We start from the raw sequence: 576716 nt of genomic DNA, 5'->3' as shown, positions 1-576716 counted from the left end.
AAAATGACAACTTTCATATCCTTGAAATACACACAAGTTTCCTACTAGCTTATTGAAATCAATGAATTAAACATTGCTCTTTTTCCTCCCTTTCTCTGTAGAGATATGCTTGTTGTAATATAACTTGAGGCTTATGCCCTTTCAAACTGGGAATTCATTTTATTGCTCTCAGCAAATTAAAAATACTTTTATGGATGTCATTTAAAAGAGAAAGTTGTTAATGATTCAGACTTGGGGCTTTTTCAGTGAATTGGTGATATCATTTTGGAGAACTGTTCCATTGGTTGGGGTACTAGCATTCTTTTAAAAATTATGCAAAGCTTTATGATCACAATTTCCAAAAATGGATTGCCAGAGTTAGGTTCTTCAGTCCACATTTAGGCCCTTACACCAGTAGCCTTGTTTTTATTTCCATTGAAACAAACAGGAGCTGCTGGATGCTCTATATCTTTGAAAATCAGGGCAATTTTTAGATACCTAAATAAGAGTTTAGGAGTAGAAAGAGGCAGTCCCATCTAAGGCCATATCTACACTACAGACCTTATGGGCACAGCTATACCGCTCCAGTTGTGCCACTGTAAGGTCTCCCGTGTAGCCGCTCTATGCTGGAGGGAGAGAGCTCTCCTGCCAACATAGTTAAACCCCAATGACCGGCGGTAGCTATGCCGGCAGGAGAACATCTCCCACTGACACAGGACTGTACACACTGGTGCTTTTGTCAGTGAAACTAATGTCGCTCAGGTAGGTTGTAGGATTCATACAAGGTTCATGCACTTGGCAACATTCAGGGCACACCTGGAGTGTTGTGTAGGACCAGTGCACACACGGCTCCTCTCAAGGGCATGAACCTTGGAATCTCGCCCAGATGACAAGAACCGTGGGAAGCCTCCCAGGACTGGGCTCAAGGCCCGAGAGCAAGGAATGCGGTAGATAGAAATTGGTAAATAAGAATGTTAAACAAAGCCAGTGTATTCCTTTTATCTGTTGGAGAATGTAATGCGCGGGGGGAGAGAAAGAATAAAGGAGAGGGTGGAAAGCTGACAGGACCAGTCCATTGGCAGACCAGCCTGTTTGCTTGCTTAAAGCCTTGTGCTGTCTTGTATTTGAACCGCAACAACTGGCGCCCAAACATGGGGCCCTCAGCACTCACCTCGCCCAGCAAGGGTTTCAGACGCGTCACTCATCCTCTTCGCGGATCCCGGTGAGTATTTTTCATTGTGGTAAGTATGGGAAGCTCCCTCTCTGCTTTGCAAGTGCAACACCACAATGAGCTACAGTATTTGCTGCGTAAGGCTCAGCATGATTGCCCCACTCGAGAACTCACTCTCCTGCTACAGGAGGTGAGTGCTCAATGCCCGTGGTACCCTGAAGCCGGAACCCTTAAGCTAGCGGACTGGGAGCAGTTGGGCCAGACATTGCACAAAGAGCCTCGGGCGCCCATGCAGGCTTTACATGCCTGGCACCTCTGCCACAACGCAATACAGCGTGTCGCCTCGGACAGGCCCTCCCTCGCGGGGCTGGTGTTCTCGCCACTCCTGTCCGCTCCTGCAGCCATCCCCCCTCCTGGCGATGCGACACAGCATGTCGCCTCGGAAAGGCCCTCTCCCACGCCAACAGAGGGGCTGCCGATCCCGCCACCCCCGTCCGCTCCTGCAACCATCCCTCCCCCTGCTTCGCCCCTAGTGCCTCTATTACCACCGCCTCCCTTGCCTTCCCCACCGGAGCCGGTGTGTGATTACCATCCCCCCGTGGGGCCCCATGCTCCGGGGCCCCCCAGGGGGTCATCCGCGTCTGCTCAGGGGCTTTCGCTGGTGCAACAAATGGTTCACGCAGCGAAGACTCGCTCAGATATTACAGCAGAGGAGCTGGCAGATCTGGTCTCAGTTTGTCCGGTGACCTGGCAGGATGATGGCCAGGGCAACCAGGTTGCAAACTGGGTCAGTTTGCCTTACTCGGTGATCAGAGAGGTAAAGAAAGTGATTCGCGAGTTCAGCCTCACTAGCACGTATGTACGTGGTCTCATTGAAGGGCTACGTACTGGGTACACCCTGATCCCTGAAGATTGGAAGGCGCTGTTGCGCATGATGCTGACGCCCAGTCAGTATGTTATTTGGCTTAGTGAGTATCGGCAAATGGCGGAACGCCAAGCCCATATATAGAGAGCAAGGTATCATTTATGAGCACTTGGCAGGGGAGGGCCAGTTTGCTACCGTTCAGATGCAGTCTCAACTCCCTCAGGCCGTCTTCCCCATTATTTCCACCTGCGCCCAGCATGTTTTCCAGAAGGTCCTGGATTCAGGCAAGCCTACAGAAGCTTTGCCAGTATCCGTCAGGGTGCCTCAGAGTCCTTTATGGATTTTACCAACAGATTGCAGGAGGCTATCCTCCGACAGGTGGATAACCCTGCGGCAGCTCAGGAGATCCTGTTAAAAATGGCGGTTGAAAATGTGAACGAGGATTGCCGCTGTGCTCTCCAGGTGGCACAAGCCGCTGGCGTTCTAGAGCTGTCGGACATGCTGCGGGCGTGCCAAAACATCGGCACACAAGCACATAAAGCTGGGGTTCTGGCCACCGCTCTGCGGAAAAGCGGGAAGGAGGGGAAGCATTGTTACCGCTGTGGTAAGGAGGGTCACTTTCAGCGGGAGTGCCACTCATTGACGGCGCCCGCCCGCCCCTCAAAGAAGTGCCCCAAGTGTCGGAAGGGCTATCACTGGGCTAATCAGTGTCGTAGTGGGTCAGGAAACCGCACGACAGGTCCCCCCCGAACCCAGGACCAAACGGGGGCGTTCCCCACTCAGACAACTGTTTCTCTGCCTTAAAATCCATAGATTCCATGAGGGCGGCAACTGCCGGAAGTGCAGGGCTTGATTTGATTATGCAGGAGGACGCTGATTTTCAGTTGCCGGGGGAGGTTTGTGCCATACCTACACAGGTGACGGGACCTCTCCCTGCCGGTTTTGTGGGTCTGGTTCTCCCTCGCTCACACGCTGGGAAACAGGGTTTTTTTGTCATCCCAGGGGTCATTGACGCCGATTACACCGGCGTTATTAAGGTTCAGGTGTGGACCCATCTTCCGCAGTCGTTCCCGCGTGGACGGTCAATTGTGCAATTGATTTTAGTCCCCTATCAGGTGCCAGCTGCAGAGGATCGAGCCTGAGGCGGGAATGGCTTTGGATCGACGCTGTCTCAGTTGCCGTCTCACAACACGTCCTCTCCACTTGTTGCTCTAACAATGTCGGTCCGCCCCTCGAAACCTCAGTTAACACTTCTCTTAAATAATGTTCCTTTTACAGGGCTGGTGGACACTGGAGCTGACGTTACAGTGATTCGTGATTCGGAGTGGCCGGTCAGTTGCCCAACAGTTCCTTCTAAAGAGTTGTGGGGGATCGGGGGTAGCAAACCCGGGCGCCAAAGTTTGTCTTGGGTCACGGTCTCTAAACCAGGAGGCCGTGCCCTTGCTACAATCCGCTCTTCTTGTACTCCCTGTCCACCTCAATATTTGGGGCCGTGACTTACTTGTAAAGCTGGACACCACCCTCGATATTAATATATAATGGCCCAAAACCCTCCCTCACCCACCTTGCCCTCCGCATTACCATTGGTATGGCAATCCTTAGAGCCCATATGGATTGACCAGTGGCCCCTCCCCCTAGAAAAGCTGAAAGCGCTTCATTCACTTGTACAACAACATTTGCATGCATAGCGCTTGGAGAGCTTTACTAGTCTTTGGAACTAGCTGCTGTTATTTTGGCCTTTCAACTTTTTGCTGATTGTCCCTTTAATTTGATCATGGACACGCATTATGTTTATCAGGTAATTGATCATTTACCCCTTGCCCTCATCACCCCTCAGGTCGATGCGGACCTTCTTCGCCTGTTTTTGTCCTTACAGTATCTCCTCACCACTCGTAATTTCCCTTATTTTGTTGCTCATATTCGCAGTCATACCCCTCTGCCTGGGCTACTCACTGAGGGCAATGCGCGCGCTCATCACACGTTACGTGATCAGGTAAATTCCCTTTTTTCTGACCCCATCGAAAGCCATTCCTTTTTTCATCAGTCTGCCTCTGTTTTGGCCCGACAGTTTCACATTCCTGCTGATCATGCACGTTCTATTGTTCGTTCCTACCCCCACTGTGCCACTGCTGCCCCTACCTTTTCTTATGCCGTTAACCCCAGAGGTACCGCAGCGAATCAGCTGTGGCAAATGGATGTCACTCACATGCCACAGTTCCGCCCCTATTCGTTTTTACATGTTTCCATTGATACCTATTCGGGATTCCTCTGGGCGACCCCACAGCATGGGGAAGCCACTCCCAAAGTTACTCACCATTTGCTAGCCTGTTTTGCTGTTATGGGTCGCCCAAGCCAGATAAAAACGGATAATGCCCCAGCCTATTGCTCCACAGCCCTCTCCACCTTTTGTGCCCAATGGGACGTCCGTCTCAAACACGGGATCCCTTATAATTCCACAGGCCAAGCTATTGTTGAACGTGCAAATCGCACGCTAAAAACCTTGCTCAACAAACAATTAAAACAAGGGGAGCTGAGTCTCTGAACCTTAGGAGACATTCAGCAACAAATGCATATCCTTTTGTTTACTTTAAATAATTTAACGCTGAACACAGATCAGCAGACCCCCACGGATTGGCATTTTCATAAGTCCGAGGTACTGGAAAGACCGCGTGTCTATTACCGTCAGCTGCCCAATCCGCAATGGCTGGGCCCAGTGCCTTTAATCACTTGGGGTCGGGGATATGCTGCTGTGTTTCTCCCTGCAGGACCGTTGTGGGTTCCGCCCCGGTGTGTGCGACCAGCACTGAAACAGCATGGCGTGGCACCAGGGGCTATCGAACCCCATACCGGAGTTTCAGCTGACCTTGGAGCAGAACGCGGTGTCTCCCGGGTCGACAACGGCGGGACGGAAACGGAGGAAGCATAGCGTCCCAAGCCAGCCCATGACATGGGGAGCAGTAAAAGCATTGGTCGCCGCGGCTCAACAAAGACTGGCAGCAAACCAACAGCCAGAGACTCCTGAGACTTTGTTTGTGGCAATTCTCGCCCAAATTACTGCTAATTCTGTATTGATTGTATGCCTTTTGTGCCTGCTATTTCCTGTAGAGGTTGACTTGGGAGCGCTTCCTCCGTTATGGGCCCGAATGACATATAACCTATGGGAAAGATTGGCTTCAATAGCAAATGTTACCCACTTTTGTTTATTTGATTTTGTAGCAGCTGAAGAATTGTTAGGTACGTGCCTTATTCCAGTATGTCATCACCCTGAGGAAATTGGGAATGAGATGATGCTCGCTGCTTACACGAACCTCTCTTCCCAGTACTCTAGAATGGCTAACTGGGGCCCAGCCAATTACACTTTATGTACACTTTACACTTTACCTTCTTAAGCTTATTTTTTGCTGTTGCTGTGTGCAATATATTTCCTTTTTGTTAAGGCTTTGTCGAGACCCGCCCTGGCAGGCTCCACGAGTTATGTCCTTGTCTGTCTGGGAGTTAATTGGCTTGCAAAAGCAAATTGATGGCTACCATGAGATGGCCGAGCACAAATAAACAAAAAAGGAGGGGGTGTAGGATTCATACAAGGTTCATGCACTTGGCAACATTCAGGGCACACCTGGAGTGTTGTGTAGAAGCAGTGCACACACAGCTCCTCTTAAGGGCATGAACCTTGGAATCTCACCCAGATGACATGAACCGTGGGAAGCCTCCCAGGACTGGGCTCAAGGCCCGAGAGCAAGGAATGCAGTAGATAGAAATTGGTAAATAAGAATGTTAAACAAAGCCAGTGTATTCCTTTTATCTGTTGGAGAATGTAATGCGCGGGGGGAGAGAAAGACTAAAGGAGAGGGTGGAAAGCTGACAGGACCAGTCCGTTGGCAGACCAGCCTGTTTGCTTGCTTAAAGCTTTGTGCTGTCTTGTATTTGAACCACAACAGTAGGTGTTTTTTCACACCCGACCAAAAAAAGTTTTACCAACAAAAGTGGTAGTGTAGACACAGCCTTAGTGATAACTTCTAATATTTCTAGATGTGTAGTGGAGGCCTGGTGTTTTAAACTTTTGTGTTCTATTTCTGGCATTCAGTGAGTCATCTTGGGCATGTTACTTAACTCCGTGGCTCCACTGGTCATGCCTCATGTCCACATATGTGGGAGGGAAACCATTTTGGGGCTACAGAGTATGTATGGCCTGGAGAGAGTTTTCCATTCCCTGTTGATCTCTCCGCTGCACGAGTATATGTAGGGCTCTGTGGTGGCTTCATGATTTAGGGCCTGACTCATAGCCCATTTAAGTCAATGGAAGGCACATACCCTACAAAGAAGATCCTTTACCAGTGACAAATGTGCATTCCACACAGTTTAGAACGATTGTAGAAACGCTTCTATAGCCAACAGCATCTATTTTAGATTTACTACTGATGATTAGAGTTTAAAGGGTGGAGTTACAAATGTTTGATTGTAAGCATCTTGCCTTTAAAGGAATGCATTGATTACAGAAAAATCTTACAGCCAAACAGCCTTCTATAGGAATTGTCATTTTTTAATTCAGGCCAAATATATTTTCTTTCAGCAATGTCTGAAAACACACAGGCAGTTTATGTCAGTCACAAATGCGATTGGGTTTCCTTACAGCATGTAACATTTAAGACCCTGTATCTTATTTAATGAGTGGGAGTTTAGAATTAAATGCATCTGTCCATTAGTAGTGCTAGCACACTCCTGTTTAAGCAATTAGTGGAATCCTGAAGCAGTCTAGCTCACGTGTTGTTAGTATTATATTGTGATCTATTGCAGCGTTGCTAATTGTGTTTTGAAACATTGATTTTAGGAAAGAGATGGAGTACACTATGTTAGAAAGCAGTTGGACCTTGGCAGAAACGTACTGCATATATTGGGAGGGAAGTCAAGATTGGCATGTACTTGTATTCCATGGGGAAAGTGTAAACGCTTGTTAATTATAGAGGATGCTATAATTATAGAGGATACAGAAGTAGCTTGAGAGACAAATCCAAATTTCTAGACAAAAACAAAAAAAAACCCAAACATGCTCTAGGACAAACTCACCAGATATTTTGAGAGTGGGTCCTGCAGACATCTTTCCCCTTTCAGTGAACTTTGGTACCACCTCCCCGAGAAGGCAAGAGGCTGGACACTAGCCAGCACTCCCTCCACAGAACATTATTGCTTCTCTGAGTTGCAATTGGGGGCATGGCTTGAATGCAAAGTAAGACATGTCTTACCATCGCTTCCTGGCCAAAGTCTGCACAAACCTTAGCATGTTTGCATGGGAATGCAAACCAATGTTACCATACCGAAGCACTCCGGTTTCACCAGCATACACACAATGTTGCTGAAAATGGATTGTTAATATCCTATAAATGGATGAGAAGTGGTGAATAGATGGTTAATGAAAACAGACATGAGATGGGCAAAAGAAAGCTTTTAAAGATATATTTTTATACTCAGACTGTGATAACAGCCCTCATTGATATATACATAGTATGTGTAGCCATGAGAATAGCTACAGCCATGAAGCTTGCTGCTTCTCTCAAACTGCCTGCACTCCCAACCCTACTCCCTAGCCAGTGAAAGACAATAGATGTTGATGTTTGAATCAGGCCCTATTTCAGAAGGCCAGTTTCCCCATTCTCTGAAGGTACAGGGGACACCTCTCCCTCCTTTCCTCACTCACTACTCTAGAGCTGCTGCAACTTGCTGAAGTCACCAAAAAAAGGGACACACATCCTGCTGCAGAATTTGTTTGAAATAATATAAATAAATAAATAAATAAAAAGTCTGCTCCAATTGGAATTTGTACCCAAGAAACCCTTTCTGTTGCTGTTGTCTGGGGCCAGAGTGCTGACTAGTACATTTGTCCTTGCATGGGATCTTATGGCATGGAGCACGCATGGGAGTATAGGATGGGTGATCTGGTGGCAGTAGCAGGGCTGCTGTCACAGTTGGCATATTAGGCAATAATGCGAAGGTAGCAATGAGAACAGATGCCATTGTACCACTTTGATTTTAATCACTTCTCTTTGGATTTCCAGAAGTGTAAGTGCTGTATGTATTTAGCTTTCCAAATCCTAGAGCTATCCTGATCTCTTCAGTGATGTCCACTGTGCACCATGTATGTGACCCAAGCTAACAGGGATCTAAATTCAGACTATGCTTAAGAGAAATTTCATAATACTATATAAATATATTTAAACATCTATTTGGCGCTCTTGTGTACGTCTCAGCTACTCTTTCCTTAAAGTGTGGCTCTTCTCTTGGGAGTAGATGTGAGATCTGCTCTTTGAGAGTCAGATCTGCTGACATCAGTGACAAAACTAAGTTTCCATTGCTTTGAACCAACGTTAGACCTATAGGTATGAGAGAGAGATGCACTGGGATTCTATTCCTTCTTGTCAGGCAGTCACACAATATTTTACTAAGATCTATTCAGTTACAATGCAAAGCCATTATAGCCACCAAGATCTTCAGGAAAAATACAGCCCAAATCCCACAGACCACTGCCACCTTCCTGCTCCTTCAGTGCCCCATCACCAGCTCTACAGCTCTTTCTTGTGCCATATTGTTGTTGGCTAACCCATTGCTTCAATGCACAGAGCCACGGAGTGGGTCTAAGTGCTGAATTCATGCATTAACTTATGCAGCAACTTGTCAAGTTCTGGTAGGCATCCTGGGGAGAATGACATGTACAGAGGAGGGACTGCTCTCTGCCTCTGCTCCTCTCCCCTACACAAAGGCCGCAACTGTCCTGAATTCTAAACGTGCTTTGGCCACGGCATATGCCATCTCACAACTTCTCTCTCTCTGCAGCTCTCACAAGCCCTTTTAAGCATGATTCAGAAGCTTCTGTTCCCTTCCAAACCGCAATTAGCTCAATGCAAAGAGCACCAAGGGGCTAACATGGTCCTATTAGCATTAAAAATGTTAAATAGTTGAAACAAAAATAAAAAATGTTTCATTGTCAGTGTGAGGCTTCTATTGACATTACACTGTGTTTTCTATACAATAGTTCCCATATGTCCCATAGGATTTCCAAATGGACTTGACAATTTCATAGTATAACAACAATATACATACAAGAACTGGGAAATGTTTTAGGAAAGAAGCACCTGAGCATCAACTTTAGCCACTTTTTTATGCTTCAATCTTTCAGGCATTTTAAAAGGTAATAAAAGGTGTATGATCCAAAAGATAGACTTAAGTCTTTGAACTTTTCAAATCAGGACTTTTTAGCCAGAACTGGTCAAAATGTTGGTTTACATGAAATAGTTTAGCAGCTTCATGCAATTTGAGAAGTGGGGGCCAGGAAGAGAAATGCCAGCTGACCTTGAACACACATAAATTTGGCACTATAAAATCCAACTTAATTTTGTCTATGACCTTTGGGTTCTCATTCTTTGGGATAATAGATGGGGAAATTAATTTAGGGTTATTGCACTAAACACATCTGGAAATAAGTGTTCTTGATTCTAAAGGTGTACAAAAAGATTAAGGTTCAGAAACTGCAGCTTGGGGTGATGTGCTCACCTCTATATAAAATTAATATGCAATACAAGTTATCCCTATGAAGGATGGAAGAGCTGCCCAGAATAAAGAATCTACTCATAACCAAGCACCAGAGATTCAGGGAATTTGATCTGAGTACAGAATTTGCTGCTTTAACTGGAGCATTTAACTGTAACATTATTTGTATGTGACTACATCTTTATTGTATAACTAATGATAAAGTTGTGTGTATGATAAAGTCAGAACAAGACATGAAAACTGAAGAAACTAAATCTAAATGACTTCAGATTTCCCTAGGAAGAACTTCAGGATTTTGTGAGATCCTGAACAAAATCAAAGCAATTTCTATTCAAGTATTTTGTTTATTTACAAAGAAGTGTCTCATAGACACTGCAGAATCTCACAGAAGAACCTTTTCAGTGGTCAGTGCTCTGTAGTAATATTTACATACCTAGGCTAATATATACACAAGTGCACTTCAGTATAACTTTCTGTCCACATGCACATACAGACCCCAGTCCTGCACCGAGCTCCATACAGGCAGTCCCCAGCACCTGCACAGGCCCCATTGACTTCGGTGGAGGTTTGACTGCACATAGTTCCTTTCAAGAGAGGGGTCAGTTTGTAAACCCTTAAGGGATTTTAACTTTTACTTGCTTTCTAAGGTGCTATGCAGGCTGATGGAGATAAATAATTATAGTAATGAACTGTCATGGAACCTTGTCATTCCACCTGTCCTGAAGAAAGAGTGGACTTTTGTTTAATAGAATTCAGCCATTTTCCTTTTAGGACAGCAAATCCCCTACAGACTGTAAAAAGAGTACAACTAACATATTTTCGCTACCTCTAGGACGTATGAGAAGGAAGAGATTTAAAGCACAATTTCAATATTATTAACAACAACAACCTAGAAGATTTTTCTAAATCCACCATTTGGTGTGCAAATTGACACTAACGTCTAAGTTACATGGGTTGCTTATAATAATGATATAAAATTTTTAAGGGGAAAATAGGAATTGGAAAAAATCTTCAACAACGACAATTATTTGTATAATTTCTTTCTGGTCTTCTCTTGGATCCTTATAAAATAGAAAGCTGTTGGTAACATTTACTAATCCTTAAAACCAGACTGATCAGCTGTACAGCTACTTTCATTCCCAGTAGGGACCTGCTCAAAAGCCCACAAGTCAATAGGATTCTTTCTATCAACTTCAGTGGGCACTGGATTAGACCCTAGATGAGCTGCTCTGTTCTATGAAACATCCATAGGGGATTTCTCCCTTCCCCCTAGATACAAGTGCTGACTTTCTAAGAAGTACAAGCAATTTTTAAATTTCTCTTCGAGCTAGATTGTGTCACACTGAGTAGTACCTTACTCCACAAGCAGTCCTATTGACTTCATTGGGACTACTCACAATGTATGGTAGTGATGAATGTGAGCAAAGGTATCACAATGTGGTTCCTGAGGATCCTTTCTTCTAACAGCTATCTGAGAAACCTTTGCTAATAGGGGCCTTTTCCCTCTGGTGTTTCAATTAAAGCTGTCACTGCTTTTTCAAATGCAGTGTTGTAGCTGTGTCCATCCCAGGATATTAGAAAGACATGGTGGGTGAGGTAGTATCTTTGACTTTTTGACTCATTATTAGATTGAAGGAGTAATGAGGCAGATCTGGGATTTTTTTAAATGAAGTTCACATCTCCAGAGCCACTCAAACCACTAGAAGAAACCCCCACACATTAATCCTGTGTTGAATTGGCCTCACTGCGTTCTTCTAAATGTGGTCTACTATTCCACACAAAAAATCAGTTAATTAACAATGAAAAAACAAAATGAGAAACTAGGCAAGAATTATAATGAGATCAGTATGTAAACAGTAAGTTAGGCAAAGGATTAGGAACCAATAAGAGTCTGAATTAGGAAAGGTTTGGGGGGATTTCTTTTCATTGTTCCCTATCTTCTATCCTTCTTTGTAAGTTGTGCTATTACACTGAATTTCTTTGGGAAACCTGTCTCTTCTCTGACTGTAAAAATGTCCTACCACATTTCTGGAAGCATTACAAATATTTGATGATGATGATGTAGTGATGACTGTTACAACTTCAGGGTAAGGAGAGTTCAGTATGCTTCTCAGAAAATGCCGGCCACCAACTTGGTTTTCTCTTGTGATCCTGAATTTTCTTTCTAAATAGGGGGTAAAGAATTAGTGTATTTCCCTCCATCACCTAATCTTTGACTTTTTCCAGACTGTAGGATACTAGCTAGAGTGTGGGGTGTTACAAATAAAGGACAAAGTCTTGTCTTCGACTGGGCCTCTTCATGAGTGGAGCAAGAATGCATCCAAGGCTAGATTATACTGCTACTTATTCAACCTGGTGAAGATCCACTGGAACATAAGAATGGCCATACTAGGTCAGACCAAAGGTCCATGTAGCCCAATATCCTGTCTTCCAACAGTGGCCAACACCAGGTGCCCCAGAGGGAATGAACAGAACAGGTCATCATCAAGTGATCCATCCCCTGTCACCGATTCCCGGCTTCTGGCAAATAGAGGCTAGGGACACCCTCTCTGCCCATCCTGGCTAATTGCCCAGTTGATAGATCCATCAATGTCTATCAAGTTAGAGTTTGAGTTTCAATGTGTAAGAGAGGATGAACCTTTTTGTTCTCAAGCAGAAATACGATTAAGTTTTTCTTTTTCACCTTGTCCTACAAAGAGAAGATATCCAGGAATGCCTTTTCACATTCCAATGAAGCAGACTTTTGAAGAATGTCCTTCATTTCCTCATTCCCACACCCTCCCTTTCTTTCTAATGGTTCCTTCATCTACTGGGACCAGCTCATTTGGTTTACTTGATTCCTTACCTTTTCAATACGTCTCACTTGTGTTTAGTGAAAGGTCTTGTCAATAGGGATTGAGTGCATCTTAAAGTTTCAGGAATGCTTCCATTCCTTCTTTTTTAATGAAGTCATTTTCTCATACTCAGTCTTTTTATAACCTCATGCCTCTTTTTCAGTGCAAAGACTTGTTGAGCTGACAGGACTATGTTTCCTCTCAAGGTTTCAGAGCTTTTCCCAAGGTAGCTACAACTAAATGAAAAGCAGCAGCACACAAAATAGCCTTGCAGAATGCTTTTGCCATTTTAAAGGGTTATGGTTCTGGGCCAGTTCCTAGGTATGTAATTAAAAAGATGACTCAGAATCTGTAGTTAGAATGTGCCAAATGTATTTCGGTGATACTTCATGGAGGTCAACAGACTTTCACTAATGATTAATTTGCTCCAGTATGCTTCATACAAAGTATTGAAATTGAAACATAAATCCAAAAATAAAACCATTTTTATTCACCTCTTCAAAAGGCTCCAGAAGGAAAGCACCTGCTTTAATAAGCAGGAGCCATTTGTTAGTTATAGTGTAGTCATCTAGAATTCCTAGGAGATGAAGAAAGATTAAATGAAACTGTGCTATGTATGTTTGGTATTGTCATGGCAGGAGTCATCAGGATGGTACTGTGGCACAGTTTTCTCACTTTTTTCCCACAGTGTATGAGCAAGATTTTGGTCTTGGAAGACATGGTATGTGTTAGTTTTGGGTTACTCATGGGCTTTGGAGAAGAAGCAGTATGAGAAGAGGAAAATTGGTGTTCTGCGTTGGTCTCTGATTAGAGTCAATTCTTGAGGCAGAGTTTCTCCCTGGGAACTGCACATCAATGTTAAGCTAAGATTTCCGATTTCTCCTCTGCTGGGAAAAACACCTGCAAGCCCCAAATATTTGCTACCCTCGGCAGAACCTTGAGAGTTGTATCAGAGATGCTGGGGACATAAAGGGGAACATTATAACCTAATATTTTCCTCTTTTCCATCTTAAGAATAATTGATTCTGTTGCTTGAGTAGTCTTTTCTTCAAGCCATTTAAGGCCAGATTTTCAAAGGCTCAAAACTTGTCTGTAGTTTTGCTCACCTAAGGCCAGATCCTGTGGTCCCACTGAGCTGTGTTCATTCCAAGACTGGAGATGAGAGCTCCACGCTGCTCCCTGATCCTGGGGCCAGCTGTGGGAGCAGCCTCAGAGTTGGCCTAAGTGTCTATGGCCCCCAAGGAGCTCTTTTGTCAGCCAAAGATCATCAGAGCACACCACAACTTTTATGACCAGGCCATCTTTCACCCAGTCATACCCCCTATACTTGGGTTTGGCATAGACTTGTTACACAAGCTCAGTGCCAACTGGAAAGTCCATAGAGATTTTATAGCCTCTGCAAGTCCCCAGAGGAGCATAAAGTCAAAAAACGACCAAGGATCTGTCCCCCGCAAAAAAATCTTTTTCGTGCACATGATCTTGGGTGTATCTGTAAATACTGCATCTTCCCAGACAACTAGACAGTTAATCCTCTGACTATGTGGTTTATATGTGCTAATAAAATTTAGTTCACAAACCTGCAATTTGGGGTACAGAAAAACTGGGTTGTGAAAAATTGCAGATGCAAAGTTAGAGTTTTTGAAAGCTTGGTCTTAAGTCTCAGAGAGTAATTAAATAATCAGATACACTAAATGAAAACCCACATTTTTGTTTTTTCCTTTTTCTGACAGCCTTCACCTGATGTCTATTGCAGTGCAAACGTATAACTTATAGCTGATCTAACAGATGGTACAGCTTGAGCTCAGTGTAGGCAGTAGTTAAACTGGCTGTGAATATCTGAATACTCAGACACTATGCAAATGGTCTTTTGCATTCTCCCAATACACGCAAGCTGTTTCATCATTGATAAACTCACATACTAATATGTACACGGCCATCCAACATCTTGACACATGAAAAGAGATGAATTAGCTGATTAGATTTTCTCTCTAATCAAATTTGGGAATAATTTGAAATTTGTTTTCTACTCAAGTTCTGCTTGGTATTTTAGGTTATTTTGTTTGCATAAATAAATCCCCTTTTTCATTCATTCTTTGCAATAACTCTCCAAAACAGAACGGATTATTTCTGAGAGATGTTCGTTAATCTAATAGCTCACAGAATACTAAGCAAAATAGACAATTTTGTAAATGTGGCCTAATCTATCAGTTTGGAAAACAGGAACAATCTGTTATACTATGTGTATCCTATGTCCTCATGAAGGGTCAAATTCCATCCAGACATGAGCACGTGCAATTGTCATTGAAGCCAAAGGGAGTCGCACGCATGTATCAGAGGGTAGAATGTTGTTTTACTTTAGAGATGGGAAAAATGGGGCCAGGGTAGCTATTTTCAGGTGTGCAAAACTGTGTTGGGAAGGTTCCCAGTCCAGACCACAAGAGTTCACTTCCCTAAGGTCTGACAGTTTTGACTCAGTTGTTCCAGATTTGCTCAGTTTCTAATATCCATTTACAAGTGGGCACCATTTCGATTTGCCTGTAGATCCCTCTAGATGGATGTACCTGGTACAGACATCTTTGGGTGCTCTCTGTCCACAAGGAAGTCAGGTATCTTTATTACCTAACCTACACCCAGAGAGAGGCATGGCATCATGTTCTGATGCTGTTGGAATTCATGTGCTTTTATATACAAAAGGAGAAGGAGAAAAGAGGAAACAAATGAGCACACAGATAGCACAGAATCAAGGTGTTCATAACAAAATTAATCAAGACAGCAAGGGATGTGAAGAGAAGAAATTATTTAATTTCTTATACTCCACTGCTAGAAGCCTGGGTAATAAACTAGAGGAATTGGAATTGCTCATTTATGAGCATAATTTCAAGCTAGTTAGCATTACAGAAACCTAGTGGGAAGATCTGCATGATTGGAATGATAAAATCAACAGTTATAACTTACTTAGGAAGGATCCAGTGGGCAAAAGAGGAGGGAGAGGGGCCCTTTGTCTTAAAAATGGCTGACAACCCTGAAGCAAGTGATCTTGAATGCTTGTGGATCAATCCCCTAACACAGAGGTGGGCAAACTACACCCTGGGGGCTCATCTGGCCCTTCAGACATTTTAATCTGGCCCTTGAGCGCCCGATGGGGAGCGGGTTCCGGGGCTTGACCTGCTCCGCATGTGCCATGGCTCCGCGCGGCTCCCAGAAGCAGCAGCATGTCCTCCCTCCAGCTCCTATGCATAGGGACAGCTAGGGGGCTCCACGCGCTGCCCTTGCCCCAAGTGCCACCTCTGCAGTCCCCATTGGCCAGGAACCATGAACATTCATGGCTCGCCATACAATTTCCATACCCAGATGTGGCCCATGGGCCAAAAAGTTTGCCCCCCCACCCTAACACATAAAGGGCAAGAGGGCAATTTCCTAACTCAGAGTGTTGTATCCAACACAGGAGAATTCTGTACTGGACCTCATGTTGACAGATAAAGAGAAACTGATCACAGAACTAACAATTCGACCTGACTTAGGTTAAGTGATCATGATTTGATTACATTTGTTATGTGCAAACAGAATAAAGCCCAAACCAGAGGTTGACAAATAATATTCTCCTTCAAAAACATTCATGCATTTTTGCCCACTTTCAATATGGCCACCAGTTCTTATTGTTTCCAGTGGGAGTGAAGCCAACCAGCCCTTAAGAACAATAGGAGATGGCAGATATTTTGACAGAGGGAAATTCTTTGTGGAATTCTATGAAGAATATTAGCCTTTAACATCTATTGAAGGGGGAAAAACAGTTATTAAGAGTAAAAAATGACCATTAGTCATAAAATGTATTTTAAAAGAAACAATACCAGTTGCCCCAGATCTACCTAGCAATGGGAGCAGGGGGGAACATGATGAAGAAGAGGGTGGTAGAAATTGAGCGGGGAGAGTTTGTGTGGAGGTCACGAGCTAGGGGAAACTGGCCAATACACTCTGGCTGCTTTGCTTTAAGCCATTCTGAAGCACAGCAACCAAAGCACACTGATGAATCTGCCTCTAAGAGTTCATTCTATGATTCTATTAATTAAAAAAAAAGATGTAAGGATATATTACAGTAGAAACACACAAACAATCTCAACTCCACCTCTTCATGACACCATGAGGAAAAGAAAAAATGAAAAAATAATCAAATCTATCTTTAAAACAGTTTACTCTAATATGGGACTAGAAACACTAAATTCATCATAATTGGTGTATAATGTATAGCATCACAAAAGGGAACAGTTAATGTTGTTTATCTGAGCATCTCCATATGTTAACATGTTTGAATTTCTTTTAAGTTTAACCTGAGCACTCAATTTCCTGGTTTACAATGCTTGCATTGGATATAATTACAATATCACTGTACACATGAGCTACTGATAGGAACTGTCAGTCTCAACTCCAGTTGAAGAGTTCCCATTTGACTTTGCTCCAAAACAGAAGAGGCTGGAGAAAAAAATGGTTGCTTTCAAGGCTCAGTCTCCACCTTTAACTTTTTACCTACAGGCCAGATTCTCAGCAACCATACAAACTAAGCAGAGGGAGTCTGTGATCCAGATTTCAGATCTGTGGAAATGAATAAGGCTAAAAGGATTCACAGCTTCTGCTCACTGGTAAGGCAGAACTGTTTGGTTCTGAACTGAGGGGCACTACGATTCCATTTCCTCTTCTGAAGATTCATTTGCTATACATTATCCATTAGGCCACACTGCAAACACGGAAATGGTCTCTGGAGAAGATGAGAGGGAAAACAAATGACTGTAACTATCCATCTGAAACTCTACAACGGTGTTGCAGATATTACAAATCATGAATATGCATCATGTAGGCAGCAAGTCTTTCTAGTAGAGATTATACCAATAGTCTCCCTATCTCATAGAATACTTTTTAAATCACTTCATAAACAAAGCCAAGTACAGTCTGAAATGCATTATTTGTAAATATGTGTATACTAAATAGTTTGGTGGTATTTCTCTTTCACAAGAACTGCATTAGTCAGTTAAAACTTAAATTTGAGGCTTTAACGGGTTTGATATTGTCTAATGCCTTCTGAAAAGAGAACTTTAGTATGTGTTAAAGCAAAGAGTTAAGCACAAGGGTGGGGAAGTGTAATAGTAACTGTCCAGAATTTGCTCGGATCCCAATTACAGTATGTCCAGAGATTATCCATTAAAGTAGAATTAAGACTACTGAGCTGGGTATAAGGACCAGCTAGTGTGGAAATGTCACCTCATTAAAGCACTGCCTTTTATGGCTTATGTTCTGAGAATAATGTCATGAAAATGGCATTTTAGCTATTAATGCACTTATACATAAACCAGGAATTTTGGAGACAACTGGCTCATCTTGATGTCATTAGAATTGCAATAGGGGGGATCTATTTTATTATACTGAAGACAACACCAACTAGGCTTTAAGCTGCCTCATCCTTTAGTAACACATGATCTGCTAACTGTCAGCATACAGCTTTTGGTGCATTGTGCCAAATGAAATTCCAAATTTCTTCTAAAGAAATATCCACAACGTCATATCTTAAAGGAAAGAAAAATAACCAGACATATTAGCATGTAACAAAGGGATACGTGAAAAAGTACAAATGATTCTGTGGACCAGTTTAAGCAAGTGCTTTTTCCCAGCCTGCTCTAAAACAAAGTTCACACACTGTGAAGAGTCAAAAACTTATCCCCTTCTTGCCATTTGGCTTTATTAATAAGGATATTAACCTGATAAAGTTTTCCCCAAGGTTGGCTGCTTCTATGGTTCCTCCCTCAGAGCATGCTCAGATCCCTTATATCTGTGGGGGTAATGAGGCATCTTGATGAACAGAAGGCAAAGCACTCTTTCCCAGCAGAACACTCACTTGTGAATGCGTGGGATGTTTCAGGAGAACTGTATAAGTCTATTACAAACAGCTAGTGATAACCACTATGTGTAGAGAGGAATAAATACTTATCCAATCCAAATGACAACAATAAAAAAATACACCCACTAGAAAGGATACATTTAATGTTGATATCCCTGGTATTGAACACAATGATGGCTATAGTGTTAGTTGACAGGTGTCTGTGTTTGCTCGTCTACCTGCAGGATTTTAATTGACTTTGGTGCTTACATCTGGGTGGAAGTAATGCCATAGTTTTCCTTGTTTAAAGTGGTTGCTAAGATTGTGCTCTGACTCGTTAGATATCTCATAAAAATATTTGAATAGACATTTTGCTGTTACACCGAAAGTTTGATTGTTAACTATTACCATGACTGTTAATAACCTCCCATGGGCCTTATATACACCAAGGGAGGGATAGAGGGTTAGGGTGCTTTTATAATATCCATATCTAGATAAACTGATAATTTACTTCAGAAGAAGGAGGCAATTACTTTGAACTATGAACCTCACAGTGAAGAGAAAGTAGCAGTCCACTGTGACAGTTTTGATATCTTTGAGCCAAATCCTCAGCCTCTAAACTGGGTAGCTCTGCTGATTTTAATGGAGCTACACTGACTTGTACTACCTAAGGATTTGGCCTTCCATCTTGGGGCTGGTGATAAATGGTTTCTTGAAACAATTCCAGAGGGAATCTGAGCCAGAAGCAGATGTCATACTCCTCCAATTTAAAAGACATAGGCCCAGATTCACAGAGGTACTTAGATACCTACCCCTCACACTTAAGCACCTAAGTCCCATTTTTAGGTGCCACTGCAATCTGCAAAACTCCTGCTTTGCTGCTGAACCCTAGAGGTGCCTAAACTCACTCAGCAAGCACATTTTTACAGTAAAAGCTCCCTAGATGCCTATCTTTCTGCCTCTGGCCATGCGCCCTGCTGCCTCACTCCACGTCTACCACACCTCTCTCTCACTTAAGCCACCTGACCCCATACAAAAACATCAGAGGAGTAAGGCTGGAGCACCTCCCTTATAAACTTTAGCTCAGTAGTTGGACAACTCACCCAGGATGTGGGAGACCACTGGTTCAAGTCCCCCCTTGATCATTTACTTTCTACTAAGGTCCATTGGCCAAAAATTTCCTTGCTCATCAGCTTCTTTTAGTAACTGACTAATGCAGCTGCTGAGTTTACTCATTTCCCTTCAGTCCTGTACTGAATGATTTTTGCATCATTATGGTTATTAAATGTTAGTTATTTAAAGGCTTTTTCTTTTCTTTTCTAAGATCTCATCAGATGCTTGAGTCATTATCTAAAAACAAATGCAGGTTTTTAAGCTAGTGACTTAGGGAAATTATAACACATTTTTCTTAAGTGGAGGTGCAGTAGTTTCCTCCTCTTAACAATATGTGCCTCTAATTCAGGACAGAAAAAAGTGTTTCACTTCAAGCATGTGGTTAAATCTGTATGGGACCTCAATGGGAGTTAAACACATGACTGATCACCCTTTCTGGGCAGAGATACTTCCCTGAATCACTTCCCTTTTTATGTAGTCACAGCATACAGCTAACCAGGCTATGGATGGTCAGATCTAGTGTCTGAAACAAGAATTCAGCCTATGATTTAGAGTGAGGTCCAGAGCAGGCAGAGTCCAGGAATGAGCCATGGGTCTGTACTAGAGTCAGAGGATCAACCAGAGTCATAAACCAGAAGAGATCTATGTACATGTTGAACAGCCACTAAATCTGCTGCTTATAAACAGGCCTGTTAAACCAACAGCCAATCAGGGGATGTGGCTGTTCATCAGTTCCAAGGCAAGGCAGCTGGGGTCACTGGTTGCCTAATTGTGAAATTAGCCTGGGGCAAGCCAACAGCTGGCCTGGTTCCTGGTACAGTGTTACCTGCACCACTAGTGTGAACGGTGTGGAGTGCAACTCGCAATCAGTGCTGTTTTCCCTTGCAAAGATAAATGCAGCTCTTTACTCGTTTCACAGGAAATGAGTAAGCTTTCCTTGGGATAGGGGGACATGCTAGGTTAGTACTAGAACACTAATAATTACAGATTGGGTTTTTCTTAGTAGTGTTAACTTATTACACCATTCATGTGTTTTATTGAGCCTCTTCATAGGTTAGGTTTGCTAGCAGTTTTTTGCTGTTATTTTCATCTCATTTTGATGGGGTTGCATTTCCTCCCTCCCCCATGCTCATAACAAAAATGTCAGACCCCAGCTTTCCTAGAAAGTATCTAGTGTACACATGGAAGGAGATAGAGGGCTTCATCTGCAGTATTTTGTTTATGAAAAACATTCTTCTGTTACCACATGTCTGCACTGAGGGGTTGGTTTCATTTCAGACACTGAAGTGCGGGTCAAGCAAATGTTGCCAACACACTATTCACTGCTCTGAAATATCAGACTTATTTTGGAGACTATAGTCTATTTGTTTTGAAATTTAATTTGTTCAGACAAAAGCTGAATATACCTGACAAACAATACCATCTGGCTTTAAGATGCACCATAAGCACTAAGTTCCCAGGGGGCTGCTGGAAAAGTAACCTAACCTAATCAGATTTCAACAAATGCAGATAAGGACATCTGCCCAGTCTTTCTTGTGCCTGCCATTGCAATCATGCACAGATTTCTGCTCTATTAAAAGTTGGTCAAGCATATAATAAGGGGGGGTTGAATAGATTAAAGTGGTAAGGAACTATGCAGCCACTTGTAAAGCTTGAAAGTTCCCTGATATTTATCCATTGGGTTAGGCACCATTTTGCTTTGCTCCTTCAGGCTTGAGTTTATCAAACCAATTCAGCCAGGTCTGATAAGGAAACACTGATTACTTGACTGAGGTCTCTGATCTAGGTCTGAGCTCAAGCAGATAGTTAAAAGAGGTGCAAAGGATTGGCAGTCAAGTTAGACGCACTTAGTTAGAAGCACTTAGAGAAGCTGGATAATTTTAAAAAATCCTTTATGTAAAAAAAGGTCTAGGAAAGAAACATATTAATCTATTGGGGGAATAAAAGGTAAAAAGTTGTAAAGAATATTATTTTTTAATGCTGGATCAGATGGGGATTTTGCAGCTGGATGCAGATGGGAAAAAACATTCTTATTTTTATTTAAACAAATAAGTACATGAGTGAGTGGCATGATGGAAGATAAAACAACTTGTATAAAGGTGAAGTTGTGCATATTGCCAAAATATTTTAAACTTCTTATACACCGATTGCTCAGAACATGCTTGATCATCTAAGGAAGAAGGCTTGAGTCTTTGTGAATAGCTCATTTCAAGTAACTGCCCAGATGTCGGAATGTCATCCTAGGATGTATCAGGGGAGGCATTTCCAGTAGAGATAGAGAACTATAAATACCATTGTACAAGGCACCGGTAAGAAGAACTCATTTGGAATACGGTGTACAATTCTGGTCAGCCATGTTCAAGAAAGATGAATTCAACTGGAACAGGTACAGAGAAGAGACACTAGGATGATCAGGGGAAAAGAGGGGTGTCATAAATATAAAGGGAAGGGTAAACATCTTTAAATCCCTCCTGGCCAGAGGAAAAACCCCTTCACCTGTAAAGGGTTAAGAAGCTAAGATAACCTCGCTGGCATCTGACCAATGAGGAGACAAGATACTTTCAAAGCTGGAGGAGGGGGAGAAACAAAGGCTCTCTCTATCTGTGTGTTGCTTTTGTGGGGACCAGAGCAGGAATGCAGGTTAGAACTCCTGTAAAGGGCTAATAAGCAATCTAGTTAGATATGCATTAGATTCTGTTTTATTTAAATGGCTGACAAAATAAGTCGTGCTGAATGGAATGTATATTCCTGTTTTTGTGTCTTTTTGTAACTTAAGGTTTTGCCTAGAGGCATTCTCTATGTTTTGAATCTGATTACCCTGTAAGGTATTTATCATCTTGATTTTACAGAGGTGATTCTTTTACTTCAATTAAAATTCTTCTTTTAAGAACCTGATTGCTTTTTTCTTGTTCTTAAGATCTAAGGGTTTAGGTCTGTGTTCACCTATGCAAATTGGTGAAGATTTTTATCAAGCCTTCCCCAGGAAAGGGGGTGTAGGGTTTGGGAGAATTTTGCGGGGGGTGGGAGGGAAGACGTTTCCAAGTGGGCTCTTTCCCTGTTAGACCTTGGTGGTGGCAGCAATAAAGTCCAAGGGAAAAAGGTAAAATAGTTTGTACCTTGGGGAAGTTTTAACCTAAGCTGGTAAAAATAAGCTTGGGGGTTTTTCGTGCAGGTCCCCACATCTGTACCCTTTAGAGTTCAGAGTGGGGAAGGAACCTTGACAGGGGCCTATCTTATGAGAGGAGACCACAGACTTGGCTTATATAGTCTTGCAAAAAGAAGCCTGAAGGGGGATCCGACAGCTCTCTATAAATACATTAGGGAGTAAATACCAGGGAAGAGATGTTAAAGCTAAAGGACAATGTTGGCATAAGAACAAATGGATATAAAATAGCCATGAGTAAATTCAGGCTGGTAATTAGAAGAAGGTGTCTAACCATCAGAGGGGTGAGGTCTACTCAGAGTTTTTAGTGTAAACTTCATTAGTTTTAAGAGAGAGTTGGACAAATGTACAAATGCAATTGTATGATGGGGTTGCAGGAAGAGAGGGTTTTACACACAGATCTCCAACCATTACCTCTAATAGTTTGGGTGATAGGACTTCAACAGATTTAGAAAGAGCATGCTCCGTTGAAGTGCAGCAAACGTTTATTAATGCTCAAAACCATCTACCAGAAAAAGCTACAATTTTAAATGGAGAAGATTTGTTAGCTAGGCAACTGATAGGAATGTTGACCCAATCTCAGTCCCTATACAACTTGTTGGGGAATACTTGTTGGACTTAAAAACAAGCAGTTTATCTCTCTCCTCTATTAAAATCCACTTAGCAGTAACAACAGCATTCCATGCCTGCATTAATGGAAAATCCATTTCCTTGTACAAGTTGGTGAAAATTTTTAAAAGGTTTATTGAATTTGTATCCCCCAGTGAGGGATTCAGCCCCTCCATGGAAATTGAACTTAGTTTTAACACAATTTATGTCTCCCTCTTTAGACCCTCTAAGAGAACTGTTCATCTTCCCATAAAGACAGCTTATAATAGCAATCATTTTCACTACAAGAGTTAGTGAATTACATGCATTGCTGACAGATCCCCCTTATACTATTTTTCATAAAGATAAAGTGGTTTTTAGACTATACCCTAAATTTCTTGCCAAAGCTTCGTGTTAATCAATTTACTTGTGTATCTTCCTAAACCTCCTTCAAGTAAAGGGAAATCTAGACTACACTTCTTAGATTCAAAGAGAACACACTCATGTTACTTGGACAGAACTAGGGACTTTAGGTTGTCTCCTAACTTATTTATCTTATATGCTGGTACTTCTAAAGTCAGGCCATTTCAGCATGGTCACTGTCCAGAGGGGTCAGACTATGTATTTACAAGTATTAGAGTGAAACTTCATTCTCTCCTCCTGTTCCTCTTAGAGCCCATTCTAACTAGAGCAGTCACTACACCTGGAGTGTTCAATAAACATATTCCCTTAACCAAGATGTGCGGGGCTGCTACCTGGAGTTCAAGTCTCACTTTTACAACACATTATGCTCTGGATGTGGCAACCAGCTCTGACACACAGTTTGGCAGAGTGGTGCTGCCAAACTATCTCAAGAGTGGGAATATGAACAGGTCACTTAAAGAAGAGATGAACCAGAGTTCTTCAAGATGGACTCTGCATAGTCACACTCCCTTCCTGTCTTCCCGGCTTCTGCCAAATACTACTTTTAGGGTTAATTGGTATTCCGCTTTAGCTTTCAGAAGGAACTAAAGCAGCAACGGGCACCATGCCCTTTTTTATAGCCACATCCTCAGAACCCACTCAAACGCTGCAGGGAAGAGTGAAGCACCATGACCATCACTGCTACTAGAAGATTCCACCATCCTGGCTGCACCTGATTGGCATATAGCAAGTTTGTGACAATGCAGAGTCCATCTCAAAGAACTCTGATTACAAGTAAGTAACCTTCATTTTCTATTCATTCTAACTTTGTACAGTACTCACAAATGTCATTTTATAAAGTAATATGTTGTTGCTATAGTCTTGTTCCACAGTTTGCCACCTCCCAAGACCCAGCTGCTTAGATAAGAACTTTTTGTTTATAATCATTCAAGTTCATCCTCTTAAAAACAGCCTTAACATGAATGCAGAATGTCTAATTATTTAAACCATCACTGTTTCCCTAATGACCCAATCAGTTTCAAGTGTAAACACTGGAGAGGAAAGCAGGTCACGATTGCCATCATTGATTTTCAATGACAAGACCCATCTTCTAATCTGTTTTGCCTTATCTTTCCAGATCAACATGTAAATGGTATTAATTTCAGCAAACAGGGGATTGTGTTCATTTAAAAAAACCTGCTCCAACCTTGATCTTGCCACTTAATGTATTGGATCATTAGAGAAACAGCAATATTTTTAATGATTAGATATTTTCTATTCAAACTAATGTTTCTGAAGAGAACTAGCTTGAATTCAGTGCTTCACAGAGAAATTTCTCCTACATATTTCAAGGAGGGAAAATATTGCAGAATTTGAAACCCAATCCTTCATTGCCACCTCCACAGCAGAAGAACCTCATACGGACTCCGAGCCAAATTCTCCAATGGCATAAATAAATGGCATTGTGCCTGCTTATGCTACCAGTAATAATGCCTAGCTTTTATATAGCCCTTTTCATCCATAGATCTCAAAGCACTTTAAAAAGGAGGTCAATATCATTACCACCTTTTACAGATGAGGCTCAGAGAGGTAAAGTGACTTGGCCAAAATCATCCAGCAGCCCAGTATCAGAATTGGGAATAGACCCCAGCCCGCTCCAATCCCAATCCAGTGTTCTATCAACTCGGCTGCTAGGGCTTGATCCTGCTGTCTCTGAAGTGGTAAAATGTCCATTGACTTCAATAGCACTGGATTAAGCTGCATGCCCTCTGTAATGATTTCTCCGTGGAATAATTGGTCCTCCATCTGTAGAACTCCCACCCATGTGAATGCCTGGCAGACTCCAGTTGCAGCTCATTTACAGTTTAGTTTACAGCCTTTCCTATTTTTCCAGTCTGTAAATGACCAATTTTGCCTCTCCCCACCTCCCAAGCTCATTATTTTGGGATACTGATTTTTGACCAGATTGCTCAGAAAATATCTATTTTTTTGGACACCAGGCTCAGATTTTGATTACTACTGTGTCAGATTGTACAGACATCCCTGATGCTCCTCTTTGGATTCAATCCTTTATACATACAAATAAAATAAGCCATTTTTAAATAGCTGTGATTGATCCTATATTCCCAGAATGGTCTGAGGTAAAACTACAAAGATACTATGCTTTTTATCAAAGACTTCTCAATTTTACTGTGTAACATTCTTCTGTAAAAAGGAATATTAGACAAAGCACTGGTCATACGATCACCAACCCAGAGCTTGCATATGTTAAATGCAAACAACTTTTAAAATACAACATTAAGTTCCTTTTTGAGTGTCTTCCCCACATTCTCACTCAGATGGCATCTGCAGCCTTGGTGCAGCAGGAGTCATGGAAACTTCAGGAAACCAGTGGCCATTAGCACATCCAAGCACACACTCTCCTGTCCTGGTGGCTGAAAGTACAAAGTATCAGTAAATGCATAGGTAAAGATTCCAATGACTATGCTCCCCAGGCTCTCTATTTTCTAGTATACATTTTACAGTATAAAAATGAATAACTATGAGTGAAATCCTGTCCTCACTGCAGTCAATGGGAGTGTTGCCACTGACAATCTGCTGGAGTGAAATCCTGGTTCCCTTTAAGTCATGGCAAAACTCCCATTGACTTCAGTAAAGGCACGATTTCACCCCATAAGATTACAATATCTCATGAACCCTCCCTGTTATGGCACCAGGCCTTCCACACCCCTGTACCTTGTTTGTTTCTATCCTTTGCAGTTTAATCTATTAAAAAAAAAAACATCAAACTTCTCCATGAAGGGATCTGCCTTTGTGTTGTGGGAATGCTATTTTTCAGGCACTGCACTATACATGCACTCCAATTAGCAGTAAAAGGTCAGACGTTCCCCTTGTGTGTTAAAACCTATGGAAGGCTGCTAAAGAGAGGAAATCTTTGAGGTCCCCTTCCTCCCCATGGAGTTTCTATCTAGTTATTCCATCAGGGGAGTGGGTTTGCCCCACTGCAGGCCAAACCATGCACATCTCCAGGGTGCTATTAGGGAATCTGTTTTGCAGTTATAACTACAGCAGAAACTACCAGGCCCCGACTCTAATAAGTGAGCTAAACTCAGCCACAATTCATGTTGCCTTCTGCTAGCGTAAGTGCATGTTCAGGGAGAAGTTGCAGTCATGCAAAGCTGCCACAAGCTCCACCCCAGCAGGGACTGTAGGACCAGCACAGCCCAAATGAAAGCTGGGAAGGGAATATGGCTCTCTAACATGATGAAAACCCCAGATGGAGGGTAGCACCACTAGAACCTCTGCCCTCTCTCAGGGTGACTTCCCCGCAGGGGCACATGGGATCAACCTGATGCAGGGAGATGTAATCTCAGCTTCAGTGAGTCTTGCCCAGCATTTTTACACTAACAAGAGTTGCGTAGAAATTCATCTACTGAAATTAAGTCTCCTAAGTGGATCCATGTGTAATGGGTTTCTCTCTATGTTTTTATAAGACATTATAAATTGAGCAGAAAGCTGGACTTTTAAGGACTTTGAACATAGAGGAAGAATTGCATAGTGAGACACGAAAAATTGCTGTCAAAAATATGTACTGAATTTCCAAAGATGATAATGTAATGCAGGTGCAGCTCTTTGTATTGAATAGAACTTTTATTTCATCCAAATTAAATGATGTTAAAGAAGGGGGAAGATAAGTCATACAAAAAAGTAAGTAATAAAGCAGCAGTCTGTCACGTGCCATGAGCTGTGCAATAGCACAAGATTTCTGGACAGAAGATAAAGCACAGTTAATTCCATGCTGAACCTCAACATTACCTGTAGTTTGAAAGCATGTCAATAGGGCATTACAAAGGGATCATACGGGACAGCATGTTGATAGTGTCTTTAAGCATGCGAGCAAACCAATGTACTAATAAATCTGGTACGAACTTTGGAACCCAACTGGAAAGTTTATATCAGTCTCCTAAAAGATCACATAAGCATGAAAGCTATTACCATTTATATGCAGAACTGAAGCTAAATTGTTCTCCATTATAGTCTCTCAAATCACAAGACTACACTGAATTAAACCCTGATGTAAGTTCATCCCATTGGTTTCAGTTGATTTATTATTATTTATGGTAACACCCACAAGACAAGAAGAGATGGCCCCTGCAACAAGGAGCTTACAATCAGGGTTCACACTAGAGATTAAAGGGACAAGTGACTCTTTTGCTCACATCAGTGGATAACTACAGTAACCTCTTTTGTTTGTACTGCTGTCCTAAATGAATAAAAAAATTAAATTGAAATATCAGTTTATTAATTAAATGTAAACCATCATAGTCAGATTACATTTAGAAAATGAATGCAGACATTTATTTTTGAAAGTTGATTATAATTATTATTTATGGATTATGTTATGATAATATGAGACTATTTGATTTTATAGAACAAAGGCAGTGAGTGAAATGAAATTGTAGCCTCACCACAAGCGTGGCCCCTGAGAGCTGGGCATGGCATAGCAATTCTTTCCTCTCTAGCCTACGCTCACTCCAGTCACACAGGGGTCCACCTCTTCTCACAACCCAGCCCTCCCACCATGTTACATTTTAGTTCCATCCCTTCTGGTGCAAAAGAACTCTCTGGTAACAAGATATCCAACAAATAGCCTCAGTCCTTGTATCTGGTCTTCAGGTCTCATCACTGGTCCCCATGATTTTCTCAGTCTTCTCTCAGGGTTTTAAACTATTTTTATCCTGTTATGTTAGTGGGCTTCTTGCCATCTTCCTACTGGCAGGTAGCGGAACCTGGGCCCACCCTCTACACTGAGATCCAGCCCAGGGATTGTAGGGTAAAGTCTGCTCCAGCAGAAACCTTGCTACTACTTCCCTGGACTCTTTCTTACCATTCACCTTTCCTCAGGCCTTTTCCTCTTCCTGATTGCTTTCTAATGAACAGCACCTCCCAGGTTTTCTCCCCAGAGGTCCAATTCCTACCCTTGGTTCAGAGTCAACCACAAGAACTTACTCCAGTCCTGTGTTTTCCAAGTAACCTGCCCTCATGGGCTTCTTCCTCACCCCTCAAAAGCCCCCGTACTCCCCCTAGATCTCTCCACTCTTTACTACCAAAAGAGTGACTGCAGAGTTCTTCCCTCTCTTCCTACGGTCCCTCAAACTTTAGTTCAAATGCCCCATACACTTTATCATCACTCTTCCTATCCTCCTCCTGGCTCAGGACAACCTGCCTCTGGTCCCAGGCTTCACTGACCATGGCCTCCCAGGCATTCTTCTGGGTCAGGACCCTCTAGTTCTAGTCTCTCACACTTCCCTCTGCCTTTAGCCCAAGAAAAGAAACAACCAGCTATCTCTCTTCTGTGTCTCCTCCCTATCATTTTTCCTACTGCCCTTTGCTCCTTCCTTTATAAAGGCCCAGCTCCTTTCCAACTGGGTTTGATCACCAGTTATGCCTACCACCCCTCCAGTTGCCACCCAGAAGTCTAATTGGGCTTAGTCTCCTATTAACCCATAGTTAATTGGTATGGGATTTATGCACCTCATCACAAAAACATACATTATTAGGTAGAGAGAAATAATAGTGCCTCAGAACAAAAATCAAAGATGAAGAAGTAATTCCGGAAAGTAAAATAAAGATGGTTAAATGACTGACTTTAGCAGTAATACAATAAATCACCATAACTCAGTTGTCATCACACCACAAATAGCTAACACTGAAGATATAGTAGTGGCAGGCCGTGAATGCACAATGCTGAAACAAGTTCATAAAGTGTTAAGCGAACAAATTCTTAAATAGCTGTCTGCAGAAAAAGTAAGAAAAGAGGCTATATTTGTTTAGTAAATTATTCACTATGAAGAGCTTGACTAAATATAATTGTGAGGTCTACACATTTATTGTGTCTCAGTGACTTAACTTTAAACTGAGAAGTTTTGTTCTTTTTCTTTGCTGCGAGCTCAACATGGGATCTGAAAGTCAATCTGAATTCCTTCCATCTTGTGGACCAACACCCGTCAGAGAGATTCTGCTGGAAAAATATTGCCCACTCTTAAATCTAGACAATCATGTTGTCCACAGATCCCAGTATATATTGAAATCACACCTATTGTAGCTGAACATACACTTTGGAGACGATTGGGTTGCACAGAAAATCCTGAAACTGACACTTCGCATCAGTCCCCTGTTGAATAAGGTGATATTCTTATATAATGACTTTACACAAATTGAATTACACTTTAAATCAAAGCCAAACTATCGTATAGTTCACTTTTAACAGTGAGCCCAAGCTTTGTGTGTTAGTCCCCTCATTATTGGTTGGCTTCCTGAAAATATCCTCATCATTCCCTTTTTATTCAGCCATGATTCTATTAATATTTTATCCTTGTGCTTTTCCTACTCCCCCAAATAAATCTTTGTTGTTCAAATTGGGAAAATAAGTGCTGCCATATCTCCTAGCCCCAGGCCACAATTAGTATGGAGACTTTTGCTGATCTCTGTGATTCCCAAAGAGCATAATCAGCCTGAAAATTCTCTCCCTCCTCTACAGCCCAGTCTTCCCAATTGACACAATTTTATTGCAAATCTTGTAACATGTGGTATTTTTCTTAAAGCCCCAACTGCTGGAATGAAGCCTTTGCATAAGCATCCCAGTGATTTTTTTTAATGGAAATTTCTAGCCCCCATAGTTGCAGAGAAAAACTTTAAAATGTGATACACGTGTGTGTACTCCTAAGGCTCAGAAAGCAAATGAAAAGAACCTCAGGTATTTTTTCAAATGTCATGAGTAAGCCAATCTCAAGATTTTAGGCATCTGAATCACGATTTTTGAATATGCATGGGATTGGCAATACTGAAATCCCCTTTCATATTGCACATGGGCCTGTGGTTTTTATCCTTTATGCTTTAATAAGGGTGAGAGTAAGAGAAATTAAATAACAGAGAGGCAGTCAGTATGGGTGTGCACCTATATGCCATGTTGTAAAAATCTACCCATGTGGCCTAATGGCACGTGTCAGTTCAATTGGAGCAATGGTGGTTGGCCTTCTCTGAAGCAGCCAGAGCCGTTCCATCAGAAACCAAATCCTTCATCCAGACTCAGGGTTCTCTGACTCTCATTGAAACAACCTAATCACTTTGCTGGTACAGGTGTCAGCAGAGGGGAGGTGGCTTGTACCTCCCCGTCCTTAGCCTGCCATGTGCCAGTTCAGCCCCTTGTGCAAGCTAGGGAAGCCCTCACAGATGCTCCAAATTAAACCCCCGGCTTCAGTGGCCCCTTCAGGGATACATAATCGCCATGGCACAGGTCTGCCCCTGTTGCATCCCCCGGCCCACCTCAGAAGGGAGCGCACAGTTGGTGGAGCCAGCTCTCCACTTGCCATACAGGGATCTTATGTTTGGGTTTTATATTGCCTCCCATCACCATAGTATCTGAGCACCTAAATTTTTGCCAGCCTACCTGGTGGAAAAAAGGCTCTAGAGCAGTGGTTTCCAAACTAGGGCCACCGCTTGTGCAGGGAAAGCCCCTGGCGAGCCGGGCCAGTTTGTTTACCTGCCGCATCCACAGGTTCAGCTGATTGCAGCTCCCAGTGGCTGCGGTTTGCTGCTCCAGGCCAATGGGAGCTGCTGGAAGTGGCGGGGGCCAAGGGACATACTGGCTGCCGCTTCCAGCAGCTCCCATTGGCCTGGAGCAGCGAACCGTGGTCTCTGGGAGCCGCAGTTGGCCGAACCTGCAGATGCAGCAGGTAAACAAACTGACCCGGCCTGCCAGGGGCTTTCCCCACACAAGCAGCGGAACAAGTTTGAGAACTACTGCTCTAGGGAAACGATGAACTAGGCCCGCTGGTATCTCATTGCTTTAGCAGCATGCTCTTTTCTAAGCCCTAAAGGTAATCTTTTGAGACTAACCAGCCCTTTTGTCTCAAGCATGAAGGATTCTGCCTCTCCTCACTTTCATTTCAACTGTTTGGAAACTGGGCATTTCAGCTGGTTGGAAAGTTGTGTGCTGAGGGATTGGAGACTCCTTGTTCCCCACCGGCATTTCCTGTGTTCCACATGGAGCAGCAATAGGGAGGAGGCAGTTTTACACACATAGACACATGCTGGGTCAGTGGCTGCTTATGTGGTGTAGGAGACCTGACTGGCTGTCTGCCTCCACTTCTGCCAAGGGTATTCTCCTCCTGGGCAGGCCCAGTTACCATTCTAGATATCATTTTTGCCCCATCCCTACCTTTCCTGTTTTGATTTAAGGCTACATGGCTTGTTGGTGTGAGATCTCCGGGACGGCTGTATGCATTGCTTATTGCCATTTTGTTGTCAGAGAAGCCTTTTCCCACAAACCCCATGACATGAACCATATGGGTCTTTTAGCTCTGCAACAGAGTAGTTTGCCTGTGGGCTGGCGATGTCTGAGCTAAGCCAGCCCTGATTATATAATGAGCCTCACCTGAGGGGAATCAGGTGATCTAATATAAAAGGCAACAGGCAGCTACTGGGAAGGAGGTGCATGGACTGATCTATTTGTCTATAGCCATAAAGGGTTGGGGACTGGTGGCTTCAGGTAAAGTAGACTGACCTAGTAAGAGGTCTGGGTGTGAAGAACCTGAGCTAAATTTGAACTGGTGAGTTATGATTTTTGGGGGGGCATTTGAGGATTATTTTGTGATGAGGATTCTGGGGACTTTTACTTGATATTAAATAAAGATGGTGGGCCCCGGCAGAGATTGTCTGGAGAGTTTTAAGGCCTTTGTAAGAGGGGGCTACTTGGGGCAGGGTGCCTATAAAGTGATCTATGGTTATAAGGGGATGTAAATGTCTCCACCACTACAGACTCCCTCAGTGTTCAATGTGGCTTGTGGTGTTGCAAGGTTTAGTAAACAAGCTTTTGGTGTAAATGGAGTTGGATGATTTGAAGCCTGGTCTAAAGCTGGATAGCTTGGAGACATTAAGGCATTTCTTAAGGCAACAACATCTAAATAACTTTTTTTGCATCTGGCTATTTAAAACTATTAAAGTTGCAACCTCTGCTATAAATGACACCTTTACGTCCTGTGTCTTATTTGCCTTACTTAGCAGGGTGAATAACTGATATGACTAAATAGTTTTTAAAGATAAAATTCTGCCATGAAGCAAGGGGAAGAAAATGCAGTGTTGAGGCATCACCTCCATTTACTATACTAGCTTCTTAAAACTGCGAATACATCACCAACCAAATCAGCCATGAAAACTTTCTCTGAAGAAATACCATTGATGCTATTATAAATTTTAGAAAGCTAACCCAGGGCACATGGATGCAAGTATATTGTATTACTCCAAGTGAGAAGAAAGAGAAATGAATCCAAGTAATGTAGGTAGAGCATGATGCAAAGTCCTGGCATTGTATACATATTTAATAATCTTAAATAATGTTTCTTCATTTTTGCTCACATCTGAATCAAAGGTTTTATTCTGGGAAATTAAACCTACCCACTCTGTGAAGGTGGCTTGCTTCCCAGCAACCAGTGACTGAACTTGGCAGGCTGTGGTCACTGGGGTACCCCAAGGCTGATGCTGCACTCTGATGTGAAAATCCTCTTGCTGAGACCCAAAGGAAGCAATTTGAAAATGCCAAAAGACACACTAAGCAATAATTTTAACTCCTTCCTCTGTAATTTTCATTGAAGTTAATGAAAACTTTTGTGTATTAGATCTATCAGAGGGCAAAGTTTAGTTTGACTTCTAGCAAGCTTTGGCTGCTGGATATTTAAAAAAAAAAAAAAAAAAGCTTCTATAACAAACCAAGGAAATCTGTTTCTTAGAGCAGCATTTCTCAAATGCAGCCACCAGGGGCTTTTTGTGCAGGCACGACAGCCTTGTGGGTGGTAATGTCAGGAGGGCAAAGCATCGGCCCCTCCCTCAGTGTTGCTGCTGGATGAACCATCCTGCACCACCTCCAGAGACAGATGACGCAGAATGCTGCAGGAGCAAGATGAGCTCTTGATCCACCTTGAGGAGGAGGGTGGTGGGGCTTGGGCTTCCGCCCTGGGGTGGTTGAGTGGCAGGCCCCAATGGTGGGACTTCAGGAGCTTGGCAGTGGGGTTTCAGGCTCTGGCCACCCAGCAGCAGGTGCTGCCCCCCAGCTCCGGCCACGTGGCTCTGGCTTCTGGCATCAGGTGCTGGCCCACGGCTCCGGTCCTAGGCTTCCACAACATGGCAGCAGGAGCTGGACCCAGATGCTGATCCCTGACCCAGGCCATGCAGCAGAAGTTACTGACTTCTAGCCACGCAGCAGCAGGCACCAATCCCTGGCCTCAAGTCTTGGCTGTGCAGCAGAGAGTGCTGGTGGGCACTGACCCATGGCTCTGGCCATGCACTCTGGTCCCCAGCAGTGGATGCTGTTCCCTGATTCCAGCTGCACGGCGGCAGGGCTTACCACCCTCCCCGCATTGGGCTGCTGCTTCTCCCAACCATTGCCCTGAGCCCTGCATCCATCCCGCCATCCAGGCCTTAATTTATCCTGGGGTTTGCTTAGAAAAGTAATATTAACAAACACAAACATATATCTTTTTCACAGCATTATTTTTGAGTGCACAAGAAAAAACTACATAAAGTACAATGATTTGGATGTGCATATATGTGTTTTCCTAAAGTTAATCATTTTAGGAAAAAGAGTCAGTGTGGCCACCAGCAAGATTTGGTGGCAGGACTCTAAGGCCACCAGAAAAATTTGTTGTGAGAACGCCTGTCTTAGACCATTTTAAAACTGAAGGAGGTGCTATTTACATAACCAGAATACTAGTCCTCAAAATGTCATGGCCATGCTTTTATTTGGATTCACAGCAATGAACTCAACATGCAAAATTGTGCTCCTAAATTAGGAGCCCATGTACCATATTTTGGTTCTTCTCTGGGAATTTAGGTGCTTAAATTCTTCCCTTTTTTTTTAAAGGCATATAAATGGGTACCTAATTTCATAGATACCAAGGTCAGAAGGGACCACTATGATCATCTAGTCCAACCTCCTGCACAACGCACACCACAGAATCTCACCCACCCACTCCTGCGATAAACCTCTCGCCTATGTCTGAGCTATTGAAGTCCTCAAATCATGGTTTAAAGACTTCAAGGTGCAGAGACTCCTCCAGCAAGTGACCTGTGCCCCATGCTACAGAGGAAGGCAAAAAAACCCCAGGGCCTCTTCCAATCTGCCCTGAAGGAAAATTCCTTCCCGACCCCAAATATGGCGATCAGCTGAACCCTGAGCATATGGGCAAGATTCACTAGCCAGATACCCAGGAAAGAATTCTCTGTAGTAACTCAGATCCCACCCCATCTAACATCCCATCACAGGCCATTGGGCCTATTTACCATGAATATTTAAGGATCAATTAATTGCCAAAATCATGTTATACCATCTCCTCCATAAACTTATCAAGTTTAATCTTAAAACCAAATAGGTCTTTTGCCCCCACTGCTTCCCTTGGAAGGCTATTCCAGAACTTCACTCCTCTGATGGTTAGAAACCTTCATCTAATTTCAAGTCTAAACTTCCTGATGTCCAGTTTATATCCATTTGTTCTTGTGTCCACATTGGTACTGAGCTTAAATAATTCCTCTCCCTCTCTGGTATTTATCCCTCTGATATATTTATAGAGAGCAATCATATCTCCCCTCAACCTTCTTTTGGTTAGGCTAAACAAGCCAAGCTCCTTGAGTCTCCTTTCATAAGGCAGGTTTTCCATTCTTCGGATCATCCTAGTAGCCCTTCTCTGTACCTGTTCCAGTTTGAATTCATCCTTCTTAAACATGGGAGACCAGAACTGCACACAGTATTCCAGGTGAGGTCTCACCAGTGCCTAGTATAACGGTACTAACACCTCCTTATTTCTACTGGAAATACCTCGCCTGATGCATCCCAAGACCACATTAGCTTTTTTCACGGCCATATCACGTTGGCGGCTCATAGTCATCCTGTGGTCAACCAATACTCCAAGGTCCTTCTCCTCCTCCGTTACTTCTAATTGATGTGTCCCCAGCTTATAACTAAAATTCTTATTAATCCCTAAATGCATGACCTTACACTTCTCACTGTTAAATTTCATCCTATTACTATTACTCCAGTTTACAAGGTCATCCAGATCCTCCGGTATGATATCCAAGTCCTTCTCTAAATTGGCAATACCTCCCAGCTTCGTATCATCCGCAAACTTTATTAGCACACTCCCATTTTTTATGCCGACGTCAGTAATAAAAAGATTAAATAAGATTGGTCCCAAAACCAGTCCCTGAGGAACTCCACTGGTAACCTCCCTCCAGCCTGACAGTTCACCTTTCAGTATGACCCGCCATAGTCTCCCTTTTAACCAATTCCTTATCCACCTTCCAATTTTCATATTGATCCCCATCTTTTCCGATTGAACTAATAATTCCCCATGTGGCACCATATCAAACACCTTACTGAAATCTAGGTAAATTAGATCCACTGCGTTTCCTTTGTCTAAAAAATCTGTTACTTTCTCAAAGAAGCAGATCAGGTTGGTTTGGCACAATCTACCTTTTGTAAAACCATGTTGTATTTTGTCCCATTTACCATTGACCTCAATGTCCTTAATAACTTTCTCCTTCAAAATTTTTTCCAAGACCTTGCATACTACAGATGTCAAACTAACAGGCCTGTAGTTACCCGGATCACGTTTTGGTTTTTTTTCCCCTTTCTTAAAAGTAGGAACTATGTTAGCAATTCTCCAATCATACAGTACAACCCCTGAGTTTACAGATTCATTAAAAATTCTTGCTAATGGGTTGCAATTTCATGTGCCAATTCCTTTAATGTTCTTGGATGAAGATTATCTGGGCCCTGCAATTTAGTCCCATTAAGCTGTTCAAGTTTCACTTCTACCTCAGATATGGTAATATCTACCTCCATATCCTCATTCCCATTTGTCATGCTACCATTATCCCTAAGATTTTCACTTTGCTTCAGTCTTTAATAAGGCTAATATTTGTTTAGATATTGGGACATGCCTAGATTATCCTTAACCTCCACTCCATCCTCAGTGTTTAGTGGTCCCACTTCTTCTTTCTTTGTTTTCTTCTTATTTATATGGCTATAGAACCTTTTTACTATTGGTTTAATTCCCTTTGCAAGGTCCAACTCTATTTGACTTTTAGCCTGTCTCACTTTATCCCTACATGTTCTGACCTCAATAAGGTAGCTTTCTTTGCTGATCCCTCCCATCTTCCACTCCCTGTATGCTTTCTGCTTTTTCTTAATTACCTCTCTGAGATGCTTGGTCTACAACTCCTGCCTATGAACTTTTTCCTCTTTCTTGGGATGCAGGCTTCCGATAACTTCTGCAGCTTTGACTTAAAGTAATCCCAGGCCTCCTCTGCCTTTAGATCCATAAGTTCTTCAGTCCAATCCACTTCCCTAACTAATTTCCTTAATTTTTGAAATTCAGCCCTTTTGAAATCAAAAACCCTACTCGCAGATTTATTTTTGTTTATCCTTCTGTTCAGTTTGAACTGAATTAGCTCGTGATCACTTGAACCAAGGTTGTCCCCTACAACCATTTCTTCTATGAGGTCCTCACTACTCACCAAAACCAAATCTAAAATGGCATCCCCTCTAGTCGGTTCAGCAACTACTTGATGAAGGAACCCATCAGCTGTTGCATCTAGGAAAATCTGAGCCCTATTATTATTACTAGCACTCATCCTCCAGTCTATATCTGAGAAGTTAGTCTCCCATGATCACACAGTTTCCATTAGTATTTACTTCATTAAAGAGGGCTCTATCCATATCCAAATTAGATCCCGGTGGCCTATAGCACACCCCAAGCACTATCACAGGGGAGGCTCTAGTAGTTTTCTTCCCTAATGTGATTTATGAACTCAAGTTTGGTTTTGGTGATTCAATAACTTGTTGGTTTTTAAATAGTACAGGGATCATAAAGCAGTTGTGATACAAACTCCCAATGTTTAAATCAAAGTAAGAATTAAGATTAACTATTTCTATAAACATCTTTGAAATAGTATAATCTCTAGAAAAACAAATGGTAACATAACCACTGATTTATTTTTTAAAGTCTTATTCTTTTGTCACACAAACTTTCAGACACTATGGATTTCTTTTGTATATGGTAAAATATATTATATATATATATATAAATATATATATAATAATGTGTTCTGTTTCACTATTTAAGTGATACTGCAAATGGAACTTCTCAGACCATGTTAGCTGGGAATTACAGCAATATTTATTGTATTTTTTTAAAAAAAAACTGAAGTTTCTCAAGCTTGTTTCTTGTTCTAGTTTTTATATACTGATCTGCATTTGAAAGCTCTAGAGTTGTGTGATTATCACAACTCCCATGTGCCACAACTCTTACTTGCTCCCCTTATTCAGGAATATTCATTTAATGATCTGTTATGACACTGCTCTCCACTTTTGTCTCTCTGCTTGCAGTTGCTTTCAGATCTTGCTGATGGGTAACATCATTAAAGGAATTGTCTGCAAATGCCACCCTCATTAATCAGTGATGGCTATGAAGTGTCTATAGCAGCAAAATATACACAGTGTATGCAGAGACCACTTTTCAAGCAATTAAGATAAAAGAACTACCTTGTCCTTTGATATGCCATCTATCCTTAATCCAGCTAGGGAAATGGTGAAGCCAAGAACCTCTGTTAGTCATTCCTCTTTAGATGAACAGCTAATTTGGTTTTAATGTACAGATAACAGGGAAAATATCTATTCAATGGTAGAAGAAAGAGATTAACTTTGTTCAGCCTGTTTCAGTGTTGGATTTACAGGTGACAGGCTGGAGGATATTAATACAGATTCCTGAACATAATGGTTTTTCCCTCACTCTGAATTGTTGGTGATGCAGGGCTGGAGAAGATCTGTTCATTTTCAATTGAATTAGGTACAGCTGCTGTTTGGGTTTTTTCATCTTTGCCTGTAGATGGTGGGGTTTTTTTTGTTTTAGTGCCTATGAAAATAAGGGGCTGGTAGAACTGGATAAACCCATCCATGGTGAGGACATATGATGTTCAAGCTTTGCCAATGCACTGAAAATTCAACCCTTCACTGTTGATGCTGCCAGGGGTCCTAATCCCACAAAGACTGATATATATTAAAGGTTAAACATGCATGTAAATTAGAATGACTGACTGGCAGTCCCTCCTTAGAAAAGATACAGGGCTTGGGCCTGATTCTAGGGAGGGACTGCCAGTCATTCCAAGTGGGGTAACAATTTGGTGCTGGGGGCAAGCACCTTCTAGTAAATAGATTTAGACCACCAGACTCCTAAATGTTGGCCCATCATAGGATTTGAACCCAGATGTAATAACAACATGGAAAGCTAGTGCACTAAATCATGCAGCAATTTAAGGCAACATTGCCTTAAATTAAATGAGACAGCTCAAGTTTTGCTGCTGTTAAGGATCACCCACACTTCTGGAAGTGGAGACTAGTACTGTACATAACATCAATAATGCAAACTGCTTAGCTGGGAGCAGAGTCTGGTAAGGCAAACAATGCTTTTAAAAAGCTCCCTTTTTATATACTAAACATTTTTGGGCTAAATTATATCTTAAAGCAGAGCAGGACTAGAGGCTATTTGGAAGTGCACCACCCCACAGGATAACAGTGGGAATAAGGGGACGTGCAGCCACCGTCACCTTTTAAAAACAGAACTAGTATAGTATCTGCCTCTTGATCTAAATGGGGCTAAGAATTTCACAGCTGTGAGCTGCCATAGCTAGAGGCTTGAGACCAGAAGGTATTGTGCTTAGATCTAGGAAACTACCAAAAGCTCTACCTCCTAGTCGCCCAACACACTTCAGTGGCTCCACAAGGAGTCAGTAAGATTCTCTTACTCTCATGCAAAGTGAGTTATACTGGAGAAATATACTGAAAAATGTGCAGGTTTAAGAATTTAACAGCAGTTGAGGTCTACAAAGTGTCTTACAAACTAAGGCAAATCGCTCACTGAGGAGGGCTTTTTTGTTTAGCTCTCTTGCATGAATTGAAACTCAGCAGCCTGTTTAAGCCTGCCAGGGCAAGTGTCACACTTCTGCCTATGTTGACAGGCTGCAGTTTCAGCAAGGAAAGAGGAGCAGGGGCTTACTCTGCAGGCAGCACTTGCTGATATCCAGCACAGACCAAAAAAGTGGTGACAAAAGCCCCACTATGTCAATCCTCTTATTGATGGTCAGTAAATCTTATGAAATGGAGATATGATTTAGGTTTTACCTAGAGGCTAAAAAATGACCAGCCTTCTCTTTCAAGGGCGTAAAAATGGCATTTCACAGAACCATTTGTTTTGCTTTCTAATTAGGAGTTGAAAGGTTAGCCTTTAACCTGTCCAGAGGACATGTCTGACTTGAACACCAAGTTTTCCCTGTGAACCAGGTGGGAAATGTACAGGTTGCCTGCAGTCCAGAAAAAAAAGTTCTTGTCTCTACCAGCACATCTGAGCGCATTGGGAAAGACAGACCAGTGATGCTGATAAGACACTAGCCAAGAAGTTCAGAGACTGGGTTCCCTTCCCAGCTCCGCTACTGATCTGTTCTGTGACCTTGAACAAATCATTTTACCTCTCTGTGCCTGTTCCCCACTCGTCCAGTTAGATTGCTAGCCCTTCAGCGAAGGGACTGTTGCTTACTATATGTTGTATGGTACCTCTCATAATTGTACTTTGATCTCACCTAGAGCCTCTAGACACTACTATAATTTATATAATTCCAGTGAATTAGGCCATAATGACAGGTTTCAGAGTAGCAGCCGTGTTAGTCTGTATTCGCAAAAAAGAAAAGGAGGACTTGTGGCACCTTAGAGGCTAACCAATTTATTTGAGCATAAGCTTTTGTGAGCTACAGCTCACTTCATCGGATGCATTCAGTGGAAAATACAGTGAGGAGATTTATTTTCATAGAGAACATGAAACAATGGGTGTTACCATACACACGGTAACCAGAGTGATCACTTAAGGTGAGCTATTACCAGGAGGGGGCGGGGCGGAGGGAGAACCTTTTGTAGTGATAATCAAGGTGGGCCATTTCCAGCAGTTGACAAGAACGACTGAGGAACAGTGGGGGGGTGGAGGACGAATAAACATGGGGAAATAGTTTTACTTTGTGTAATGACCCATCCACTCCCAGTCTCTATTCAAGCCTGAGTTAATTGTATCCAGTTTGCAAATTAATTCCAATTCAGCAGTCTCTTGTTGGAGTCTGTTTTTGAAGTCTTTTTGTTTGTAATATTGCAACTTTTAGGTCAGAGATCAAGTGACCAGAGATTGAAGTGTTCTCCGACTGGTTTATGAATGTTATAATTCTTGACATCTGATTTGTGTCCATTTATTCTTTTACGTAGAGACTGTCCAGTTTGACCAATGTACATGGCAGGGGGCATTGCTGGCACATGATGGCATACATCACATTGGTAGATGTGCAGGTGAACGAGCCTCTGATAGTGTGGCTGATGTGATTAGGCCCTATGGTGGTGTCCCCTGAATAGATATGTGGACACAGTTGGCAACGGGCTTTGTTGCAATGATAGGTTCCTGGGTTAGTAGTTCTGTGGTGTGGTTGCTGGTGAGTATTTGCTTCAGGTTGGGGGGCCGTCTGCAGGCAAGGACTGGCCTGTCTCCCAAGATTTGTGAGAGTGATGGGTCGTCCTTCAGGATAGGTTGTAGATCCTTGATGATGCGCTGGAGAGGTTTTAGTTGGGGGATGAAGGTGATGGCTAGTGGCGTTCTGTTATTTTCTTTGTTGGGCCTGTCCTGTAGTAGGTGACTTCTGGGTACTCTTCTGGCTCTGTGAATCTGTTTCTTCACTTCAGCAGGTGGGTACTGTAGTTGTAAGAATGCTTGATAGAAATCTTGTAGGTGTTTGTCTCTGTCTGAGGGGTTGGAGCAAATGCGGTTGTACAGTAGAGCTTGGCTGTAGACAATGGATCGTGTGGTGTGGTTTGGGTGAAAGCTGGAGGCATGTAGGTACTTCAATCTCTCTGGTCACTCGATCTCTGACCTAAAAGTCGCAATATTACAACAAAAAGACTTCAGCAGTCTCTCGTTGGAATCTGTTTTTGAATTGGAATTAATTTGCAAACTGGATACAATTAACTCAGGCTTGAATAGAGACTGGGAGTGGATGGGTCATAACACAAAGTAAAACTATTTCCCCATGTTTATTCCTCCTCCACCCCCCCACTGTTCCTCAGACGTTCTTGTTAACTGCTGGAAATGGCCCACCTTGATTATCACTACAAAAGGTTTCCTTCTCCCCACCCCACCCCCCACTCTCCTGCTGGTAATAGCTCATCTTAAGTGATCACTCTCCTTACAGTGTGTATAACACCCATTTTTTCATGTTCTGTGTGTATACAAATCTCCTCACTGTATTTTCCACTGAATGCATCCGATGGAGTGAGCTACACCTCACATAAATTGGTTAGTCTCTAAGGTGCCACAAGTAGGCCATAATGAATGGAAGAAGGTAGAAGTCTGACTTAAATAATACAACAAAGGCATTTTAAAATACCAGCCTGAAAGGCTTTCTATTGGCTATATGGAGGGGAGTCCTATGCTCAACTTGACAGCATTTGTTTGTCTGTAATGTGATAACTTTTGAACACCGCAGCCAATCAATTCCAAAATCTTGGGTAATATTCTAGGTATCAAAGGGGAGAATGCTGTTGACTGTGGTGGAGTAGTAAAAGGGAGAAATGGAAGCCCCACTAAAATCCTTGCAGCCAGTTAGAGCAATCTGCATTAACTATGTTACAGGGGCTGACTCTTTCTGGGGAGTCAGTGACCACCCTATTTGTAATGGCTCCACTAAGGAGAATGAGCCAACCCAAATCCATCTGTGAGTAACTACCCAAGGGTCTGGGAGGCAGTTAATTAACTGGGTAAGGAGCACCTGGGCCTAACAAAAGCTTATGGGAGCTTGGTCAGCAAGCCACTGAAAGCCTGAAGAGGGCCTATTCTGGGGAGCTGGTTAAGGAGCTCACCAGGAAAAAGGACCTAGCCAATGTGCTCCTGGAGGGACCAGGTTCTGAGAGGGCTATGAGTGGCAAAGGCCTGGTCCCAGTGAAAGAACCTTAACAGACAACAGCAAGAAGCCCAGGTCACTGGGGAACTACATACAACTCTAGTGGAGAGCTGCAAGGGCCCTGAGTCCAGAGAAGGAACCCTTCCCCAGGTGATGGTAGGAGGCTCTTAGCAGTAGTTTCCCTTTTCAGCAAAATGTTCACGTATCTGCTTTTAGCCAGTCCTTATTCATCAATGCCTTCACATAATCAAAGTTCCATTGATGTCCATGGGACTTAAGCACATACGTAAATACTTTCCTGAATAGGGATGAATTTATGAAGTTGGATCTAGATAAACACATTCTTGAAGCTAGGGGAATCAGAACACTTCAGCTTGGTGTAATTCTAATGGAGTTACACTAGGAATAAATTTGGGCCTTCGTTCTTAATTACATGAGCCATGTGCTTGGATAGCCTTTGACTGAGAGATGCTGACTAATTTGCTCCCAAACAATGCAGTCATTCAGCTTCATCAATGTCACTGTCACAAACTTGGCAATTTTGGTCACTGCACCACGGTATTGCATCTGGGATTGTCACTCTATTACATTTCTCTGCTACATCTCCCACTGGTCTGGCTGTTTACATTCTTGATATTTAATGATGGGATAGTTCTATGCACAACATGAGATGTTTTTCTCACATTCATATACAAATAGATGTCTCCCATGTCACTATGGCTCCAATCTTGCAAACACACATGTTTAACTTTGCCTCCATGTTGTACTTCTACTGCAACTACCGAAAGTGTTGAACACACATGCTGAAAATGAAATATCATTAAGTGCTCTCAAGTTGAGCACCCATAATCTGAGGCACTCAGTCACTTTAAAAAAAAAAATCTTGGCCATTTTTTAAATGAACCTTCATAGTGTGCTACTGAAATAAGATTTTATATTTAGAGAGTGAGTGAGTCCAGGGCAAATAAAGGGCAATTTCACAAATGACTCATGCATAAAAATGTGGATCAAGGGTCTGATCAAGATTTAGAGCCCTGGAGGTTATATGAAACCCATACTACATCCTTTACTTGAACATTTTTCATTGATTTTTGACTTGAGTGGTTTTCAGTCACAGGAGGCTAAGGAAGAAAAATGTGTTCACTGAAGCATGATACAAATAAATATTTAATAGTTCTATCTTTACTATGAAGCTTTCACAATTCCCTGTTTTACTTTAAAAAAATAGATCCCATACTTTACCAACCACAGAGAATCATAGAATATCAGGGTTGGAAGGGACCCCAGAAGGTCATCTAGTCCAACCCCCTGCTCAAAGCAGGACCAATTCCCAGTTAAATCATCCCAGCCAGGGCTTTGTCAAGCCTGACCTTAAAAACCTCTAAGGAAGGAGATTCTACCACCTCCCTAGGTAACGCATTCCAGTGTTTCACCACCCTCTTAGTGAAAAAGTTTTTCCTAATATCCAATCTAAACCTCCCCCACTGCAACTTGAGACCATTACTCCTCGTTCTGTCATCTGCTACCATTGAGAACAGTCTAGAGCCATCCTCTTTGAAACCCCCTTTCAGGTAGTTGAAAGCAGCTATCAAATCCCCCCTCATTCTTCTCTTCTGCAGGCTAAACAATCCCAGCTCCCTCAGCCTCTCCTCATAACTCATGTGTTCCAGTCCCCTAATCATTTTTGTTGCCCTTCGCTGGACTCTCTCTCCAATTTATCCACATCCTTCTTGAAGTGTGGGGCCCAAAACTGGACACAGTACTCCAGATGAGGCCTCACCAATGTCGAATAGAGGGGGACGATCACGTCCCTCGATCTGCTCGCTATGCCCCTACTTATACATCCCAAAATGCCATTGGCCTTCTTGGCAACAAGGGCACACTGCTGACTCATATCCAGCTTCTCGTCCACTGTCACCCCTAGGTCCTTTTCCGCAGAACTGCTGCCTAGCCATTCGGTCCCTAGTCTGTAGCTGTGCATTGGGTTCTTCCGTCCTAAGTGCAGGACCCTGCACTTATCCTTATTGAACCTCATCAGATTTCTTTTGGCCCAATCTTCCAATTTGTCTAGGTCCTTCTGTATCCTATCCCTGCCCTCCAGCGTATCTACCACTCCTCCCAGTTTAGTATCATCTGCAAATTTGCTGAGAGTGCAATCCACACCATCCTCCAGATCATTTATGAAGATATTGAACAAAACCGGCCCCAGGACCGACCCTTGAGGTACTCCACTTGACACCAGCTGCCAACTAGACATGGAGCCATTGATCACTACCCGTTGAGCCCGACAATCTAGCCAGCTTTCTACCCACCTTATAGTGCATTCATCCAGCCCATACTTCCTTAACTTGCTGACAAGAATACTGTGGGAGACCGTGTCAAAAGCTTTGCTAAAGTCAAGAAACAATACATCCACTGCTTTCCCTTCATCCACAGAACCAGTAATCTCATCATAAAAGGCGATTAGATTAGTCAGGCATGACCTTCCCTTGGTGAATCCATGCTGGCTGTTCCTGATCACTTTCCTCTCATGCAAGTGCTTCAGGATTGATTCTTTGAGGACCTGCTCCATGATTTTTCCAGGGACTGAAGTGAGGCTGACTGGCCTGTAGTTCCCAGGATCCTCCTTCTTCCCTTTTTTAAAGATTGGCACTACATTAGCCTTTTTCCAGTCATCCAGGACTTCCCCGGTTCGCCACGAGTTTTCAAAGATAATGGCCAATGGCTCTGCAATCACAGCCGCCAATTCCTTCAGCACTCTTTGATGCAACTCGTCCGGCCCCATGGACTTGTGCACGTCCAGCTTTTCTAAATAGTCCCTAACCACCTCTTTCTCCACAGAGGGCTGGCCATCTCTTCCCCATTTTGTGATGCCCAGCGCAGCAGTCTGGGAGCTGACCTTGTTTGTGAAAACAGAGGCAAAAAAAGCATTGAGTACATTAGCTTTTTCCACATCCTCTGTCACTAGGTTGCTTCCCTCATTCAGTAAGGGGCCCACACATTCCTTGGCTTTCTTCTTGTTGCCAACATACCTGAAGAAACCCTTCTTGTTACTCTTGACATCTCTGGCTAGCTGCAGCTCCAGGTGCGATTTGGCCCTCCTGATAACATTCCTACATGCCCGAGCAATGTTTTTATACTCTTCCCTGGTAGAACAACCAACTGGCCCTACACCCTCAATATGAATCCTATCATATTTGTACCCCTGCAGAGAGGTCCCAGTGAGTCAAACAGCAGCCCTCGAAGCAGGTTGGGGGATAAATATCAGAAGAGGTTCCAGAGAGAGTTTTCTGACTTATACCTGGCAGTGCCTTCCTGAACTGAGGGAAACAGGGGCAAGTCCTAGGCCTCCTACCTGTAGATGACCTTAGCAGTTGAGCCTAGTTATGCCTTGAATCTGGAAAGGTGCTGGGTCCCTCTCCCTGTCCTGACTTGTAAAGGAGCATTCCCTTCCCTTGTTTTCTCAATGAGATTAACAGACCAGAGAGAGAAATGTTTCACTGTATAAGGACTGTTCTGCTACATGAAGGAAATGTAACCAGACACTGGTAGTTTTGCCTTTAAGAAAATCAGTAACATAAGAGAATCTGCTGAACCTGGGCCTTTTGCAGAGATTTTGTTCAGCTGTGTAGACCTTTATCCTATTTTTGCTTTAAATTTTAATTAAGGGGTAATCTTTTCACAGCAGGATTCAATCATATTTGACTCTGTTACATTGTGGACTTAATAGGTGTGAATAGGAATTGTATTTGGCTGAAATCCTTTTTTTTTTTTTTTTTTCCCCCATGTACCTTTATGCATTGAGGAAGGACAAGACAGAGCAATTTGATTGGATGATTAATGATCCATAAAATTATGGGACAACACAACAGTACCATAGCTGAGAACTTAATACCAGCCTCTGAAACATTAATACTTCCAAGAAATGGAGAAAAATAAGTGGTGAGATTTCTTTTCTTTAGAAATAGAAACTCCAATCACTCTCTTCTGTAGCAATTAACCTCTTCTGAAAAGATGTGGTGGTGGGGGCAGGGAACTTAAAGGAGACATTTTTCTGTAAGTCAATAATAAAACTTCGGTGACCATAATAGCTGTGCTGCTATCCACCCCCTGCCAGAGGAGGAAATATCCTCAATAGCTTTAAAAAATTTAAATTCCAAATTTTGCTAACCCTAGAGACAAACCCAGCTAATAATATATTACTAGGGAGGAGATTTTGTCTGGAAAGAGAGGCTAGGTGAAAACTGGAGGGGAAAAAAATCATGAACATTTACTCTAAGTTAATTAGTTTTAAGTGTTTCCTACCCTTTAATTCATTTTCTATAATTTGTACTTTTTTTGTTGTTGTTCACAAGTGTTTGCAGAAAGCAAAAGTAATGTGAATAGGGCATGAATATGTGCTTCCACTGGAAGTGTTTAGGAGGCTGTCTTGAAATTGGATTTCTCTCCTTCTGTTTGTTAGTGTTTATCGCAGCACCTTGAAGTCCCAGTCACAGACTAGGACCCCATTGTTCTAGGCCCTATACAAACAGAACAAAAAGACAATTCCTGCCTCAAAACAGCTTAGACTGTAAATATAGAAGCTTTAGTCATCTCTCAGTAAGGGTACAAAACCAATACCCTGTGACTTACATGCCCATTCACCCACCATAAATAATCAATAGCAAATAAATATCTGCAAAATGTGCTGCGCCTAACAAGTTATAATTATAGCAGTATTTTTCTAGAAAGCATTAAATACAATGTAGGGGGGATTCTAATGCATTTTGTTTTTCAGATGGTCTAAAGTAAGAATGGATACACAATAATACTTTGCATTTCTATAGTACCTTCTGTCCAAGCATCAAGACATTTTATTAATAATGAATTAAGCCTTACAATAGACTGGAACAATGTAAAGATATCTCTATTTTCAGGGTACAGAGGGTAAAGTTTTCAAAAGTGCCTAAGGACCAATTTCCAAAGGTTTATAGCATCTAAAGATGTGAATAGGCACCGAGAGGACTTTTGTGCCTTAGCAGATTAGGCACCTACCTTCCATTGAAATCAATCTGAGTTTAAATCAATGGGAGTTAGACCCCCTAGCCTTCTATTGCTCTTTTGAAAATCCTACTATGTATACATCTTCATCTCTAAGCACCTGAAAACCTTTGAAAATTTGTTCCTAAGACCCATTTTCAAAAGTAACTTCAGAGGAACCTACACCCCCACTGACTTCACAGGAAACCTGGCCCCACTGAAGTCAATGGGAGTTTTGCCATTGATTGCAATGAGGCCAAGATGTCAGCCTTGGTCTCCTAAATCACTTTTTAAAATGGGACTGAGGCATCTAAGTCACTTAGGTACTCTTGAAACTGATGCAACTGCTGGAGTGGGATACTGGTTCATAACTAGAGATAAAGAGGCAACATACATTCATGTAATCTAAAACAATCAAATTCAAACGATAAAGGAGATAAAAGTATAAAAGAGCTTGTCTACTCTTGAAATGCTGTGTTGCTTCAGTGTGGACACTATCTACACCAATAGGAAGAGTTCTCACATCAGCATAGGTAGTCCATCTCACCAAGAGGCAGTAGCTAGGTCAGTGGAAGAATTCTTTCATCAACCTAGTACTGTCTACACAGGAACTTAGGGCTGCTTAACTACTTTGCTCCGAAGTGTGGGTTTTTCATATCTCTGAGTGACATAGCTGGGTCTATCTTATTTTCCAGTATAGACCAGCCCTAAAAGAGACTAACAGATTGACAACTCAAAACCTCTAATACATAATATCAGAATATTTGTTTTTATTCTGAGCTGTACCCCATGAACAAAACTTAAGATATTAACGTTTCAAAGTCAAGCACTCAGACTAGGAAATGTAGTGCTTTTGTTAGATATTGCTTTGTAGTCAAGATGCTTTAATTTTCCTCATCACTTAAAATACAAAGGAGGATATTTTCAAAGCACGAAGAGCATTTAAACACCCAACTCCCATTCATGCGTTTGAAAATATCCTCCTAAGTAAAGAAAGGTATATATTCATTTGACCTGATTGTTTTCTACATCCTATTGCAAGAGAGAGCTTTCATATAAAAAAAATCAAGAAATAATAAGCTTACCTAGCCATGACTAGTTTCAGAGTAACAGCCGTGTTAGTCTGTATTCGCAAAAAGAAAAGGAGTACTTGTGGCACCTTAGAGACTAACCAATTTCTTTGAGCATGAGCTTTCGTGAGCTACAGCTCACTTCATCGGATGCATACCGTGGAAACTGCAGCAGACATTATATACACAGAGACCATGAAACAATACCTCCTCCCACCCCACTCTCCTGCTGGTAATAGCTTATCTAAAGTGATCATCAAGTTGGGCCATTTCCAGCACAAATCCAGGTTTTCTCACCCTCCGCCCCCAACTAAAACCCCTCCAACGCATTATTAAGGATCTACAACCTATCCTGAAGGATGACCCAACACTCTCACAAATCTTGGGAGACAGGCCAGTCCTTGCCTACAGACAGCCCCGCAACCTGAAGCAAATACTCACCAACAACCACATACCACACCAGAGAACCACTAACCCAGGAACCTATCCTTGCAACAAAGCCCGTTGCCAACTGTGCCCACATATCTATTCAGGGGACACCATCACAGGGCTTAATAACATCAGCCACACTATCAGAGGCTCGTTCACCTGCACATCCACCAATGTGATATATGCCATCATGTGCCAGCAATGCCCGTCTGCCATGTACATTGGTCAAACTGGACAATCTCTACGTAAAAGAATAAATGGATACAAATCAGATGTCAAGAATTATAACATTCATAAACCAATCGGAGAACACTTCAATGTCTCTGGTCATGCAATCACAGACGTGAAAGTCACTATCTTGCAACAAAAAAACTTCAAATCCAGACTCCACCGAGAAACTGCTGAATTGGAATTCATTTGCAAATTGGATACTATTAATTTAGGCTTAAATAGAGACTGGGAGTGGCTATTTCCCCTTGTTTTTTTCAACACCCCCCCCCCCCCCTCGACGTTCTGGTTAAACTTGGATTTGTGCTGGAAATGGCCCACCTTGATTATCATGCACATTGTAGGGAGAGTGGTCACTTTGGATGAGCTATTACCAGCAGGAGAGTGAGTTTGTGGGGGGGGGGAGGGGCGGAGGGTGAGAAAACCTGGATTTGTGCTGGAAATGGCCCAACTTGATGATCACTTTAGATAAGCTATTACCAGCAGGAGAGTGGGATGGGAGGAGGTATTGTTTCATGGTCTCTGTGTATATAATGTCTTCTGCCGTTTCCACAGTATGCTTCCGATGAAGTGAGCTGTAGCCACAAGTACTCCTTTTCTTCTAGCCATGACTAGTCCCTCTTCAAACTGATTACCATGCCATGTGCCAATTTCCCACAGAACTTGACTAAATTGTACATGTAAAGTGATCACATGACTTTAGAAGAAAGAAGCAAGATGAACCTAGTGAGTGAGCATCAGCAAATTTGTAAATTAAAACCAATAGGCTTGGAGGATTGTTAGCCACAGTTCAAAGGCAAAATTCATCTCTGATATAGTCAATGGAGTTGCATCTATTCATATCAGGAGTGAATTTGGTTCCATATCTCTACCATGCCAAAACTTCTAATTCTCCAGCCTTCTGTAGATGAAATACAAGTACAATATAGTTGCTTTGCTAGCTAAAAGTTTCTGATACTTTGAGTGCTGCTTTAGTAGCTGACAAGTTCCCTTAGTGAATTGTTCTGATGGTAAGGCAACAGTACAGAATGTGATGACACTTTTACACCTATTTTGCAAACTCTGGAGAAATCAGCTTGAAATTTGGACTGCTAACAGTCTCAATACCTACAAAACTGCCAAATTCTATGACGTCTTCACTGACACTATCCCAGGCTAAAAATGCTCCAAGTGAACTGATCTAACACTAATGTACATGGATATTTTCTGACAACATGTGATGGCACCTTTATATCTCAATCAGTAAAGGGATCAACTTAAAAATGTGTGAGCACAGAATCTCAGCACTGTGTTTAAAAAAAAAAAGGTGGGGCGGGGGTGACAGGTTGGATCACAGAAACCTCCTTGGGGCTGCCAACTGATGTGGCAAGACTACTTCTGCCAGTGCTTTCCCTGCCAGCTTGGGACTCCAGCACCCTGTCTTGCTGAGCCAGACATGCCCATCTGCTCCAACACAGACCCAGGGTCCAAACCATGTGCCCCAAAGCTGCAGACTTAACTGAAAGCAACTTAAGTGTTCCTGTGTTTAACTCGGATGCCCAACTCCAATGGGGTCCAAACCCCAAATAAATCCGTTTTACCCTGTATAAAGCTTATACAGAGTAAACTCATAAATTGTTCACCCTCCATAACACTGATAGAGAGATATGCACAGCTGTTTGCCCCCACCTCCCCCAGGTATTAATACATACTCTGGGTTAATTAATAAGTAAAAAGTGATTTTATTAAATACAGAAAGTAGGATTTAAGTGGTTCCAGGTAGTAATAGACAGAACAAAGTGAATTACCAAGCAGAACACGCAAGTCTATGTCTAAGAAAACTGAATACAGATAAAAACCTCACCCAGTAAGCTTCCTTTTACAGACTAGTCTCCTTCTAGTCTGGGTTCAGCAATCACTCACACCCCCTGTAGTTACTGTCCTTTGTTCCAGTTTCTTTCAGGTATCCTTGGGGGTGGAAAGGCTCTCTCTTTAGCCAGCTGAAGACAAAATGAAGGGATCTCCCACATGCTTAAACAGACTCTCTTGTGGGTGGAGACCCCCTCCTCTCTCCTAAGCAAAGTCCAGCTACAAGATGGAGTTTTGGAGTCACATGGGCAAGTCACATGTCCACACATGACTCAGAACTTACAGGTAGCAGCCATGGCTCACATGCTAGCTTGAACATTTTCGTGTAGGCTTCTTATGTGGATTGGAGCCTCCCAAGATCCATTGTGCCTTAAGTGCTTCTTGATTGGGCACTTAGTTTGCACATTCCTTTCTCAAGAAGCTGTCCAAATTTTGCTAACCCTAGAGACAAACCCAGCTAATAATATATTACTAGGGAGGAGATTTTGTCTGGAAAGAGAGGCTAGGTGAAAACTGGAGGGGAAAAAAATCATGAACATTTACTCTAAGTTAATTAGTTTTAAGTGTTTCCTACCCTTTAATTCATTTTCTATAATTTGTACTTGTACTTGCCAAGTCTACTTAAAAATCAAGCCCATACACAGCCAATATTCATAACTTGAATACAAAACTGATACATGCATACAAATAGGATTAATAGATTCAGTAGATCATAACCTTTACATAGATATGTTACATGACATATGTAGCATAAAACATATTCCAGTTATGTCATATATATATTCATAAGCATATTTCCATAAAGCCTTATGGGGGGCATCGTCACAGGGGGGAAATGCTATCAAAGCTTGTGCAATTGTTTACATATCCTGGACATTATTGAATATTGTCATGCATTTGTATTGAACTACTCCAATAGCAAATTGCTCTGAAAGTTTTGAAGCTTTTACTACAGCCTGCTCTGATGTTAACCTGCTCAAATTCTTCTTGACAGCATAGGTTCACTAACATCTTAAGAACTGTATTTCATCAGATGTCCAAATTATTCACATGGAATTGGACATACTAGCACAAATTTAAAGAACCCATGATGCTTTAATGTTTTAAAATGTCTTATTTTATGGAGACCAACTAGCTAATGCCAGGGATTAGAAATTACACTGGCCCTATGTTCAGAACCAGCTACAATTAATTTTGGATATGTAGTAAAAAAGCACCATTAGACTATGACAGATGAAGTCCGGAGTTCTGTGAACTACCAACCGCTAGAGGTAGAGATGGTACAAAGAGTTGATTCTAGAATCCAGATTTCAATTAAGTCTAGACAGACATTTGGAACTAAGACTGAATAGGGTTCAGGTTTGGATTAGACAGTACTGAAATCTTGCAATTGTTCTTCAACCCAGAAATGATGAAAATCTCTTGAGCAGCTGATTTTTGAGATTTCTGCCACCTTGAATGCTAGAAATCTTGCCAGATCAGTTGTTCATGTGAGATTTCTGTTTTGGGGTTGGAATATTGAAAAAACAGCTCATGTGACTTCAAATGTATCCAAATAAAAAGATAACACATACTAACGACACCCTATTTAAGCTTTTTCAGAACTGACAAGATCATATCATCCTAAAATGTTATGGTTGCATGATTTTTTCTTTTGCATATAATTGTTCACTTATATTTCTTATTTAATGAATGCTTTTATGGGAGTTATACTCTGGCGTAAGGTATGTTTTGATAACTGAAGGGTGTTCGTTTTGTTTCAGTTCTTGCCTATGTGAATACAACAAGTAATAGCAGACTGGTACAATTCTTTCAACTCTTGCTTAGGTATCTGTTATCCCTTTTTGCATCTTTATAAAGACCTCATCCTGAAATCCTTAGTCCCATAAGTAGTAGTACAAAACACTGCAGCATGTCTCTTCCTCGACATTAGCGACCCTGAGTTGCACAAAACACCAGTCCTATGCTCTCTACATAGAATATCATGTCAAGTTCAATGTTTCCTCTCTTATCTTCAGAGTGCTCAGTGGCCTAGGTCCAGTGTATATAAAATATCACCTAAAGCTCCGGGATGAAGACCATGGTCAACAACTCCATTTCTCAGGCACCATAAGGGTAAAGCTCTCCTGTGTAGAAAAGAGAATTTTCTGAGGGACTAGTCTGAGACTGTGGAACAAACTCCCACAGGAACTAAGGACCATCAAACCTTATAACCCTCTGGTTCATGTGCAAGGTGCACTTCTTGGTATATGCAGCTATGCTTATATTAGAGAAGGCCAAGTGCAAAAAAAAAAAAAAACCCCTGCCAAAATAAAACACTATACTCTACACATGATTCTCCCGTTGGGAAAAGAATGAGACAGACAGAATGAACCATATGTAACAGATGGTAGTCATGTCACTTAATGCACTACTGGAAGGTATTCAGATACTATAAGAATCAAGTTGGCATTAGAAAGTATGCGAATTAAAGGTTTTCAAGTCTGGGCCTATACAATGTAGTCATTTCAGTATTTGGTTATACTTCTAAATATTTGTTTATAAAGTTCAGATGAGGAGATGTCATGGATGAAATATCACTGCTAATTTTATTTACATTTTCGTAAGTGTAAGACAGATGTATAAAATTTTATATCCTTTCTGCATCTGTTTATATAAATTTTGCCACAAATAGTTCCATGTAAATATTTTATATTTAATTTCTTAATATTTTCAAACATATAAAAGCTTTAGAGTAATGTCAGTGATTGTCCTTAGGACACTCCCATCCTCCCTCTGTTCCCCTAATTATGCAAATAAATGTTCTGGGCCAGATCCTCAGTTGATGTAAATCAACATTGCTCCATTAATTTCTCTGGAATTATGTTGACTTGCACCAACTGAGTATCTGGCCTTCTATTTTCTACGTGGAAATATGTATAGATAAAAGTGTAGTATTCTTATTTGATGAAGAATTAGATGGGGAAATGTATGAAATAACTGGTAGTTTGGGGGGGGGTTAAACTTTCTATATGTATTTTGAGTATTTAATGAACAGCATGTACAAAACTGAACAACACATGTCCTACAAATCTATTGTCCAAGAAGCACCATTATCCTAATAAAAATATATAATCTGTTGCCATCTAGTACTAGTGCCTTCTCTCACAAGCCATAAGAGTAAATCTCTTTAAAAAGACAACTGCCTTTCTTTTAGGCAGGTTTCAGAGTAGCAGCCGTGTTAGTCTATATTCGCAAAAAGAAAACTGCCTTTCTTCTAGGCAACAATCTTCAATTTACTGGAAGTACAGTAAAATATTTTTGGTCTGATGCTTTATTTTGATTTAGAAACTATCAAGAAAATGCCGAATACTAAAACACTTTCCTTACAAATAAGTTACAGATAAATATTAAAACAAGCTTCAACTATTACCACCTACAGCAAGAGGCCCCAGCAAAGATTCCCACAAAACTTCCCACATTCACACAATCTCAAACCCCATTTTGAAATGTTTTACTTATTATTTAGTGGACCATAGCTTTGTTCCTTACGTATCTGACTGATACATTTCAAATACTAAGTTTAAGAAATCATCAAAACATTTCCTCTTTGCATGTTGTATTTAACTGAAGTGCAGATTCTTGAGTCAAAGAGAAATAGTATGCGGTAATACAAATACAATTGAACAGATGTATCGCTTTCAGGTGACTAAAATAAATTGACCAAACAGCATAAACAAGTGATTAAATTAGCATTACCTGAAAGATCAGAATGATGCAAAAGACAGATTTGTTGGTTTTACATCTTGGGATTAATCTACAGCATGATTTAAGAAGGAAGCTGAATGGCAAAAGAGTGGTCATTTTACCATGTTTCATATCACAGTAGAACCTCAGAATTATGAATACCTCAGGAATTGTTCAGAGTTCGTAACTCTGAAATGTTTGTAATGCTGAACAAACTGTTATGGTTCTTTCAAAAGTTTACAACTGAACATTGACTTCATAGAGCTTTGAAATTTTATTATGCAGTAGAAAAATGCTGCTTTCCCTTCATTTATTTTAGTAGTTTACAGTTAACACAGTATGATCGTGTATTTGCCTCTCTCTCTGCTGCTGCCTGATTGTGTACTTCTGGTTTCAAGTGTGGGGTCTGGTTGACTGGTCAGTTCGTAACTCTGAGGTTCTATTGTAGTCAGGGGTTTTTTTTCCATAGCATGAATATGCCAAAGGGGAATAAAGGAATCTTGTTGCTGGGCTACATGTTTGTCCAACCTGTTCTTAAACATCTCCAATGATGGCGATTTTGCAACCTCCCTTGGAAGCCTATTCCAGAACATAACCACCCTTATAGTTAGAAAGTTTTTCCTAATATCTAACCTAAATCTCCCTTGCTGCAAGATTTAAGTCCATTACTCCTTGTCCAACCTACTGTGGACATGGAGAACAATTAATCACTTCCTCTTTATAGCAGACCTTAACATGTTTCAAAACTTATCATGTCTCCATCTGTTGTCTTTTCTCAAGATCAAACATAGGCTAAAAAAATTGGATTTCTTCATAGGTCAGGTTTTCTAAACTTTTTATCATTATTGTTGTCCTCTGGACTTTCTCCAATTTCTCCACATCTTTCCTAAAGTGTGGTGCCCTGTACTGGACACAGGACTCCAGAAGAAACATCACGAGTGCTGACTAAAGCAGGACAATACCCTTCCATGTCTTACATAAAATACTCCTGTTAATACACCCCAGAACTGTATTGGCTTTTTTGTAGCTGCGTCACATTGTTGATTTATATTCAACTTGTGATCCACTATAAGCCCCAGATCCTTTTCAGCAGTACTGCCACTGAGCTACTTATTCCCTATTTTGTACTGCATTTTGATTTTTTCCCCCTTCCTACGTGAAGTACTTTGCACTTGTATTTGTTGGATTTCATCTTGTTAAATTCAGACAAATTAGTCAACATCCTTTTGAATTTTAATCCTGTCCTCCAAAGTGCTTGAAGCCTCTTCCAGCTTGGTGTCATCTGTACATCTTAGAAGCATACTCTCCACTACATTATTCAAGTCATTGGTGAAACCAAACCCAGGATTGTCCCTTCTGAGGCCTGACTACATACACCTTCCCAGTTTGACAGCAAATCTTTGATAACTACTCTGATTAGTCTTTCAACCAATTGTGCACCTATCTTATGGTAATTTTAACTAGAACATTTCCCTGATTTGTTTATAAGAATGTTATGTGGGACTATGTCAAAAGCCTTACTAAAATCAAGATATAATATCACCTATGGCTTCCCACACCATCCACTAGGCCAGTAGCCCTATCAAAGAGAGAGATTAGGTTGGCTTGCCATGATTTGTTCTTGATGGCAAATCCATGCTGGCTATTCCTTATAACCCTATTATCCTCTAGTTGTTTTCAAATTGATTGCGTAACAACTTGTTCCAGTATCTTTGCAGGTGTCAAAGTTAGGCTGACTGGTCTATAATTCCCTGGATACTCTTTATTCTCCCTTTTAAAGATAGGTACTATGTTTGCCCTTCTTCAGTCCTCTAGGAACTCATATGTCCTCCATAAGTTCTCAAAAATAACTGCTAATTGTTCTGAAATTGCTTCAGCTAGTTCCCTAAGTACCCTGGGATGAATTTAATCATGGCTTGCTGACTTGAATACATCTAATGTGCCTAAATACTCTTTAACCTGTTCTTTCCCTATTTTTGGTTTGCCTTCCTTTCCCCATTGTATTGAGTATCTGGTCACCATTAACCTTTTCAGTGAAAACTGAAGCAAACTAGGTATTAAACACCTATGACTTTTTATGTCATCAGCTCTCCTTCCCCATTAAGTAAAGGACCTAAATTTTCCTTTTTGTCTCTTACTTCCAATGTATCTAAAGAACCTCTTCTTATTGCCTTTCTTGTTCCTTGCGCTGTCCTTCAGTACATCCCACTTAACTTGCCACTAAATATTAACAATGGAAATCAGCTATATCTTTGTTTTCCATGAGATGGTGGTGTCTCTCTTTATTGATTGTGTTGCAGTAATACTAGGACTTTAGAAGATCATATCATTGAATATGAGTCAATTTGCTTATTAAATGCCATTTACAAGAGTTTGCACAAGAATTCTTATTTAAACAGGACAAGTCAACTGGTTTCCATAAGGAAATCACGACCCATGTTAGGAATGCTTACAAATCCTACTTCAAAGTGAAATTCTGGTCTGCAGTGTAGTGTTTCATATGTGTGACTGTATTGATTTATGACCTTGGTAATACAAACCAGTATAATGCATACGCAGTGCCCTACTCTTTGTGACAGGAATATAAAAATATCAAGATGTGATTCTGCAGACAGCTCATTTCTTTCAAGAGGTTTTGTAGTTAGAGGCTGGTAAACAACATCTGATATCAGAAGCAACAAACTAGACTACAGGAGCACAAAGAAAGGCTTTTTAATAAGTGATGTTTGGTCACTAAAGTTTAGATTCTAAACTAAAGTTTAGAATCCTGATTTATATCAGGCCTAAACATGAGAGAAGCACATGAAAAGGACTAAAGCATCAATAACCAAATGTCTTGGTAAGATTTTCACATACCCTTAGCTATACCCAGGAAATCCCCACAGCTTCTTCAGTGATAAATTCTCCTATTATTCATATCAGAGTCTGCATCCTAATGCATATACATGAGTCTCTGTAAAAAATCAGTTGCATTGCTTTGGGTCATACACTTTATCCTCAATGTTATATACAATCCTGAAGTTCCTGGTGATAAATAAAAAAGATGTTCTATTTATGAGTGACAAGATATTGAAGGGGAAAACATTCCTCACTCCATCTGATGGAACTAGTGTGTTTTTCATTCTTATGAAAGCATCTGCAATATTGACACTTGATTTATTTAGCATATCCAGGAAGGGAAGATGTGTGCCAAAGAGAAGCAAATATTGTAAACTTAACAGAATAGTTTTTAGCATTCTACAGCCCTCATTCAGGAAGGTATTTAAGCACACACTTAAGTCCATCCCTATTCAGCACCATACTTAAGCACAACTAGTTTTTAGCACATTAAGTCCTATGGGAATTGCACACATGTTTAAAATGCTGTACTGAATAGAGATGCTTTCCTGAAGAGGGGCTTAAATGAGGAGGCATTCAGTAGGTAGGGTGAAAAAAGGCACAAAATTTTAACAGTGAAGGCAGTTAACCCTTGGAACAACTTACAAGAGCTATGCTTGATTCTTCATCACTCAAAGTCTGTCTTTAAATCAAGACTGGACATCATTCTAAAAGGTATGCTGAAGATCAAACAATAGTTATAGGCTTGATGCAGAAATTACTGGGTGAGAATCTCTGCCCTGTGTTATGCGGAAGGTCAGACTAGATTATCATAATGATCCCTTCTGGCCTCAAAAATCTGTAGTCCCTAAAAAATTGTACTGTCAAAGAGTAGGAAGAGGGAGGCTGAAGGAGATAATGATGGAAGCAACAAAGGGAAGGAGAGGCTTGTGAAGGGGACTAGCAGGGAGGAATAAGGTGGGGCCTAGGGGTTAAGCAGTGTGAGGGAAGTGAAAGTTACAACCCATGAAAATCCCAAGTGGACTCAGGAGTCTGAAGGTCCAAAGACTAGCTCCTTGGGTTGGCTGGAGTTGTTCGCTCTTCAGCTTTCACTCTGTCACCTTCCACAATACCTGTCATCTTCCCAAAAAGCTAAACAACTACTTTCTGGAAACATGTTAGCAGAGTATTGCAGCAACCATGGAAAAGGAAACCAACAAAAACCTCTTCACATTATTAGAAGCGGAGATCCAGCAGCTTCAATGGAACAGCAGCTGACATATTGGCAACATGAGAATGTTTCTTGAGGAGGACACAGTTTTTGTTCTTTAGCCTTGCCTTTGATATCTGGTGCTTCACACCAGGGTTTACACATAAGTGAGTGAAAAGCAACATCACCTAACCTGTGATAATCTGTCTTTCCTAAATTATAGTTGCTCTTCTAAGAGACAGAAAAGTCCCAATATTTTTATGATTCTCTCTAGACAGGACCAAAGTGATGCAGGAACTTGTAGAAGTCCTAGGCAAAGTTGACAGGACAGGGAGGTACCAGAGACTTGGACATGGGGAGTCACACACAGTGGGTAGAGCAGGAATCAGTAACCAGGAGTCAGAGGCCAGATGCCAGAGTTGGACTCAGAAGTCAGTGTCGCTACCAGAAGTGAGGCTGGGAAAATCCAGACACAGATGCCGCTGTGGCCATACACAAATACTTTGAGTGGCCACTGAACTGCTGCTGGACTTAAGAGCTGGTCTGTTGACTCTTCCCACCAGTCAGATGGCATACCCAATCCTGCAGCCTATTACATGCCAGCTGTACTCGTTAGGTCAGCCAGAGCCTGTGGTCCTGCTGCAGGCCCTGATTCCTGAGAGGTATGCTACACATATCCTGAGTATGGCAATGTGCAGAGCTTTGTACAGAAGAACAAGAAGATTAATTCTGAAGTTAACACTATAGGGAGCCTATTAAATTACTCAAATTTGGGAGAGTTATGAGGTACAAATCAGAAAACTGATTTTCAGCAACTGTTTTTGAATGGAGTGGAGAGAGGTGAAGGTAATGTTGACTTCTAACAGCTCACATCAGCAACATGGTTGTGAAGGGGACAGCCCTGCCTCCTGATCTCCGGTTGCCACCACACCTCTCCGCACCCCCAAAATCACTGTTTGTTAGAGAGCAGGCAGGAAATCCTGTCCCCACTGCCTGTTCTTCCTCTACTGGAGGGTGGGACTGACACTCCAGAGGGGGGTCAGTGCTGCTGCTGGGACTAGTAATTGGTTTCAGGCTACTTGTCCAGCTCTGGGCCAGATACCCTAGAAAAGAGGACTGCATGGCCAATAGGAGACCACACAGCAGAGGCTATAGGTGGTGGGAGGTGCAAGTTGCTATCTACAAGGTCCAAGCAGGCCCAGATTCAGCCTTTGCTTTCCCAGTTATGAAAAATTGATTGGAGGCCATAAATCATTCAGCTACACCTTAAGCAGATACAGCATGCCTGGTGAAAGCAAAGGGAAGCGGGCTAATGGCCTGCTTAAAGCATGCATGGCAGCCTACCAGTAATTAGCACTTATAAAGCATTTTTAATCCTAATGCACAGTTCTCAAAGCATCTAGTAAATAAGTATCATTATCCCCACTTCACAGAGAGGCAAGACACTTAACCTTCCCCAAGGTTAAGTCACTGAGCCAGTGTCTGAGCTGGGAATAGCAGCCTCCAGTACCCCATATCCAGTCCACTAGAATTATTCTCTTTAAATACTCCGAACGTTTTTCACCCTTAAAAATGACAAGCTATATACAGGTTCTCTGGTAGCAGCTTAATTACATGAACTCCAAGTAACAGAATATGGAAGTGCAAAAATGCCCTGCTTCAACTTTTAAGGCAAAAAATGTAACAGGTTTCTTTCTCCTACCAGTACCAGTTTAGTCCTGCTGTCTCTTCGGTAAAAAAAGAAAGGATTCAATTTTGATTGTACCTGATCGCTCCAGGGGGCTTATTATCCACTGCAGAATACAACTAACTCCCATTGGAGGCGTATTAGAATGTCAGTGGTAGCCCCTCCTATCCTGCAGGGGTACAATTCAGTTCAGCTTTTTCTCCATTGGTTATGCTGCTCTTTTCTGGAAGCATCCAGAAACAGGATGAGCTGGCACACTGCTGAGAATCTGCCCTCCTAAGTCTAATGCAACACAGACATTTGGTCTCGCTCTTGTAGAAAAAGCTGTTTCATTCTGATTTTACACCTCCCACCACAATTTTTAAAGTGAGACTGATCAGGTCAAATTTGGCTCAGAAATGTAATCAATATTAAAGGTAAAATGAGAATAAAATTATTATATTTTTTGTTATGTCATTAAAGTTGCCCGTGCCTTTACTGAAGTGCGGGATATATTTATCATTACTTTCATACATTTAGTACCTGGAGAAAAGTATCTGACATACATATATTTTTGTTTATTTAATTCTACAAATTATTCAAGTTAACCAAAGGAATTTCAAGAGGCTTCTCTTTTCTGTCACCGTGGAGACAAACAAAACCAAAACAGTATCTTGTCTTGACCAGGACATCTCCTTTGTATAAAATATCAGTTTGGTACAAATGCATTAGGAAAAGACCCGACTGTGACAAGGAATGATAGGGTTGTGTTATGAGATCGATAAATCTAGGCATAAAGTGGGCTTTTTCACCTTCTCAAGAAAAATGTCTGTGTAAACATATGCAAAGAATTCTAGAAATATTCTTTTTTAGAAGACTTTTATAGTCACTCTAAAAATGCCATTCAGAAAAGCCTCTGGAACAAACATGTAATTGAAAATATTTTAAACCTTTGTATACTTCTTAAATGTTGAAATGACAAATTGTTTTGAATGTCAAGTTTGCAAGTATTTGTAACTAAGTACAGAAACATCTAATATCATTGCTATTTAAATAGTAAAATGCTTTGTATACCAACATGGAATCTAATAATCTTGCTAAACAAATTATTGATTTAAGAAGCCATTAAAATATACAAAATTTATATTAATTGGGTATGAATTAATTATTAGCAGTGCTCAAACACCCAACTCAGAAAGACAAAGAGAATCATCACTCCAAAAATTGTTATAAAGAATCAACAACTTCTTTAATAACTATTTAAGCTGAAGACTCTCTTTAAGGGTTATTGGATTTTAAAAAAATTGTTTTGGGAACTAAAAATAACTCTCTATAAAGAATAGGTGTGTTTGGACTTTTTGAAAACAGAATTTCATTTTCTCTTGAGTGCTAATAAAACTATAGAAATACCTCAAATTGACTGAATAAAAAGCATAAAACTCTAACTTTAAAGATGCCACAAAAACAATAGAAATAACTATCAAGGAAGCAGTACAACCTTAATACATATATGCATTAATAAACTACATGTTTATAAGATGCAGAAGCTCCTAAAGACAACCCATGAAGTACTGAACCAATGAAAGAGTGATGCAGCCTATTTGAATTTAAACAAGCCTGAAAGAGGAGCATTTTCTTATAATTTCACAGAAATTGAAAGAAGAGCATACAATACTGTGAAGTGAGCACCCCACGCATACACCCTTGCTACTTAAACAGCAAGCACTCCACAACTCATTCTGTCTCTACAAGCAAGCCATTATAGACAGCTAAGAAAAACCAAGAAGACTTGAGGAGAAACCAACCCTTGGAAAACCTTCCTATGCCTTCAACATGGATTGGTGCATTTTGTCAATGGATCTGACATTGGTCATTGCATTCATGCCAACTCTTTTAGCTTTTTTAATACATGTCTTATAAGCTGATGCTTTCCTTAAAATTCCATCTGCTTGAGTCAGACAACTGCATGAGAATTTCAACACTCCGTAAAGTTTCTGTCCCGCATGGTTGTGCAGAAAAGCTTGAAAATGTGAAGCAAGTGTACCTAAGAGGCTCAGAAATCAGAAGGCAAATAAAAAGAACCTTAGACCAATTTTTAAAACATGGTTGTTTTTAAGGAAATCTCAACTTTGAGGGTATTATTCATGTTATCTGTGCTCTTTAGATTGGTGATACTACAATGTTGGTGGCAGGATCCCAGTCTAGGTAAATCCTTGGCCTGGTTGGGTACTTTATCAATATGGGGCAACTTCAGTGGTAGGATTCTTTTTTCCCTAAGAGGAGCTACCAAAGAGTAGTTCTGGCTATGTCAAGGTTCCTCCCCCACTCTGAACTCTAGGGTACAGATGTGGGGACCTGCATGAAAACCTCCTAAGCTTACTTTTACCAGCTTAGGTTAAAACTTCCCCAAGGTACAAATTAATTTTATCCTTTGTCCTTGGAATATCCACTGCCACCACCAAACACTAACTGGGTTTACTGGGAAACGTAGTTTGGACACGTCTTTCCCCACAAAATCCTCCCAACCCTGGCACCCCACTTCCTGGGAAAGGTTTGGTAAAAATCCTCACCAATTTGCATAGGTGACCACAGACCCAAACCCTTGGATCTGAGAACAATGAAAAAGCATTCAGTTTTCTTACAAGAAGACTTTTAATAAAAATAGAAGTAAATAGAGGTAAAGGAATCACCTCTGTAAAATCAGGATGGTAGATACTTTACAGGGTAATTAGATTCAAAACACAGAGAATCCCTCTAGGCAAAACCTTAAGTTACAAAAAAGACACACAGACAGAAATAGTCATTCTATTCAGCACAGTTCTTTTCTCAGCCATTTAAAGAAATCATAATCTAACGCATACCTAGCTAGATTACTTACTAAAAGTTCTAAGACTCCATTCCTGGTCTATCCCCGGCAAAAGCAGCATACCGACAGACACAGACCCTTTGTTTCTCTCCCTCCTCCCAGCTTTTGAAAGTATCTTGTCTCCTCATTGGTCATTTTGGTCAGGTGCCAGTGAGGTTACCTTTAGCTTCTTAACCCTTTACAGGTGAGAGGATTTTTCCTCTGGCCAGGAGGGATTTTAAAGGAGTTTACCCTTCCCTTTATATATATGACAGGCTATAAGCTAGGTGTGCTTAAGCCTTCTGGACTGTAGTGAGCAGTGCTACCTGTGACTCATGTCTTTAGAATAAACTACCTTTTTTTCCATAAAGCCAGTTACAGTATATATCACTAAAACCTCTACCTTTGCAAGGGATATCGAAAGAGGCAGCTTTTTCATCCTGCCAAGAAAAATGTCTAAGTAAACCTATACAAAGATATACTTAAGCCACTGAACAAGTGTGACAGATATGTCTCCATTGGTCTTGTCTAAATCTCTCTCTAGTCCTATTACTGTAAGTGGGATGACATGGCTCTGAGTCACTTCAGTGAGTTCTTTGAGGAGCAGTCCCAGGAGTAGAGGAAGCAAGCAGAGGCATTCCTGAAATACCAGAACAAGTGAGGGGGGCGCATCATTCTGCAGGACATCAAGGTGATCCTCAAATCCAGTGTCTCCCAAGGAAAGGGGGAGACCTCTGGGAACAGGGTTTGAAGTCAGGGATATTATTCTTCAGGACACTAGAACATGACAACAGATGTGCTCTGGGAAATGCTCAGTGAGAAGACTAGCTCACCTCTTGCTTGTGTCTCAGGAGCAGAAGATCCTGGTGTGCTGATACCATCCCTTAAGTGCCCTGGCAGAGGGGCCTGTGCAGGTGGGATGTGTGGCAGAGCTCCTGTCAGTGCCACCCCCATCCCTCCCCTCTGTGAGCACTAAACTCACTGAATCCTCATTACAAAGTTCAAAATAACCTCTAGCCATTAATCCTTGAGATACTGAGGTGAGTAACAGCAGAGAACAGCGTTCTAAGGACTAGGCTGCATGCTGTGGATGGGTTTTTGCAGCTAAGAGAGACTTCCTGTTCAGAGTAGAAACCCAAAATGCATTCACACTATTACAAAACCTTCTTCACCGTGCTTTACAGATGGTGGGTCTTGGCACTTAGGAGGCTCGCTGGTACTGGAGAGATCCTGGTAGCAGAAAGATGGGTTCATTCTGGGAACTAATTGGGTGGGTTGGCAAGAGGTTGCATTTGGGAAGGTATTGGCTCACGCAGGGAGAGAGGCAATTGGCCTTTCAAGAAGGGTTAGGAGCTTAGGCGCTTGTGATCCTCTCTGTAGCTTGGTGAGAGCTTATATCTGTAATAAGGATGGTCCTCCTCCTGGTTCAGAAGGGGAGTGGAATGAGTATGTAGAGCTGGATGGGGTCTGATCTCTGGCTTCAAGGTCTCAGTATGTCTGTGAATAGGTTTGTACAGAAGCCAGAGCATAATGTGTGAGGTAATGGTCTAGAGGCCCTACAATCAGCTCTGCAGCTGGAGAAGAGATTGAAACAGCCCCTGCTGGATCTGCACAAACTGGCAATAGAAAAGAAAGATCCTCGTGTGAGTGTAATGGGGCCATAGAAAGGGTTGAGAGTATACCTAGCATTCATATCTGGCCTTGCTGCTCAGAGGAGAGACAGACACTTGCCCTCAGTTCCAGACAGCTCTACACTGAGTAAAGGAAGCCCTCAGGATTCAGCAGGTGTGAAGCTCTCTCATCCCATAAGGAGAGTTGGGTTGTAAGGATGGCTCTTCAGACAGTGAAGGGGGCACCTGTCCCTTTCATAGACTACTTCCAGGCATGAGATGAATTTCCAGTACTTCCTTTTCTGGAACTCCTGGCATGAAAGGGTAACTTGATTCTCCCTGTGGAGTAAGGATTCCTGACATGTTGATATCTTGAACACTGGCAGCTCGTCACCTTCATGCTCCTTGTGTCAGATACCCTTCACAGTTGTGTGGCCACTGAGGATCCTGGGTAGCTTAAAGTGGTATTTGTTTACCTTTGAAATTGGAGGAGGGGAATTCTCTAGACTTTTTCCTTGAGGAGATGGCAGTTGACCCTTGGTCCTCCCCTCCCATTTATTTAGTCTCTTCATCCAAGCCCTGTTTCATCCGGGGCATGTCAGAACACGAGCCAGGCATTCACCCTAACATTATCTTGCAGCTCTCTGGCTTTCTGGAGTCCCATTACCTGGATAAGCATGTGACAGCTTTCAAACAGCTGGGAGACCAGATCACCAACCTGAAGTGTCTAGGAGCAGCTCAGAAAGGCATGAGAGAGTATCTGTTTGACAAGCATGCACTGGGAAAAAGCAGCTAAACTTCCCACTACAGACAGAGATTACTGTGAGGACCCATGAGGCTCCTGTAGCTTGCAGAGTATAGCACAAATATGTAACCAAACTGCAAATACTATAAATAAACTCTGCTGTTAACTCCAGCTGGAAGTCAGGTTTCTGTTTATGTTGGGGGCTGTCATAAAGAGTAACTGGGGGGAGTAGGGAGGAGAGAGACTTCTCTGGAGATCTCTGCAGAGAATAAACATCTGAATCTGCCAAAGACTGCACTAAGGGTAGGATTTGGAAGATGGAACTACAGATTTCATTTATTTTGGGGGTAGGAGAAGGAAAGGGAATGCTGAGCTTGGAGGAATGGGATAAAATGTGGCAGGATTAAATGCTAAGGGAGAGCTGAGGAGTACTTCAGAATGGAATTGACTGCATGAGGGGAGGAAAGAGTAGATCGGAATTGATAAGAGGTGATGAGTAGCTTAATGAAGTGGGGTGGAACCACAGATGAGACTGTGAAGCCCAAAAAACCCATGGGGAGAGAATAGCCTGTGTAAAAGAGAATCCGGATAAGGGGCTGTAGGTGGCATAGAGACTAAGGAAGGGATGTGGTAGAAGAAAATAAAGAATGAATGTATTACTGTCTCTCCATCCCAAACCTCTCCCTCGCCGTAGGTACAGTAAGATCTCAGTGCATATATTAATCTAAAAATCTGCAAGGACAGACTATCATAATGGCCCCTTCTGGTCTCAGAGTCTATGGATGTGCCTACATGCAGTTGGGAGGCCTGATTCCCAGCACAGGTAGGATGCACTACCTCACCTAGAGCTAGTGTACTAAAAACAGCAGTGTGGATGTTGTGCCCTGGGCAGCAGCTCAGGCTAGCTGCCTGAGCTCTAGCCCATGAGGTCAGGAGGCTTAGCTGTGGGGTGCTAGCCTGAGCTTCTGCCAGTGCAGTAATATCCACACCACTGTTTTTAACACACTAGCTTAAAGCTGAGCCTAGCCCAAATCTGTCTGCCTGAGCTGGGAATCACACCTCTCAGCTACAGTACAGATACACCCTCAGAATCTTCCTGCTTCCCCATGCCTGGAACAGCTTTCTGAATGCAGTACTCCATCCAGCCTCACTCTCCTCTTTGCAAACTCACTCCTCTCAGTAAGCCTTTCACCACTCAGTTCATCTCACCTCTCCTGCCTGGCCTTCCAATCATTTTACACTGGCTCACATTCAGTTTATTAAAATATTGTTACCTAAAACTCTTAATGCAGAACTGCTGAGTCATGTTGCCTCATTCAGGCTCAACTATGCCAGCAGCAGCCTCTAAACAAGTGGTGGCTGTTGTACTACAAGTGTGACAACACAACAGCAGGGTGGATCCTGGTTGGCACAACTGCTTTCCCCTGCTGATTCCTATAGGCAAGAGCATTGTTAGCTTGTGGGCAGGGCATTATGAGCAGAGACCGTACACTGAATGGTACATTTGCTAAGCATTCTAGCCATTGCTTTCTAGGTTTGGTGACTTGTGGGATGCTGCTGCCTTCACCCTTGCACAGAGTTGCCAGGAGTGAATGCCCAGCACCCTAAGTAACATCAGGAGAAATCAGAGTAACCTGTGGCTGAACATGCCCTTTGGCTATACCTGCCTGCTGAAGACATATATGTTCACTGAGGGGAAGGAATAGGTCTTTGTGTACTTCTGAGAAGTACTGTGCACATCTAAACACTCCAGAATTACTATTGTATTGGACACTTTTGTAAAATAACCCCCAAACTCTCCATTTGACTTCTGAGCATAAATACCAGATTACAAGCATGCAAGCTGCTCTACAATCTACTATATATGGCATGGTTTGCCATTGAAATAAATTTTTTTACCATGGAAGAAACTCATGACATTTTTTTCAGCTATATCACCCTAGGCTGTAATCTCATCCATGGTCATCATTTGAATCATTCAGTTTGAAAGTACATGGCTGGTCTCTGTGTATGAAAAGACAGAACACCTTTCTTAGGGGAAAAATACTATAAGTGTACCAGCTTACACCAAATACACTTCCACAAGCATATCTAATTTGCCTAATCAGATTAGGCAATGTGTTGCCAACTTTTACTGTGAGTTTTGTGATATATGGTGTTTTTCTTAACCTGGAGTCAAGATATTATGTGAGAATATCAGTTTTCATTTAAAAAGACATTTCTAGCCCTTTTGGTTTCATAGGGAAACTTGAAAAGATGACCCCGGTGTCACTTTTGGAATAAAAAAACGGAAGGCAAAGAAAAAAGCTCAATCTCACAGCTTTTTGGGCACTGACTTGTGATTTTTGAACACATAGAAGTGGCAGTACTGTAATCAGGTTGATAGATATTCTGATTTGTTATTTCATGAGCAGCCAGATGATATTTAATCTGTTCAGATGCCTGCAGGGCAGCATTGTGCAATAGAGACGCCATCATGAAGCAAATGTTGCTACCAAGCACAAGTAAGCAAATAACTTTCCCTTTTCCTTCCACTTTCACTTCAATTTCTTGATAACTACATTAAATGCTTTTTATATACTGTAAATAATCCTATGTTACTGGACCATGCTGCCAAAATCACTTTGATTATAATCCAGAATATCGTACAAAATCCCTGCTATTCTAGTAGGGTTTTGTGTTTTTTATTTTCTTTTTTCCAGTAAAGGTCACAATAACTAAGTTATAGTGAGTGGGTGTGTGTGTGTTTGCTCTCTTCCTACTGCCCCTGCACAGCAGCTGTTGTGCATTAATGCTCCACTGAAATCCAAGGGAATGTGAGCAACTACCTATGACCATTAATCAGCACAGCAGCTGTGTTCAGCCTAGATGTACCTGAAACATTCAGCAGCCGTCAAGTGGTTCATGCCAGTGTAGGTAATGTAATTGTGACGAGGTAACGGATATCAGAGCCACTTAAAACAGGGAGCCATCAAATAAAATCATTTGAGTGGCTGCAATGGATAGTACATTTGATTAGTAATGGTGTTTGTGTGTAATTCTACCCTGAAGAAAACAGCATGGCCAAACTATTAGCCAGCACTTGTGAAATATGAACAGAAGTTTTTGTTATCACCCTGAATATGTGAATAGATTTCTCCTTGGTGAAATCTATTGTAGCTCAATGTATACTAGATGGATTACCAAGTGTTTTATGTTATTGATTAGCCCTTCTAGTGGGACCATTTCCTTATGGTTAGATTTCATTCAACAAAGATTGAAACACTGAAGTACTGGTAAAGTTCTAAATGCATATTACATGTATTGTATTGGCATCAAGCTCCAGTTAAGATCAGGGCCCCACTGTGCTAGATACTGTACGAACACTTTGGGTCATCTACACACTAAGCAGGAGGTGTGATTGCAGTACACAGAGGCATACTGGAGCAAGTTTTGATCTAGTTAGTTTGCTAAAAATAGCGGTGAAGCTACAGCAGCATGGTCAGCAGCATAGGCTATGTTCCCAAATGCTTGGGTGGGCTTATATTCAGGTAGCTAGCCCATGCTGCTGCTGCTTCACTTCTATTTTTAGTGAGCTAGCTAGATCAAAGCTAATTCGTGTATGCCTCCACATGCTGCAAGTCACACTTTCGACTGAAGTGTAGACGTACCTATAATCAGAGACTGTCCTTGCCCAAAAGAGCTTACTGTCTAAATATATGACAAAGGAAGTAGTATACACTTAATTTGTCTGTACCTCAGCATACTATCTGATAAATGTGACAGGTTTCAGAGTAACAGCCATGTTAGTCTGTATTCGCAAAAAGAAAAGGAGTACTTGTGGCACCTTAGAGACTAACCAGTTTATTTGAACATGAGCTTTCGTGAGCTACAGCTCACTTCATCGGATGCATACCGTGGAAACTGCAGCAGACTTTATATATACACAGAGAATATGAAACAATACCTCCTCCCACCCCACTGTCCTGCTGGTAAACTGCCTTCATTCACACAGCAACTCTGTGGAAGTGCTGAGAACTGAATCCTGATTTCCTAGGTCTCAAGCCAGTGTCTTAGCTGCAAGTCCATCCAGGCTCTCCTTGGTGGGGATAATAAAAATCAGAACTATAGGAAAGAGATATATTTGCAAACATTAAATTGACTAAATATTATGAACTTGTTTGGGCAGTCTTTGAGTTCTTTTTCATGCATTTTTTCTGAGTTTACATACATGTAGATTTTTTGCTAGCACCAAAGAAAACACAGGTCTTGTGGCCAATCATGAAACTGCACAAACATATGAAAGTTCAAGATGGAATTTTCCACTTGACCATCTTGAAATCACCTTGATTCCCCATCTGAGTTGTAAAAGTCATCCTATCAAAAAGTAGAAATGATACAGAAATGACAGCTCAAATTCCTTAGAAATACCCATGCAGCTTACTCTGCAGGGTGAAACTGAAAAAAAGTCCACAATGATGCTTTTTCAGAGTATACCTATGGGGTTTCCCTCCCATCCCCATGGAAAAGCCAGTGGTTCTATTCCCAAAAACCATATCCTCGATCCCAGGATATGTATGCTTTGTATAGACAAGAAAGATCCTGGCACACTCTTCATAATTATAAGGATTTGCCCTCGTGTCCTTCGTCCAAATCCTCTCCTTACCACTGCTGTGTTATCATCTGGTTGGTTACTTCCCTCTAGAGTATGTCAGCATTGTATGCGTACAGGGGCATATTGTGGCTGGCCCTGTAAGCTGAAGGGAGAAGTAGTCCTGGGACCTTCCCTCTTTTTCATGTGTGAATGCAGGCCTGTGCAAGACTAGGGCTGCCTGTAGCGCTTACCTTCCCTACAGGTTACAGTGAGAATGGGACTGTGACGTTCCAAGTACATCCCACTCCATTGGCCAGGAGAGCTGATAAAGAGGGGAGAGCATGCTGCACCTTTCACTGAGTGCCAGAGTGTAGCATGCAATTCCCAGGAACCAGAATATATCCTTGGGATTCCTTCTTACAGCAGAGCCCTCCTTCATCCTATCTATAGCAACATGGGTCATGACTTTAATCCACAGAGCTCTGTTCTTGGTCCCCTTCTCTCTGTATATACCTTATCTCTAGACAATCCCATCCACAAACAAAAATTCAACCATCAGCTCTGTGCTGATGATTCACAGATTTCTCTACTCCAGACCTGTCTCCTTCTGTCCAAGCGAAAATCTCAGCCTGTCTCTGTAACAGCTCCTTGTGGATGTCTAGACACCAACTCAAGATCAACATGGCTAAAACAGAGCTCTTAATATTCCCCTGCCCTCATACCCTCCCTGACACCTCCTTTCTTGATCACTGTGGACAACACCACCATCTTCCTTGGCACACAGGCTCATAACCTGGGTGTCATCTTCAATTCGGACCACTCTGTAGGTCCTCCCATCAAGGCTATGTCTAAATCTTGCCCATTGTTTCTGCACATGGCCTTTCCAATCCATCCATTCTGCTAAGGTCTCATTCAGGCTGTCCTCAACATCTTCTCTCTGGCCTTGACAAACACAATCTCACCTTGCTCATATCCATCCATTTATTGCTGCTGCTAAGATCATTTTCCTAGCCCATTGCTTTGATCATGTCACCCCTCTCTTTGAATCCCTTCACTGGCTCCTTCTCTATTGCATCAAACATATTAGGTGCTTGTCTTCACTTTCAAGGCCCTTCACAATATAACCCCAACCTATCATTTCTCATTCGTTATTGAGATGCTGGCTCCCACCTCCACTCAGCCCATGATCTCATTGTTCATTGCCCACCGGTTAAATTTTCAAACAAGCACCTCCATGCTTTCTCCCCTGCTTCCCCTCAGGGTTTACAGAGAGGAGCTCCTTTTAAATATCCATTAAGATACCTCATCCTCATTCAAATCTCTCCTTAAAACTCTCCTTTGCTGTGATTTGAAAACTTGACGAGGGTTAGGCTATTGGTGTGTTAAGACTGCTGCCTATCATGCTGACTAATACTGTCTCATTGTTTCCCTGTACTTTCCTGTCAGTCTATCTGCTGTCTCTGGTCCTATACTTGGATTGTAAAACACTTTGGAGCAGGGAGCATCTTTTTGTTCCGTATTTCTACACCATCCAGCATAACAGGATCCTGGTCCATGCTTTGGGGCTTGTGACCAGGTGTATAAATCCTGCACGGATACCAGAGAAACTCCATTTTGTTCCCCTGGCTTCCATTTTAAATAAGCAAGAGTCACTCCACCATTAGATGGAAGCTACAGGTCACGTAGCATTGCAGGTCACATAGCATTCAGAAGAACTGAATTGGTGGGGAAAAGGATGGTAACAGTAGCTCATAACACTGAGGAAAATAAGGGTGGCAGTTAGAAACAAGGCTAAAAATAGAACTGACCATTTGGAATGTGTTGGCATGCATCCAAGGAATGTTACCAGTTGGCCTGAATCCAAAAAAAAAGATCGGAACGAAAGATATTAGTAGAAGTGTCTCTGGACAGTTCTGCCAAGATGTTCTAAAGGTTAGTGTGTCAGTGGGAAGTTGAGAGAGTAAGAGCTGAAGAAGCAGAGACCGGAGAGCTGACAGACAAGTAGGTAAGCAGCAGCAGTGGAATCCTGCCACTGGAGCAGAGGGAGGAGAGACAGCGTAGTGAAGTCAGCAGACAGGGTAAACTTGTCAGTTATAGTTATAGAATAGTACCGTGTTATTGTATAGTATAGTGGGTGGGGAGGGTTAATAAAGATGTGGGAATGTGTGTTTATTGTAGGAGGAATTTATATACCTAAGACTTAAGGTACATTAAAAACTGCTGTCAGCAACCTGTGAAAAACTGGCCATCTGTAACAGGGCACAGCCACCTAGGGTCATCTCAACTGTATGTTATTGCAGTGTGAGGTGCTCTTTAATTTGCAATAATGGATTTGTTATATTGTTATAACAAATATAGACAAATATAAACAAAGAATTGTTATATATATATATATATATATATATATATATATATATATATATGACAAAGAATACCGCTAGTGTCAATCATTTATTTATCAGAAGGCTGTATCCACGTCCTCCAGGTATTTCCTTAGCCACCCTGGAGACCCATACCTAATAAGAACTGATTAGTTCTATGTTTTCAGGGTAGCAGCACCAGTGATAAAGGGGTTAAATTCTGATCTTCCTTACATGTTGGACTAGATGACCTTCTGGGGTCCCTTCCAACCCTGATATTCTATGATTCTATGTTTAGGCATGGCTGTTGCTAGCAAGGAAATTGTACTGGAACCCTGACCCTCATGGGAAAAGATTTATTTACAATGGTAACCATATGTTCACAGGATTTAATTTGGAGTAACAAAGTACCTCACTTGATAGCATCAGTAATTCTAAAATCTAATTATCTGTTTTTCTGCTTTTAGCCTGTCTTAAACTAAATTAATAAACTTCAAAATTAATTTCCTTTAGCCATTTCATGATGTTTTTCTTATAAGACACTGGGATATAATCAGTTTTGATTATGTCATGAATTTCTCTTTTCTATTAGAGCAAGTAAGGCTGTAATCTAGTTTTATAAGGTAAGGCAATATACTGTAATATTGGGGATTTTAAGGTCAAGAGGTGTCACTTTCACAATGATTAAATATTGAAATGGATTTTTATTTTTACCTAATTTAATATGAGACAAAATTAAGTGAGTCAGCTGAAGATGGATCAGCAAGGTTCTAGGTAATGACAGATCAGGCCTGTGTTTTGATTGAAATCTTTAAATCAGTTTCATTTTTGGGAATAACAGAATATATGACACAGCTTTCTCAAGGCAGAACTGGGAAAAAAAGATGAGTTGGCAGAGTCCCCCACACACGCCTCTGGGGTTTACCTTTATTGTTAATTTTACTAAAAAACAAATAAACATCTGTTTAAGTTTTCTCCTGACCATGACTTGTTCCTAGTGTTTCACCTTACAAGATCCTTCTATCTCTATCTTCGTTCCCTCTTCCCCCTCAGAAAGACAGTGGCACAACCTCTTTTATATTCTGAATTGGAACTAAAGAGCTTGTAGCAGGTTAGCATTTTTTTTCCTGAGACACCTCACCCTACTAGCATGTGTTGGTCCTGCTGTCTTAGATGTATTCTAAACCTGGACACTGTTTCATCCTTTCTCCTTCCCACCTCAAGGATACCATCTAAGATGTACATGCCTTTGTTTTCCTCTGTGCAATCCACCTAGGACCCAGCTCCCAAAATCCCATGTTGCTGCCAGAAGGGTTTCCTCCCTGCCTGTGGCATTTCCCCTTACCATGCCCATGAACAAAAGCAGTAAGAGGTTTGACCTGAACAGAGCCTCATGAGTCTATGGATGGGGAGCATCACCAGAGTCCATCTCCGCATAGGAGCTTGCAGGATCAGAACTTTATTCATTAATACTATTATACATAAAATAATAGAAATCTTAATTAAAAGAATGTCTACAAAAATAATTAAAGTTGCAAAGCTAAAATCAGATGTTGTCAAGAGCGCATTTGGCTGCTATGAAAACACTTATACTGACAAACGTTTTTATAAAAGCTGAGAGCCCCTGCCATCACCCCATTCCTGAAGGTGACCTAAAGGAACAAGGGGTGGGGAAGTAAAAAAAACCTTTCCCTTCTCAGCCGGAACAAAATGTTCGGGGGATGGGGAGGCTCTTGCTTTCTGTGAACCCAAGTTCAAATAACACTTTTTTTTCTTTATAGTACTATGATGAGTTGGAATTAAGGTTCTATTTATTACTTATTTGACATGTTCTATATTTTTTCTCTTTGGAGTGAATTTATATTGTGATGAAGCTCAAGAAGTGTTTAGCTGAAGCTATTCCTAGTAGTCATTTTATTGGGATACAGTATATAGGCAGCTCACCCTGGGATTTCTCTCTGGGTATTCTATATGCTGTCTACCATTGTTCTTTTTCTATACTCCTGTTCTTGAAGGTGTTCAACACAAAGCAGAAAAAATAAGGGTGAGGCCTATGTAGAAAAGTTTATAGCAGTAGATGCCTTTGTGACTCCAAGTGGGATCAACGCTATAAGGAGGCAGTTCTGGTAGCTCACAATGATGATCAAATTCCCCTTTATCTACCATGATACATGAAGCTGTTAAAGTGGTCCAAGCAATACCAGATGTTTATGTCTTTGGTTTCTACAGCTGCTTCTAAGGTTGTACTTGAAACTACTTTTTGGGGGGAATGCAAGGTTCGGAAGATCGATTTGATTTCATTGAGAATAAATTACATTATATTTACAAACATGTCTGAGTGGAGAGAAAAGTGGAACTGCTGGGGAAAAATGCAGCTTGTGGGTGTGAAGACTAAAACAGAGCACTAAGATGGTAAATGGGGTGGTGAATACAGAAGGTGTAGAAACAGAGAGAAATCAAAGCCATAGATAACGTTACTAATGTGTAACATGCATGGTACTGGGTTTTCAAAGATCCTGAAAGAGGAATTTCTCCAATTCTGGGTGAAAGTTCTTAAATGCTGTTTGCTATTTCAGTAGCATCTTTTTTTTAATCCTAAAAGGGGTAGTTTGTGTGTAGGGCAAAAGCCAGTGCACATGTGCGCACAATTCTTTTCAATACCTGCTGACCATGAAAGGCTTGTATCAAGGCTGGAAAAAACAATGGTCATATTTTATCACAATAAGTGAACCAGACCTTTCATAGCAAAGCTGCTTTTTCTGCAATTGTTGCTGTTTCTCTGAGCTGGATTTTTCTTTAGAACTAGATCCTCTTCCCCATCCACTCTGCTTTGGATTGCTCTGGTGGCATGGAGGAGATTTGGAGTTGAGGTGTCCAGCTGCTGATTCCCATAGCATAAGGGGAATCCTCAAGTGGTGCACAGCAAGCATAGCTGGCCCTTACACCACCCACACCTTGGCAGTCTTTGGAGTAAGAAGAGCATGTGGGGGGGGACGACAGCTGGAGCATTTTGTTCCCTTGCTATCCCAGGTGACCATTGCCAGGTGGTTTTCAACATCCTCTCTGGGTGGCTGTGTAAGAAAAGGAGCAATCCTTTGTTAGGGGCTCACTCCTCTCCTGCTGTCTCTGGAGCTCCCACAGCCTGGCAAGAGAGCAGACAATGGAGTTGACACAGATACTCTCTTCCCACCAACAGTAGGCATCCCACCCACAGTAGGCATCCAGCAGGAGAACTGCTGAGCAGGAACAGAGCTGCTCCTGAGGTTGCATGGGAAGCAACTGACCACCTACCGTAGTGACAGGGCTGATTCAGTATACAAGTCACAGAGTGCAGCTCTGAAAGCCCATTTTCAATTCATAATCCAAAGCCAATGCTTTGATGCTGTCACCCTCAAGATTCACAATTTAGAACCTCAAGAGCCACAGGCGGGACACCTCTGCATTCTCATTATGTCAGTAAAGAGCAATAACGCTTGAATTTGAAGTTTCTTCTCCAAATACGTACAATCCTCACTGACTATGTAGCACTTGATACGACACATTGATAAATTTAAAACCTGTTTGTATTTGAACAATTGTAATTTAAATTAGATGGAAAGATTATAAGCAAGATTATCAAACACAAGTGCCTAAAGTTTGTTCCGAAACAATAATTTAAGAGGAGCTCTAGTAAGGCTCCTAAATCATAGGCATTGTGACAAAGTCAGGCTGCGAAGCTGGAGGAGAGTGGTAGAAGGCAGCCATAGAATAATAAAGGCCTTTTTCCCAGTAAAAGCTGAAAAGGGGTGACCTCAGGTCAGTGAAGGACACCTGAGTCAGTTAAGGGCTGCCTTAGACCTTAAAAACCCTTCCTATGGTGAGAGACAAGCTGCTGCAGAGCTAGTGGCAGCAGGGAGAAAGGTTTGTGCAGGGGGGAGACTGCTCTCCTCCCTACATGGGAAGCTACTTAACTGACTGCCTGTTTAGGTGATAGCCTGGCACCCCAGGGCCAACAACAAGGCCACCCACCCCCAGAGAGGGGGTAAGAAAAGGCATTCCTCTTTGTTTTGTGTTGTGAATTTGTTTCGTGTTTGCGGGAGGAGTACTGCCTGCCCCAAGGTAGGAGCAGTAGGATGCCACCATGAAACAAACTGTGTGGTGGCATGGGGCCCCCAATGACAGGGGGTCCCCAAAATGCAGGACAAATCTCATCTGATAACCTGCTCCCAAGTCCCGGCCGACGGTGCAGCAGGGCTCAGGCAGGCAGGCTGCTTGCGTGCAGTGGCCAGTGGGCCCACGCTGCTCCTGGAAGCGGCTGACTGCTGGCACATCTCCGTGTGCCCCTGGCGAGGGGTAGGAGGCTTCATGTGCTGTCCCTGCCCCAGGCGGCACACAGAGACCCACTGCCCCCATCCTCCCAAGGGGCGCGCAAAGGCATGCCAGCAGCTGGGCTAAGGCAGCTCCCTGCCTGTTCTGCTTCCCTCCCTCCACGCCGCGCCACTCCTGAAAGCAGCTGGCATGTCCCTGCAGCCCCTGGGGGTGGGGTGTCTCTGTGCTCTGCCCCCACCTCGAGCGCCGACTCTGCAGCTCCCATTGGCCGGGAACTGCAGCGGTGAGCGGAGACCCCCTGCGACCCCCTGCCTAGGAGCCGCTGCCAGAGTGGGGAGTGTGCCAGTCACTTTGGGAGCTGCGCCACCTGAGGTAAGCACTGCCCCCCTCCCACACCCCAATCCCCTGCCCCAGCCCAGAGCCTGCACCCAACCCCCAAATTCCCTCCCAGAGCTCGACCCCTGCACCCCCTCCTACACCCCAACTCCCTGCCCCAATCAAGGTACCTCACTTTATTTTCATTTACTTCCCATTACTTATAATATGTAATTTTATATATTATAAAGGAGGAAGAAGAAAAAAAGAATGAAAAACTGGGGGGGAGATAAGAGAGAATGTTCTTTTTCTTGGCTGGGTCCTGAGGGGGGCCCCCAAAAAATGAAGCTGCGCACAGGGCCCCGCTAACTCTAAATCTGCCAGTGCCCCGAGGCCTACCTGGAAAAAATTGACAAATAAACCCCAAGTGGGAAAATAAATGTTGTCCAGAGTGGGGCTGATTTATTCCACGCCCCCCACCACCAGAGTGGGAAGTGCTGAGCCCGTTGACATGGAGGAGGTACCTTGCCACAGCACCCATTTTTGAAAATCCTGACTCCCTCTTCTCTTTTCTGTTTTGTAGAAAAGTTTTGCCTAGTGAACTATTCAGACATTTGGAAAGAGACAACAGGATATCTTGAGGTCTTTTCTTAATATTTTACAGACCACCCCCCCAACTCCTTTTTCGTATAACAGTGTGTGTAATATACACACACACACACATACTTTTCCCCGAGAAGTCTTGTTGTAACAATCTAGATCAATGTTCCCTCTAATTTTGACAGGCCGTGTGCACAAAAAATTTCTTCTGTGGAAATTGTTGTGCTTCTGTGCAAATTTTTGTGCGCACAGTGTTTCGCCATGTGTGCGGGATTTAGGATCTGTGTGCGCACGCACACACACACAGCTTAGTGGGAACAGTGATCTAGATAATATAATGCAAAGAAAAGATAAAGAAAAATACATTTAAATGGCATTAAAAAGTAAAATAAAGCCACACATGGCAGCCAGAAATAGACTAGTTCCTAAGGTGTGATTCAAAATATGATTATTGTATCTGTGCCTGTGAACATGCCTGGAAGTAAAATGGAGGACTCTTAGGAATCTGAGCAGTCATTCCTTGTTTGCCTCACATTCAGCACTTTGCTCAGAGATCTCCTCCATTGGCTGGATATGTTATGGACTTTAACTCTTTTTTTAGTCTTCCATTTAAGAGTGTCATTCCAAGTTCTTCTACATGTACCAAATAGATAGGTACCAGCCATTATATCTTGGTCATCAGGGGTGCGCCTGGGACCTTCAGAGCTAAACATAAGCCTCTACAGTTTGAGCCAGGGTACTGTTTCCCCTACCTGCAGGTGACTTATATTTGCTGGAGACCAGCCACTAGGAGATGTGTAACACACATTGAATAGCGGATTATATATACCCCTACATCAGCATCTTGCATAAAAGATGTATTTGTTTCTCCTTTGGCTCTTTATAGTTTTTTTGTCTTCTGTTTTCAGCATATATTCTGGCACCATCCTGTAAGATGAGCTGTATATTTTTTCCCAAAGTGATAGTTTCCATCTTATACCTCTGTCTAACTTCCATGGAAAATAGTAGGGTGGAGGTAGTGTCTTTCCACTGAATTAATTATAGTTGGATCAGAAACTTAGAAATAAGAATGGCTGAAACACTGATCTAAAGTTGTATTCATTACATTGATAAAAAAATATGTTAAATATATGGGTGCAGAGCAAAAACAGGTTCACAAGTCCTGAGCTCTTCAAACAGAGGCAGTATACTCAGTCCCTGGTAAGAAGGGAACATGTTGCTTTGTTTTCTTGTGACATCAGTTGCCTGATTGATAGGATAGCACTAAAGGGCGTTTAACAGTCTTACACAAGCCAACACCAGACCCTGCCATTGCCTCAGTTTCTCTTTCTTGAGCTTCTCACCATCTGCATCCAGATGTTCAAGAGTCAAAGACCTCTTTTTGTGCTCAAGTGTCAACTTAAAACAAGCTTGTCCCCAACTTCACAGTTTCTTCAGCCCCTTACTGGGCTCAAGTTTTGTTTCCTCCTCAAAACCCAGGTCCTGCTGCCTGTTACTTCCTAAAGCCTCTTCCTGTTTAAAGCTTCTCCTCTTGCCCTTCAATACAGTTAGCTCCAGCTACGCCTTTTCATCTGGCTTGGCACCCCAGTTAGGTGCTTCATTTCCTTTATTATATTTGTATTGTGGCCTCGTTGTACAAGACATTTTACACACATGACGAAAAATAGTCCCTGCCCACAAGACTTACAACATAAGTATGTATGCAGTATAGTTGCAGCCATGTTCGTCCCAGGATTTTAGAGAAACAAGGTGGGTGAGGTAATATCTTTTATTGTACCAATGACTACTTCACATTGACAGAAGTGGGTCCAATAAAAGATATTACCTCATCATAACTATGTTGTAAGACATGAATGCAACAAACAGATAGGGGAGCACAGAGTAACAGCAAGGCATTTATTAGTAGTATAAGCAGTAGCTACAGCACACCAGCTGCCTAGCCACCTTATTCTATTGTCTTCTGTTGCATTTGATCAAAGTAAATTTGGCTATAAAGGGAAGAAACTCCCTTGAGCCTGCAATTTCAGGTATGAAGTCAGTTTTTCGTCACAAAAAATGGCTAACAAAATATCTGTGCTTGAGAAATAGAAAAATAGAACACAATTAAATAAGATGATAAAAATGAAAACAGGCCCATTCCTAGCAGCAATCTTAGGAAGTCATCCCTTCATACTAGGCCAATACTAGAAAAAAGGAAAAGCCAAAAATCTCTGCTAATCCCCATCCTTTTTATAGAAGGCAATTTCCCAGGATGCACACTTGAACTTCTAGAATCAGTCTCATGATTTAGCTTTCAGTTTAGGATCACATTTCTCAGGATGCTCTTCACTGAAACATAGACTTATAGACTTTAAGGTCAGAGGAGAACATCATGATCATCTAGTCTGACCTCCTGCACATTGCCACAGAACCTCACCCACCCACTCCTGTAATAGACCCCTAACCTCTGGCTGAGTTACTGAAATCCTCAAATCATGGTTTAAAGACTTCAAGTTACAGAGATTCACCATTTACACTAGTTTAAACCTGCAAATGACCCTTGCCCCAGGCTGTAGAGGAAGACAAAAAACCCCCAGGGTCTTTCCAATCTGACCCAGGGGGAAATTCCTTCCCAACCCCAAATATGGCAATCAGCTACACCCTGAGCATGTGGGCAAAACCCACCAGGCAGATACCTGGGAAAGAATTCTCTGTAGTAACTTAGAGCCCTCCCCATCTAGTGTCCCTTCTCTGGCCTTTGGGGATTTTTGCTACTGGCAGTCACCAATGGTTCACATGGCATTGTAGGCAGTCCCATCATACAATCTCCTCCATAAACTTATCAAGCTCAGTCTTGAAGTTAGGTTTTTCCCCCTACTGCTCCCCTTGGAGGGCTGTTCCAGAACTTCACTCCTCTGATGGGTAGAAACTTTTGCCTAATTCAAGCCTAAATTTATTGATTTGCAGTTTATATCATAGAATCATAGAATATCAGGGTTGGAAGGGACCCCAGAAGGTCATCTAGTCCAACCCCCTGCTCAAAGCAGGACCAATTCCCAGTTAAATCATCCCAGCCAGGGCTTTGTCAAGCCTGACCTTAAAAACCTCTAAGGAAGGAGATTCTACCACCTCCCTAGGTAACGCATTCCAGTGTTTCACCACCCTCTTAGTGAAAAAGTTTTTCCTAATATCCAATCTAAACCTCCCCCACTGCAACTTGAGACCATTACTCCTCGTTCTGTCATCTGCTACCATTGAGAACAGTCTAGAGCCATCCTCTTTGGAACCCCCTTTCAGGTAGTTGAAAGCAGCTATCAAATCCCCCCTCATTCTTCTCTTCTGCAGGCTAAACAATCCCAGCTCCCTCAGCCTCTCCTCATAACTCATGTGTTCCAGTCCCCTAATCATTTTTGTTGCCCTTCGCTGGACTCTCTCCAATTTATCCACATCCTTCTTGTAGTGTGGAGCCCAAAACTGGACACAGTACTCCAGATGAGGCCTCACCAATGTCGAATAGAGGGAGACTATCACGTCCCTCGATCTGCTTGCTATGCCCCTACTTATACATCCCAAAATGCCATTGGCCTTCTTGGCAACAAGGGCACACTGCTGACTCATATCCAGCTTCTCGTCCACTGTCACCCCTAGGTCCTTTTCCACAGAACTGCTGCCTAGCCATTCGGTCCCTAGTCTGTAGCTGTGCATTGGGTTCTTCCGTCCTAAGTGCAGGACCCTGCACTTATCCTTATTGAACCTCATCAGATTTCTTTTGGCCCAATCCTCCAATTTGTCTAGGTCCTTCTGTATCCTATCCCTCCCCAAATATCCATTTGTTCTTGTGTCTACATCGGTGCTTAACTTAAATAACTCTTCTCCCTCCCTGGTATTTATCCCTCTGATGTATTTATAGAGCACAATCATATCTCTCCTCAGCCTTCTTTTGGTTAGGCTAAACAAGCCAAGCTCTTTGAGTAGCCTCTCAGACAGTAGATTTTCCAATCCCCGGATCATCCTAGTAGCCCTTCTCTGCGCCTGTTCCAGTTTGAATTAATCTTTCTTAAACACGGGAGACCAGAATTGCACACAGCATTCCAGATGAGATCTCACCAGTGCCTTGTATAATGATGCTAACACTTCCCTGTCTCTACTGGAAATACCTCACCTGATGCATCCTAGGACTGCATTAGCCTTTTTTACAGCCGTATCACATTGACAGTCCAATCACATTGGTCTTAAATAGGTCTTTAAGCCAACCTCTTTGGAGCAGAGGCTGCAACGGAAGAAATTGCACAAACAAGCTTCCCAATCACATTAATTCTCAAGTGACAGTTAAACATTCAATAGTAGAGCTGATGGAAAAAATGGAGAAAATCTTTGTGACAATTTTTGTGACATGTTCACCCTGTTTTGTGTCACAATTTCAAACTTAGATGAACTCTTTCACCAGCACAAGGTGGGTTGGGCATATGCTGTCAAAATAGAGAATTAAGAGTTTGAGATTTTCTTCTTGGCTGACCCTACTTCCCAAGCTGCTTTTGAAAATAGAATTGTCAAAGGAAATTCTGTTTTTAAACTCGAAAACATAAACTATCCATTACCTTAAATAAATTAGGGAAATGGTGGGGCTCAAGAATTCGACAATCCGTTCTTTACAGCTGCATGGATGGGAACGGCCACTTTTCCTCCTCTATTGACAGAGGAAAAACCCAACAGCCATGGCAACTGTGGTCATGGTGCCATTGAATGTCTCGAGACCTTGTAGGCAATGCTAAGAGTTTAAGAAATGCCCAAAAAGCCTGGGCCAGGTATGGCTTAGCAGGGAAGTATTCTCTTTCAGTTCCTGAGTGACATGGTCTCATTGCCTCCTGAGAGGAATGGAGAAATTCAAGTCGCCTATCTCTCCCAAAGAGCATACATTTCCTTACACTTGCTCACATGGAAAGTCAGTGCCTGATTTACTGAACTACTTAGGCCCATTCTTTGAGACACAGGCTCACTGACAGGTTTGCAAACACAAAACAATACCCTAAGATAAATGACTAAGGCGAAGGACAAGAATAGAATAATAAAGGAATATTCACAGGAGCAGGAATTCTTAAAGGTGAAAGGTCCAGTTTGCAAGAGAGCTTTAAAATAGACTTACCACTTTTTCATGTACGCAATCCAGTGCCATTAAATAGCTTTTCTAGTAAAAGAGCCATGACATCTACATGCCTTTTGCTCCTGGAGAGGTAATTGCTTTTCAGCACAAGTCATTTCAAGCTCTGTTCCATAAACTGAGTGACACACTGGACAAGTAATATTGTGTTTCCACCACACAAATTAGGAAGGCAGCAGACCAAGAGAGTGACCACATGCCCACCATTTCCCCTGGATTTCAAATCACAGCATGTGAAGCACTAAAAAACCCTGTCCAGCAATTTGTTACAGAATGGACAGTATTCCAGGCCATATTCTTTTAGAATAATTCTGGTGTAAACTGGTTTTCAGATGTACTGTGAATACCTGGTACTTCAAACAGGAAAGGTTTTTATTGTTCATTTTAAAATGTCTTTAGATTGTTTTGCATTTGAAATTTGTTTGTTTCTTGGCTATTGTGACTGTGTTTTATAGTGATTTCAGCTTCAAATTCCCAGTTCATAGCTGAGCTAAATGAATATGTAACCCCCTGCTTGCTCATAACAGTGCTCTGTCCTGCTCTAGTGGTGGCTAGGCCACCTAGGGAATGATGAGCCTGCAATAGCCTTGACAAAGAGAGCTGTGTCTTTTAGCTCATGCAGTAGAAGCTCATGCGTTTAGCTCCAGAGATTCCCCAGGTTTGATCCCTGCTACTGATGCCCATGTGTGGGCTGGTGTTACAAATATATAAAGTGTAGAATATAATATCAAAAAATTACTTTAAAAGAATGTTAAGGTTGCAGAATCAAGCACTCAAAAATTAGGAAATTATGCAATCTTGAATTACATGACCACATACTATCTCTTCCATAGAACCCCTGCTTCATTCAGTGTACAGAATGGACAGTACTCACTTAATGAGCTGCTATTCAACGTTTCATTTTATCCTTATTTTTCAATGTATGGCCCCATGTCTTATTTACTGAACACTGTTCTCAAAATGTAATTATTATTATCCTCATAGGTTTTTCTGCATTGCTTAATGCTATAGTATCTAAGTGCTTCACAAACATTAATTTATCTTCACAATACCCCTGGGAGGCAAGGGGTGTGTGATGGGATGTGTAAACTGCACACTGGCTTCAAAGGAGTTAAAGGACAATATTGGGCACAGGTAACCCCACCCCTAAAGATCATGATCCAGCTGAAGAGAAAGCTTAAAAGGGAGCAACTCACTCAGAGAGGGGAGGAAGACAGACGGCTCTTGAACAAAGAGGCCAAAGAAGCCTCCCTCTGGGGAGAAGGATGCACACTGAGCCTAGCTGGGGATGAATGTTTAGTTGTATTTTCTTTTGATATCTTATATTGGACTTGCAGCCATGAGAAAGATGGAGTGTAGAAAGTGACATAGGGAGGCAATAAAATGAGCCGGACCCTGATTGGCTCTCAAAGCCCTGGGTCAGAGCCCATTGGAGTGGGAGGGCCCTGGTTCTCCTACCAACTGCCCCTGCTACAGAAGGGACAGAAGTCTCATTCCCACCCCACTCACCCTCTGGTAAGAAGAGGGCAAGGACAGTGAAAACACAAGGTGAAGCTAAAAGCCCATACATTGATAAGGATTTGGAATGAAAAACCATCCCACTGGAGGCTGAGGCTGGGTCAGAGATGAATGGTACCTGCTGATAGTGGGGAGGCACAATTTAAAGGGTCACCCCCCAACAGCTTGAATCATGCCCCTCCCAGGCATGGCCCCCCTTACCTTCAGCATCCCCTCCCTGCAGCTTCCAGCTGTTTGCTGCTGCCTCTCCCCACGGAGCTAAAGCAGTGGACCCTCTCCGTAGCTCTGCCTCTCCCTGTGGCCAAAGCTTACAGCTCATCAGCTCCAGGAGCTGCTGCACAGGAAGGGGCCCCAGCCAGCAAACTCTGGGGCAGAGTTTCTTCTCATGACACCCCCACCCCTATGCTACCTCTGGGCTGGATACTGGATGTGCTACCCATTAGACCACATAGTCCTCCAAGGACTCTGTTACAGGGATTATCATCCCTATTTTACAGATGGACACCAACATGGGCAGTGGGTGAACCCCAGGCTCGGGGAGGCTAGCCTCTGGCCCAGCCTGCCCCTTCTACATGAGGTCCCACCCCCTCCCACTGAAGCCCAGAGTCATCATCCCCTGCACAGCCACCAGCTTCCCCCCAGCCCTGGGCCACCCGAGCACACTCTCCCCACCCCAGTGCGCTGGGCAGGCGGTGCGGTCCCCGTCCCCGAGCCCCAGAGCACCGTGGGGGGGGGTGGGGGGGTGCGCATGGCCCACGGCCCCAGAGCACCAGGTGGCACAGCCCACAGTCCCCCTCCACCAGCCCCGGAGTGCCAAGTGGGTGGCATGGTCCCCCTCCCTCCAGCCCCAGAGCGCAGGCCGGCCCCCATTAGCCCCAGCCTGGGGCCACAGGGGGGGAAGAGCCCCCAGCATCACAGCACTGGGATTGGGAAGCAGGAAGGGGTCTGGGGGCGGAGTATGGGTAGGGCCATGCAAGACTGTTTGGGGAAGCTCAGCCTTCCCCTGCCTTCATTACCTGCTGCCCATGGACACCAAGCAATGGGGATTAAGGTCAAAAGTGTCCACTAGTCTGAGACACACAGGACCTGATTTTTCAGAGTATTTAGCATTACATAGCACATTATATGTTCAAAGACACCTTCAGTTGATTTCTGTTGCAGTTGTGAGTGCTCAGCACTTCTGCAAGTCAGGCGCCAATGTCTCAAGGCAGGCAACCAGAAAATGAGGACCCCATAATTAGTGACTACCTGTGAAAAGTTATTTTTAAGTGACTTAGCCAGCGTCACATGGGAACTCTATGGCAGAACCAGGGACAGAATCCAATTCTCCAGGGCAGCATTCAATTGTTTGGTCCCAAATTCAAATCACATGCTATTTTTCAATTCTGAAACATCACTGTGATTTTCTAAACATAAATACTGTCACCAATAAAAAGGTATTACTGGCCTCAGTGATCAAACAAATAGGAATGGGGAGGAGGGAATCTCAAAACATAGTGTGGAAACAGAATTAAAATCAGTTAAGATAAATGGGTAGGGAAAGGATAGTGAAGGAGACTTAACACAAAGCTATTTTGTTCATAAAAGGTGAAATTCAGAGATGCTCACACACATCCTGAGAAATGGACTACGTGGGATGCTACTCTTGCCTTAAGAGGAACCAGAATCCACCACTCTAATCTGGGGGCAGGTTGCAGGCGTGTTGCTCCTTCACAGGGGCTGAAGCAATATACAATTCCCCTCCATGCTCCTGTGTAGCTATTCCCAACACCATATTTAAATAAGAACCAATCTGTAGCCCCACCTCCAATATGCTCCTCCACTCTGGTATATTCTGAGCTGATTAGAAATCCATCTCCCCAGTGTGCTAAGGATGTTTCTCCCACACCCCATCCCATGAAGGGATGCTGTAAGTCTTCTGCAACACAGCCTTCTTCCAGGGAAGACTTTAACCCAAATGGTATCAGAGGAGTTACTAGAGGATATAATTACATAAGTGTTCAGAGAGAAGTTTAATAGGTCTCTCTGCAGGGCTAGAACTTGGGACCCTGGAGGGCATGGGCCACTGATGCCACTACATCACCACTGCCTGGGCTCCTGTATGAAGATCCTGGGAGGCTAGGCCAGCACGAAGTACCACCCAGCAGGTGGCAGCTCCTAGCATCACACTGATTGACTGGCACCAGTACTTAAGCCAGGAAGACATCACAGGGAATTTTCTGAGCAACAATACATACTGCTCCCTTGTCTTGTTTCAGACCCTGCATGTGAGATCCCAGACTCCAGCTTCTGACCCTGCCTGCCTCCTGGCACCGGTCTTGGTTTACCTTCCAGCCTACCTCAGACTCTCACCTCCTGGTAACTGAACCCTGTTTGTCTACTGATGCCTGACTCTTGGTTTGCCCTCTGGTACCTGACTCAGCGTGACTCCTGATTCCCGCACTGACCAATAGGTCTGACCACCCATGACCCAGTCATGACAGTTTATATGTTAAATACTTTAACAGAAAAATTAACTAAATTCATGAAACTCTGTATTGAGCAGCAGGCTTCATCCAGTTCCTTTGAACACTATCTTCTCAGGTCATTAACATGCAGGGGATGTAAAGGCTGTGAGTAAAGGCTTCCAAATTCAACTTTAGCAGAAAAACCCAGACAATTTATGGCTAGAGTCCAATACCTTTATTCACAGCAAGTGGCATTTTCCTTTGTGAGTGGTCCTATTGACTTCAGTGCCCCACCCGTACAGTAAACACTGCCCAACATGACTGAGGGTATCAGAAACAGCCTTTTCTTATGTGCTTAAATAGGATGTACGTTGTGCTTAAGTTTTGTGCTGGCCTTCTGCATAGGGTGATTTTCACTCAGATACCAGGGCACTGCTTTCCTTTATGAACCAGCAAGTTCAGAACCATTGGTTCTTCTTCGAGTAGTGTCCCGAAGGGTGCTCCACTATATGTACAGTACTGCCTCTGCACCTGGGATCAGAGCTCTTCGGTAGCAGTGCCTGTTGGACTGCACACGTGCGCCTCCTCATCTCATGCCGTGAGCAGCGTCTACATAATGCTGTGCGGTCCAACAGCCCTCAGTTCCTTTTCAACTGCCTTTGGTCTGGGACAGAATACTGAGCAGAGCCCCTTATACATCCTTAGCCTTTAGCAATAATAGTGTTTCTGTTATGAGGTTGTAGATATTAGCCATTTCCTTTATTTCACTTTCCCCTCGAAAAAAACCTTCTCTTGCTCTTCCCTGCACGTTATTCTTTAGCTTAGCATAGGTTTCCTTTCCTACACCCTTCACAGAGTTCTCCCTTCTCAGGGTTATGCCCTGATCGCCCAGGTTCAAGAGGTGCCTCTTCTGTCAGGAGGCCTTCCCCATGAGCGACAGTCACTTAGAGTGCATATGCTGTCTCAGTGAGGGACATGTCTCACAGAAGTGTACCCACTGCCTCAAATTGAAGGCTCAATCCAGAAAGGAGCATGAACTGAGGCTAAAACTTTTATGAATGGAGAGCTTTCTGCAACCAGCCTAAGATCCTGGCCATGATACCTCTCCTACAAGGCGATCGCCATTAGCATAGTCATCGGCCGACCCTCATTCACCACGCACCACCAAAAGAAAATCTACTGTCTCCTATCCAGACAAAAAAAAAACAAAACAGGCCACTAGTTCACCCTCTAAGGAGCCACCTCAAAGAAAGGCATCCCCTGTGAGATCAGTAGCCTCAATGTCTTCAGGGGTGAGACTTAGCTCCGGCAACCATCCAGGCACCTCCAGTACCAGTGGTAAGGAGAGGTCGGAGGACCCTAAATGGGCAGGACTGCAGACAGAGACACTGTCACCCAGGACCAAGAAGGACAGTGCAATAATTTCAAAATCAGTACTGACCACCTCAACAAAAACAACCTAGTGCTTCAGCATCTAGCAATCCCTCGGCACCAAACAAGCCCTTGGCACCATCTACTGGCTGCTCAAAAGAATACACTGCACCCTTGGCACCAGCAAAATGCTCTGAATCTCTACACAGCCACCTATGCTGATGATGTTCCTCACGGTACCACAGGAGTTTCAATACCCAAGACACCTGATCATCTCTGATACTCCAGAGTCACTGCTTCTCCGTAGTGAGCTCCCTACAGCTCATGCCTCTTCCTCAGAGACACAACACCACTCCCCTTCATCACCAAGGATTGCACCACCCTTCTCTAGCAAGGAAGAAGAGGAGGAAGAGGAGAAGTACTCCATTGCACCATGCACTCCACCATCGTATCAAGGGAAGCCACAAAGAGAATCATCTCATCCTTCTCATCCTTGATATCCAAAGACCAGAAGCAAATCAGGCCACTGGTACAGACCCCATGGATGCAACCCCATATGCCAGTGGTTTTCAAACTGTGGGTCGTGACCCAGTACTGGATCGCAGAATGTAAGGCACTGGGTCGTGACAGCTCTGGTCAGCACCACCAATCAGGCCATTAAAAGTCCTGTCAGCAGTGCTGCCTGGCTAAGGCAGGCTAGTTCCTACCTGTTGGGATACCGCACTATGCCCCAGAAGCGGCCAGCAGCAGGTCCGGCTCCTAGGCGGGGAGGCCACAGGGCTCTGCGCACTGCTCCCACCCAGAGCACTGGCTCCTCACTCCCATTGGCCACTGAGAACTGGGGGTGGTGGTGCCTGCAGGCAAGAGCTGCACAGAGCCGTTTGTGCACCTCTGCCTAGGAGCCGGACCTGCTGCTGGCCGCTTCCAGGATGCAGCATGCTCTGCAATGCCACGACAGGCAGGAAGCCTGCCTCTGCACCAACACTGCGCTGCTGACCGGGAGCCAACGGAGGTAAGCCCATGCCCCAGTCCCACACTCCAATCACCTGCCCCAGCCCTGAGCCCCCGCCCAAACCCAGAGCCCCTTCCTGCACCCCAAACTCCTCATCCCCAGCCCCACCCCAGAGCTTGCACCCACATCCCAGAGCCCTGACCTCTTCCTGCACCCCAACCCCCTGCCCCAGCCCAGAGCCCCCTCCCACACCCTGAACCCCTCATTCCCAGCCCCACCCCACAGCCCTCACCCCAACCCTCTGCCCGAGCCCTGAGCCCCCTCCCACACTTCAAACCCCTCATCCCCAGCTCCATTGGGTTGCAGGCATCAACAATTTTCTTCAACTGGGTCACCAGAAAAAAAGTTTGAAAACCATTGCCGTATGCCAGTTACCGTACATTGGCCCTATTGGGACCCAAGGGCTGCATATAGGGTGCACTTTCTCAAAACACCTGCAGAGCAGAGACAGAGATAAATATACGCTCTGTCTTCATCAGCTCTATACCACCTGAAACTGAACCAAAAGCACTAGAGAAGCACGAGGAAGAAACTGAGGTAGAAGTTACACCGCCAACCCACGATTCCTCATCTTCCCCCAATGCGGCCATCATGCTATCACCTCCAATATCGGCAGACACTTTTTAACTGTTCCAAAAACTGTTCCGCAGGATTGCAAACTCCCTCCAGAATCTTCCTCTAGGGAAAGTCAGAGAGCAACAGCACAAGTTGCTTGGCATCTTGCAGGCCTCTACATCAGCAAATATAGCACTCCTGATCAACGAGGCCTTGCTGAACCCTGCCAAGGTGATCTGGCAGACCCCAGCATCAATACCACCCATCTGCAAGTGAGCAGACAAAACTATGTCCCCACTGAGGACATGGAATTTCTCTTTTCCCACCCCACTCCAAACTCCCTTCTTGTCAATGTGGTACAAGAAAAAAGGGAAACAACACTCTACAACAACTCCCTATGACAGATTAGACCTCTTCAGTTGTAAAACATATTCTTCAGCTACACTCCAGTTCCATATCGCTAACTATGAGGCACTTATAGCCAAATATAATCAAAAACTATTCCAAATTCTAGGAATTCTGTCAACACCTCCCAGATGACAAAAAGGAGCAGTTCCAGGCACTGGTGACAGAAGGACAACTTCTGGCCTGTACTGTACTGCAAGCCTCTCTGGACTCAGCAGACATAGCTGCCCACGCTATTGCATCATCGGTGGTGATGAAACGGGCATCATGGCTTCACTTCTCTGGGTTCCCTAAAGAGGTACAGACCACTGTCGAGGAACTACCCTATGAAGGATCTAAACTCTTCGCCGAGCACATGGACGAGTCCCTACGTTCTTTAAAGGACTCTATAGCGACACTCCGTTCACTAGGCATTTATACATCACTGTGAAGAGAAGATGGGGTATGCTGGTATCTACCCTAAGTTCTCGACCTGCACATTTCACCCCTCAGCAGCAGTATGATGCGCAATGCAGGTGACAGAGGCCTCCTCCTAAGCAGAGGCAGACACCAGCACAAGGGGCTATGCCTCACACATCCACCTCCAAACAACAATTTTGAAGCTCTGGTTGAGGACCTGAGATGCCTCCCTCGGGTCCAGTTACTGCAACCATTTCCAATAGCCCATCAGTTTGGAGACTGCTTGGCCCCTTTTTACCCATCATGGCAAGAATGGACAAGTGGGTCTTGGAAATCATCAACATAGGGTACTCCATTACATTCCTCTATCTCCCATGCACTCACCCAACCCCTCCTATAAATGAAAAAGATTCCAGACTTGGTGCAACACGAAACATGTCCTGGCAATGAATGCTCCTTTCCACTCATCGTAGGCTACATTCTAGAACTCAAAAGATCAGGACTATCCACAAGCTCCGTTTGCGTACACCTGGCCACTATCACTGCATTCTACCCGAAGATAGAAGGTCATTCCTTATTTACCCACCCACTAAAACAAAAAAGATTCCTTAAGAGCCTTCAAAACCTTGACCCTCAAATATGAGACCCCACACCACCGTGAGATCCCAGCTGAGATTTGCACTGTCTCACTGACCCCACCCCCCGTTTGAGCCCATGGCTACGTGCTCAAATATACACCTATCCATGAAAACAGCATTTCTCGTCGCCCTCACGTGCACCCAATGAGTAGGAGAGCTAGGTGCGCTCATGGTGTACCCTCCATACACAATCTTTCACAAAGACACTGTCACATTATGACCACCCCTGAAATTCTTACCCAAAGTGCCATCCGCTTTCCATCTAAACCAACCTATCCACTTTCCCTCCTTCTTCCCAAAGCCACATGGTATCTCAGCATGAAGCCATGCTACACCCCTTGGATGTCAGATGAGCATTAGTCTCTTATCTTTACAGAACTAAATCTTTCAGGCAATTGCCACACTTATTCCTTTCTACGGCTGAAAGATCAAGGGCATCAGCCATATCCAAACAATGTCTCTCCAGATGGATCTCTCAGTGCATCCACCTTTGCTACCAATGACACAAACTATGACCCACACCTGGAACTTGAAAGCATTCCACTTGATCACTGTCCGCCTTGATTGCCACTCTAAACACCGTGCCAATTACTGACATTTGCAAAGTGGCCACCTGGGCATCCACACACACTTTTAGTCAACACTATGCAATTACCCACAATGCAGCATCAGATGCCATACTAAGACACACTGTCCTATCATCCTCAGTAGATGCCACTCCAAAGCCCCAGCCTTCCATTTGAGTACCCATAGGGCCACCATTCAAAGAAGAAGAGAAGGTTACTCACCTTGTGCCATAACTGAGGTTCTTTGAGACGTGTGTCCCTGTGGGTGCTCCACTGCCTGCCCTCTTCCCCTCTGCTTTGGAGTTCAAACGTGGACTCTGTGGTAGAGAAGGAACTGAGGGCAGTTGGACCATACAGCGCTATATAGCGCCGCTCATGTCGTGAGACAGAGAGGAGCACATGTGCAGCCCAACCAGCGCTGCTACCGAAGGTATTTGATCCCAGATGCAGGGGCCTTACTGCACCTGCAGTGGAGCACCCATAGGGACATACATCTCGAAGAACCTCAGTTACTGCACAGGGTGAGTAACCTTCCTCTTTTCCAGTCCAGACATGAAGGCCTCTATTGGGCCACCACTCACACTACAGAAATGCAGAAAAATATGCATGTGACTCTCCCAAAATGCCCTCTCCTGCCTCCAGGCCTGCCCTTGGGGACAGAGAAGCAGCACATGACCACTTGTAGAAGCCTTCTGCAGTGCCTGTGCCAAGAAGAAAAAGTTGGGCCCAAGTGGCAGAGGAGAGAGGTGTGTAGTCTTTTCCCCTACCTGATAGAGGCAGGGAGGAAATCTGTCAATTGTTAGCTACAGCCCCAGAGGAAGAGTTACTTTATTTTATGCTATTTATATCTTATTTTCAACCACTAAATCATGCCCTGAAGCAAGGACCTCAAAAGGACTTGGGTGTGATGTTTGCTTTCCTTTCCAGAGCAAAATAACCCACTATTATACACACCTGCATGTCAGGTCACAGCACAGGAGACAATTAAAAAAAAACCCACAGAGCTCAAAGTGGCATAAACAGCTGCTCCTGAAGTATCTGATTGCAAACCAGGAGCAGATACATTCATCTTTTCTATAAATTGTAAGCCTTACTCACTGAAAACAAGCTTTTTTGTAGCTGTTCTGTTTAAAGGTAACTCATTGCTAGAAAGTCTTCGTCCCAGTAATAGCATGAACAGGTTTCATAATCTTATTCAAAAGAGTACACTGATATACTAAAAGATGGTTGTATTTCATTTAGGGCCAGAAAGATGGAGGAGAGTCATCTAAACTGAACCTCCATTCCCATTTTTAAAATGTGAATAAATATGGCCTTAAAAAACTAGATCTATCCCTTATCTGTTACAAGGCATCCAGTCCTGACTGTCCATTTTCTGGCTATAAATTCTCACTACTTTTGAACTGACTTTTCTTACTACTGAATCTGATGTGTACAATTTACAATTAAATGCCACTCATAAACATTCAGACCTAATGTAACTCACACCAGTGATAATTTGGTCTGCTGAACATACTGTAAGAATACTGGGCTAAATTCTGGTCTTGGTGTACATTTATTGTAGCTTGAAAGTAACTCCCCTTAGAGTTACTTTGAATTTACATTGCATACATGAAAGCAGAATGTGGCTTACTATCTAATACCATTCAAAAAGTTTTAACAATATTTACCCACTTTTTATGTGATCACAGCAATTTTTCAGGTTGTGATCAGTGGGACAGAGTGTAGAAGTGTATGGAACTACCAGCCTTCACTTCATTAGTATGAGCAGGCATAATCTGAATTTCTACTAGTATTCAGTCCTTTGATCCAAGACCCAATTTTTCCATTGATACCATTTTCAGAACTCAACTTTTCTTTTCTTTTTTTGCAGTGAAATGGCAGTTTTTTCCTCCACTGAAGCTGCTTTTCAATGTTAACAACAACAACAACATCTGAGGAAAAACTACTAAGTTTTTCTTGCCAGAGGTAATTATTTACCACAGCGCCCTCAAGCAGATCAGCATTACCGGAGAGTATAATAGGCCTAAATATATTGATGATATGAAACATCCTAATTGTCAAGTTAGGAAGCCCCACAGATCTGGCCACAGTCATCCATGCATTTATGACCTTGAGGCATGATTACTGCAAGTCGTGTCTAGGAATGAAGCTACACAACTTGCGGGAAAAATGGTACAAAATACAACAACTGATTTGCTTAGCAACACAGGTTACCATGAGTGTATTAGTCCATGGCTCTTTACGCTAGGTCCCCATTGACTAGATACACAGCCTATTTCAAGGGCTGTACTGTTGTTCAAAGCCTTCCAGAGGCTTAGACTTTTGCTACCTGAAAGATCTCCTTTTCTTCCCCCATGACCATGATTTCCTATAACAGTTAGACTCCACTGGAACAATGCAACTCTTGACTAGTATGGGGGAGCTTGTCAACGCAAGAGACAGAACTTTTGCAAGAGCTGAAAATGATGATAGATCTTTATCATTCTCATTTTATTTGTTCATCATAGCTTTCCATTAATAAATTTACTCTCACGCTCACTCGCTCTCCCTCTCACACACACACAAACTAATCAAGCTATTTTTCCTTTATGCTGAAAAGAGAGGGATTGTTATTGCTATTTCCACTTGTAAGTGTTTTGGAGGCATCCAGATAATATGGTGATAGGACCGATAACAAAACCTAGTTAGATAGAAGTAAAGCATTTAATATAGATCATGGAATTGAACAGTAATATTGATTATGGATGATCTATGATCAACAGTTGCATCTATTTGTAATAATTCACTTAAATATATTTTTGGATTATCATTGAGGCTGATACCTGTGTAAAAATGTGACAGGTATAAACACTATGGCCAACATTTTCAAATCTGAATGCTTACAGCACCCATACCTTCCACTGAAGTTAATGGAAACTCAGCATCTCTGAAATTCAGGCTGCTTTGCATTAAGGAACCAAATCCCTATTTAGGCTGCAACTTGGAGCACTCTGATTTGACAATGTTGGTGTTACACCCCAATTCTGAAGTCAATAGGAGTTAAACTACTGTAAGAGCAGGGAGAATTGAGAGTGAAATCTATTATCCTGTAGAATAGTTTCCCAAGGCAAGTGATGAATGTCATACTAAAATACTAGAAAATAAACTGTAGGGAGGAAACTGCATTAATAAAACCTTTGATTGACAATTTATATGCACAAGAGTCAGGAAATTCACAACTATGGATCCCAGCACAATTGTGGGATTTACCCATGTATATTAAGCAACAAATGTAAGATTACGATTTACTACCTTATCACTTATACAGTAACATTGGTGTGCATGGCACTGTGCAATACATTAGCTGTGACAAGGCAAAAGAACTGGTCCCTGCTCAGACAGAGTTTACAGTATAAAGATGGTGACAGATTTATGTTACCAATCTGTGTGAGATGTCAGGTGATCAGACTGAGGCCACAGGATCGTTAAGGGAGGAGATGACGTAACACACCAAGTGTCTAAATTTTAAAGCTTTATTGATAAAATAACAGCAGAGAGTGCTGGGGGGGGGTTCCCCCACATCACTCAGAGGAAGGAAGAAAGCCTTAGTGCCCCAAGCCTTAACCCACTTTCATACTCACACCCGCACTACCTGAGGCTGGCCAAGCCTGGGTGTAACATAAGAAGAAGAGGGGAAGGGGTGGACAGGAGTTCTTGTCCCATGCACAGGTCGTCCAGGAGCCACTGTGATCTCCGAATTACTCCAGTTCTCAGGAGGGTTTTAAGTCCTGGGTTTCTTTGGGGATGTTCCATTCCACAACCTCTGTTCCTGGTGCTCTTTGTGCCAGTCCAAACTGGCTTTCTGTGGTCTTCTTCGCTTTCCCAAAACACAACGGCTCCAGGGACGCAAAGCTCTGCTCCCACTCCCCCCCCCCATCATCTTCACCTGTGTTTTTCATCTCTGCAGCCCTGTTTTTTTCATGGCTGGGTGAAAGATAAACTTCTTGTCTAGCGCCATGACCTTGGACTGCGGCCAGCATCTTATCGTTGGACTGAGCTTGCTAGCTGCAGTGTTGAGTTAACCCATTCTCTGCTCTCTTTCTCCTTCCCCCTTTGGCCTCTTTCAGCCTGCAAAAGAACTTTTCACTCTTCACTCACAAATGCTCCCCAAAATGCTTTGCGATCCGTGCCACAGTGTTAGCAACATGCAGTGCTGATCTGCCTTCCCCAGGGAAACCCCTGAGGTTGTGATATTGATACAGCCCATATAGTGTAATATAAAATACTGACAGCCATAGTATAGCTGTAGGCATTAAACATGCTTATTTGCTCCCCCCCTAAATAGACAGACATACGTGATACAGAGGCAGCATTAATGTAAGCCTGTATTCTGGCTGCTTTCAGCTGCATGCAGAAGCTTCCCTATATATATATATATCATTCCTAGGACTAATTTGTGGTAGGGGGGGTCAGGGTAGGGTGCAGGTGAATTTTACCCTTTAAGGTCTAAACTACCACCTCTAGGTATGGGTGACCTGTGTTTAGGATCTCTGCAGGCAGTCACTATTGGGACACACAATTCCTGTCTTGTGGTTTCCTTTCCAGGCCCCAGCTTTTCAGTTTTATGGTACATATGTACAGCACAAGCCAAAATTAAGCCAAAAATCACTTAACTGGGCTAAGTTTGATTGTTGCTGGATTTTCTCTCATTTTTGTATCTTTAAATTCTCAACCATACTGCTTCATTAATTTAGGTTTGGGGGGAAGGGTATTTCCCATTGAATAAATTTGTGCTTAACTAGGACATCGTTAGATGATGGCTTTACACTTCTGTATTGCCCTGTTTCTTGTTTCATGGCCTTCTGCAAAATTAAATCCAGTTCTACCTGATACATACTAATGAGTCCAGGGTACATTCATCCACATGTTGTGAGGCTTTTATGGCATATGTTACAGGTTGGAATGTATTTCGTATGTTTGCCCCAAAAAAGAAAGAAAACAGAAGCTGAAAATGAAATCCTTAAGCAATGAAACAGCACCAAGAAAATTCCCCAATTACTACAAGACTTCGCTCACTCAGACCTGCTGTGCTCCCAACAGACTACTAAAACCAAGTTTGCACTATTTACACTTGAACAAAAATGCTGTAAGTCTACAGAGCTAGCAGGAAAGTCAGTGGCATAAAGACAACCCCAAATGACAGGAACATTTAATGAAATCACTACATGAAACATAGCCACTGATGGAATTTTCAGTTTTATTGAGGTCAATATTGAGTTCATACCTCTCTGTAAAAATTGTATCTGAAGATGATAGTCTCCCCCGATCTGTGTCACTATTATTATAAAGTTCTAAAATAGTGTCCATCCTGTGCCTAAGTGCCTAAACCGTCAATTAAAAAGCAAACAAACAACTTCCCATCAATATAGTCACTTCAATCCACCCCTGCCTCAACAGCCTTAGAGGAGAGAGAAAAAAAAGATGGGCTTTGCAACATTCCCAGAAGACTAACAGATCTGGGCTCTGCTGCACCAAGAGTGGATGGAGATCTTCAGCTCCTCCAGTTATATATTAGCCAAAGAGAGCTGGGGTACTGGGAATTCTGGCAATCTGGGGAGGGAGGGAGGAAGAGTTATTTTCTTTCTCCCAGCACAGAGAGTAAGTGGGTGAGGAAGAACAAAAGGGAGGTCTAGTGGATTGCTGGCCTGGGGGACAGGAGAGGAATCACTGGGTTGGGGAAGAGCTCAGTGAGTTGGGAGACAAGGCAAGAGTGGGGTTTCACTGGTCCTTGCCCGAGTTGAAGGTCAGAGAAGGACCTTGTCTGTAACAGCAGCCCCCTCCTCTCCAATAAAACAAGTTGTGGTCTATAACACTCTGCTCCCTGATGAAGGGATCCTCTGATCCATGTCACCCCTACTGACTCGACAATCTTGATTTTATTTTTTTACAGTGCCTAACCTGCTTTGCTCTGCAAGCACCATCAGAGCTCCTTCAAAGGACAAAAATCAGATAGGCAAAACTCTGAATTGCCCATGTCAATAGGTTATTTTTATAGTAGTTTTTATTTTGTTCATTTGACTCGGATTTCAGACTAGCTCCTGAGGATTGGAAGTACTTCAGATGCCGTATGCTGCCCTCAAGGCAAAATGTTATTAGGACAAATTTAAACTCCTCTTAGGAGATTAAATCAAATCTGACACAGAGAAACAAAATTATTTACCTTTTCCCTTATGGGAGAAGTGGAACACTATTAAAATAAATGCATTTCCAGTAAATAAAACTGCTCAGTTTTCTCTCAATTTCATTTTTAAAGCAACATTTTAAGATTAATAATACTCTTAAAAATATGGAGGAATGGGAGAGGGAGAATAAACCCTCAACTTTCAATTAGTTGTACCTCCTGGCCTTCAAAGGATCCTTTTCGTTTTTGAGATTGTTTATACATTATTCACAGTCTATTTCCAGGAACACCCAAGATCTTTGGTTAAGTATTTATTGAATTGGTGTGATTTATCTTGTCACACTAAGGGCAAGTCTACATTACAAAATTAAGTCAACCTAAGTTAAATCGATGTACAACCACCCCAGTAATTTAGTCGCTTTTGCATGTCCACGCTATGCTTCTTGTGTTGGCAGTGCGCATCCTCACGAGGAGTGCTTGCACCAATTTAACTGTCAGCATGGGGCATTGTGGGACAGCGTCTGAAAGGAACAACAGTTCATGTAAGCAACACTGATACTGTGTCAACTTAACTATATCAATTTAAGTCCTACGCCACTCGTATAGGTGGAGTTATTAAGTCAGTGTAGTGCAGCGGTTCCCAAACTTGGTTCGCAGCTTGTTCGGGATAAGTCCCTGGCGGGCCGCGAAATGCTTTGTTTACCTGAGCGTCCTCAAGTATGGCCGCTTGCAGCTCCCAGTGGCCGTGGTTTGCCGTTCTGAGCCAATGGGAGCTGTGGGAAGCAGCGCGGGCTTGTTAGTGTAAGTGTTATGCTAATTCACACTCCATGCTAAACAGACCTCAGCTCAACTACTCCTGGGGTTTGCACAGCGGTGTTAAAAAGTGAGAGACAGAAATGCTTTAGGAAAAGTTTCCCCAAGTCTCTTTTATACGACACCCTCCCTCACCACAAATCACAGAAAAACTGACATAGTACAAAGTTGAGTAATCTACAATATCAAGGGAAGAAAAAGGAGGCCTGATTCTAATATCCCGAGTTAGACTACTATAAATGAAAAGAAAGTCAGACCCTCAATATTTTATGCCCTTTGCACAGGTGTGAGCAATCACATCAGGGATAACATAGTAGAGACTCAGGACCTAAGTATTTATTGAAATGGACCTTACTTGTTCAGACAACTTTCCTGGCTTCACTTGAATTTTCTGCCCCCAGGTAATGGCTTATCTATTGCAGTTTCTTCAGTAGCTCGGTCCTCAGCAGCAGACCCCCTCAAGCACTCTACATTGTGTGTGACATGCCGGTTGTACCTGCTGTTCTGACTCAGTTGGAGAGACAGCCTTATGCTGGGTCTCTTGCTTCTCTCCTTCCCCTCCAAGGAGCAGAAAAAGGCATGCACGGGAGGGACCCAAGTTGTCCAGGACCCAGTGGCTGTTTTTGAGATATGGGAGGCAAGAGGGGAGGAAGTAGCTGGATGGATGGAAGAGAGGAGCATTCAGCTGCTGCACTCTTCACAGCTCGCTACAGTACAGTGATTGCCATTAAAATGACAACATTTGCCAGCTGATACCAAACATCTATCACAGCTATTGCCTGTTAGAATTATAGGGGGAAACTGGCCATCTGAGAAACGCCCATGAGGATAGTGGTAGCAAATGCTGCATATCACAACTATAAATAGACCCAGGCACAATCTAGCAAAATTCCTCCTCCTAATTAAAGGTCTGAACTGTCATATTTGGACTGGATCCAAGCTTCTCCCAAGTCCAAGGTTGTTTGGTTCTGGTCTATCTCTGCTTTTAATCCCCATTTCTAGAGGTATTGTAGCTGATATAGGTAACTCTGAGCCGTCTTCTTGCTAGAACTGATAAAGAGACAGGAAACAAGTTTTCACAGTCATGGATTTCAGTCTCTAGGGTTGGCTAATTATGTTTCTCCATGGATAAAAATTACATGGTTTCTTTCAGTTTGAATCACTTACTTTAGAAACATGAAGAACAAAAAAACCTCCATAAGAGAGCCAGACCAGTTTCTGCCTGCTCTGTGACATGCCACATCAAGTCAGCTGCATCAAATAGCAGCTGCTCTGCAGACAAACCCTTTAGAAACTGAAAGGTACAATACATAGAAAACCAGTTGTATGTTATATAAATGCATATACCATATCATCTGGTCTGGAAATTGTACCCAAATCTTCTGTGAAGATTTAATTTCACACCTAAATTGATGTGGAATCACCGCTCCTCTCTCTGTCTTCAGAGATACTGAATTTGTCATAAATAGCACCTATGAATTAGTATTGAGCATCCTCTTTGAAAATGCACACTACACCAACTTTAAAGTGCACCTTTTTTAAGCATCTGAACGGCAGGTTAGATGTAATGATCCTATGAAAAGGAGGATTTTCTACAGCTGCTGTTGTTTGATTTCACCATTCATTTTAATTATAGCTCATTTGATTTGTTACATTATGAAATATACTGAAACTATGGTGCCCTTGGTCAAAGAAACATTCAGTGAAGATAATTGTTGCCATATTTTATTACTAAAGTTATTGCAAGGTTATATAATAACTTGTATGAATTACCGGTAGTACTGAATATTTTGCCTTGCCAGCATTAATATAAGCCAGCTATTTTGCCCTTGACCTACAACAGTTTACATAAAACATGACAGATTTACAGGAAGAACAGGACATTTTCCCCATAGTTTGAAGAATGTTGAGCATCCATAGAAAGAAAAGCAGTTTAAAGGTAAACCAGTACTTTGTTAGGCTCAGTTGTGTTCAAAATGAATAATGAGAGAAGAGTATTAGAAGATTGGTAGGAAATTATTTATTAGGATATAACTACATTAATTAAAGCATTTACTTGTGGTTCACATATATATCTCTTTCCTATCTCAAGTGTATAACTATAATATACTGTGACACCCTGCATATGGCTTTTATATTTATACACATTGTGCTTTTTAATGTATTGATTTTTTCTTGTATATTCATCTTTCATGTCTTTCCTATGTAAATATTAGAAATGTATAAAAAAAACTTTAAACAAATAGCCAGATAAATATACAGCTGGCCACATAAATGGGTTGGACTGTTTTCCAGTTCTGACAACAAAGAATCTTATATCACAGTGTATTTAAAATAAAAAGTCTCTTCTTACTCTTTTCAAAAATGAGCTCAGTACAACAGGGTAAGCACAATACTTTTGTATATCCAGACACTGTACATTTCCCTTTATTACAAATACTTACTGGTACTGATTTTACCCACTGTGATTTTCTTTCCAGGGATGCTTTGCATGTTTATTTTTCAAATTACGAGGGCAAAAGGTCCTATTCTTCCATAACTCTGTCATGTTTTGTGTAAACCGTAATAGGTCAAGGCCCTAATAGCTGACATTTCACTGCTGGCAAAGCAAATCTGCAGAATCAGGGACTTTATGTGCAAATAACATGTCTTTAAGGTGATAATTTGACATATACCTGCTTGACAAATTGTACACTTACTTTATAACTAGCTAACAATATATTAAAACTTCAGTAGATAATCTGGTCCTATATATATATATGCATGAAGTGCTGAGATGGTCTAAAAGTTATTTTTTCATTAATTGTATTAATTTTAAAATATATATCAGCACTTTCTAAATAAATAAATGAATAAATATTAAACATCTTGAAATTAATTCATTTCACTTAGTTTTCTGCATTTGAAAGAATACCAAGGCTTTTATTATTTTAGGCATGTCTTTAATATCCTCTGTAGAAAGTGAGAAGGCTGAGATAAAATGAATCAAACTTATACTTGTGGATTATTGGAATGTAGGCTGTAGAGTCACTTAGTTTATATGATTCTGTGTCAAATTAAGAAAAGGAGTACTTGTGGCACCTTAGAGACTAACCAATTTATCTGAGCATAATGTGCCAAATTAGTGGCAATCACCAGCTGATACTATCTAATAAAGTCTTGTAAGTTGTGTTTAATTGAATGTCTGGGCAGATAAGCTTGGTGAAATGCTTGTTGATCATTAACTAGTTATTGATTATTAAACATTTAAATTGTGTTGCAATGCAGTTCTTTTGGAAGCTGTAGATGTTGTTAAAAAACATTTGATCCCTCCTTCAGCTTCTCTGCCTAAAATAATTTCTTAGGTTCAGTTTGGATGCCTACTATTTATACCCACACATGAAGGATGCCTACACTTTATACCCAAATAAGAGAATATAAACATTATCATGTAAAAAAAAAAAAAAAACCCGCTGTGGTGTCAAAAACCCTAAAAGTGCAGAAACAGTCTAAGGAAAACACCTAGCTAATAAGGAGTTTGATGAACTCCAATAGCATAGTGCGGCACTATTAAGATCCCAATTAAGACTGCAATCCTGTAATGAGATACATGCAAGTGGACCCCTATTACTTTCAATGCATTGCAGGGGTCGGTATACATACATTCCATTGCAGGCTCATTCCTAAATAATTAGAATACAGTTTTCAGACACGTGGCATGAAACCCTTTTGTAAAAAAGGGTAGCACAGAGTGCCCAGGGCAAGGTGAAAATGTAGGCAGTGTAAGTGGTAGAGGAGCCATCCACATTACCATATTTTTATCTATTGCAATTAAAAAGAGCAACAGCATCATATGGCAGAACAGTCTTCTTTAAGCAACATATAGCACCATCCAGTGAATTCCCCAATAAACTCACATAGAGACAAGAAGCATAATTTTAAAGGGGATATTTTTATAAGGGAAAGTGTGATGAAGTATTAGAAATTAATAGATACAGCCTACTATGATGGAAAGCTAGATGTGGGGTTCTTTGATTTTCACTTTCCATATTTTTGTCAGTCTCCTCCCTGACCTGAGACCAGTATGCTTTTGTCTTGTATTTTGTCTTTTGTTTTTTCTATTGCTTTGCATGTTTACTTTCATTAATTTCAGAATAATACTGTTTGAAGAATCTCTTGGGACATTTTTGTACGCCAGACAATTTTTCAGCTGGAAATGTATACTGTGTGTTGAAATTTGAGAACATGTCTATGGACTAGGAAGTGCAGTATCTGAGACGGATTGTGCTTTTAAGTCTCAGTGTAGGGTTATTGGGTGCAGAGGGGCTGCATTGTAGAGGGAGCTGCAGAAGGAATTCTTCCTGATGAGGCTAGTAGGCTTGGAGGGAGTACACACAGTGGTGAAACCATCACCTACCCTTTGCCCTTTCACAGCCTGCCAGCTCTGGAAAGGATGGGCATTGACCCTGACTTCTGAGGACACTACTGTTGCCTATCCCACTAGTTTCAGAGTGGTAGCCGTGTTAGTCTGTATCAGCAAAAAGAACGAGGAGTACCTGTGCCCAAATAAAGCTTATGCCCAAATAAATTTGTTAGTCTCTAAATTGCCACAAGTACTCCTCGTGTTTTTAATCCCACTAGTGTGTAAGTACATCAAAATAGCAATCTTTTTCTACTGAACAAAATTATATATACCACTAGTTAGACAAATGTTAGATACGTCAATATATTAAACATAAATACAAATTGAACAAAGCAATGAATAAATATAACACCTACAAACATAAAGCAATATGTTGAATAAACATAACTGATGACATCATAAAAATATGCCCACTATGTTAAAATCAAGAACTATTCTTGTACTAAATCACCGCATTTGATAATATGGAACAAATCATTCTCACTCGTATGCCCAATATTTACCCAAAACCCCAGTCTCTCCCTCTGCTTATACCAGCCCTTATACCAGCCAGCTTCTACCTCTGCCCCACAATGTTCTACCTCTGCCTCCTTCTCCCCGCCCTGATCTCAGACTGACAAACACACACCTGTTCTCTCCGTGCCTCCTGCCTAGTCCTCATATTTAATTCAGTCTTACACTCATTGAAGTTATTGGCAAAGCTCCCATTGACTTTAATGGCACAGATTGAGGGGTACGTACAAAATGGGTAGCCGTCTTAGCTGAAGGCATCCTGACTTTATTCCTATCTTACTAGGGGCAGCATCACAAAGACTTGAGAGAAATTATGACCATCTTAGCCAAGGAAGCCTGGTTTCATTATTATTGAAAGTAATGTGAGATTTTGAAAAAGGCCAAAAAACTAAACAAGATTGTTGCAATAGTTCATGGAAAGCTTTTTAAAAAACCTGATACCATGAGACTCATAGAATCATAAATATGTACGACTGGAAGGGATCTCGATAGGTTATCACTTAGTCCAGTCCCCTGCATCAAAGCAGGACTAAGTGTTTGTCCCTGACAAGTGTTTGTCTAACCTGTTCTTAAAAACCTCCAGTGATAAAGATTCATGGTAATATAGCAGGAGTTGACAACTCTATAGAGGGTAGACCCACTAAAAAGAATTTTGATAATGTTCATTTTTCAATGTCTGTAACTCAAGTTAACAGATTTAACTGTAAAACCTCAAAAAAATATTACTATACATAACAAAGATTTATTTTTGTCAACCATATTACAAGATGTTGTGCAAGAATGGAAAATATGTTCACAGAAAAGTTGTGTAACTATCCACTTAAAGTGCACTGCATCCATCACCATCATATCTGAATACCTTCCAAGTACTTAAAATAGGAATAACATTCTCTCTCTCTTCCTTCCCAATTTTAGAGAGGTTCATTATTCTTTCATGTTCATTTCTAGGTTTGTTGGTATACATCATGTGTGTACAATGCCTAGCACAAGTGGATCTGACCTCTGCTGGAAGGTGCCTCTGGGCACTAGCACAATAAACTCCTCACTTAACATTGTAGTTATGTTCCTGAAATATGTGACTTTAAGTGAAACGATGTTAAGCGAATCCAATTTCCCCATAAGAATTAATGTAAATGGGGTGGGGGTTAGGTTCCAGGGAACTTTTTTTTTTGCCAGACAAAAGGCATTATAAACATTTTAAACAATTTTCAACAAGCAAAAGTTTTAAACAATTTTAGAACAAGCAATTTAATACTACAATCATTGCTGAGTATAGAGCTTGGTTGAGGTGGTAGAGTCAGAGAATGGAAGAGGGTGGTTTGCCCGGCTGCTCTTCTTGCTGAACTTTCTGAACTCGAAAAAACACATCTAGAGATTGTTGTTTTGCTTTCCCTTTTTCCTTCCCTCTTGGTAAATTTCTTTATAGCAAGTCATTAGATGACCAACTCCCCTAATCACTTTGGAGCTGCGTTCCCTGTCAGGATCGTCATCACTCAGGATTTGCAAGCCAGCTTCAATCATTTGGAAAGCTTCAGAAAGACGTTTGGCAGTCAAATTTCAATGGATTGGTGGTTCTTCTACTTCTTGGCCCTCTTCTTCCATGCTCTCGTCACCTCTAGTTGCATCAGATCTTCATTGGTTAGCTCTTCTCCGTGTGGTTGTAGAAGTTGTGTAACGTTGGCTTCTTCCACCTCATCAAAACCTGCTTTCTTGGCCAAGCTGAGGATATTTTCTTCATAGCGGGGACAACATCTTTAAATCCTATTAAGTCACTGGAGACAATGAGGCCGGCAAGGAGGCTGAAGGTGCTGTAGGCTAGGAGAAGCACGTTGTGCAGCAGCAGCTTACCCTACTCTGCAAGCACCAGGGGCAGAGGCCTCAACCCTCAGCCTGCCCACTCCACCCCTTCCCCCAAACCCCCACCCTTGACCCGCCTCTTCTTCCCCCTGCCCCCCCGACTTCATCCCCCTTTACTTTGCAAGCTGCTTCATCACTCCTCCCTCCCCGTCCTTCTGAACACTGCAAGCCAGCTGATAGCCATGGGCAGGATGCAGGGGAGCCTGTGCTCCAAGTCCTCGCTCCTATTCCCTCCCTCCTGCCTACTAAATGTGGCAAGCCAGCTGATTGCCGTGGGCAGGAGGCAGTGTGGGGGAAGAAGGGAAAGGTGCTGATCCGCAGTGTCTGCCGGCGGGGGACACGGTGGGGGGGGGGAGTGTAGGGAGGCTGCCTGCTGTGGAGAAAGCAGGCAGCCAAGCAACGTAAGAGTTTAGTCAAACTTTAAACGAGCATGTTCCCTAATTGATCAGCAACGTAATAACGAAATGTTAACCGGGACAACTTTAAGCAAGGAGTTCCTGTACAAATAACAACGAAGGATGTACATATCTTTGTTTGCTTGTTTATGCTGGCGTGTGCGCGGGTGAAGACGTTGAGGGAAAGCTATACTGGATCAATGTGAGTTGCAAATAGTTCTGAAAGCAGCTACTTTTTTGAGCATACTAAAAACGCTTATCCTGTTTGACAGAAAGTTATCTTTACTCATGAGGACTTTTTGCCTCACTACTCTGCTCTGGCCCCCAAACTAGGCCCGCACACCATCTGGTGCAATAAGCCATCAGGAAATGTGCTGACAGTGAGATTATGGTTTTCGCATTATACTATTCCACTCATTAATAAAAAGTTTCATTGATATCTTCTTTGGGAGTTTTTCTGCAAATGCTGAAAACAAACATTAGGGTTTTATTTTTTAATTTAAACAGGCAAAGGATTTATCTGTGGATTACAGCATACCAAATAGGAAAGATCAGTTAAATTAGCAAAAGATGGACCCTGCAACGTCTAATTAATGCTTTGGGAACTAATGTCACTACCATTTAACATCAAGTACGTGTGAAGGAATAAAAAGCTCTCTTACACTCCCTCATACTCCTGTGTCTTTTGCTTTCCTTATAGCATACTTAATGCTGGCCAGATTCCTCACTTGTGTAAATGTACTGAAGTCAATGATCAATCTTCCACTGACAACTTCTATAGAATTGCACCATGGATGAACTTGGCCCAGACAATCTGCTTTGACTAACTTCCATTCTTCTCCAGGGATAAAAGAAGCAGTACTTTAAAAGCTTGTTTATTAATTCAGTTTGACTGGCTGTAAATGGTTATTTGAAGGTGTGACCGAGGGACGTAACCAGACCATGCTTGATACATTTTTAATAAGCTCTCCTTATTTATCCTCTTAAGTTTGTAAGCTTTACTTTTATCTGAGTTTAGCTGTATCAGTGTGAAATTAGAAGCTGCTCTTGCATCTTGATTAAAAGGAGATCAGGAACTGCTTTGATCATGGTGCTAAGCCAGTATTTGTTAAACCAAACCCTGTTTGGTAAAATGGCCAGCTGAGGAGAAATAGCACTATTTTTGGTAGGATGTTGTCTAATCTACAAGCAGTGAGCAGTGTTCTACACCATGAGTAAAAGCCTGGTCGATGAGAGTTTTGCTATTGACTTCAGTGAGGCCCGGATTTCACCACGTGTCTTTACAGTACATTCTCTTACTAAATTCAGTAATATTTACATTTAATATCAAACAATTATTGTTTTACTGTCTCGTCAGCCTTCCGTCACAGCGCTGGGGAGATATGAATGTTCCAATATCAATTTTAAGTGAAATTAATTATTTCCTGTGAATAATTTCTGTTTAACTAGTCTCATGCAGACGTGGGGGCTGCAGTCACACAACTTCCATGAGAGCTGTGCACCTAAAGCCCCAAACAGATTGGTATTCATCAGTCCTATTCCCTACTTTTGGGCCAAATCCTGAAATCCTTACTCAGGCCAAACTCCCATTAACTTCAGTGAGAGTAAGGACTACAGCCCAGATTTTCAAAGGCATTTAGGCATTGCTGTGCTCAGTGTTACAATACCTAACTGATTTAGGAGCCTTAATCTTACTTTCAAACGGGATTTAGATGCCAAAATCCCATCAACTGAATGGGATTTGAGCTCCTAAATCAGTTAGGCCTTGCAACACTGAGTGCAGCAATGACTAAATACCTTTAAAAATCTGAGCCTGAGGGCCTCATGCAAAGCCTATTGTAACTTTGTAAGAAAACCACTGCTGCAGTTTCCACGGTATGCATCCGATGAAGTGAGCTGTAGCTCACGAAAGCTTATGCTCAAATAAATTGGTTAGTCTCTAAGGTGCCACAAGTACTCCTTTTCTTTTTGTGAATACAGACTAACACGGCTGTTACTCTGAAAACTGCTTTAATAATGGGCTTTGAATGAGATCTATCTAATGATTGCAGGACTTGGCCTTAAGTGCAGAAAACCAATTGCTTGTTTTCATTTAAATCATGAAAACAAGACCTTCATGAAAATATTATTACACATGTCCTAGAGTTCAGTCTGATGGTGAAGTTTTGGGGTGATTAAACCAGTTCAGTTTACATAAAACCAGGAATCAAACTGTACCTGAAATTCACACTCGAACACAACTTGTTTAGAGGCTTGATTAAATATTTTTAAATTTCTGGATTTTTAGAGGTTTGTGCTGGGATTTTAAGCAGAAACAGCTAGCTAAAATAAGAGAAGCAATAATCCCAATCTGGTCAGAAGCAGTAATTAATGAAACCTCGTAAGAGAATATGTACTCATGCCCTTTCTATGACAAGGAGATTTAGAGAGACAAGGTGGATATATTGGACCCCATATCAAAGAGCTTCTTCATAGAGAAGAGCCCTGTGTAGCTCAAAAGCTAGTCTCTTTCACCAAAAGAAGTTGGTCCAATAAAAGATATTACCTCACTGTCCTCCTCTTTCTATTATCCTGGGACCAACATGGCTATAACAACACTGCAAACAACAAAGGAGATTTAGATTAATTCAAATTCACTTCCACATTTTGTTTCCAGACCCTTTGAGGTTTGCTCAACACTAATATAGATCCATTCTACTTACATTAATACTGGCTATTGTTACTTTATCTAAATTTAGCAAGGGCTAAATGTTGAGGCACTTGCTATCTTTAAATTAAGCCTTGTGCCAGATCCTGAAGTCCATGCTCAGTTTTTATCCAGTCCTTACTCAGGAGTGAAAAATGAAGTGAAGGCCTCAGGTTTGCACTGCAATATGTAGCATCATGTCTCCCAGATCCATGAATGGAGAGGGTAGTTTGCATGTGGACTTTACCCCTCCTGCCTGGAAGCAGGAGTCAGCCACCTCCAGAGCACCAACTTCCTGGGCCCTGCAAAGGGCATTCTATGGCTCTGAAGTTGGCATAGGAGTAAAGAGCAGACCAAGGGCAAGCTGGTGTGACACATTGTCCCTCCTCCAGCCCCCAAAGGAGCTTTCCTGAGAAGAAATACTACTCTGTATTTTTCTTCTGTGATCCCACCTCTTCAGTGACCCCAGTTGTGACTTGCTACTGTGCTGCTGTGCACAAACCAGCCACAAAGTGGCCAATAGCAAGTCTTCTGATGAAAACTGTGGACATAACACAATAGATGCCTTGTATAGTTACAAATGGGTTCAATCAGTAATCCAGCAAACAAAATATAACAGTCCTTTGACACTCAACCAATAGGCAAAGCAATTAAAATGTACAGACATAAATAACGTGTTTATTTCAGGGGGAGTGATGAATATATTTGTGTTTATGCATTTAAGTTACTTTGCCTATTTTTTCTGGCATATCTACAGACTGCTTTATATTTGGCCTCCGTGTATACGGCCATGGTTTATTATGACATCTCTGGCAAATCCAACAGGATGACTTGCCACATGGTGCCTGTGGACACACACAATGCTTGGAGCGAAGAATAAAATGTTGATACTGGCCTATAAACTGGAGTCTTGCGTTCAGGGTCATATAGTTTTATCAGGAGGATAATTAGAGCATTTACTCTATCTAGTTTAAAGTGAAAATGAAAAAATCATCTGTAGCTGGATTGAACTTTGATTTAGCTGGCTATTTTATCCTGCTTCAAAATTTGTGGTGGAAGCCTGACAAGTTTTTATTTTTTCCTTTCTCACAGATGCTACTGTGTATCTGGATTAAGAAACATGGCACAATAGCACAAGAAACATCTTCTGAGATTCAGGCATATAATGATTTCAACCTTTCCTCTTGTAAGCTTTATATAGGGGGAAATGCCATAATCTTCCTTTTCTAAAGGGACCACTGAATGTGTTTAAAAGGGGATAGAATTGCATATATAACCAAATCCTACATTCTTTGCTTTCCCGGTGTCTAGGAAAGATAATACCCTGGATGAAATTTAGACTAAATTCAATCCAAACAAGACAGAGATCTTGCTAATGGGTAAGTGAAAGAATCTTTGTGGATAGACAGAGCCTCTGACTGATCCCTTTATGGAGCAGGCATGCCTTCTTGTCTGTCCCTGTGATTTGCCATCTCGGTCTTTTTTAATCCATTGATGCCGCTGGATTCTCAGTGCCTTTTACCATATTGGCTAGCCTGCAGGTTATGTCTCTTGAAGTCTGATGTTGACTTTACTACAGTTATCTGTGCCTTTGAGCTCAAAATTTGACCAATGGAGTGTGCCTTACATAAGGCTCTTCTTGAAGACCACAGAAGTGTCAGCTAGTATAAAGTACATCTGCCTTTTTAATTGGGACAGAGCAACATTAACACGTGATACACGTACTCTGTACTCACTCTCAGTTTTCTTCTGGTTGCAAGGAGTCAGTGATTATCTTAAAAGAAACATCTTATATAGTCTGGGACACGATTATCTCTGAGAATGCTTTTCTCTATAAAACCAGTTGTAGCAGTTGGATTAGTCGGCATGGTCTTGTCTGTCTCAGGATATGTAAAATTATCATTCTGCATCTACAGCACTAGATAAGCATGTTTGGGAATTTTAATAATTAAATAAAGACAAAAGCTACACAACCGTGTAAATGCAAGAAATCATGGAGACATCACTGAGGCAACCAATGAAGGAAGGCTTCCCAGTGCAAGGTCTACTGCTCAGGTATGTACATCCAGTGTTATTATTTATTTCATGATATCAGCTTATGAGAATCGTGGGATCCTGCTGTGTTAAGTGCTGTACAAGCACATAGTAGGGGACAGTCCCTGTCCTGAAGAGCTTATAATCTAATTAAAGGTAAGACACAACTAGTGGCTGTGAGAAACAATAGGAAAGGAAAGGGGGAGAGAGAAGATGGGGGAAACTAATAAAAATCACAAAGTTACAGAGGCTAACAATGTGCACAACTTGATGCTTCCCATTCAAACAGTATCTTTATACTTGCAGTTGGCGTGCTAAAAATAGAGATTTAGCCACAGCAACATGGACTAGCCATCCTGAATACAGCCCCACCCCAGACTTTGAACGGTATACGTTGTTGTGGCTTTTAAATCTTTGCCTATTTCCAGGTTTGCTTTTTAAAGATATACAGCAAACCACACCTGCACGACTAAGGGCCTGATTAAGCCTTAAGAGTGGGGCTTGCAAAACTGCCTACTGGGTTTGGATGCCCAATTCCTGTTAATTTCGGAGTACACTCATGTCCAAAACCCTTACGCAGCTCTGCTTAGCCCACATGTAAAAGTTAAATGGCTAAAGACAGAAAATTCTCTTAGGGAAGTCAGTCTCATCCCTAATATGCCCTGCTATGCCAAAGTACTAACACTTATGCTATATTTACTGTATACACTCTATTATTGCAGGTCAGACTGTTTGAAAAGCCCTATAACTCTAGGATGCAATTTAGATGCTATATTTTAGCATTAACTCAGATTTATTTTTGTGGATTTTAGGTCATTAATGTAGATATTTAACATCTGTGTACACGATTTACATACTTTTGAATTTCTGTATTTAGTATTATTTCAAGAACTGAAGGGAAAGTTAAAAGAAATCTCCCATTGAGCTGGCCCCAAAAAATCATGGGGCCTGAAAAAATGGGCCAAATTCAGTGGAGTAACTCACATGGAATTTGGTCCAACATGCTCAGATAGGGCCAGATCTTGAAATGCTTTACTCATTTTAAATAGTACCCTACTTCACTTATAATCCCGCTGAAGTCATTAGCACTACTCATGGAGTAAGATGTAAAGTAAAGTAAAGATATCAGAATCTGGTCCATATCTTTTGCCTTTACAGTCTACAGTCCTCCTGCAATTGCCTCACCTATCCACTATTTAGAACACTTGTGACATTTATTTAAATGAGATTTCTAAATAAAAAAATAACTGTTGAAGCTTCTTTTGTCATTGAAATAACTTGGTTGTTTTGTATTCAAGGAAAAGAAAATAAAATAAAAGTGACTGGATCACATTATCAGCCATAATTCCTAATTATAAAAACTAGACACAGTTCCTAAGAATGCCAAAAATGACAACATTCAAAGAGCTACATTAAGACAAACTAAAAAGCTGACAAACCCAAGGGGGTAAAGAAATTCAAAGACAAGAATGAAACTGCATCATTACCATATTTGATTATGCATACATACTGCATAAAGTACAGAAAACTCTGATCTATTTCATCATAGACTGTTGTGACAAATATCCCAGTGCTAAACCTTCAGGAATGGGAATTTGAGAATTGAGTTTCTAGCTCTGAAAATTCAGACAACACAGGGGCTCTGTTTTCCAAGAAATCATACAGAACACAACATTTTATTGAGTATTAGCTGCACATGTCATTTTTAGTTGGCAGATGATTTACCTATTCAAAACAATTTCAGATTCACAACTATTACTGTTCCAAAGAATCGATGCATTTGCACTTACAATACTGCCACCTACTGACGCAGATGCAGTATTGTGTATTATAACCAAAAAACATTGAGACTTTTTTTTGGTAACACTTTGCACTTTTTAATCACCTTTAAGCTCTGTGTACTTAATTCCCATGCCCCAATCAGTAAATGAGGAAGACACCTTCAGCACAGGAATGCTGTGAAGTTTACTGAATTAATGGTTTGTAAATCACATCCATGTACTTGAGTGGGAGACACTGTAGAAATGTAAGGTAGTATGTTATTACTGCTAAAGTTTGCCAAAATGGGGCAGCAGTCTTTTCATTAGGTTACATTATAACTAGAACTAAATAGGATTCACAATGCCACTTTGACTTTTCAATGCGGGCTAGATGCCTAATTCACTTAAGCACTTGAAGATTTGACCCTTGGAGCCCAAGTCCTGTTTTCAGAAGTGACTTAGGACCTTAGGATTCTCAAGAGGTATTTAGACATCTAACTTTCTTTGATTTAGATCTGGGCCCTAAGCATCATTGAAAGTCATTGGTAACCAAGTTTGTTAAAAGGAGCAGGGTAGTTTTAGTGGGTGATCTCGCTACTTGTAATGATCAGGCTGAGTTTATATCTCACCTCTTTTAAAGCATAATGCAAAACACATTTTCCTTCAGCAATGATAAGTAAAAGTGACACTGCCCATTTCATCCTTCTATATATTTTCTTCCAAGAATGCTCTGAAGAAAAATATAAGTAAGGAGGAGCTGTGATGGTGGTCATACTCAGCAATGATATTCTTTTAGTTCTTCTGTGCCACAGTGATAGGCACACTAAGAATAGATAGAATTGTTTTGCTATTTTTTCAGCAGAATACCTTGCTGCTGTCTGAGAGGAAGCATATCAAAATGAAATCCAAATGCTATGTTCCAGTGTTGCGGTTTGATATAGAACTTGGACAAAAATCCTGGAAAGGCTGATGAAGGATGCAAACAGTAAAGAATTAAAGGATGGCAGCTTAATTAATGTCAATCAATATGGTTTTATGGAAAATAGGTCTTGTCAAATAAACTTGATAGGAAATTAAAAATTTGGTTAATGATGATATACTTAGACTTCTATAAGGCTTAGTACCACATGACATTTTGATTAAAAAATTAGCACTGTACAAAATCATTACAGCACATACTAAATGGCTAACTTATGGAATCCAAAGTAATTCTAAATGGAGAATCATTATCTCCATGTTTCCAGTTGGGTCTCACAGGGATCTGTTTTTGGCCCAGCGCTACTCAATATCTTTATCAATGACCAGAAAGAAAACATAAAATCAATCTGGTAAAGTTTGCAGATAACACAAAAATTGGTGGAGTGGTAAATAATGATAAGGACATGTCAATTCCACATATCGATCAGGGTTGCATGGTAAGCCTGGGACTCTTGAACACAAGCTAAGCTACAACACGCTGACTCACCCTCTGCCAGGGCTGCAGCCAGACAGAGGTCTACTACCCATGGGCCACTTCCACACTCCCCTGCCAATGGTACCTGCTGGTCCGGTGAGGTAAGGTGATCGGCGGGGGCTTCAGTTGCCAGCAGAAGCTCTGCCAGGGTTGGGCCAGCCGGCAGTCCGGGCCAGCCATCTGTCTCCTGTAGGGTCGGGTCATCCAAGGGTTCGGGCCAGTCATCTGCTTCCTGTGCGGCTGGGTCGTCCAAGGGTCCAGGCAGTCCGGGCCAGTCATCTGCACTCTGCGGGTCTACTGCCACCTCCCAACGTGAGTGCTCAGGGGACGCGTCTGTCCCCTCCAGTGGCTGCGTCCTACTGAACTTCCAGGTCCCACCTTTATACTTCCAGCCCCACCCCTTGGCTTCTGGGGCAGAGCTAGGGGGTAGGGCTCCGCCCACAAAGGGGTGGAGCCACCCTCTGTGTCTGGGGAGGGCCAGTCCACCTCACTACACCTGGGTTATGCAGGAGGCCAGATTAGTTAGTCATCATGGTCCTTTTTGGTTTTAAAAATCTGTGAACACTGATATTTGAAAAACTCATTTTTAGGAGTGGTATAAAGAGACACACCCCTATTCACTGCCCATTGCCCTGTGTGCCCCTTATATAGACTAACAAACATTTCACAGTTCCATTTCTGGAAAAAAATGGTATTGGAGTGTTCCAAGACACCGTCTCCTAACATCAATCTAATATACCAAGCTAGAGACGGTGATTTTCACAGAACTGCATTGGCAGGGTCAACTAAAGCCTGTTGAAGAGAAGAGCCAGATTGTTTGTACTTGCACTGCCTCCTAGTTCTTGGGCTCAGAGAGACGAAGGAAGAAAAGGGGGAAGAACGAAAATCCAGAATGTCATTTTCTGTAAAAAAAACATTAAAAACTCTACGTCAGATTTGGTGATCGCTTTTACTTTGTCTGTGATTGATGGTGATGTCTTTAACAAAACCACCACATGTGCCATACTTTTGTGCAGTTTGTCCTAAGATTTGCTTTTTCACCAGTACAAAGACACAGTAGTGGCATTTCAGCTGTAGTCTATAACTCCGAGTGCCTTTGTTTTAATATAGAAGTCTGTCTGCACCTCTCAGCCACAGGCTTCCCCCATGGGGGTGCTAGCACTGACCAAAGCAGGGGAGCATGTTGTCCAGATGTAACCCATAGGATCCAGGATAGATATGGGATTCAGGCAATTCCCAGTGAAGAGGGAGCCAAACAGAGACTTGCAGGGAGCAGGAAGTGCTGGGAGGCTATCTAAATGTGGGATCTGGTCTTGGGAAGATCCAGTGCAGGAAGGAGGTAAGGAACCTGCAACCTATCTCCTCTGGGAGGAAATTATCTGTCTATGTACTTCTTAGCCAAAGCCGGGGGGAGAGGGGAGAAAGAACAGGGGCATTAGCATTAACATGTGACCCAAGGAGTTGAAAAGGCCTAAACCCAAAATGGTAGAAGGGATTATTTATGAAGCATTGCTAGATTATGTGAGACCCAAGCAACCTGCTTATGTAATGGAACCAGGATGACTTAATAGAGCACTCCTGGGGAAGAAGATGTTAATTGGCATGCCAGGAGAGGAAACTGACTCATGAAGCACCAGCATGCAGTAACCTTCTTCCCACCACACCTTCCCTCAGTAACCCCACCAAAATCACATCACAACCATACTCCTGACAGATTGGGGGTAAAAGAGATACAAGGCTCTATTTATGTTCACTTTTAATGACAACAGGCCCTCCGTTAGAGGCTAGCTGGATGGAAAGCTATTACATCTACTGCACATTTAGATTTTGAAGAAAGATGTAATTTTAGAGGGGGGTGATTTACAACTTTCCAATGCATAATAAATTTATCTCAATACTTTTACTGCAGCACCATCATTGCCAATGCCCTCCCATAATAATCTTAACATTTATGTCAAAGCAGTGAGGTTGTGCTGTAAAAACTTGCTGCAGTGTGATTCATCCCTTCATTATAGAATTGAGGAAATATTTATGTTGACTGTAGTCTGGTGTGGCAGCTTTTGGAGTTTAAGCAAAGGAAATAGAGTCACTATTTTATAATAAAACTGTAAATTAAAAAAAAAGAAAGACAAAATGTAGATGGACATTTCACAATAGAATATCATTTCAGCAGATTAAAGTTGTTGGGGCTCACATCTTACCTAAAAGCTTCAAACCTCCTGTGATGCACTTTAGCATACAGTATATATTTATACATCTAACTTAAATTCATATTTAACAAGTCAAATCCTTAGGATGTTCAGGGCAAAATTTTCAAACTTAGATATTTAAAGTTAAGCGCCTAAATCCTTACCTAAGTAAGGCTGACCTAATTGCTCCTGAGTACTTACTGCTCTAAATGACTGTTAGAATGTCCTCAGACTCCAGTGAGTATTGTTACACTCAATACATATTTTTAATATTTGGTTGGCTTTTACTACACAATAAGCATCTCTCTGTATTTAAACAGATACAGCTAGTTGCGACAATTCTTGAATTATATTTATTGAGGTGTAATACATAATCCATTGTACATAATGATATGCATTATAGTTGCTAGACTTAATATTTTAACAAAACAAAAGGTGTTTATTTAACATACAATTCCTCTATTAGGAAGCGACCATAGCCAAGGTAATTCCATGCTGCCAGCAGGGAGAGCTGTTAGCACTGGCTGCCATGAGAGCAGCACTACAGCTTTTCACTTGGATGGGCTCCACTGTACCATAGAGCTGCCTGAATAGAAAAGCTTTCCAAAAAGTTCTCTGGTACATACTGCTGGAGTGCAGAGAGTACTAGGAACATCGGTTCCGTGCTTGCTTCAGATAGTAATTTCCTTTAAAGCTTCCTCCCCTTTTGTTACAGCTTTATGTTTTCACATTTTATTATTAAAAAGGAGAGAGAGAGAGGGGAGTCATTAATCAGGAAGGGAAAAGAAGAATCTGCACTGAGCAGCAACAGAGAGTGCCCCATCCCCCTGAATGACAGCTGGGGGGAGGGGGGACGGGGAGGAAAGAGGCTTAAGAACTGATATCACAGACCTAGCATCATAAGAGTCATTCTGCTGAGTCTAAACCAAGAGATTTATTTTTGTTTTTTAATTCCACCAGAGTGTGTGTTTATAGAAAAAGAAACATATGAGTGTTGTGAGGCTCACCATCTCAGTGCCCCCCCTCGCAGCAAGACCTGGAATTGCAGCATTTTACCTCAGTTTCCCTACAACAATCTTTGATCCACTCCCACCCTAGAGGTGACCTGGCCCTCTAACCAAGCCAAGATTCCCTGGAGAAAGAGAGGCAGGCTGGCTTACCTGCAGAGGATTCTAGCAGTCTTGCCCAGGAAACTCCTCTTCCTCCTTTTAAGTCCCACACCCTGCACCAGTGGAATGGAGTAGATTAACTGAACAGGGCTGACCGGCCTAAAGCCTTTCAGCCCTTAAAGGAGCAGGCCACTCTGTTACAGAGAGCCTTTATACTTAAATGAGAGAGGCCCAAACAAAGTGAGGGCTGGCAGAGAGCACGAAGGAGTTTGGACAGAGTGGACATTCAGCACTGAGTAGAAAAGGCTGCTCCATTATTTGTTAATGGCGTAAATTAGAGTCTCTGAAATAAACAAAACATACACACAACTTTAGCTTCTAACTAAGAAAAAAAACACAGGTCAACCTAGTATCCAGTCACAGAGTAAAAACCCAGTATAACTATGTAGGCAGAAGAGTACCAGCAGATCAGTCAAGATGGACTGCTTACCTTGTGGCCAAATGGCAATGCTATAGGTGTGCAAAAATGTGTGTAAACAGAACACTTTTAAGTTTTAATATTCTCCAACAAACAGCTTCTCTCTTTGAGAAGATGACCTCCGTTACTGCATTTGTCTACTGACAGATGCTTGAATTCAGTGGAACTACTCAAATGTGTAAACCATTTGCGTGTTTGCAGAATCAGGGCCCAGAACTCCAGAATTTTATCCAAACTTTTCTGTAATGGCAGACCCAAGAAGTCCCAACTTTGGGAGATCAAAAACCAGAGCAGAGCTAGACCAATGCTGAGCACTCTGAAAATCCCACCTAGAATTTTTTTTTAAAAAGTTGTTTCTTGTTTACATTTGCAAATTCAAGAATAGTATTTTTTATTTTATTTGCAAAATAATAATAATAGCACCTAGGATCCCTTGTCATGGAACAAGACTAGGTTGTGTTAGCCGCTGTACAAGTACTGGACAAATTTTTTTTCCCTTCATCATTGCATTTCTAGTGTATGGACTTGCATTTTTAGTAAGTGGCTGCTATTCCTGTAATATTTGCAGTTAAAATACAAATATCACTACAGAAATCAAAATTCTCTTGTTTAAAGTATCCATTGCTTCACTTTGTGGATAACGAAATCAGCTCCTTTGGTCAACATTTCAGATCCAAAGCTTCCTGGTGGTAATGAAACAACAATTTATGGAAGCATATGTCCCTCCCACACCCCTGTTCCACTATTACCTGAACAGATATTCATTTTATTTTGGAGATCAACCAAACTTCTTACCACTTTCTGTGATCACAATTGATATTGAAAAGAAACCCTTCTTATTCTCCCCACCATCTACTCTACATTTCATGTAAAAATCTTCTTACCCAAGGAAATTGCTGATGCTGTTAAAAGCAGGAGAAATCAAACATATACCATTCCCTATGATGTTCAGTAAGCATTAATATGATCGCTTGGACAATAATTCAGCAAGGTGCTTAGTGCAGGCTTAACTTTAAGCACATCTCTATTTTGGAAAGTATTTAAGCAGGTGCTTAAATTTAATCAAATTAAGAGCTTTACTCTGGTGACAACAGATTAGGAAATGTTTGTAAAGCTTCTTCTATAGCTGGGAGTGAAACTGCCAAATCTGGATGCTATAACCTATCTGCAGGTAACTTCAAAAGTCATTTACGCTGCTAAGCAGACTATAAATTATATACTACCTATGGTTTGTGCTAGGTGTAAGTAGCTGACAATTACAACTCCTATACTAAAACTGAAACAATTTCCCTCGGTCAAGGTTCCTTCCCCACTCTGAACTCTAGGGTACAGATGTGGGGACCTTCATGAAAGACCCCCTAAGCTTATTCCTACCAGCTTAAGTTAAAAACTTTCCCAAGGTACAAACTTTGCCCTGTCCTTGAACAGTATGCTGCCACCACCAAGTGTTTTAAACAAAGAACAGGGAAAGAGACCACTTGGAGATATCTTCCCCCCAAGCCCTACACCACCTTTCCTAGGGAAGGCTTGATAATAATCCTCACCAATTGGTACAGGTGAGCACAGACCCAAACCCTTGGATCTTAAGAACAATGAAAAATCAATCAGGTTCTTAAAAGAAGAATTTTAATTAAAGAAAAAGTAAAAGAATCACCTCTGTAAAATCAGGATGGAAAATACATTACAGGGTAATCAGATTCAAAACATAGAGAATCCCTCTAGGCAAAACCTTAAGTTACAAAAAGACACAAAACCAGGAATATACATTCCCTCCAACACAGCTTATTTTACAAGCCTTTAAACACAAGAAAATCGAATCCATTTTCTAGCTAAATTACTTACTAATTTAACAAGAGTTGGAAGGCTTGCATTCCTGATCTGTTCCTGGCAAAAGCATCAACCAGACAGCCCAAACCCTTTGTCCCCCTCCTCCAGATTTGAAAGAATATTGTCCCCTCATTGGCCATTTTGGGTCAGGTGCCAGCAGGGTTACCTTAGCTTCTTAACTCTTTACAGGTGAAAGGATTTTGCCTCTGGCCAGGAGGGATTTTATAGCACTGTTTACAGAAAGGTGGTTATCCTTTCCTTTATATTTATGACTCCCTCAGTCAGGGATATTACCAGGGTTCTGATATAAAACAGTACTAAATATAATACTGCTACTAATAAATCTATTAAAACATTAACAGTGCAGTAAAGCAACTATCTCCGTTATTTTTGTTTTTTAAATAACTGTAAATATGTCTTGACATCAGCACATTCCTAAATACACAATGTTAAATTAAATGAGATTATTCAATGTTCCTTTCATGAGCTAACCACAAACATACATATAAATGCAAGCAGGGAACAGAGATAAGTCCTACAGAGGATGCATTAGCTAGCAACAAGGTACACTGAGTTAGGCCTGGATCCAAAAACGGTATTTAGACTTCTAACTTCCTTTGAAATCAGTGGAAGTTAGGAGCCTTACTTTTGAGGATCTGGGCCTTAATGTCTAATTCAGGCTAAGGGAATGTTTTCTGATCAAAGCATGAAATATTTGTACATAAGCAAAAGATATCCATGAAAATATTCTGCTTCTTTTAAAGAATAATAATCAAATAGCTTGTTAATAAACTATATAAAGGATTAGTCAATAAGCAAATATTTCCCATGCACATTGGTTGTAGAATGGAGGCATTATCAGCAGCTCTGTAGTTAACCCTGTGTGTAGATTTTCACTTCAAGCAGTTTCAGATGTTATGGGAAGAAAACAAATGTTTGTTACAAACATACTGACACCACAACTCTGAATACAGATGTAGGTCGTGGCTTTCAAAGGAGCCTATGGGAGTTTCGTGCCCAAATCCCTCTGAATGCCAATGAGATTTGGTTGTCTAATACTTTTAGGCTCCTTCAAAAATCCCAACCTTCATCTTTTGCAAAGTTGCTAGAAGAGCATTCAGCAGCACCAGCCAGGGGAAACCAAGAGGCCCCAGTCTGAATATATTTCAAGCACCCAGCACAAACTGGGCATGGGTGAGTTACAACCTTTGGTGCGGGCCTGGGGCCTTCCAGCTCCTTTCCCTGCCTGTGAGAGCAGGGGTCCCAGCGTTGTGAGGCGCCCAGGCCCAGCGCCTCTCTGGGGCTTGTTCCGTCCCACACCAGACAGGGGCAGCTGGAAGGCACCAGCACCGCCCACTCGAAATCTGCCCCGTGCAAAGGTGTGGGGGGGGGTGGCCTGGCTGGCGGGCTCCGCTCCCGCTGAGTGAGGGGGGGGGGGGGGGAGTGACCCCAATCTCCTGGCTGCTACACACAGGGGCTGGTGCCGCCGCTTGGGGAGGCGGCCCGGTGTCCCCTGACGCTTCTTCCTGGGCGAGCCCCCAAGGCGCCCGGGCAGGCGCGGGGAAGCGGGGACGGAGGACGCTGGTTGCGGCGCCCGCTCCGCTCTGCCCCGCCAGGGAGCGCCCCAGCCCAGGGGATCGGGAGCCGGCAAACCCCGCCCCCGGGCCCCGCTTCCCGCCGCGGCAGGAAGGAAGGAGGAAGGACGAGCGGGTCTCGGCGCCGGGGCTGCCCGCCCGGACCCACAGTACGTGCCGCGGGCCCCGCTCCACGTGGGGGTGCGGGCTGGGGGGGAGCCCCTGGTCGGGGCTGGCCCCAGGGCCAGGATCCAGACACCTGAGGCGGGTGGGGGAGCCCCCGGTTCCCAGCCGTGGCAGCCCATGTACCTGAGCCGCCTGGAAGAGGGGATCCCCGGAGCCGCCCCGGGGTGGTGGGGCAGTGGGAAGAAAACGGAGAAATCTCTCTCTGCCCCCCCCCTTCCACCCCGCCTGGGAACTCAGCTGGTGAATGGGGAGGGGGGCGGATACCTTGGGGTGTGAGGGAGACACCCCCCCCCGCGCCCCAAAACCATCCCGTGAACTGGGGTGAAGCGATGGCGTGGGGAGACCACCCACCCCTGTGTGAAGTGAGGGGGGGAAAGGGACCCCCCCGCCCCGCAAGCCCCTCTCCCTAAGGCAGGGGTGCTTGGGTGAGGAAGAAAGAGAGCCCACCACTTCCCACCCCCAAGTGATAACCGCGGCCCCCGTGCTGGGCTCCCCGTCGCAAGGTGGCTGCCCCAGCAATGCTCTGCAATACACCACCAGGGCCTTGCTGTGTTGGGTGCTGTGCAAACGTAGAGCACGAAAGATGGTTTGATGCAGTGTGGATGCACCAAATAGCCCTACTTAGTAAGCTTAAAACTGCTAGTAGTTAGTGGCCCGTGACCAGGATTCATCATCAGATTTGGTCCGCTGGTTGGATCACTGGCTTCCCCGGCCGGAGCCGGGTACTGAGGGGCAGCACGACAAGAACCGCTGATCTGTGCCCTCCAGTGCTAGGCACTGTACGCAAACGCACAATAGGAGATAGTGCCTGCTCCAAAGAGCTTAAACTACCTGTTTCCTCCTCATGTGCACACTACTTCCTACCATTGACCTGCCAATGCCCCAAGATAGGACAAAGACCCAAAATAAGGCATATTAGTGATAATTTATTGTTCACTATTACATTTTTTTTTAATATAGTTCAAATTGACCTTTCATTTTTTCCAAATCCAAAACCTGCATTTTCCCTATAAGCCACTCAAATGCACCAGGTATCCTGGATTTCAAAGCAACACCCTGTATTCTCAGATCCATATAAGACAGGGGTCCCCAAACTGTGGGGCACTCCTCCAGGGGGCACAGAGACACATTTGTGGGGGAAGGGGGCCTGGACCAACCCCAATGGGGGGATGGGGAGAGAGTGCTACCCAGCCCCTCTCTGCCCCCTACTCCAGTCCAGCCCCGCTCCCAGTCATGGCCCCACCTGCAATTCCGGCCCCAACTGCGGCTCCACTCCCAGCCATGGCCCCTAGCTCCCAACATGGCTCCACTCTCAGCTAAGGCCCCAGCTGTAAAGGTAGCGATATTAAAATGAACATAGGTGGTGATGCACAATGGTAATGCCCCTGGCTCCCACAATGCACAATGCCCCTGGCTCCCAGCACGGCTCCACTCTCAGCTAAGGCCCCAGCTGCAGCACAAGCCCTGCTTCTGCCCCCCCTCCCCCAACCATGCTTCCTGGGGAAGAGAGAGTTTGGGGACCACTGATATAGGAGTAGAGCCTTAGGCTCTTGGGACCTGGTGAACTGTGACTTTATACATGCTACTGCATGGTCTGCGTGGAGTTTTTGTACTGATTTAACTATTTCAGTGTGCGTTTGTGAGGCAAGGGGTTGATTTTCTACCAAAACAGTTAAATGAGTACAGTCTCTAGCCTGGCCACAATTATACCGTTATAATTTATTCCCCTTTCCTTACAGCAGTAAGCTGTACCTGCATAAGCACCTTATACCAGAATAACTGCATGCATATAAGATCGCTGTAACTATGCTGGCTGGATAACAGCCAGGTCCTAACCAGAGAACATTTTTTATATTTACCGACATCAAAAGTCAACCAGAGAACATCTTTAATATTTAGCGATATTCACAAACAGGAATGTAGTCTACAGGAGTTTTTGTTAAAGGGGTATACAGGTGTAATTAATTGGTTCTGTGTTGCACATCTGCATTTCTACAAGAATTATAACTGGGCCATGTTGATATTAAAATTAACATAGGTAGCGATGCACACTGGTAGTTAATCAGTAGCTGAGTGACAGAAAAGGCTGAATGGACTTTCTTTAAACATCCTCCTGCCCCCAGATTTTCTAGCACTAGAAATGTAAAATGATCATTTGAAAAATATAAGCTGTTGGTGCTACAACATGGCATTTTGTTCTTACCGAGTTCTTGGAATATGTACAAAACACTTACAGCAATTTCAGTATTGGTTCAAGTAAGTCATTGGTCGATCTGTTCCTTTATCCGACTGTCAGCATTACCAAATACTTAAAGATTTGGTGAAAAAAGTGGGGAAAAAATCATTCCTGACCCACACAAATGATTGATGTATTCCCTGAAATAAAAGTTGTAATGACTTACTTACTAGTTGTCTTATTTTGCAGAGCTACAAAAGTTAGTGTTGGTAAGATTCTCCAGTCCTCTCTAGTTTTATTTACTTCAGTGACTTTCTGTGACAGTAAATTCCACAGATTGACTGTGGGATCTGTGAAGAAGTATTTTAATTTGTTCTAATTCCTCCCCCTCTTAATTATATCATTTTCTATTTCTATGCAACAGTGTGAAAAGAAGTGACTGACTAGCTCTTGCTATGCTCTTCATAATTTTAAATAACTGAAAGTCCCCTCAATCTTTTTTTTTTCTTTCCTAAATAGTCCTGTTTCTTCAGGTCTTGCCATACTGAGCAGTAAGACTTTTGTTGACTGTAGGCCTTTTCAAGCTGTGCAATATATTTCAAGTGTGGTTACCAAAACTGTGTACAATACTCCACCAGGGGGCTGTGCTCTCATGGTGTACAATGTATCATCACATTTTCAAAATAGCAGGTTTCAGAGTAGCAGCCCTGTTAGTCTGTATTCGCAAAAGGAAAAGGAGTACTTGTGGCACCTTAGAGACTAACAAATTTATTTGAGCTCACGAAAGCTTATGCTCAGATAAATTTGTTAGTCTCTAAGGTGCCACAAGTCCTCCTTTTCTATTTTCAAAATAGAGCATTCCAGGATCCAATCCTACGGGATGGTAATCCGTCTCAATTTAACTTCAGTGGGACTGAGTGATGTACAACACTTTGTGGGATCAGACCCATAGTCAGTTATGGCTTTCTTCTTTCATCAGTATTTAATATAAATGGGGAATTATTATATGATTTGAAAGGTTAGGAAAGGAGATAAAACAATGTATCAGAAATGGACCGTTTGTCCTGTGTACAGTGCCTAGCACAATGGGGTCCTTATCCATGACTGGGACTCCTAGACGCTGTGGTAATACAAACCGATAATTATGTGGTTGTGGTTAAAAAGGGGGGGGGAGGGGATTTTCTGTGCCAAAGCCCTCGAAGCAAGAGAACATTTTAATACACAAAAAGGGACCAAGTATTCTTTGTCCAAGCATTTTATTGTTGCTGCCTGCAGCCTTAAAATCTTTTACTTTAGTCCGCAATCCTGCCAGATGGTCTCTGCCAGCAACTCCCCTATCCCTGCATTGAGACACATTCAGTGACACTCCATATGGGCACCAGGGTTTTCCTGCAGAGATCATTTGGCAAGACTGGGGCCTTAATTTTACTACCATGAGTAGTCCCATTGATTGGACTATTCACCGTAGTGAAGTTAAGCACATGTACAAGTGTTTGCAAGATTGGGACCTTAGCTTTAATGCCAGCATGCAAAATTCTGCCCATCCAATTGCCTGGGGATAGTCATTTTTGTATGAGCAAGTAAATTTTTTCATCATCATTATGGTAAGTGCGGGCAAGTAGATTTTTTTGCCTGGGCTAATACATTTTCTTGGTAATTTTACAATGATGATTCATACCTTTTTAGTAATTTCTTCATTCAAAAGTTAAGTGGTGTTTCCAGCGACATTAGACTATTTTCGGTTTGTGCAGCAACCTCCGTATTTTAACTTTTAGGAATTGAAAAAAGTAGAGCCAGAATTATTTTATTTATTTTCTGCTTCTTGAGTGATTTTGATAACCTATTGAATTTACTTTTGAAGAGCCATTTTGCTTTTTTGATTTCTTATTAACGATTTCTTTGTTGTTTGTATTATGGTGGTGCCCAGGATCAGGACTTTCCTGAGTTAGGAGTTATATTTCTATAAGGGTTCATAAATAATTTATGACAATTATTTTTTTTCTGTTTGCTAAAGTGTATATTTATTTCCTGTTCCGTAAGCTGATACATTTTAATGGATTTGTGAGGGCTTTTTCACCCCTCAAAAAGCTCTCTCTATGTGCTTCAGAATATGGTTTGTATTTTTTTGTCACTTATGGTATTAAAAACAAAGTCTCTTTATGTTAGGCTGTGAACCTGATTTTCGTTGATCCTTAAGGCAGTTCAGAGAATGGTTTGGTATGCAAAAGTCATAGGCAGACACAGAATTCTCGTGTGTGTAACTTCCCTAAACTACAGGCGGAAAATGAGAGAGGCAGCTACAATACAGTTTACATTTTAAATATGAGAAAGAGACCTTTCTGTTTACTCTAGTGACTTTGACAGTACCCAGATGTGCACATGAAAGAAATGAAAACTATATACACACATGCACGCACACACACGCACCCTATGAGAGAGAAACACAACTTTTAAAAAGATGATAGCATAGGAAAATGTTTTTTGAGATGAACAGAAAGGGGAAGCCCCGCCCATGTCTTTTATATATCTGTAGGCTCGTTATGCTGCAAGTCACTGCAATGTTTCATTAGTGACCTCCGCTCTTTCTTTCCCTCCTGCCTCTCTTGGCACGTTGGAAGGAAGACAATCAGTTCAGTCTCTTTGACAGTTTTGAACCTGATTCTGCTAACCTTTACTCATATGAGTAGGCCCATTGACTGAACTGGGACTACTCATGTATGTAAGGACTGTTTGCAGAAGGGTTGGTGAGTGAGGGGTTTGCATATTTGGGCTCTGTCTCCACTATACAAAGGGAGAGCGTTCAGCCTTTGTGCTGATTTGTGGTAGCTTCATGATTTGCATTTCTTTGGTGGTGTCAGGGTGGACTGCATTCAGATCTCTTTTCACTCAGCATTGCTGTCTTAAAGAGACAAATAGTTGCTGCTTCGTCAATAAAGTCATAAATAGGAGGCCAAATGCTGCTCCAACTGTCACCCTGGGCAGCCCCAGTGGGAAGAATTCTACTCCGTTATGCTGGTGTAATCTGGGTTAGCCCCAAAGAAGACAGTGGAATTACTGCTGTTTTACTTTCAGTCACACTGGTGTATCATTTGACCCACTAGTTGGATGGAGTAGCTTGGGAGTGTCAGTTAGTGGATTCTTTGGCCCACACTAATTTTTTTAAAGTGTGGGGAGGGGATGTTAATCTTTGTATCATTCCCCTCTGCTGCCCCTCCTGTCCCTTCAAATGAGAGTTTCTGGGTGATGACACTATGCGGAATGGGTGGTTTGGGTTTGCTCTTTTAAAATCTTGATATAATGAAATAGCTGTCCAATAGTCAGGGCATTTTCAAAATTCCCTTAAGTGGTTTGTGTTGGTAAATAACTTTGAAGATTAAAAGTGCAATGTATGTGGTAGGTGATAGTAATTTTAAACGGCAGCTTGTAATTGCAGATCTTCTTATGATCTGGTCCTTTCCAGTTTCCACTTTTGTACTTAACCTCCCCTCCTCTCTCCATTCAAGTACTTGATCACCACCTGAATTTGTCTGTGCTTCGTTTAGGTGAAGCAGTGTTGCAATCAGGGAAGCATAAAATGGGAGAAGACTAAGAGGAGATGGTTATACAAATAATTACAACATAGGATTAAAAATAAACAAAAATCTTACTACCTGAGTGAAATCAAAATGGTTTTAAAAATGCTTAACATAAAAGTTTTATAGGATTCCTTCTGCAAACACTACTGAGGGATAAAGTAAAGTCTTTCTCATTTAAGGTCATTCCTTAATGTCATTAATTTTGAAGATACCTAGAAGTAGAGGAAGCCACTATCATGTGGAGGATAAAAAAAAATGGGTAATGAGACCAAGTTTATTTATCTCTTCCTGCTTTCTAGGCTGCAGGGAGATGGGGGCACAGAAAGTGCTCTGCCCTTTGATCTTTTTGAGCCTTATATATTAATAATCTCAATATTTAAAAGTTCCATACTAAAACCAATTAGAATCAATGAATAAGAGGTTTCAAGTATTCTCTGATTACTCAAAATCCCTCATCTGTTGACTTGACTCTTATCTGTAGCTACTAGGGTTCACTAAAGATGCTTTGTGTATTTAACTATCTTTTTAAAAATTAAAAAATATTATTTTCTTTTCTAGTTTACGTTGATCATTGGAGCAAACTCCACAGGTGATGGTAAGCATTCTTTACTTCTACTGTGTATCTGAGAGTATGGGCAATGCACACTTTGTATGTTAACTGCATATACAAGCAAATTGTATTGAACTGTCAGCACATAGTTAAAAGAATTGTATTTTAAATTGCATTCAAAGTAAAATTTATTTATTAAAATAATTGTTTGATTGGTCTCCTCAGAGAAGAATCTAGAGACATATAACAGGAAAATCTGCTGATCACTCTTCTTAGATTTATAGCTTTTATACGGTTGAGAAAAACTCCTCTGTATTTCCATTTATACAACAGCTGAAAAAACACAGACATACAGCTATATTCCATAGTTAGCCTTTAAAGTGTTCCTTTTCCTTCTTCATCCCAATCTAAAACATCCCCTTAATTTTTTTTCAACAGATGGATTTTAAAAATTCAAAGAAAGAGTGAGGTTTTCTACAGTCACTTTTTTTCCCCTTCCAAACACAGAAGTATTTGGATAAGCACCAAAATCACAATTCTATCTACATGAAGTGGCCCTTTGTATTCCTCTCCCCCTAAATTAACATCTGGGGCTAGTCAGATAGACAAATCAGCCAGCTGTATTCCAAAGTTTTCAGTGAGGTCATCACCAAGGCCCATTTTAGAAACATTTTAGTTAAAAGAACTGAAGATATTTTTTGTATTTTAAAAAGAAATGTTGTCATCTTGGAGAATACATAGAATATATGAAACTTTCCTTTTTTGTCAAGCTGTATTAACTGCTCTACTGATGTTTCCAAACTTGATGTTTAATTAATTCAGTGGGAAAAATTAAACAAAGTGCTCCAGAACTAACTATGTGAAATGGGAGTTGCAACTTCTCAGATTTGACCACAGAATTTTCTGGTCTTGACTATACTTTGAAGAACTAGAGTCAGTGTGACATTCTCATTTAATGAAAGCAAAGTAAAAACCTTAAATATCCTGGTTTTTACAAGTTCATTTTCCTTCTTATAAATAAATAAATACATCCTTGCAACAGGGCCAGATTCTCCTCTTACACCAGCATAAATTGGCAATAAATCCCCTGAAGTCAGTGGAGTTTCACCAGCCCAATTGAAGTGCATGAGGAGCATCTGGCTCATAAAGTCTTAGCCAAAAAGACAGATATTTTGTTATGCATTTCCATAAAAATTAATTTGGTGGCTGTTTCTTAAAATCACTTGTATGACACCATAGATTTGTATAAACAGACGAGACACAATCCCTGACTCACTGTTTAAGTGAAATAAGGGGAAAAAAAAAGTTTATTAGCTTGAGACTTTGTTCTTGTAACTACTTAAACATAACCTTAAAATTATGTTGTCAGTGTTTTTAAGCCCCTTTTGGAGGGGCGGGGTGCAGGAAGGGAGGTTGGTTTTGGGGAAGGGGTGGTAAGACTTTAGCTATGAAGTGTCGCTAAACCAAATTCATAAAATTTGATTTTTTTAAAAAAATCATTCTTGGTGATTTAGGATGTTAATAATACAGGTAAAAAAGTATGATTTTTTTATCTTGACAGTATCCCTGAAAAAGAAAAGATGACCTTCCACATTTAAGTCTAAAATAGTCCAAATGTTTGGCATAAAAAATAGATCAAGTAAAACTCTCCCTCCCCAGAGACGCACAAAATATCTACACCAAGGACATGCATTATGGGAGGAACATCAGACTTTATACTAAATTTATTGGCTTTTTTCAGTTTAAGACAGACACGTGTTGTTGCATCATCGATATCCAAATTAATTAAGTGAGACCAACTTGTTTTTAAATCCAACATCACTTTCCATGCGTTCAGAGCCCTTACTCAGAAGCTCTACCCCAAGGACAGACAGTGGGCAAACACCACCCCAAGAGTGATTTAGCTTTCCATTATCCCTGACCTTTCTCCAACACTACCCATGTGTAGCCAAATTAGTAGGGATGGGGAACCTATTGCAATCTTTTTCTATACAGAATTTACTTTACTATATAGGGCTGCTGCACTCTTATAGAGTTATGTGGCTGGAATAGAGCCATGGGTAAACTGTTGTCAGGCAAACAAACATTTTTAAAAACAGTTGTTGCTGTTTTACAACTTGTTCAGATTTATAACTGGAAAGAGATATTTTAGTTTACTTAAGTCAACGAACTTTATTACCCTTTTTCAGATTATAGCTGCTGATGAATAGAGAAGTGAGATTTATTAGCAGCACAGCACTTTGCTACGCACGCTGTGGGGGTTAATTGGGACCTTGACTAAGGTGTGATTGAGACGTGACTAAGTTGCCATCTGATCTCTACCACTGAAATTATTATGGCAAGGAGATAGGGTAAATGCATTACTATATGAAATAGGTGCCTTTATTTAGTACAGAGGAATTTCAGAAGCATTACCCTCTGCCTGTTAACATGAAGCTTGTGTATTCATAGTATGAGGCTTATCCCACACGCACTTTGAAGTAATCAAACCTCATTCAGCTCAGCTTTCACCTGTGTAGTATATGAATTCACGTGAATTTATTTGCATTAGTAAGTGTTGAGTATTTATATCCACACAGGCTCGGTTTGCATTAGTACATTTCAACATGTTGCCCCAAAGGAGTGGCTTCCACTGTAATAATAGCGCTTTGGGGTAAAGCTTTGATGCAGTCATTCTCGTTACTTTCTTCCTTGGTGACTAGTAGAGTGAGCAACATGATCTATTTTTGTATGTATAGTATGTTCACGCTTCAAGCACTTGTCATTTTTCCTCCAAAATACATGGATTTTGCTATCATAGGAAGTAAAGCATTTGGAATGAAAAAGCTTTTCAATTCTAGGAGTTGCCTCAACACTGTCTCTCCCCTCTGCTCCCACTTTTTTAAGGAGGACTCACTGCACGAAGACTCTCACCCATGGTATAATCAACAAGTATATGCAAGATACTGGAAGCATTACAACCAAGCCATGCACTGGATGTACAAGCACAAAAATGCCTACAGGAAAGCCATGGAGTCCTTTCATCATCTGTCATGGTATCCATCCAAAACCTTTCCTACAGGCCGTTACTCGGATTGGGATGGAGGCAACCCATCGGATGCTGACGACTATTCTACCTACACTCCAAACAGCAGAGCACGTTACCCTTCCTGGCCCCAGCAATACCCAGATGCCCACTGCAGTACCAGAGTGACCAAGAATATGGGCAGGGATTCTGAAATGGAGAAGGATTCTGAGTCTGAAGAGGAGATAGAATGCGATCTGAGCAACATGGAGATCACAGAAGAGCTCCGCCAGTATTTTGCACAGACAGAGGCGCACAGGCAGGAGTTACGTAAGTTCAGGCCTTGTTTGTATTATATACTTTCCATCTGAGGCTGTAATGAATATGTCCTTAATGCAACATTAGGGTGTTGCAATATAATACACAAGAGTAATGGGCACTAGAAGTAAATGAACCAGTGAAAATACTTGTGGTTTTTCTACCTAGAGAGAATGAGTATGAATGCTTTGGAGAATAGAAGTAGCATGTATTTGTTCAGGAGAAAATGCTTTGTTTAGAGCAATTCTGGGGGAAATTGAGGAATCTGTAGCATTAAGATAGGTAGTGAAAAATCTCTATCTTTTTCCTCAGTAAAACAGGTAGTACCAATATTTTAATTATAAACTTTTTTCTATAAAAATGATCCTTTGAGTCATTTCCAACTTTCCATTACTCTGTCCCTACTATTGTTCTGGTTTATCCTACAAATACCCAAGTGCTGAAAAATTTTTGCATTGACATCCAATACTTCCTTTAAAAACCAAAAGATTTTTTTAACATTTCAAAATTCTTAATCAATTGATGCTCACATTTTAAATTAAAGCTTAAGTCAGCTGAGTTAAAAAAAAATGAATATGTCAATATTCTCAAAAATCTGGGCTTCTTAAGGTTAAATTTAGTAAAATCCTAGATTCCTGAGAGGTCCAGCCCAAAGGAAATTCCTAGCTATGTTGTTTAATGCTGGAGGAAGCTGCAATGTACTCTTTTAAGATGGAGTAGCCATTTGCTTTATTTTTCTTTGGCTCACCAAACAGTAAAAATTCCAAGACCTGTCTTCCCCCTCGGTACCCTTCAGTGTTGTACAGGAAATATTTTTTTCTTTCACATTCAAAGCCTCAAGCCCAGCTCTGGGAAAATAGTAGGGGGATATTAGCCAAAAAAATCAGTAGGGGAGTTTTTGCAAGTCTCAGTCCTTGGAGATCTCCAAGTCATCTTTATCTCTGTGAAATCCTTTTAAAAAAACAAAGTGTCTTGTTGTCCTGATTTATAGTTTATTGCATAGACAAATAAAGTTTATACACAAGTTTATAATCTGTTTTGAGGAAACAATGTGAAAAACATCATTTTCCCCATGTTCTTTGCATGGGAAATATCCAGCATAAATGCTTAATAGAATGAGCTTTCATTGTAATTATGCTATCCTTTCTCTGGGCATTAAGGAGGGAGAGAGGAGGGAAATAATTTGAAAAAAGTGTAATCAACAAGTAGGAATTTTTTATAAATTACATTCTGCTATTTAAATCCTTAGAGTCAAGAATATCTGGAATGCTGAAACACACAGGCTTAAGTGTACACATACAATCAATAGCAAAATCAGAAAGGCTAAGGCACACAATGAGTTATACCTAGCAAGAAATACAAATGGCAATAAGAAGAGGTTCTTTAAAGACATTAGGAGCAAGAGAAAGACAAAGGAAAGTGTAGGTCCTCTACTTAGCCAGAGAAGGAGAGCTAATAGGTAATGACATCAAGAAGACTGAGGTGTTTAATGCCTATTTTACTTCAGTCTTCATTAAAAAGGTTATTAGTGATAAAATACTCAACACAATTCACATTTAATAACAACGGAGAAAGAACCCAAGCTACATTAGACAAAGAGGAGATTAAAGAATATGTATGTAAATTAGATGTTTTCAAGTTGGCAGGGCCTGATAAAATTCATCCAAGGGTACTTAAGGAACTAGCTGAAGCACTCTAGGACCTTACCCATCCTCAGTGGTTCTGAGAGGACTGAAGAAGGGGAAACATAGTACCTATTTTTAAAAAGTGAAACAAAGAGGACCTGGGGAGTTATATACCAGTCAGTCTAACGTCAATACTTGGAAAGATTCAGGAACAAATTATTAAACAATCAATAGCCAGGATGCAATTGTGAAGAACAAAGCATGCCAAGCCACCCTAATTTCCTTCTTTGACAGGGTTACTGGTCTAGTGGATGCGGGGGAAAAGCAGTAGATGTGTAAGTAAGTAAAGGGCTTAATCTTGATCTTAGTAAGGCTTTTGACACAATCATGACATTCTCATAAGCAAATTAGGGAAATGTAAATCTAAATGAAATAACTGAGGTGGGTGCACAACTGGTTGAAAGACTGTACTCAAAAAGGAGATATCAGTAGTACACTGTCAAACTGGGAGGGTGTATCTAGTGGGGTCCTGTAAGGGTCAGACCTGGGTTCAATACTACTACATATTTTCATTAATGACTTGGATAATGGAGTGAGTATTATAAAATTTGTGGATGATGCCAAACTGGGAGGGGCTGCAAGCACTTTGAAGGACAGAATTAGAATTCGAAAGGACTTTGACAAATTAGAGAAATGGTCTGAAATCAACAAAATGAAATTCAGTAAAGACAAATGCAAGGTATACTATGTTTAGGAAAGCAAAATCAAATGGACAACTACAAAATGAGGAATAACTGACTAATAGTACTGCTGAAAAGAATTTGGGGATTATATTGGATCACAAATTGCATGTGAGTCAACAGGGTGATGCAGTTGCAAAAAAGGGTAATATTATTCTGGGGTGTATTAACAGGAGTGTCGTGTATTTAAGACACAGGAGGTAATTGTGCCGCTCTGCTTGGCACTGGTGAGGCCTCAGCAGAGTACTGTGTCCAATTCTGGGCACCATAATTTAGGAAACCTGGACAAATCAGATAGAGTCCAAAAGAGAGCCCAAAAAATGAGAAATATGACCTATGAGAAAAAGTTTTAAGTAACTGGGTATGATTAGTTTTGAGAAAAGAGGACTGAGGGGGGGGAACCTGATAACCGTCTTCAAATATATTAAGGGCTGTTATAAAGAGGACAGTGATCAATTGTTCTCCAGGGTAACAAACCTTGTGGATAAGGGGGGGAAGCAGTATATGTGGTATATCTTGACTTTAGGAAGGCTTTTGATACTGTCTCACATGACCTTTTCATAAACAAACTAGGGAAATACAAAGATGGAGCTACTATAAGGTGGGTGCATAACTAGTTGGAAAACCGTTCCCAGAGAGTAGTTATCAGTGGTTCACAGTCAAGCTGGAAGGGCATATCAAGTGGGGTCCCACTGGGATCAGTTCTGGGTCCAGTTCTGTTGAATATCTTAGTCAATGATTTAGATAATGGCATAGAGAGTACACTTGCAACCCCTCCATCTTGGTATCATCAAACTGGGATGATACGAAGCTGGGAGGGCTTGCAAGTGCTTTGGATGATAGGATTAAAATTAAAATGATCTGGACAAACTGGAGAAATGGTCTGAAGTAAATAGGATGAAATTCAATAAGGACAAATGCAAACTACTCCACTTAGGGAAGAACAATCAGTTGCACACATACAAAATTGGAAGGAGTACTGCAGAAAGGGATCTGGGGGTCATAGTGAGGATTACGAGTTAAATATGAGTCAACGGTGTTACACTGTTGCAAAAAAAAGCAAATATCATTCCCAGATGTATTAGTAGGAGTGTTGTAAGCAAGACCAGAGAAATAATTCTTCTGCTCTACTCTGTGCTAATTAGTCCTCAACTGGAGTGTTGTGTCCAGTTCTGGGCGCAACAGTTCAGAAAAGATGTGGACAAATCGGAGAAAATCCAGAGAAGAGCAACAAAAATGATTAAAGGTCTAAAAAACATGACCTATGAGGGAGGGTTGAAAAAAATTGTGTTTGTTTAGTCTGAAGAAGAGAAGACTATGGGAGGATATGATAACAGTTTTCAAGTACATAAAAGGTTGTTACAAGGTGAAGGGAGAAGAATTGTTCTCCTTAATGTCTGGGGATAGAACAAGAAGCAATGGGCTTAAATAGCAGCAAGGGCAGTTTAGGTTGGACATTAGGAAAAACTTCTTAACTGGTTCTGTGGTCTTAACTTGACCTTCCCTGGTCACTTCCAGTCCTATGTTTCTGTGATTCAGGGTAATACACTGCTCAAGGAAAATAACATTAGCAACATAATGAAGCTCAGAATAGCGCTTGATGTGCAACCTGTACTCGTGTGAGTTCTGCTGTGGCAGAAGCAGGCCTCTGTCGAAGATCTTAATCTGAAGAGAGAAAACACTTCGAGAACTACAACTAAGACCATTTAGAAATGCAGAACATTTTCCTTTTGTTAATTTTTTTCATGCATGGTGGGTATTTGAGGATTGTTATGATTAAAGCAAAGGCCTGGTACTCAGGAGATCTGGGTTCAGTTATTGGCTCTGCCACAGACTTTGCTATGTGACCTTGGGCAAGTTATTTAATATCTCTGTGCCTCAGTTATAAGCAGGAGGAAGGCCTCTTGGTGAAGGCCTATAGCTCTGAGTTGGGACACCAGGGCTTCTATTCCTGGCTGTAGCACGGACTTATTGGGACACCTTGGTGAGACACTGAGGTCCTGATTGTGCTCTCACACTAGTTTTGGCAGGTGTAATTCTATTCAGTTCAGTGAAGTTATTCTTGATTTAGTATGGTGCAAGTGAAAGCAAAATTAGGCTCTTCTGTGTGACCTCAGATTCCTCATCTGTAAAGTGCAGATAATGATGATTACCTGCTTCATAGAAATATTGAAGCTAAATTAATAAAGTACTACATATTTATAAATTGTTCCCACAGCCTCAGATGAAAGATGCTATTTAAGTGCAAACTTTTATTATTAATTCAGAAAATACATTATCTGTACATTCAGGAATAACTGCTTCTGATCAATAAATAAATAAAATAGGTTTTTATAAATTCTGTTGGAGTTGCTCAAAAAAAGAAAGTAGCTACGCAGAGGGAGGGGAAAATATTATGTTCTCTACTGTGTGCTGTAAATGAGTAGTGGTGAGCTCTGTTGAGACCATGTGGGTGGTGAAAGATACAGTGCTGCTATGTTTAATTATATAGAGCTATTGATTTTCCTGAGTACTGTTTTTAAGCCAGATGAAATTTATAGAGGGTTCATGAAGCTGAACTCTGTCATGACACTATCTTGTTCTGTCTTTCATCCTTGAAGCTGTATTGATCCTCAAGGAAAGGTAGACGAGGCACATAAAAGTGATCACATTATCTGCCTTGTATATATCCTCTCTCCGGTATTTTTCTCTTTGTAATCCATCACAGCCCAACATGGTTCTGGCCTGGTAGCCTCGTGACCATGGAGGGAGCTCAAGATCAATATCTTATCTGCCATAAGAGTACATAGTGCTACACACCATAGTTTGTGCTGAACAATTAACAAATCCACACCCCAAGAAATTAACAATCCCGTTGGCCTGCTAAACCCAGGGTTGTGAGTTCAATCCTTGAGGGGGCCATTTAGGGATCTGGGGCAAAAATTGGGGATTGGTCCTGCTTTGAGCAGGGGGTTGGACTAGATGACCTCCTGAGGTCCCTTCCAACCCTGATATTCTATGATTCTATGATTCTATGAAATCAGAATAAACAGACATGGTGTTTTATGGGTGTTGAGGCAAGCATGCTTTACAGAGAAGGGAGGGTTTAGACTTGTTTTCTTTTGAATGATTATAGTGCAAGAACTTGACGTATGTTAATTGGGATTTTATTCCAGACATATACTATTGGGTGGGACGCAGAAAGTCATGGAATCAGGAGTGGGCATAGAAGACAAATGGGGCAATGAGGAGAGGACATGGTTGGAGATTAAGGAACATGAGATAATGCTGGCAAGAAGGGTGAATAGACAAATTTATCTCCCATCTTACCCTGCTGCTGCTATTTCATTGATTGTTACTATATTTACATACAAAAACACATTAAAAGAATGTTGTTTATTTCATTTTCAAGCACTCAAAAGTTACTAAATACTTTACAACTGTAACTCCACTCCCTTGTGTGTATGCATATGGCGGTCTTTATTCTGTGATCACATACTGTTTTTCCCCAGGATCCTGCCTCATTCAGTGCAAAGGATGGTCTAAACTTAAACCCCTTTTATTTTAAAAGCATCCTCCTTTAATGGCAGACCATTACATTACTACAGATCATTGAGGTTAACAGGAAGGTTCACAATGACTTCACTTAAGAGAATCTTGCAGACTGTAGTGTGTGGGAGGAGAAGGATGGAGATGTGCAATGCCTTGAAGGTGAGGACAGGGAGCTTGAACATTATATGAAAAGAGGGATAAAAATTCAGGGTGGGGAGAGATGAAATGTCAGAATGATGGGAGAGGATGGTGACTGTAAGTGCAGTATTTTGGAAAGACAGGGAAAGTGAATAATAAGGAGGTGGGGGAAGAAAAAGCTGCAGTTAAAGTAGGCAGGTTATGTTTGGTCAGTGAAGGCTCCTAAAGCTACGTGTATCCCAGTACACTCATATGTGTCAACACTAGTTTGCCACAGTACTATTCTTTATAGCCATATATCCGTGAAAGTGAAAAAAAAGAAAATAACAGAGCTTGTTTTTAAGATGTTATGCTTTTTTTTTCTCCTCCCAGGAACCACTACCGACTTCAAGAACCTATAGGCTACTAAAGTCTTTTTGTGTTCTGGCAGTGTGCATTGCAGTAACTCTTTACTTTTACACTAAAGCCTTTGAAACTGGCAAACTCTGAATCTCGCTGTCTGATGGAACACTTCAGTAGGGACAGAGTTTTTTCTTTACAAAGACCTCTCTTTTAAAACACCTCCTTTTCTTTCCTAGAGTTCTGCTCGAGTGCTCTCCAGCTCTTCGTATTCTCTTTGTGATCACGTAATCAATACGTATATTACAGCTGAGGTGTATGTTCCTAAACTACCCCTAACTAATTCTGAGAGCAAAATTTAACTGACATAATCTCACGAATCAGTTACATTATCACACGAATCACATACTGTAGTTATAGTATGAACACAACTGTGCTGTTAACCTACTTCACACTGTCCTTCCCTACACCCATCACTTGCCCACTCCTCTCTATCTAGCAATGAATTATAAGAAAACTTCCTTTCATTACGTTCAGAATTTGTGTAGTTATTTAACTATTATTCCCTTTTTTAATTATTATGATGATGATGATTTTATTATTATTTTATTTTATTGGGCTATGCCGGCTATTCTGTTTGGTTCCCTGCGGAACTGGTGATTCCATTAAGCCAGTGGTCACCAGCCGATTGTTGAACTGCTCCTTACTACTGTCGAGGCTTCATGAGCCATGGGAGCAAGGGGTAGGCTGGGGTAGGTGCGACCGCGAGCTGCTGCCGGCTGGGAGAGCAGCCTGAGGCAGAAGCCTCCAGCTCGCATGATATTCCAGGCAGGACTGAATCTCCATGAGATGAAACTTAAAGAATAGAATAACCTGGAGTCTCTGGATTCCATTTGGTGCTCTAAAAGGAGAACAGCCATGTCTGTTCAGGTGTCCCTGATCGACCTCACCGAGGTCTGCCAGGAGCACCCAGGAGATGTATGACGGCTATCCGTCCTACTGCACCATCTGCCACAAAGGCAAGGAGCTGCTGCTGTGTAGCAATGCAGTACCGTGTCTGCCAGCAGCACGCAGGAGACGTATGGTGACGGTGAGCTGAGCGGGCTCCATGCTTGCCGTGGTATGGCGTTTACACGGATAACCCAGGAAAAAAGGCACGAAATGATTGTCTGCTGTTGCTTTCCCGGAGGGAGGGAGGAAGGAGGGCCTGACGACATGTACCCAAAACACCCGCGACAATGTTTTTGCCCCATCAGGCATTGGGAGCTTAACCCAGAATTCCAATGGGCAGCAGAGACTACAGGAACTATGGGATAGCTACCCACAGTGCACCACTCTTTTTAAGTCAATGCTAGCCACAGTAGTGAGGACGCACTCCACTGACTTAATGCGCTAAGTGTGGACACACACAATTGACTGTATAAAATCGGTTTCTAAAAATCCACTTCTACAAAATCGACCTAATTTCATAGTGTAGACAAGGCCCAAGAGCCTGTGGATGTGAAAGACACTTCCCGGGAATGGGGAGAGTGACAAACCGTGAGTACTTCCAGCTGGAGGAGGGAGGGATTGTCTGTGTGGGACTGTGGAGTACTAGGGGATTGTATCTGAATAGCCCAGTGGGGAGCCTAGAATTCTGTTTTCCTCTAGAGCTAGTTCTGGCACTGGACTCTGCTACACTAGCAATTTTCTGAAGTTAGTCCTGCTTATTTGCTTATTCTGCTGGCATCTGCAGCTGCTCTTACTGGCTCCCATGCTCTCCTTTACATTCTTTTCCCCTCCAGGGGAGCCTGGGAGAGCAGCTGCAGCTGCTGGGGAAAGAACTGGTAAGACCCTGCTGACAAGAGCAGCTCTAGAGGAAAGCCATGTCTCCTGCTCCTCTGGTGGCTCTTCAGAAGTAGTCACCTTATTGCCTTGAATACTTATTCAGCTCTCTATGTGCTCCTCTCCCCAGACTGTGTGTTTGTTGCCTGCCCTGTAACCTGCTGTGGTTGGATACCCTTACTTTGCAGGAGAACTGTCTGGCATTTCTGGTCTCCAAAATCAGTGCACCTCGGCTGGAATTCTGATGGTCAGTTCTTTGCCCTTTCCCTGATGAGTCCTGCAGGAGTGTACCTCAGCAGAGCCCCACGCACTGTCTCTTACCGGGAAGTGGAAGCAGGGACCTGGAAACAACGAATAGCTAATAATCTATTAAAATAAGAATTATTTACTATAACCCCTTTTGCATGGGAGATGGGGGAGGAACTATTACAGTAGCTATTTCTATGAGAACTTTTAAAAGTGTTGTGGTATAAAACAGTAGGATAAATAAAGCAGGGTGAAGGACCAACATTTTAATGAGATATAAATAAGGTCCATAGTTTCTGCAATTCCCTGGTCACAGAATTGGCCACATAATCTACCACCTGTCCCAGAATATGGCTGCACAATATCTAAAGTTTCATTTTTAAAAGATTAATTTTCTAGTTCTTATGGTAGGGATTGGCAACCTTTGGCCCGCAGCCTGTCAGGTAAGCCCCCTGGCAGGCCAGGCCAGTTTGTTTACCTTCCGCGTCCACAGGTTCAGCCGATCGCAGCTCCTACTGGCCGTGGTTCACCATCCCAGGCCAATGGGGCCTGCGGGAAGCGGCGTGGGCCAAAGGATGTGCTGGCCGCCACTTCCCGCAGCCCCCGTTGGCCTGGAGCAGTGAACCGCGGCCAGTGGGAGCTGCGATTGGCTGAACCTGCAGACGCGTAAGGTAAACAAAGCGGCCTGGCCCGCCAGGGGGCTTACCCTGGCGGGCTGCGAGCCAAAGGTTGCTGATCCCTGCCTTCTGGTTACAAAGAAAACCTTCCAAATGCGTAGCTCTGAGAGGTGTCAACTGCTCCCATTCACTTTAATGGGTGTTAATGTGCAAACTTAGTAATGACCATTTAAATGTCAGCATCTTTCACTATTTCTCTGAACATGTTAGCAAGCATCCCAATCCGGATAACAACGCTCTATGCATTGTTGTTAGAGGCAATCAGGGGAAATGGAGCTGAGAGGTCGAGTGCTGCTGCCCCCACCCCCTTCCAAAATTGTCACCTACTAAGCTGCTCAAAAGAGAGAGTGAAAGAGAAGGGGAGAGAGTAAGGATGGTTAGGGTGCTGCTCACCTCAAACTTGAAAGACTGGGTTCAATTCTGTGCTCTGCTATGCACATCCAGGGTGACTTTGGGAAAGTCACTTAGGCTATGGCTACACTACGGCCACCCCCCTGAGTAGCATAACTTATGCCAACATAAGCGCCGGTGTGGACAGTGCTCTCCCGCCAACATAGTTACCACCACTCACGGGGGGCTGGAGTAAGTAAACTGCTGGGAGAGCTCTCTCCTGTTGGCTTAGAGCAGCTACACTAGAGAGCTTACGGTGGCATGTCTGCATCAGTGCAGCTGCGAAGCCGCAAGCTCTCTCATGTAGCCATAGCCTTAGTCTTTCTGTGCCTGCAAAATGGAGATAATAGCTCTCCCCTATTTCATAGGGTTGTTCTGAAGATATGTATGTTAGTGATTGTGAGGTATTCAAATACTGCAGAGATGGGGGCTATATAAAGTACTGAAAATAGATTGGAGCATCCCCTCCCCAGTTCCACAATTCTCATTTGCCTCCTGAGTGCCAAAATCCCCTGTGCTGCTGCCAAAGTCTTCCCTGATTTTTGAAAGTGTTGTCAATATAAAATTCTGCAACATGTTGAAAATATGGCAGAAGTGTAAAATGAAAAATAAATTTTGAACTGAGATTTGTATTGAAATTAATATTAGAGTAAATAACACAGGGTGCTAGAGAATCACTCTCCTGATTCTGTGATTGCTCATATTTAATTCAGTAAAAACCTCCTAGTTTTGATTTCACTTGGAGCTACTGCAGAAATGTCACAGCACCAGAAAATTCAGCACTACTTTGCCACTGAAATCAACTACAGAATTTAGGTCCTCAAAGTGTGTTTTAACACTGTTGTCCCCAAGTATCAGTACGCCAACCTTCTGATATTCTCTCCCACTGCATAGTCCTTGCAGATTGCCTTCCTTTTCAGCAGCTGGAGACAGAGCTGTGGAGGAGACTAGAGCACCAGTAATAGTAGATTATTTGCTCAAAGCCTCATCAGTTGTGATTGTTTTCACCTTACTATGCCAGAGTTTTGGTACAGTATAGCTAAGTAATCATTTTCTTCTCTTATGACAGCATTGGTGAAGTCTACACCTGTGGAACTGTTCAGTGGGGGGTTTTAATTGTAAAGGACTTTTTTTTTTTTTAACTGCAAAGAAGGAAAATGCATAATAATCAGAGCAAGCTGTCTGGCACATTGAGGGAGATACTGTCAGGGCAGTAGGTGTTAAATGCCTTCTCATCCTTTGTGGACTTTTCTTGCTAAGATGGATTTTAAGAGAGCCGAGTCTGCCCACTTCTTATGGGGTGGACTGTTGCGCTTCTTGGTTGGTAAAAGCCCCAGTTCACCAAGGCTCTTCAGAACATGCCTAAATGTGGTCATGTGAGTAGCCCCATTGAAGTCAGTTTTTCAGTTGACGTACACATAGTTTGAGTGAGCAGATAATTTTGCTTTCAGTGTAGAATTACAAGGGAGGGAAGTGACCTTTTTTCAGTAGACATCGTAAATCTTAATTTACTAAGATGCCCTGGTAGATGAAAGACAGTATCAAGACTAGGAGACTCTGGTCTGGACTTTTGCTTCCTGGCATACAGGAGGTTTCTCCTTCTTTGAGTTAATTTTTATAGCAGCGTGGAGTGCCAAAGTTGTTGACCAATAACCAGTGAAGTTGGTGGGTGGTCAGCTACCATAATATAATATCAGAGGAAAATATGAAGAACATTCAGAAGAAAGTCTGAGGAAAAATCCCAAATCCCTTGCTACCGAAGTTCTGATCAACTGAGCCACTCTGGAAAGTGTGATGACCCCTCTCTCAAGAGGCCCCTTATGAAATGATGGACAAGCCAGGTTAGGCAGCTTGCCCTGATTGCCTAGAGGCATGGACTTTTGGGGGTTTTTTGTTTGTTTTTTTTTTTAACTTGCTGAGGCCAGCTTAATCCTGATCAGTGTAATTTATTTTATTCTGTGTGTCTGCAGTAACAGTTACTTGGATCACTGCTAGTTAACTAAAAGGTCAGTGCATAGTTTCTGTATGTTTCCTTTAAAAAAAGAAAAGAAAAGGTTAACATGACAGCTACAAAATGTTACCCAAAAACACCTGAAGAGAGTTTTTGCTGAAGCAAAGAGTAACCATTTCCCCATTGTTTATTATTTTATTTGCATTCATATAACAAACAGTAAAACTAGCTTCACTTCAGGGTCCCTGTCTGTAGCTGGAGTTGGGAAATATAGCTCAACAATTTAATATGCTATTGTGAGAATTACATTTTTAGAAAGTAATGCAGGAAAAATACTGTTTGGGATTAGATTCACAATTCACCTTTCAGTACTATTCAGTTTTCTGTGGTGTTCTGTGCAGGTATGAAACATTTATTTCGTAGCACATGTACTTAATCTTTGTTCACAACTATACTCGGAACATAGATGGTACTCTTTGACAATGGCAAAACAGATTTAAAAATAAAACACCTTTGGATTTGGGCATTCTGAATTTCTTTAAGAGGCTGATACAAGTTGTTTTTGTAATGGAGCAGATAATAAAGTACATTCGCACTCCCCTGGTTTAAGTAATCTCTCTGTTTACCAGTAGCACTGGTGTCTTTGTCTGTTATCAGCATTGTTGCCATCAGCGACAGATTGGAATTGTTTTAGGGGGAGGGGAAGGAGTGCACAATCAGCTGGTCTGAATCTAATCTTATTGATGTAGACTTGATCCTTACTAAAAGCAGCTGCCAGGGCCTGATCCTGCGCTAATTTCAAAGTAATGGCCAGCAGCCCATTGACGTTGTAATTCTGTCACGTGACTTAAGCGTACAGACTCTGGATATCCTTTCCAATAGTGTGTGTGTCTTACTGGGTGAATAGTACAGCATAATATGACCTGGTTCTGGTCACTTTAACATTGTAAAACGATGCTATGCCTCAGTGACTCTAGATGCTTTAGTCCATTATGTATGCAGTGTGAATCGGTCCATGTGTAGCAGAGAGATATGCTCATGGATTCTGATAGAGCTGTCTTTAATTTCTAGAACAGACTTTCACTCAAAGTAGTTACTGCCAATCAAGCTGGTTTCTATATGTAGTAATGCTTGTTTGAGTTCATGTTATAGTTGGGAGTATGAGATTATTTAAGAACTTGTGGCACCTTAGAGACTAACCAATTTATTTGAGCATGAGCTTTCGTGAGCTACATCCGATGAAGTGAGCTGTAGTACTAAGGTGCCACAAGTACTCCTTTTCTTTTTGCGAATACAGACTAACACGGCTGTTACTCTGAAACCTATTTAAGAACTGTTAACTGTGGAAGGTAATGGGGGAAACATAAACCAGCTGACTGGCAGTTTAGTTGCGGATCCTGGACAGTAGAAATGTAAAGTGTTGCTAGTGTGAACGTTTGATTGATAACAAACTAAACAATAAATCTTGAGTCATTTCTGATCTTGGATCCTTGGGCAGGTATGTGAGATCAGAACCGAGTCCTTATTTGTTAATGATATTTGTAAAAGAGAAATTCATTTCTTTAATCTCCTATTACTCTGCACTTCTACAAGTCCTTTACTCCAAGGATTTCAAAATAATTTGTAACCATTAATCCTTCCAAAATTACCTGTGAGGTAGGAGAACATTCTACTAATTTTATAGATCAATAGACTGAGGCACAGAGAGGATAAGTAACTTGCCTACATTATAACTCCTGTAAAGCAAATCTGGAAATGGAACCCAAGAGTTCTGATTTCAGTTCCTTGTTTCTAACTACTATATATTTAAATTTTTAAATTTACATTTACTCAATATCTTGGTAGTGATTTCATCTTATTTCTACAGTTGTCAGTTTCCTTCTCCTAAAGCTCTAGAAAAGCTAAGAAAGTGTCTGTTATAACAAAAGGAAATAAGCTGAATTGAATACATTTGATTTGGGAAATCTGTTTTGTGTCTGCTGTAACAGATTGCCTATTACAACCACATCCGTTCTGAGGAGTATACTCTTTGGACTCTTTCCTACTCGTTTCCCCAGTGAGATTTCAGACTACAGCAAGACTGACAATGAAACACGTCTGCTCCTATTTCTTATGTTGAAATCCACAGTGAAACTGTTTTTTCTTAAGAGTTGTGGTGTTCATAGATTTAAGGCAAGCTCATGGTAAAATGTTTGATATTTATTCCAGATATTAGTAGGGGTGGAGATGAGTTAGAACTATTCTGCATGAAGGTACCTGGGTTTATAATCCTTTGGACACTTTTTGTTAGTTCCATTTTGTGGTTGGCTGCCATGGCAGTGACTGAGCGCTTGTCTACATGGGGAATTATTCCAGAAAAAAGTTACTTTTATTCCAGAATAGTGTCCACACATGGGACTTATACCAGCAGATCTGTAGCAGAATAGTTACTCTGCTATAGCTATGCCAGTCAATTTCCCTGTGTAGACAAGTCCTAATCCTCCCCTTTGAGCAGTGATGTGATCTCCCTTGGAGATCATGTTTCAGTGGGAGGGGAGGGGGTTTCATTAAATTTTCAGTTGTAGTGCTAATATTGTCATTCTGCAAGCAAAAGTCCGTTTGAATTTAATGGCAATTTTAAGCATGGATGCAGCCTACCTAAGGTAATTCACAGCTGGAACTGGCTTGCTCACGCTGCATCGTATTTTCTCATTTAGTACGTATGTGCAGGACTTCTCGTTATTTAGTGCTCACCTGTGTCAAAGAAACCATATCCCATAAATAAGACTATGTTTCTGTTTAATCCCAATTTGTTTGAATTTGGGTTTACCCGAAAATTGGTTGCATCTCCCGGGCTCCCACTGACTGACATGCCATTCTGCAAAGCTCTGCATTGCTGCAGGAGCAGAGCTTGAGGCTTCAGCCTTGTGTGGAACTCCTAAGCTCCTTGGGATTTCTAAAGAGCTAAAGCTAAATACCTTGGAGATCCCAAGTACAGAACCCTCAGTTTTTAAAGTTTGTTTTGTGTTTTTATACAAAGGTATTTATTAATTGTACCTAAAGGTTTAGCTGGTGTTAGTGATTGATATTTTTTATGATAAAATAACCTGTTTCTGCCAGCTCAGAAAAGATCACATGGAAGTTTGCTGTAGTTTTATGGCTCCCTAGCAAAACCTGTGGAAGAATCAGCCTCTCAAACTGTGGAGTAGCATATGGGTAGAAGATTAGCACACCAGAGGACTGCTTCTCTTTAGAACTAGGAGCTAAAAACCTCAGTGTAAAAGGGGAATGTGACATGCTGCTCATGTCCAGTTTATATTTAGGAGTGGATCGGGAAGCTCAGAAATCAGACTATTATTTATCTTTGTAATAAACAGACAAATACACTGAACAGGAATCCTCCTCAGACATCACAAAAGAAAAACACCGAGGAAAGTGAAATGTTTTTATAAAGAATAATCTGCTATCTATAATGGAAACTGGAAGACAGTCAAGGAAGAGCCATTTGCCACTTCTTCTGAAGAGCAGGGCTGTGGACTGTTGCCAGAATATCGTTTGAATGGGCCATAACCCAGAAACATGGCAGAGTGCAAAATGTTTCCACCCAAAGAGTTATGGAGAAGTCTTTATGAGAATAGTTGTCATTTTGCATAGGCTCAGCAGACACAAGTCTTTCCATACAGATCTTTCTCCAAATAAAAATATATAAATCAGGGATTTGGAGCTGCGCTCTGACTCCGCTCCACACGCCAACTCAAATTAATTAACTAACTAAAAAAGTGCATACTGTAATTTTGAAAAAACATTATTTTTATTCAGACTTTTAAAACAATTTAAATGTCATCGGCAATGATACAAACTAGAATCATTCATAATTCATTCTGTAAAAAAATATTGCAGCAATCAAGTAGTCTTTCATAGCCTGCCGCAAATCATTTAAAATTAACTTTAAAGCTAAAAACAGTCGCTCTACAGTAGCTTGAGTTGTTGGCATGCTCGAAGCAATTCTACAGGCAGCCTGAATGCATTGTGGGTGGTGAATGGCCTCAAAAACAGACTTAACTTTTACCCTACCAACAGACTCCATCGCCTCACAATCTTTCCGAATGTTTCTCTCGAATAATGCTTCATTACAGTTATGAATCGCAGAAACTCGCCAGCATCTTTCTTGTTTATCCAGTTCCTTTTCGAAGGCGTCATCTTCTGAAGAATTGGTGCTTGAATTATCTCCATTTCCTTGTGGTGGTTGAAGACGTCTCGGGGATGGATGCTCAAACAAATTCAGAGTGGAGACAGAAGTTTGAGAACAGCCTGTTATTTCTGAAGGATGTAACTTTCTGAAACTGCAAATTCGATTGTTGATGACTCCTTTTGTTGTGTTTCATTTTCTTCAACCTCTTTTGCTGAGTTCAAATGTAGCAATAGATTTTGTTTTTCGAGTCGTCGAGCAATATCAAGGAGCCCTTCCTTTGCCTTTGGTATGTCTCTTGAGGTAAGAAGAATCAATACCGGGGGTCAACATAAACTCCAGCAAGGAAATTAATATTGTCAAAAAGCTTCTCTTTGCATTTCTGCATGGAGGATAGAATTCTTTCTACAATTTGTCCACTGTTTTCTTGCAAGAATTTTGACAGTTTTCACCATTCCTTCATTAAAACTTCTGGGGTTACATCAACAGCTTGAAGATTCACAGTTGTTTGGTTTGGCTTTGCCAAGAGGTCTCACAGGTTCTTTTCATCCCATTCAGCTTTTGTTATCTTGAGTTCTCTTGTTCCAGCAGCAGCCACTTGTTCACAGTAAGATTGAAAAACAAGAAGCTGATCAGTCATTGCAAATGTTGAACCCCAGCGAGTCACAGTATCCAATGATTGAGTTACCCCATGTAGATCAAGCAGAACACTTTGAATACTTGGGGTTCGTAGTTTGACAACGACTTGTTGAATTTTTGCCAGAAATTTCTTTGCATGTTCTTTGTTCAGTCCATCCCAGATTACCAACTGAAGAGTGTGAATACCACACCTCATCAGTTGGACTTTTGAGTCATTTTCATGAAGCCATGTTGGAAGTATGAGGCTAGGGTCATTAATCCATTGCGCAGCAGCATCCATGTTGAGTTTGATTTCATCCATTCCTTTAGTTCCTTCATCAGGCAAAATAGCTTCAGTTCTGTCCACATCCCTGTTCTTAGAGGTAGAAATGGTTTCATTATCCTCGCTAAAATTTTTGACGGCACACATCATGTTTGCTGCATTGTCAACGCAGATGCTCAGCACTTGCATTTCACTAATCCCAAATTTTTCTAAAATAGCTTTTACTTGACTTTTCACGTACGAAGAATTGTGACGGTGTCGATTATGTCCAAGGTTTTTACCACAGCTTTGTCTTTTCCTTCTTCGTAGTACTGAGCATTGATTGCAAGGAAATTTCTGTTTCCATGGGTTACCGCATCCATTTTCAGGTAGCACATTTTTGCTCCAAAGCTTTCTTGAACTCTTCGCTACTACACTCAGCTGTGCTGACAACTAAATGACAAACCGCATCGTGCCCTGTCGAAACACCAAGCTGCCAACCCATTTCACCTGCAATTTTTTGGAATACTTTGTTCTTCAGCCTGAAGGTAGTGAGCAGCATTGAACTCAAGCAAACCATTTCCATCAGCCCTTCACAGAAAGTACTGGCATCTATGGTGACTGTAACCTTTGAGGACTTCAAATACGAGTCAAGTTTTGTTTGCTCAATTTTGGGTTTCTTTTCTCCAGGAGTTTTCAAAGAGCCAGATGAACGTCGTTTAGCCGTGTCAGCTTTCTGTTTTGCCTCAGCTTTCTGGTCCTTTTTTGTAACCAGAGCCGCATAGTTTTCAGGATGGTTACGTTTTACATGCCGCCAAAGGTTGAAACTCTTCACAGCATTTACTTCACTTGTCTTGAAGCTGTATGGTTTGAGCTCACCATTCACTTCCTTTTCCACCTTGCACGTTGCCGATTTCTTCTTTGTTTTCCCCAAAAGCCCAAATTTGGGCTTTTCAAAAGAAATTCTTTTCCATAAATTGGCTATCGATCATGCGGGGCAGATTTGATTTTTTTGTTGAAGCCATGGCCAAATCTTCTTGTGCTGCTACCCATCCAAATGTGTCTTGTTATGATCTTCAAAAAGCAATGAACAAAAGCATTACATTTTTTTATAATGTACCTGCTTATGATATCTTAACCACTTAAGGTACTTCAAATTTATTTTGGATTTTCTGGACAAAAATGATCGTATTTTCTTTTTACACAAAATTATTATTAAAGTATATTTTAATATTTTAACATGTTTCTTTCAGTTTTAATGAAGTAAGAAGTATTTTTAATATCCATAATACACATTTTTATTTATAAATTGCAAGTTAGTTTTTCTTATAAAATTTTGCGGTAAAAATATTTGAAATATTTTCCAAGTTTTTAATTAATATCTCAAAAATGCTTTAATATAGATATATCAATGAAATTTGCTATGTGCCGTAGCGTTAGTATGTGCTATCGCTGTTCTACAACATTAATTGTTGGGAAGTAACGAGGCTACGCGTTACAAGGTTGAAAATAAACTTTAATGGGAAAGCGGATTCAAATTGCAAGCTCTTTTAGTAAAGAGCAAATTTTCGGAAATATGTTTTTGCTTCATCAGCCTGAATAGATTATACAAGCTAGAACCTGTTATTTGCTCTATCTTGTATAATGTTTCCAGCCTGATGAAGGAAAAACATATTTCCAAAAATTTGTTCTTTTTACGAAAAGGATTGTGCTTGCAATTTGAATCCACTTTCCCGTTAAAGTTTATTTCCAACGTTCTATCATACAACATCATTCAAATAAAATTATTTAAACTACAGGCATCATGAACTGCGGGGGACTGGGCTAATTTTATTTAATATTTTTTAAATCTTCGACTCTTTAACAGATACGACCCTGGAATATGATTTAATGCTAAAACATGCATTAAAATGGTACTCTTAATTTATTTTGTATAATCGTTTCTGAGAAAATTTGTTTAAAAATGTTAATATGCTTAGATTCTTAGAATGATACAAACAATTTTACTTATTACTTATTTTTCAACTTTGGAACCATAAATTTTAAACTTAATAATAAATAATAACCAAAAATTATTAACTTATTATGGAACATAATATTACCACTCGTAGCCAGGGGCAGTCGAAGACAAGCCTTTCTTGAAATAAAAACCACCAACCGCCAGTTCGGGACACCTGTGGTTTAAATAATTTTGGATAATGTAATACGCTAAGACACAGACATAATTTCTTTACTTTATATTAAAGCGTTTTTGAGATATTGATCAGAAATTAACTTTTCATCACCTCCTTGAAGGGACTATAGCTCCCTTAGAAAGAATTTTAGGACACGTGTTCACAGAAACGTTTTTTCTTAAAATGACCAAACAGTCACCCCCAAAGTTGTGTTGGACATTTTCCAATCACTCTGGATATATCACATAAATCATTCCTAATTTATGCAAAAATGTTTACTATATATTTATATGCCTGCTGCATGCGTAAATTTTTTCGGTAAATTTAAAATTACAAACAACACTACTAAAAGACCGTTGGACAGATGACAGATAAAATAAGTCCACCAGAGTGATACGGGAGCATGTACAATGAACAAATGTACCGGTAACGGGAGCCCGTGTGAGAAATAAGCTTAAATGGTTAATATCTCTTGTGATATCTTAATATATCAATAAAAAACACATTTTTTTTTGCAATATACTTGTTTGTGAGAACTTTAAATGTTGCGTCTTGCATCACGCTTTTCCGTAATTGCAGCACTCATCACGTCTCATTGGTCAACCCTTACAAAAGAAGTATCAACACATACTTATCTAACTAATCTACACGAGTAAGTACTCGCCTAACCTTGGCACAAGGGTGGAAGCAGTCTGCAATGTTGCCGGATGTCTGATAATTATCTGATTCTTTAATAAAACATATCTCCAAAAAACTTTGGCCAAAATCAAGATTTAATGTACAGATACAAAATTACAAAGTGAGAATAACTGTGACTTATTACGTAAAGTGGTAAAATAGATGTTAATATCAGTTGTTATACAGTCTGAAACTTTTTGGCACCTTTAGGACTTTCTTGCTAAATATAATTCATTTTGGATTGAAAATGGAAAAAAAAAACTGGAGCACTCAAGTTTTTCTGTGCTCCAGCTCTGTTCCAGCTCCAGCAAAAACCTACAGCTCTACTGCTCTGCGCTCCAGCTCCAGGCTCCACCCCAAAGCCCTGGTTAAATAAATAAAATATAAATTAAAAGTGTAAACTTCTGTGGTTACTCTTTAAGCTTCTTAGAAGATATTAGAAATAATGAAGGGCAAAATGGATCAAAATTACAGAAGTAGATGTTCTTTTAAATTGAGGATAGTCATCTGGGCTACTAAGGGCCTTTGGGAAAAATTTCTTAAATCTTGAGGAGGACTCAGGCCCCCATCCTTCAAATGCGCGCACATGGAGGGTTGTTGTGTCCACATGGAGCCCCAGTTGCAGGCCTGGCGGGAGGGGCAGGGGGGCTTAATCCTTATTGAACTAACAGCAGCTTATTCTGATCCTGCCAGTGACAGTCAGTAGAATTGCAGTTATCTTTATTTGTGCAGATTTTGTCTCATCTAATACATTACCAAATTAAAGATGATTATTTATAGCAGGCAGTGTAGGCAAAAAGGGATTGCTTTGGTGCCTGATTACCAGGGTGACTTATCATTATAGGAGTTTTTCATTATTATTTTTGCACTCTGTGCTCCTAATCAAAATCAAGCTTTAGTGGGATATTAATAAAGGCTTGAAAACCTTGGTAGTGTCCCAGTACACATGAAAGTTAGTTAAATAAGTGTATTTGGGACCCTGGAAGTTGGAAAGGAATCTCCTCTTTACTGTATCTGAAAAATGGTCTGACAGGTTTTTGTTTTGTTTTTTTTCCAAATGGGGATCATCTCACATCAGAAATGTATTCAGTAGTGATATATTGATTCTAGAGATGGGTTTTAAGACAAAAGTAACTTTAGGGGTGGGGGAGGGAGAATTCCAGGAAACGGCAATTATAAAAATGTCAGCCGTGTTTATTCTTCATAGTATAACCAGATGACACCACAGGTGGTTTCCTGGCTTATAACATTTGCAAAATATTGTTCCACAATTGTAATAGAAAGTAAAATCTTGTCAGTAATTGAATGCTTTAAAGGGAAGCTTTGATATATTTATTTTAGTCTATGGGGAGTGGAAAGAGGGTCCACTCAGAATTGTGTAAATTGTTTTTTCAGAGGTATTCCTTGCTCCAGTTCCTTTGGCCATGAGGCTCAGATCTGAGAGTGCGAGAGGACTGTAGTACTCTTGGTTGAGAATAACTTTCCTAGTGAGCCCTACTAGCTTATGTATAGATTAACTTTGGTGTTTGCTTCAGAGGAGTGCTGGATTCCTTGCTTTGACCTATATACATTATAACAGTATGCAGTTTATAACATTTTCTTAAATTCAGTACATTGGTAGTTATTTATTTTCAAATCTTTTGATCCAAGGATAATTGCACATTTCTTGCAGGTTCTTTGTATTTTTGTGCCTGTGAAAAGAGCCAGATTGAGACCAAAGTCTGCCATTTTTCCACAGAGCAAGTGCAGTATGAGCAATGCAGTCAAACTTCCCCACTGTGCTGGAGAGACTACTGCTATAGATGCTTCAGTTTATATATCCATTCCTTCCTTGGCCTTTTTCCCAAGATTTCCAACAACTGTAGTAATTAGTGCTCATTATGATAGTAGCTTTTGTGACCACAAATAACTGGTTTCAGACCGCAAACGTACTTCACATAGGCCCCAAAACACCTCTGCTAGAAATGCCTTTTAGCACTAGTGTCTTGGGCTGAAGTTGAACAAGTGTCGTAGAAGTGAAAAGCTGTGTGTCCCTTTGCATGTCCTCTGAGTCCGACCTCTTTCTGCAGAGTATTAAACAGGATTGGCTCTGGGCTTTAAATATCTGAGACTATATGATGTAGTGATTTGGGGAGTCTCTTCACCAGAGCTATGGGATAATAAATGGGTTGGTAAACCTGGATTCAAAAATCAAGGGATATACATTTATAAATACAAAATAAAACATATACTGTAGCAGTGCATTGATTTATTTTGGGATTAGGATCAAAGGATATTCCTTAGAGCAGGGGTCGGCAACCTTTGGCACACGGCCCATCAGGGTAATCTGCTTGTGGGCTGCAAGACATTTTGTTTATGTTGACCATCCACAGGCACGGTCCCCTGCAGCTCCCAGTGGCCATGGTTCGCCGTTCCCGGCCAATGGCAGCTGTGGGAAGTGGTGGGCTGCAGGGACGTGCTGTCTGCTGCTTTCCGCAGCTCCCATTGGCCGGGAGCAGCAAACCACTGCCACTGGGACGGTCAATGTAAACAAATTGTCTTGCGGCCCGCCAGCAGATTACCCTGATGGGCCGCATGCCAAAGGTTGCTGACCCCTGTCTTATAAGTTTCTAACTGTATGTGGACCCTAATCTATGTGTTTCCTCAGGAGTATTGACAGAAGAATGTTCTTCCTTTGGAGACATGCCTTTTAAAACAAAATAATAGAAGAACGGGTGTGCTCATAGTCCCCCAAACTCTCCCTCTACTTCTGCCACAGAAATATGGACAAATACAGTAACCTTTAAAATGGCAAGACAAAGCTTTCTGTCTCTCCAGCAAAGAAACAGACGCCAGAGTTGAAGTTTCATATTATACTGTTTAAAATATCTATTTTCTGTGAACGAGGTCTGAGGAATGATTTGTTTAGTGAGGCTGACAGGCTGTCAGTTGGCTGTTCTACACACTACTTTCCAGCGTAAAAATAAACTGCAGATGTTCCAAGACAGATGTATCAAGATACTTAACTTTGGTTTTGGGTTTCCAGGTGTTCTGGGATTCACTAGGGATTAATCTCAGTGTTAGTGCTGAAAAAAAATGCATTCTCCATAACTCCACAGACTGAGTTTTGTGTGTGTTTAATACATTTTGACCTGTAACAACATTTTATTGTTTAAATACGAGAACGAAAACACATTGCTTGTCTTTTCTTCCCATAATAAGTAAACCAAAATAAGTTATTCATAATAGGTCCCCTGTTGTGGAAGATGTTGAGTACTCTTCTCTCGTCATAGGTGTTGGAACTAGTGGTGCTGGGGGTGCTGTCACACCCCCTGGCTTTTGAAGCAGTTTCCATCAAATACAGGGTTTACAGTTTGGTTCAATGGCTCTCAGGACTCCCACTATAATAATTGTTCCAGCACCCCCGTCTCCTGTTGTTTGCAATGGTTGTTGGAAATATTCGGCACCTAGCAGAGTGTATCGTCTAGGAGTTGTCCCACAATGTTGGACCTGTTGTTTTAACAACATAATTAATCTTCTTGCTGGAGTGATGGTTTTTCAATTAGCTTATAGTTGACTGCATGGAGCTGAGGTGGGGATGAGGAATCATCCAGATATTACTTCCAGATGAGTTTTAATTTATTTCCAAGGGCAAATAGAACTGTTTTACCTGTCTGAATTACTGTAACTTCAATTTAATAAAAAGAAAAGGAGGACTTGTGGCACCTTAGAGACTAACAAATTTGTTTGAGCATAAGCTTTCGTGAGCTACAGCTCACTTCATCACGAAAGTTTATGCTCAAACAAATTGGTTAGTCTCTAAGGTGCCAGAAGTACTCCTTTTCTTTTTGTGAATACAGACTAACACGGCTGCTACTCTGAAACCTGTTCAATTTAATATGCTGCTGGGTTTTTAAAACAGAAAATAATGAGAATATTGTCTGTGTGTGCTTTGAAAAACTCAAGTAAGGGATGAACTTGGTGCAAGAGTGTAAACATGGCACTGACAGCTGTATTTCCCGCAATATGCTTGATGGCTGGCACTTGCATGACATATTGGCTTGTTCCTTCTTTGCGTGTAGAATATGTAACTGGATACAATTGGCTATGGTTCAACTAAAGTTACACTGTTTTGTGTGTCATCTCATCACAGCTGCAAAGTAATTACTTCCAGCATTGGGTCTTCCACCTTGACAGGATGCTAAATGTGTAAGGAAGAGATGAGGCGAAGCTGATTCAATTTTGGCTTTTATAAATGCAAGATTCTCAACAACTTCAAGATTCAAGTCAGACCACTTTGTTCTCTTTTTAATTTTTAGTTATGTGATTCAGTGGTGTTCTTACATCATGCAGCATGATATGTAATGTGAAATTTGCTTTGTGAATGTAACAATAAGCCTGAGTGACTGTGTTCTTCAGGTCTAACCATGGGCCCAGCATGCATTTGAATCTGTATTCACTTACAAAATAACAAACTGGTGAGATTTCAGCAGAGCTAAAGCATGACTGGGTGGTATCCTAATAAAATACTAAGTCTTCTGAGGTCTTTTTTCCCTAGGAAAGCAGCAGGAGCTTGAAGCCGAGCACCAGGACATGTATGTCGAAGCTGATCATGACCTGCACCTAACAACACGACGTTCGGTACAACCCCCTGCAGAAAGACCCGGGGAGAGACGTATGGCTGAAATGAAGAAACTCTACGGTGTGGGTGCTGCCAAAATCCAAGCCATGGAGACTGCCATGCAACTTGCCTTTGATAGGAACTGTGATAAAAAGCAGCCCAAGTACTGGCCTGTTATCCCTCTGAAACTGTGAGGGATATCTTCTGTACTAGCAGTCCTGCGCTGCAGCTGTGGGTGCCCAGTCGGGCTACACAGCTCAATGAATGAATCCGGGGTCATCACTTATTCTCCTTCCCACCCTGCCAAGCACACTCCCCCCTCTTCTTTTTAATCTGTCTACCAGAGTTTTCAGAACCTATAGCATCTCCACAGAGAAGTGCTAAATTCTTGATTTGTAGTGTAGGGGTAGTGAAATTTTACTACTTTTTAAAATATATATTTTCACTAATTTAATGTTGATCTGCCTTGACCGTGCTTGCAGGAAATGAAATAGCGTTTGTTTGCACTTAGTGAGCTGGGAAGACTGTTCAGCAACACTAAAATCTCTACAAATGGTCCACTTATTTATTATTTTAGTAGCCTTGAGATCAACTTTAACACAGTACAGCTTGAAGTGTTGTGAACTCTGAACTCTCATCCTTGATTTGGGGATCCTGCAGTCAATTAGCCAGGGTACAAAATACTAAATTACTGTAGCACAGCCATTTGAATGCTTTTTGAAAGCTTTATAATAAGGCAGGAATTTTTTTATTCCAGTCTCAAACTTGGCAGGCAGAATTATATGAAAACATGAAAAAAGAAATTTTGGCCATTTTTATTATACAACTGTTTGGTTTAATTTTTCTTTTCTTTATGTATCAATCAATTAGACATTTTTGCTACCATGCCAGTGGAGAGGCTTAGGTTCCCGTTCTGTCACCCTTCACTCATATTGGGTAGCACCTTCCTCAACTAATAATTCCACTGATTTGTGAACGTACTGAGTAAGCAATACTCACTATGAATAAAGGAGGCAGAATTGAGCCCTTAATGTTGAAAAGTGAGTACTCTGGATATGTAATAGTGAAAATCCTTCTGAAAGGCAGCTATGTGTCACTATTGTATACTTAATTTGCACCAAAATAAGTCTGCGCCCAGTCAAAGTAATATGGACTTCAAACATTTTTCTGTAGAAAGAGTTGTATAAAGAATATGATGATTAAATGGCCTCTCTGTGTAATATGCAATATATTCATGCTACATCGTAAGTGGTTGCAAAGAAACATATTAGTATCTTAACTGTCATAAACACGGGTGACCCGTTTTTGGGTTGGAGAAGGCTGAGGCTGAAGTTCCAACAGTTTAATTTGCTCTAGCTACGTCCTGTACTTGCCTATATGGTCTAGCTGTTGTAGCATGTGTGGCATATAATAAACCACATTAATCTCTCTGCCCTTTGCTGTATCGAGGTAGACTAAAACAAATTTCAGATTTAACTTTGAATGTCCTTGTTTTTATCACTTGGTGTTACAGCTTCTTCAAAAGTACTTCTTTTTTTTTTTTCTTTTTTTTTCATTCTGAACCCACTTCATTTTAGCATAACGTGAAGCGGTAAGATTGAACTCCTTGCAATTAAAAGCTTCCAGACTCCCAAGACTCATTACTGATCTAATTGAACTAACAAGCTCGTACACAGGGGAAAAAAATAAGTCAGGGTTGTGAAATGTAATCCTGCATTCGGTGTACTGAAATTTTGTCATGGCATGTTAGCGATCGACTATGAAATGTCAGGAATTAGTGTTTTTGTTAGGATCGCTCTTGGTTGACAGAATAAACTTTTATCTTCTCATAAAAACTCTGTGATAAAAATTATTTGTTTTTACACCCTGCCCCAGCTGTCTAACACTTTATTCAATGCCCAGGTATGGTAAACCTTCTCTTGCTCTCTCTGTTTGCCAGGGAAGGCTGCACTTTGCCAGGTGCAGCTTTAACTTAGTTAAGTTGTGAAAAGCACATATGGTGCAGATGAGGGCTTCACAGGAACCCTTGGCCCGCTCACTGCCTATCTGGTAAGGTGCAAAGTGGGTGAAGAGGGCTGCTGTGCTTTTTGAGGGAAGGGCATCTTCCCTTCCAGATCCATGTACAGATCTCTCTCTTCCCATGTGAATGGGGGACTCAGCTAGCTGCCCCTGCAACATCAGCGGCTATTTTGCTAGCTCAGGGATCCAAGTGGGGTTGGGGTGGAAGGTATACCCCCTCATACTTCTCTGCTCCTGAAGAGCTTGCCAGGGAATACACTCTTGGGATGTATATGTTTTTGTGGAGCCCCCTCCATGAAGGGGATCTTCTGTAAAGGAGGAGTAGGCCCAGGTGAAATAGATCTGAAATGCCTGGGAGTGAGAGGACAGGCTGCCAGGGGACAGTTAAAATGGAATTACAGTGGATCTGTGGAATTTAAATGCAGGTTTCATGACCTGTTCCAAGGGGGGCCAACCCTACATTCTTCTCTGTTTCCCCTTCCTCTCCAGATGAAATAATGTGGGGAAATCTCTGGGAGGAGACTTCCTCCCCCTTAATTTCTCTCTCAGGTTTTTATGGGAGAGGTTGATCTGACTCCTCATGAGTTTTGCAGGAGGGAGCCCCACACCTGATGCAACGCAGGAGTGATGCATCTCGGATTTGGAGGAGAGTTGTTCTCATCTGCAGGTGTGCACGAAAGAAGCTCCCTCCTACAGATCTCCCAGCTTTCATGGGACAGGCTGTTGCATCATGTTTAGCCAACTAACTCCACACACAGGCAATTCAGTGGAGTTTTGAAGCCTTTTATTACAGTAATTCTTGTTGTTCCATCTTTTTTGTTTTGTAAAAGAATCTGGGACGTTCCAAAAGCCAGATTTTGGAAGCTTCACAGTTAAGGACTCAAATGTGAGACAATCCGTTGAGATTGCAGGGACAACCCCTGACTCCTTGCACTTATGTATTATGCTGCAGTCCTTAATTACATGCCTTCGTAATATTGCTCAAATAATATCATGTTCTATCACTTCAGCCTCTCGAGTTGAGGAGCACAAATGGAACCTTGTATACCTGATTCTCCCTGGCCTTACACCTTGTGCAATCATTTGCACCTGTGCAAAGTGGGAGTAAAATGCCACCAAGTCAGAATTCTTCTTTCACTGGTGATAGCATTTGACACCCTATTTGCATTCACTTTTCACAGGTGTAAATTTGACTCTACAAGGAAGAATCACGCCTAGGGTTACCATCTTTCTAATGGCTGGTAACCAGACCCCTGAGGCCCCACTCCTTGCCCCGCCTGTTCCCCCAAAGCCCCACACCTTTTCTGCCTGTCCCACCCCCATCACTTGCAGGGTCTGCACCACCACTGCCGAGGCTGCTTTGCCCGCCACTTACAGGCTGCGCAGAGCCACGAGCCGCACAAGCAGTCTGGACCCGGAGGCGGCAGCTGCTGTTGCTGGACTGCCTCCTTCCTTCCACTTAGGATTGCAACCTTTTCCATAGATCAAAAAAAATGGACATCAGGGCTTGTCAAATGGCACCTGAACACATAAGCTGAAACCCAGATTGTCAGGGTGAAAACTGAGCAGGTGGCAATCTCATGCCCTGGGTTGTAAGGAAAATGGACCTCATGGAAAATTTTGGTCTTCATCTCAGTGATTCAGCTTTCCCGTCATTAAAATGGGAACAATGCAAAAAAAAAATTAAAGATGTTCTAAAGATTGATAGTGTTTGAAAAATGCTTTGAAGATTGGAGGGAAATGGTAAAACACTTCTGGTTTATAAATGCATTAAAAATTGTCATGACTGGACACAATTTTTAACATGCAAAGTGATGACCTCCACCTCTGATACCCCCCAAAAAAAAACTATTTGTGCTTACACAATGGAAACATTGTCAAAGATCTGTTTGTCCTCGTGAAAGTATTTCTCCATAGAGCAGCTGATTGTTTCATTTTCTCATGGTTGCAGCTGCCTGGATACGTGTGGGCTTATTAGTGGCTATTCTAACTGGCATGATCAATTTTTACCTTTATAGTTTGCTCATTTGTACTGATGCGCTCCCTCTTTTGTGTTTTTTCTCTCCATGTGGTGAAGGTCCAGAATCCTCTTGCATGGTGATTGGCTACAGATTCTATATCCCGTATTCAGATGACTCACGCAGAAGGCATTTTTAGTATACACCATTCCTGAGCAAGTTACAACAAAATTGTATCATCACCCCTGTGAAAAACATGCACAGATCCGGCCTATAAAGCATCAGTTTCTGGTGTTTGTATCTTGTTTTGTTCCTTTTGCTAAAAGATTCAGTTCAGTCTTAAAAGCTAAAGCTACATTGGTCAAATGTGGGTGCCTATGTGTAGACACCTAAATTAGTGACCTGATTTTCAGAAGTGCTGAGCACTCCCACGTTCCATCAAAGTCATAACTCACTGCTCAGCATCTCTGAAAATTGAACCGGTTTTATTTAGATTCCTAAACATGGACTTAGAGGCATAACTTTAGGCACCTAGATTGAAAATTTTGGCCTGAATAAATTGGCAAGTGGTCACTGCCCATTGTGTGAAATATGATCTCTGAGATCAGAAACTTATTTTTCTTTCTGTTCCTCTGAAAGTCCAAGGCTGTTTGGGAAAATATTACCCAACATAGTGATGTAACAGCCACAATTCTCTAGAGTCCATCTTAGTTAACTACACATTCTATCAATATGAAAGGATCATGTTGCATTGCAGCTGAGTATTCTTACAACAGTCCTGAATCCATTTGTTTAAAGAAAGTAGCTGAACACTAGGTGAAATGTTAAGCACCCCACATGTTTGGTGGACAATATCATTCAGCCCAATCATGGCTAATCTTCCCCTCTACTTCATTTCCTATCTAGTGTCAGATCTGATTTCCTGAACTACATTGAGACTGTTTGCCTAAAAATCTTCTTCAAATCCAAAATAATATTTAAAAAATGCTACCCCAATCCTTCTGGTTTGTTTCTTCCCCAAAGAAATAAGCTCCTCTTGGGAGAAATAGTTTAGCAACCATATCTCCTCTTTTCCAAGCAGAAGTCAGAATGTTGGTTCTGGGTTTTTAATTTTTATTTTAATCTTGTATCTCTTATTTCTGTTACACTAAAGATCAAGAATGAAATCTTGGCACCAGTAAGGTCAGTGGTAGTTTGCCATTGACTTCAGTGAGGACAAGATTTCACCTGAGGTTTCCATTAGACTGCACTTTGGGGAGCAACATGGTCCCTGATTCATAGTCTTATCTTGAGGGCACATTCTTCTTATAAAATTCCTTCTTACTTGATACTCATTGTTTACCTAATTTTTGCTGCTTCATGTGAGAAAAGTAAACCACTCACATTCCTTTCCACCGACATTTTACACAATCCTCAATTTTTTAACACCACTCTCAGGAGCTCTTTTTTTCTTTTCTTTTTTTTGCAGCTGAGAAGCATATCACTCTGACCATCATGGGTCAGATTTGTTCTTGGTATAACCAGGTGCACTTCTGTTGAAGTCAGAAGATTTCTAGTAACAATTTTAATTACTTTTTAAAAATTTTGTTGAGCTCTGAGGAGTAATGTTGATGGGCACATAAACACGGGTGATAAGAATATTATCAATGTTTGTACTATCGTAATCCTTAGAGGCCCCAACTCCAGCCAGAGCACCATTGTACAAACATACCGTGAAAAGTAGTCCATGCCCAGTATTTTATTAAGCTCTACGTTCTCAAAATTCCCTTTACAGAAATGTCTTTTATAGTCAATGTTTATACTGTATAATTGAATAAATTCTGCATGATTTTTACATATTAATACATTGGGTTAGTTGTTTTGCATATACTTGTCAGCAGTATTGTGAATGCAGTAGGACCTCAGAGTTACAAACACCTCAGGAATGTTGTTCATAACTGAACAAAACGTTATGGGTTTTCTTTCAAAAGTTTACAACTGACCATTGACTTAATACAGCTTTGAAACTTTACGATGCAGAAGAAAAATGCTGCTTTTAAATATCTTAATTGAAATTAAACAAGCACTGAAACAGTTTCCTTAATTTGTCAAAAAAAATTTAAACTTTCCCTTTATTTTTTTAGTAGTTTACATTTGACACAGTTCTGTACTGTATTTTTATTATTATTTATTTATCTATTTATTTATTTTTATTTATTGGTGGTGGTTTCTGCTGCTGCCTAATTCCGTACTTCTGGTTCCAAATCAGGTGTGTGGTACACCGGTTAGTTTGTAACTCTGGTGATTGTAACTCTGAGGTTCTACTGTACTCAACCTCCTTTTACCTAAAAAGGTTCATAGAATTACTAAGTTCCTAGTGCAATTTTTATTCTATAGCAGACATACCTTGGTATTTCTTGTCTTGGTTATGATGTATTGATTATGATGTACTGTTCCTTCCATGTGTGGCAGAGGATGGAAATACTCTTGTGGTGGAAATATAAATAATAATCATCTTCCCCTTTTCCCAGCTAGCTGGGTTCAGGTTGCCAGATCGGTCTTTTCCAGGCTTGCCACTCCATTTTCATTGCATCCTCCCATACACAGTCTATCCATTGTTTTCTTGGTCACGAACTCTAGTCTCAAATGTCTCCCTAATGGGATTTCCTTCATCCATCCTTCGTATATGCCCATACTCATCTCAGCCTCCTCTCCTGCAGCCTCTCTCTGATGCCACAGACCTTGGTCTCACTCCTGATTACATCATTCTGCCTGAAGTCCAGTAAAGTCACCCCTCCCACTGCCGTCAAACATCTCATTTCAATGGCTTCAAGTCTTCTCAAGCACCTTTCTTTGGTTACCCACATCTCTGATCCATATAGAAGAGCTGATCTTACCCTGGTTTTGTATAGTTGTCCCTGAAGTAGTTCAGCGTCCACTTATCACAAATCACTCATCGTGCACCAGGCTTTCCTCACACTCAGCAGCCTTGCTTGCAGTTCTGTCAATTTTTCCATTCGCCGCTAAGCAGCCTCCAAGGTTCTTAAATGCAGAAACCTGATGTAGGTACTGGTTCTTGATGCTGGTATTCATGTGTCTTGGTTCCACACATGTCACCCATGTGACTTCAGTATTTTCTTTATTCATTTTAAGGCCATATTTTCTTAGTTCGTTGTCCCAGTTATCAATTGCCTGGACCAAATCTGCTTGTTTCCTAAACTGAGTTCCACTGTTCGGCGAATGCAACTATGATAGTGAAAATATAAATGGTAATGTATTTTTTTAAAGGTGAACAAAAGTCTGATTTGCATCAGGTACTTACTGCAAGTGAAAAGCTTTTGAAATAAAGTAAAATTTGTGTCAGTGCCTGAGAATAGTAGAAGATCATTGCAGTAACCAAGAAAATGGTAGCACTATACCCAGTAGGAAATATATGTATGTTTGTTCAATAACTAACTCCCTGAGGACTCTTCTTGTACAGTATGGATCACTGATAAAGTTGCATTCCTGTTGAATGTATATTAATTGCAATGTGGTTAACTAGGACTGAGGAGTTATTGAATGCAGCCTCCCATCCTGGTGTTCTCATGTTGTGATGATATTTTCATATCAAAGTGAGGATGCTGAGCCAAGGTGTTATCGTGTTATATTGCAACATGCTGAAATGACATCACAACGCTGGGTCAGAAACATCCTGACAGTGTGACAATGGAGCTGGTCCCACTGGACCTACTCAACAAATGAGGCAACGCTACACAACTGCAGAATCAGGGGCCTAAGTGATCGAAGAGAATAGTAGGGAATTTAAATGATTATCACATTAGGGAAAACATTACAATTATTCCTTTAAAAATCTGTTTATTTTCTGTGTATGTGTTAATGAATTTAGTTTTTGTTAACAGCAGCTCTGGAGATAGAAGGTCATGGAACTGTATACAACAGAGACTAGAAAGTCCTATTAATTCATCTTATTCAGTCTCTGGGACCAATACAATATTGTTCCCTATCATGTGTTTCCCAATTCCATTGTCGATCCCATAGAATAGGAACACTATGGGGAATAGCATTGCCAGCTTTTCTACAATGTCCCATTATCATTTGTCTACGGTCACCAATTATATATATATCTGTCTCCTGGGAACTTCCCTGTGTTTTTCACATTAGCTCTTATCCCTTTTGCTTGCTGTCAGACTTTAGAATTTTGAAGCATGCTCTCTCGCACAACTCCTCTTCAGACTTGATCTTGCACTGAAAAGAATGTTGCTGAATTTGTGACATTAAGTTCCATGGCAACAGAATGTGATATCATAAACAGTGGATTATGAATTCATTGCAGGAACAAGACGGAGGAACAGCTGCATTGTAAAGGAGAACTCTTAGTCCAATACTGATCTTCCACAACAGCAAAGCAAATGCAGATAATTACTGACAAAATAAATGGCATAAATACTCTCTTCATTTGTGCTCTGTTGTGAAAGTCCCTTTTAAGGTCATCATGCACTTCTCTTACTGCAGCATAAACAGACTTCTTGACTACAGAAGTGCCATTGCAGAGCACTTGGAAGGATTAATGGTTTGCCTTTTACTAATATGTTTCACTACAAAGGACCTGCTCTAAAAATGTTCTCTAGTTCCTTTGTCAAAACCAGTTAAATTCTGTTTAGAAAGAGAGTGCTAGAACTGCATTACTATACTCTGTGCCCTCCTATTGCTTTTTTAGGCTGCCAATGTAGTTTGTATTATTCAAATCTAGCAAAATGAGATCTGTTTCCCTAGAATAACCATTGTTAAAACTTTTTCACAATCCCTCATTGATAGCAGTTCGTAAAGCTAGAATATTGCATTGTATTGTGCAAATTGGCATTCTGGGTCTAATCTGGCTTGCCTTACTTACACAGGTACTTCCCTTCAGTTTAATGAAACCACTCATGAAAGTAGAAGAACAAGCTGGATTTGATCCTACACAGCATCCCATCCCACAGGAGTACGTGGGAATTTAGTGTTGTTGAAATGCAGAGCTTTAAAATAATAAAAAAGCACTAATTGAGCACACAGTTTTTTCCTGGAAAATGAACAGTTTTCCTACCAAGCTTTTAAAGCTTAAGACACAAAAGAGATGCCATGGTATTATTATACAACATGACACAGTGCATTCTCCTGGGGAATCTGTTCAAGAGTCATAGATACAATAAAATTCTTATCAAAACTTTTCTAAGATGTTGGAATGAGATGCTAAAACAAACACTTTTCAAAATCAAAATGGCAAAAACCTCAGTTTTGCCCTGATTTGTCAACATTTCAGATCCAATATTACTTTCACTTTTAGTTTACATAGTTCAACTGAAAAACTGTCCAGGCTACTAACTAAAGATATCATTTTTGGAAAATGTCTGTTGTCTTTGTCAACATGTATAAAATATTAGATGGCTTAGTGATAGCTCTTTGCAGAGCTTGAAAAATTACTGAACATTTATTAGCCTGAAGGAAAAGAACCATGCAGACCCTTCTGCATTTCTGCCACCACAAAGCTATGTGCCCTGCAATGTAAAGGAATTAAACAGTTATGCAATATACTTTAATCAGCTGTCTAATTTTTTTTAAATGATCTCCAATGCTTTTGTTATATACCTTCTTTCCCTTCCTGACTTCACCCTACTTTAAAAAAAAATATTCTCAGAGTGTATCTTTTTTCTAAAAAGAATGAGGAGTACTTTTGCCACCTTAGAGACTAACAAATTTATTTGGGCAGAAGCTTTCATGGGCTAAAACCCACTTCAGCGGATGCATGCAGTGGAAAATACAGTAGGAAGATATATACAGAGAACGTGAAAAAATGGGGGTTGCCATACCAACTCTAACAAGACTAATCAATTAAGGTGGGTTATTATCAGCAGGAGAAAAAAAACTTTTGTAGTGATAATCAAGATGGCCCATTTCAAACAGTTGACAAGAAGGTGTGAGTAACAGTAGGAGGAAAATTAGCATGGGGAAATTGTTTCTAGTTTGTGTAATCTGTTTCTTCCTTTCTCTTCCCCTCCATCCTCATGCATTGTCTTCTATACCTCCTCCTCTCCAGGCCTGGATAAAATAATGGTGGGGCTTTGTGCCCTATGGAAATTGGAGCCCCCTACCTTCTGTAAACTAGATAGCAAAGTGCTCCTACCCCATACAGGCTCCCGAATGGCCCTCTGTCCTCACCCCCACACAGATCCTCAAATGGCCCTTCCACCTCATGTATGCCCCAACAACCCTCCACCAGGCCCCCACTTATCCTCAGAACCCCCACACACACCCCAGGAGCCTTGATGTACATTCCATTCACTATAGCCCCCAACACCTCAGCTGCACCCAACCCATCCCCAGCATCCTGGTGTGACATACCAGTGTACAGTCCAGACACTGTGTCACCCCTGCCCTGCACCTTGGGTGCCTTACAATGCCTTGCTAAAGTAGCTCCACCTGGGCCACTCACAGTCTGCCAGCACGCAAGTTACACCCTGAGTGTCTGTGTATAACTGCAGCTCTCACCAGCCTTGGTTATACTGCAAGGAGACCCCAACACAACCCCAGTCCCAGATATTCCCCCAGAAATGTATGTCCTGTACGGCCCAGCCCTGTATTGGACAATAGAAGTTATATTAGGTCTGTTATTTCTTTAATAGAAATATTATGCACACAACTAGGCACCCCCAATGAAGTTTTCCAGACACTTCAATTTAAACACACTGGATTAGATAAAAGAATAAAGTTGATTAACTACAGAGAGAGATTTTAAGTGAGTACAAGTAATGAGGCATAAAAGTCAGAAGAGGTTACAAGAAAAATAAAGATAAACCACTGCTGGTGCCTAATTTAACAAACTATGTTAAATTTGAAGCAAGGTTTTCTCACCACATTCTTTCAGTAGTCTTACTGACCAACATTCTTAGATCAGGACCTCTTCTCCCAGAGTCCAGTGAAGGCTTCTATTGTTGCTTCAGGTGCACTGAATGTGAGGGGAAGGGAAAAGAGAGAAGTCTCTTGGGGTATATGTCCCTTCTTTTTATAGTCCTGTCAACCTTAGTGAAACATTTCCAGCTGAGAGCAAGGCGACAAGTAGTCTGTGTGGATGGGAACTCCATACTGTTTCTTCAGTGAGTGGCATTGCAGTGTTGCAGCACCACTCAGTGGGTATTTTTCCAGTGGGGGGGGGGGTTGGGAACTGAGATGGGGGCCCTATGCAAGTGCACATTGGTTAATCCAGTCCTGCTCCTCCCAAAGTCACTCTCTCACAACTCTTCTTCTTGTATCAGCTTATCCCATCTCTCTCTTTCTTCTTTACTCTCTCCAGCAACCTACCTACACACACACACACCCCCCTACCTATTTGGTCACAGACATCCACCCCTCATGCATAGGGTATGAAAAGTTTTCCAGACACCTAATGGCCAGAGAAGTAAATTAAAATGACTAACATAGATGAGTGGCCCCACTGACCACAGGTATTGCTCGGGAAAGAAGCCAAGTCCTTCTCCACTGCCAGCCATAGATGAGAAAGGAGAGTGTGCTGCTGTCCCTGAGCCCCGCTCAATTATTCCAATTTTTTGTGATCTCCAGCTTTTAGGTCTCTGGTAAATTTGAAGACTCCCATCCCCCATTGGCTGCTGGAAGAGAACATTCTCTGTGTGTCTCCTTAATCATCCCCAGAACCTCCTGGCTACTGCAAGCCTGGGGGAGTTGGGTCTCTGCTAATTTACCCTTCCCCAACCTCCATTTTGGGTTATACTACACAGTGCATAGCTCCAGTACTTCAGCTGCTGGTCAAAACTTCCCAAGCAACAGCAGAGTGAAACTGATCTGCTTTGTGTCAGTTTTGCTACTGCATGCAGTGTTCTGAACAGCTGCAGTAAAATCTGACAAGATTATGGTCAGTTTTTACTCTAATGCATCTTGTCAAAGCTCTGAACTAAGTTGTGGCACTGGAGCTGTCTGACTGCAGACCCAGGCAGGCATCCTTGCGTTGGTTTACATTTTTTCTTAGTCAGCCTGGGCAAGTGGATGTTTGATGCTGTAGTGCTCTGCTCTGCATTATAAGCCCTTGTTTCAACTCCATTGTAGGCAATGGGAGTTGGAATGGGTCATAAGAAAGCAGGGTTCAACTCCTAATCTCTGTGTCTCATTCCTTGGGCTTTACTGAAGCACTGTGGAGGCACTATGCACACTCTTTCAATGCATGATACTTTCTCCCCCATAATAATCAGCTAAATGCTTATGCAGTTACACAGACTGGCTTCAGAGGAAGATCCACCCAGCCTCTTAGCTGGAAAGCTAGAAGCAAAATGGGGAAAAGAGGGTGGAATATCAAGGTTCCTATAAAAATGTATAAACTTCCGAGGAATAAAATGTGCAACATAACTGGAAGTGGGAATCTCCACCAGGTTTTATGGGAGCAGAGGGCAGGGGATGTACTCCTGCACACTGCGCTCCTGGACCAGAGTTCTGAATGTGGTGGGACCACAAGTGATGGAAGTTTGTAAACAAAACAAATCTTTTAACCATTTTATTACCAAACTCCGTCCAGTCAGTCTGTTCAGTTTCCTGCTGTAACTGACAGGGAACCAACATAAATGAGTACAGGGCAGAATGTTGTGCATTGGAAATGACACTAGACTAGTACTGAAAAAATAACTGTTTAAAAAAAAATCCAATATGCAAAAATAATTATGCATGACATCTGTATGATACTATAAGGGTTGACATCACAAAACAATTCTCTCATAGACACAGGCTACTCTAATATTGCCCACCAAATTCCACTGCACTTATAACAGATTCATATCTATCCTGTTTCTATTGGAGAGAATGGCAAACTCCCACTGATTTAAGTGAGATTAGGATTTAGCATTAAGCCATGGTTGAAATACTGAGACAAAAAAAGAAAGAATCTCTCTTGCATAGACACTCTGAAATAAATAAAAGTCTACTAAGTGATTACACAGAGGAGTAGAAAATAATTCTATTTGTATATAAAAGGAGCACCAAAATATTAATAATGAGGGGTAAATTATACTGTATATATATATAGTAACCATAGGTGGTCAGGACTGCCTAGTCATTTCTCTCTTATCACATATGCAGTTCAGTTTGCAGCTGCATTTTTGTCTTACAAAGTTAATTCAGTCAGCAGTACCGAAACTTCATCATTAACAAACTCACAGACGTATCTGAAAGAAAAGTTTGCATTGTCGCTGTTGATAAATTCTGTACATAGCTATGTGTTTGTTCTCTCTGGAGATCTTGCATTATTCTGATGGCTACAAGTCGCTAACTTTACAATTGGAATTTTTAAGCTTGAAAATCTTATAAGACTCAGAGGGAACTACTGGGAAAAAGGAGTGGGGGTGGGGAAAGCTTCACAATCCAAGACCCAGTACTACCCACCCACTGTAGACATGCTGCTACAGCTACAGATAAAGCAGCAGGTGGCTCCTTGAAAATCGTTGAAAAATAGTTATTCACTCTTTCTTGTTTTGTTCATCATTTCCTCGTCTTTCCTGTTCTGCTCCTCACTCTCCCTCCTCTTCCCAAGCACATGCCTCCTGGTCCTCATCTCCCCTTCTACATGCTTCCCTGCCTCTTGGCTCCTTTTTCCCTCTGCTCCCCTGCCTGGCTGTCTCATTCCCTTTTGCTGTGGACGTTCCTCTCCTGCAGGTGGCTAACTGCTCCATTGCCAGCCAGTGCCTTGCTGTCCTGAGGGTAATTTCTGTTTTGTCTCCTCCTCCTGTATAGTAGTGGTTCCTACTGGAAGCGGCTAGGATGGTGGTTCTTCCTTGTTTCTAGCTGCTTTTTATAGGCATCTAGATACTTCTTTGAAAGGAAGAGCCTGGACAATTGTAGAGTGAGCTGGAAATTAAGAGACTCCAGTACCATGTGACCATCCAGCTCCCAAGAACTTTCAGGGAAGTGCATTGCAGATCACCAGTGGTCCAAGGATCACCATTAGGGAATTGCTGATCAATTCATGCTGGTCATGCTAAGAGGCTTAACAGAGAGTCACACCCGTCTTGATATTACATTGTCTCATTTGCCTAGTTACTCCCATACTAGTAATTTTTATACCTATGCGTTCAGATGCAGGCCACACATCTGCCAACCCTTTTCAAAGTCGGTGAAAACTAACAAAGGCTGAGGCCTAATCTACACTTAAAAATTAGATCACCCTAACTACATCGCTCAGGGCTGGGAAAAATGTTGTATCCGGTGTGATGTAGTTAGGTTGACCTAACCCTCAGCGTAGATATTTCCATTGACCTAGCTACTGCCTCTCAGAGAAATTGATTACCGACTTCAACAAAAAAAAACACCTTCCTTTGATGTAGGAAGTATCTACACTATAGCGGCACAGCTGCCGTGCCATAGCTGTGCCGCTGCAGCTCCTGTAGTGTAGACATGGCCTGAAATCCAGTGATGCATCTCTTGCTCACACCAATTGGATTCAGTGGAAGAAATGCATATGTGATAGTCTAGGATGCCATCTTGTCCTTAGCACTGAGGTCCTTTTAAAGTGCAGTCTCTTTTGCTGAATGGTTTTCCAAAGTTGTAGTTTCAATAGCCCTCTTAGCAGTTCCAGCTAATTGTATTTGCCAGATTTCTGTGTTGGATTTTTTTGTCTGTGGGTTTATCATCTTCCACAAATAGTCACTTCTTCTTTCCTTTGTATATGGGAGGAATCATTGGATTGTAACAAGCACTTTAGGCCATTTAGCAGCTGGGATATGTTCTGTTTTGGCTGAACTTACTTTCTACAGATACTTTTTTTAAACCAACACAATTCATTTTTAAAAGACATGACAGAAATAGTCCATGTCCACTAAAGACCAATTATAATAGGTTACAATTAATATATTTTACATAAAAAGTCTCATTACAGTTTCACTCTTGGATAGTATTATTTTTGTCATTATATTCAGTAAATAGTTCAGTTATTTCTTATGATCTTAAAGGAACAGAGACAGATTAAAGGTCCAATTTTTTTTTAAAAAGTATATCCTTACCAATGTTGCAGACAAGACACCAAATTATTACAAATGTAAGATTTTTTAAAAAAATCTAATTTACTTTTAACTGCACTATTTGTTTACTTTCTTCATATATCTTACCATGGAGAATGAAAATACACTAGTGACTTGTCTGTTCTACTTCTGTTCATTGTCAGTTTCAATCGTGCACTGGCAAAATCATGCCACGTTTGGGTTGGAAACAGTATAAAAATTATATGTTTTAAAACAATATTTGTATTGTAATTTTTTTAAAATAATGGAAATGTTTTTATTGGTTTTAGGTTTTTTAAAAATTGGTTTTTACCAAACGAAAACTTTGAGCCAAATTTTATCTGACAGATTCTGAAGAAAAGCTCTGTGTAAACTCAAAAACGTGTCTCTTTCACCAACAGAAGATGGTCCAATAAAAGATATTACCTCACCCACCTTGTCTTTCTAAGATGCTAAGTTCTTCTAATTCAGTTTTATCCTGATTTTGCTCTCTGGCTTTCCATCTGCTCTCCCTCACGTGGCCAGAGAAGCTCATGCATTCCTTTGAATTCCACATTTTGGATCTGATTCTTGGATCCCTGTGAAGTCAGTGGAGGGAGAAGCTGGGCCATTTACATTTGGAACTACTAAAAAATGTCTTAAACTATACCTTCTTTCCTTTTTATCATCCAGCCACCTTTCCAGGCCCATGCTTCCTAAACTACCTCCAGTGCTGGGGACAAATGTTGTTTCTGCTCCAAGTATCTGTCCAAGTAAAGGGCCTGTTAGAGTGTAATAGCCGTTGTTTTACCTCTCCATTCAGGTTAGAGCTCAGGAGACATATCATCTCTGACTCTGCAGTTTGTCTGCACTACATCACCATACCCTTGTGCATACTGAGTGGTTTATATTGCTGCTGAGCCACCTGGTCATTCCTATCTATTTTTCAACACATTACAGTTCTCCTTAACAGTACAACTCTGAGGTGCACGTGGCCACTTGCTAGAGCTGTAGTAGTACATGCATGCAGTGTCTAGAGTGCTAGAGAAGCAATGACAGATAACAGGGAGAAACATAATGAAAAGATAAACATTTAAAAAAGTATATTAGTAAAGAACCAAAGCAAGACAGCATACTTTGAGAGAGTTTAATTCAACTTTGTAAATTATGCTTCAGTTTAAATCTTGGGCACCATTCACATTTAAAGAGTAAAATTAAAAACTTCTGTAGGTCTAAGTGCTTTTGTCGTCTGACAGAGGTGAAAAAATGAAATCAGCTGGCTGTGACTCAGCTTCCAGTTTCCAGCTGGAATGGGGAAAACTGTTAAAACAACTAGGCTTGCACTTTCCTCCCCAGCCGTTTCAGTTTGGTTAAAGGTGCTGTGAAAAGCACATGCTGGAATATATTCAAATGCTGTCTGCAGTTGCCATCAAAGGAATTTTCTGTATTACAAAAAAGGGGGCACCAGAGCCTTGTCTCAAGTCTTAGTTCTTGCCAAAGTGTCTCCTGAGTTGGCTGTCCTGAAGCCATTCTTTGGGTGGGTACCATGTTGGAGTTGCTGGATGGCAGCCACGTGTTCAACACTCCCAAAATAAAGATTATTCTCTTACTTTGCAACTCAACCTGAAACCTAGCTCAACTCTATTTGCATTATGAAGGGGTGGGGTTAAACTATATATGTTTTAGTTATTTTCAGCAGACATATGCATGCACAATGGTCACTCTGAAATTGAATACTAATATCCCTCAGGTATATCATCCTTCTCGAGTTTCTGTGCTGTTTTGTTGGCAGTCAGCTCTGGGTTGAAGTCTGCCCAAGCTTTCTGATGAAAAATGGACAATCTATGAGTCTGAGCCTACCCCCATTAAAGTCAATGGGAGTTTTAGTTGATTTCATTAGGAGCAGATTGGACTCAACAGCCCAGATCATCCCCTCCCACTTCCTGGTCCCAATTCAATAAAGCACTTAAGTAACTGCTTCAGTCTACCCCTGTTGGACTGATCCCCGTTGGCTTCAATGAGACTTAAGTGCTTTGCTGATTTAGGGCTGGAATGTCACAGAGGAGGATCTGTGGAAAGAAATCTCCACAGGGATCACTCATCATCCTGCCAGGAGGCAAGATTTGCCTCTGCCACATCCATAGGAAAGGTTGTGGAGTCCTCCTCCACAGCTGACAGATCCATCCAGACAAGCGTGGAGACACGTCAGTGGGACAAGCTTGTACAGCTGTATTGGTCTGCAGCTTCAATCTCCAGAGATGGCTGTCTAGTCTTTGCCAGCATTGATTCCAACTGAAAAACAGAGGTAAAGGAGAAGTAGTACCAAACTTTTCACCATTCATACAGTCCTTTACTGTGGCTCAGATAGCACTCCTCTGTCAGACATATTATTGCCTCATGGATGTGGTGCATTACAGGCAGATGATCACAGAAATGGAAGCAAATTTGAGGATCCACCCAATGGGGAAGAAAGTTGCTATTACTACTGTTCTAAGGGTGAAGTTCTCTCAGGTCTTCATGGGGAATCTCAGCTCCACACTCCCCACGGGCCCAGACTGCGCTCAGTGACATCAGGGGAAGAGCCAGACACACAGTGACAGCAAAATACCTACAGCAGGAACCAGCATGCAAAGCTGAGGGGAAAGTTACTCTTTAATTATCAAGGTCATAATCCGACCATTAGTTCTTCATTTGTTTTTTACAGTATTTTAAAGCGTTTTTAAATCACGAAAACACTGTTTTGGTTACATGACAGATGATTTGGAGTACACGCTGGCGTGATAAGAGCATGCCATTGAATGGTGAATATGTATTTAGCACTCTGTAATTAACTCAGAAATGGTAATCACTAATTTTCAGATAAAATTAACTATGGTTCATTGGGAAAAATTATGCATTCTCTTGAATATGCAATTATAATTATTCTAAAGCAATCATTGCTCATATTTACATATTGAGAAAAAGTTGCTGGAAATATGACCTACTTGGTAATAGAAAATAGTATTAATTTTTTCATAGGGGGTATTTGTTTCATTTTATATTGTAACTGAATTCTACGTATCAGAGGGACTATATCTAGCATGTAGATAATGTTAACAAATTACTTTTTACTGCCCTACAAAATATATTTCTTTCTCCAAGTCCCGTAGGCCTTCATTTACTGGTGTTGTGAACAATTAGTCCAGCAACTTGTAAGATGAAGCAACTATGTCAACCGCACTGAGATGACTTCTTATGGCACCAACAGCTGGAGTCCAAAGCACCCAGCCTCACATGAAAGGTACAAATGACAGAGGAGAGCATAAATCAGTCTCCTTAATCTAAACAGAAATACTGAGTTCAAAAAATTAGAAAGGTAATTTCTTCATCTTCATTCAGGAATGAAATTCACAGTACAATAGTGTCTGATTATCATTTTATTTCCTTTTAACATCCAAGGCTTCCATTAAGGCCACTTGAAACACGAGACCACATGGAACACTGAAATGAAAAGAACAGTATGCACTGGACTTGCCCATAGAGTCCTAGAAGTTTGAGATGGAAAAGACAAGATCTTTGGGGGGGTTCCTTCATGAGGATGTTATTACAGCTAAAGCCCAATTTTATGACCTCTGATTTTATAAAATTCTCTTTAATCTGATTAACACTTGTATCTCACATCTCAAAGTGGGCTGTTTTATGAACCCCTGATTTTATGTAGGTTTTGGTGTCCCCAAGATTTTTGTAAGATCAAGGTTCATATGTGCTTATTTTAGTCTTCTTAAAATTTAGAAAAGCTGCTGCCCATTAGCACTGCCCACAGACTCCAACTAGAGCTTTGGGACGTGGACTCCAGGGTGGCCTGGGGAGGCTAGCGGGGAGCCTGATGCTGGCAGCAGTGAGCGACCCAGCCCCAGCCCACCCGGCTGGCTCCTGGTGTCACTTGGGGGAGGGGGCAGAAGCCGGAAAGAAGTGGGGTGGAGGGAAAAGGGGTGCAATCAGGACGGGGAGGGAGCAGAGCTGGGGCGGGAAGAGGCGGGGCGGTGGTTTGGGGAAGGCGTGGAATGAGGGCAGGGCCTGGGCCAGAGCAGGGGATTGTCCCGGGCTCTGCACCTCCAGGAATAGCCCTACCTCTAGGAAGGAGAAATACTAGATAGGCCATATGGTAGCTTAGAGCACACAAGCTGTCCTGCAACGACAAGGCACAAACACAACCACAGAGCAATGGGTAGACTTGTTTGTGACACAGTGAATGAAAATGGAGATAGGCTTGTTGATTTCTGCAATATGAATGATCTAGTCATCAGCAGAAGCCTATTTCAACATCGTGAAATTCACAAGCTGACATGGTGTTCTCGAAATGGCAGAGATAAGAACCACATTGACAATATGATGATTAATGGCACTCACTGACAGATGTGAAAGCAAGAAGGGGAGCAGATGTTGGCAGCAACCACCACCTTGTGACAGCCTCCATCAAGCTCAAACATATGAATGTGGGTGCACCAAACAAGGGACATAGACATTATAACGTTGACAAGCTAAAGTCCCCTGAAATACAGAAAGCCTTTGTTCTGTAGTTAAAGAACATGTTTCAGGCACTTGCAAACCTTGATGAAGAGGAGGGGAATGCAGATGAGATAAATGGGTCAAAGTAACAACAATCTATAAGCAGAGCAGTGAAGCCTGTCTAGGCTACAGGCAGAAGAGAAGAAAGGAGTGGATTACAGGCAGCACATGTAAAGCCACAGAAACCAGACAAGCCCTGAAGAAACAACTTTTAGACACAAAATCCCAGAAGCTAAAGGACAAATACCATGAGTAATATAGTAAGACACACTGGGAGGTCAAACGTCTTGCAAGAGCGGATAAATTACATTATATTGATAATCTGGCAACACAAACAGAAGATGCAACTGCTCGTGGTGAACAAGGAACCATCTACAAAACGTTGCGGCATATCTATGGTAAACAGCAGACACCAACAAACACTCTCATCAGGGACAAACAAGGCCACCTACTGACAACAGAAAAAGAACAAGAAATGCACTGGACAGAACATTTAAAAGAATTGCTGAACAGGGCGTCACCTAAAGAGGAAGCAAACATCCAGGAGCCAGAAGAAGATCTTGACATCAACACAGACACCCCAACTAAGGAAGAGATCATCCAAGCCATCAAACCCATAAAAAATGGGAAAGCTCCGGGCAAGAATAATTTGAATGCGGAATTGTTCAAGGTAAATCCTGAGTTAGCAGCATCTATCCTGGCCCCTCTATTTACATCAGTCTGGAAAAGGGAAAAAGTGCCAGATGAGTGGATTAATGGAGTTATAGTGAAGATGCCAAAGAAAGAAACTCTCAGTGATTGTAATAACTGGCGTGGTATCACACTTTTATCTGTGCCAAACAAGGTATTGTGTAAGATCATAGTCCAGTGTATATCAGAGGCAGCCGATAGCATTCTCAGAAAAGAGCAAGCCAGTTTTCGGAAAGGGCATGGACACACAGACCAGGTCTTCACTCTATGAAACATCATAGAACAATGCTTAGAATGGCAATGGCATCTCTACATAAACTTCATAGACTTTGAGAATGCTTTTGATAGCATTCACAGGACCAGCCTATGGCACATCTTGTGGGCATATGGAATCCCTCTCTGTATAATTAACATCATCAAAAGCTTCTATTCCAACTTTACATGCAGTGTTGATCACAGTGAGCTCAGTTTTGAAGTCAGAATAGGAGTACTTCAGGGGTGTGTCTTGTCTGCAATTCTCTTCAACATTGCCATTGACTGGGTTATGCAGTGTACAACAGAAGACATGCCAAAAGGCATTAAATGGACACCCTTCTCATCCTTTGAAGACCTGGACTTCGCAGATGATCTCACTCTCCTATCTACATACCCAACACCATATGCAAGAAAAAACAACTCGGCTCAACACATTCAGCCAGCAAATTGGACTGAAAATCAACAGGAGTGAGACAGATATCATGACCTGTAATATTGCCTCACCATCATCAGTAGAGGATCACTATCACCAGGATAGAGGATCATGTTCTCACCAATGTAGAAACATGCACATACTTGGGCAGTACTATCAGCAAGGATGGTGGAACAAGCTAAGACATCTGGAACAGAATCAATAAAGCTGGGAACACCTTCAGGAGATTAAATACAGTCTGGAAATCATCAAAATACAACACCAAAACCAAACTCAAGATTTATCAGAACTGTGTACTTTCAACATTACTTTATAGTGCAGAATGCCAGGGAATGAGAAAGTATGACATGTCCAAACTATCTTCATTCCATACAACTTGCCTCAGAAAAATAATCTGTATCTTTTGGCCCAGAACAATCTCAAACCAATATCTAGTCACACAGTGCAGCCAAGAAGATATGAGCACCACCATTACCAGGAGGTGCTGGAGATGGATTGGCCATGTGCTTCGGATGGAAACTGAGTCTATCATCAGAATAGCATTAAGATGGACACCTGAAGGCAAGTGAAAACGAGGCTGCCTGAAAACAACATAACGAGGAGCTGTGGAAGCTGAGCTGAAAAACCTGGGGCAGAGCTGGGGAACCATTGAAAGACTTGCCAGAAACAGACGAGTGGAGGAGCTCCATCACTGCCCTAAATGCCAGAGGTATAATGGGAACATGATGACGATGATATGGTAGCTGCTCAGGGGGATAAACCATTCAAGAGAAATACTGTACCACTACACAAGGCCACATGGGAAGAAACCACACATAGCAGTGAGCTATGAGAGAAAAGTTCACATAAGCTCAGCAGTAGGACACTGTAGGTATGTCTACTCTACATTTCAGAGGTGTGATTGCAACACATGTAGCTAGATCAAAGCTAGATCAAGTAACAGTACTAGTGAATCCATGGCCACTTGAGTATGTACCTAGTGTCTTGGGTGGACAAGGTTAGCCCATACAGCTACTTGTGCTGCAGCCGCTTCACTGCTATTGTTCCTCGAGCTAGCTTTGATCTAGCTAGGTCAAGCTATGTCTACATGTTACACCTCCCAATTGCTGTGCAGACATCCCCTGTGGGGAATAATAATTCGTGTAAGTGAGCTCCCTAGAACTGGTCAGAGAATTTTTGACCGAATATGCTATTTTGTCAAAGCCAAAATGTTTCAGGGAAATATACTCTTTCTGACAAAGTTTTCAACTGGAAGGTTTCTTTGGTCTAGGGTGTACCAATGCAGACCAAAAACAAATGTTGAAACCTCAGAAGTGGTCACTTGTCACTCTCAGGCCTGCTCCGCACACCACAGCTTGATATCCTCCTAGTTCCATCTGTCTCCCCCAGATGGGGTCACACAGCATGTGGGAATTAATTTTAGGGCGAGATCATTCCCCACCAGAGGAATGAGGAAGGTGATGTGTCCTGGTTACCTCTTTTTAAAATAACATTATATAAACACCAACCTTCATGTGCTGTGGGGTCCAGTTCTATCACTGACCATTGGAGAGGGTCATTTGTGGGGATTCACATTGGACTCTTGCCCTGAATCACTGTTCGTGAGGTGCTCCCTTTCCTTCCTCAGCAGTCATTTCCAGCCCATCTCTTCTCCCTGAGCCAGCTCAGTAATGTAGCTCAGGCTGGGTGGCCCCTTTAAAATTCCTACAGGCAAAAACTTATCTCTCCATGTTAGGATGTTGGGAGACACACTGAGCAGATTCCATTTAAAAACTTTGTATTTTTACTTTAGGTAACTTAACATTATTACCTCAGTATTTGCAGTTTTCATTATTAGAGAATACTGCAAATATTGAGGTAACATAACATTGAGGTAGTTATTCAGGCAACTGAAAGGATTTTAAGTACCACCGTTCTAAATGCTTATACCAATTCACACTACAGTATTCTGAATCTTCAGCTTTCCTGTTATGGCCCGGATGTTTAGCTGCATAAAGCCACCTTTGCGTTCCCCTGATCCCCTGGTTCTTCTGGGGACCAGTGGGGACCCAATGTCATATAGAGCAGCCTGTAGCACTGTTCTAAATTACACCCAACTGCAGTAGCCCCAAGCAGGATGGTTGGAATACAGCATGCTCTAGTCTTGCATCCCTCCTCCCAACATGCTATCAGCACACATAAATGGGTCAGCATGTATGGCCCAGGATCTGGCCTGTGTTTTTACCTGCCAATGCAACAAGGAGAGAATGTGTTTCTGTGAGCACCTTAACTTTGAAATGAAATCCTGAAGCTTCTATTCAGTATGAAGATCGCCACTCAAAACTCTCCCCCTCTTTGACCTCATGCTTGAGCACTGTAATGTAGTCTTGGCTGAGGAACCAAAAGATCTGACAGCGGCCCTGCTAGCTTCTCTCTTTACTTTTCAGAGACTCAATATACCCACCAATGGAAATGCCAATTTTATGTTGAGTTATAACCAATATTTGGACAGCTGTTCTTTACTTTCTTCTTGAAGAGAAAAAAGAAATCCAGCATTTCTTAGGATGACAAAGTTAATAAAGGGCTGTGATTCACTCATCCCACTGCTGAAGATTTAGATGTGTAACTCTGAATGCATCACCATGAGAGTATACAGCCCAAATGTGTTCTTGTTTGGTGTGCAAATGTGTAGGCCCTGATCTTGCAAGCACTTAACACTAGTAAGTAACTTTGCTTGTGTGAGTAGTCCCACTGATTTCAATGGAATTATTCTTGTGTATAGAGTTATTCATGTGTAGAAGTGTCAGCAGGATCAGGCCTTATTTCACAGCTGTTCTTATCATTTATCAACCAGCATATCCCATGAGCTTCCCAGGGTGTAAAATTAACCAAAGAGCTTCCTTCCAGAAAGAAAATGTAAAATTAATCCATTATCTCTCCAACACATAGAGGAAACACAGCAGGATATTCTTCCCTTTTGCCTTCCAGCTCCTTCCTTAGTAGAGTGCTATTCAGTGCCACTCTAGTTAAGGGTCATGTGCTATTTCCATAATGAATCCCATTTTTCAGACTTGTATGGCTCATCTACAGTACTTTAATTCCAGTGGGGACTGGAAATAATTTCCTGGTGATCAGCCTCATTGTGAATGTTTCCCCATCTTTATAAAATGGCTTATCAATCAATCAATCCATTTATTACATTTTAGCACAGAAATAGCAATGCGTGCTAGAACTATTTAGTCACGGATCCTGCAAATACTTGCACAGTATTGAATCCAAGGTTGTTACTGGAAACTACACTCCCATTTTGAGAAAGCAAAAAAATCAACTTATTTTGGTCCAAGGAATCGGCAATATTTTTTTAATTGAAAACAAAATATGGCCCCAGTGCTGCAACTCAATGGGATTACTCAGGTGCATAAATATAAGCACATACATAAATGTCTGCAGGATTGGGAGGTCTAAAATTGTAAAAGGTGAATTAGTTTTTCTAGAAGAATCTTTCAGACTTCCATTTTAATCATGTGCTTCGAGGCCAGCTACTGCATTGGGACTGGCACATAGAATCATAGAATATCAGGGTTGGAAGGGACCTCAGGAGGTCATCTAGTCCAACCCCCTGCTCAAAGCAGGACCCATCCCAACTAAATCATCCCAGCCAGGGCTTTGTCAAGCCTGACCTTAAAAATCTCTAAGGAAGGAGATTCCATCACCTCCCTAGGTAACCCATTCCAGGGCTTCACCACCCGCCTAGTGAAAAAGTTTTTCCTAATATCCGACCTAAACCTCCCCCACTGCAACCTGAGACCATTACTCTTTGTTCTGTCATCTGGTACCACTGAGAACAGTTTAGAGCCATCCTCTTTGGAACCCCCTTTCAGGTAGTTGAAAGCAGCTATCAAAACATGACTGAATGCCTATCTTTCCGAGTTCATGAATTGCTCAGGGGCTGAGGCAGTAGTGCACATACTCAGGCAGAGACAAGCACCTGGCGCCTAGAGTGAGGCTGCAGAGTGCACGCCCAGAGCAAAAACTCAGATACCAAGTGAATTTAGGTGCCTACAGGGATAGGTGGCAGCTGAGTAGGAGTTTTGTGGATCACACTGGTGCCTATAAACAGGACTTAGGTGTTTAAGTACCTTTGTGGATCCTACCCAATTATCTTAGGATGCAATCCATAAAAGCAAGTAAACTGAAAGTTATAGCTCCCAGTTTGTCCTTATCTTACCCAGTGGTGTGTAGGTGCTGCGTCACTATGGCATGTTGTGTATTGCCTCTGCTGTTTGAAGCTCTGACAATATCGAGGTACAAAAGGGCTTTATTTGTGCAGTTTCCAGAGAGGGGAAAGCCATCTGAAGCTCTCAGACCTACCAAATCTCACTTCTGTGGGCCCCTTCTTCACTATCATCTCCCAAACATTAGGAAACTGTACTTACACTTGGATTTTTAAAAAATGAGTTACTGCAAGCAAAAGCATGCAGGTGAGTGTTGATGAAACATAATTTTGTTAGAACAGAGGTGAGCATATATTATTTGTTTAAAATGTTTTAAACAAAGCTAGCCTCTGTCCACATCAGGCAGAATAAATATGTTTGCATTTCTCATTTGTTAAACCTGAGTTTCAAAGCCATTTAATAAATATGTATGTAGGTACTTCAATGGCCCCCCAACACTGTAATATCTGAGCACAACATTAATACATTTAGCATCTCAAAATTACTGTGAGGCAGATAAGGATTATTTTCCCCATTTTACAGATGGGGAACTAAAACAGAAATAGGATGATATTTCAGAAATGCTGAGTGCCCATCAGCTCCCATTTATTTGGAATCAGGCCACTGATTTAGGTGCCTAACTTTTTTTTAAATCTTGGCCTGAGAGTAAGGCCAATATTTTTTTAAATGTCCACTAATTTTAGGGGCCTTAATTTTTCGGTAGCCAATTTGAAACATGTTGGGCCTGATTCTCAGAGCACCCACACTCCAGATGAAGACAATGGAAGCAATGAGTTCTCAGCATCTCCGAAAATTAGGCCCATGGTGTCTCAAATTTGGGGACTTACAAACTGAGACACCCCAAATCAATTTTAAAAAATTATGGCCCCAGGTCTCACAGGCAGACTGTGGTAGAGCCAGGAATTGAAACCAATCATGTTGGTTCCAGTTCAGGGGCTGAACGAGAAAATGGAGGAAACTTTTATATAAATATGGTCTTTTAAGGCAATTGCTTTAAACTGGACTATTTTAAAGCAAGGTTAATTTTTTTCTTTAAAAACGGCTCTCACTCTTACTATGTTGGGTTTTGCTGTGTGTTCTTTAGTAAAACTTTTAATTCTCTCTCACTCATCCTTTTTGGAAATCTCATTCATAAAAGGCCTGAGTCTTACTGTTGTTAAAATCAATGGGGAATCTGCAATGGGAACAGGATGGGGACCTTAAACTAGGCCAGTTTGGCAGCCTCTGAGCTCTGCACAGTGCAGATGGAGGGAAATTGCTTGTCTGTGTAATATACAGTATGTAGCAAGGCACACCGAAGGACACATAGAGGAGAGGAAACACAGTGTGGGGCTGGTGAGATTATTAGACATTTCGCAGCCAGGAGCTCAAAGTGCTGAGAAAGGTATGAGAAGCTAGGTAGATTACATGTAAGGCACAGAAAAGGGGCGGGGGGGGGCAGGGAAATCAGATGTCTTTCACACCTACCATTTTTTGAAATCTATGCTGGGGAGAAAGGGAGAGTGGGGGGAGGGCACTGTTATAATTGCAAGGAGCTAGAGCGGGACAAGTGGGGCTTGCCCCAGAGGGTAGGGTGACCAGACAGCAAGTGTGAAAAAACAGGACAGGAGGTGGTGGGGGGGTAATAGGAGCCTATATAAGACAAAGCCCCCAATATCAGGACTGTCCCTATAAAATCGGGACATCTGGTCACCTCCCAGAGGGGCAGATCGGAAGAGGATCCTTACCTGCATTACACATGACTGCCCCCCCCCCAAAAAAAAATCCCTGCCACACGGCAGCCAGCCCGCGGGCTCCCCCCGCTCCGGGGACGCCGCAGCCCCTCTCGCCCCGCAGTGGCTGTGTGAGCGGGGGTGCGGGCTGCCTCCCGCCCGCTCCCGCCTCCCCCTGGCTCCCCAGCCCAGGCAGGCGGCGGCTGCTGTCCCCGCCCCCTCCTCCTCCTCCTCCCCGGCACAGCTGCAGGCGAGCGGAGCCGGCCAGTGTGTGTGAGCCGCTGCCCCGCGCGCGCCCTGCCCCAGCTCGCCGCCTCCAGCCCCGCCGCGCCGCCCGGGGACGCCGGGCAGAGGGCACGAGAAGGCCGCCGCTGAGGAGCCTGCGACCCGCACTGGAGGCAGCGCCGGCCCCGAGGGAGGAGAGCGAGCCATGGGTAAGCGAGCTGCGGTTCTCCGCTCCCGCCCCCGCCCCGCCCGCTCTGCCGCCCGCCCCCCCGCACACAGCCAGGGGAGGGAGAGCCCGGAACTTTGCAGCCAACTTTGCATGGGATGCTCAGGGAGGCGATGCCGGGGGCCGCAGGTGCAAGGGTTGGGCGGCGGGGGAGGGGACGCGTGGAAGGGGTGTGTGTAAAGCAGGATGGTAAGGGGGCAGTCAGGAGGGAGAGCCCCGTCTGTGCCTCGGGGAGTTTGTAAGGGACCCCAGCCCCCTTCCCTACGCAGGGTGCTCGTCCTACGCTTCGCTTAGGCAGGGGCCAGGGTGCTGCCTGTCCGAGGCGCCTTTCCTGCAGTGGAGTCTTCAGCGTGAGCCCTGCTTGGGTTCATGTGGATGCCCATAATGTTCTAGGGGGAGACACACAGCAAGGGAAGGGGGTCCGCAGTTTGGATGGACTCAGGGTGGGAGCGTCTGGGCACCCAGAGAGGGCACTGCAAACCCAGATGCACCCTTTAAGTCTCATTCCCTGGCTTTGAGTCTATAACCTCTCCACTGTCACTGGGATACTTCAGCAGTAGCCCCACCTCCCTTACGTGTGTCTGGATTCTCTTTTGCAGTCGAATATCTCTCTACATCTCTCAATTTGGCAACTTATTGCAAGTATTTGGGGAGGGGAGAGGGAGACCCAGAGAGGGAATTGGTAAATCACTTCAGCCTGTTGAATTCCCTGATGAACCAAGACAATGCTAGCTAAGGACAGCGATCTTTTTCTTTTCAGAATGATTTCCCTACCAAGCAGAATTAAGTATTCATGCTTGGCTATAAGTTATCTGTCCTGTCTTGCTATTCATTTTGATTGGTTTGACTTAAAGCTCGCTTCATTAAACAGTCAGTTGGTCTGCTACTTTGAAAGTAATGGATCTGCTAGGAGTCCATGAAGAAAAATGGAGTTTGGTACATGGTGGAACAAATATTGAATGCACACAATCTCTCTTTTTTTTTTTTTCTTTCCTTCACACTTGGAAAGCATTTTAGTGTGCGGATAGAAATACAAGCATTTTAGGTATTTATGTTACTGTGTTCTGAGTGTAGCTGATAGAGTTAACAGAAAATTGAGAAATCTTTGCTAATCAACTCCAGCTGGAGGTTTTTTTTGTTTGGTTTTTTTTTTAAATTTTTTTTAACCTAAAGCTTCTTGGATGAGAGTGTATGAATTAGGTCTGGTGTAAGTTCTTTCTGTCATGCCTAACCATTTGAAACACTGCAGTCAGCAAAATCTCTTAACATGTGGTTATCAGGCAGACTGTCTAAAGTATATGGGCATCAACTAAAAGTATCTAGATTTATGGTATTTGTATGACTATTAATGTAAATAATGTGCTTCTAGAGAGAGTATGTTTTCCTTTGCAACAGACTGGTAATGTAATCACCATCTGCACAGAAACTGTAGGTTAAACATAACTTTACAATGAGGAGTGATAGCAAAGGAAGCAGTTTTTATATCTGGCCTTAACTTTGAAACTATCGTGCTCATAATTTCTGTAGTTCTTTCCATAAGTAATGAACTACTAATTGTGTGCAAGGCTCTATTGGAATCCCAGTGGGATTTAGTATATGATATTTTTTGTGTGTTTCAATGACAAAGTTTTAGTTATGAATTTCCTCTTTCTGTTACAAGTATCTAAAACATGAATCCAGCCACAAATGTAAAGATTGTGTAGGCAGAAAGAGGAAGGTATCTGAGGGTAGCTAAGAAGTTGGATCTTTGTGCTTATAAAGTACCATGTGTACTTGTGCTATAAACAATAATTATATTTAACCACTAGAAAAAACCTTTTAGGTTTGAAACAATTTAAAATCTTATAAGCTGGGTTCTGCTTTGTTGTCTAACCATCTGATCATAAATTAAGTCTTGGTTAGGAAAGGGAGTAGAGGTTAAAGACTGGCTTTCAGTTTCTGACATATATATTTTTTCTCCGCTAATGTGAGCAAGAGTGGGGCCCATAAAAGCATCATCATACAGATGGGTCACTCAGTAGTCAACACACACATTTTGCATTCACATTCCTTACAATAGGTTTTTTAGCGTGCATGGTTTAAATCTCCATTTCAACCAACAATGAAACAAAGTGAATTAAACAACAATGAATGTTATGAAGTTTGAAGTAACTGATAGAAACCAAAGCCATATTTGTCCAAATAGATGACTGGTGCAGATGACTGGTCCAGTTGAACTCTAGCATTATATTATTGCATGGAGGTTGTCACTGCTGGAACAGAACTTTCATTTCATGTCCGTGCGTTAATGTGCACATACTGATGCTGGCAGCATCTTTGATTTTAATTAAAAAATGGAACAGAATTACTCAGCCAAAGCCAAAAAGGAAAATAACTGAAATTCCTGTGGTTTTATATTGTTAAATTAAATGACCCAACTAACTTTTCAATTTCTAGGTGTTTTAATTTGTTTATACTTGGCTAATGACGATCAGCCTCCTGAAACGTTATGATGTTTTTACTGATGTTTTTAATTAGTTTTAGTTATCCTTGAAGATCCTCGAACACTGATTCTCTTCACATTCCCAACTTTTAAAGTTGCAATAGACAACCCCCCTTTATGGCTTTTATTGTGTAATACTCTAATATCCACTTAAATGTCTTTCCTGCATATCTGTCCATTTCCATTTGGCAAACTTTTTTTGTTATGTTTTAAATGGAAGCTGTTGTTTAATAGATTTAATTTGTAAAGGCCCTCATACTGAAACATTTTGTGCTTCAGCATCATGGATTGATGTCAGCATATCTTTGAATAGTGTCTGGTAGTTTGCTGCTGCAGAGCTAGCTGAGGGAGCAAAAATCTGAAAGGAAGGGGGAAAAACATTTCTCTTTTAATTTAGAAAATAGAGAAGTTTACCTATCAGATTACATTTGTGGTGGGTACAGTTTATTAGACAGAAATACATACATATGAATAAAATAGTTTCTTCTGTCATCTGTAAGCCTGAAATTGTTGTAAGCTAAACTGAAACTAACATGAGAAACCTATTTTCAATACTAAAAGTATAGGTTATCAGTATACTTGGCATATATTTGAGATTTGGTCATTTGTATTGTAGAGTTATGGGTTTCTTCATTAACTAGGGCTACAGAGATTGGAAATTGGGGAATTATTTTAGATCTTGATGTATAATTCATTTTGCAAAGATGTCATTTAATCAATGTTTGGTATTAATCATCTAAAACTTTCAGACTTAATTTTGTCATTAAAATTTTAAAATAAATATCTAGACTGCAATAATATGACATATGCTAATTAAAATGTAGAGAGAAGGACCTATAAAGCGGACAATTAGGAAAAGGCAGTGCACTGGCAAAAATGAAAAATTTTCTGACAATTCAAAAATTTTTCAAATAATTACAACTAAAATGCTCCATTTTCAATATTTTTTATTTTTTAAGGTGTATACTCAGATTATGTAATTATACATAACATTTAACTAATTTGGTAGATTTACGACAGGAAAGGGGACTTAAACATGGTTTTACAAGAAATACTTCAAGGAGGAGTTGTGCAGACCATACCTTGTCAGTTGGTGCCACACTACTTTGTGAATAAAACATTTTGTTCATGCTGTTGCATAACAGTTGCCTCAGCATTATGTGGGCTAGGGCTAATTTGACTACCTCTCAGATCATGTCTGGGATTAACCAGGATCGGTTTGAGCTTCATCAGTGTAATTTTAAAACTAATACAGCATCCTGCATTATCAAAGTGCAAAAATAGTTTTGAAAGTCCAAAAAGTCCTGAGATCGATTGTTTCTAATTAGGCCCATTAAAATAGTCCTTACTCAGGCAAAACTCTCATGGAAGACTAGAATTTGTGGCCTCCTAAGTCTGATTTTTCAGAGTTGCCAAGAATCCACAACTCCCACTGACTTCGCTGGGTTTCTAGAGTACTCAGTACTTCGGAAAAATCAGACCCATTGTGTTTATCAAAATTTACATTTTCACTATAGGCTTTTGGCTGTCTGAAATGCACAGCTAGTATTTTGTGCATCTTATGGGAGAGGAAGAACACATATTTATGTACATCTGGTACAAACTTTTTCAGATCTAGTTTTGTCATTTGATAAATGAAAATTGAAAACAAAAAGAAAAAATACAGAACTTTAACAAAAACAGCCCAAAAGTTCTGCGAAAATGATAGACTAAACTGGGAATGGACAGTATCGTGCTTTCTGAGGACAGTGTGTTTATATTGCTCTTTTCACCTCCTCTCCTCACCCAGTACTAAAAGTTGTGTATATATGTAGGCTTGGAAGGATTAGATGTTTATCAATAAATGTCTGTGAACTTTGATTTCACTTTATATACACACTGATGAAAAATATATCTGTTGATAATAACTGAAATTTATGGTTAGTCAAAGTAAGAAAAATGGTGCCTGAGAACTTATAAGAGTTTGATTTTAAGGACATTTATTTTGTACATTTTGACATGTGATGTTGACAGATTGTGTTTTAATGGTTATAAAGCTTTAACTTTTTGAATATCAAAGTCTGTTGTCATTAAATAATTCTGACCCCCCATAATTTTCCATAATTGTGAACATTTAAATCAATACAAATAAAAAATGCTTAAAAATAAATCAATATTATCCAAAATTATTAAAAAGAAAACTTCAAATTCTGCCAAGTCTCTCTCTCTCTGAGAAACAGCCTTGGATTTCAAATGAGAAAAGGAGGTGAGGCAGGGCAAGCTTGTTAAAGAGAAGAAGATTGTAGAGTACAGAAATGAAGAGTGTCGTCATGGTCTTGTTTCCCAAGAAGAGAAATACACTATTCAAAGGGGAGAACAACAACATTCACCAGTAGACAGTAATTTCAACATTCAATCTCAAGTGGGAGATGTGTTAGAGAATTCTGTATACAGCTGTTAAAGAATTCTTAAATTGAATATAGGTGTAATGAGTCTTTAGAGTTGATCTGAAGTGGAAAAGGGCAGACACATGTGTTTGATTTTGTTATTTCTGTGGTTGGCTCGAATACTGTTTAAACTATACTTTCTTCTTCTAAACAGCTGGAGGCAAATCCTGAAAGAAAATCAGCCCTCTTTCTTCCTTTCAACTGTACATTTTGTCCAGGCAGGATTTAAAACCTTTTGTGTGGCACAGTAATTGTAAAATCTGATAAGTATTGGTCATTAAAGCTGTTGGAGTTCTATTGCAGGGTCCCGTGGTCCATTCCATTCTAAATCTTTCTCAATATTTTAATATAGATGCTAAAATTAAGAAATTGATGTTTAATTTGTATCTCATCTCAGGGAAGGTCCATTAATCCTAAAACCTTGTACCACCTTCGCTGCTCTAAATCCACTGGACCTCATTTGATCATAAAAGGTACTTATTTCTTATTATAATCTTTCCTCTGTGTGCATGAGAAGGGGGTGGACAAGAGGATGTCCTATTCACATTTCTCATCGTGCTACATTGCTATGGTGGTTTTATCAAGTGTACAGACTGTGTCTCTGTCGTTAAGGGTGAGATTGAATAATTTAGGAAATCTGCTATTCCATATGTGAATGATGATACCTCTGAGTTTTGCAGTCTGGTATTTACCAGTCTTTATTAAAAAGATAGAACCATGTTGGACTATGTTGTCTGAAGAGACAAGCTATGGTAGCTTTGGTCATCAATTTCCTAAGATGGTTCTAATTAGGCATGAATGTTTGAGTAAATTATTAAACTGGATGTCCTTTTTAATGCATTTAAGAGAAAGTGTTTCAGCAGTTAAACTTTTCTCTAGTCAGATGTTTTTAATGTTTCTACAAAGCATATTTGTTACATTCGTGCTAGTAACGGGATAACTTCAAACATTATTGTTTTTCTCTTGTTTATAAGTTATCAAAAGTCATAAGTCTTCCAAAGGAATCTGAGATGAAATTTTGTATAAAGTTAAAAAGGGGCAGACAAATCATCCTTTTTAAAAAAAATTTCTCTTTGCTTCAGTATTAATAGTTATCTTAAAACAGTCATCATGACTTTAAAAAAAAAAAGAAAAGTTATTTTGAAACAGGACCCAGGTATGATGACCTGTTGGATCTGTTCTGTTTAGTTCACACACATCAGTATGGTGACACCACTATGTTCACACACTTTCATATGTTCACTTAGTGCACTTTTACACTGCGTTTTAAAACCTATGGCAGCAAGGCTCAGAGACCAGGTCCTGAGAATTCACCCTTTAGATGGGGCATCAGTGGTGGATAGAGCCCTATGTGGTCTGTATGCATTGGTGCACATTTTTTGCCTTTGTCAGTGGTATTTAATGTAAACCTATTAGGCCACATTACCATATGTGTAAGCTGATTGTCTTCAGTGAAGTTGCATCTGCTTATGCTAGCAGATAACTTGTTACTTTTTTTTAATATAATTTATTATTAATCTTGCTGTTTCATATTGTTTAAATTAATATCAGCACTACATTTGTTAATATATTTACTTTCTTTCCACGTCCATTCTTTCCATCCAAATAGCAGGGTTTCCCAACCCATTGTTTGCTCTTCCCTGCTCCCTCCCTCAGTAATTGTGTATGCCCTTAATGCCCCCTCCTTGTGATCCTCTCCCACGCGTCAACAACTTCTCCCCATTCAGGCTACCCCTCAGCCCAGAATAATTCCTTCATTCCTCTGGGTGACGGTCTGTGGCATTCCCTCTCCCCGTAGTGTCACACAGTTGCTTCACCTTCTGGAGTAGTAATATTCTTGCTTAACTTCGGGAGACTTAGGTTTTTGGTGAATCACCTGGGCCTGTCTCCAGAATCTTTAAATTTCTTGTGGTGTTAGAGCTGTAAGCACTGCAAGTAATATATATGCTGCTTAAATTAATTCTATCATAGTTTCATTTGGAGATGAAAAGGAGGGAAAAGAATAATTATGCCACATATTCCCCTGCTTTTCTCCTCCATCTTTTCTCAGTTCTGCCATTCCCGGATGAGAGAAGTCAAAGAGAAAAACAAATGCAAACCAACAAAAGCAATAGTAAAATCCCATTTATAAGGTACAGAAGAGTAGCTCAGAATAGTAATATCATAAACTGTTGGAAAAAAGCCAAGGAATCCAAACAAAATGCACTGCTGATGTGTAGAGTAGTTTGCTTCAAGTTACCCACATAGGGCTTGATTCTGCCAGAGCATGCAGTATCTTGCAGAATCGCATGTGCTTTCTTGGTCATTGCCAGGATGCTCAGAACCTTTCAGGATTGAGCCCTCAGAATAAGAATCAAAATACCCTCCCTTCTGCTTCTAGCTCTCTAGTGACACTTCATTATAAAGCAATTAGGGTGGGCAGGGGAAATTGGAGTTTAAAGGAACAGGTCTGGGTCTGAAGCTCACTAAACAAATCAAATGGTGACAATTACTTAAGCTTTATAAAGAGCTACTGACACAGCAAGGGACATCTTCAAACAACATAGCTATTATTGTTGTTTCAATTGAACTAGCACCCAACAGTTTCAACTGAACGCTAGGCACTGTACAAACACCCAGGAAGACATAGTCTATGCCCTGGGAAGTTTACAGATTAAATACACAAAACAGACAAAAAGAGGGAGGGAAAACAGACATATGGAAAGGTGAAGTGTCTTGTCTAAATCACACAGCAGGACAATGACAGAACCAGAAACTGAACCCAGGTCTCCTGCATCTCAATCTTGTGCCCTACGCACAAGACCAGAGGTGGCCAACCTGAGCCGAAGAAGGAGCCAGAATTTACCAATGTACGTTGCCAAAGAGCCACAGTAATACATCAGTAGCCCCCAATCAGCTCTCTCCCTCCACCGCCCTCCCCACTCCCAGCACCTCCTGCCGGCTGGCAGCCCCACCGATCAGTGCCTCCCACTCTATCCCCGCACCTCCTGATCAGCTGTTCACGGCGTGCAGGAGGCTCTGGGGGGGGAGTGGGAGGAGCGAGGGAACGGCAGGCTTAAGGGAGGGGGTGGAGTGGGGGCAGGGCCTGTGGCAGAGCCAGGGGTTGAGCGGTGAGTAACCCCCGGCACGTTGGAAAGTTGGCGCCTGTAGCTCCAGCCCCAGAGTTGGTGCCTATACAAGGAGCCGCATATTAACTTCTATTAACTCTGGAGCCACAGGTTGGCCACCCCGCACAAGACCATGTTGCCTCTTCCTATGTGATTAGATATGGCCCTGTAATTTCTGGTGCGTCAGGTTGATGACACTCCTTAACGTGTATATATGGGATGGTTAACAGGGACTTTCTAAAGCACTGTGGTGTATAAGTAGGACTTGTAAAAATAGGTTTTAACCAGTAAATGGCTGCTTGGGTCAGAAGGAGTGGTTATAAGTCAGTATTGTTTTATGATGACTACTTTCTCCTTTGACCCCTTCTTCTTCACTTTCTCTCTCTCACTCCTGTGCTCACCCATTTTTGCTCCTCTAGCTATCTCCTTCTCATTACTTCATGTCAGTTTCACATGGGACTTTGGGCACAGAAGCGTACAGGTAAAATGGCAACCTCAGAAATGTTTACAAATGATGCAAAGAGCTACATGAATATGAGGACGTTTGGGCTTTTATACTTGAACGGCATGACTAACAGGTGTTCTACAAAATAGTTCCAAACATAATGGTGGTTCAGAGGCTGTCAAATGGTGTGTTGCTATTCTTTATATCACATGATATGCTTCACCAGTCATCACTTTTTCATCTGTCTCATTTTTTATGATGATCATGGCATTATGATTTTTTTAATATATCTTTGTTTTATATTGACTTTAGTTGTAATATTTTAGCACAAGATTTTTCAGAAGTGGCTGTGATTTATTTATTTTGGGGGCGATGTGTGTGCTGTCCTTGAGACATCCTCTTTTAGCTGGTGGGAGCTCAGCACTTTTTGAAAATCCAACTTCTTTAAGATCTTAAGTTGGACACAATAATCACAAATAATTTTTTAAACTCCCGCCCTTGTTTGTTTTTAAATATTGATTAAAAATGCAAAGAGGTCCAGTGGAACTGGAATTCTGCCCTCACATATGCTCCTGCATCTCCAGGGTGTAGATAAGGGTTGTAACCGTGAGATACCACTGATAATAACAGTACAGAATTTCACTTGCAGACTCTTAATTACTGGTGATGATTCATGAGTAGCAAAGAGTCCAACTTGACACCTAGATCCTGTATTGAGGACTGACTGCTAGAAAAACATCTTGTAAAGTGCATAAATTTGACCTGTTTCAGAGTAACAACCGTGTTAGTCTGTATTCGCAAAAAGAGAGATAATAAATACGGAGCTGCATGTCACTCATACAGTCACATTTTAGGGAAGGACTTCACTTTTAAATAGAGGTGGGAACTATATTCCTTCAACCAGTTAGGTGTTTGAGATGCTCTTGGCACTTGCTGGAAGTCAGACCTTGTGAATTGATAGGTAACTAGAGAAGAAATGGATTTTTAAAGCAATGTGGTCCCTTACACAGATTTTTGTATATATTTGTCTTAAAAATCTTTTGTTTGACATTTTATATTTGTACTTATTTTCATGAGGACTACATAAATGTTTTACAAATTCTTAGTGCCTGAGATGCACAATTTCTGCTTACTCAAAAATATGAATTTCAGTTGCTTGGCAGCTTTCAGGATGAATGTATTATATTAGTTAGAGAAGATGCTCTTGAAATTCAGTACTTTGAAGATAAAATTGATTGTTTTAACTTCACTGTTGAACTACAAATATAAAAGAAAATGTTTTTTTAATTACTCAAAGGAACATTAGCAGCGTTAAAGAAGGTGAAATGTTGATGTAATCTAGGTACTGATCTTTTAACAGGATCGGCTAAAGTGGAGCCCTGCACTGACATGGCATCCCATTGAAGTCACTGTGACTCTGAACCAGTGCAGATTAATGTTCACTCTATACTGAATACTTTTTGTGTTTTAACTCACCTGTGTAGGTGAGAGAAATTAAAAAAAAACAGTTTTGTTTTTGCGGGATAACATTGTTGGACCTTTATATGTAACGTTGTACATGTAGAATAAGCCTTTTGCGTTTGCCACTGTACTTGAAAAATGCTCTGTTATCAGGGTTGTGTTGATGTAATTATGATGCTTGTGCCTGAATGAAAAAGTAAACTAAGATGCCACATTTATCAGAAATACAATAACAAAATCAGTTTGCCAAATGGAGGATGGGTATAACTTGTGGAGAATTAAATACGGTTCTTGATCTACCTACTCTTTAGTTTTGTAATATGCACTAAAGAATGAAGACTAGTTATAGTGCATGGAGTCATTTAGATTTGGTGCAAACAGAGGAGTCTGCACTAGCGCATCTTCTTGCGGGCTGTGGGCCTGTGGCAATGACCTAAGTAATACTTAGCACTCTACACATTCATACTGTGGCAATAGTGTTATTTCCAAGACCAATGCATGGGAACTCATTTGATTTACACTGTCAGCCTCCTGGAAACTAATCCGGATAAGAACAGCTAAATCTATATAGCCTGCTCTCCAAACAGCTACCAGGTACTAAAACTGATACATGCTCAATTTAAACAAGATGTTTATGTAAGCAAACACTGAATATAGTGGAGAGAAGGCTTCTTTTTAATCTTTATTGTAATCTAACATCCAGCATAAATGAAAGTAACCAATATTAGCAATGGTTTCAGAGTAGCAGCCGTGTTAGTCTGTATTCACAAAAAGAAAAGGAGTACTAGTGGCACCTTAGAGAATTGGTTAGTCTCTAAGGTGCCACTAGTACTCCTTTTCTTTTTGCCAATATTAGCAATGATTTTCCTACTTCAGTATTGGCCATCTCTTCGCTTCAGACTTAGATTTTAATGGCACCTGCTTGTGCTGCAATAAACCCAGGAAACATTGCTCTTTTCTCTCATTCCTCTCCCCTTCCAGGCTGTTTAGTGTATTTACCCCTTTAAATTCCCAAACCCATCAAGGCTTAATTTCTCATCCCTCCCTTGGACCACTCCTTGTCAGGCCTGGACATGCTCTTCAGAATTTCTTCTCATGGTGGTATGGGCCAAGAGCCACTGCTGTTCCTGTACACCACATTGCTGCTTATGACACTCACTTGTAGTAGCTGGGAGCAGGCAAAACTTCAGGTCTGATGCCATTTGGCTGACATGTGCATGCTGAAAGTTGCAAATATATGCATATGCATGTTTATAAGTGTAACTGCTTTAAAGGCTATTGAGATGTATTATCAGCTCTTATATATTTTGGGAGAGGATTCTTTCCTTTTTTAGATAAAGGAAATGTAATATGAGAAATATGGGAGAAACAGGTTTAAAAAAGAAGTGGTGAAGAGAGTTGTCTGAAAATGGGAAGAATTCTTGGAAATAAGTTAGACTTCGGGTTTATCGGTTTCTGTGTCAGTTGGGAAGCAGAGAACATAAGGAGTATTAAATGTTACTACCAAGGGCAACATGAAGGTCACAGCTGATGTTATAAACTGACTTCTGAAAATGTATGTATTGTATGGTAACTTTTTTTGGTTTTATAATTATGTGTCAGGGAAATGCAGGCAAGACAGTGGTAATGTAGACTAAAGTATGTCTACTTTTTCTTACTGTATTCTGAAATGTTTCCACTGTGGATGGAAACTACCTTGTTTCATGCATAGTTTAGCTCTTTGGTAAGTATTGTGGCAATTCCTTGATTTGTTGATGCCTGTAGGTACATAGGCCGATTTTATGACAGATCTAAGATGACGAACTGCATTTTGAAGTTCATCTATCCTGTTAGAAAGAAATCTAGAATTGTATTAGTAATACATCTATTCAGTTTATATCACTAGAGCTCTCAGTGGTTCCGTCACAGAACTCCTATTGATTATAGAGTATGCTGTCTTTTTGAAAAACATATTTTTGTAGGAAGACAAGGAGGGGGGAAGAAAATTTTTTTTTTTATTCGTTTATTTGTTCACAACAAGAGTCTATTTTTTCCCGGCCTGGAGTGTTCTTCCCTGTCTGTCCAACATCATGTAGAGCTTAGGGGTTCAAAAATGGCATCATGCCAGCTTAATTTCTCTTCAGCTATCATACTTTTTAAAGATCCCTATCGATGCTTAATCCTTCATTGTTCTACATATAAGTGTACACGGGAAGTTGAGAACGGGGGGAGGGGGGATGTGAAATTTATTTACGTCTGTATGCTTGTGGGAGTGACAAGCTGTACACACGATCTGAATCACAGACTAGTCTGACTAGAACATATGCTGTTGGTAAGTGTTGTAGTGCAGGTTAATTGAATTTGGCCTAGAATCACTGACGTATATAAAAAAGCCTCTTGCTAGGGTAGCATAGGCGCACTTTTTGACGCTAGGTGGTTTGATTTATATGTATTATGACAGGGACCCTTATTACTTGCAAGGCAGATATTGCACAAGTTCTTGTTTGTTCACTCTGTGGCCTCTCTTTCCCCCATAATTTTAAATCTAGAATGACTTGATGTGACAAGCAAAGTGAGCTTGTATAAAATAGACTTCTTATCCAAATGTTAAATCTCCTTACTTGTATTTGGGGAGTTAAAGGGTCTGACAGATTCACAACGGGCAGCTGCTTCTCCTCCCAACATGGTGGAGTACCAGGGTTTAATCCTTGCATTGCTCTTATTTTAAATTAATGTACAAGTGATAGCCCAGGTCATTTCACAATATCTCCTGTATCAGCAATATGTTGGTGGCACAAAACTCTGCGTGTCCCTTTCATACAGTGTTGACACTGTCATCTCCCAATCACCTCAGTGCAGGGAGGAGATTGAAGAAGAGCTGGTTGAAGCTGAGCCCAGGAAAAAACAAAGTAATGCTTGGTCTTTGATGGTAGATAGAAACTGTGAGGGATTGGCTTCAACTGAAGGCATTTACCCATTAGTAGTTAAGATAGTGTTCAGCCTTGAGGCCTCGCTAGACTCAGCTACTGACCTTGGGTGCTCAATGACAGTCAGAAGTCCGCTTTCTATCCTGGCTGCCTGTCAGACAAGAAACTGGCTACAGTGTGGTCCATATTTTCCTTTCCTCCAGGCTGGATTATTGCAATACTCTGTACTTGGTTCACCTATAAATTCACAAGGGAGCTGCAGCTAGTGCTTAATGCAGCACACAGCCTTTTAAGTGGGGTGATCTGTAGAGCTGGGCCTCTACAACATGCAATGGCTCTCTGTTCTCTAATGCAATCACTACCTGGTTCTATTACAGATACCTTAATAAGACAGGTCCATACTTTCTGTAGGACTGACTCTCTTTGAAGAACACCAAGGCCTTTATACTCGTCCAGTACACTGTGACTAACAGAGAAAAGCACAAGTCCCCAAGCTCTAGAGTTCTCTCCAAAATAACGTAGGGACCCTTGCAACAAGACTAAGTGCTTCACTGAAGCATTCCCCAGTGAACATGAAAGAAGGTAAAGGGTATTCCGTTAGAAGCAGATGACTAAACCAAAGAAGCGTGGAGAATCAACTGTCTTTTTGGGATCTAGGAAAGAGGGAAAAATCAGCTCTTCACCTAATTGTATGTTTGTATCTCCATATCTGGAAGTACAAGTATCCCAGAAATTATCATATTGTGTGATGTTTTGTCTGAAAATATTGATGAAATGTGACTAATGTGGTCCTTCGCATCACTGTGTCCATGTCAGGGGTAACAAAAAAGGTGCTAAGCGTTGGAAGTCAGCTGCAAGCCTTGAAGAAGCATTTGTCTCAAACTGTAAGGGTACAGTTACTGTTTCACTCAATTTTTTAAACTATTGTGCTCATTAACAAGAAAAATCAACTCTTGTTCTCAGGTGGAAGGTTGTAGCTCTATCTTACTGGGGTGCCTCATCCCAAACTACAGTTGCAAATAGCCTATCCAATTTATACCTGTTTCATGAATGAAGAATACAAATGTTTAGAATGTTGACCTAGTGGACAAGTACTACTTTGTGACACAGTATTCTCCCCTTCCTGTCCGATACTGTTATGAAAAGTTGCAAGTGGTTAACCCCAGAGATGGCTCTGTATCGTTGCTGGATGATTGAAGCAATCCCCTACCCCAGCCTATTAGTAAAGTTTCAGATGTTCTCTGGGATCTTTTGAGGAAATGTAAATATAAGATCATTTCCATAAAGGTGGGCTGAATTCCTTATAGCTGCTAATTGAGAATAGTGTGGGCTGTGGTACAAGTTAAGGCTATTCCATTTTTTTAGAAAGGATTAATTGCAAGTATTCAGGTATAGCAGTCATGACTAAAGTTTATCAGATGCACATATGATGTTCACCTGTTTTCAACCAACTGGGAAGAAGTTTTTAAAGGGTCAGAAGTGTTCTGAATATGTTTACAAACTTCTCTTGTTACTGTATATTTGTGCAAAAAGTCCTATGGTAATGGCACTTATCAGAAGTTAACTTTTTAAGAAGATGATCTTTTGCAAACGATAAGTCTTCCTTCTGTGTCTTCACTTATGTCTGTGAAACCTCAATCATTTCTAGTTACTGAGCACTAGGAATTTTCACTTATTTTCGTCACTTATGTTCAGTCACTTACTAGAATAAATAAAATAAGCCGTTCATATTTAATGGGTCTGTGATTGATATCTTGACCAGAAAATATCTTTTCACTACGTACTCTTTGTTGCTTTTAACATTTGTGTTTTGCATTCATTTTGTGTTGTGCAATTCTATTTATTTTCTGTTATAGGGAGATTTTAATAGTCATTGGATGACACACTGAGATATTAGTGTAATACAGAATTCTATATTTTTTGCCAAAGTTCTTGATTAGATTTCTGCCAGCTCTCTATTGGTCCAGGAAATTGAAGTAAAACATGTAGTCAGAAAAAAAAAGTGAAAAGAACTACTTTATTTGATTTAATGATCATTCTTACGTTTGTTTTAAAACTAAAAGACCTTGATCCAGCAACATGATATGCACAGATGGACATACTGTTGACTTCAGTAGGATGCTATGCAGGTACTGAATCTTCACACTTTACCAAGTTTCTGTATCAGGGCCATGGGCTGAAACTTTCCAATTTGGATGCCTACTTTAGGCACCTGCATAAAAGTGGCTTGATTTCTTTTCCCTATTGTGAGTTGCTGTTACTCAACAACTCTGATTTTAGTATGATTCAAATATTGATAATAACTATATAATGTGCCCAGATACTTTTTATGATGCGTGCATAATAAATTACAAAATAACCCTCCAACCAATTTCAGATGTTGCAAAACATTTTGAAACTTTAAAAAAAAATGTAAAGGAGAAAAATGTTTTGTTTCTCTTTTCTGTCCTTGAACTCACTTTTAAATTCTTGAAACTTTAGAACTCAGGGTATTCTGAGGTACAATTTCCAGGTTCTTCCATCTCTAGAGCTACTAAAGTGTAAATTTTTTGTTATTACTTATACTATAGTAGTGTTAGGGTTGCCACCTTTCTAATTGCTGGTAACCACACCACAAAGCTGTGCTCCTTACTCCACCTCTTCCCATCCCCCCAGGGCCTGGTCCCTGTCTCTTGTTCCTCTTCCTTCCTCTCCCATCTCAAGGAATCTGTCTGAAGACAGGAGGTGGCCTTGGCTGAGCAGGGGTTGGTGTGGATTAATCACCTGCACCTCCCCATGCCTCATGGTAGCCTGATTTGGGGTTCGGATGTCATAATGGCATCGCCAACAAGCTTTACTGATACCATACCCATTATAGCACCCTGCTGGATACTTGCTGGTCTTCTGGGGTCAGCTAAAACTGTACTTTCTCCACAGAAATGTTTAACTTCATATACTTTCTAAAAGAGGTACTATTCCATAGGGTGTTACACAAACCAAACTTTTCAAAGCAACTGGGTTTTGGAAAAAAGATAGTTACCTAACCAAAACCCTGACAAAGTGAATAGTAATGCCCTAACTCAAAGCAGGCTCTTCTGAAGGAATACAGGTTAATTTTAATTACTCTGGAGTTCTCTCTTGGCTTGAGCTAAGAGATTGGTTGTGAAGAGAGGATTTAGATCAGAGGTACAGCAGTCATTCGGGAGGCAGGAGGCCAGTTCTTATCCTAACAGTAATGTGACCTCAAATTAATTGGTATATAGTACTGATAGTTACACATTTCCTTAAACTATCTCCAGTTAATACATTCCTGGTTTCACATTTATGGTCACCATAGCTAATAGGGAAAAACAAAGCTTGTTGGCACTGCTGCAATTTTTCCATGAGGGAACAACTGCCATTATAAACATTTGAGAAATGCCAAAGTTTCCTAGTGCAAACTCACACCATATGTGCAAAAGGTAAGCCTGAGGCACGATTTCATGAAAAGTTGATGGTAAGCCACTGAGTTAGTTTTGATTTGTGCACTACAGAGGGAATAGCTGGAATTTAAAACATCAGCTATGATATTTTAGGGATTAAATTACCAGTTGGTTTATGGGAGTTTGAGGAGAAGTGACTATGTGAGGTAAAACTATAAAGCATAATGGGACTGGGAAAGAGGGACTGTTTTTGGTCTGAACCAGCATAAAATTTCCAGATGTTTCCACTCTCAATGATCTGTGTTGGTCCATTGGTTTAAAAAGTGCTTTGATTACCTATAAAGATGGATGCCACCATGGCATGCAAATTTTGTTTTTAGAAGAAAACCCTAGTCAATAACTCATACCAGCAGAAAAATTGTGTTTCTGTGCAGTGGTGTATCTGTGTTTGACAAAGTGTTTCCATTAAAATATTATATGCTTGGTTGTTTTATAGCACATCTATCACTAAGGACATCCAAAATTATAAAAACAATGAGTTTGAGGACTAATCTTCATGCCTTGCTTCAAAGATTAATAGATTCCAAGGCCAGAAGGGACTATTCTGATCACCTAGTCTGACTCGAAGTATCACAGGTAATAGTCTTCCTCAATATAATTCCTAGATCATATCCTTTTAGAAAAAAAATACAATCTAGATTTAACAATGGTCACTGATGGAGAATCCACTACTTTGTGCCATTCTAAGTGAGAATGTCTTATACACACACTTCTGGGGAGAAAATACAGCTTTAGCTGATCCCTGAAGGCCAGAAAGTGACACACCTACCATCCCCAAGAAGAAAAGGAGTACTTGTGGCACCTTAGAGACTAACCAATTTATTTGAGCATAAGCTTTCATGAGCTACAGCTCACTTCATCAGATGCATAAAGTGGAAAATGCAGTGAGGATTTTTTATACACACAGACCATGAAAAAATGGGTGTTTATCACTTCAAAAGGTTTTCTCTCCCCCCACCCCACTCTCCTGCTGGTAATAGCTTATCCAAAGTGATCACTCTCCTTACAATGTGTATGGTAATCAAGGTGGGCCATTTCCAGCACAAATCCAGGGTTTAACAAGAATGTCTGAGGAACAGTTGGGGGGGGAGGGGTAGGAAAAAACAAGGGGAAATAGGTTACCTTGCATAATGACTTTATTATTTATAATATATTATATAGTTATAATATATTTTAAAAATAAGTTATTATTGGGAAGCTAATATGAACAGATAGGTCTTTTGTTCTGAAAGTGCAAAATGCCTTGGTCACTTTAATCTCTTATGGGGTGGATAGTAGCAGAGGGTCAGCTACCCGGAAGGACTGAACTCTTCCAAGCTTCATCGAAGGTATCATTAACAACAGTTTCTGCATGGAGCACCGCTTTCTTGGTAGGTCATGGTCAAGGAGAGAAAGGTGGTTTCTGAGATAAGCCAGGCTAAAGCTCCTTAAAGGCCTTGATGATCAAGATAAGAACTTTTGAATTAAATTCACTATCAGGCAGAGTGCACCAGGGTCATCTGTTGTCCACACCCTGGGTTATTTAGAATAAAGGTTGTCTCACATTTTATCATCTGGAGATTCTTCATGGTATCACTTGTCAATACTAAGCAAAACACATTGCATTTGTAGTCTTCAGGCTTGACTTTTGCAGAGACCGCGTCTGTCAGACAGGAAGAAGTGCAACCTCCTGGTCAGCTAAAACATGATAAAATGCATTTCTGGCTACTGATGCTATTTAAATGCCACCACATTTCACTATGAATTCAGTTTTAGTGATGATTGTGATACCAGCATCTCAGCCTGGCAATGAAGAGTAGTTACTAAAATACAGGTGTGGGAATTCTCCCTTCTCCGTCTACTGCCTGTCCAAAACTGAAGATCAATATCCTGTGATGGTAAGACACTGTCAATGGCAAATATGGCTGTGACTACAGGAAACTGTACAGGCTAAGATTTTAGAAGACTGTGAGCCAGTACAATTGAGTGGCTAAGATAGTAAAAAAGTGTGACCTCAGTGAATTACTGCATAGCCAGACAATAGCTTCCATGCAAAGGAAACTGTATGTTTGCATTTATATGAACATGTGCCTATCTGCAGGAGAGCAACATAATATTACATACAAAGTAGCTGCAAATCATCATGTTCTTTGTATTCTTAACCCTTTCATGTTTCCCTCCTACCCTCAATATCAGAAGAGGGGAAAGGAGGGGTGGAAGTTATGTAGTTCATGACCTTAATCCAAAGTCTAGGAGAAAAAGAGTAGTGAGAGTGCTATCTTGGAAACAAAACATTTAATGTTCACACTTACTAAATGTCTTATTTTGACATCTATAAGACTTTTATCTATTTCTATGGCCCCACATCACTGCAGTATCTGAGCACCTCACAATCTTTAAAGTATTTTATCCCCCAGCCCCAACACTCCTGTGAGGCAGGGCAGTACTATTATCCCCATTTTACAGATCGGGAATGAAGGCACAGAGAGATTGATTTGCCCAGGGTTACACGTGACATTTGTGTTGTGTGGCAGGAACTGAACCCAGGTCTTCCACAGCCCAGGCTCCCTTTTTAATCTACTGGACCATTCTTCCCCCTGTTTGAAGAAGTTGATGTAATTATGCCTCAATTTAAAAAAAAATGAGAAAAAGTAGCACAAAAACAAGAAGTCTGATTAATGCAGCAGAAAAGCATTATTTTGGCAAATTCAGCTGCTTGGTAGTTATTCAGTCATGACTACACAATTAAATTTGTTTCAGTCCATTCAGGGGAAAACACAAACTGCAGAAACTTTCCATAAAGTGACATGTAATTTTTTTATATAAAAAACTGAAAGGGCAAACACATGAAATCAAATTAAAAATTTTCTCTTTTCTTTCTTTTCACTAGTCTCTAAATAACCTAAATATGCATTTCTCCAAACAGTTGCCTTGAAATATTCAAGGTAATATGTCAGAGACTGGTAGGCTTAAATATAATAGTAATAAACTAAACTCTTCAGGGCAGGGACTCTTTGTGTTTACATAGCACAACGGAGTGCCTCTAGACACTACTTTAGGGTTCCCAGGTCCCTGAAAACTGGGTACCTGGCAACCCTAAATGGCATCCAGACATAGAAGCCAAAAACCGGACTGTCCGGGTAAAAATCAGGTGGGTAACAACTCTAGTTGGCCTACAGCATGGTGTTAAAGCTGGTGATCTGCGGAAAGCCTGGAGTATGGGAGCCAGAAAGTGAGAGATGAAAAGGTAAGTTGCACCATAAATGTACTGAGTGGTCCTCTTACACTGATTATTTGAGGCATTAGCTTGACCTATTAGTATATTAACTACCTATTTGCAAGTGCTATGGAAAGTACACTCTTCAAAGAACACTTCCCTTTTACACTGCTGCATAGAAGCTTCATAAAAAACAGCAATGGAAGATTCAATAAAAAAGCTACTGTGCAATAGTGTAGCACAAAGATGTTACGTATTGGAGTTCTAATGTCCAACTACTGAATGTCCAATCCTGACTAATGATATCATGAGAATTCCTGGATGGCTATATCCTTACACTGCATGGTTTCATATGTATAATACAAAGGAAGTGTGTATATAGTTTAGATTGAAACTGTTAAATTAAAACATCAGTTGTAATTTTGTAAATTTTTAATTACCAGAGCAGTAACCACTGAATATTCATATCTTGCCTTCTCCCTGTTCATTCTGTGCAAATAGTTCCATTTGGAAATTGCATGGCAGTGTTTAGCTTTACTAATACATGTCCTTAGATTACAATGTCAAAAGTATGACCTAAACTTTACATTGTTCAAGTTGTAAAAATACATTTGTTTTATGTCTTAAAGATGTCTAGAGCTCCTTGGCTGTGTTTAAAAGGTACTCAGATTGTGTTTAAAATGCTTCATCTAAACACTTAGGCTGTAGCGTAAACATATTTTATGTCAGCAAAATGTGTCGCTCAGGGGTGTGAATATTCCACCCCCTGAGCAAGGTAAATTACACTGACATAAGCACTCATGAGCACAGTGCTACGTCAGTGGGAGAGGTGGTTTTATTATGCCTTGGTATCTGTATTATGTATCAGTACTGCTGCGCCTCTGTAGTGCTGTACGTATAGATATAGCCTTAAAGGCATGGCTTTCTAAGCTCTCTTCCCAACACTATATTGCGATATCTGTAGTTGACTTGCCCTGATTACTGTGCCGCAGCATATTAAGGCCTTAATCTGTGTTCTCTGGTGGAACAAATGCTTTGTTTTTATCGGTATTGTTTATTTTTACAGCAGTTAAGAAGTTGATGTTGGCAGAAGAACAAACAGTAGAGGACATTTTTTTCAGACAAGCAGATGAACAAAATTTTTAGGCTGTTCTTTTCTATTTTATATATTTCAAAATCCTCTATAATAAGAAAATGGGAACCAGATTTTGGAGGAGAGGGGGAGTGGAGATGTACATTTTTGCCATGTTCGTTATCTCCTATTGAATTAAATATTCCAGCAGTAAAATGAAACCAGTTCTATATTTTAAGATAGTATCAATAGCTGTCTTACAAATTTGCAGATGTGTTCTTTCTCAGATGTTGGAGAAATCAGCCAGAATACATCCCACTCACTTAACGGTTTTCCAAAGGAGGGGACAGAGCATGGGTTGTACAATAACATCACATTTTTAAAGATAAGGCTCCTCTGCAGTTCGATTCCCTTCTGCCTGTCAAAGATAAAATACATTTTTTTAAAAGGGCACTGGATTCTGACTACACACAACTAATATTTCCTGTTTCATTCATTCTATGTCTGCAATCAAGACCTCCAATTTTTTATTGGATGTTTCAAGGTTGATAGACCAGAGGTGAGCAAACTGCGGCCCATGGGCTGAATCCAGCCCCTCAGGGCTTTGGATCCGTCCCGCAGCATTGCCCACCCCTGTGGTGCTGCAGGCCCTGCACCGGCACCATGTCCCTGGGCACCACCATTGCCCTTGCCACCAGGCACCGCCCCCCGCAGCACCCATTGGCCGGAAATGGGGAACTGTGGCCAATGGGAGCTTCGGGGGAGGTACCTGGAGGTGCGGCAAGTGCAGCGAACGGAGCCCTGTGTCCCTCCCTTCCCCCAGGGGCCACGCAGGGACGTGGTTCCGGCCACTTCCTGGAGCAGCGATTTGTGGGGCTGGGGCAGGCAGGGAGCCTGCTCTGGCCCCAGTGCACGCTGCTGCCACCCCAGAGCCGCTTTAGGTAAGTGGCGTCGGGCCGGAGCCCGAACCCCTCCTGCACCCCACCCCGCAACTCCCTGCCCTAAGCCCCCTGCCTGCGCCTTGCACCCCTTCTGCACCCCAACTCCCTGCCCTGAGCCCCCTGTTGCACCTTGCACCCCTACCCCCTGCCCTGAGCCCTCTCCTGCACTCCGCACCCCTCCTCTGCCCCAGTCCCTTGCCCTGAGCCCTCCTGCACTCCACACTCCCTCCCGCACCCCAACACCTTGCCCCAGCCCTGCATACAGTTTTCCCACCCAGGTGTGGCCCTCGGCCCAAAAAGTTTGCTCACCCCTGTGATAGACTAAAATGTGGTGGTATTTTCAGTCTTCATACTTTATTTATTTGTATTACTGTAGCACCTAGAAGCCCTAGTTATGGACCCATTGCAGTAGGAGCTGTACAAACAGAAGAAAACAGGGTACTTATTCACAAAAGTTGATACAGGATGGTGTCACTAACATGTATTGCAAGTGAGTCCCCTTGGCCTCCTGCGTGGATATACCCTAAGGTAGAGCAAGTATTGATATACCCTTCATTTTTTCTCATAAATCTGTCTCCTTAGCAGAAAATAAGTCCTGCTGGAGCCTGATAGAACCTCTGTCAGGAAGCACTGAATGGGCACGTTCCGGGCCTGCCCTGACTACGTTGCCTTCCCAGCCGTAGAAATGTCAAACTCCAAACTCATGAGTTAGGCTCCAAAAATCATGAGATTGGGTTAAACTTTTTGAAATACATTTTGGGCTCTTTTTACATCCCTTCTGGGTTGTGACTCTCAGAGGGTGCTCTCCTTTTACATTTTTTTTAAGCATTTCTTCTCTGCTGGAATGGATGGAAAGGTACTTTTTTTTTTTTTTTTTTTTTAAATGGAAACTGAGGTTCTCACATATTTACTTGGCTCCAGAGGCTGGGGCTTTCAGAAACACCAACTGAGACTAGTGCTAAAATTGCAAGAGTTGGCAATGCTGCAGCCCATGCTTGTCATTTCCTGGATGGTGCTAGTCCCTTACTGCTGCTTTGGCAGGGACTAGGTTGGGGCAGCTTCACACCACACTACTTGTCTCCCTGGTGAACTTTATGCCATTGGCAATCTCCACCAGGGCTTACATCAGCATGTGCATTAGACAGCACAAACTCTGGTGAATCTAGCCAAGTGTGCGGGTGAAATTCTAGTGAAGTTTGATATTTTCTTCCAAAACATTTATTTTAAGGCAGCGCATCTTTATCTTTCTCTCAAGGCAGTGAAACTAAACAGACAGCCTAATTAAAATCCTTCAGTAGCATTCAGAAGGTGTATTGGTGAAGGCGGATTCGGGAAGAAAACAGATTTTAGCTTGTTTTCCAGTGAGTAAAAATACTTAGTGTGTCATTTAGACAGCCAGCAGGAAACTTTTTTTCCCCTCTTTCATTTTTGACACAGTGTAGCAATGTGTAGTTGCAATTCCCCAGATAGTCAGTGCCTTTTCCCACACTCATTCCCTCTGCAAAAAACAAGATACTTTACTATAAGTTTATTGCACACCCAAATGTGTACAATATCTTTAGTTAATAAAGGCATGCATTCGCTACTGAGGAATCATTAAAACTAAAAGTTATATTGGTTAAATGCTGTGTTCTATGTATTTGACTTATTAGTATGTGTCTAAATTTTACAGAAAACTTTTCTAGTAATGCAGGCAAGAAAATTAGTTCTCCCAAAGCGATGTAGATATCACATTCACTGTTGTCTTAACTCTGTTTTTTTCAGGTTATAAACTTTGTACTAACAGAAAAAGAGGATTGGTTTAGTTAGCGGGTCAGACAGGCCCGGGGGCTAAATTTCAGCCATACGTTAGTGCATTTAATTGACACTGACTATTGTGTACGAGCCTCTCTTCCTTTTCCTCCTTCCCCAAAGCTGTAAACAAAATAAAAATGGGTATTCTGTTGGGTTATGCCATAACATCTGTCCTTTGCTAAGATGTTAAAGGGATTACTACAGTGCAAAAATTACTTTGTTATGGATCTATGGTACAAATCCTGACATTATGGCTTGCGGGGGGCTCCATGCAGGCCCTGGGGTCTGACCACACAGAACTGCTGGCAGGATCAGGGCCACATATTAGGCACTAATGTAATAGAAAAAAATTAGAAGTAGTATTTATGTGCTGAATTTGGAAACTAAATTGCAAACTTCCTTTGACATTCTGCACACAAAATTGAAAAGTGGAATTAATCATACAATACTATGAAATAAGCACACTGATGTTTTTTTTCTTTGTGTTTGTGTATGTGTTTTGGAAACTACAAAAACTGAGTTGCTCTAGGGAATTTTATCAGAAAATTCCCACCAGAGTTATCACCTGTTCTATAGTTAGTTATATGTAATTTTGGTGACAAAATTGCTGGAGACTCTTGGTGCCTTATCAGTGGGAATGGTTTGTATTTCCTAATGTAGACAAAGCTTTATTGGGACATCTTGATGGCTTCAGAGACATGCTAAGTTTTCCACTGACGACAAGAGAATTTGATTGTTCACAGCACATTCTCCTAACCTAGTGTTTAGTGTGTAAATATTCTGGTCGCTCTGTTAGGGATTCTTTAATATTCTGTTGTAGCCAAAAATACAATATTTTCAGTAGTACTAGACAACAATTGGTATTCTGACAACTGTATTAATGAAAGACTGAAAGCATAGTGGTTCTAGCAAAACTGCAAAATTTATTAAAATGATTGTTTTCCAAAAATGATTAAAAGTAAGTCAGTTGTGCTCTAGTAGTTGTACCTCTTCTCCCTTTTTTTTTTTTTTCTTTTTTTTGCGGGGCATACGTAAGCAATCCCAAAAACCTGTATTAAGCAAATGCTCCAGATTTGAAAGAATCTTGTCCCCTCATTGGCCATTTTGGGTCAGGTGCCAGCAGGGTTACCTTAGCTTCTTAACCCTTTACAGGTGAAAGGATTTTGCCTCTGGCGAGGAGGGATTTTATAGCACTGTTTACAGAAAGGTGGTTACCCTTCCTTTTATATTTATGACGGTGTCATAAATATAAAGGGAAGGGTAAACCCCTTTGAAATCCCTCCTGGCCAGGGGAAAGCTCCTCTCACCTGTAAAGGGTTAAGAAGCTAAAGGTAACCTCGCTGGCACCTGACCAAAATGACCAATGAGGAGACAAGATACTTTCAAAAGCTGGGAGGAGGGAGAGAAACAAAGGGTCTGTGTCTGTCTATATGCTGGTCTTTACCGGGGATAGACCAGGAATGGAGTCTTAGAACTTTTAGTAAGTAATCTAGCTAGGTATGTGTTAGATTATGATTTCTTTAAATGGCTGAGAAAAGAATTGTGCTGAATAGAATAACTATTTCTGTCTGTGTATCTTTTTTGTAACTTAAGGTTTTGCCTAGAGGGGTTCTCTATGTTTTTGAATCTAATTACCCTGTAAGATATCTACCATCCTGATTTTACAGGGGGGATTTCTTTATTTCTATTTACTTCTATTTTTTATTAAAAGTCTTCTTGTAAAAAAACTGAATGCTTTTTCATTGTTCTCAGATCCAAGGGTTTGGGTCTGTGGTCACCTGTGCAAATTGGTGAGGCTTTTTATCCAACATTTCCCAGGAAAGGGGGGGTGCAAGTGTTGGGAGGATTGTTCATTGTTCTTAAGATCCAAGGGTCTGGGTCTGTAGTCACCTAGGCAAATTGGTGAGGCTTTTTACCAAACCTTGTCCAGGAAGTGGGGTGCAAGGTTTTGGGAAGTATTTTGGGGGGAAAGACGCGTCCAAACAGCTCTTCCCCAGTAACCAGTATTAGTTTGGTGGTGGTAGCGGCCAGTCCAAGGACAACGGGTGGAATATTTTGTACCTTGGGGAAGTTTTGACCTAAGCTGGTAAAGATAAGCTTAGGAGGTTTTTCATGCAGGTCCCCACATCTGTACCCTAGAGTTCAGAGTGGGGGAGGAACCTTGACAGACGGCTACCATTTCCCTTTCTATATACCAACACAGAATATGTTGGTTTGAAGATTTTGGTGGGTAAATTGCAGAGATTTTGAAATTTAAAAAAATCTTCCAAATGTCCATTTAGTCAAGATGGAATTTTCAGGAACACACAGTAATTAGACTCTTCCTGTATCTCAAATTTCAACCTTTAAGAGAACACACACAATTGTCTACATTTGATACTTAATATTCAAAGTTCTAGCTATGACAAAGAATATATCTTTTAATAAGATAATTAACAGGTAAAATTGACCTTTGTTATGCGTAACAAGCATGTAAAATACAATTTGATCATAACTGTTCGTAGAGTGATTTCTACAAATACTGAAAAGTTGTTTGTCATTACTTAGTATTCTAGTCAGGAAGGGCGGATGAAATGGGTCCCCCAGATGCGTTCTGATGCACTTCCACATTTTTCACAAAACTATTTTCACTGGAGTGGGCTTATTGAATTCAGTGGAATGCAGAGGTGTCAATTCAGGAACATGGTCTAGTGGACAAAACACTGCTATTTATGTAATTTGGAGTCACATCTGGGTTCTGTTCCTGACTCTTCACTCTGTGATGTGTCATTTTCACTATATTGTAAAACTGAGAAACATACCTACCTATTTATACACTTCACAGGAATGCTGTGAATCTTAATTCATCAGTATCTGTAAAATGCTCTCAGATCCCAGATGGAAGGTGATGCAAAAATGCAAAGCATATTACAGAAGAGGTTGCTTTGGGATAAGTGCATGATAATTTGTTTTTATTTTTGTAAATAATACAACATGTTCTCATTGAGCGTTGAAACTACTCTATTTTCTAAGCTTTCAAAAAAGTAGCTCCTGTATATCCATAGAGGGCATAAATCTGTGGTGCTAGGAGGGACCTGAAGAACAAAGTGGGATATGGAGCAAATAAGGGTGGAGAGAAGAAACGTTGTCTTGCTCTTCAGCAACTTAGCTATCAATTCTAAGTAAAACTTCTGTGCCTGTGCCTGGAAAACTGAGGTTCCCAGGAGGCACTGCTTGGAAGCTGTTTGGACTTCTGAGATGTAAGGGCTTCTGCTACCAGGAGCCCTGGCTACAGCTTATTCTTGGTACTCTCCATCACCTTCATTCTTCCCTGTGAAAGACTGGCTTTCTCATCTGTTCCCCGAGTACACCTTTTGGCCTCCCTCTATCCACTGAAAGCTGCTTCCCAATAATTTCTATCCCCTGTGATTGTGTTCTTCCTCTCTTCCCTCCCTCCTTTAACCCCCAATAGTTATCTACGTTTGGAAGTTACAGAGCCTTAGGACCTGTTTTTTTCAGAAGTGCTGAGTGCATTCAGCTCCACTCATTTTAATTGGAGTTGTGTGGGGAGTTCAGTCCCTGTGAAAATCTGACTCTGAGACTTTCATCTCATCTATCTACCCTCATTCCTTCCTTCCCCCCACCCCCTTCTATCATGATTTGGGGCATGGAGGATTCACTTGTGAGTCCATATGTTTGTGAAATTCGAGAACTATTGCCTTTGTGACTTGCCCAGGCAAATCACAATCTCATGGTGTCCTGGACTTTGGCAGATGTAACTGAAATTTCTAAAACTTGGTGTTTTGAGACATACTGATAGAGAAATTCTTCAACACCTATCTTGTCAAAAGCACCCGCGCTTGGTCCACATGTGGTTTGTCTGCACTACAACATAAGCCTGGGCTCAGACTCCAGTTTGAGCCCAATTCCACCCCCCACACACACATCTTTCTCTTGGGCCAGTAAATGCTCCCTAGGACCTGGCCAAGGGGAGGGATCTAAGCTGAAGTCTCACTGGGACTTGGGTCCAAACACTGTCATTTTGTAGCGTGGATGCAGTTCTCAGTCAGGTCACCAGACTCATGCCCGCGAGTCTGCCAATATTATCCCACAATCCTGTGGGCCACAGTTTGTTGGCCTTTCTATCCCAGACTACCCAGTTGATGTCGAGGAAACAGAAGGAACCCTCCTGGTTCAAGTACAGCTGCTCAGTGTTTAACCCTTCCATTTTATTCTGACCACTGAACTGGAAGCAGATTGAACCGTTGTCTGCATTAGTTATGACCAGTGACAAGAAGTCCTTTGTGCTAGCGGGTCACGGGATCACAGTCAGATTGCGGTAAATTTCTGGTGTGAGACAAGCAAGACGTTCAGCTTCAGTAAGAATTCCAGAAATGACCATGTCTACCAAGAAATAGTGGAGAAGCTGGCAGTGTTGTGGATTCAATGAACTAGTGACCTGATTGCGAACTATGATCTGACAATGAACTAGTGCAGAGCATGGATCCAATGGCTCAAGACCGACTATCATAAATTTAGGGAGGAGAACCATACCTCTGGGAGCTCCCCAGCATCCTGTCTCTTTTACGAGGACTTTGACTGGGTGCTTGGAACAGTGACTGGCACTGACCCCCCCCCCCCACGCCCCTCAGCAGTTCATGACAGCCTGATCAGTTGGGATGGTGGCCTTCTGACCCTTTAATCTAATAATTTAGATTCTGGAGGGGAGCCAGCAGCCACTGGCTCAGGCTAGCAAAGTGACACTGGTGCTCATGCCCCTGTGAATCTCACTTCGAAGGAAATTGGATCCAGCAGCTGAGGTGGAGAAGAACAACATCTGCTACATGTAGTTGGTGCTAATCCCTGTGTATCAGGAGGGGAGTCAGAGTAGCTGAGTGAGTGAATGAATTCATCAGGGAAGTAAGGAGAGGAATGAGGAAACCTCATAGGGTAGGGCGTTTGCAGAAGAAATGGGAAAGGATGTGTCAGAGGAAAGTATGTGGGAAAAGTGGCATGGCACGGGAAGGGGATAACTAAATTTTGTCACTGGAAAGAAGGACGGAGTCTCTTTAAATTTGTGCTTTGGGATGGGTCTATGGAGCACTCTGGACCTGGTTTGTATAGCATTTTGAGATCTACTGATGAAGAATGCTCCGTATGTGCTGGGTATTATTTATTAATTATAAATTATACATTAAATAAATGTAAGCCTAAATATCTGTTTCTGTGGAAATGAGTATTCCCATTTGCTTTTGCTTTTCAAACGTAACAGTAATAGGGAAGATATTATTTTGGAAGAAAAATGTTGTAAACCTTGTTGGGAGGTAGATTCCCAGCTAATGCTTGTTTCACATGTCGGTAACTTGTCCAAAGTGCTAAATATATACTATATACTCTGACATCTGCTACACCAAATAAAACTGCATAGCAAATTATAAAAGTGAAAGCATGTGTGACAATTAAACACCAAAATCTGAAGCATGAATAATTATTTTCTCCCCCTCACTCTTTTCCAAGATAATCTGAAAATCTAAGGGCCATTTGAGCCATTTACTCACATTTGTGAGCAGTTCCTCACCTGGGTTTCCCCATTGACTCCAATGTCTGGTGAATAACTGTTTACCAATGTAAGGGATTCACAGTCTGGTCCTAAACTTGGGACATTTCATTTTCACAACAAGTCTTAGTAATAGTTTAATGTTCCAGCGTCAAAATTTTTGATGATTTATCTCCCAGGGTAAAGCACCACTGTATATATTGGGCCAGAGAGTGCCATTATTCTACTAAAAGAAAAGGAGTACTTGTGGCACCTTAGAGACTAACCAATTTATTAGAGCATAAACTTTCATGGGTAAAAAACCCACTTCTTCAGATGCATGGAGTGAAAATTACAGATACAGACATAAATATACTGACACATGAAGAGAAGGAAATTACCTCACAAGTGCTGACAGGGCCAATTCGATCAGGGTGGATGTAGTCCACTCCCAACAATAGATGAGGAGGTGTCAATTCCAGGAGAGGAAAACTACAAAAGCAGTTTTCCTCTCCTGGAATTGACACCTCCTCATCTATTGTTGGGAGTGGACTACATCCACCCTGATCGAATTGGCCCTGTCAGCACTTGTGAGGTAATTTCCTTCTCTTCATGTGTCAGTATATTTATGTCTGTATCTGTAATTTTCACTCCATGCATCTGAAGAAGTGGGTTTTTTACCCATGAAAGCTTATGCTCTAATAAATTGGTTAGTCTCTAAGGTGCCACAAGTACTCCTTTTCTTTTTGTGAATACAGACTAACACGGCTGTTACTCTGAAACCTGTCATTATTCTACTACTGAGTAATACTGTACTTGGTGAGTAGCATCATTACTTTAAGAACTAAATGCAAAGGCCATTCAAGTCAAATGGTAGTAGGGTACTATTCAGTGAGAGTGGCAGAAGTTGGCTCATATTGTGGCTGTTAAGAATTCTATTCTAGAGAGTAACTTAAATTTCAGTAATATTCTTTCCAAAGTACAGTGCCACTTTATCTGCAATATCTGTGAAACAATTAACTTGTATTAGTTTTCACTTTGTTTTTTACTAAGCCTGAAGACTTGCAGATATAGTGCTTTCCGGAATGAAATTCATTTTTTACCCTTGAGTCATAGGAGACACTCTGTCCTAGAAACAGATAGACTAATACTGTATTCCATTTTAGCATAGAGCCACTCACTAACAGGGCTGTTTGGAATTAAATTTGGCGACTTGCCTGGATATATTCTGTTTTTAACAAGTACTGCTTTGTGCTTTAGCACCCTGTGCTCCCACCCCCAACTTTGTAACTGGAGGGAGGAACAGAGGGAGAGAAACAAAAAACAAAACAAAACAAAAAAGCAGCTGTTAGAAAGAAAATGGGGAGAGAGAGAATAAAAAGAGAGGGGAAGAAAAAAGAATTCTTCCACAGCAGCTGTTAAAGTTATTAAAAGAGGAAGGCATCATTTTAAATCAGGTCACTCTTATTTAATATTGAGAAGGCTCTTGAATGTTTTTGATTATATTGTTAAATTAAATATAATAATTTTTAGGGTGTACAGCTACATTTCCAATAAAATCTTAGAACATTTGTTTACCAGGGAGCAGAGCCTGTGCTAAAACAACAGTTAAAACAAATTCAGATTTAGAATCCTGTATTTTAAAACTCATAAGTATGAATTCCAAAGTAACCTTTTTACTCTGTTTTGTGAGCAGAGGTATCTTGCAATGAGGAATGAAAGCTGCTTATTGATTTGGATTAAAAAAATCATAGCTTGACAAAGGACTTGGACAGAAACAAGAGTCATAGCATGTACCTTGAATGTATTTTTAATTTGATTTTCATATTCACAGCATTTAATTACTGTCAGTTGTCCGAGGAAAAGTGCCAGGGATTATTTTTGTGAAAATATATGTTCATAGAATATCAAAGTAGCTGAAAGCAATAACATGTGAAGGAGAGCAATGCTGTGCCATTGGTAAGCTGTGTATAGTCAGCATGTTCTTGGTAAACCAATAGAAGAACATAAATTGTACTTTTAAAAAAAAATAGTTCACAGATGAAATGATGGATAACAAACTGATACTGAGGCTGAATAGCATCACTGAAAAATGCTTGGCAGTTTGCCCAAAAGATGCTGATTTAAATCCATCCCTTGAACAGAATATGTGTAAGTCATCCTGATTAAGCGATCATAAAATACTAAAATTAATTGTCTTGAAATAGTTGCCCATTAGGCTGTAGATTTATATTGCCCATTAGTGATAGAATGGCACAGTGAAGGTTTTTATAAAATATATAATTCTGTCTGCCATATAACTGATATGTAGGAAAATTGCAGGGCTGTGATCTCTTCTGTATATACTACTGAGAATATCCTACCAAGTGCGATCTTTTCAAGGTATAATTATGTGCAAGTAAAACACATTCTTTTGGTTGATACTGTGCAGCTGGATCTAGTTCACAAAAGGGAGGATAAATGGGAATAATCACCTTTGGCTTTGTAAATATAATCTCACAGGTGTGCACAGATTTGGGGGAAACTTCACTCTATAACAGGAAAAAAATGAGCTGGCTCCATTTTAGTTTTTATACTAAAATAACTTCCTGAGAATGGGGTAGAGCAGCCAGGAATTCCATTCTTAATATTTATGTAGATAACCTTCAATACACACAGCAAAATTAAAATGTAACCACCATTAGTCAATATGGGCCTGGTCCCTGTGAGGTGCTGAGCACCTCGAACTACACAAGGTTGGGTGCTGTCTTAGATAAATGAGGTTTTGTTTAGTCAAAAGGGAAGATGACAAGGTAGAAATAAATTAAAATACATAAATACAATCGTTAAAATTGTTAAAAAGAAACAAAAGGGGGGAAAAAGAGGCTTTCCTCCACCTCCTTTGCAGTTTGAGTAAAGCAGCGGAGAGAATTTGCTTCAGTAGCCCAAATTGAAAATCTAGAGCTGTGGACTCATTATATATAGAACTATTGTACAATTATTTTAAATGTTGTTACCTTAAAAAAAGGGGAAGGGGGTCTGTTTCCAGTTTATATATCTAAGCTAATTCAGTTCAGAATGAAAATTTGTCTGAACTAGTCTGTAAGCTTCAAAATAGTTAGGTACAATCTTTAAAAGTGATCTTCCAACTTGTTTATAAAAAACAATTCTTTTAAAAAAATCTGCGGTATTGAGAAGTAGGTGTATGGCCCAACTACTTATTTCACAGCAAAATCTATGCTAAGGGAACAATAAGGTTGCAAAGTGAAGCACCTTGAAATTAGAGGCAATAGGATATTTTCTGTCAGAGAACTATCCACAATGACTCCAAACTCTCTCTTTCTTGAGGGGTAACAGCTAGTATCTTGAGTGGTAACAGCGACATTAACTCCCAGCAAAGTACTTAATCATGTGAGTAAATCCCGCCAAACTAGGACTGACTTCAGTAGAACTACTTTTATCCTTAAAGTTACATATGCGCTTTGCTGGATCTGGTGTAACTGTCTCAAAAGCATTTGGTTTGAGGCTGTTATGTGAAAATGGACAATTTATTTGTAAGCAACACTAAATGACAGAAGAAATGAATGTTTTCAATGTTTCTGCAGCCGTGTCAGTCCCAGGATATTAGAGAGGCAAGGTGGATGAGGTAATATCTTTTATTGGATCAACTGCTGTTGGTGAAAAGGACACGCTTTCAAGCTTACACAGAGCTCTTCTACAGGTCCGGAAGGTGAAGAAGAGCTCTGTGAAACTTGAAAGCTTGTCCTGTTTACAAACAGAAGTTGGTCCAATAAAAGATATTACCTCACCCAAATTGTGTCTCAGAAGAAATGAATGGCATTTTAGCCTGCTACTGTCCAAATTCCTTCTTTGACTGTGCTCATCCAGATGTGCCCACACTGTACTTTTGAGAGGAGAGCATATTGCTCTTCCAATCAGTATGCTGTCCCTGAAATGCAGAGTAGTATGTAACTAGTGTTCGGGGTGACTCGAAGGCTGATAAACCAAGAGTCTAATGTTCATTTTCTTCAAAGAGATGTGCTGGTCACTTGATGTACCCCAGATTTGTAATTGCAGATGAGATCAATAGTTTGTCCTTGGGGGAAGGGACATACAGCAGACATGCCACACAACTGTATTTTTAAAACTTATTTGGCTATTAAAAAATCAGAACCATCGCATGTTCTTGTCAGGCAGCCATTTTGGTTGTCCTTGGACAAGTCAAATTTTTATTAAGTAATAGCCTGATTGCCACAATAGTAGAAAAACTTTTACTGATATTTTTGTACATCTGAGTCTCTTCTAGAAATCTTCCTTGTGCTAAATCTAATTTTTTCAAAATCTATCACGGCACAGTTAATAATTTGAAAAGTAATAAATACAGTTCCTTTCACTGAGCTAGATTCTTGAAGAAAATCCTCAGTCCAACGCAAGGAAAACTGGCAGTAGGCTTGGATTTTCCCCCTTCTGCTCCATATTGGTATCACTCCAGTGGCTTCAGTGGAATTTTGCATTTCACATCAATGCATGCAAAGAGGTTCAAGTTTTGTTTATTTAATATTTGCAATTATAAATGTAAAGGACCAGATATCACTACTATCTTTTACATTTACCTTTCTGACCTAATGACGTTACACATATCAAGATCATCTTTTTGAAAAAACAAATCCTAGATGGGATTAGCACTCATCTGCAAGAAACACAAATGAAGAATCAACATGATAAAAATAGCTTTCTGTGCTGCAAAAATGGAAAGGACACTGACATATTTTACATTAATGAAAAGTGCAGTGTTGGACTTTCCTTCCTCTTTCTCCTGTTATCTTTAATTGGTCTCTTCAGTTGATTTTTCTAAAACTTACATGTGCTTCCTTCTGCTCTTGACCACCTGGCATGAACTATTTACCTACACTGTGCGGTTTGATTCTCCAGAAAACATTTTTTACTCGACTAGCAAAACCAAAAAAAGTGATATTTCCAGCAGCCATGCAAAACTGATGCCAAAGTATTGTATGCAAAGGCGCTGAGAGGTATGGTGGAGGACAAGGGAGTAATTTCATGTTGTATAACATTGTTTGCCTGGGAAAGCAGAATTTGCTGCCTCCTGCATGCAATCTTTTTAGCTATAAATGCTTCCCATTTTTCCATCTTCTCTCTAGGACATGAATCCACATGGAAAAACCTGCAAATTCAGTCCTCCTAAAGCAGAGGCAACAGCACCTGATGATAGCACTTGGAAGATGTACAATTACAACGCTGCGTACCAGGATTTCTTTATAACATTTCTTAGTCTGAGTCAGTTGTTCTATTTAAATAATCTTCTTTTTCCCAGTGAAGCATTAACACACATTCTGCAACATTTTCTACTGTGTGTGTTGTAATTGGGTGTAATGCATTACTTTATACTATACATTTTAGAAAAATTTCAGCTATTAAAATGAAAAATTAATGAACACTTTCTTCTCACATAAAAGAAAATGGCTACTACACTGTGCTAAATTGTGACACCCACAGAACTATGATGGGGGCAGTGCAGAGTCACACCACCTTGTGGTGAGTTTGAGCAGAGGATGTTATCTCAAGTACCACTGTGTGTTCCAGAGAGTATAGGGGAGCCATCTCTTCAGGTGGTGCAGCACACTCCATTCTCTGCAGGAATGTGTGTGTTGAGGGTGGGCAGGTAGAGACAGGGTAATAATCAGTGTGAATAGAATTCAAGAATTCCTGGTTCTGTTCTTTAATCCGACATATCACATGGTTGCTGTTCGCCCCCAGTTTTTTCAATTTCATAAATGTGATTTTATTTATTTATTTATTGCAAAAAGTGACTTTGTGATTCTTTTAAAAAAAAGCAAACAAACTTCCAGATATTGAGTAACACTTTGCCAGACGTAATTTCAAATTATGTTCAAATTTTAAAAGAAATTGGTCCAAATTTATGGAAGGTACTCACACTCTAAACCAAATATATTTTGCATGGATGGGGAGGATGGAAATTGCACTGTGAATATTTTGTCCAGCTCCAATTATGATTTAAGATGTTAAATTTTGTTTTTTGTCTGCAGATGCCTACATTCATGTATAACTGTGCCCTTGATTAGAATACAGATTGTTTCCTTCGCACAAACTGAATTAGAAGTAGTTTATACAAACTAATTTTTACTACACCATCAAAGCGTGCATATTGTACTGTATTCTCTCCCTCAGATCCTAAAAAGAAAGTGTCATACCTGTGTTTAATTTGTTTTTAGTTCCCACTAAGTGTGCCAGGTGTGTTGTTCAAGCCTTTAGTTAGCAGAAGAATGAAATTGCTATCCCTGTTAACTAACTTTTATCCAGATGGTGTCTGTGTGTATCTTAATTGTAATATAGGTTAGTACATTACAAAGTTTGCTGTTGGGTAAGATGTTGTTTTTCACAATGGGAAATGGCTTTCATGGCAACTAAGTTTAAGGCTCGTAACCTATGTCTCTGCCTGTTGGTTGAGAATTGCCACACTAATTGCAGAGGGGTTAGTATGGCAGATATTTGTGGAGTATGTTAATATGCAAAAAGAAAAGGAGTACTTGTGGCACTTTAGAGACTAACCAATTTATAACCAATTTATTTGAGCATGAGCTTTCGTGAGCTACAGCTCATGCATCCGATGAAGTGAGCTGTAGCTCACGAAAGCTCATGCTCAAATAAATTGGTTAGTCTCTGAAGTGCCACAAGGACTCCTTTTCTTTTTGCGAATACAGACTAACACGGCTGTTACTCTGAAACCTATGTTAATATGGTGATTGTTTGTACAGCACTCAGCACAATTGGATTCTAGTCATGACTGTGTGTTTTGGGTGCCACCACAGTGCAAATAAAATTAATATTGAAACATTTAAGGGGCATAATCTTAATTATATTGCTTCCTCTGTGTGTGTGTGTGTGTATATATATATAGTATGCATGTAAGCAGAAAAGCATCTACCTTAGCAATCACTTTCTCCTAAACCTAAAACACTGAATTTCCACACACGTGTTGAAGCAAACTTCTCTTTGTGCAATGCATTGTACTCGTGGCTGGAGTGTTTTCTTCTTTTCAAGTCAGACATACAGTATATAACTTGGAAGGAAAAATAAAATCCCTTTTTAAGGAATAAATAATAGCTGTTGTACTAGCACTGCCAATCTAACCTAGCAGTTTAACTCCTGAGTTACTTGAGAAAGTTTTGTTCGACATTTTCAACGTCTGAAAGTTGACTTCAGTCTTTTCACTTGATGGCATTAACTACTGAACATTGTTAAAGGGAAACTTTACATGTTATGATCTGTCCAAGAAGTACAAATAAAGTTTTAAATTGGCATCTGGTGTCATCTGGAACATATTTACACGCATAATAGATGCTGAGTTACAACTGCATGAGATTACAGGAGTATGGAAGTGATGAGTTGTCCATTTGTCATTTTTTCCTTCAGGATTTACGTGTAGGTTCGTCATGGTCTCTTATAAGATGGATGACTCAGTAATGATTTATTAAAGAACTTTTCCTTTGGTTCTTCCATGTATTCGTACAGGGTTTTGTACTGGTAGCTTCGGAGCATCCACCATCCTTAACTCCGGCTGAATACTGCATTGATACAGATTTTGCATTTAATAAGTGTGTATAATATTTAAGCAGTAACTAATGAGGCACAGAGTATTTTTGGGGGATTCATAATTGGGTCTGAAGGGTTCATGCCAGAGATACAGCTGTGTGTCAGTAACCTCAGAAACCTCATTGGACATTAATCCTGAGAAAATGCCTTGTATTAAGGTTGATATTGTTGTCATAAAATGAAAATGAAAAATCAGAGGCATAGGGATTTTATTTTAAACAGTTGATGCATTTTTAATTGTATACAGCAATCAGTTAACTGTACATTAGCCAATCAGATTACTTGGTTCATCTCTCAATCTCTTGGAATGAATCTTTTTCCTGCTCATGGCTGAGATCTTCACATGTAGAAGAATTTGACTATGTACAGGTGTGAAACTAACTAACCCCTCCTTATTGCCCAAGCTAAGAGAAATTCACCAAGTAAAGTAACAAAATATAAATGAAGAAAAATACATTGGATTTTAAATAATTTCTCTGAATAATCCATGATATTTATTTTCATTATACATGCCATTAAAATTCTTTAATGTCTGGGACCAGGGAAGGTGCATGGGAGCTATGAATGCAACTCCACTCCTCACCACGTTATTCTTTGTTATATTCTTATTGTACAGAAGAAGCTGTGGTGGTCCAGGGCTGTACATTTTAACGCCATGGTCATCACCATATGTACAACATAGGAAATAGACTTCCACACCTTTACTTCCAGACACCGCCATCCTCTTTTCCTGAGGAGTTACGGGGCCAGGTCAGCTAGCCAGTAAGAGGGTAAATGGTATTGATAGGCAAATAGACAGATGCATAATATCCAGAATGTAGGGGGTAGTGATAGGCACGGAGGTTATTCATAAGGTCACCAGACTCTGCATTCTGCTCTCTGGTGTGTAAGTATACAACATACAATTCAACATCCTTATGTTTGATAGATATTTTACATATGCCACACAACTGTATTAAAATCTGTGGTCACGAGTTTATTTTTTAAAAAATGGGTGCCTAAAAATAGGAGCCTACACTGATATTTAAGCACTACCTTGACACTGAGTGTTCAGCACTCTTGAAAATCAGTTTAGGCACCCAAATATGGATTTAGGAGTGAAACTTTTAGGAACCCATTTTTAAAAATCTTTGTATGTCTCCACCCTTTTTGATTTTTTGTGTAATAGAGTGCTCATAAACACACATTTTCCAAGCAAACTCTGTTTGAAATTCTGAGTTTAAGGAGTTGTGGGATTAAGGGATTGATAGGAGATCTGAGCCGTTAGGATCACTGCTGCATGTCCATGTATGGACTTTCACTGGATGGAAAAACTAGAGGATGGTGGAAAGATCTGGTCAGCTAATTAACTGTAAATGCCTTTAGGAGAGGTCTAGTGTATTTTAAACTATCTATTGCTGTGTGTGACAGCTTTGGGGATTTGTGGATGCCAGAAATCTGTGGATTGAAGCTGCTGTGTACTACCCTAAAGGACCAGGGTATCATTTATTTAAATGCAAAGTTATTTTTGTGAGAGCCATTTTTAAGTGATTTAACACAGAGAAGTTGTTTTTTCCACACTACTATGAGGAACTTTGTATTTGAGTGCATTTTGGAGACCTGTGCAGAATTAAACCAGCATGATCAAGAAACTTCTCATTGCAGTCAAATAGCATGATCTTATACAACCACCCTAAAGATGGCAAAGGTTATTTTAAATAATTTCATATGATTTCAAAGTATTGATCATTACGATTGTAAGGGTAATATTCTGAGTCATAACTCATCTTCCCTACCTTGAATGTACACATACAGAATGTAATTGGAGACTGAGATAAAAACTAATCAGCAAGGTAAGCGTCACTTCTTGTTCCCCTTCAGTCTTTGGAGTTAGCAGTGAATTTCAGTGGCCCCAGTGGTCAAAGACTATCATATCAACCTTTGAAATCTTTATTTCTATATCAAGCACTGAAAATAAAATAGCCAAGCAAGTAATGCTGACTTGTTAGAAGAATAATTGCTCTTTGTCACTGAGACCACTCTTTAGTTTTACCATCTCATGTCAGGCTTATAGAACATTCCTTAAAACAACGAGCTATTGTCAACTAGCACATAGCAAATGGTTACATATCTGCTAGTGAAAGCACTCTGAAAGACCAAATGAAAATAAATTTAAGTCTTTGTAATATCAGATGAAACCTGCTGGATATACATTACACTTCGAAGACTGTCGTCCTTTAAATACCTTTAGACACACTGAGCAACAAATTCATACAACAAACGCAGTTTTAAAAGTACAAAACTCATTTTTCTCTCCTGTACTAGACTTAACTTACATTTCCTTAACCAACCATGTCCAGTTGCATGATGGATAAATGAATGAAAATAAACTATTGGGTAATCCACTACAGTGGGCTACTTGTTATGTTAATTTAATGGGTCTATGAAATGCTGATATTAATTGAGCCTACTAATTTAATTATAAGTTTAGTTTACACGAATTGGAGCCTGGGCTTGCTGTGGATGTGTACATCTTCAAAGTTACCACAACGAAGACTTGGATCGTGGTGATCCTTAAACAACAATTATCATGCAAATCAGAATGGACCAGCTCTGTGGCCAGGACAGTAGGAGAGACACCAGTCTGGACTAATTTGAAAAATACTCTTTGCATATCTTACTGAACCTAAGAAGAAAATTGTCATTTGTCGATCAAAGATTTGTAAAAAGAGAGCAACATAAGTAAATGGAGAGGCAGTACTTGCTTCCTCAGGATCTCCAGCTTCTAAAAAGCAATTTCCAGCTAAGACTCCCAAGCAGTAATACTTACCCAATGTTCAAAGAGAGTTAAACATGCTAGTTATGAATACTTTGTGACTTTCCTAAACAAACAAAGTTTAGCAAGAATCAGTAAAGGCCTTCAGAACGAAAAGTAATAAGACTTTTTAATGGGCACTCCTCTCATAGCTTGCTCCCCAAGTTTGAGCTAATATACTTTAAACCTTTGATGGAGAATGTCTTCCATACAAACTGTCTACAACAAACTTACCACCTCACTGTCCAAAACAGGGTGTCTGATGTTTAAACAATGCTTTACGCTTGTGCACTTACTTTGGTTGCGTTTTTTTTGTAGCACCCTTTAATACGTAAAATTTTTGGGAGAGAGTCCGTTAATGTTGTTCTCTGAATACAGGACAAGGACCTGTTGCTTGTGGGAGTTCCATGTTTCCTGGTCCAGTGTAACAACACATCAAGATTGTCAGAATTCCCCCTCCCCCCCCAGCTTTGTCATTGATTTACTGCTTCTGACTTTGGGCAAGTTGCTTGTCTCTGTTTCTATTTCCACAGCTGTAAAATGTAGATAAACAATACTTCCTTTAAAATGTATTTGAGATTTGTAGATGAAGAATCCTATGTGTGCGCATTATAAGATAACTAAAACACTATCATCTCTAGAGGTAAGGCACTGCATTGGGATTCAGGATATCTGGGTTCTGTTCCTAGCTCTGCCACAGATTTCATGTGGGGCTTCGCCCAAGTCATTTAATCTTTGTTACCTCCAATCCCCATGTGTAAAATGTGGATGGATAGCAATACTTTCTCGCTCTTCATCTGTGTTGTCTCTTTAGACCAGTGGTGGGCAACCTGCGGGCTGCACGTGACCCATTAGGGTAATCCACTGGCGGGCCGCGAGACAGTTTGTTTACATTGACTGTCCCCAGGCACGGCTGTCCACATCTCCCAGTGGCCACAGTTCACCGTTCCCAGCCAATGGGAGCTGTGGGCAGCCGTGCCTGCGACGGTCAATTTAAACAAACTGCCTCGTGGCCCGCCAACGGATTACCCTGATGGGCTGCAGGTTGCCCATCACTGGTTTAGACTGTAAGCTCTTTTAGGGCAGGAACTGTATCTTGCTATGAGTGTGCAGTGCCTAGTGCAATAGGCCCTGGTCTAATTTGGGGCCTCTAGTTACTACTGCATTAAAAATAATAAATAAGGAAGAAGGTTTTTGTGGAGAAAGTATGTATTCTGGAAAGACAAAGTTACAAGAGACAAATATTCAATGTCCTGTTGACCATAAGTAGTAGTTGTAAAAGAAATAATCGGAGTGTAACTTAGTGTAGAATGCTTCACATGTAAGATGTTCCTCTGTTAATGTTTAGTGCTGGCATAACATAACAAAGTGCATCTCTGTGCAGTTGTTTGAGGACCCTGGTAGCTTAAAGAGGGGAGAAGGATGTAAGGAATTGTTTATAAAATAGAATAGCTTCTGTTGGTTTGTCCTGGCAGAGATGGACCTTTAGATCAGTTGCTAGAGCATTTGTAAGGGAATACTGAGGAATAATGAGGCTCTCATCTAACCCCTGTCTTCCCTTGGCTCATTCATGGTCCATTTTGGTCAATTTCAGTGTCCTAGGGTTTTAAAAATCATAAATTTCATGATTTCAGCTATTTAAATCTGAAATTTCAGGGAGTTGTAATTGTAGGGATCCTGACCCAAAAAGGAGTTGTGGGGGATTGCAAGTTTATTTTCGGGGGTGGGGGGTTGCGGTACTGCTACCCTTACTTCTGTGCAGGTGGCGGGGGAGCCGCCTTCAGAGCGGGGCAGCTGGAGAGTGGCAGCTTTTTGCTCGGAGCCCAGCTCTGAAGGCAGAATCACCGCCAGCAGCAGCGCAGAAGTAAGGATGGCCTGGTATGGTATTGCCACCCTTACTTCTGCGCTGCTGCCTGCAGAGCGGGGCTCTCAGTCAGCAGCTGCCACTCTCTGGATGTCCAGCTCTGAAGGCCGCAGCGCAGAATTAAGATTGGCATGGTATGGTATTGTCACTCTTACTTCTGCACTGCTGCTTGTGGGATGCTGCCTTCAGGGCTTGGCGCCTGGCCAACAGCCACTGCTCTCCAGCTGCCCAGCTTTGAAGGCAGCGCAGAAGTAAGGGTGGCAATACCATGTCCCCCCTAAAATAAACTTGTGACCCCCCTGCAACTCCCTTTTGGGTCAGGACCACCAATTTGAGGAACTCTGGTCTCCCCAGTGAAATCAGTAGAGTATAGGGTAAAAGCATACACAAGACCAGATTTCACAGTCCATGACATGTTTTTCATGGCCATGAATTTGTTAGGGCCACACTAGGGAAATATTAACTAGGAATTGTGCTAGTTTAATGTTTAGGTGGCCTCTCCCAGTGCCTAGGAAATATTAATCGTACGTGGTACCCATCTCTTGTCCTTGCCTTGTGACTTGTCCGTTTAGTGATGAGTTTCAAACTGAATGAGAAATCACATGAGAAACAGTGGATAATGTATAAAAGAGCTTCCGCAGACTTCAGCACTGTTCTTCATTTTGGCTCTTTTGAACAAGTGTTGGCCTGGACTTGCTGGAGACCCTAATTCCACATTCAATTTCTCTTTTCAGTTTAACATAGTTGGAATATATACTTGACTGCTTGTTTAATTAGGTTTGTGGTGGCCCCTACTGGTGCACCTGTGCAAAGAAAGAAATAATCACAGGATCCATGATTTGAGGCTGCCCTTTCGGAAAACTAAGGTCTAGAACATTATTTTGTCTTTTTAAAAAAACAACAACCCTGAGTTTGTTGTTAAGATTTAGTCCCCAAAATCTGCATTCTCTCTCCTTCCCTCCCTCCCCCACAATAACTATTTTAGATCAGGATTTCTAATTAAAAGTAAAGGGTATGTTTTTTTCCAAATGAACACACTGTTCTCTTGTTTAACAAGGTTCTACTTGGCAGGGGGTAAGGGTGGGACCGAAAAATGTTTTGTAGCCTTAAAATTAAATGTGGTTTTCTCCAGTTGCATACCACATGTGATTGAAAGCGTGTATGGGGATGTACAGTACGTTATAAGTGAAATATGCTGCTTCTGGAAGTTCACAAGGCTCCATTGTAAAACCAGAAGCAGCTCAAATTGTCTCTTGTTCTATACTTTAGTTTGGCCGTGGGATGCTAATTCATTGTGTGTTGTGATTGGTGTGCTTCCCCGCCCCGTTGTTTGTTTCCTCTCATGAGTACAGAGATGCTTTTTCTGGTATCTACAGTCTCTTTTTAACCTCTTACTGCAGTCCCTGAAAAAATAAAAAAAAATTAGTTGAACAACCTTGTGTCTGTCTTGAGTTACACAAAGTTGATAGACCTCTACAGCTGTTAATAATCCTCATTTTTTCAGCTGAGAGTCACATGTCGGGCTGCCTTTTGTGGCCCCAAGTTCAGATGGAACTTTTAAAATGGTGCAGGCATTAATTTTCCATATTATTTATGGCTCTCCTCTCTCACAAAAGACCTCCCCAATTGCTGCTTGTGATCTCCTGGCACTAGAGGTGTAGGACACTAAGAAGCAGCACTAGCCAGTTAGTTTCCATCTCAATTTGTTATCCTCAACCATTTGTGCAGCTGAAAAAATTGTTTTGAGACACAGAAATAGGATTTTGTTTTATTTTAGGCTTTTGTGGGGGAGGGCTTAAACATGGTCTGACATCAACAAGATGAAATTCAATAAAGACAAGTTCAAAGTACTACATGAAGGAATTAAAAATCAAATGCACAAATAAAAATGGGGAAAACTGGCTGGGCAGTAGTACTGCTGAAAAGGATTTGGGGTTTATAGTGGATCAGAAGTTGAATATTAATAGTCAGTGTGATTCAGTTGTGAAAAAGGCTAATATCATTCTGGGGTTTATTACCAGGAGTGTTGTATGTGGGACTCGGCACCAGTGTACGTGGCACTGGTGAGTCCTCAGCTGAAGTACTCTGTCCAATTTTGAGCATCACACTTTAGGAAAGTCATGGACAAAGTGGAGTGTCAAGAGGAGATAAAAGGTTTAGAAAATCTGACCTATGAGGAAAGATTAAAACTGGGCATGTTTAGTCTTGAGAAAAAGAAGACTGAGGGATGACCTGATAAGTCTTTTTAAATATGTTAAGGACTGTTATAAAGAAGATGGTGATAAATTGTTCTCCATGTCCACTGAAGGTAGGCTTAATCTACAGCAGAGGAGACTTTGGTCAGATAGCAGAAAAAAGCTTCTAAGTATAAGGATAGTAAGTACTGAAATAAGTTATCAAGGGAGAGGTTTTTAAGCACGGGTTAGACAAATACCTGTCAGGGATGGTCTAGATATACTTGTTCCTGCCTCAGCACAGGAGGATGGACTAAATAACTTCTCAAGGTCCATGACAGCCTACATTTCTGTGATTCCAAGATAGGGCACAGATTTCTGTGTAATTGCTCTTAGCAAGCAAATAAAGAGCAATGTGTTGACAGGTTGTGTATACCAAGTTGAAGATTAAGTGCATGGTTGTTTCTACCATCTAAACCACTGCATCAGTTACATAGTACTTACTTTTAGATCCCAAATGTAATTTCTTGAATTATAAAATGCCTGTGTTTTTGTTTTCACAGTTATGTGCAGATTTAGATGTGGTTACCATAGTTTTTAAGCTTACTTCTGCATATTTAGTTGGTTATAAGAAAAGGAGTACTTGTGGCACCTTAGAGACTAACCAATTTATTTGAGCATGAGCTTTCGTGAGCTAGAAAGCTCATGCTCAAATAAATTGGTTAGTCTCTAAGGTGCCACAAGTACTCCTTTTCTTTTTGCGAATACAGACTAACACGGCTGTTACTCTGAAACCTGTCATTAGTTGGTTATGTGACTTGTTCAGTAGCAAATATGGCCAGGGTGGGTAAAAATCGATAATTAAAATGTTTTTTATTTAAATTGGGTTTATTTTAAAAAAACAAATCCAATTTAAAATTGGATTTTAAATTGATAGCCTATGTTAAGGCCTAAACTTACTGTGATCTATTAAAATAATTTATATTACTTGTTTGCTGCCAAGTTTTAAAGAGAATCAAATCACTGAAGTCACTGCTTAAGCACCTGGAACCTGAGTATGTTGAAGTGCTAAACAAGCTTTTGACAGCAGAAGCCTCTTCTGCAGGTATAGAAAGAATATTTTCTTTATTTCAGTTTATTCAACTTGTTCTGTTCAATGATTAATTCATGAAAAGTCAAGAAACTGATTGGGAGTTGGAAAAGTAGGAAAAAGTGAAAGGGTGAGATCTAGGGTGATGATGGGACCAGAAATTATCAGTTCAGTTCATTAACTACGCTGTACTGTTTGATAAATCAATTAGTTTTAAATGCAGAACATGTTTTGATAAACTTTTTTTTATGAAGCAAGCACTTTTAAAGGTAGTTTCATTTAATAAAAAAATTGAAATGCTGTTTTTGAGTATTTTTAATTGAATTTGAATTTCCGTCCAAATGGAACATGACCCAAATTACAAGTAAAAGATGAATCATCATCTAGAAAATACAAAATGCATCATTCACAATTTTCCAACATAACATTTATTCAGATGCATAATTTTTTATTAAGCTAAGCTTAAATATTGTGACCAGATAGAACGTATTGTCCTGGTTAGCAAAAACCACCACCAAATGTAAAGGCTATATTTAGTTGTAAATCAACATGTTTTAATGGATACCAACTAATGAGAATCAACCTTCCTTAAGAAAAATAACTAAAAAGTACAAATGCAAAATATGATTAAAATTGATTTTTAAATCAAGTTTTCCTGCTTGCTGATTTAAATCATGATTAAGTCACTTTGATTTAAATCAGTTCACCCTGATTGCACACTGTGTTGCCAAGTATCACAATTTTATCCTGGATCTAGTGGTAACTCATGTTTTATCTCGTGAGTTCAAGTGATTCCTAGATTCCTGTTGCTTGGACAAGCTTGGGGCTAAAAATGATCACTAAAGTAAGATCATTAAGAATTGTTTGTGTATTTCACGGTTTGTGCTTCTTTTTGTATGTGCATGTTCCACTACAAACGCTGTGTAATGTGGGAAGAGAACTTGAGTTCAGAAGGAATGGTAATAAATATGCTGGGCCAAAACAATACTGTGAGTGGAGTGAAAACGCTGTTGTTCCCTGTGATGTAAACACATTAGTTCATAGCTGGGAAAGGGAGGGGGCACCCATGTTCTGATTCCAGGTGCCTCCTTGCTATAAAAGGAGTCTCAATCTTATGTATAGGGCAACAATAGAATTTCTTTTGGTTCTCCTTCTTATAGTGGCCACAGATAAGTAGTCTAGTTATCACTTATTATTCTTACTGCAGTAACTACATTAAAACAATATCAAAAAAGGGGTTAGACTTATATTAACCCTTTATACTACAAGAAAGTGTAAGTTTCATAGCTACTTTGGCCACAGCGAAGGACATTTATGCTTTCTGTCTGCTCTCTCTGAGAGGCTACGCCTCACATAATACTTCAGTGTCTGTGAGTTTTAGAGCTAAGAATGTAGAAGTGGCTTAAGGGGAGAGTATTTTAATTGCCAGATATTAGCTCAGTGAGAAACCATGTGACCAGTTTAACTACTGAGTTGTATTTTAAGTGCTTCCAAGTGCATCTAGAGGCTGCTTTTCTGACAGTGGGATGAGAGAACAGTGCAATGGTCATAGTTGTAATAGAGAAAAATGACACGTATTCTGTCAAAAATATACTCACTGATTAGAGTTTCATACCTGCTGATAAGCCCTGCTGAAGCATGATACAGCTTACCACACTGCTCTGTATTATATATTCAATATATAGTAGATGTGTCATTGGAATGTGATTATTTTGTTTGGTTTTAGCTTAAATTTTAGTCCAGTGTCTTAAGTTGTTTGTGGTATAGGAAAATAATGTTTTAATTTAGTGACGCTATGATTGTGCCAAGAAAAATGTACTTCTCTCTATCTCTGAAAATATTTTACTGTTTACATGTGTAGGAAAACAATTGAAACTATTGTAATTGCTGAATGTCCAAAATAATCAAGGTTAAAAGGGGCATGCAACAGACTAGTACAGTACTTTACTAGTTTTGATTTTGCAAGCCATAATGTGCTTACCTGTAGGCCCTGATCCTTTAAAGAATTACACACCTGCTTAATTTTCCATGTTGTGAGTTCTGTTGACTTCAGTGGAACTACTCTGTGTGGAAAGTTAATCACATGTTTTAGTGTTGAAAGGATCTGGGCCTTATACTGGTTATTTAAGAAGGGCACATAATTCTGTAGTTTGACATCTGTACAGTTTTACTGTTGGTTGTTTGGGGTTTTTTAAGTTTACATGCCCCAGAATGGGAAAAATAATAATTGAACTGACTTTTGTTTCCTTTTAGGGTTGTTTGAGTTTGCTAAAATTCAAAAGATAATAAAAGCAAAAATCAGTGTATAATAATCAATGTAGAGTTATGTGTGTGTGTGTGTGTGTGTGTGTATGTATGTATGTGTGTGTGTGTGTATATATATATATATATAAAAATAAATAAAAATATAATGTATTTGCTTTGAGGCTGTTTTGCACCCATCCCGTAATCCTTATCCCATTCTTGGCTAAGATACTCAGCACCTGGAAGGGTAGATGTGAATTTTCATCAGAGATACATGATGTGTATATAGGAAAAGGAATGTGGAGCTTCAGTTTGACTGAAGAGTCTGATAGTATCGTAAAAAACTTGTGTGTTAAGCATATGGAATCCCAGCCCTTATCATCCCAATAAGATCATGCTAAAGGTATCTATCAGTGTTTTATGAATCACAGTAGAATAATCATTTCTCTGGAAGATGGATGAGGTGTTTTCCCTGTAGCGGAGGAATCCTTTAGTAATGCCCTTCTTTTTCCCTCCCACCCACCCTGGAGGGACCTTGTATAGTCATCCTCTAATGGAAAGAGATTGGATTGGACTCCTTTTGGTGCCACTCTATCAGTCGCTGTTGTGTGATGTGAGGTTAGAGATGCCTCAGAGCAATTTAATAGCAGACCACTAGATTGGCCCTGGAAACCTTTTAAAACTGCAGTATTTTGTAGCAGATTATCTTGAAGTTGGATAGGAGCTGTAAACTGCTGAAGTTACTATTACCTCATCTTCATAAATGCTTAGTCCATGGTTTCATTTTAACTATGGAAAATAAATTGTTTCCATCAAATGACATTGACATAGCCGTGAAGTTGATAAGATTCATTCAAGGCCAGAGTGAGCAAGTGATGTTTCAAAAAATGTTCTCAAAAGTTATTACTGTGTGTAATTGGTAGCAATTTTCAGCTTCTGTAGTTAAAAAAAAAAAGGGAGCCAAATCCACACAGAAAAACTTTGCAGGGAGTTAATTTTTTTAAAAAGCACAATAAACTAATTTTTAGTTAGTTGATGATATGCACAAACAGGAAGGGTTTTAGTCTTTGCTGCTCTGTAACTAAATAATTTCATGATGTGTAACAAACTCTAGTTTTAGAAACTTTTAATTCTGGCATGACCACTTGTATACCCAACTTGATTTTAAATGGAAGGGTTATCATATCTCCAGAATTGGTTCTATAGCGCATGTCAGTTCAACTTCAATGGTATAAAAAGCAGAGACAGACAATGACTTTTTAAAGGGGTTTATCTATTAACTTAGGATCTTAATAGACTAAGATGGGAAGAAAGTGGAGCTTTATGGTTATTTGCCTCACTAGCATGAGGTAAGTCTGAATTCATCTGTCTGGGGGAAAAAAAATTGAAAACCTTGGGTAGAGGTGCTGTAAAGTACAAATTGCATTAATATGCATTACAGAATAGTTTGCATATTTTGTATGCATTTTCAACACATCCTTGCTAACTATATATTGTTTAAGTACAGGCTTTGTTTACCTGCTTTTGAATGTTTCTAAAATTACTACTGTTCCAATATCGATGTAGTTAGTTGCCACAAGTGCACTTTGGGTTTCAAGGATTACAATTCAGTATGCCATCTCATCTGCCCCAGTGCCTTTTATTCATGTGCTAATACCATATATTCCCCTGCCATACATTTATTGTCAGTATGCTTTGGTCAGTATAGAAGACAAGCCTCCAAGTCCAGTAATTAATCTTGTAACTTTGGTACCATCATTTGAATATCTGTTGCCTGCACCATCTCCTCCACCATTCATACTTCACATCAATCATCCTACTTAGTGCTCATGTACTCTTGTTAACGACATGAAAAGTCTGTTCTTGGAGTAGATGCAGCCATGTATTCCATGTAGGTGAGTGCGTGCCCAGCACACCAGAGCCAGAGAACTTTGCCGAGCAGTAACAGGAGGGGCAGCACTTGTGTCTTGTGGCCTTAGCCCCTCCCATGCCTGTTTAAAGATGGCAGCATTGCCTTGACCCCTGTCAATTCCTTCTCAATGCCTGTGGCTGGAGTAGCTGTGGTGTTTTCACTTCATGCTTAGTTACCTGCGACTTTTTTTTAGTACATAGTTGTAGTAGTACCTTAGGTTTGGTTTAGTGTTACTCTAAGTAAATCTAACTAATTGGCTGCCTTGTTTGATGCCCTCACCAGAGTTCAAGCATAAATTGGTTAGTCTCTAAGGTGCCACAAGTACTCCTTTTCTTTTTGCAAATACAGACTAACACAGCTGTTACTCTGAAACCTATCCCCAACGGTTATCCCCACACGAGGTGCTTATTGTGTTTCAGGGAGGGACACATCAATGAATGGTGCCCTATCTGTAAGTCGTTTACAAAGAAGACTCGGGTAGTGAAGGGCTTATAGTTGGAGCAGGCCATGAGGCCCGCTTTGGCACCAAGACCCATACTGGATCACAGTCAACTGCTGATCTGACAAGTGAGGCTACTCCACATTTGGGTTTCCCCAGGTGGAGAAGACCTTCATCCTCCTCAGGTATGCCAATGAAGAGGTTCCATAAATCCAACTGGGATTATTCCAGAGCTTGAGGCGATTCTTCCTCCTCCTCCTCCAAGAGGAGCGCTGACCGCCCCTGTACTACTACTGGCAAGTGGGAGGGATCAAGTCCATCTAACCACTCCCCAATACCACTTTGAGCTTGAGAGCTGGTACCGTCAACTCTGGTTCCAGCCATGAGGCATCCATTGAGGCTGGCACCAACAGCATCAGCGCTGACTGCTTCCGCACCAGCGACATATCAAGCAACATCAGACCCGCTATACCTTTTGGCTCTGGACTCTCCTTTGGTTCTGGAGTCCTTCGAAGCTATGGCTTCTACCACCTCATCCTCCATTGTGCCCTTGACAACTTTGGGCTGCATGGTAGAGCCACCAGATTTGCCAGCACCCCAGCTCACATCTCCTGGGCTGCAGATGATGGAGTTGAGGCCGACATCTCCTGGGCCTGGCACTGAAGGCCTCCTTGACGCATGTGCACCCCTCGGCACTGTCACTGCTCCAACAGCAGACACCATCATCGAGCTCAGTACCACTCCTAGCTTTTTGGAGCTATAGAGAAGGTTCCCCTGCTGCATCGGGGACACAGTTTCTACTTCTGGTATTTCTTGGCTCCCAAGGAGGGTGAGACCTAGTTTCAACTTCCAGGACCTATATACATCAGATATCTGAGATTCCAGATAGTCACTCTAGCGACAATCCTCCCTGCCTTAAATCCCAATGACTCATTTGCTGCCTGGACCTTCCTCTTCATCCCGACCTGCATCTCAGAGCATGGATGCTGCATGGTTAGATGAAGAGGAGGAATGGTGTTTGGAGGCAGTCTGACAAGACCTGCTGAATAGTAGGAAAATCTGTCACCAGAGCAACCTATATGGCTAAGTGGAAGCAGTTCCCAGTATGGTCCAGGGAGTTCAACCTAGGCTGGTTTGTATCCAGGACATCTTGGAGTATCTGTTACACCTTCAGTATTCTGATCTCGCATTAAGTTCACTGAGAGTGCATCTACTGGCAAATTTTGATATTTCATCTACCCATCCAGAAGAAGTTGGTGTTCTTGAAAGGAGTCACTTGTCTTTCCCTTCCAGTGAAAGAATAGGCTCCATCTGATCCTAGAAGCTCTTATGGGGCTTCCATTCAAGCCTCTGGGAACTTCCTCTCTCTTCCTTCTCTGTCAGAAAACTGTCTTGCTGGTAACAATAATATCTGCAAGGAGAGTATGTGAATTGCAGGCCTTGATGGCAGAGCCTCCTTACATGCAGCTTTCCAAGGACGAAGTGACCCTGTGGCTGTACCCTAAATGTTTGCCTACAATGGTTTCTCAATTTAAATTGAACCAAAGAAATTGTATATCTACTCATGTTTTTTCCTAAGCTGCATTTAGCCACAGTGCAGCAGCATCTTCACACATTGGATGTGTCAGGCAATATCTAGCTTTCTACCTGGATAGAACTAAACTCTTTGGTTCCTCACCTCATCTGTTTGTGTCACATGCAGACCAAATGAAGCGTCAAGCAGACTCTTCCCAGACAATCTCCAGGTGTATAAGTTCTTGCATTGTGACCGACTGCTGTTCAGACTACTTCCCCAATAGGGCACAAGCTCATTCTAAGAGAGCCCAGGTGACACCCATGATGTCAAGTGACATGGTCCTCTGTACATATATTTACAAACTATTATGTCATTACTACTGCATCCTGTGCAGATGCAAACGTGGGGAAGGCAATCCTGTAGTCCTTTTTAAATAGACTTCAATCCCCACTTACTGTGGGTACTGCTTGTGAGTCACCTAACTGGAACACACGGTGACATCTACTCGAAGAAAAAATGGTTACTTACTGTAACTGTTGTTTTTGGAGATGTGATGCAGCCATGTGTTTCACAACTCACTCTCCATCCTTTCTGTATTGGAGTCTCTGCTTCTGACATTCAGTGCAAAGGGACTGACTGGTTGGGGCAGCACTGCCTTTATATGGTCAGGGAGGAGTTAAGGCTGTAAGATGCGAGCACCACCCCATGGGTACTGCTAGGCAAAGTTATCTGACTCCGGTGCACTGGGCATGTGCACATACGTACACGGAATACACATCTGCATCACATCTTGAAGAACAACTATTGCAATAAGTAGCCCTGTTTTCATTTTCCTCCCTTCTACCTTGGAAACAAATTGTTTCAGATGCTTAATGGAGAATTTTTCAGTAATTGTAGCATGCTGACCCAAAGACTTGTAAGTCGTTAATAGGTCGAGTTTCCCTGTCTTTTCCAGGTGCTTTTTGGGGGTATTTTGAGGGGTAAAAGATGGAGGAGATTGGGTATTTATACTTGCACTTGTCTTGAGTTTACAGTATCATTGCCATAAAGGAAGTGGGGGGTGGGGGTGGGGAAGAAGTCAAATCTGATGTCTTCCATGAAGGAAAACAGTTCCCAGAAGAGTCATAGATGGATGTTCATCTGTTTAAAAAATGAACTGGGTCACGAGTAATCTGGTGTAGCTGTTTTGTTTCTTTGCCCCACCTTGGGGTATGGGTAATCTATATCCCTCCCATGTGATTGCATCTATGATGGTAACACCATATGGTCAGTACTGATGTAGGCCAGATTAGAGCTGAAGACCTAGTGATGAAAAGTTTCCTATCCCTTTCTGACCCTGAGCTATCTATTTGTTAGTGTATGTTACTTCTTAGCATGTTGATCTTCATGAAATGCATAAAAAAACCCATCCCAAAATAATCTATACCAGGTGTTCCCAAAGTTTTTGCTGGGAACAAGTTTTTCATTTTAATGAAATATTTCCTTCCAGGACCCCAGTCAGCAGGGAGTATGCCATTTTGTAGAGCAAAATGGTGTCTTCCGCACAGTATTTCCTTTCATGCATCATACATGTGAGGTCATGCCATATGGAGGGTGCCATTTTGCTGTACTAAATGGCATCCTCCACATAGTACATGCGAGGTCACACTGTGCTGAGCAAAATGACATCCTCCACATATGAGGGATCGCTATGATTCTACTGCTGATGGTGTACCTCATTTGGGGTCACAACCCATTTTGGGAAACAATGCCCAATACTAATACCAACCAAAATGGGATTTAAGAATAAAACATGGCAATATGATGCTGGTGTGAATTTTTTCCCTGCTCCAAGGTTACCATGGTGATGGGTCATTACCAGTATATTGCTGAATCTGTTTCTAAATGTGGCAAAAGAGCCTTTCCCACTAACAGACAGAGGTAGATCCTGATACAAGTTATCAGCCTCAGTTTTTGCTCTTTCAGTTATGCCAGCTTTGGTCAGCCTTTTGTCCACTTTTTCCACAAACACTTTCGTATTCTGTGCTGTCATGTATAACGGAGTTCTTCCTATGTGTAAAATCTTTGAAGTCACCCACTACCTTTTCCTTCTTCAGATCTCTCCTTAGAATATTGAGACTGTATATGGACAAGTTTGTGGATCAGGCATTGAGTGTGGAAAAATGGGTAGAGGGGAAAGAATATGACTTGAAGAATATTTTTTTTTCTCCGCATGGCTTACACCTGGAAACTTTTGTTTAAAGCATGCCTAAAATTAGTTCCTCATATCTAAAAACTGGAGGTGGGATCTTTTGGTTGTTTCCATGGAGATTCCTCCCCCATTCATGCTTATTTTATCGTGTCAAGCAGTCTGTCAGTAAGCTTGTGACTTCATTGGGAACCAAAGTCGTTCTGCAGTAATTTCAATTACATCCCTGAGGGCATTGGGGTTTAATTGAAGATTTATTATTGTGAAACTTGTTTTTTTAAAAATTCACTTTTTCCTAATTTACTAGCTGTGAATCTAAATAACTTAGCATTAATCACAAGTAACATGATGCTAATTTGGTAAAGATGGCACAATAACAAAATAGTATTAATTTAGCATATATTACAGAGTAAATTTTACACTTGAAACTTTCTCTTTCCTTTTAAGGATTTGTACTTTAGCCAAGTCAAGTACTGCTCTTGTTACTAATGTACTAAATTATTTTGTCAGGATGTACTATTGATATATGCTTAGCTCCTTAATGCAACGTTTGGCAATTAGTTCCATTCCTGCTGGTGTTTATTTTATGCTTTATAGATATAATACTAACCCTTACCTTCTCATTTATTTTAGAATGCAAATAGCTGTGACTCTGATATGACGGTGTTCGTATTTTTAATAGGACCGTGATCTCTGCACTTCTAAGAATCAGTGCTAATGTACATGCACTTCAGCTTTCAAGTAGCATAGCCACGAGAGCAATGAATGTTGGTATCGTAGGACTCGTCTACCCTGGAGAATAACACTGTGTGTAGTTAATATTTTAGTAGTGGCCCATATGTAACTGGCAAGTTACTGAATGTGCCCACTGTCAATCTTATTTTACCTTTTTATCCTTGTATTCATTCACAGCACCATAGCAAAGCAATCTAGGCTCATTGCCGCCTGACACAGGAGCAACTGCTAGGTGCAGTGGCTCGTAGAAGATTTCAGAATGGTATCTGGAGAGACCACAGCCCTGTAGGATGATGGTGGGAGAACTAACTTATGTGAAGTAATTCCCCAGTGCTTCTCATCTACATTAGCACTATGATGTTACAAGCAAGCATGTGCTAAGAACAATTAGTAGTAGTAGTATTTGCTTGTTCCAGTGGCACTAACATAAATGGTATGAAGTGTGCCTCTGGAATGTTTGTAGCAAATTTTTGTGTATATGTTCAGCATTCTAGGAGCTAATAAACATTATTTAGCATGCCATGATTCTCCACTGTGGTCCGGCAACACCATCCACTGACTCCTTTGTGCATGTTTTCTGTGATACCCACTCTAGAATCATGACCTCTTTATGCCCTGTCATATTAGGTATGCTGAAGAGGTAGGATAGCCAGAGTTTCTGTGCTACCAGAAGCAACGTTTTTCCCAGGAGCTTTCCCTGCTCGCTCCCATCACCAGCAACCCCCCCTCCCCAATTCTGGCACCACTCAAAGAACAAGTGGGTTGTTCAAAAATAAATACATCTCTCCCCCCTCTCTCCCCCCCCCACAAGCAAGGATCCAAGTCCCCACCTGCCCATGTGTTTAATATAAATCTGCTTTTTAAATGTAATCCAAAGGGACACAGAGGTTTTAGTTAACCACTCCAGCATACCTAACTTGGCAGAACTTTGCTGTGAGTCTAGTGCTAGGATTCAGTACATAACGCATGCACCTGAAGGCACTGTCTGACCTTGGCTAGCCGTGTTAGTAGTAACTCTGGGTGCACGGAAGGTCTGTGAAGTTCACGCTATCATGGCTTCAGTGTTCTGGGACCCAAGCTAGCTAGATTAAAGCTAGCTTGTGTATGTTAGCTTGAGCTGGAATCACATCCGGTAATAGGAATCTAGACATGCTCAAAATGATTGCCGTGCCTGATGCTATGGTGCTATCACAAAAAGCTACTTTCAGATGTTGTGTTTTTGCTAAACAGCAAAAAGGAGTAGGTGTGGAGTTGGAATGGTTGTGTTGATTTTACATCTACCAAAATTCAGTGCAGTATGGATATTATTGTATCCATAAACATAATCTCTCTAAGTGTGTTGCTTGGAAAACCTATTCTGCAATCAGTGTAGTCACCAAAATTTCTAAAGGAGAGAAGACCGCAATGCTAATGTGTGCTGTATTTCTCCTTGAAATAATGCTTATGCTTTCAGTCACTAAAGTTTTAGTAGTTTAAAGAAAAATGCAGGGGATCATCCATTTGTCCATTGATGTGGACTGTGATATGCATATAACTACAGTCATTGCATTGGAGGTGGATACGAGATATTTGTTGCATATTCTCAGCGTACTTGTTCTTCTGATTGTAATGGTTTCTGCAAAAAGAAATAGATGTGCAATTTAACTTTAATAGATTTTAGCAAAAGACAGGAAACATTGATTTTTTTCATATTTTCTGATAGTAGTAGTAGAGGAATTTCTTTATTATAAAGACTTAATAAATCATTTGAGGATATGCCAGATTCAGTAATAAATGATTAGGTCTTGCCATTAAATACAATATAAAGCCTGAATCCTGCAGACTGACTGGCATGGATGTAGATGACATTGCAGGATTGGGGTTTTAGTTTATGCATTGGAGTGTTGCGCCAAGCACAAAATTGTTCAGTTCTTTTCTGGTCATAAAAGGTTCCAAAAGTTATTTTGGAAAGATATTAAAAGCCAGACTGAACTTGATGACTTACAGGGAGTCAAAGGGGACAGAACAATACAAATTGGAATTAAAAATTAAATCTGTGGAGAAGGTGAAACAACTAAACTTCCAAGGAGTGTTAAATTCTCTGCATGGCTTTTGAAAACAAAGAGACAAACGAGGAATCTTCTAAAAAGACACCCCCCTCCCCAACCATTTTGTTCACCACTTACATTTTTTTGAATGAAGTTTAATTTTTCCTTCAAAAATATTTATTTTCCATTAAAACTGTTTTAAAAATTGTGATTTTTTTCAAAATAATGCTTGACGTACATGGAACAGAACATAGGCTGTACGCTTACATTGAAGTGCTTTCAGAAAATCTCAGTGAGCTAACACTTTCGAAATGAGCTGGAGTATTTCCCTTCAGTAAATTCAAAAAGATGGCTAAACTATATGCATGAAGATTGTAAAGAAGGTTAAATATATGAAACTATTAGCAATGAAATAGTTAACAATGTTGCTATTTTATATTGTCATTAATGTATAGACTTAACACCCCATTGAGATGAACAAAATCATACCTCCTGTTAATGCTGCTGTTTCAGATTCATTGTTATCTTGGGCAAACAGCACTTCCTTGGATTCTAGTTAAAAGGTAACCTTCAAAACTAAAAGGGCTAGAAACTACTTTTCCTTCCTTTCTCTCTCTTCTGCAGAAACCAATAAGACTGCCAAGGAAGAGCCAGTGTGGTATACAACATAAACAGTACCAGCTCATTCCAACCTTTTATCAGTAAACTCACTATAATTCTAGAGAAAAAAGTTCCTAGTAGTCTACAATGCACGTGGTTTTTAAAACCTTTTCAGGGAAATGTCTGTATGAATTGCATGTTCCTACAGTAATTTAGAATCAGTGAAGATCCTAACCCTGTATTCACTTCATGGGTCAGATCAGAAGTTAACAAAAAGTTTCTCATAAATTTTTTTCATAAAGGAGATGTTGCTGCTCAGTAGCACTAAAGTTTCCATGGAAAGAAGGGAGTCTGAGGTCAGGATGAAATATCTGTTTGACAGAAGAGGATTATACTAGCTCTCAAATTCCACCTCACATGATTATTAGCGTGTATGTTTGACTGTCAGGGAGAATAAAAAAGCATATGCCTTGGAAGGAACTGCAGGAATGGGGCAGGAGTCAAAAACCAGAATGAATTCCTTTTGGATTGTTTTCCTCACATGATTTAAAGCTGTTGAACCTGGATTACTCAGCAGCAACAATGTATTAGAACGTGTTCTGTTCTTCTGTAAAGTGTTAGTATTTGTGATAAATGAGCAATAAGGCAGTCCAAATCCTTCGTTTTTATTACAACTAATGCCAGGAAATTCTTGTTCCATAACTTCTGTCACGGTTCTCAGAAATTCCAGTGAGGCAAATTAAGGATAGTACTTGACATTCTGGAACTGTAAGGGCTTGGAGGTGAGTGACCGAGACACCTCCTGACTCCTCTTAGCAGCTTGGAATTCAGAGGCTCATTAGTCATGCAGCTTTCACTAGTTTTTGGTACATCAGGATGGAAGGAGGGAGAATTAAGCAGCAGTCTTTAAATGTGTGGTGCCCTACATTGAAAGGTAGTGTGATGTTTCCTCCTGGTAGCTTAAAAAAATAGATCTGCTGCTGCCCAGGAAGATCGCGAATGTGTGGGACCAATGTTTTATTTATTTTATTTATTTTTACTGTGAACTTAGGGACAGGGAGGGGACTGTTACAAAATGTGATCCAAGTTGAAGGGTCAGACTGATAGAGGGAAAATAGTCATTTTATATAAACTTGTGGAGGTAGAGACCGCTTTTAGGAGTGCTGGGAACCCAGCTGCCGTGACAGTAAATAGATCACTGGTCTGCCTAAGTCGGGATGAAATGTTGTTTGAAGAATAACCCAATGGTGCTTGTCTTTAAAGGTGTGATATAAAAGTCTCTGGGCCCATAAGCAACTTTGTGTTCGTTATGCTTTATGAGCATGAGAGATCTGTCAGCTTGAGCCAGACTGAAATCTGCATCCAGTTGTGCCCAAAGCAGTGGAAAATAGGTTTGGGATGGGAGACCAGAAAAATCATGTTTACAAAGTAACAAAAGATCTATGCTGTAGTGAAGGAATATCATCACTCTATCCCTTCTCTAGTCTTTTTTTAAAATAAATAAATAAAATAAATAAGCAAAGGCCTAAAGGATATTAGCAGAAAGATTCAGCAATGAGTGAATTACTTCAAATAAGGTAGCAAAAGCCACTTAAGTCTATGCCCCAAGTCCTAAGTGAATGATGTCATTAAAATAAAGCAGAACCTTGATAAGGGACATTAACTTTTGAAAGACTTTCTTTGATTTCAGCATCAACATTCAGCATTCTTAGATGAATATTTTAAAATAACTGTGAAAGCAGCAAGTTTAGGGGAAGCGATGGTATGTTTGTCTACAATGGGTGACATTTCGTAATCAGGCATAGCTGAGAGGTGTATGCATCTTAAGCAAGACAGACAGGTGTAGTACAATGTGTTAGCAGACAATGCTGGATTGATCAGAGGCAATAAATACACTCCATGCTGCCTGTTGACAGGCAGGTCTGGAAGTCCATCAATCTGGATCTGTGGATATGATCAGCAGGGATTAGAGGGAGGCATTTGATACCAGTAGTTCCCAAAGTCTCTCAAGTAATCAGTCACTTTGTAAGAGTGATCCTTCTGTGGGCTTCCTCCTGCCAGAGTCCCCCAGTTCTGATTTCACACCATCTCTTCAGCTGCTGTTGTGTAAAGCAGCTGTGTGTGAAGTGCTTTGTAGTTTGTCCTCCTGTGTGGTTCCTAACCCCCCAGTTACAGTATTGTTCACAAATCTGATCACTGTTGATCCTCCCCCCTCCACCCCCAAAAGGTCTATCAGAAAAAACATGGATCAGCGAAGCAGATGTAGAGAGATGCTCTAGGGTTATGGATTAGGGGGCGGAGGGGCCTCATAAATAAGTGGCCTGGCTTTTGGAAGTGCTAAGCACCCAGAAGTGCCTTTGGAAGTCAATGTGAGTGACTGAAGGCTCAACATGTAGAGGAATCACGCCACTTATGTTTAAATATAAACTAAAGAGCCTCAGTTGTGCACCTGTTTTTGAAAATTAGGGCCTAAAAATCCTGGATTGAACTGTAACTTGCAGGAAGCATTACTGCTTGAATATTGACCCACATCACTGTAACAGAAACAGCTCATCTAGTTTAAAAACCAGCTCTACAAAAACTGATTTATGAATGTGATTTCTGACTGTGCAGAGTACAATATACATATACAGCTTTAAAAAACACCTTGGACTATTCAGTACTTTAAAAATATGTTCTAAGCCATGTTAATTTCATCAGTGTTGCTTAGCAGCAGGGTTTAAAATAGCTGCATTACTCAATGCTGTGAGCCAGATTTACATGTGTTTAATGTGCTATGTGGCATATTCAGATATGCCATATTGTAAACGTGAAAAGTTAATGTCAAAAGTGAAGATCACTTGCTCTCTGTCATTTGTGACCTGTGATAGTCAATGACTACATAATGCCTTGTCTTTCCTAGAGTTTCAGTGTGCTAACCATTGTTTGGACACACACAAAATTGCTCACGATAATGCACAGAGCTGTTGCACCATCATTTGGCTCTGAGCAGGGCTAATTTCTGTCATCCACTAATGTGTCAGTCTGCACCAGTGCAGAGCCAGGGTAAGCAATAAGAACTGGAACAGCAAATAACCCAGGTTTACTGGTCCTACCAGGGCAATCCCACAGTGCTCTTTCCCACCTTGCCATGACAGCTTTGGTTTAGACAGCTCAGAGGACTGGCAACCTGGCCGCATGCAGGTCTCATCTGCTTTTTGCTCTCTTCTGTCCTCTAAACTCCCACTCAGCCTGAGAGCAGCTGAGATGATCTCTTCTATTCTCAACTCTTTCTGGCCCCCTAAACTACCTCTCCTCTTCCAGCACTCTTCAGCAACCCCACTCCCCAGATCAAAGAAGGGCACGCACGCATAATAAAAAACAGCTTTTATAACTCAGCTATTTTGGAAACTTTTTATTCATTTGTATTGGCCTCTCAGAAATTCAATTCCTGAAAGCAAAAAGGACCAAATTTGTTGTTGGTTACCACAATCACTTCCCCAAATGTCTTCTACTTTTTAGTGGGGCTAGCATCAGGTGGCCATCTGCTGTTTGAGCAGCATCTCCCACACTGCTGAGATTTGGAAAAAAGAGAACATAACAAGGACTTCAGTTAACGGATTCCCCAGAGGGTTATGCCCATATCCCCAAGTAAAATCATTAACCTCTGCATAGTGTCCCAGCACCCCTTTATAACCCACCCACTCGCATGAGAAGTGATACCCTACTCCACTGTAGTAGAGAAGGCAAAGAGGAACTAGTAGGAGCTTGCTTGGCTGCATGGCGGGGTCTGGATCACTCCTGTCTATGGATCCTCGAAGAAGACAAGAAAGAGACCATTATTTCAGCTACAAAACACGAAAAGGAAACAAGAAGTAAATTAAAGACAGAAAAGAATCAAGTCTGACTTCTTGCATATTGAAGCAATGCACCCACAGGTGATGGTATTCATCATAATATCGTATCAGGCCCACAGTCAGTCTGGCAGTGGTTCCAGAAGGAGCAACTTGCTCTCCACTATGGCACTTGCAAGTGTAAAGGTTTTGTAGGATATATGCGGACCCTAGGACAGGACAGCAGCATTTAAAGCATCAAGTGGAACAAACAAGAATGTGAGCAGTTTAACAGTCTGCTGTATATCACAAACATTCTGTATCTGCTCCAGGGAGCTGCGTCAGAGATTGTTGGAATGCGGAATGATCCACAGGCCCTGCAACACCGGTAGAGAGTGTGGTTCAATAAACTTTGTGCACCCAAACAAGATAGTGCTGATGCAATGCTCTATCCTCTGCAGCTTACACCAGTGCAGTCACACTGGTGGTGCACATTGTAGTGGTGCAGTTTTCTTAGTGTATATGTAGATGCAGACTATAAGCATCATGTATTGCATAGGGGTTCCTTCTTAAGAAAACTCCATACAGCCTTTCATCCACAACTCTCCCCAGAGAAACAGATCAAACTACTGTGCTTTAGGAAACATTTAATAGGCCGTTTAGTAGAATGAAACTACAACAAAAGACATTTTAATAGATCAAGGCAGTCGAATTTTTAAAAAATACGTTTTGAACGTGAGAGTAAAATGTTTTGTTTAGCAGGAATTTTAATGTTGTAGCAAAAAATCTTTGGAATAAAAGAGTTAATAAGGTGGTTAAGCCATATGGTGGTCTGCTGACGAGTGTGGTGTTTGACTTAAAGATGAAATGCAGCTTATACGCATTGGATTGTTCATCTGCTTTGAAGAGCTCTAACACCCTCTCTGGAACTGCAGAAATGCGTGCCTAGCATTACTAAGTCCTCTTCGTGACAAAATTACTATGCATTATCTTCTCAAAAATGTTGGCATATTTTTCTTTTGCAAAGCCATAAAGTGAGTTAAAATAGCAACCGGGACTGTCATTTGTTTCATATACACTACCATGGAGACAAAGTGTGCTATAATGCAAATACTTAAAACTTGGTCTTAAACAGGGGAAATAATTTAGTCCTTAAACAGGTCTATTCAGTTTTTAGGTATGTTAAAGAATGTGACATATTTCTTTTGGTGAATTCTCAGAAAACATCTAGTCTTAAATCTTATTGTTAGAACACTGATTGTATACTATTATTGATTTTATTATTTATGTTGTACTAACCCACAAGAACATAAGAGCTGCCATACTGGGTCAGACCATGGTCTGTCTTGCCCAATATCTTGTCTCTGACAGGGGCCTGTACCAGAGGTTCAAGGGGAATGTACAGAACTGGGCAATTATGGAGTGGTTCACTTCTGGCTTCTGGCAGTCAGAGGTTTAGGGTTGCCCTGAGCATGGGTTTGCATCCCTAACCATCTTGACTAATAGCCAATCTATCTAGTTCTTTTTTTGAACCCAGTTATACGTTTGGCCATCACAACATCCCATGGCAATCAGGTCCATGAGTTAATTGTGAGCTGTGTGGAAAAAGTATTTCCTCTTGTTGGCATACAACCTGCTGTCTATTAATTTTATCAGGCAAGAAAGGGTAATAACACTTCTCTATTCACTTTTTCCATGCTATTCATGATTTTATAGACCTCTGTCATATCCCCACTGGTCATCACTTGTGTAAACTGAACAGCCCTAATCTTCTTCTTTTTTTTTCAGTCACGTAGAAGCCAGGGGGATCCCATTGTGCTAGCCACTGCAGAAAACACATCTAACATGCAGATCGTACCAAGAATATTTGTCATGGTGGTAGGGGTAAATCTGGGAGTATATGTCTTGTGGCTTGGACTAAGGCTGAGGATTAGCAAGTTATGGGTTAAATTTTCAGTCTCTCTCAAACCATCAGGACTACAGTGGTTCAGTGTTACTGGAAGGGATCTGGGAGTTCTAGTGGTGTTTGTTCTTTTGATACTGTGGAGTAAAATTTTAAAACCACTGTGTTATGAATAGAAATGCTACTGTAGGTCACATTTAGAGGTAGAGGGCTAAATTGTCTTCTAGTGCAAATGGTGGTAGCTCCATTGACTTTGACTTACACCAGCTGAGAATTTGGCTCTTCATGCTCAATACAGGTACCCCAAAGTCCTATATCTATGACCTTTACACCACAGCACTTATTCACACTTTGCCTGGATCCATAGCATGTAAGCAGGAGAAAAAAATATGCCTATGCACTTATTAGAGAGTCATGACCAGCATACAGTAGGGTAAATCATTTTGCCCATTAAAGGATCAGCAGGCTTATAGCAATTGCTCAAATCTAAGAGATGTTCAAAAGATTCAAGGGAGTTGGTGACATTCAGGCATCTGAACAAAACCTAGATGATGATGAGTATACACACCCACTGCTTTAAAGAGTGAAGGAACCTGGTGAGAATTGCTGTTAATGAAACCACATTTTTGTCAGAACCTATTAATTAAATATGCTGTTTTACAAGAGCCTTAGTTTGGAGCCAGGGAAAGGCTTTTACACAATAAATGACAAGTTTATCAGTTTGGAAAAAGAACTGTATGCTCTAGTTGGATGAAGAATGATTCTCTAAAATATTCACTAAGAACAATTGGGTGGGCTTTTCAGAAGTGCCTAAGTGATTTAGGAGCACATGAGAGTAAATGGGATTTGCGCTCCTAAGTGACTTAGAAGCTATTTAGTGTCGGTTTGCCTCAGCAGTGTGGTTTTAAGGTTTCAAATAAACTCATAGGCAGATGCCTTTATAAAAGTGGCAGCTGAAATTCTGGCATAGAAAACAATTACCTGAAAAAATACATTTTGAGCTGACTCAGTTACATTTCATCTGGCTCCTATTTTGAATGTAATCTTTTCCTTTTTTTCTGTTTTTTAAAAAAGCTAGTGTCATTTACATCAGGAAAAAGGACTCCTGATGTGTTGATGCATTTTCTCTAGAAGTATTGTAAATAGCATAAAATTAATATGATAGACTTTCTCCTACTTTCTGTGTTCATGCTTTTTAACTAGTCTGATGAGATGTCATTTGCTAAGAAAAGTAATTTTTTGTTTCTAAACAGGCATGCAAAGTTATGTAAAATTGTCCGTGCATAACTTACTGCATGTTAAACCTTTAATTTGTTTCAACAGATGTGCATTCTTGGGGTCTGAACCTGCAAACACTTGGGTTCACATGAGCAACTTTACTCATGAAATCAGTGCCCCGCTGAAACTTGCATTTAAGTGTTTGTATGTTTGGACATCATGTGGTTTGACATAGTTGCTAAATACTGTACAGAAGTGAGATGTTGACACCTTGCTTGTTTTGTCTGAGACCTCATATGGCTCTGGTTCAGGAAAATTCTTAAGCATGTTTAAGTCAGTGAGACTTTAAGTATGAGCTTACGTGTACCCTGCACCATAGGGATAGTTTCTTGAATAGGGGACCCGTATCAAAAAAATCTACTGCAAATATTTGTAGTGTTTCATTTGGGGCGGGGGGGATGTTGGGAAAGTGATCATCCAAATGAACAATTTTACGATACGTTTTGTTTTTTTCACTTTAGCGTTGGGGAATTAGTGAAGCTAAAAAAAGCTAATGTCAACAGAGTTTGTTTATGATTCCCCCCCACCCCCCCCATACACATAGGGTGGCCTTGAAATGTATATCCTATACTTCAAAATTATCTTGTTACTGTGGTTATAATGATTCTGCTTATCTATCGCTGGTTTCCTACTGGCTGGTTTCCCACGAATACGATTTGTATTTAGTTAACTATTACTATTGAGTTGCTCTCCTTCTAAGCACACATGAATGCTGGAGTATTCTATTATCCTCGAAGTGTTTTTTTTCTTTGTCAGCCAATTATGGCAATAAACTGCATGGAAGAATCTTATTAATACACATTTAAAAGTGTATGAAAGTTGGTCTTTTTTGCTTTGTTATGGGTCAGGCTCCCACAAGTTTAGTTTTCTGTTGCAGGTGTTTTGTGAGGGTTTTGGGGTTGGTGTTCCATTTTTTATGGAGCGGGGAGGGACAAGTTTGAAGTCTTTGACAAAAAAAAACTTGTTAACTTTCATAAGACCTGGTCTTTTAAATATACTATTTCCACAGTTAGAAAACATTTGTTAGTCTTCTCTAGGTCCTACTGACCACGTTTCTGTCCACAGAAACCCAGTGGTGGGGTGCTGATTTTTTCATTTTTTTTGTTTTTTGTTCTCATAATCTTAGTAAAATGTGGATATAACATATGTGACGGTAAACATCCCAGGACAGCAATGTGGAGAAGAGGAGAAAGCAAACCAAAGGATCAAATCTCTGATTGATACTAATGGGAGTTTTTCATGAGGTGAGAGAGCAGGATTTAGCCCCCCAACTGAGTCAGGTAAAGGGCAAACTCATCTATTTTAAAGCAGCCCTTTCACATGAGCAAACTTGGGGGGAGAAAACCATAAATACACAGGCTTGGCAGAATTCAATTTTTATTTTGGATAGATAATGTTGATGTTTGTTTTTTAGGTGGCTTTTCATTATTTATCAATATAAATATTCCTAGTTACAGGAAATATTGAGGGGGGGGTGTCAGATAATAATTATTTAGACACCGAGATTCAAAAAGTTAAAGCTTTGTAACTGTTGAAACACAAATTTTCAACATCAAATGTCAAAATATACAAAATAAATATCCTTGAATCAAACTCTAGTCAAAACTCATTTTTCTTAATCTAAATTTACAAATATGCAAAGTATCGTTGGAAATGTTTTTTCATCAGTTTGTGTGCATATGGTTTAATCTATGTCTACTGACATTTAATCTTTCCAGGCTGGTGTATACATAGGCATTTTCTGCTTTCTGTGTGTTCCCTTTGTTGTGACTAAACATCTTTGGGCTGGATTTTCAGATCCACCAGGTTTACTTTGCATCTCGTAAGTGGCACAAAGTGAACCTAAACCAGTCAGAGCTTTTGACTGGAGAATTGCCCTCTTAGGGAGAATCTGTGCTGGCCTAACTCGGGAGAAGGCATAAGGGCATGGCAGAGTTGAGCTGTTGTACACCTGATCTCCCACTGGTATAAGCTCTCTTAGCTTAAACTAGCAGCAAAAGTTAGAGCAGCAGGAGGCCTACTCTGACTTCTGCCAGGACTGGGCAGATCAGACATCCGGGATCACAAAGCCATCACTAGACTTAAGACTAGTAGAGCATTGTGGCCATTGTGTGTAAACAGGGGCTCTCCTCTCTAGTCCCAGTTCCCCTCCTGCTTGATCCAGCAGTACGGAAAGAAACCTATGTTTGACTTCTCTGCTCATTTACAAATTATTGTGACTTCTCTCCAGGATAAAATAAGAAGAAAAAGACAGGTTTTGAAGGTAGCATGCGGTTGTTTTCAACCCAGATATCTCTAGTAGGTAGAAACTGGGGGGAGGGAGGAAAGAGGGGTAAATGTCTTGAAGCATTCAGAGATAAATGGAATTAGTTTTAGAATCATCTGTTTAAGTTTTAACAAGGACACAAACCTGTCTTTAAAGGAATGAGTAAAACCTCATTAATTTCATTAATGACTGTGATGCCTTTGTGAGTTGAGTAAATTACACTCCTCAATCAGGACCTAAGTATATGCCAGATGTTAAGCATGTGTAGTCTTAATGAAGTCAGTGGCTTATGAGCTTAAAGTTAGACATGTGCTTTAGTACTTGCTGGATCAGAGAATAAAGTAGAGATGGCTCTGTGCTGCAAATTTGACTTGGATCTCCTCAGCATTTGGTGCTTCTCTGTGGTCTCGTCCCATTCTCCTTGACTCAGTTCCATCTGACATCTGGTTTTCTGTTCCAGACTCCTTTCTGTGTGAGCATGATTCTCTGTTCCCATGGATGAGCTACTCAGTAACCTATTCCTTTTTTTCCTCTTTTATTTTGGATCTGCTGTCAAACTACCTTGCTCTCTTTTCCCCTGGATGTTAATCCTTCTTCCTCTATTCCTGGTAGCTCTTTAGGATGCATCTTTTCTCCTCTCATCTCCTCCTTTCCTTATGTAGCAGCAACTGTTGGTAAAGGCAGTGAGGCTGGAAGTTTCCTGCTGCTTTTTCAGATCTTGTAGTTCTTCTTTGCAATGAAGAACCTGGACACTTGTAGAATAGCTGGAAACAAGATGGAGGAGCTAGCTGGAATAAGTCTCACCATTGCCTTAGTCTCTTTTAGGAACACTGCTTTCTAGGTTTCTCTCACCCACTGAACATTTGTGTTGAAAATTCTCTTCTCTGGATTTTTTTTTTTTAAGATCTGTCTTGCTTTGGTTTTTGTTCCTTGTAGAAATATATTTGTATCTTCACTGGCCATTCTTTTATACACTGGCTTACAGATTTCATTAACATGCTGCTTACCAGTCTTCTAGGAAATAGAGATGTTAAATTAGACTGGACTTATTGTCTCATTAATTTCTGCACTACCCCATTAAACAATTTACCCTTTCCCCAATTGGTTTATGCCAGGAGTATCATTTATTATGGCGTAAGGAGTCAGTTGCCCCCTGACTTTGGATGCAGTTATTAGGAAGACAATAATTGCCTAGTTTTTCTCATTTGTAATGCTTCTTGGGACAGAGAATGTTCTATATGCTGACACAACTTTGTGCCACACCCCCAGTATGTTTCTGAAATGACATTCCTGGTTTATGATTCTTCAGCCAGTTTTTATTTTCTGAGCGCTTCTGTTTAATGTTAAATTTTTACACCATGTTATAGCTACTGTGTTCTTTTCATCTATTCATTCTGTGATTCTATTTTTAAAAAGAAGGCAAGCTTGTCTGGCAAGATCTCTCCTTTTTGGCCAAGATTTTCCAAAGTGACTAGTGATTGCATGTGCCCAAAATTTTGAGTACCCAATTTGACATCTTTTTTTAAAGGGGCCTGATTTTCAGAAAGTCCCCAGCTCTCACTTTCTGAAAATCAGGCCATTTTAAATACGTCTCAGTTGAGGCATTCCAAATTACTAGTTAATATTTTTTAAAAATCTAGTCTCTAAAACTGCATTGTTCGTGATTCCATTTCTCCCTCCCCACCATATTTTAATGTATATTCTATTTTTTATTAAGGGTTGAAATTAGCAAATGGCAATTGTTAGGATTCTCATTCTTACCTCATTTGATGTATCTTAATGTTACTTTTTGTATTACTGTTTCATATTTTTTATTGGCACAAGATTTAAAATGCTCAAAAATGTAAGTAGGTGTAAAGCACTGTTTGTAAGTGAAGTGAAGAAACAGATTGACAGAGCCAGAAGAGTACCCAGAAGTCACCTACTACAGGACAGGCTCAACAAAGAAAATAACAGAACGCTACTAGCCATCACCTTCAGCCCCCAACTAAAATCTGTCCAGTGCATCATCAAGGATCTACAACCTATCCTGAAGGATGACCCATCACTCTCACAGATCTTGGGAGACAGGCCAGTCCTTGCTTACAGACAGCCCCCCAACCTGAAGCAAATGCTCACCAGCAACCACACAACAGAACCACTAACCCAGGACCCTATCCTTGCAACAAAGCCCGTTGCCAACTATGTCCACATATCTATTCAGGGGACACCATCATAGGGCCTAATCACATCAGCCACACTATCAGAGGCTCGTTCACCTGCACATCTATCAATGTGATATATGCCATCATGTGCCAGCAATGCCCCTCTGCCATGTACATTGGTCAAACTGGACAGTCTCTACGTAAAAGAATAAATGGACACAAATCAGATGTCAAGAATTATAACATTCAAAAACCAGTTGGAGAACACTTCAGTCTCTCTGGTCACTCGATCTCGGACCTAAAAGTCACAATATTACAACAAAAAGACTTCAAAAACCAGACTCCAACGAGAGACTACTGAATTGGAATTCATTTGCAAACTGGATACAATTAACTCAGGTTTGAATAGAGACTGGGAGTGGATGGGTCATTACACAAAGTAAAACTATTTCCCCATGTTTATTCCCCCCCCCCCCACTGTTCCTCAGACGTTCTTGTCAACTGCTGGAAATGGCCCACCTTGATTATCACTACAAAAGGTTTTCTCACCCCCCCCCACTCTCCTGCTGGTAATAGCTCATCTTAAGTGATCACTCTCCTTACAGTGAGTATAACACCCATTGTTTCATGTTCTCTGTGTATATAAATCTCCCCACTGTATTTTCCACTGAATGCATCTGATGAAGTGAGCTGTAGCTCATGAAAGCTTATGCTCAAATAAATTTGTTAGTCTCTAAGGTGCCACAAGTCCTCCTTTTCTTTTTGCGGATACAGACTAACACGGCTGCTACTCTGAAACCTGTTTGTAAATAGTGTAGTCCTTGCAATGCTTTCAGATTAGCGTTCCTTATAGGTTTTCTTCTTTTGAGTAAGATGGATACAATTATATTTTAAGTCAAATGACATGGGAACAAAGGACACTATTACAACACCTAATTGGAAATTCAAGTAACTGTGACATATACATATTTGTATCAAGAAACCCACAAAGGACCCAAAGGGAAGATAAATATGTGCATACTGCTGTACAAGTCTCAACAACTGGCTGGAAAACATTTATGCAATAGTCATCTTATGTTAAACACTTTGTGTCCTGCTGCAGAGTTTCCTATGGCATTGTTGTTCAGTTTTACTGGTATGCAAACAATTGTTAAATCAAATGTTATACAGAAAGTCTTACGCTGTCATTGGCTGCTTTGCACTCTAATTTAAACCTCATATCTTGAACCATTAATATCATCTTGTGGAAACAATGGCCAAAAGATTATCTTTTTCTCAGAAGAGGAACAGGAGATTGTGCTAGGACCTCATACCCTACAGAGATTTCATAATAAATGTTAACAAGAGAAACATTCTGCCCTGTGGCAGTGATCCTGTGGAGTTCAGTATCTTTAAGCTGTAGGGTTTTGACAATGTTAAATACCCAAATGCATTTTGGTGGTGGTGGTTAGTTTTTGAGAGAGGAAATAGATTTTATATAGCAAGGAGAAGTGAGGTTTTTTAATGCTAGTTCTGGGATGAAGACAATAGTATGCTCTTCGGAGTCGGGACTTTTTTTATACAGATTATTAGTAGCAATACTCCTCGTACTAATATGGGTCTGAACATACACAAATGTAGGATTACCAGACTGGATCCGATCAGAGTTCCATCTAGTAGACTATCATGTCTCTGACGGTGGCCCATACCAGATGCTTCAGAGGAAGGGGGAAGAAACTCCGAAGCCCATAGTCATGGAATAACCTACTCAGAAGGGAAATGTCTTCCTAACCTCTCTGTCAGTGGATATCTTAGGACTTGAAACAAGATGGTTTATATCCCTTCCAAACTCTCTCTTTTTAAAAAAATAATCCTATATAATATAATTGTTGATGTTCTTGTTTTTCATATCCAGGACCAATCATTTTTGTTACTCCTGCATGGGTCTTGGCTTCATTTATAACTTGCAATAATGAGTTCCACAGGATAACTGTGTATTGTGTAAAACCCTTTATTGGTTTTATAGTTGTGCCTTTCAAATTCATTGAGTGTCCCCTTGTTATTTAATTATGAGAGAAAGTAAATTGAACTGAATTTTAAAGTTTCTGGAAGAGTATTTTGGGTCAAAGTCATCAAAATATTTCTTATGTGAGTTTTTTCCTCTTTGTTTCCTTCCTTTCCAGGGTTTTCATTTAATGTGATCTAAAATAAGTATCAGGTGGTGGACAGGGACAGTACTAGAGGCCTCTTATACATCACTTCAAGAATACCAACCAATATCTTTTGGCAGATACTATAAATTATGATCAGTTCAGGTTTCTGCAAGTGATATCCGTTTTCTCTTCTCGAGTAACTTCCGTGAGGCCATGGTTTCAGTGAGAGTTTGGCTTTATCTGAAAGGCTCTTACACTCCCCTCTGAGTTGATGTAGTATTCTCATGACTTTTAATGGCCTGACAACCACCTGAAGGTGTTGTCTCATATCAAGACAGAGTCTGGGAGGTTAGCACTAGGGAAGATCTAAGTATTGAGGGAAAGATCAGTGATTGAGCAAGAAAACTCTTCCTTCAGAATTGGTATTGAAGCAATGGTTTGGCATAGTGCTAAAGTGGATTATTTTGGATGAGATGTGATCTGGTTTCACATCTCCTCCAAGAATTGATGACAGTTCTCACAAGAGCTAAGGCTGCTAATACCGATCACCTGGTCAAATTCCAGGTTGGATAAATAGTCATTCTCCCTATCAAAATTGTCCATGCAGTTTCATTTGCATATAGTTGTATTTTTCACTTGCTATTCTAAACTGTTGTGTAGTGTTAATGTACACTGTTGACCTTAGTGGCAGCTGATTGGTGAAGCAATTCTTATACGCAGTAATTGGCAAAGTTTGTAAAGCACTTAAGTAGCCATTTAAATGAAGAGCACTTTATAGGTGTTAGATCATTATCATTAAGTCACATATGCATGAAGGGGAAATATACCCAAAGTGCAGAACGTATAAAGTCCCTGACTTCCCAGAGTAGTAAGTGGCCAATATATTACAGCTTTCAAAAGAATCTTTACTATAGCAGAAGTGATTATACTATTCTAAAATTCAGTAATTTAGTCCCCTCTTCTTTGGGAAAGAAAAGCTTCCTACCCACTCCTTATTTACTTAAACTTGACACTTTGATTTTATATTAAGGTCTACTTGTATTATAACAGTCAGTCTGGTGCTTATTTAAAAATATTAAATTATAATTCAAGCTAAGGTTAAGGGCTACTATATATTAAGGTTAAATACAAAGATTACATTTGTAACCTCATTTCAAGACTCCTCAAGTACAAGTTTAAAATGCCCCAGCAGGCTCCAAAATCTGCTACACTACATGCAAAAATAAGCCACTAACTATTCTGAAGCCAAAACTGGCAATTATAAAACCTCTTCATGCTGGCTGCCAGTCTGAGCTCATTATGAGGGAGCTCATTCTTCCCTTCAGGAATGAATGTAGCTTTTGAGCACATTTTCTAGTTTCACTTGGTCACAATGCTGATGAATTGTTTTAACCATGATCTCCTGATGGGAAACTAACTTTCTTCTTCCTGGGGAAAAAAAAATTGTGTTGATTCTTGCAGCAGCTATTCGAACGAGAGGATATGATTTTATTTATTTATTTTTAAAGAGCTGAAGATTTGGCACTAACAAAGGGAAAATGTCTCCCTGTTCCTGGCTTTTTTTGGGGGGGGAGGCAGCGGGAGTGCGGGGGAGAACTGCGCAATCACGAGTTTTCTTTTAAGACTGTGAATGTACTGCAGAGGCAGTGTAATAGGGTGTTTTTACTTTAGTTCACTTTTTAAAAAAATAGCAGACTTCTTTCCTATAAAACATCTGCAGCATCTTGGAAAGTACTTTTGAGCGGAATAAGCAAAGCCCTCCAAAGTATTTTGTTAAGCACTGTGTGAGACCACAATGTGATTTTATATAGACCTGAATTGGTAAAATGAACTAGGAGGAAAAAAAAATCAAAGTGGTGCACCGTCTTTCTAGAACAGCAAAATAAATAAATAAAATGATGAAATAATAAACTTAAGTTCATACTGAACATGGTGCTGTATAAGAGTATTGCCTATGTGCAAAACAATATTTCCCATACAATTCTCATGGGTTTCAAACAAAAAGAGTGGTGGGAAAGCTTGGTTGATATTTTTGTAGTGCAATAATCTGTTGCTGAGAGAGAGCTTGGGGCTCTTGTTCCTGCAGACATGGAGCTGACTGTGTGTGATAGCAAGCAAGTATATTGTTGTTTGGCACCTACTACAAGCAGATTAGAGAGCAACACCTGCAAATCACAGTGAGAGAATGTAGAACGTTATGCCAGGGTGAGTTTTAATTATGTGAATGAAAACGTAACTCAGCATGAAGTAATGAGTGAAAACCCTAAATAATCTTACCTATTGTAATGTATATATTTTTCAGGACTAGACACCATGAGAAGAATCTATAACTTCATATCAGTGGTCCTTCCACCACTGAGGAAATTAACAAACCAAAGCACCCACTTCCCATCCCTACCTTCCTCCCACCTCTAGAAACCAAACGAAAAAGACTGAGAGAGAAGGTGTTCATGTTCATGTTTCATGCTTCGTGTTGGTAAAAATAATAAATAATATAAAATATTCTTGATACTTTCACAATGTTGCCTCAAGTAATTAACACAATTCTGAATTTTTAAATCCATAATAAACTTTATATTTAAGATGATTTTCCTATGGGAGAGAAGGCTGAAGTAGCTGTACAAAGTGTACTTTTTAGCCAAATGTATCTAATTCTGATCCTCGGTAAGCCTCTTGACTTACTGTGCAACTGTGGGAAAGACTCTTGACCGCCTTGTGCCGGGGAGATGTAAGCTATGCAAGAAGGTATAGCTGAATTTACAACCAGATGCTGCATCAGCCCTGAGCTTTTCAAGGTAAAAAAATTTACCACTGAAGTATTCTCTTGGCTAACAATATTATAGAAGGAAATACTCATTTAAAAAAAAATTGTGTGAAATCTCCAGGCGATCATAGTTCAGTGAGAGAAAATTCCATGGTATAGATTAACTTTTGCTGGTTTAAATCATAGAATCATAGAATAGCAGAGTTGAAAGGGACCTCAGGAGGTCATCTAGTCCAACCCCCTGCTCAAAGCAGGACCAATCCCCAATTTTTGCAAAATTTGGTTTGGAGGGAAAGCTGTGTTTTCCAGAAAATTTGAGTCTCATTTTTGGCCAGCTAGTGTCTTTCCTTTGTTGCTGATCTGAAGCAAAGCAATTCACTACAGATGTCCAGTCCAAAATCTTTAGTTTTTGATCTGAGCACAGCATAGTACATGCTTTTGTCCTTTGGCGTGGTGGCCGGGATCATACAGAATTTTTGCTCCACCCAACTTCAAAGGAATTCCAAAGCAGTTAATCATGTGACTAGATTGGATGGAGATAAATGATAGTTTAGGTTCCTCCTAGTTGTACGTCCCTTTTCAAAAATGGAAATCATTCTGCTCAGTGCTCTTTTTGTAGTATTCTGAGAGTACTAGTCTATAGATCTATTTCTGGAAAGTATGGTGGTTACAGAAATACTAAATATTAAGGCATTGTACAGTACGGGAGACAGACTTGGATTTTGAGTACAATACTGTGCATAGAAAAAACACACACCACCAAGTCTGTGGAGTTAGTCATGTTTACTAAAAGTAGTTGTCACATGGTTAATACTATATGATAGAATGCCATAGGTATGATGTTTTAAAAATCTTTTCTTTTCTTTCTGGATTAAAAAAAATCAGCCAAATCTGAATGACTTCTTAAAAATGTGGTTGTTTGAGTGGGTGCAAAATTATTCAGATACAAACCGCCTTAGAATTCTTCCTCTGCTTTTCTTCCCTAAAAAGTTGGGGGGTTTGAATGAATATATTGCCTTTGGCTACTATAAAAATATTTTTTCAGTTGAAACAGGCTTTAAATCCTTTGCCATCTATTAAATCAAGAGCATTTAAAAGCAAAAAAACAGCAGCATATGTTGCCTGACTCCCAGAATAAATCAGCCAGTGAGCAAAACTCCCACCCCCATATGCCCTAGCACCTCTATCCAAATGTCTGCCCTAAATAATAGGTTTTGCAGCTTCGCATCAAGATAACCAGATCCAGATTCTTTTGGAAGAAACAATGGACTAGATTCCAAAATCCAGGGGACCTCATGGAGACAAAAATATTCCAAATTCAGAGGTGGGGAACTCATGTGTGACAAAAAAATCTCACAAAAGCAAGTGGCAAAACTACTGAGCTGTTGAAAATGCAAGGTGTTGTTTTTTTTTAAGTACCTGGATGAGCTACAAGTTTCCATAGTTATGGGTAGGGCTGGCTCCTTACTTGTTTTTATCATTTTAAAAAAATAAATTTTAGTAGGGAACAGGATAAACTTCATAATCAGGTTTTTCCTACTAAAGGTTAAAATTAAAAGGGCAATGCCAATGTGATTAAATATGACACTCTTTATTCATGAGTTAATAAAATGTAAAATGGGTTGGATTTAAAAGAGGAACTTGACCAAAAAGCATTTGAGACCATGTAAAATAGCTTTATCTTTCTAATTCCAAATTGTAAGCTTATTGTAGAATTTTTAGAAGCAAAAACACTATCACATTGAAATTATACAAAAGCATCCCAATTTATAACATAGTTGAAGGTGCTTGGTTTTGGCCTGGACCTCTTCATAAGGCACTGAAACCATAATATATTTCAATACATATACTTTGTCATGTTTTCCTACTTATTAAACAACAAACTCCCTTTTTAAAATTTCCACTGTTATCTCTGCCCTTTGATATTTGTCTTTCTCCTTCTTTCTGTATTTATCTCCTCCCTCTCCCCCTCCACTTCTTTAATCATTTCCTTTTTCTGTACTTTGTGTCTCCTCTCTTTCATGCAGTGATACTTCACGCACACAATTGAATCACACAACTTTAAAGCTTGATCTAACCAAATCAAGCCATTTATTAGTCGTCTTCTGCAGGTGACTCCACATGTGAAGCACTTCCATCCACGCTTGAGCACTGTGGTACTTTTGTGGCAGTTACTTCTGAACCCTCTGGTCCCATAGTATTCTCCTTCCCAAGAGACAGACAGATGGCAGACTAGCAACTGGGAAGCATGGCAGAGGTGCTTGTCTATAGCAGGAAGCTATGAATGCCTTGGGGAATCCACCATGCACAAACACTGATTGATGGGCGTGTACTTTCAGTCTTTCATTGAGTTTAATATTTAGACATGGAAGACTCCAATAGACTTAAGTGAAGTAAATATTTTCAGAAAAAGTTTCATATATTCTTTAATTATCACCAATCAAAGATAGATGGTGAGCATAACAATGTGTTTTCATGCAGTTGCACACAAGGTCATACATCTAGAAATTAACACATCACAGAGGATGGGGGGACGACTGTATTTTGGAAGGTAGTGACTCTGAAAGGGAATTAAGGGTTCTCGTAGATAGGTAACTGAACATGAGTTTCCAGTGTGATTCAGTGGCTAAGAGAGCAGATGCAAACATTGGATCTATAAGGAGAATACTGAGTAAGGATAAATTGTATTACCTCTGTATTTGGCATTTGTGAGACTGTTATTGGAATACACTGTCCTGCTCTGGTATCCACCTTTTAAAAAGGATGTTGAGAATTTGGAAAGGGTTTAAAAAGTGCTTCAAGAATGATTGATTCAAGAAGTCTGGAAAAACTGTCTTACAGTGAAAGACTGAAAAATGATATTTTGGATAAACTAAACGGATTGATCTTAAGAGGTATCTTGATCACAGTCTATAAGTGGATGAAGGTTTCTGATAGCAGAGTGCTCTTTAACCTGGCAGACCAAGACATAGTAAGATCCAGTGGCTGGAAGCTGAAGCAAGCCAAATTCAGACTAGAAATAAGGCACAATATTTTAACAGTGAGATTAACTAGCCATTGGGATACCTTACCTAGGGATGTGGTGAATTCTCCATCACATAAAGTCTTTAAATCAAGGTTGGATGTCTTTCTAGAAGGTATGCTCTAGCTCAACTAGAAGTTGGGCTTGATGCAGGAATCACTTGGTAAAATTATATGGCTTATGTTAAGGAGGAGATCAGACTAAGTGATCATAACAGTCCTGCTCTGGGTTTAAAGTCTACGAATCTGTTAATAAGATTTCTTTGCTGAAGTGTGCCACTTGTAATGGTGCTTTGTGATCTGGACATAGGTTCAACAGGAACTGGACTGAGGCTACCCATTTGCCCCATACTGGCCACTAACCAGCTACCATACAGTAACTGTCAGTCGTCAAAGAATGTGCCGTTCATTGCCAGAACGTCTAAGTGATTCTGGTAATTTAAGGAAACATAGGTTTGCTTCATAGTCCCTTCATCACAAGAATGGTTGATGTACTTTATAATTTGCCTTAATCCCAGACACAAGCGGACATTGCAATGAGAGAGTATGTGATAATAGAGAATATCCACCCAGCTTCAAAGAAATGTTTCAAAAGCTTTTGTGTATAGGTAGGTTCTGCTATCTGGGAAATTATAGAGAAAAAGCTACTAAATCACCTAATTCCCCTCATCACTGCTGTCTTGTTCCATACAGTATATTATTTAGCTACTTGAGAATAACAAAATCATCCTAATTATAAGAGATTTCCCAGACACGTTAGCTTCCGTGCAAAGACATTGAAATACTAGGATGACAGAAGTCTAAGGTAGGATGGGTATATTTCTTATCATGCAAGCTACTTTTGAACCACTGAGTGATGTTTTCTTTTGCCATTCCTGAGTAGTTGGCACCAAAAGAAGTGCTTGTGGAGATGACACCTCTGCGCTGGACAACACCAATCAGTAGACACTAATAATGATCTCAAAAGTACAGAATTCCAGAGATGGTGCTTCCAGGAAGGAAGGACGGACTGGGGACGTACTACGTACACACAACATTGCACATGCACCATAGGTGTATTTGCTGCAATTTCATCAACATATTATGGAGTTTTCTGTGACATAAATTTTCAAAACCTAGTCCGCTGCATTGAAACACCATATTGAATTCAAACTTCTTTTCTTCTCAGATGAATGGGTATGTGTTGCTCATGACGACTGCTCTGCTCTGTGAAGGCCTGATAGAATGCCCTTCTATTAAAGTCATTCAATAAAGCTTATAGGTTTGATCAGAGAGGAGTTCGTTGTATCTTAAAGGAAATTTAATTTACTCAGTAACTAAGCATATATAGACCAGAATTCAGTTTGCAGCGGTTGGAAGCAAAGAAACACTTGCTTACTTGGAGGTTAGTTTAACAAACTCAGATCTTCTCTACCATCTCGCCACCCACTTATTTGCCCCAAAATAGGGCCAATACCCAGCCTATTTTAAGGACCTCTTTTATCTGGTGCCTAGTGTTCTACAATGCATATCCAATTAGGAACTACTAAGATCTCTCTCTCTCTATTTTAAATGTATTTCTGGCGATGTAGAGGAAGGTTTCACAGCCTCTGACAGAGAAAACTTCATCCCCTGCTCTCACATACTTCATTTTGGGCTGCATAAGGTGCATTGCTCCAGAGGTGCTCCGCTGTCTTTGTGCAACATAGCTGGAGAGATCGTCACTGACATAGCTGTGACTTGAACTGTTAATGATTTTTAAAGATCAGGACCAAATAATGGACTGAAAGTCAGTGGAGGGACCAGAGCAGAAGAATGATGGGTTCACTTTGGCCCAGCCTGGTGAGGAGACATCTAGGTGTATTATCTATTACTTCCACCTTCAGCCCTAACCACAATGAGTTACGGTAATCCAGTATGGAGATAAATAGCTGGATCAGATCCTCATCTTGGAAGAAGGGGCAAAGTTTATAGCAAGCCTAAAATGGAAGAACTTTTCTTTATCCTTGAGGCATTGTGTGTGTGTCTTCTAGGCTTAACAGTGACTCAAACAGGACTCTTACACATCTCCTTACTTAAATGAATGGAGGAGGGATGCCTTTGATGGAAGGTGAAGATACCATCCTGGCTAACTGCTTTATAGGTTCTTCCCCTTTCAACCATCATCATTCCACCTTTGTTTTTCCCAAGTTCAGTCTAATCTAGCTGATCTCTTGAAGTCATTGTTACATCCTTGTGGTGGTGGAAGTTGCACCTTTGGCAAATTGAAAGACAACGAAGTGTTCAGCTTTTTGGCAGTGAAGCTATTGTTCTCTCACTAGCTTTCCATGTAGATGTTGAAAAGGGTGGAGACAGGATGGGTGTCTGCAAGTGAGGGCTTTCAAAATGTTCCGTTATCTTTGAGAACTCATGAAGGACAGGTGAGGTCCCAGAGAACTGGAGAAGGGCAAACATAGTGGAGGACAGGATTAGAATTCAAAATGACTGTGACAAATTGGAGAATTGGTCTGAAATCAACAGGATGAAATTCAATAAAGACGTGCAAAGTACTACATTTAAGAAAGCAAAATCAAACGGACAACAACAAAATGGGGAATTACTGGCTAGGTGTTAGGTACTGCTGAAAAGGATCTGGGCCTTGTAGTGGATCTCAAATTGAATATAAATCAACAATGTGACGCAGTTGCGAAAATGGCTGCTAATATCCTGTGGTGTCATACACATGACACTCCTGTTAATGCACGGGAGGTAATTGTCCCACCCTACTTGGCACTGATGAGGCCTCAGCTGGAGTACTGTGTCCAGTTTGGGGCACCACACGTTAGGAAAGATGTGGATGAAGTGGAGACAGTCCAGAGGAGAGCAACAAACATTATGAAAGGTTTAGAAAACCTAATCTATGAGGAAAGATTAAAAACTGAGCATGTTTACTCTTGAGAAAAGAAGATTGAGGGTGAGGACTTGATAAGTCTTGAAATATGTTAAGGACTGTTATAAAGAGGACTGCGATCAATTAAGCTCCATGTCCACCGAAGGTAGGACAAAAAGTAATGGGCTTAATATACAGCAAGGGAGATTTAGGTTAGGTATTAGAAAGTTTTTCCTAACTGTAAGGGTAGTTAAACTCTGGAATAGGCTTGCAAAGGAAGTTGTGGAATCCCTGTCGCTGCAGGGTTTTAAGAACAGGTTGGCCAAACATCTGTCATGTGTGGTTTAGGTTTACTTGAGCCAGCCTCAGCGCAGAAGGGCTGGACTTAATGTTCTCTTGAGGTCCCTTCCAGCCCGACATTTCTGTGATTGTCTTAGAATACAATGTAAGATTACTACTATCGTTAGTGGCGGATTAGCCATTGGGCCAACAGGGCCCATGCCTAGGGGCCCCGGCCAACTGGGGGACTCTGGAAAAATGGGTGCCCCCACTCCACGACCCACTCCACATGCCTGGTGCTCCTGATGGGGGAGGAGGACTGCGGGAGGGTTGGGGAGGGTGCCCCACTTGCTTTCTCCCAGAGCCCCACAAAAGCTTAATCTGCCTCTGACTATTGTGTCTGATCTACTGTCTGAATCAATTTACAATTTAAAATTACTTCTGAAAATGGAGAACAAGCTTGTTAGCAAATTAGTAGTTCAGAATTGCAAATGGTGAGACTTTTTTTTTTAAACTGTGCTCTTTAGGCTTGTATTGCTGTTGTGTTTTAAGCATGAAAACACAGATATGAAAACACATTAGCCAGTCATGGTGAATCTCAATAAAAGCTAAACAAGCAGAGAGGAAATATAATAAAGAATTTACGTAGATTCAAAGGAACAAATTGAAACTGCAAAAATAAATAACGCTGCTTGGCTAAAAATCCAGGCAAGTATTTCCATATAGAAGAAATAATAAAAATTGAAATGTTCCTGTGTGAAAACTTAAAAGTAAAACTGAATTAACCTCATCTATGCAGATAAACTGATAAATTGAAAGTCTTACGTTGTGTCTAAAGAACTGACACCAACAATTTATTTAAAGAGACACCATCAACTTTAGATGTAACCAATTGAAAAAAAAATATTTAAAAGTAACTTCAGGAACTACACCTGCACCTAAATTTCCTTGTCTGTTACATAAAATGTTTTTCTCCTATTTTGTGAAAGACCCAAACAAGCAACAGAAAACTGACTATACTGGGATACAATACTGACAATACACAAACTGTTGTCAAATGTACAAAGTAAACAAACTGAATTGAGATTTTTTTTTCCCCCCTCTAATCTCAGTGTTACAGTCATTTTATATCAGGAGATAGCCATGTTAGTCTGTATCCACAAAAGCAACAAGGAGTCCAGTGGCACCTTAAAGACTAATAGATTATTTGAGCATAAGCTTTTGTGGGTAAAAACCCCAGTTCTTCAGATGCATTTTATATGTTACTTTTAACAACAGTAGGTTAAAAAATTCAGACTGAAATTTTGTCATAAGTAAGAAGAAAAACCATTCCTTTTAATAACTTACTATACATCTTTAATACAGTTATTTCCCTTGCATTTCTAATTTGGTCTTTATCTCCATATTTACAAGCAAATGCTTTTAAAATAAAATTTCAGATACTACAGTACAACTTACAAATATTTGAAGACAAAAATAGCCAAGTTTATGCTGTTCCTCATCTTTTGCCGTTTACTGTGCCCTGGATAGATGACAGTTTTCGCTGTGGGTTTGGATAGGGTTTATTCACAGGGGTTTGGATAGGGTTTATTCACAGCACCCATGGAAAAATCCTACAAAATGAAAGGAAGAAAACTAGGGATCTAGAGAAATTACTTTTAATGTAAAAAAGCCTATAAAACTTAATAGCAATTGTGTACTTCTTAAAAACCATCCAGTAGAATGTCATTGCAGGGCAAGAAAGTCTAATAAATCGTATAGAATGATTCAAAAATCTGTATGAAAGTTTTCATTTTTATTAAGTCCTATAGGATCTGGTACAGCTGGAATAGCTGGCGTCATTTGTACAAGTTTTAAAGATAACAGTATAGTTGGAAATAAATTCAGAAGTAAAAAATAACTGTTGACATCAACAGTATACTTGATGTTGTATGTGGGTAGATAGAACTAAAGTGTGTGCCTTTTAGTGCACAGGTGTACTTCCCTACTGTGAACTTCTGGAGGCATTTTGTACACAGAGTACAGTGTATCCCTCCCCAACATGGGGTCAGCTCCACTGGCGGGTGCAGCAGGATGGGGGCCATAACAACCCATCCTGTGTCAAGGCTAATGTCACAGGAAACGCTGTCCTGGATCCAGTCATTCGCTGGGATTGTGCCCAACCCTGTGAAGGGTACAAAGTGTGAGAGAGAGGAAGCTGCTTGTACTCTGCCCTTCCCCACAGATCTGTCTCCCACTCTTACAGACCTTTCGGTTTCTAAGGTTGGGTCACAAACTTGTCCATGGGGTCTAAGACGCTGCCTGCCTTAATGAGTTTGCAATCTATCATATATTGTGTGAGTCTCGGGCTCCCCCCGCCCCCCAGGAGTAGGAGTTTAGGTGTGGGAGGCTCAGGGCCGGGGGTTGGGGTGTGGGGCGGTGCTTACGTGCGTGCGGGGACTCCCCGGAAGGGTGACACAGACTCCCGCCCTCAGCTCCTAGCTCCATGTGCTGCCTCCGCCTGCAGGCACCGCCCCCACCGCTCCCATTGGCTCTGGTTCCCTGCCAATGGGAGCTGCAGAACTGGGGCTTGGGATGGAGTGGAGGCAGCATGTGGAGCTAGGAGCCAGGTAGGGAGCCTGCCCCAACTCCACCAATGTGCCCCCCAGGCTGCGCCTCCCTCCCCAGCACTCGTGGCTCCCCCAGGGCTGCCCTCCTGAGCCACTCCGCCATCCCCCAAGTTTTAGTCAGGGGTATATAGTAAAGTCATGGACAGGTAACAGGCTGTGAATTTTTGTTTACTATCAGTGACCTGTCTTTGACTTTTACTAAAAATACCCATGACTAAAATGTAGACTTACTGATAACTTGTACTCTAGGTTCCCCTTCCCTAGCTTTAAGGATGGCCCTTTGTTGTGGGTTGCAATGTTCCACCTCTGCTGTAAGTCAGTATTGCAATTGCTAGAATAAAGCTGGGAATTACTCCAAGGTCCAGCATGATTTAGAGTATGCACTGATGAATGGAAGTAGGTGGTCTCCAGCTTTTATAGCTGTGATCTGTGAGTGTGGTAAACTTGTGCAGTTGCCTGAAAGATTGAGAACCACTTCTAGCACTCACTAAATGCCTTGAACCAAACACTGAAAAGTCATTAAAGTGTTCAAATTATTTGCAAAGGCAATCCAAGAAGCCAAACTTTTTAGAGAGAGTTGAATGGGCGAAAAAGCAGATAAAGGGGGCTTGTTCCACTTCATGGATAATATATCTTTGCCTCTGTGCTAATAACCTTGTATGAGAACAGTGCAGAGGGCCACACAATTTTTGCCTACAAAAGTAGCAGATTCTTTTCTGAGCTCAAATATTGTCCTGTTACAATTTATGTAAATAACATTTGGGAGGCTCTCTCTTCTCATCAAGGACCAGGATTAGATCCGAGCTGGCAAAGATCCTGGAGGATGTCCTCTTATAAAAACCTACTTTAGAGATATACATGAAAAGCAAGTGGCTCCTGGGCATTGTGGAAGTTACTTGATAAGATATATACTTTTGGCTGTGTATAGGCAGCAATCTGTAATGGAAAATAAGTAAGGCTTAATAAGGTTTAACTAAAACGTACATTTCTGATCTTATTGCTGTCTGTAGGAATCTTAAAATGGAACATTTTATTAGGAATATGTCCCACATTCCAAGTCAAACAGACTTCTGCAGTGATCCTCTAAAGATCATCTCTAGGCACCAGAGAAGACAGATTGAGTGCTACTTCAGCACTTCTAGGAAAAGAAGAACAATGCTGTTGCCACAGCTGGCTGTTCTATGCTAAAATACCATAGCATTTCTGAATATTCTATATAAGAACTAGAATTTGGGATTATTTTCCTTGACCTTTTAGCACATAATGACCTATTCAAATGAGCTGGTGAAGTATTCTGGCTTCCTCTATTTAAGAGGTTTGCTCCACAGGATGTCATTTTTCTGTATACACCAGGAAGGAGATGCTCCAGGGGGTGAGGTTCAGTAGGGCCTGCCTGAAGTGTTGTGCTGAAAAGAATATCCTTTCAAGCCATCTCTGTTCTTGAGCTAAGTTCAAGATTCAGAGTCTAATTGTATGAAATGGAATTGCTTTTTATTTTGGTGGAAATTTCTCTTAATGACTTTGATTTGTGGGGGAGGAAGGAATGGAAGGAACTATTGACATGTAGAATCATAGAAATATAGCAATTTGTGGATACAGCCAAAGTTCTGTCTAGTCTATTCCCCACTTCACAGCATCCACATCCATATAACTGATTTAATATTTCTGCCTAAGGGCCCAATTTTACTCAGGATGAATAGTACCTTGATCTGCAAGCAGTCGTATTGAAATCAATTGTAGAAGTAGAACTGATCCCCATCATGGCCTTACATTCCTCTGTTAACTACTCAGGCTATTTTATTAGTGTGCTCCTCATACCAAGGACTGAATAAAAAGGCCCCCTGACACCCAGCATAAATTCCTCCTCTTTTAGCTTTAACATGAGATTGTGAATTATACCTTCCCTTTGTCATATGAACAGGTCTTGCCCTTGATATTTGCCCCCAAATTATCAAGCACTTGGAAGGGTAGAAGCATGGCTGGCCATAGAAATAGCAACTAGAAGTAATGGATGTCTGCGTTTAGATAAATGGTCCTGTCATAAATATAAAGGGAAGGGTAAACACCTTTAAATCCCTCCTGGCCAGAGGAAAAACCCTTTCACGTGTAACCTCGCTGGCACCTGACCAAAATGACCAATGAGGAGACAAGATACTTTCAAAGCTGGGGGGGGGGAAATAAAGGGTTCTCTCTGTCTGTGTGATGCTTTTGCCGGGACCAGAGCAGGAATGCAGGTCAGAATTCCTGTAAAAAGTCAGTAAGCAATCTAGCTAGATATGTGTTAGATTCTGTTTTGTTTAAATGGCTGATAAAATAAGTTGTGCTGAATGGAATGTATATTCCTGTTTTTGTACCTTTTTGTAACTTAAGGTTTTGCCTAGAGGGATTCTCCATGTTTTGAATCTGATTACCCTGTAAGGTATTCACAATCCTGATTTTACAGAGGTGATTCTTTTACTTTTTCTTCAATTAAAATTCTTCTTTTAAGAACCTGATTGCTTTTCATTGTTCTTAAATCCAAGGGTTTGGGTCTGTGTTCACCTATGCAAATTGGTGAAGATTTTTATCAAGCCTTCCCCAGGAAAGGGGGTGTAGTGCTTGGGGGGATATTTTTTTGGGGGGAAGATGTTTCCAAGTGGGCACTTCTCCTGTTCTTTCTGTAACACTTTGGTGGTGGCAGCGTTTAACCTAAGCTGGTAAGAATAAGCTTGTGGGGACCTGCATGAAAGACCCCCTATCTGTACCCTAGAGTTCAGAGTGGGGAAGGAACCTTGACAGTCCCTAATAATAAATACGAATACTTGTTTACTATTATTCAAGCCAGATTTCTTTGTGATCTGAAAGGCAAAATAGAATTGTTTAGGTATAACACACATGTGTGTGCAATGAATAAATGTATCAATTTAGTAAACATGTAAAATTGTTTTGATTTATATAGAAAATAAAAGTCTATGCCCATCAGTCTAAGTGTCTCAATATTCATTTGAAATTCAAATATTATTAATTTTAACTTCCACCAATTTCACCTAACCCCAAATCAGCAACAGAAAGGCCAAATGAAGGCTGAAACAATCCCTGCCTGCTCCCACAACTAACAACCCTCATAATTCTCCTGCTCCCCTTCTCCCCCCATGAGTTAGGGAGAACAAATGGGTTTTGCAGTGTGCTTTGAAGGCCAACAAGTTCAGCTATTTAGGGCCAAAGGCAGGGGAGTGACTTGCAAGGCAGCGGCCCTTAGCTCCCACCCTTTTATATGAAGGGGAGAGCAGCTCAAGTTTAACTCATCATAACTGCAGCCATATGGCTTGAGGAGAAAAGCAATCTCTCAGGTAGGTGCGTAGTCTCGGGTCATGCAGGGTTTTGTAGGTCAAAACTAACATCTTGAACTCTGCCCAGAGTAATATATCTGCCAACTTAATATGAGGTGGATCAATGTGGACCAATATCAACCATCATGTCCTTCCAGCAGCCTACTTCTCCCAAATGCCACAAGAACATTAGCAGCAGCTTAAGCAAACCACTGTTGCGAGTTAGGAGGAAACTTCCCTGAGGGAAAGTTAACCTATGACTGCCAACTGCTTGCACCATCCACACAGATCCCTGCTACGGGCTGCTGTCGGGAACAGGATACTGACCTAAATGGAACATGGGTCTGATTCAGTAGGGCAATTCTTATGTTATGAAAATAGGTGTCAGAAAAGCAACACCTCTGCCAGGGGACTCCAGCCCTGTGGACTCAGCTTCAGAAATCTAGCCTTTAGGAGGAACAAAGCAGAAAACGTAAATTACGTAAACTGTGTCCACATATTTATTCAGAGGACACCATCACAGGGCCTAATAACATCAGCCACACCATCAGAGGCTCGTTCACCTGCACATCCACCAATGTGATATATGCCATCATGTGCCAGCAATGCCCCTCTGCCATGTACATTGGTCAAACTGGACAGTCTCTACGTAAAAGAATAAATGGACACAAATCAGATGTCAAGAATTATAACATTCATAAACCAGTCGGAGAACACTTCAATCTCTCTGGTCGTGCAATTACAGACATGAAAGTTGCTATATTACAACAAAAAAACTTCAAATCCAGACTCCAGCGAGAAATTGTTGAATTGGAATTCATTTGCAAATTGGATACAATTAATTTAGGCTTGAATAGAGACTGGGAGTGGCTAAGTCATTATGCAAGGTAACCTATTTCCCCTTGTTTTTTCCTACCCCCCACTCAGACATTCTAGTTAAACCCTGGATTTGTGCTGGAAATGGCCTACCTTGATTATCATACACATTGTAAGGAGAGTGGTCACTTTAGATAAGCTATTACCAGCAGGAGAGTGGGGTGGGAGGAGGTATTTTTTCATGCTGTGTGTGTATATAAAAAGATCTTCTACACTTTCCACAGTATGCATCCGATGAAGTGAGCTGTAGCTCACGAAAGCTTATGCTCAAATAAATTGGTTAGTCTCTAAGGTGCCACAAGTACTCCTTTTCTTTTTGCGAATACAGACTAACCCGGCTGTTACTCTGAAACCTAAATTACAGTAGTGTCTCACCAGGAAATCTCAGTGGAAAATAACAGCAAAAGACTGAAATTCCAAAGTAGATTCATCTGACCAATGTAAATACTCTTGCAGTACTTCCTCTGAAAACCCCAGGCTGACTTTGCAGCTTCATTCTGAACAGATCCTAGACCAGCTCACTCAGAGTGGTTTGGGATCTCACTAACATTCCCTCTTTCTGTCAGAGCTTCAAGTGCATTATAGAGAGAGAGTCCTGAGCTGTGTTTTATAACAAGACATGTTTGAGTGTCGATCACACCAGTGCTTTGGAAATTCAGCACTGCTTCGGGGAAATATCTTTTACTTGATGTTCTGAGGCCCTTCCTCTTAGGAAATATTCTTGCTTAATGTGGGAAGGGATGAAAGCAGAAATGCATTTTACCAAGACAGCCACAGATTTGGCTGCCTTCTTGTCTAGCCACACTAGCCAGTGATTAAAAGCCTGGTACCAGCATTCTGGCCGGCGGTAAGTTGTCCTCCGAGCACAGGTTGCCTAAAAGCTGTTTTGGTATGACAGTGCTTTGTTTTTCTGTCTGAAGTTCAGCTTCCTCCTTTCCTTTTAATTAGCTAATCACGTTCTAATCCAATCCCCTTTCACCTCTGGTTATACATGATCAATATAAAACAGAGGACAATCAGTATATTTTTTCTTAAATCTAGCAATGCTGCACCTGACTGAATTTTAATAGGTCTTACTTATTTTAGTTTGTGCAGAGGGGGAAAAAATCAAGTTACTACTGAAGAAACCCAGCTCCCTGAAGAACTGCAATTGATTTGATAGGGCACTGTCAATATACATTAGTTCTGAAATCCTTGATGATAGATTGTCTACAAGTCTGGATTAAGCAAAACAAATACACATAAAGATGTACAAGGGTCTGTCATGTTTCAGTATAAACAATTTACTGGTAAAAAAAATTGTTCTTTACCAGTCCAGATAATTATTTTATATGTATAAAAGCATCAAACTAATACTTTTTAGAAGTGAAGATTTTTATTTAGCATGTTTTCTTCTTTTAAAAAGTGCAAACTTGTTAAAGATGCTTTAAGATAGATAATTAAACTTCAAACACTGCTGCTAAAAACAGTCTTGCTTCTTTTGTTTAGACTTTCAAAATGCAGCAGCTTAATGCCTCTATTGTATGGAGGGGAAATATGCTAATTTGAAGCACATTTCCCATCAGAATCCCTTTCAGTCATGTCATAGCTGCAATATGAATGATGATAAAAGAGGGAAGAATGGAGAGGCCTGTATTATGAGAGCGCTGCTGTTTGTTATTATGTATTAAGAACAGGGATGAATAGAGCTGAAGGGTTCAGTCACCCATGAAGACCTATGGTCTGCTGGCTGCACAGAGATGAGCGGGTTCTCATGGGTTCAGTCTGGTCTCCTTGCCCGACTGACTCTTCTTGAAATCTTTTCTGTACAGATGCATACAATGGGCCCTCCAAGTACCTCCTTCAAGGACAGCAGTATACGCACAATTAATATATTGATTGTAGTAGGGGGAGTTATCAGAGGAACTCTAACCCAAGCCTCTAGCTTGTCAGCCAAGAAGTCATAGAAATAAAGGAGCAGTTCTTGGCCTGATTCAGAGGATGTTCGGCTATGCTTAATTCAATATTTAGACGTCTTTATCTGTGTCCGTATAGCCCATCCCACAGCACATAAAATCTGGTCTGATGTTCTGTACATGAACCCATATACACTCATCAATATGTAATTTTGACAGCTATGTGCTTCTCATAGTTACAACTCTTGTATCTTTTATGATTTTTTTCTAGATAAAATAAGATCATTAGAGGACACACAGTTTAATCTGCATTCACAACTATTTCCCTGTGTGACAAGAATCAGCACCCTTACTTTCCATAATACCTAATGTTAGCAGAAAGGTGACAGTAGTGTTTTCTACGGTCTTGTTTGGGCACCACGTTCCAGAACTAGCCTAATAAAGATATGCTTTCCTATCTGTTGTAAAGTTGTAAGCAAATTGCATTACTGAAGATCCAAAAGTAAAATAGTGTTTTCAAGAGCAGACTCTGCCGATCCTGCAGATATAGATTATGACAATCTCATAAATAGTCTGCATTTTAAAATCTTTATGAAATATCTTTAATAGAGATTTCTAAAGCAATATAAACAATAAATACCCCAATTCAAATATCAATAAAACTCCACCAAATACATATAGAGTTGAGTAAAAAGAACAGGAGGACTTGTGGCTCACAAGAAAGCTCATGCTCAAATAAATGGGTTAGTCTCTAAGGTGCCACAAGGACGCCTGTTCTTTCTGCGGATACAGACTAACCCGGCTGCTCCTCTGGACCCTGTCCTAGAGTTGAGTGTATCTTAGAGCTGCTAGAACATCTATAAAATGTACCTTCTGGTTGAAAAAAGCCTGTGACCCGTCCTAAATGTTGTCCCATCGCTTCATCTTACGATATTCTGACTTTAGTGGCCTATATTGATTGGCCAAATAGTTGTCCTGTTTGCCTCTGAGAATCAAATTAAGTCTCATTTGGTTTTTAATTTTATATTTTAATCAGTATTCGTTTTATGTAGTGTACAAGATTTATCTATACATCAGTGAACTCATATGACGGAAATAGAGGGACCTATGTCAACTACTCATAACTAAGCAATGGATCTCCTGATAATGACATTAGGGTACTTGCCTGAAATTGTGTTTAAAGCAAGAATAGGCTTACAGTTTAAGTTATTTGGGGCCTGAAGAAGCCAGAAAGCAATGTTCTAATAGAATATTAATCTAACAAAAGTGTGCTTTTGCTCATATATTTCACTGTGTTGCTGCTGTCTTTTGTTTCCTGTGTATGTGACAGAAGTGCATAAAAAAAAAACCCCCAAACCCTTCTTTTAACCATTATCCCATTTAAATTTTTCAACTTATTTCTACCAATCAATCTTTGAACAGCTAAATCAGGCTGGATGATTTGCTCAGGAATGACAATACATATGTCACGCTACACATAGCGGCACTGGGGTATGCATAAAGAGCAAAGCCTCAGTCCCATATTGACCAGGGTACCTCTCTGAACAGACCAGAACTGTGAAGTGGCTTGGCCTGTTGCCCACTATATTTAGTCAGTGCTGTGATCCAAACAGTCCAAAATGGAGCTTAGCCAGGGAGAAGGGAGGAAGCTTATCTGTTGAAGAACATCTCTCCCTTTATACCCTTTTCCTCCTCAGACCCCCCCCCCCCCAAAAAAAAGAAAAGAAAAGAGAAGAAAACGGTGGGAGTCAGGAGGGATAATGAATAATACTGAAAGAAATCTAAGGGAGGTGATAAAGACCAAATTGGGCATGAGTTTACAATAAATACCACTGAGAGCAAAAATGCCCAGTGCAGTTTTGAACTGCATATGTAGAGGCATCAAGTCACAGAGCAGGTGTGTAACAATCCCTTTCTATGCAACTGGCAAGAGAACACCAGGAATAGTGCCTTTAATCCTTGGAAACTCCAGTACCAGAAAGACATTGACAAATTAGATGGAGTTCAGAGAACCTAATCATAATCCAAAGGTAGGAGGGGATTCATTTATGATGAAACATTAAATGAAAAAAATATTCTATTTTAAATCATGACAAAATGCAGACATAGTGGCTTGCAAGTGTTTTAAATGAGTAAACACCAAGTTTGGAAGAAACTATTTAGTTAAGCATAATTAGGAGTAATGGGATGGAAAAGAAAAACATATGCTGAACTTCAGTGAAATCTCCCTGCTGGTGAGGGCTGTGGAATAGTCTCCAAGCAAATTGAGTGCCCCAAGTCCTGAGGCTTTCAATAAAGTAAACAAAGTGCTAGAAATATATAGTGTAGGGACCTGTACTGCCCTGGCAAAGGAATTTTTAGATAGCCTATCAGAGAATTGTGAATGATGACTGCTACCCTGTCCTTAACTCACCACGTAGTGCTTTTGTCTTGAAGCTTATTTTGTAGGTGAGATCACTCACTGCTCTGATTTTCAGCAAAAGCTAGACATGACATGTTCCAGACATAATTCCAAATTTCCTATCTTTAGTCAGGTTAAGTTACTCAATATTATAAGATAGGGTCTTTCTTTAATTATTTTGAGTTCCCCAAGTGCACACTTAACTTTTTATGTGTGCAGCTGCTTGTATGTAAGTGAAAGAACAGTTAAACACTTCAGCAACCATTGTTTGTTGCCCATGAACAGCATTCTCAAGGGCATTGTGAAGTGCAGAAAGAACCGTTACTTTATACGTGACTAGGATTCCAATAGGTGCAGTGCTCCAGCTCAGAAGAGGGGCTTGGAAAAGATGCATTTGTTCAAGTTGCCTGGCACATATTTAGATGAGTTAATTGGGAACCCTCAAAGTAGAACTTGTTAATGTCCTGCAGTCTTCTTAATGAGGAAATCTGTACTTTCAGAGAATATGGTAATTAATTGGGAATCCTTTAGTCAGTATCTCAGCTCAGGATTTCATGATTAAATATCTTGTTCACAAATTGAAAATACATTTATAATTTAACAGGTGACCTACAGTTGCCTTGGGTAACCCTGATCTTTCTCACCTATGGTTTAATCTCATTGAAATAATGGCTGACTCACAAGGTGTTGAAACCAGTGTTTAAATATCAGTTTCAACACCTTGTTCCCAACCATTTATTTCAATACTTTTTCTGATGTCAGCATTTTGGCTGAGATGGGGGGGAGGGGCGAGGATTAAGCTGCTGCTGTATAAATTGCCAATATTTCCTGGCTGAAATCCTGGATCTGTTGAAGTCAAATAGTAGTTTTGCCATTGACGTCAGTGGGGCTAGGATTTCACCCCCGATGTTTTAGGTGAGGTGTTGATGTGCACTTGTTCAGGAATGGCTTCTTGCAACAAACTTGTGGCTCTCTTGTTTTGGTGGCATCGTCAAACTCAGGAAAAGTATGTAAAACTACACATCTCTTTCAGAAAGATGGCAGGGCAGTTAAAACACTGAACTGGATGTCAGCAAACTTGGGAAGTATTTTTGGCTCTACTACAGGATTCCTATATGGCCACGGGTGGACAACTCACTTAATAATTCCTCATTTTCCAATGGCTCTATAAATTACAGATTTTTCCTTTCTTTTCAGTTCTGGTGTCACTGATGTAATTCTACAGTCTGAAGAAAAAAGCCATGTGTGTTTCTTTAAAATTCCGTTTGATTGCAGCATGAGATTCAAGCAGTATCTTTTTCTCTGGGTTCTAGTGGCATATAGTAAAAATCACATTTTGTTCTTGTGATTTGTTCCCAAAAACCCTACATAACATTCAATGCTTTTGGACTGCACTTCACATTTTCAAAGCAATGTGTAAAAAAATTGAGAATTAACTGGGTTTAAAAACATACCATTGGGATGTAAAGTTGGATGAAGTTTTTCTTTTTCTCTATATATTTGATATATAAAAAATAAAATTTTATTTTTAGATGACCTCTTGTTTACAAAGTATCTCAAATACTGAAAAATAAGAAAGCTTTTACAAATTTGAGGCCAGTAACTCTTGGAAATCAAGCCAAATTCTTTTTCTTTCTGGTCCACGTAGTGGTGGATTAGCCACTGGGCCAACGGGGCCCATGCCTAGGGGCCCAGGCCAATTGGAGGCTCTGGAAAAATGGGTGCCTCTACACCACGACCCTGCTCTGCCCACCCAGCACTCCTGTTGGGAAGTTGGGCAAGCCCCTACGTCCCAACCCCATTTCCCCGGCAGGAGCGCCGTGGGGGAACTGCAGGTGGAAGGGGTGGCGAGGGGCCCCATTTACTCTGGCCCAGGATGCCACAAAAGTATCGTCTGCCTCTGGCCACCCCGTACAACCTAATTTGAAGTGTTGGATAATGGAAATAATCCTATTCAACTCCAAAAGATGGAGGCACCCCTCAAACAGTCCTGGGTTTCATTGCAATGGTAAAGCAAAGAATGATGTTTTTTGAGGTGAGATTTGGAGAGAGTGGCACTGGTTCAGACTGAGAAAGCGCCAGATGGATGAAGCAGCAAGGCATAAAGTGCAATGCCCCTACCTCCCAGGCTCTAGAGAGTCACAGGCGGGGAATAGATAAATCAATACTGGAGGCCTGGAAAAAGTGACAGGAGACTATAGGTAAATGGGAGTGCAGAAAAGGGAGGTGAGGCAAGTCAGTGGAGAGTTTTGAGAATAGAAGGGTGGGTAAAAGGTGAGAGAGGATGGGAGAGAACAAGCTTTTTCATTTCTAATAGGTAAGATTCTGTTTGGTCATTCCCTGCCAAATCTGGAAGCATTCTTTTTTAATAGATCTCAACTGTTTTGTCTAGTGTTCTTTTACATGACCGGTGATGGGCTTTTGCCACTTCCTGCTAGCAGACTGTGGAGTCTTGCCCATGGTATTCAATCTATAATTTTATACTATAACATAATTTTCCTTGGCACAGATTTCATCCCATTTCTCTCACCCTCATAGATCAAGTAAGGAAAGATTCCTTTCCCTCTTGGGTATTTGCAAACTTCAAATACAGAGCAGCTGTGGGTATCTGGAGGTTTGAGAGAGACACAAACTCTATTACTGGTTGTGGAACAATTTTGATATAAATAGGTCTTTTCTCTGTCCCTGCCCCCTCATCTATAATTTATGGTGTCATACAGTAAACAACATAACATGTGAAAGTGAATGTGGTATAAACACCTAAGGAGATGCTTCAGCAGATCCAGAATTAAGTACAGATGACAATTTTCTGAGGTGGCCAGACAGATTTAGACATGAAAGATGTTAGAGGACCAAGTTCACAGTCAAGGATGATTCCAATTTATTTAGCTTTAGGCGCAAAGTTAAAGTCTAAGATGAGAGTGAAGACAAAGGACTTTAGTCTTGTATCAGCTCCAAGCTATGCTGCAGCATCCTACTGCTGGATCTTTCATAATCAAAGCAGAGAAATAGAGGGATCCGCAAGTGAATCAGGAGTGCATCTGCATAGATGTAATGTCAAAGCTAGCAGGGAGATATCCCAGGAGAGGGATGCAAAGAACTGAATCTTGCAGTATTTAAAACAAGAATGAGTGAAGTGGGATGGGGTTGGCTAAGTGAAGACCCCAAGAAGTGATTTGAAATATGAGTTAAACCTCAGAGAAGAATGCTAGAAATGCATCTTAGTGAGGCACTGGAAAAAGATATAGTGTTGAAATATGCACTTAAGTTGTGAACAGATGAGAATCTGCAGGGGATATGGCAAGGTAAGTATTGTGCAAATAAGATGTTAAAATCTACAGTGTATTTGAACTCAAAGGTTGAATCAACTCCCATCCTGGGGTATTGACTCCAGATGATGGAGCTGAATATGAAGTGGGAGTGCATTTTGGTGGGAAAAAAATAGACTGAAGTATGGCATTTGGTCACATAGCTTGGATACCTTCATTCAGCTGAGAATTGGAAACTGCTGTAGGTGCTCTAGGGATACTGATAAATGTGCCCAAATCTTTATCCCCTAAAGGGAAAGGAGGAAGTATATGTAATGTGTGTTAAGCAGTGCCTATAGTATGTTTGCTTGATTTGCAAAGATTTTATAGTTATGTAGCCAGCAGATAGTATTAATTGGATAACTAGGCAGTTGAACCTATGTTTAAATATGAGACTTGAAAACCTTCAAAAGCAGCCGTGTCTTCCACTTCTAGGACTACAAACATGGCCATTGAATGTTCATTGAGTATAGCTGGAGGAGAAGCCTACGAAGATGTAAAAGGACAGCACTGTAAATTGTCAGTGGTTAAATAAAACCTATTTCTGGTAGGGAGGTTGTGTGCTAGCTTGGCAGGATCTATTTCACGGGTCAGTTGTCATTCCATGAGGTTCTGCGTTAGCTCTCGTGAATGTATAGGTGTGGAAATATAACTGCTTTGTTTTTCACTAGCTCTTAGTGTGTGTTTGTTTTCAAGGGAAGGAAAGTTGTGGGGTATAGGGCTATATTTGTTAAATGTGTCATAGAATTTAGAGACCTACTAGAGCAATCAAATACATTTTACTGCCAGGGAATCACTCACTGTTACCTACAAAACTGTTACCTACAGATTAGTCCACCCCAGTTTTAAAAGTCCCCTGTGATGGGGATTCCACTGCTTGCTTTGGCAGACTGTTCCATGTCAGGAAATATGCCTGATATTCAGCCAAGTTTTTCCTTTCTAAATTTCAACAGTTACATCCTCTTCTATTATGCTAAATAATTTTCCTTCCTTCTTGCTATTGGGAGGTTGTTTTCCTGTCCCCATTCACTTAGCCAAGCTGTATATTTTTAGCTCTTGATAATCTTTCCTTATTATCTATTCACTACAATAATTTTTGTAGCTGTTGCATGAGCTCCCTCCAATTTGTCAACATATTTCTGGTAAGCAGATGCCCAGAACAGAACAGATTTTAGGAGTGGCCAAGCCAGAGCTATCTATCGAAGGGCTATAGCTTCTGTGTTGATGTATGCACCCCAACATTTTATTGGCTTTTTTTTTTACAGCTTTGTCACCTTTTTCCAGTACTACTGTTCCCCACATTTCTCCCTCCAGTTGATATTTGTAGTTTGAATTACTGTATTTTTCCACAGAGTTTAGGTTTTTATTTCAAGATGAACCTTTTTTAGAGTTTCTATCCACAATTTTCACCTCTGAAAGTCTTTGGATTATTCTACTATCCTAGCTAATGTTCTTAATGCCTTCCAGTTCAGTTTAATCTGTGAATTTCATTAATGTGCTGTTTACTCCTTTTTCTAAATGAATATTATTAAATAAGACTGTCCCTAATGCAGACCATTGCAGTGCGTGCCCCCCCCCCCTTCCCCAGTACCACACCTCTCCTCAGCTTGTTACTTTGGTATGAGGAAACAGTCTGAAGGGCTACAAACAAAGGGTCACGATAACTGGTAGAGTTTATATTCAAGCCATTTTGACTCCATTTTGAGAACAGGGTTTTGTGAGACATTGTACCAAAGGTTTAACCATAGTAAAATACAAATATATTAAATCTACTGCTTTACTTTGTCCACAGATTTTTAATACTATTAAGAAAGCAGTTAGGTTAGGTGGTACCCAAACTTTCTGAATCCATACTACTAATTGGTTATGGTTCTCTTATCTGTAGTGGCCAAATCCTGCTGGCTTTCGTCATGAAAGTAGTCCCATTGGCCAAATTTTCAAACCTGGGTGTCTAAATCTTAGGATTTTATACTACTACCTATCACATTAGCATCCAAGTATAAAATCAATAACAACAGCTAATCCTTAGTGACTTCATGAAGTCTTTGGCTTTCCTCTCCTTTTGGCTCCTAAATATATATTTAGCCATCTCAAAAATGTGGCCTTTGAAAGTCAGGTCTGTTACATGTAAGAGACTAAATATGGATAGACGAGTGAACTGTAGACACCTAGGTTTAAAAAATTATGGCATTTAAGTGTAATGGGAATTTTATTGAAACGATAAGTAAGTAGGATAAGTAAGGGCAGTAGGATTTGGACCAAGATGTTAAAGGACTGATTTCTCTCATTATTTTATGATCAATAGAACTTACTAGGATCAGTCTTGTTTATCAACAGTCATTGGGTATCTGCCTACTTCTGACTTTTTTAAATAGCTGAGAATTTTCATTGTGATGAGCTAAATTCACCAGCTAATCCCTTATTACTCGAGGATACTTATTGTCCAAACTAAGGTCCCAATACTGCTCTATCCACAGAAGTCCAGGATTGGAGACTCAGTCATTTTATCATCTATCTATCGATATAGATATAATAGATATAATACACACACATTTTAAAGTATTCTGCATGTTATGTAGAGTATTAAAATACAATTTTATTATTTTTCTCATAATCATTCATTACTGATATCACTAGTTAGCAAATATGAGACAATGATATCACTTGGAATTTTGTTTTTCAAACAGTTCAGCATGTCAAAGGAATTGGAGGCAAATTTTTAAAGCATCTCACCAGTATGTGATAGCTATGAAGCTAAAACTGACTACTGTGCTTTGAACATATCGCACCCTATGAAAATTGTCATCAGTTATAAATAAACACTATGTCAGAGAGTTTACACCAACTTTAGATAACTTGGGGCAAAAAACATGCACAGGGTTTGGATGAAATTTAGGTTGTTGAAACTTCACATCGGTTTATATATCAAGAGAAACCCAAAATAAAACCATACGTTAAATTGCATGTACATTTGTTCTTTCTTTTAAAAGAATGTATGCTTGTATTATCTGCTTACTTTAAAACTAGCCACTTTGAATATATATTGCAGTCCTGTGTGATACAGAGTCTCAGGATTTAGCCTTCAAAAATCCAAACAGTGTATTTCAGCTTCAAACGTTCTTTGGGAAAAGTGTGAAAATTCTCTTTGTTGTAGCTCTCTAAAGCCTTTGTACAAATGGCGGAGTGTGTCCATCTACTTAAAGCTTATAATGAATTTTCTATAACTTATCACAGATCTCCTTATCCTTTATGAATGTGAACTAGATTGTTACTGACATGAATAGAGGCAGCCAGTGTTCAAAAAGAATAGGCACCTGCTAACAAAATTATGTTTTTAATATACCTACATATCTTTAAGTATAGTTATTTATATTTATATAATATATTTTTAATTTGTGTAATTGCAATGCTTCACTTTGACCAAGAAAAATAATTACAGATATTTTAAAATAAATTAGTTCAAAAAATAGGGAGTTATATTTTGTACTAACTGGTTATCCACTGGGACCTATTCTGCAGTGTTCTCACATACTTAACTCTATCGCTTTAACTCTTAGTGTCGTGCTGTAGGCTTAGGGCTGTGTTTCAGCAGCAGAATCCTCCATTCATCCCTCTCCTCTTCTCCCCCCCCCCCACTTATTTTTAATTTCATTTTGAGTTGCAAATAAAATGTCACTCTATTGAACTCCTGGAGCATAATCATGTGACTCTCCCAGCATTGGTTATCTCAATCAACCCAGTCCTTATGACTGTGGTTATCTGGATTTCAGTCTCTCGAGATCATTTTTGTCAGGCTTTTTAAAACTCTTCTGATGAGGGAAGGAGTAGATTCTTCATTCTAAAAATTCTTTGTGGCTGTCCGGGTAACAGTGCCCTTCACCACAGTGGTGGAGATAGCTAGTGTTTGCATACAACCTTATAATCTCCCTGGAGGACAGTGCATTCTGAAAAAGACCTACCTCATTTTGAGAAGAGTTGGGGGCCTGGGCTTAGGCTTTTGGTTACAGTGGTCTTGAACATGTATGTACAGTAATAGTACCGATGGTAGCAGAGGAGAAAGCAGTGTTTGTTCCATCTGCAGTGCTTGCTAATAAAGGGAAAGAAGTGGAGGAGAATTAGGAAATGACTGAAGTAAGATGATAAACTGTGACTTAAAACCCATCACATCTTTCAGCAAGCTGGAAAACAGGAGGGAGTGGGAGAGAACTTCACACTTTGCTGCATCACTTAAATCTTTAGAGGATGATTCAGTAGCTAGAATTAATAATTTAATTAGTTTAGGTAGCTTTAAATAGTTTGATGGCTCTTGAAGACATTAGTTCAAGTTCTTGAGTAGTTAATATGTTCTTCTAGTGTTATGTATTTCTTCACTACTTGGACATAGGAGGGGCGATCCTTGGAAGAAAAGGGGGTGGTCTCCACCGCCTGCTAGTTATTAACTTGTTAATAACACATCTGTTCTAAAGTCCTGAACTCATTCAAGAAAAACTACTTACGAACCAGGAAACATTCAACTTTCAACAAATAGGTCTCACTTAAATTGACCGGAGGTTCTATAGCGGTTTACATGTGAAGGCAATAGAGATAAGTGGGTCAGCCAAAACATTAAAAAACAAAACAAAACCCAAAGATGATCATTGTATCTTGGGAAGTATGCCACACATCATAAACCCATAAAAATTGCATCAATTTGGATTTATTTCCATGCTCTGCGGGGGAAGAAATGAAGTAGCAGTCTTCCAAATAGGACAGTATAAGCCAAATACATTAAGGAAATTGAACTAAATATGGCACTGCAATTATCAGAAACACTATCAGTCTATTGATAAATTGCAAGCTGCAGTGATTTTACTTGTGGAAACAAATAGCTGCCTTTCCATTTTGACTTGTTACTTTCTGGCACTTCAATGAAACTTGGAGATGTCTTTATTTTAGCGTCATTGTCTTGTATTTTTGTTTTCGCTGATGTCAGATGCAAAAATGCCCCCAAATAAAGTTTTATTTGTTTACAAGGATAACTAGACCAAAATTTAATTCTGTTCTGTATAGGTTCTTATCACCATAGTATCTGAGCATAATATCACCACCCTCATCACCATAGCATCTGAGTGCTTTCATGTGTCAAAAGTGGGTTGTTCTTTTTGTCATCCTTTCCCCAGGAGGAGAATTGTTTGTTACACAGCTTTGGGTTAGCCTCCTAAAAAGCTCTGTCTCCTATACAGATGAATTTTACTTTGAAGGTAGAAAGTACCTTTGTGCTAGAGCAGCAGAGCTGTTAACCATGGGTCTTATTCTAGAGTTTTAGGTGAGCTTTTAGGTATCGTATCCAGCATACTGTAGACCAGTTGGAAGGTAATAAAGTGGTGGCGAACTGAGGTCATTGTTCACAGGAGGGACAGTGTCTCTTAATTAACCGAAGATGGTAGAAAGCATTATTTGCAGATGCTGCTATTGAGAGCTTAGTGTCAGTGAGGAATCCAGGAGTATTCTCAAACTGTGGACTGAATTGACCAATTGTGGGTGTGTTCCTTATAATCAAAGGAGACTGCAGCATGTCTGCAGACTCTTCAGAGTGCTTTTCTCTGCCCACCATCTTGCTCCAATTAAATATAAGGAACATGCAGGATATGGGACTTATCGAGTATGGTGTTGAGCCCCCTCAGAAACCACTAAAGTCAGCTGATACCTTATTGCCTTTCAGGATCAGCCCCAGGGCCAAAATTTTGAAATTGGTTAAATCACTGACGTCCATTATCTCTGTGGATGTACTTTAATTCTCATCTTTAATTGCTTAAGATTCAGCGAAGCACTTTAAAATCACTCAGGTCCATCCCTTTTCAGGACGGCGCTTAAATACATGTTTAACTTCTTCCCTGAAAAGGGTTGCTCCCCTGAATCAGGGCCTCATGTTAGGCACCCATTTGAAAATTATGGACTGTATGCTTGCTTACCCAGTTTTATTTTAAAAACTATTATATTGTACTTCTGTTCATTTGTGTTCACATTTGTATTGTGATCTTTGCTAGCCAGAGAAGGAAGGGATTTTAAATTCTGCTTTAAGCTGTCTGTGTATGTTATGTGGACACAGATACATCCATACACAATTGTTTGTTGTCCTTTGGTTTGTGCTGTATGAGAGCCAAACCTCACTTGCTTCTTAAAGTCAGCAGAAGATAAACTGGAGGCGGTGTGCACATTGTGTTTATGTTCTCTGCAAGAGCAGAGGGCATATGGAATAAATCAAAATGTGAAGCATAATAATAGGGTCCCATGGGAAAGAGAGCCTTGTGATTGTGTGATGACTCTCCTTAGAGAAGCAATAGGGGAGCTAGTTTCATAGCTGAGTCATGCGACAGGAGGGGGCTTCTTTCATTCTCACATGCATCCCCACTTGATGTCACAAATCCATTCTTTGCTGAGAGAATTGATTAACATTCATTGGGAGCCTCTGGAGAAAGAGAGGGAAGGGGAAAGAGAGAGCAAGCAAGGAGAAAAGGTGGTTAGCCGATTCTTCCAATCCCAGCTACATAGAAGTTGGGACACAATCGGACACAGAATAGCTATTTGTAACTGGGGTCCTTGGTGACGTATGGCTGACTGTTTCCTGGCACAAATCTTTATGGACCAGTAAGCAGAGCGAAATTGAAGCTGACAAGACTTTTTGCATTTTGGAAAGGACTGTAATCTACTGTAGTGAAGAACAGAGCCACTCAATCACTGCTGCTGTAAATAAGAGACAGAAGGGAGTAAGAAAGAAAGAAGAGAAAAAGATTTTGTTGGGAGGAGGGGGGAGAAAGCATTTTTGGTGGATGGTATGAAGCCAGCCATGGAAACTGCAGCAGAGGAAAATACAGAACAAAGCCAAGAAAAAAAAGGTACCCAGAGGTCTAACAATAGCCTGTTTAAATCTTTTCATTGAGGGTACTTAAAGAGGTTAGACCGTTTTTGTCACAGCTCTTAAACAATCATTATTGCATCTTTCTAGCTTTCAGGGGTTTTTTTTCCCTGTAAGGCTTGACAGCAAATTAATAGAGCAGGAATCTTTCCCGCTGTATATGTTCTCGCTGTGAACCTTCTCCAACCCCATTAAAATGGTGTGTTTTTGCAAAAGAAGCCTTGTTATTGCTCCTTCTTTGATTAGTTTTGGTAAATTAGTTTAGAGAGAAAATGTGTGTAGGGTCCTGAGAGCCATAATCAGAAATTTTCACTGAGACTAGTCATGTAGCAGTGCTTTAGTGTTGGGCAATGCAGTGTGGGAGACCTAGGTTACAGGAACATGTAGCTTTCTGCCTGTTTAGAATGACATCCCTAGCTTCCTTGATGCAGTAGATTGGTGCCAGATAGCAGACTAATTCCTTTTCATCTTCTACATTTTACTTCATAGACTTTTGTTTCCCTATGGTAGGAAAAAGGTGAATAGTGCACTGAGTGAAGCAACATTGAAGTCCCAGCGTGTGTGTGTGTATGTGTCATCCAGAATTGCTCCTTGATGGGGAGAAGAGTTCCAAATGTATTATTCTGAGATAAGAAAATGGCAGTGTGGTAGGAGAGAGACTTAATTTAATCTGAGTGCTCCAGGTGATTGATTGATCTAAAGTCCAGCACTTCACAGGATAAATTCCACCACTGAAGGACTGTTACATTTTGGAATCAGACTGCCATATAATTCATGTCATTCAGTATAGCGGGCTATTGTACAAAGAGGTACAATAAATTCTGCTGAGTGAAACATCTCTAACAAAAATTATCTTAATTTTTTTCTTGTGAACTCCTGACAATACCTAGATAATGAGATCTCCTCAGGAACCTGTTGCGTGTATTATTTCTTAGCAGTTGAACCAGTTGATATATTATAATACCTAATTTATATCACTAGATTTTAGGGGGTTTTCATATAAAAAAGCATTTAATTATATACATAGTGAAAACCTTTGATACCAGAGTTTGAAAAATATTTTGTTTCCCTGATTTGAAGTTTTGTTTTTCTTTTCTAGTCTGTCTAATTCAAAACCAGCATCAATTTCAACAAAATGAAATTTGGCAAGTGATTAGACCACAGAAAAACATAATCCCCTAGGGATTTTCCAAAAAAGAGTTACAATGCCAAGAGATTAAACTATGAAAGCCATTAACATGCATGGGCAGCAACAAACTTCACTGGCAATTTTGAATGCATATTAATGTACAAAATATAAATCCTAAATACTTTGATTAAAAGAGCCATCTCAGTCATTTAGATAATTTTTAAAAGGTCTAAAGTTTTCCTTTCCACCAGGTAAATAATATATATTTTAAATAGTCTAAGTATATATAATATTTACCAACTCTCAAAAAGTTTTCCATATATTGTACATCACAAATAACGTCCCTTGCAGACCCATTAATGATTACATGATAATTTTCATCCTTGCCTAAATCCCCAAACACAGCATGTAGAGAATGTTCATTATTTTAAACAAGTTATCAAAGTTAAGGCTGATATGCATGACGAATGACAGACTCTCTTGTTTTCATAAAGGGGCAAGCAGAAGGGACTTGGAACCTTAATTTTACCACTATTTTCTGGCTTTCCTGTATCTAGTTTGACACACTGAACATGATATTTAAATGCATTTAGTATTTTTATGACTTTGTTATTCTTGCCTACTTCATCATTTATGAAAGTAACATACAGCCTTACAGACACTGTGAAGTTGTATCTTCATTCAGTTCAACATTGCCTTTCATAAATTCAAACAGTATACTATGCATGGCAATAAAATATGAAGAATAGAACTGGTTGCCTCTTCTCAATTTAAACAATGAAATAAAATAATCCTCCAGATTAATTTGCCTATTCCTTTCTACAAGTACTCAGTGAGGAAGGGCACTGAGTTTTGTTTTGAGATTTTTGGGCCAGATTGTCAGAAGGGTTCGGCCACTATTTAGGCACCTAAATGAAGAGGCAGGATTTTCATGAGAGCCCAGCACCTGGGGTAACTCACACCAAGAACCAGACATGCCAAACCTGTGGGGAAAAACACAGAAATTGAGCTTGTTTTTGGCTTAATTGTCTTGTGAGTTGCTTTTTTGGCTTGTAGCTTGTTGCTTCTTTTTTCTTCTTCTTCTTCTTTTTTTTGATCGGCTCCCGGCAAGCGTGGTCAAGGGGCAAGCAAGGGCAAGGGGGGGAGGAGAGAGTGTCAGGGGTGCACAACAGGCCCACCATAGTCCCAGACTGCACACCGGGGGGAATCTAGTCACATAGAGTGTTGGGGTTCTTAGGGATTGGCTTGTTTTGGCCTGGTTTTGAAATGGGATTAGCTTGAGTTTTGGCTTATTGTGAAAGTCGGGGTGCCTATTTACCATGTGAAAATTGGCAACTGTGCTGAGAACGTTGCTGGGCATTCTTGAAAATCCTGCAATTTCATGTAGGTGCCTAAATAGGAACTGAGCCTTTTGGAATATCTTGCCATTTACTCCAGTGCCGAAAACTGGAGCTATTAGATTCTGAGATCTTTTGAGCGTGTGAATACCCTTCAGTGTTTTCTTTTAAAATATCACAATTTTTTTTTATAAAACCTTACTTTCAGAAATAAATTGCCAACTTAAATTAAATAAAATAAGCCAGACATGCTGGGGTTTGTTTTTATTTCTTATTGCTCTTTAACAATAGGAACTGTGATTGTGTTAACACACCATATATATTGAATAAGAAAAGATCCTAACCTTTCATCTCCCTTTAGATCTCCAAGTTCATGTACAGTGTCATGTGCCTACACACAAACTGTGGAGAAAACAAACGTTTAATTTGAAGTGGATATAACACAGTAGGAAAAATGTCCATTTTCACTATTAATGATGGTCTAAATTTCTATGGATTTTTAAATCAAAGGATCTCAAAGTGCATTTACAAAAACAATAGCAATACAAACATTTATTAACTTTAACTTATGTATGACAGTATAGCATATAGTATACTTCAGCCACCCTTGCCTCTGTAGAAAACGTTGCACAATAACATTGTATAACAGTGCAGGACAACAAGTGAAGGTGTAGTTTACTTACAGTATCTACACATGTATGCAACTTGCTATGGCATACGTGCAATTCACATGCTTTCTCAAACTATGGTAAATATAATGCGGCAGATGCTTAGCTGGTGTAAACAGCAATAGTTCCATTGACTTTAGTGCAGCTACAACAATTTACACCAGCTGAGGATCTGCCCCAAAGTGTTTAAAAATATTTAGTTATTTGGGAATGACTGTGCAAATTACATCTTTCTTACGTTACGAATACATTCGAAAATTGCAAGTAAATTAATTCAGGGTTCATATTAAATAATAAAAGTATTCCCCCTTCTGGCAATGATACATAGTCCATCTGTTGGATTTGCAACATCCTTCACAGAGCTATTTCTCTCAAGATAGACAAGAATGACAGCTGCCCTGATTTTTTAATTGGAAGCTGAACAACGCCCTTGTTCAGAGTATTGCTTAGTCTACATATCCACAGCTCTTATCAGAGAGAAACACCATGAGCAGAGCTCATGTAAATGTTGAGCAGATATTTTACAGAGCTACAGAACAGACTGAATGCACTTAAAGATGAGGGTTTACAAATTATTACAAATGACACAGTTTATCTTGTAGGCATTAAATTAAATCAAAACGTGAGGACTAGGTAGGTAGATTCACTGAGCTGGAATAAATGGGCAAAATGAAATGCCGTTTTGTATCAGCAGTGGAGGAGAATACATCCAGATACATATTAAGAGAGACAAGAAGTTTGCTTTTTTCATGCAACAGTGAAAAATATTACTCTTAAGTTGTAAAAGTTCCAAAAAATTGCTGTGAATAACCATAATAAATTAGGCATGAAGGTCTGGTCAAAAGCAACTCCTGATAAATAGTTTTATTGTATTAGACTAATGCATAAAAAGCTCCACTTGTATATGCTGTATTATAAAAGTAGATGGAAAAATCTGAGCAGTTGTGCTGGAAATTCATGTTGATTGTAGGTTAGAAGGGAGCACTTAATCAGTGAAAATGGAGTTCATAATTAGGAATTGTTGTGAGAGATTTCAAACAAAGAGTTTTGTTATTCATGATTATATATTAGCCTAAAACAATACAATTACATGTCAATTTTTATAACGTTTTTATACCAACTTTTTAAAAAGTGTGAATTTGCAAAATGTGTGTAGTTTAGAACCAAAACAATTAAGTATCATTAGAGAGATAGGGTGGGTGAGGTAGTATCTTTTATTCGACCAACTTCTGTTTATCCAATAAATGGAGATGAATGGTTAGGGTCTTTTCTTGTTCAGTATTTATGGTGTGTTAACACAAATCAAGTTCCTATTGTTACAGAGTGGTGTAAGCTTGAAATCTTGTTTCTCTCACCAATAGAAGTTGGTTCAATAGCAGATATCACCTCATCCACCTTTGTCTTCTAATATCCTGGGACTGACACGGCTATACTACTGCATACAATAAGTATAATTGACTTCTTAATGTTAAAGGTTAATTTCATTTTGAGGGAAGCCCTTGATTGTATAAACATTAGGCATTTAGTGACTTGATGGATATGAAGATTGTGGCTCAGATACCTTGATCCCACAAATGGGAATATGCCAAGATCACTCGAAGAAGAATTGAAGATTACTCACCTGAAATTTAAATTTTTCAAGATGAGTCTTTGCATATTCTCACATGTAGGATCAAGGCACCACAAGTGGGAATGTGCAGAAGCCCATCAAAGAAGAGATGCTTTTTCTTTTTAGGTTTGAATAACACAATAACCCATCTTCTTCTTGTACAAATTATACTTATTAGCCAAAGTTTTCAAAGCTAGGCCTCAATTGTTAGGCTCCCAAATCCATATTTCAAAGGTGTTGAGCTGCTCTAGTTCTCTTTGACTTCAGTGGGATTTGGTGGTGCTCATTCCTCCTGAACAATGCCAGTTAAATAGAAGTGCCGAACTATAAATCTAGAAGTGAAACATTTTGGAGTCTAGCCTAGAAAATCTTGGTGTTTATATATGATAGGGATAATAATGTGTCAAACCTAGTGATTCAGGTTTTAATTAGTAGGATTTGGTTTCTGACTAAAAAGTGAATATCTTAAGAAGAGCGTATCCCCAGTAGTTTGCCCAAATGATCATGTGAAGGAAGACTTAGACATATGTGATACAGAATATGGTAAAAGCAGAAAGATTTCCAGATTGCACTGTACATGCACAATAGGCACGATATGGCACCATATAGAGCATTGTCATGGAATCAGAGTAAACGTGGAAAAGGACCAACTATGTCATCTACAGTAATCCTTAATCCTTCCCCTTACCTGGCTAGTCTTGCTCCCAATATTATAGTCACTGGCTAATTGTTGAATGGAGTTTTCACCACTTCCCTTGAGGAGACTCTTCATAATCTCCTTTAGGAAATAACTATCAGATTACATTTTCTGTGATTAATTAGTCCAAATCAAGACTACATGGCCCATTTTAACCCTCCCCCACCCCATCTCTCTCATGCATTTTTTATTAGAAGACCACAGATGGTTCTTTCACTGATGTATAAACAACAAAGAAATGTAGAGTTTGACCCCAGTAACTACCATAGATGTATATAGTTGTGTGAATTGTAAATTAGAGCACCTATAGCTATTATTTGTGCGACATGATACATAAACTATGTAAATAAATGTTCAGAAATTACATACAAATTCTAAAAAGGATATCCAGCTATAGCTAATCATTGTTCCAAAACAGTAACCTAAAGTAATCCTAACAGTGCAACTTCCACTGAATTATAATTTTCTCCGTTAAAAGTGAACTGAAATATTTTTGAAATAAATATTCAGTGCTATTTAATATACTAAATTTTAAGAAATGATCCATCTTGCATTGACAGTAGGGTGACCAGACAGCAAATGTGAAAAACGGGACGGGGTGGGGGGTAATAGGAACCTGTATAAAAAAAAGACCCCAAAATCGGGACTGTCCCTATAAAATCAGGACATCTGGTCACCCTAATTGGCAGCCTGGCAATTCATAACCAGGCAAGGTGAAAAAATGTTGATCCAAAAGCAATTTGATGTTGTTTTGCCAATAGCCTCTTTCCATGATGCTCAGGAGCAGTAAAGCTTTGAAGTATTCTCCCAACAAATTACAGACCACTACATATGACTGGAAATGATGTGACACTACTGAAATTTCCCAACAACTGAGAAAGGTCCGGGGGGGGAGAGAACAGTAATGGGTCAAATTCTCCTCACACGTTCATTGTAAAACTGGAGTAACTCTGCTGAAATCAATAGAGCTGGTCAAAAATTGCACCAGTGTGAGAGCAGCTTTTCTCATCTATTTGTTTTAAGAAGTTAACTTTGCGTCACTGGACAGATTTGTGTTTGTCTCTCTCTCTCTCTCTCTCTACATCTGGTGGTAATTATCTAATTCTGTTGGGTTTAGGATACTTTAAAAATAGATATTTGGTTTCCCACAATTCTGTTTCCCTTTCTGCCCTATCTCTTAGAGAAGGGACTGCTTGCCAGAAAAGAGAAGGGGGTTGGTGTAGGGTAAGGGAGTTTTGGTGATCAGAGACCACAACAGACTAGAATGTTTTAATTTGTATTTATGTTCATTCAAGAACCTAGAGGAGTTTTAAACATTCTTGTATCACTAATGGTTTTTAGCTCATAACTTTAACAGCATATTCTGTTGATTTTCCTCCTCTTTGTTGGTACAAATAGGTTATATTTCAGTTATTAAATCTCAGCATATTTTTCTGGACTCTCCACTTACTTTTATTCATTTAATTTTAAAATTATTGAACAAATTTTTTTTTTGCTGGAGACACTGACGTTTTACCACCTAAAATTGGCAGTGATCACCAGACCAGAAATGGAAATTGGCAGGTACCACTGGATGTACAGGAGTTCAAGGCCACACCAGTACCATCATGTGCCAGCATTGAGAGGCAATATTAGTCCTTTGGGGATTCAAGGTAAATAAAGGGTTGGGGTGAAATCTAAATGGAGAGTTCAAATACGGTAGCACAAACATGATTTGCAGTAACTGTAACCTTTTCAAAAATGTTTTTCTATGTTTCTTAGTTAGGAGTCTGATTTTTCTCATGATTGCTTGAAATAAACTTTAATTTTAATCTCTTAGTGTTGGAAAGGCAGTAGCTTGCAATTTATAGATATCATTTTGTTAATTGTATTGCCAGCAATCATTTCAAAACTGTCCACAGCCAAGGCAGGATAGTATTGCTGTGTATGCAAACCCAGTAAGAAACTGATGATGGTATAATTTATAGTCCATCAGTTGGCTTCCATGTCCAAAGAGAGAGCAATACATAATGCAGTGGGTCTCCTATCAAGTGCTTCTTTGAACAGTATTTCACCTAATAGCTCATTTTCCAGCAACAACTGTGTGTGTGTATCTCATGTTTTAAAGAAAGACTGAGGCCAAGATTTTCCAAAGTGATTAGAGATTCTGCATGTGTCAGATTTTGGGTGCCCAACTTGAGTCACTAAAATGGAGGCCTGATTTTCAGAGGGTGAGCACTTAGCTCACTTTTTGAAAATTACCTTTGAAGTGTCTCAGGTCAAACAACATGTAAGGTTATTTTGCCCAACCAGCCTCTTTCCTGGATGAAGCTGATCTATTTAATCCAGTTCAGAGATTTGAGCGCTACATTTGGAGAACATTCACCAAGTTTTCCACTTAGCCCCTTCCCTTATATAACCCGATGGCCTGGTTCTTTAGACCTTAAAATGCTCTTTCCATGGTAGGCTTAGTCTGTATGCTAGAAATGAGTGAATATTTTTATTGTCAAATTGTATATTCAAAAATATTGCTAAATTAGTCAGATGTATTATTTGGTTGATCACGTCTATTCTGCTCAGCTATGGAGGGTAGAGGGAGAACTTGGTACTGGTAATAATACTTTGCATTGTTAATGGCTCTTCATTATATTTCCTAAAAGTAGAAACAGTACCGTTGCATAACATCCCAAACAGAATTTAAAATACAATGGGCTGGCAATATTCTGAGGTACCTTTTCAGATCTCCACTTCAGCTAATGTCTGAGTCTGAGTCATCAGACTGACCTTTTTCTTGCTGGAGTCTTAGTTGTGAGCCTGCTACCCAGATTCTGAGAGAATGGATTCGTAATGGCCAGGTATTTAGAAGAATATCTGATGAGGACTGTTGTCCAAAGTCCCAAAGGGGAACCAATGGCTAAATCCATACAGAAATCTTCTAGCTATGTTCAAGGTGACAATTCTATGTACGGAATCATTTAAAAAACATTATGGACCATTAATGGTTTAGCTAGACTTCAACAGATTTATCCGTAGTGCTTTATAGCACCAGAAAGTGGGCAAGTTCTGTCTAGTTCTAGATCTGAAGTGGCTCAAGACATTTGTTTGTGATTGCAAAGTCTCTGAGATGTGGTGATCTCTGATGTGTTCTATAGATGATGTGGCTAGTAAAAGCTCCTTTTCTTTGTCACAAACCCAGCGTTCATTACAAATGTGATCAGTCTGTTTTATATACTGGTACTAAATTTCAAGAAGGCCTTGTTTCCATCAGAGAGATTTTTTCAACTGGATGTTTTTTCAGGTCAAACGTTGAAGAATATTAGAGGCAAATATCATGATTCACAAGTTCAATGCTTATCTTAGCCATCTTTTACGAAGCTTATGCACCTACAGGTCATTTGTCTCTGTACTTTAGAAGAAGTAGCCAAAAGATTCTGTAAATCTTTACTCAACTACTTCAGAGCAAAATCCTTATTACACTGGTAGCTGTCAGACTACATCGTTAAAGGAAATCCACTTCAAGAACCAATGATCAATGCCATCCAGAAGCTGAGGTCTGTCCATGGACACTGGTTGAATTAGGAGGCTTGCTAAAATACAAACATAAGCGTGAGTTTGGGAGTGCTAGGACATTTCTGGGGCTTTTCAATGAAGAGTTGAAGGTGCAAGAGGTCCTGGGCGTAACCTGAACAAGCCAGAGGCTGAAAATGACATTTTAATGTGGGAAACTCAGTTTCTGATTGCTCTGATGTAAAGAAACCTGAATCTCTCCAGATGTGCTGTGCAGTAGAAAACTGAGAATAGTAACAGACCAACTACGCTGAAGAAGGCTGGAACAAGGATACCAATCTCTGTGCTAATGATTATTTAGTCACAGTGAAATGTTGCTACTTCCCTTGAAAGAGGAACAGAATCAGAACAATGGATTTTTTCATTTCAGAGCTGGTATAGGAATCTCTTGTTTTGGATTGCACTGAATAGTACACTGGAAAACACTCCCAACACTACTAACGTACAGTTTCTTCCTAGGGCAACCTTCCTTATCTCCTCTTTCAGTGTCAGTAATAGGTGGTGTTAGGAGAGCAAACTTTTTGTTTTCCTTTTGATCTTTTGCTTCTTTCACTAGATCTCTACATAAGCAACTATCTGCTTGAATCTTTAATCAATTAAATGCTACTTTATTGTCATCTTTCTTTAAAACTCTTTGTTTAAAGATTGGCACCCTTGTTTTAAAATGAACATTCTTGTGGAAATTCTTCCAGATGAATTGGGTTTTTGTTTGTTTTATGGTTGTTTTTCTCTTCCTAGATTTCTTCCTAAAAATATTGGGCTTTTTGGGCCTACTTTAAATAGGCATAAAGGCACGAGAAGGTGCACCCTCCCATCAGGATTTAAGATCGTTCCATAAGGATACAAGCTGTCTCATGAGCAGGGGGAAATTTGCAAAGCATCTGCTCATGCACACACCTTCACCTGTGTTGGTGCTACGACTGGCCAAAGGTCTTTATAGTGGTGGTTCATTTTCCTCTTATTCTGTATTTAGATAAGCTATTTCTCTAAAGACCCCTTAGTTCCAGATTGATACTGAAAAGCTGGATTTGGCTTCTGAATCTCAGATCCACTGGTCTGAAAATCTCTCTCCCCGCCGTGCCCCCCCCTTTTAAAAAAATTATATTTAAGTAGGATTGTTACTGGGGAGATTTCAGAGTAGCAGCCGTATTAGTCTGTATGCGCAAAAAGAAAAGGAGGACTTGTGGCACCTTAGAGACTAACATTTTCTGAGCACAAGCGTTTGTGAGCTACAGCTCACTTCATCGGCTGCATTAAGTGGAAAATACAGTGGGGAGATTTATATACACAGAGAACATGAAACAATGGGTGTTACCATACACACTGTAACGAGAGTGATCAGGTAAGGTGAGCTGTTACCAGCAGGAGAGCGGGGGGGACGACGACTTTTGTACTGATAATCAAGGTGGACCATTTCCAGCAGTTGACAAGAACATCTGAGGAACAGTGAGCGGGGGGCGGGAAGGAGGGGGAATAAACATGGGGAAATAGTTTTACTTTGTGTAATGACCCATCCACTCCCAATCTTTATTCAAGCCTTACCTGCTCACTCGTGTTACAGTGTGTATGGTAACACCCATTGTTTCATGTTCTCTGTGTGTATAAATCTCCCAACTGTATTTTCCACTGCATGCATCCGATGAAGTGAGCTGTAGCTCATGAAAGCTTATGCTCAGATAAGTTTGTTAGTCTCTAAGGTGCCACAAGTCCTCCTTTTCTTTTTACTGGGGAGAGAGATTCTGTTTTTGTTTACTTCCTTGAAGTCAAGGAAGCGTCAACTGGAGAAGCGGTTGGTAGCTGTGGTTGAGATCCAGTGTGATTAAAAGTCTTATTCTGCTATTGCTTCTTCTGGCATTGATGCATTGTGAGGTAAGTTACCACTTCCAGACTGGGAGATCTAAGATTCAAAAGTCAAATTTTACAGGTAAGAAACTAACCTTTGATTAAAACACAAACATTGCTAAAAATAGTTGTTCTCTTTTTTTCACAAGAAAACCCAGGAAACTCTAGTTCATGCAGGGTGAGATTTACAAAGGCCCCTAAGAAGTCAATGGGAGGTAGGTGCTAGCTCACGTGATCACGTTTGTAAATCCCATTGGGTATCTGTCTACCTCTTTAGATGCCTAAATACCTTTGTAAGTCTGGCCCTGTGTCTAATTTATTACACCTTTTGGCTCAGAGTTGTCTAGACAGAAGATGCTGGCTTGGCTAACCTAAAACTGAGAGATGACTAGTGTGCATGAGGAGATGGGTGGAGATCAGGGTGAGGGGAGAGATTAGAAAGAGGGACTATTCTAATAAAAAATATGAAATGGCAGACTGATTGCAAACCCTGGGTTTTGTGTATGCTGTTTGTGTGCAACCTCGTGCGGAGTTAGACTGAGACTGATAACTTTTGCCAGTGGAGTGATTTTAGATGAATGAATTCTGCATGTAGATTAACACCTCCACGTACAAGAGTCCTTGGAAAAAATTTGTGCTGCAAAGTGCTGGAACAAATCTGCAGGAGAAATTACTGCCAAAGTTATAGCAACAGAGCTCCAGACTATTTTTATCAAGGAAGATCTTTTAAAATACTGTAGTGATGCAATGATTAATAGGAGGTTGCATTTTTCAGAAATAACCGATAGTGAGTGGGAAAATATCCACCCTTATGGACCCAGTTAAGATTGTTCAAAGTAAATCCTCTCTTAAAGCACAAGTTGACCAACTTCCTTCTCTTCAGAGGTGGTGCAGCCTTGCTTTGAAATGCATTATCTCGTGGGCTGGAAAGAGTTCCTGTCTCGTCTGTTGACAAGAAATCATAGAATCATAGAATATCAGGGTTGAAAGGGACCCCAGAAGGTCATCTAGTCCAACCCCCTGCTCAAAGCAGGACCAATTCCCAGTTAAATCATCCCAGCCAGGGCTTTGTCAAGCCTGACCTTAAAAACCTCTAAGGAAGGAGATTCTACCACCTCCCTAGGTAATGCATTCCAGTGTTTCACCACCCTCTTAGTGAAAAAGTTTTTCCTAATATCCAATCTAAACCTCCCCCACTGCAACTTGAGACCATTACTCCTCGTTCTGTCATCTGCTACCATTGAGAACAGTCTAGAGCCATCCTCTTTGGAACCCCCTTTCAGGTAGTTGAAAGCAGCTATCAAATCCCCCCTCATTCTTCTCTTCTGCAGGCTAAACAATCCCAGCTCCCTCAGCCTCTCCTCATAACTCATGTGTTCCAGTCCCCTAATCATTTTTGTTGCCCTTCGCTGGACTCTCTCCAATTTATCCACATCCTTCTTGAAGTGTGGGGCCTAAAACTGGACACAGTACTCCAGATGAGGCCTCACCAATGTCGAATAGAGGGGAACAATCACGTCCCTCGATCTGCTCGCTATGCCCCTACTTATACATCCCAAAATGCCATTGGCCTTCTTGGCAACAAGGGCACACTGCTGACTCATATCCAGCTTCTCATCCACTGTCACCCCTAGGTCCTTTTCCGCAGAACTGCTGCCTAGCCATTCGGTCCCTAGTCTGTAGCTGTGCATTGGGTTCTTCCGTCCTAAGTGCAGGACCCTGCACTTATCCTTATTGAACCTCATCAGATTTCTTCTGGCCCAATCCTCCAATTTGTCTAGGTCCTTCTGTATCCAATCCCTCCCCTCCAGCGTATCTACCACTCCTCCCAGTTTAGTATCATCCGCAAATTTGCTGAGAGTGCAATCCACACCATCCTCCAGATCATTTATGAAGATATTGAACAAAACCGACCCTTGGGGCACTCCACTTGATACCGGCTGCCAACTAGACATGGAGCCATTGATCACTACCCGTTGAGCCTGACAATCTAGCCAGCTTTTTACCCACCTTATAGTGCATTCATCCAGCCCATACTTCCTTAACTTGCTGACAAGAATACTGTGGGAGACCGTGTCAAAAGCTTTGCTAAAGTCAAGAAACAATACATCCACTGCTTTCCCTTCATCCACAGAACCAGTAATCTCATCATAAAAGGCGATCAGATTAGTCAGGCATGACCTTCCCTTGGTGAATCCATGCTGGCTGTTCCTGATCACTTTCCTTTCATGCAAGTGCTTCAGGATTGATTCTTTGAGGACCTGCTCCATGATTTTTCCAGGGACTGAAGTGAGGCTGACTGGCCTGTAGTTCCCAGGATCCTCCTTCTTCCCTTTTTTAAAGATTGGCACGACATTAGCCTTTTTCCAGTCATCCGGGACTTCCCCCGTTCGCCACGAGTTTTCAAAGATAATGGCCAATGGCTCTGCAATCACAGCCGCCAATTCCTTCAGCACTCTCAGATGAAATGAAGTTGTTGGACCTTCATCTCAGGCTGACCAAACTGGAACAAGAGAACTGCTCTTGTCCTATTGTCTCATGTGTCACAGTAGTTTTATGCTTGGTGTTATGTATCATTAGCAGCTTAGAATTGATGCATGTGGCATGGAATCCGTGTTTCATATTGTATAGATCATATTGCCTTAAAAGAGGCCATCTTCTGAATACTTATAAACTGAAGGACCATTTCACAGAACTGGAACTGCATCAAACTGATTTACTTTGCAAGAATGTACATTTGCCTTCACTATAGATTCATAGGTTTTTAAGGCCAGAAGGGGACCGTTAGGTCAGGGACAGTCTGACCCCTGCATAACACAGGCCAGAGTATTTAATCGAGTGATTCCTGCAGTGGAGGGAATTCTTTTTCCCTATCAGAAACAGTAATTCCAGTAACATCTAGAATAAATCCAATGCAATCTGATGATAAAGCAGTGGTTCAAAAAAAGTGCTCTCTCGTTGTAGACTCTTCTTCACCATGCTGCATTGAAATTAAGGGCAGAGCAAAATCTTGACTTAATCAGATAGTTGTTTTTGTCTCCAATGCAGATTTGTTGCTTTCTGCAGTGAAACAAACAATTACCCCTGTTCAGTAGCAATGGGGCTGTAAGACCCTGTTGTTAAGAGTATGCAGAAGGCCCAGTTTCTCTTGGTTCCTCGCTAAGATACTTTAGAAAAAAAAGTCAGTGGTCTTAACTCTCAATTTAGGTGTGTATTCTTTTATATCTAGCAGTTGATTGTTATTACTATTGTAGTTATTTACACAGCTCTAGAGGTGTACATGGGGGCTTACAGACAAATAAGAAATGATGGGTCTCTGCCTCATGGAGCTTACAACATAAGGGTCAGATTCTGACACCCTTTACTCATGTTGAGTACCAACAATCAGTGATGACTCCCTGATTCTCTGTCCCAGCCCCTGTGCAGGATAGAGTAGCCAGAAACTTCTGTTCTCATGGTCTCATTATACAGGAGCGTGAGAATGTTCAATGAAATTGCAAGGTGGCAAACTCAAAACACATAAACGAAATACTTTTTCATATAATGTGTAATTAGGCTCTGGAACTCATTGCCACAAGAAGTCACTAAGGCCAGGAACTTAAGCAAGTTTCAAAAAGAGACTGGATATTTATATGAATACCAAGAATATCCAGAGTTACCATAATTAAAGATATCAAACGTTTTGACAGGAAAACCCTGGAGCACGAGATTTAATGTACAAGTCTAACTATAAGAGATCAGGATCAGAAATATGTGGAGGCAGGTTATTCTACATCCGCCTACTGTAATGTTCTTACACTTTCTTCTGAAGCATCTGGTACTGGCTACAGTCAGAGACAGGATGCTGGACTAGATGGACCTTGAGTCTGATCTAGTCTGGCAATTCCTGTGTTCCTATACCTATTGTCTCCAAGGGACTATGAGTCCTCTATTTGCCTCTAACACACCACTCTGCCAGGGCAGAATCTTCCCCAAAGTATTTTTGTGGCTCCTTGACCTTCTTGAAATAATGTCTGACGCTCAGGCTGAGAAGGTTGGACACCACTGAACTAAACCGTGTTGGTTCTCCAAAGTAGTTAGTCCTTATTATGAGTTCGTTCCTTTTTAAGCTTGAAAAGTAGCAACTAGAAAGGCTGCAATAGCAGCTTTTTATAAGCATACGTGTAAAGGAAAATGTTGATATGAAAAATATAGTACCTGCAGCAGAAGGTTAATCCTTAGTGCACCAGGACCCTTAGATAGTTTATAATGGTGTGCATGGGCAGTGCTCTTTCAAAATACAAAGGGGCCTAAGCTCTTCTTATTATAACATGCAATATTAGGGCCTGGTCCTGCAAAGATTTATGCACACGCTCAGTATTAATCGTATGAATAGTGACATTTGAGTTCACCATTAACTCAGCCTATTTTTCTGCAGTTCAGTCGCACGCCTTTTCTGTAGTACCTAAGCAAGGGTTTTGGCTTAGTGTATCAAGTTAAGTTTTATCATTTGTTCGCACAATTGAAATTGAGCGGGACAAGGTAAGAACAGAGCATAGGCCTTAACAGAGGCTTGCTTGTAATTTTTTAAAATTACAGTTCTAGGGCTAAGTGCTGATTGTCCCAAATAGAAAAGGTCAGAGGAGAAACATTCAACACACACTTTCAACATATCGTTATGGTGTTAAAGATTTTCCCTCACAATCCCCTTGTTGCCCCCAGATTATTGACTCCTGCTTTGGGAGATGTTCCAGCATATGCTTTTCTGATAATATCACATCAAATGCAGATGGTTACTGACTGGATGTTTATGGCTGGGAAAGGAGTCAAGAACATTTCATTTTGTCTATGACAGGGGTGGCCAACCTGAGCCTGAGAAGGAGCCAGAATTTACCAATGTACATTGCCAAAGAGCCACAGCAATACATCAGCAGCCCCCATCAGCTCCCCCCACTCCCAGCACCTCCCACCCACTGGCAGCCCTGCCAATCAGCGCCTCCCCCTCCCTCCCCGCACCTCCGTATCAGCTGTTTTGTGGTGTGCAGGAGGCTCTGGGAGGGAGGGGGAGGAGCGAGGGCATGGCAGGCGCAGGGGAGGGGGCGGGAAGGGCTGGAGTGGAAGCAGGCCCTGTGGCAGAGCCAGGGGTTGAGCGGTGAGTAACCCCCGGCACATTGGAAAGTTGGCGCCTGTAGCTCTAGCCCCGGAGTTGGTGCCTATACAAGGAGCCGCATATAAACTTCTGAAGGGCCACAGGTTGGCTACCCCTGGTCTATGATATGGCACCAGTACATGCAGCTCTCTCCCCCCAGTTATCCTGCACACTTTGGGATATAAAATGGATTTCACAGAGTGAATAAAGCCTTTATGGGTATAGATTTGCAAAACCATGCCATATAGTGAAAAATCAAATTGGCACTTGCCTTCACCAACACAGATTCTGTACTCTAGTGGAGGTCCTTAGTGACTGAGACACGGTTGGCATTTTTCATGCTTGGGCATCAGTCAAAGCAGATGATACCTAGATACCGGGGAAATAAGAGAAAAATGTGAATAGCCTGATTGTCCTCTCAGTTGGTATGTGAATTGGGAGTAACTCCATTGTAATGAACACAGACTCTCACACATTATTGTATATAAGGTAACATTTTAAAATGTCACCCAATGCTTCCCCCCCCCCCAGATCCTTCCCACCCTGTTTTGTTGAAAAAGTAGCTAAGTGTCTGCCTTTTAACCCAGTGTTCAGCACAGTAGATATCCCAGCCTCTGTTGCCTATGCAGGGGCATCCATGGAAGCGAAACTTCATGAGTTTAGAATTGCTATAGCCTGTGCCAGGGTTATATAAATGGCTGGCAGCCCCCAGTGCAGCATAATGAGGGAGCAAATAGTGCCTAGTGCTTCCTCTTTCCGGAGAGCTGGGCAGAACTACGTGGAGGGAAGGAATGAGGTGTGCAAGGGAGGAAAAACTGGAAAGTAACAAGAGTTAGAGAAAATTGCAAGAGAGGGCAGCAGATTGGTTCCCTGACTGATTGTTCCCTGAAATTCAGATTTTCCATCCCCGTTTCTGATTGTTCTCCATTCCTGGGTTTTTGTTTCCTTATTTACACTTGTGTGCTATGATATCACTTCTTTATGCTTGAGTTATGCTGCGGCACTAGAAAAGCCTGGAAGGAAGTTTGAACTTCAGAAAACAAGCACTGCTTTCCTGCAGGTGAGATGTTGGCTGGCCAAGGAGCAGGCCAGCAGATATTATCCTGCTCACATCACTCTGGTCTCTGTCTGTCTGACTTTGAGAAGCCAGTATCTGTCTTACTCATCAAAACCCTGAAATCTGAGAGCTCAAGAGTTAGCCTCAATAGGTCCTTAGGACAAGGGTAAGCGCTGTGTGTCGTAAACTCACCCCTTTGTGCCCACTGTACGGCAGGCCCCATTGTCCCTTTTAGAGTTGTAATCTTGCCCCAAACTTACCTCAGCAGGGTGTGTTACGGACTGAGAATTGCTGTCTGAAAGTCCCTCCCCATTAATTCTGCATTTCCTTGCTTTTCTGGATTTAAATCGGGTACACCTTCACGGTGCTGAAAGAGATTTGGCCACACAACTGCCATTGGCATTAATGGGAATTGTGTGACTAAAGCTCTGCACATATTCAGTGGTCTGTATATAGTCTCCTCTCCTAGCTATTTATGGGTATATTGCTCATTACAGCTCAAAGAATAATTATATGAACAACCAGTATCATGGCTGGCTTTTTATGTGTAGGTTCATCCTTTACCAGTTTCCTGTGACAGATATTTTTCCAAGAGACTACAAAAGAATAGTCGGTTCCTGTTCCTTCCCCTCTATTTATTTTTGTCCCTTAGTTAGAAATATTCAGGGTGAGGGGTGTGTGTGTGTGTGTGTGTTTAATAGCATTCATTCCCTAGAGAATAATCTCAGTCCTTGTTTTAGCTGGCCTCCTTCTGAGAGTGTGTTAAATCTGTAGCCAGGATCACAAGCAGCTCTGGGCAAATCACTGGGCTGTTATTAACCTGCCTCCATGGCAACTTCTGCTCACAAGCCTGAGGACAAAAAATGTTTTTATTCTGCTGAGCTGCACAAAAGATTCTAGTGATGTTTTAGACAAAATGGCCATTGAAAGCCAGATGCATTGATGTGTATTTGTAATGCATGGTTTATATTTAAACTGTTTTACACTGCTGATTTGCTGGGGTGTATAGAGTGCTAAAAATTGCATGGTATTATCTGCGTGCAAAGTGAAGACAGAGCAGAATTTGTGCCAAATAGATTTTTTATTAAAAAGTTTTTAATAAACTTCCCAAATCATACTAAATACTACAAAATTGTTTACAGGATACGCAGCTTCAGCAGCAGAATCTGTTATCAACTTACTCTGCTTATTTCATATTTATTTACAAAGTTTCCACTGCTTTTCAGTTGTATGGTAACTTGCTGCCTACTGATTCAGAAATATAGCAGAGCACAAGGCAAACTGCATCTAGAAAGTTTAAATTCTCCAGGCCAGATTCTCAGCTGCCTTAACCTGATTACAGTTCAGTAGACCAGCTGAAGTTCTGGACCTCCGTGTTTAATGGAAATATACTCCAATACTAGGCTAGAAAGTTTGGTAAGAAAAAAATCCTTAATTTTGTCTGAACTAATAGTAGTACAGTAAAAGCTTTGTTATCCGGCATGTTGGGGAATGGGGGGTGCCGGTTAGTCAAAAATTCCAGTTAACTAAGAGTTACACTAACCAATGGAATACCAATTTTCAAAGAATTAGAATACAATAAAATAAATAAAGTATAAAATAGTATACAGGGACTCACCAATCCAGTAGTAGCACTGCACTGCAGAATAGTTGGTTTCTTGAAGCACTTAGGTGTATACAGGTAAAATTTTCTATACAGTAGTTTTTTATGACACTACATATCACTATGGGCAGCACATGGCATACACCAGTTCACTAAAAATACACTTAACGCTAAAGAGATACTGAACATAATTTAACCCTTCTTTGATTCCGAAGGCACTTCAGGATCTTGCGGTGCCTCAGGGTCATCATTATCAACATCAGTTATCACTGTAGATGTAGAAGGTGTAGGAGATTGGGCTGATCTCCTGTACTAACCCTATGACACACCCTGGAACCTGCTTTTTTGAATAAATCCCTGATATCAGCTTGCTTACTTGTCTTCTGCCTCTTTTGCATAAAAGTAGAGTGCAGAATGTGCAATTGCATAACCTCCTGGGCAGTATACTCGTCCCAGTTACTAGACTGAAGATTTGTACTGGGAGATATCAGAAATGCCAGTTAATAGAGCTTTCTGGTTGATAAAGTGATGGAGAACGCAGCTTTTACTGTAACTGGTTTTGAAAGGCTTCTCCAAGTTGTATTTTGGTAGTCAAGGGTGTAAAAAACAAAATAGAAAAAAACCTCATACTGTCAGATTTCATTGATGTGAATGTAGGGTCTCCAAAAAGTACATTCTTTGTGTGTTACGGCAACACTGCAAACATTCTTTAACTGGGTCATATTAAAATGAGGATTTGGCGCGGTCTGGCAGTCTAACGCCTCAAACAGGTGGTGTGTATTCTGCAAAGCTGATACCCTTTGATAGGAACAGCTGTGTATAAACTCCATTGTAAAAGTTGTTGACTGAACATGTGTGTACAGGCGCGCATACTGCCATGTCTAGCATGGAAATATGCCATTGACAGTATTTCCTTGTTTAAAGCTAGGGCTGGAGGTGTCTGTTTGCCCAAGGACCAAAGAGAGTATGTATCCCAGTTATCCAGTTGGCCTAGAGTTAAAGGGTTGGTGGTTGCTGGGGCTCTGTTTTGTCTAATGTCTGGCTCGAAATGGCACTGTAGCTTTACGGACTTGATCAAGTGGGATCTTGGCAGTGATCTGCCCTTGACATGGTGAAGGCCACCAGAAGGACGGTGCTGCCTTTTCTCTTGTGGAGTAGAGTGCTGTAGGAGGCCTGAGCCATAAACACTGTTGTCTACTGTAAACAAGAATTTGAAAGCTTTGGGGCATCCACTGCTGGCAGTTTGAATACAAGGGGCTGTTGATGAAATGGTGTGATCTGCCTGAATGAGCGATCAAAAGAGATCACCCCTCAAGTCCAGTGTATTTATTACTGTGTGGCAAACTAGGCTGCACAGCATGGGGTGCCCAGTCTACTGGAATGACCTAGATTTGGGAGTAACCTTTAGCCCAGGTTCTATGTGGATTTAAGGGTTTTGCCAAGTTATTCTTCAGAACTATTTGCCTTTTGACCCACAGAGCAGCTTTGATGTTGACTCTGAAGGAGGCCAGACATCCTACCCTCCAGCATGAAAGAAGATTTTATAATAGCAACAGGTTAAGAGGAGAAATCAGACTTATGCAGAGCTAGAATGATAAAATGAGAGGGGCTGCGGTGCCTGGGTTCTGCAGTTAAACACCCAAGAATGCTGTTTGGACAATGAAAAGGACTTGCTTTGCAAATTTGCCATATCACCCTGCAAGATCTGTCATTCTGAAGTTTGCTTTAGCTTTGGACCTCAGTGATATGAGATGTAGTGTGGTTGTTATGTTTCAGAGTAGCAGCCATGTTAGTCTGTATCCTCAAAAAGAAAAGGCGGACTTGTGGCACCTTAGAGACTAACAAGTTTATCTGAGCATAAGCTTTTGTGAAAGCTTATGCTCAAATAAATTTGTTAGTCTCTAAGGTGCCACAAGTCCGCCTTTTCTTTTTGTGGTTGTTATATTTCTTCCCGTTGAGCTTTCTTTATGCTTCCTTTCCTTCCCGCCATCCCATCAGGCTAAGCAGTACATCAAGCTGTCTGTATTCGTTTTGTGGCATTCGAAGCACGAAGAGAGTTCCTTACTGAATGGATTCCAGCTGTGGACTTGACTGTAAAAGCTTCCCCAGCTGGCTTCTATATAATTAAATCTTGTATGCATTTACTGAAGTGGCATTTCATAAGACATCTAAGTAGCTATAGCTGTTTAAGCATGACAGGGGCATTTGGTAAGAGATCTTTAAAACAAAGAGTCTTACATTGATAAAACGATTAGAGGGTTTTCTGTCATTGTACGCACATTATTTCCTAATGCCCCCTGGATAAGCCTGTTGCAAAACTCATTTGTTACTTGGAAGATTGGGATGTTAGGAAAAAAACCCCTACTTTCTTTAGTAGGCCTAGATCTGCTGATCTTTTCTTGGAGTTTGAGACAGAAGTTATGATGTAGGCACCACCCAATTGTCTCCATAAATTTTAAATGGTTAATGATTCATTTTGTACCATATATTGGAAGAAACAGGCTGTTTCTGTTACATTCAACACTGGTAGTTCCATTGAGTAATATCCTAATGGTTTATACTTTGCACAATTGTATGAAACATACACTAATGATGAATGCTTAACCAGTGTAATGCTCTCACCCTGAAGCAATGGACTGGTATAGATTGCCATTACCATTATAACACACATAGCTCTGTTTGTTTCCAATTCACATTACTCAGTCTTGCAAGCAAATGGATTTTCAGGCAGTGCCATCAGGAGGAATCCGATAGTTGCAACTGCATTTACCTTATCACAATGTCTCTGATCCTGAGTTGGTATAACTGTAGCCTTCATCCAGCTGAGACAGAACATCCAGTATTTTTCTTTTAAATTGGAGACAAAACTATGCTTTCTGAATAGTACAGTTTAGACTTCAATATTCCTTTTGAAAAGGAAACGTCAGTCTTAATTTATTTGCCAAACATTCACTTTAATATTTCCTCTTTCTATTTAAATATATATTTTGTCCTTTTAAAACTGATTCTCTTATTCCAAATATTCTCCTTTTTGCCACTTCTCAGCCCCATTGGCTTTTAGGTAGCTAAACTGGTTTATAAAATAGTTTTTATATCATTTTGTTTTCAGGACATATATTAACCTTTCATAAAAACACAGTCCTTAGACAAAATGTGCAGTAGCTGGATTTTGAAGACCATGAAGCATTGAACTCCTTCATTCAGTAGAAGTATAAAATACATTTTATCTTTCCCAAATGCTTCCCCATGTTGTGTGTTCACTTCCTTGACATGCTTAAAGAGCATGGCAGTAGTGTAACTGACGCCTCCTATTGTTGTTACAAATAGTTTTTAAATGCAGTGTATTATCTGAGAGCGGTCATATCAGAGGGACTCACTTAGCTAAATGGATTTTTGTTTTTCGGTTGATGCTCTAACTCATCAATGACCTCTTCTTGATCTTGCAAAGACATGAGAATTCAACCCATTTCCACTTGTGTGTTTTGAGTTCACACAGACAAAGCTGAAGGTCATTGCTCTAGAGCAGGAATTGTCGTCATCTTGCATCATCTGTTAGCTTTCCACATATCACTTTGCCAATTTTTTTTTTTAAATTTGAGCCAGCCCCCACTGGTTGTACTAAATGAAAAGTGAATGTTCTTCTCCTCATAATTTGCTGTTGTGCTTAATAATGTTTCCTTTGTTTCATCTTTTCTGCTTAGGTTGCTTTGAATGTTGCATTAAGTGCCTGGGAGGAGTTCCATATGCTTCACTTGTGGCAACCATTCTCTGCTTTTCTGGGGTAGCATTGTTTTGTGGCTGTGGTCATGTGGCTCTCACTGGAACCGTATCTATCCTTGAACAACACTTCTCCACAAACTCCAGTGACCATGCTTTGCTGAGTGAAGTGTAAGTATGCACCTCTTCCATTACTTCATGGAAGAATTCCAGCAAAACACCGCATAAACAAACACAACTGAAATTAGAGATGGATCCAAACGCAAATGCCAAACTCAGAGGCTTAGGCTCTTTTCTCTAAATAATATACACACAGGGCAAAATGTCTAGTGTTATCGCTTCCATGCACAAAGATTCAGCATATAATTTCAGCCTGAATGACTTCTTTTGTTAGACAAAACAGGAAGAACAGGTGAAAAGTCCTAATGAGAACACAGTTTGTCTCCTCTGTAACAGCTGGATCTGAATCAAATACAAAATGTCAGCTGTTTCCAGCTGATGGGAGGGCCCTAAAAATGTAAAGGACCAGAATGTAGGAAACCAAATCATCACTGATGCAGAGCTATGTGCATCATCTCTAGTAACTGATTATGGGGAAGGCAAATTGTATGCAAACAAGAGTGACACTCACTCCTGTGAAGTGAGTCAGCCAGCTGTGTTGGGACACCTTTGATGCTCTCTTTCATTCTGCACATGCTATAGAGCTGCACCAGTCAGAGGCACAGTGCAGGACTGAGCCATGTAGAATTTCAACTACATGAGCAATGCTCCAAGACCCATGATCAATAATAGGACAGGAGCAGACTGTGAGGCGGGAAGTGCACTACTGTGCTCAGAATGCCCAAGAGCTTTGATTTGGGGCTGGAGAATCCTACTAGCAGTGGGATCATGTCCTGTGTTTCCTGGGCTAGCAAGGGATGGGAGCACTTCATACTCAGCTGTTGGAAGTGGGCAGGAAGAGCCCTTGTAACTATGCTTAGCTGCCCTCTTCTGCCAAGCCATTTCTTCTAGCCCACAGCCCGAGGCCATTGGTGTAGGGGGATTAAGAGGTGTGTTGGGTAGGATCCTGGTATGCTCCCCTGGTCATTTTTTACTTTAGGGCACATGGACTCTCGAAATTTCCCTGTTGTCTTTCCCCCTCTTCTTGACAGCTCTGCCTGTACTTCATTTTATGAGCTACTTCTGGATCCCATTTATCGAGAAATAAAGCTTTTCTCCTCCAATCTTGTTCACCCAGCCCTTGATTGTCTGGTGACCATTTACCCTAGGTCAGGAGCTTATCTAATAGTATCTAAAAACCCTTTGACAAGGTGCTAGTATTCTATGCATGCTATATACATGTATCCGCACTTGGTCCACGATCCACAGATTTGCAGGGCTCTACAAATGCCGCAGAACCATAGCTTGTATGGCAATGGCATGTAGCATCACTAGCTGAGCTTCAGCAACCGAGAGTGTAACAAAGCCGTATGTGCAAAGTAATGGGGTTCATTTGTTTAACTGAGGAGGAAATTCAAACGATAGGGAGCAAGCTTTGCAAGAACCCTTGATAGCAGCACATGGGAGAGAGCTGTTGTGACCAAGTACCTATCATCAACCCAACATCAGCAACCATGGTTACAGTGGCACTGTATAAGGGAAATGAGCAATTGGTACTTGAATTACTATGGACGCAGGCTGTGTGGAAGTCTAAGGAGAAATGCCAAGAGTTAATGGAAATAGATACATTTAGTTGGAGGGGTTTAAAATTACCTGCAGATATTTTTTAGTAGGTTAGTACTCCTGGCTTGTATTTTTAATGATACTTGATATTCTTGTACCTTTGCTATGAAACTATGGACTCACTCCTGCACTGAAGGGTTTGTTAATTTTAACAGCGATGCTCATATGCATGTTTTCAGGAAAATATCACATCATTTTCATGCACTGTAAAATATGTATGTACATGTATTTGGGTAGGGGGTGTAAGAAAGGTGTGAATTTTGGAGCTGATGATGCTGTCTCCTTACAGGCAACATGTCCCTTAGGAGTGAGCACAGAGCTAGGTGACCAGAATATCCTAATTCTCTTCAAGCCTTTGCCACTTCAAGCATTTTGCTCCTACATATATACCAAAGCGCAAACATTTAGTTAAGGGTCACAACGCTCTATGAAGTATAGAAATATCTCCATTTTGCAGGCATGGAACTGAGGCTCAAAGATCATGACTATCCTAAAGTCATACACCCAGTCAGTGTAAGAAGCAAGATTAAAACCCAAATCTCTTGACTCCCAGGCAGGCCCTAGACCGTTGTCCCTCTGGTGCACATCAGTTTCCCATGTCAGTTTCCACATCTGTAAAATGAGCATCGCAAGGCTGGGTCACACACCCCTGACCCAATTCTTTAAACAGATCCACAATATTTGAATAGATATTTGGCAGAATGAATTTGCTCATCCTTAATATAATCAGGTAAGACTGCTTTGGTTTAATGTGACTTCAAGTCTGACTAACTTATTTCCTCTTCCATTTTAGCATACAGCTAATGCAGTATGTAATCTATGGCATTGCATCATTTTTTTTCTTATATGGAATAATCCTTTTGGCGGAAGGCTTTTATACAACAAGTGCTGTGAAGGAGCTACATGGTGAGTTCAAAACAACAGCCTGTGGCCGATGCATCAGTGGAATGGTGAGTACAATACTGCTGCCATCACCCTGCTATCCAAAGTAAGAATAGTAACTGCCTTTAATATTTTCTTCACATTCGCGAAGATCTTTGATCTGGCTGTTTGACTCTTATGCTGTTGCACCACAATGTTTTTGCCCAGTTAAACTTTTCATACCCCACAAAGAGAGAAGTACTCAGAATTGTGCACTGAGACCCATCTTCTCTTTACACTTTGGGAAAGCTCAGAGGGATCCAAACTTTGCAGAATGAGCTATTTAGGTATTTACGTGTTCTAAACTCAACTTCATGGTTGTAGATTGTACATTTTGTAATGCTCAACCCAGGTGATGAGTAAATTTGGGCCTTAAACAGTCGTGATACTTGGAGTTGGCATTAGAGCAGTAGTCTCCAGACTGTGGGGCGTGCTTCCCTAGGGGGGCACGGAAGAATGTTCAGGGACATACAGGGGGGCCCAAGCCTGCCCTCATGTGGGGTAGGGAGGGAGCGCCACCCCACTCTGCCCTCAGCCCCAGCTGCAGCTTTGGATCGCAGCTCCAGCCTCGGCTCCCTGCACTGGCCCTGGCTCTAGCTCCACTCCTGGCTGCAGCCCTGCTCCCAGGGGGCCTGGACAGGTTCCTTTACAGGTAAGGAGCAGCACAACAGAAGAAGTTTAGGAACTACGGCATTAGAGACTTAGAGTAGGGACTACAAAACTCTTTGAGAGTAGTTTATGCAGGATTATTTTAAAAAATAGTAAATCTTTAAATTTCTATAGCGCATTCCACCTGAGGGCCACAAAGTCCTTCAAATATCAACGAATCAAGCTTCACAACACCCTTGGAAGCTAGACAAGTATTACTGTCCCATTTTTACAGATGAGAAACCAAGGCATAGAGAGAAAGTAACTGACTCAAGATTCCACGAGGAGTCTTCAATACAGATGAAATATTTAAAACCTTTAAAAAGTTCCAAATAGTTTTTCCATTAGTACACTTAAAAAATAAACTAAAACTTAAAATTCTTGCCCACAGCTTCCTCATGGTTTAGGAACAGAAACACAATGTTTTTGAGATAGGATTTCAAAGCTGTCTCTGAAATTTTGAATTTAAAGCTGATAGTTATGAGGAAAGCAAAGGAATATGGCTGGGATCACCCAGGAGGAAGTGTGGGTGAAAAGTGAAGAGGCTTTTGGTGTAATTTATATTACATTTTAATAATTAAAACATATTGCTTATAAATGTAGAGTTTTTTCAGCCAAGAAAGGGAATAGCACGTTTGTATTGAACAAAGAGTAAATTTTCAACTGTATTATTTAATACACTTTTCAAAAAGCTAATATTAAATTAAGTCAGTTAGGTAATTTTTAATTTTTGAAGCATTTTATTTTCTGGCAAGTGTGACATTAAAGATGACAACTGAGTTATATCAAAGGCTTCATTTTCCAAAGGTCAAAAATGCCTGTACATTTGCACATCTCACTTTGAGTGCATAATTACTTGCGCAAGTTAGTTAACTGCAATCAAAAAAGTGACTATTCAGTTCCTTATGCATATACCTATGTTGCATGCAACTGTGATAAATGCCTGTTCAAACGTAGTTTTCCCTGACTTTCTGAAAAATCTGACCACTCTTTTACTGCAGCAGTAGAGGTAGAAATTGCAACAAATATGCTGCATGAACCATCATAAAATGTGGGAATTTAGAAGTGACAAGTAGTAATAAGAGTTCTAAGAAGATGTTACACAGACATTTCCCTTTCTATGTTCAATTAGTAACATTACAGATCTAGGCAATCACAATTTGTATGTAATTGTTGCCAGTGCAGCCAGTTCCCTCTTCCCATTCTGCTGATTCAGTTCTAGCAGATATATTAGATTTCCAAGCTTCCTGAATGATTGTTGGATGCCAGTGCTATAAAGAGGAGTCATATCAGATCATCAGTAAGGCTGCATTTTTGCTGGCCATCATAGGAGTCAGGGATTCCATAATATTTATGTTGTAAAAAAACCAACCTGCCAGCCCCCCTTTTGTCCCTCCCTCCCCCCAACCATCATATCCTTACTGACGTCAATGGGAATACTTCTGGAGTGAAGTACTGTTTAGTATGAATGAAGAGTCTGGCCCTATAGAAATAAACATCCATGACCTTTAGGCCTTATGCAAGCACCTGCCTTCCCCCTGACTTCTCTGCCTCTCTGTTCCACTGCAAAATCCATCCCACCAATGAACCCTGGGTTATCTACAATATCTCTTTGCCTTGGTCCCATGCTGCTTAGTGTCTCTGGACAAGTGTCCATGACCATGTGGACTTTCTCCATTACAAATTTGCTCTGTCTTTCAGCTCTCCCATCTGCCTGACTAAGGAATACTCTTCTCCCTCAGTGACTCCCCCTCAACCCCAACCCTCCCTCCTCTCCATGCAGGATCTTAACTTTCTTTTGGATCACTTTTTTCCTCATTGAACTAACCCATACAACCACTCAGACACTATTGTCCTTCAGATCCATTTCTACAATGATGCTCATGGAGAACTGCCCCCGACAATGGCTAGGTAGAGGGCTGTGGAGATTCTGATAACTATTTTATTTATATTTTGTAGTTTAAAAAAACACCTCTTTGATTTGGAAGCATTGAATGGTGCACGTAGCTGGTCTGTGTACCCACAGGTTACCATCACTCTTAGCTTTGTCTTCCTTCCCAAGGCCCTCCATTTGTTTGTCACACCCTCTTGATTGCCTTGTCTCACACTAGACTGTGAGCTCTTCAGGCCAGGAACTGTCTTTCTATACTATTTGTACAGTGGCTAACGCTACTGGTCCCAAGTCCCAACTGGAAGACCAGGGCACTACTGAAATACTACAGCTAATGTGGATGACTGTGATAGTAAATAGTCTGGAACCAGTTTCACTGATGTTGAGTTCTGCCAAGTTAAACGCTGAGCTGCACAGGAGGCCAATACAACTGGAGAGGCCAAAGTAGTTACATTTCAGGAACAGCTTTAATTCCTCCAAGGCTGATGAGGTTGAGGTAGGCTGGGTTTACAAAGGTCTGGCCTGGCATCACAATCTCACATCTATTTATGGTCATTGCTATAAAAGCACAGTTTGGTTATATGCTAAAATGGGAAAAAAGGTAATGTTATGTACAAAACAATACCCATGTGGGATTCTCCCCTGGGGTCCTGAGATACCTTGCCACTAGCGTGAAACAATCTTGTTTATGCCTACTGTGGTTCGGCTTCCTGAAACCAACAGCCTCTGTCCACCAAGCACTTACTTACAGGTCTTACCGCAGACCTTGCCCTCCTTGTGCAGGTTAGTGCTAAGTACACACCAAACCCTGAGTCCTCCAGCCACTCACGGTAATTACCAGGTAAGCTGTCCCCAAAGAGACAGTATACACACGGAGGGGTACAATTCATGATCAGGTCTTTTATAACAAACCAGCACTAGAATCTTCTTATCATGAATACAAATATGTTTATTTACAAAGATTAAGATTAAGAGATAGTGAGCAAGAATAATGAGAACAAGTTCTATATGAGACAAATGGTATAACACTTCTTACAGTCTAAACTTAACTGTAACAGGCTAAAATCCGTCTAAAGCAGTTTCTCACGTAAAGCAACCTCTCATCGTCACTAGCCCACATGGCCAGGATACAACTTTCATGAATGCAAAAAGCACAGTCCTATTAGCTTCCTCAGTGAAGGATGACAAAATGTCCTTTTGCTTCTTATATTCCCCCAAACTCATTGTTTTCTCCCCCAAAGACAGGATGATCCCTGTGGTTTCTTTCCAGGGATGCTGGCTCTAAGGTGTCTTCCCATGCTCCTGTTTGTTTCATGTCCCACGGGGACCTGTTTTTCCTGTTGACTTTCACAGGGGATTCCATTGCGTTGGCTTTACAATGCTTAATCTACATAGGAATCTAGGCAAACATCTGAAAATATGTCCCTTTGTCTGGCAAAAACAGTTTTTCATCTCATGTCTTTGATCTTTTGTCACGTTAATTTAAAACATTTTTAAAACAGCTTGTCTTAGTTGATATGCCCCTGCTAGCTGTTTCTGATGTCTCATTTTAGGAACCCAGATTAATTTTTTGGGAGACAAAAACGGGTTTCCTTACATTTATGTTCAGAATTGACCCCACTATATCTCCAGAGAGACATGCATGATTTGATCCCCCTGTATAGTGTACAGCTGGCAAGAATTAGAGAATTTCTTGTATGTCTGGTATATAATTATTTTTTTTAAATCTGTTAAATTTGATTTGTTGGCATTTACTAGTTTTAACTTCTACACTGAACAGGCATTCTGATTTTAATTCTTCTAACCGTGATTAATAAACTGCTCTTTCAGAAGACCAAGCTGTTTACTCAAGCAGACAGATTAAAAATGGAGCATTTGAGTCTTACTTTTTCACTACTGCCTTTGAGCCAAGTATTTGTTTAAAGAAAACAGAAGGAAGAAATGAAATGCTGGCCTGGTCAATTTTCTACTACCCAAAAGATCCTATTTACAAGGGAAAAATTGTATGGCAACTGGCTCCTAATGTTTAACTTCTTGAAAATGACTTGTAGGAGCTTATTTAAAAGACAGATACCCCTCCTCCAAGATAGAGCATATTCATTCTGTTCCCTTCAGAGAATTAAACTTGAAATGTGTGTTTTCTCTGCCTAGTTTGTTTTCCTCACATATGTGCTTGGAGTGGCCTGGCTTGGGGTCTTTGGCTTTTCTGCTGTGCCTGTCTTTATGTTCTATAACATATGGTCAACTTGTGAAGTCATCAAATCACTCCAGACAAATATGACAGCTTCAGGGGACCAGATCTGCGTGGATGTCAGGCAATATGGTACTTATTTTAATCCTGATTCTTTATCCTCTTTCCTTGTCTTGTCTTCAGTTGGTTTGTCTGTCTTATTAGATGAACCAAAAAGCAGAGTATGGTATCTCTGAAAATGCCATTACTTTTCCAATTCATGCAGTTCACACTAACCTATTTCCAGATGCATTCAGTTTAACTGAACAGGCAAGTCCTGGAGATTTTGTAGCTGTTACCCATATTATTATATCAGGTTTAAATATAAAACAATCTCAAAATAAAATGCTTAGGAACAAAGTGGGTAGAAATTGATATTTTTTTAAAATATCAAAAACATTGAATTTATATTTTCTTTTAAACAGATTTTTAAAATTTGAAATTATGATTAACTATTTTAAGGCCTAAACTTGCAATAATCTATTAAAAGAATTTAAATTATAAAATGCTGCAACAATGAGCGGTCCTCAAATTAATTAATTATTGGAAGGGTGCTGCTTTTTTATACAGAATCAGGCAGAAAATATTTCACTTTCAAGGTCAACTCAAGCTTGAAAATGTTACATTAAAATAATACATTAAGTAAACATAGGTATTATTTTCAGCCTCTACCATGGGGTGACGGTAAGTCCAGTTTGTTGTGCAGAAAAGCTTTTGGCTTAACTATTTTCGGTTTCAGTTTAGCTAGCAGGTTCAGATAGAATATTCTCTTCTTTTGGACTAGTTCATTCAAACTTGGCAAACCCACTGGTAGTTGAAAGCAGGTAAACTTGTTTTCCTCTTCCAATCTATGGATAAAAATAAGGTGGTAGAGGATGAGATCTTCTAACTCTACAAACGTGAAGGACATGGGGCCAGATTTTCAAAAGGTATTTAAGACACGTGAAGATGCAGATAGGCACCTAACTTGCTATGGCACTTTCAAAAATTCCTCTAGACACCTAACTCTCATTGAAAACTATGAGAGGTAGGTGCCTCATGGGATTTTCAAGAGCCCCTAAGCAATTTAAGCACCTCACTCTCATTTATTTAAATGAGAGTGAGGTGCCTCGTGCAATTTTCAAAAGTGCTGTGGCAGGTTAGGTGCGTATCTGCATCTTTAAGCACCTAAATACCTTTGACATTCTGGCGCATTGTGACCAGATACAGTCTGTCAATTCAATAACTAAAATAAATGACCTTAATAACTCATTTTTAATTGCAAAGTGTTTTGATAAGCTTGTTTATTGAATGGATCCAGCAATTTAATTTTATTTAACTAGTAAAAAAAAATTTAATTGTTTTTGTACATTTGAGTTCCAATTTCCATCCAAATGCAATTTGACAAAAATTCAGAATAAAATTTTATCCAGTGTAAATGTGCAAGACTCCAAATATGCACATTAGAATTGAACAATTACATTCAGTACATATGTCTTTGTCTAAGGAATCATCAGTACCCCACCACAGTATTTACTTGGGTTGTTGCTGTGTATTTTGGAATTGCAAAGCAGAACTAAAAGTGGTTATGGAGTAAATCCTGTGAAGCTTTTTCTGCAGCTGTACCAATTTAACATAAATTCATGTTCAGACGGTCTGCCCTTGCCACAATCACTAACTCTAACCAGCAGAGTTTGAACTGCTTTAATAGTGTTAAACTCTTCTTTAAATTGTATTGTGAAGACAGACATTAATATATTTTAACATGATCAGCTGCAGTTTAAAACTAACATGGCCAGGCCTACAAAATGAATTGAAAAACATGCTTGCAATATATTTTAAATGACAGATATTTACCTGTATTTAAGATTTCCATCTGTTATGGGCCTAAAAGTTTAAACATTTAGTAGCTTCCAGATCTCATTTACTTTAAAAACCAACAAGATCAGTAAATAAATCATCTTGTGCATTATGGGGGTGAAAGGTGTCTGGAAGCACTGGATTTATACGTACCAGGGTTCACCTAAAATGTTTTCTACCCAGTGGAAATGAAACAAGAAACACTGTATTTTTGTAATTCTTCCCTACCACCAGCTACACCAAAATACAAACATCCTGTTGGGTAGGCCTCAGTCCTGAAGCCTTACTCAAGTGGTGTTTTGGCCTAGTAAGGACTTCAGTATTGAGCCCAATTCTGAAAGCTGCCAAGTACCTTTTGAGGTGCAACTTGCCCCCCATAATCGGGGGAGTTGGGCATGCTCATATACGATAGGCCAACAGTGAGTAAAATCACCATTTGGCTGCCATATGGGAAACCTACATCTCAGAACATTTGGCAAGCAGCAGCTAGTCTTGGTGTATGGAGAATGCACAATCTGAGCAATTTCTTTGTAGTTTCTCTTGCCAACTCAAAGCTGAACTGGGCAATGTGTGGGTGCATCATAAGGGAATACAACTGGCACGTGGGTGGGGAGGAATAAGATTTGAGAGGAATGGAAGGTTATGCGTTGGCTGTTTAGAACTAACTGTACGTTTTGCTCTGGTGTCGTCATTTCAGGTATCATCCCTTGGAATGCTGTACCAGGCAGGGCTTGTGGGCCAATTTTAGAGAACATCTGCAACACAAATGAGGTACAATACAAACAACAGGGCTATTGCAGAAGCCAAAGAAAGTCATATTGGAAGATAAATGCGTTTTTCAGAAGCCTCTACTAACCTGCCAAAACCACCATCTATGCAACAGTAGCAAACATCAATATTGTTAACATCTTTCTTCCTGCCATCCAAAGCCAGAAAAAAACCTGTATCTAAGTCTCCTGGGCTACCTGTTGTGTAAATAACCAGTAATATAAATAGAGCAACAGAGGAAAAAAATTAATTACAAAAATTGGCCGTGTTAGAGTTCTCCACTGAAATGGCAAACAGATTCAATTGTATGTTCCTCTAATCATTAAAATATTTTTCATCTTTTCTTTTCTAGTTCTACATGTCCTATCACCTGTTCATTGTGGCCTGTGCTGGAGCTGGTGCCACTGTCATAGCCCTGGTGGGTAACATCCTCCATATTTCTAATGAAACTTTACACACTCCTTTCAGCTTTTAACAATCCGATATTTTAAAAAATTAAACACCCTGCAAACAGTGATACCGCAAATGAAATGGAGTGACCTGTTGCACTTAAGCTTATAGCACAGTCACCATTATTTAGGTGCATTGCACCTCAATGTAGCTTTCTTAAATTAGAACCTCCACAACAAAGGCAAGCAAACTTTGAGGAGATAGCACTTTGAATAGAACTTTGCTTATTGCAACTCTTTTAACAGCTTTGATAAATTAGTCTGTTTGTAGTTTGCAATTCCAGTTTGACTCTAGATGGGACAAAGCCCACTTCTGGTAATTTCAAGCCGAAAAATCCAAAATTCTGGCCATAAGAAGTTAGGGTTTTGTTTTTTTTGGAAGTTCATTTTTTCACAGCTTTGGAAATAACCAAACTTCTTGACTCTTTTCTTCTGAAATATCCTGCTTCTGGGATTTTTAAACTTGAGCCATTTCTCTCCCCAGTCCCTCCTTTTTTTTTTGTTTCGTAGTGAAGGGTAGTATGTAAACCTGTTACTCTGCTTGTTGGAACAGAGGAAACTTTAGGTCAGGTCACTGGTACTGGGCCTACAAAAGCTACTTAGGCAGCAAGTGGAAATTAGGTATTAACAAGATGGCATGTTTCACTTTTTTTTCCTTACAGTAAGGGACTATTGGAGCTATCAACTTTTAACATTGCATTAGCCAAATTCAGGGGTAATAGTCACTGTTCTTCCACTGTAGTAGCCCCAGGCCAGACTGTAGATTATATCTAAAACGGAATAACAAAATATTTGCTTAGTACAAGTCTTGAATCATCATCTGAGACAGTGATGTCTGTCATAGAACTGATCAAAAAACTGCCCAAGAGGGCTTGAGCCGTCAGCTTATTGTATCTTACTCTCCTGTATTTTGTTCTTTTCCACCAGCTGATCTACATGATGGCTACCACATATAACTATGCTGTTTTGAAGTTTAAGAGTCGGGAAGATTGCTGCACTAAATTCTAAATTGCATAAGCCCAGTAAAGAGCTGCATGCATAGCCTGAAATACCACTGACACCCTAGACTAAGAGTCTAGCTTTTCAATTTTGTTACAGTAATTTGTAAATAGCTTCAGTAAGCATCGTTTAGCATATCAGATTAATAAAATGACTTATTGTATATGAATTTTGATGTGGATGAGATCTGGCTATTTTCTAAAGGTTGAGAGGATTCAGTTACTTTAGATGTTGCAAATCATCCTCTGAAGACAGGAGTTATCTCTCAAACAAATTTTTAAATGCCAGTGATTAGTTATTTTTCTCTCTCCTGTGCACTAATTTCAATAGTGAGAATAAAGCATACATTACAGCTGATGTACAAGGGACCAGGGTGATTAGAAGAGTGCCGATGCGTAGCTGTTTGACTGACATACAGAACCATGTGTTTACAAATGTATTTTTAAAAAAAAGGCTCCATATACATTTGCCAGTATTTCCAATGTGTGGATGACAAAGTCACAAGGTACACCCAGCCTATTAGTGAGGCTTTAGGAAACTCTACAAGAATTGAAACTTCAGTACTAAATTTTCAAACAACTGCCAAATCATGCTTTCTCTGGAAAAAGAAAGTACCATGCTCTTGCGCTGCGTAAAACAATCACTTTCCTTTTTGGACTCCAAACTGACCATAAGAAACCGCATTTAGGTCACTTCTGTGCTGGTACTGTTTATGAAGTAGTAACTGATTTCTCAGTAGCCAGATCTCAAAATATAAGTTTGACTGTATGGGAAGCTAAACTGTGCATAGACCAACACTACTGAAAAGGCACAAAAGAATCCAGGTGTTTTCAGATGTAGGTTTTTCTTGCATGAAATTTGGTGAAAAGAAGATGGCAAGAGATTTTTACTGTGCAAACGGAAACAATTTCTATATATGCTCAAACTTTACCTGAAAGTAGACAATGGGAGTTTAAAAAAAAAAAGTTATAAAAATGCCACCACTAAGATGTGTTAACTCAGACTACATGCTTTTGCTTAGAGTTTTGGACTCACATTTCCTTATTTAATATCCCCATGTTAAAATGTAGCTTTTTATTATTCATAGTAAACAATGTTTACAATTTTAGGCTTCTTTGGGGGGGTTGAATGGGACGGGAGGGAAATCTCACCAGAATCTTTGCACTACATGTGTTTAAAGAAAAACACCACAAACTTAAGCATCCGTTATCGACTCTAGGCTTCAGAGTATATATTTGCCAAATGCAAAAAGCTGCTTCTATTTTTGCTTCCTTTTTTCCTGTGTTGCATTTTAACTGATCAGTAAAACTCTTTCGCTCATTTTTACTACTTCTGCACACTAACACCTCGAGCTAGTTTTTAGTAAGCAAACTAGAAGATAAGCATGCAAAATTCTAGAAGTCAATTGAAATGATCCTCTGTGCTGTTTAACAACAGAATGCTTATTAATGTAGAATAACTTTTTTTGTTTAATGAATGTCTTAATCTGACTAGCAGCTCGCTTTGCCTCTTGACATGCTCACTAGCCATCATGCTCACCCTTCTCTTCCAGATCCACTTCCTCATGATACTGTCTTCTAACTGGGCCTACTTAAAGGATGCAAGCAAAATGCAAGCTTACCAAGATATCAAAGCAAAAGAAGAGCAGGAGCTTCAAGATATCCAGTCTCGGTCAAAAGAGCAACTCAATTCTTACACATAAAAGTTTGCCAGAGTAATTCAACAGAAGAATTTTGTAGTTCTGACAAATCCTCAAATGGCTGCTCTGCAGTACAGATGTATGTCTACCAACCAATCTAATACAGAAGTGTAAAAACTTCACATTCAAGCTCCTGGGACATGTTCAAAGGGAAACCTTCCAGTGGGTAACCTTCCTTTCTTTAGTACAGATTTAAGAGGTTTCAGTCCAGCCATTTTAAAAGGCAACACTTTGTAACAAGTGCCCAATCAGTCATCCTTTTGAGACTCTTGGTATTAATTCTTGTGGCCTAAAGCTCCTCTACAAAATTGTAGTGGGTGACCCAGCATGGCAAGTAGCAGGAGATTTATGGCCATAAATAATTGCACAGTTGTGAGATGTGATAAAACAATTATCCCAGTTCTATACCAAATGAAACTGTGGCTAGCTCATCAGATTTCTCATAGCTCATGTTTATTTACTGATACAATCTCAGCATGTCATAAACCAGCTGATTCATAAAAGGGCAAGTGTCTAACTAAAAGCACTTTATGGGCAGAAGGCAGAAGTCCATTTTCAGAGCCACATCTTTTTCAATAATGCTATAGTGAGCCACTGTCATTCTACTGCACTTACTATCTTCACAAGCTGGGTGCTGAGTAATTGCTCAGCTGCTCCAAGTTTTAATTATTTTTATTAACTAGTTGATGGAATGTAGATGCTGGTCAGGATAATGATCCCCTTCTTTGAAAATAAATGTCAGCTTTGCCTTAATATTTATTTTCTATAAATGCCTTAGCATTTATATAGTAGCAGGAGACCATTATCTGTATTATTAAGCAAAAAGTGTTACCTTATTAAAATGAAACTGATTTGACTATTCCAAATGAGCAGACTAGTGAATTTGCAGTTTCACATAAGCTATACAAAATACAGCCATAAAGCAGACCACTGGTCAGCCACCTTTCTCTACTTCGGTGCTTAAGTTTATAGTCAGTGCTTATTCATTTTTGCTTTATAAATCACAAAAAGCCAGGGTGGTGTTCAGCAAAAAATCTGGTGCCGTGTTAAAGTCCCACAGCAGTCTGCCTTCATTTTGTTTTTTCAGAAACATTCAGTGATATCTTGAGTATTAGTGATGGGTATATTTGGTGTTTGTTCTTTACAAAATATTTTATAAATAAGGGGGGGGAAATCAAGTATCAGTCATTTGAAAAAAAAATTAAATGGTAAAGTCAAGTTATATTCCCATGTTAAGTTAATGTGTGGTTTGATTAGTTTTGACTGTTGGCTGAATATTAAAATAAAAAGGAAGCACAAGTTTCTTTAGCTAAGTCAATATTAAGATGTGGACAGACATTTTTCAAGTATTACCTTACAGTTGGATTTTTTGGTTAAATGCCTAATCTGACAGTTTTAAAAAAGGGGCAAAGTGTACGTAGAGCAGATGACAGTGTAGCCTAGTGTTTGTTTTACCTGTTGCATGAAGGAGAAACATTTCTACAACAATGCAGGTGATGTTCTAGCCCAGTGTTTGCATAAGGGTAATGGAGGCAGTGTCTTAAAGCCTAATTCTTTTCTAGTTCGATGTAGCTATTACTGGGAGTTTTCTGAAGTTTTGTTTAAGTAGTCTAATATTTTTATGTAAAGAGCATTAAATTTTGCTATGTATAAATTTTTGTAACCTAACAGTGAATCAATATTTTCTATCAGTGCCAAGGGCTTCCTGTAGCTATATCCAAGTGTTATAATAAATATTTGTAGATAATAGACACACCACTTGTCTATTCTTATTTTATGTCTCTTTTTAGACAAAGTTATAGCTGTACAAACAATGAGAAAGTTACTTTATTTGGATGAATTTACATCTGACAAGTTCATCCTGCATAAAATAATTCAATATTTATTGGATATATCACCAGATTGGGGAGAAATGCTACCAGGACTCTGCTTCTAGGTGTCATGCCACAGGCTGTAGAGGTTTCCATTGTGATAACAGCCCACAACTGCTACAGCATTTTAATGAACAAATTCAAATCACATCATGCAACAAAGTGTTTTTCATACGTTCTTAAAATCAAACTAATATCCTGGGCAGTAAACATATAGGACAGCAGAGGACCATATGCCTGATGTAATTATTTTTCTTCATATTTGGCTCTTGTGAGAGTTGTATAAAATTGGAAATGTCTCTACCTCTCAATGCTCAGCTGCTATCCCAAATCACTCGCCTCTGCTGTGAAGTTACCTGTAAATATTCTCTTGAGCTAAATGTTAATTTACTAAAAAAAGTTAGTTAAGGCAGAGAAATGACACTTTTCCTTCAGTTTGCTTTTTTAAAAGGATAAAAACTTTTAAATATGGCCAACTTGACTTACCAATAGAGTGACTATGGTTGAATGAAGAATCAGTCAGTTTGTATATTAATTATTAAAAATCTCATGCACTGTTTTACAGAAAAAGATTGCTAACCCTGCAACCACCTGAGAGTCAAGCTAGGGTTTTCTCCTTGTTACATCTGATCAGTAACCATGACCCAACTCAAGTACACTCCCAGTTGCACCTTCACCATACCTACTGTATAGTACAGTTGTTCTCAGACTTATTTGACTATGCTCCCCGCTTCTTTGTGACTGTAGCAGTTTGCACCTCCTGCCACGCAAGTACATATGCAGCAGTGGTGCTTCACTTGAGAGATTGTTTCTGTTGCACGAATGAGCCAACAATCCACTGTAATAAGAGCAAAAGCAAAACTGCGCTTGTGGTCCATGCTTACAATTAAATGCACATACCACATCGTAGCAAATGGATTAACGTAAAGTTTGCATAACTTTCTACAAAGTCGTTGCCATCTGAACAGAAAGGCACAGCACTAACTGAGGACCTGAAGAAATCAGCTTTGTTAGTTATTCATTGCTGTTGGGAAAATGTGCACAGTAAGGGTTTTTTCCCCCCATAAAGTTTCTCCTCCTTCCTCCCCCCTCAGAACACATTCCCTGCTCCCCAGTTTGAAAACCTCTGGAGTAGTACCTATTGGTGCTTTAAAATATTTACCCACAAACCAAAGAGTACTTCCATATTACATTTCTTACTAATTGGAAATTCTGTTCAATAATGAGAACTTCAAAGAGCACCGTTGACACATTTTATTATAAAATACCAGAACAGTCTATAAAATGCAAACCTAAAAAAGTGAAGAGGATTAAGACAGTCGTGTTTATACCCACTCCTATGGAGTATTTAATATACCAGCAGTGAAACAGCATGAAGATCGCCTTTTAAAGTGTATTTTTCTTCCCCTGTCTTGCTGCTTCTGTAGAAAAGTACTTCAACAAGTTATCTCCAGTGAAAAACTGCACTAATCTAAAGGTCTCAAAGAAATAGTTATCAGGTGTCTATCAGAATGCATCACAATCAGCATATCTGAGCTCTTGTGTCACAGATAGTCAGCTTGACATGCCATTTTGTGAAACCAGCAATGTAAGCACGCTGGAAAAGACCACCACTTTCAAATCTACTTTGTTTGAATTTTCATTTTTATCATTTAAATCTTTAAAACTCTCTTGTCTTAAGGCAGGATGGTATTTTTTAAAAGCCACCTAATTTACCTGAAAAAATGTTGAACTGCTTTATATCCTAATAGTACAGGCAGCTTTGCTTTTCAGTCACTGCCCAGAGCTTTTTCACGAATACGAAAACAAACACTTTCTGATCAACAGGCTGTAGTGACTCCTAGAATATTTTGTGAAGATAGGGGAAAGCTTAAAACACAAAGGTTAGGCCATGTGCTTAAGGTTTTAGCAGCTATTAGTACTACCAGTCATAGCAGATTCATCTAAAAGGACTCATTTGGGATAATGTCTTTGTAAAAGGCTTATAATTTTTTTAATACAAACATGTTAAACTTTAATTCTGATCCCCAGCTGAAACCATTGTGCATGAAAATATTCAGTTCTTGTGGTCTAGTGACTGTTTACATAACTTCACACCATCCTCCACTGTGCTGGTCATTAGGAGAGAGTAGCGGCTATTCACCAGAAGTCTTCATCTGGTTCTCCATGAGAGACGCCTGCAGCACTAAATGTGGGGTAGAAGGGAAAAGGAGTTATGAATGGGTTCTGAAGCAGTCTTCTGCCTGAAATTTACTCATGCGTCTAAATATCTTCCCTTCCTACTAGAAAGTTCCATTTGCCTGAGATTTAAGAAGAGACAACCTCCTACCTCTGGCTTTACAAATCAGCCTTTCAAATTACAGTGACTTTGTCAATAGCCCCAGGCAGTAAGTGGATTCTTGAAAATTAATACCAGTGTCTGAGCATAAGCTTCTGACACAATGAAATCATCCTTCAGAAAATAAGAGTACCTATTTGTGAACCCAAATGCAGATAGATAATACACAGTTTTTGTTAGATGGGAATCCTTTGTCAGCATTCATGCACAACCTTACAGTAACACATTGTTCAGCATGAGAGGGGAGAAATACAGACGGTCTACGCTGTGCGCAAGACATGTAATTTCCTTTGCTCGTCTACACATGCTTGTGCTAGCTCTAATTGACCAATGTGAGTATAAACAGCAGGGTAGCTGCAGAAGCCTGGGCAGTGGCACCGGATGCAGGGCTGGGTATTTACCTACCAGTTTCAGGTGGGTTTCTAAGGGGCATGGCTCACTTGTGCCTCTGCTGCCAAAGAGAGCTAGCACAAGCAGGGCAAGTCACACCGCTACCTTGCAGTGTAAACACAGGCACAGTAAGGAAGACATACTTTAGTAACAACCTACGAATTTAAATTATGCAGTCAATGTTTATCTACTTGAGTACACGTAACTTATTAAACCATTCAAACTCCTACTGAAACGCTCCAGCTACATCTGCTGTTTTTTGTCTGTCCCAGGGTTACTCTAACTTCCAATGATTTCAACGGAAAAAGACCATCATCTCAGGTGAAGCGCAGGAGCATTTGCAGAAAAGGCATTAAAATACCTTCTAAGCATATAACAACCAATCATCAGACCTCAAAAGGGATAACTATTGGAAAGCAGGGATAGTTCAAGATTTACTTCAACAATTAGCTCTTTATGTAAAAATTCAGACAAGCCCATCCACATGAGCATAACACTGCACCTCTTCTCTTTGCAACTGAAAAAAAACAAACCCCACCAATCTAATAGATGGAATGAAGAAATGGGCTTGGGGACCGGTGGGATGGGATAAGGAATCTTTGACATCATTGGCTCAGATCTGGCTCAGAGCTGGAGCAAGTGAGTTTTTATTCTCCAACAACTGGTCTAGCTGAAATAAATTGTTAATCACAATCCAGTGCCAGACTGAGCAAATATACACATAAGCCAACCTACTCTGCCAATTTAGCACTCTCATTTGTTGACCTTGCAGAGACGTTAGGCACGAAGAGTGTCATTAACCCCCAGGAATTGTCTCAAGCTCTGGGCAAGGTGAAGGTTGTGCTGCTGCTGTCCCAGGGCTGAAGGGCTAATCAGCAGGGCTGCTGACCCATCTCCCTGGAATATTGTTGTTTAACATCATTGTAAATGGGGGTGTTTGCACATGCTGTAATAATTTCTTCAGCCAAGAGAAGAGGGCTGCATTTTTCTAAGAAAAATTAAAGAAAAAACTAGTCTTTACTTAAAAGGATGCCTAACTTCAGCATATTGCTTTTGATCTACTCGTTTAGGAGAAAGGTTTGGCTGAAAGTTATATGTGAATTTCATTTTTGAAAGGCAGACATAGGTTACCTATAAATCAAACCACAACTATCACATTAATAAAATGAGTCACATTTTCAAGTAACTGAAATACCATTTCTGTGACTCCTTAGCAATTAAGAATACCTCAGCTTTAAATAATAACTGTATCCAGCCTGACCTGTCATCTTTTTCACTAGACAGGAGTCTCTCTATCAGCGATACTTCTTCCACTTCCTCTTTTTTGGAGCTCTGGCAGACAAGAGAAAAACATTAAATTTGGTTCTTTGACCTAACTTTACAAACATAATAGTACTAGCGTAGCATATGATCTTACAGAGAGCTTAAGCACATAGGTAAGCTATTGCTGTCAACAAATGCTAGCTATGTAGTTTTATGCACACCATGACTTTTTAAACAACATTGTATAGAAGAGCAAGCACATTGTCAGCAATATGGTAATGATGTTTTGGGATACAAAACGTGAACCAGTTCGGAACAGAAACTTATAAAATAATTTTAATAATAATAAGAAATTCCATTTTTGATGACAATCCACTCACTGGAATGCTTCAATGGACTTTTTTTTTTTTTAAATCACAGTTATTTGTTCTCTCAGGCCTAAATGTTTAATTTTTGACATCCATTCATCAGGAAACTATTTCAGACCTGAAATTTTGGTGCACTATCATTTACATGTATAAATGATAGTGACAGAGGCAAACCCAATTTCTGCAGAAATGGGTTTTCGAAATATAAATTCTATCATGTGCGTGCTACTGTCTTGGTGCATTATGTGTACCATTAGTGAACATGCAAGAGGAGGTCCCTCTAAAAATTAGGCCCTCAGTTTTAACTATCCTCTGTCTACATACAACATTTTGAAACCGTTAATTTCTAACTACATTAAATACTGTTCTGTGTTACTGTCTGACATAATGCAATATAGCTGGGCACAGCCTTACATAAGAAATGTAATCTTGCCATTCCCATATGAACTAGGCAAAACCCCTTGGGAAGACACATCTCCAACAGTGAACACAAATCCAACAGTTAACTGACTAACTATATTATAAACCAGCTCCTCTTCTCACATTTTGTTACTCTAATTTTCACACTGAAAATGAAGAAGACCAAATTGAGTGGACAGTATTTTCCACCTCATGATCTATGGATACATTGTAATTCAGAAAACATTGTCCGCCAGAGTCACACTTTGAAATCACCCTTTTACTGCCTGCAGGTTTTGGTATATCACCTTGTTTGTCAGCTCCTGCTCTCTGCTCTGCTCTATCAGTTTCATGTATTTTTCTAGTGGATTAGGACGAGGGTCACACAAATTGTCTTTAGCATCAGGACTACTGATTTCCAACTCTTCCACTTCACGGTCTGTCTTTTTTTCGTCTTCTTCTTCACTTTTCAACGAATCTTGGATCAACTTCTAGAAAAACCCAAAAAACAGCAACACACTTAAAACTGACCTGCCAGTTCAAAAATATTTCAATCAGGCTTTATATATGAAGTTCAGTACATTACCAGTCTGATCTAGTAATCTGTGCTCTAGTCTGAATGCAGTGTTTAATGTGACATGTACCGTATTCACTCACACTTCTGGGATTGGCCAGATCATGCAGTCCTTGCTCAGGCAAAGTCCCATTGTAGTCAATGGGAGTTTTACTTAAGTAGAGAATGCATCTGATGAAGTGAGCTGTAGCTCACAAAAGCTTATGCTCAAATAAATTTGTTAGTCTCTAAGGTGCCACAAGTCCTCCTTTTCTTTTTGCGAATACAGACTAACACGGCTGCTACCCTGAAACCTGAGGGACTGGGTATTGGGTATCACATTTTTTCATTCAGTTTGTTCCAATCTGGGAGCCAATTTAGAAAACAGTCTCTAGTTTTGGCTTACAATAAGCCAAACCCTGCCCAGGTTGAAACCAATGCCACACAATAGTATCACATAGTAACATGAATTACTGGACAGCAAGCTTTTAATCTGGAGAGAAATTTTAGAAACAAGGAAGTTTAGTTATTAATGTAGCTACAGAACTATTATTAATGACAGTAAATCCAGGATAAACTATTCTATGTTAAATTCACATAGAAAAAACAATGTAGGAAGTTGTCTAGGATTGCGATGTGGTTACTTTAGTTCAAATTATATGGTATAACAAAGTTGCATTCCTGTCAGAAATTAAAATATTACATCACCATTTCTTCATTCAGTTTTTCTAGTTCTCTTTCCTCCCTTTCCAGTGCTTCCTGCCTTTCTCTCTGCCTTCTTTCTTCTCTTTCTCTTCTTTCTTCTTCCCATTTTTTCTCACTCTCTTCTCTTTTCTGTTCTTCAGACTGTCTTTGATCAACCACTGCTGTAATAAAATTATTTCTGTGCCATTTGACATACAAAGTGCTGTAATCAAGATTTGCAAGTGTTGGCTATTGAAATAAAGTGTGACATGCAGTTTGGTAATACATTGAGTGAATTGGTAGTCCCGATTGGGAAAGATGGAAAACAGACAAACAAGTAAGCAGCAAATTGATTATGTAACTGTTTCTGTATTGCACCTATAATAAACCTAAAAAACCTGGATGTGTAATTTACACATGTACCATGTAACATATTGTTAATTTGAGCTAATTTAGCAGGCAATTTTTTTTCAATTATTAGGTTTTCTTATCTTACTGGTTACACAATGAAACTCCAAGACTTAAGCCAAAGAGATAGGAGAGTTTTATGATTAAAGCAGAGGAGAGGGAGTCAGGAGACCTGTGTGTAATTCCCAGCTGTGCCACAGACTTCCAGAGTGACCTTGGGCAAGTTATTTAAGCCAATTTTTTTCAAATCTGGATGCCTAACCTCAAGTAGATGAAATCCATATTTACAGTAGGCTTCTAAATAAGTGGCCTGACTTACAAGTGGTAAACACACACAGCTCCCACTGAGGTCAATATGGATTTAGAGATGCCCTAGTTTAGGTTCTAAGTAGGAAAATGTTAACCTGAGCCTCTCTGTGCCTCAATTTCCTGATCTGTAAAATGAAGATGATACTACTTGTCTTCCTCATAAGGATGCTGCAAGGTTTAATTTTTTAGTATTTGTAAAATGTTTTAAGATATTTGGATAGAAGAGGTTACAAAAATACAAAGTATTATAAAGTAGTTATTTAGGAAAAACGATCACAGCACATAAATCTAGTTAAACCCATGGAGTTTAAATGCTAAGACCATTTACTTCTATAAAGTAGTAATTTGTTACATGCACAAAATACCAGAAACTATTTGAAGCTAGAAAGCCTTCTGCCCACAGCAACGCCTTTGGGTAAGACTTGAAAACTACCTTCATACCCAGCAAGATGCTCTAGACCATTATACCACTGAGCTGTACTGAAGCATTGGAGAAATTAAGCATGCTGCATTTAAATCATCTTTGCCTATCTATCTCTTTGGGTTTTATATTGACACCCTTCACAATAGTGATTATATACTGAGCGAATTGGTATGCAAGACAATCAGCAAATGCAGACACACATTAAGATAAATGTTGAAGAAAGTTTCTCCCTAAAGAAGCAAAGATCATGAAATTAATATTGAGGCCAAAACAAAAAAATGAAGTCTCTTCAGAAGCCAAAAAGCAAACTTAAAAAGATGAAATTAAAACAAAGTTAATAGAAGTACTGGTGAAAATCATCATCCTACAGTAAGTCAAGAATTAACAAAAAAAAGATGTATTATCCCTTCTTCATTAGTACCTAAACACTAGCTTTGAGAAAAGTTTTCAACCACTTCAATGCAGGAAACTACAAAATGCTAATTTTTGTTTGCTTTTTGTTTTAATACATTGACCATCTAAAAAGGGTATTTGCTTTTGTTTCGGAGCTAAGAACTCACTTAAATCCTGCTGTGAAGTGGCTGTTGCTGGCACAGCGTTTGTGACATTGCTCCCATTGACGCTGTCCCCAGATGGATGTGACACATCACTTTCAAACTGCTCTGGAATGTCCCCTTGATCTGGAGAAGAAGTTTGAACAATGGCCTCATTATTCTGTAATTATAATAGTGGGGCAAAGGAACGGACACAAAGTGTGGGAATGGTTGGAGTGAGAATACATAAATTTAAGCCATTAATTAAGCCCTCTCCCCTCCAAACTCAACCATTTAACTGAAAATTAAGAAATATCAAGTAGGCTGCACTTGCTACTTTAATCATAATCATGGCATTGATTGGCTTTGAAAACTGATTGTGACAACACGTAACAACTAAAGCTACTGGCACAACTGAAATCAACATATACTTGTGAGATAAAAGATTTTTAAAATTCTTATTTGATTCATAAATATAGCCCCAAAATGTAAAAAACAAGTAGGTTTCCTTCACATACTATATCTGTGTGCCTATATATATATATATATATATATACACACACACACACATCTCACAAAGAACTACATAAAAAGCCCTCAGAAGTTAGGAAATGCCAGAATGCCTGTTCAACCTTAATTAGTCACACTTGTGTGTAACGCATTATGAGATAGTCTTTGATTACATGATCACATACTATTTTGTCCACAGGACCCACCTCATTCAGGATGAATGGAGTTCACTTCATGAGCAGCTATTCAATATGTTGTTTTCTCCTCATTGTTCAATGTATGGCCCCAGGCCTTACTTACTGCACACTACTATTCAAACCCTGCTCTGAAGACAGAAGTATTAATTTCCTCATTGGCTTCTCTATGGTGCTCATTCCTGTAGTATCTGACCGTTCCACAAATAATAAAGAATTCATTTTCACAAGACCATTGTCAGGTAAGATAGTGGTATCCCCATTTTACATATGGTAAACTGAGGCACAAATTAAAGTCAGAAATATCCACTAATTTTGGGTGCCCAATTTGAAAAACCTAGGTCATTGGATTTTCATGCAATTTAGCATTATATAGCTTTTTATATGTTCCAAGCACAGCTCCCATTGACTTCAGTTGCAAATGTGTGTTCAGCACTTCTGCAAGTCAGACCCAACTGTCTCAAGTAAGGCATCCAGAAAAAGATGAACATAAACCAAACTTCTGACAGGTAGTCACTTAAGTGACTTGCCTAGCATCACATAGGAACTCTGGAATTCAATTGCCTTAATCACAAGACCTTCCTTTCTTTTCCTACAATCCCCTGCCACCTTCACTACACACCTTCCAACTACTGCAACAAATGAAGCAGAGGTCCGACACACAACAGCCTTCTTTGCTACACAACCCTGATCCATCCACAGAGCAGATCTATCTCGTTCACTGAATGAGACAGGCATCTTGTGGAAAAAATAGAATGTGATTACATAATTAAAGACTGTCTCATAATGCATTCACACCAGGGGACAATTTTCCAAAAACTTTTCATCCTGAAGCACACAACTCGCACAGAAAAGTCCTTCCAAAATAGTTAAAGTTTGGCGAAGTTATAAGCAACTGAAAACAGGATCTTATAGTGAGAAGTCTCAGGCAACCTCAGTAATAGGTATTCATGGATTCTGAGGCCAGAATGGACCATTGTGATCATCTAGTCTAACCTCCTGTATAACACAGGCCCTAGAACTTCCCCCAAAATAATTCCTAAAGCATATCTTTAGAAAAACTTCCAATCTTGATTCACCAGCCTTGTGTATAATGACACACAAATCTCATTCTCTTTCATGTACATCAGATAACCCATCATATGATTAACATACTCAAAAGCATCTTTTTTTGTTTTCTTTTAAATTAGTTTTAAATGATAACTTTGATTAATAATAAAGATATGGCTGCCTAAACACAGATATTACTTATTTTGTAGTCATTATCAACAATCATCATCAATATGTTGTTTTGTATTCCCCATGCTTGAAACAGCAGAATTTCATGTGTGCAGATTGGCACAAGGAATGACTAAATAGCAAAACCATTTCTAATATTCTAAGAGCAGAAAACAGTATTAATATAAAGATCTTTAAATAATCGAAGTCTAAAATGTCCATATATATATATATAAAAATTATGCATATAAATGTATCAGAGTTCATATATTTCATAAAACACACTGCAAGAAGTACCAATGTTGTTCCTCGGTTACTAGATCTTGGATCCAACTTCTAAAAATCAGTCATCCACGCAGAAACAGAGAACTAGATCATCAACAGTAATATATTCACCAAAATAAGACAGCAACTAGTACAGCAAGAATGATCTTTATTTGCAGCCAGAAAGCAACAACACTATTTAGAAAATAAAAATTATCTCGCTCTGTATGTATCTTCATTCTTACACGTGGGTGAAGAGTGCTAGAGAGGTTTTTATTGCTATGAGTTAGGAATAACTGTGCTGTCATGGTAATTATCTACATCAGTGATGGAACCCATTTTAGGCTGGACTGGCAGATGGGCATTTCCTGTCTCCTGATGTCCCCTGGCACCATGTGCTGATATAATTGCTACACTCTCCTTTTTTTCTCTCTTCTCTTTTTGTCTTATTCCTTTGTTATCTACTTCCCCGCTTTCTGTATTTCCCCCTTTTTCTTTTTTGCTTTTTATATGCTGTGGAGAAGGTACAAGGTTAACTTGAAATTGTATGATATGAGATGTTATTGGATAAGTGTTAAACAAAACTGCATGATGGGGTATGTTACAGGACAAAGAGAACACATGCCATTGGTACACAGAGGTTTGGACTCCTAGTGGAAGCGCCTCCCAGATTGCTTGTTTGGAAATCTTGGGGGCGGGGGGATGGGGGGTAGGCGTTAATTCGAAAGGTTGGTTTTTTGACTTCTGAGGAGAGAGGGAGCAGAATCACAGAGGGGAATGCAAGGGTAGACTTTGATCAGGAAGGGAAATACTGCCAGGCTCCTGTAAGATTAGGCTTTCCCTAGTGCAGTGGTCCTCAAACTTTTTAAATCGCGCCCCACCCCCCTTACCTGTAATTGAATCTGTCCACACACACCCACCGGAGCTGGACTCAGGGCCAGAACTGTGGTTAGGAGTCGCAGTCGGGGTCAGGGGTCGGGAGCTGGGTCCAGGAGCAGAAGTGGAGCTGAGGACGGAGCTGGGGGCAGGCTTAGGGTGCAGCAGACCTAGGGACAGAGCAGGGCTAGGTGACGCTCTCTCCACATCCCCCATGGGGGCTGGATCAAGACTTGCCACGTCCCCCTGAACATTCCTCTGCGCTCCCCTAGGGGGACGCGCCCCAAAGTTTGGAGACCACTGCCCTAATGGAGTAAGAAGTACAAGGATTACTGAACACTCTTATTATGTTTAATCTGGTTAAATAGAAGTTTAGTGGTTTTTCAAACCCAGAAGTCAGAGGTGTCATCAGTTTGGAGAGATCTGCAGGGCCCTCAAAACGGAGTTAGGAAAAGGAGCCAGGATTGCCTATATTTATTGGCAAGTGCCCTGAGAGGAAGTTCACAGGGGTAAAATGACTGTACTAGTGCCACAGAGAAATCAATATTGAACAAGGTGTGTGCCCATGCAAAGGCAGGTCGTGGCATATGCTTTTCATGTTTCTTCTCTTTCTGCTCCCTTCCTCCTTTCTGATAGCTCTTTTCCTCCACTCACATGCCAATGGAGGTGTTCACTGGTACACCCAACATAACACTGGGGGTCAGTACAGTTAATTTAGAACCAGCTCTAGGTACAAATATCTCAAATTATCCCTTCTGTTCATGTGCATCACTAATTAGATGAGGAGGCATTTAGCTAATTCTATCTAGGCATGATACCTGGTTTTTCCAGTTACTCATAGCATCCAGTCTGTTCTCAAATCCAGTAAAATAAAGGAATAAAAATAGGTGAATTAGAATCAGTTCCTAAAAGTATCTACTGTAAAAGTAAGTAATTTAATAATTTAAATGAATAAACGTCATATCCTAATTGTATGAGCAGAAATACCTAGTGTAGAAGTATTTCAACTAATACAAGCTGCATTAAAAATAACGTAAAATACTGTTAAATAATCTACAGTAATGTGTCGCTTAACATTGTAGTTATGTTCCTGAAGGATGCTACTTTAAGCGAAACAATGTTCAGCAAATCCAATTTCCCCATAAGAATTAATGTAAATGGAGGGGTTTAGGTTCCAGGGAAAAAATTCTTTTTGCCAGACAAAAGACTATATATACACACACACACACACATATATATAAATATACAGACAGTATAAGTTTTAAACAAACAATTTAGTACTGTACACAGCAATGATGATTGTGAAGCTTGGTTGAAGTGGTGGAGTCAGAGGGTGGAAGAGGGTGGGATATTTCCCAGGGAATGCCTTACTGCTAAATGATGAACCAGCACTCGGCTGAGCCCTCAAGGGTTAACACACTGTTCTTAATATAGCCTCACACTCTACAAGGCAGCATGAATGGAGGGAAGGGAGACAGCATGGCAGAGAAAGAGAGACAGACGCGCATTGCCCCTTTAAGTACGCTGACACCACTCTTAGTACGTTGCCTTTTTAAGTAGATCAGCAAGTTGAGACAGCAGCTGCTGCTAGCAAGCTTTCTCCGTCCTGAGCCCTGTCATGTCTTCGTCTCCCCCCCGACTCTGTGGAGATAAGGTACAGGAGCGGGGGGCAGGTGCGGGGGAAGGGGGACACCCTGACATTAGCACCCCTCTTTCCCTCCACTCTGCACAGCAAGCAGGAGGCTCCCAGGAGCAGCTCCAAGGCAGAGGGCAGGAACAGCACATGGCAGTGGCGGGAGAGACAGCTGAACTGCCGGCAATTGGTAGCCTGCTGGGCGGCTGCAGCACAGGGAACTTAGGGGAGCGGGGAGCTGATGGAGGGCCTGCCGGTCCACCCTGGTTCCAAGCCCCCACCAACTGGCTCCAATAGGCTGCTCTTTCTGCAAGCAGTGGACAAAGCAGGCGGCTGCCAAAGGACATTATAAGGGAGCATTGCACAACTTTAAACAAGCATGTTCCCCAACTGATCAGCAATGTAACAACGAAACAATGTTAACCGGGGCGACGTTAGGTCAGGAGTTACTGTATTTAAAAGCTGTAAAAAGAAAACTAAATGGAACGAATTAAAACTGATGATTCAAATAACTAAAACTAAGGGGAAAAATCCACAGAACAGTCACCCACTTCATCAACTCATCACTCAACATAGCCAGCATGTCTGCCATGGAAAACCAGAGCAATCTTAGAGATGTTTTATTTAAAGTTTAATACTGTGTTGATACCTAGGAAAGCAAGTAGGGAACTGTTACCTTTTGCTCCATGTTCTATGAGCCCCAACAACAATGCATGAATTGAGACAATGTGACACCTGGAGCTAATGCTGATCATAGAATATCAGGGTTGGAAGGGACCTCAGGAGGTCATCTAGTCCAACCCCCTGCTCAAAGCAGGGCCAATCCCCAATTTTTGCCCCAGATCCCTAAATGGCCCCCTCAAGGATTGAACTCACAACCCCGGGTTTAGCAGGCCAATGCTCAAACCACTGAGCTATCCCTCCCCCTTATCTCTGCATCCATATCTTTGAGAAGTATTCTACCTTTAACTGATGGTCTATTTGTCAACAGTGAGTTTAATTTCCTACCCAATCATGTGGCTTTAATAACAGTTTTCTCCAGTCTTTATTAACCTAAACAACTGTGTTATCTGCAAATTTTGATACCTCAATATTCACCTTCTTCTCCACACACAAGCGGTCTCACTGTAGTTAAGGTTGCACAGTTCTGTTTGCATAATATTTTAATAATAATAATAATAAAATAATATCTGAAAAGCTTAAACTGAAATCTCTGACATAAGCTAAACTGTGGTCTTGTAACTTCTCCATCATAAATGTATTAAACAACATTTCTTTCTAATATGAATCCCTCAGGCACCCCCGCTAACCCTTTGCTAATTTTAGGTTGAAAGGAATGGTTAACCTTAAGGAAAATAACAAGCTCTTCTACTCTTTCCATTTACTAAGTAACTGTCTGAAAAAACACACTAAAACTTACATTTAAGAGAAGAATCATGTTCTTCAAGGTCCTCATATGCTAGCTTTTCTGGCTTTGAAGAGTCATTGAAGTCCTGATTATCAGCTTGCTGTTTACGAAGACTGAAAGCGAGGAGGAAAGAGAACATGAATTTAAAGGTTTAATAACCAAAATGTCAAGTACATCAGCAGGTAGAGATCTGACAATAGTCTGTAGTACCCAAGAGTAGCTAAGGACTAAGAAAATTGTAAAACCACATAAGCAAACTAACGTATAAATCAGAATTTACATGATATGGAATTGAAATACAGTAACCTAATCCTGACCACCTTCAGGTCTGAATGCAAGACTCACCTTCTCCTGCAGTTTCTCCCCAAAACATACCCACGACTGGGAAGAGTGAATACTTATAAAAAGAAAGATATTCTATGAAATGGAGTTAAAACAGAAAGAGAAAACAAAAAACAAGAAAGAAGGCAAAAAGGATCACATGTACAAAGGGAAGAGAGATTAAGAATTATGTCCTTTTTAACCACGTTCAGTTTTGTAGTTTAATTTGTGTCCAGTGCTTTGATGCCATGACAGTCCGTTAGATTAAATAGCCTTTCATCCCTAAAACCACAGTTTACAATCCTTCTTTGGCCCTATGGAAAATGAGTTTTGTGGTCTCTTTCTAACTACTACTGCGGATTTGTCTATAACAGCATCAAGCATAATACACCCATTGTAACACAGCTAGCAATCTCTTATCCATAAAGCAGAAAGAGAGCTGCAGGTCACAAATGAGATGCCCAGTAGCCCTGTATACAGAAGTTTGTCAGCACCTGGCTATATTAGTCTTTCACTATAAGCATAAACAATACAAAATATTTATGAAAAAAGTCTAAGGAATAAGCTTTTTATGGGGTGAAGAGAAAGAGGAGGATACATAAAATGAACAGGCTCTAAGAGACAGACTTCAATTTACATTAATTAAGACTAAGGGAAAAATACTCCTAGCAATGTTGGTTCTGCCATTTCAGAAGAATGGCTCAATATACAGAAAAACCCTGTAAATTACACACACCATCTACTGCAGTCAAATATAAGCGGTATTTCTAGAACTATATAATCTAGATAATTTATAATCTGTACATAATCTATATTAAATGGTTTTTAATCTCTCCTTTACAGAAATTTTTGTCTGTTGGGTATATATTATCTATCTAGCGTCCAAGGACGCATGCCACTTTGTATAATATTGCTCGTGTTAAATCCTGTAGAAGTGTTAGGAAGGCCTGGAATTCAATGGGACAAATTCAGTAAACAAAAGTAAGAGAGGTTTGTCTCATTAAAGGCAATTATTTGCATGAATCTCAAATGGTTTTCACAAACCATTTTATCACAGCAATGTTGATGAATATGGACGGTATCCAGTATCAACAACATTCCATAAAACAGCTAATGGTGTCTCGGTCAACAATAAATGACTAGAAAAATGAATTAAAAACTATTATTCTGAGAAACAAAGATTTATATAAAGGTGCTTTATGGACAGTAAAACTGGCATCCTAACCTATAATCAAAATATTCAATCCTTAAATTTTTTTAGGAATCAGCATTAAAACTGTAGTAATCAAACCTATATCTAGGATTAATGAGAGATGGAAGGTCTGATGTAAAGGGCTCATCCCTGTCCTTCTGATGATACCAATGTATTTTGGGAATAACAGTAAAGAAAACAATACTTCCCACAGAGCCAGAATACTAGAAATGAAGTCATTTCTCCTAAGGGAAAGAAGGGGTTGCTTTTATTCACCTTCTTCCCACCCACTCGCAGGTTGGGGCAGGAAACTAACTGTAATGAGGGTGTCTTGAGAAAAGACATTTTTCCCAGTGATGGATGAGGTGTTTTCTTTTGATTGTCTCCCTGGTGTTCTGGACAGAATATGGACCACTCTACTGGAAATACACCAGATTTTCCACACTTGGGAGGCAGTATCATGGTTTCTTTTATTTTTTTTGTTAGCTCCCCTTCCCTCTTTCTAACCTTACCCAGCTATATAAATACTATCAACTATGACACATTTACCTGATGCTCAGACTGAACAGCTGGAAAAAGCCCACACATTTATTGCTTTGTATTTCAGAAAAATAAATTGTTGCATGCTATAGCCATCTTCTCTTACAATATTCTCATAGAGATTAACAGCACTTAACCCTCAACGGGTGAGGTCTATCATGTTAGTACCAAATGGGACATCAGTGAGATAGTGAGGACAGCATGAATAAATGGAATGGAATAGTGGAAGGTGAGACACTATAGAGGCACCAGGATAAACATGCACCTACCTAAGAGACCCCAGAAAATTCCAACCAGTTCTTTTCAAGACCAAGAATCAAAAGCTCCCTAATCTCTAACTGCATAAAATACAAAAATAAATTATCTATATCTCATTTTAAATGAGTACAAATGAGTTGATTTTTCAAATAAATAAATAAATAAGGACAAACGAGCACTTGCTATGGCAACCTGAGCCTACAACTGCCTATCCTTCAACAAAAGACTTGGAGGGTAGGTGGGTGGGTGAGTGACAATCCTGCAACTGATCTTTCAGAAAAACAGAATTACAAGATAAGTAATTGTCCCTTTTTTCACACCATCTATGCAGAACTCTCATTCTTTGAATGTAGCTGACCTCCAGGAGATTTCTCAAGATGGTGTCAGGAGCAGGGCCTGATTTAGGGGCAGGTGACCACCTGGGATACTGGGCTTGGGGGGGCATCGGGCTCGGGGTGCTGTTTTTGTTGTTAGCAACACTTTTCCTAACGTGTGGATAGGTTTGAGGATTCTGCTCAGGCTGCTTGTCGCGAGTGGTGAGCGCAGGTTTTTGAAGCTCAGGCTCATTAAAACATATCTTTGATCGATGATGGCTGATGAGAAACTGATGTCACTTTATCGCTTGAAAATGCCATTGGTCAGTCTTTGGATCTCTCTGGTGGTGTGCTTCAGTTCACCAGGGCAACGGTGAGAAAAGTGACCCTTTGAACTAAAGGACTAGGGTTAACATTCTAAGGCAGACACCTACTGTAACACTATTTACTACTGGTCCACCCAACGTTGGTGCACAGTTCAATTTCTTGACGTTAGTACATTTCAGTTATTCTTAAAATTAAAAAGTTTCTATAAGCTTAGAGGAAACCAATTTTTTGTATTTGCTTATACATTGAATGAATAAATACAGATTTACAGATCCTAGTGTGCAAATTTATTGTTTTATATGACATGGATAAATCACACATGCTAGTCGTGAAATGGGCTACAAATGAAATAAAAAGTAAGGTATTCAAAAGTTTAACAAATGCGGGGGAGAGTGCCACCAAAGACGCTCCTTGCCTGGGGCGCTATTTGGTCTAGGGTCAGCCCTGGTCAGGAAGGCCTTGGTGCTGTTCTGTTTTTCTTCTGTGGTGGGCAAAGAGGAAAGAATGAGAGATTCAGTGGGGATGTTTTGTTACTTTTTAAACTAAAAAATGTGCCCATTTACACAAAAGGATCTAGACTGTTCAAAGTGGTACCAGATGACAGAACAAGGACTAATGGTCTCAAGTTGTCGTGGGGGAGGTTTAGGTTGGATATTACAAAAAGAAAATTCACTAGGAGGGTGGTGAAGCACTAGAATGGGTTACCTAGGGAGGTGGTGGAATCTCCTTCCTTAGAGGTTTTTAAGGTCAGGCTTGACAAAGCCCTGGCTGGGATGATTTAGCTGGAGATTGGTCCTGCTTTGAGCAGGGGGTTGGACTAGATGACCTCTGGAGGTCCCTTCCAACCCTGATATTCTATGATTCTATGAAAAGACAGCCTGAAAAGACAAAACAACAAACTCCAAAACCCACTAGGTGATGTGAGTTTGGGCTCCCCTACTTCAGAAACAAGTTCTGTTGGCAAGAGGAAACAAAGGGAAGCTCATCCTCAGAAAATGAATGTTAACATTGAAACTTTGGGGAGTATGACATGAGGCTACCTGCCTTGCCTAACATCCTGACTGAAAATCATATTGAAGCAGGCAGTGGAAGTTGCTATTCCTCAGCTAGCACAAGCCAAACAATAGGGCAGCCAGGTCACAGCTGTGAAAAAAACAGCAACACAACCTTTCAGACATAGTCTTCATGGAGATATAGCATCGCTCAAGGAATCAGTGTGGACTTTCTCAGGTCTTGTGTGTGCTCCAGATAGAATCTCAAAGACCTTTAAACTTCAACTTTATGCAAAGGGCCTTCCTAGTATGGAAAGGATGAGAAACTCTACCATCACTTTGGATGGAAACTACTGATGAGTTTATAACACAACCTGGCCCTTGTAAAATATGGTGTAAGATGGGCCCGTCACTAAAACCTGAAGCTCATTCACTCTATGAGCTAATGTTCCCTTCATCAGGAAATGATCCCCCCCATACAAAACTTGTGATTAAGTGAGCCAGTAGGCACTTTTGTCAGCTTTGTCAGGAACACATTAATATCTCGTGATACAGAGGGTTTATTAAATGTAGTCTCAAAATTGTCACGCCCCACATGAAGCTGATGACAATGAGCTGTAAAAAAACAATGTACCTTCAGCCAGTTCATGATAGGCTGAAAATAGCTGAGCTAAATTAAATTCTTAGAATTAGTCTTTAAATTAGACTCTGACAAGTAAAGAGGGTAATAAAGGCATTTAAGCGGGGCTAGAAAGGGTCCATGATCCCACATATGCATTACACTACTGTCAAGGTTCCTCCCCCACTCCGAACTCTAGGGTACAGATGTGGGGACCTGCATGAAAAACCTCCTAAGCTTATCTTTACCAGCTTAGGTCAAAACTTCCCCAAGGTACAAAATATTCCACCCGTCGTCCTTGGATTGGCCGCTACCAGCACCAAACTAATACTGGTTACTGGGGAAGAGCTGTTTGGACGCGTCTTTCCCCCCAAAATACTTCCCAAAACCTTGCACCCCACTTCCTGGACAAGGTTTGGTAAAAAGCCTCACCAATTTGCCTAGGTGACTACAGACCCAGACTCTTGGATCTTAAGAACAATGAACAATCCTCCCAACACTTGCACCCCCCCTTTCCTGGGAAATGTTGGATAAAAAGCCTCACCAATTTGCATAGGTGACCACAGACCCAAACCCTTGGATCTGAGAACAATGAAAAAGCATTCAGTTTTCTTACAAGAAGACTTTTAATAAAAATAGAAGTAAATAGAGGTAAAGGAATCACCTCTGTAAAATCAGGATGGTAGATACTTTACAGGGTAATTAGATTCAAAACATAGACAATCCCTCTAGGCAAAACCTTAAGTTACAAAAAAGACAGACAGAAATAGTCATTCTATTCAGCACAGTTCTTTTCTCAGCCATTTAAAGAAATCATAATCTAACACATACCTAGCTAGATTACTTACTAAAAGTTCTAAGACTCCATTCCTGGTCTATCCCCGGCAAAGACTATAGACAGACACACAGACCCTTTGTTTCTCTCCCTCCTCCCAGCTTTTGAAAGTATCTTGTCTCCTCATTGGTCATTTTGGTCAGGTGCCAGCGAGGTTACCTTTAGCTTCTTAACCCTTTACAGGTGAGAGGAGCTTTCCCCTGGCCAGGAGAGATTTCAAAGGGGTTTACCCTTCCCTTTATATTTATGACAACTACAAATCTTATCTTGGTAGAACAAAGCACATAATCTAGTTTCTCTATGTGATCAGCTCTGACCAGACTCATGGTCTAATGCTAGTCCAGAGCAGCTTTGGGAGCCATATTCATGTCAGTCAGCATGATGCTGAAGTTCATTAGACTCTTGTTGTTCCTAAGCTTGAACAGAACCTGTTCCTCAAGAGGTTCTGACTTTCAAAAAAAAATCTGGTCTCAGGGTAGAGACGAGATCCTTTTCCGCCAGGACTTCCTGACTCTGAAAGAAGAAAACTAGCAGCTACCTTTGTAGAATGCCAAAGATCAACTTCTAGAGCCTGCCTTCAGAGGAAAAAACTAAATTATCTTTCCTGAAAGCAGAGATAACTGATGGGAGAGTATCACCCATGTATTTAAGTATCTGGTGCGTAAGGGACAAAGTCTAGAGCAGGGATTCTCAAACTTCATTGCTCTGTAACCCCCTTCTGACAAAAAAAATTACTAGACGACCCCGGGGGGGCGTGGAGACACCAAAGCCAGAGCCCGCCAAAGCTCAACCCCACCACCTCAAGCAAGGGGCCAAAGCCAAAGGCTTCAGCCCCAGGTGAGTAAGACTGAAACCTGAGCCCCACCACCCAGGGCTGAAGCCCTTGGGCTTTGGCTTCCGCCATGGGCGGTGGGGCTCAGCTTCAGCTTCCTCCCCACCAAGTCTAATGCCACCCCTGGTGACCCCATTAAAATGGGGTCATGACTCACTTTGGGGTCCTAAACCACAGTTTGAGAACCACTGGTCTAGTGTCTAAATATAACAACCCTACCTGAGCTCCCCCTGGTGGATGCTCACCAGGTTGCTGTGTTTGGATCTAACTACTAGATCCCACATGCTCTTAGGCTGGCTGGGTCGTCCCTGTCTCAAGCTCTAGACTTCCAGAAACACTCTCAGGGTATGTCTACACTACGAAATTAGGTCGAATTTATAGAAGTCAGTTTTTTTGAAATCGGTTTTATATATTCGAGTGTGTGTGTGTCCCCACAGAAAATGCTCTAAGTGCATTAAGTGCATTAACTCGGCGGAGCGCTTCCACAGTACCGAGGCAAGCGTCGACTTCCGGAGCGTTGCACTGTGGGTAGCTATCCCACAGTTCCCGAAGTCTCCGCTGCCTTTTTTCTCTGCGGACGCCATACCAAGGCAAGCATGGAGGCCGCTGAGCTCATTTTGGCAATTAGGAGCACATCAACCACCACACGCATTATCCAGCAGTATATGCAGCACCAGAACATGGCAACGCGATACCGGGCGAGGAGGCGACGTCAGCGCGGTCCCGTGAGTGATCAGGACATGGACACAGATTTCTCTGAAAGCATGGGCCCTGCCAATGCATGCATCATGGTGCTAATGGGGCAGGTTCATGCTGTGGAACGCCGATTCTGGGCTCGGGAAACAAGCACAGACTGGTGGGACCGCATAGTGTTGCAGGTCTGGGACGATTCCCAGTGGCTGCGAAACTTTCGCATGCGTAAGGGCACTTTCATTGAACTTTGTGACTTGCTTTCCCCTGCCCTGAAGCGCATGAATACCAGGATGAGAGCAGCCCTCACAGTTGAGAAGCGAGTGGCGATAGCCCTGTGGAAGCTTGCAACGCCAGACAGCTACCGGTCAGTTGGGAATCAATTTGGAGTGGGCAAATCTACTGTGGGGGCTGCTGTGATGCAAGTAGCTCACGCAATCAAAGATCTGCTGATATCAAGGGTAGTGACCCTGGGAAATGTGCAGGTCATAGTGGATGGCTTTGCTGCAATGGGATTCCCTAACTGTGGTGGGGCTATAGACGGAACCCATATCCCTATCTTGGCACCAGAGCACCAAGCCGGCGAGTACATAAACCGCAAGGGGTACTTTTCGATAGTGCTGCAAGCTCTGGTGGATCACAAGGGACGTTTCACCAACATCAACGTGGGATGGCCGGGAAAGGTGCATGACGCTCGCATCTTCAGGAACTCTGGTCTGTTTCAAAAGCTGCAGGAAGGGACTTTCTTCCCAGACCAGAAAATAACTGTTGGGGATGTTGAAATGCCTATATGTATCCTTGGGGACCCAGCCTACCCCTTAATGCCATGGCTCATGAAGCCGTACACAGGCAGCCTGGACAGTGGTCAGGAGCTGTTCAACTACAGGCTGAGCAAGTGCAGAATGGTGGTAGAATGTGCATTTGGACGTTTAAAGGCGCGCTGGCGCAGTTTACTGACTCGCTTAGACCTCAGCGAAACCAATATTCCCACTGTTATTACTGCTTGCTGTGTGCTCCACAATATCTGTGAGAGTAAGGGGGAGACGTTTATGGCGGGGTGGGAGGTTGAGGCAAATCGCCTAGCTGCTGATTACGCGCAGCCAGACACCAGGGCGGTTAGAAGAGCTCAGGAGGGCGCGGTACGCATCAGAGAAGCTTTGAAAACCAGTTTCATGACTGGCCAGGCTACAGTGTGAAAGTTCTGTTTGTTTCTCCTTGATGAAACCCCCCACCCCTTGGTTCACTCTACTTCCCTGTAAGCTAACCACCCTCCCCTCCTCCCTTTAATCACCGCTTGCAGAGGCAATAAAGTCATTGCTGCTTCACAGTCATGCATTCGTTATTCATTCATCACACAAATAGGGAGATGACTACCAAGGTATCCCAGGAGGGGTGGTGGAGGAGGGAAGGAAAATGCCACACAGCACTTTAAGCACAGCATTTTAAAAGTTTACAACTTTCAATAAATTTTAATGACAGCCTTCTTTTTTTTGGGCAATCCTCTGTTGTGGAGTGGCTGGTTGGCCGGAGGCCCCCCCACCGCGTTCTTGGGCGTCTGGGGGTGGAGGCTATGGAACTTGGGGAGGAGGGCGGTTGGTTACAGAGGGGCAGCAGTGGCAGTCTGTGCTCCAGCTGCCTTTGCTGCAGCTCAACCATACACTGGAGCATTCTGGTTTGGTCCTGCAGCAGCCTCAGCATTGAATCCTGCCTCCTCTCATCACGCTGCCGCCACATTTGAGCTTCAGCCCTGTCTTCAGCCCGCCACTTACTCTCTTCAGCCCGCCACTTACTCTCTTCAGCCCTCCACCTCTCCTCCCGGTCATTTTGTGCTTTCCTGCACTCTGACATTATTTGCCTCCACGCATTCGTCTGTGCTCTGTCAGTGTGGGAGGACAGCATGAGCTCGGAGAACATTTCATCGCGAGTGCGTTTTTTTTTCTTTCTAAGCTTCACTAGCCTCTGGGAAGGAGAAGATCCTGTGATCATTGAAACACATGCAGCTGGTGGAGAAAAAAAAAAGGGACAGCGGTATTTAAAAAGACACATTTTATAAAACAGTCGCTACACTCTTTCAGGGTAAACCTTGCTGTTAACATTACATACATAGCACATGTGCTTTCGTTACAAGGTCGCATTTTGCCTCCTCCCACCGCGTGACTACCCCCTCAACCTTCCCCCCTCCCTGTGGCTAACAGCGGGGAACATTTCTGTTCAGCCACAGGCAAACAGCCCAGCAGGAATGGGCTATACTGAGTGTCCCTGAAGAAAAGCACCCTATTTCAACCAGGTGACCATGAATTATATCTCACTCTCCTGAGGATAACACAGAGAGAGAAAGAACGGATTTTGGTTGAATGCCAGCAAACATACACTGCAATGCTTTGTTCTACAGTGATTCCCGAGTATGTGTTACTGGCCTGGAGTGATAAAGTGTCCTACCATGAAGGACGAAATAAGGCTGCCCTCCCCAGAAACCTTTTGCAAAGGCTTTAGGACTACATCTAGGAGAACCGCAAATGCCAGGGCAAAGTAATCCTTTCACATGCTTGCTTTTAAACCATGTATAGCATTTTAAAAGGTACACTCACCAGAGGTCCCTTCTCCGCCTGCTGGGTCCAGGAGGCAGCCTTGGGTGGGTTCGGGGGGTACTGGCTCCAGGTCTAGGGTGAGAAACAGTTCCTGGCTGTCGGGAAAACCGGTTTCTCCGCTTGCTTGCTGTGAGCTATCTTCTTCATCCCCAAAACCTGCTTCCGTATTGCCTCCATCTCCATTGAAGGAGTCAAACAACACGGCTGGGGTAGTGGTGGCTGAACCCCCTAAAATGGCATGCAGCTCATCATAGAAGCGGCATGTTTGGGGCTCTGACCCAGAGCGGCTGTTCGCCTCTCTGGTTTTCTGGTAGGCTTGCCTCAGCTCCTTCAGTTTCACGCGGCACTGCTTCGGGTCCCTGTTATGGCCTCTGTCCTTCATGCCCTGGGAGATTTTCACAAAGGTTTTGGCATTTCGAAAACTGGAACGGAGTTCTAATAGCACGGATTCCTCTCCCCAAACAGCGATCAGATCCCGTACCTCCCGTTCGGTCCATGCTGGAGCTCTTTTGCGATTCTGGGACTCCATCATGGTCACCTGTGCTGATGAGCTCTGCATGGTCACCTGCAGCTTGCCACGCTGGCCAAACAGGAAATGAGATTCAAAAGTTCGCGGTTCTTTTCCTGTCTACCTGGCCAGTGCATCTGAGTTGAGAGTGCTGTCCAGAGCGGTCAGAATGGAGCACTCTGGGATAGCTCCATCGAATTGTGTCCACAGTACCCCAAATTCGAGCTGGGAACGTCGATTTAAGCGCTAATCCACTTGTCAGGGGTGGAGTAAGGAAATCGATTTTAAGAGCCCTTTAAGTCGAAATAAAGGGCTTCACTGTGTGGACGGGTGCAGGTTTAAATCGATTTAACGTTGCTAAATTCGACCTAAAGTCCTAGTGTAGACCAGGGCTTAGGGTACAGACTGTCTATCTAGTACCACATCCTAAGAGAGGAGACTCCATGGTCCAACTGCGTTGCGCCTGAATCTAGTCCTGGCCCTCCCAGCACCTGTTCCATGGACTCTCCAGAGTTCCAATGAAGCTGTGGACCCTCTGAATTACTGTTTCACTCTTTGGGGACTATGCATTAGTGAAAGCAGAGGACACTCAGACTCTGCAAAGGAATTTCTAAACACACATACACTTCTATTCACAGACAAATCACAAAAGATCTATGGAAAAGTAACAACTGTTCAGGCTACACAGGAAAGATTTTAAGCACATGTTTAAGTCCCTTTTACCTCCTGCTTAAGTGCTTTCCTGAAAAAAAGGTTGCTTTCCTGAACTGAGGCCTTTGTGCCAAATCCTAGTTCCACTGGAATCAGTGGCCATTTTGATATTGCCATGAATGACATTAGGATCTGTCCATAAAAACAAAAGAATGGCCCTACTGGGTAAGACCAAAGGTCCATCTAGCCCAGTATCCTGTCTTCCGACAGTGGCCAGTGCCAGGCGCCCCAGAGGGAATAAACAGAACAGGTAATCATCAAGTGATCCATCCCGTCGCTCATTCCCAGCTTCTGGCAAACAGAGGCTAGGGACACCATTCCTGTCCATCCTGGCTAACAGCCATTCATGAACCTATCCTCCATGAATTTATCTAGTTCTTTTTTGAACTCTGTTATGGTCTTGGCCTTCACAACATCCTCTGGCAAGAAGTTCCATAGGTTGACTGTGGGTTATGTGAAGAAATACTTCCTTTTATTTGTTTTAAACCCGCTGCCTATTGATTTCATTTGGTGACCCCTAGTTCTTGTGTTACGAGAAGGAATAAACATCACTTCCTTATCTACTTTCTCTACACCAGTCATGATTTTATAGACCACAACCATACCTCCCCTTAGCCGTCTCTTTTCCAAGCTGAAAAGGCCCAGTCTTATTAATCTCTCCTCATATGGAAGCCGTTCCATACCCTTAATAATTTTTGCTGACCTTTTCTGAACCTTTCCCAATTCCAATATATCTTTTTTGAGATGGGGCGACCACATCTGCACACAGTATTGAAGATGCGGGCATACCATGGATTTATATAGAGGCAACATGAGATTTTCTGTCCTATTATCTATCCCTTTCTTAATTATTCCCAACATTCTGTTCGCTTTTTTGACTGCCACTGCACACTGAGTGGATGTTTTCAGAGAACTATCCACAATGACTCCAAGATCTCTTTCTTGAGTGGTAACAGCTAATTTAGACCCCCATCATTTCATATGTATAGTTGGGATTATGCTTTCCAATGTGTATTACTTTGCATTTATCAACATTAAATTCCATCTGCCATTTTGTTGCCCAGTCACCCAGTTTTGAGAGAGTCTTTTGTAGCTCTTTGCAGTCTGCCTGGGTCTTAACTATCTTTAGTAATTTTGTATCATCTGCAAATTTTGCCACCTCACTGTTTACCCCTTTTTCCAGATCATTTATGAATATATTGAATAGGACTGGTCCCAGTAAAGACCCCTGGGGGACACCACTATTTACCTCTCTCCATTCTGAAAACTGACCATTTATACCTACCCTTTGTTTCCTATCTTTTAACCAGTTACCAATCCATGAGAGCACCCTTCCCTCTTATCCTGTGGCAGCTTACTTTGCATAAGAGCCTTTGGTGAGGGACCTTGCCAAAGGCTTCTGAAAATCTAAGTACACTATATCCACTGGATCCCCTTGGTCCACATGCTTGTTGACCCCCTCAAAGAATTCTAGTAGATAGGTGAGGCATGATTTTCCCATACTTAGACTATTTAACAAACTTTTGTTAGCACACAAAACCCTCCGTCCAGTGTCCTCACTACTTAGTTTTGGTGAGTCCTTTCAAGGTCTCAGGACTCTCCACTCCTCCTCCTGGTCAATTTTGCCTTCTTGTTCTAGCTCTCTTCTATAATGGCTAGCAAGAGCCTCCCTTTCTAAAAATCCAACCCCTCCTGAACATCTTCAAGTCCCTTGTCAGGTGATTAATTGCTTATTTGCAACCCACCTGAAGTCCACATTGGGAAAACTGGTTCCCCTGGGCTTTAGTCATCTCATTGGTCTAGGAAGCATCCATCTGAATAGAAAACTATTCAGGTTAAGGATTCTGAATTGCTTTACGTTGTTAGTCCACTGCTAGATACAAGGATTTCTCCGAACACCTCCTCTCCTGGGCATTTCAACTCAAGATGGAGGCTGCAGTGCCAAAGTAAAGGCACAGTACAGTCTTACAATGAAAATGACATTCCCAAAACAGAATGTTGTTTGCAGACTAATACAGACAAATAATAATCTGCCACATTAAATAAATACCTGATTCCCTTTAAGCCACCAGAGATACAAACAGTCACAAAGATAAGGCTCAAGACTGACTGAAATTCAGAAGACACCAAAACAAGAATATCTAGTCCCTGAACAAGGGCTACTGCAGAAAAAACTGCAACTATTTTAGTTAGAAACATTGGACAGTTTCCAGGGTAACTTCTTCACTAACGGCTATTGCTCAGAGAGGAATTGGCTGGAATGTTCTGGAATACCTATGAAGTACCTGAAGTTAGATGCAGTAGGGCAGAGCCCTTTGGCCAGCCTATAGACGTGAAAGTCAAAAAACTTAAAGAGCTAAGGGGAGTTTACATATGGCTTGCACTGGAGGCATGAGTCACAAGTGTGAGAATCCTGAACACCTGATATCTTTAGAAAAGCTCTAATCATACAAAGTGAAAGACGGCTGTAATCATGTGACCTAACCGATAAGGCATAAGTTAAAATGATCTTTCAGACAGTGTACAATATTTACCTCAATTTTTGTCCATGACTGGTTGGAGAGGAAGGAGCCGATTCAGAAGATGAAAGATGGCCTGCCCTCAAAATAGGAGAAAGAGGCTGGTCGACACTCTGTTGGGAAGAGACTAGGAATGACTCACTGCTATCTGTAAGGCAAAAGGTAGCAATTTATGTCAACCAATTTCTTGTACTGTTCCTGCATATCCTAATTATAGTCAGTGCCGGTAGCACTCCCTATTGTTAGGGTTTCCTGACAGTTCCCATTAAAGACACTGTTTTCAGTTGCTTATAACTTTGTCAAACTTGAATCATTTGGACTATTTCCATAACATGCCTCTGGCTGAATTTTTTTGAAAAATTTCTGCCAAAACAGTTCAGCTGTTTCCAAAAATGAGGCTAGGGGAAAAATATGTTGTTTTGCCCATGTTAAAGAAAAACTGATGACTCTGAAATCTGAAAGAGGATGGCCTTTGCGTCAAGGATGCGTCTTTCACCATTTTTGTTAAAATCTACCCAAATTTAGTCAAGTTAAAAGCCAATGGGAAAAAAGATCAGTTTGCACATGCTCAGTAGATACTTTGATTTTAGCTGCTAAAAATCTCTGAAAATTTTGTCCTCACGGAGCATACTCAAGCCTCTCACAGCTCTCAATGCCAACTGGAAGGCACATGCACCTTCCCACCAGAGCAACTGAGCCTATGCTATCCAACCCAGGGCTACAAAGGCAGAGCCAGGCCTTCCTTTCAATGGCTGCTTCCAGCTACATCAGGCCCGGGTGCGGCCAGGCACTGAAAAAGAGAGTAGGGATCCTTCCTCTTCAATGCTCCTAATGATCCCCCTGGTGGTACACAGAAACCATGATTGATGAAGCCATGTGATCTGAATGAAGAAGCGACAAAAGCCAGGGAGCGGGCCAAGAAGCCTGTTAAGGCTGAAACTGGTAGTGGGGGCGAAAGGGGAGAGAAAAACTGGGACTGATGGGTGGATGAGACTGAGAACCATGGGGTGGGAGTCAGTAAGGGAAATGGGGAGGAGGGAAGAGAGGTCAGGGGACAGAACACAGATCAGATGAGGAGGTGGGGGAAGGAGGGGAGACTGGGGCTGACTGGCAACGAGACTGTACTACAGTCACTGTGCGGGAGAACTGGGGTGGAGGGCAGACAGATCTAACAAGGAGCTGGGACACCAGAGGAGAACTGGGAAGACTGGGACAAAGCACTGGCATGAGGACACAGACTGGAAGAGGAGCCTGGGGAGGGAGACTAGAACTGGTAACTAGTTGAGGAGGAAAAGGAGCAACTGGGACAGTCTGGGTGAGAAATCAGACTGGCTGGCTGGTCAAGGAGAATAGTACTGGGTGTGGTAAAGAGGAGAGACTTGGGTGAGTAGGTAGATTGGGACTCTGTCAGTGAATTCAGAGGGGAGAGACTGGGATTAGCTCGGCAAGGAAGCTTGGATAAGAAACCTGAAGAGTGGAGACTGGGATTGGGCAGGCAAGGAGAATAGGATTGGGACAAGGAGTGAGAGTTGAGGAAAAGATAGGACTGGGATAGGTTGGAATGGGTCAAACCTAGGGTGGATGAATGGGTATTAGACTGTGCCCATTAGAGAAGACTCCCCTCCAGAATCTGGAATGGAAGAAACAGTTACTTACTTTAACTGCGGTTCTTCAAGATGTGATGCAGATGTGTACTCCACTTCGGTGCATACATACCCAACGCTCCGGAGCTGAAGAACTTTGCCTACCAATACCCTTAGGAGATGGTGCTCACTCCTCATGCTCATAGCTCTTCCCCTGGCTATATGAGGCAGCAAAGCCTCAACCCTCTGCCTCCTCAGGTCCTTTGTACCAAACATCCAGAGATCAGACTCTGATGCAGAGGGAACAGACAATGGGCTGTGGAATACACATCTGCATCACATTTCAAAGAACCACAGTTACTTATTATAACTGTTTCTTCTTCAAGTAGATGCAGCAGTGTATTCCAATTCGGTGACTCACAAGCAGCACCCACTCCAGCAGGCGCGGCTTGGAGACTACCTTAAAAAGCACTGCAAGACTGCCCTACCAAAACTTGCATCCACCCTGGAAGGTGCAGTAATGGCATAATGGTTCGTGAAGATATGTATGGATGACCACATAGCAGCCATGCAAATGTCAATATCGAGACATCCCTGAGGAACCCTACTGACCTTGCTTGTGTTCGCATAGCATGAGCTCGTACCTGCTGAAGAGGCGTAGATCTGCACGATCTGCATGTGACACAAACAGGTGAAGTGAAGCATGAAACAGTTTAGTCCTGTCCAGATAGAAGGCTAGACATTGCTTGACACCTAATGTATGGAAGTGATGCTCCTCCAGAGATGAATGTGGCTTAGGAAAGAACACAGGTAAACATACCACCTAGTTCAAATGAAACTGAGAAACCACTTTAGAAAATATTTTTGGGTATAGTCATAAAGTCACTTTGTCCTTAGAGAACTGTTTATAATGAGTCTCTGCCACGAGAGCCTGCAACTCTCAGACTCTCCTTTCCTTGTGGAAGTTATCGCTACCAGGAACGCAATCTTCTGACACAAAAGTGGAAAGGAACAAGATGCCCGAGGCTTGAATAGACGTCCCATTAAAGCCGCTAGGATTGTGTTAAGGTCCCATAGAGCAACCAGCTCCCAGATCAGAGGATGGAGACGATGACCCAGAGGATACTTGTCTTCAGGGACCACGCATAACCCAGGGAAAAAATCCTGCTGAGATGCTCCGCAAGATGATTCTGAACCCTAGGCAAGAGATTGGCTATCGGAGTGATACTCTCCTCGATGCAGAAATGCCACAACCTGATTGCCTCTTGGCAGAGCATCCTGGAGTGTGCTCCCCCTTCCTGTTCACATAATAAATTATGGTGTGGTATTGTCAGTAAGTATGTGAAACACTGACACATACTGATACAGTCCAGAAAAGCATGACATGCATTGTAGATGGCACGAAGCTCCAGCACATCGATATGCAGTTAGGACTCCTGTTCTGACCACAGACCTTGAACTTTCGGAGATCCCAAATATGCTCCTGAGCACATCAGGGAGGCATCAGTGACAACAGACCTGATTGGTAGGGCTGAACGATGGGAAGCGTCCACCACTGCAAGTTCAGGACCAATGGAGGAAGAGAGACCAATCTGTCCAAGAAGTGAAGAGTCAGATGGTAAACTGTCCTGAGCCACATTTGAAGGGGGCAAAGACACAACCTTGCAAACTGAACCACCTGCGTACATGCAGACCAAGAATCTCAGGTACAGCCAAACTGTGGAGGAAGGCTGACTCTGAAGACTGAGGCTAAAGTGATGAATCGCCTGAAAACAGTCGGTCAGCAAAAACGCTCTCAAACTTGTAGAGTCTATTAAGGCCAGATTGAACTTGATTTTCTGCGTGGGAATCAAAGTTGACTTTCTGGTACTTAGGATGAGACCCAGACAGTTGAGCAAGCACAATGAAAAATGACGTGAGAAAGGACTTCCTCTGTGGACCTGCCCCTAAGTGACCAGTCTTCCAGTGCACGGGAATATGTGGATTCTTTTATTCCTGAGGCATGGGTGACAGCATACATTTGGTAAAAACAAAACGGCAAAAGACAGGACAAATGTGAGCACAGTGTACTGAAAACGGTGTTTCACTATGACGAATTGAAGGAATTTTCTGTGGTTCAGCAAAATCACCACGTGAAAATAGGCGGCCTGAAGATCTAGAGCTACTAACCAGTTGTTCTGAAATAATGCGGGGCAGATAGTCGATAGCGTGACCATTCAGAACCTCATTTATGTGATATATTTGTTGAGGCCACAAAGATTGAGAATGGGTCTTACCCCTCCCTTGGGTTTGGGCACCAGAAAGTGCTGGAAATAGAAGCCCTTATCCCGATGTTCTAGTAGAACCTCGTCCATCGCTTCCAAAGCCAGTAGAAAGCGAACCTGGTCAAGGAGCAGTAACTCGTGACAAGGGTCTCTGAAGAGGGACGGGGAGGAGGGAAGGAAAGGAACTGGATGACATAGCCTAATCTGACAGTGCTTAGGACCCAGCTGTCAGTGGTGATCAAGCCCCAAGCATTGTGAAAGCGAGTTTGCCTGTCCCCAAACAGAGGGGATGGGGAGAAGGGAGTGACAACTGGTACACTGCTCCAGATGAAGGAGTCAAAATGACTGCTTGGGGGGCACCGGGAGAAGGCATGTTGACTGGTCAAACCCAGGACCTGAATGCCTCCTCCTCTGGGACCTATGCCCTTCTGGGGTAATCCCGCTGTCTCAGGGGAAAGGCTGCCCAAATGCTCTCTGTGGACTATACTGCTGCTGCTGCTGACCACCATAGCTGTGTCCCTGTACTGCCACCATGTACACCCCAAGGACCACAGGGTAGCCCTCGAGTCCTTGAAGGAGTGCAGATTCTCATCCATCTTATCCAAGAAAAGAACTCGGCCGTTGAAAGACAAATCCTCTATCACCTGTTGCACATTCGGAGTAACGTCCAAATTCTGTAGCCAGGATGCCCTTCTCATAGTTACTGCTGACACCATCACTCTGGCCAAAGTACCTGTGTTATCCAGTGTGGACTGCAACGAAGTTTTAGCCACCAAGCAGCCTTCTGTGATAAATGTCTGAAATTCCTTCCTGGAGGATTCGGGCAGCTGGTCCACAAACTTAGACAAAGCCAGCCAGTTCACAAAGTCATATTTGGACGGCAATGCTGCAGTGAGAGATTCTTATGCTGAATGTTCTTGGATACCTGGCAGCACCCTGATAGAATCTTGCAGAAAAACCTCGGAAGGAGTTTAAATATCATAAAAACACATTTCTCTTAATTGGACATAAAAAGAGTGGTGACAATATCAGGACACTTTTGTTTGGATAAAACAGTAATTAGTTTTAAGATTAAGGCCTTAATTAAGTAGAAATTAATATTAGTTTAAATTTAGAAAATCCAACATAGCTGACCAAAATGGCAGATATAGGGATGATGTAGTGGAAGATTCCATCTCAAAGATACTGAATGACATAGTGGAAAATTTCATTAATGATAGGGAATGATTCAGCAGAATCTTCTAGAACCTCCTAGAGTCCAAGATGGCATCATAAGGGGGCAGAGCTAGACAGGAAATCACATGTAGGTACACGTAACCAAGCACATGTAAGTACACATGACTATGTGACATCATAGGGAGGGGCCGAAAAGCTGGAAGCTGATTGGCTGAGCCTGAAAGAGCAACCAGTATAAAAGGCCGACAGCCAGCAGGCTGAAGTTGTAGTGGGTTTGAGATTTGGAGGAGGAGAGCAGAAGCTGCAAGACACCTGCGAAGAAAAAAAGCTATCTGGAAAACATCTACCTGAGAAGAAGCAGAAGCAGCAGTAGAACCCTGAGGTTGTCCTGGCAACGGCTGCCATAGCAACTCAGCCAGCAGTCTTCGCCAGCAGCAGCTACCGAACAGCCGCAGCGACCAGCAGGCTTCCGTATCTGTCACCGGAGGGCAGCTTTCGCCTCAGTAGTAGTGTCTTTCTCCTGTGGCAGACAATATTAAGCACAAGCAGACAGTGCTTCCTTTTTGACAGATCAGAAGGACCCTATTGATGATTCGGAGAGTCATAAGAATAGTAGAAGCAAGTGTAGTCTTCTATTCACTACCAAGGAATGTGTGGGTTTTGCCTGTAAATAAAGGTGGATGCCAGTGCTCTGAGTGAGATAACCCATAACCCATAACCATCCAGTAGTCGCTTGGCCAGCACTTATTGGATGTTAAATGTTAAAAGTCAAATAGTGTTAAGTGAATGGTTACATTGTTATATGTTATATAGTCTGTGTCTTATTTGCTGTGCCGCTTGATTTTAAACTGTAATTCTATTGTGTTTTTTCATGCTTTACTCATTTCTTCTTCAGAGTAGCAGCCGTGTTAGTCTGTATCCGCAAAAAGAAAAGGAGTACTTGTGGCACCTTAGAGACTAACAAATTTATTTGAGCATAAGCTTTTGTGAGCTACAGCTCACTTCATCGGATGCATGCAGTGGAAAATACAGTGGGGAGATTTTATATACACAGAGAACTCCAACCCCTCAGACAGAGACAAACACCTACAAGATCTCTATCAAGCATTCTTACAACTACAACACCCACCTGCTGAAATGAAGAAACAGATTGACAGAGCCGAAAGAGTACCCAGAAGTTACCTACTACAGGACAGGCTCAACAAAAGAAAACAGAACGCCACTAGCCATCACCTTCAGCCCCCAACTAAAACCTCTCCAGCGCATCATCAAGGATCTACAACCTATCCTGAAGGACGACCCATCACTCTCACAGATCTTGGGAGACAGGCCAGTCCTTGCTTACAGACAGCACCCAACCTGAAGCAAATACTCACCAGCAACCACACACCACACAACAAAAACACTAACCCAGGACCCTATCCTTGCAACAAAGCCCGTTGCCAACTGTGTCCACATATCTATTCAGGGGACACCATCATAGGGCCTAATCACATCAGCCACACCATCAGAGGCTCGTTCACCTGCACATCTACCAATGTGATATATGCCATCATGTGCCAGCAATGCCCCTCTGCCATGTACATTGGCCAAACCGAACAGTCTCTACGTAAAAGAATAAATGGACACAAATCAGACGTAAAGAATTATAACATTCAAAAACCAGTCGGAGAACACTTCAGTCTCTTTGGTCACTTGATTACAGACCTAAAAGTCGCAATTCTTCAACAAAAAAACTTCAAAAACAGACTCCAATGAGAGACTGCTGAATTGGAATTAATTTGCAAACTGGACACCATTACATTAGGCTTGAATAAAGACTGGGAGTGGATGTGTCGTTACACAAAGTAAAACTATTTCCCCCATGTTTATTCCTCCTCTCCTCCCCCCCACTGTTCCTCACACATTCTTGTCAACTGCTGGAAATGGCCCACCTTGATTATCACTACAAAAGGTTTTTTCCCTCTCTTGCTGGTAATAGCTCACCTTACCTGATCACTCTCGTTACAGTGTGTATGGTAACACCATTGTTTCATGTTCTCTGTGTATATAAAATCTCCCCACTGTATTTTCCACTGCATGCATCCGATGAAGTGAGCTGTAGCTCACAAAAGCTTATGCTCAAATGTTAGTCTCTCTAAGGTGCCACAAGTACTCCTTTTCATTTCTTCTTGTTTTTCTGTAAATACCTAATTGCTTCAATAAACGATTATTTCAGTTTTCAAAGAATTACTGCTTGTGTGTCTATTCTTGAGCAGAAGGCTGTATCTGTGTCCTTTCTAGGGTTAGCAAGACTAGCTTGCTCTGGGAAGCCCTCTGCGGGTCAGAGACAAGCCCCCTGGTAATACTCTGGCAGTTCCACAACCCTGTTTACCCTTTTTGATAAATTAGACAAATGTGTAGGTAATTTAATTAGCATCTAAATTTTAGGGTAACTATGCCTGACGGTTAGCAACACGCATCTGCAACACGCATAGACAGGAGGTGTATGTCTTCCTACCTATCAGGTCCATCTGTTTAGAGTCCTTAACCTTGGGAGTGGATTTGAATATGCCCTGCTAGCCGCTATAGTTCACTGTGGTTACGACGAGAGAATTTGTGGTCAGATGGGAGTAAAAACCTTCAAATGCCTGCACTGAAACAAAGCAACGGTTCTCCATGCGATCCACAGTAGGCTGTATCAAAGCTGGCATGCTCCAGAGAACCTCAGCAGGCTATAGGAGTGCATCGTTAACAGGGAGGCTGCAGGATATACAACAACCTACGTGTGTTCTCCTGCAGAAACTTGGCTTGAATACCCAGGGAAGCAGCTATGTGCCGCAAAAGGTACACCCTGAAATCCTCCGATGCCGAAGGGGAGGAAGAGCCAGGCACTTCAGAATCGTTTAGGGACAAAGATGAAGCGGTTAACTGTGCCAGAGCCAGAGCTTGCTCCAGGATTGACAGTGCTAATGGGATGACTCTGGAGGCTCCATGAGGGGAAAGATCACCAGTGCCTGGGCCTGTGGCAGACCGATGGTTACAGCCACACCTGCCCAGTGATTTTGCTTTACAGAAAGATGAGAAGTGGGACTTCCATGACCAAGAAGCAGCCCACAGATTCCATAGAGGCCACTAGTATGGGTTAAACATCGGTGGCCCATATGCGCCAGGCCAGGAGACACCGTCCCAACCACAAGACCAGTGCTAATCCTGGTACCCATAATGCTCCATGAATGGCCACCAATGCAGGTCAGGCAATGGAGAGATAGAGTGGAAGAAGATCCCGACTTGGATGTCAAGGAGTCCCAGGTTTCAGGGGATAAAGGTGGAGCCAGCACAAGGGTGCGAGCAACCAGTCAGACTCAACTGTAGTGGAGAACGAAGAGGGAACTGGTACCAACAGTGAAAACAGTACCACAAACACCAAATATGCCTCCCAACACTTCTGGTGTCAGAAGCAGTATTGATCCCAATGTTGGCAGCAGTACCAAGTTGACTGATGGTGCCAAAGTGGAGAGCAGTGAGTACCACCCCAGTAACATTGGTGGCATCGACAACAAGAGTGCCAAAGAAGTTCCTGATGCCAGTACTGAGCCCGGTACCGGCCCTGCTTCCAGTGACCATGGAAGGGAAACACTGAGTGCGATGCCAACAGATCCACAGGTTCAGCAGCCCAACAGAGCTATAAACGATACAGCCCTGGCAAAGTCCTGGACCAAGGGAAAGGTTGGGACAGAAAGGAAGATGAGGTCCATTGCCACCTGATCTGGAAACAGCCGGTGCCAGCATCGCCTTTGTTGGTACTGGACTCAACAGACGCCCCAGGGCCGGAACCAGAGTCAACAGTACGGGGTTTCTGACCTTCCTGAGTGATACTAGCGACCAGTTGACAGGACCTGCTCCCTCCCACACTCCAGCATTCATATCATGCTCCTTTGGGAGGAGAGAGACGAGTCCTCACGTGATCTGAAGCAAATCTCAATCAGTCTTATGCGACCTTTTCCTCAGCACACTCAATGAGGAGCGATTCCTCCATCTCTTTGGAGAAGCATGAGTTCCAGAACATGAAGCTGCAGCACTCTCAGAACATGAGGGCAAACATAGATCTCAGTGATGATGATGGCTGCATAGCCTGTTCAAGCAGGTGCTGCTTTAGATGAAGATCCCTGAGGATGAAGGCCATCTGAGTCCATTTTGTGAACGATTTGCAAATCAACCAGCACTGCTCAACGCGGACTTTGCCTAAGCACAGCAAGCATCATTGTTGGGGATTGCTCCCCTACACAACAGACAATGTTTAAACCTCGGTGAAGGCATCACCAGGGAAATACTTAAATGAAAGGTAATTAACACTAAACTAAAGGTACTAATTAACTATATACAACTAGAAAAGTCACTAAGAAATAAAGAGGTTGTGAGATTAGGAACCACACAGAGCTCTGACTCCAGCCACGGGCTACAAGAAGCAGCTGAGAGGGGTCGGGGTGGCACCACCTCATATAGCCAGGGGAGGGGCTATAGGCACGAAGCGCAAGTGCCGCCATCTATGGGTACTGCTAGGCAAAATTCTCCAGCTCTGGTGATTTGGGTAGGCACACACCTAAGTGGAAGACATAACTACATCTACTTGAAGAAGAAATATTAGATTTCTTTTTTTAAAACACATTTCTGAAATTACAATTATAGGGTACTGCAACATTAACAGAAAACACAATGTTCCAATCATGCCCAGAATCTAAAAGCCATCTTCCTGTAATTCACAATTGCTCACCAATGTGTGGAAGCAATGTCACAGTAACAGGAGCAAACATTAGACATTGTTTACAAAAAACAACAAAGAGGGGAACTATAGTCATTCAGATTTTCAAAACAGACAATGAACCATTTTAGCAGCCCAAATAAGCCGAGTCTAATTCTGCCCTCCATTACTGCCCATGCAACTCCACTGACTATATAAATAGATGAGGCTATGCAGGGAGGTTTACAGCAGCTGTGAAATCCCAGTTAATCTTCCAAGCAGAGTTACACTTAGGATCTGCTTTTGAATAAAACACTGATTACCACAGCTAGAGTGGATCATATGGGCATACTCTAATTATCCATTTAAAAAACTGCTTAAATTAAGGGCAGTAGGTTTGACACACACCCCCACACACACTTCTAAAACACTTGCTTTCAAAGGCTTAGTTTCTAATTCACTTATCATATTTTGCCTATAGCTTTCTCTTGCCCTTAAACAGGTGATAAACGTACAAAAGATTCTCAATTTTAAGTTTCCTAATGGAATCTTACTAGAAAAACACCACCACAAAGAAGCAGTAATGGTTTACCTTCTGGAAGTATATGGCTATTGACGTTTCTCTCCACTTTGGAAAGAGGAGTAGAAGAAAGACGTCTGGAGGAAGAGACTCTTCTTCGTGGAGTAGTTAGATGATTTTTCAAGACATCATCATGCCCAGGTGTCACATATCTTGGACCTCTCGGACTGCTAAGAGAGAAATGCTGAGAGCCAAGGTTGTCTTCTACGAACATAACTCTGTGTTGAGAAGCCAAAGGGAATCTAACAGCATTTCGTAAAGCTAGAGGGGACGTTGTTGGTGTCCTGCTTGCAACTGCACCTTGAATGACTCTATGCTGGTAATTTCTGTAGGCCTCTTCCAAATACTCTGCCTCTTTTTCTAGTTCTTTTATCCTAGCTTTGGTTTTGGCGACAAATTCAAGGTCAGAATCTGGAGAAGAGTTGCAGGTCCGAGAATGCTGGTGATAACCAACGTTTGGAACATCATCCGCCACAACAATATCAGTAACAGCCCGGTTCTTCAAGAAAACACCATCTACATAAATGTCATGAGGTACAATCCTATCACCAGTGAAGTCAACGACAGAACGATCAACAAGAGAAGGTTTGGGATTCCGATACACTTCATTCTCTAGAACTAAGTAAGTAAAAATTTCACACACAGAGACAGAAAGAAAAAAGCACCCATGAATTTCAGGAAAAATCAGAAGAAATTATTTGAATTATGATTTAGTCACATGATTCAGATGAGAAATTGATGACAGTGGATTTTAAATACAAGGGTTTTTCATTTGAAACGTAAATCATAACCATTAAAAATAAAAAGTTGTATTCAACTACATTTGATGTTGCTGCTTACAGTTGCAAGTTATCAATGATTTATGTTTACAGAAATTAATATTTAGATCAAATTGAGACAAAAAATAAAATCAGAAAAAAGTTTCATATTTTCTGCTACTACTTCAGTTATCACTGCACCTTAATAATACACACTTATCAGACAATTCCATAGAATGCAATGACACTTGATGACAGCAGCTCTAGTAAGCCACTCAACCCCATTTTTCAATGGTTTATAACTTGTCTGTTTTAAATTATATCAAAGTGAAACATGGCATGCAGGCTGTCAGCCTAAAAAAATAAGTATTGTTTCTGCTATTTTTAATTGAGACAAAAATATGAATGGTTAACTGATATATATATAATATATATAGAATCCAAACACACATTACTAAAAACAGCTGCAAAACAAAATTAATTTAATTAAACTTGCAAACTGTTAGAGCCCAGTCATGTGCCACTGATTTCAATGGGAACAGGGGCATGCCCTCATAATGCTTAGTTAGATACCCAATATATTAGTCTATTAAAACAACAAAATCAAAACAACAGAACACCAAGATATTGCTTTCACTGTAAAGTTTAAGGTGACTCCCTTCCACTAAAGATTAAAAGAAAAAACTGTTACCCAAAATCAGTTATATTGCATGTGTTAACTGTCTCAGTGTTAGTACTTCTAGGTTAAGAAAACACACCAGAAATATCTGCAAATACCATCCGTAGAGAAGTAACTTTGTCAGAGGTCAACACATATTGCATAATAAAAGTATTCTTATCAAATACAAAGAAAAGTTTGTTTAATCACAACAACCTTATCTCTGACCCAAAATAAGTCAGTACTGTGCCTTCCACTAGCGAAGTAAAGAGTTAATCATGAAATAATAGTAAAAAACAAAAGTTACAAAATGACACCATGACACACTGATCAGCTTCAAATGACAGTTGACATGCAGTATAAACATTATTTCATCAAAAAATATTATGTGCTTTTCATTAGGGCCATCGTGTGATTAAAAAAATTAATCGTGATTAATCACACAATTAAAAAAGTTAATCGTCATTAATCGCGCTGTTAATGACACAATACCATTTATTTAAATATTTTTGGATGTTTTCTACATCTTCAAATATATTGATTTCAATTACAACACAGAATACAGAGTGTACAGCACTCACTTTATAATTATTTTTGATTACAAATATTTGCACTGTAAAAAAAATAAACTGTATTTTTCAATTCACCTAATACAAGTACTGTAGTGCAATCTCTTTATCACGAAAGTTGAACTTACAAATGTAGAATTATGTACAAAAACCCCTGCATTCAATAAAACAATGTCAAACTTTAGTGCATTTGGCATGTAAATATCTGGACTTCTAGGCTCTAAAGATTCATATGTCCCTTCATGCTTCAACCACCATTCCAGGGGACATGCATCCATGCTGATGATGGGTTCTGCTTGATAACAATCCAAAGCAGTGTGGACTGACGCATGTTCATTTTCATAATCTGAGTCAGATGCCACCAGCAGAAGACTGATTTTCTTTTTTGATTATTTGGGTTCTGTAGTTTCTGCATAAGAGCGTGGCTCTTTTAAGACTTCTGAAAGCATGCTCAACACCTCATCCCTCTCAGATTTTGGAAGGCACTTCAGATTCTTAAATCTTGGGTCGAGTGCTGTAGCTTTATCTTTAGAAACTTCACATTGGTATCTTCTTTGCATTTTGTCAAATTTGCAGCGAAAGTTTTCTTAAAATGAACAACATGTGCTGGGTCATCATCCGAGACTGCTATAACATGAAATATATGGCAGAATGCAGGTAAAACAGAGCAGGACACACGCAATTCCCCCCCAAGGAGTTCAGGTACAAATTTAATTAACACATTATTTTTTTAACCAGAGTCTTCAGCATGGAAGCATGTCCTCTGGAATAATGGCCGAAACATGTGAGGCATATGAATCTTGAGCTCATCTGGCACATAAATCTCTTGCGATGTCAGCTACAACAGTGCCATGCGAACGCCTGTTCAGGTGACATTGTAATTAAGAAGTGGGCAGCATTATCTCCTGTATATGTAAAGAAACGTGTTTCTCTTAGCAATTGCCTGAACAAGAAGTAGGACTGAGTGGAACTGTAGGCTCTAAAGTTTTACACTGTTTTGTTTTTGAGTGCAGTTAACCTACATTTTAAATTGCACTTTCATGATAAAGAGATTGCACTACAGTACTTGCATGAGGTGAACTGAAAAATACTATTTCATTTTGTTCATCATTTTTACAGTGCAAATATTTGTAATAAAAAATATAAAGTGAGCACTACAACACAGAATACAAAGTGAAATCAATTTATTTGAAAATGTAGAAAAACATCCAAAATATTTAATAAATTTCAATTGTAATTAATTTTTTGAGTTAATCATGAGTTAACTACGATTAATCGACAGCCCTACTTTTTATATTAAACTAGATGCAATTATCACCACCACCACAAAAGGCATAACAGATTTTATTGGTAAAATAAAAGTATTATTTAAAAGAAAATAATTCATATTCTAAAGACAAGAGATAAAACATAATACATTAAAATACAATTAATGAGTTAGAAATTAGATGGTTTTGTTATGGAATATTCATTTCCCTATGTTTATTAGGAATGTTTATCTTGACAGTGCAAGATTTATTATATCCATAAATATTCATTTCCTTGCTTTTAAAGGCTTGAGTTTTATAAATGATGTCTTAGGTAGCTACATTTGTGACATCACAACCTTAACTTTTTTTTAGTTTTGGAATGCAACTATCAGTTACAGACTGAGCCCTCACAATCTGAACTACTTTTCAAGCCATTGGAAATGTTTGCAAAAATGAAAAATCCTTTATAAAGTCAGTTTAAAAACATCTAATAAATACTACAAACCTGTCTGTGTTTGCTTCAGCTGCAATTTCAAATCTTCAACCTGTACATTTAGCTTTCTGATAGTAGTTTCATAGTCTAACAGCTGGATCTTTAATTGTGCACAACGTTCAACCTGAAACAGATTTTGAAAAAAAAAAAAAATTGTCATACAAATGTGAACAAGTACTGAAGATGAGAAAAGGTATCTCAACCCATGAAGGCGTCTTTCTCTCAATGCTTTTCATAGATTCCAATGCCAGAAGAGACCACTGTGATCAAGTCCGACCTCCTGTATACCACAGGCCATAGAACATCTTCAAAAAAATTCCTAGAGCATTTTTTAGAACAACATCCAAACTTGATTTAAAATTTTTCAATGATGGAGAATCCACTACAACCCTTAGTAAATTGTTCCAAAGATTAATCACCCTTCATTGTCAAAAATGCATGTCTTATTTCCAGTCTGAAGTTGTCTAGCTTCAACTTCTAGCAACTGAATCATCTTATACCTTTCTCTAATAGACTGAAGAGCCCATTATTAAATATTTGTTCCCTCGGTATATAGTTATAGACTATAATCAAGTCAGTCCTTAACCATCTCTTTGTTAAGCTAAATAGATTGTGCTCTTTGAGTCTATTACTATAAGGCATGATTTCTAACCCTTTAATCATTCTCAAGGCTCTTCTCTGAACCCTCTCCAATTTATCAACACCCTTCTTGAAGTGTGGGCACCAGAACTGGACACAGTATTCCAGCAGTGGTCATACCAGTGCCAAATACCCTCTCTACTCCTACTCAATTCCCCTGTTTATGCATCCCAGGATCACACTGTCTCTTTTGGCCACAGCATTACACTGGGAGTTCATGTTCAGCTGATTATATTCAGCTGAGTTACTGCTTCCCACGATAAAGTCTCCCATTCTGTAAGTATGGCCTACAGTCCAGTGTTGCTAAAACACGGGCACTTCCTAAGAAGTATCAGGTACTGCATATGTATATGAACACATTCCAAAAGATTAGCACAGGTACGTCCTGATTAGCACAAGGTAAGAAGGTTTGACAGAAGTGATGAATAGGGATGTGTTGCCCGAGACATCTGGAGCAAGGTACAAGAGGAGGTAACAAATAGATATGTAGCGAAGCGAAGACTCACCGGTGTGGCACCACCTGCTGGTATTCTGGGAATTAGCTCTTTTCCAGCCTCAGAGTGACCTCTGCTGGCCGGTGTCTTGCCTGCCTCAGGCCCAGTGTCCTTCCCAGACCCTGGTACTCCTTATCTCAGGGTTCTGCCCCAGCAGTATCCTCTTACTCCGGGTCTCCCCTCCCAGGGGAACCCGCAACTCTCTACGCCCACCTTACCTCAGTGGCTACTGCCAGTAGTCATCTAGTCCCCTCTCTGCCTCACTGGGGCAGACTGCAGTCTGTAATGGCCATTCATCATTGTCAAGGGGTTAGGACCTGCTGCCTTTGCCTATCCTTGAGCTGCCCTTCTGCAGCCCCAGTACCTTTTCATAGGCCTTCATCAAGGCCTGCAGCCTGGGCGTTTACCAGGCTGGAGCTTCCCAGCTCCCTTTGCCCTTCCCCAGCACCGCTCTGCTTCAGGTATCTTGCTCTCAGGCAGCTAGCGCTTCTCACTCCAAGGCTACAGTGAAACTCCTCCAGCTCCTGGCCCCCAGCCCTCTTACAAGAGCCAGATGGGCCCTGATTGAGCTGGCCACAGCTGTGGCTGCTTCCCCCAGCTGTTCTCACTCCTCTTATTTCAGGAGCAGGGTAACCACCCCACTACAAGATGGTATGAACAAGGTAAGGTGGTACATATGTTGTTTGTCTCAGTCTATAAATGTTGGTGTAACTCATCATAACCCTTTGTGTGGCCGAGGGGACAGCAAAAATTCCTGCTGCTGACTGAACTGCCCCTTGCAACTTGGCACTCATGTGTTAGTCTACCCGTAATCACTGAGCCAGGGCACTAGTACTGTGCCTGGAAGGCAATAAATCTGGCTGAGTGCCTTTGCCACCTAACCATGCCTGTGGCTTCTCTTTATGAGTAGGGCCCTACCAAATTCCCGGCCATGAAAAACATGTCACAGATCACGAAATCTGGTCTCCCCACCATGAAATCTGGTCTTTTTGTGTGCTTTGACCCTATACTATATAGATTTCACAGGGGAGACCAGCATTTTTCAAATTGGGGGTCCTGACCCAAAAGCGAGTTGCGGGGGGGTCACAAGGTTATTTTGGGGGGGGTTGCAGTATGGCCACCCTTACTTCTGTGCTGCATTCAGATCTGGGCATCTGGAGAGCGGTGTCTCTTAGCCGGGCACCAAGCTCTGAAGACAGTGCCCCACCAGCAGCAGCACAGAAGTAAAGGTGGCAATACCATCCCATGCCACCTTATTTCGGCTGCCCAGCTCTGAAGGCAGCCGTGCAGAAGAGTGGTGGCTGCAGACTGAGAGCCCAGCTCTGCAGGCAGCAGCACAGAAGTAAGGGTGGCAATGCCATACCATGCCATCCTCACTTCTGCGCTGCTGGCGGCAGTTCTGCCTTCAGAGCTGGGCTCTCGGCCAACAGCCACCACCTTCCAGCTGCCCAGCTCTGAAGACAGTGATGCCGCCATTAGCAACGCAGAAGTAAGGGTAGAAGTACTGCAACTCCCCAAACAATAACCTTGCGACCCACCCCCCACAAGTCCTTTATGGGTCAGGACCCCTACAATTATAACACCATGAAATTTCAGATTTAAATATCTGAAATCATGAAATTTACATTTAAGAGCCTATGATCGTGAAATTGACCAAAATGAACAAAGAATTTGGTAGGGCCCTATTTATGGGTAACATAGAGGTCTGCTGAATTAGCAGGCTGCACTATCTGCTAGTGCTGATAACATTGGAGCTCCAAGAACAGAAGCACTAAGCAGCTGCAACAGCTTAGCAGCCTGAACAGCGTTACCACAGCAACAACGTTCCAGCTTTCAACACTTAACAACACTGCAAACTTTACCAGTGATGATTTTCATAGAATCATAGAATATCAGGGTTGGAAGGGACCTCAGGAGGTCATCTAGTCCAACCCCCTGCTCAAAAGCAGGACTAATCCCCAATTAAATCATCCCAGCCAGGGCTTTGCCAAGCCTGACCTTAAAAACTTCTAAGGAAGGAGATTCTACCACCTCCCTAGGTAACGCATTCCAGTGTTTCACCACCCTCCTAGTGAAAAAGTTTTTCCTAATATCCAACCTAAACCTCCCCCACTGCAACTTGAGACCATTACTCCTTGTCCTGTCCTCTTCCACCACTGAGAATAGTCTAGAACCATCCTCTTTGGAACCCCCTTTCAGGTAGTTGAAAGCAGCTATCAAATCCCCCCTCATTCTTCTCTTCTGCAGACTAAACAATCCCAGTTCCCTCAGCCTCTCCTCATAACTCATGTGTTCCAGACCCCTAATCATTTTTCAGAGTAAAAGCCGTGTTAGTCTGTATTCGCGAAAAGAAAAGGAGTACTTGTGGCACCCCAGAGACCAACCAATCTATTTGAGCATGAGCTTGAGCTGTAGCTCACGAAAGCTCATGCTCAAATAAATTGGCTAGTCTCCAAGGTGCCACAAGTACTCCTTTTCTTTTCTCTAATCATTTTTGTTGCCCTTCGCTGGACTCTCTCCAATTTTTCCACATCCTTCTTGTAGTGTGGGGCCCAAAACTGGACACAGTACTCCAGATGAGGCCTCACCAATGTCGAATAGAGGGGGACGATCACGTCCCTCGATCTGCTCGCTATGCCCCTACTTATACATCCCAAAATGCCATTGGCCTTCTTGGCAACAAGGGCACACTGCTGGCTCATATCCAGCTTCTCGTCCACTGTCACCCCTAGGTCCTTTTCCGCAGAACTGCTGTCGAGCCATTCGGTCCCTAGTCTGTAGCTGTGCATTGGATTCTTCTGTCCTAAGTGCAGGACCCTGCACTTATCCTTATTGAACCTCATCAGATTTCTTTTGGCCCAATCCTCCAATTTGTCTAGGTCCTTCTGTATCCTATCCCTGCCCTCCAGCGTATCTATCACTCCTCCCAGTTTAGTATCATCCGCAAATTTGCTGAGAGTGCAATCCACACCATCCTCCAGATCATTTATGAAGATATTGAACAAAACCGGAGACTCAGGAACTGCTGAGGGATGGCACCTGCCTGAGCCCTGGGAAGGCAGAGACGGTGCCAGCCCTAGACTGTGTGGGGAGGGAGGCTAGGGTGACCCCATATTTGGGGCTTTGTTTTCTTCCAGGTCACTGTAAAAATGTTAAATAGCACAGGACCCAAGAACCGATCTCTGTGGGACCCGAGTGGAAACACACCTGCTTGATAACGACTACCCATTTATAATCACATTTTGAGGCCTATTAGTTAGCCAGTTTTTAATCCATTTAATCAGTTCCATGTTAAATGGAGTAAATATTTAGTTCTAGTTTTTTAATCAAAACGTCATGTGGTACAAAGTCAAACACCTTACAGAAGTCTAAGGTCAACACTATTATATTTATCTACCAAATCTGTAACCTCATCAAAAAAAGATATCAAGTTAGTTTAACAGGATTTATTTTCCATAAACCCACACTGATCTGCATTAACTACATAACCCTACTTTAATTCTTTATTAATCGAGTCCCTTCTCAGACACTGCATTATCTGGCCCAGCTGGGATCAATGTTAGACTGACAGGCCTATAAATATCCAGGTCACCCCGTTTACCCTTTCTAAATATTGGCATTACATTAGCTATCTTCCAGTCTTCTGGGACTTCCCCAGTGCTCTAAGACTTATTGAAAAATCAACATTAACTGTCCAAAAAAGAAAAGGAGGACTTGTGGCACCTTAGAGACTAACCAATTTATTTGAGCATAAGCTTTCGTGAGCTACAGCTCACTTCATCGGATGCATACTGTGGAAAATACAGACCATGAAAAAATGGGTGTTTACCACTACAAAAGGTTTTCTCTCTCCCCACCCCACTCTCCAGCAGGAAAACCTTTTGTAGTGGTAAACACCCATTTTTTCATGGTTTGTATGTATAAGAACATCTTCTGTATTTTCCACAGTATGCATCCGATGAAGTGAGCTGTAGCTCATGAAAGCTTATGCTCAAATAAATTGGTTAGTCTCTAAGGTGCCACAAGTCCTCCTTTTCTTTTTGCGAATACAGACTAACACGGCTGTCACTCTGAAACCTGTCATTAACAGTCCAGCAAGCTTTTTTAAAACTCTGGACCTACTGATTTAAAAATTTCTGACTTTAATAGCTTTGGTTTAACACCTTCCAGAGATACCAGTGGAATGAACAAGTGTTAGCATCACCATATAAGATTATACCCCAGTTTTAACCCCAACCGGAGCAGAAATATTTATTGAACACTTATGCCTTTTTTAGATTATTATTGATAACTATACCATTTCCATCTAGTTACAAACCAATACCACTGTCAGGATTCTTTTTGTTCTTAATATATTTAAAAACCTCCATTTTATTGTCCTTAACTCTGTGAGCCACAGATTTCTCCTTGTGTCCCTTGGTTTCCCTTAATAATTTTATACAATTCCTAACTTCTGAATTATATTCATTACTATCAACTTCCCCTTTCTTCCATTTGTTTTACACACACACTTTTTACAGCTGCCCTCAATTCACCTCTAAACCAGTTCAGAGTTTTAACTAATATGGCCTTCTTCCTCTATTGTGGGTTTTGGCCCATCTACTAAAGGTGTTCTTAAATGATTCCCAACTATCATTCACATTTTTCTCACAAAAATCTTCCTCCCAGCTGATCTGGCTCATAACTGTTTTCAGCTTTGTGAAAGTGGCCCTATTATAGCACCACATGTATATACTACTGGTCTGGACTTTACTCTGTTTGTATATTATTAATATGATCAAATCATGATCACGTGTACCTAAGCCACAACTAATTTTTCATTCTGTGACCGGTTTCTCTTTATCCGTTAGGATAAGGGTTAATAAAGAATTCCTGTGTTGGCTGCAACATTTTTCCATTTCTACCAGCACAGATACATTAATTTTGATGAAAATGAGCAAGTGCTTCCAGGTCCAGCCAAATTTGTATTTTTTTTTTCAGTTTCATCAGCAGTATTGACCTATAGTAAACAAGTACTGAAAAATCTTAGGTTTAACACAGGTTTGTTTGGTTAATTTTTTAAAAATTGTATTTATTTATTTTTAAGAAAAAATTGAATTAAAGCACTCCAATACCTCCTGCAATGGGGACAGGTGTAAGTGTTTAGAAAATGACAGAAAAAAAATCTTATACTATTAAGATGAAAAGAGAAGAATTTACCTCACTTTGCAGTTGCTTTTCCAGAAGTTGTTTATGGGTTTCAAACTCATCCTGTTCCAGCTTTTTAGCATGTTCAACTCTCCTCAATTCTGCCTGACAGGCTATATGTTCAGCTGATGGCTGAGTTAACTCTTTCACATAAAAGAACAATATCAGGAGATATTTTATAAGATACTTAAAAATGAACATTCACTATTTATAACCAACTCCTGGAAACTTAAAACTGAAATATTTTTCCTGACTACAATAGGTCTTAAATAGTAAAACTTAATTTATATACACTTTTTGGGGTATCTGTTTTTTCTAGAGACTGAACTTTGTGTGCCTCCCTCTGAGCAGTTATGAGCTAGGCAGGAAGTTTTCTACTCTGCAAGTTATTTACCTGAATCAACTTGTTCCTGTCTTATCTGAACCTGAATGTACTGCTCATCTGTGGTCTTCAGACACAACAACATGTTTTAGAAATGCAGATGCGCATTACAAGACAATAGATTATTATTCTACAGAGATCAGGTCTATCAAAATAGTCATTTGCAGAAGCCTTTGTCCTCTACTAACAACAATAAATAATGCTGTGGTTGAAAAAAAATGGTGTTTTGGGAGATGAAAGGAAAGAGAGGGTATTATCAACAATTAGTATTTTTGTATTTTAGTATCACCTGAATGCAGAGTTCCATTGTGCAAACAATGAGAGACTTCCATAAAAGTGCTTACAATGTAAATTTGACAAGACAATGATCATTATCCCCATTTTACAGATGGGGAAAGGAGACAAAGAGATTACATGACTTGACTGAGATCACGCAGGAAGTCAGTGGCAGACCTGGGAATTAAACCCAGGTTTACTAATTCCTAGTCCAGTGCTGTAACCACAAGACCAGCTTTTGGAAAGTGAAACATAAAAAAATCTACTATAATTAAGGACTTGAGGTCCTCTGAGGAGAAATGGATGAAGAAAATAGAATTGACATGCTTTTACCACTGTCCCATGAAGTGTCCAGGGACACTAATAAAAAAATCATCACCCAATACTTGTGATACTAGGAACTCTGGAAAAAACAAAGATAAATGAAAAGACAAAACAGGGATAAGCAGGAGCAAAACCAAGTATTATAACAGTTTTTTAAAGCAGAGTGTTAATTTCATTTTACATATATTCTTAAATTTAGTAGTCTCTTAACAGTCATGAAATAAAGTGGAATAAAATAAAATAAAGGTTTAATGGAAACCTTCTGCAAAATGAGGAAAGGAAAGTTATAAAATATGTTAAACACTAACTGTCTCGGAAATGCAGGTTTTCATTGCGAGTCTCCTCCAGTTGTTGTCTAAGTAGTTTATTTTGCACCTGAAGCTCCAGTTTCTCTTCCTTTAACAAGGGATAGTCCGCAATCTCTTTCAATTTTTCTGTCAACAACTGATTCTGTTTGTTTACCAATAGCACCTGCGACTTTACGGAATCCAGCTCCAGCTAAAAAACATGTCACACAGACTTCTTAAGGTGTTTCTCAAGAATATACTTTGTACCATATATTATTCCTGAAAAGGTAACACAAAACAGTTCAAATGTACTAATCAAACAATGTAGTCTCCAAATTCAGGCTCACAATTACCTCGAGCTCTTTTGCATGTGATACAACTTGTTTGAGTTCTTCCTTCTTTGAATTAACAGCAATGGTCTCTTCACGCAACAGCATAGCCTTCTCTGTAAGGATCATAAACAGTTTCTGTAGGTTAATGTGTATCTCACACCAAAAACTACATAAAAAGAATATTAAGGTTGCAAAGTCAAACACTCAAAAGTGAAGAAAAGCCAGAATTAAGGTTGCCAGAGCAACCTTAATTTGACAAGGTTTGTGCATATGCATGATACAGTCTTTAATTACATGATTATATATTATTTTTTCCAAAGCACTAGCTTAGAAGTCTAAAGATAATGCTCTCTTTCTCCAACTTCAATTAAATACACTATATTTGTTTACAAATACTGCTTTGTTGCCTCTTATTACAAACTACAAGATAAACAATGGCTGTTGAGTATCTCTGAAAGAGATTAGTTACCTTTATTCTTTTTCTCATCTTCAGTAACCCTAGTGGTTCTGGTTATATATTCTTCCTTCAACTCGAGTTGATATCTGGGGGGGGGGGAAAAGTTACTAAACACCACAGCAAAAGAATTCTGAATGTCCCCAGACTCAGCTTTAACTACCTATCAAACTGTCTATATGCTAATTACAGTGGAACTTCTTCAAGGTCCTGACCTGCGAATGCTGAGTGCCTTCAAGTCCCACTGAAATCAATGGAAGCTGTGGGTGCTCAACACTTCATAGGATCAGGTCCTAATTAAACTGTAAGTATTTTGAAGCAGTTATCCTATCTTCCTGCATCTTTGTACAATGTCCAGGTCACTGAGGTCCTAATCGTGACTGCAGTACTAGAGTATACAAATAAATAAATCCTCACTTTTCTGGTCACTCACTTTATGATTTCCAGACAAAAAAGAGCAGTTTATCCCCAGTGCTCAGCAAAGATTAATGGTACTGAACACAGTCAATATTCACATTAAGTCTTCATTATTTTTCAAATATTTTAAAACATATATATTATAATTGAAACTATACAATTGTCAAAAATGTGATTTTATAATCCAAATTGAATTATTGACAAGTCTCCCAACTTTTTATATCCAAAGTCAACCATTTTCTGTAACAGAAATTCATTAATCTGAGTTCCATTAACTGTATGTGTCTATTTTTTCTTTTGTTTGGATTTATAATGATTCTTTCCCTCTAAGTTTTGTAATACATAATAATAGCTTTTATACTTTAATTTTTGTATGCCACATTTTAATTGTCAGACAGGATCCTAGAGCTATTGATAGATAGCTAAATACATTTTATAATAAGCAGATACAGACTAAGATCCTCAGGACAGAGATTGTGTTTTCCTGTGTGTTTGTACAGTGCTTAAAATATTTTGGACACTACTGTAACATAAATAACACTCTCCATTAAAATAGTCCCTGATAAGATCTGAAAGAGCTCTACAAACATTAACAAATGAAGCCACTAAACCCTATTTGTGAGGTAGGTGCTCCGTTTAGCATTTAGTTACTTTAGTATTAAATAGTAATTTACTAGATAAGTAAAACAAGGCACAGGGAGATGACATGTTTGCCTAAGGTTGGTCACTTAGTGGCATCCATCTAACTGCCCTCTGTTCCTAAGCCACTCTGTTTCAGGTGACACTTCATTCTCACTGAAATCAATTGCCTTATACCTCTCCTCTACAATTTGAATAAATCCATGTTAAAAGAGGCAGTGCTTGCACTATTCATTATTAGGTAATAGGTCCTGGCTGAGCTTGTGGATAACCAGGTGTTTAGCTGGTGAGTGGATTTCCTCCCCCTGCCTAAAGGGCTAATTCATTTCATTCTGTGGGAATGAGCATATCATGTCCTGGGAGCACTTTCTTGCAACAGAACAATCAGCAGGCCTCAGATGATCACTGCTTATATCACAGAGAGAGAGAGTACAAAAGAATCTCAAGTTAGGTGCCATCATTTTCTACTGTCAAACAGCTGATGCCATACACATCTCACTCAGATGCCTGTCCTGGCTGCTGGCCACCAAACATGAAAACTGCAAGGAAAATACACAGACAAATGACATAGGGCCTCTTCCTCCATTGTCCATGTAAATCAAACTGTGACCATCGCCCAGCAAAGAAGGGAGGAACAGAGAACATTGCTTATCCTACCCAGTCTGTGCAGCGCATCAAACCCTGCAGCTTTTATCCAGGAGAACACTCAATCACTTCCAATTCTTCAGCCCCAATGACTACAGACAGAAATGAAGTTTTGGGAGGCGGTGGTCAAGATTAATATTTTTTTAGAAGTGAAGGTCGAGATGTTATTTTGGAGGTACAAGTGGATTTATTTTTGGGTACTGCTGAATTTGGAGGAGGAGAAAATTTTGTGAAGAGATATCGATTTTGCGGTGAGGAAAAATGGATGATTTTGGAGCTAGGCAAGATGAATTTGTGGGGGACAAAGATGGGTCTTGCTGGGAAGAGGAGGACTTTTTTGAAGGGAAAAAGAAGCTAGTTTACAAAGAACTTTTTAAGAACAGGGTTTTCTTTGATTGTTTTCAGGGAGTTGGGAGCCAGCAGAAAGGTATGGCCTATGACATGTACCAGTCTGCACCAAACAGCTGGTATTTCAAAAAATAATTCTCAGGGTAAGAAAATCCCTTTACATTTCCTTTTTAAAAAGCGTCTCATCCCGCCCCTTCAGCAAGTAACCCTTGAAAATCCCTTAATACTGGCTTCATACACCTTGCCTCCTTTCAGTTCTTCAAATTACTCAATATTTCAGCACTGGTCAAAAGAGATCACCAATGATACTCTGCATCTGCCTATCCAGCAGCCCTACAGATTCAGGTCACTTTTTCTTCACAGATAGGGAGACTGAAAGTGTGAACTGTTAAAACTCTATAGCCCTATGGACAGAAGAACATCATTACATATAGTGAGTTTTTTCTACCTGTTAGAAGGCATAATTGTTTTAACTCTTTTGGTTATGAAATGTATTCACCACATCTTATAAGATAAGTAAGTCACAAACTGATTAAAATAAAAATGCTAAGTGTTATATATTCAAGTCTTGCTTTTTTACAGTTCTCATTGGTAATTCCCATGGCATTTTTAGCATTCTATTCTCATGTGAAATATATATTCTCTATTAGAGACAAAAGAACAAATTACTTCAGGAGTTCATTCCTAAGCTTTTGGTCGTAAGTCTCCTCAATGTTCTTCACAGCTATCTCCCGACGTCGAAGTGCATCATCAACAGCTTTATTTTTTTCTTCTTGAAGTTTCTGAGCCCTGACATAATGAGAAATATACTGACACTGAGCAATTATATTTATGACATGCCAGAGTTTTCAAAAAGTTTTTTTTAATCACACAACATTTATGAAAGTCAAAAGTGTGATGGGTTAGCTTGGGGCAATTTAAAATTCTGATCAGATCTATCATTATCATTCGCTAAGAAAAATGAAAAGTGACACATACTAAGCTGTACTGTTAAAGAGACAGACTGATCAACTGTGTAAACAACCAGATTTGCAACTGCTGAAAACTGAAAGTATTACAGTACGGATGTTGTTTAGTTCTTCCATTTTAGAAAGGGTGCTCAGCTTGCCACTCTGTCAGCACCCTCTGCTGGCTAGACAAGAAAGTAACTTATGTTAGTGGGGAAATAGCTTTCTTCTTTCTTGCCTACAAAAAACACAAGATGCTAACAGATTAGAAAATGTTGGAAAGCAGGCAAGAATTAGTTTTAGGGTTTTTTAATTACAGAAGAAACACACATCTTTTATTAAATGTGCACTCACAATACGTATCATGGCAAAACCAACATTACAAATGTAAATTTGTCACTACAGTTGCCTTGCTCGTGCTGGGATTACATACTGCTTTTTAAGTTAATGACTTCAGAGAGACTGAGGAACTGGACTTCTGCTTTGAAGTAGTGCCACGCTCTTTTGCTGAGAACAAAATAGGCCTCTTAGCACAGGATGCCCCTACTGCTAGATGCAGCTGCATATTACTCAAAATGTAGCATATCATATTTAGAGATAAATAAAACAAATTTCAATTTCATAAAAATTGCAACGTCTTGAGACATGCTTTCTACAAACAAAGCAACACCAGAGGTAAATGCATGACCTAAAGTGACTCACAGTTCAAAACCTTCAATTCTTTGCTTTAGTTCTGCCTCTCTGGTTCTTATCATTTCAATATCTTTCAGCAGACTTTGTCTTTGTGTATAAACCTCCTTTGCTTCAATCTACAACAGAAAATATTACTTCTATTCATTTTATTTTTACACAAAAAACTGAGATTTAAATTAAAATAATTTCCAGTAAATTCAGAGAGAGTGGCAACAGCAGCAAGACATAACAAGACGTCAATAGTATAAAAATTAGAAACATAAATGTTACAGACCTCGTTCCAGGAACTGGTTTGATCCTGACAAATATTATTTGCATAGCTTGCTAGTAACAACTGATTTGCACTAACCGGGGGCTAAGTCACTTCCTTTACGGATGCCCCCCGACTTACGCAATCGTTCCATTCCGGAAAGCCTTCCGTAAGTCAAATTGTGCATAAGTCGGAAATGTATACTCGTACGTTATGCAAAATTTTCCGCAACTCAAAAATCCTATCTCTGGCTTATGGAACTTTTTTAGTAAGTGCGAATTTGTGGCGTAGATGTGACATCTGGTATTGCCATTATGGTCGAAATTCGGGTCTTGCATAACCCAGGGAGCATCTGGTATTCTACTTTATTTAGGGTTAACACACTTGAAAGTTATTACTTGCTATCAAGTAATGTATCTTTTAGAACGCTGCACAGATTCAAAAGTCATAAAACAAAAAGAAAGATTTATTTATAACACAGAATTACCACACACAAATACAAACTTTAGAACATACCAAAACTGCAAGAGAAAAAGCAGTAAAAGTAGGTAAAAGCAGTTTTGTCCCTATCTTAACTAGATTAACAAAAAAGAATTAAAGAGACAAGGTGCTTGAGGTAATATCTTTTATTAGACCAACTTCTGTTCTTGAGCAAGAGAAGCTTTCAAGCTTACACAAAGCATTTGTACAATAGAAGATATTACCTCACCCACCTTGTCTCGCTCATATGTTGGGACCAACACCGCTACAACACTGCATACAAAATATATATATATAAGAAACTTTAAAAAACCTGATAAATGTACAGTTAACAGAGAAAATGCACTCTGTATTCTTGCTTTAAAACTAAACTTTCTTCAAAATACTGGTTCCATTAGCAGCTGCCTCCAATTCTACATTCTAGACTATCCAAACCAAACAATACCTTCTAAAAGAATCTTCCCTATGACCATAATGGCAATACCAGAGGTCACATCTACAGCCCAGTTCTTACTAATAAAAAAAACTCTCTGTAATTCTTAGCTTTAAAAAGAAACAAAACATGTGCCTCTGCAGAAAGGCTAAGAGCATGAAGACTGAATGACCTCTTTATCCCAAAGGTGGTCCTATCAAATTTGCAATTCAGGTGCATTGTACAAGTGTGGAAAAGCTGGAACAGCCACTGTCTCCTGTTCCTGTGTTTTGGATAACTAGAGAAATTTGATCTCCGGTGCTTTTCCTGAGATTACATTCTTCTACTAAAAAGATCTACGTGATCTTTTATCTGCAATACAAAACCACTTAGCACAGCAGAGCTGCTGGTCTCTTTGCTCGGACAACCCAGCAAGTAAATGAAGTGTGTACTTGGTCTCAAAGATCAAAAACTGACAATAGCACCCAGCATCCACAATGGTTCACTTGACAAATCTTCTGATCCAGACCTTTTTTAATAACTGAATTAATTTCATGTTCATGAAAGTCGGAGTAATAGCATAAGGTAGGCAGATTTCATAAAAGTTTCTAAGGACATGACTATGAAGGAAATCAAGTTGTCACAGGGTGAGAGGCAAAGTTTTGTCATGGACCAGAAAAACAAAATACAGAAAAGAGGAATAAAATAGCTAATTTTCAGCATCGCAGGAGGTCAAAAGCAAAGTGCTCAAAAATCCATATTAGGATTGGTAAAAAGAAAAGGAGTACTTGTGGCACCTTAGAGACTAACCAATTTATTTGAGCATAAGCTTTCGTGAGCTACAGCTCACTTCATCGGATGCATACTGTGGAAAGTAAAGTATATCTAAAATATAAGCTATTACCAGCAGGAGAGTGGCATGGGGGGAGAGAAAACCTTTTGTAGTGGTAAACACCCATTTTTTCATGCTTTGTGTGTGTAAAAAGATCTTCTATACTTTCCACAGCATGCATCCAATGAAGTGAGCTGTAGCTCACGAAAGCTTATGCTCAAATAAATTGGTTAGTCTCTAAGGTGCCACAAGTCCTCCTTTTCTTTTTGCGAATACAGACAAACACGGCTGTTACTCTGAAACCTGTCATTAGGACTGGTGTTACTCAATATAAAAATTAAAGTTCTGGAAAGAGAGGGAAACAGTAAGGTGGCAAAAATCTGTAGATGACACAAAATTATTTTGTTTAGTAAAGAATAGAGCAGATCCAAGACAGCAACATGGTGGCAGGCAAAATTCCTTGTAATCAAGAGAAAAGTAATAAACATTGGGAAGAACAATCTGGACCACACATACACATTTTTGGATACTAAATTAACAGTGGATTAAATTACCATGCTGTAAAAAGATCTCGAAGTCATGGACTCACACATCTGATCAATGCATGACAGTGGTCAAAAATGCAAACAGCACCTTGGGTTATATTAAAAAGGATAGCAAATACCGAATAGATAATAATGTAATTATATACATGGATGGTATGTCCACACCATGAATATTGTGTTCCATTTTATTTATATTTTTTTTATTTCAACTTCTAAAAAGAAAACTACAATAAGAAAATCATAACAACCATAATAAACAGAAAAGAAAAACCTACAAAGCAGCCATCTAGGACTGCCATTAAAAATATCCTCAATACTCTGAAAGGAGAATAGGGATTCATACATATAACGATATCTATATTACATTTACTCTTCTTCTGCAGCACCGCGGCTACTCCAATCTATTTACATATTTATACCATACTCATCACCATGATCACTGAGAACCTGAAATCACTAAACATACCAATCTGCGTGGTGCTTTCCTGATGTGGGATTAAAAGAGAACTATTGAACTCTTTTTCACTTAGGACCCAGTGGGATCTGAATGTAGTTCCTTCAAAGATCAAAGCGCAATTTCATTAACTAACTGAACCACTTAGCACTGGATCCAATTATTATTTTTAAACATTACCTCCTGTTGTTTTTGAAGTCTTTCAATAGCATTCTTTTCACGAGCAATCAGAGCCTCTGACTTGGCTTGGTTTGTCCTTTCAAACTCTCGACGCAAATCAGAAACTTCTTTCTGGCATCGTGCTTTCTCTTCCATTCGAATCTTTGCTATTTCAACCTCTTTGAAATGTTGTAACTGTTACATGTAAGAAAAGAACAAAGTAAATATCCCTCACTTGATCACAAAAAAGATAAACAAAATCCTCTCTTTTAGGTTAAATTTGACGTTCAGACATATGCACTTACTTGCAAATAGCTTGTTTACACTGTTGATCATTGTAGCATACTGAATTCCCTTTGAGAAACTATACAGAAATGTCTAATTAAATGTGTTAATCTTTTGAGTCAATGTATGTAAACTTCTCTGTGATAAAAGTACCTTTGAAGCATATATGACTGAAAGGTCTTCCATATTTACACCTTCCATCTAGGATCTCAAAGCAGATTACAAATATAGATAATATCACCTTTAGGCGTAAGTAAGCTAGATATAGGGCATTGCACTAAAGGAGTTTCCACTGCTCTCTGTGCTTAAATTGTGTCTTTTTTTTTTTACTCACTCCAGTACATACAGCAGGGGAACAGAGCAAGAGATCAGGTAAGGCAGCTAATTAAATGTCCCACTCTCCAACCTGACGCTCTGTGACTGGCAAATAAAGAATGCCACATTCCCTAATTCTTCTTCTGACTGGGTCTCCATTCTCGCCCCATTCCCAAAGAGTGTACATATATGAGTGGGAGGGAAAGAAAATAAATGGGATTGCAAGGATGCATAAGAGAAAGTCAGAGAGAAAATGGATGAGAGAATGCAAGTGAGGCAGAGAATGAATGGGAGTACTAAATGAAAGAGAATAGGGAAAATGTGAAAACAGTGAGAAGACAGAAGTTAGATAGGAAAAAAGCATAGCCCGGGACCTCTGATTAGGGAATTAGGGCCTATGCACACACAAACTTGTACTGAGTTAGTTAAACCATGTGCAACCCCAAGTGTGGAGACACTTAAAATTGTTTATAGATGGCTTATATGGATTTAATTTACACCTTAAGACACTAAGGAATCAATTTAAACTAAATTGCTATAAGCCATTTCTAAACTGATTTATGATTGTCCACAAAAAGGGTTGCACCAATTTAACTAAACCAGTGCAAAGGTTTCTACACAAAAACTTGCCGAAGCCTTTAGTGACAGTAAGATCATGTTTATATTGGGGAATTATACACAAAAAATCCCCACTAGTGCTACCACTAATTCAGCTGATGTAAACAAGGCACCAGGAAGTTCGGATATATTTACCCCCCTAAAGAAAGATGATACAAGAGGTTTGCTTATATTGTATCCCCATGTCTAAGAGCAGCTCTCAAGGATCTGTTGTAGACGTGTTGTCCAAAGGGATTTTTTGTTAAACTTGAGGTAATTATATTCAGTTGTTTTGGGTTATAACATAAAAAACAAAATGCTCTATTATTTATTGTGACTGCCTTTTTATTTCTCCATGACATTAAGATATGGCTGAACTTTGAAAGTTGATACTTTGCATACGGTATTTCGGGAAAGAAGTGACTTTATAAAGGAAAGGGGGAAGCTAAATTCTGACTAAAAGTCTGAGCATGTTCAATGGGCACAAATTTTTAGCACAACCAAATGAAGTCCCAGTCCTTTTGTGATATTTCAGAGAGGATCTTATGTTAACACAACATCAGTGTTGCAACATTAACTTGACCATGCTGCACACGTAATATTTTCCATTTCTGTTTTTCTTGTTAAACGTATACCATAATATCTACAGTATAGTAATTGTTTCCAAATCAATATTGTAGTAAGAAGCTTAACTTTTCCTAATACTTGAATTATTTATTTTATGTGACATTTTTTGCATGTAATTTTCTTGTTTTTAAGAAAAAGATTGCTTTATGTGTTTAATAAAGATTGCATTTCGGTCCCAATTATGCTTTGAAGCTTGAACTTCAGTGAGGTTCATAGCGATGGAGAATGGTGAATTACCTCTTATTGCTGTTATTGTTTAGATGATATAAATTCAGTTTATTTTTAAGACAATCTTAAAATTTGCAAAATATTGCAGAATGCAGACAAAAATTGCAAAAGATCCTAAAATCATGAGATCCACAATATTTTTCACATTTTATGATTTTTCTATTCTCCATGTAAAGGCAATGCTGTTTTGGAGGCTTTTACTATGTAGTTTGGTGAGATATTTTCAAAAACAATGAGGAGTCCGGTGGCACCTTAAAGACTAACAGATTTATTTGGGCATAAGCTTTCGTGGGTAAAAAAATCCACTTCTTCAGATGCATGAAGTTTGAATGAACTGGACTTTGAATGAAAAAACATGTTTAAAAAAGATAAGAAATGCTGACATTAAAGAATCATCACATTTTCCATAACTCATACTTCCCTTTCTAATAGATTAAGGGTAGCACAGAACAACATATACTGACTTATAACACTGAAATATAAAAAGAAGACTTGTTAATAGTAAGATTAAGAGCTTTGATAATTATAAATCTTTCAAAAATGTAGTTATGTATAATGAATGACTGTAGATAAGGTAACACTTAGGCCAAGGCTTTGGTGGCATAAGTGTGGTTTTGCCAATTCTTCTTTTACACAAAATTGCTAATCTGCTTAACATGTTATTGCTAACAGAACAAAGGTAACACATGGTGTTGGAAGTAGTAAGTAAAAGACACACAAACATGTAATAACTAAATTAACCCTTTTCTTGGGAAGACCCAGGGCAGGGTGACACAAAAACAGAAACTGCAAAACCAGCAGGGAAAAATGCAGAAGTTGGGTAACTGAATCTTGCGCATGTGTAACGTACGGGTTACTTAAAATGTAAAAGGTTGATGTGCTGATGTAAAAGCTGACTGGATAAATATTAAGTAATCTATAATGTAGAACTGTATAAAAGACCTACAGGTCCATGTTTACTAACTGGAGAAACACCAGACCAGAAACTGAAAAATAGGACTGAAGAACCAGAAAAAGGGATCAGAGAAACGACAACTATCATGGAAGATGGCCCAGAATGTGGTTACCAATTCTGTTTCTCTGTTATTTGTCCGATACATATGTATGGCCGGATACTATACATGACAACAATTCTGTCTGAAATTGTATAAATAAAGGCAAAAATTGACTCAGCTTAAACCGGGTGGATTTATGACTCAGTTTCCCAACTTTTACCCCCAACAGAGAACATGAGGTTTTTGCATATATAATAGATTGGCATGACTCATTTCTGATTCAAATTATTAGAAGCATTACAAATTTGCAAAATAAAATGAACACATCCCCAATCCCTCATTTCCATGACCACTGATTTCTAGGTTATACCTTTTCAGACATTTCTGTTTGAAGCTGGTCCTCTATTTCTTTTCGATATTCAATGAGTTTCACTTCTAAAGACTCAAATTTCTGATGCAGGGGATAAATGTCTGCAAACTGTTCATCAATCAGCTGAAGTTTCTCAACTATATAAAGAATAATGCAATGTACCATCACATAGAAATATTACATTTAGTAACACTGTTGCTCCTACCTAAGATTTTAGGGCTCCCTGTAGGTTTTAACTACCCATGCCTAGTTTCTACTGAAAAGCTACCAAGGAAGCTGTGAAAAGAAATGGTCACTTAAGACATGAAAACGTGGTTGGAAACAAGCCACCTACGTACTTCACAATATGGCACGTGGTCCAACTAATTGTTTATGTGCAAAAAGTTGGAGGTAATATTTAAATTACCAGGATAACTGATTCGGATTGTAGCCAACCTCTCTCACTGTTCTCCCAAGTGTGCCCGAGGGGAACTGGGCAAGAGGAGATAAAGGAGCCTGAAACCAAATGGCACCTTCCTGCCCCACAACTGCTGCATATTACCCCCTCAGATGGAATCTCATCAGCTACTGAGGCAAACATGAACCTCTGATTTCAAACAACAGGTGCCTGTAAATTATATTGTATAACTAACTTCAACAACAATCCACTCCAATGAACAAATCTACTAGACGGTTTTTAGAAATGGAATTACCAGTATGTCCAATTTTTGTCTTATGCTATGATTTCTGGCACTAGAAACAATTAATAAATTATATTATAATTAGAACTGGGCAAAAACAATTTGCCTGTCCAACAAAAATTTTCAAGATCTCAAAAAATGTTCTTGTTCTGCCTCAGGGCAAAACTTTAGAGATCTTTAGATTTTTTCCATGAAGAAACAAGAGAAAGATATACATACATCAGAATAGAAAATGGCCCAGTGGTTAGGGTACTCACATGGGACGTCAGAGATGTAGGGATTCACATCCCAAGGGAGTGCCCTTACTACTGAGCTATTGACTATTCTGTGGTGGGTCTCTCATTTTCACCAGATGTTCCATCCTGGATCTCAGGAAAGTTTCCTTAAAAAAAATGATACATTCCTGCAAAAAGTTTCATTTTCAATTAACTGATATTTTCCACCTGCTCCCGCTCCCCGTCACAAAAAAAAAAACAACCACACACACACATACACACACAAAATTTATAACTCCCAAACAACTCTAATTATAAATTTCCATAAACTAAAAATTATTTAGGCATATGCTCTTTGAGGCCTATAATATTAAAAATAATACATCTAGGGTGGATGGATGGATCTGAATACATAACGTATTTGAACTGAAGACCCAAATCACAGCAAAACTTTTGTTTTACACTTTCCTGGGCTTATTTTAGAATACCAGAGAGGGATGCAATCTAGTGTCTATTATTACTTCAGGCATGGGCAAGTGCTGAATGGATACAGTATTGAGCTATCTGAGGAAAATAGTTTATGAAAGCTCTATTTACCAAGAGATTCTCTATAAGGAGGTATTGAGCTTGTCTGAGTTTCTGTGTTGCGACTTTCCTTACATAGGTGATGCTCTGTCAGCTCCATTAACATCTGTATAAGAAAACCTTAGAGATACAGTATGTTAGTTACTTTTCTCTTCCACAACAAACTGAAATTTGAAGGCAGAGACAACTCTTTTACAAGACAAAGAAAAAACTAAATGGTGAGAGGATGAAATTATTTCCAAAGAACACAAGAAATCATTCAATAAAATCAGTGTAAAACTTCTAAAAAGAGTATATTAATAGCAAGCATGCTCGAGTCTCCCACAATCAGCATACCTTGACCATTTCCGTTACCTTTACCACCAAACTCATTGAGGGAACAAATTACCATCACCACCAATACCTGAAATCAACAAGAACTGCAGGTGTTTGGTGCTTCTGAAAATCAAGCCACTTTTGTTTAGGTGCCTAAATACAGAGTTAGAAGCCTAACTTTTGGGACCAGGTGTGAAAATTGTGCCCTATATGAGCCAGAGGCAAATTAAATGAAAGTTTATCTTGGTGCAGGCCTAAGCTGCCCAGCAGGCAATCAAGGGCCATGCAAATCGGGAGAGGTGCCCCTTCCCCCGGTCCGGTCCAGCCCTGCCGGAGCTATTGCGGCCAGGGAGAGGCAACCCTCCCCCAGCCCAGCCCAGCCGAGCCCAGCCCAGTCCAGCCTGAGCTGCCACGGCTGCGGAAAGGCACCTCTTACCTGGCCCTAAGCTGCTGTGGCGAGAGAGGGCTGGGGGGAGTCCTCTCTCCCAGCCACAGACACGGGGCAGCCTGCACCCCAAAGCCCTCATTCCCGGCCCCAGCCCAGAGCCTCCATCCTCAGCCGAAGCCCTCATCCCCCTGTACCCCAAGCCTCTGCTCCAGCTCGGAGCCCCCTCTCACACTCCAAACCTGTTGGCCCCACCCCCACCCACATCACCTCTACATTGGTGCACAAAATTCATTAAGCACATGGATGTAAAAAACTATAGGGAACCCTAGTGCTGGCCCGTACACTGTACAGGAATGCAATTGAGTAGAACATAATGCAGAACATCTGAATTCCCCAGCATTAGAATATAAAATATTACGGTCTTTGGAAGTTTTACATTTATCAGGATTTAAAGGTTTTAATTTTTTTTAATTTATAATACAGGAATTTTTAATTTTTTTGGAGTAGAGGTTTAGCATTTCATACATGCCACAAATTGGGAAAACCCCAAAAGAAGCATAAGAGTCACTAACCTAAATAATCACAAATTACTTTTAAGAATCAAACATTTAATCAAATGTATTCAATATCTAAATAGAGTTTCTATTACCCATATGATATTATAAACTAAGCTATCAAGGAAAAGGGGAAATATTAGGGGAAGTGGATGACTCATTATATGCCTAGTATGTAAATATGTAATACCTTTTTTGTTCTCTTTTTGAGCTCCTGAAGTCTGTATGAAGAAAAAGATAAGATTATTATTCTGTGTACTCAATCATAAATTATAATTGAAGGAAGAGTTACAGAATCAAAATTATTACCAATGATTTGTAAAGACTGGATTTTGGATGGATCCTAATTAGCTGCAGAAGATCTTGCATAGTAAACACCTTTTTAAAAAAGAAGGCAAAAAAATCAAAATTTTAAGAACATTACAAGCAATTAACCTGTTTTTCTCTGTTGCGGTAAAGAGATCCACCTTGGATTTGCTACACTTGAGACAGATTTGATCCACCACTTTATCACACAAAGACCAATTGTAGGACAGAGCTAATCCTGCCTTGCTTCTATATGTGAGCTAAGTGGCAGTCAGGGATATCTCTTGGGAGAATGCCCAATTTCACAGCTCAAGAGCATTCCAATGAAGGAAGAAAGACTGTCTCATCAGGCTTGTCGATGTAAAAGACTATATCCCAATTATCCGTTCGAATCAAGGCTACCTTTTAGAATATAAAGTTGCAGAACACTCACCATCTCTAGAACACTTATAGTGTCAATGAAGACACTACAGACCAAGTATCCTGAGTGTGGAACCCCTTTATCTGGGCACTCAACAGCTATAATTTGTACTAGAAGTTTCAAACTAATACGGAACTCACAAGCCTTGAAACTACTCGGTGAACCCTTGGCTCCTCCTTTACACAGAGGATTTTAAAAATTATATTGGAAGGATCAGTTAACGATTGCAAAGTCCTACATGAATATCATCTCTCACATTCCTTGCATAATAAATTACAGAGCTCACCTTCTCCTTTTCCAATCCACTTTCTGGATAGAAAACAGAAAGTGAATATTCATAGCCACAACTACGCAGGTGATCTGCCACCAGGCTGTTGGAAGCTCCAATTAACAATGAACTGCCTTCACTGGACACTGGTTGTGGCTGAAGTTCTCCACTTAAAATTGGATGCATCAGTTCATGGATTAGCTGGTTTCGGAGCTGCGTCTGGTAAAAACAGAAATTCAACAACAGAAAGAGAAAACACTGGAATTTTTTGCTTTCCTGAAGCCATACAGATTCAGTATATGTAAAGAAACAAAAAGAATGGTGTCTAGATCCTGCTACTGTCTCGGGGCACATCTACACTACAAGCATTATAGCGGCACAACTGCTGTACTACAGCTATGCTGCTGTAGTGTAGGCAATCACTACAGCAACAGATGTGGTTTTTTCATCACTATAGTAAATCCATCCCCTCAAGGGGCAGCAGCTAGGTTGATGAAAGAATTCTTCCATCTATCTAGTTACATCTACAGTGGGGGTTAGGTTGACCTAATTAAAGAGCACAGGGCATGAAATTTTTCATAGCCCTGAGAAATGTAGCGAGGTCAACCTAAGTTTTAGGTGTAAACTAGGCCTGACTGCAGCATATTCAGTTACAGCTTATTTAAAAAATTCACTAGTCCACTAAATGACAGGCCAAGAAGTTGCTGAGGAGAAGAGGGAAAAGGGTACAGAGTGGTCTAGCCACCACTAATCCTTTTGCAGATAGGGGCGGAGGAGGGGGGAGGAAACTAGGGTGCCGTGCAACTAGACCATCTAGTTCTTTCTCACAGAGACAGGTAAATGTAGTAAAGATTATATTAATGCAGAAATGTTTGAGACTAGGAAAGATAGATGGCACAAGGTACAAAAGAGAAGTAGATGACTGAGAGAAAGAAATTGTGGAGAGAAGGAAAAAGAAACAGAAAATACAGGGAAAGTGAAAACTCAAGGGAAGGAAAGAGACAAGGAAACAACAGACACAAAACAACGTAGGGAAAAATACACTGGGACTGAAAAGATCTGGGTTCTGCTCCCTGCTTCCTCTGTGACCACTGGTCAAAATACCTAATCTCATCATGCTTCAGTTGCCTCTCCATTACATGGGAATAATATTTCCTTTCTCCTCCATCCCTTATCTGGTTATCTATTTAAAGTCCATGCCCTCTGGGGCAGGTGCTGTTTACTGTGTGTATGTACAGTGCTTAGTGCAATGGAACCCTGATGTCATCTGGGGCCACTAGGCACTACAATTATTACTGTGACTTATTACAGGGGAGAAAAAGTAGCTGGAGTGTTTGAAGCCCTTGCTACATCGGAAGCATTGCCACCAGCAGTCAGGCTTTGCTAGGAACAGGTCCAATTTAGACGCCATTTTGGCTCTCCTTTTGTTGTTGGAGACACATCGCAAATTCAAGAAGCCTCTGTACATGGCATATGTCGATCTTAAGGCTGCATTTGATTCAGTTGACCGAGTCCAACTATGGAAGGCCTTAAAGGACACAGATGTCCCAAACACTCTACAGGACTTGATTAGCGAGCTGCATAATGGAACCACGGCCCGTGTACATCTCGGGAATCTGACGTCTGCACCTTTTAAATCAGTATCTGGTGTCAGCTAGGTCTGTGTCTTGGCCCCTGAACTCTTCTGTCAGGCAATGGATTTCGTAATGCAGCATTCTAACAGATCCATAGGCATTAAGATTGGTAATCTCTCGTGCTCAGACCTTGACTATGCGGATGATGTTCTAGTACAGAGCCCCGACAGGTTTTGCGAGGCACTCCAGCAAATGGAGGAGTCGTCGACTAAGGGTGGCCTCCATGTTTCGTGGTCAAAGACAAAGCTGCAAAATCTAGGATCAAGTCCATCAGTGACTCCAATCTCTTTCAATAATGAAACTGTTGAAGCAGTTTCCAGCTTTTGCTATTTGGGTTCTATACTCACCAGTTCCTCCAACTCTCACACAGAGGTTCTCCACTGGATTGGCATCGCAGCATTTGCCGTGGGTCGTTTACAACAAATATGGAATCAACATAATCTTGGCATGATGATCAAGTTCAGGATCTATCCTCTCTGTACTGCTGTATGGTTGCGAAACATGGACACTATGCCACCCGAACTGGGCAAAGCTGGAGGCTTTCCACCCAAAATTCCAACGTCATATATTGGATATAAAGTGGAATGACTTCATTTGTAATGCAGATGTTTACAGTCACTCCCCGCAGGGCCAGACTACTGGGGCCACTGTCCACCGACAGCATCTTATGCTTTTTGGACGTGTTGCGAGAATGCCACAAGACGTTCTGGCAAATGCTGTTCTCCTGGTGACTTGTAACAGCCGGGATAAACTTCCACCAACTGAGGGGTGGAGGCGGCCCAGACGAAGACACCATATTATATGGGTGCATCACGTCTGTTCCAATGTTGGACTCTCGGCCCTTCAAGCCCCTTGTGGCTGCACAAGAACGGATCAAATGGCAATTATGGCGAACCATTCGGCTATGCGTTCAAGAAGCAGAAGAGAAAAAGTAGCATGAAATCAGGAAGAAAGATTATAAAAGGGAGAAATAAGTTAAATTTTAAAAATTAAATATTTTATAATTAAATACTCTATATTATAAAGAGTAGACAACTATTTTGTCCTTAAAAGAGCAGCAGGGAGATGGCATAAGAACATAAGAATGGCCATATTGGGTCAGAGCAAAGGTCCATCTAGCCCAGTATCCTGTCTTCTGAAAGTGGCCAATGCCAGGTGCCCAGAGGGAATGAACAGAACAGGTAATCATCAAGTGAGCCATCCGCTTCTGGCGAACAGAATCTAGGGACACCATCACTGTCCATCCTGGCTAATACCATGGCAGCACAAGTATTTTCATTTTGGCTAGTGGGCTTAATTAAAAGGTAAATAAGTGACAGGTAAATGACCAGACCAGACTAGACCAGAAATAAACTATTTACACTCCTAAAAAAGGCTACAATCCGACAAGCCAATCTATGCAGGTGGACATTTATACCTGTGTGAAAACCTGTTGCATCTGGAGGGGCTCCATGCAATGCTCCATACAGATCGGCTTGCAGGATTGGGGCCAAAATATGCATTTTCCATGAGAGAAAAGACCATGTAACAAAAAAGGTTTGTCTACCATGGATTTCACTGAAGCCTATTGTTTTCAGTGCCACATAGCTGCAGAGAAACATATGTAAGGTAAGTGCTACGTAACACTAGCTTAAAACAAAACACACCTTGAGTGTGTCCAAAACACCTCGGTTCTTAAATGTCTGATAAAGTCTTTTTCGGAGTTCATCTTGGGACAACGCTTGAAATTCAGAAGAAGCCATCCTGAGCTAAAATATTACAAAACATCATTACTCATCTTCCCAGCAGCCGCCCCAGAAGCCCACCCCAGCACAGCTCCATTGAACGGGTGGGGCCCAGCAGGCCCTGTCCAACTGCACCATTTACACCTCGCCGGCACCCAGAGGGGGATGCGGCTCCGCACAGAAATACCAGCTGGGCGGCAGTCGCTGCCGCGGCCCGGGGCAATCGCCGCGTGTCTCGGGAGACGGGCTGTTTCGCTAAAGCCCCAGCTCCCGGAGTCAGGGGACCGTTGAGTGCCGGCGCTCCCCGGGCAGGGGGCGGAGCCCGGCCCGGGCTGAGCCTAGGAACTGCTCACGGCTACGTGGGGCCCGCCTCCTACCGGGGGCGATGCCCGGGGGAAGGGGGCTCATGCTGACCCCGCGGAGATGCGGAGCCCGAGAGGCTGCTCCGGGCAGGGCCGCCTCCGGCGATTTCGGGGCCCCGCACCCGATACTTCAGCCAAGGAGCCTCGGCCCCGCCAGTCCCGGCAGGGGGCGCCCTAGCGAGGGCGGGGCTAGCGGCCGGGAGCGCGCGCGACTGCCCAGGCCACGTCGCTGAGCCGCGGCGGCGCCGCCAACGGCACCTGCCGCCAAACTGGGCTAATCGCCGCTTCGCGAATCAGCCCCGCCCGGCCGTTACCAACGGCCCCGCCCCCTCCCCCGGAACCCTCGCGAGAACCGACCGTGACCGATCGCTCTCGCGATAGCTGAGAGGGGCTGGGCGTTCACCTTCAGAGCGCGGTGACCAGGGGTGACGCCATCAGCCCGCGCCGGGTGTTTGGGGAGCCCGCGGGGACAGCTTGGGGCCGCGGCGGCTGCACAAGTGGGTGAGTGGCCGGGGGGGGGCCCTGCTGTGTGGCCGTCCCTTTGCCAGGAGCTGCTCTGCGGGGACCCGCCTGGGCGGGGGCCAGGAATTTCCCTCCCCTTTCCCCCCCCCCCGGGGGTGTTTACTCCCCTCCTGAATTTCCCCAAACCCCTCCCCCCGTTTTGTGAACTAGTTATACATGCAGTGTTGCCAATTTACTGATTGTTTGGAAATCTGAATTGAATTTGAAACATTAATACACACTTTAAAAGCTTATACAGTGTATGATAAAATACGTGCATAGAAAAAGTATACTAGATGTGAAAAGTGTGAACATAGACTAGCTTCCTTATACGGCTGTTGTTTTTTATGACCATGTCAGTGCATTCATTTCGGTGATGTCGGCCAACCTAATAATTTCAAATTATGGTTTGTCCTCAAAGTCCAAATGAGCTCTCCCTGATGGCTAGTGATGAGCTGGGGGGAAACGCTTCAGGCCTTTCCAGATCATATTTACATTCACACCTAGTCTACCTAGGTATCCAGCAAACAGAGCTGTGTTGCCCAAGTGATAGATTTTGGCTGGGGTTGGGTTACAAATCACTTGAATGTGGGGGATAAATAAATGTTGTTGTTCTTATTGTGTGAGTAAAGGGCAGTAGAACTGTACTTAGCCTGTGATGATTGAGGGCATCAGGAGAGAGGGTGGGGACAGGTGTTTTGCTTGATGGTCTACCTAAGTCACAAGTACTATTAGACCTGCTCCTCTCCACTGTTTAAAAACAAAGCTGATTAGGCTCCATAGATAGTCTTTTGTTTTGTTAAGTGACCACTACAGCTGAAATCACTGAGAATCAGGTCTAAGTGCTTAGACCTGCTGTGGGACAGCGTTTCTGTGGAAGAGACGGCCGAGTCTGCACTAGCGCCAAGGTTCCCCTACTGAGAACTCAGCTGAAATCACTGAGAGCTGGGTGGAACCTCAAGAGACCAACTCAGAGAGGTCACAGTGGCAGGTGGCAGCAGAAGGTGATGGCGCAGGGCCATTGGCAACAGAGCGATGGAGTGAACGGTGGCACAACAAACAACAGTGACCAGAGTGAACAGTGAGCAGCTGAAGGAACGAGCAAGGTGCCTTCTTGCTCCCCACCTGGAAGGTGAACTCATGTAAAAGCACCTCTGAACTCTGAGTTTCCACTGACCAAGGACAACACCAGTGAGTGTTCATGAGGCTGTTAAGAATGCTAGAGACACAACACAGTTCATGTGAACAAACATGGCTGTGGTATCATACTTACTATTTAGGCAAGAGATACCACTTGCTACAAACTGGAGGCTAATGTTAAGTACATTGTCACTTGATCATCCTGAAGTTGAACACTGGTTCCAAACAAGACCAGCAAATGCTCACTATCTTTCTGCAAGAAACTCAACTGACTGGCTAGATGCATGTGGTGCAACAGTGAAAGACTCAACCGTTGAAAAAGTGAAGAATTCTCTCCCCACTTTCAAAAAATTTGCTTGCATGGCTGATGAATGCACCAATGCAAATGGTCATCAAGTCTTAAGTCATTGTGTACGTTATCTTGATGTCAGTGGTAGGCCAGTAGATGCATTTTTAGATTGGCTGCATCTGTGACAACCCATATCTTAGAAGAGTTAAATGCTTGTCAGTTGGACCCCAAACAGATGGCTGCTTGTGCATTTGATGGAGCTGCAAACTTCTCTAGAAGACATGGTGGAGCACAAGCTTTCCTTAGAGAAAAGCGTAACCCTAGTCTCTCCTATACACACTGCAGAGGCTATCTACTCCAACTAGCACTAGTACGAGCTGCAGACTCTTCAAAAGACATTATAAAAGCTATACATTTAATGTCTTCATTATATTCTTTTTTCAACAAAAGTCCAAAAAGACTTATTATCTTGGAAAATACAGAAGATACACTGGGACAGAAGTTCAAATTAGTCCAACCTGGAAAACCCTCTGGTTTTCTCATGAGCAATCCTTGGCTGTTGTCTTAAAATTACTTCAGCCATAATTACTGGCTTTGGAAAGTATCTACCAAGATGGGATGGATCCAAGTAGTGCGGCTGGTGGATTACTTTTGCTACTACGTTCAGAGAAGACTATTGCTATTCTCTCCCTTGTAAATCTACTGTTGAAACCACTTGGGTCATTAAACAATGCCATCCAGACATCTGCTACAACAGTAGTAGATCTTTGTCCAGCAATAGACGCTTCATTTGGATCAATCAGAGAGCTATCCGTTGAAAAAGTACTGGAAGAAGCAGAAACTTCAGTCCAGAAGTTGACTAATGAAGGCATTTATATTGAATCCTTAAGTGAAGAAGACAAGAAGTGTTTAAGACAACTGAAAAAGTACACAGACTTGATTCTTAAAAATCTACAACAGCGACTTCTAGATTCTACTCCACCTCTATGTAGCTTTTACAGATCCCTGTCCTATAAACCACCGACAGTTGAGTGGAGTGAGGCACTAACAACAATGGGGCTGCCATGTGCTCAGGACAGAATAGAGAATTTGAACACAGAGTGGAATATCCTACGATGAATGAATGAAGATTTGACTTCAACTTTTTTTATCATCACTAGTGGCTCGACCTGATCTTTATGCTGTGTTTCCTGGGATGAAAGAAGTAGGAATTCATCTCTTGTTACTCCCAGTCACAGCAGTAACAGTTGAGCGTTCTTTTTCATCATTGAATAGAATTTTGTGTTTTGAAGGAAGTCACCTTCCGCCTCATCATGTGAATGAACTAATGAGCATATCAATTGAAGGAATGGAAGTACCAGACACATGAGAAGCAACCAAAGATGAATGCATTGCATTCAAGAAGTGCATTAACAGAGTTGCACAAAATTATAACAAGAAAACAAGAAGGATGTAGATGTAGTGCTTCATAGAAGGCTTGAGTAGCCAACTTTAATTTGTGTGAATATTTTAAAATCTAATAAAATGATCATGAAACATTTTTCAGTTTTTTTACTATGGTGCCATATAGCCCACCTTCACCCTCACCGTCTCACCCCCTCTCTCCCCGTAAAATTGAACACTCCTCCCCCTAATTTCAATTCCTGTGCTGAGCGGTGGAAGTGTCACAATCCTGGGGCGAGGGCTTGAGTGACGAGGCGTGTGCCCTTCCCCTCCCCGCACAGTACCTATCGCTGCTCCATGGCCCTGTTAACCGGTGACCGGTGCCACAATCCCTGCCCTGCATTTCCCCACAGGAGGGGGCAGCGGCTGGCTGCTGCACTGGGCCTCCCTTGCCCGTGTCTGTCACCGGCCGCCAATTAACCCCCTGCGAGGCAGGGGAGGGGCCGCGAAAGTTGAGGGTTAACGCGAGCAACATGTCCCATCCGGCCCCGCTAACGCCCCCCACCTCTCTCTGCCTCTGTTCCCCGGGTGGGTGTCAGCTGCTCCGTAATCCTCCCCCCAGTCTCGGGGTGGGGAGGGTGAGTCTTTCCTGCAGCTTCCACAGAGAGCAGAGCCTTCAAAGAAACAGGCACACGTGGCTGTAAAACTATGGAAATGGGCATGGGCGGGGAAGGTAGAGCCTGAAGCAACTTTCAGCTCAAAGTGGCAAGATTTCAAGCAGACAGTGCCCCTTTTCTTTTGCACTATTGTCTTGTTTATTACCATCTTCGAATGTCACTCTTTTGGACAAAAGATAGATTAGGCCCCAATCTTGCAACGACTCGCTGAGTGCTTAACTTTATATACTATTAGTGGAACTATTACTCTAAAACGAAGCATATCATTAGTCACTGCAGGAGCAGGTCCATATTTACTTCCACTTTTGGTTATCATTATCAGCCAACTACGCCTTCAGGGTGTGGTATGCTAGCAAAAATTTGTAAGAATTAGATTGCAATGGAATGTTTTTAAATATATACAAATGTCTTAAGTTTGTAAAACTCTTACAAAAACTTGCTTACCTCAACTAGTTGACACCGTTTCCTCTTAATGTACAATATAATTTTGTATTAGCTGACTCTTTTTTAGGACTTCTCTAAATGCATTTACATTTCGTGTGTCTGGAAACATCTGTAAAGCATGTCTCTCCTTTCTTGGAAAGGGCATTATTTTGAAGACAATGTCTGGAAGTTTCTACTTTGTAATAGTCGGTCATCATGATAATCCAGTATTTGAAATGGAATTTCTACCTTCTGGAAAAGTGGAGTCCAAGGTTTGTAGATTTTGATAATACTCTGTATAGCTATAGCTGTTTCTATTTGATGAACATTCATTACAAACATGAATTAATAAAGTCTTAGGACAGCCCTTTGAGGTAACTAATATTATTATTGCTTGTATAGAAAACTTTTGGCAGAGCAGGAGGTAGAACCCATAACTCCTGATTCTTTCTATGCATTAAACACCAGACCATTCTGTCTTTCCCGAACACATACACTTCTGTATCTTCAGAGATTCTGTTTTGAATCGAGTATGTACTACTTATAGTTGCTGCTTGATGTGTTACATGCTATCCTTGATTTATCTCACCACCTCCATAGTGCAACTGTGTGATGTCATTCACTGTTCTAGGGGGTAATGCGGAGGATTAAGTTTAGAGTTTTACTCTAATCTTTTTTTGATGTTTAAATATTAATATTACAGCACAAAGTTAATACCACTGGTTTTAGTTTTTATTTGAATGATAATCCTGATTATTTTTTTTTAAACTGGGTCAGGTCTGAATAAGGTCTCCAAAGTATGTGTTAATTGACCTGATTGAGTAGCTTTATAAATAAATACAGGTTAGAAAATGTGTAATATAATGGCTCCAATGAGGATAGAACACACATACCATGATGGGTGCATAAAGAAAATAAAGCGTAGAGTACAGAGCTGAAGTGAAAAGGGGGTTTTAATAATGAGTTTAATTTGTATTATTGATTAGTATCTTCAATGTATCCTAAAACAGAGCTTTTTAGATGTATAGTCATGCTGAAATGCCTCTGACAATTGAGTAAACTTCATTTTTTTGCACTCTAAAATTAAAATGGTTTGAAGCAGGCAAGCATAATCTCAGGTCACATTTTAATAATGTTTTTGGTTTTTTTCCCTTTCCTCCTCCCACTCCCATTTAGCTGTTAAGGAAGTGATGATACTGTTTGCTTCCAAAAGATCTATTTTCCTTCCCAGTTTTACTCTTCCTATCATATCTGAGCAGATCAGAAAATGGAGAAAACCATGAGGAATGGAGCGGACCTGTGGGTGCGAGAGCAGCATCTGAGCAGTATTCCCTCAGTATAGGATATGCTGGAAGGACAGCCACAGTTTCTAAACTATTGGACACTTAGGGAATGGTCTTGGCCAGCTCTTCTTTTCAGTAAACCATTTTTGAATATTCTAGGATGAGAAAACTACTGCTAAGCACATAACTGCATTTACTTACATAGTCACTGCACTGTTAGGGACGAATTCAACTGTGACATTAAGCTAATGCCATTCCTATTTATCATGAGGGAGTTGCACTCATTTACACCCGTGATACTTAATCCTAGGATCTATTGCACAATACTTTCAGCAAAATGGACTATATTAAAAACAAAACCCTAGTTCTTCTCTGTTTTCTGATGCCCTGTTGTCTTTCACCTCTGACACCAAAGTATTGGGAATATATCTTATTGTATTTGTATTTCATTAAAGACCGTGTTATATCTTGCAGAAGAAAGGTTGAGGGGACAAGCTGTAAGAAAATGTACAGCTATTACAGCAGCTGGCAGATTATTCTTATTTAGGTTTTACTCATATAAAATAACTCATTCTGTTTTCCACGATATCAGGATGATCATCGTCATCTCAACCAGTTCATAGCTCATGCTGCTCTTGACCTAGTAGACGAGAATATGTGGCTGTCTAACAACATGTACCTGAAAACAGTGGACAAGTTTAATGAATGGTTTGTTTCTGCTTTTGTCACTGCAGGACATATCCTTTTTCTGTATTTATTCACTTTTGCCAGCAAGTGATAAGTTAAATGAAATAATTATAGAGCAGAACTAATTCTGCTATTTTTACTGAAAGGTAGGTTAGAGATAGTACCCAACATCTGGATGAAGTTTGTCAGAGGCAGATCACTTCTAAAAAGATGGGACTAAGTGTGAGAGACAACAATGGATCTTAATCTGGAGCGGGGATGGAGAGGGCAGAAGAAATACCCTAAGGGGGATTGCCCTGAGCAGAGGGATAAGTGTTATAAAGATAACACCAGGAGAGGAACAATAGAGAGATCTGTTCCTTCCCATACAGTTTTCTTTAATTCCAACCCCTTTTTGAAAGCTGCAAATAAGAGGCTTGGATATAACTATACATGCCTGTTGGTGGTCTCTACACATCCAGTAAAAATAGATAGTTTGTTCAGGTCACTTAGATGTACAGACTTGATTTGGATATCAGAAACCAGGTGTTAATTGCCATGTATGTTGTAAAAATAGTGATTGTATTTATTTGACAATCTATTCTAATTTCAGGTACATGGAAACATTACTTTGTATTTAAAAAAAAAAATCTCGTCTAAATCTGGATATTCTTTACAAAATAAAGACTTGAATGAGGGAGGTAACGCTTTTTGCTCCCAAAAGCATGGGGAGTTTAATTGCAGATTGAAATTTAATGTTTCCTACAGTTAATGTGCCTGGAGATTCCTCTTTAAATTCTAGATTCCAAAGGACATTGTCTTGCATATATAAAATTCAGGTGTAAGCATTTGCTGCATTAAGCTGTGAGTGCTTGCGTCAATCAAATACCGTGTCAGATTTTTCATTAGTTTTCAAATTTAGTGTTGGTTATAAAACTACTTGGAGAGAGGGAAGAGCACAGAGTCACTAACAGTTAATCTTACATTTTTGGAAGGAAAATTGCTTCCTTAATTGTTCCACATATGAGATTTATTATGCTTCATGATGTAAGACAAGAAGATGGAATTAAAAACTTCTTTAATGATGTCTATGACTTGTATATAAAGGTAAGAATGATCTTCTTATAATTTTGTGTAAAATTTTAAAGTGTGTTCTACCATACACACTTAAGCACTGTCTGCATTAGGGAAACTCCAAAATTTCCCTCCATTGCCACAGGTGCAGCTGTACTAGAGTTAATCACACTGGAAACCCTGTCTAGACCCAGCCACTGTAGCCAGAGCAGTTAATATTGTGTCTATTAGACTTGATCTTAGCAGGTTTAATTGACACAGCATTATAAGCAGTTCTGGCCATGGAGAGGCCTTCATTTCTGTGTGAAGGTATTATCACTAAGAGCCAAATTTAGGGGTGAGCCTAAAATGGTGTAAATTGCACCTTCTCAACTCCTGTGGGTGAAATTTAGATATGATGCATTAGAGACTTAAAGTCTAAGGGAGTTGGTGTGACTGAATACACCCTGTATTCACCCCTTACAAGCTGTTGTAATAATCTTTGACCAAAATATGTGGGGTGAGGAACCATTTTAAAACTAATAACTCACTGGTCAATAATATGATAAAATGTATGGACACAATGTGTATTAAGAGTTATGAACATAAGATGAAATTATGACTCAGTGTGTTTACCAGACTAGTCTGGGGAGAGGATAAACCTGTTCCTCAAAGACAAAGGAAAAGCTAACACCCTCTATCCAGGTCTCATGAAAGTTGGTGAGCAGCTCAGGTCACCATTTGTTGGTAACGAAGAGGGGCAGGAACAGATCAATCTGAATCTTAGCAAGCAAACCGTAGAGACTCTTTTACCAAAGGGGGACTAGACTACAAAAGTGAGGGGCAAAAACATCCCCCTGATCTCTCTCACTCATACACGTTATACCAATAAATTAAAAACCAGCAGGATCTTATTAAAGGGAAAAAGGCAAAATACCACATTTATTGTGAATACAGAAAGAATCATAGTAAGCAGTTAGTTATAGCTATAACATTCCATTCAATCTCATATTTATTCACATACACACACACACACGCATTCTGCAAGGTTGTTATCATAGTTACCAGCCTTAGAGTTGCTCATGCCAAGCCACTGGCCAGGTGGCCTGGACATGAGGAGGAAGCATCATGTCTGATGCTCCTGGAAGTTGGTTTGCAGAATCAGACCCCAAAGTTCTCACTTTCTAGAGTCTATAGGAATTTCTTCCTATGCCAGTCTATGGGAATTGCTTCATCATGCTGTTGCTGAATCAATCAGCAAATGGCACATTCCTGACGGCTCCGTGCTGCCAGGTGTTATCTTGTTCTTTGGTTCTCCCATTCTTGAGGCTGTTGGGTGGATTCCAGTCTGCCCTCCGGGGGGGGAACCTCTGGTTATTTCCACTTGACACCTTCTTCAGCCGATGGGACACTGGATTCTTAGGCTAGCACCTCCCTGATAATTCAGTTATTATCCACACCAAGCATCCATCCACATACATCCTCTATCTCTATTTTAATCACAATTGTTAATACAACAAAAGGGCGGGGAGTCTCTGGGTGCTGTTTCTGTTGTTACAGAGTATTGCTTTGAGTCTCTCTCTGTGAATTGCTTTGAGAACAGACTCTGTCTTAGAATGTACTAACGCAATTAGCAGCTTGCAAGTTTCACACATAGAGGGAGAGAAACAGTACCAAAAACCAAGAGACCTCTTTGTTTAAATTCCAGGGTATTACTAATTATGGGGAATCAAACTCATTTGTGATTTTAATACAGAACTTCTTTAATATGATCCAACACACCACTCTTTTTCACTTAAGATGACAAAGGAACCAGCCCTTTGACTTTGGGCGGGGGTAGGGTGGCCAACTTTCTCATGTCTCAAAACTGGACCCCCTTGAGGCTCCAACCCTGTTCCACCTCTTCCCTCGAGGCCCCTTCCCCTGCTTGCTCCCCTCATCCCTTAATTCGCTGCTCTCTGCCCTCAACTCCAGTCTGAACAGCCCCAAGGGACTTGCAAAGCCCAGCTTCAACAGGCAACCTGGAAGTGCAGATCAGAAGAGCTCTGTAGCCAGGCAGCCCCACTGGCGAGCTAGGACATGACCCTCCTGCATGGCAGCCTCTAGCCTCCCTCTGTGCTGCCTGCCCAGTAACCCTCTTCCCTGCCCATCTGAGCCCTCCCTGCCCCGGAGCTCCCTGAGAGCCTGGCCGGGGGAAGCATTGGTGGCGGGCAGCTCACATTCATTCTATACCTGCTGGCAGCCCCTTACCCCACTCACCATGGACCCCCTCACTCTTTCCTCTACTGCAGCCCTGCAAACCATGCTCCTCAACGGGGGTGCCCAAGGTTCATGTGTGTTGCCACAGAAGCCACTGCTTCAGGACCAGGCAAGAGGCTGTCACTTCCCCCCGACCTGCAGTAATTGGATTTTTAGTGTCTTATCAGTACATCTGACCACACAGTGCCAGATCCCCTTTTTGACTGGACTTTCCAGTCGATAACCAGACACCTGGTTACCCTAAGTGGGAGGAGGATCCTGTCTTGGGATTTTAGTGAGCAATATTACTGGGAGCATGTGGTAAGGATTTACCTTGAGCCAAGTCTACTCCATTAAATTTTAGCTACTAGGAAGCGTTTTATCTTGTAACCATTTGTGACTTCAATATCTTATACTTCTACCTACTTAAAATGTATCTCTTTGTAGTTAAACTTTTTATTTTTAATCAGAACAAATCCAGTGTTTAAACTGAACTGTTTAGGTAACTCCAGTTAAAGTAGCAAACAGTTGCATATTGACCCCCTTACAGGGGCAACAGGCCTTTAATATCTGAACTGCCCTGAAGAGGGCTGGACAGTGCAGAACACATTTTGGGGAAAATTCAGGACTGGGTGTATGTTGGGGTCACCCTGCAGCGAGTAACCAAGGCTGCTGGAAGCCACAGTGTGACTGGAGTGTTGCTGGCAGGCTGCTGGGGTCAGAGTTGCTGGACTAAGGGTGTAGCAATACACAGACACTCAGGATGTGACCTGCATGCTGTTTGTGAGCGGCCCAGCTTGGGAGCTACAATAGAAGGCATTGTGAGGCACCCAGAGTTGTGGGGCAGGTGTTGACAGCCCCTCATTGGGCTGGATTTCACCCCAGTTTGTTTAAACTCTTGTAATATACAAATGGGGTTGGGGGGCAGCAGCCTCTCAGCTTGGTCAAATTAACATTACGGTATGGAGAAAGAACTAAGATTTGGGGTCTGATAACTGTCTTTATTTAAGCAAATAATAACAAGTCTTATTAAAATGGTTCCACCAGCTGGAGCAACTGCAATAGTACACTGAGGGGAAGACAGTCACCTGAGCCTCAGAACAGTGCCAGTTTAAACAGAAATCTCCCGTAATATCACTAGGGATTTCTACTTAAAAACTGGTGCTAAGGTTCAATGTAGGGCTTTTAGTAATTGGTCTCTTAAGAGCTGAAGAATACTAATTATTTCTCTGTTTCTTTGTAGTTCTAAACAGTCTGTTTATTGATGAGTCTCTCTCCTTTTTCCTCAGTTTGCAATGAATCCATTCTATGAACCCAATTCTCCTGTTCGATCAAGTGCATTCGACAGAAAAGTGCAATTTCTTGGGAAAAAACATCTTTTAAGCTGAATACTTTTAAATAGAGAGACTTTATTGTATCTTCATGAATCTGAACTGTAATTAGCTTAAATAACCTGGTAAGTTTTCAGCATGTTTGACATGTTCTCTTTTTGAAGACTTAAGACAAATCAGCTGCCCCATAATTTTTTTCCAAAATTGAGCTTTTGGGGTTATGAGAAATACTGTAAAAATCCTTCCAGTTGCCATGGGTCGTGAAAGTGTTAACTGAACAAGTCAGTATAAACAGTCGTAGCAAATCTTACTGTATTCCAAAGTTAGAGGCATCAGTATATCAGTTGCCTTATCAATGCAGAGATGAAAAGCAGATCTCGTGTTTATGTAGCCTGTTGGAAGGAAATCAGATCTAAATGCAAAAAAAGCTTTAGTGTCTGGGTGTATTTCACAATTGTATGACTTAGCACAAAGAATAGGGAATTTCTTAATTGTTAGGCCTAAAGGGAGAAATATTGGTTAACGTAGTAAGATTAAAAGTTGCTATGTTTGTCACAGTCCTAAATAGGAAACTCTTGCACAGCACAATACAAGACTAATTCCCCCTTGCCCCTGTCATGTGAGCTCTGAGATGCATCCCAGCATGCTGTGGTTAAAGAAACATCTGGGGCTGGCAATTAAGACCTTGCAATACTATTTTCCAATAAGTCAGCAACTCTCAAACAGCTTTTCTTTTCTTTTTTTTAAAAAAGATCAAAACTGCTGAACAATGTACTGCATGGTTGATGCAAGAAACCTATACCTGCACATTGCGCCAGTGAAAGAATAAAGAAAATATAATAGATCAAAAGATTTACAGCCATTCTTCCCTAACTTACGCCATTTCTTTTCAGGACAACTCTTAATCATATATTTAAGTTCCACTGAGGTAAATAGAATTTGAATGTTGAAGCACCCTCCTGAATATGGAACTTGAACTATTTTGTGAGGTTGGATAGGGTGCAAGGCAGATTTTGGACCATTCTGTTTACTATTCTGCACTACAAAATAGAGAAACTTTTGCAAGCAGGTATCTTTATACTGTCATTCCAAAATAGTTATAATTTTGAAATGAATAGCATAATATCAAGCAGATACACAGCTATACTGTAAGATACTTTGGTTCAGTTTAGAGTACACGTAATCCATTATTTTGCATGTTATATAAACTGATTTCTTAGCGTTGGCTTATTAAATATGTGAAAGACCTCATACAAGTGACTGAAGACCTAGTTGTTTCAGAAACATTTTGCATTTTCCATTTAAATTGGTTATTTAAATTGTTTTAGCTGTAGATTTATCCAATCCTCATTTAAGAACTATGCTTATTTCTAAAACATCCCAGGAAAACTGGAAGATAATATTAAGAGGTCCTGCTGTTTCTTTCAAATAAAATTTGACATTGCATGGTGTGGACACTTCAACTGCATATATACTACAAATGAGTTGAAAGGAGATCATTTTATGATGTGGTAAAAGATGAGGGCTTTTTTCCCCATCAGGACATCCTTGCTCCATTGTTGCTTATAGACTTGTATACCGAAAATCTGTCTTTTTGACAGGATGCTGTATCACAGTAGATGTAAAAGGTAAAATCTGAAACCACCAGGTGGAGATTCTGAAGACAATTTAATCTTTTATGCTGACTTTTTTCAAAAGTTTTTAAGTGGAAAACAGCTGGTCTTGTTTTGACAGCAGGAGACTGATTTCTCATTTCGAAGATATTTGAAAAACTGACTTCAGTATAGGCTGCTCCTACTATTTTCTTAGTATATAGCTTATCTTCGTTATAAAGTTATGTTAAACAATTGATTTGTTGAACCTATTCTTTTCACTCCAGAGTCTAAAGTTCCAACAGCAATTATTTCACTCTAACTTACGTACATAGCAAATGGGGAACTGCTTTAGAAGTGATCAACTATGAGCTGACAAATTCAATTTGTCATAGTATTTTAGTGTACAGCTCCAGTACTGCTAGTTTGTATATGTATTGTTTCAGATTTAAAATTCCCCATTGCTTTAAAAAATAAAATACCCCCACATTGTTTGAATGAGGCCTTAGGGGCCTAAAGAGTTCCTTTGTTTGCTGAAAATTCATCTGTGGGGCTACAGGGCTTTTCTTGTGGTATACAGTAGAACCTCAAAGATACAAACACGGGATTTACAGACTCACTGGACTACTGGCCATTATGTGAAACCAGAAGTAACCAATCAGGCACTATCGGGGGGGGGAAGGCAGAAAGTAAATACTCTACTCTGCCTGCATTGCATCTTCAAGGTAAGCACATCTAGGCTGCCAGCCTGAGGCAGTGGGGTCTGCACTGCTTTCACCACTGCCCCTGCCAGGAAGGGGATGCACTGTTTTTTTACCTCCAGCTCCCCCAGGGGATAAGCTGTTCTCTCTCTCTCACATGCACTATCTGCCGGCAAGAGGAAAAGCTTGCAAACTTACGCCAGCCAGGGCTGAGTAGAAAGCTCAGATGCCCCTGAAACTTGGCCTGTAGTGTCAGCTGCTGAATCTGGAGCCCAAACTGTGCTTTGTTCAGAGTTTTGAACATTTCAGAGTTACAGACAACCTCCATTCCTGAGGTGTCTGTAAATATAGGTAAATATTTTTGTTACCTGGTCAAACACACATCCTTTTAATGCATTGACAGTGTACTTACTGAGTACATCCTTAAATGTTAACAAAAGTGCATAGTTCAAATATGTCAGCATGGATCATGCTGTAGGTACTCATGGGCTAAAGACTGGGTAGAGCCCATTGAATAGTAGTGTCAGTTGTGGTCACATGTCCCATACCACTTCATGTTTCCACAAAGGCATGAAAGGCAGAGTGCCTGCCTTCCTCCTCCACTTTTCTCTGACCACCCATGGCAGTAAAATGGAACCTAGAGGTGTGGACCTGCCAGTGTTTGCTAACCTTTGTTTTTCAATGATCTGTTTGGAGATTGTCATTAAAACCTACAGTCAAATTAGACTAGTGAGGTTATTTTCCCCTGCTACTTCTAGTGAACAGCTGTTCCAGAACCTCACTCTTCTGATTAGCATCCTTCTGACTTTTTCAGCCTAGATCTGCAGTTTTAGTCAGCCCTCCTATGCTAGACATCAGTAGCAGTCTCAGAACAGACCTAAGTGGCACCAGAGGAACCTGGCAATCCCTTTCCCCACTGAAAGTCATCTTTGCCAGATGAGACAGCAGTAGCAGCCCCAACACTGTCATAAGACTGTTTCAGAACATTCCAAGACCTTTTAACTCTAGGACATCAACCTGTGATCCAGGAAGAGTCCCATAAGTCACTCCAACTCTCTCACTGAGATGAACTATAAGATGCATAGAAAGCTGGCTAGATTGTCAGGCTCAATGGGTAGTGATTAATGGCTCCATGTCTACTTGGCAGCCGGTATCAAGTGGAGTGTCCCAAGGGTCAGTCCTGGGACTGGTTTTGTTCAGTATCTTCATTAATGATCTGGAGGATGGTGTGGATTGCACCCTCAGCAAGTTTGCAAATGACACTAAACTGGGAGAAGTGGTAGATACATTGGAGGGTAGGGATAGGATACAGAAGGACCTAGACAAATTAGAGGATTGGGTCAAAAGAAATCAGGTGAGCTTCAACAAGGACAAGTGCAGAGTTCTGTACTTAGGACAGAAGAATCCCATGCACTGCTACAGATTCGGGACCGAATGGCTAGTCAGCAGTTCTGCAGAAAAGGACCTAGGGGTTACAGTGGACGAGAAGCCAGATAGGAGTCAGTGTGCCCTTGCTGCCAAGAAGGCTAACAACATTTTGGGCTGTATAAGTAGGGGCATTGCCAGCAGATCAAGGGATGTGATCATTCCCCTCTGTTTGACATTGAGGCCTCATCTGGAGTACTGTGTCCAGTTTTGGGCCCCACACTACAAGAAAGATGTGGAAAAATTGGAAAGCGCCCAGTAGAGGGCAACAAAAATTATTCAGGGACTGGAACACATGACTTGTGAGGAGAGGCTGAGGGAACTGGGATTGTTTAGTCTGCAGAAGAGAAGAATGAGAGGGGATTTGTTAGCTGCTTTTAACTACCTGAAAGGGGGTTCCAAAGAGGATGGATCTAGACTGTTCTCAGTGGTAGCAGATGACAGAACAAGAAGCAATGGTCTCAAGTTGCAGTGGGGGAGGTTTAGGTTGGATATTAGAAAAAACTTTTTCAGTAGGAGCATGGTGAAGCACTGGAATGGGTTACCTAGGGAGGTGGTGGTGGAATCTCCTTCCTTTGAGGTTTTTAAGATCAGGCTTGACAAAGCCCTGGCTGGGATGATTTAGTTAGGGATCGGTCCTGCTTTGAGCAGGGGGTTGGACTAGATGACCTCTAGAGGTCCCTTCCAACCCTGACATTCTATGATCTTCCCAGCCTAAGAAGAATACATGCTAACATATTTCTTCTACATCACTATCCCAGAAAGTTAAGAAAAGGCATATATTTAATAGTAAGAATGTTAAAGGTACAATTCTTTTTAGAAAGTGACTTACTAACAGCATGAGGTTCTATTTTACTGTATTGAACATACATCTATAACAAGTGGGTTCAGTTTTTTAGTACAGATGATTTTGTAACTGCCAGCACTGGACATTTATAATGGGATTTGGCAGTCAAGCTGGGTCACCAGTTGTCATAAATATAAAGGGAAGGGTAAACCCCTTTGAAATCCCTCCTGGCCAGGGGAAAGCTCCTCTCACCTGTAAAGGGTTAAGAAGCTAAAGGTAACCTTGCTGGCACCTGACCAAAATGACGAATGAGGAGACAAGATACTTTCAAAAGCTGGGAGGAGGGAGAGAAACAAAGGGCCTGTGTCTGTCTGTAGTCGTCTTGGCCGGGGATAGACCAGGAATGGAGTCTTAGAACTTTTAGTAAGTAATCTAGCTAGGTATGTGTTAGATTATGATTTCTTTAAATGGCTGAGAAAAGAATTGTGCTGAATAGAATAACTATTTCTGTCTGTGTATCTTTTTTGTAACTTAAGGTTTTGCCTAGAGGGGTTCTCTATGTTTTTGAATCTAATTACCCTGTAAGATATCTACCATCCTGATTTTACAGGGGGGATTTCTTTATTTCTATTTACTTCTATTTTTTATTAAAAGTCTTCTTGTAAAAAACTGAATGCTTTTTCATTGTTCTCAGATCCAAGGGTTTGGGTCTGTGGTCATCTATGCAAATTGGTGAGGCTTTTTACCAAACCTTGTCCAGGAAGTGGGGTGCAAGGTTTTGGGAAGTATTTTGGGGGGAAGGACGCGTCCAAACAGCTCTTCCCCAGTAACCAGTATTAGTTTGGTGGTGGTAGCGGCCAGTCCAAGGACAACGGGGGGAATATTTTGTACCTTGGGGAAGTTTTGACCTAAGCTGGTAAAGATAAGCTTAGGAGGTTTTTTTCATGCAGGTCCCCACATCTGTACCCTAGAGTTCAGAGTGGGGGAGGAACCTTGACATGGTGGCATAGTGGTGGGATTAACCTGAAATCATTTTGAGATCCAGTTGAGATTTTTTGAACTAGAAATACAGATTTTAAAAAGGAATTTTTTTTTTCCTGTGGAAAGGAAGTCCAGAAAGCAGCTTTGAAACTGAAAGCACCTTTGTTTTCTCTGCTTTGTGGCCAAGCAGAGACAAAAGGGGATTATCTTGTGAATTGCAGGTTTTCTTTGCCTGGAGGCAGGGTACTTAACTCCTGCAGGGAAATTCACAGTCTTCCAACCCAGAGGTTTTTTTTTCTTTTCTTCCTAAAAGTAAATAGGGGGTGTGTGTTCTACCCATTTGCTTTTTCTTTGGGCTGGGTAAGCAGGTTTCCAAGTAGTTGGAGGTTTTTTGCTTTAATTTGGGCCCAGAGCAGAGACAAGGGAATTGTCTTTTTCTGTAGGCTGACAGTCACTATCAGAGAATAGGTATTCTATTCCAGCACAGCAAAATTTTACAGCCACGTTTTGTTTGTTTATTTCTAAACCTCGGGTGTAAAGTTAGTTAAAAACAGAGAGGTTAGAATGACCAAATCCTCAGCTCGACTACAGCTGGAATTACCCAAATTTCAGGCTGAGGAAAAACAAAGGGAACATGAAAGACAGATAGAACTCATGCGGCTGGAGAAGGAGGTACAGGAGGCTGCCCACAAGAGGGAAATGGAGGCAAGGAAGCATGTGGAGGAGGAGAAGGAAAAAGAGAGGAAGCATGTGGAGGAGGTGGAGAGGATAAAGGCCCAGCAGAATATACCAACAAACCCTAGCAATCCTTCTCCAGGTACCACTTCCCATCCCAGAAAGTTCCCCACCTACAAGGCAGGTGATGATACTGAGGCCTTCTTAGAAAACTTCGAAAGGGCCTGCCTTGGGTACAACATCTCTACTGACCAATACATGGTAGAGCTGAGGCCGCAGCTCAGTGGACCCTTAGTTGAGGTGGCAGCTGAAATGCCTAAAGAACACATGAACAAGTATGAACTGTTTAAATCCAAGGCAAGAGTCAGAATGGGGATAACACCCGAGCAGTCTCATCGGAGGTTCAGAGCCCTAAGGTGGAAACCAGACATGTCATTTACCCGACATGCCTACCACATTGTGAAACATTGGGATGCCTGGATATCAGGAGCAAGTGTTGAATCTCCAGTAAATTTGCCCTTCCTAATGCAAATGGAACAATTCTTAGAGGGTGTTCCTGAGGAAATAGAAAGATACATCCTAGACGGGAAGCCCAAAACTGTAATCGAGGCAGGAGAGATTGGAGCCAGATGGGTGGAGGTGGCAGAGAAGAAGAAAACTGGTCGCAGTTGGAGCGGAGACCAGAAGGGACCACCCCAGACCACACCCTATTACCGGGGGCCGCCCAAAGCCCCACCTACCTCCCAAAGAACCCTCCAGACCCCTTATCGTCCCACCACCCCGTTCTCCAGCAACCCTCCTCGCCCCAGTGACCCGTCAGCTGGACAATGTTTTAAATGTAACGAGCTGGGGCATGTAAAGGCCAACTGCCCCAAGAACCCCAACAGATTACAGTTCGTTGCACCGGAATCACACCAGAGGTCCACAGGCCCAGATACCTCCCAGATACCCTTGGAGCGGAGGGAAACTGTGAGTGTGGGTGGGAAGAAGGTCACCGCGTGGAGGGACACCGGAGCACAAGTGTCAGCTATCCACGCTTCCTTAGTGGACCCCAATTTAATCAACCCAGAGATCCAAGTGACGATTCAACCCTTCAAGTCCAACTCTTTCAATTTGCCTACAGCCAAGTTGCCTGTCCAGTACAAGGGCTGGTCAGGAATGTGGACTTTTGCAGTCTATGATGATTATCCCATCCCCATGCTGTTGGGGGAAGACTTGGCCAAGCATGTGAAGCAGGCCAAGAGGGTGGGAACGGTCACCCGCAGCCAGGCTAAACAAGCTGTGAGGCCTAGCTCTGTTCCGGAAACTTCTATCAGGACCCGGTCAGAGGTGCTGGACCTGGACCCCAGGCCAATGTCTGCAACAGCAGTAGTGGATCCAGTCCCAGAGACCCAGACGGAACCAGTCCCAGAACCGGAACCAGCCGAACAACCAACACCAGACCCCGTGTCAGCACTGAATCCAGTACTTGCAACCTCAACACCAGAGGGCCCCACCGAACCTGAACTGGCAGCAGCCGATAACCCTACACAAGAGGCTCAGCCGGAGCCTGAATCCCAACATAGTGCACCAGCGGAGAGCGGTTCACAGTCAACAGAAACAGCTCCATCCCCTATATCGCTTCCAGAGGGACCAAGCCTATGTCCCCAATCCAATGAGGAACTGATGTCTCCAGCATCAAGGGAACAGTTCCAGACCGAACAGGAAGCAGATGAAAGCCTCCAGAGAGCTTGGACGGCGGCACAGAGCAACCCACCGCCTCTCAGCTCTTCTAATCGATCCAGGTTTGTTGTAGAAAGAGGACTTTTATACAAGGAAACTCTTTCTGGTGGACACCAGGAAGACTGGCATCCTCAGAGACAGTTGGTAGTTCCAACTAAATACCGGGCCAAGCTCTTGAGCTTAGCCCATGATCACCCTAGTGGCCATGCTGGGGTGAACAGGACCAAAGACCGTTTGGGGGGGTCATTCCACTGGGAGGGAATGGGCAAGGATGTTTCTACCTATGTCCAGTCTTGTGAGGTGTGCCAAAGAGTGGGAATACCCCAAGACCAGGTCAAAGCCCCTCTCCAGCCACTCCCCATCATTGAAGTTCCATTTCAGCGAGTAGCTGTGGATATTCTGGGTCCTTTTCCGAAAAAGACACCCAGAGGAAAGCAGTACATACTGACTTTCATGGATTTTGCCACCCGATGGCCGGAAGCAGTAGCTCTAAGCAACACCAGGGCTAAAAGTGTGTGCCAGGCACTAGCAGACATTTTTGCCAGGGTAGGTTGGCCCTCCGACATCCTCACAGATGCAGGGACTAATTTCCTGGCAGGAACTATGAAAAACCTTTGGGAAGCTCATGGGGTAAATCACTTGGTTACCACTCCTTACCACCATCAAACAAATGGCATGGTGGAGAAGTTTAATGGAACTTTGGGGGCCATGATTCGTAAATGAGCACTCCAATGATTGGGACCTAGTATTGCAGCAGTTGCTCTTTGCCTACAGAGCTGTACCACATCCCAGTTTAGGGTTTTCCCCATTTGAACTTGTATATGGCCGTGAGGTTAAGGGGCCATTGCAGTTGGTGAAGCAGCAATGGGAGGGATTTACACCTTCTCCAGGAACTAACATTCTGGACTTTGTAACCAACCTACAAAACACCCTCCGAACCTCTTTAGCCCTTGCTAGAGAAAACTTACAGGATGCTCAAAAAGAGCAAAAAGCCTGGTATGATAAACATACCAGAGAGCGTTCCTTCAAAGTAGGAGACCAGGTCATGGTCTTAAAGGCGCTCCAGGCCCATAAAATGGAAGCATCGTGGGAAGGGCCATTCACGGTCCAGGAGCGCCTGGGAGCTGTTAATTATCTCATAGCATTCCCCACCTCCAACCGAAAGCCTAAGGTGTACCATATTAATTCTCTAAAGCCCTTTTATTCCAGAGAATTAAAGGTTTGTCAGTTTACAGCCCAGGGAGGAGACGACGCTGAGTGGCCTGAAGGTGTCTACTACAAAGGGAAATGTGCTGGTGGTGTGGAAGAGGTGAACCTCTCCATGACCCTTGGGCGTATGCAGCGACAGCAGATCCAGGAGCTGTGCACTAGCTACGCGCCAACGTTCTCAGCCACCCCAGGACTGACTGAACGGGCATACCACTCCATTGACACAGGTAATGCTCACCCAATTAGGGTCCAACCTTACCAGGTGTCTCCTCAAGCTAAAACTGCTATAGAACGGGAGATCCAGGATATGTTACAGATGGGTGTAATCCACCCCTCTGAAAGTGCATGGGCATCTCCAGTGGTTCTAGTTCCCAAACCAGATGGGGAAATACGTTTTTGCGTAGACTACCGTAAGCTAAATGCTGTAACTCGCCCAGACAACTATCCAATGCCACGCACAGATGAACTATTAGAGAAACTGGGACGGGCCCAGTTCATCTCTACCTTGGACTTAACCAAGGGGTACTGGCAGGTACCGCTAGATGAATCTGCCAAGGAAAGGTCAGCCTTCATCACACATCTCGGGCTGTATGAATTTAATGTACTCCCTTTCGGGCTGCGAAATGCACCCGCCACTTTCCAAAGACTTGTAGATGGTCTCCTAGTGGGATTAGGAGAATATGCAGTCGCCTACCTTGATGACGTGGCCATATTTTCGGATTCCTGGGCAGACCACCTGGAACATCTACAAAAAGTCCTTGAGCACATAAGGGAGGCAGGACTAACTGTTAAGGCTAAGAAGTGTCAAATAGGCCTAAACAGAGTGACTTACCTTGGACACCAGGTGGGTCAAGGAACTATCAGCCCCCTACAGGCCAAAGTGGATGCTATCCAAAAGTGGCCTGTCCCAAAGTCAAAGAAACAGGTTCAATCCTTCTTAGGCTTGGCCGGTTATTACAGACGATTTGTACCGCACTACAGCCAAATTGCTGCCCCACTGACAGACCTAACCAAAAAGAAACAGCCAAATGCTGTTCAGTGGACCAAAAAGTGTCAGAAGGCCTTTAATAAGCTTAAAGCGACACTCATGTCTGACCCTGTACTAAAGGCCCCAGACTTTGACAAACCGTTCCTAGTAACCACAGATGCGTCCGAGCGTGGTGTGGGAGCAGTTTTAATGCAGAAAGGACCTGATCAAGAATTCCACCCTGTAGTGTTTCTCAGCAAAAAACTGTCTGAGAGGGAAAGCAACTGGTCAGTCACTGAAAAAGAATGTTACGCCATTGTCTATGCTCTGGAAAAGCTACGCCCATATGTTTGGGGACGGCGTTTCCACCTGCAAACCGACCATGCTGCACTGAAGTGGCTTCACACCGTCAAGGAAACTAACAAAAAACTTCTTCGATGGAGTTTAGCTCTCCAAGATTTTGATTTCGACATCCAACACATCACAGGAGCTTCTAACCAAGTGGCTGATGCACTCTCCCGTAAAAGTTTCCCAGAATCAACTGGTTAAAATCGTCCTTGAGATGTGGAAAATGTTAGTCTTTATGTACTTGGTAGTATATTTAGAGATGCATGTGTCTTATTAACTCTGTTTTTCCTAGAGCTCCAGGAAGAAATCCCAGCCAGTGTTTCACCCTAGCTGAGATTTGGGGGGCGTGTCATAAATATAAAGGGAAGGGTAAACCCCTTTGAAATCCCTCCTGGCCAGGGGAAAGCTCCTCTCACCTGTAAAGGGTTAAGAAGCTAAAGGTAACCTCGCTGGCACCTGACCAAAATGACCAATGAGGAGACAAGATACTTTCAAAAGCTGGGAGGAGGGAGAGAAACAAAGGGTCTGTGTCTGTCGTCGTCTTGGCCGGGGATAGACCAGGAATGGAGTCTTAGAACTTTTAGTAAGTAATCTAGCTAGGTATGTGTTAGATTATGATTTCTTTAAATGGCTGAGAAAAGAATTGTGCTGAATAGAATAACTATTTCTGTCTGTGTATCTTTTTTGTAACTTAAGGTTTTGCCTAGAGGGGTTCTCTATGTTTTTGAATCTAATTACCCTGTAAGATATCTACCATCCTGATTTTACAGGGGGGATTTCTTTATTTCTATTTACTTCTATTTTTTATTAAAAGTCTTCTTGTAAAAAACTGAATGCTTTTTCATTGTTCTCAGATCCAAGGGTTTGGGTCTGTGGTCATCTATGCAAATTGGTGAGGCTTTTTACCAAACCTTGTCCAGGAAGTGGGGTGCAAGGTTTTGGGAAGTATTTTGGGGGGAAGGACGCGTCCAAACAGCTCTTCCCCAGTAACCAGTATTAGTTTGGTGGTGGTAGCGGCCAGTCCAAGGACAACAGGGGGAATATTTTGTACCTTGGGGAAGTTTTGACCTAAGCTGGTAAAGATAAGCTTAGGAGGTTTTTTTCATGCAGGTCCCCACATCTGTACCCTAGAGTTCAGAGTGGGGGAGGAACCTTGACACCAGTAATAAAAGGTTCCACACTGCAAGCTCTGCCCTCAGGAACAGATGTATCTGTGTTTGGGGACGTAACTGAAATTTAAGTAAGAAGTTCTGTTATTGCCCATGTCGATCTGAGAGAGAGAGAACAGGATTCATTAGCTCTACAAGGATAACAGGAGTAAAAACTTATTTGCTGCTTATGTAAGCAGATGAAGCCCTGCTTCTGCACAAGAAGCAGCTCTGTGAATGGAGGGGATACTTCAGTTGCATACAAGTCAGTTTTCAGCCACACATCAAGTTCCTAGCATGACGTGTCTCATTCGCTGTATGGTGCAAATGCAGCTTTAAGTAACCTGTTGGCAAAATTCAACAAGGCTTTAGAAGAGCAGATGAAGGGAAAACACGCAGACATTTAAGTATGCAGGAGGTTTATTTCCCACCTTATAATCTACAGTAGTTCTAGTCACATTAGGTACTTAATAGCAGAAATCTAAAGGTTTATATAGAATTTAAAAAAAAAAATCACATTAGAGATGAAGTACCACTCAGATCAAAAGGAATGTAATGAGACTGAAGTTCTTTAATATTTAGCATTATTGTTATGAAATGGGTTTTAGTGAACCAAAAATGGAATACTAATTTCATAAAAATATACATACATATAAAATTTGTTCCTTGCATTTGAATTACAGAAAAAAACCCCAAAAGTAGTGCTTCTAGAACTTTCAAGTTTCTCTGAATTACATTTAAGTATTTATCATTTGATTTGTTAACTTTGCAAATTACACATTTGTATTAAATGAACATTTTTAGCTGACACCTTTCTAAACAGAAGAGTTCAGTAACAAATCACTCACTGAATGGAAGCCCTCCCCTACCCCCCAGTAAAGCAGCAGAATGTTATATTTTAATAATATTAGGGTGGAACCCACTTATATTTGAGCTATTACTCCTTTTCTTATTTTTAAGTTTGTCAGAACTTTATTGGCAAAAAAAAAAAAATTAACAGTCAACAGCAAGATGAACTGGGTTTAGGCTTCCGGTGAAGATTTATTGTATCTGTCTGAATCAAGTGATCTGTTCTGTCTTCAGTAGCAAGAACTCTTCGAACAGCTTCCTCAAAGGCCGCTGCAACATTAGTGGCATCTTTTGCACTAGTCTCAAAATAGGGATGGTTGCCATTGTTCCTGCACCAGTCCTGGGCTTCTTCTGTAGACACTTGCCTTTCATTTATGTCAACTTTGTTACCCAATATCACAAAAGGAAAACTTTCAGGCTCTTTGACATCTGCATAGTAAATGAATTCTTTTTTCCAGTTACCCAAGTTTTGGAAGCTTTGAGAGTCATCTACACTGAAAGTTAGAAGGCAACAGTCAGAACCTCTATAGAAAGGAGTCCGTAAGCTCCTGAACCGTTCTTGACCTGCCGTGTCCCATATCTGCATTGTAACGAAGTGTCCATCCACTTCCAAATCTTTATTTAAGAACTCCACACCTATTGTGTGGAACAACTGCGTATCAAACTTGTTAGTGACATATCTGTTCATAAGTGAACTCTTCCCGACTCCACCATCACCTAGGAGTATTACTTTAAGGAGCGACGATTTTGTTGCCATTGTTGTTGAAACGGATCCTCCTGATTTCTGAGTCCTGTAACATGAGAGAGACCCTGTTCAGAACAAACATTTTTCCCTTGTGATATAGGCAACTTATTTTGTTAAATATTGAATTGTTCACATACTCATGCATTACCCATAAATAAAGTGTTAGGCCCAAGTCACTGAGGATTTCCATTGTTCACTAAACCTTAAATGCAAAAAAGAAAAGAAGGAATTGACTAAATATGTTCATAATTTTTAAAAGTAGCACGCTTCCCACTGGATAAGAAATTAAGAATGGCCATACTGGGTCAGACCAAAGGTCCATCTAGCCCAGTATCCTGTCTTCCAACAGTGGCCAACACCAGATGCCCCAGAGGGAATGAACAGAACAGGTAATCATCAAGTGATCCATCCCGTCACCCATTCCCACCTTCTGGCAAACAGAGACTAGGGACACCATCCCTGCCCATTCTGGCTAATAGCCATTGATGGGTCTATCCTCCATGAACTTATCTAGTTCTTTTTTTTAAATCTCAAATGAGGTTTGTGACAGATGGGGCAATTTCCTGTAATATCCTGGACAAACTTAATTCAATAAAGTTAAAACATTTGAGGAGCTCATATTAGAAATGTAAATGATGTGTGTTATTGTGGGACTGTATGTAACTTGTCTAGGAGACATGACTAATGTAAACCTTGGAAAGTGTTATGAATTTCAAAGGACTCTTTTAAACAATGAGCTAAGAAACTGTTGAGTAGCTTCCCTAGGAAATACTTGGGAGGAGGGAAATGCAAATGCCCACCCACCTCTGGACCTGATCTTTGTAGGAGGCTTGCCCTGGGGAGGGGATCTTTGTCTGTAAATTACCTATTCCCAGGATCAAAAGGGCCAAACGGCATAAAGAAGTAACTCAGATTCATGGTGTTCTTGTTCTGAGCAAAAGGAGTTATGAACTTGAAAACACATGTGGGGCTTGAAGGACCGTTCACCTGCCTGAACCCTTGTTGGACTTGGGGTGATCTCCAGTAAGCTTATTAGCATGTGTAGGTTCTTTTATTGTTTTGATATCTTTTCTCTGTAATGTTTTTACCTTCAGAATAAATGGGCATGGGTTTGCCACAGGTAACTTAACTGTGACAACTGTACGGTTTACCATCTCTGAGGAGAAAAAAAGGCAGGCCAACTTACACATTCTGACTTTGCTGAGGAATTCACAGTTTAGACAGGGAGCTGTGCAGCCTGGAAATACCCTTGTCAGGAGGGAGAGAGAGATGCATGTCTACACTCAAGAGAGGGGATGGCTAGGGAGCCAGAAGCCTAAGAGTGGGTGCCCTCACTGGACCATAGAGAGAGAGACTATAAGTGCTATTGCTCTGAACTTTGACAAGCTTATAAAGTGTTTCTTATATAGCTTTATATATATATATATGCTTATATAGCTTATAAAGTGTTTCTTATAAAGTGTGCAGCCTCACCACTGAGTCCGTGTTTTCAGGGTTGGGGCAGGGAAGAGAGCTGCACAGTGATCTCCCATCTCTGTGCAGCCAGTGGCCTGTGCTCCCCAATGCCCTGCTGGAGCCTCCACATTTATTTGACAAATAAAATTTGCAGATTTTGAAGAATATTAAAATATTGTGTGCAGAATTTTTATTTTATTATTTTGGCACAGAATGCCCTAAGGAGCAGAAGTTCATTAAAAACAGTTATGGGTCTATCTTTTTCTATTGAAGACTGCATTCTCTATGTGAGCCAATTCACCCTGCTTGCAGAAACATCTTCAGCCACAACAGCTGCAAATGTGTGAGCTCTACCAGACCTTATTCTGTCCACTACAAAACTTTGATGGAAACATTTACAATGTTTGTCTTACACTTCTTGTACTCAACATATTTAACTGGATTCAAAGTACTGAGGCCACATCTACATTCAGAATTTTAGCAAGCTCCTGCACTGTTGGCTCAGCACTGCTGCTAGCAAGAATTGGAAGGCTGGTATAGTTTGGCTGCCTGCATGTTTTCCTCACCGTCATCCAGACTTGTAAAAAAGCTTCTAGAAGTGTTATAATTCTCAATTTAAACACAAAAGAAGTCATAGAAACATTTCTAACAGCAACCTAAGCTACCTAACCCGAAAGCCCACTCCACACTTAAATTTTAATTCGACACAGCTACAGAACTCAGGTGTGAAAAATTCCCACCTCTGAGCACAATAGCCATGCGAACTTAACCCCCAGCATAGATTCAGCTAAATTAATGGAAGAATACTTCCATCAACCTAGATACCCGCAAAGATGTAGTGCTTGGGAAGGCTGTGATCCTACAGCAACAGAAAAGTCACTTCCATTGCTGTAGGCTGTATCTACACTATGGGGTTATGCCAGCATACCTACCCCACCATATCTATGCGGCTTTAGTCTCCACAGTGTAGACATGGCCTAAGATTCCTATACCAATCTACCTACTATCCCCATAAATGTATGACAATTAGGAAAAGTCAAACTAGTTCAGCAAAATAAGCACCTGTCTAGAAGGTCAGAGTTGGAAAGGCATTAGGATATTCTCCACTCAGTCATTGGAGGTTTTTCCCTTTATATGGCCCACTTGGTCTTTCTTCCTTCCTCCCTAAAGTGCAGTATGCAGTGTAGTTGTAGCCATGTAGGTCTCAGGATATGAGAGACACAAGGCGGGTGAGGTAATAGATCTGAAGAGCAGCTCTGTTTGGCTCAAAAGCTTTTCTCCCTCACCAACAGAAGTTGGTCCAATAAACAATATTACCTCACCTGCCCCATCTCTCTGATGAAGAACAATGTCCCACTTGTTTTAATTACTACTATTAATTGGCATACATATCACCTGAAAACAGAGCTGCTTTTGCAGAATTGAGAGCTGCTATAAACTGGCATACATATCACATGACAATGTGCTGATGTAGAATCAAGGCCTGCACCAGACTCCTGGAATTTCAGGCGTGCTCTGGCTCCTTCCATCTACAGTTCCCACTTTTTTGTAATGCTCAGTCTTACAGGCCCTATCTAGAGTAAGAAATTTTTTTTTAAATGCCCAAAGTTCGGTAAAAACTGGGAGCCTTAATGCAGAAAGGATTTCAAAACTAGAGAAAAGAAGGTAGCCACTGCCTATAAAGTTTTGTCCACAGCAAGATGAATAAATGTATTCATCCTTGGACTACACTACTTGAAGATAAGCAACACTGTAGTGGTGCCCTCCTGGACATATGTACAAGGTTAGAGTACATTAATACTTTTAAAATGTCATTTAACAAGAAAATAGTAGTAGAGTGGCCAATTTTCTTTCACAAACTTTTCCATCCTAGTAAATATGCAACCATAGCCATGATCTTGCAAAGATGTTGAGCAATGCGTAACTACACAAGAAGCCTACTGAAGTTTATGCATAAACTACTCGCATGTGAGCAGGGCCGGATTAATGCAGGTGCTCTAGGGGCTGCAGCCCAGGGCTTCGGGCTAAGGGAGGCCCCCACAAAAATAAATCCATAATTATATACAATTCAGTGGTCACCAACCCGTCGATTGTGATCGACTGGTCGATCCTGGAGCCTCTGTCAGTTGATTGCGATCTCCAGGCTGCTAAAACTCCAGCCGCGCAGCAGAGCTCAGGCAGGCTGCCTTCATACTGTGGCCCCATGCCACTCCCGGAAACGGCCGGTTGCTGGCACATCTCTGTGGCTCGTGGTGGGGAGGGGAGAGGAGGGCGGCTCTGCACACTGTTCCCCACCCCCAGCACCGTCCCTGCAGCTCCTATTGGCCGGGAACTGGAGCAGCGGTGCTTGCAGGCAGTGCATGAAGACACACTGTCCCCCTCCCGCCAGGGGCGTGCAGAGACAAGCCAGCAGCCGGCCGCTTCCAGGAACGGCATGGGGCTATGGCAGACAGGCAACCTGCCTGAGCCCTGCTGCTCTGCCGCCTGGGAGCTGCCTGTGGCAGGGAGGATAAAAATCAATGATTTTTTTGATAAAATACTTTTTGAGAAAAAAAAAACTATCTAAAGATAGTTTTAATTAAGATACATTATAGCTCAAATATATCTCATCATGAAATAGGGATTATAAATTCTAATTCTATAGTAAAAGACAATTATTCATGTAATGTTTAAGAAAAGTTTTGTAAATGAGTTCCAGTAGTTCATGGATTAGAGACCCTATCTTATGGGGTTCCACAGGCTTCTGTATAGATTATTTAGGTTAAATCTTTCTATCTATCCAATGGGACTCAGTGCTCAGTCTAGAAGATACCATCAGAGATGTTTAATTTTGCAGTTCTCAAACTGTGGATTTGTGTCTCCAGAGATAACATGCTTGTTAACCGCAAAAATGTTTTTAAATAAATAAATAATATATAGAGGTGAGAAATAACAGACCTCAACCTTATTGTCCCTCCACAAATTTGTGTACACAGAGTCAATCCCTTACCTCTCTCTAAAAGTGCAAAGTTTCAAAAAGTTCAATGAATAGAAGATTGTTGGGGGTGGAATAGATCTGGACAAGGAGAAGTCGTCTGGAGATAAATGTGAGAAGGGAGGGATAGGCAGTAGAATCAAAAGCAAAAATGTTAGAGCAGCATATTCCAGAAGTCTTGAGGTCTGAGTGTAGCCTTCATTGATTTGAGCTCTATCATACCATTCTCTCACTAGAAGGGGAAACCTAAAATGGCAGCAGCCTGTAAAAGAGACCCAGTTTGGGAATAAGAACCATTCAAGAAATATATATTTGCTGATGAGGTTTTAAAGAAAGTCACACCAGTGAACTGGTGGAAGTCACTTAAGCACTTGGATTCAGAGACTGTTGAAGTGATAATCTCACTTTTAACAGCAGTAGCTTCTTCTGCCGGTGCAGGAAGAATATTTTCTTCCTTTGGACTAATTCATTCCAAATTGAGAAACTGTTTGGGATCTAAAAAAGCAGGAAAGCTTGTTTTTCTTTTCCAGATTATGAACAAACAGGAAAATGAAGGTGAAGATGACTGAGTTAGCTGCAGAAGCCAATATTTTAAGTTTCTCATGTTGACCTGGCTGACAGTCGATTTTTTTTTTAAATATTTCATTTAACTATTTTAGTTAACAACTTTAACAAAAACAAATGTGATTTTAAAAAACTTGAGTATTTAACTAAAATCAAAAATGTATATGCTTGTTTTGTTAAAATATTATATGTTTATGTATTCTGGATTTTTTTCTTCAACAGCAATGTTATTGTTTTAGTTAAATAAAACAATTAAAATGTCTGTCTGGTGATGTTCTCCTCCTAATACAGCATGGCAAGTAAATCCTCCAAATATTAATAATTAACCTGTTGAATTGGAGATGGTTCACCTGCCAGTGACTTCATAAATATCTGCTTCAATTACCTTTGGTAAATGAAATAACCAAATAATCATTCATTTTCTGATATAGCTGAAAAAATAATCTGAAAAGTTTTCAAAATAAATCACTTAATGTATAGTGTGTACCTTCTAAAAATGAAACCTACATCTATCTGTGAGCTGTGAAGAATATGTATTAAAGTTATAACAACCAACAAGAATCCACTTTTATGAAGTGAGCTGTAGCTCACGAAAGCTTATGCTCTAATAAATTTGTTAGTCTCTAAGGTGCCACAAGTACTCCTTTTCACTTTTATGTAGAAATCCATGATTAAATCGAGTCTTCCTGACTAGTGATTTAAATCATGATTTAAATCAATTTGATTTCAATCAAATCCACCCTGGCCTGTGGCAAGCACCTCCTGGGCGGAGCCTGCACCTCACACCCTCTCCTGTACCCTAACACTCTGCCCCAGCCTGGAGCCCCCTCCTGCACCCAAACTCCCTCCCACAAAGAAACTAATATAACAGCTGTTCTTAGGTAAGAAGTAGGCTATTTTGAATTAACTATATTCTACATGTTTTAAGACCGAAATGTAACCACAGAACTGTATTATGTTAATTAAAAGGCAAGTTTAGTATAGCGTTAATAGCCTCAATGCCATAATTTGATTATTTTGTTTTAAATTAGGAAAAAGACTTGTATACAGGGCCCCCACAAAATCTAACAGCCCCGGGCCCACAGAAGAGTTAATCCGGCCCTGCATGTGACTTCATGAAAAGTCTCTGTAGGATCATGTTTGTGTTTTCTAGTTATAAACCAACTTAGCTACAGCTTATACCATGGTCCCATATCTCTCTCCCTCCTTTGTTAATTACAAGTTACTTTATCAGTTAACTAGGCTTTACAATAACAGCACATTAGACTAACAAATGCATCAGTGAAAAAAATCTCATTTTCAGATCACTTCACGACACTTTGCTAGTGCCCATATTTATTGCATCTATGTATAAAAGAGGGACTCAGACACACTAAGGATTTTTTTTTAAACACAGCAGCTAAAAATCATGGTTTTTTAAAGTCATGTCTTTCTTCCCATTTCATAGCCTTGAACTGCTAAAGTGGATGCTTTGTATTTTTATTTAAGTTTCCCTGATTTCACAGAGATTTTTCTCTACTAAGGTTTCATAACTTAAAACCTCTTTAACATCCTTACTGTGAGAACACAAACTTAAAACACAAACTGATAAGCAAATAAGCCTTTGCCATATTTACAATCAATGCCACCTTCTGACATACTGGACTTCAAGTCAATTGAAGCATTTCAGCTTTAACCAGGCAGTACTCCTCCTTCAGGGTTTGCTGCCTGCAGTAAATGGAATTTTTATTCCTAAATCATTCAGGTGTTTAAGGGTTTGTCTACACTTAATCTGAATTAATTTTCAAGGTAGGATGTGAAATTGAAGAGCAATAGCCATTCCTGAGTGCCTTGTTCAGGTTTTGCTTAACCCGCTTTTGGATTAAGCTAAACCAGATGGTACTCAGTTCCATAAAGAGTGTCCACAGATGGAGTTATTCCAGAATAATCTCATGTACAGACAATTCTTAAATATAGTTTTAAAAGCCTCAGTTTAGGGGGCTCCTATTTTTGAAATTTTTAGCCTGGGTGGATAAAAAAAGCTCACAATAACTTTGTTAAATGTACTGAAAGTCTAAATTAACTTTTCATTGTTAACACTGACACAAGTTTGTTTTGAAGTGACTAAGATTTTATGTCACTAAGGAAAGTTTCATAAAGATACAATTTTAGAACCTGATACTCCAGATGGTTCCACAACTGACTATTATGTGATTAAAGTTACATACGTAGTTTTGCAGAATCAGGGTTATAATTTTCAATATTTTGTTTTGTTTTTCCACATTAAGTTTTATAAAATTCATGTAAGATCCTTCTAAGTAGAGGCATTTTTAAAAACCCAGCATCTTAATGTTATAAATTTTAATCTAAAGTCACAATAGCACAAGTTTTCAAATTTCAATTTTAAAAACCCAAATGATTAAAATAATGGGTCTAAATTACTCCCACTCTGTTTAATGTTTTAGTATTTAGATTAGCCAACTGGTATTCTTTTTACCTGTTTTGAACTCTACAGAATTTATATTTTGTTTTCGAACACAGTTAACATCTATGATATATAACTGCATACGCAAAGAAATCAACATATGTCAAGAGAGATTAGCAAGTGAGGTACTATCTTTTATTGGACTACCTTCTCTTGGTGAAAGGCAAGCTTTCAAGCTATACAGAGCTCTTCAGGTCTGTGTAACTTGAAAGCTTGTCTCTTTAACCCACCTTGTGTGTCTAATATCCTGGGACCAATACAGCAACAACAACACTGCAATATTACATCAAAAAGCATTTACCTTGATTGTTCAGCTTAAATCATCATTCAGCATCTGCAAATGAGGAGACATTAATTTGCAATATGTGTAACCAATTTGTTTCAGCCAATTTTGCTTTAAGAGTAGCTAAGCATAAAATAGTAACTTGTAATATATCAAGAGATTGTACATGCACATTTACTCTGACAGTTCATATATCATCACCAACACACAGCATACCAATTGGTTTAAGGATGGATAGATAGATACACAAATCAGTTTTTCTAGAACAGTTTTGTGAATATATAATACAAGATTCACTGTCATGCCCCTCTCAAAAAGGAAGCCCCAAAACAAGAAAACCTACTATGAAAAGCCATACACAAGACTCTTTTCTTAAGCCTCCCCTCCATCTTTAAAATTAATCTAGAGTAAATAACAGGAATGACATGGAAAAAGATTAGATCATTGAATTCCAAACCCCTGCAGGATAGTCCCCAGAAAAAGGTCATATCAAATACTGAACTTATACCACATTTGATTTTGACTACAAAACCAAAAAAAGGAATTTAAAATGTCCCCCACCCCAAACACACACACAGTTTTGTGACTCACAGAAACTATTTTTCTAGGTATGTCCTCAACCTTCACTAAAATCTTGGGGGAAACCTTGTCTGTATTTTTAATAAAATGCAACATTTGTGAATACTGCATCTTTAGACTGTGATAAATTTGCATCTTTTTGCTGTTAAGTGGATGCTTTAATATATACAATACGTACAGTACCTCAGGAGCTTTTCATTTAAAGTTTCTTGGCTTGAACACTTAAATTCACAGTCTTTATATTGAATTAAGGGTTTTACATTTAGTTTGATTTATTTACAAATTTGTCAAACATTTTCATTTGCTGGCAGACTGGAGAATGCAACATTGTAGCAAAGACACTATAGAAAATACACAGCATATGCCAAATCCTGTAGTTCCTAGGCCCTTCTGTAGTCTGGCTACTGCACCATTGAAGGTAGCTGGGGATTTCTAAAATTTATTTAAAAACAAAACAAAAACCAAATAGGGATCCAGGAAAACCACTAATTAGCTTTCCTTTTTAAGTGCAAATGAACTTCAGAAGGAGCCTGACTGCTTTATAGATACTGAAGCCAGGATGAAAGATATCTAATAAAATTCACTGCTTGAGAAATTCTAGTAGTTGAATATATGAAGCCTAATCCACACTACAAGTAAAAGTGTCTTTGTGACCAGTTTATGACCTTCCTGTACTCTTGGTACAAATAATGAGAATTGGTGCCCACTTTTCATCAAATAATGGCTGACAAGTATGCATTTTTGTACAGAATCTAGCATAACAGATCATCAAATCTTGTTTGGGGACTACAGATATGGCTACAATACAGATAAATAATGTTTGTTTCCACACCTACCGTGCTGCCTAATCATGTTCCTATCAATGCATTCTAACTGAAAAGGAGAGCCGCTATCCCATACAACCCCTGCAGAGGATAGAATGCAGGGAGAATGTGTATATAGAGTGGTACCATCAGCACATGAAACAATGCTGATGGTTGTCCAACCACGCAGCTGATTACACAGGCCCTCCTAATCACGTGGCCAGAAAATAAGGCTGCAGGAAGACAGAGTGGATCAATTTAAATCACCGATTTTAATCATTATTTAAAAAGGCAAGCAGAAAACAATTTAAATAGATTTAAATCTTGATTTCAATTGTAATTTTTAAGGTTTTCTTTCCTAAAGAAAGGTTAATTCTCATTAGTTGGTAACCTTTAAAACATGTTGATTTGCAACTAAATATATCCTTTACACTAAAATGGGAACTTTTTGATAACCAGGACAATACACTATTATACAGCTTAATGTAGTTAGATTCTTACTTTTTACACTTTTATGTTAGAAAATGGTGAATGATGCATTTCTTATTTACTAGATTAATTTTTTGCTAATGATTTGTGTCAAGTTCTATTTGGATGGAAACTGGAGTACAATTAAAAGTGTGCAAACCCAGGATGTTATTTTTTGTATGAAATTAAACTACCTTAAATGCGCAGGATACACAATAAAAATATTTATATAAACATGTTTTGCCCTTAAAACATTGATTTATTAAACAAAGGAATCATTATTTGTCGGTAGTGAATTGAACTGATGGTTTCTGGTCATCATGTCTTTCAGATATTAAATTAGTAGTTCTTATCCTCACACCTAGTTTTTATTCATAGATAGTTTGGAAGAAAAACGTTCCTGCTTTTTCAATTCCCACTCAATTTCTTAATTTTGAATGAACTAATCAATGAACTGAACTAGTTGAATAAACTGAAGTGGAGAAAAAGATTCTTTCTGCAGCCACAGAAGAGACTACTACTTCAAAAGCTGGTTTAGCACGTCAACAGGCCTTGTTTCCAGGTGCTTAGTCAGTGACTACCATAAGTTCAATAGTCTGAGAACTTTAAAACCAAGCAGTACATATCTGTGGCCTCATATTTAATTATTTTAATAGATTATTGTAAATTTAGGCCTTATACAGCTTGTCATTTTAAATAGGTTTATTCTTTAAAAGTATTTAAATACCTTTTTTATTTTATAATTTGTTTAAATCATCCATTTTTATCCTGCAGGAAGACAATTGTGTACCTTGCTGAGCCTTTGTCTGGTGCAAAACACTAACTATAATACTAAGAATAATGTGGTATATAAAGGCAACTGTGTTTATAGTCCACTATACCATTAACGGATTACAATTTCAGTTAAAAGTTGTAATATGAGTAGTGCCAAAGAAACCACCAAGCTTCACAGGTGTTTGACCAGTTTAAACTTGTACTTTGAGTAAAAGGAGTAGCAGGAGGTGGTGCTCTAGGGAAAGAACATGACAGCTTGTGGCCCTCAATCTATGTATTTATTTGCTACAGACTTGTTCAGGGCCCTGAACTAGGGTGAGGGTTATAATTGGAACCACTATTACTGAAAGGAGAGAGATGGGGCCCCAAGTGTGACCCTTTAGTTACATTTTAAAACATATTCAAAATACAAGAATAGACTAGAAAAAGTGTCTAACTAGAGCAGGTCTGAAATTTTCAGATGAAAGTTTCACTGCGAAATGCTGATTCATGGAACCTGAAATGTTTCATGGAAACACACTTCAGGTTCAATAAGTTCTCTCTGAATTGCAGGCAGGGGTTTGATGGAAGCATGCCTGATTCCCAGCTGGCTCATGTGAGTATCAGGAGTCTGCAGTCCACAGCAGCCCCACGAGCCGATCTGCTCCATAGTCAGCGACCCCAGGCTTCTAGAGTTCCTGCAGCAGAGCCTGGAAGCCCTGGCTTGAACTAAGGCTTGGCTCTCAGGTCTGCATAAGGGTACCTGGAAGCCCTGAAAATGGCAACTTGAGCAGGTGTCTCAGGCTTTCCAGGCTCCCTGTCATGGAGCTGAGAGCCTGGAATTTCTGAGCAACAGCACAGCTACGGCTTCTGGGGCTCCCTCCTGCCAGAATTGGAAGACTGGGTCAAGCCATGGCTCTCAGGGTCTAGGCTCCCAGCACTGCAGCATGGATCCAGAAGCCCCAAGAGCCCCAACCCATGTTGCAGCTCCCAGACTCCCTGCCACTGAGCTGGACTTCCATGCCAGCAGGCTCCCCACGTTGCAGGGGTCAGACAGCGCTGGGAGCCAGCTAGCCCGGGAGTCTAGAAGCTCTGGGATCCCAGACCCCCTAGGCCTGGACCAGCCCACATGGCAACAGTTTTAATCTTCTCAATGATTTTTTTTTTTTCCAGAATCTCCAGGTCACAAGAAATTCCAAAATGTTGACATTTCCCAGAAACCTGAAATTCCAAATTTTGGCCAGCTCTAATTATTATAACCCTTTCCCCTACTACGTTCTCTAACCCTTCTACTATGAACTACTTTTCAGATTGGAAATACCTTGTTAGCCTCCCCAGCCCCCTTTATTTTGATTTTTAAAAATGATACTTATAACCATAAGCCATAATGCTTAAAGCCACAGCCCAACAGCAATAAGCTATCCCAGGAATGCATTCTTGGCTATTGGTACACTAAGGCTTGGTCTACACAACTGGGTTAGGTCGAATTTAGCTGCGTTAGGTCGATTTAAAAATGACTGCGTCCACACAACCAACCCCGTTCCGTTGACCTAAAGGGCTCTTAAAATTGACCTTTTTACTCCTCCCCGACAAGGGGAGCAGCACTAAAATCGACCTTGCTGGGTCTAATTTGAGGTAGTACGAACACAAATCAACGGTATTGGCCTCCAGGAGCTATCCCAGAGTGCTCCACTGTGACTGCTCTGGACAGCACTTTGAACTCCGATGCACTAGCCAGGTACACAGGAAAAGCCCCAGGAACTTTTGAATTTCATTTCCTGTTTGGTCAGCATGGCGAACTCAGCAGCACAGGTGACCACGCAGTCCCCCCAGAATCGTAGAACGTTTCTACGCTCCCCCATCATCTCCGTCCCTGAGGTTATTGCAGATTAGAATGCGAAAAAAAACGCACTCACGATGACATGTTTTCCAAGCTCAAGCAGTCCTCCTGCACAGCTGAATGCATGAAGGCATTCAGTGGCAGAGCCCAGGAAAGAATTAAGTGAGCACAAAGAGTGGAGGCAGGATGAGATGCTGAGGGGGAGCATCTGTTGGGGAAGCAAACGGACATGATGAAGCATCTGTTGGAGCTGCAGGAAAGCCAACAAGAGCACAGACCCCTGCTGCATCCACTGTATAACTGCCTACCCTCCTCCCCATGTTCCATAGCTTTCTCACCCAGACACCCAAGAACGTGGCGGGAGAGGCTCCGGGCACCCAGCCACTCCAGAGGATGGCCCAAGCAACAGAAGGCTGTCATTCAAACAGTCTGATCTTTAGTGTGGTTACAGTAAGCAATGTAGCCTTGTCCTTCCCTCCTTCCCCACCCCACCCAGGCTACCTTGTCCATTATCTCTTTTTTTTTTAATTAAGAAAGAATGCATGGTTTCAAAACAGTTACTTTATTTTGAAGGGGGGAGAGTGGTTGGCTTACAGGGAATTAAAAATCAATAAAGGGGGCGGGTTTGCATCAAGGAGAAACACACACAACTGTCACACCGTAGCCTGGCCAGTCATGAAACTGGTTTTCAAAGCTTCTCTGATGTGCAGCGCACCTTGCTGTGCTCTTCTAATCGCTCTGGTGTCTGGCTGCTCAAAATTGGTGTCTGCCTCAACCTTCCACCCCGCCATAAATGTCTCCCCCTTACTCTCACAGATATTATGGAGCACACAGCAAGCAGCAATAACAATGGGAATGTTGGTTGCACTGAGGTCTAACCTAGTCAGCAAACAGCACCAGCGAGCTTTTAAACATCCAAAGGCACATTCTACCACCATTCTGCACTTGCTCAGCCTACAGTTGAGTTGCTCCTTACTACTGTCCAGGCTTCATGAGCCATGGGAGCAAGGGGTAGGTGCGACCACACGGTGCTGCCAGCTGGGAGAGCAACCTGAAGCGGAAGCCTCCAGCTTGCATGATATTCCAGGCAGGACTGAATCTCCATGCGACAAAACTTAAGGAAGAGAATGACCTGGACTCTCTGGCTCCCATTCGGTGCTCTCAGAGGAGAACAGTCATGTCTGTCCAGGCATCCCTGATCAACCTCACCAAGGTCTGCCAGGAGCACCCAGGAGACGTACGACAGCTATCAGTCCTACTGCACCATCTGCCGCGAAGGCAAGGAGCTGCTGCTGTGTAGCAATGCAGTACCGCATCTGCCAGCAGCACCCATGAGATGTATGGTGACGGTAAGCTGAGCAGCCTCCATGCTTGCTGTGGTATGGCATCTGCACGGGTAACCCAAGAAAAAAGACGTGAAATGATCGTCTGTCGTTGCTTTCACGGAGGAAGAGAGGGAAGCCTGACGACATGTACCCAAAACCACCTGCGACAATGTTTTTGCCCCATCAGGCATTGGGAGCTTAACCCAGAATTCCAATGGGCAGCGGAGACTGCAGGAACTGTGGGATAGCTACCCACAGTGCACTGCTCTGTAAGTTGATGCTAGCCACGGTAGTGAGGACGCACTCCGCCGACTTAATGCACTTAGTGTGGACATACGCAATCAACTGTATAAAATCGGTTTCTAAAAATCCACTTCTATAAAATCGACCTAATTTCGTAGTGTAGACATACCCTAAGAGTACTTTCAGCTTCATGCCTCTCAACCAAGACTTTAAAATAAAAGTTGTTACTTTAAACCAATTTAGTTAAAACTTGTGCAGAACACTTTGTTGACACTTAGGGCTTGTCTATGCTTAAAAGACATTTAAATCCACACCCCACTTCAATTTTAATTAACTATTCTAGAATGACTCCTCGTGTGGGCACACATTCCAAATTAAGAGTGTCCACACAGAACTGTTCAGAATAACTATACCCAAATAGCTCCATGTGTAGGCAAGCCCTTATTTCAGTTTAAAACAGATTTATTTCAGTTTCTTATATCAATTAGGAACAGGTTTAAGGTAACAAATAACAGCATCCACACAGATTTTTAACTAACTTGATTTAATTAAACCAGTGCAAGGTAGTTTGCAGACAATGCTATAGGCCCTTGGTCTCAGATTTAATCTACCTCCATCCCTGGGTGCAATTCACTGGTCAGGTTGCCCTTCTGCATTGTTTCCCTGTTGCTTTGCTGTACTGATAGTTCACATCCTCTGCTGGACAGCTTATCACATGTGTGACAGGCTACCTGAGCCTCTCCCATGGCAACTCTATTGTGGTTTCTTCTCTGTCTTGTTCCCTGCTCTGCTGATTACAATTACTTTTCATGGCCCACCTGCGCATCTCCCATTCCATGTGGATGCACAATTAGCTCCCTACTGGGATGTTTTACCTTCCTCAGCCCTACCATAAAACAGTCTCTCTTCTAGGACAACTCCACCTGACCCCATATCTCCCAGGCTCTAGCTACAGCCATCCATGAGATCTGCTACCTGGTATTTCCTTTGCAGTCCACTTCTCAGCAGCTGCCTCCACTCTGCTGCCCACAAATCACCTGATTCTCTCTGTGCCTGATAATTTCTTGCCCTGGGATGTCACTTCCTTTTCCTAGTAACTCTGGCTAACACAGTGTTCTCTGTCAGCTAGGTCAGCGTTTCTCAAATTTAATTGCACTGTGACCCCTTTCTGACAACAAAATTACTACACGTCCCTATGCACTGTGTTGCTCTAGAATCAGGGCTGGCATCAGGAGGTGGCAAGCAGGGCAATTGCCCAGGGCCCCACAAAGCTAAGTTGCTCAGGCTTCTGCTTCAACCCCAGACCCCAGTGAGTCTAACACTGTCCCTGGCAACCCCATTAAGATGAATTCACGACCCACTTTGGAGTTGGGATCTAACCACTTTTAGAACTTATCAAAAGACCTACCTATTACCTAAAGTTGTCCCTTAATAAAAGAAGTGTATTTTAAAAAGCAAACCGAACTCCATAGGAACTGGGAAGGGTGAAGACCAAATTCTCTGTTGAAGCCAACATCGATAATTAAATGTATATCTAGTTTACCTATTATACTGTTAGACGGGTGCTATATATGACTCCTGCGAGCAACTCCCTCTCCAATGCTTACCTCAAAAACTGCTCATAGGTTTTTTTGAAGCAGCAATTGTATGAAAGTGACATCATTTAAGTATGAAACCAAAGTGGATGCTGGCAGATTCAGTACTTGACACTGGATTTTGAACAGCAGCGAAACTGTTATTGGGGTTGTAAGTGTACGCAGAGTCAGAAAGATGACACTGCATTCTTACATTTAGAAAGGGAGTTTATAAATGAAGGCTTACAATTCACCAAAAATTGAAGCTGTATCCCCCAGGCTAGCCAGGGAGCTTCCCGCTTGCCGGTAGCATATAAGCTACTGGCATTTCCCATCTCGGTAATTACCTACTTAAGGTCAGCCTTGCCCTTACAGTTACTTGGGGGAAAGTAGCTTTTCAAGCCACGCAGTTTAGGGACCTTCCTTCTCAGTCAGTCTACAGGAATCTCCCTTCGAAAGGTGCTCAGGGGCAAGGAAAGCACCCCGCAGAAACCGAGTTAAAAAGCTGAGACAGGCTGGTGATTTCAACCGGCGCTGAGAAAGCGCCCTGGAGGGAAAGGGATCTGTCCCACAGTCACGCGATCGCTAATCACGCCGCATTTCATTACAGCGCAGAAGAAGTTTGATCAGCGGCTTGACTCCCGGTCCCCATCTTGAACTGCTTGTTTCCACAGCCAGCGCCCCCCCGGCCCCGCCCCCGGCAGCGGCCTTAGCCCCCGGCCCGGACCCCGGAAAACCGCGCGCGGGGCCACGACGGCCGCGGCCACAAGCCAGACCCGGAAACCCGGGGAGAGCAAGTGAGAGGTGGGGGGAGGGGGCTCCCAGCCCGGCCCCCGGCAGGCAACAAACGCAGACACCGCCCGCCCCGCAGCGCGGAGAGGCAGCGGCCGGGGCCAGGAGCGAAGCCCGGGGGGGGGGGGCGCCTGCACCTGCCAGGCCGCCCCGAGGCCCCGTCCCGCGCGGCCACCTCCCAGCCCCGGCTCCAGACGAGGCTCCGTGCGCTGTTACCTGCCGGGGGAGGCGCCGCTGATGTCGGCACCGGGGCTGCGCAGCTCCCGTCCCGCCTCTGCAGCCACCAGCTGGTACGGGAGAGAGAAACAACATGGCGGCGGCGGGAGGGGTGGGGCCTCTAGGTCACGTGACCCAGGCCGGCCGCAGACCCCCCCGCCCGCCCGCGCTGGGGCGCTGCTGTGGGAGGGGCCCGCGCGCCTCTCTGGCAGGAGGCTCCGCCCCCAAACTGCGATCATTGGTGCCCGCCTGACGGCGCCCCCCCGTCCACTGGAGCCTCAGTCACCCGGTGCCGTCACTCGTGCCTGCCCCGCCCAGGCCCCCCTCGCCGGGACTGAGCTGCGCGCCCGGCCGGTCCCCAGCCATGTCCCTTGTTCCCCCCCACGGCCCCTCCCCGCCATGCACACCGCTCACTACTAGCTCCTCTTCCCCCCGCCACTAGCCCACCTCCCCCCCCCCCACACACACACACCAGCCCGAGCTGGCCCCCTCCCCATCCTTGCCCCCCGCCACATACCCCCTTCCCCCACCCCACGCACACACTCCCTCTCCCCTGCCCCCCCCCCCACCGCTCACTCACGCCCACAGCAGCCCCCGCCCTCTCCCCGCAAGTGAGTCTGTCGCTGCAGGGTGCCGGAACTGCTCCCTTTTCCAAGGTCTTGTTCCCTGCTTTTGGAAGCTGCAGCACCAGCAAGGCTAAGGCCATGGCAGAGCGCAGATCAGTCCATGAGAAGCAGTCATCCAGGCCACTGAAGGAGGGGAAGATCCTATCCTGACTGCCAGACCACGCGGGTCACGAGCACTGGGGAGGCATCCCAGCCACAGGGCCCCAATTGCTTTACTTTTACAACTAGAAAAGGAGTACTTGTGGCACCTTAGAGACTAACCAATTTATTTGAGCATGAGCTTTCGTGAGCTACAGCTCACTTCATCGGATGCATGCTGTGGAAACTGTAGCAGACTTTATATATACACAGAGAATCTGCTACAGTTTCCACTGTATGCATCCGATGAAGTGAGCTGTAGCTCACGAAAGCTCATGCTCAAATAAATTGGTTAGTCTCTAAGGTGCCACAAGTCCTCCTTTTCTTTTTGCGAATACAGACTAACACGGCTGTTACTCTGAAACTTTTACAACTGTTTGCCTTTGTGCAGATTCTTGTTCTCCCAATAGCCCTCATCTGTTTGTGAGGGTGACACAGCGCTTTTATGCTATGTCTTTTGCTCTGTCTCAGTCATCAGATCATTTACTTATACATGAATCACTTCAATAAATTTTTTTTTTAAATAAAAAAGGTTTGCAGACTTATCTTTGTTGAGAAAAAAACATTGAGTCATCAGCAACCCAGACGCAGCAGCCTGGCACTCAGATTAAAATTCTTATTTCCCCTGTGCTCAGTTGCTAATTCAGGCCAAAATGGGCTCACCTTCACTCTAGTCTTGAAGTCTGGCTGTGTGGGCAGCACGGAGTTGTATCATCAGGGTTTCAGTCCACAGACCTTTCCCCAGCTTCTTATTTTGTTATCCTGTCTTCCTCACACTCCACTGTGCTCTGCTTGTTTGTCTCATCCACCAGCGTCTTGTTCTAGACCAGGGTGGCCAACTTGAGCCTGAGAAGGAGCCAGAATTGACCAATGTACATTGCCAAAGAGCACAGTAATACATTGCAGCCCCCATCAGCTCCCTCCCACCCACCAGCAACACTGCTGATTAGTGCCTAACCCTCCATCCCTGTGCCTCCTACCCATCCTGATCAGCCATTCTGCAGTGTGCAGGAGGCTTGAGGGGAAAGGGGTGGAGCAAGGGCGTAGCAACCTCAGGGGAAGTGGAGGAGTGGGGCCAGGGCCTGTGGCAGAGTATGGGGTTGAGCAGTGAGCAGGGCCCCCCCGAGCCCCCTCCCAGCACAATGGAAAGTTGGCGCGCTGTAGCTCCAGCCCCAGAGTCGGCATCTATGCAAGGAGCTGCATATTAACCTCTGAAGAGCTGCATACAGCTCCGGAGCCACAGGTTGGCCACTCCTGTTTGAGACTGTAATCTCTTTGGGACAGGGACTGTTATTTGTATCACACAAAAAGCATTGACCTGTTTGGCCTCTAACAGTAGCACTCTGCATAGCATGACCCCCCAATGATGCTAATGAGACATCAGTCAGGCTTTGAATGTGGTACACATCTAACTTCAAAAACATTAGACAATTAGGGCTGCACTGTGCTAAAAAAACAGAGGGGGGATCCCTGTCTCAAAGAGCCTCTAATTTAATTTTAGGCAAGATATAACAACTGGGTTTACTATGCAATATAGTTGTCATGCACAACTCCCATGCAAACAGTTGTAGCCAGCATAATTTTGTACTCAAGGGTGAACAGGGCCATAATTTGGGGACTAGTCAGGGATTTTATAAAGGCAATTCAGAATTTGTTTGTGCCGCAGTAAATTGGGTTGCTTAACATTCTTAGTTGCCACAAAGGCTGAACACCATATTCTTGTTTTAAGCACTTGTATCTCACAAACCATATCCCTGTTTAACATTTCCTTACTAATTTTTTAAATAAAGAAGATGCTCCAACAGACCTGCCCAAAAGTTACCAATCAACTCCTGCAGAGCGTAAAAACTAAAGATCATGAACTAACCAATTTAATAATCTGGTGGTAGTACACTGAACTGCTGCAGTATCACAGTTTGGATCAAAAGCTTGGCCCCTAGTTTGTGAGGTTGACAGAATTAGAAAGCAATCCAGAGGCAACCTGCACAGCCCATGGAGGGTGAGAGAACCTTTTGTCTCTGTTGAGAAATCCCGTGGCCACTGGCTGGAGCAGCAATTGTGGACACAAAAAGGAGACAGATTCTCCCTTCTTGGTCAGAAACAGGTGGCTACACCATTGTTATTTTGGGGGAAATGGTGGATGGAACTAAAAAGGGGGTGTAGGAAGTGGGGGGATCTCAGATAACACATCAGAAGGCAGAAAAAGGGACACTGATTCACTAGGTTTGTAATAATTAAAGACATCTGTGTGCACATCTCTATCTTTCTGCTCTTCCTGCCAGTAACAGTCCTGTTAGCAGGCCGTATATTCAAACAGAAATATGAGCTCAAAGAGTAGGTATCTTGTAAATTTTAGTATCCTTGCATGTTCAGAAGAACTGAATTGGCAGGAAGAGTAGGATGACTGAGTGGCATCTGTCTGTCTCTGTCACCACAACTTATCTATCCAGTTCTCTGGAATTATTGTTGGGTTGCTCAGCTATAGATGGGATTTTAAAATTTTTGCTGTCACTGGGTTAGAGAGCTGAAAATGCTAATACAACCAGGGAAATACTTATAGAAATGCCTTTAGCGGGGAAGGGGGCTGTCTGTTTTCATTTTAAAACAATTAAACATTCGTCTATAAGGAGCCTCAAAGATGCTGGCAGAATTATTGGTGTATATATGCTATTCTCTCTAATCATACTCCATAAAGAATTTATTAGGAATGTGGGAGGCCAGGATAGGAGAGATACATAAAGTACAACAAAACAGTATTTCATGAGATGAAGAAACATTGTGAGGGTTTTGAATTTTATTATCTAACTACGCATTTATGACATTTCTTGAGAGCAGTCCCCATAAAGGCAGCTAGTGGTGATGGCTCTTCTTCATGAAACATATTCAGCACAGGAGTCCCAGTTTTAGGATAAGTAGATCACAGTGAGTGTCCCCCAGAGCGAGGGAAAAACAAAGTGGGGTATGGTTATCAAACAGGCAACCCATCAGACAACCTGGTGGAAGATTCCTCAATATATGTCAACCCTTCCAAGCTGTAAAGGGATGTTTTATAGCACTGGAAAGACAAAAATCTCCCCTTTCCAAAAGGATACAGAGTGTTTGCTTCTAGCCCTGGATAGCCCTCAGCCATCAAACTTTGAAATCAAAACTTTAATATACAGAGGAGCGATTTGGGGGCATTTTTAGAGGGGTTGTTTTAAAACTATTAGTTGTATTTTTCTCTCCATCTTAGGCCTGTATAAGCAGGTACATGGCTGCAGGGCATTTTGGCTTTACAGAAAGGGTAGTGAAGGGTAAACAAATTTCAAAACATGCTATTAAAGGGTGCTCTTTCATAAACTGGATTTTTTTAATTTAGTCATTTTAAACAAAGTTAACAGTGTCTTTTTAAGTAATAAATTATATAGCCAGGAAAAATCTGAGCATATTAGTTATAGAATAATCTTTTCATAATGGGCCTGCTCCTGCAATGCCTCAGTGGGCCTTTTATGGGAATACAGAATCAGGTCTAATGTGAATAATTAAATCAAGAACAGAAACCTGAAATTTTTTGAACATATTTAGAGAGGTCCCCAAAGTCATCAACTGAGGTCCATGATTACAGGTTGAAAGAAAGTGTGTTTGAAACAAGTGTTATAAAAAACAAACTCCATTTACTTTACTGATAGGATCATAGATTGGATTTGTCACTTTTACAGCCATCTCCAAAAATATTTTGGATCTAATGTATGTCAAGGCCTAACAAAAGAACCATTCCATGTTTTACAATTATCTAAAGGAATAGACGTCTAAATGCTGCAAGATCATTAACATAGTCCAGATAGAAAGTACAGGTGAATGTGATGAGCCTAGGCCCATCTCTATTTAGCACATGCTTAACTTTGAGCAGATATTTAAGCCCCATTGAATTCACTGGAAGTTAAGCAAATGTTTAAGTGCTTTGCTAAACAAGGATGGACTTAAGCACATAATTAGAACAAATGAGATCATGGCCCATGACCAGGGCTCCTAGGCCCTACAGTAATACAAATAATAAATAACAGTAATAATTTGTTGAATTGTGAATTAATAGTACTGTAGTTGCCATTTAAAACCCTAAGATTTTCACAACCACTTGCTGAACTGGATTTAAAAATTTGTGAACTCCAGGAGCTGGAAAAATAAGGTCTTAATGATTTTGAATTGGCACTCTTCCCTTGGAGTCAGTGCTTGCCCAATACTACAGCATAATATGAAGAGGTGCTGTGCTGTGGAAGTGTCATATTGGATGAAATGTTAGACCTAGGTCTTGACCACTGTTTGCAAAGGCTGCATTTCAGTGATGAAGGAAATGATTCCTGTGATTTGTTTGGGATTTTTCAGAATGAAATTTGCATTGTAAGTTATATAACATAACAACAATATTTGTATGTTTGGAAACTGCTACTTTTTTCTTTATGTGACATTAATTTAAATAATAGTTATTGTGCCTGAAAGAGATTTGGAAAACTGCTGGGAAATATTAAACATTCTATTTAAAAATAAAATTCCCTTTATAAACTGTCTTATACTATACATCTTCTATATTTTGTTCTCTTGACCTGTATAGCAAAAGATATTGGCAATAAATAAACAAACTAACAAATACATAAATCATGATCATGGCCTCTAATAGCCATGATCTTGCAAATAGTTATGTGACTGGAACTACATATATACTTAAAGTTAAGCATATGAATAAGGATCAGGGCCGTAGAGCTCATTTGCTCAGCAGTTCCACACCCATAGTTATTCATGTTTATAACAACACAGATAGTTGCAGTAGAAATTGTTATGGTGTTATGAACAGGAGGATAATGACTGCTCATGGGAAATATAATAGGTCATACTTAGGAGCAGATGAAGATTTATGCCTAATTGTGTCCTCAAATGCGTGCACTGAAATCATTCCATGTTCTGCACATACATCTGAAAGTAGAATCTGGACCTTAAGAAATTTGCTCCTGTATTTTTATTCACCATATGAAAGGTACATTGGCTTTCTGAACCATAAGCTAGTGAAAGGAACAAAAGAGAACCCAACCCATAGCTGCTGATTGACAGCTGCTCATATCCAGGTACACCATCCAGGTGCTCATTTTAGAGACAAAGCATACAATCTTATCCAGTGTAAGATTATAACTGGCTCTGTTACATCACTGATGCATGAACAATATAGCATGTGCTCTGGCCTTGCCCCTTGTTGAGAGACTGCACTTAGAGCAAAGTATTGCACAGTGAAACTAAGACCACGCCTTTTCTGTACCACACACATTTGGGATATGCACATCTGCAGTTTTAGCTATGTCTCTCTTTCCTTTTTTTGCTAAAGCTCCTGTCAAATTAAAAAACAAAAGAAAAGTTAAATGAACCGTAAGAAGCAGTATCTCCATGTTCACAAGCAAGTAAAGTGTTTGTTACAGTTTCTCACAAAATCTTATTTCTTAATTCAAACAGGACAGGATATGAATATGTGGAATGGAAGATGTCTGAAGGATTGCGAACAGAGTTGTAGGGAGGGGCACAAGAGGTAATGTAATAATTGCTAGTTTAAAATAACAATTTAACTAGTCATCTGAAAGGCAGAGTAAACAGCGTGTTAATTACCTTTGTAGATGATATGGGCAGGACAAAATGAAATTGAACCTAGAAAAATGTGAGTCTACAGTTGCAAGGCCTTTGAAGAGCTACTACATGACTACTTTCACCTATGAATTCTAAATGTATATGCATAATTGGACAATGAAAGAAAGCACAAAAAGCATCTGTGAAGGAGATGGTGTTATATTTAATTCTTTCCCTCTCATTCACCCAGAAAAGAAAGTTACTCACCTTTTGCTGTAACTGTGGTTCTTCGAGATGTGTTGCACATATCCATTCCACTATAGATGTGTGCGCAGCTGTTGGAGAATTTTCCCTCAGCAGTACACACTGGGTTGGTGGGAGCATGCTCTGCTGCACTGCACCACTGTGCAGAGGTATAAAGGGTGGAGCTGCCCCCAGCCACTCTTCCTACTAGGCTCAAACAGAGAGGGGAAGGAGAAAGGGCTGTGGAACAACAGTTATAGAAAAAGGTTAGTAACTGTTTCTTCTTCTTCAAGTGATGGCACATGTCCATTCCACCACAGGTGGCTAACAAGCAGTGTGAACTGGAGGTGGGTTTGGAATCTACTTGAACAAGGATTGCAGGACTGCCCATCCAAATCTGGCATCATCTCTGGATTATTGAGAGCTGGTGTAATGAAAGGCAAACATATGGACTGATGACCAGGTTGCCAACTTACAGATGTCCAAGATGGGCACACAAGTCACATAGGCTGCAGAAGCTGCCTAAGACCTGGTTGAATAGGCCAGCACTCTACTCTGGAGTGCAAGATCAGCCAGTTGGTAGCATAAATGAATACAGCTGGAAATCCAAGCAGAAATCCTTCAGAAGGACACTGGATGGCCCTTCTCTCTGTCTGTAAACACAAGGAACAATTGCAACAACGACCTAAATGGCCTAATCCAACCCAGGTAAAAAGTCAAAGCTCTTTTATTCAAATGAGGCTTTGGACAGAAAGTCAGTAAATAAATTGCTTGGTTAATGAGAAAATTGGAAGCCACTTAAGTCAGGAACTTCAGGTGAAGTCAAAGGTATACCTTGTGTGAAAGGGTCAGGCCAGATAGCTACAAGAGAGTGCTTTTTTTTTTTGGAAGCAAAAAGGTGGGGTTTTTTTTATTTGCATAACACACTTACAAAACAAAACAACAGCATATGCAATGTGTAACACAGCAACCAATCACAATTGTTTTCTCATTAGCTTCAGGGGAGGGAAGTGTTCAAGCTTGCCTGGGCCCAGAGCGGGGGGCTTCCTCGACTCTTGTGGTCTTCCACCCTTCCGAGTTACCTGGTGGTCCAGAGCGAGGGGGCTTCATCGACTCTCAAGGCTGCCACCCCCTAGAGTTACCTGACGCCACGCCCAAGTGTCACCAACAATTCCCTCCTCTGAAAGCACCCAACAAAAGGGGCAGGCTGTGGGGTGGACAACCCAGCGGGGGCATGTGCACCCACGTGTGAAAGGACCCCTCTAAGGTGGTGGTGTCCGCAGCAGCAATGGCTGGGGCTGGGGTCCCTTAATCTCTCCCCCAATCAAAGGGTCAAAACAAAGGGAGCCGGATGGGGACACTGAGTAGAGAGCCGCAGACAGCGCCCACCGCCCCTCAAAAGCATCAAGGGAGTCTGTGGACGCCGCCCAGAGGAACTCCGCCCGGATACGTGAACGGACCGAGGATCGGAAAACGGCCCCACAGTCACAGGAAACTCCATGGGCTAACCCCTTCTCTCTGGTTTTATAGATGGCCGTTTTAGCCAGGGCCAGGAGGAGGTTAACTAGGAGATCCCGCGACTTTGTGAGGCCACGGATGGAGAGTGCATAAATAAAAAGGTGAGAGGAAAAATGCAACCAAAAACGTAATAAAAGATTTGTGAGGAGCCAGAACAGGGGCTACAGCCTGGCGCACTCCAAATATACGTGCACCAGGGTTTCCCTCACACCGCAAAAGGGACAAGTATCTGGGATGGGGTTGAACCGTGCCAAGTACGTGCCCATGCTCACAGCTCCATGAAGGAGCCGCCAACTGATGTCCCCGACGGGCCTCGGAACCAAGGTGGAATATAGGCTGGCCCACCAGGGCTGCTCACCCTCCAAAAGGTGGCAGAAGGTCTTGCCACTTTGTGTCGGAGCGAGACACTAGGGTGAGGGCGTGAAGGGTGTGGAGCACGAGCGTGTATAGATGTTTCCTTGGCACGGTTTGGAAGCATACCGGCTGCAGTTCATGCAGCCGGCTCGCCGTAAAGGGGTGAGGGGGTCGATTGGGTCTACAGGGCAGGGGTCCAATTAAAAGGTCTGGCGGGCCTGGGGTAGAGGATGGGTGGGGCGTGCCCTCGAGCAGGACCTGATCGAGGTAAGCTTTAGCAGCGGGTGGCAAAGCGGCCTTCACCTCCTGAAGTACGCACTGGGGGTATGAGATCTGGAGAGCCCCATGCGCCGAGAGAGCATCGGGGATCCAGCCAGTCTCCCCGGTCATAGTCCAGGAGGTCTCCGACTCCTGTGACTTCTGCCAGGATCAAGCTCTGGCGCACCAAGCGGGACTCCGCCACCTGCAAACGGAGCTGGGGGTGTGTAGCAGGGGCTCCGCGTGGAGATCTGCCCCCTCGGTGGCCGCCATGGACCTGGTCATTAAAAACAGTTTCCAAGTCCAGAGGAGGTCCTGGTAGAAGACCAGCAGCCCGGAGAGGTCTCACAGAAGACCTCCCAGATAGAGATAAAAGAGCTGCCGGTCATATCAGAGCCCTCGGATGCGGCGCAGGATGGCCTCCACGCCGAACTGCCTGCACCATAAAGGAGCCTCTGTAGGGCCTGGAGGCGGAAGACGCAGACCTGAGTGTGCAGACACTTCAGGCCCTGTCCTCCTTCCTTCAGGGGTAGATGAAGAACCCCTACAGGGGCCCAGTGCATTCCTGACCAAAAGAACCCCAGAATCGATGTCTGGAGGTTGGTCAGGAAACCCGGGGCCGGGACCAGGGTGTTGAGCCGGTACCAGAGCTTGGACAGGACTAGTTGATTAAGCACCAGCGCTCTCCCACGAAGGGAGAGACATCGGAGTAGTCCTGTCCATTTCCGGAGCCGCTCTATCACCCAGCCCTCTAAATTTTTCCAGTTCTCCGGCAGAGAGGGATGCGTGGCAGAAAGGTAAACGCCGAGGTAGAGCAGCGGACCCGCGCTCCACCGGATGGTCTAAAGCGCGGGTGGGAGGGAGCTCGCCTGCCGCCAGTCTCCTACCGCCAAGCCAGAGCTCTTGACCCAGTTGACCCGGGCAGAGGAGGCTGCCGAATAGATGGCCTGGCAAGCCTCCACCCGTGCCAAGTCACCCGAGTCCTGGACCATGAGGAGCACGTCATCAGCGTATGCCAACAGGACCAGCCGCCGCTCCGGCTCCCACAGCGCCAACCCTGTCAACCTCCTGTGGAGGAGGCAGAGGAAGGGCTCGATCGCCAGAGCATACAGCTGGCCCGAGAGGAGGCACCCCTGCCGTACTCCTCGCCCGAAGCTGACCGGTTTGGTCAGGGTCCAGTTGAGCTTAACCAGACACTCTGTGGAGGCGTACAGCACCCGGAGAAAACCCACAAACTGGGGTCTGAAGCCAAATGCTTGCAGAGTGTTCAGGAGGTATCCGTGGTCCACCCTATCGAATGCCTTCTCCTGATCTAGGGACAGGAGGGCGAACGACAGACCATCTCTACGCCCGAGTTCCAAAAGGTCCCGAACCAGAAATAGGTTATCAAAGATACTGCGGTCCGGGATGGTGTAGGTCTGGTCTGGGTGGATCACGTCCGCCAGCATAGACCCTAGCCGCAGCAAGATTGCTTTCGCTATGATTTTGTAGTCCATGCTGAGGAGCGAGACGGGACGCCAATTTCGTAAATCGCGGATGTAACCCCTTCTTCGGCAATAAGGCAATCATGAAAGAGGGAGGACCCCGCTCTGCAAAGACTCGGCCCAGACGCTGACTAGGTCTGGGCTGAGGACATCCCAAAACACGCGGTAGAACTCCACAGTCAGCCCGTTCATGCCTGTAGACTTATTAGTGGGTATAAGACGGAGGGCTTCCTAGAACTCAGCCAGAGTGAGAGGCAACTCTAGCCGGTCTCAGTCGCTTGCGCTGACCGTAGGGAGCTCCTCCCAGAGCACTCTGCAAGCGTCAGGGTCGGTCGCATCCGGGGAGAAAAGACTTGTGTAGAAGGCTCGGGCCCTCCCGCACATCTCCACCGGTTCCATGAGGGGGGTGCCGTCTTCTGCCAGGAGGCAGGTAACGTGTTTCTTGGCCCCCCTCATTTTCTCCAGGGCATAGAAGAAGCGGGAGCCACGATCCAACTCCCGAAGGAGGCAGATGCGGGATCGAACAAAAGCGCCCCGGGCCCGATGGTCCTTGAGGGCCCGGAGCTCCTCCCGCTTCTCCCGGCATGCTCCACAGAGGAGCGGGTCCTCGAGGCTGGCAGCCAGATGCCTCTCCAGCTCTAAGACCTCCTGTTACAACTGCTCTATCGCCACATTTCTCCGTTGGCTGGTGCCCCGGGTGTAGTCGCAGCAGAAAAGCCGGGCGCACACCTTCCCCAGGTCCCACCATCGCTGCGCCGAGGGAAAGGCACACCACTGCCCTCGACAGGCCAGCCAGAATTCCCAGGAGGATGTCACAAAGCCCTCATCCTCCAACAGGCTGTTGTTAAAATGCCAGTAGGCCGGCCCTGGCCTCTCCGCACAGAGGGAGGCTGTCATGGTGGCTAGATGATGGTCAGAAAATGGGGCCAACCGAATCCTGGAGGAGTGGGCTTGTGAGAGATGGAAGTGTGATAAATAAATGCGGTCCAACCGGGAGTGGCTCGACCGATGGGCTTCCACCCGGACAAAGGTGAACGTGGAAGTGTCATCCAAGTGGTGGTCGCACCAGATGTCCACTAGGGAGTGATGTTCGACTATCTCCCAGAGGGTGTCCACGGCGGCCGGGCTCTGCTCGGTCCCCGAGCGGTCCTGTTGCTCGAGGGTGGTATTAAAGTCCCCTCCCAGAATCAGGCACTCGTGAGAATCTAAGGTGCTGAGGAAGGCGGACGCCCGCTAGTAGAAATGCAGCCGCTCCGGGCCCGATGTCGGGGCATAGACGTTAACAAGGTTAACCATGAGCCCCTCCATACGGACCCGGAGATGCAGCAGGCGACCTGGCACGGCCTCGGCGACCCCTAGTAGGTTGGGGGAGAACAGGGTCGCCACTCCAGCCTGTCGAACCGTAGCATGGCTAAAATAGACCCTGTCCCCCCACTCCAGCCATCAATTGTCTTTGGCGGTCGGGTCCGTATGGGTCTCCTGCAGGAAAACCACAGAGTACCCTCCCTCTCGAAGGAAGGAGAGCACCTGGGACCTGCGGAGAGCCATCCTACAACCCCGGGTGTTCAATGTTGCGATGGTGAGATGTCATGGGGAGGGTTGGGGGGTCCTCACTGGCAGGGATGCTCGCATCTCCCAGCAGGCCGTGACCCATCCCGTAGGTGAGTAATTGTTCACGGAAGATGAGGACCCGCCAGTAGGCCGCAGCATCCTGCTTCCCCGTCCCTTTACCTTCCCCCATGAGGGCCCTTGTGGCCCGGAGGATTTGAGAAAAGTCCCCCCATCGCTGGAGAGCAAGTTGTACCTTTTTGCGGGAGCCACGGACATCCTCTAAAAACTTCCGCAGCTCTCCTCACAGCTCATGGGGAGGTGGGGTTACGGTTTCCCGGTTCTTCCTCGGCGGGGCCCTTGGTGCAGCCCTGTGGTCCACTAAAATGGACAAGCAGGGTGCGGACCCTCGACGGGGTGCCTGATGGGCTGGAGCTTCTAGGCCTGCCTCAAGCTCTGTGGCAGTTGGGGGCGGTGGAGGGAAAATAGCAGCTACTAATGGGTCAGGGCAGGAGAACACAAAGGCCGCTCCCTGGGGGTCATCAGTTGGGAAAGGGAAGGAGACAGCCCCAGGGGCGGCAATGACATTGCAGGAGGTAAATTGGATAGGGGTAGGGGCAGGGGCAGAGGCGAGGTTCTGGTTTTCGGGAGGCAAGCAGCTGGATGGTGGCACCTCCCGATCAGACTCAAGGGTTAAGGGGGTGGGGAGGGAGCTCTCAGTGACACTGGGCATGTGCTCTGTGGTGGATTTAGCAGCCACAGCATCAGGAGGTGGATTATCTTCTGTAGGGCCCCTGCCTGGGAAGGAAGTCAATTGCTCCGCACCAACGGGGGGTGCCCCGGCGACTTGTGTCCTGGCCGCGTGGCGCCGGCTGTCACCTGAGCAGGCTCAATGATTGTCAGCGGGGTGCCATCAGCGGCTGGGTCAGTGGAGGAGTCCAGGGGCTCCTCGGAGGTGGGAGCGGAAGCAGCAGTTAAGGGGAAGGAGCATGGGGAAAAGAGGGGTGGAGTGAGGTCGCCCAGATCGAGATTTGCTGGCAAAAGGTTGTCCTTCCCCTGGGCGACCGGGGTCAGATCTAAGGCCTCAATCTCCTCGAACATGGAGGAGAGGACACTTTCCTCTGCCCCGGGGTTCTCCCCGCCGGCACCCGCCACGACTGTTGCTTCAGGGTTCACGGGGGCTTCAGGTAGCGTCAGGACAGAAGGGGCTTCCTCGAGGGTCTCGGAGGGGAGGGTCTCCCGTGGAGGGGAGACACTACCTTCCAGTGCTGCCACGTCTTTCCTGGTTGACACCGGTGGATGGGACGCACTCGAGGGCAAAGCGGAAGGTTCGGCATCGGTGCCCCCCTTCCTGGTCTTCCAGGGGGCCTCTGCCTCGGGTAGATGAGATGGAGCTCGAGCCTTCCGCTTGCCTCGCTTCCCCTGGACTAGGGCCCAGCCCTCCATGGCATCATCTGGGGGCTGGTTAGCAGGGGTCATGTTGCACTATAAGGTGGGTAGAAAGTTGGCTAGATTGTCAGGCTCAACGGGTAGTGATCAATGGCTCCATGTCTAGTTGGCAGCCGGTGTCAAGTGGAGTGCCCCAGGGGTCGGTCCTGGGGCCGGTTTTGTTCAATATCTTCATAAATGATCTGGAGGATGGTGTGGATTGCACTCTCAGCAAATTTGCGGATGATACTAAACTGGGAGGAGTGGTAGATACGCTGGAGGGCAGGGATAGGATACAGAGGGACCTAGACAAATTGGAGGATTGGGCCAAAAGAAATCTGATGAGATTCAATAAGGATAAGTGCAGGGTCCTGCACTTAGGACGGAAGAACCCAATGCACAGCTACAGACTAGGGACCGAATGGCTAGGCAGCAGTTCTGCAGAAAAGGACCTAGGGGTGACAGTGGACGAGAAGCTGGATATGAGTCAGCAGTGTGCCCTTGTTGCCAAGAAGGCCAATGGCATTTTGGGATGTATAAGTAGGGGCATAGCGAGCAGATCGAGGGACGTGATCGTCCCCCTCTATTCGACATTGGTGAGGCCTCATCTGGAGTACTGTGTCCAGTTTTGGGCCCCACACTACAAGAAGGATGTGGATAAATTGGAAAGAGTCCAGCGAAGGGCAACAAAAATTATTAGGGGTCTGGAACGCATGAGTTATGAGGAGAGGCTGAGGGAACTGGGTTTGTTTAGTCTGCAGAAGAGAAGAATGAGGGGGGATTTGATAGCTGCTTTCAACTACCTGAGAGGTGGTTCCAGTGAGGATGGTTCTAGACTATTCTCAGTGGTAGAAGAGGACAGAACAAGGAGTAATGGTCTCAAGTTTCAGTGGGGGAGATTTAGGTTGGATATTAGGAAAAACTTTTTCACTAGGAGGGTGGTGAAACACTGGAATGCGTTACCTAGGGAGGTGGTGGAATCTCCTTCCTTAGAAGTTTTTAAGGTCAGGCTTGACAAAGCCCTGGCTGGGATGATTTAATTGGGGATTGGTCCTGCTTTTGAGCAGGGGGTTGGACTAGATGACCTCCTGAGGTCCCTTCCAACCCTGATATTCTATGATTCTATGTCAGGGGGTAAAGGCGATGGCTCAGGGACTTGGCGGGAGGGGCAGGGGAACGGTGGGGCAGCATAAGGGAGGGAGGATTCTCCCTGGGGCAGGCTCTCTCCCATGCCTGGTGGTATCTCTGCCACACCCTCCTCCATAGGCCCCGCTAGATTGTCAGCAGTGAGGGCAGGGCTCTCCCACTCGTCTGGGCGTTGTAGGGGAGGTGCCCCTTGGGCCTGAGTGGGAGTAGCGGTTGTCCGAAGGAGTGGGGGGGCGGGTTCGGGTATCAGGCAGCCAGGGGCGTCAGCAATGATGGGGCCGATGTCCTGCTGGGTCTCAGGGATCCCAGGTGCCCCTCCTTGCCAGGCTAAGGGGCAGTCCCTCTGGACATGCCCCGACGCCCGGCAGAGGTAGCACTGGGCTTCCCCCATGGAAAAGTGCACCCGGTAACGGGCCACCTGGTGGGGGACTAGGAAGGACCCTTCGAGCACCACTCCGTCACACGCTGCCGACGGCAGTAAAAGTTGCACTTGCCAGCGAAAGGAAAAAATGTGACGGAGGGTGGGGTCCTTGCAGCCCAACGGGAGAGGACTGATAACAGAAACAGGTTTCCCCAGGGAGGAAAGGGCGGGTAGCAGGGCAGCATTGGGCAGAAAAGGAGGGACAGAGGTCAGGACCAGGCGGACGCCCAGGTCCTCTAGCAGCTCTAGGGGGACAAACACCCCCCCCCCACCGCCAGGCCCCTCTCCACCGCTTCCTGGGCAGCAGCCTCTGATGCTAAGAAGAAAACAACCTTCCCATACATTTTAGAGGCCACCACAATGGCCGAGGACCCCACCACCCTCGCTAACGCCCGGACGTAGGTCTCCACGTGGGGCGAGGCGGGCACCAGGGGGCATCGGACACCGTGCTTCCTTGTCATGGTGGGAAAGGGGCCCCGGCCGCTATTGATGGTGGCGGAGGCGGTGGGCGGGAGAGACGACGAGGCGGCAGGCGGGGGGGCTTCCGCCACCTGAGCATACATCCTGGGGGCTGAGGGAGGGACATCCGCAGAGCTGGTGGAGGATGCCGTGGTCAGTGGCGGGGCTGCAGCAGTGGGGGTGGCCCCTGCCATGGAGGGTCTGGTGGTTTTAGTGGGGCCCTTCCCCTTCTTCTTCCCCTGGCCTTTCCCGCCAGCTGGGAGGGCTTTCCTAGAGTCTGGGGAGGCGATGGGCATGGCAGCGGCGGAGGTCACCCCGGTGCCCTCCATTGCCGATGCCCCAGTGGGGGTGGTGACAGGTGATTAACAGGAGTTGGGGTCAGGTAGAAAGGGACAAGCTGTGGGATGGACAATTCGGGGGGGGAGGGCACATGAACCACCGTACACTTGTCCAGAGAGTCCTGTTTGGTTGGCTGGTGCTTCTGACCCACATGGTGGAATCAGGGCGAGCAGCTGAGTCCGGAGGCAGACGTTAGACAGCCAGCAAAGATGGTGGAGGGAGGGGGAGGTGAAGATCGTAGTGTGGGGGTTGGGAGGACACAGATGGATTGGGGGGCAGCTCCATTCCACACCCCCTGTGCCCCTACAAACACAGTTAAGACACAGTCAAGGCCTCCCCCCACACAAGAGCACAGTTCAAAAGTTACTCAGTCTTAGGCCCCCTCCATGGCGATTTGTAGATTCCCCAGGCGGTGTTCCTCTGGTGGATGGCTTTTTCTCTGTCTGTTCCGGGTTTTCTTTTTTGCATTCCAGAAATGCCGGAGCAAGTGATAAGAGTCCTGTCGACCGGAGACGGGTCCACAGACAAACAGCAAGCGGCTGGATCTGGGGGCTGGGTCCTTCCACTCCCCACCTCTGGGGAAGCGGGCCGGCAGGCCCCCCCTCTCTCGGGGTGTGTGTGTTTCAGCTGGAGGAGCAGCAGCAGCGTCCAAGGGCGGGCGGGCGGGGGGGGGGGGGGGGCGGCCCTAACAGCCGGCCGGCAGCCGGCCAGCACTCTAGCAACAGCAGAGAAAGAAAAAAACAACAACAAAAAGAAAAGAAAGGGGGGAGAGTGTCTGGCCCAGCCGGGGGGGGGGGGGGGGAGCCGAAAGCAGGGGCAAAAAGCAAGGAAAGCCCAGGCCAAAGGGCAGCAGCAGGAGAGCAGGCTAAATAGGTCCCTTTTCCCTGGGTAAGGTGACAGGGAAGGTTCCAGAACAATCAGGAACTTTCTGGAAACAATTAACGCAGACAGGCTGATTAGAACACCTGCAGCCAATCAAGAAGCTGCCAGAATCAATTACGACAGGCAGGCTAATCAGGGCACCTGGGATTTTAAAAAAGGAGCTCGCTTCAGTTTGTGGTGTGTGTGTGAGGAGCTGGGAGTAAGAGGTGCAAGAAGCTGAGAGTGAGAAGGCGTACTACTGGAAGACTGAGAAGTACAAGCATTATCAGACATCAGGAGGAATAAAGAAAGTGTTGGGAGGAGGCCATGGGGAAGTAGCCCAGGGAGTTTTGGCTATCATGCAACTGTTACAGGAGCCACTGTAGACAGCTGCAATCCACAGGGCCCTGGGCTGGAACCTGGAGTAGAGGGTGGCCCCGGGTTCCCCCCATCCCTCCATCCCCCCAACTCCCTACTTGATACTGGAGGAGTTGACCTGGACTGTGGGTTCCACCAGAGGGGAAGGTCTCTGGCCTGTTCCCCGATCCACTAGGTGGATCAGCAGAGACAATGGGGCTTGCTCTCCTTCCTTTTCCCCATGCTGGCCAGTGATGAGGCTAACTGAGTGAACGGCAGATTTGAGCCAGGAAAGTGGCCAAACTGAGGGCTGCCATGAACCTCTGAGTCGAGCAAATCCGCCAATAAGCGCAGGACCCACCAAGGCAGAGGAGGAACTTTCACACTTGTCTCTAAAGAAGATTGTATTGGGAGGTTCTGATACTGAGGCTTGCAATTCCCCCACTCTCCTGGTCGAGGTAATAGCAACCAAAAAAGCCACCTTCACAGAAAGGTGTAACAGAGAACAAGTATCTCAAAGCACAGACCCAGGAACTTCGCTAGAACTAAATTTAAGTTCCACCAGGGACAGGGCTGTGTACCTGTAAATATAACCTGTCCATACCCTTCAGAAATGTGATAGGCATAGAACTGGGGAAAAAAGCAAGCAGTTATCCATGGAAGGGTGGAAACTGAGATAATTGCTAGGTAGACTATGATGGAACTCGCAGGCGTGATGATGTGTATAAGAAAGGTGACCATTTATATTACTATTGTTACCACTATTACATGGTCAAAATGTTTGTTTAGAGGGCTCAGCTTGCTGAGATGAACCAGTAGCTGCAGAATAGAAGGGAGGTGGTGTACGCCTCTTGTAACGTCTCCTCTGTGACGTTGCACTCTATATGATTTTATGAAAATATGCTAATGTGTGAATATAATGTAACTGGAATATGCTTCATGCAAAAGGTCTCTTGTAAGGTATCATTACAAAGCTTATAATCTACTGAGTGTAGTCAACCTATTTGTATGTATCTATCTTGTGTCTGAAACTAGAAATATGAAACATAACTCTGAGGGCCTACTGTAGTTACGCAAAGTGTGGGCCATTAATGGTGGTTTGGAATCTTGATGGCTCCCATCAACCAGGACAGTTGACTGTGGATGGCTCTGTTTGCTTACAGGCCTTCCTGTGAGTCAGGCTGCGAGGAATGAAGGCTTGGGATCTCACAGAACATGTGACCATGTCACATGGTACTGAAATCCATCTTAAACCTGGTGCTTTCCATTTAGAAAGAGGGGCGGGGACCCAGAGACCCAAAAGATTTCCTCCTTGTGCCAAAGATATATGAGGGGGTGGAACAGAACATTCTGCAGTCATGAGAAATCCCCTAGCTACCACCTGAGCTGGAACAAGGGCTGTACCAGGGGAAAGAATTGTGCCCAGACGAGGAAGGTGTCCAGTCTGTGATAGCAGCTTATTGAAACATCTCTGAGGGTAAGATTTTTATCTGTATTCAGTTTTCTTACTGTATTAGGCATAGACTTGTTTATTTTATTTTGTTTTGTTTGGTAATTTAGTTTGTTCTGTCTGTTATTACTTGGAACCACTTAAATCCTACTTTTTGTATTTAATAAAATCACTTTTTACTTAATTAACCCAGAGTACGTATTAATACCAGGGCGCAAACAGCTGTGCATATCTTTCTATCAGTGTTATAGAGGGCGAACAATTTGAGTTTTCCTGTATAAGCTTTATACAGGGTAAAACGGATTTATTTGGGGTTTGGACCCCATTGGGAGCTGGACATCTGAGTGTTAGAGACAGGAATACTTAAGCTGTTTTCAGTTAAGCCTGAAGCTGTTGGGGGACGTGGTTCAGACCTGGGGCTGTGTTTGCAACAGGCAAGCGTGTCTGGCTCAAAGCTAGCAGGGAAAACAGACTCAGAGGTAGTCAAAGCACATCAGGTGGCAGTCCTAAGGGGGTTTCTGTGATCCAACCCATCACATCCTCCTCTTTCTGGACTGGTCCTGAGTACGAGGCATGAAAGGTGGAAACTGTTGGGACTGCTGCAGCTGGAACAGCTCTCTTTTTGTTGCTGGTATATAAATTTCCAGAGACTTAAGGGATGCCCCAGAATCCTTAAGACATGTAGCCTCTTTTTGGAAAAGAGAAAAAAGCCTTTGAATTGGAGGTCCTGGATGGTTTGTTGAACCTTTTGGGGGAAGACCTGATGACCGCAGCAATGAAGAGCACAGCATAGTGATGGTGGAACCATAGTTTTTGCCAAAGAGTCCCCTGTGATCTACACTTCTGGCAACTGAATTACCCTCCTCCACCACAGCTGTGAACTCCTGCTTTACATTGTCCAGAAGCCTGTCATTAAATTTTAAGACATTATCCCACAGACTAAAATCATACTGATCTGCTGGCTTGCAATTCTAAGTAGTGACCACGTTGCCATTAGTGCAGCTCTCAGTACCACATAGCCAAGAGCTTTTACGGGTTTCATCTACACCTGAAGCATATGACACAGCTTGTAAATTGTTCAACTTGGTACTTCAGGGATTGGTCTCAGTAGGCCCATCCTAGTCAACGAACCCTCTTGGCTTGAGGACTGTCCCTGAATGCTGCTTCTTTGAGTGCACCTCTATGTCCTTGCCTCCACTTGGTGCGTGCACTGAAGATTTTGAGGACTCCAGTACTGAGTCCTTAGGAGACTTATACTGTCTCTTCTTCAGTACTAGCAACAAGATCTGCCTCTCAACTCAGATCAGGAGGAGCACACCTAACAGATGTGGATGTGCTTGGTACCTACTCCAAACAAGAAGGATCTGATGGTGGCAGGGGGAGCGAAGACTCCATCAGTAAATACTTCAGTATGGCTGCCCTCTCTTTCTTTGGCAGAGGTTTGATCCCTCCACAAATATGACATTTGTCACTCACATGCACCTCCCCAGACATTTAAGGCTGCTGGGTGTGGGTCACTCACTGGCATGGACTTGTTATATGAGTGACAGGACATGAAGTCTGGGGAACAAGACATAAGTCCAGTATCGGTACCAAAACAGGAACCAGAAAATCCAAGCTACTAAGTACTAAGCTATACATAATCTTGTATCTAAAACAATGTACAAAAACATTAAACTAGCCTAAAACTAACAGAACAAGTACCATTTACACTAAAGAGGGCAGAACTTGTACATGCAAGGATAGCAGCTTCAACAACTGTGAATGGCAGCAGGAAGGAACTGGGGGGAGTTAGGGACAGCTCTGCCCTTTATACCTGCATACAGTGGTGCCGAGATAGCAGAGAGCACTCCCGCTGCCCCAATGGGCACTGCTGAAGGAACAATCTCCAACTGTCCATGAGGCACACATGCACCTTCAGTGGAATGAACATGTCAAATCACTTGAACAAGTCTAATTTTTTACCATGTAATTAATGACAGTTATCGTAACAATCCACCATTATAGTTGTCAAAAACCAGATATTTGGTTAACAATCTTTGGAAATTACTCCATCTTATTCTGTCTCATAACATTTCACAACCTGCTCAGCATTATGGCTACAACTTCTACTATTGAAATGTTCAAATTTTTTTAAGTTTCCCTTTCCCCTTAGAACTTGACAGAGCACTGGAGCTGCTGCAAAATCTTTATGCAGGCCGAATAAGTTATTTATAAAAAAGTGTCCATTGTTCATAGCTCTAAATAAACACCGCCTGCTACACAATGTTCTAATATGTACTGTATTTGTGTACTGCTGTCTTCCATAACAGGATGACTTCAAAAATTATAGCATGCAGAATTTTATGTATGATGGTCACCATTGAAGTATTTTTACCTTTTTCCTGCAATCTAAAAGATTACTCACTCTTCTACCCTTAGTACAAATAGTGCCACTGAAATCAACAGGACTACTCATACACAAAGTTAGGCATATGTTTAAGTGTTTGCAGGATCAGGGCATAACTGATTAGTTGTACAGAGGAAGCAGCGGGCAGAGTGTATAAAAAGTACTATCAATTGCACAAAGTAAACAGAAACAAGTATAATATTCTTCTCATTGTTTTCAGTTACCACAGTATAAAATATTACTTGTAACAGCAGTTGATACACAATTTCCAGAAAGTTGTGATTTTGTGAAGTTGACAGTTTCCCTTTAGTTAGCTTGTAATTCACCAATGACCAGTTACTTGCATCATCTCTGTAATGGCTCTGTGAAAGCTTCTATTTGGGTGGAGTGTTCTCAGGATAGTGCATTAGCAGAAAAAGGCAGCCATGCCTCATTTGTGCCAGACATATAAATGGAGCAACCGTTTTAAACTCCTTTGGAGCTGGCTAAGGGCTTGTCTATACTTACCAGGGGACTGACAAGCGGCGATGGATGCATCGACCGCACATCGCTCTCCTGACTCCTTCTCAATCTGGTGAAGTACAGAGTAGGGGGAGTCGATGGAAGAACATCCCCCATTGACATCGCGTAGTGTGGACTCCGCGGTAAGTAGATCTAAGCTATGTCGATTTGAGTTATGGTATTTACATAACTCAAATTGTGTAGCTTAGATCCAATTTCCCCTGTAGCACAGACAAGGCCAGAAACAGGCAGGTTCTCCGCAAGTTTCTCTTCCTTGGTCTGCAAAACACCTGTTAAGTCCGAAGTACAGCCTGGGAGGTATGCCAGGTATGTAGGTGTTTTACTGTGTTTACACAATAGGAAATGAACAATTCCCCTGGTGTGTAAAGCATGCTTGGAAAAAACAACTATTGCATTAACACTGCACCATCCAGCCAAGTTGTTATGAATTTGACGTTTTCTAGCAATAATTCAGTTTTGTTACATAGCCTCACATCTCTCAATCGAGACAGCATTCTTTTTCACAGTATTCTCTCTGCATCACACAGAGTTGAAGGAATCCTAGGCTGAGAAAATTGGGATTGAATAAAAGGGCTATTTCTTCTAGGAGTTAAGTGCTTATAGTGAGTTATAAATAACAGAGAAAGTATATAGGGATATAAGGCATAAAATTATTCATTTGGAGAGCAAGTGTGTTTGTCTCATCTCCTTCCTACATGTGTATTGGATGCTCCCCCTACTCATATCATCCAGAAAAAGAATGCCTTCTTGATCTGCTATGTGCATCATTCAAGTTATTGGAAATGTTGACTAACAAGAATTGTAAACACAAGCTAATTTCATTCCCAGATCACACCTACCTACACAGCTAACCAGGGTTAGTGGAATCATTTTATATGTTAAACAAACAAATGGGAACATTGGTGCTTTTTGAACCATAGCCCATAATAGTTGGAAGAGGAATTGACATGGTGTTGTATAAATGCATAAAGAGAAAATATAAATAAAAGTAAATTAAGACATAGAAGAAAAATAAATGGATGCTAGCAGGATACAGGTATTAATCCTAGTTTGTGCTAGTACCACACATGATATAAACCTGAAATATGAACTTAGAAATAGGACAGATGCTTCACTATTGGACAAAGCAACAACCGTAGAGCACAATAATTCACCAATTCTTGGAGTAAAAACAGAGGGTTTTTTCCCCTCAGGTATTTATTACCTGAATGAGGAAAAATGTAACATACTGTAATTAATAACTAAGACCCCAATTCAGGAAAACATCTCTGTTCAGGAAAGCACATAATGAGACTTAAGCATATGTTTAACTTCATCCCTTAATTTCATGAATAAGGATGATTTAATAATGTACATATGTGATTTCCTGAATCAGGCCCTCAGGGGTCTAATTTTGCAAACACTTACTACCAGGTGTAATGCATACCATGTTAAAATGCAAGTTTGGATCTCAAATTGATATAATACTCTATATCATACTCATCTGATCTGGGATCTCTTTTAAAGAAGCATTTTTTGCTTAGCTATAAAACAGTTTACATCCAAGTCCATTTTTGCTTTAATTTGCTACCATTCTCCCCAGTATCTTTTATATTCGGCAGCTTATCCTTCTACTTAAACATGATTAAATTGGTTAGAGAAGTAATCTGACTCTTTTTGCAAGTGAATTTCTCATTTAATTACAGAGCAGGTCTGTGTTGGACAGTCTTCAATGATCATCCTGGAAAAAAGGTGTTCATTACAGTATTGCCATTAACTTGCTTAAACTGTACTAATGGCCTGATTTTCATAAATGCTGAGCATCTACAAATCTCACTGAAGACAATAAGAACTACAGTGTTCAATACGTTTGAAAATTAAGTCCTTAACTGTTTCGAAATACCAAGCAATCTTTGTAACAAGCACGCAAATGTTTCCCACTAAATTATATTACAACACAATGCACATTTTACACACTTACAGCAAATAAAATTTAAGACAAATCATTTCAATACAACCTCCAAAATGATTTTATGACCACTATCATTTAGCTATTATCCTACAACTTATTTGCTGTGTCTGCACAATAGCACTGATTTATAAACATCTAAGACAAATACAAAAATAATCCCAACACTTTTTTCTGATATCTATTTTATGTTTTTCACTTTTAAGTGATATTCATTAAAGGGTTAATAATCACAAACAAACCCATCTGCTGTGGTACCACTGCTCTCCACATTCATTACAAATAACGTAAGTCATCATTTGTTCATCTGGATTTGCATTTCGCACCCAACTAGGCAGGAAGAGAGTTCCCCTGGCAATCATAGTGACAGTGCAATCAAATTTTTCACAGCGCCTACATTTTATTTTGTTTGTCTGTGTGCCATCAATAACTTGGGGAAGCTGATGTTCCTGAACAGATGATTCTGTGTACAAAGCTCTGAGTTGTTTCAGTTCATCATTGGCCATTTCCATCACGGTCATATCAGCAAAAGTCTTTGGACTCATAGTTCCTGAAAATAGGCTATGTTTTAAGTGGGAATTTTTAGGATTCTTCAAGTTAGAGACTTTGCTTCTGATACAATTTTTGTACTTTTTGTCATTTCTAGCATGAAGAGCAAAAATATGCTCTTCAATTTCTTTGGATAATTCTTGCCACTTATTGGCTTCCTCTTTGCTTGTGGCAGAATCAGTCAAGGCTTTATAAATAAGTTCTGTGCATTTCAACCTCATGGGCTTCATATGTCCTTGCTGTGGGCTTGTTTCACTGCCAGCAGGTTTAGTGTTTTCATTATCGGTGTGCTGCTCTTCTAAAAGACCCAGTTGATTCATACTGCTTTTTGGCTTATTATACACTTCATCTTTTGAAACGTTTTGTGATGTCAGCAAACTGTTAGAACCAGCAGCATCTAACATTTCATGCTGATTCAATTCTCCAGAAAACTCAGTTTGTTCTTGTGGAACCGCACTGAAATATTCATTGTGCTCTTTCACACTCTGAGAAACTGACTTTTTACCTTGTACCGATGAAAGATAGTTATTCTTGTAAAGCGTCTTCCACTTTGATAATAAATGCTTTGCTTTCTTTTTCAATGTTATTGCAGGACAGTTCTGGAAGACTCTGTACACAGCTTTGGCAACATCAGTCTCCTGAAGATATTCTATAGTCATATCAACAGCTTCAAGTTCTGTAAGGTGATTTCCAATATCTTGGAAATTGTTTTCAGACAGTAGCTTCTCAATATAATGGCCTCTGTTCATAATTATTTTTTTATCAGACATTTTTAAACCTGAAAGAAAAGTAATAAAAATATATGATATCATCTTCATGACCATAGAGAAAGCTATTATTAATGTTCTGCAAACTTTCATAAGCTTTGTTATTGTACAATTTATTTTATTCTTAAATGTGCAAAAAACCTCACTTACACCACACATGTCCTTATTTGAATGTACACTATAGAAGTAGATACTAAAATAAGCTAAATATGTAGCCAGTTACATGCTCAGTCAAAGTTTTGAGACAACAGAGTGGCTTTGCACTATATCCTAAATATTAACAGACTCTGGTTCTATTAGTCAATTGGGAAAAACAAGGTCCAAAGTTCAGTGTTGACTACTGAGAATGCCCAGCCACAAGTCCTCTGATGTTTAAAATTTAGAGACTGTTAGAGCACTCCGGCTGAGCAAAACTGTTACAATGACACAAAAAGACTCTTTTTTCTCATACTGCCAGGACACAAACTATTTAGGGCTTTATATATCAATGTCAACCACTTGAATTTCACCAAGAAGCAAACAGAAAGTCAATGCGGTCTTCAGAGAATTGGTGTATTATTATCAAGTTTATATGTTTGGTCACTGATTCTGCATGCCTCAACTTTTGGGTTCCTCACTTGAGACCTCTTGAACCTGTTTTTCATAACTGCTGAGCACTCAGTTCCAACTGAACTTAATGGAAGCTACAGATCGTCAGCACATCTAGACAAACAAGGAAGGTGGGCATCCAAAAGTTAACAACCATCTTAAAAGATTTTGCTTTGTGGCTTAATATTTTTTTAAAATCAATCTTTGTCACCACAGCCAGCCCTTTTCTTAGCAGGTTTCAGAGTAACAGTCGTGTTAGTCTGTATTTGCAAAAAGAAAAGGAGTACTTGTGGCACCTTAGAGACTAACCAATTTATTTGAGCATGAGCTTTCGTGAGCTACAGCTCACTTCATCGGATGCATACCGTGGAAACTACAGCAGACTTTATATATACACAGAGAATATGAAACAATACCTCCTCCCACCTCACTGTCCTGCTGGTAATAGCTTATCTAAAGTGATCATCAGGTGGGCCATTTCCAGCACAAATCCAGGTTTTCTCACCTCCACCCCCCCACACAAATTCACTCTCCTGCTGGTGATAGCCCATCCAAAGTGACAACTCTTTACACAATGTGCATGATAATCAAGTTGGGCTATTTCCTGCACAAATCCAGGTTCTCTCACATCCCCCCCACCCCCATACACACACAAACTCACTCTCCTGCTGGTAATAGCTCATCCAAACTGACCACTCTCCAAGTTTAAATCCAAGTTAAACCAGAACATCTGGGGGGGGGGGGGGGTAGGAAAAAACAAGAGGAAACAGGCTACCTTGCATAATGACTTAGCCACTCCCAGTCTCTATTTAAGCCTAAATTAATAGTATCCAATTTGCAAATGAATTCCAATTCAGCAGTTTCTCGCTGGAGTCTGGATTTGAAGTTTTTTTGTTTTAAGATAGCGACCTTCATGTCTGTGATTGTGTGACCAGAGAGATTGAAGTGTTCTCCGACTGGTTTATGCATGTTATAATTCTTGACATCTGATTTGTGTCCATTTATTCTTTTACGTAGAGACTGTCCAGTTTGACCAATGTACATGGCAGAGGGGCATTGCTGGCACATGATGGCATATATCACATTGGTGGATGTGCAGGTGAACGAGCCTCTGATAGTGTGGCTGATGTTATTAGGCCCTGTGATGGTGTCCCCTGAATAGATATGTGGGCACAATTGGCAACGGGCTTTGTTGCAAGGATAAGTTCCTGGGTTAGTGGTTCTGTTGTGTGGTATGTGGTTGTTGGTGAGTATTTGCTTCAGGTTGCGGGGCTGTCTGTAGGCAAGGACTGGCCTGTCTCCCAAGATTTGTGAGAGTGTTGGGTCATCCTTTAGGATAGGTTGTAGATCCTTAATAATGCGTTGGAGGGGTTTTAGTTGGGGGCTGAAGGTGACGGCTAGTGGCGTTCTGTTATTTTCTTTGTTAGGCCTGTCCTGTAGTAGGTAACTTCTGGGAACTCTTCTGGCTCTATCAATCTGTTTCTTTACTTCTGCAGGTGGGTATTGTAGTTGTAAGAAAGCTTGACAGAGATCTTGTAGGTGTTTGTCTCTGTCTGAGGGGTTGGAGCAAATGCGGTTGTATCGCAGAGCTTGGCTGTAGACGATGGATCGTGTGGTGTGTTCAGGGTGAAAGCTGGAGGCATGCAGGTAGGAATAGCGGTCAGTAGGTTTCCGATATAGGGTGGTGTTTATGTGACCATTGTTTATTAGCACTGTAGTGTCCAGGAAGTGGATCTCTTGTGTGGACTGGACCAGGCTGAGGTTGGTGGTGGGATGGAAATTGTTGAAATCATGGTGGAATTCCTCAAGGGCTTCTTTTCCATGGGTCCAGATGATGAAGATGTCATCAATATAGCGCAAGTAGAGTAGGGGCTTTAGGGGACAAGAGCTGAGGAAGCGTTGTTCTAAATCTGCCATAAAAATGTTGGCATACTGTGGGGCCATGCGGGTACCCATAGCAGTGCCGCTGATCTGAAGGTATACATTGTCCCCAAATGTGAAATAGTTATGGGTAAGGACAAAGTCACAAAGTTCAGCCACCAGGTTAGCCGTCTATCTACTACCCAAGATCCATAAACCTGGAAATCCTGGGCGCCCCATCATCTCAGGCATTGGCACCCTGACAGCAGGATTGTCTGGCTATGTAGACTCCCTTCTCAGGCCCTACGCTACCAGCACTCCCAGCTACCTTCGAGACACCACTGACCTCCTGAGGAAACTTCAATCCATCGGTGATCTTCCTGATAACACCATCCTGGCCACTATGGATGTAGAAGCCCTCTACACCAACATTCCACACAAAGATGGACTACAAGCCGTCAAGAACACTATCCCCGATAATGTCACGGCTAACCGGGTGGCTGAACTTTGTGACTTTGTTCGTTCACCTGCACATCCACCAATGTGATATATGCCATCATGTGCCAGCAATGCCCCTCTGCCATGTACATTGGTCAAACTGGACAGTCTCTACGTAAAAGAATAAATGGACACAAATCAGATGTCAAGAATTATAACATTCATAAACCAGTCGGAGAACACTTCAATCTCCTGGTCACACAATCACAGACATGAAGGTCGCTATCTTAAAACAAAAAAACTTCAAATCCAGACTCCAGCGAGAAACTGCTGAATTGGAATTCATTTGCAAATTGGATACTATTAATTTAGGCTTAAATAGAGACTGGGAGTGGCTAAGTCATTATGCAAGGTAGCCTGTTTCCTCTTGTTTTTTCCTACCCCCCCCCCCCCCCCCCCAGATGTTCTGGTTTAACTTGGATTTAAACTTGGAGAGTGGTCAGTTTGGATGAGCTATTACCCGCAGGAGAGTGAGTTTGTGTGTGTGTATGGGGGTGGGGGGGATGTGAGAAAACCTGGATTTGTGCAGGAAATAGCCCAACTTGATTATCATGCACATTGTGTAAAGAGTTGTCACTTTGGATGGGCTATCACCAGCAGGAGAGTGAATTTGTGTGGGGGGGTGGAGGGTGAGAAAACCTGGATTTGTGCTGGAAATGGCCCACCTGATGATCACTTTAGATAAGCTATTACCAGCAGGACAGTGGGGTGGGAGGAGGTATTGTTTCATATTCTCTGTGTATATATAAAGTCTGCTGTAGTTTCCACGGTATGCATCCGATGAAGTGAGCTGTAGCTCACGAAAGCTCATGCTCAAATAAATTGGTTAGTCTCTAAGGTGCCACAAGTACTCCTTTCCCTTTTCTTAGCGTGAGTCTTCCATGAACGTTTACAAATTTGGCTTAATAAATTCCCAAATGTTTGGGTGTCTTAATATCTAATATAAAATCTTTTATCTTTATCTGGCTTTAACATTTTTCATTGTAAAATAAAAGATGATATCTTTCACAGAATTTATCATAACAAAACACTTAATTAAATAGTGCCAGAATGTTGCCTTTTTATTTATTGCATTTGTTTACCATGACAAAGCCATTATTTCCCCATTTCTGTTTGCCATTACAGGTAGCTTTAATTATAACAAATCAGCTTCTGCATCTCACCCCCCTAGAACAAAACAAAAAACCCAGGAGCCCATTTTTCTGTCAGTGGATGTCTAAATGTTATTGACATAAATGGGGATTACATATGCATATCCAGGAGAAACCATAAAATGTACAAAGGCTTTAGGAAACCTGTGCATTCACATTCTCCCCATATGAAACTAGCTTTCAGTGCTTATATTTAAAGTGTTTTGCAGCAGAAAACTGAAACACGCATTGATTGCTTCTTCATATTAAGCTTCTCTTAGGCCTTGACCATGTCAGGAAGATAAAATCATATGACTAACATATGTGCACTGTGTGACCAAATCACATTTGTCCAGGGAAAAATGAATAAATCCAATATACAATTCAGAATATATTTTTCAGGCCGTTGTTGTGGCTCCAACAATTTTCATTTTTAAAATGTGTTAATTACATGTGTTAATATATATACATACATACACACACTCTATTTTTGACATTTGGGGTTTTTTGGGTAACTGTTATAGTACACAGATGAACAAATTGAATTGGGAGCTGCTAAGTTAAATCCTGGGAGGCTAATAGAGAGAAGTGGGACCAGATCAGTAAACTCCCACTGAGGTCATCTCCTCTGCCCTTTCCCCTACTAGTTCCAACATTCTACATCCCATAGCAAGTAAATATTTTATTTATTTACAACGGTAAAGTAGGTTTCAGAATAGCAATTCTTATGTTAGAAATTGTTTATCTGTACTTTTTGCAAGCTCTTTAGGGCAAAGGCCTCTTTGTGTATTTTTCATAAAGTACCTGGCACACTAACTGTGCTATACAAATAATGTTTTCACAGCATATGCACTGTTATATGGCCTAATGAAAAAGTAAAGGGCATTCGGGATGTAGATTCTTGTCATTTGACTGTTTTTAGATTTCCCTTATGCCTGTCTCATTATGCCCATGACAAAAATCAAAGCCCTCAGGACAGGAACAATATACAAATGTGTACAAAAGACCAGCAGTCCTAATACTTTACCGTTATCTCACTTTGATAAGCATAAATTAAGACTGGATGAAGTATTCACTAAAGTGAATTCTTGGCCTTGTAAACCAGTGTGATTGTGTCACTGTTTTCAGGGTTTGTCCCAGTCAATTTTTTTTTAAAACCAGAAATAGTGTTTTGTCACAGTTTTTGTATATCCCTTCTGACTCTGACCAGCTAAAGAAATCAGCCAGCTGAGAAGGTGAGACTGATAACAGGTTGGCTAAATGCTCACATATTAAGGAATACATCTTCACCAGACCTGTCACATGTGTCACCCTGCTTTGCCTTAGTCATGAAGGTGCCAAGCAGAAGCCTGGCAGTGCACTGAATGATGAGCTGACAAGCAGCTCACATGATCTGCGCAGCCATATGCAGGTAATTACCAAGCTTGCCTAATATGATTCATGCAACTGACTAGCTTCCTTGCACCACAGATGAGCAGAGGATTAAGGTAGGGTCTCTGGAGCTGGGGTAGACTAAAAGGACTAAGAATAAAAGGGAGATAGGCAGGTGCCTCAGCGCACCAGCAGCCCTACACGCTGACCAATACTGTCTCATTGCTTCCTTGTCCTCCCCTGTTTGTCTGTATCTATTTGTTCTCTCTTGTCTTATACTTAGATTGTAAGCTCTTTGGGGCAGGGACCATTTTTTGTTCTGTCTTTGCAGAGAGCCTAACACAATGCAGTCTTAGTCCATGACTAAGGCTTCTAGGTGCTACAGTAATACAAATAATAATACTTAAAATGAATAATTATGGTAGAGAGAGTGAGGGGAAGGTCAAAGGGGAGACAACTGAAGGATGCTGAAAGAGAGGCGAAATGACCACAGGAAAAGTGAGGAAAGAGAAAAATAGAAAACAAGAGCATAGAAAATATGAGGAAGAGGTAGAGTGGGCAGACTTTTTTGCCCTTTATTCCCCAGCTGCCAAAACCCTTGCTTCACACCTCCCTGACTGCCTCCAAAAACAATCCATAAATATTCCCAGACTGCCTGTCCCATGTTTTGACTTTGAAAATCTGCTCAGCATGACAGACTGAATCCACTTTCAAGGCTCTTGTGATCTTAACTCATGACATTTTCAAAGTCAGGGAAAACTGTTGGTACACATCCAGAATATACATCCACAGAGGACTAGTTACAGACAGAAGTTAGAGAGGAGATAGCACAAGGGGGATGTTTACTGTATATAAAGTTTTAAAAGTCCACACGATCATCCCACAGGGAACAGGAAGGAAGGAAGGAAGGAAGAAGCCTATTTAAGCTATCTATTTGTGCAGAATTTAAGATTTCACTAAACTAAATGTTTCAGTACATTATGGATGCAAAGATAAACTTTCTGCATGTGAACTGAATGTAAATCTTCCAAATTGAACTGAATGGAAAGCAATGCAGTGTTATCTTTTTGAATTTGCAGACAACATCAATACCTACAGTGAAATTAATATCAATTATTTATTACAGGGTCTGCCATGTTTCCCTAAGTGTGAACCACAGCCCAGCCTGACCTTCTTCGAAGCTGACTGACACCCTCTACTGGCATCCTAACGTGCCTCCAAAATGTCAAGCATGAATAGGTATAAAGAGCTTTGTAAATCTTGGATGATTGGTATTAAAAATGAAAAATGCTACTTAAGTATAGTTTTAAAATATTTAGAAAGAAGAGAGACTGACAGGATACATTTTTCAGTTACATCAGTTGAATTGTATGCATAACAACATCCTCAGTCTCATTGTTTAGTTTAGAAATACACACAGTCTAGTACAATGAGAAGGTTTGTTTAATTCTAAAAAACTAAAGTGATGGAAAAAATAACACTATTCATTTCCAAAAGTATCCTACATCCTTAATAACGACAAATACAGATCCAATCCAGCAAGTACTAGATTACGTAACTAAAAGTTACACAATGAGAGAGCAGATGTATAAACTCAGCACTGCACTTGATTAGTTTCCTGTCTTACAAAGATCAAGTAGTTGGTGTTGAAAGAGGAAGAAAATCTGCTGGCTGTTATGGTTGGTCATGAGACACAGGGTGAAATTAGCTACAGTGTCATGTGCTCATCCAATATGTATTATACTGCACTTCAGGATAAGACACTAGTTTGGCTAACACCCTCACCTCCAAACAAGACCTTTTCCAGCCCTTTTACAATGGTTACAAATGTGTGTGCACTGTTCCATGCCACATGTAAATTCTATATCCATACCTTTTACACGCACATGCACACATGAAGTGGTTAAGTTACTTACGAGTTTTCTGACTCTCCCAGGCATGCATTAACTTTTCCAGGACTTGGCTCTAAATGACTAAAAACATACATGCTTTAAACAACACATACAGCCTATGTATGAATCAATATGCCATAGCAAAAGATTAAATATAATATGGATTAGAAGTAAAAGAAGTGTGTTGAACAACTAAATGAGCATTTATTATAATCTTAGAAAATTTACAGCTCAAGAGATAGACTACTTACATGTAAAACAAAATAGATGTGTTTACAGGAAATCTTTCCTCAGAGGTTGATGTATGCATTCAATGAATAGTAAAGATTCCATACGGAGCAGTTCACACAGGATCTATGAGCAAAGTTAGATAAGAAAAACCAGAACAGTTAAAGCAGTTATCAAAATATGTGTACAAAGCTATTAATAGACCCTATGATGGCCTCAGAAAAATTAATGTCTGAAGGTGCTCTGTCATCATCAGCAAACAATTTATCTGGGCTCTTAATCAAGTTATTAAGATATATTTAGGGCCCTACCAAATTCATGGTCCTTTTCCGTCAATTTCACTGTCACAGAATTTTAAAAATCATAAATTTCATGATTTCAGCTATTTAAATCTGTAATTGTTCGGATCGTGAACCAAAACGGAGGTGTGTGAGGGGTCACAAGGTTATTGTAGGGGCATTGTGGTACCGCTACCCTCACTTCTGCACTGCTGGTGGTTGTTGTGCTGACTTCAGAACTGGGTAGCAGAAGGGTGGTGGCTGCTGGCCAGGAGCCCAGCTCTGAAGGCAGAGCTGCCACCAGCAGCAGCGCAGAAGAAAGGATGGCATGGGATGGTGTCGCCACCCTTACTTCTGTGCTGCTGCTGGTGGGGCACTGCATTCAGAGCTGGGCACCTGGCCAACAGCCACCGCTCTCTGGTTGCCCAACTCTGAAGACAGCACAGAAGTAAGGGTGGCAATACCACGACCTCCCTAAAATAATTTTGTGGACACACACACACCCCGTGAAACTCTCTTTTGGGTCAGGACCTCCAGCTTCAGAAATGGTGGTCTCCCCAATTAAATCTGTATAGTATAGGGTAAAAACATACAAAAGACCAGATTTCATGGTCCGTGATGTGTTTTTCATGGCCGGGAATTTGGTAGGGACCTAGAGATATTCCAGCAAAAAATCCCTCAAATGAAAACAGCCACTTTGTGTAAATGACAAAGAACAATCCGTGTATCTCTCTCTCTCACACACACACACACAGAGGAAAGACACCTTTAGTCATTTTGATTGTTAATTTCTTATACCAATATGTCTGGTTTGCCAATGAAACTAATGTTGTTAAGGGCCAACTGTTTCTGGTTTAACATGCTGTACACTGAGTTTTGGTAAATTTTAAAATGTTCATCACTCAGAATTAAACAATGTTTTAAATTACATCTGTAAGTAAACAGTAATATCCTACCACTATAGGCATTTATGACAAAATATTTTTAAAAGACCGGAAGCTCCCCCAAAATCGGAAAATCAATGGGAGATATCAAAACAATAACCCCAAAATGCTCCACCATGCACAATACCAGCCTTATTGTGTCCCTTCCACTCAGAAAAAGAGAGGGACCCTACAGTATGTCCTGAAGGTCAACAAAACTGGTGTTTCAGACCAACAAGGTGGAATGAATTCAAAAGTTCACTTTCACTTTGGTTGTTATAGGTCATCTGTAAACCACGGTAACCTGTGAGAACAAAGATGGGGAAGAGAAAGCCTAGGCACTATTTTATCACTAATGAGGACAGAAGATAGGATAAAGTCTGATCCTCACATCAACAGAGTTAGCTGATGAAAAAACAGTATATTCCCTCAGAACTTTCTGGAAACAGTGGTTATGCTGGCCTCCAGGAGTGAATGTCTAAACCAGTTCCCACTCAAAAGAAGAGCACCCCCACCTTGGATCATAGGAGGAATGAGTGGTCTGTGATGTGGGTACATTTCCAAATGCCCTATCTTCCATCCCAGCACAAAGAAAAGATCAAGAGTGAGGAAGACCATGAAACCTTGAGCTGTTCCAGAAGAATTGTGTATTTTTTTCATATAAAAACTTAAAAATGGGTGTGTTGTTCAAAGTCATTAGGGGTCCACAGAACTTTTAAAAACATTTGGGGTTTACTGTAGTATTTTGACCACATTCTCATTAGCATGCACAGATGTGCATGTCTGCTGCTCTCTGTCCGAGAGTTGGAAGCATTTCAGCACTGCTGTATTTAGTTTGTGAAGGGCTTTAGGATCCTTCTGGATTAAAAGTAATATACACATATAAAATACAAAAATCTTACTCTAATTTTTGAGTCACTGTTTTATTAAAATAAAAGGCAATGTGAAAAGAACATGAGCGGCACCCGCACAATTACTGCTCTATAAACCAGGCCAGGACTCTGGAGTTCAAACTCTGGGACGGATGAAAGAGAGTTATCACATCAAATCCTTTGTCCCAGCTCACACAATAGCAAACAGAAATCTGTGTGCTAACCAATGTAAGACACACTGACGGTAGCTATAAAACTCTACAAGTTTTTACTGGAGGTTTCATCCCAAAAGGTTATTTTTGTGTATTTGGAGGGGTGGGAGGTAGAGTTGTTCTTCAAAAGAACAGGCAGGAGAACTCCCAGTCAATCGTGATCTCCGGCTGCGCAGTGAGGCTACCACTAAAACAGGCTCCCTACCTGCCCCGGCCCTACGCCGGTCCCGGAAGCAGCCAACGTGGCCCAGCGGGCAGCGATTAGGGGTCTCCCTCCACACGCTGCTCCTGTCTGTAAGCACCACCCCCACAGCTCCCACTGGCCAGGAATGGGGAGCTGTGGCCTAGGGGAGCTGCGGGGGCGGTGCTTGCAGAAAGGGGCAGCATGCGGAGCCACGTGTCGCCCAACCCCTGCCCAGGGGCTGCAGGGGTGCTTTCCAGGAGTGGCGTGGGGCCAAGTAGGCAGGGAACCTGCTTTAGTGGCAGCCATTCTGCACCGCCAACCGGGAGCTGCTGAAGGTAAGTGCTGCCCGGCAAGAGGCTGCACCACAACCCCCAGCCCTGAGCCCTCTCCCAGAGCCAGCACCCCATAACCCCTTCCTGCACCCCAACCCCCAGCCCTGAGCCCCCTCCCAGAGCCAGCACCCTAAACCAGCCCTGAGCCCCCTCCCGGAGCCAGCGCCCCATACCCCCTCCTGCATCCTGAACCTCCTCCTGCACCCCAACCCCCAGCCCTGAGACCCCTCTGAGAGCCAGCACCCTAAACCCTCTCCTGCACCCCAAGCCCCAGCCCTGAGCCCCCGCCCAGAGCCAGCACCCTAAACCAGCCCTGAGCCCCCTCCCAGAGCCAGCACCCACACCCTCTCCCGCACCCCAACACTCTGCCCCAGCCCAGAGCCCGCTCCTGCACCCAAACTCCCTCCCAGAGCTTGCACCCCTCACCCATTCCTGCACCCCAACCCTCTGCTCCAGGCTCAGCCCAGAGCCGCCTCCCACACTGTCAACCCCTCGGCCCCAGCCCAGAGCCCACACCCCCTTCTGAACCCCAACCCTCTACCCTGCCCTGGTGAACGTGAGTGAGGGTGGGGAAGAGCAAGTGATGGCGAGGGGGGGGGATGGAGTGAGTGGGGTGGGGCTTTGGGGAAGGGATGGGGCAGCTCCTGGGTTGCCCTTAAATTCAAAAAAAGTGATCTTGGGCATAAAAAGGTTGGAGACCACTGGTCTAGGGTCACCAGTATGGATGCCCAGGGTCCTGTGCTGCTCCCAAAGCAGCTATGCTGCAATATAATCCCACCCTTACATGCAAAAAAACCCACCTCCTTAGAGTATGTGTATCATTGTGGGTTCAAACTAACAGTAATTTTGGGGTATATTTTCTATCGAAAATCCACTCAGGACTCAAGAAGAGCATGCCACAGAGTTCCTTCCCACTCAAAGCTCCACTCCCCAGAGTGATGGAGCTCCAATAGTTGTGTTGTGTGGAGAGAGAGAAAACATGGTGTAAAGCAGTAGCTTTGACCCTACTCTCCTCTACCAGGTGGACCCTAGTTTGCTTCATTCTGTTACCATGGGCACAAGTTAGTATGTGGCCCAGTTAGTGGCAAATTATCCCATACTTACTCTCTCCAGACCAGAGGCTAAGCACGACAGTATTTTGTCACTATCTTCCATTAATAGGGTGACCAGAGGTCCAGATTTTATAAGGACAGCCTCAATATTTGGGGATTTTTCTTATATAGGTGCCTTTTCCCCCCCATCCCATCCTGATTTTTCACTCTTGCTATTGGGTCACCCTATCCACTAATAATAAATAACTCTTAATTCAACCATAGAACTCAATTTTACAAAGGTAGGTATCATTATCCCCATTTTCAGGAACAGAGAGGTGAGGTGACTTGCCCATTGTTACATAACTGGTCAGTGACAAAACCAGGAAGAGAATCATGATCTTTTGATCCACAGCCCAGTGTCCTAGCCACGTCACAATACACTGCTCTAAGTAAACGGTTGGGGGAAAAAACAGAACGTTTGGGAACAGAGGCAGAACAGGAAAGAAGCAGAAGAAAAATCGCAAGTGTTTGAAGTGATAAGACAATGCTTTACAGCAGTAGCTCTCAACGTTTCCAGACTACTGTACCCCTTTCAGGAGTCTGATTTGTCTCGAGTACCCAATGTTTCACCTCACTTAAAAACTACTTGCTTACAAAATCAGACATAAAAATACAAAAGTGTCACCGCACACTATTACTGAAAAAACTGCGTACTTTCTCATTTTTACCATATAATTATAAAATAAATCAACTGGAATATAAACATTGTACTTACATTTCAGTGTATAATATAAAGAGCAATATAAACAAGACACTGTCTCTATGAAATTTTAGTTTGTACTGATTTCGCTAGTGCTTTTTACATAGCCTGTTGTAAAACTAGGCAAATATCTAGAGGAGTTGATGTACCTCTTGAAAGACCTCTGCATGTCCCTGTGGTACGCGTAACCCTGGTTGAGAACCACTGCTTTACAGAATGCGCTCAGCAATTTTAAAATGCAGGATTTAATTTTTTTACCACCAGAGGGGGCTGTAGTACAACAAATCCATGACATCTTGATTTTTTTTTCCCTTAAGTGTAAACTGATATTTACTATGGGTGGATTCTATGACATAGAAAACTCACTCTGGATTATTATAACTGTACCAGCACACAAGATTACTGCTTTTTTCCTTTTGTGGGTCTCTACCTTAAAGGGTCAGTTTTTCAAAAGTCCAAGCAACAGATGAGCCAAGCAAAATCATAGTCCCTAAAGTGTACAGAGGATGCACGGCTTGATTTAGCATAATTTTGTAACATTGACATTATTCTGCTGCATGTAAAAGAAGAAAGGTAGCAGAATCCATTCTTTGCTGTTGATTGTCTGTTTTGAAATTTTAAGTACAGTTAAAAAGACCAACAAACAAACTGTCTTTCAGGAAAAAAGGCAGTAATCATTATAGAAGCTACAGTGAAACTAGGCAACATTTCAATCCATTTATTCAAGTACTTATAATTCTATTTTCAGGTCAGGGGAAACAATAGTAAATTTGGAGCAAAGAAAGTCATGCTGTATGCACAGCATTTTAATATCAACTTTTGTTAGAAAAGAGGCAGCATGATCTAATGGACTGAGAACATTTAGGCCTGGAGGAGCACTCTAACCTGAATGTGCCACACCTTAAGTGGTGAGAGGGTAGCTTCTAGCACTTATGATTATGAAGGTTACCTTCCAGTCCTGAACAGAGCGTAAACTGATACAGTACTGCCTTCTTAGGTCTGCAGGCAAACAGCTCCAATGCCCCTGCTGCAGCAGTGCATGCAGTGGTCAGTGTCACATCAGTCTTCACTGCTACTATTCAGAACTGTCTGGGAAGCTCAAAACTGACAAAAATAAGGACAACGTCACTCTACTATTTGGAAAACCTATGAACTTTATCAGGGAAAGCACTGAAACTATTTACTGGGTAGGACCACCAATAAAAACAGAGGCTGGGTGGAAGGAAGAACAGTAAAAACAACCCTTCACAACATCTAGAAAGATGAGCGAGGGGAAGAATAGTGGAGATGAGATGACTGTGTGTGCAACAGTCAGAAGGCTTGGGGAAGAGGACCTATAGAAACATTCTCAAGACAGTCCAGAGTCTGCGACAGAGAGAGAAAATGTTTCTCTTTTCCAACAGCCAGAGAGGGACTACGGTACTTCAAATTTAATCAGATACCTACTTGCCCAAAGCTGATAAGAACAATGGCCTGCTGACAGGAATGCTAGCAGTTTAGGAGTGCCATGGTACAAGTAGGCATCAAATAAGTTTCTCAAGTCCTGACTGTGACAATGGCTGACCAGTTGCCGGCTCATACCAAGGCCCTTAGGACTCACTAAACACTGACAAATGCATAGCTGGAAACCAGCCCGGCTCACCTGTGGTGTTAGCACTGTCAAAATAGAAGTTAATAAGAATGTGTGTAGTGTTTAGAATTAATGAAATGCTTGCAGGATGCCGTATGTATTGATCTCACTTATAATATCTGTAGCCTACAGTATAAAATACACAACTACAGAGGTTTACAATGCACTCACCAAACAGAAAAGAAACATTAATTAGTGTAAAGTGCTAGTTAAGCACACAGAAAACCCTCACTGAAACCAAACGAGCCATTGTGAAACAAAGGACAAAGACTTCGTTGATTCCCACCCACCCATAACTCCCATAAGAGGGGCCCTGTGAGTGAACTCATCCCATAAGACTGAGCTCTGGGGAAAAGGAATTAAAAATGCCTGACAAGAAGCAACCGTATCACTATGCTGCTTGGAGTTCAGAGAGGGCAATATTTCTAAGCATAAGTAAGGGATCCCCAAGCTACTTAGTCTGGGTTAGCCCTAAAGGACATAGAGCTTGCATATACAGCAGCTATCAGTTTTTGGATCCTAAGACTGTAATTCATTTGCGTGTGTGTTTACCTTCTTTAGCCTTGTAACTAACTCTCTCATTTCTTTTTCTTAGTTAATATATCTTTAGTTAGTATTATAGGATTGGCTACAAGCATTGTCTTTGGGTTGAGATCTGATGTACAACTGATCTGGGGTAAGTGACTGGTCCTTTGGGACTAGGAATAACCTGAATATTATTGTGATTTTTGGCGTAAGGGATCTCTATCACAGACGCAAATTTACCTAGGTGGCAAGACAGACTGGAGTTTGTCTAACCTGTTTTTTAAAACTTCCAGTGACGGGAATTTCACATCCTCCCTTTAAGCCTATTCCAGTGCTTAAGAAAAACTTTCTAACTATAAGGGTATTAATATCTTACCTAAATCTCCCTTGCTGCAGATTAAGCCGATTACTTCTTGCCCTACCTTCAGTGGACATGGAGAACAATTGATTACATCTTCTTTATAACAGCCCTTAAGCATATCCTCCATTATTCAAAACATTAATGAAATATTGAATAGTATCAGGACCGACCCTGGTGGGACCCCACTGGATATGTCCTCCCAGTTGACAGTGAACCATTGACGACTACTCTCTGAGTAGAGTCTTTCAACCAGTTGTGCACCCACCTTATAGTAATTTCATCTAGACAGTATTTCCCTAGTTTGCTTATGAGAATGTCATGTGGGACTATGTCAAAACCCTTACTAAAATCAACATATATCATGTGTACAGCTTCCCTGCCCCTCCCAAATCCACGAGGCCGGTAATCCTGTCAAAAAAGGAAATTAGGTTGGTTTAGTATGATTTGTTCTTGACAAACTCATGTTGGTTCTTACTTATAACCCTATTATCCTCTAGGTGCTTACAAACTGATTGCTTTATAATTTGTTCCAGTATCTTCTGAGGTATCAAAGTTAGGCTGACTGATCTATAATTCTCTGGGTACTCTTTGATCCTGTTTTTAAAGATAGGAACTATATTTGCTCTTCTCCAGTCATCTGGGGCCTCACCCATCCTCCAAGAGTTCTCAGAGACAATCATTAATAGTTCTTAGATTGCATCTGCTAATTCCTTAAGTATACCCTAGGATGGCTTTCGCCCTTCCAACTTTAATATATCTAACGATGGGGAACTGCGGAAACCCACCTGCTGCCACCACAGTGGGGAGCTGCGGGGGTACCTTAGCTCCCCGCTGTGATGGAGGGGAACTGCGGTGGTCCTCCTGCCTCCCTGTGGTGGGAGGAGCTATGGGGATCCCTCTGCTCACCCCAGGGCGCCCAGGGGGTCCCCCGCCTCACAGCAGTGGCAGGGAGTGGTGGGGGTCCCCCTGCCGCTGCCACTGTGGACAGATGCGGGGCTTCCCCCAACACGCCGTGGCAGCCATGGAGCTGCGGGGGTCCCACTGCCTTGCTGCAGTGGCAGGGAAGTTGCCAGGGTCCCCCTGCCCCTCTGTGGTAGCTGGGGACTCCGGGGGTCCCCCTGCCCTACTGCGGCGGAAAGGGAACTGCTGAGGTCTCCCTGCCCTCCTCTGATGGAGAGGAGCTGTAGGGCTCCCTCTGCCCCCCCATGGCAGACAGGGGTCCCCCGTCCCTCGGCAGTGGCGCTGCAGGGATCCCCCTGCCGCTGTCCCTGTGGGGAGATTCGGGTGTCCCCCTGACCCGCCGTGGAAGCCATGGAGTTGCGGGGGTCCCACTACCCTGCCGCAGCAGCAGGGAAGCTGCTGGGGTCCTCCAGCCCCACCATGGTGGCTGGGAAGCTGTGGGGATCCCCAGCCCTCCACAGCAGTCAGGAGCTGCAGGGTACCCCCATTGCCTATGGTGGCTAGGAGCTTGAGGGCCCGCTGCCTCAGGACCTCTGTGACAAAATCGTAGCCTTAATTATGACTCAGCTGCATAAAAGATCAAATTCTGATCTATGAATCAACATGACAGCTAGGACAATGCAGACCACAAAGCCCAGGAAAAACCTTGTGAGATAAAGCATTCTAAACAGAGAGAATACAGCTATGGAGCAAACTACCGGAGGAGATCAAGGGACTCCAAAGTCATTAGGAAATACTGCAAAATCTCTATGCAGCCCTTTCTACCTTCAAAATGATACGGACGAAAGCGACTCCCACATCTACACTGCTACCAACAAAATCTAAAAGAAATCAAAACCAAAAACCCTACCTCATGCAGAGTTTTCACCCTGAAAAGTGAGAAGTGCCAGAGACTCCAGGAAGTCCATTATGACTTCACTATTTCTATTGATCTTACATGGAAGGTGTTAAGATACTGTGGTGATAGGCAGCAGTCTAAAACCCTAAAAAAGATTGTGATCCTTTCTATTTTGGAAACAATATTTGATGGGATTAGAAAATACCATTAAAATAGTTATTTGAGTAGTAATACTGCCTCTTTTTTGTTATAAGCTGACACCATTTTTTTTATATTTAGCAGGCGTAAATACACTAAGGTTTTATATGATTACGTAGAAATGTGTTCATATGGTATTATTGAGGGTCACACATGAAATTACTTTTCTACAGAAATCTGATAGAGCATCCAAAATTAGTCATTAGACAACTGAAATGTCACATTTATTTCTATTTGAAAAAATATTATGTCGCAAGGACTAAGAATATTTCTTTCTTTGAAAACTTTTTACTGATTAGCTTTCTGTTACACAATTTGAAATGATCATATTGGAGGATTATGTCTTCTTTGTTTTTTTCTTATTTTTAGAACTATAACAACAACACTGGTTATTGAAATATTTAAGAGTATATGCAAATGACAGTACTAATAGACACGGACAAACATTCTTATCATTAAATTGATCACATGTAAGGAGCAGTTATTTAGCTTGTTATTCTACTACTTCAAAGATATAGTTTCACAGGGTCTTCACCCTGGGCATCAAGTCCTCAGCACTAGAGAATCTGTGAGCTGAACCACTCACACTGCATAAATTTTATCATTAGTTTACGAGTTCCACTTGATCTGATGGTGGAGGCATGAGTCCCTCCCAACATGATATGCGATGATGGTTTCTTTGAAGAATGGTTATTGGTTTACATATTGTATCCCAAATCTCACTTGCCTTACTCATATGAGTTGTCCTGTTGAATTTAATGGGATTATTCACCTGAGTGAGGCAAAAAAGATTTGGCCTTTTATTAAGGACTAACTTATAGCTCGCTATTTTCATGGGCTGTAAATATTAATCTCCATAACAGCATTTCCCCCTTTGTTTAGCTTCATGTCAGTTTGTGATAATTCTATAATGTATTTTTAATTTTTTTAAAACAAGCTTTTAATACATACAAACTGAGACAGTATTTCCACTTGTTTTTTATTTGCAATTTCTTTGGTGGCAAAATGATGGTATGCAATTCTGCTTATATTTTATCACATGATAATTACATTAATTTTATTACTGTCCTATACATTGTTCAGATGGAATTTCATTAATGAGTTTAAGGAATTATATTTACACATTAGTAATAGACTTTATTAGAGTTTCTTGAAATCTGCAGCTGTTTCAGGTAGAAAAATACTTCCATGATATCTCTGATCTATGACCAAATCATATTTCTGTCAGTCTTAAGAATTATTTAGCCTGGTGTTTTCAACTTTTGATGCAATGCTGTATTACTTGAGAGTAAGAAGATATATTCCTTCATACACGTTCCTTCTCCCCCAGCCCTTCACCTTCTACATATCTTTATGACAAAACTGAACAGGAACAGGCAGGAAAATATCCCTTCTCTCTTTCAGCTACTTTTCAATACTTATCAGTAACAGGTAATAGCTGTGACCACTGGATAAGAACGTTGAATCTCCTTCCTTCTGGGAGCTCATAACAGATCAAGCTTTTGTCACAAGGGATTTGTTTTCAAAATATGCACTATTATTTTTGGACACAATTCCAATGGGGTGGTTGGGGGAAAGCAGTTTAATAAAATTCCAGATCTTAATAGAAGATTCAAGTATTGTAAATTAGTAACAGGTGGCGAGTTATGTTTGATTTACAATATTTTAAAAAAACAGACCAGTCAGAACAAGACAGTAGTATTTTGGTATGCAATAAGCAACTTTTGACAAAAGATACCTGCGAATTAACATAATTTTAATTTAAATTGGGAGTGTCTGAACTATGGAGAAGGCATACCCTACTGCTTTCACAGAGGTAGGGTTATGGAACCTTCCCCCCAAAACTTGTATAGCGGAGGGCAGGGCTTACCTGGAGTACTGAACTCTGTAACAGTCAAATAGTAAGTGCTGGTACCATTGACACTGTACCATTTAAATTCTCACAGTACATTTACCCAATCAAAACTATTTACCCAAAGAAATATTTTAGGGTGTGTGAGAAAATCTTTTATTTTATTAGTCCCCATTCATGATATGAAAAGTAAACCCCCATCTCACATTTTGCAGAGGTAGTGCATTTTAAAAGACCTACAATTTATTACTGTAAAATCTGAAAAAAACAATATTGAATTGGCAATGCTTCACTGTTCCCTTATAGCCAGAGGATGCTATATCCAATTCTCTCATTCTAAGAACATGCCAGGAGACTCTAATACAATTACAGGAACTGCTGCAGTTTATAAATGAACTAATTTAATTAAATCCAGTTTAGTTTTCTAAATTGCTCAGATAGATGGATTCATGCTAGATGGAGGAAAACCACTAAATTCATACTGCCAGTCACTTAGGACAGATAGCCAATATGGCAAAACTGCTTAACACTACAGAAATCATCCAAGAAGAAATCAGATTCTTCACAATTTGTAACTGCGTTACTCAATAGAAGGAATTGAGCACAATTTCAATTCAAAATGATGTCTCCCAAACCCATTGAGTATTCATAGGTTTTTAGACTAGTACTTCCCTGGATTCACTTTTTATGTGCAACAGAATCCACAGCATTGTCAAACCCAACCTCTCAAAAAACACGAGTCAGGCTCACTATTTTTTTAATAGTTAATTTTTGTATTTGCCTTCTGGGTTTTAATCCTTCAATGCTCACACCTTCAAGCTTTTCTCCACAACCATATGGTCTAGAAACTTACTTTAAAAAAAATGCATGCTAATCTCCACTTTCAATCATCTGACTCTAAGAGCTGGTGCGTTAAGAAAAAAATCATAAAATTTTGTCAGACTCACAATAAAATTGTAAGAGTTGGTAAAAATGCACCTATTCACCACAACAGTGTTTTCTCCCCAGCAGCAAAGCATTCCTCAACTCTCCTCCAACTTCCTCTCGCCATTACTTCTCTTTCATCCACCTCACTACCTACTATCAGATTCCTTCCTGCCTGAACCTGAAGGACGACCCATCACTCTCACAGATCTTGGGAGACAAGCCAGTCCTTGCTTACAGACAGCCCCCCAACCTGAAGCAAATACTCACCAGGAACCACACACCAAAAACACTAACCCAGGAACCTATCCTTGTAACAAAGCCTGTTGCCAACTGTGACCACATATCTGTTCAGGGGGCACCATCATAGGGACTAATCACATCAGCCACATTATCAGAGCCTCGTTCACCTGTGCATCTACCAATGTGATATATGTCATCATGTGCCAGCAATGCCGCTCTGCCATGTACATTGGTCAAACTGGACAGTCTCTACGTAAAAGAATACATGGACAAAAATCAGATGTCAAGAATTATAACATTCAAAAACCAGTCGGAGAACACTTCAATCTCTTTGGTCACTCGATTAGACCTAAAAGTGGCAATTTTTCAACAAAAAAAATTCAAAAACAGACTCCATTGAGAAACTGCTGAATTGGAATTAATTTGCAAACTGGATACAATTAACTTAGGCTTGAATAAAGACTGGGAGTGGATGTGTCATTACACAAAGTAAAACTATTTCCCCTTGTTTATTTCCCCTCCTACTGTTCTTGTAAAGTGCTGGAAATGGCCCACCTTGATTATCACTACAAAAGGTTCCCCCCCTCCCCTTCTCCTGCTGGTAATAGCTCACCTTTCTTGATCACTCTTGTTACAGTGTGTATGGTAACACCCATTGTTTCATGTTCTCTGTGTATATAAAATCTCCCCACTATATTTTCCACTGTATGCATCCGATGAAGTGAGCTGTAGCTCACGAAAGCTTATGCTCTAATAAATTTGTTAGTCTCTAAGGTGCCACAAGTCCTCCTTTTCTTTTTACAGATACAGACTAACAGGGCTGCTACCCTGAAACCTTCCTGCCTTTGTCATCCTGGTGTACGCTGCAGGTTTAAAGTTGGCCTATAGCCTCTAGGGTCTCATCCCATATCTTAGATTTTGCATTTTCCAGTTATTTTGCAACTTCCCACAAATTGTGTTTATATCATACTGTAGGTTTACCTATTTTAAACCAATAAGGCACCAATCCTGAATGAAGCTTCTTTCACGCAGACCCCATCGAAGTGGAGTCTCATAGAAATCCTGACCTCCTGGTATCCTGATTTGGCCTGACTGTTGGTAACTATCTCCTGGTTTCTGCCCTCTGGTTTCTCTTGATTCTGATCTCTGGGTGTTCCAGCCCAGCCTGATTCCTGGTAACTGGCTCCCTTGGCCTGTGCCTGATACTAGGCCAGGCTAACCATGCCCCGGCTCTGACATACACTGACAGCAAAACTTCTTCTGTAGCACAGACATAACTTTTGCACTAGTGTAGCTACACCAGCGACTGGCCATCAATGGCTGTAACAAAGGTAAACTCCAGTGCAGACAGTGTCAGATAACAAGATAGAAAACTCACCATGCAAATTACTCAGGCAATCAATCCCATAGTAGATTGTTACTGTAGAAAGTGACATATTCTCACTATGGTCCAAAATATGCCTTTCAAATCTTTCCTTAAAAGTCATTTCTCCCACAAGGCTCTTATCTTTCTATCTGAGGGTTATATACTGCTTCTCATCACTGTATGATCAGAGTACACCTTGTTCTCCCTTCCCAAATTCCTTATCATCCCTTTAACATGATGGAAAGAGAGAAGACAAAGTTTAACATTGATCTACAAGACAAATGCTGAATATAGTTACTTGCTCAGTTACTTACTTTTGCTGAATACCATTTTTATCTTTTTTTCTACTGATCTGTTTATATTCTAAACAGGATCCTCGACTTGTAAAGCACCTATCTTATTCTAGGCACCATAACTTAAATTCACTCCTGTGCTTCTGCACAGCCTGGCCCAGAGAGAAAGGTTGGGACAACTTATGCTTCCTCAATTCTTGGGCTGTTGGAAGGAGGGTAGCTCAGCCTCCTAGTTTGCACATGGCTTCCCAAGGCCCCTGTAGCAGCCGGGAAACAGATGGGAGCATCCTAGAAGGCCCCCTTTGCTGGTGGAACCATACTGTTGCTTAGAATGTAAGCTCTTTGGAGCAGGGACGGTCTTTCTATTCTGTGTTTCTACAGAGTCCCCTAGCACAACAGGGTCCTGGTCCATGACTTGGGCACCTAGGTGACATGTCAATATAAATAATGATAATCTGCATGCCATTGTTCAAGCATAGCTGGTGCAAAAGGACTGAAAATTATCTGTGAACTGGGCCTATCATAAATAAAAACCTGTACTGTGTATGTCTGCGGCTATTACCTTAGACTGAGGAGGAGTTAGTAATGTAAACAGCTGACCACAGAAGTCAACTCTACACTTCAGCCCACCAAGACTAGAGTGTGTTGACCGTTAGCAACAAAACCCAAAGGGAGGTGAAACCTGCCTGGTTCTAGGTTTGGATACGAAGTGGATTCAGTTTGCAAAACTTCGGTACGAAGCGGGGCCCAAACCGCTTACCCAGCTCCTGGGGGTGGGAGACACCGTAACCCCTCCCTCCCTGTGACAAGGGGCGGGGTTTGGCTGAGTTTCACCTCCAGGGTTCAGGTTAACACAAAACAAACGGTGTAGGAGTCGAACTCAGATCAATTGAAATCTGGCTGTTCCCCCCCACAGGGCGGGGAGCCCCCGATCTAGAGCGCAGACACGGGCTTAGGGGAGACGGTGTTTCCCGCCCCTGGCTGCAGGGTGCCCCTAAATCTAACTCCCGCTATCACTGGGGGACGCAGGGGTCTTCCCCTCCCCAGACGTCTGACCCCCCCCCTTATCACTGGGGGCGGGGAGGGGCAGGCGGTCTCTCCCCGGTATCCCGGGGCGGGGCAGCGACCGTTACCTCCGAGTTGGGGCAGGGGACTCCTCCGCCCCTCCAGGCTGAGCCGGGCGCCGCCATCTTGCCGCTGACGTGCAGGGCGGGCCCCAAGCTGGGGGAGCTGCGGCCGTGGGCGCGCGGGGCTGGGCGGTGCTCGGTGGGCGGGCGGGAAAGGCAGCGCGAGAGCCCGGGGAGAGCCGAGCCGCGCCCCCTCCCCAGCGGCGGGAGTGACTGTAACGCACAATCCCGCCCGCGCTGTTCCCTGCCCCGCCGGACTTTCCCGCTCCCGCCCCCGCCCCCGCCCCGAGAGAGGGGAGACGCTGTGGCGGGAGAGGGGAGGGAAATCTCGTTCTTATTTGGCGGCCAGACCACGTATAAGCAGTTTCATAACAAAGCCCAGGCCCTGAGCAGTGTAGGGGGAAGCCAGCTGCAGGGCTAACGTGGCCCCAGCGGTTTCTGTGCTGTCACACAGGCAGCAAAATCACACACACACACACGCCATTCACCTGTGACTGTCTCCAACACGTGCAAAAATGTCTCCCCCGAGCCTCCAGAGGGGAACTGTCAAATATAGGCAAAATCACCCTCCCAAATCCCCCCCGAAAGAGAGAGACCTTAAGCTGCGGTGAGGCTGGTGGAAAGGTTTCAGTCCTACAAGCATGCTGTTTGAGATCATAAAAAGAATACACAGTGTGTGTGTGTGTGGGGGGGGGGGGGTTGTCGATATCACCTTCACCCCATGACTGGACCTGTGTTTTAAGGTCACATCTACAATACAACTAAAACTGTTTCCAACACAGTTGCCTCCTGACTCAAGTACAATATTCATTCCATTTTGGCTTCTGCTGTGCTTCATTTACTCAACTAAAGTCTTGGTATGGTGGTGTTTCTGGGTCAGGAGTGATTGTTGTAAATGGGTCTCTTAGCATATTTATAACTGTAATGTGTTGCAGATAGAGGCTGACACAAACATCAGAAGCTTCACACATCATGCTCCCCTGTTCACTGGTACATTGAAACAGGAGGGAGTGCCCTCACTGTGCACTTAGGAGAGGTGGAAGATCCATGCTTCGCCTTTGAACCTTACACCCCTGCGCATGTCTCTAGAAGGAGAGGATTTGACATACAAACTCAAGTTTAAAATTTATTTCCAGTGATGGAGTCTCTCTTCTCGTCTCCCCACGAAATAAGTGAGACTGGAGGAAATAGATGTCAAGTGTAGAGCAGGGTTAGAAAACAATAATAATTTAAAATGAATGGCAGGTATAAAGCTAGTGGAGAAGGACAAGAATATCAGAAACATTCCAGCATTCAACTTGGTGCTACATCACTTATACTATTCCTGTCAAAATGCTTAAAAATAAATATTATTGAATGCAAAGCACAGAGCAATGAAGAGAAACTCTCCTTCAGGGCAGTTTAAAATAATCAGGTTTTTTTAAAACTCTGTTTCTGTGACCTTGCAACTAATCAGGCAGATGACAAATCTAACTTAGTGTAAACAACACTAAAAATCAGTACAGTATTTTTAAAACATTTATTATAAAAATATACTTGACAGCATGAGAGAAAATCTGGGTATAGTCAACATGCTGAATATAGGTTTTTATTTAATCAATGGTGATGATTCAAAAATTGATTTATTTTTTGTAAATCAATAAATAAGCACAAAAATATGTAAACTTTTGATATGTTTGCTATTCTTTCATGTTTTCTGACTATTTTACGTAGGGTATCCAAGCTGATTGTGTAAAAGATAAATACTGATTTGTAACGCACATACAATAGTGTGTGGAGGAGTTTCTCTCTCATTTAAGTTTTCAATGACAAATCCATTTAATTCTTCACAGTACTTTTGTTTTTCTTGCTATGTTTACAGTAATGTGAATGTTACTCCTTGCTAACACTACAGGTGTCTGAATTCTGATTTTTCTAAAAATTATTGCTGAGCTTTCCTTTTCAGATGTTACACTATGGCTGATGTACCATGCTATGAAATGTCTTTATTTCTTTGCAAAATTAAACATCACTTTTTTTTTAGTTTAAAGGTAATGTAAAAAAAAAGACCTTTTGCACCTCTTGCACTGTTTCTGGTGCACTGAAAAGCTGACATAAGAATAAATGGTTTATCGAGACATTGTAATGAACCAGTGTCCTTTACTAGATGGAATCAGGACAACTCAACTGTCACTTTAACTCAAGTGCTAGGGGGCTGTGTTTTTAGAATTTGAAGATTAATCATATTGCTATGACATTCCAAGTGGCTGTGCTGCCATGGTATGCGCTGGTAATTGTGAAATCTTAGGTGACCATAGTTTTTAATGCAATATTTTATTTTTATAACACTATTTTTTCTAAACTAACACATACAACATTGATTGAACCTGTGTGAGTTGGCTAGCATTGTTCTGTTTTAATATGTATTACAGTAGCACCTGGAAACCCCAAATAAAGTTAAAGCCCAGTTGTGCCCGGCATTGTACAAACACCAAATAAAAGACAGTCCCTTCCCCCCCGAGAGCTTACAACTGAATTAGGCAAGAAGACAAAGGATGTGCAACAGATGTGAATTGACTTGCCCAATCAGGAACAGTGCTAGTGGGGGCTTGCAGGGCTATAGCCACCCCGAAATTTGCATTAACCCTTCCCCACTATGCAAAGGTCAACTATGCTGAATTCCTGTAAGGGTGGCATGGTATGGCATTGTCACTCTTACTTTGCTGCTGCTGGTGGCGGCACTGACTTCAGAGCTGGGCATCTGTCTAGCAGCTGATGCTCTCCAGCCGCCCAGCTCTGAAGGCAGAGTGCAGAGAGTGGCGGTTGCTGGTTGGACTCCCAGCAGCAGCAGCAGAGAAATAACGGTGGCATATTGAGTATGGGGAAGGGCTGGGGGCATAGAAATAACAACAAACTTGGAGGAGGGAGTATGCAGGGAGAGTGTGGGGGAGGAGTGTGCATAAGGGAGGGGAATCACAGATGGGGGAAGGAGGTGGATACATATGTGAACGGGGAATCACAAATAAGGGAAGCATGCATAGGGGTGGGGGATCACAGAGTGGGGAGGTGGGGCTTGGCTGGGGAGGGTGTCACAGAATGCGGGACATTATTGGGGAGGAGGATCACAGAGCAGGAAGGGGGAGCATGCATAGTGGAGGGAGATCACCACTGGGGAAAACGGGGAACATGCATAGGGGATGGGGGATCACAGACAGGGGAAGTGTGGCATGGTTAGGGGAATGGCAGGTGTGGACAAGGGGCAGAGAGCCCCAAACAGAGGGAGTGTGGGTGGGGGTGGAGTCCCAGATGGGCAGGCACCATGCGAGGAGGGGACTGGCACACAGTGGAACAGCAAAAGGCAGCCCGGTCCAAGGCACTGCACACTGCAGGTGTGGCACAGGAATAGGGGCCGTGGCTGAGTTGGAAGTGCAGGGGACACTGCTACTGTGAGTGGAGCCAGAGGACGCTGCGAGGGGTCCGGTCCTGCCACCATAGCTGTCCAAGGCTGTTAATGCCAGGCTTGCCAAGCACTGAGCTGAGCTATGCTGCGGGACTGACCTCGAGCCGTGGGTCCAGAGCCCAGGGCAGCTCCAAGGCCCTTCCCACAAAGACTCATGCTCTTCCTGGGCCCTGCCTGGGGGCAGGGGAGTCTCAGTGCTCCCGACCCGTATGTGTGCTCACAAGCTGTATAGTGCAGTTCCCCCCAATTTTCTGTCTAGCCCACCTCAGCCCCCTCCACCCCCCCACTGGGAAGATGCTGGCGCCGCCCCTGTATCAGTGAACTATCCTGCCTCTTATTTTATATATTTATTTAGCACGAATGTATAATATATTCATAGGTGCTGGAACTAGGGGTGTGGGGGTGCTGCAGCCCCCTGACTGGAAGTGGTTTCTATCATATACAGGGTTTACAGTTTGATTCAATGGCTCTCAGCACCCCCACTATAAAAATTATTCCAGCAGCCCTGTATATATTTAGGCAACACCAATCACTGTAGTATCCAGGACTTCCTTTTACAGTAGTTCATGGTGGAGGTTCTAGAGAGCAAGGTCTTTTGTGCTACTTTTTCTTTCTTGCGTCTTCTCCAATGCCTCAAGATATATGAAAATAATTTTTTGCTCTTTACACAAGTTCCACAGTCATTCCCAGTGCGGGAGATATGGGAGTGGACTGTGAGTGGAGACTTTCAAACAACACAACTGCTAAATGAGTTTAAACCTTAAAAATATGTTTATTTTATTTTCAATATAATTTCAATTGAAATGATGTATAGCATTGAAATAGTTACACAGTACAGTTTATGCTTGTAAGTTGTATTTTGAATAGAATTACACTAGAAATGATGCATAGTTTTGAGATTCTCAAAAATACAATCTATAGCTAAATAGAAACTATAATATGAATATATAATCTCTGCAAAGGTATAAAACTTCAAACAAGTTTTTATGTAGGATGGATCAGTAATTAGGGCACTGCTCTAGGCCTCAGGAGACCTGGATTAAATTCCGTAGTTTGCAAGTCACTTAGTCTCCCCGTGCCTCAGTTTCCCATCTATAAAGTGAGGATAATAGCACTTCCCTACCTCACAGAGGACAATACGTGAATGACTGTGAGTTGATCAAATACTAAAGTAATGGGAGGAGATATGAGTACATAGACAGACTGATCAGCAATAATATTTAGATTTTTAAATGATTATTATAATTAATTAAGTTCTTAGTGTTGGACAAAACCTGAGAACTCTGCCTAATTTGATTTTTCCACATTTTTTAATCTGTTACAGGATGTTTTGTTCTTGTTCATTTGTTTCATATTCTTATTATGTCTCATATGATTTTTAACTTGGTTCCCTATAAACACAAGTCCCACAACAAAACAAGACTAAAAACAAAGCTATCAAGTTTTATGCCTGTTTGCATTCATATATGTATAGTTCTTCAGAATTGGATCAGTGTTGCTCTAACAATTCCCTGACTACACAAGACTTGAACTATTGCCTTCACGATAGGGTATCATCTCTGACCAAAATAAAACAAATAAATAAAGAAATAAATCGAGCTGGCTTCTTCTACCGGTTGAGCTAAAGGAGAAACACCACCAGCTTTTGTAGTACTAAGTTTTATATCACTGGTGTACCATCTACAAGAAAGCAACACAATCACACACACATGTGAGCAGGTCTGGCATTCCATCAAGTATGGATGTGTTACAAAATTTTGCTTTTATCTTTTAAAATAAATGTTTAATGTCAACAGATGTAATTCTTGGCAAGTAGTATAGTTCATATTCTCCTGATGCCCTGTTTACCTGCTGAATACTTGGTTTTCCTCTTGTGTTTTCCTGTCCATTTACTGAAAATTTACGTAAGGTGCTATACATATTCAGATTGTATTTACAGAGTGCTTCAAATGATATTTTAATCACTGTGCAAAACATAAAATAAATTAATTATAAGGCTCATTTATGTCAATTTAAATGTTTGGGATAAATAGTCCAGACTTTAGCTCGCATGGAAACATAGAGGCAGAGGGCACATGGTTGTTGTAATGTCATAGGCAAATCTATTGCAAAGCCTTGAAGTAAAGTTAACCCTCAGACATTTACTTGCCAACACCAGTTTGTTTTTTGGAGTGGGACAGTTCTGTACCCTAGAAGTATAGGCCTGGATTTTCAAATCTGTATGTACAAATTGGGATTTGTCCATGAATATAGATATGTATTTGTGCAAATTCTGAGTTGTGCATGCAAACAAGGTACCCAGAGACATGCTGGCCACTAACCAGTTTTGAGATATTGCATCTTGGATTTTGGGTAAGCCGTGAAGTAGCACAGAGATTTTGCTGCTATTTGCAAAACATTTTAAATATTAAATTATTTAAAACAAAATCTGTGGGAAATTCCCCCTCAAGCTCTCTTTCATAATGGTTGCTTTAGGAGAGGATTGGACGTAGCCTTTGTCAAGCCTTCCTACTCCCCACTTTTGGAATCCTATTAGAGCTACCTCTGCACAACAGCTCAAGAACATTTCATTCTGATGGGAAGAGCCTATTGAGAGTCATTTCCTACAAATTCCCTGGACACATAGACAAGATGTATGACTCTGAACTTTTCAAAATCCTGTGCTGTACTGCACAGGTAATGATAGCAGCTGTTTTCCATGGAATGAGATCAGAGAAATTGCATTCTCCCTGAACACATGAAGAGGTGTTGACTGATGATCACTTCCTAGAACACCCTAGATCAGGAGACAGAAAGTTAAGTTCTGCTCTGTATACCAGTCTAAATCTGGACTATCTCTAATGACCCCAATGGAGTTACTTCAGGTTTACACCAATATAACTGAGAGCAGAATTTGAACCTGTAGCTTTAACAGGGAAGCTCAAAGACCAAAGTTATGATAAAGGAGCTAGAAATAGTGCACCCTTTCTGAAAATCACTGGACAGGCAAATCTATGAAATGTCATTCTTAAAAATGCTGCGGATCTGACTTAGGGAGAAAATTCTCCATTGATGTACACCCCATGCAACCACTCTGAATGAGTTTGCACAGGGTGGAAGTCAGCACTGAATTTGGCCTGGGATCTATTTAATTAAATAACATCATTTTTACAGATGAAATAATAGGCAACAATAGTCCAGAAATACTGCATTATCCTGGCTGGAAAAAAATAGCATTTCAGAATCATGGCTGGTTTCTGTAAATATTAACAACTTAGATGCAGGATTTTTACTCCTTCCGTGTGGCTTCTATGCCACAAGGAAAAATTACAGAGCAGGAATACTTGACAAATCTCAAGACGTAAGAGTGGTTAAAACTAAACAATAGTAGAGACTGATTAAAAAAACAGGGCCTCCAAACCATTCACTAATAGGGAAGACATACTTCTGGAGTAAAATCAACATGAAGCAGGTACTGCTAGAAATCTCTGGAGGTTGGAGGTGAGGGAGGTTGGGTAATTTTTGGAAGTGATTTTGAAGACCCCTTTCCAAATGTTTGAATTCCTCTTTGAAACATGAGGTCCTGATTGGCCAATACGTTTGTGCCTTAAGCCATCACTGGCAGGAGATGCAGAGGAGGTAATTTCTTACTTTACAATTTTATCTGTTTCCCAAATCCATCAGACACTAGCCAGATGAGGCATCTGTTCTCCTGACAGTTAGGAGGAGTGTAAATCAATAAGAAGGTACAGTGATTCCTTACTAACACTTCAGCTCTGCTTACAAGCTTGAATGCAAGAGCACAATGCTACATATAGAAGCACAAACCCAATAAACCTCAGATTCACTTCCATCTTCTTCATGGAGACAGCTGAGAAATCAGAAGAGGCAAAAATATTGGATGATGCTTTAAATATAGGTTGATTATCTTTTGATTCTTATTTAGTACTTCACCAAATCCAGTTGTAAGAGGATAAACCATTATAAGTAAGGCTTTGTTTTAACAAAAATTAACGGGCCTGTGACCTGTCCATGACTTTTACTAAAAATACCTACCATGACTAAAACTTGAGTGGGGGGAAGGGGACAGGTGTGCTGGGGGGGGGTAGTACGGGGTCACCATGGGTGCTGGAAGAGGTGACTCGGGACTCCTGCTGGTGCTGGGGGAGGGAGGGTTGGCGGGGCTCCCTACCCAACTCCATGTCCCTGCAGCTGCTAGGCAGCAGAGGCAGGGCCAGGGCAGGGCTCCACCGCTGCTCCCGCCACAAACGCCGGCTGCTGCAGCTCCCATTGGCTGGGAGCCACAGCCAATGGGAGCTGTGGGGGCAGGGTCTGTGGGCACTGGTAGTGCGCAGCACAGAGATCCCCCCTGCCCCTCCGCCACCTAGGAGCTGCAGGGGGCCCCCCACTCCAGGTAAGCGCCCCCCCAACCACTGCCCCTAGCCCTGAGCCCCCTCCCACACACCCAAACTGCTGGTGCTGGCCCAGGGGCTCCCTGCCTTGAGCAGCCTCTAGGCCAGCACCAGCCACTGCAGAAGTCAAAGTTATGGGATCCGTGATCTCTGTGACAGACTTGCAGCCTTAATTATAAGTGTTTGTGGAGTGATGTGCTTATCACAAGAACACGTTCTTTTTCATATACCTGACTTTACAAACAGGCTTCCATATTCTTCCCATAGTCCATATTTATGACCACAGCAGTGTAATTTCTTTTCCTGTGGATTCTCAGGCATCCTAACTGTTGAAGTTCTCAAATGTTTTGTTTGTTGTAAAAATAGCCTAACAAGATTCAAGCAAATTGCTACTGTTAGTGCTTGATATGTTGTCCAGACTTGTCCTCTTTATGTGTGAGTCATCACCACTATTATCCTATAGTTATGATAATTACAGTTATAGTACTGCCGGGAGAAACTAGAGTCCAAAAAATAGTCAGGAAATTTAGATAATTTTAGAATCTAAATAGGAATAAGCATGATGGCTATTTTGTATGCCATTTATGGATCCAGTTCTATTTTACAATGTTTAAAAGGACAACATGGATGCAAATCATGAGTTTATTTAGGTGTGTGATGTTTTGAAACATCTATGCTTTTTGGAGAATGAAAATTAGGGACACAGTGTCTTCTCATAGGGCACCTGTGATTCCCATTAACACCATAAGCATGCACATTGAGAAGAAAGATCTGCTTCGGCAATGTATGATTTGCCATTAAAATCATAGTTTTAGAGAAATTACAGGCAAGAATATGGAAAACACTTTCTCACATAGCTACTTATATTTTTACATTTCGCCGGGCCTCTTTGCTGTGGTGTCCTTTGAAAAGGCATTTCAGCTGTTCATAGCAACAAAGATCATAGGAAAAATGTCCTCCTTCCTTTGAGTGGCTATGCAAAGATGACAGCAGAGCAGTACTAGCTGTGTCATGGGGCCTGACTCCTGAAACATCCTGACTGCTTGCAAAAGGGTGGCTCAGGGCAGCTGAGGAAGATATGCTCTGTAGCACATCTTACTTCTACTCCCAGTGTAGCACTGTGTACACCTTGAAGTGCTTCCCACAGATTGCACCATGCATACAGTTGAGCCAGAGTCCTGACTATGCTTCCAATCTGGTATATCATAACCACAAGTACTGTGAAGTGCTAACAGGTGTATAAGCCAACCCCATTTCTAGCTCACAAAAGAGCACTAGGCAGTTATCTTGTGTCATAAATATAAAGGGAAGGGTAACCACCTTTCTGTATACAGTGCTATAAAATCCCTCCTGGCCAGAGGCAACATCCTGTTTCCTGTAAAGGGTTAAGAAGCTCAGCTAACCTGGCTGGCACCTGACCCAAAGGACCAATAAGGGGACAAGATACTTTCAAATCTCAGGGGGGGGGGGGGAGGGGGAAGGCTTTAGTCTGTGCTCTTTGTTTATGTGGTTGTTCTCTCTTGGGACTGAGAGAGGCCAGACAGAAATCCATCTTCTCCAACCCATCCTAATCCAAGTCTCCAATATTGCAACCAGTATAGGTAAGCCAGGCAAGGCAGATTAGTTTATCTTTTGTTTTATGTGAATTTTCCCTGTGTTAAGAGGGAGGTTTATTCCTGTTTTCTGTAACTTTAAGGTTTTGCCCAGAGGGGGATCCTGTGTTTTGAATCTGAATACCCTGTAAAGTATTTTCCATCCTGATTTTACAGAGATGATTTTTACCTTTCTTTTTTTTTTAAATAAAATCCTTCTTTTAAGAACCTGACTGATTTTTCCATTGTTCCAAGATCCAAGGGTTTGGGTCTTTGATGATTTTGTAACAAATTGGTTAGGATATTATTCTCAAGCCTCCCCAGGAAAAGGGGTGTGGAGGGCTTGGGAGGATATTTTGAGGGAAGACCTCTCCAAGTGGTCTCTTTCCCTGTTCTTTGTTTAAAACGCTTGGTGGTGGCAGCATACTGTTCAAGGACAAGGCAAAGTTTGTACCTTAGGGAAGTTTTTAACTTAAGCTGGTAAGAATAAGCTGAGGGGGTCTTTCATGCGGGTCCCCACGTCTGTACTCTGGAGTTCAGAGTGGGGAAGGAACCCTGACATCTTGCCTTGATGGTATGCTACAGGACAACAAGATTCCTTGCAACCTTTTTCCTTTCTGTCATACCCATACAACACAGACCACAATTTATCCTCAGCCAGTGTGTGTTTTAAAAATTAATGAATATTAAAAATTTCCTTAGGAAAAATAATTTACTGGATGAGAAAGTAGTTTATTGGCTACAATTAACTTTATAGTTTAAAAGGAGATTTGAGAAAATCAATCGAGATAAGAAGTTGACCTATTTTCCTCCTACATTTGTTTAAGTTGCTTTCATGTTTTCCCTACCAGGGAGGTCTGTTTGACGAGATATGAGAGGCCATTCTAGGTAGAAACTGAAACAGGCCAGGCAAAACCATGCATGAAAGCATCAGGGTATTTCTCACTCAGCCAACAATGCAGTTGTTTACACTACACTGGTGGTGTTACAATTCTCCTGAGAGTAGGTTTGCAATGAAGATGGAATCCTTCAATAATTCATAGGCATAGACAATATTCAGAAATAGTTAATCAATCTGCACAGAACTGAAATTGTGCCTCTATTCTAAACTATATACATACAGAGATCACATCACTGAACTACAGCCACCTCTGAGATGGGCAATAGCAGGTAGTGCCCAACAAACAGAGAAGAGGGAATTTTAGCCTCCTACTCTTACAAAATATTCTATACCATGAGGGTTTTAATGTCCACGTACAGGCAACAGGACCAAAGTTTTAGAGGTCTTGTTTAAAATAACTCTCAACACAAAAATCAATTAATCCACCTTGGCAGGCTAAAGTAAAGACTTTGCCAGCATTTACATTTTATCTAATCCTTTCGTTGATGGTGCTTGTTCACCATTTATAATTAAAATTTGTAATCTAGGGGCATCGCTGGATCTACAGCTGCTTTTGGGTGAGCACATAGCGGATGTGGCAAGGAAGGCTTTCTCCCACATCTGTGTCTGCCCTGAGATTATGACTACTTCTTTCTTTGCTACCAAATCCATGTTTTTGTCACCTCAAGGTTAGACCACTACAATGCACTCTGCCTGGAGCGACATCTACAATCAACGGATGCTTGTGCAGCAGGTGGCAGCTTGTCTGGTAAACAGTGTACCTCACTGAGAATACATAACACTCATGCTCTAGGATCTGTATTGGCTACTACTGATAACTGGGTGGAGTTTAAGAGGTTGGGTTTTTGATCTATAGAGACCTTAATGACCTAGGACCTGTCTATCTGAGATACCACCACTCCCTCTGCTCTCTGTTGCTACAGTTGTGGAGATGCTCAAGCTGGAGTTACCTCAGCATTCTCTCCTCAATTTTGTCATTCATTTCTTACCTGCATTCCAAAAAGCTCAGATTTGCTGACCGTCAGGACATGCTGCAAGGCCCATTATTTCATGCAGGCTTTTGGAGGTGGGGGAGTAGTAGCAGTGTGATATGGGCTGTTCTTGGTGTGTGTGATGCTGTTTGACTTGATATTACTGATAGTTATTCATTCTGGGTAAACTGAAAGTTTCATGATACTGAATCTTTAAAATTCTGATTAGGGTTTGTACAACTCCAGATATGCAATTTTGTCTTTGTTATAAATCTTCTGTTATGGTCATGGCACACAGCGAAATTAGATAAAAACATGACATACTCTTTATGAAAGGTTGCAATGTAACACTAGTTTATTACATGAAATGCAGAACCTTAACACAGAAGAACCAAAAAACAGAGAGAGAAAAAGCAGGCTGTTACCCTAAGGCAGCGAGGCACAACTCAACCCACTTTGCTTGGTTTAGGCTGGCTCTTTGTAAACTGACTTTGATCACATGCTCCTTCAGAGGCCCCTAGCCTACAAATGGGACCAGGAACCCCCTTAGGATTTAAAGTGGCAGTAATTTTTACACAAGCTTTCATACATCACATCTACTAGCATAGTTTGTTGTTGTCATTGTTTTTGTGGTTTTTGTTTTTTGCATAGCTGTGTGGGAAATACAATAAGAGAAAATGGAAGTATAAACATCAGGGCCAGGGGATTAGGACTGTGCATCTTGGAATCCATTCAGGAACATAACATTCTGAGCACCCTTTCTTCCGTTGTGCAACTATCAACCCCTATTTATAAAATCCCACACTTCCTTAGTAGTAGGTCACCCATATAAATAGTCCAGGAATACAGAATATTTGTAGGCTATCCTGCCTATAATATTAATGGCATGCTTTATGCAGTTTGAGAAAGCATTTTCCACCTGCTGGTAAATTAGGTTTTGTTTATCAGTTTTCAAAAAGACTTCCCCATTGTGAAACCTCATTTCTAATAGATGGCTCACTCCTGCAAGGTAACAAGTGATCCTGTCGGAGCAGTCTCTGAAACAGAACAGGTTTCACAGCTTCCTCATCATCACAGTGCTGCTTGCTCTTTGCTAGTATTGTTATTTGTCACTCTCTCCACTTTATATATATTTTCCCACCGTTTTTTTCCTAATTAGCTGGTCTCAAACCTTGGTTTCAAAGAAATAGAATAGTACAAAGGGCTACTCCTGTTTTTCATGTTTGTTAACTGCATAGCCGAAGTCAGATTCATGGGCAGTAGATTTATTTTAAACTAGATGACTGGAGACTCTTAAGAGAGGAACTATGAAAAAGCTAAGCTATGAGAAGAAATGAAAAATGGCCAGAGGAAAAGGCATCCATATGCTGACATTTGTTTCCGAGCCCAATGTCTTATTCAATTCTTTCTGAAGAGGAGTCTGGTATTGTACAGTACTTACAATTTGGGGTTTCTGTTCTGTCAAAATGGTCTTAAATTCATATTGCTTTCACAGATCTCTGCAGAAACAAAATCTTCCCAGATGTTCATTAGAAGACTTACTACATTACTGCTAGTAATGGAGAAAGTGACATATTCCTAGCACCAGTGATTTATAATGAAATTAAATGAGGACCAAAGTATAGCAGAGACTTCTCTCTGCTTAATCATTCTCCCTTAATGATATGTGTAACAGCATCAGACACAAATCTCATTTTCATAGACTGTGAAAACCCGAGGATTAGGCTACCCCTTCATAGTCTGACATAAGGATTTTGCCTGTCAAAAGCATCTCCATTGATGTCAACAGCTTGACGGCATGTTAATTTAGACCAATGGTTACTGAACAGCTGTTCCCTTCAAGAATAAGTTTTATGCTTTAGGAACTGATCCAGCATTCATTGAGTTCCATACAACTACATTGGGAGTTGGATAAAGCTCTGACTTTCCCTAGTCTAACTGTGAATTACAGCTATATGTGTGATCAAATAAAACTTTTAATGTGCAATATTACCTGATCACTGATATTCTTATACATTTAGAATATTTACTGCCATATGTATCATCTGCTTGAAGTAGTGCTGTATCCAGACTCAATTTTAGATAGCTTTAGAAATCCAGTTCAAGTTGTCCCTTGCTGAAGGAGAACAAAGGAACCTCTTCTAAACTGTCTGACCCAGGTGTGAACTTACTTACCACTTTCCCCTGTGGCAGATATGAGTAAGGCTCAGATTTGATTTGTGTGCCTCCGTATGAAAGTAATTGCGCTTTTAGTCTTGTTCAGACTGGTTATTTTTTAAAATAGTTTTCTTGATTGGCATATTTGGTACTTTGAGAGAGAAGTATCTCCAGTCTATAGTATCTCCAGTTGCGAGTAGGGGCCAGCATTTTATCCAATTTTCAGCTCCAATGACTGGAACACCAGGAAGTTAACTTGACTTCCTTCAGGTCACACATATTTATTACTATAGGTGACCATTGCTTCCTTAAAAGATTACTATAGTACATGAGTACATGTCAACATCATCATGGTTCTCCTCTGTCTCCCCACCCAAACAGACAGTGAAAGGTTGAACTGAAAGATTGAACTAGAAGGTTGAACAAGGGCCTGGCACAGGATTAAAATGAATACAATTTTAAGGATTATAAGTAGGGACCTACCAAATTCACGGCCATAAAATCTGGTCTTTTGTGTACTTTTACCCTATACAATACAGATTCATGGAAGAGACCAGCGTTTCTCAAATTGGGTGTCCTGACCCAAAAGGGAGTTGTAGGGGGGGCTGCAAGGTTATTTTAGGGGGGTCTGCAGTATTGCCCCACTTACTTCTGTGCTGCCTTCAGAACTGTGAGGGCTGCTGTCATCTTGGTATTCTTGCGCTTCAGGACAGGGGAAAGCAAGTCACAAAGTTCCAAGAAAGTGCCCTTACGCATGCAAAAGTTTCGGAGCCACTGGGAATCATCCCAGACCTGCAACACAATGCCATCCCACCACTCTGTGCTTGTTTCCCGGGCCTAGAATCAGCGTTCCACGGCATGAGCCTGCCCCATTAACACCATGATCTCCAAATTGCGGGGGAACGCGGTTTTAGAGAAAAGTGTCTTCATGTCCTCATCACCGCGCTTCCGTCGCCTCCTCGCCTGGTTTTTCAGGTGCTGGTTCTGCATAAACTGCATGATAATGCACGAGGTGTTTACAATGGTCATAACTGCTGCAGTGAGCTGAACGGGCTCCATGCTTGCTGTGCTATGGCATCTGCTCCTGCTCAGGCAATCCAGGGAAAAGGGCGCAAAACAATTGTTTGCCGTTGCTCTGACGGAGGGAGGGGCGACTGACAACATGGCTTGCAGGGTTGGCTTACAGGGAATTAAAATCAACAAAGGGGGTGACTTTGTGAGAAACAGAATGGCCCCCTCAAGATAGAACTCAAAACCTCAAGGACAGAACTCAAAACTGGGTTTAGCAGGCAGTTGATTTCATGGAGGGAGGGAGGAACGGAGGAGAAAATGAATACAAAACAAATCTGGTCTATTTCTTGTTTGATCCACTTCATCTATCTTTATACATCTTGCTGGCAGCAGACGGTGCAGTACGACCGCTAGCCATCATCATCTCGTGGGTGCTCGGCAGCAGACGGTGCAGTATGACTGCTGGCCATCTTTGTCTCCTGGCTGCTCATTAAAAGACGGTGCAGTAGGACTGCTGGCGGGACTGAATTGCCATGAGACGAAACTTAAAAGGGTAATGACCTGGCTGAGTCACTTCCATGTTTGCCCAGGTGCCCTGACCTCATCAAGGTCGGTTAAACGAGCACCCTGGACTACGTCAACAACAGCTACCAGTCATACTGCACTGTCAGCTGCCAAATGGCAATAAGTTGCTGCTGTGTAGCAATGCAGTACTGTGCCTGCTGGCACCCAAGAGACGGTTAGCTGAGCGGGCTCCATGCTTGCTGTGGTATGGCGTCTGCAAGGGTAACCCAGGAGAAAAGGTGCGACACGCTTGTCTGCCACTGCTTTCACGGAGGGAGGGAAGGGGGGGTCTGATGATATGTACCCAGAACCACCCACGACAATGTTTTAGCCCCATAAGGCACTGGGATTTCTACCCAGAATTCAAATGGGCGGCAGAGACTGCGGGATAGCTACCCACAGTGCAATGCTCCGGAGGTCGACGGTTGCCTCAGTACTGTGGACACACTCTGCTGACTACATGCACTTAGAGCATTTGTGGGGGGACACACACAATCGACTGTATAAAAACGCTTTCTACAAAACCTACTTCTACAAATACGACCTAATTTCGTAGTGTAGACAAGGCCCAAGGGAGGTGGACACCTGAGTGTTGGGGCAAGTCCCTTAAGCTGAGCCTTCCCAGAACTGATCTCATTGTCTGTTTCGTTCTGCAGCTGGGTGGGGACCTGCCTTCATGTTTGCTGGAGGAGGCTTAATAGCCTGGCTCAGCAAGGGAAGTAGAAAGGGTCCCAGGTTTGCATAACAGGCTGGCACATTGGTATCTCAGCACATCAGGTGGCATGCTAAAGGGTCCAACTCATCACAACCATCCCATGCCATCCTTCCTTCTGTGCTGCTGTTGGCTGTGGCTCTGCCTTCAGAGCTGGGCTCCCGGCCAGCAGCTGCTGCTCTCCAGCTGCCCAGCTCTGAAGGCAGCACCACCACCAGCAACAGAACAGAAATGAGGGTAGCAGTACCACAACCTTCCCCTACAGACCCCCCCAAACTCCTTTTTGGTCAGGACCCCTACAATTCCAACCGCGTGAAATTTCAGATTTAAATAGCTGAAATCATGAAATTTATGATTTTTAAAATCCTATGACCCTGAAATTTACCAAAATGGACCATGAATTTGGTAGGGCCCTAGTTACTGATCCTATTATCACTTTAAACTCTGCGAGTGCCCCATGGATATTTGAAGTACATCTGATAAAACTGGGGTATAAAATAAATAAATGAGTCTGAACCAAAATACAGGATGTGAACCTTTGCTTTGGTTGTAATTTCATGGTTTGGGCCCATCTTTCTAAATAAAGTTGTTAATGAGAACATCAATAGGAGCTAAAAAAAGTTATTAAAATGGGATTTCAACTGTGTATTTCAAATCTAGGTTAAAATTCAATGTAGTATCAGTCATTTACAAACCTATAATAACCAGTCCAGGATTTTGTTTTTAATTAGAGTTACAAAAGATTTGGGAGGTCACCAGTGGGACAGCTCCATCAGTTAGGACTGACATTGCTCCCAGTGAATAAATGGGATAACATTTCATCCTGCTTTAATGGTACAATGACCAGCTTCTGATTATGAGAATGTTTTGGAGGAACATCACAGTGTGTGTATAGCAGAATCTATCATTCAGTCTTCTATTTCTTACTTCAGAAAAGTACCCTATGGGGACACCAGTTAAAATGTTAAAGCAGATTTGACAGAATCTGACTTTGATGGACAGGTCAAGCAGCACAGAGCATAATTACACCTGGTCTCTCATGCTGCCATTTCAGATGTTTGTTCTAGAGTACTTCCTCCCCTCTCCCCCCATTCTTAATTAACTTTATGTTTGCTTTAATAATATTTAGATCTATTACTATAAGGGAAGTTGAAGAAAATATTATAAAACAGATACACTGATAACAGCATTTAAATTTTTACAAAAATGTATCACTGGATACATTGCATCCTTTTGGTGTAAACATTTGAGGGGGTTTATTCTTCCATCCCTATGATGTATTTATTTGAGAGGACTTATTCTTCCACACATAACAGGATGGAATATTTTCTTAGCATCTGTAGGTCAGAGAACAATTAATTGAAATGGCTAATTGGCCACAGCATAGTTGTTACATATAGAACAAAATTTCAGCTGTATACATTTATGTAACACATATATCAGTAGCAGTTTTCCTTTCTCACTTATGTATTTTCTCTCATCTCATTTATTCTATTTTACAAAAAAACCCGAAACTTTTTTGGACCACAAGAAAACAGAACTCCAAAAGTTTGGATGTAGCTGACTGATATGTAGAGTCAGCCTAATTTCAGCAAAGAGTCCTGTGGCACCTTATAGACTAACAGACGTATTGGAGCATAAGCTTTTGTGGATGAATACCCACTTTCTGATGCATGCCGCTTTTACAGATCCAGACTAACCCCTCTGAGCATAATTTCAGTTGATTTCAATAGACTTACCTTAGATTTACTCTGGAAATCTGGGCTAAGGGCTTTAGCTCATTTGGAGAAGACTTCCTATAGCGTGAACAGGACTTCTGAAAGGGATTTGGTCTTTGTTTCTGGATCTATAATACACAGGTTAGGAATAAGTCTTCTACTTATTCTTTATATTTATCTTACAAATTCCTTGCTCAAGCTTGCTGTGCTCTAGATGTTGCTGAGTAGCCAGACAATCATACTGATGTTGCTCCTGTCCTCTTTCCCTTGCTGTCTTCTTATTCATCCTCGTTGTGTCATGTAAAAAATTAATTTGTAAGCAGCTCAAGTCAAAGATCACATCTTTGTTTGGCAGGGGCCTAGCACATGTTGAGGGAGGGCATTTATAATAAATAACAATAAAAAGGTAGTTATGCCTACTCAGTTTCACAGAGTTCACTGAATAGCAATTATATTATATTATTATTATTTGTATTACCATAGCATGTAGGATCCCTAATCATGGACCAGGGCCTCCAGTGTGTTTGCATAGTACCTAGCACAAAACAAAAAGGTGGTCCTTGCCCCAAAGAGCTTACAGTCTAAGTAAATCATATGGTAGCAATGTAGTAATTAATTACCTAGATTAATGTGCGTTTACTCTCAGGTCTCTGACTTCCTGTGGCTAATGAGGCATATTACATTGAGATCCCAACATTGCTTTTGAAACCAATTTAACTACAATGCTGAACTGCCTGTCCACTGCCTGCCCATTTTGTACTTATTCTGTGACTAGATTAATAATTTCAGTCTCCAAGGCTGCATAAGCACTATATCCACTTAAATAGGGATATTGAACTGTTATTACTTGCACAGAGTCTCTTGGTCTCACACACACACACAGTCTTCCTCCTTTGGCTACAATGTTTTTAAATGGCAAATAAAGGGAAACCCAGAACATGACAGACAAATAAACTACTTATAAAAGAAAATATTAAAATGTATCTAAAGTTAAAAGTAGCTCTAATCCTTTCCTTAATAGTTCAGGATCTGTGAGGTTGAGTACATCAGATGCCTGGTTAAAAGAATTCCAACCAAGATTATTAATTTCACAGAACTGAAAACTCTGCACAGACAATCTGCAATCTGATCAAGGCAGGATTTCAGATGTGAAACTGGGAAAGGAAGCTTCAGTAAAGCTCTAGATAAGAGAAACCTACAAATTGCGTACTACAAGTGTGGACAGCAGAGCCCTGTGGCTGCTACAACAGTGTTAAGGTGTTGACTGTGTGTGTTCTTACTTCACAATCAAGAGAAAGGAAATAAAAAAACTGCTCAGCAGCTATTTTATTTGTGAGACCCTTCACAGCTACTTTTAATTTTGAGGCATCTCATTATAGATTAGAATAGAATTTGATTAGCCACAGCCTCTTTCACATCACAACATCTTCCCCATTCACAGGACACCAGAAAGTGTTCTACAAATCTGTTGCAAATGATTAGGGTAGCAACAGTGTCAGCAAATTCTAGAACAGTTATATGCACTCAGCAACGACTCACGCAGCTTTGGACATTCCAAATGGTTTTATTCACAGAAGAAATATTGTTATGGAATATTGACATCATCTTCTATTCCTGTTCTTGCTCCTGAATAGCATCATGGGATCAGCGATTCAGGGGCAACTTCAGAAGTATATGTTTATCAGGTACTGTACATTGGAACTTGTGATTCTTCAGTGGATGGAAAATTGCAATCCATTTTTGGAAGCCATTGAGGTTGTAACACTAACCTTTCCCTTGCTGTCAGTGGATCCCCAATATTGCTGCATAGACAAATTCATTCATAGGTTTACTTAAATGTTGTCAACATTTTAAAAGCTTCTAGAATTACTGTAATCTCTCCACTTTGCTAGATCTTATGTTTTCCTCCTATATTTATGTCCATTATTAGGTATCCACAGAATATTGAATTGAGGACAAGGAAAAATGCATCCTTGAGTAAGCTGAGTATACTTAAAGCTTGTTAACTTTGGGAGGAGAAAATTAACCAGCAGTGTGTATCCTGACACACAAAATAACTCCAATAAGCCCTTTTAAAACAGTGTTTGATTTCAGTTGGTTGATGCTAAAAAGGATGGGATGCGTACTTGTGGTGGGGTGGATAAACCCCACACTGGAGAGATAAGGGCACAGGAACAACTCGGCCTGGGAAGACCCACCCTGACAGATCTGCTCCAGTTGGAGGAGGGAATTAAAAGGTGGCCTCTTCAGCACAGCAGCATGGTGGGTGGAGAGATGAAGATCTGTGCTCATTGCTACAGAGGTTCTACATTGGGAGGACATTCACAGGGCTGGGGGGAGGGGATGTCTGCTGAATGGAGCTGGAAGTCCCTAGCCTACTGAGACCCATGGACCAGATTGTCAGGGACAACCACAAGCCATGATATGCCCCTAGTGGGGACAGAGCAGTAGGAAGAGATCCGGGGACAGGATTACCCAGACTGCAGGTAGTGGATGCCTGCCTTGTGGTGTTCACAAGGGCCCCTAGGTCAGAAGCCCATGGAGTGGGAGGACTTGGGTTCCCCCCATCCCTATACCAGTCAGTGGGGATGCCATCACAGATTGCTTACCCTGCTTACAGTCCCATAATACTTCACAGGAAACCATTGAAGAAATTAAGATCACGTTTACAAAAGCAGGACAAACATTTCATAACCTCGCCTGATGATTCCCTCATATCAGTTGTTCACATAAACTGTAGAGTCAGTGGAAAGCCCAAACCTGAAACTTGTCTTGCATATATTCCTTGGCTTTAGGGCAGAGATTTCTTTAAAGGGAAATCAAACTTGAGAATACAGGACTCACATGACACAAAGAAGGACAATATATAGATAAGATACTAGTGTTCTATCAGATTTCTTAGACATCAGTGACAGACCATCTTTTGGTCTTTTTGTTTTTTATGGTTTTTTGTGTGTGTAACATTTGACATTCCTTTTTCATGTAAAAATCTTTTAAAGATGCAAGTAGATATTTATAAAATTAGAGGAAATACACGAGGATTATTTCCAGCAGCAATATCTGTGACTCAGAAACCTTACTCAACACAAGTGTACTTTTCAAATATTTTATTAGAAATGAATACACACACAAAATACATGATTCCACTTGGAAACTTGTTTCCATCCGTTTAAAGAAAAGACTGCTTCCCTCTGTCCTTACTGTAGAGCAGATTTTAGAGCTACATATTAAAACGTAAGAAATCTATACAGGCTAACAAAATCTCTCCTCCATGCTCATGTTAATTGCCATCAATTTAGTGGCAAATAAGTATGTGAATGAAGGAGAAAATGGATGTCATATTTTCTAGATATGTAAACTATAGACTTCATATTTTTATGCTGTGAAGCCACCAAAAATATTACTTTGCTTGAAAAATACATCGTGCCTGATTTCTTCACTGCCTTACACCTTTGTATAGTCATTTATACTAGTGCAAAGTGAGTACAATGTGGTTATAAAAATCAGAATAGTACAGTGTGATTGGGTGGACTAGGCCCAGAGGCCCCCTCTGCTGGAGGCCTCAGGGTCCTGTCACACCCATCCCAGGAAAGGAGACATGGAAGAGGGCCTCCAAGTGGGCTAGAGAGGCTGCAGGGGGAAGCAGCCAATCAGAGAGGCTGCAGGGAGCACCCAATCAGGGGCCGGGAGGGCCATATAAAAAGGAGCTTCAGTGCCAGAGAAAGGCAGTTCCTTGCTGTACCCAGAGGAGTTCAAATGGTGCAGTATCACAGACAGCTCACTGCTGGTAGGGACCAGGGGAGCAAGGAAGAACTCCTGGCTGGCTGCTGGGCCTGAACTTAGAAGAGCCCTGAACTAAGGGTGAGACATCGGTCAAGGCTGGGGCTGCTGGGAAGTGGCCCAGGGAACTGAAAGCAGTTAGTTAAAAGGACAGGGCGGTGTGTGGCTTGGAACTGGAGTAGTGGGTGGGCCTGGATCCCCCCCTTAGGCCACTAGGTGAAGTAGCTTACAACTGGAGAGCGATAAACCCACAAAAGGAGATCTGAAAAGCTGAGAGGCCCAGCAGGAGAGTTGGAGCCAGAGTAGATCAAGAGGGTGAAACCATTGCCTCCAGGGAGGAAGTCCTGGGAGTACGGCCCAATACCAGGGCTGGGACTATTTAAAAAACTGTGGACACACCCACTCAGAAGGGGTGCCATGCCATTATATAGGGTTTCATACCCTTTTTACAGACGTATAAATGACTATACAAGAGGTAACATAGTTAAGAATCAGGACCATTGAATCTCCTAAAAACACTTAAAAACATAAATACCTGTATTACAGTTTGAGATAAAATGTTATATTGTTAATAATCACAGTTGAGGCACTTGGGGGAAAAAGTTGTTCTCTGGTCATGTAAATGTCATTAGAGATAATAAAGTTCTTTTAAATACTGCTTTGTGCTTCTTTGAAGTGGACAAAGTGGAATATAAGACATAAGGACATCATTAAAAAGGAATTTTATGTAAAGAAAGCATGCATACTATAGAAAAGCAAGACAAATAGCTCCATACGATATAAACCTTTACCTTGAATTATAGAATACAGTAGTGCTAGACTCAAAGCAAGTATTAGCATATCTGATAGAAAAATTTGTGCTTAAAAGGATTTTGCACACTTTGTGCATGTCAGTTTGTTTGCATAAAGTTCAAGACATTTTCCAGATTTATTTTCATCTGTCATGATGTAACAAAATACAGTACTAGTATGGCAAATATTAAAATAGGAATAGAAATAACAAGCTCAGAAATCAATTATCAAGTGATCTTTAGGGCACAAGCCTGAAACCAAAGTTACAGTGTCCACTCCAATTTCTCCAGTTTTGCCCTTCCCACGTTCTGATTCAAAAATGATCTGACATAAGAAAGGAAAAGCATTAATTATTACGAGATAGCAAATGTGAACATTTAACCACTGTGAAAGAGGAAACAAAGTTATTTAACTAGATTGAGATGATGTATCAACTGAAATTTGTATTCTTATCACTATCTAGGAAAATTTACCCACTTAAATCCTTGATCTTTTTATAACTCATAATATCTGAACTAGAGCAAGATTGATTGTCCTCTATGATAATCTACAATACCAAATTGATTCTCATAATGGAATTTACTATTGTTATAGTACAAACAAAATGCTGTCTCTCTCAAAAAACCAAGAATACATTATAATAAAGCAACATGTATATATATGTTGCTGATATGATGATGTTGTGTATTCCTTTCTTTGGGGACATTACAATTGTGAGTTTGCCCTCTATTTGTATGTTTGGTTATTGAGTGCAATATTTATTTTAGATATTTCTTTGTGCTTATCTACAGGGTATTTAGGCACAGAAGTTAGGAGCCTGAAAGGTATTTAGGCTCCTAACTTCTACTGAAATAGTTCCATTGAAATCAATTGAAGTTAAAAACCTAAATACCTTTCAGGATCTGGGTCTTAGTATTTTAGAGCCTGATAGTGCAAAAGGCCTAAGTGGCCACGGATGAAATTTATGTCCTCATTAAAGCCCTTTACACTTCCAAAGCTGTGTACAGGGAGCTTGGCCTAAATGTGAATCTGACTGTAAAGTGTCAAGAGGAAACCTTAATTAAACCTGTTGCAATTCTTGGAGCAGGTTCTGGCCCCTGCTTGGCAAAGCAGCTGAAAGCTGGCTTAACTGGCTACCTGTGGATTCTCTCTCTCTCTCTTTTTTTTTTTTTAAATAAGGGAATCCCAAGGTGGTGAGGGCTGGCAAAATGGCTTTACACCACCCATCTCCTGTCCATATTGGGACTGGTGTGTATTCCGGTGATCCACAGCTGCCAGAATAGCCCCTTGGGGATATGGGGTTTGGGCTGCTCTAACTAATTCTCAGGACCATCCCATTCCCTCACCAGCCCCAGGAACTAGGAGCTGCAAAGGAGGGATAAACTCACCTTTAAAGTCACATCCCCTTCAGTCTGGCACAGTACACTGTTTATATGGACAGAGAATCTGGCCCCTAGTGTATTTGTGTTATATGGAGGAAGCAAGTCTGTGTGTATGCAATATCAGGAGTGGAGGCCACATGTATCATGAACTTAACTAAAGGAGACAAAACTAGTAAGCATGTCAACACACACTGGATACAGGCTCTGGACTAACACTGAGGATTGTATCTGCATTTGACAGCTTTTTTTCCCCTTTCCCTGATTAAAGGGCATTCATGCAAACACCCAAAAACCCAGGGTATTTAATGATGAGGATCATTCCGCACACCCCATCAAATTATCAGGAAATGTTGCAAGCCAAACTGAAAGCTCTAATCCTTCACCACCTAGGCGATAGTTCAATCTTTAAATGTAGTTGTGGTGGAGGTAACAAACGATAATCTCTCAGTGTACATATTTATACCTACTTTTGCACTGAGACATAAATCAGAGGCCACAACTAGTTGTCATCACTAAAGATCTGATGGAACTTTCACAAAACGATAAGGTTCTTATTCTTGACATCCTGAGCAATTCAAGTAATTAAATTCTCTCTAGTTAAATTGCCCCTGAAGACAAAGTTTCAAGAGAATATTATTCTCTTTTATATCCTAGAAATTATTTGGTGGTGTTGCTAGCAAAGTATGGCTCCCATTTTCTAACTTGGAGGTGGCTTTCAGTAGTTGGTAATTGGTATACCTACAAAACGGTCTATAGAATGCGTAAAAATCAGTGAGGATGAAATGCAAGCTGTTGTGTTAGTTATTGTAATTGGTTTCTGCCTTAACTTACATTTTTAGTAGTCTCCACTCCCTGAAGCATTTCTATTTTTCCAGTCCTCCACCTTTCATCTTTTCCTCTGCTCTGCTCCCAGGCAGGAGCACTTCTGTGGCTGCTCAGGAATACTCTGAGTTTCCCCACCCTGTCTCCAGCAAGGCGATAACTGAAAATCAAACAGTAGCTCCTCTTCGGCTTGAGATCAGTAAGAAGAAGTTTCAGACGGCCAACATTCTTTTTGTGTCCCACAAAGGCTGGAACTGCCATATAATATCCATCACCTTGTGAGGGGAGGAAGCAAACATCTTTATGTGTTTTGTTGCGTTTTGTGAAATATTTTTTAGTAAACTCAATAACAGTTTGCCAAAATAATAATAAGTGCAAGTTTCATCACTTAAATAACTAAAATCTAGCCTACAAAAAACAGTGTCAAATATACTAAGTAGGGAACACTCCTGCACTGCTAGAAGGATGGATTAGGTAGCCTAATCTTTCGTCTATACTTATGCCAATTCTTTGACCAAACTTGCATTTTGTTTTCTTATGTTTCAAAGGAAATAAAGGCTCAACACAGCATTTAATCTCTCTCTGCACTATTAGTCTGAAAGATCCAAAATTTGTTTTGAGTGACTCTACATATTCTCCTTAACTTTATTGATTATATTTATTATGGTAATACCTAGGATCAAACAAAATTGGAATTTGATTGTCCTAAACACTGTACAAACAGATAAATTAATAGTCTCTGTCCCAAAATGCTTACAATCTAAATTGACAAGACAGACAAAAAATAGGGAAAAGGGAGAGAACACAGGACCAAAGCAAACAGAGTGATTGATTGGGAGCAAACATCATATTAGTTCCATTGTTTTGGGGGGTGTTTTGGGATGAGGTGTTGCTGGGAGGGAATTAGCTAGATGGAAAGGCACAGGAAGGGAGAAGGGTCATGGAAGGGAAAAGGGTGAGGGGGAAAGAGGGAGGGAAGGAAGGATGAGGGTGTGAAGGCCAGGTGGAGAGAGGCTGAAGTGAAGAGACTGTGAGGGGGAGCAGAGAAGATTGCTGAACCAAATGGCCAATCAGTACAAGTAAGAGAATGTCCAGAGTGAAAATTGTGGCATGTGACAGGGAATATGTCTACACAGCAATTAAACCCCCCACAGATGGCCTGGGTCAGCTGACTTGGGCTCACGGGGCTTGGACTACAAGGCTGTAAAACTGCCATGTAGATATTTGGGCTTGGGCTGGAGCATGAGCTCAGGGACCTGTGAGGGAGGGTGGTCCCAGAGCCTGGGTTCCAGCCTGAGCCCGAACAGCTACGTAGCAATTTTACAGCCTGAGTCCCCAAGTCATCTGACCCGAGTCAGCTGTGGCTGTGGCATGGGTCCTTTATTTCAGGGTAAACATAACCAGGGTGGCCTGCCCTGCCCCTTTAAGAGCCAAGAGGCCCTGGGTCTAACCAGTCCTGTTTAATTAGCCTTACCCTGCCTCAACTGAGCTAGGTGTAGGGCAGTGGTTCTTAAACCTTTACCGCAGCCTGCCCCCCTTTGGTTCTCAAAATATGTTCTCGCACCCCGTATCAAAAATCAAAACATGTTCTCGCACCCCGTATCAAAAATCGTTGAAGTAGGTCAGTTCTTTAAACCTAGATATATTTTTTGTTTGTATATTACAGTAATCGTTAAAAAATGTATAATGTTAATAAATACATAGGTTTGATGAAACAAAGTAGTTGTACTTAAGTGCCTGTGCTTAATTTGTGTTTTCGATGATTCACCTTCTAAAAAAAATCTGGCATGTCTCGCACCCCCAGAAAGGGCATCTCGCACCCCAGGTTAAGAACCCCTGGTGTAGGGCTTAAAAAGGGAGGAAGCTGAACAGGTAGGGACTGGCTGTGGAGGTGAACAGTTGAGCTTGGTTGTGGCTGAAGAGCCAAGCCACAGGACAGGAGCTAATTCCTGTGGTGGACCCCGGAACAAGGGGACAGGATCCAGGGAGGCAGTCCTTGGGCCAATGTTCAGTAAGAACAGGGAGCTGAAGAGGAGTCCAAAAGGGATGAGAGGCTCAAGCCTAGAGAGCGGTGAAAGATGTTGGGTAATGTTTTGTAATGTTCTTGTTTGTAGTTTTGGAGTTCTACTGAGGGGCCGGGGACAAGCCCTGGGACCTACTGCTCTGCAAAAGGAGAGTGACATTCTGTTTGATTTGGAAGGACTTTGCTGCCAGACCAGGGGAGCCAGGCAAAGGGACTTTGAAGAGGCCAGTTGAGAGAAGCCAGCTTGGGACCTATACAGTTACAGCTGCACTTGGATACCCTAGAAAGGGACTGACCTGACCGGAGGGCTGGGTCATAGAAGCCCTAGAAAGAGACAAGTCATTGCGAGAGAGAAGAGGCAACCAACAGGCAGAGACCACCAAGGGGAAAGCCCAGCAACACCATAATCTAGCCACCTTTCTGTGTACGTGGGGTTTGCTCTGGGGCAGAACCCGATAACAGGGAGCAATATGACAGCAACAGCGTGAGGTGGTCCCTGTTGTGATACCTTCTGCAATATTTTTTGTACCTCCACAAGAATATATCTAATCACTTTAGGTAATGTCTTCAGCCAGGCTTTTTGTTATCTGAATACAAGAATAGTAATCACATGTAGCACTCACGGAATGTTTTGTCATGTTTTACCAGGGTCTGGAATAATATTTGTAATATGTTATATGGTTTTGAATAGTACGCTACCATCATCTCTGTCAGGAGTGGAATACCCTTACTCCTGGCTAACTTAACTTGTAGTGTTTGGCAATTACGAACTGTTACCACAGTTACTTGTCTTCAACATACATGACTATAAACTTGAAATTAAGGGGAGATGTGTGGTTAAATTGCCTAGCTGTCTGTGGAAAGTCTCAGCTGACATCTCTAATACTGTACGCATTGTCTTAGACCTTGTGTCTCTTACTACTTTACTTAAATTCAGTTGTTTTGAACTAGGTTGTGGAATATCCATTGCCCCAAAATAGATTAAAACAACTCCTCCCCGCATCCAAAAACCCCTCTTTTTTCTCCCTTTTTTGTTGTTGAGTTTTCCCCTCACCAAACCTAAGACACTGATTGGAATCCCAACACCATATTACAGCCAGTTTCTTATTTTTGGAATAGAAACTCATAGGTGTCAACTCCATGGGTGCTCTGGGGCTAGAGCACCAATGGGAAAAAAATAGTGCTCAGCACCTACCAGCCACCTGCCGATCAGCTGTTTGGCAGACCTCACCGAGCAGCTCCTCCCCTTCCCCCCCAGTGCCTCCTGCCCGCCGCCAGTCAGCTCTTTGGCAGTGAGCGGGAGGCACAGGAGCAGGGCGTGCTCAGGGGAGGAAGTAGGGCCAGAAAGAGGCAGGGCGGGGCCTCAGGGGAAGGGTGCAGTGGGAGCAGGAAGAGGCAGACCAAAGGTGGGACCTTGGGGGAAGAGGCAGAATGGGGGTGGGGCCTTGGGGCAGAGCAGGGGGTGGAGCACCCCCAGGGAAAGCTGAAAGTTGGTGCTTGTGTAGAAACGATCAAATTAAGTCTTAGCAACAGTATATATTTTAAATACCATTATCTCTATCAGCAGGATTCCAGTCAAAGTCATCGTCAGTATCTTGTTTCCAGTTACAAATCCCGTGACTAAAGGTGCAATCAACTGAAAAATTTGAAAAAAAATTTAGAAAAAAGAGAAAAAAGGCAATACCCTGTATTATGATGTGACTCTGTTATGAAGTTATGTTTGAATAGTTAATAAAAAGAAGTATCCAAAATCTGCATTCCAATAGCAGTGACCTAGATTAAACCCCACAAAGGTATAGCATTTAGAATCAATACAGCAATTCCTACCTTAGCTCTTAATATCATCTGTGGTGATTGGTTACTGCAAGAGTCTCCCACCTGCACATGATTTCATGCTGTTTTTTGTTCACTGGCAGCCTGCTGGTTTCCTGGTGCAGTTTAAAATGTTGGTTTTGAGCTGGAAAGCCTTGAACGACCTGGGACCTGCCATTTTGAGAAACTGCCTCTCTCGTTATATGATATTGCTGCAGTTTTGATCAGCTCCTTCCATTTAAAAGAGAGGCATGACATCCTCTGTGAGGGGCCCTCGAGTTTGTAACTCACTCCTCACACAACACTTGGTTTGAAATAGCATTAACTTTTAGGGCATACTAAAAAGACCATATTGTTTGGTGCACAACGTAGACTCTCTAATTCTGTATTTGTAATTTGTACAAATTAGAAGAAATGAAATAAATACTGCACTGTACAATGCAGTAAAAAAGCACAATGGGTGAGATTCAGAATGGTGTATCAGCCATTCTTCAGTTTCCTAGCTTTTGTGGTTTTAAACCAAACCATTCCAATTCTTTTAATGTACTTTATTGTGGGGCTAAGAGAGAGGATTCAGAAGGCATTATCTCTGGTGCCTATCATTACTGTAAATGCCACTTTGGGCTGAAATGTTGTTTGTTATTTTTAATATTTGGTTAAATGTCACTGGGTCATTTTTCACTCAAATCCTGCCCTTGAAAGTCATTCCAACTTCAACTAGCCCTAAATTCTCATCCCACTGCCCAGCCTAAGTAACTACATTAAGTTCTCAATAGCTCCACAGGAGACCTTTCCGCCAGCTACACTGCAAGGCCTGTGGCAGCGTTGAGTATGTAGTAACCCCCCTGAACTCCCTCTAGCCCACCACATGGGTTTGGGCTTTCTCCACACCTCTCAGCATCAGGCCCTTAAATATCTTCAATTTCCTGACATTCCCAGGGTGCCCCAAATCATGTTTGTAATTGATAGTTGGTTTCACCTTCCCCAGGAGTGCTGAACAGGTGAAAATCAGGTGGTCAAATCACACATGATCAGTTTACTACACGTACAGAGTGGGTCCTGTTGATCCTCGGTCCCTCCCATCTTTTTCTATGTTCTGCCTAGTGCAAAGTCGCAGTGCCATGCATTATAATTCCCAGCAACTACTGGTGTTCTCTGCAGCCACAAGCTTGGTGTGAAATAGGAGAGGAAGGGGAAAAAAAGGGTGCCACGAAAACACACACTGCACAGGAAAATAAATACTGTAGCAAAGAATAATAATTTACCTTCCTGCTCTGGTTTTGATACTGGAACTTTTCTCTGTGCCAGGACAGGACCAAAGACAGCTGCTTCTTTAACTTTAGGAACTAATACAAAAAAATACTCGTCAGTGCCAAATAATTTACAGGGAGCAGAGAATTAAACTGTTTCAGCATATCAGTTGCCATCATATAGGTTTCATGATGTAATATGTTTACCAGCAACACTACCAAACCCACACACCTAGCCACCAGTTAGAAAGCAACTTTGAACTTTAAAAAACCCCAAACTTTTAATGTTGACCAAGCTATCAAATGAACTGCGCTTCAACTGCCAACTACCAGCACCTCATATTTTACCCTGGAGCCGAAAGAGCAACAGAGTCAAGTATCCATGAACATGCTGTTTTTTTTGATGTAATGATCAGACCCCTCTTGCCGCAATGTTTAGCCCCATGATTAAAGCACATAAGCTGTGGGATACAGCAAAGTCAATGACATCATGATTTGGCAGCAAACTGAAAACAGTAGCCATAGAAAACTCAAGATGTTAAAAATTTCACAAAAGCCATAAGACCATTATAGGTTCAGTTGTGCTTCGAATGCGCAACCTGCATTAGGGTCAGTGGCAAGTGCACTGCCAAAGTAGGAACTCTAGGAGGCATTGTATCTACAGAGGCACCACCTGTGTGCTCCCCTCCAAACCTGACCAGCTCCGCTGGCTAGTGCAGAGGGAAAGGAGGGCCATACCCCTGCCTTCTCCTTGTCTTCTTTGTGATGTCTGGAATCAATGAGCAGGTTTACAGCAGCACTGGAGATAGGCGATGTGTTCTGTTATCCATATCAATGTTGTTCCACACACTGTCCAACAGGGGGTGCTCAAACAACAAGTCACAGTGCTTTCCTCAGCATCAGCCCAACAGATGGAGCCAAACTCCCTTCAACTTGCATGATCTACACTGCTCTGGGGAACTGGAAAACTGAGATTGTTTTCAACTGATTATCAGCCTGATGTAAGTATTTTTGACCATTTGAGATACAGTCTGCCCTTGTTTTGCACTATTTTAAGTGATTAGTAGAAGAGGAGCAGTGCTATTGTAGAAGACAGGTGGCGTGGAGGCCTCTACATAGAAACAGTACAACTACTCACAAATGGCATGATAGAGAATTCAACTTCCAGTGATGGAGGCTATAATAATGCATACAGGATGACATTAAGTGTTTGAATGTACCACTTTAAGGGGAAAAAACCCTTGAATTATTGCTTATTAACAGTGTTGGCCGGACAGTTCTCTAGGCAGGAGTCCACTAGTCATCCACAGAACACATGCAGCGTAGTGAGGAGAATTTCAGGTTTCCTTCACACTGCCAGATAACAGGAGGTACAGAAATTATAAAATTGCATATCTGTGCCTCAGGATTATATTGTTCACCTACACTGCAATGTTTTAAAAACTATTTCTTTCCCATGCATGAACATGACATATAGTTTAGATCTAGGTTTGATCCAAATATGTACTACTAATCTAGAGCCTGTTTCAGCAAAACACTTAAGCATGTGCTTGAGTCCCACTGAAATCGAGATAAACCACCTGCTTAAATGAATGGAGCCCCTAGTGCCTTAACCATCTTCTGAATCTTTCTCTTACTGCCAAAGTGACAAAAAGATTTTCCTGTACCTAAGTCTGTTTGAGGTTTGTGACAGCTGTTACTAAAAGAACCAATCCCACAATCCTGTGCACCCATCAGAAAACACACACACACACACTCACACACACACATATACAAATAGGCCCTAAAGGCAGTTATAGAGGTGCTGAACTGAGCAGAGAAAAGAGACCTTTGAAATGCTATGTGAACTTTGATGGATTGCTAAGAGCTTGTCTTCTCTTGTTGCACTTGCAGCCTCCCATTGCTTAAATCACTTGGATAATGATCTTACCTCAGGCTAAGACTTTATTTATTTATTTATTTATTTATTTCTGTTTCTTTACTTAGGAACAAGTACATAGAGACTAGGTGTAAGGCCTGCAAAAACATTTTACTGTCATTCCACATATCTGGGCCCACCATTAGCAAAAGGAGCTGAGATTCTAAGAATGCTTGCCAGACTGAAAAAGCAACTTCAGTATGACCTGTTCTGGGAAGAGCAAAGTGATTTTACTAAAGACAGGAGGTACCAGAATAATTTGTTTATTGAATTACAATACGCGTTCACTTTGGAGACATGCATGCAAGTGTATGCAAAGTGTGCTGCAAATGCCCCAGGTGAAGATTGTCTTGTAAATACAGTATAACAAGGAGGCAAACTTTGTGTCTGAGTCTATTTTTTGTTTTCAATGTCAAGTGTTACACTCAGGCTCTTATTCTCCAACTATCAGGTGCCTTCAGGGAATTACAAAAAAGTTTGTGACCTTCAGACATATCAGAGCATGTAAAAAGGAGAAGGACAAAAAACTGCTTGCAAAACTTTTATACAAATACAAAACTTCTGCTGACTTACACGGCTACAGTTATGTCAGGATAATTTATCCTTTACCCAGTCAGGGTAGGTAGCTGTCTCTGGAACCAGAAGAGAAACTGTCATGTTCTGCATATACCCAAAGAAAGGCACATTCTTTCTGAAGTGCCCAGCATAGCCATTGCTTTTTAGAGTCTTTGCAGACCTCAGGTTAGGTGTTCAATGTTGTTATCATCCATGACATTTTTTTAAATACAGCACCAATCTTGAGTTCTGTTCTAACAGGACACCATGGCATTTCACAGATGACAGTATTAGTACATGAAGGACTTGGACTTAAGGAGAATTGTGATTTCTGCACAATGGAACCAACAATCAGCAGCACCAACACTTAGGCTAGCTGGAGAATTGTATTTGATCAAAAATAGTAGGAATGACGTAATGCAACACTGGAACAACTCAGGAAAACCGCATTCACGGAAAACACTTTTTTAGCCACTGTTTCAGATAGTGAGAAAACAGTGCAGCCAAAAAGGGAGATGAAACATACTGCCATTATAAAAAGGCCTGTACAAAGTGCCACCAAGGGAATTTAGGAATACTGTATGTGGTCAAGCAAATATCAAAAGTCTATCTGAAGAAAATGCTGGGGTTCAGTGCTTAGTGGCACTGTTGCATATTATAGCACAAAAGAAGTAGCTTTGAGAGCCATCTTGTAAGCCATTTCTTGAGGCAGTGGATTTCTGAATAGTTGTGTCAGTGGAGGTGACAGGGTGGCCCTCTAGAGAGCTGATGACTGTGCTAGCTCACTTTGAGTACATCCGTCATTCCTATTGCAGCAGGGCCTTGGCACAAACCTTAGAGGCAGCTTGGCTAGACACTTAAGGGTCAATGATCTAACGACAACAAAAGCAGTGGGGAATTTTCAGGACCCCAACTGGAAAAGCATAGGTTGGACCAAGCTACAGCATGAAAAAGCCAAAAGTAAAAATAAAAAAAATAAATAGATAAAAAGAGAGAGTTCGCTAGATAGGATGCTATCCAGAAACAGTACAACAGTACGGACAAGTGAGTCATTACAGAGCAAAAGGCACTTATCCAAAACAAAGAGAAGTTTTCCTTCACCTGCACTTGGTTTCACCTCTTTGCATAAGCAACTACTGTACATAAACTTATTTGTAGTACATTTTGTACTCACAGAAGTGTCATTTTGTTTTAAAAATATGGTTTGGTTTATAGTTTGAAGGTAGTTCTCTATTTTTCCTCCAGAAATGCAGAGGCTATCCTTCAAGTTTTAGTTTCCACCTGCCTCTGCGCATACACTTAAATATGATTATATTTCTTATATCTCATGTATGGTATCACAATGACCTCTTAATGAGGCAGCCATCCTGGAAGAACAACTGCATGGCAGAACAGAAACATTGCCATTTTTTTAAGGAAGCTGTAAGGAATGTAGTTTCTTTTATTATTATTATTAATAGTAGTAGTAGTCGTCATATCATAACACCTAGGAGCCCCATCATCGACCAGGACCCCATTGTACAAGGCTCTGTACAAACACAGGAAAAAAAAGATGGTTTTTCCTTGCAGTTACAGCTGTTCGTGCCTTTTTCAGGGAATGGTGAAAGCATTCTCAGTTCTGAACAGGTAAGCAATCAGTAGTTGATCATGTGTCAATGTTGGGGTTAGTGTAATTATAAAATGAACATACAAAACTTTCATCTAGTTGTAATTACGCACATTTCTAAATAGTCTGACACTATAATACAGGGACATCTTACAAAATATTTGAGCATAAGCTTTCGTGAGCTAGAGCTCACTTCATCGGATGCATTCAGTGGAAAATACAGTGGGGAGATTTATATACATAGAGAACATGAAACAATGGATGTTACCATACATGCTGTAACAAGAGTGATCACTTAAGGTGAGCTATTACCAGCAGAAGAGCAGGGGAGGGGGCAGGGGGTTGGAGTACAGGAGGGGATGAGGGGGTGCAGGCTCTGGGAGGAAGTTTGGGTGTGTGAGGGGGCTCTGGGAGTATTTGCACTCGTAATGGGCCAATTATCAAAGAAGAATAAAACTAGCAGCAAACATTCTGCTTAGCTGAGATGTTTCACTTGTGATTCGGAATATAATAATGTAGAACCTGTGCAAATACCTTATTCAGTGTACAGGATGGACAGTGCTCCTTTAACAGGCTGCTATTCAAAATTCTGTTTTCCCCTCATTGTTCAATGTGTGGCCCATGCCACAGTATCCAAATCCTGCTCTGAAGGGTTTCAGGTCCCAGAAAATGAGGGACAGACAATCAATCAGTGACCATCTGTGAAAAGTTTGTTTTAAGTGATTTGTCTAGCATCACATAGGAACTCTGAAGCGGAGGCAGGGATAGAATTCAATTCTCCTGGGCAGCATTCAGCTCCCTTATCTATCAGTCCATCCTTTCTCTTCCTCAGTCGCGACACACCTTCCAACATCTTCAACAAATGAAGCAGGGGCCCTTCAGACAACAGCCTCTCTACTGATTCATCCCCAGAGCAGGTCTATATTGTGCATATTGTGGCACATGGGCAGAAACACAGTCACTGCAAAATCATATCACAGGCAGGGCCGTTCCTAGGGGGCTGTGGGGCCCAGGACATAGGCGTTGAGTTTCTAATCTCCCGGGGGGTGCTCCCCTCTGGCTCTGCCCAGGCCCCGCCCCACTCCAGCCCTTCCCCCAGGGCCTTACCCCCGCCCTGCTTCTTCCCATCCCACCCCGCCTCTTCCCCACCCAGTTCCACCCCCTCCTCCGAGCACGCTGCGCCCTTGCTCCTCTCCCCTCCCCTCCCCTCCCCCCAATGCCTCTTGACACCACAAAACATCTGATACGTGGCAGGCGGTGGGTGCTGAGAGGGAGGGGGAGGTGCTGATTGGCGGGGTCCGCCGGTGGGCAGGAGGCGCTAGGGGGAGGTTCTGGTAGGGAGGCTGCCGGTGGCTGCCGCTCGCCTCCTCACCCACCCCCCCGCCCACTGCTCTCCTCCTCACCATCCGCCTGCCTGCTTCCTCACCCTCCTCCTGCCTGCCACCTTACCTCCCCGCCTGCCTCCTCATGATTTTATTGAAGCGTGGGGCCCCCCAAAGCACGGGCCACCCCGATTTGCTGTACCCAAGGGACAGATCTGCCTACAGGGTTTGGGGGCAGTGGAGTAGGGCTTTTGTGAATCCTGATTCTGAGCTTTAAACACCTGAAGACACAGTTAGGTGCCTAAATTCTTTTGTGAATCAAACCCTTAGGCTCCTAAGTCCCATTAACTTTCACTAAGACTTATGTTCCCAAGTCCCTTAGGAACTATTGAAAAATTTAACCTTACTCTGTAAGATTTTTGATTGTTTATTTGAGGAAATTAGGAAATTACTTGCTGGCATTCCCAAATTAAATGGAATTCTGTCTTCAAGGGATGCAGAAAAAAACCCTGAATAATCTATGTACCAGTTAATGGCACAGGAACACCAAGCAATCTCAGGAAATGACATTCATCACGATGGGTTTGTCAGTGGAATGACACTGAAAAGGTGAAAAGCTGGAGTAATGTAGTAGTGAGTCAGGCTCAATAATCCTGTATTTGATGCATAATATATGATTTTTGAAAATATATATATGCAGAATTTTTCAATTTGATCTTTTATTTAAACAGAATACCATTTTTAGTTTTGACTGCAGCCTATTCTGTTAGTGTTTTTACACTGAGATCAAATAGACTGTGGCTTTGACTGTGTATTTTGTACAGTAGATGGAGGAATCACTTATGTTAAATACACACTGGGAGTTAAACCAAGAACAAACACGAGAGCAAATTATGACCAGAAATATACAACCAAACATGAGCAAAAGAAAATGTTTCCTTGTGTTTGTATTAGAATTTGTTAGGAAAACACATGACAATTACATTTTTTTTCTTATGAATCAGTCCTTGGCAGCACATTTTTATCAAATTAAATGATACTAGGTGAAGTGTCTGTCCAATAAGCCAGGCAGATAACAATCTGATACAAACCATGAGGTAACATGCAACTTCAAAAGATCTTAATAGTGCCTGAAAAGAACATTAAGGCTTTGAGAGAAAACAATAGAAGCAAGGAAATTGCATATTTAAAGCAGAAATGTATCCTATTCCTTAAACATATATGGCAAAACAGGAGGAAGTTAAGAACATGTTCTGTGGTGCCAAGGTACTGGAGCTAATTAAACTCCACCTCAAAAGAAGAGCAGTGCTTACATATGCCCATGTAGAGCTGGGTGAAAATTTTCAGCTGAAACTTCCCCCCTCTCCCTGAAAATATGTAGATTTGTGTTGATTTTAGCAAATTATTTTTGCTGAAATGAACCCCCCTCCCCCCCATTGGAAGTGTTGAAACAAGAAACATTTTGATTTCTCAGGCTAGATTTACAAGGGGATTTAGGTGCCAGTCACAAAACTGAGCAGGAGGAAGAGGAGGACAAGCAGCCAGAAGATGGGCCATTAAGAAATAGGAAAGGTTGTGAAATACATTTCTGATACAACAAAAGACTTTTCCCTTTTTTTTTGTAGAAATATACAAAACTAAATTTTGATCCCTATTAAGGCGGGGGCGGGGGGGAACCCTAGTGTATGTGTGTACTAAAGCATATGGTACAGCCACTAGGAGCTTCTTAAAGATTGTCACCATACTGAATCCCTCTCCCATAAAGAGTACCTATTTTTGGTAATATAGGATCATGCCTTCCCCAAAGTTTTTCCTAAGTTGACTTATCAACAGCACATATAATGAGAAAAATAAAGATATGTATTTATACAGTATGCATATCTAAGCGAACTGTGTGTTCCTAAGCATCCAGCAATACCATAACAATTAAAGTGATTTCATAGTCCAAGGTTCAAGCAAATAAGGCCCTAAATCAAGACTGGAATTTGTTATAACAAAGTAGGTGAAATATGGTATTTGGACTTTATACAGGAATGGAAATACAATTAATATGTATACCCTGAATTGAAAGAAAGGCTGTTTGAATGCCACAAAGGGTAAAATACCTGAAGTCCTGTTTATAGTAGGGATCAAATCAGAAAGCCATAACCCCCTTCCAGCCCCCCTCCCCCCCCAGTCAGGCTCTGGATTGAGGCTTATTGCATAGTACTCTTCCCACACACAGAAAGATGCCAATTTGGTTACCAGTACTCTTTGGCACAACAAAAATTCCTCTGCAATATTCAGTATCTAAATACCTTAAATTATTAATGGAAAAGTCCAGCCAATTAGGCTAGAACTGGAATGGCACACTGTACAAACACAAGCCCTGATTGTGCCGTAAGGTGTATGTGGACAGAGCCCAGCACCTGTGCAGAGTCTAGAGAAGCTGTGCATTCAAGTGAACGGAACTCTGTGCTGGGGTCCACCCGGCTGCATCGCCTGCCAGGTTCAATTAAGTGAATGTCGCGCACTCAAAAACAATACAGAAATGTGAAAAGTGAGCAGAACAAATTCATCCCATTACTATTCTGAATCTTGAGCATGGTGTGTAAAATAAAATTAATGGGCACTTTAAAAAAAAAGTACCAAATATGCAGCTGCTGGCATGATATGAAAAGTCTGGTGATGGGAGAAGGATAAAAATTATTAATAATACATTAATTAATATATAACACTTATATAATGCTTTTCATCAGTCGATCACAAAGAGCTTTACAAATGAGGTCAATATTATTAGCCTCATTTTGCAGATGAAGAAACTGAGGCACAAATAGATGATGGCACTTAGGAGCCAAAATCCCTTTTGAAAATGATATTTAGGCTCCTAAATCTTAAGCATTGCAACCCTGAGTGTAGCAATGCCTAAATACCTTCAAATAACTGGGTCCAAGTGGCATAGTCTGGAACAGAACCCAGGTCTGCTGAGCCCCAGTTCAGTGCTCTGTCCACTAGGAAACACTACATTCCCAGATGATCTAATAGTTCATTTCCATTTCTAATTTCTAGTATTCGGTTATAATTACGTAAATCATTACTCAACCATTTGTTATAAAAATTCAGCAACTTTTTTAAAAACAGAAGGAATAACATACTTCAAGAAATTATACGAGATACCTAAACTAATCAGGTGGATGAAATAATATGTTATTCTTACCTTCTCTGAAAGATATCTTATTTTAGACACTCATGATCATTACTGTAGTTAGCCTGTTCTCAACAGCATCTTATGTAGATATCTTTCTTGAAGGAATTCATACTGAATAAACTTCTTTCTAAAAATATGTAGCCGATAGGAAAAGGCCAAAAATTACTAAGGGATATTGCCCCTCAGCTGGAATGTATACTATATTATCTTATTTAACAACCTGTTATTTGAACTTCAAAGCCAGGCATCTGGATGTGTTCATGTATGTACTGTATATCTCGCAGTACTAAATGTTAGCTCTATTGATTCAGGGACTGAATTTCATTCTGTTTCCTAAACAGCTTTGCTGACAAGCATTCCTAAACTGTGATATCTCGCTAAAATTGAATAACTATGTTACCCTAATTTCAACCACACTAGTTAGAGGTTTATTCCCCCCTAGATTCTCCATGGCCTTCCATTTAGGTCATGGAACAGGCCTGCATATGTGGTTGAGCTATTCCTGAAGCTTGTGCAAATCATGGAAAAGTTTTTCATTCACATTCATCAAGATGTGCACTGCAGAGTCAAAAGGGCTAGGAGACTTGATCTGAATGAGTTTCTTCTACTCCACTGCACCTTTCCCCAGGGCTTAGTGAGTCAAAAAAACCCACATCACCATAGCCTAAAATTTATACATATAAAATCTATTCAGCTCTACAGGGACGACCAGTGATATCACCCAGCATATTGCCCTCCCAAAAATACTTGAATACTGATATTTCTTCTTCATTCCTGTGTGATTGGAAGGAAAGGGTTTTGCTCCTGAAGAAATCAGATCCTTGGCAAATCACTCCTTTGCGATAAAACACCCCACTGATATATTTTGGTCGGTCAACCTTCAAAAATCCTTCCTAATCTATCCCTGCCCAGCTGAATACGACATGAATGTTGGTCATTTCCTCAAAGGTGCAAAGGAAGCAGTGTAATATGAGGCTATGCTAGTCCCACTCTGGGCTTGTGTTCACTAGAAAGCTGCATCGAATTAGAACACAATCTTAAGAAAAGTCCGAGCCTATTTGGGGTTCCCTAGAACCAAATGACAGGATGTTGAACATGACTCATTCCTCTCTACACTGACTGCAAAGTTATGGTCAACACAACTCCTGAAAGTCATGTTCTGACGGTGTAATTTTCTAGTGGAAGCATGCATGAGGCAGCCTGTTCAAGTGATTAGAGCATGAGACTACCACTCAGGAGTCCTGGAGTTCTATCGTTTATCCAGTGAGAGTAGAGACAAATCACTTAATCGCTATGTGCCTCAGTTTCTCCACCTTTGTAAAGTATTTTGAGATCCTAAATTGATATATGCTGTAAGAGCTCAGTATTATTAATATGTGCTGGAATGGAAGGCATTGAACAAAAGCCAAATTTCAGACTTCCTGTTGGCTCTGCTGCACAATCTTGTGTAATATTTGGATTTTATCCTCTGACTGAGCTGAAATATCCTCCAATTATCACTGAGCCTTGAAAAAGGTAATTTTAGGAGAGTAGTGCCTTCGGCAAGCAGACTAGTATTCTCAAATGTATTCCATGTTAATAAACATATTTGTACTTGGGTTTATTGCTACTGCCATAAAAGACTTTTTGTTCTGGCAGCAGCAAACATAACCTTTTCCTTAAAAAAAAGCACTGATATTATTTGAAAGGGTTTCTTTGACACAAGAAAGGTTTCTTTGATTCTTTGCAGTTCTGGTGCTGGCTAAACTGAATATGTCTTTATAAATAATACTATGGGACATAAATGTATCATTTTAATCAGTTTAGGAGGTCACTGATAAGTTATTATGTCCCTATGCTTGGGAAGAGAGAACATTTCCTGGATAAGTTAAGAGCAAGGCATGACTTTTATAATATCTATTTAGTTAGCCATCAGCCTGAAGAATCTGAGCTAGAGATATTATTACAAATATTATTTAAAAGTGCATTTAAAAGTTCCTTCAACAAAGAAGATGACTTTTCAGTTGAAGAACAGGGAGGAACACTTGTTTTCCGAGGAAGTAACTAAACTGAAATGCTTTGAGGGCTTCCTGAGGAAATATATGTACATCTTCCTGATGTCCGACTAATGTTAGAAATTCCCATCCAAGCACTACCAATGTTTTCACCTGTATTCTTCTGCTAAATTTTCACATTCAAATTAAAAATCTGAGAAACTCTGTGAAGTATAGCTAGTGACTTTTATATGACATGAACAACAATGATTCATATTGAATAAGCGTTGATATATGAAACACAAAGACACAAAACTCCGTTTTTCTTTTCTGTATGATGCCTACTCACCATCTAGGATATCATGGAAACTAACTTAAATTTAGAACTTCTTCTTTAATAAAGCAGCACAATTTGCCAGGGGCTTTTGCAGAGAGGATGAGGGAAAGCTATTAAGCTGCGTTCCTTTGTTACTTTGTTGCTTTGGCTGGGCTAGGTCTTAGTTACAGTTGGAAGTTCCGGACTCTCTGATTATCTTGAAAAGGAATTATACTAGATAGCCTTGTGAAACAGCAATGCTCAAGAAGTGTATCAATAAAACAGCATTTCTCCAAGTGAACTCACTTTCTCATTATCTCTCTCTCCTCCACTCCTCGCCTTTGTCTCTCTCACTTTTAAGACACCCTCTATTTAAGTTTATCTATTTTTCTTAGGTGTTCTCAGAACACCCATCAGTGTAGAATGTAGATGCCAATGTGCAACTAGTGTCACTAAAGCATATTATTAATGCCATTGATTTATGTCTCCACTAATGGATCTGTTTTTAAACACCTAATTGTCTGATACCCTATAAAGGAGATTCAAAATTTTTAATCTTTAGACTATGTACCTGTTTACTTTTCCTCCTTTGCCGGTAAATGCATGTAAAAGTGTATGATATATATATAACATTTGACTGTAATCTTGTTAATATTTATATGTACTTTTACATAAAAATCAGTACAGATTTATTCACATAAATAAGAAATGATGGTAACACTTACTAAAAACATCTCCTCTAAGGCTTTGTTCATGGCCAATCTGGTTCTTAAGGTCCTCTTGTTCTTCCTCCTGTTCTTCCTCTACAGCATCTTCAGTCTCTTTCTCCTCTTCATCATAGGTCCCTCCAATGTAAACACCATCTTCGTAGTCAAAGGATGGCAAATGAACCTTAGAAGCTGGTGTAATGGCTGGTTCTGGGATCACATTCTTGATCTCTTCATGTTTTTTCACACTGCTCTTGTGTGCAAGAAGTTTCTTGATTGTGTCCTTGATGGGTCCAGGGATTCTTGTGACTTCCTTCACTAAATTTTCCGGGATAACTAGAACCAACAATGAAATGTAAAAGATACACTTGAAGTAACTGGGCCACCCCAAAATCGTAGTGCTTTTAAACAGATAACACACGATCCATTGCAATTTTCAAAGAAACTATACGGCCAAATTCCCTGTTGTCATATGCAGGTGGAACATAGAGCTGAACCTGCATAAGATACATGAACAGTGAACTTGTCCCATAGTACATACAACCTTTCCCTACTGTTTGATTACATTTCAGTGAAAACTTTCTAGGCTTATCTGCTGCAATTTAAAAAGCAATACTCAGTAGTGATGGGTGAACATCGAAAAGTTCAGTTCAAATGGGCACCCAGAAGTTCAGGAGTTTAGCTTTTGCAGGAGTTGCCTAGAAGTCTTACACAAATATTCTGTCTCCAGAGATTTCCAATATGTCTGCTGCCAGCTGGCCACAAAATGCCACAAGAACATCCAGTTTTGTGGTATTTTGGAACTTTTGCCGTTGTCCAGAATACAAAAACTACAGAATCTGCTGGAAATGAAAAACCATGGGTGCGTATGTGTTTGTGAGAGAAAATATTAACCAAGCTTTTTCAAACCTGAAAAAAAGAGGGAATGGGCTTTGAATTCAGGGTGGTTTTGTCCAACCCTGCTACATAGTAGAGTATAATTAAGCCAAATATCATTTATACCTAGACAGAAAACTACAAAGAAAATCACTGGAAAAATTCCAAAGGGATGCTTTTAAATTTAAGCAGCAGCCCCATTTTTTATGCAATGTTTTCCTTGTCAATGTTTTGACCTCCAAACTTAAATTTATTTCTTAATTTTTGTTTTTACATTCCTCTCTCCTGTCCCCATGAACCCCAAACTGTGTTGGAATTGCACAAGTGGGGGGCAGCTTCCTTAAAAGCTCTCTGCTGCATTTCCAGGGGAAGGAGCAGCCAGGATTGCTATCACACCATGGTGGGTTGAAAGAGAAGGCCATATATTTTCCTTTTTTGAGTGATGACACAGGTGAGGAGCAGGGTTATGGTAGAGGGGGAGATTGGGGCAAGTTTTGTGTCTCTGGGTCTGGGGGTGGAGTGGGTTGGTTATGTAGAGCTGAGATTTTGTTCAGAGTGCTTTTGTTTGGCTGTCTTTCTCCGCCTGTACAGATAGTGGGGATTACTTTTCTCTGCACTTTACACTAGTTCATACCCTTTATTCCAACCTTGGTGATGGGGGATTGGGCTCTGATGGACTAGCTGACATCCCTCCTATGTAGGTGTTCACTGAGCAGAGGACCTTTCACCTTTCTCCTTACTAAGGAAAGCTTTAGATGTTATATCTCAGAATAGGTATCAGAGGGTGGGCCTCATCTTCTGTTATTGTTAAATGAAAGATTGGTTCTATCTAAAATACTTATATGCCCCTATTACTGTAGCATCTGAGAGCCTCACAAGCTTTAATGTATTTAACCTCACAACACCCCTGTGAGGTCAAGCAGTGCTATTATTCCCATTTTACAGATAGGGAACTGAGGCACAGAAAGACTAAATGGCTTTTCTAACATCACAGAGGAAGCCTAGTGGAACAGGGAATTGAACCCAAGACTCCTAAATCCTAGGCTAGAGCTCTAATCACCAGGCTACCCTTCTTGGTTGATAATAAAATACTGGCCATCCATGATTTGACAATGGATGAAATGCTGACTTTACACATATGGCAGAGATGTGGTGGGATGACAACACAGAACCAACTTTGGCTAACTGATACCAGATCTAGGGTATGAACTCAAGGGAATAATTAAGGAGATGCTGTGGCTCAATGGTTTACATCTGACCAAAAGCTCAGAAAAGCCACTGCCCCAAAACTACACCTGATAGCACTTCTCCGTGTGATATGCAAGTCCCGGGAAAGAGATGGGAACATATCTGGTGATATAGATCACTCACTGCTGCTGCAGAAGTTCCCGTACAAGCTGAGGAAGTTCCTACTTGTGGCATCAGAGGCACTGAGGGAGACAGTGCCCAAGGAGTTTTAAAATCCACACAGATAACAAGTCTTCTAATTCAGCTCAGGACTTCATGGCTGCCATGACAATACTAGGATGATCCCATGTCACTGTATGCTCCACTCACACTTCTGGCCACACTCTGAATCTGTTTGGGTTAGGAACACACATTGACATGCTTCTGCTGGTTTGAGTTCTAAACCCATCTCTCCTGTTGGGGTGGAGGAATCTGCTTTCATGGTCTGCCCCTAGAGGTTAATGAGACCTGGGCATTCCAGAGCGTTCTAGAGGAGAAGACTTTCTTGCCCACAGAACACTCTCAGTAGGTTAGCAGAACTTTATTACAGTCTTTGAAGACATTGAAGGGAGGGGTGATGGGGGATGAAGTTTCTTATAGGAATTTGAAGGGTAGGGAGAAATGGATATTTTCCCCCTTTGTTTTCTGCTGCCTAGTGGTTGTATATCTGGGGAGGGGTATGCTGTTGTTTTGGATTTATAATGATTTTTGAATTGCATTTTTAATTGATGGCAAGGATATCTAGAATATGGGATAGGTTCTCTTTTCTGTGTGTTTCTTTAAATAGTAGCAGCAGAAAAACCCCCCAGCTATTACAAATAAAATAATTAAATGTGTAACTTGGAGAGTATGGGAAAAGGTACAGAGATCACATCAGCTCCCGTTTAACACATTGCTATTAGTTTGAATTTGTCCCTTTTTCTTTAAACCAAAAGTGGCTACATTTTTTTTTTCAATGACTTGTCCCACATGGACAAAAGCACTTTCTCTGGGAGGTACTTAGTGATGTATTCAGGTTTTATGAGACTGCAGCTGCAAGTATAAAGCAAACCAGTGCCAGTATAAATAAATCAAAATCTCAGATGTTATTTTTCTTTCCTTTGGATAATAGTTCCAGGCTCATTTGCCATACATCTGCATGTCATGACTTTCTTAATGTGCTGCTTAGCGAGCCTTCCCCCTAGAGGATGGTGCTATAAAGAACGTAGTGTATAATTTAGACGGTATGGTTCGCTTAGTCTTTACTCAGAACACAGCAAGAAAAATTAATAGGAAAACCCCATTCCCAACAAATTTCCTCTCAACAATCAGTAACACAAAACTCCAGGCTTTTAATAAAGAGCCTATGGAGGTTTTCAAGTCAAGTCTGACGGCCCAGCAAACTTAAACATCTGCTTTCAGTTTCTGCTTTGAAGTCTTCCTATTGAAATGAAAAATTCTTATAGCTCAACCTAAAAACCTTTATGGTGCCAGAAAACCAACCCTCCTTCTATTTACAGAAGAAAATAGGGACAAGGAAACCAACCTACAGATGTGATAAAAATATGGGGACAAAGGTGCACAGTCCACACACCTTTTTGGTTTGTAATAACATTATGAAAAACTGCATACTCTCATTTTAGAATCATAGGTGAATGGAGGCTGGGCTGGGGGCAGCTTTTTGGAGATATCACTAATCCTTTTTCAAATCTGATTCCTGTCTTAAAGTAGCCCAAGGTGCTAAATTTAAGCCTTCTTAAGTCTGGATGTCAGCAACAGCTGGAGGGGGTCCTTCCCCATATTCATCTGGAAAATCTTATGCTCCAAGAATCCACTGTCATCAGAGTTTGCTAACTTCCACATATGGACATCACAGGAAGGAACAGCCTGAGCCTCCATGAGAACGCGGAATGCACTGGAGAAAGCCAAAGGCCAAACTGCCAAAGGCCAAGACTAAGGCTGTGAGGCTGGAATTTTTGAGAAAAACCCTCAGCGTATAATCCTATATTTATTGAACACAAACCTTCATGCATTTATCAACAACTTTGATCCATTTCTCCACTGCCATTCTTTATAAACCTCATATCTAGTAGTATATAGATTACTACCTGTCTGTCATTCTTTTACATTTTGTGTTTATAATGCCCATGTGAAAATGCATCAGCTTTAATTCACAGAGAATTAAAACAAAAGAGCTCTGCAAGCAACAATGCCAGTGGAGGCTAAGGGCTAAAGGTGAGTATTTTCTGTAAACACATTCTGTGCAAGACTAGGAAACCAAGGGACTTAATTAGTCACATTAGGTGACTAATGCCTGAATTAAGCAGGTTGAGTTGGAAAGAACATAGAACAATTGCTAGACTCCAGCTTTTCGTATGCTGTGCTATACAAAGAGGAACGTTGCTCCTAAGAGGAAGAACAAAAAGATGGAGATGTACATTCCTTTCTCTCACATGTGCCCCTGTAACCATGGCTGGGAATTGGTACATAAGAACCAACAGGTCCCAACAGAGAAGAGTTATTGCTGTCAACTCCTATATGCTATATATTGGCTCCTCTTTGACACCTAACCGCACGTTAGGATTATCACCTGCCAGATTTTCTAAGAGGTTCGTTTATAAAACAAGTTTCTAACTTCTGTGTATAAAAGTGAAAGAGTGAGCATGCATGTGTGTACATATATCAATTTCCTAACCTTATGAAAAATTCCTATAGAACTTAATAGGGATGCAACCAGTAGGATTCCAGAGTAATAACTCTAAAAATTGATTGCATTTAGTAGAAAATGCTACTGTTTCAAATTTTAAAAATTACATAGGTTGGTTTACAAATCCTATAGAAAGACTACCACTCTTCTTTAGGAATTATTGCAAAATAATCTGAGAATGCACAGAAACTTGGTATCATTTAGAAAACTCCCATTAAGACATTTCAAGAGTTGATCCAGGAGCAAGCTCATTTAATTTTTAAGATATATACAAATTTGAGTGAAAAAAGATATTGACAACATTGATGAAAAGATGGTAAAGGGACCTGGCCAAATAAGTTGATCTCTATGAATGGGTCTCTTCAGTTTGTGTAGCACATAGAAAAAAAATGTCTAAATTACTGTACGGATAGCATCGGACTCCAGTTAAGATACATAATATTTTTGCTACCAGGGAGGTGCTTTCTTGGAAGGAGTTGTGGGTAAAGGGGTACATATTGTCCAGGAACTAGGCAGTTTGGGGAAGAAGTTTCTAGAAAGTTTCATTTTATGACAAAGTGCCAGCATTCTAAAGATCCCTTGACCTGCTCACTTAATGCTCCAGTAAAGAACCTTCATTTTAAACAGAACTGCAAAATAATTTTTTTTATATTGATAGCAGCTAGATTGTTTTGGACATTATTGGAAAAATGTGATCCTTCTTCCTATGGAATTGTGATACAGTAAAATATGGACTGTCCTTGTAATGGAAGAGCTATCACACACAAGAGAAGTGCCAAAATGAGGATAAAAAGAACAGGAGTACTTGTGGCACCTTAGAGACTAACCAATTTATTTGAGCATAAGCTTTCGTGAGCTACAGCTCACTTAGAAATAGTGAAATGTACTTAGTCAATACACAACCAGAAGTCAGGAGAAACAGAGGCCTGACAAAAGCAGTGGACTGGAATAAGATGAAGGCCAGATGTGGGAACGGTTAACACCCCTTCAGGGAAAGATAAAAGGGTTACAATTTTGTAGGTTCTCAGAGGCAGTTCAGAAACACACTTCAACATGCCATTCAAATCTACAAATTGAGAGGCAAAAGTAAACCTGAAGTACCACAGACAGTGCTATAGAATCATAGAAGATTAGGATTGGAAGAGACTTCAGGAGGTCATCTAGTCCAACCCCCGCTCGAAGCACGACCAACCCCATCTAAATCATCCCAGCCATGGCTTTGTCATGCAGTATTTGTCATGTATACATGCAGTATTCTGTATGCAGTTCACTGTAGTAGCCATTTTCCGTTCTAAATAGAGATTAAAAACCAGCAACCCACATCTGGATTTTACATTTATTAACCTCTGTAATTATTCAGTGATGTTAAGAGGTTTAGCTACATGATTCTCATTACAAGCAATGACAGCTACATGGCTAACCTCTAGCATAACACTTTGATTTATCATGCATTAGTAAAATCTAATAGCATTGCAATGGAAAATCATTCATAGTATCCTGTAGAAAACTGTTATCCAGACCTAGCGATGCCTCTTCCAAATATGGTATAGTTTTAGGACTAATCATGCAAGATACCAACTACCCTAAATTACCAGGGTGAAAGTACCCATTGATTTCAAAAAGTCCAGGATTTCACTCCCATTGCCTTTTGAATTGGGAGCACTTAGCTGCTCAGTAGAAGTCTGTATGTCTATTTTGCTGTCAGCTGCTACACATGTCTCTTTTAGCACCAATGCTGTCCAGGTTTGCCCTCCCTCTGAGTATGTTTTAGATTATTTTCTCTACCAGACTTGCATACATTTTCCCAATTGAACTCTCATTTTATTCCTTTCTGTCCATGTTTCTAATTTCTCTATTTATCTGTATTATTTCTCTGTTCTCTCTGGAGTTCATACCTCCTAATTCACTATCATCTGCAAATTTTAATAATGTGCTACTTTTTTTCCTCTTCTGGATAGTTAACAAACTTCAACAAGTTAGGACAGAATACTAGAAACTGTATTGTAGTGAACAATCCCAGACTGTCAGAGAGACGGAGTAGATGGTCTATCAGGGATTTTTCAGTCTCTAATATTGATGAGTCTATAAGACTAGCCCCTATAAAGTGTGTAATAACCATTGCATATGCTCAAAAATTCTTCCTTTGTTCTCATTCAGGTAACTTGTAAAATATAACAGGGTGATGCATATTTATCTTTGAAATATTTCTGTTTAAGTAAAAATAACTCATGCATAGATTTGGTCAGAAAATAGGGTTCCCCGATGAAAGATTTCAGCTTTTCCTAGAAAAATTGAAAACCTTTGATACAGAAATTTTCAATCAAAATGAAACATTTTGACATTTCTGCATCAATTTTTGTTTTGTTTTGTTTGTGGACCCAAATAGAAACGTTTTGTTTCCTTTAGAATGTATTGTAAAGCAAACTATGTCTCCCAGGATGCACCAGTGTCCCCTCTTGCTGAACCACTAGGGTTCATCAAGGGTGATGCAGTCTGGCTGGAGAGCCCTGCCCATAGAGGAGACTGCAGGCATGAGGTACCTCAATTACAACTCCCATGAGAGACTAAACTTCCACATCTAAATTTTCAGGTTTCGGTCAATTTCACTTTTGTCTTGTATTCAAAGTACTATAAAGGTGCCCAGTGCTACCATGATAGGTACTAGGGACCATTAAAAGTGTATGGAAAAATCCCACATCTTGCGTCTTGCGTTTCACAGGATTGTCCCAGTTTTGAGCTAGCTAAGTTTTCACTGTATTTGCACTGCGTTTTGATGTTACACTTAGAAGATGTTGCAACATCATAATTTGTCCTAAAGGATAAACTTGTAAAACTGTCAACCCAAAGTAGAATTTAGTATATTTTGCTACAAGTTCTGGCAGTATACAGTCTCTCTCTCACTCACACACACACACTCACACAGGGTGACTCACTCTTTTGGCATGTCAGAGTCATGCTCTTAAATCGAACTATGTACAAAATCTGACCAAAATTAGATATTTTTGCTTGATCTTGGGTAAATCAGTTTGATGTGGTCCAAATTTCTGAACCTCTAAGTATCATGCAAGTCAGCCCCAGAATTACCTGATGGAAAGGTATGTCAAAGAGTGGTGACAAAGCAGGGATAATATTAGCGCTGTAATCTTAACACCCTTTCGATGTTGTCTACATTCTTGTCCTTTGCAACTTGAAAGGTGTAGTTAGTATATAGTGTTCACTGAACTTGAAAACTGCTCTCCACGGCCATATACCTTTGCACTAGAATTAAGAAATTAATAGACAATGGGCCAAATTCAGCCCCGAAATAGTATTGTCCTTATTGACTTCACTCATGTTGGGTCTGAATTGAGCCTAACAGATTCAGTATTGATACAAAAAAGGATTTTGCATTAATAGTCACTATGTACAGCATCTAGAACATGATAGATGCTAGTCATGCTTTTTAAGGTATCACTGCAAGGTTTGAGATACCACAGTAACGGGAATAAGAACCTGTATAGAACATAACGTCACAGCACATTTTGGAGGTGCTAGTGTAATACAAATAAATGATAGAATTACATAGAATCATAGAAATGCAGGGCTAGAAGGGACTTGGAAAGGTCCAGCTGAGGGAGGTCCATACCCAATCACTAAAGTTTAAAAGGATTAATGGAGCAGGACCCATGGAAAAGGCTACTGTAACATACAAAGTAAATAAGAGTTTATGAGAATATTTTCACAACATTCTTCCTCTGATGAATGGAAACATTTTCAGATCTCCCCTGAGGAAGATTTATTGAATTAAGTTGTCGGAGAAACTTTCCCCAGAAAATAAAAAGGTGCACTTAAATAGGCTGCTCTTGTCTTTATGTTTAATTTTTCCTTTTTTGGAGGGTCATTTTCATTTAGGAATTGGCATACACATCTCTGTGGACAGAGAAGACATAAGACAAAACTATAAACAAAAACATTTTAGCATGAAAAGCAAGCCCTGTTTCCTCCACACCCATTTTACCTGAGCTTGTTTGCAACTCTTCTAGAAAGATCTGAATAGTTCAAGAGGCCAAGCCTTTGAGGAAAAACTGCAGCAGATTTCTTTAGGGAGAGAAGATAGATAAGACCATATTCTGCTCACCATTACACCAGTGGGATCCCACCGGTGTAACAGAACGTAATTTGGCCAAAATAATACTTTTATTACATATGCAATAAGAGATTACTTTTGTAATATGTGTGTAACTTCAGTGGGAGTTTTGTCTGGCTAAGGAATGCAGGACTGGGTTCTAATAATCATCCCATAGTTACCTAAGAAAAGTAAAAGCAATGCATCTCTGGGGATCAGCAGTTACTTACCAGAACATTCAAATCCACTACCTCTGTAGCCCTGTTTACATTTGCACTTGAAGGATCCCTGAGTATTGAGGCACTCTGCATGGACGTTACACTTGTGTGTACTTGCAGCACATTCGTTTATATCTAGAAAAGGGATAATTCAGTGAAAATTTCATTCAAATCATAGTTTCATAACAATCTGCCTGTGGCAGTCATCTGTTTTCAGACAGTTTAAGCACCAGCATTAGAACCTGAGACCACTGCTAACAGAAGAATCCGCTCTGGCTATGGACTCTTGCTTCTTTCTCAAGACCAAAACTTTTGGCCTGTGTGTCTGAGCATGACTTGTAGTATAATAATTTTAGGGCATGACTTGTAGTATAATAATTTTAGGGCCTGATCCTGCTCCCAGTGAAGTCAATGGAGGTTTTGCTTATGACTTCAGTGAGAGCAGGATTGGGCCCTGAGATTGTAAATGTTGCTCTCCTAACAAAATACAAAGGGCCCATGAAAGTAAGCATGACTATGATGAAATGCAGTCATTTAGGCCCTAGTTCTGCCCTCCTTGCATGGAATAGCACCTCACTCCACGAACAGTCCATTGCAAGTAAGAACTGGCAGAACTGTGCCTGTAGATTGTAAGATCCACAGGGCAGGGGGTTCTTGTATTTGTTTGAGAAGTGCCAGGCACGTACAGGATGCTGCTGGAAATATAATTGATATATTCAGTTAACCATTATGTTAAATTGACATCAGAACATTTTAAACAGTGGCAGTAACTGATTTAATTGTTTTGTTCCATTTGATTTTGCTACTGAATGGCACAAGAGCTTTTCTGGTTTCTCCCACATGAGGGAGCTAAGTTCTTACAAAGGTAAAGTTTTGCACCCATTCATATGTTACCCACCCATGATTCACACCCAGCAGGTCAAAGGTACAGATGCAAAGCATGGGTCAGCACGGACACACAAGTAACAGAGAACTCTGCATCAAAAGGCTGATGTATTTGTCAATAAGATTCAGATCTGAAAGCCTTAGGCCTGGTCTCACCATTTTGTCTATGCACATACATATATGGGGGGGAGGGGGGGGCAAGGCTATGGTTTTCAGTTTTAAGGCTCCTGGGATTTGAGTACAACAGGAAACCAAGACTCCACTCTCCTAAATCTGCCTTAAAAAAAAACTCTCAAAAACAAGACAAACATTAGTTCTCTTTTGTATGTGCTCAGTGTAATTCCAATTCTCTCAGGCCCTTACGTACTGTATCATTAAAGCAACATTTTTCAGTGCCTGCCACATCAACTACAAATTTGCTCTTCTTATGCAATATGTGAGGCCTCTAGTTAATGGACTGCAACAAGGGACTAGAGAGGTTTGACATTTGTTTTTGCATCTGTGTATGTTAAAATGACTTAGAGTATTTTCATCTGTATTTGTCTCTGCATCTGAAAGATCAGAGATGTAACACAGTTCTTCAAAGTAATTAAAACCTGCTTTTTCTAGACAGTTATTTTTTCTTATCTGAGCTGTACAAACAAACAAACAAACATCTCTTTCCACTGTGTTACAACTTAATGAAAGCATAGGAAGCTGCACCTCACTATGCCGATCAGAGCTGAAAAATGAATTTACCCGATTGCTTTTAATCCAAACAAGTGAGCTTTCAATTAGCATTCTTAAATCAAAAGTGAGCACTCCCTTGTAATCCATTGTTCCCTTGTTGCAGATTTATTACAAATAATTGTACTTCTTTTGTGAAATTTCCTAGAGAGGTCTTGGCAAGATAAGGCAATATAAATTGCAGTTGCCATTGTAAATTTTCATTGCTATATATAGTTTTTCAGTCACCAGACTGCAGAGATTAGTCAATATCCCAAGGAGGACTCTAAATGATATTTTACATCTGGTTCTGAGCTGCACTCAAGCAGAAGCCAATATTCATGCTTAAAGCAAAATCCACTGACCACCATGCAATAACATGAAAGATATACATTGAGGAAAGGGAAGAGACAAACCAACCTAGTGCCTAAATCTTACCTACACAGTCATAATGGCCACTGACATATTTCAGTTCATAACCAATCTGACACTTGCAATAGTAGCTTCCAAATGTGTTGACACATCTGCGGTTATAAGAGCAAATAGCTTTGCCAGTGGAGCACTCGTCAATATCTAGGGCAAGGAAAATGGAAATTGGTAAGATCAAGCAGAAGGAAAAGGAGGAAGCAAATGCACTGCTAGTTGTCACTTGCAAGGTGTGCTTTGGTCACAGCTGTCACTGGAACCACACATTTCAAAATGTCCATGTTATAAAACATGTCCTGTGACTTTTATATTTGGGGATTGTTTTGCATATGATTAGGTGGATATGATGGTAACAGTAAAGCCAAGTTCACTGAAAACCTTGAGAGCTGCCAAGTTAAAATTAGGTTGTGTGACAAGCTGAGAGACAGCAGGAACCATTAAAGGTAATGGTTTGTCATATGGTCATGGAATATGCGTGGGGGAGAGAAGTACTTCACAGATTGTGATTTCTCTTGGTGGTGGTGGGGGTGGAGGGGGTGGGGGGTTGGGAGGAAACAGCAGAAGACTCTTAAGATAAGGCCTTTTGCAGAGGTGGGAAAGCACCAGTGAAGAAAAAACATCAGTTTTCTCTCCTGATTTCCTGCCCTGCTGCTTGCAGTGGTAAATCCTTTCGCTCTGGCAGAAAAGTATGAAATTATGGGTAGAACTCAGGCTGGAAGTCATGAGTCCCTGGGGGTAGGAGACAGCAGTCGGGGCATGCGACCACCCTGCCCTTCCTGATAAGTGGTAAAGGGCTCCTGGTATGGAAAATGCCAGAGAACCACGGTTTGAAAGGTTCTTCATTGATCTGGAGTGGTTATACGTTAAATAGGTTTTAATTTTTTTTCTTATTGCAAAATGAAGTAACATTTTTATTAAAATAATGCAACTGGTGACATATGGAATTTAAAAATTGATGGTATTTGCCTTCCCTCTCCCTCCCGCAACCCCATATGAACAAACTGTGATGTTAGATAGAATTTGCGATGACAAACCATTGTCCTTAACTACAGGAACTCCCCGCTTAATGTTGTAGTTATGTTCTTGAAAAATGCTACTTTAAGCGAAACGATGTTAAGTGAATCCAATTTCCCCATAAGAATTAATGTAAATGCAGTGGGGGGAGTTAGGTTCCAGGGAAATTTTTTTCGCCAGACAAAAGACTATATATACACACACACACACACTATAAGTTTTAAACAAATAATTGAATACTGTACACAGCAATGATGATTGTGAAGCTTGGTTGAGGTGGTGGAGTCAGAGGGTGGAAGAGGGTGGGATATTTTCCAGGGAATGCCTTACTGCTAAATGATGAACCAGCACTCGGCTGAGCCCTCAAGGGTTAACACACTGTTCTTAATATAGCCTCACACTCTACAAGGCAGCATGAATGGAGGGAAGGGAGACAGCATGGCAGAGAGAGAGAGAGAGAGACGCGCATTGCCCCTTTAAGTACGCTGACACCACTCTTAGTACGTTGCCTTTTTAAGTAGATCAGCAAGTTGAGACAGCAGCTGCTGCCAGCAAGCTTTCTCCGTCCTGAGCCCTGTCATGTCTCCGTCTCCCCCCCACTCTGTGGAGATAAGGTATAGGAGTGGGGGGCAGGTGCGGGGGGAGGGGGACATCCTGACATTAGCACCCCTCTTCCCCCCTAGCTGTACAGCAAGCAGGAGGCTCCCGGGAGCAGCTCCAAGGCAGAGGGCAGGAACAGCACATGGCAGGGGAGTGGGGGGAGGGACACCTGAATTGCCCAGCAATTGACAGCCTGCTGGGTGGCTCCAGCACAGGGAACTGAGGGGAGTGGGGAGCTGATGTGGGGTCTGCTGGTCCACCCTGGTTCCAAGCCCCCGCCAACTGGCTCCAATGGGCTGCTCTTTCTGCAACCAGTGGACAAAGCAGGTGGCTGTCAAACAATGTTATGAGGGAGCATTGCAAAACTTTAAACGAGCATGTTCTCCAATTGATCAGCAACATAACGATGAAACAATGTTAACTGGGACAACATTAAGTGAGGAATTACTGTATTATTATTACTTATAATATAGCATTATGAAGTGGTATATTAAATGTATCTGATACAACAGTCAAATATCCAAACCTGATGGTGTAGGCCAGGGATTGGCAACCTTTGGCACGTGGCCCAGCAGGGAAATCTAATGATAGGCTGGGACGGTTTGTTTACCTGCAGCGTCCACGGGTTCAGCCGATTGCAGATCCCACTGGCCACGGTTCGCCGCTCCAGGCCAATGGGGGCTGTGGGAAGCAGCGCAGGCTGAGGGATATGTTAGCCGCCGCTTTCCACAGCCCCCCATTGGCCTGGAACGCTGAACCGCGGCCAGCGGGAGCTGCGATCAGCTGAACCCGCGGACACTGCAGGTAAACAAACTGTCCCGGCCCATCAGTGGATTTCCCTGACGGGCCGCGTGACAAAAGTTGCCGATCCCTGTTGTAAGCATTTGCTTGTATGTGAAGAAAAATCAGAACTGCGGAGTCTTGGAGCAAGACTCCTTATACAACAAGTTTTACTCAGTGCCCTCAAAGTGTTTTGGTGGGGGAGTATTAGCTATAGGCGTTGCACAACAGTCAGTTTTGGATTACACGGTTAAAACTCTTTGCAACTCTTTAAATATCTCCATTTTATGTCCACTTACTAAATTTTTTAATTCATTTAAAGTCAAAATCTTCCCCTGAGCCACTCTGTGAATTCCTCAGTCTTGATCTGTATTACCTAGTTTGCATTCATTCCAGGTGCAGAAGACCCACTGATAACAGAGGGAGTACTGAATGCAGAATAGCCATAATGCAGGTCAGGGAGGATTCTTATCTTATGGAGTAAATATTCTATAGCTCATTATCTCTAGATCATTCCCAGCTTTTATTCCTTTGGATTCGTGGGTAGTTGTTGCCAGGAAGCTTGCAGGTTATGGTCCAGATTTCCAAAATGTGGCCTGTAGGACTCAGGATTGTGTACACAACTAATTGTGAATTCAAATATTAGCAGACAGATGGCCAGCTACCTGAAGTGTGCGCACCATTTTGGTGTTGATCTAGAAATTGCTAATATTGTGCCTGCGATTAACTCTGAGGGCCAAAAAAAAAGCAGGTGCACATTAAGTGGGTGCAGGCTATGCACACAAGAAGGCTGGGCTGAGGCCTAGGTGGAAATCTCGTCCCATAGTTGCTAGATGTTTTTAAAATTGTGACCAACTAGAATGTTTGAGATGTGTTGCTCTTTGGATCCAAAAATAGTGCAGCATTTTCAACCCATTTTACTTATACTAAACCTTTCCTGTTGGGCTGCTTGTCTATTGTAAGTACTTACATGATCCCTACTACTTTGGTATCTGAGCCCTGCACAATATTTAATGTTTTTATCCTCACAATACTCCTGTGAGGTTGGAAGTACTTTTATCCCCATTTCACAGAGGGGAAACTGAGTCACAGAGCAACCAAACGACTTGCCCAAGGTCACACAGGAAGTTTGTGATGGAGAAAATAATTGAATACAGATCTCTCAAGTCCCAGGCTAATACCCTAACCACTGGACTATCCTTTCTTTTGCTCATGTTTACACCATTTTTACTGGAGCATTAGCATTTATCTAAACTCCTTTTTAGTGTTTTAAGATGTATGCTGAATGTACCGAGGTACTTCATAAGCTAAACAAACATATGAAACAATCAAAATGGATGTATGAATAGCTAAAAGAAAGATTTAGGAGAAGCTCTAATTTAGGAGATTTAGGAGAAGCTCTTGTCTGTTGTATTTAAACACATGCTTCCTGACTGTCTGCCTTCAAATACCTCTTAAATAATTAAAACAAATGTTAATAATAAAACTACAATAGGAGGCTGGTTAGAGAATCCTGCTGATACACCCAAAACCAGGACATTTCCAATCACATTCATTTCATTTTCAAGGAAAGAAACACCCATTATGGCATGTTTATGGTTTGGAAGCTGAGCCAAATGTCCATATGGGTTCACTCTATAGCTCATAGAGCGATAAAACACTCAGGACGTACGAAATTTGTGTATGGTGTACTGTTGCAGCTGTGTGTCAAAAGGACAACTCCTATGGTATGTCTCTCCTTAGAAAAAGTGTGTCTAGGTTGACGTGCTTAATTGATCTGTTGCTTGAAAGCTTATGCATGTTTTTTTGCCAATATTGTTAAAATTCATTTCCTGTGTGTTTGACATGTCAAACCTCTCCATGATCCAAAATATTCTTTGGGCTGTAGAGTATATTCCTATAAAATGTATTCCTCAGCAACATCTGAAATTGAATAGCTACTGTATTCCTCTGCTCCTATCAGATATTGCCCGCACAGCTGTTCTTTATAATCTGGATTCCAACCCAAACCATTTGTAGTGTGATCAGATACCATTGTGATAGGGACTGTGTACATGCATGAAATCATCATCATCATCTCTGTCAGAGACATTTTCACAAGTAATACTCTAAGCGCAAAAGGAGGTATTTCTACTGTACTTTTGGGTCAACCACAGAAAATACAGTTTTCTTAGTTATGAGTAGAGCTATGTGAAGTTTTTTTGAATGAAAAGTTTATTCAGCAAAACATGCAGTTGTGGTCAACCTGAAACTATGTGTAAAATTTCACACAAATAATTTCAGCCATTCAGAAAATGGCCAGAGAAGGAGAAGAAAGAGGAGTTGGTGCTGTCGCTCTTGTCTCTTCCCCATCCCTCATAATCTTTGGGCCAGTGGGTAGGGCACTCATCTGAGATGTTGGGGCCCCACGTTTGAATCCCTGCTCTACAACGAAACCAAGATGGACTTTTTCAATTCACCACAAATTCCAAAAAACTTTCAGATTCAGTTCGACCTGAATTAAATTTGTTTTTCAGTTTTTTGGAACTACTACCAAACTGGGGGAAAAAAATCAATCGTTGCCCGGCTCTAATTAGGCGTTTCAATTGGCTAAAGTTGCCTGACTGGAATGGAAGTTACACAAACTCTCTGTGTATTTTTGTGAGATACAGAACTAGTCTTGGAATGCCGAAATTGCAAAGTTTGCAGATGCCTGGTACACCTAAATCTCTTCTGGAAGCTTGCAAATGAACTCGTATGCCTAATGATTTTTGTGGTGTGAAATGAGTACAATGTTCTGAAAATAAGTTTATCTGATAGTCTCAAGCCAGTGGCACAGACATACCTGAAGAAGTTCTTTTGCCCTCCCTTTAAGAGGACATAAGTGTGCAGTTTAAGATTTCTGCTGTGTATCTAGTGCATGCTGTTGACTATGTTCCCTCTTAAAATGAAATAAGTATCCTTAGGGTTACCGTAAGTGAAATAAAATGACCTCTGAATGTACAGATAACCTAACTGAAACAAGTGGTGATCTTCAGACAGAAACAAAGTGGAAGCCTTGCCGTCAGCTCTAAATATGCTGTACAACTAGCAGTGGGCCCCCAGATCCCAACTGTGCGGTCAACTGTGGCTTTGCCATGAGCCCTGTGCATTGTGCATAGTGCAGATGACACTAAACTGGGAGGAGAGGTAGATACGCTGGAGGGTAGGGATAGGATACAGAGGGCCCTAGACAAATTGGAGGATTGGGCCAAAAGAAATCTGATGAGGTTCAACAAGGACAAGTGCAGAGTCTACACTTAGGACGGAAGAATCCCATGCACCGCTACAGACTAGGGACCGAATGGCTCGGCAGCAGTTCTGCAGAAAAGGACCTAGGGGTTACAGTGGACGAGAAGCTGGATATGAGTCAACAGTGTGCCCTTGTTGCCAAGAAGACCAATGGCATTTTGGGGTGTATAAGTAGGGGCATTGCCAGCAGATCGAGGGACGTGATCGTTCCCCTCTATTCGACATTGGTGAGGCCTCATCTGGAGTACTGTGTCCAGTTTTGGGCCCCACACTACAAGAAGGACGTGGAAAAATTGGAAAGAGTCCAGCGGAGGGCAAAAAAAATTGTTAGGGGCCTGGAACACATGACTTATGAGGTGAGGCTGAGGGAACTGGGATTGTTTAGTCTGCGGAAGAGAAGAATGAGGGGGGATTTGATAGCTGCTTTCAACTACCTGAAAGAGGGTTCCAAAGAGGATGGCTCTAGACTGTTCTCAGTGGTAGCAGATGACAGAACAAAGAGTAATGGTCTCAAGTTGCAGTGGGGAGGTTTAGGTTGGATATTAGGAAAATCCTTTTCACTAGGAGGGTGGTGAAACACTGGAATGCATTACCTAGGGTGGTGGTGGAATCTCCTTCCTTAGAAGTTTTTAAGGTCAGGCTTCACAAAGCCCTGGCTGTGATGATTTAGTTGGGGATTGGTCCTGCTTTGAGCAGGGGGTTGGACTAGATGACCTTCTGGGGTCCCTTCCAACCCTGATATTCTATGATTCTATGATTGTTGGGAAGGAGTTTCCTATTTTACCCCTGCACTGTTGGTCATTCGTTAGCAATGAGACTGACCTTTGGATCTTAAGCACACTACTATTCTTTCCTATGTTCTGAAAATAGTAGGGATAATTTCTTTGTCACACACTGAAAACAAGAGGCCCTAACCTTGAGCCTGCGGGGAGGGGTCAGTAGTCCAACCTCATACGGAGTTTTTTAAGATTCAGGACTTCATTCTGAATGGGCTCGGCAGAAAAAAATTGAGAGTAGGAAAAAAAAAATCACGCCACACATACCTATACACATCCTTCCATTTGGTCCCAACTGAAGTCCAGTTGATGGACACAAACACCGCACCTCCTCTTTGACTTCTTCACATCCATACTGGCAGTTCACCATAGCACATGTCCTAGAATCTAAAGACAAAACACACCCTTGTTGGAATCTAGACTGGACAAGACCAATCCTTTTTCCTAAACTAGCTCTGTGTAAATGCCATATACTCAGCTGAACAGAATAATCTTATTCACTGTTCTCAGCATCTGCTCATCACATTGTTTAGTCACTAAAAGAATAATACTCAATGGGTATGTCTGCACAGGAAAAAAACCCACTGTGGTGAACCTCAAAGCATAGGTCAAGTGACTCAGGCTTGCAGGGCTCCCACTGCAGGGCTAAAAATCTCAGTGTAGATGTTCAAACTCAAAAGGTTTCAGAGCCTGGGTTTAAAGCCCAAGCCTCAATGTCTACACTGTTATTTTTAGCCCCACAAGCCCAAGTCACTTGATCTGGGCTCTCAGGTCTTTTTTTCCTCTGTAAACGTACCCAGTAGGTATAAGAGTTACCTAGATGTCTGCCATAAGAGTATAACCATGTTTTTTCTTCCCTCTTGTTTTCTCCTATTCCTCCTTCCTCCTTTCCTGCCCCAACCCCACAGTCGCAATTTCTCACTTCTCTTTTAAATTGTAAGCTGCTTGGGGCAGGAAACTTGTCTTGTTAATTGTCTGCAGAGTGTTATGCTCTACAGAAATGAACAACAATTCTACCCTGAGGAGAAAAAGCTCCCAAAAATAAATGGAAAAGTCTCATTTTTAGCAGTCACTACTATAAATACTTTAAAAGTATTGTTATATGGAGGGTTGAGTGAAATGTCATTAAAGCAACAGTTGTCCTTCATTCAGGATATAACAAAGGAAGCCGTTGAACTTCTTTATGAAATACTATAGCTGAAACAATAGGGGTCACTGCCCAAAACACAGGCCACATGCAAGGCTGGTCAGGAATCTGAACAGTAGGGGCAGAGGAGTTTGACAAGAGCAGAATGTAAATATATGGGGCAGGGTATTGTTTGACGGAGCTCTGTGTATGTGAGAGAGAAGTAGCAGAAACATCACAGAAGCACACAAAGAAGGCAGCAAGGAAATGCCAGGGACAGCAAGAGAAGCTGTGATGTGTTTTCTGTCCCCCACCCCCAACACACACCATGAAAGGGTTACCACGGGCCTGATTTGTTTTGTTAAAACTCTTCATACACGTTACATCAAAAAGAAAACTTGAGTCAGACACCCCCATGCAGGCACTTACTAATAGCAGGCCAACCCAGCCCACGGGTTTACACAATTGTAAAGGCACAAATAAGTGCTAACTCCAAAGATCAAAATGCAAAATATCAAGTACAGCAAAATAAACCAACCAACCATCCATCATCACCTGCTGCCAGACCCTCTTACCCTGCGCCCTTGCGTATGTCCTCCAAAACCTTTCCATTATCTCATTTGACCATAAGCACAAATAAATTTCCCTGTACGCAGGTAGATTGGTCACTGCTACCAGATTCACTGAAGAGAACTGCATACCCCTCAAATCAGTGTGTTCATCAATACATCCCTTTGCAGCATGGGGTGACCCACTACTGTGAACCATAACTGCACTTTGTATTTCTCTGCTATTTCTACCCTGTAGACATGATGCAGGGTGCTACAAAGGACTATATCAAGGAGTAATAGGATAAAATTATGCCTGGGAAAATGGAGGTCAAATATTAGGAAAAGTTTCTTAATGGTGGGATATATTAGTATGAAAGTCTTCCAAACAAGTACTGGGAACACCAGGGCTTGGGTCGTGTCAGACAGAACTAGAGAGAGCACTAGAAAGTAGTTTCTAGGATATTAAATTGACACTTTCACTTTGGGATGGAAAAAGTCCATTCCAAAGTGGAAGAATATGGTTTCCCCGTGTTTTAGGAAGCTTACTGAACACTGAACCTCACTAAAAATTCAGTTTGAATTCTGGACAAAGATTTGTATCTATAGTTTATTGTACTGGGCTCATTCATCCCTAGTCAATAAGGATGTTGGTCCCAGGATATCAGAGAGACAAGGTGAGTGAGGTAATATCTTTTATTGGACCAACTTCTGTTGGTGAAAGAGACAAGCTTTTGAGCTTACATAGGTCTGAAGACGAGCTCTGTGTGAGATCAAAAGTTTGTCTGTCTCATGAACGGAATTTGGTCCAATAAAAGATATTACCAACCTCACCCACCTTCTCTCTCTAATATGGTGCATTAGCAGAGTTGTGGACAGAGGCTATGCAAGCTACCCTACATTTGAACTAACCCTGTAGAACTGTCTAAGGCTTTCATTTTTAAGGACTAACATTCCCCTAAAAACACAACTGTACCCTAGATTAGTTTAATCTATCCCTTTAAAAATACTGCCACAGGATAGCACATCCTTTAGTGCTGACAGTACTAGGAATCTGAGGGATATACCCTGTCACAGATAAACTAGCTGCCAGTCATCCTTACACAGGAGTCATTTTTGATAAAATATTGATTGGATAATCTGTGTATCTAAATTACTGCCTGTCCTGGGATATGTGTTACTTACTTGCACATGTGCCATCTGGCATGAGCATGTAGCCATTGAGACAATAACACTTGTAGCTGCCATGGGTGTTCATACATCTATGCTCACAGGGACGTGGTTTCAATCCACATTCATTTGTATCTGCAGAAATAATTTGAAAGAAATGAGTGCAGGGATTTTTATTATTTTAAATATACGGTTATAATGTTGCTTCATGCCTAAAATCCCCCAAAGTAAAAGCCCTGGGATAGAAAATGAGCCAACCCTTTGCAAGAAAGGAATTCAGCAGACCATCTGCCTAAGTGAGTACTATAAAAACTAGCAAGGAGAGCCGGCTGCACCTGACAGACTGCAGTGCAACCTCTGGCAGACCGCAAGGGGAGAGAGGAGAGAGAACAGCAATTACAATATTTGCTAACAGCAGGATTTTTATTATTCTAGCTAGAGACTTTAGTCCCCCATCTGACATTCATATGAAAAAAATAAATAAATTAAAAAAGCGAAAACAAGTCAGTCACACAGCATGGGGAAAAAGACTACAAAGATTTCATGCGCCAAGCATCAGCTGTGATGTCATGGCAAGAGTGAATCATTACAGAGGGCAGAGTTGATCATATGTTAAGAATTGTCTTTTTTTTTTTTTAAAGGAAACTCACACAGCTGAATTCTTTACCAATCTTCAAAATTCTATTCTCAAAACCCAACCTGTCAATAAAATCTGAAAAGCAGCAGCGTAGCTGAGGGTAAACAGAGTTTACCCACTTCTTATTTAGGGAATATGGGGTTTAGGTTAGTTGACCCACTTTTTTAAAAAAAACAAAAACTACTCCTGAAAAGGGCAAGAAACAAACAATATTATTTTTAATTGCTCAGGAACCAGCTTTTGTAGAAAAGGAAATCACCTCGCTGAATCTAATTTGCCTGGAGTGAAACACAGTCCTGACAATGGAGGCTACACTCCTGTTATATGTAAACAGTATCTGCATTTGCAACTTTCAGAAACTGTTTGGCAACCGCCCCTCTTTCACTATTTTGAAACCTGTTTATCAAATACTCAAGAGTTCATTAACAAAAAACATCACTGCACATAGTCCATATACCATGTGTTTAATGATACAGTAATGCGATTTCAATAAAGACGAATCTCAGAGGGCTAAGTGGGCTCAGTTCCAGTTCTAATGGTCTCAGCATCTGTTCATGTGTCAGTGTGGCCTGCAGGCCAGAGGAAAATCTCCAGGCCACAAAGAGCAAACAGTCTGGTAGTGATATGCCTGCAAAAGTATTTGTCAAGAGCCCATTCCAACAGAAAGAGGAAACATGATGTTACTAAAAATGTTGTTGTTTTTCATACATTTTAGAGACACACCAATTTGGAAATTACAACTGAAAGTTTTGTAGCTACTACAGTTCCATGTAACAGCCAAGATTACTGTAACAAAGATGAGCAGAATTTTATTTATTCAACTAGACAATGGAAACATTTTTCAAAATTACCAAAGTGACTTAGAAGCCTAAGTCCTATTGCCATTCAATGATTCTTAGCCTCTTATGAAGAATGGGACTTAGGTGCTTTTGAAATTTTTACCCATTGTGTATAGTCAATTTCACCATTTTCTCTTTAGAGTCAGTCAGTTAGTTTTTCCCTTGCTGAAAATTCCTTATAAATAATTCAACATGGAAGAAGAAAAATTAAAGGGCTTTTCTGAAGGGTTTTTCTAATAGCACCCTTCAAATAATGTTCTGAAGTTATCTCAGAAATTGGACTGATTAATTTTTTTTACAAATGGTTAATATTCAAAATTGACAGTGTCCTTTTAATCTGATTGCTTAACATTTTAAAGCAGAGTCTAAAAACACTGTGAAAAACTAACATATATTGTCTCTTCAAAATTTTCAAAGGCTGCCTTGTAAACTTATGAAGCCAAAACTATTCACTCAAGTTTCTGAATGTACAAGTTTGGATGTCCTAATTTCAGAGTTCTCAAAAATTCAAATTAGCATATACAAACAAAGGGCATTTACCCATGTAAATTGTGAAGAGTCTATCAATTCAGTTTGGAAGAAAAACTTGTGTTCAAGAAACTGGAGTGGGATTTCTGGGTTCAATTCCTGGTTTTTATGAGAAGTTCATGTGTGTCCTTGGGGAAGTCTCTAATCACTCTGCATCTCATTTCTCCATCCATAAAATGGGGAAGATAATTTATTTAAATAGTAAGATGCCTATACAAGACTCTAGGTGCCCTAACCTATACTACAATAAAATTTGAACAGCATGAAAATAATTTTGAACAGGAACTCAGCAAGCCTACCATCTAGAGAACTCATTTCCACCCCTTAATTGTAGTGGGAAGCACGCTCTCAGCCCTGTCCCCAAATCCTCTCAAACATATGTCTTTTGAAGTGTGCCTGGAAGATCAACACATATGGGCTATTTTGGATTAGTAGGGATGCAAATTTATAATGCTTCCTTTCTTTCATGTCTACTCTGGCTATAAACTCTCTGTGATTATTTTTTTTACTATGCTTAAGCACTGTGCCTAGCAAAATGGGATCTTGATCAAGACCTTTTGGCACTACTGTACTATAAATAGAGTTGCCAACTTTCTAATGGCACAAAACCGAACACCCTTGCCCCGCCCCTTCTCTGAGGCCCTGTCCCTGCTTATTCCATTCCCCCTCCCTCTGTCGCTTGCTCTCCCCCACCCTCACTCACTTTCACCGGGCTGGGGTAGGGGTGTGGAAGGGCGGTGACGGCTCTGGCTGGGGCTGCAAACTCTGGGGTAGGGCCGGGAATGAGGGGTTTGGGGTGTGGAAGAGGGCTCCAGGCAGGGGCAGTGGGCTCTGGGTGTGGCTAGAAATGAGGGGTTCAGGCTGTGGCAGAGAACTCCAGACTGTGTCAGGGGGTTGGGCTGCAGGGGAGGGGGAGGACTCTGGCTGGGGTGCAGGCTCTGAGTGTGGGGCCAGGGTTAAGAGATTTGGGGTGCAGGACGGGGCTCAGGGCTGGGGCAGGGTGTTGGGGGTGTGCAGGGTCCCGGCGATGCTTACTGTGACTCCCAGGAAGCAGTTGCCAGGTCCCTGCAGCCCCTAGGTTCCCGGCCAATGGGAGCTGCGGAGCCGACACTTGGGGTGGGGGCAGCGCATGGAGCCTCCCTGGCAGCCCATGCACCTAAGGGCCACAAGGACCTCGGGGCCACTCCGGGAGCTGTAGGGAGCCTACTTTAGCCCCGGGCCTCTGCTGTGCCACCGACTGGTCCATTAGAAGTCCGACCAGAGCCGCCAGGGTCCCTTTTCAACTGGGCGTTCCGGTCGAAAACCGGACGCCTGGCAACCCCAACTATAAACAATACAAAAACTGTTTGCATACATCCGATATTCTGAGTGAGCAAAAATATAGGGTCAGCCAACAATGCACACCCCAAATCCTGGCTGCATAAGCAGAAGAAAGGAAATGTACAGGATGGGTTCAGAACACTGAACACTTGTTCTTCAGTATCTTTACAGTATATAAAAACGTACTTAAAGTGGAAGCATGGTCCAATGGCTTGGGCACAAGCCTAGGACCTGGGAAACCTAGGTTCAATTCCTTACTCTGCCATAGCTGTCCTAACATACCTTGGGCAAGTCACTTAGCTGCTCTATGCCTCCGGTCCCCCTCTGTACAATGGAACGAGTGGCACTGCCCTGTCTTACAGGAGTACCGTCAGTATAAATAAATGAAAGATTGTAAGGCACTCACAGATACTAAAGCAATGGGGGCCATGTAAGTACTGTAGCTATATTAGTACACTATCTAGAAGAAAGATGCTTGTTGAGGGAACAGATAAGTGGAATGTTTTCATTGAAGACTACCTATCTGTTTTAGTTTCCATATTTATCATTTAATCATCCATGACAATTCAGAATTCCTAAGTCAGTTAAGCTGTAGCTGCAAAGAAATGGCTGAGGTCCCCCCCGCACACACAAACTTTTCCACAGGGAGCTGAAGACAAGGAGATAGACTGTCAAAGGCTCGTTTTGGAAAAGAACTATAGTTTGTACAAACCTTGACTGCAGGTTTTCCCTGTGAATCCAGGAAAACATTTGCATTTGTTTGGCCCCACACACTCGCCATACTTGCACCCATGTTCACAGGTGGCTGGAGGGCAAAACAGAGAGAAATTAAAGGCGTTGTTGCTGGAAGGTAGAGACATTTCTGCATTACAAGAGAACCTAGCATGAACTAAAGTTGTCAAAGTGTTTCATCTGCATTACTCCATCATAACCAGAGGACATTTTAATTGAACAGGACAAAACTCAAGGCAGCACAGGTAGCTTGCTCTGTCTACACTAGTAATTTTTTGTTGAGCAGGGAGCAGGAGGAAGATGCTGGCTAAGTATGAGTATGGGAGGGAAAAGAAGGAATTTGGCATTGATTTGGAGCAGAAGAGAGTAGTGTTGCTGGGAGAAGAGGGTTGATGCGGGCAGGGGCTTTGGGGTTGAAGGGAAAGGAAGGGGAGATGGTGCTGCCATTGGCTTACGAAGAGCTGGATGCACTGAAAGGAATTTCATAGCTTTCTTCCTTCGTTCCCTCCAGAACAATCCCCTCACGTTCTTTCCCCCTGCCAAAAATGGGGTTGCATCAGTAAGAAGCTGCATCAGTTTCCTCTTAGGACCTTCCTTATTCCTCTGCACAATGGAGCTTGACTGTAGGAGAGTGTGGAGCCACTGGACGAATAGAGCTGCAGTCTAAGGCAGCTGCCAGGGTTCTGCTAGATCACAGCACACAGCTCATCCATTCAACGAGTTTACTTGCTGAAGGGTTCATGTTTAGCTATTCCACCTGGAAGCAGGCAGGGCACACCCTGACTGTTCTGTAGAAGCAATGCACACATTGCTCTATCCAAGGACAAGGGCTAGATATGAACCATGAGAACTTGATTGTTGGGACAGCAACTGTGGGAAGCTTTCTTAGCCTGGGCTCAAGGCCTGAGAACCAGGATTGTAGTAGATAAAGGATGGTAAATAAGTATATTAATCAACGTCATACATTCCTTTGTGTATCTTTTTGCGGTAGCAGTGTGTAATGCTTAGGGGGGAGAAATATAATAAAAGGAGAAGGTGGAAGGCGGGGGGGCAGAACAGCCCATCTCAGCTGACCAGCCTGCTTGCTTGCATAAAGCTGTGTTCTGTCTCATCATTGAACCGCCACAACTTGCTGTCAGGGAGCAGGTGAATGGAAATATGTAAGGCTGGTAGAAGCTTGGAAATTTGGAACTAAAACGTGCATCCTCTCAAAAAAAAATCTCAAACTCATCTGTATTCGTTCATTATCACGAGTGTTCGTAAGTGCTGAGATATATTTAGCATTTTAAAACCCAAGATTCAGTTGTAATGTCTATTATTTATAATGCATAGGTCTGAGCGGTTCTCCCTTTTCCTCTGAATTCCCCCTCACTGTCCTTTGTCCATGCCTCTTCCTTCCTTAATTTTCTACCCACTCTGGCGTTCCACTTATGAACGTTTCCAGAGAGGCTTTATCTCTATCAAATACTGTTGAATTGTCTTCTTTTCTAAGCCATTCTAGAGCAGCTTCAGGTTACTGTAGATAAGAAGGGTCAGACTCTCTGCCAGTTGACTTAGACCCCATGCAGTTCCCTTGGAAATCAATCAGATTGCATAGAGATTGAACTGGCACAGAATTTTCCTGATGTGTCTGAATGCTTTCTAATTATGGGGTCTGACATGCCACCTGAGAATTGCACTGACTGTCTGACACCATGTCCATGTAGCATAACAGCTTTCTGTATACAGTAGTAAGATGTTTAACATCTAATGATAAAGCACACACAGTATCTAAAGTCTTCCCATATAGTATGAACATACTGGAGAAACTAATGATGTCAAGACAGCTTCAAATACACTTGTGCATCCTGGTATGCAAGAGAGCAAAAATTAGCCCTGGATTCTAAATTACTAACTAAATGCTTTATTATGTCTTTGGACTGGGCAGTTGTATGTCCCATCCCACACTGAGGGTTACATTTTTCTTTTAAAAGAATACCAAACAATTTGGCTAGATTTACTGGCAGGGGAAATTTAAAATTACTCCTTCCATCAGCAAGATCCTCCACACAAGATTGACTCACTCTAAGGAAGGTCAGGCCAAATAGCTCTCTCTCCTGCCAGGAACTTCATAGAAGCTCCCAGGGAGGAATGTGTGTGTGTGAAGCCATCAGAGACTCAGGAGCACATCTAGTCCATACTCTAAGTGCTCTCTTCCTGTTGGGGGGGTGCAGATGCGGATTTGTGTAAAAATAAAACCAAAAACCTTTGCTTTGTCCTGTTCAAGGTGGAATATTGCCTACCCAATTCAGTGCCCCCAACCTACTTTCTCGATTCACCTCTGGATTCTAGTCTCATCTTCATCTATAACCTTGCCTCTGGCTTGTGCATGGTGGTTACTAAGTTGTGCTTTATATCTTTTGCTCTGAAGCGGTTTCTTTTTGGAGAAACATGAAGTGCACTGGAGCGGATTATAAATTACGATACCTCTTCCACCTGTTAAGCCTGAACATATTTATGAGTTTAAGCTTTTTAATTCACAACCCATTACGTTATTAGCCAGTAGGTGGGTGCCCTTCGTTCTAATACTTCCAGATGTTCTGAGGGCTTGGCAGTTCTTTAAAAAAACCTGCTCACATGAGCAGGAAATTCAGTGTGATTACTAACATCAGTAAGGTTTCAGAGTAGCAGCCGTGTTAGTCTGTATCCGCAAAAAGAAAAGGAGTACCTGTGGCACCTTAAAGACTAACAAATTTATTTGAGCATAAGCTTTCGTGAGCTACAGCTCACTTCATTTGTTAGTCTCTAAGGTGCCACAAGTACTCCTTTTCTTTTAACACCAGTAAGTGCTACACAGCATGCAAAAGACTTAATGAACCAGTACTTTAAACTATACCCAGACTACAATGGTTTGTAATATTGCAATAACCATTATGGCTTAATTTTCAGTGCATTCAATACACTGGATTGCAGAACTGGAAAACTGCCATCTTGATATTTTTGGTATCCATGAACTAGTGGGTTGTAAGAATGTCAGCTTTTGCTTTTCAAGAGCTAGATCTCTCCAATCTCCCTATTTGCTAAAACAATAAAAAGTAAGAGCAAAAATTTCTAAATTTCTAAAGCTAAATTGAAGTGTGTCTTCAATGTTCAGCACCTAAAGTCTTGTTTACCTTGTTTTTTTCCCCACAGAGGTTTTGAGCACTAGACTACTTAGGTGCCTAAATAAGATTTAGATGCCTAACTTTGGACACCCATCTTTGCAAAATTTGGCTTAAACTAATACTGGTGCTCAGGACAGTGGTTATGAGTAGTCTGGGGGATGTGGCTTTTTATTTGGTAATTCAGGACTTAATTGATTTGTCACAAGTCTGTTGTGAAACACTTATTTCCCCAGTGCTTTACAAGTTTCTTATACTGCTACAGAACTGTTATTTTATTTTCAGGGGAGCTCATAAAATGGTATTTAGAGCATTGTATCCTGTACACGAGATACCCAAAAATATTTTACAAAAGCAGATATTCTCCAATATGACATATTTTCTTTTTTAAATGTAAGGCCTAATCATGCAATGCATAGATACAAGTAACTCCTGCTGAAGTCAGTAGGATATTGTTGTTGTTGGTTATTTGCATTACCGTAGCACCTAGAAACCCTGGAGATCTTGTCCCAATTCTCTTGTGTACCTATATTGCCAGTTAAAACACATAGGAAAGCCACAATTTAGAATTTGCCAGAATTAGCACAATGGAATTTAGGTATCTTTATGAAGTTCTTTAAAAATTTGTTGAACATTTATTAAATGTATTAATCCTTTGCATTTAAATCATCTCTTACCTCAAATTAATGAAGAATTTCACCACACCGTACCTAAACTGACATAAACCCTGAATGAACAGTTGCACACTGTGAAATCAAATGAATATTAAAAAAATCCTCGCCTAGAGCGAGGAGCTACTGCATCTTTATTTACAGTTTAGATTTACATTGTGGTTGACTCAAACCAGAAATCTGCCAGGCGAAGAATTTCAAGAACTTGTGAAAACTGGACACGAACAGGAGGTCATCTGAGCGCTTTTGGGGGGGGAACGTGACGAGCTGCATTTGCTCATCCAAATTACTTTTGCATATTGCTATATTTACCTCTGTGTATTCTTTAACACCAGAACTAGGGTTATACAAACAATGTAAAATTACTAAGTAATCCCTTTGCTCAAGCTTTTTTTTTTTTTTTAAAAAACTGGCATTGCTATCTGAAAAGATTATTAATACAATTATAAGGAGAAAAGGCTTTTGGGTATCACTCCCTTTTCGATAGCAGTCCACTGATTTTTACCAATTATACACTGAACTTTTATTAAACTTCAACAGATAGTCAGCGCTAAGTTTATCGGCACAGCAGATGGAGCAGCTGAGAAATTGCCTCCTCCTAAAGTCCAACATTTTACAAGTTCATTGTGCTTTGCCTAAATACAGCTGGGGAGAGATTTCATATTACCCTCTCCCTAGCATTTGTATGCCCTTAACAGATTGGAAGTTTTTTAAAAACCATTGGTCTTTCATTAAACCAGCTCCCCAGGGACCAGAATACTGGCTGGCAACATAAGTTACATTCAGATGAACTTGTTGCTTGAATTTTATTCAGTTTTTAGAAGGGTGAAAACTATTTCTTCCCAGAGAATCTGAAGATAAAGGCTGCTACTTAATGAAAAGCATCTGTCTGTAAATATCGCTTTAGCGACTACAGTCTGCATTTCTGATTTTTTGGATTTTGTTATAATTTTCTATGGCTATCTTGATCCAGGCATTCTCCAGTTCTTATCTTTCAGTTTGTTATGCAGAAGGTCAGGCCAGATAATTCTAATGGTCCCTTCTGGCCTTAAAAAGTTATGAATCTATTTTACTGAGTGCCTTTGTCTATCCAATTCTGCATTTTTAAAGGGATTCCCTCTAAAACTCAAAACTCATTTTCTTCATGCTCCTACAGTATATTGACTCCTCACCGGTTCTGCTTCCTATAACCTCTGGGGGGCCCATAAGGAGCCACATTATTAAAAGCTAAGCACACAGTCATGAAGATGTCAATGGTTATTTGCTAATGTTACCTTCGCAGTGCCCTTTGTTCTTTCTCCAGCCATAGCAGCACTCGAGCTTAGAACCGTAGCGACAAACCCCAGGCTGGCTCACACTCATCGGCTGCCTGTGACCTCTTGAGCTGTGCACGAAGCATAATATTAGCTGCAGCAGAGGAACACATTTTAATCTACCATCACACTGCCTCCTTTGCACGTTTTAATCGAACGTCGCCCACCACCACACATTTTAACGTTGCTGACGTGCGTCACTGAAGCAGTCAGCAGGGTTCATTGAAGGGATGCTAAGTAGGTGATTCGAGGGTTTTCAAACTGTAACTAACTTACAACTTTTCTATTAAAATTGCAAAGTAGGAAATAGGGCCAGATCCTCAGCTCGCACAAGTCAATGTAGCTTCACTGGAGTCAATGGGATGACTCCATTTTGCACCGGATGAGGAAATGGGCCACTGTGACTAATTCTACAATGCTAATGACCAAATTACAGTACTAATGGAAAATCAGTGCTGCATAACTTCTGAGGTGGTTACCATGCAGTGGCAGATGACATGATGGGTTTGGGGTCCCTCTCCTGCCCATTAACCTCCCCCCAGCCCATCTGTTTTTCCTCCTCCAACTCTCGGTCCATAAGGTCTTCGGCCATTCAGCCACCTATGCATGAAACTCCCTCCACGACCTGAAATCCCATGTGTCCATCCCCTTCTCCACGCCCCTCCTTAGTACACTCCTTTGACAAAGTCTACAAATATTTGGTCCTTCCTCAGAGAAAATGTTGCCTCCTTAGAGAGAGTTCAGTAGCTGGAATTTCCAGGTAAATGTGTGGGGTATTTTCAGGGCAATGTGTGGGAACATATAAGTCCTACACTGAAAATAAGACTCATGAATTTTTGTCCTTCCTCTGATAATATATTAACGTCACCACTTCATCTCCTGATGATAGTGTCATTAAGGCCGGTCACCCTGTATTGAGCTGTAATATAACTTTTATTGGAGCAACTATGGAGTTACAATGCTCATTACAGATTGCTAAGGCTCTCATCCCCACAGGAACCATTCACATAAATTAAGAGAAAAAGAATAGTTCCAAAGATAGGGAATGATATTTCCCTCAGCAAAACTGCCTTCTGAAATAGAACTGTCACCAGAGGCAGGCCAGCCAGGAGACAGGTCACCAGAAGGAATCCAAGAGCTCATAGTTATTGGAGAGCCTAAACAAAACGTTGCATCTCACCCTGCATGGGGCAAGACTTAGGGGTCTGATGGAGCTCTGTAAGGTCTATTCTATATAGGTTTTTATTACACGCTCACCACTATAGTATCTGAGTGCCTTCCAGCAGTGCATTAAGGCACGTGACACATCTGTCATGTGGTGTTTATTCTCTCATTCCTCTCCCCAAAGGAAGAAGCGTGTGCAGTGAAGTGTCTTTGTCTGGTAGGGTGTGTCTTAAAATATAAATATATCTGTTGCTATAGGTTTTTTAGAAAAGGCATGTCTTGCTGGTCCTTCGTTCTTGGAAGGTCATGTCAGGTTTCATTGAAGCCTGCTACCATAATGGCAGTAGATGGTACTGTAACCCACACACCTCCTGGGTGTGGTGTTCTGTCCCCTCTAATGGCACCGAGACCATTTAGAAATTAATGAGTCTGCTACAACATTAGCTAAGGGCACTGTAGCTTTCAGTTCATGCAGTAGAGGCTCAAGCACTAAGCTTCAGAGATCCCAGGTTCAATCCCGCCCACCAATGAGTGGGGGCTGTTGGTGTTACAGTACCACCTGTGGCTGGCAGACACCATTAACTTTACAAATGCATGTTAAGGTTTCTGATGTCATTTCAATAGTCAGTTCATGATTCCTAGACTCTGAATTTGGGGCTATTTGATTTTTATTCAAAAAACTTTGCCTTTCCCTTTCTTTAACAAACAAACATTGCTTTGTAAAGCTCAAGGGGCAGATGCTGAGCCAGTGTACATCAGCACAGTTCCATAGACTTCAATGACGTTCTGTGCCTTAAAATTGAGGGAAGGCTTTTTATGCTGCTCAGATTGAAAGAAATCCTGTTGGACGTGTATTTTCTTTAAAAATCATTCTACATATGGCTGAAAAGCTTTCTGTTGGGAAAGGGTCTTGAAAACACACCTGAGTCCATTTTGCCCATGTAGACAAATGATACTACACCAAAGTCATCTGCAGGAGTCAGGAATCTCATGTGTGATATGAAGAAATTAATTCACAAACCATTAATTCAGTACAAGAATCTAATGGTTTTTGAGGTAACTGTGAGTAACTGCACTCTGTATTACCATTCTTATATAAAATCCCCTGGATGTACCATGGCTTGATATTGCAGAAACTGCAGATAAAAAAAGATTACATTTTCCACTAAATTTTTTTCAACATTTTTGTGGCTATCAGTTCCCAGAAGATGAACATATTTCACTAAACAAATTTTTGATTTGACAACACTAAAGATAAAATTTATCCAGACCATCCTGCCTCTTTAAGGACATGACAGAATACTCAGTTGGTGAGGGGGGGTTTAGCTGTCTGGCCATGGATTTTGTTAAGAGCGATCCAGCTCTAGTCTTCAATATCAGTCCATATCTATGGATTCCTCCTTGGAATGGAAAAACGTAGGCATTGCTACAGAAGATCAGGCCTCTTCCCCACTGTGGTCAGTACCAGAGGCTTCACAGGAGGTGCAAGAAATCCAGGAGAACACAGGTACGGGATCACCTGTCCCTAGAGGAGCTTTTTCACCATTCCCCCATCAATCAGATCTGTCCCCATTATTGGATGATACCTTGAAGCATAAGAGTTTATATCCTTGCCAAACTTGAAGAAATATAGTAAATCCATCTCAGTCTCCATTTGCTCTAGAGTACCGCAAGCACCATTCTGTCCACGTCACCAAGAGACATGTCTCAACTCATCCCTCTCCTTTGAGATACACTAGGATCAATGACGAATTTAAAGCTGCAGCATTAAAGACCTGAACTGCTGAGGAATAAACCTTTTGCCATTCAGCAGTGAGCCTTTCACCCCCAGATCACAAGCTTCATTGTGAACAAATGCCCTAATATAATCAATGTTCTTTGTTTGTTTTTTTAATTGGAAGGCCTAGCTACTCTGAGCCTTTGAATTGCAGTGACAGTATTTCATGCAAGACTTCAGACCTAACAGAACAAATCAGCAAATATTCCAATGATCTCACTTCTGGATGCAGCTAAGCCAACCTCTTTCCAAAGGAGCCATTAATTTTAGTGGCCTGACAGGAGAGGCTCCAGGCCTATTTTTCTGAAGTGCTGAGGACTCAGAACTCCCACTGAAGCTAACAGGAGCTGTTCATGCTCAACATTTTTGGTAACAGGCCACAATCTTTCCTGAGAGCTGCACCAACCCTGGAAGTGTCCAAAACTGGAGAACACTTTTGGTCAAGTGACGTGTAAGCCTTTGGTGATACTAAAAGATAATGACTGGAAGATCAATTAAAACCAGAAGACCAAAAGTAAGATGTAGTATATATTTGAATTTGAAATAAAGGGGAGTAGAAAATTATCAAAATGAAGAATAAATAAGGAAAGCAGAGGAGCAAGACTCTATTTCCATGGTTGCACGAAGGGCCGCATCCTATCACCAGCTCCAAAGTGATGCATTTCCTCACAGAGTTCTTTCTTCTTTATTGCAGCTGTAAAGTTTGACAATCAAGGCTGTTTCCAACCATTTTTAATTACTTGTTTCAACCTGGTCAGTCTCAACTAAAACAAAACAATAAATGCAGATGTTCAGAAAGCTTCTCCATTGTGCAGCTGTTGTTAGAAAGTTAAAAGGCAGAAAAATGGTACATGTTCGTGGATAGGAGGTAACACAGCCTAATTCTCACTGACACTGAAGTCTTTTGACACTCCTCTGGCATTGGAAAGAAGCATTAAAGTAACATAAAGGCTTGGCTACACTTGCAGATGTAGAGCGCTGGGAGTTAAACCAGTCTTTGGAGACTGCAGCAGGGAAAACACTGCCGTGTGTTTACACTGTCAGCAGCAAGCACACTGGCATGGCCACATTAGCAGCTCTTGCAACGCCACAAAGAGCAGTGCATTGAGGAGCTAACCCAGTGTGCAAGAGGCTGCAACGTGCTTGTCAAATGAGGGGTGGAGGGTGGAGTGTGATAGGGAGTGTGTATGTCGGGGGAAAGAGTGTTTTGGGGGGCTGAGAGTGTGTCAGCATGCTGTCTTGTAAGTTCAGACAGCAGCAGACTCCCCTCCCTCCATCCCCTCCCCCTCACAACAGCAGCAATCTACAGTAATGGTTTGCTTTGTCCCAGAGCAGATACACATGCTGGCTGTCAGAAATGGAGCTTTGAAAGGGGATATCCGCATGCCTACAGCTGATTTCAAAACAATGACAAGAGTGGCCACTCGACGTCAGGGGATTATGGGACATTTCTGGAGGCCAATCATAGTGCAGTAATGCAACATGTCATCCACACTGACACCCGGGCGTTTCAGCCGGGGCGCAGCAAGCTTTATGCTTCTTGTGGAGGTGGATTACCAGGAGCATTCCAGCTGCAGAGTCCAGGCGCTCTACGTGCCTTGCCAGCATGGACACCTCAGGAGTTAGGGCACCCGGGACTGCTTTAATGTGCTCTAACTTGCAAGTGTAGCCAAGACCTAAATGTAGGTAATATACACCTTAAGGCGCCTGCTCCATTTGCACTTTACAGAGTAGTGTAAAAACCCATAGGGTAGTTGAGAATCAGGCCCACTGTGCTGCTAATAGAGGAAGCACATAGCCAGGAAGGCATTAGAAGAAAGACATATCAAGTGGAACATGGGAAACATTAGGAATGTTTGCAGAAGTGTTGATTAAATGCAACTCTCTCATTATTTCACACAGAGTGATGTACTCAACACTTCTCAAAGCCAGGCCTATGCGCTCAGAGGTGAATCTGTATCTTGCCATTCATTTCCTTATTCTTCCTTTTTCCATGGATATGCCTTCTGGGTTTAGCGTAGCCCACAGTTTCCATGGCCTTCTGCGTCCATATAATCTCCACAACCATATGGCCCCCCGTTACCATAGAACCCCTTCTACCTGAATGGGCCCATAACCATATAATCCTCCATAACACATGGGCCCCATAACCACCTCTGATATCAGTTGCTCTGGAGGATTCCATTATGCTTTCCTAAGGGAAAGAGCTGAGAATTGGTCCTGGAGAGATCATGACAGCCGGCAGTGGTCGGATCAGCATTAGGGAGTCAAGACACTGCCTTATATATGGCTTGTTGCAGTGGTCCACACATGCTTTGTGGAATATTATCTCACATGTTTGCAAAGCAAGACATCTTTCCGCAGTGGAGATAAATTTGAACACAGCAGGCAAGATAGTAAACTTCAGGTACACGGGCAGTGGAACAAAAATGTTAATAATAAGCTCCTATTGCAATTGAGGTCACAGAGACCCAAAGAGAGACCCAACCAGCAATTGTGAATCCTTGTTATTCTTTCCTAAAAAATCCTGTCTCTAAAAAGTAGAAATTTTATATATTTATATCACTAATGCTTGGGATTTCCGGTCAATTTAAAAAAATTGAAGAACATTGCTGGGATAGCATTAATAATGCTAACTTCCTTATTAGGACATATTCTCTACTTACAAATGAGTTCAGCCCAGCATCAGAATGTGGTGCTTTGGTTTGTAAACCTTAGTGAGGCACCAATACTTATTGATAACTAAACAAAAGTTTTTTAAAAAAATCAAAACAAAATACTAAACACCACTTCTTCAGCTGGTGTAAATCTACACTGTTCCACTGGAGCTACACTAAGTTATACCAGATGAGGATCTGCATCTCTAATTACTTCTGCACATGAGAACGTAGCAATTGCCATGCTGGAAAATATAAGTGACCCATCTAATCTAGTATCCTGTCTCAGTGAGCTGCTTCAGAAGAACAATGAATTAGCCCTTCATGGAGTCAATTTAAGGAGTTTCTTTCTAAACCCTAAATTAAAAACTGGAAATCAGATTTTTCAGAGCTCCCAAGGGATTTGAATACCCAAGTTCCAACTAAAATCAATAAGATCCAGTGTTCCAAATGTATACCTTGCTCTGAAAATCCAAGCCTTTAATTTCTAAACATGAAAAAACCAAATGCCCACAATTTGATAATGGGGAAAAAAAAGAAAAAAGAAAAAACCCAAAACTTTTTACGTTAAGAATCACAGTATGTATGTACAAGATTCTGGGAATGCACGTGGGCTGTTGAATGGTGAGTGGCGACAGAAAGGATCCATACTGTTTAAGAAGTCTTTTTGGATGTGCGTGATCTTTTCATTGAAGGAAGATGATTGTCCTTCACTTGGTGGTTGGTGCTCAGCTCTGAGGCAGGTAGTAGAGATTTTGGATTGCTGAAGCTGTTTACCTCCCTGGATAATGCCTTAGGGCAGGACTTGTGTCAAGGTTCCTCCCCCACTCTGAACTCTAGGGTACAGATGTGGGGACCTGCATGAAAAACCTCCTAAGCTTATCTTTACCAGCTTAGGTCAAAACTTCCCCAAGGTACAAAATATTACACCCGTTATCCTTGGACTGGCCGCTACCACCACCAAACTAATACTGGTTACTGGGGAAGAGCTGTTTGGACGCGTCCTTCCCCCCAAAATACTTCCCAAACCCTTGCACCCCACTTCCTGGACAAGGTTTGGTAAAAAGCCTCACCAATTTGCCTAGGTGACTACAGACCCCAGACCCTTGGATCTTAAGAACAATGAACAATCCTCCCAACACTTGCACCCCCCCTTTCCTGGGAAATGTTGGATAAAAAGCCTCACCAATTTGCATAGGTGACCACAGACCCAAACCCTTGGATCTGAGAACAATGAAAAAGCATTCAGTGTTTTACAAGAAGACTTTTAATAAAAAATAGAAGTAAATAGAAATAAAGAAATCCCCCCTGTAAAATCAGGATGGTAGATATCTTACAGGGTAATTAGATTCAAAAACATAGAGAACCCCTCTAGGCAAAACCTTAAGTTACAAAAAAGATACACAGACAGAAATAGTTATTCTATTCAGCACAATTCTTTTCTCAGCCATTTAAAGAAATCATAATCTAACCCATACCTAGCTAGATTACTTACTAAAAGTTCTAAGACTCCATTCCTGTTCTGTCCCTGGCCAAAACGACTACAGACAGACACAGACCCTTTGTTTCTCTCCCTCCTCCCAGCTTTTGAAAGTATCTTGTCTCCTCATTGGTCATTTTGGTCAGGTGCCAGCGAGGTTACCTTTAGCTTCTTAACCCTTTACAGGTGAGAGGAGCTTTCCCCTGGCCAGGAGGGATTTCAAAGGGGTTTACCCTTCCCTTTATATTTATGACACGCCCCCCAAATCTCAGCTAGGGTGAAACACTGGCTGGGATTTCTTCCTGGAGCTCTAGGAAAACAGAGTTAATAAGACACATGCATCTCTAAATATACTACCAAGTACATAAAGACTAACAATATTTTCCACATCTCAAGGACGATTTTAACCAGTTGATTCTGGGAAACTTTCACGGGAGAGTGCATCAGCCACTTTGTTAGAAGCTCCTGAGATGTGTTGGATGTCGAAATCAAAATCTTGGAGAGCTAAACTCCACCGAAGAAGTTTTTTGTTAGTTTCTTTGACGGTGTGAAGCCACTTTAGTGCAGCATGGTCGGTTTGCAGGTGGAAACGCCGTCCCGAAACATATGGGCGTAGCTTTTCCAGAGCGTAGACAATGGCATAACATTCTTTTTCAGTGACTGACCAGTTGCTTTCCCTCTCAGACAGTTTTTTGCTGAGAAACACTACAGGGTGGAATTCTTGATCAGGTCCTTTCTGCATTAAAACTGCTCCCACACCACGCTCGGATGCATCTGTGGTTACTAGGAACGGTTTGTCAAAGTCTGGGGCCCTTAGTACAGGGTCAGACATGAGTGTCGCTTTAAGCTTGTTAAAGGCCTTCTGACACTTTCCGGTCCACTGAACAGCATTTGGCTGTTTCTTTTTGGTTAGGTCTGTCAGTGGGGCAGCGATTTGGCTGTAGTGCGGTACAAATCGTCTGTAATAACCGGCCAAGCCTAAGGAGGATTGAACCTGTTTCTTTGACTTTGGGACAGGCCACTTTTGGATAGCATCCACTTTGGCCTGTAGGGGGCTGATAGTTCCTTGACCCACCTGGTGTCCAAGGTAAGTCACTCTGTTTAGGCCTATTTGACACTTCTTAGCCTTAACAGTTAGTCCTGCCTCCCTTATGCGCTCAAGGACTTTTTGTAGATGTTCCAGGTGGTCTGCCCAGGAATCCGAAAATATGGCCACATCGTCAAGGTAGGCGACTGCATATTCTCCTAATCCCGCTAGGAGACCATCTACAAGTCTTTGGAAAGTGGCGGGTGCATTTCGCAGCCCGAAAGGGAGTACATTAAATTCATACAGCCCGAGATGTGTGATGAAGGCTGACCTTTCCTTGGCAGATTCATCTAGCGGTACCTGCCAGTACCCCTTGGTTAAGTCCAAGGTAGAGATGAACTGGGCCCGTCCCAGTTTCTCTAATAGTTCATCTGTGTGTGGCATGGGATAGTTGTCTGGGCGAGTTACAGCATTTAGCTTACGGTAGTCCACGCAAAAATGTATTTCCCCATCTGGTTTGGGAACTAGAACCACTGGAGATGCCCATGCACTTTCAGAGGGGCGGATTACACCCATCTGTAACATATCCTGGATCTCCCGTTCTATAGCAGTTTTAGCTTGAGGAGACACCCGGTAAGGTTGGACCCTAATTGGGTGAGCATTACCTGTGTCAATGGAGTGGTATGCCCGTTCAGTCAGTCCTGGGGTGGCTGAGAACGTTGGCGCGTAGCTAGTGCACAGCTCCTGGATCTGCTGTCGCTGCATACGCCCAAGTGTCATGGAGAGGTTCACCTCTTCCACACCACCAGCACATTTCCCTTCATAGTAAACCCCTTCAGGCCACTCAGCGTCGTCTCCTCCCTGGGCTGTAAACTGACAAACCTTTAATTCTCTGGAATAAAAGGGCTTTAGAGAATTAATATGATACACCTTAGGCTTTCGGTTGGAGGTGGGGAATGCTATGAGGTAATTAACAGCTCCCAGGCGCTCCTGGACCATGAATGGCCCTTTCCACGATGCTTCCATTTTATGGGCCTGGAGCGCCTTTAAGACCATGACCTGGTCTCCTACTTTGAAGGAACGCTCTCTGGCATGTTTATCATACCAGGCTTTTTGCTCTTTTTGAGCATCCTGTAAGTTTTCTCTAGCAAGGGCTAAAGAGGTTCGGAGGGTGTTTTGTAGGTTGGTTACAAAGTCCAGAATGTTAGTTCCTGGAGAAGGTGTAAATCCCTCCCATTGCTGCTTCACCAACTGCAATGGCCCCTTAACCTCACGGCCATATACAAGTTCAAATGGGGAAAACCCTAAACTGGGATGTGGTACAGCTCTGTAGGCAAAGAGCAACTGCTGCAATACTAGGTCCCAATCATTGGAGTGCTCATTTACGAATTTACGTATCATGGCCCCCAAGGTTCCATTAAACTTCTCCACCATGCCATTTGTTTGATGATGGTAAGGAGTGGCAACCAAGTGATTTACCCCATGAGCTTCCCAAAGGTTTTTCATAGTTCCTGCCAGGAAATTAGTCCCTGCATCTGTGAGGATGTCGGAGGGCCAACCTACCCTGGCAAAAATGTCTGCTAGTGCCTGGCACACACTTTTAGCCCTGGTGTTGCTTAGAGCTACTGCTTCCGGCCATCGGGTGGCAAAATCCATGAAAGTCAGTATGTACTGCTTTCCTCTGGGTGTCTTTTTCGGAAAAGGACCCAGAATATCTACAGCTACTCGCTGAAATGGAACTTCAATGATGGGGAGTGGCTGGAGAGGGGCTTTGACCTGGTCTTGGGGTTTTCCCACTCTTTGGCACACCTCACAAGACTGGACATAGGTAGAAACATCCTTGCCCATTCCCTCCCAGTGGAATGACCCCCCCAAACGGTCTTTGGTCCTGTTCACCCCAGCATGGCCACTAGGGTGATCATGGGCTAAGCTCAAGAGCTTGGCCCGGTATTTAGTTGGAACTACCAACTGTCTCTGAGGATGCCAGTCTTCCTGGTGTCCACCAGAAAGAGTTTCCTTGTATAAAAGTCCTCTTTCTACAACAAACCTGGATCGATTAGAAGAGCTGAGAGGCGGTGGGTTGCTCCGTGCCGCCGTCCAAGCTCTCTGGAGGCTTTCATCTGCTTCCTGTTCGGTCTGGAACTGTTCCCTTGATGCTGGAGACATCAGTTCCTCATTGGATTGTGGACCTAGGCTTGGTCCCTCTGGAAGCGATATAGGGGATGGAGCTGTTTCTGTTGACTGTGAACCGCTCTCCGCTGGTGCACTATGTTGGGATTCAGGCTCCGGCTGAGCCTCTTGTGTAGGGTTATCGGCTGCTGCCAGTTCAGGTTCGGTGGGGCCCTCTGGTGTTGAGGTTGCAAGTACTGGATTCAGTGCTGACACGGGGTCGGGTGTTGGTTGTTCGGCTGGTTCCGGTTCTGGGACTGGTTCCGTCTGGGTCTCTGGGACTGGATCCACTACTGCTGTTGCAGACATTGGGCTGGGGTCCAGGTCCATCACCTCTGACTGGGTCCTGATAGAAGTTTCCGGAACAGAGCTAGGCCTCACGGCTTGTTTAGCCTGGCTGCGGGTGACCATTCCCACCCTCTTGGCCTGCTTCACATGATTGGCCAAGTCTTCCCCCAACAGCATAGGGATGGGATAATCATCATAGACTGCAAAAGTCCACATTCCTGACCAGCCCTTGTACTGGACAGGCAACTTGGCTGTAGGCAAATTGAAAGAGTTGGACTTGAAGGGTTGAATCGTCACTTGGATCTCTGGGTTGATTAAATTGGGGTCCACTAAGGAAGCATGGATAGCTGACACTTGTGCTCCGGTGTCCCTCCACGCGGTGACCTTCTTCCCGCCCACACTCACAGTTTCCCTCCGCTCCAAGGGTATCTGGGAGGTATCTGGGCCTGTGGACCTCTGGTGTGATTCCGGTGCAATGAACTGTAATCTGTTGGGGTTCTTGGGGCAGTTGGCCTTTACATGCCCCAGCTCGTTACACTTAAAACATCGTCCAGCTGACGGGTCACTGGGGCGAGGAGGGTTGCTGGAGAACGGGGTGGTGGGACGATAAGGGGTCTGGAGGGTTCTTTGGGAGGTAGGTGGGGCTTTGGGCGGCCCCCGGTAATAGGGTGTGGTCTGGGGTGGTCCCTTCTGGTCTCCGCTCCAACTGCGACCAGTTTTCTTCTTCTCTGCCACCTCCACCCATCTGGCTCCAATCTCTCCTGCCTCAATTACAGTTTTGGGTTTCCCATCTAGGATGTATCTTTCTATTTCCTCAGGAACACCCTCTAAGAATTGTTCCATTTGCATTAGGAAGGGCAAATTTACTGGAGATTCAACACTTGCTCCTGATATCCAGGCATCCCAATGTTTTACAATGTGGTAGGCATGTCGGGTAAATGACATGTCTGGTTTCCACCTTAGGGCTCTGAACCTCCGACGAGACTGCTCGGGTGTTATCCCCATTCTGACTCTCGCCTTGGATTTAAACAGTTCATACTTGTTCATGTGTTCTTTAGGCATTTCAGCTGCCACCTCAGCTAAGGGTCCACTGAGCTGCGGCCTCAGCTCTACCATGTATTGGTCAGTAGAGATGTTGTACCCAAGGCAGGCCCTTTCGAAGTTTTCTAAGAAGGCCTCAGTATCATCACCTGCCTTGTAGGTGGGGAACTTTCTGGGATGGGAAGTGGTACCTGGAGAAGGATTGCTAGGGTTTGTTGGTATATTCTGCTGGGCCTTTATCCTCTCCATCTCCTCCACATGCTTCCTCTCTTTTTCCTTCTCCTCCTCCACATGCTTCCTCTCTTTTTCCCTCTCCTCCTCCACATGCTTCCTTGCCTCCATTTCCCTCTTGTGGGCAGCCTCTTGGTGTTGTTCTGCCTCCCTTGCTTGTTCCTTCTTCAGCTGCATGAGTTCTATCTGTCTTTCATGTTCCCTTTGTTTTTCCTCAGCCTGAAATTTGGCTAATTCCAGCTGTAGTCGAGCTGAGGATTTGGCCATTCTAACCTCTCTGTTTTTAACTAACTTTACACCCGAGGTTTAGAAATAAACAAACAAAACTTGGCTGTAAAATTTTGCTGTGCTGGAATAGAATACCTATTCTCTGATAGTGACTGTCAGCCTACAGAAAAAGACAATTCCCTTGTCTCTGCTCTGGGCCCAAATTAAAGCAAAAAACCTCCAACTACTTGGAAACCTGCTTACCCAGCCCAAAGGAAAAAAAATTTCTTTTCAAACCTGTGCTCCTTGTAAAACAACAAAAAAAAAATCAAAATCCTAAAAAAAACCCTGCCACTTTTGTCTCCAGGCAAATGGGTAGAGCACACCCCCCCTATTTACTTTTAGGAAGAAAAGAAAAAAAAACCTCTGGGTTGGAAGACTGTGAATTTCCCTGCAGGAGTTAAGTACCCTGCCTCCAGGCAAAGAAAACCTGCAATTCACAAGATAATCCCCTTTTGTCTCTGCTTGGCCACAAAGCAGAGAGAAACCAAGCTGCTTTCAGTTTCAAAGCTGCTTTCTGGACTTTCTTTCCAAAGAAAAAAAAATTTCCTTTTTAAAATCTGTATTTCTAGTTCAAAAAATCTCAACTGGATCTCAAATGATTTCAGGTTAATCCCACCACTGTGCCACCATGTCAAGGTTCCTCCCCCACTCTGAACTCTAGGGTACAGATGTGGGGACCTGCATGAAAAACCTCCTAAGCTTATCTTTACCAGCTTAGGTCAAAACTTCCCCAAGGTACAAAATATTACACCCGTTATCCTTGGACTGGCCGCTACCACCACCAAACTAATACTGGTTACTGGGGAAGAGCTGTTTGGACGCGTCCTTCCCCCCAAAATACTTCCCAAACCCTTGCACCCCACTTCCTGGACAAGGTTTGGTAAAAAGCCTCACCAATTTGCCTAGGTGACTACAGACCCCAGACCCTTGGATCTTAAGAACAATGAACAATCCTCCCAACACTTGCACCCCCCCTTTCCTGGGAAATGTTGGATAAAAAGCCTCACCAATTTGCATAGGTGACCACAGACCCAAACCCTTGGATCTGAGAACAATGAAAAAGCATTCAGTGTTTTACAAGAAGACTTTTAATAAAAAATAGAAGTAAATAGAAATAAAGAAATCCCCCCTGTAAAATCAGGATGGTAGATATCTTACAGGGTAATTAGATTCAAAAACATAGAGAACCCCTCTAGGCAAAACCTTAAGTTACAAAAAAGATACACAGACAGAAATAGTTATTCTATTCAGCACAATTCTTTTCTCAGCCATTTAAAGAAATCATAATCTAACCCATACCTAGCTAGATTACTTACTAAAAGTTCTAAGACTCCATTCCTGTTCTGTCCCTGGCCAAAACGACTACAGACAGACACAGACCCTTTGTTTCTCTCCCTCCTCCCAGCTTTTGAAAATATCTTGTCTCCTCATTGGTCATTTTGGTCAGGTGCCAGCGAGGTTACCTTTAGCTTCTTAACCCTTTACAGGTGAGAGGAGCTTTCCCCTGGCCAGGAGGGATTTCAAAGGGGTTTACCCTTCCCTTTATATTTATGACAACTTGGCAACCTTAATAGATGCTGATAGTAAGGCTCTCTTAGCCTGTAGCGCAGCTTCAGCATAGGCTTGAAGAATTTAGGTTTTATTCTTTCTGAATCAGCTTTTGCTTTCCTCCATCGGTGCTCAAGGTTCCATCCTGCTCTCTTCATCCAGCACAAGGTATCAGAAAACTAAGGAGATCTGTATAGGCGAAGGGGAGGAAGGGCTGTTTGGGGGCCAGCATATCAGTGGCAGAGGCCAGTACAGAATATTAATGATTCACCACTCCCCTACTCCTCCTCCCACTGTTGGTGGGGGGCTGTTGTCCTTTAACAGGCTTTGGAATTTGTTGAAGTCCATGAGCTTTGTGGTCAAATCAGGATCAGTGATCTTTATTGCCTGGGCAATGGAAAGTTTCTGACTACTTCCCTAATAATATGATGGTCTGTCCAAGATAATTGCTGGGTTGTGATGTACTCTGACATCGAGGCCCAAGGCCAGGTATCCAAGGTGTAACCAGCTGAGTGGTTTGGCCAGAGATGACCTGTGAAAGTCTTACAGAGGAAAATGAGGAGATAAATTTTACGGACTTTTGAATCTGTGATCTTGTCAATATGAGCGTCCTTAGGTGCTCTCAACATCGGTCCATCCTGGGGACAATACACTTACTTATAGGATCACGTACAGCGCCTCTTCAGATGTATGAAGACAGTGATTTAAGTGGTAATCACTACCTTAAGAAGTATATGTGAAGGCTTTTACTGCTCTATACATTAGAAGAATTCAACGTGTCATCCAATGGCCTTCCCTCTAATATTTATTTGGCCTTCTATAAAAACATTTGGTTCATCAGTGTACCAGTGTCAAAGAATACAGTGTCAATGTGCATCAGCTATGGGAGCTAAAAATTAATGCTAAATATTAAATGTTTCTGCCATACATCCTATGTAACCTCTCTGACTTCAGCAAGCGTTGTAGGAGATGTAAGCCAGTACAGAATCTCTCCCCGCCAATAACTGAAAACTGTATATGACAAACTGGCACTGGTGGTTGTTGCCACTAAGCACGGACCAAATCCTTTCCACTTTATTCATCCGGGTAGTCTGATCATCATCACTGGAGTGCTCACAGGATTAAGGCAGACAGAATTTGGATCATAAGAAATACGATCTAATTAGTTACCTTGAAAGCAAAATCTGGGCCCATTTATAGAGAAGTCAAGTTGACTTGACAAATAATTTTTTTTATTAAGTGATTAATTTTATTTAAAATATCTTTTACAAATCCCCAAATGTTCCTAAAGTAAAAATGTCAGTTCCAACCTCACCTTATAAAACTGGCACATATTTTGTAATTATCCAAATAAAATGCACACAACCCCTCTGTTAAAGATACCATCTTGGACAAGATCTTTAACTTATTCTGTCTTCAGAAATAGGACCCAGGAACAACAAGCCTTTGGATAGTTAAAGCATATTAAAGGTAGTTTCCATAACTTCTGAAGCTTTAGTCTCAGCTTCACAAATGGAAGAATGCATGAGATTTATCACTGAGGACCTCATTGTGTCCCCACAACCTGTGAGCAGAAGGGCATTCAGAGGCAGATCTCTCCCTTCCACACAGAAGAGAGGCTCAGTCACCATCTCTCCATAGGTCTGGCATTCTGTGTAGCAGGCTTTGTGAATGTTTGAAACTTTCAATATTCCTAACTCCTCCTATCTCTGCATTCTTTTCTTGTATTTATTAAATTTAGAATTTCTTCAATCATCTATGGTTGCTTAGCATCATGTCCTTACTCTCTGAATACCAACGTACTGGCTGTATGTACAGCTGTCAAACTTTTTTCATTCTTCTTTCAGTGTCTTCACTGGTGTATTCATGGGAGACGTCAAGGCTTTGGTTGACTTCTGAAATATATTCCATGCATTTTTGTTGCGGGAGTACATCCACATTGGTCTGTATTCTTGTGTATCTGCCAGGTAGTTTACATAACTTCTTAAGATTTAGTCTCAGCTTCATGACAAGCAGATTATTGTAGTCTGCCAATGGGAGCATTCTAGCGTCTAAAACTGAATTAAAGTCTTTTTAATATGAAAATGTAATCTATGTGATTTCTTGTAGGGTGGCTAGGTTTGACCGAGGGTTTCACCATGTATATAAGCTTCTTGTGTGATATTGAAGCCACCATATTATGGAGGAGTAGACTGAATTTGTAAGCAGGAACTATCAGTCTTCTCTTTCATTCCTGCACCGCAATATATAGTCTTCAACTATGTCAGCCACTTGATCTTTTCCTGTCTTGGTACTGAAGCTTTTCCTTGGTTTACTACTTTTCCATTTATCATAAAACAAATTGTCCACCACATCTTTACAGTGTTCCATGGGGAATGTAAACTTTTAGCATGCAAATTCCAATTGGTGAGATCTTGTATCTCACCAAAATTGATATTGGCCAAATTCCTGGTATAATATTAGCTATGTTTTCTTTAACATTATTGCAACTCCCCCTTCATGCCGTACTCCACCAAAATAAATCATGTCATCTCTATCCTGACATTAAGTTTCAAGGGCTTAGCTGCTTCTAACCTGTTTTGAAGTTTGCCTGCTTGATACAGTGTTCTTACATTCCACATTGCAATTTTCATCACTCAAGATGTTTCTCTCTCAATTTTCTGATAGTTGATTTTATACAGGGTGCCCGGTCACACACATCAGTGCACCCTGTAGTCCGTTTTACACTGTCTTTCCTGGTTACAAGGTAGCACGGACTGCCAGTCAGATGGCAAGGCTTTCAATTGCAGACTTAATTATAGGACTTACCTTATCTGGTGATGATTTACTAGGGGATCAGTTTCACAAACTCTCTTCTGTGACTGAATGCTGTTGACCCTTTGGGGTTCATTTGCCTTTCCAGAATCATTCTGGCAGAGCAATTTAGTGCCACTGGGGTTAGGATGGGGGCTTATTTAATGGTGGCCATTTCCAGAACCACCTTTGGGCTTTTGTGGTATTTTATTGGAGCAGCAGTGCCACCTGCTGCTCCATCATGCCTTGCTAGTACTGGCAACAGGTTGTCCACAATTGCTTAGTTGGCAGGTTTCCCTGCTTATATCATAGCTAACCTCCACATCTGAAGGCTGTCCACAACCCATGGGTGCATTCAGTTGCAGAAAATGCTGCCTCTGGGAGTTGGGACAGTTACCCAGATCTGAACAAATTAAAAAAGCATGCAAACAGGCAAACGAAAAATGGCTAGCAATGAACTATGACTATGAAATCAGATACCACCACAAAGATTCATCCCACTGTAAAAAGAACCAGGAGTCAAACAAAAGTCAAGAAAAGGAATTAGCTATATTAAAACTAAGGACTGCAGTATATGTCACGAAAGCAATAGCATCCTGGAAAAATAGTTGGAATAAGTGAAGGAACTTTCTGATGATCCTGAAAAATGGGAAGATATAAAACATTGAAATAGAAGAAAAAGCACTGCACATTACAATGTGAGAATTTAAAGGATCATTAAAAAGTAGAAAGCAAGGAAAAACAGCAGAGGAAGATGATATTGTGGTTCAAATGCTACAGTCTCTGAATGAGGATGGGTAAGTTTTAGCAGGTAAGTTTTTTAATCAGATCTATAAACACACACACAGAACTTCTGGAGAACATTCCTTTCCTGAAGGTTAATAATGCTAGAGAATGTGAACATCAAACTAAGCCTGATAAGCCATGCATGCAAAGTTTTGTTGAACATCATGGATTAAAACTAATTGTTTCTATGCAGATAGCCCTGTCCTGCTACTGCCCCCGCATGGAACTGCATAAATCCCAGGTACCCACAAAACAAATTCTTAAACGAGATGGGCTCAAAGACCAAGGTCCCGATTCCAACACTCCCCAGCATGGAAATGTTTGGATGTGGCTCATCCCTATCTCTTGTTCTTAATTTTTTCCAAACTGATTTCCCCATCCAAGGCCTCCTGGCCTGTTCCATTGGAGGGGCAGCGGGGAAAAGGCAGGATCCCACATCCCTACCAGAATCTGATGGAAATTTCTTCCATAGCAGTTCCCGCTCATGGGTCTTTCCATAGTAATAGGTGACCAGGCTCTGTGATGTCAGCTGTCAAATACAATAATTCAATAGAAATGCACGGCCTGGAGTGTGTTGTATGTACTTCCTTACTTGAAAGTGCACATCCACAACTGGTCAACTTGGTCTGCAGTTTAGGAGGTTTCTTGGATTCCTCACTGACCCTGACATACAAAAGCCAGCAGGAGAACACCTCAATCTTCCTGGACATTCTATAACAGATTTAAAAGTAGCTATACTTGAACAAAAAAAACTTCAGAAACAGACTTCAAAGAGAAACTGCAGAACTAAAATTCATTTGCAAATTTAACACCATTAATTTGGGCTTGAATAGGGACTGGGAGTGGCTGGCTCACTACAAAAGCAACTTTACCTCTCCTGGAATTGACACCTCCTCATCAATTTTTGGGAGTGGACTATATTCACCCTGATTGAATTGGCCCTATTAGCACTGGTTCTCCACTTGTGAGATAACTCCCTTCTCTTCATATGTCAGTATAATAATGCCTGCATCTGTAATTTTTCACTCCATGCATCTGAAGAAGTGGTTTTTTTACCCATGAAAGCTTATGCCCAAATAAATCTGTTAGTCTTTCAGGTGCCACTGGACTCCTTGTTGTTTTCACTGACCCTAAGCTCTCACAGGTAATGCTTTCTATCATCTCCAGTTGACCAGAAGACTTTGTCCCACCCTGATGGACGATGACCAGGCCTTGGTTAGTCATGCCTTCATCACTTTCCAGATACACCACAGCAATGAGATGTAACTGGGTATGAAGCTTTCAGCACTTAGGAAACACCAAGCAGTGCAAAAGATAGAAGCATGTCTCTTCAGCAACACAGGGTATTGAGGACAGATGTGATGTGTTTGCTACTCTCCATACTGGCTTCCCATAGAATATCAAATTGAAAAGGAGGTCTAGGACCTTGAACTCAAGGGGCTCCGTGGCCCCTAAAAGATTGATTAAGCTCTGTGATAAGGCCCCTGGTTGACAGATTTGCTTTTGGGTACAGTGCAACCCCCCTCTGCAAAAAGAGTAAAACTCATCTGTGCAAAAGACAGCTTTCTCAGGTGCCAGTCCGAGGCTGTGAAATGAACTCCCACAGGCACTATGGAGCATCGCAAACCTCACCACCATCTGTTCCAAGTGCATGGTACACTTCTTTGATCTTGCCTTCATTAACAAATACACAACAACAGGTATATTTTAAAAAGTTTTTTGGAGGAGGTTGTTTTTAACAAAACAGTTCTCTGCATATACTTCTCCCCCTGAGGAGAGGATGAGAGCAAATATGTGCCCAATTTAGTCACATTGCTTTAAGGCACAGCTGGAAGGTGGTCAGATACCATGGTGATAGACACAGCATGAAAACTATATAGAACAGTATTCGGAGACATACGAGTAAATACAGAGGGGAAAAAAATCCCCCAAACCACAACATAATTAGACCTATGCTCTACTGAGCCTGTATTGTGTACCTACAACATCACTGACAATCAATTTAGAAAGTTTCATTTCTGTCTTGGGTGCTAAAACCATTGTCAGTTTCAGGATTAACTGCACCATTTACCCCACCAAGCTTCCTTGAGGCAACCCACTCAAGGTTTCAAGCTCCTAGAAGTCACCTCCCTTGGTCGGAGACCTCCATATCTCTCAATCCAGACCTGGCGTTTAGGCTTGCAGTCCCTCTGTATCTCACTAGGATTTCCCTGGCAAGTCTCACCAGGGTACAGTATGTGTGGCTAACCTTTCTCCAGGGGCTACAGCAATGTACACCAATACATTTATATTTAGGGTAAAAGCATTATAGAGAAAACACATACCATAAAAGTTCCTATATGCATGCTAACCCTCCCCCTGAAACTTACCAGAGGTTATCCATCAGTCTTATGGGGCTCTAGTAAGCTAAACTCCTTCCAACCTTTCCTCAAAGGTTTCCCCCTTCCAGCTGCAACTGCCCTTGGACAGAGGGTGCTGTCCATTGGCTGAATCAGAAAGCAGTTCTGTGTCAATTTAAACTCAGCCTTATATACTAAAATCCTGTTTGTCCTCTCTGGAAAACGTAGCGTCAAACAGTAGATGTAAATCTCCCAAGGGGGTGTTTACAACCTGTGTGATTTGTCTTACTCATTCCCCACTGTTTTTCAGTTTCTGGAGGAGCTGTGGTAATCCTCTGGGCCCTAGGAGTTGCATACAAACCTTGGCTCACAGGGACACAAACCATACTTAAAATAGTCCCCAAAATATTGCATGTGTTTTCAATACCTGTCATGGCCATTTCCTATACAAAACAGCACATTATAGGGAAAAAAAATCTCTTTGATATACTGTACAGCACTTGAACTCTATTGCTGTCTCATGATAGGCCAAGTTAATTCAGAACAAGTACAGAAACTGGTAACAAATCTGAAGGTGAAAGGCAATTTGGATGAAAGTGATCATGAAACGACAGATTTCGTGATCCTAAGGAAAGGAAGGAGTGAGAGCAGCACAATAAAGACAACGGACTTAAAATAAAAAAAGCAGACTCAAACTCAGAACTAGTAGGTAAGGCTTGTGACGTTGCACTCCATATGTTTTATGAAAATATGTTTATAAGTGTGAATATGATGTAACTGGAATATGCTTCATGCAAAAGGTCTCTTGTAAGGTATCATTACAAAGCTTATGATCTATGGAGTGTGTTCATCCTATTTGTTTGCATGTATTATTTCTATGTCTGGAGTTAGGAGAATAAGATATAAACTTGTATTACTGATGTAAACGTGTTAAGTGGAAGCCATTAAGGGTGCTTCAGAATCAATGAACTGCGAATGGGTTTGTTTACCTGCAACCCTTCCCGTGTACCTGTCTTCCAGCTACTAGGTAATGAAGAAGTAGGTTTTACAGTGACATGTGACCATGTCGCCTGAACTGGAATCCATCTGAAACCTGGTCCTTTTCCATTTAGAATTAGGGTTGGGGATCCAGAGAGACAAAAGATTCCCGCCTTGTGCCAAAGCTATACAGGGGGGTGGAACAGAACAAAGGGGGCTGCCAGTCATGAGAAATCCACGAGTTACCACCTGAGCTGAAACTAGCAAGGTCTGTACCGGGGAAAGGACTGGGCCCAGACTAGGAAAGAGTCTAGTCTGTGAAAGACGCTTACTAGAACATCTCTGAGGGTGAGGTTTACCTGTATTCAGTTTCCTACTGTATTAGGGTTAGACTTGCATATTTTATTTTGCTTGGTAACTTACTTTGTTCTGTCTATTATTACTTGAGACCACTTAAATTCTACTTTTTATACTTAATAAAATCACGTTTGTTTATTAATTAACCCAGAGTAAGTGATTAATACCTTGGGGAGCAAACAGCTCTGTATCTCTCTCTATCAGTGTTATAGAGGGCAGACAATTTATGAGTTTACGCTGTATAAGCTTTATACAGAGTAAAATGGATTTATTTGGGGTTTGGATCCCATTGGGAACTGGGTGTCTGGGTGCTGGAGACAGGAGTACTTGCTGAGCTGTTTTCAGTTAGTCTGCAGCTTTGGGGACGTGCGTCAGACCCTGGGTCTGTGTTGCAACAGGCTAGCGTGTCTGGCTCAATATGACAGGGTTCTGGAGTCCCAAGTCTTCTATTATCATTTGATTTAGTTGGGGTTGGTCCTGCTTTGAGCAGGGGGTTGGACTAAATGACCTCCTGATGTCTCTTCCAACCTTAATCTTCTATGATTCTAGGATAGTCCCAACTTTGCCCTAACCAACTCAGGTTATGAAACATGGTGAAGCTTCAGCTTCAGTGAGAGCTCCTTCAGAACCCAGGAGGAATTCTGTCTGAGTCAGCAAGAATTTGCCTAAGGTTTCCATCATGCCCTTCCTCCTCCACCCCTTCCCTTCGAAAAACCCTCTCAATTGCATGGTTATGCCTCAAAGGCACAACTCAGCCCTGGTTTTTTACTCTTTAAATAACTGTAGATTGTTTTCATGCCCATCTGCCACTAATCACATTATACAAATCTAGTTCTTTTAATTCTTTCCCAAATGGCTAGACATTCTTTTCAGCATGTCGCCATTTTCTCACGGTTCTCTGAACTGTTTCCAGTTCAAATATATTTTCTGGTAATGAAAGACCTAGAACGGAACACAGTATTCAAATGGATTGATCCTACAGTCCTTTTGCAGATAACATTCCCATCTAAATCAATGAGCGTTTTTCCTGAGTTAGTACTGCAAGACTAGGGCCTAGGGTGAAATCCTGGCCTCAATGAAATCAATGGAAGTTTTACCAGAATTTCATCCCTAATATGTGGAATAACCTGAACCTTAAAGACAAGAACCATTTTCATCTGCTCCACAATATGATGCCTCTGACCACACTGCAAAAATCTTATCAATCTTTTCTTCTCGTCTTTCTTAGGTCTCTACAAGCTTGTTTCTTAACTTTTGTCCATTATGACCAGTATGTTTCTTTTGTTATCACTTCTTTTCAGGACTCTGCCTTTTCAGTGACTGATTATTTTTCCTTTAAGAAAAATATTAGTATTTTAACTTCAGTTTTTCAAAGCTGATTCTAATTTTCTATTTCCTGTCCATATTTCTAAACTGTATGGGACACTTGGTATCTTTTTGTCCCTTTAATTTAGGATCCTCTACAAAATCTATTTAACATGCTGTTTAACTCTTCCATCCAGATGTCTAAAGTCTGTTTTTATTAGAACAAGATGTAGCTCTGATCTTGGGCAAAACCCACTGGGAACCACTACGACCACCAATCCGTCTTGTCAGACCTATGCATTGGACATGGAGTAAGCATCAGTCTTCAAATTTCCTGCTTTAATGTTATAAAATTTAGTTTTTATATGACAGTTTTAGTTTTTAGTTTTTACATCACTGGTTCTGCTAAAAATCAAAGAAACATTTTCTGTTAAAATGCTTTCATTTTGCAATTTCAGGCCTCTGAAAAAGCTTGAAACACAAATGCATAAAACCTCAAGAATTAACTAACACGAACATAATGCTTGTTATGGATGCCCTGCTTGAAGTGCAAAATGTGTTTTCTATATGAGCAGCTCTGGAGTTCATAAACTTGAGTCCCTGTGCAGTTCCTGAAAAACTGAGCACTTGACAGCTCTGAACATGCTGGAACAGCACACTTCCACTTGCTGATAAGAAACATACCAGTTCATGACCCTAATACTAAACAAATAAACCATGCTACATCTTGAAAACTTCATCTCTAATTGTAATAGTTACTATTTTATTGTGGTCTTTATGGCTTTTTGCTTAACTCTGAATGTGAAGCCCTGGAAAAGTTTGTCTGATACTGAGTAACGTTGTTAATTCCCTCTCAAAATTGTATGCTGGACCTTACCTCGACGTTCTCCTTGTTAAAAAACCTTGAACATATGGTTATTATGAATGTTTATTTCTATAAGCAAATTTAAGAGAAGGACAATTTATAGCCTTCTGTATTTTGCTTCCCTCCTTTGTATTCATCTATATTTCCTTGAGTTTTTTAAGTTAGAGCCAGAGCCATCCCCAGTGTAACCCCATTGACTTCAGTGGAATTACTCCAGGGAAAGTTTAGTCTATAGTCTGTAAAATAGAGGGAAAGTCTTAATAACTGTATCTTCAGTAGCATTATACTTAGGGTTACTAGCTGTCCTGATTTTATAGGGACTGTCCTGATATGCAGGGCTTTTTCTTATATAGCCGCCTATTGCCCCCCACCCCCATCCCGATTTTTCACACTTGCTATCTGGTCAACCTAGCTATACTCAGCTTTATAAAAATCAGAGCTGTACCAATAAGCAGTTGTGAATTTAACATGCTGCACATCTATCTGCACCTACTTACTGGAAGATGCTTGAGGGTTTGATGCATCCAAAGCTCTGGGGGAAAACACATGAAGATATAGATTCCTATGGAAAGTCTATTAAATCCATGTCAGTCAAAGTACCATACAAGAATCTCTCTGCTTAGGCAGAAACAGCATAAATAGGAAAAGCTGATCACCACCACCAAACAGCTGCTTGCACCCACTCAAAGTTCAAGACGATCATTGCCCTCCAGAATCAGCTGCTGCAATAGCCACTGATAAGAAACTAGTTAAAGAAGGAAAAAGCAAAAGCAGGGGTTCAAACCTGGATTGAATTAACACACATTAAAGCTAGTGATGGGCTTGAAACACAACTCCAGGTCTGGCCACCCATGAAGTTGCAGGTTCCTAACTAGAATCCACATTTCACACAGACACACACACACCTCTCTCTCTCTCACTATCTTTATAATGGATCAACGTAAAATTCTAGATCCAAATGCTCCAGAACTTTGCAGTGTTAGGAATCTGATACTGAAATGTTCAACTTAGGTCTCTCTCTAATTGCAATTCACATAATAATATAGGTTTTACACTTATACTTAGATATCATGAGATTGGTACATTACAAATATATGTACCCATGTACATGCATTAACAGAGGTACAGCAAGACACGCAGGTTATATATCCATCTCCAACATATATGTTGTTTAAAAAGATTATCATGTAGAGGAATGGGGGGAAACTTAAATTAACATACATTTGAGTAGAATTGGGAGAATACTGAAGGAAAAAATGGCAAATATTCATTTAATTAAAAAAAATCCAAAGCCCTTTGTATTAGTTTTCTGTGATTATTAGCACAAGTGATTTTTCTCGTTCTCAGGAATGGTTGCAGAAAGCAAAACAGTCTCACGAGGAGAGGTGGACAGGTGTCTGTGCAAATGTTCCTAGGAAAAGTGCTTCTGTCGCCACCTTGATCTCTCTGATTTCCCTCCTCTTACTTTTAAGAGATTCACTCACCCATCAGAGCACAAACACTGGGGTGACCAACCACACATCCCCGACAGCGAACCGCCGAAGAGACAGCCAAAGCAAACAGCTGGCGGACAAACCACCTGGTGAAATATGTCTGATGAAGTGAGCTGTAGCTCACGAAAGCTTATGCTCAAATAAATTGGTTAGTCTCTAAGGTGCCACTAGTCCTCCTTTTCTTTTTGCGGATACAGACTAACAGGGCTGCTACTCTGAAACCTGTCCGGGGAAGCGTTCAGCAGCCAGATGAGAGGAATGAGCACATCTGTACTGCGCCCCTCCCCTGATCGCTGGCCAGCAGAAACAAAGGGCTGACACTGGCCGCCGCAGAGAGCCTGCCCAGCTCTCCCCTAGGGCTGAGCCGCCCAGCTTTGCGGGACAGACCACCCCCCATTTCACCCTCCCCTGCCTTGCCCCCGCGGGGTTTCCGTGCGACGCAGAGGAGAGCCCTGCCCTGGGCCGGTCCTGTTCTACTAACCTGGCCGTGTCAGCAAATCCACGGGTAACAAAGGGCAGCAGGGCGGCTAGCAAAGCGATCGGCCCCATGGCTGAACTGCAGGGAATTGGGGGCAGAGGGGGGAGCGAGCTCTGGGCGGCGGCTGCTGCTGCTGCTGCCGCCGCCTTTGGGGGTGTGATTTGCCCTCCCCCTCCAGCGCCGGCTCGGGGCTCCAGAGCAGCAGCCAGGGGCAGGGAGGGCGGGCAGCGGAGGATCGCGGGGAGCTCCGCCAGCGGGGACACCCCCACCCCGCAACCGCTGCTAGTGCGGGATCTGGTTAAATAGGACAGGGGTAGGCTGGGGGCGGGCCACTCGCCGGCACGGGGCGACCCGCCTCCAGCAACACACACGGGCTGCTGCCGCTTCAAAGCAAGTGACCTGCAGTGGCCGCGGCGCGCGGGATGCGGGGCAAAGGTGGGCCCGGGTTGGCCCCCACCAATCCATTAATTAACCCCCCCCCCTCCAACCCACCGCAAAGAAAGTCAGCGTCACCCACATTCTCGCTTTCAGATAACGACCCCGAGAGGCGGGGGAGGAGGAGAAAGGCAGCTTGTGTTTACCACAGCTTCACCTGGGGCCTGGCGGAGGCCGCTGGCACCTCATCCAGGAGGTAAAACAAGGGTGACATGTACTGACAGCCCCCCTTGACAGAAGTGGTTAATAATGGATTGCCAGCGGTGGTGGGCAGTACAAATTCCCAGAAACATTCCCAGGCGTTTTGTGCTGGCTCTCTGCAAACAGGGATTGATTTTAGTGGTGCAAACAGGCTTATCCCCCTTCCCCCCCCACACTGTTCCTCAGACGTTCCTGTCAACTGCTGGAAATGGCCCACCTCCATTATCACTACAAAAGGTCCCCCCCTGCCCCCCGTGACAGCTCACCTTACCTGATCACTCTCCTTACAGTGTGTATGGTAACACCCCTTGGTTCATGTTCTCTGTGTATATAAATCTCCCCACTGTATTTTCCACTGCATGCATCTGATGAAGTGAGCTGTAGCTCACGAAAGCTTATGCTCAAATAAATGGGTTAGTCTCCAAGGTGCCACAAGTCCTCTTCTTCTCTTTGCGGATACAGACTAACACAGCTGCTACTCTGAAACCTGTCATGAAGGAAAATGCATTTCAGGCATACGTCTATTTACAAACCGAGAGTTTCATGTTTCCATTCATGGGTATTCTCACCTCCAGCTGCCCCCGCCAGGGCAAACATTTACTGTCATTTAACATGTTTAGTATGGCAGTGCCTAAGACCAGCCAAGGATGGGACTCCCCTGCTCTGAAGAGCATGAGCATTCATTCTTAACAAGCCCCACCAGGGCTGCTGGAATAATTTATATAATGGGGTGCTGAGAGCCACTGAACCACACTGTACACCCTGTATATGATGGAAACCACTTCAAACAGGGGCCACAGCAGCACCCCCAGTTCCAGCACCTATGTATCTACATATTTCCATTCTCTTTTCTGGATAACTTTGGAGATAAGAAGCTGTTGAACAGTGGTTCTCAAACTTTTTTTACTGGTGACCTCTTTCACATAGCAAGCCTCTGAGTGCCACCCCCCCCCAAAATTAAAAACACTTTTTTGTATATTTAACACCATTATAAATGCTGGAGGCAAAGCAAGGTTGGGGTGGAGGTTGACAGCTCACGACCCCCCATGTAATAACCTCAAGACCCCCTGAGGGGTCCCGACCCCCAGTTTGAGAACCCCTGCTGTTGAACTTTCTACTGAATTTTGGCATTTGTTATGTATCTAGTATTCTCCTGAGGCATTTTTTCTTCCAGACATTTAGACATGTGTCTGTACCTTTGGTAGGTTTCCAGCTTTCACATTCCTATGCTAAGGTAGAAATAATATTTAAGTTAAAGAGTGAGAGTTTGGTCCTTAAACTGTAGATTTTCAGTGACCAAGTCTTGTTTAAGACAATGAAAGTAGCTGCCACCTTGCCAATTCATGACATGATTTCCTTCTGGACATCCCCCTGGGCTTCAGTGTTACTGCCAAGATATGAGAATTGACTCACCTCATAATGTGTGAGTACAGAGCTGCTGGGGTTCTCAGCTTTATTTTTTTCCATAACTATTAACCCTTTCTTTTGTGATACTTTTAATCTTGACTTGCACATTGGCTGAACAGTCACTCAGAAGAGCTGCGTTGTCCGCAAAATTTAAATCTTCTAGTGTCCTGTTGTTGACCCATGCAATGCCTGTGGTGCATTGGTCTATGCTTTCTCTCATAATGAGGTCAATGGTAATGCCAAACAGAAGAGGTGAGAGAATGCATCCTTGTTTGACACCAGTGTCTGTGTTAAACCATCAATATTCTTTGTAAATAAACAGGTTTGCATCAAATAAATACCCGATTCCATCTTCTATTTTCTCCTCCTTATAGAAACAAACCACAAGACCACAAACATTGGCTAATCACCTGATTTCAAAGGGACTTAACAATACAGAGGACAGGCAAAGAGCAGTCCAGGATAGATAGGGATGGCAGAGCCTTATTTGTGCTCTAATGTAGCATTTGGCACTGGCAGCATGGGAAGGATTCAGATTCAGTTTTCTCTCCAGCAATATCTGGGCATGGGTTTGGTCAGTAAACAGAAACAATGGGCTAGATTTCAATCCCATTTATAGCTGTGCAAATGCAGAGTTACAACATTGTGTATCTTGAGTAACTGATGCCAGAATCTGATTTGATGCAATGTGACTTATCTGAGTAACCACAACAGCTCAAACTTTATACCAAACTATGCCAAGTATATGCAGTGCTGTTCAAAAACAATTCAGAAAGGTAAAGAATTCTCAAAAAGATGTGTGAAATACAGTTATATGACACATTCAAGAGAGTTTTAATCTTCTATGAAATGTCCAGAGCTGAAAAACCCACCCATAAATCTGTGGAATAATTTATTCTTTGCAGATTATTCACCCATTTTTAATCATAATAATGAATCTGACTCAATAGAGAGCAGGCAAAGCCATGCCTTAAGGAACCTCGTCCAGTAACAATACTTTGAATGGAAGGTGTTCTACAAGTGCAATGATATCTTAGCTCTTTAGAAACAATTAAGTCTTGTGAGCTAGGGAAGAAGCACTATCCACATTTGACAGAAGGAGAAGCTAAAACAAGTCAAATGACATGCCCAAGATCCCCCAGGACTTCTGTGGCAGAGACAGAAATAGAACCCAGATCTTTGATAGCAACTTCTGTTCCTTAACTACAGGATCAGCCCCTTCTACTCTTTGTAAGTACAAGTGTTTTAAGCAGAAATGCCTGTTCAACTCTATCTGAACTCTACCCAGAGGGATCATTAAATCTCCCCACCATGCTCACATAAAAAACAACAACAAAAACATATCAAAATATAATATTTTATCAAAAACCCATAAAATAGTCTGACATTTCTCATCCAGTCTTGATGTTAAATATCCCATGATGGGATCCTCTGCTGGTTTTTCATTTGTCTCCTGTGACTGCAGACTTCCTCCCAAAATGTCCTTGTGCAGACCCTATATCATCTCTTAGGTTGCCAGTTTTAGTTGGACGTATTCCTGGAGGTTTCATCACATGACAATTTTTAATTAAAGATTAATCTTTAATTCCTGGAGACTCAGGACAATCCTGGAGGGTTGGCAACCCTATCATCTCATCATAGAGGAGGCAGCATCAAAACTTTAGAGTTCTTTATTGAAAACCATAATTGTAACAAGATGTAAAATTGTTGAAAATTAAAATAATCCATAGATGTTGTAAAATGTGTAAATGCCATCTGTTGGGGGACGGTATAGGACTGGTAATGGGATACAGCCCTTTCATCGCTAGGTCACTGGTTCAAATACAGCCCTGGACAGTAGGGAAGAGACACTGTTGCCATTTGATAGCTGGTCAGTGGCCATCGTGAAGTGAATTGGCATTGACGTCGAGTGAATGTCTGGTGACTAACTCACCAAGGGGTGGTTACTTCAGGATACGCTTAAGGTAATTTGGTGAGACAGACTGGGGAAATATGCATTGCCAATATCAGTGTCCTCGTATTTGGCTGCCTGTGTGGTTGACAAAGAGAGGAATTCCATCAGTTCAGTACCATTTAAGGGCACTACATTTTCTTAAAATTAAAATTATAAAAACATGGAGATTTCATCATGCATGTGCATTTCTACAGACACTCAATTAATGTAGCCTTTGATGCAAGACATGCCATTAAAATAATGATCAATGTTTTACTGAGGGAAGGTGAATTTGAGTCTGAATTTTAAAATTACATAGTTGTGCACTATAATTCTTCCCTTCAAAATCATTTTAGATTATACTAATCTATTGATAGGTAATAGCCAGACTATCTAAAGGGCTGCCTTATGTTTAGTAAGATAAACTGAAATACTAGATTTCATACAGGATGTTTAGCTTTTGCCAGTACATTAATATTTGCAATTCCATCTCCTTTTAAGGATTCAGTCCTGGAAGGTGCTGAGCTATCCTGTGAGATGTTGAGTGTTCCCATTCAGCATTTGCCAGATTAATCCCAAAGGCAGGAAATCATCAATCATTGGAGTATCATCCACTCCTCACACTTAGGACAAGGTTCAAATGAGAGGCTTTAAACAGTGAAAGAGCCCAGTGGAATGGGACATAGACTTTACTCATGCTTGGCATCTGAGTTTGGTTTTACTCTAGGCCTCCCTTATACAAAACCTACCCCCAGAGTGCAATGGCCTTCTTCTGAAGCTACCAAGGCCCCGTCTACATTGATACCTTTATTGCAACTATAACTGAGTCAGGGAGCTTGGTTACAACATATTTCTCCCCTAACCAGCAGTAGTAAAAAAAAAAAAAGAAAAAAAAAAAAAAAGGAGTAAACTAACCTAAACCAATCTCCATATTCCCCAAATGGGCAAACTCCATTTACCTATGTTTACATCAACAACATTACTGCCAATCTGTTTACAACATGATTAAAAATTGTAGAGGGTTACCACAGAGCCATGTCCATTTAAACATGTTCCACAGTAGAACATTAAAACAGGCTGTAACCAGGTCCCTCAATTCAGTTGTAGTAGTATTGTAGACAAGGCTTGAGAGTGTGATATCCTCTCCAGAGTGTTGCCAAACACTCCAGAGGTTGTTCCTAAACACAGACCTGCTTTGCTGTGGGGCCTGCCGGTCAATGGAAGTCAGTACTCACACTCATCCATAGTAAATGTTTACTCAGCTAGCCCAGAGATTGTTTGGGACTTGACCATTTTGTGAGATTAGACTGAAGTTTATTCCGAGGACAAAAGGAAAAAATGAGAACTCAGCTTCTATCAGCTCCTCCACCCTTTTCTCTTTCTTCCTGTCTCCTCCACTCAAAATGCCTTGCACTAACTGGGCAACTGGTCATCTGATGAGAGCCATCTGAGCTTTGGTATAAATACGGCAATGTCATTTCAGTGCTAGTGGAAAAGGTGACGCAATATCCTGAAAAACAGGGGAACTGATATCAGTCTTCTGTCATTCCTATTTAGGATGATCTCAGATATGGTAGAGTCATATGAGAAACAGGTGTGTATTGCAGATCTCTCTGGAATTGTTCATTAATATCATTAAAGGAGCAACAGGATGTTTAATGTCCTCCTTGGATGGGTTACTAGCCCATCAAAGCAGAGCCCTTACCAAACACTTACACAAGTGGCTGATTTATCCAGGATTTCTCACTCCACCTCTGTCTGGGCTATTATTTTGTTTTCCTTCCTGACCTTCCACACTACTGAACTCTAAATGTTTTTAAGCTCTGGTGTGTAGAAAGCTCAGTGAGGTGATGATAAAATCTCCACCCAGATCTTTCATTTTTCCCCCTCTAAACAAAGCACACAGGCATAATATAAATTCCCAAAGTGACAGATTTACACTGCTTACACATTCTATGGCCTTCCTTTGGGTAACAAAAGTATTATACTGACAGCATGGAAAGCACAAGAATCAACAATACTGGGAGGTTATCGCAACAAACATAGTATAGCTAAATAATTAGCACATAAAATGTCCAACCCAAACTTCCTGGATTCCAGCCAGCCCCACAAACAATACACAAGGCACATGCATTTAACAGTCTAGTGCTTCAAAAGGCACGACTACCCAGGTTTAAAATGATGGGACAAATTCTGCTCTTTCAAAATTCAGCTGTATGATTGGGCGAAATCTGAACTAATTTACAGCAAATTCAATTTACAATGTTTCCTTTTCAGATAGTTACAAAAATAAGTGATTTCCCCCTCCCCCCCACAACAGACATACACATTCTCTTTTGTACCAATGGCAGCATATAATTTTAAAATTCAGTAACTGATGGTCACTAGGATCAGCTGCTGTAAAAGCCCAGTGTCCCCAAGCCCCTTGTCAGGGAATCAGCTACATCCTCTCCAAAAGCTAACCGAATTAATACAAATTATTAATTTTGGCAAGAACTTCAAGGAAACATATCCTACATCTAAAGTGGTGCTTGAGTCTCTGCAGCAGTTATATGAGGTCCCCCCGCCCCACACACTCTCACACTACGGGGATCCTTAGTTAAGAATTTCCAGTTTCTTATTCTGCATAATTAAATGAACCCTGGACACAAACTGAACTTGCTGATTCATGTCAATGACGTCATAGCCATGTCAATTATACCTAGTCATTGCTCAGATATGACCTTTTTGCCTTATTTAAGAAACAATATTTTCCAAAATAATCATAGGACATGACAGGCAATACATTTACGAAGGATTAGTCCACTTTTTTGGAGGCAGTGTATTTCTAGCAATTCATCCAAGACAGGCACTAACGCCTGCATAACAAACTATTTCTTAAGTATCCAGGCTGTCTGACGGGTCGGTTTCTTCTCTCCCGTACATCAGCTTTACACTAGAGTATCACCATTGATTTCAGTGAAGTCGCTCCTGATTTACACCAGTGAAGTGAGAGGAGAATCAGGCCCACTGTCTGTTGGGCACAAACTGTAGGGTTCGAGGAAGTGCACTCCATTGCTATACCCCTTCAGGGGTGGTCAGTCAGCTGTAGTGGTCTATGCCACATGTATGCGAATTGCTCCCTGCTAATGCCCACTGGAACATCTGACTGGCCCCACACTGTGCTTCCCAACCCCTTTGGGGGTGGCACATGTTCCAGTGGGCATTAGCAGGGAGTAATATCTCTGCAAAAGAAGGGCAACTGTGGGACTGCAACTGGGGCTGGCCCCCATGTGAGGGGCTATGGAAGGACTCTTCTTCTACCCTTCCCTCGGTACTCACACAGGGGCCATTCACAATACAGACAAGATGAGAGTGGTCCACAA

General features: G+C 41.5%; 7 protein-coding genes across 43 annotated transcripts; 3 read left to right on the top strand and 4 right to left on the bottom strand.

Moving 5' to 3' along the window:
• The first annotated feature begins 121340 nt into the window (after positions 1-121340).
• GEMIN8 (gem nuclear organelle associated protein 8) lies at positions 121341-156827 on the top strand. Its single transcript, XM_073355337.1, has 4 exons — positions 121341-121392; positions 127718-127754; positions 130596-131043; positions 154930-156827. Exons 2-4 carry the CDS (start codon positions 127752-127754, stop codon positions 155184-155186), a joined length of 708 nt encoding a protein of 235 aa, XP_073211438.1. The 5' UTR covers positions 121341-121392; positions 127718-127751; the 3' UTR covers positions 155187-156827.
• Positions 156828-182085: 25258 nt separating this feature from the next.
• GPM6B (glycoprotein M6B) lies at positions 182086-319253 on the top strand. 12 transcript variants are annotated; one of them, XM_073355194.1, is made up of 9 exons: positions 203675-203757; positions 204134-204195; positions 216205-216340; positions 304317-304503; positions 306848-307004; positions 311666-311837; positions 314281-314354; positions 314704-314769; positions 317352-319253. In XM_073355194.1, the coding sequence occupies exons 3-9, from the start codon at positions 216208-216210 to the stop codon at positions 317499-317501; spliced, it is 939 nt and encodes a 312-aa protein (XP_073211295.1). In that variant the 5' UTR covers positions 203675-203757; positions 204134-204195; positions 216205-216207; the 3' UTR covers positions 317502-319253. The 12 variants fall into 12 exon arrangements, 9 of the variants coding, with proteins under 9 accessions (XP_073211366.1, XP_073211351.1, XP_073211305.1 ...); XR_012160183.1 differs by lacking the exons at positions 203675-203757; positions 204134-204195 and adding exons at positions 204201-204285; positions 315728-315917 and having other exon boundaries at positions 317352-317440; XR_012160184.1 differs by lacking the exons at positions 203675-203757; positions 204134-204195; positions 216205-216340 and adding exons at positions 281461-281979; positions 288972-289091; positions 315728-315917 and having other exon boundaries at positions 317352-317440.
• Positions 319254-320608: 1355 nt separating this feature from the next.
• On the bottom strand, positions 320609-386819 carry OFD1 (OFD1 centriole and centriolar satellite protein). 13 transcript variants are annotated; one of them, XM_073355046.1, is made up of 24 exons: positions 386556-386819; positions 386064-386165; positions 382802-383002; positions 382098-382166; positions 381979-382009; positions 380544-380651; positions 379052-379188; positions 375656-375829; positions 372512-372618; positions 371532-371651; positions 368829-368902; positions 368381-368472; positions 368049-368238; positions 366771-366901; positions 360451-360562; positions 356723-357328; positions 346403-346535; positions 333154-333254; positions 330115-330270; positions 327066-327185; positions 325389-325546; positions 324436-324618; positions 323359-323429; positions 320609-321554 (listed from the first exon to the last, which is right to left on the bottom strand). In XM_073355046.1, the coding sequence occupies exons 2-24, from the start codon at positions 386157-386159 to the stop codon at positions 321509-321511; spliced, it is 3216 nt and encodes a 1071-aa protein (XP_073211147.1). In that variant the 5' UTR covers positions 386160-386165; positions 386556-386819; the 3' UTR covers positions 320609-321508. The 13 variants fall into 13 exon arrangements, with proteins under 13 accessions (XP_073211147.1, XP_073211203.1, XP_073211175.1 ...); XM_073355102.1 differs by lacking the exon at positions 386556-386819 and adding an exon at positions 386329-386485; XM_073355074.1 differs by lacking the exon at positions 386556-386819 and adding an exon at positions 384765-385319 and having other exon boundaries at positions 386064-386131.
• Positions 386820-386844: 25 nt separating this feature from the next.
• Positions 386845-406104, top strand: TRAPPC2 (trafficking protein particle complex subunit 2). Of its 3 annotated transcripts, XR_012160181.1 has the most exons (6): positions 386857-387004; positions 391078-391188; positions 392792-392940; positions 393891-393972; positions 397446-397612; positions 398240-398337. XR_012160181.1 is itself a non-coding variant. In XM_073355162.1 (5 exons), exons 2-5 carry the CDS (start codon positions 391096-391098, stop codon positions 397542-397544), a joined length of 423 nt encoding a protein of 140 aa, XP_073211263.1. In that variant the 5' UTR covers positions 386845-387004; positions 391093-391095; the 3' UTR covers positions 397545-398337. The 3 variants fall into 3 exon arrangements, 2 of the variants coding, with proteins under 2 accessions (XP_073211263.1, XP_073211250.1); XM_073355162.1 differs by having other exon boundaries at positions 386845-387004; positions 391093-391188; positions 397446-398337; XM_073355149.1 differs by lacking the exons at positions 386857-387004; positions 391078-391188; positions 392792-392940; positions 393891-393972; positions 398240-398337 and adding an exon at positions 403791-406104 and having other exon boundaries at positions 397570-397612.
• A 3258-nt stretch (positions 406105-409362) lies between these two features.
• RAB9A (RAB9A, member RAS oncogene family) lies at positions 409363-428782 on the bottom strand. 8 transcript variants are annotated; one of them, XM_073355282.1, is made up of 4 exons: positions 426970-427055; positions 418395-418427; positions 410774-410838; positions 409363-410682 (listed from the first exon to the last, which is right to left on the bottom strand). In XM_073355282.1, the coding sequence occupies exons 3-4, from the start codon at positions 410824-410826 to the stop codon at positions 410043-410045; spliced, it is 693 nt and encodes a 230-aa protein (XP_073211383.1). In that variant the 5' UTR covers positions 410827-410838; positions 418395-418427; positions 426970-427055; the 3' UTR covers positions 409363-410042. The 8 variants fall into 8 exon arrangements, 6 of the variants coding, with proteins under 6 accessions (XP_073211383.1, XP_073211377.1, XP_073211418.1 ...); XM_073355317.1 differs by lacking the exon at positions 410774-410838 and adding an exon at positions 415081-415165 and having other exon boundaries at positions 409364-410682; XM_073355307.1 differs by having other exon boundaries at positions 409364-410682; positions 410785-410838.
• A 20964-nt stretch (positions 428783-449746) lies between these two features.
• On the bottom strand, positions 449747-474054 carry TCEANC (transcription elongation factor A N-terminal and central domain containing). Of its 3 annotated transcripts, XM_073354996.1 has the most exons (5): positions 473843-474054; positions 471218-471299; positions 458948-459050; positions 458721-458777; positions 449747-451368 (listed from the first exon to the last, which is right to left on the bottom strand). In XM_073354996.1, the coding sequence occupies exons 4-5, from the start codon at positions 458746-458748 to the stop codon at positions 450272-450274; spliced, it is 1125 nt and encodes a 374-aa protein (XP_073211097.1). In that variant the 5' UTR covers positions 458749-458777; positions 458948-459050; positions 471218-471299; positions 473843-474054; the 3' UTR covers positions 449747-450271. The 3 variants fall into 3 exon arrangements, with proteins under 3 accessions (XP_073211097.1, XP_073211096.1, XP_073211102.1); XM_073354995.1 differs by lacking the exon at positions 471218-471299; XM_073355001.1 differs by lacking the exons at positions 458721-458777; positions 471218-471299 and having other exon boundaries at positions 473843-474053.
• Positions 474055-494419: 20365 nt separating this feature from the next.
• Positions 494420-569637, bottom strand: EGFL6 (EGF like domain multiple 6). 3 transcript variants are annotated; one of them, XM_073327946.1, is made up of 12 exons: positions 569379-569637; positions 544291-544400; positions 539186-539278; positions 535165-535284; positions 532573-532692; positions 525878-526012; positions 523862-523984; positions 514756-515073; positions 503169-503249; positions 501641-501727; positions 498078-498343; positions 494420-496188 (listed from the first exon to the last, which is right to left on the bottom strand). In XM_073327946.1, exons 1-12 carry the CDS (start codon positions 569444-569446, stop codon positions 496078-496080), a joined length of 1632 nt encoding a protein of 543 aa, XP_073184047.1. In that variant the 5' UTR covers positions 569447-569637; the 3' UTR covers positions 494420-496077. The 3 variants fall into 3 exon arrangements, with proteins under 3 accessions (XP_073184047.1, XP_073184056.1, XP_073184064.1); XM_073327955.1 differs by lacking the exon at positions 501641-501727; XM_073327963.1 differs by lacking the exon at positions 525878-526012.
• Between the last annotated feature and the right edge of the window lie 7079 nt (positions 569638-576716).

This window comes from Lepidochelys kempii, chromosome 1, assembly GCF_965140265.1.
Source record: "Lepidochelys kempii isolate rLepKem1 chromosome 1, rLepKem1.hap2, whole genome shotgun sequence".
NCBI lineage: Eukaryota > Metazoa > Chordata > Testudines > Cheloniidae > Lepidochelys > Lepidochelys kempii.
The sequence above is the reverse complement of the archived record's forward strand: the minus strand, read 5'-3'. Positions and strand labels throughout refer to the sequence as shown.

Coding starts and splice junctions, on each gene's coding strand:
- TRAPPC2 (XM_073355149.1), top strand. CDS start 403,907: ATGGTAGAGCTGAGGCCGCAGCTCAGTGGACCCTTAGTTGAGGTGGCA.
- TCEANC (XM_073354996.1), bottom strand. CDS start 458,748: ATGCATGCCTGGGAGAGTCAGAAAACTC. Junction 451,369..458,720: donor CTGGGAGAGTCAGAAAACTC/GTAAGTAACTTA, acceptor CTTTTCTTTCAG/GTTTAAAAATGTCTGATAAA.
- EGFL6 (XM_073327946.1), bottom strand. CDS start 569,446: ATGGGGCCGATCGCTTTGCTAGCCGCCCTGCTGCCCTTTGTTACCCGT. Junction 535,285..539,185: donor AGGGAAAACCTGCAGTCAAG/GTTTGTACAAAC, acceptor TTATTTCTGCAG/ATACAAATGAATGTGGATTG. Junction 501,728..503,168: donor ATCAAAACCAGAGCAGGAAG/GTAAATTATTAT, acceptor CAAATTTTTCAG/TTGATTGCACCTTTAGTCAC.
- GPM6B (XM_073355174.1), top strand. CDS start 204,223: ATGGTGTCACTAACATGTATTGCAAGTGAGTCCCCTTGGCCTCCTGCG. Junction 204,286..216,204: donor CTGCGTGGATATACCCTAAG/GTAGAGCAAGTA, acceptor TCTTCTCTCTAG/GACATGAATCCACATGGAAA. Junction 314,355..314,703: donor ACATCTGCAACACAAATGAG/GTACAATACAAA, acceptor TTTCTTTTCTAG/TTCTACATGTCCTATCACCT.
- GEMIN8 (XM_073355337.1), top strand. Junction 131,044..154,929: donor GGCGCACAGGCAGGAGTTAC/GTAAGTTCAGGC, acceptor TTTTTTCCCTAG/GAAAGCAGCAGGAGCTTGAA.
- OFD1 (XM_073355016.1), bottom strand. CDS start 383,137: ATGTGCCCCGAGACAGTAGCAGGATCTAGACACCATTCTTTTTGTTTC. Junction 371,652..372,511: donor AGAATTGAAGGTTTTGAACT/GTGAGTCACTTT, acceptor TCATTATGTCAG/GGCTCAGAAACTTCAAGAAG. Junction 360,563..366,770: donor AAAAGCAACTGCAAAGTGAG/GTAAATTCTTCT, acceptor AATCTGTTTCAG/GTTGAACGTTGTGCACAATT.
- RAB9A (XM_073355282.1), bottom strand. CDS start 410,826: ATGGAAATCCTCAGTGACTTGGGCCTAACACTTTATTTATGGGTAATG. Junction 410,683..410,773: donor TATTTATGGGTAATGCATGA/GTATGTGAACAA, acceptor CTCATGTTACAG/GACTCAGAAATCAGGAGGAT.